The 496,444-nt window shown below is 42.6% G+C and overlaps 2 protein-coding genes, 1 long non-coding RNA gene and 1 pseudogene across 7 annotated transcripts; 3 read left to right on the forward strand and 1 right to left on the reverse strand.

Annotated features, from left to right (window-relative positions):
- The first annotated feature begins 122,499 nt into the window (after positions 1–122,499).
- On the forward strand, positions 122,500–143,829 carry nsmce4a (NSE4 homolog A, SMC5-SMC6 complex component). The gene is made up of 11 exons (XM_068052852.1): positions 122,500–122,832; positions 124,018–124,098; positions 124,511–124,641; positions 125,304–125,449; positions 125,647–125,746; positions 133,303–133,393; positions 134,631–134,725; positions 135,690–135,738; positions 140,257–140,342; positions 140,914–140,999; positions 143,627–143,829. Exons 1-10 carry the CDS (start codon positions 122,568–122,570, stop codon positions 140,974–140,976), a joined length of 1,107 nt encoding a protein of 368 aa, XP_067908953.1. The 5' UTR covers positions 122,500–122,567; the 3' UTR covers positions 140,977–140,999; positions 143,627–143,829.
- LOC137380664 (uncharacterized) lies at positions 140,969–154,402 on the reverse strand. The gene is made up of 3 exons (XR_010977059.1): positions 154,203–154,402; positions 145,466–145,550; positions 140,969–144,483 (listed from the first exon to the last, which is right to left on the reverse strand). It is a non-coding gene; the product is annotated as an uncharacterized lncRNA (long non-coding RNA).
- On the forward strand, positions 153,591–450,852 carry LOC137380662 (arginyl-tRNA--protein transferase 1). Of its 5 annotated transcripts, none has more exons than XM_068052848.1 (13): positions 153,591–153,818; positions 179,379–179,442; positions 181,696–181,758; positions 189,750–189,850; positions 193,468–193,704; positions 204,326–204,576; positions 211,306–211,434; positions 212,997–213,125; positions 256,434–256,466; positions 312,388–312,569; positions 323,550–323,649; positions 385,627–385,747; positions 442,455–450,852. In XM_068052848.1, the coding sequence occupies exons 1-13, from the start codon at positions 153,734–153,736 to the stop codon at positions 442,631–442,633; spliced, it is 1,674 nt and encodes a 557-aa protein (XP_067908949.1). In that variant the 5' UTR covers positions 153,591–153,733; the 3' UTR covers positions 442,634–450,852. The 5 variants fall into 5 exon arrangements, with proteins under 5 accessions (XP_067908949.1, XP_067908948.1, XP_067908952.1 ...); XM_068052847.1 differs by lacking the exon at positions 153,591–153,818 and adding an exon at positions 154,512–154,657; XM_068052851.1 differs by lacking the exons at positions 153,591–153,818; positions 442,455–450,852 and adding exons at positions 154,512–154,657; positions 387,018–387,457.
- Positions 200,202–200,319, forward strand: LOC137380998 (5S ribosomal RNA; annotated as a pseudogene).
- Positions 450,853–496,444: the final 45,592 nt, after the last annotated feature.

Genomic DNA, 496,444 nt, shown 5'->3' on the forward strand with positions numbered 1-496,444 from the left:
GCCACCTTATATTACATAGGGCATTCTGGACGGACAACTGAGTACCCCGCCGGCTCGGGAGCAGTGATCTCGCTCCTTCATCTTTCAGGCATTTACAAGTTTACAAACCATTAAAAACAGGTATCGACCTCCCATTTTCAGTACCCATGAAATCCAATCGAGTTGCTATGCTGGGAATCCCCCCACACCCCACTCCCCCTTCCCCCCACCCCCTTGCACCCCCTTCCCAGCTCCCCCCTCGCACCATCTTCCCCTCACACCCCCTTCCCCTACCCCACTGCAGTCCCCTTCCCAGCTCCCCCTCGCACCCCCTTCCTTCCACCCCTTCCCACCGCACCCCTCCCCTTCGCACCCCATCCCCCCCGCACCCCCTTCACCCCACCGGCATCAACCTACCCGAGCAGGGGCCCTAACAACCCCATTGCCTTGTGGGCGTCTCGGGAGAGACCAAGGCTAAGGGAGTAAACCCTAACAGAAAATCCGGAGCGGAACCCCGAAGGCGGTCATGTGTCACCTTTGGCATGTTTCCGGCAGTTCCTGAAGCCATACCGGTGCCAAACGTCGTGCTCTGCACTCCTTTGGACCCCACCAGAAAGGCAGAGAGGGGGGGTTTTGATGCTTGGGCAACTCACAACCTCCATACATTCGCCCAGCATGCGCCATGGAGAGGTCACTCCATAGTCGCCTCACAGCGACCAAATCAACACAGAAGGCAGCAGTTACGGGTTATAAGTCCAGCTCAATTGGCGGAGAGATTGGGCGCCATGGGTTGCCTTTGTCGGTGGGAGAAGTCATCGCATCTCACTGGACAGCTACCGCCCGCCTCAATCCGGGCAGCCCCCGTCAGTAAGGTTCTGTCCCGTCACAGTCCACCTGCTTCAATGGGTGCTTGGAGCTCAGGGTCATTGCCCGACAAGTGGTCTGTAAACACGGCACCAAACAGCACGACAAAAAAAGGAAAGAAGGTACCAGCCCTTCGTTTTGCAAGCTGGAACGTCAGAACTATGTGTCCTGGCCTGTCGGAAGACCTTACACAAATCAACAATTCTCAGAAGATCGCCATCATTAACAACGAGCTCAGCAGACTCAATGTGGACACTGCAGCACTTCAGGAGACACGCCTCCCTGCGAGCGGATCTCGACGAGAGCAAGACTACACCTTCTTCTGGCAGAGTAGGGATCCTGAAGAACCAAGACAGCATGGAGTGGGGTTTGCCATCAGAAACTCTTCGCTCAGCATGATAGAGCAACCTTCAAATGGCTCGGAACGCATACTGTCCATCCGACTGCTCACTGCCTCTGGTCCAGTACACCTACTCAGCATCTATGCGCCAACACTCTGATCCCCACATGAAGCTAAAGACCAGTTCTACGAGGAACTCCATAATATCATTAGTAGCATCCCCAATACCGAACACCTGTTCCTGCTGGGGGACTTCAATGCCAGGGTTGGGGCCCACCATGACTCATGGCCCTCCTGCCTTGGGCGCTATGGCATTGGAAGGATGAATGAGAATGGACAGAGACTGCTTGAGTTGTGTACCTATCATAACCTCTGCATTACCAACTCGTTCTTTCACACTAAACCCTGTCACCAGGTTTCTTGGAGGCACCCAAGATCACGTCGTTGGCACCAGCTGGACCTGATCGTCACAAGGCGAGCCGCCTTAAACAGCATTCAAATTACACGCAGCTTCCACAGTGCAGACTGTGACACCGACCACTCCCTGGTGTGCAGCAAGGTTAGACTCAAACAAAAGAACCTGCATCACTCCAAGCAGAAGGGCCGCCCGCGCAACAAGACTAGCAGAATCTCTCATCCACAGCTGTTACATAGGTTTCTCAATTCACTTGAAAAAGCCCTTCAAAACACTCCTACAGGGGATGCAGAGACCAAGTGGGCCCACATCAGAGATGCCATCTATGACTCAGCAATGACCACCTATGGTAAACATGTGAAGCAGAATGTAGACTGGTTTCAATCTCACATTGAAGAGCTGGAACCTGTCATAGCCGCTAAGCGCACTGCACTGTTGAACTACAAGAAAGCTCCCAGCGTGTTAACATCCGTAGCACTTAAAGCAGCCAGAAGCGCTGCACAAAGAACAGCCAGGCGCTGCGCAAATGACTACTGGCAACACCTATGCAGTCATATTCAGCTGGCCTCTGACACCGGAAACATCAGAGGAATGTATGATGGCATTAAGAGAGCTTTTGGGCCAACCACAAAAAGATTGCCCCCCTCAAATCTAAATCAGGGGACACAATCACTGACCAATGCAAGCAAATGGACCGCTGGGTGGAGCACTACCTAGAACTGTACTCCAGGGAAAATGTTGTCACTGAGACTGCGCTCAATGCAGCCCAGTCTCTGCCAGTCATGGATGAGTTGGACGTACAGCCAACAGAATCGTAACTCAGTGATGCCATTGATTCTCTAGCCAGCGGAAAAGCCCCTGGGAAGGACGGCATTACCCCAGAAATAATCAAAAGTGCCAAGCCTGGTATACTTTCAGCACTCTACGAACTGCTTTGCCTGTGCTGGGACGAGGGAGCAGTAATACAGGACATGCGCGATGCCAATATCATCACCCTCGAGAAGAACAAGGGTGACCGCGGTGACTGCAACAACTACCGTGGAATCTCCCTGCTCAGCATAGTGGGGAAAGTCTTCGCTCGAGTCACTTTAAACAGGCTCCAGAAGCTGGCTGAGTGTGTCTACCGAGGCACAGTGTGGCTTTCGAGCAGAGAGATCCACCATTGACATGCTGTTCTCCCTTCGCCAGCTACAGGAGAAATGCCGTGAACAACAGATGCCCCTCTACGTTGCTTTCATTGATCTCACCAAAGCCTTTGACCTCATCAGCAGACGTGGTCTCTTCAGACTACTAGAAAAGGTCGGATGTCCACCAAAGCTACTAAGTATCATCACCTCATTCCATGACAATATGAAAGGCACAATTCAGCATAGCAGCGCCTCATCAGACCCCTTTCCTATCCTGAGTGGCGTGAAACAGGGCTGTGTTCACGCACCTACACTGTTTGGGACCTTCTTCTGCCTGCTGCTCTCACATGCGTTCAAGTCTTCAGAAGAAGGAATTTTCCTCCACACAAGATCAGGTGGCAGTTTGTTCAACCTTGCCCGTCTGAGAGCGAAGATCAAAGTATGGAAAGTCCTCATCAGAGAACTCCTCTTTGCTGACGATGCTGCATTAACATCCCACACTGAAGAGTGTCTGCAGAGTCTCACCGACAGGATTGCGGCTGCCTGCAACGAATTTGGCCTAACCATCAGCCTCAAGAAAACGAACATCATGGGACAGGACGTCAGAAATGCTCCATCCATCAATATTGACGACCATGCTCTGGAAGTGGTTCAAGAGTTCACCCACCTAGGCTCAACTATCACCAGTAAACTGTCTCTCGTTGCAGAAATCAACAAGCGCATGGGAAAGGCTTCCACTGCTATGTCCAGACTGGCCAAGAGAGTGTGGGGAAATGGCGCACTGACACGGAACACAAAAGTCCGAGTGTATCAAGACTGTGTCCTCAGTACCTTGCTCTATGGCAGCGAGGCCTGGACAATGTAGGTCAGTCAAGAGCGACGTCTCAATTCATTCCATCTTCGCTGCCTCCGGAGAATCCTTGGCATCAGGTGGCAGGACCGTATCTCCAACACAGAAGTCCTCGATGCGGCCAACATCCCCAGCATATACACCCTACCGAGCCAACAGCGCTTGAGATGGCTTGGCCATGTGAGCCGCATGGAAGATGGCAGGATCCCCAAGGACACATTGTTCAGCGAGCTCGGCACTGGTATCAGACCCACTGGCCATCCATGTCTCCGCTTTAAAGACGTCTGCAAATGCGACATGAAGTCCTGTGACACTGATCACAAGTTGTGGGAGTCAGTTGCCAGCGATCACCAGAGCTGGCAGGCAGCCATAAAGGTGGGGCTAAAGTGTGGCGAGTCAAAGAGACTTAGCAGTTGGTAGGAAAAAAGACAGAAGTGCAAGGGGAGAGCCAACTGTGTAACAGCCCCGACAACCAATTTTATCTGCAGCACCTGTGGAAGAGTCTGTCACTCTAGTATTGGCCTTTATAGCCACTCCAGACACTGCTTCACAAACCACTGACCACTTCCAGGCACTTACCCATTGTCTCTCGAGACAAGGAGGCCAAAGAAAGAAAGAAAGAAAGAAAGAAAGATTCGGCCCAACTGGTCCATGCCAGTCTTTATACCCAACACAAGCCTCCTTCAACAGCACCTTTCATACCCACGACCTCTACCACCTAAAAGGACAAGGGCGGCCGATGCATGGGAACACCACCACCTGCAAGTTCCCCTCCAAGCCACACATCATCCTGACTTGGAACTATATCATCGTTCTTTTGCTGTCACTGGGTCAAAATCCTGGAACTCCCTTCCTAACGGCACTGTGGGTGTACCTACACCCCAAGGACTGCAGCGGTTCAAGAAGGCAGCTCACCACCACCTTCTCAAGGACAATTAGGGATGGGTAATAAATGCTGGCCTAGCCAGCAATGCCCACATCCCATAAACGAATTTAAAAAATTACACCCATCTTCATCTAACCCTATCGGCATAACCTATTCTTTTTTCCAAGTGTTTATCTATTGTCAGGAAAAACCCTTTTTGCCAAATGGGAAATATTAATTTCATCGGTTGGAAACTTATATTAGACCTGTAATGGAAAAATCCTACAAGTTAACTTTTAAAAAATAGCAGCCAAGATGGCCACTGCAAATTACATTTGAAACACCGGGAGATTAAACTGGAGACAAAAAGTCTATCAAAGCCCAGCCAGAACAATGGCTTGCTCTCAGTGATTGAATTACCTAGAATGGCTTTATCAACACATTCGTCAAGGTCTTTCCCACCCATTGACTTTGAAAGAGCCAACCCTCTCCAATTGTGACTGGATATCTTGAGGCAAGTAGCACCTTGAATTCCAGAGAAGATTCCAGAACAAACCTCATTAAAAAACAAAGTGGTTTCATAGAACCATGTGACTGCTTGCGCAGCTCTGAAGGGACTGTAAGTTTTGTCACACAGACAGCAGACAGGCAGTAACTGAAAATCCAGCAACTAACATACAAACATACGAACTAGGAGCAGGAGTAGGCCACTCAGCAATTCGAGTCTGCTCCGCCATTCAATAGGTTCATGGCTGAACTGATGACTCCACATTGTCACCTACCCCCAATAACTTTCCACCCCTTGCTATTCGCGAATCTATCTTCCTCTGCCTTAAAAATATTCAAGGACTCTGCTTCCACCGCCTTTTGAGGGAGAGAATTCCAAAGATTCATGACCCTCTGAGAGAAAACATTTTTCCTCATCTCTGTCTTAAATGGGCGACCCCTTATTTTTAAACAGTTCTAGATTCTCCCACAAGGGGAAACATCGTTTCCACAGCCACTCTGTCAAGACCCCTCAGGATCTTAGATGTGTCAATCAAGTCGCCTCTTACTCTTCTCAATTCCAACGGACATATGACAGCCCACGCATTCCAGGTCTAGTAAACCTTCTCTGTCCTGCCTCCAACGCGTTTACATCCTTCCTTACATAAGGAGGCCAGTACTGTACACAGTACTCCAGATGTGGTCTCACCAATGCCCTGTATAGCTGTAGCATAACCTCCCTACTTTTGTATTCAATTCCACTCGCGATAAACGATAACATTCTATAAGCTTTCCTAATTACGTGCTGTACCTGCATACTAACCTTTTGCGATTCATGCACTAGGCCACCCAAATCCCTCTGCATCTCAGAGCTCTGCAATCTCTCACCATTTAGATAATATGCTTCTTTTTTATTCTTCCTGCCAAAGTGGACAATTTCACACTTTCCCACATTATACTCCATTTGCTCGGTCTTTGTTCACTCACTTAACCTATCTATATCCCTTTGTAGCCTCATATCCTCTTCACAAGTTACTTTCCTACCTATCTTTGTGTCATCAGCAAATTTAGAACTATACCTTCGGTCCCTTCATCTGAGTCATTTATATAAATTGTAAAATTGTAAAAAAGTTGAGGCCCCAGCACAGATCCCTGTGGCACACCACTCGTTACATCTTGCCAAACAGAAAATGACCCATTTATGCCTACTCTCTGTTTCCTGTTAGCTAACCAATCTTCTATCCATGCCAATATGTTACCCCCAACACCATGAGCTTTTATTTTCTGCAATAACCTTTGATGTGGCACCTTATCAAATGTCTTCTGGCAATCTAAGGACAATACATCCACCAGTTCCCCTTTATCCACAACACATGTAACTCCCTCAAAGAGCTCCAATAAATTAGTTAAACATGATTTCCCTTTCACAAAACCACGTTGACTCTGCCCAATTCCCTTGAATTTTTCTAAATGCCCTGCTAGAACGTCTTTAATAATAGCTTCTAACATTTTCCCCAAGACAGATATTGAGCTAACTGGCCTGTAGTTTCCTGCTTTCTGTCTTCCTCCCTTTTTGAATAAAGGAGTCACATTCACTATTTTTCAATATAACGGAACCTTCCACGAATCTAGGGAATTTTGAAAAATTAAAAAGAACCTATCAACTATCTCACTAGCCACTTCTTTTAACACCCTAGGAAGAAGTCCATCAGGACCTGGGGACTTATTAGCCTGCAGCTCCAACAATTTGTTCAGTTCCACTTCCCTGCTGATTGTAATTTTCTTGAGTTCCTCCCTCCCTTCCATTTCCTGATTTACAGCTAATACTGGGATGTTATTTGTATCTTCAATAGTGAAGACCAATGCAAAATATCTGTTCAGTTCATCTGCCATCTCCTTATTATCCATTATTAACTCCACAGACTCATTTTCTATAGGACCAACCTCACTTTGTTAACTCTTTCCTTTTTTAAATATCTATAGAAACTCATACTTTATATTTCCAGCTAGCTTTCTCTCATACTCTAATTTTACGTTCCTTATCAATCTTTTAGTCATTCTATGCTGTTTTTGATATTCTGTCTAATCTTCTGACCTGCCTCCCATCTTAGCGCAAGAAGCAGACTCTCTCTCCAGAAAATATCAAGAGAAGATCTGGCTGCGACTGGGAACCCCCCGTCCCCCCCAAGCCTACAGGCCGCTACAGGCAGCAACCCGGGGAAGAGAAAACACCACCCTTCTGCCTTCAAGAGCCCTGAGCGAAGCAAGCCGACCACCATGCACGTGGCCCAGCGAGGACTTCAAGACTACAATTTCAGCTGAGGACTATTGAACTCATAAACTGTATTTAAATTCCATTTATTCCAGACTTTAATACAACCAATAAATCGGTTTCCCTCTGTAATCTGTTGGTATGTGTATGACTTTCATGTGAATGTGTGTGAATGTGTAGCATATTTCTGTATTTTAAATCAGGTTAGAATGTTAAGTGTAATAAACCTACCTCTTTCTTGTTTAAACTCAACAAAACCTGTCTGAATGGTTCTTTTGCAATCACGTTAGAGGAATAAGAGCAAACAGTCATTGTAAACTCAACCACTGTGATAAAAAAGGATAAATCCTGTTGCGATCAAACAAGAGGGGCAAAAGGGGAGCCTGAGACCCCCTCCTCACCTGGCCAGAACACTAGATTCCCCTTAAATGCATCAGGTTCAATACAAAGTCAAGCTCCCTTTACACCGTTGCATCAAATACATCCAAGACAGATACCGCACAACATAAATTTATAAAACACATTATAAACTGGGGTTGAAGATTCATGTCACTATAATGGGGTGAACTCCATTGTTGCCAAGATGCTCAATGTAATCAAATTTATGCAAAGAAATTGCTTGAACTTCAAAGAAAGTATAACCCACGTGCCCTTTAGCACACTCTAGTTCCTGTTACCATGTTCATATATAGAGCTGCATTAGTAGATCTTATGTATGGCACTACTATCTTTTTAAGAGTTTGCTGAGAGAAGCTGGAAGAGCTACAACCTCTTTCAAACAGTTAAAACAGTTATACATCGTGTAAATTACTGATTGTAAAACATCTTGCCCATGACCATTTTATTTGTTATTAAACCTTGAAAGTAGTTTAACTTCTGCAACTTGGTCCAAAAGTGTCATATTTTTCAAATTCCACATCAATTGGAGATATAGTGGGTATCCTATGCACTTGTGCCCTTGTCCTTCTAGATGATGGAGGTTGTGGGTTTGGGACATGGCTTATGAGAGAAGGGGGAGAGGTGTCAAAATAGCCCAATTTTAGGGTGCAAGTTCCAGAACTCTGGGTGTAGTGGGTGAAGGAGCAGCAAGGGATGGAGGAGCAGAAGGAGTGGAGAACAAGATGTAAACCAGTGTTAGAAGTAGAGGGGAAGTACGCAGCTGATGGAAGTTAATCGTGAGTAAGAGGTGTCAGTGGTTGAGCAATGTTCAATTCCATTGTTTAAAAGAATCTGTGCCTCCTAACTTCAGTTTTCTCCAGCAGGACTTGGAGGTTTGAGACAGTAATGTTCTGGGTTCTTCTCCTGCCTGGTATCATTCCCTACTGCCTTCTCTAGCTGTTTGATACGTACTCTTGCTGTAGACATAGGGCTGAATTTTAAGAAACCCTCAACGTCAAGATCCATGGCGGGGGTGGGGGTGGGGGTGGGGAGGGGGGGCCCTGAAGATGGCTCCGGATGAGGGCTGCCACAGATTTCGACGCTGGCAGGGCCCGACCCAATCCTTCCAGTGGTGGCGAGGCTCCGTAGTGGTCCCCCCACTGCTGGGCGACAGGACTACGATTTACATCATCAAATTCATAAAATTAATAAATTAACATGTTAATAAATTACCTTTGATCTTGAGGGCCCACCGTGATCTTTGACACGGCAGCTGTCACTCCCGTGCCTTCAGATCACCATCTGGGGAAACGAGGTGCGATACCGGTGGGGAGGAGGGAGGAGGTTAGTTTGTCAGTGGCGGAGGGGAGGATCAATATACAATGGGGTCAAATACACGTAATGGGTGTTGGGGATGATGGGAAGGGTTGAATCTTAAACTATGTGCAGGGGAAAGGTCAGATGTAAAAGCTAAGTATTTTGGGGGGGAAAGGGCAAGTAATTATTATAATTGTTATGGGGGGGGGGTGGGAAAAGGGCAAAAGAAATGTCTTTATTTCATTTTCGTGTATATTTCTTTAAATATTTAAATAAGCCAGCAGAGCTGGTTGTCATTTAAAAGTAGCACCAGTGCCTGTGCACAGGCAGCTGACACCATTGCCGGGGATGGACAGCCCACCCCCTCCACATGGGGGGGTGCAAGCCATCCCAATTATTTAAATGAGCCGCCACACTTAAAAAGATCGCGGCGGCTCTTTGGCATGCAGCCCGTGCGGCGGGCCGTTGTTTTTTTGGCAGCAGGCTCATAGAATCTAGCCCCTAAAACTTGAAAAGTATGATGTAAAGATTAATGAGACATGCAGTGAACTAGTCTGAGTCGAGTAAGCCAAGCACTGCCCCTTCCTTACCTTGTTGATCTGGAATCTGATGCTAAGGTTTGCAGTTAAACTGCCTTTTTAACAAATTCACTCCAATTTCCATGCATTCCAGTTAATTTTGCACAGGATTTACACCACTGACGACACCAGTATATATGTAAACAAGCTGACCCAGGCAATTCTGATGCTAATACCTCTCCAAACCACTAGCTGGCACAAATCCTCTTTCTCAATGGCCTAACAGCAGCACGGTGAAGAAATTTGTTTCCACTGTTGAAACAAGTAGCTGAAATGCCTTGCTGATCAATGTAGAGTGTATTGCTGTATAACAATTTGACAGCATTATTTTAATTTAAACTTTTGAAATGGAGGTTAATATTTACTAACGATGTTTTCAAGTTTAATTAAAACCTAAACCATTCCCTCAGCAAGAACAAGTTTAAAAAAAAAGCTATTTAAACTGTACACACACTGTAAAGAACAAATTAACTCGCAGGCGTCACACGTACCTTACTTTTACAAGACAGTAATTGAATTGTCGGCCTGGGGTATTTGCTGACATCATTTGACCTCTGATATGCCAAATGTAAATTAGTCCACATAGGCCTCAAACACCTGCCTCAACACATTATTGCACTTCAGAGAAATGCCATGGTTTGTATTGTGCTGCAGCTGCAAAACCTTTGTGTGTTCATGCGCTCCAGATACACATAATAAGTAGAATGTAATTCCAGTCACTGTACATGTAACTGATCAGGAGTATAAAGTGGTTTGTTTACTTGCTTTGTTTACAGGCCTTACTGACTCATTCTGATGTGTGTCCCACAAAAAACTAACAACTCAGACCTGCTGTAGTCTGTCTCAGACGGTAGCCTCCTCTTGCCACTGGTTTGGGTGGTGGCATGTTCCGCTTTTGGAGGTTTTTTCTTTGTGGTTTTCCTTTGTACCCCACTTACCACTGACCTGTTTGCAAAGAGCCGTCACGATCTTAAGTGTGGCGGCTCATTTATATGTTCCTGTGGTGGATGTACTCACCTTTCTTGCCAGGTACATCGAGGTGGCCGGCAGCAGCACTGATGTCAATGACCCATTTGGGATTTGGACCAGCAAGCGGCAGGTCAAGGTGACCTTGACGGTCGATGCCAATGGAGCCATCATCCATCCCCCCTCCAGCTTTGCTATCGGGGAAGTCGAGGCTTCTTGGTCTACGCTGGGCAGCCCAGAGTTTGTCGCACCTGTGGCAAATCTGGTCACGTGGCAGCTAACTGCAGCATGGTTGTCTGCAAGAAGGAAGGCCATCAGACCAAGGACTGTAAGCAGAGTAAGTGTTGCAACTTGTGCGGTGAGGCAGGCCACCTCTACAAAACCTGCCCCAAACGTTGCCTCAGTTATGCTCAGGCGACAAGGTCCAAGAAAAGGCCGGAAGAAGGAACGACAAAGGCGTCTGGTGCTGGAAAGGAGACAAGCAACCCTCTCCGCAGCGAGGAAAGTCTACCTGAGAAGGAGAAGAAAGGGGAGGCAGCTGAAACCAGCGAGCCAGCACATACCCTGCGCCCGGAAACCCCTCCTTCACAGACAGAATCAATGGAGGAGGAGGCAGCAGATGGACAAACAGGTCAGTGGCAAGTAGTACAAAGGAAAACCATAAAGTAAAATCCTCCAAAAGTGGAATTGGCCACCACCCAAACCAGTGGCGAGAGGAGGCTACCGTCTGAGATAGACTACAGCAGCTCCTCTTCACTGGACGAGGAAGTGCTGGAAAGACAGCACCTTCAAAAAAGACGGCAGAACTCAAAGGAGCTGGAAGACAACCCCCCCAGCTCCGGGGCACTGGAAGCTGTGATGGGCCCAGCGCTTCCCAAACCCAAAGCGCCAAACCGAGTGACCTGCCCAGCGCATCCCAGCTCCGGGACACCGAGAGCAATGACACGCCTGGCGCATCCCAGCTCCGGGAAGCCAGGAGCAGTGATGTTTTCGAGAAGGAACAGAGGGGAACAGCAGAGGACAGCCCAGTCCTTGCTGCCTACAAGGCCCCCCCCACCAGCCAATGTCACCCCAGCGGAACAAACCCTGCATGAAAATCCAGGAGGGGTTTTTGAGCCCAACGATCGTGAAACAGCTTGCATACACTATGGGTATGTAGGAACATCCTGAAGGACTGGGACTAGCAAGGACAAATGGTATGGGAAGCAACAACTAACTTTAAAAAATTGGTATAAAGAATGCTTCAATTAATATGCGTAGCATTAAATCCACTACATGATGTGTTTCAACCTTGGATTACCTCGCCAAAGTCAAAGCCAACCTACTGTTTCTGCAGGAGTGTGTAATACCACACATCAGCAGCTACAGGCAATGGTTGTGATGGTGGTCCCACGGGTCATCGATCTGGTCAGGGGGTAATGATTCCTGTTCCTCCGGCCTGGGTATTCTGCTGTGGAGAGGTAACTTCACCATCTCCGAAGTTAAGGAGGTGGTGGGCGGTCACCTCCTCGTACCAGATGTAATGTACAACAATGTTCCGCTTCGGCTGATCAATGTGTATGCCCCGGTTCAATGCAGTGAGTGGCTGACTGTCTTCCAGCAGCTCCCACTGCTGCTGGCGACATCCAGGTCGGTCATCCTAGGCGGTGACTTCAGCTGCATCATCGACGCTATGTCCAGATTCCTAATAGAAACAGTAAAAGATGCCAAACTGCACGACGTCTTCCGCAACCCTGCAGACGGAGCGCAGCATAGATACACATGGTCAAGAACGGACAGGTCTGCCCGTTCCAGGATTGACTTCCTGTTTGTGTCCCATGCTGTCACGGTCAGATCCACCGCATCAAGCCGGTGTTCTTCTCCAACCACTGCCTCTTACTGGCTGACTATCACTTACAGGACGACCAGCAGGTTGGCAGGGGGATATGGAAGCTCAATGCTACACTGTTAACCCCAGAGAACGTTGAGGAACTCAAAAGGGATTACAAAGGTTGGAAGACCGTGAAACCCCTCTTTGAGTCTCCAGTTCACTGGTGGGAGGCAATCAAGGAGAACATCAAGAGGTTCTTTATCTTCGAAGGTGTTCAGAGGGCGAGAGAGAGAGAGAAATGTCCCAACTCCAGAAAAGTATGCAAAATCTGCTCCGGCTGCAGTCGATGGGGTCGAGGTCAAGGAGGACCTCCATGAGGTGAAGAGCCAGCAGGCCTCGCTCTTTGCCACGGAGGCCTCCAAGATCATCTTCCGGTCCAGAGTCTGCTCCATTGAGCAGGATGAGACGTGCTCGCGTTACTTCTTCCAAAAGGTACACACAGAGAGCTCTGTGATCAGAAGCCTAAAGGAAGAGGATGGCTCAGTAACGTCTCGCAGTCCAACATACTAAAGATCAGCAAATCCTTTTATGCTGGGCTGTATGACGCGAAGCCCACAGACAGCAGAGCCTCCCAGTCCTTCCTGTCATCTATCACCGAGGTCTTAGATGACAGCATGAGGGAGAGACTGGACAAGCCGCTAACTCTGGACGAGCTGACAAAGGCCGTCAAGTCCTTCGAGACGAGTAAAACTCCCGGAAGCGATGGCTTACCGGTTGAGTTGTATTTGGCCCTGTGGGACTGGGTCGGCCCGGACCTGCTGGAAGTATACGAGAGTATGCCCCTGGCCGGCAGCACGTCAGAATCCATGAGGAAAGGCATCATTACCCTCATCTACAAGCGGAAGTGGGGGGGGCGGGTGGGGGGAGGGCAGAAATCAGAAATTGGCGGCCCATCACACTGCTTAATGCAGAGTACAAGATTCTGTCAAAAGTCACAGCCAGTCGAGTCAAGTCTGCTCTGGAGTTGGTGATTCACCCTGATCAGACCTGTACTATATCCAGCAGGAAGATCTCTGATAGTGTCGCACTACTCAGGGATACGATCGCCTATGTATGGGACAGGAGGGTGGACACCTGCCTCATCAGCCTGGACCAGGAGAAGGCTGTTGACAGGATATTGCACACCAACATGATGGACGTGCTTTCCAAAATGGGGCTTGGGGAGGGAACCTGCAATTGGATCAAACTGCTCTACACAAACATCAGTACTCAATCAATGGGTGGGAATCAGGAAGTTTCCCGATCCAATCAGGAGTCAGACAGGGCTGTCCTATCTCCCGTCTTGTTTGTTTGTTGTATCGAACCTTTTGCTGAGTCCATTAGGAAGGATGTGGGCAAAAGAGGGATGACAATCCTAGGCAGCGGAGGCACTCAGGTAAAAACCTCCCTGTCCATGGACAACATCGCCGTCTTCTGCTCAGATCCGCTATCCATTCGCAGACTGATGAGCATCTGCGACCAGTTCGAACTAGCCTTGGGAGCCAAAGTCAACCACGGCAAGAATGAGGCCATGTTCTTTGGGAACTTTTTTTTAAATTCATTCATGGGATGTGGGCGTCACTGGCTATGCCAGCATTTATTGCCCATCCCTAATTGCCCTTGAGAAGGTGGTGGTGAGCTGCCTTCTTGAACTGCTGCAGTCCATGTGAGGTAGGTACACCCACAGTGCTGTTAGGAAGGGAATTCCTGAATTTTGACCCAGCGACAGTGAAGGAACGGCGATATAGTTCCAAGTCAGGATGGTGTGTGACTTGGATGGGAACTTGCAGGTGGTGATGTTCCCATGCATCTGCTGCTCTTGTCCTTCGAGGTGGTAGAGGTCGCGGGTTTAGAAGGTGCTGTCTAAGGAGCCTTGGTGCGTTGCTGCAGTGCATCTTGTAGATGGTACACACTGCTGCCACTGTGCATCGGTGGTGGAGGGAGTGAATGTTTGTGGATGGTGTGCCAATCAAGCGGGCTGCTTTGTCCTAGATGGTGTCGAGCTTCTTGAGTGTTGTTGGAGCTGCACCCATCCAGGCAAGTGGAGAGTATTCCATCACACCCCTGACTTGTGTCTTGTAGATGGTGGACAGGTTTTGGAGAATCAGGAGGTGAGTTACTCACTGCAGGATTCCTAGCCTCTGACCTCGTCTTGTAGCCATAGTATTTATATGGCTACTCCAGTTCAGTTTCTGGTCAATGGTAGCCCCTAGGATGTTGATAGTGGAGGATGCAGCAATGGTAATGCCATTGAATGTCAAGGGGAGATGGTTAGATTCTCTCTTGTTGGAGATGGTCATTGCCCGGTACTTGTGTGGCGCAAATGTTACTTGCCACTTTTCAGCCCAAGCCTGGATATTGTCCAGGTTTTGCTGCATTTGTACACGGACTGTTTCAGTATTTGAGGAGTTGCGAATGGTGCTGAACATTGCGCAATCATCAGCGAACATCCCCACTTCTGACCTTGTGATTGAAGGAAGGTCATTGATGAAGCAGTTGAAAATGGGCCGACCAATCCTTTGTCCCCTTCTCCGTCAGGTCAGACTACCTGAAGGTGCTGGAGATATGGTTCAGAAGGGCTGGGGCGTGCGCCAAAACCTGGAAGGAGCAAGTAGCCAGGGTACATCATAAACTGAGCATGTGGGAGCATTGTGGGTAAGAACCTGGTCACCAGGTGTGAGGCGCTCACATTGTTTCTGTATATGGCGCAGGTCTGGCCCATACCCCATTCCTGTGCCATGGTAGCCACCCAAGCCATTTTCCGCTTTATCTGGAGATCTAAAATGGACCGGGACCAGAGGGACATGATGTTCAAACCTCTGGATAAGGGTGGGAAAAATGTACCCAATTTTGCCCTCATCCTGATAACCACTTTCCTGTGCGGCTGCATCAAGCTGTGTGTAAAGCCTCAGCAAACACCAAGTGTCACTACATGCTGAGGTTCTATCTGTCCCCGGTGTTATGAAGGATGGGTCTGGTCACATTGCCGCGGAACACTCCATCCAGTTTGACCGTGCCATACCACCTATCCTTCGTGGAAAAGTTTCTGCGGGAAAACAACTTTGACCACCAATCCATCAGGCAGTGGTCTGCACGGAATGTCCTCAAGGCCCTACGGGAAAAGGAAACAGTGGATCCGGTCAGATGGTTCCCCGGGCAGACTACCAAAGTCATTTGGCAGAATGCCTCATCACCAGAACTTTCAAACATGCACCAAGACTGGCTGATGGTGAGAAGGGCCCTCCCCATCAGATCCTTCCTGCACGCCCGGAGTCTCGCCTCCTCCGCAATCTGCCCTCGAGATGGCTGTGGTGGGGAAGAGACAGTTGCTCACCTCCTTCTGGAATCTGTCTTTGCAAAGCAAGTGTGGAAAGAGCTTCAGTGGTTTTTTGTCGAGATTCATCCCAAGCAGCTCTGTAACACAAGACTCTGTGCTCTACAGGCTGTTCCCAGGGACGCACACCGAGATAAACATCAACTGCTGCTGGAGGACCATCAGCTCAGTGAAAGACGCTCGTTGGTCTGCATGAAACTTGCTGGTCTTCCAGCGCAAAGTGTTGTCTATGACCGAGTGTTGCAGACTGGAACATTCCAAGGTCCAGGACTATGTGCTTAGGGACGTACTAAAGCTTGGGGCAGCCGCTGCAAAGGCTCAATGGGGAAAGACCACTGTGTAAGATCCTCCCGCCATAGTGAACTGAGGGACTGGATACATGGGAAACCCCTCGGACTGTATACACCACAATATGGGTTTGCTGTAAATGTAAATGGCATGTAAAATGGAATGGAAGGGTTGTGAGGCAACTCGCTCCTGTATTGAAGAAAAGTGATTTCCTTTGCACTTTTTGGAATGTCAACCTGGTGCTGTTTTGAACTGTTTGGAATGTAATTTTTACAGATTTTTATGAATAAAGTATATTTTTGGGGAAAAAAATTCAGTTTTTAAACAACAACAAAATTTATTCTTCTCTCTCCACATTACTGAAACAAAATGATTTATTTTCAGTGCTTTATTTCATTGGGGCCATTTGTGTCTGCCTTCCTACCTATTCATGTTGAAAATGGGGCAAAAAGCAGAAGGTAATTGTACAGTAAAATCTCCCACGCCACCACCCCTTCGCCACCAGAGGCCTGCATGACTCAATTTTTGATTTTTGCTCAGTCCTTGAAATGGGCAGGTATTGAAATCAGGGTCCTATACCAGTTGCAGGACCCCCACCACACAATCTTCAAGTATCAACGGGCAGAGCAGTCATCCATTGGTACTAAATATGGAGCAGCTTAACCAGTGGTCCTTAAAGGGACGACTGGAGGTCACTCTGGAAACAGCACAGGTAAGCTTTTCCGCATGGTTTCTGTGGGCCTGGGAGCAGCTTGAACGCACCATCCCTTCAATGGCAACTCGCCAGAGTTATGGAGATGATACTCGAGCATGAAAATGTTTCTGGCCTCCGCTTGCTGCCATCAGACAGATGTAACATCACCCACTGCAAATTGGATTTGCATCAGAGTTGGCCCCATTGTGTCTACATGTACAAACTGAAAAGCAATGAAAAATGCTTCTGGCCCGTTTATAAAATAAATTTAAGAATCATAATTTTCAGTTATTTCCTCACAATTTTTTTTGCTGCTTTTGTACCGAGTGAAACTAATGCTGATGGTGGCAACTTCCAATGTGTGAACCTTGCACAATTTAGATTTACTTAGAATATATCCAAATTGTTCCAGACCAGATAGGTAGATCACACATCGGCCAAGATTTTACAGGCCCCCCCAAGGCAGGATCAGAGGCAAGGGGGCACAGAGAATCGTGGCTGGGTGTGGGGTGGCAGGGCAGAGGGCCTGTTGCCTCCCCGTCGCCCAGCGATTTTCCCTGGGGCAGATAGGCTGATGACAGCCTTCCCACTCAGAGACCAATTGGGCCCTTAAATGCCTATTAATGACCACTTAAGGGCCTCTTCCCGCTACTGCTGGGATCTTACCAGTGGCGGGGGGCCTCCGCCGTGTAGGGAAGACACCTTGTAAAACAAAGCACCCTCCCTGCGGGCTTGGGGGCGGACAGAGTGTGTCCCTCCTCCGGAGGCAATTTGTGGCCCACAGAGGACCCCCCCCCCCCCCCCCACCAAGGTGTTAAGAGTTCTTTATGTTGTCCGATGTAACATAAATGAGATGCGTGGCGTCCAGTTTACTGAAAATCTCCAACAGGTTTAATAACAGCTAAACCATTATATACAGGACAGAGCAAACTATTTACAGAACCTTTGCTGGGGTGTTACAGTTGCAGAGTAGCTTTGAGACATATGACTTTGATTTTAAAACTATGAATCAAAAAGAGAATCACTCCAGGGGAGGCACAAAGAGGCAGAGGCAGGGTTTCCGTCATCTTTTCAGCCTGACGCCGAAAGCCCCGCCTCCAGCTCAAAATTCAACCTACTTGCATAATTAAGATATCTGAATATAGATTCTGATGATGGTTGGAACGCCTACATAATAGCATCAAGGCAGTTTAGCACAGAAGGAAGCCATCCAGCCCATTATGTCTGTGCCAACTAAAGAGCAATCCAGCCTAATGCTACTTTTCAACTCTTGGTCCATATCCCTTGTAGGTTGCAGCATTTCAGGTGCATATCCAAGAATTTCTTTTAATATGATGAGGGTTTTTGGCTCTTCCACCCTTTCACGCAGTGAATTCCAGACTCCCCATCACATTCTGGGTGATAACATTTCTCTTCAACTTCCCTCTAATCCTTTTACCAAGTACTTCAATCTATGCCCCCGGCTATTGACCTCTCTGCGAAGGAAAATAGGTCCTTACTATCTACTCTATCTAGATCGCCCCCCCATTATTTTGAACATGTCAATTAAATTGCCCCTTAGCTGCCCCTGTTCCAAAGAAAACAACCCCAGTGTGATGAAAACCACACCTGCCAAGAATGAGTCATATTCATTTCATTATATGGAACATTAATTTTAAACTCTTACTGGACTGAAAACATGGCTGCTCCTGCATTCTAACAGAACAGTGGCTGGAAACATTTCCATTCTAAGAGACAGTTGCCTGGAGAAGACAATGGAACTGTTCCCTGATTCAATTAACCAAATGGATTTTTATCACAAGACATTGACTGTGTGAAAGCCAGCATTCCAGCCCCCTACTGAAGATGCCGACTAAGATTGAAAGAATCCACAAAACTCGCCGGGCAGGTTGTCCCGGGGAAAAAAAAGATCTAGTCACATGACTAGCCTGCTGGCACAGGATGGTTTGAACTGTGTTCACAGAACAGTTTGAATGGAGACTGCAACTGAACTTGAATAGAGAGCATCTCCCTTTCTCTCTTACGAAAAGAAGAAACTGCAACTGGATTTTAAGAAGACAGAAAACCATCAAAACAAGTTTGAAAGTGTGTACTGGGCCCCAAAGAGACAGCAAGATTGAACTGCAATCAAAGACTTTAATCAAACTCAAAATACAGTAAATGAACTCAAGCTATCGCTTCAAACCTTTCCCCTTGATTCTTTCTCCTTTTCTCTCTCTATCTGCGTGTGTGTTTATCGCGTCTGCCTGCGAGTGTGGTCGCGTCATGTAATTTTAGTAGTTTTAACCGAATTAGAGGTTTAAGGTTAATAAATTTACACCTTTCTTGTATAAATCTAAGAAAACCTGTCTGGTTGATTTCTTTGCCATGACGATTGGAGAGCCGTGAGCAAAGATTCACTGAGGGGAAGCTAAAAACACGGTGTTTTAAAAATTAAACCCTGTTGTAGTCAAACCAGGAAAAGGCTGGGAGGGAACCCCTAGACCCCTTTCTCACCTGATCGTAACAGAAATTTGGGGCTAGTGTCCGGATTCGACCCACAGACAAATGAGAAAATTGGAAGTGGGAAGTCAAATTGATCCCAATCAAAAAACAAGATTTCAATACAGGTTTTCTTGTGGTTGTGTGTGCTAGAATACAAACATGTCTGTGACTCCCCAAGCCAGGGTGAAGCAAGTTGAGATAAGTTAAAAGCACTGTCTATGGAAGAGTTGAGAAAAATGGCTGAGCAGTGTGGGATCACTGTCCATGCCAAGGCTAGAAAGTCTGAACTCCTAAAACGCGTGGCCAACCATTTTTTCCCCCGAATCGGAAGAAGCAGAAACAGGGATAGAAATGGACTCCGACAGGGTATTGCCAACAAAGATACAATTGGAATGGAGGAACTTTGAATTGGAAGATAGAGAAAGAGAAAGAGAGAGAGAAGGAACGTGAGGAAAGAGAAAGAGAAACAGGAGAAAGAAAAAGAGAGAAAGCAAGAGAGGAGATAAAGAAAGAAAGACAGGAGAGAGAGAAAGAGAGAGAGGGGAGAGAAAGAGAAAGAAACTTCCAGAAGGAATGCGAAGAGAGAGAGCTGAGGAAGCTTGAGTTAACTAGGAGGTGACGGAGTAACCCAATGAAAGCATGGCCAATATGGAAGATCGTAATTCAGGGCTGGGTACTGAATTGCTAAAATTTACTCAACTGATCCCAAAATTCAATGAGGGAGACGTGAAAGCATTTTTTGTATATTTTGAAAAACTTGCAAGGCAGTTAAGGTGGCCAGCTGAGACTTGGACTCTTCTGTTACAAAACAAGTTAACAGGAAAAGCCCATCAGGTTTATTCCCTGTTGCCAGATGAGAGTTCATCCAATTATGAACTGACAAAAAATACTATCCTCGGGGTATATGAGCTCGTACCATTTCGTGCCAGAAATTCTGAACCGTCAAGAAGCAAGCTGATCAAACATACCTGGAGTTTGAGGGAAGTAAGCAGCTGGCTTTTGACCAGTGCCTGAGGGCTCTTAAAGTGCAGCTCAGCTATGAAAATCTCAGAGAGGTAATTTTGCTCGAGGAATTTAAAATCTCTCCCACTCTCCATAAAGACACATGACCATCACCAACAAGAGAGAATCTAACCATCTCCCCTTGACATTCAATGGCATTACCAATGCTGAATCCCCCACTATCAACATCCTAGAGGTTACCATTGACCAGAAACTGAACTGGAGTGGCCATATAAATACTGTGGCTACAAGACGAGGTCAGAGGCTAGGAATCCTGAGGCGAATAACTCACCTCCTGACTCCCCAAAGCCTGTCCACCATCTACAAGGCACAAGTCAGGAGTGTGATGAATACTCTCCACTTGCCTGGATGGGTGCAGCTCCAACAACACTCAAGAAGCTCGACACCATCCAGGACAAAAGCAACCCGCTTGATTGGCACCCCATCCACAAACATTCACTCCCTCCACCACTGACGCACAGTGGCAGCAGTATGTACCATCTATAAGATGCACTGCAGCAATGCCCCAAGGCTCCTTAGACACCACCTTCCAAACCCGCAACCTCTACCAACTAGAAGGACAAGGGCAGCAAATGCATAGGAACACCACCACCTGCAAGTTCCCCTCCAAGTCACACACCATCCTGACTTGGAACTATATCACCGTTCCTTCACTGTTGCTGGGTCAAAATCCTGGAACTCCCTTCCTAACAGCATTGTGGGTGTACCTACCTCACATGGACTGGAGCGGTTCAGGAAGGCAGCTCACCACCACCTTCCCAAGGGCAATTAGGGATGGGTAATAAATGCTGGCCTCGCCAGCGATGCCCAGATCCCATCAATGAATAAAAAAAAATGTAGAGGAATAAAAAGTTCATATAGCCCGGTAAGCCGCAGTTCTGGCTGATGAGTTTGCTCTCATCTATGAGTCAGTTCCCCAGGGGAAAACCTTTCCTAGTCACCTTTGTGTGGAGCTGGAGGACATAGGTGAGGTTTTAAATGATTATTTTTCATCTGTGTTCGCTATGGAGAAGGACGATGTAGGTGTAGAGATCAGGGAGGGAGATTGTGATCTACTTGAACATATTAGCATTGAAAGGAAGTATTAGCTGTTTTAGCGGGCTTAAAAGTGGATAAATCCTCAGGCCCAGATGAGATGTATCCTAGGCTGTTATGTGAGGCAAGGGAGGAGATATCAGGGGCTTTGACACAAATTTTCATATCCTCTCTGGCCATAGGAGAGGTACCAGAGGACTGGAGGACAGCGAATGTGGTACCATTATTCAAAAAGGGTAGCAGGGATAAACCAGGTAATTACAGGTCGGTGAGTCTAACATCAGTGGTTGGGAAAATATTGTAAAAATTTCTGAGGGACGGGATTAATCTCCACTTGGAGCGGCAGGGATTAATCAGGATCGTCAGCATGGCTATGTCAGGGGGAGATCGTGTCTAACTAACTTGATTGAATTTTTTGAGTCGGTGACTAGATGTGTAGATGAGGGTAAAGCACGAGATTTAGTATACGTGGATTTCAGTAAGACCTCAGGAGGTTAGAGAGACAGAGCAGTGGCAGGAGACTGTCCCCAGCAGTTCCCCTGAATGTGTAGTGAATGGGGCCATGATCAAACCAGCTCCCCTCGAGCAGAGTGAATTGGCACTGCAGGCAGATTACCATGAGGTCTGTCTGTATGAGACTTTCTTTGGAAAGTTAGAAGACCCAGGGAATGAATTAAATGAATCTTCCCTAGCTGAGGCTCAGCGAGCCGACCCAGTACTGAGAGAGTTAGCACAGGCTGCCCAGTCTGAACTTGAAGCAGAGGGAGCCCCTGATTGCTACTATTTAAAGAATGAGGCACTGATGAGGAAGTGGAGTTCTCCTCGCAGACCTGAGAGCAAGGAGTGGACAGTGGTTCACCAGTTAGTGGTGCTGCAGAGGTACCAGAGAGAAATATTAAGAATGGCCCAAGTTGTTGTACATGTCAGTATACGAAAAACCAAAGCCCACATAAGACAACAGTTTGACTGGCCAAAACTCCACAAAGACAGTTCTCACCTGGTCGTAACACCAGGCTATCCAATCTTCTCTCATATCTAAAACTCCAGGCAACATCGTAAATCTCCTCTGTACCCTCTCTACTGTCTGTATGTCCCAAATAACTGAATTAATAAAAGCTGCAGTTTTGAGGCTCAATTGTGAGCTGTCACACACTCTACATATGTTAATTGCTGGCACAAAACCCCTGCTCAAAAGTGACTATATACAGAATAAGGAATTAACTGAAAACAAAGTGATGAGCGATCATGCAAATGTCAAACTTTACAATGTTACTGACCCCAGGCATCTTGTATGAATATGGGAACAAAGGGCAATGTGTAAGAGCTTTTCCTCATTCAAAATGAATGATCATAGACACCACCCTCTATCTTGCAGCGATAGTGGCCATGGATGCGCACTGTTCTATGGAACAAAGTCTTTCAGTACAGCAGCCTTTGCTCTATTCTACCACGCTGTACATGGCCATGGTTAATGTAGCTGTTCACTCACACCACACCAGTCCCTTATGCAGAAAACAATTTTGAAAGTGATCATGCGTTCTGCAGTCCCTGTAGATTCAGTCAACACAACTCAATTTTATTGAAACCACACATTTTCACTTCTAAAATTAAGTTAAACTCAGTCTTTCAGGGGAGGTTATTTTCAATCTTTATATTTTATATTTATGACATATACACAAAACTACACTCCAGAGTGCTCATTCACAGTGTATCGTATGCAGCCAAAGTGACATTCCAACAATGAGGATCAATCACAGATTTAGATACATCAATGGACCACTCCATTTATCAATCTAAAAGCAAAGTAAATTCTATCGAAGGTTCGTGCATTACTTATTTTGTTAAACCACACACCCAGGCAACTAGTCTACATACCCAGGAAAAACAGGTCCACCTGCAGCCTGTATAGAGCCACACTGCTTCACCTGAAGATATGCTGGAATGTTTTCACTGTCAAGATTATCAATAAAAAAAATCAACAAAGAAACAAGTGTTTGAATAAGTAATAATCATATAATGTGTGTGTGTATAAAAACCAGTGTCCTGTTGATCAATGCACTCATCACAAATAAGAAAGTGACATTTATGTTGTATTAGAAACAGAGAAACACAGAAAGTTTACAGCACAGAAGGAGGTCATTTGGCCCATCATGCCTGTGCTGGCCGAAAAAGAGTTATCCAGCCTAAATCCCACTTTCCAGCTCTTGATCCATAGCCCTGTAGGTTATGGCATTTCAAGTGCATATCTAAGTATTTTTTATATGTGATGAGGGTTTCTGCCTCAATCACCCTTTCCAGCAGATTTCCAGGTCCCCATCAACATCTGGGTGAAAAACTTTCTCCTCAACTTCCCTCTAATCCTACTACCAATTACTTTAAATCGATGTCCCCTGGGTATTGACCTCTCTGCTGAGGGAAATAGGTCCTTTCTATTGTTACAACCAGGTGAGAAAGGTGTCCAGGGGTCTGTTACTATCTTCACCTAGTCTTATTGTAACGGGGTTTTAATTTTAAACCCACAGCGTTTTGAGCTCCCCTTTTGTGAATCCTTGTTCACAGCTTTCCAATTGTAAGGCAGAGAAATGAGCACACCAGGTTTTTCTTAGGTTTAAAGAAGAAAAGTGAAATTTATTTAACTTACTTAAACTTAAACTCTAATACTATTCATGACTGCGGATATACGACTCGCCCACACTAGCATGCACACGCAATACACACATGCAAATAGGGACAGAAAAGAGGAGGAAAATATAGTAGAGAGGGGTTTGAGGCAATATCAGAAGAGTTTCTTGTTTACTGTGCTTCGAGCTCACTGGATTGTAGGTGGTCTTACTGTTCATCAGGGCCCAGTGTTCATTCTAAACCTTGTTCACGTAGGAGACTTTTCTCTCTTTGAGGTTCACGTGTCTTCACAAGATTCAGTTCCCTGAGAGATAGCGGGCAGACAGGAGAGAGATGTTCTCAGTCCAGGAGCTGAGTTCAAATCCTGTTTTCTCCAATTTATAACTCTTTGCAACAGACAGTTAGTCATGTGACTAAAACTGGTCTGATCACTTCTTCTGTGTATTTGGGAAGCAACGACTGGATCCCCATTGTTCCAACACTGTCGGTTACTATGCAAATGTCTTTCCAGTCAGGGGTTTGCAATTTTAAGTTTTGATGTTCATGTGGCAAAATCATGTGTGTCTCAGTCTTGGCAGGTGGAGGGTTTTCCTGACACTATTCATTCTATCTATGCACCCCCCCCCCATAATTTTATGCACCTTAATTAGGTATCCCTCAGCCTCCTCTGTTCCAAAGAAAACCTCACCATATCCAATCTTTCAGCTTAGCTAAAATTCTCCATTCCTGGCAACATCCTCATAATTCTACTCTGTACCTTCTCTAATTCAATCACATCCTTCCTGTAATGTGGTGATTACAACTGTGCAAATGCATTTTCATATTAATAGGCAAAGTGAAATAACTTTAACTGAAAAATATCAAACGGAGAAGAATCTGAGGAAGCCTGTTTCTTGGCGAACAAAGGAATAGTGTTTCTCTGCATGTTGCAGCTTAGCAACTGTTAAAAGTGGTATGTCATCTATTAGATATTTAACATTTAAGGCAAAGAGTGTTCCAATTTTTGATACATCCGATAGAAGGCACCTTGAGTAAGAGGGGGGAAATTAAATTCACTTCAGTGATATTTTAAACTTTAACTGTCATGGTGGGAGTAGCTTTGTGCCAGTGTGTGTAGTTGGACCTTGAAAGAATTTCTGTTAATTTAGTTTTGGTGACACAGAAGTTCAGCTTCTCCCCAGACAGGTTGTTTGTAATGATTTAGCTGCACACCATAAGTTTAATGTATTTGCTTTAATTTGTGAAGACATATCGCGGAGCAAGTTTTTTTAATTTAAGGGAGTGGAAAAGAGGGAGGCGGAGCTGAGGAGGAGTTAAGTCTATGAAGATATATTCTTAAAAAAATTAAAATCAAGCACTCTGCCACACAGCTGAATTGACTTGGTTGTTGTGGATGCCAACTTACTGTGACAAGCAGGATATGCGTCACACTCAATCCACAAAGGAATACGAACATACGAATTAGGAGCAGGAGTAGGCCGCTCGGCCCTTCGAGCCTGCTCCTCCTTTCAATAAGTTCATAGCTGAAATGATTACTCCACATTTCCACCTACCCCTGATAACCTTCCACCCCCCTTGCGTATCAAGAATCTATCTACCATTGCCTTAAAAATATTCAAAGACTCTGCTTCCACCACCTCTTGAGGAAGAGAATTCCAAAGACTCACGACCCTCTGAGAGAAAACATTTCTCCTCATCTCTGCCTTAAATGGGCGACCCTTATTTTCAAACAGTGATCCCCAGACAAGGGGAAACATCCTTTTCACATCCACCCTGTCAAGACCCCTCAGGATCTTATATGTTTCACTCAAGAATCCAGGGGACTACACTTGCATGAACATAGAACATAGAACATAGAACATACAGCACAGAACAGGCCCTTCGGCCCACAATGTTGTGCCGATCCTTTGTCCTCTGTCAAGGACAATTTAATCTATACCCCATCATTCTCCTTTATCCATATACCTATCCAAAAGCCTTTTGAAAGTCCCTAAAGTTTCTGACTCAACAACTTCCCCGGGCAAGGCATTCCATGCCTCGACCACTCTCTGGGTAAAGAACCTTCCCCTGACATCCCCCTTATATCTCCCACCCTTCACCTTAAATTTATGACCCCTTGTAACGCTTTGCTCCACCCGGGGAAAAAGTTTCTGACTGTCTACCCTATCTATTCCCCTGATCATCTTATAAACCTCTATCATGTCACCCCTCATCCTTCTCCTTTCTAATGAGAAGAGGCCTAGAATGTTCAGCCTTTCCTCGTAAGACTTATTCTCCATTCCAGGCAACATCCTGGTAAATCTCCTCTGCACCCTCTCCAAGGCTTCCACATCCTTCCTAAAATGAGGCGACCAGAACTGCACACAGTACTCCAAATGAGGCCTTACCAAGGTCCTGTACAGCTGCATCATCACCTCACGGCTCTTAAATTCAATCCCTCTGCTAATGAACGCTAACACCCCATATGCCTTCTTCACAGCCCTATCCACTTGAGTTGCAACTTTCAATGATCTATGCACATAGACCCCAAGGTCTCTCTGCTCCTCCACATGCCCAAGAACCCTACCGTTAACCCAGTATTTTGCATTCATGTTTGTCCTTCCAAAATGGACGACCTCACACTTTTCAGGGTTAAACTCCATCTGCCACTTTTCAGCCCAGCACTGCAACCTATCCAAGTCCCTTTGCAGACGACAATAGCCCTCCTCGGTATCCACAACTCCACCAACCTTTGTATCATCTGCAAATTTACTGACCCACCCTTCGACTTCCTCATCCAAGTCGTTAATAAAAATCACAAACAGGAGAGGACCCAGAACTGATCCCTGCGGCACGCCACTGGTAACTGGGCTCCAGGCTGAGTATTTACCATCTAAGACCACTCTCTGCCTTCTATCAGTTAGCCAATTCTTAATCCAACTGGCCACATTCCCCACTATCCCATGCCTCCTGACTTTCTCCATAAGTCTACCATGGGGGACCTTATCAAATGCCTTACTAAAATCCATGTACACCACATCCACTGGTTTACCCTCATCCACTTGCTTGGTCACCTGCTCAAAGAATTCAATCAGGCTTGTGAGGCAAGACCTACCCCTCACAAAACCGTGCTGACTGTCCCGAATCAAGCAGTGTCTTTCCAGATGCTCATAAATCCTATCCCTCAGCACCTTTTCCATCAACTTGCCTACCACCGAAGTAAGACTAACTGGCCTGTAATTCCCAGGGTTGTTCCTATTCCCTTTCTTGAACAGGGGCACAACATTTGCCACCCTCCAATCACCTGGTACCACCCCCGTCAGCAGAGAAGATGAAAAGATCATTGCCAGCGGCTCTGCAATTTCATCCCTTGCTTCCCATAACATCCTTGGATATACCCCGTCAGGCCCGGGAGACTTGTCTATCTTCAAGTTATTCAAAAACTATTGCTCACTAATTGAGTCCCTCAAAAAATGAACTGTTGAGCTTGTGGACCAAAATGCCACAGTTTGCACAAGGAGGAGAAGCATCTGGAAGATACTTTCCATGAGGTTGTCACCACTGAGACAGAGGGATTGTGCAGCAAACAGTAACATCCAGGTGGCAGCACACAGTGCAGGCAGAAACAGAGGGAATCTGTGAAACAAGACTTGTCCAACAGATACTCTGCTATCTCCACAAATTATGGTTTTGTTTTCTGTAGGTTTACCCGACTCTTCTGAAACATCCTTCCATTGCCAGTTCTTACATTGTAGGATCTGATATCTATTTTCTTAAATCTGACACTGATAGATTTTTGTTAACCAAAGGTAATAAGGGACATGAGGCAAAGGTGGGTATGTAAAGTTAGGTCACAGGTCAGTCATGAACTCATTGAATGGTGGAATAGGCTTGAGGGGAGAAATGGCCTACTCCTGTTCCTATGACATAAAGGAGACAGGAAAGAAAACACATCAAATCTCTAATGGACTCAATGTAGTTCTATAAAATCTATAAACCTGTCACATCTTCGGTTTAAATAGTGACTCATTATCAGTGAATTGTACAATCGTACAAATGTGATTACTGGCCAAGGGATTGTTTTAATATCTGTCAATGACTGGGATCTGAAGAACAATTTATTTTAAGAGGCATCAACTGTCACATAACCCTTCAAACTATTATTTTGGTATTGATATTGGTTTAACGTTGTATTCATCGTCAAATAAATCTTGCATTTATATAACGCTTTTCACATCCTCAGAATGTCTCAATTGATAGCAGAGAATTGTATTTGCATGATTTGTATCAATTGCTGAATTGCCAACCATTTTGTTATTCCTATTGGATGAATTCTGATCAACTTCTTCTCTAAGTGTATCAAGGTTTTTGATACCTTCATTGTATAATTAGACCTCGTTAGCATGCTAAGGTATACCTTCTCTTTCACATCATTTTCTAGCCATGGTTTCAGAAGTCAGCTCACGGTAGGGAGGAGTAACTTAGTTCGTCTGCTCTTTAAGTTGCTGAATTGTCCAGTATCTCACTGGGTGTGCTATGCTGGTTGAGAAGAATGATGCTTCTGACACTATGTCATGTTTGCTATTGAGATTCTTCAGTAACAAACAAAAACAAACTTCAGAGCTTCAGAACATGTGTTTGGCTACTTTAATGACCTGCTTATAGCTATCAATCGTGCAAAAATCTCTCCAAGGTTAGTTAGGTAACTTCCCTCAACTTTGGATCAGTGGTAGCACTCTCACTTCTAAATCAGAGGGTTGTGAGTTCAAGCTCCACTATGGGACTTAAGCACATGCCCTAGGCTGACATTTCAGTGCAATATTGAAGGAGTACTGCATTGACAGAGGTGCTGTTTCTCAGATAAGATATTAAACTTAGGTGGACAAAGATTATTTTACGAAGAGCTACCTAACATTTATACCTCAATTACCACTAAAATCAGATTAACTGATCTTTCATCTAATTACTATTTAGGGGACCTTGCTGTGTACAAATCAACTGCCACGTTTCCCCACAAAACAAGTGAAGTCACTCCAAAAGTAATTCCCTGCTATAAATTGAGACATTCTGAGAATTTTATAAGCATTCCATAAATGCAAGATTTATTTGACGATGAATACAACATTAAACCAATATCAATACCAAAATAATAGTTTGAAGGGTTATGTGACAGTTGATACCTCTCAAAATAAACTGTTCTTCAGATCCCAGTCATTGACAGATACTAAAACAATCCCTCGGCCAGTAATTACATTTGCACGATTGTGCGATTCACTTATAACGAATCACTATTTAACTGAAGATGTGGCAGGTTTATAGATTTTATAGAAATATGCTGAGTCTATTAGAGATTTGATATGTTTCCTTTTTTGTATCCTTTATGCCATAGGAACAGGAGTAAGCCATTTCTCTCCTCAACCCTATTCCACCATTCAACGAGTTCATGACTGACCTGTGACCTAACTCCACATACCCACCTCTATCCCGTGCCCCTTATTCACTTTGGTTAACAAAAATCTATTAGTGTCAGATTTAAAATTAACATTTGACCCAGTATCAACTGCTGTCTGTGAAAACTTGTACCATCCTTTGTGTGTAGAAGCGTTTCCTAACTTCATTCCTGAAAGGCTTGGTTTTAATTTTTAGACTATGCCCTCTAGTCCTAGACTCCCTAACCAGCAGAAATAATTTCTCTCCATCTACCCTATCTGTTCCCCTTAATATCTTGGAAACTTTGATCAAATCACCCCTTAATCTTCTAAATTCCATGAAATATAACCCTGGTTTGTGTAATCTCTCCTCATAATTTAACCCCTTGAGTCCAGGTTATCATTCTGGTGAATCTACGCTGCATTCCATCCAAGACCAATATACCCTTCAGGTGCCCAGAAATGCTCACTATACTCCAACTTTGTATGACTGTAGCATAACCTCTACCCCCTTATATTCTACGCCTTTCTCTATAAAAGCTAGCATTCCATTAACCTTTTTGACTATTTTCTGTACCTGCCCATGACATTTTAATGAGCTGTGTATATGGACCCCCAAGTCTCTTTGGACCGCTTCTGTTTCTAGCTTTTCACCATTTAGAAAGTACTCTGTTCCATCGTTGTTAGCTCCAAATTGGATAACCTCACATTTGCCTACATTGAAATCCATTTGCTACAATTTTGCATTTGCTAAATCTATTAATATTTCTTCATAATTTTATGCCTCCATCTAAACTGCATCTCCATCAGCAAAATTTGTGTCATCAGCAAAATTGGATAAGTGGCTTTCTATCCCATCATCTAAGCTGTTTGTAAATATGGTGAATAGTTGAGGCCCCAACACAGATCCTTGCAGCATATCATTGGTTACATCCAGCAAATCAGAGTACCTGTCCATTATCCCTGCTCTCTATCTCCTGCCGCTCAATCAATTTCCTAACCTGTCAATAATTTGCTTTCAATTCCATGGACTTTAACTTTAGCTAGCAGTCTCTTATGAAGGCTTTATCAAATGCCTTCTGGCAGTCCATAAGAAATATATGAACAGACATTCTCCTGTACACTACTTTAGTCACCTCTTCAAAAAATTCAATCAGATTCATCACATATGACCTACCCTTTACAAATCCATGCTGGCTGTCTCAGATCAGCTGAAAATTTTCAGGGTGTTCAGTCACTCTATCCTTAATTATAGACTCTAGCAATTTCCCAACAAAAAATGTTAGGGTAACTGGTCTACGATTTCCTGGTTTCATTCCCTCACCTTTCTTAAATAGCAGATTGGCAGGCACAATTTTCCAATCTAAAGGAACGGTTCCCAAATCGAGAACACTCTGGAAGATTGTAATGAGGGCATCTGCATGTTCTCACCTACTTCCTTCAAAAACCTGCGACTACCTGGTCCTCTTTGGGTGGAACCTTACCAGTGTCGCAGCATTCCCGACAGCGGGGCTGGAAGTTATCGTAACTTCCGCTTCCGCCGCCAATCCCGTTTCCCACACGATTTTGTATGTAAATTAGCCGTGCGGTGATGGGCACGGGGACACGTGGGATCATGCAGCGGGGATGGCCTTTCATTGGTGGAACCTGACGTCATGGTGCTCGAGCACCATGATCACCACAGATATAAAACATTGTGCTTGCAGCCTCAAGGATCAGCAGACATCCTTTCAAGTCAGGATCTTCAGAATAACTTCAATTGAAGCTTTTACTTAAATATAAATGTTTTTGCCTCCCTTATTTTGTGAAAGTCACCACCAACTTCACATAATTTATTTTGCCTGCAGCCAAAGTGAATCTCACGGCAGCCAGCAGGCAGCGCCCCGCCCCACAGTTCAGTGAAGGCTCCCTGCAGGTTCTCCTCCAGGCTGTCAGGGAAAGGCAGGAGGTCCCCTCCCCTGCAGATGGAGTGCAAAGACTCTCCCGCCTCACCAAGGCAGCCTGGATGAAGGCAGCAGAGGAGGTCTCGAACTGTGGGGTCACTCATAGAATATGGGTGCCGTGCCACAAGCGCAACAATGACTTGCTCAGATCGGTGAGGGTAAGTGGTCCTGGCACTGTTTTCTTCCACAGCTCTGTATCTTTAAGGCAGAGGGTACACATGGAATGCAGTGGAACGCATGAGCAGCCTTGGTGCCATTCACTAAATGATGTTGTGCCAAGATGAAGATTGGCATTGTTTATGCGATTGGATGTGTTGTGCGTAGGCCACTGCAGAATGGTTGTGATGCATCATTTGCCATGTCATTAAATCTGTACCATCACAATCGACGTGAGCATGCTAAAACGGGAGGAGGGATCCCTGACAAAAGGCTGCTGATCACGGCTGAGGAAGAGGCATCTGAGATTGCGAGAGGAGGGAAGGAGGCAGGGCGAGCGGAGATTGAGAGGCAGGAGCCACAAGGCGTAAGGATGAAGTGTCATCTCTGCTCTTGCAGCCATATGTGGAAACTAAAGGAAATTGTGTGAACTCATGTGAAACACATGCTTAAAGTGCCTCTGTTTGTGTCTCCACTGCAGGTGCCCGAACTTGAGTTGCAGAATACTGTGTGGCGCAAGACTCCTCCTTTGGTGAGGAAGAAGAAGCCAGTGCCCCAGAGGGTGCACGGTGACCTGCCTCTTCTTCCACCCTCTGCCAGTGCAGACACCCGCACGGTCTGTGTGGGTTTAAGATTAGAATCTGGGTCACAAGCTGGTGGGCATGACACAGACACGTCCCAGAAGCTGAGGGAGCATGTGCCAGCCGGGTCCCCTGACAATGGGAGGACTGCGGGGGACCAGGCCCCTGCTGGTGATGATCCTCTGTTTGTTGCTACAAGAAGTCTACTGGATGTGCAGCACAGCCATGTGGAAAATCTGTCAGAGATGCCTGAGGTCATGTGTTGCTTTGCACATGCCACGGAGAAGTCCATGCAAGCCATGACGTCTGCCATGTCACAGACATTTGAACATATGGCTTCCTCAGTGGAAAGTCAGGTGGACTCCATTGTGAATCTGGTTGAGCACTCGAGCCATTTGTGATCTAACCTGCACTCCATCGCTGTTGCCGTTGGCTCTATGCAGCAGAGTCTAAGCGAGAGGGGGACAAGGAACCTGGACCTCCTTCCAGGTGCTCCTTCCCCTCAAGAAAACAGGTAGGTGCAATCGTGCACAGAGATGGAGGAGGACTGCATGCCAGCTTCCCCGAGATCTTCCTCTCAGGACAGCCCGAGGGTAAACAGGGTCTTGTCCTCCCACTGACACTGACTCTCTTACCTCCAGCAGGTGAGCACATGGAGGATACTCAGGCACCATTGCTGCAGACCCCCAGTAGGATGGAGCCAGCAAGGCCCCACTCCTCCAGAGGACGCCCATCACGGTCACCCACAGCAACGGGGCAGCGCACTGAGCAGACTGCCTCCACCTCAGCTGCTAATGTTGGGGTAGCATCTAGACATAATGGGAGAAAAAAGAAATTGAAAGAGTTTTGAGCACGAAGGTGGCACAGGTGCTGTACATATTGTGGCAATTGAAAAGATTTATTAATACATTTTTATTTCATGCAAAATTTGATCCACTCTTGGTAATGTTTTGCTTGGTTACAGATGGATACAAAGATGTTTTTTGGAAGCAGGAACGCAATAATGTTTGCAAAGCATCTCAGGAAATGTCCAGTGTCCATATCTCATTGGAATTTGAGCCTTCATTCTTCGCTGATGGCTATTGTCCTATCGATGATTATTAACTTTTTCCAATACTGCCTTACTTTTGTTTTCCACGGTGATAACATAATGCTGCTTGCAGTGGTGTGTAGTTGCATTCATCGTAGCCCATGGATGATTTCAAATGCCAATCACATGGAAGCGCAGCCACGCTTCGTTAAGATTGCAGAGATGAATAAGACTTCATGCAAAAGGGAATTTCTGTGGAGAATTGTAATGTTTCTCCTCCCAACATTCCTTGATGATGTGGCTAATTGTTGGCCGGAATGTGCATAATTTAGGTCCTCCCTGATGTCCTTTGCATGTCCCTCCATGGCCCTCATATAGATAATGGCATCATTGTTGTCCTCTTCCTCACCCTCTTCATGGTCATCCTCATCTGAGGAGGACTGGTGTTCCTCCTGTTCCTCTGCCTGCAGAATGCTGCCACATACAATTGCAAGGTTATGCAAGGCACAGCAGACAATGATTATTCATGACACTCTCTGTGGCACGTACTGAAGAGCCTCTCCAGACCGGTCAAGGCAGTAGAACTGCATTTTCAGCATGGCAATGGTGTGTTCAATGATGGCTCTGGTGGATACATGTGCAGCATTGTACCTCTCTTCAGCAGTGCTTTGGGGTAATGTACTGGTGTCATCAACCATGTACAAAGGGGGTAACCCTGGTCATCCACTTCAGCTGGTTCCTTGAAAACTGCTGGCAGCTGGGAGTTTCTCAAAATGTAGGAGTCATGACAGCTCCCTGGGAAACATGTGCAAACATGCATGATTCTTCTCCTGTGGTTGCAAACCAGTTGCATATTTAAAGAGTGGAAGCCTTTGCAATTGACAAAGACAGCAGGCTGGTCCTAGGGAGCTCCAATGGCCACATGAGTACAGTCAATCACCCCTTGCCCTTGTTACGACTGAGGATGGAAGGGTGCATTGTATTCCCGTAATCCAACAACTCCACTGGTCACAACATTTATTTCAAAATATTTTAACCAGTTATGGATATACTTTCATCGATGGTTTCAGAATACCAATCCACCAACCAGGTTTCTTTAAAACAACAAAATTATTAATTTATTATAAAACAAGACTTGTTCAATAAAGATGCAAAGCTGATGAACATACAGGTTGAAATATGAAAGTATAAATATATTCCTTTCTAAATAACCCAACACACACACACACACACACACACACACACATCGGTTAAAGGAAAAATAAAGAAGTTTTCTCTGTAGAGATCAGGTTTGCAAAAAAACAAAAAAAACTTTGGCCAAATACTTGTTCTTCAGTCTCAGCAGCATCACTGGGAGCGGTGGCCACTGTTCGGGCTGCCCCCAGCATGGAGAAGCAGCATGGATGCCCCCTCGGACCAAGGGATCGGGATCACCGGGGCAGGCCCTGGCGAAGGGGGACTGTCACCATGGGGGTAGACATTGCCACTGGGGGAGTCCTGTGTGGGCCTCCTCCTGAATTTCCCAGCATCACAGATGCCAGTCTTCAGCCAATTCGATTCACTCTGCGTGATATCAAGAAATGACTGAAGGCGTTAGATACTGCAAAGGCTATGGGCCCTGACAACATTCTGGCCACAGTACTGAAGACCTGTGCTCCAAAACTTGCTGCGCCCCTAGCCAAGCTGTTCCAGTACAGCTACAACAGTGGCATCTACCCAGCAATGTAGTATATAGTCGGGAGGGAGTTGCCCTGGAAGTCCTCAACATCAACTCCATACCCCATAAAGTCTCATGGCATCAGGTCAAACATGGGCAAGAAAACCTCCTGCTGATTACCACCTACCGCACACCCTCAGTTGATGAATCAGTACTCCTCCATATTGAATAGCACTTGGAGGAAGCCCTGAGGGTGGCAAGGATGCAGATTGTACTCTGGATGGGGGACTTCAATGTCCATCACTAACAGTGGCTCGGTAGCACTACTACCGACTGAGGTGTCTGAGTCCTAAAGGACACAGCTGCTAGACTGGGTCTGCGGCAGGTGGTGAGGGAATCAACAAGAGGGAAAAATATACTTGACCTCATCCTCACCAATCTGCCTGCCGCAGATGCATCTGTCCATGACAATATTGGTAGGAGTGACCACTGCACAGTCCTTGTGGAGACAAAGTCCCTTCTTCACATTGAGGATACCCTCCATCATGTTTTTTTTATTAGAGATACAGCACTGAAACAGGCCCTTCGGCCCACCGAGTCTGTGCCGACCATTAACCACCCATTTATACTAATCCTACACTAATCCCATATTCCTACCACATCCTCACCTTTCCACTACCACCTACCTATACTAGGGGCAATTTATAATGGCCAATTTACCTACCAACCTGCAAGTCTTTTGGCTGTGGGAGGAAACCGGAGCACCCGGAGAAAACCCACGCAGACACAGGGAGAACTTGCAAACTCCACACAGGCAGTACCCAGAATTGAACCCGGGTCGCTGGAGCTGTGAGGCTGCGGTGCTAACCACTGCGCCACTCTGCCGCCGTTCTAATGGGATAGGCTTCAAACAGATCTAGCAATGCAAAACTGGGCATCCATGAGGCACTGTGGGCCATTAGCAGCAGCAGAATTGTACTCAACCACGATCTGTAACCTCATGGCCTGGCATATCCCCCACTCTACCATTACCATCAAGCCAGGAGATCAATCCTGGTTCAATGAAGAGTGCAGGAGGGCATGCCAGGAGCAGCACCAGGCATACCTCAAAATGAGGTGTCAACCTGGTAAAGCTACAACCCAGGACTACCTGACTGCCAAACTGCGTAAACAGCATGCGATAGACAGAGCTAAGTGATCCCATAACCAGCGGATCAGATCTAAGCTCTGCAGTCCTGCCACATCCAGTTGTGAATGGTGGTGGACAATTAAACAACTAACTGGATAACGTGGATCCAAAAATATCACCATCCTCAATGATGGGAGAGCCCAGCACATCAGTGCAAAAGATAAGGCTGAAGAATTTGCAACAATCTTCAGCCAGAAGTACCGAGTGGATTAACCATCACAGCCTCCTCCTGAAGTCCCCAGCAACACAGATGCCAGACTTCAGCCAATTTGATTCACTCTGCATGATATCAAGAAATGACTGAAGGCACTGGATACTGCAAAGGCTATGGGCCCTGACAACATTCCGGCCACAATACTGAAGACCTGTGCTTCTGAACTTGCCGAGCCCCTAGCCAAGCTGTTCCAGTACAGCTACAACACTGGCATCCACCCGGCAATGTGGAAAATTTCCCAGGTATGTTCTGTACACTAAAAGCAGGATAAGTCCAACCCGGCCAATTACCGCCCCATCAGCCTACTCTCAATCATCAGTAAAGTGATGGAAAGTGTTGTCAACAGTGCTATGAAGCAGCACAAGCTTAGCAATAACTGCACAGTGACGCTCAGTTTGGGTTCTGCCACGGCCAATATTGGGCCGATTTTTAGCAGCACACACTCCAAAAGGACGGTCCAAATTTGGGTATTGAGCCTCATTGACATTGTATGCATGAGCCATCACAGCCTGTTTTGTCTTCACAGACAGCTCATACATTTGAGGAGCATGAATGTCAGGCCAATCACCTCACTGACAGCGGCTCGAAGATAGGCCCCAGTAAAGGGGTTGGAGTGGATAATGGAGTGGGAGGGATGTGATCATGATAACGGTGGAATCGGGGGAACACTCCTTCTGGCTCTATAGGAAGGTTATGTGAGGGGACCTAAAAAAGGTGTCAGACCCCCTCATTTGCCTATTTAAGTCTCAGGAAGCATGTTTCAGACAGCCATCAGAGATGCCCAAAAATGGCCCCATCCAATTTTGGGTCATATGTTTTTCAGGAGTCTTTGGGATGCAGGACTTTGGTCCCCTAAACAGGACCTCATTGCACCTGTTTTACTTCTGTATAATGGCACAACGAGATAAAATTTCTACCATAGAGGGGGTATCCTCACAGGCTGTGACAACTCATGCATAAAATGTCAATGAGGCCCATTACCCAAATTTGGACCATTCTTTGGAGTGTGTGCTGCTAAAAATGAGTCCAGAAGAATTTCTAGACCATATTGTAAATGGAGCCCTGCACATGTCTACATCCAGCAGTTAAATTTTAAATGTTTCCACAATGCATGCAGCAGTGTCAACATTTTCATTTCAGTTAATTGCAAGTTCATGGGCACTTTTACATGCAGTTTGACACTGCACTGGAATCATGCAGGGGATATACCAAAGTGCCCTGAGGCTCCCCGCTCTATGCTTCACATTGCTTCACTCTGGAATCAGGTTGTTTTGCTACTCCAGAATTTCACTGCAGCCTTAGCATCAATTTGAGAGCCAATAATTCTATCACATGTCTGAAACCTTGGTGCAAAAGCAATAGTAGTTTTAAGGCACCCTGAGAGCCCAGTTCATTAGCTGAGATCTGCTACAGGTTCAGCCAAATGTCACTGATGTATCATAAGCACTGACAATGAGTTACAGCGTATGTTAAAAACTGAAAATAATTTAATAGCTTCCGTTAGACAAGACTGTTTAAGAATAAGCATGATCATTCAGCACCAGGGTAAAAATAGGCAACAAAAGCAAAATGAACAAACAGCATTTTTGTCCATTGAGTCAGCAGTTCAAAGGGTGTGCACTATTCATCATGTGCTCTGAAAAATGATCAATTCATGCATTGTCCCATTAAAAAGATTTCCTCATTTCCATTTCCTACCTTCGACTTTGTGCAGCAATATTATCTCCCCGAAGGCCGGGGGCAGGATGTGTATGGGACGTATGGGCCTGATCACTGGCCGTTCCTGTACTCTTCAAACCTGGCAGCTCCTCATTCACATTCTGATCATTTTTACCATATTTACTTGAACGAGATCCACTTGGGGGGCCTTTCTTCTTTTTATGTGACTTTGAAGTATCCTATAGTCAAACAGGAAGAAAGCCAATATACAGTTATATAATTAGAATAAAATTACATTTATTCCTAAACTTCACAATCATATTTTCAGTATTAAAAACACAATCACACCACTTTGGAGGCAACCACCATTGACAGCCATTCAAACAAACCTTTTGCATCTGTGGTGAAAATGATTTTTTTTGATCCCAGGAAACAGCATTCCTGTGTTTATAACAATTGTAATCACTTCAGTTGATCTCTATAAATGGGCATAAAATTGTCAGTGAGCTGAGATACATCTCAACAATTTATTAACATTGGCAATGCACATTGCCAGAATGTCATTAATATAAATACACCGCAGTCCGCTAGGGGAACTTTGCTCTAGGGATTTTCCATTTCCTTAACTCAATGATTCCATTATGTGGATTGTTCCACTAATTTTAACGTTATTTCTCTAGCTACCTACTTACTCATATCTCCTCACTGAAAATTCCAAGTAGTGATGGGACAAAAACGACAGCTTGCATTTATATCGTGCCTTTAACATGGAAAAACATCCCAAGACACTACAAAAGAGGCAAAAGAGATACAAGGACAGATGACCATAAGCTTGGTGAAAGATGGTGGTTTTAAGGCAAGAATTAAAGGAGGAGATGCAGGTGTATCAGCAGGTTTAGGGAGGGCATTCCAAAGGAAAGGCTGCCAGTGCTGGGACAAAGTTGGGAGATGCACCAATGGCTACAATGGAGGAACAGAGTGTCCAAGGGGAGGGTTCCAGTCTGATTCAATGTCAATAGAAACCCAATGGCATTTTAAGTCCTCCAGACCCCAGTCGGAAAATCAGGGTTCCACCCCCATCCAGACTCTTGCCCCTTCCCTCCTGCAAGACTCTTCCAAGACCACTAACTGCAACTTAACTGCGAGTGAGTTAAAATGCCATTACACATACACCAGTAAGTGAGTTTCACACTGGCCCCACTCCTTGACTGGCAGTAGACTACTCTGGATTAAAATCAGACGCCCCCATCTACCCTCAGTATTAGTTTCTTGCACTTAGTTGACCATGCTTAAAAAATACAAAACAGAGTCTGCAGCATATGAAAACACTAGTGGACTTCCAATACACAAGTGCAAGTTTTTACGTTTTTGACAAAGGGACCCAAAACACTATTTTCTCCATAGATGCTACCTGACCTGCTGTGTTTTCCATATTATAAGTTTTTATTGCAGATTTCCAGCGTCCATAGTTTTTTTTTCTTTTTTGTGCAAACTTTTAATGATTTGGATGATCTGTCCCTGCAGTTGATTTAATACAAACAAGACACATTCTTCTCCTTGTGTTGATGCATGCAGGTGATAGAATGTTGCATGTAGACATTATAGCATGCTCACAAATAAGTTAGTAAAAAGGTTTCCCAAACATCTTCTTAAGATGATGACACTGGGAACCTCCTGTCCACGGTTACTGGAAATTTATTTATATAAAATATGCAAATTGTGATCTTGTGCTCATAGGAAAAGAGGAAAGTTCAATACAAGTAATATAATATAAAGTAAATTTACTTTCTCTAGTGTTGTAAAGCGACTGACGCCAAACAGAAAGAGACTGAAGTTAATGGACTATGCAGTGAGGTAATATCTTGCACACAAACATTCTAGAGGCCACACTGGAGACCCCGGGGAACAGTCTCTGGCACAACGTAACTGCTCTAGATGGGCAATTTTAATCAAGGGGCAGGGGGGTGGGAGTGGGCTGGGGGCCTGAGACAGGGAGGCCCAGAGTTTCCTTGTGCAGCCCAGAGTAACACTTCTGCTCTTCCAGTCCCTCAAGGAACCAAAAAAAATTTAAAGAACTTACCTTGCGGAGTCTCTTTTGTCCTGGTTCCTGTTCCCAGCAGGTTTGGCCTGGTGTGGAAGCACCCTAACTCTGTTTGATGGGTGCTCACCAACTCCAGGCTCAAGTAAAAACAGCAAATCGCACCTGGATAATATCATCACAGCCTGATCTGCATATTTAAAGAGCAGCACAAGAGCTTGGGGCAGGTGTCCTTGGCACCCAAAATGTAAAATTGCAGTCAGCCAGATCAGGGAGGTCAAGGAGTGGTGGGTAAGTTCCCCAGCTTCATTTTAACAACTAAAAATGGCAGTCTGGGGACATGTTACTTTGCCTCAGGTCCAATGCAACAGATGCACCCAACACAATGTGAATAAACTCCAGTCAACCCAGATATTCTAGTGAATCCAACTGTTTCCCTCTCCTCTATTGCCTGCCTCCTCACTCTGGCTCCACTAACTAAACGGAAGAAGTGTGCATCAGTGTAATGTGGGCTGTACACACTCATTTTATCTAAAACTCAGAACACCGTGACCACATGAAGTTTGAGCAGCTGAATGCAATGTATAGGTACAGTAGCAACCTGAGTGTTTGTTGAAACCTTGGCACCACACAGTACGTTGTGAGTGAGGTAGCATTGTATCAGCATTAGATGCAGCTTACTTTGCCCAAATCTAATAAAATATTAAATGTTATCGATAAGGTAAACCCAGAATACTACTTGACGGTAATCCACAGGAGTAGGAACAGAAGAAATAATCCAAAACGAGTGAAAAGTACATTTAGAACAGACAATGGAAAAAAAAGAATGATAAGCATGTATAATAACCAGTGATTGATGATTAGTTGCTCCAGGTCAAAGAGGGTTGGCATCTTTCAATCACTCCACCAAATTGTGGCTGTGCCTGTGCCTTAAGTTTTAGTTACCTGGCCTAATACCTTATGTGGCTCGGCGTCTGATTTTATTTGATAACGCTCCTGTGAAGTGCCTTGGGACATTTTACTATGTTAGAGTTGATATATCAATGCAAGCTGTTGTTCTTGTATGAATCAAAAGTGAAGGAGGACTGGTTGAGTGGGTGACGGTTGCAGTGAGAGGCAATGAGAAAGAGCAATGGTTGGACTAGCGCTTTTGAGCTGTCTGGCTCGTGAACGTTCTCCACTTGGGCTGCATTAGAGCATGGCTACCCGACCCAAACCCGACATTGTGACAAGGCTTCAGGATCTATCCTGGCATTGATGCGTGTTTGTTGCAATATTAATATATCAAGAGTCATTCAAATTTGGCTGCAGCTGGTTGTCAGTTCTTGATTGTTTATGCTTATAAAAAAAAAGACTTAAAAGTTATGATTAGGCCTCATTAATTGAAGAGATTCTGATGGTCATTTTATAACAAAAGATCTTCATTGAGGTCATCAACTGATCAAGAAAGTGCCCATGATGGTATGGTGGAGTAGACAACAAGCCCAGACTCGGTGCGACAGAGGAAGCCTGGGTCTAATGTAAGAGGCTTGAGGGTCAATAGAAATGGGTCTTTGAGCCTTATCTCAACAATTGGAGTAATCTGATCACACCTCAACAGGCAACTTGCCTGACAGAAGATGTAGATTCCGGTCCGCCTGCCTTACTGGTAGCTGCTTCCAGTAATGTCCAGGAGAGAGAAATGGAACAGGTTACGGGTGGGGCTGGGTGTCAGGGAAAGGCACCTATTATGACTCCTATCTAGTCGGGGAAGCATTCCTGCTCCACTTGGCTCTATAAGAAGCTATAGAAATAAATAATTAAAACACTTTCCTTTGGTTGGAGGCACGAAGGAACACTACTGAAGAAACCTAAACAAGGGAAGCCTGACGTCTGACCCACTCATTGGTGACAAAATTGTCGAAGGGGTTCTATAATGGGCCCTTTAATTAGGCTCCTAATTTACATATGTGTCAGTCATCCCAACAAGATTGGCAATGTGACCAATGCCTGTGCAAACTGGGGGCAGACCATTCCACTGCCAAAATGATATGCTCAGCGCTATTTTCGGCCTAAAATACTGGTGTGTCACATTCCATTTTCTAACCTGGTGTGTTTGAAGGTCAGTGTAATAATGTTTAGTGATGCAAAGTGATGATGGAAATGGGTCATATTTTCCCAAATGTATCTAATAATTTCACAACATCAAAATACCTTTGGGACTTAACAGCAAAGGGCTACAATAAAAGGCACACATTTCACAGAAAACATTTACTAGACTTCAATTAATATTAATCTCAATATAGTGGGACTCCACACAACTGAAATATATCTCCTCTTCTGCAGCTTGTTTTTCCTTGTCCATAAGACAATGACAATTTATTCTAAACAAAAACTTTTTTCTATTATGAAGACATTAGGTTAGTTGAGCAACAGATGCTTGCTGTCCACAGTAACAAATGGCATCAACCCTTAGCAACAGCAATGTCCCAGCACTTTAGTGAATTCCAACACCGCTTACATAATCACATGACCCATATAGGAATTATGTGCCTTTCGAGCGAGAGTGAGCTGATCCTTGACTACACACTAAGCCATGTTTATCAAAATTCTATACATAGAATGTAGACAAAAAGCATTTCGTAAAGAAAATTTTACCGTTTATTTTCCTAGCTTGGTAAAAGTTCATGTTAACCACAGATACCACTCCTTGGTTAGGCATACACATTCCTGTGTGGTGGTTGTTACAGCATGTCAGACTGAACAAACACTGCTTCCAGTCTGCCTTCAGTAAAAACTGGCACTTTCTGATTTCAAAGAATACTTCAGATTCTCACCACACCACCTACCACCACCCCAACCCCCGCTTCCCACACTCACATTTTTAATGCTTCGTTTGAGTTCACGTACCTTTTCTTCTTACTCCCTTCTGCACTATTTCTAAGACAAACTCTAGTGTGTGTCACCTACAGTCTACACACTTTAAGAGAACTTCCTGGATCACAAGATTAAGAACAATTTGTGGCAGGTGAATGCTGGGAAGCAGGCCAAAGGTCATCTCTTCAGCGTCAGGGATCAAATTACAGATGGAACAACTCTACCAGGCTAACCAAATACAGCAGTGTCTTGGGATAAGCAAAAGCAGGCCTGCCTTAAAGATCAGTTAACATTTGTTTTGCTTGTCCTTTTATTCATTTCTTCCCTCCCCTTAATGATTTGGACGCGTCTGTCATTTTGTTTAAAAGACAACATGACTTTCAGCATGACCAAGATATGCATAGCAACATGCTTCTTTTTTTATTGAATAACATTATAACATTTCTGCTAAGTGCCTAGTGTCCTGCTTTTTAAAAATTCCCCAAATATAAAGTTTATAATTTTCGCCATTTGTCCCACTGTTGGCGGGCACAACGAACTTGATAAAATGGACATGAATAAGAGGTACTTTTCAACAAAATGCAAAATGGAACATTTCTACCATCCCTGCTACATTTTAATGCATACTTCAAGGTAGCCATTAAGATGACATAAAACGTAGCAAAGTCTATGAACTACAAATCACAATAGTCGATCACATAAGTCAACATCCATAGGACATCAGGAGACTGGGCGCATCTTTATTATCTCCTAGATTACATGACAGCAAGATAGCAACAGGGAAGCACATGTAGTGCTGCTATTCCTTTTAAAATTAAAATGGGCTTTTTAATCTTGTTTATATTCCAAACAGTTTGTTTAAAAACTATAGTTCTGATGAAACGCCTTATGTTTTTCTCTCTCCACATATGTTACCTGACCTGCTGCATGTTTCCAGCATTTTCTGTTTTCATTTCAAAAACCATAGTGTCTGGTCTAAAACCAAAAAAGTGGTAAAGCTAAGCATAGATCAGATGCTGCTTTCCACTTTATTTGAGGAGATTAATCTTTAGTGTTATTGAGTAAAGGGCTAATTTATGAAGAAAACACATTCTCGCTTAGTGTGCACAAAAGGTACAGTTTTCTGAAATGAGTTGTGACATTTTCAAAACATGTCATCCCAACTTAGCACAATTGTTAACAGATGAAATATGATTAAAGCTCCATTCTCAGCAGGCTTTCCTCTACAAGCACATCAGCACTATGCAGAACACATTAGGACAGTGCTCTGACTCCCTAACTCCTGGGGTGAAATCCCTTTAAAAAATAAGAGAGATTTCCTGGTTATCTCTGTAATTAAATACCTACACACATAATTGCAGCCTCATGAATCCTATGTATCAAAGTCACACATTCACATAAGGTTTATTAATCATTAATTGTGGAAAAGATAGTCATTCTTCATTATCATTACAAGAACAAATCCTAACTCCACAACAACAACTTGGATTGAAATAGCGCCTTTAATGCAATAAAATATCTCAAGGCACTTTACAGGAACTCCAGGTATTCGTCTTCTGATTGTTGAACTGGTGCACTGACTTGACTCCTAATGCCTCATCCTTTGAGGATGGTCTTTACTACTGACTGCTTGCAGTGACATCATAAATGTATTAAATACATATATGAACTGAAGGAAGTCTTCCTACGTTTGATCATGAATTTGCTACACACAAAAATTAACCTCACAGATTCCTGGCTATCAGCTCCTGACATCTGTCTCTGAAGGGGTCATCTTTCATCTTGTTTACCAGCAGCATGTATTAGAAATTTGGGTATATACACTGCGTATGATCTTCCAACTATTTAATTCTGAAGTTCAATTATTGAGGTGATGGGTGTGACCAGGGAAACAGCCTAATTTAATCAACTAAGAACTCTAGGCAGATAATTCCCGCTACACCTGACTCAGAAACCAAACTAGCCCACTTCCCCATTACACCCTTGTCCTTCGGCATTTGCATGAACATTTTGTTCAGGGTGCAGGCTCATCGAAATATGAAATAATCCAAACCCAGCCAGAACTGCATTTTTCGAAAAAAACATCCTTATTTCAAGCCAATTGGAGCCAATTCAAATTCATACTTCTGGATTGGTTCATTAAAACATAAAGCACCTTTTAATTCTACTGAGAGAACTGCAAATTTAACAAGTGTTATGGTTCAGAGCCCTGGGAGAGCAGATTCAAAGGTATCATTCTGTGTTGGGGTGCCTTCTAGTGGTAAGTGTAGAATACGTTTTTATGCATCGAACTGCACTGTTCAGCCATTAATCTACAATCATTTGGATGCTTTATGCATATAAAGCTGAGTTTATCCAGTCTGTACACAGGTTGTCAGAATTTTTTTAAATATTGACCATAAGCCTAGTGAATTCCATGTTAGCTGTCAAAGCCACATACCAACAGTCTTTACTCAGTTCTTTGTCACAGTTTGACTCAGAACTCTGCTCATATTTTTCAAATGTTCACCCCACCCCTTGTCCTGAAGGTAATTACTGATATTGACCGGGCTTCAATTAGTGCTGACCACCCTTTAATGCCTTGTCCAAGTGACCATTCTTCCTGTGTGAGCCCAGGCAGTAATAGACAGAAAGCTATCATACTGGAGAGTACATCACAGCTGACCTGATGCTGTCTTCATGAATTTCTACACAGCACACTTTCCAGCAGGGTCACTGAACAGTCAGCAGAATCAAGAGCATTAGCCTGAAAATTGGTCTACACAGCGACCATTTTTCAGGCACTACTTGGACGGCCACCAAGGCTTCAATATGGCAGGCAGAAAGTGTGCGCTAACCACCATATTGGGTAAGGACAAAAAAGAGGCATGCTTTGCTCATGCCTGAAGCAGGCGTTAGTTCCTTTGCAATGCCTGCTTGAGGTTCCTTCCTCAGGTTTGATTTGCCTTGAGGCACCAAGCACTATTGCAGGCTGCACTTAGGGAAACCATTTCTAGGGATTGCCTGCGATAAAGAAGGTAAGTAACCTGAATATAAGCACTCCTGCTCCTACTGACACACATTTAACCCTCAACCCCCAATCAGTCCCACTCCTGCTGCTGCCCCCACCTCCCAACCCTGCCCACAATCATACCCCTGCCCCTGCTTCCACTCTTGACCCTCCCCACTCCCAAATCCTCTCCCGGATTCCATACCCAGAGTGTAACGCAGGCTCCAATCCTTGGCCCCGGCCCCGACACCGAGCCTGGGCACCAAAGCTCAGCAATACTTACCTCAGGGCCGCTGCAATTCTAGCAGCAGCCAAACTTGGACTCTTCTTAACCAGAGGGCTCTTCATGTTTTGCCAGCAATATTGGAATGAGATTTGAGGCCCAATATCCGTACAGTGTCGGGCTTCACCATTCAGGCATGCGGGGGTGGGGGGGTGGTGGAGGTGGGGTGGGCCACAAAGTATATCCCCGCATGCCGAAAAAATGGTCTTGCCCAATTTCTAGGCTCCGACTGAATTTTTTCTGCTTCCAAGCATAGAGCATTGAGGCTAACTGTAGTACACTTTATCCACTTGCTGAGGTCAGTGCGGAGTACTCAGCACACAGTACAAATCAAACCTGGAACTTTTCTGACCTGTATGGCTTGGTATAAGGTTGCTAAATCCAGGTGGGCATATTACTGGAGGTATCATCACATGACCACCTCCTGCCTCCAACCGCCCACCCTGACACTCCTGAATTGGTATCCCAACATGTCCATACTTGTAGTGAAAGCGACATATGAATCTAATATGCAACATGTGCAGCTCACAACAGAAGACAATTTTAAAGCACAGTTGTGCATTTGGTCCATGCATTGCATCAGCACACAACCGTGCAGGTTGAATGAGCAGTATGTGTTTGGTTTTAGGCTGTGTTACTGATGTTTGTTTATTATCAGCTGATGTTTGCAGTTTTGCATTAGTGCTACTTTGAGTAAATGATTGGAAAAATATCAGACTCTTGTCCAACTAAGATCAACTGTTCCTTTACAGCTTCTTTATGCTAGGTTGCATGCACTTCATAAACTTCTGAAATATGAGAGGTCTGGATGATAGTAACTGTAAAAAAATAGATTTGCACATGAGAAACAGCAAGCCATGCAAAGTTTCGGTCCAACACGTGAGGTCAAAGCAACTATGTTTAGGCAAATGCCATATTACAATACCTGTGAGGTCTCCTGATTTGGAGGTAATGAGGTGATTGTGTCTGTATCAGTAGCCTTTGGCTAAAAAAATGAATCAAATAAACGAACAAGTTTGAACAGTCAAGTCTACTGTAGCATTGGTACCACACAAACTCTATGTATTAACTATGGAATTTCAAGAGTTAGAATCACATTTTCATTCAATAGTCACACAAAAATTGAAAAGGCACATACTTCAAAGAAAAGACAAGCTTTTTTTTTGATTGTTTATAAGTACAATCTGAGAAATCCCATTGATGCACATGGTTACATTATTTGCTCATGGTGTCATTGTAATCACAGTGACTAATGCTTTTCTAGCTCTTCACCCGCACCAAGCAAACAAAGAAGATCTGAAAAACATGATGGCTGAATTTTACCTACACCCCCAACGTCAGGGGTTGTGGCAGGGGGGCCCGGAAAGTGCCTCCAGGAGAGGCCCGCCAAGGGCCTCAATGCCGGGAAGGCCCCGCCCCATATTATCAGTGGCGGTGAGGCCTCTTGGCGCGCCCCATGTGAATATGTTAAAACATTAAAATGAAGGAATAATTACTTACCTTGTCCGGACGGCCGTCCTGCTCTGATATTACGGTCGGTGGCCGGCACTCCCACACCGATGCGGGACACTGGTGGGGAGGGGGAAGGAGGTACATATTACAGTGTGGGAGTGGGAAGTGGGCTCAAGCTTACCGGATTGGTCGAGGGGGTAATGGGAATGATTAAAGGTAAAAATTTCTGAACTTTTGGGGGCGGTGGGGGGGGGGGGAGGGTGAGGAAGGTCAGGTAATGAAGGTTAGTATTTTGTGGAGGGAGAGGGTAGGAATGACATCTAAGGCTATTGGGGGGCAGGTGGGAGAGGGGCTGGAAAGATTTTTAATTGCCATTTAGAGCTCGAAGCCCGTTAAAAATGGTGCCTGCGCAGTGGCGCCGGACGCTGTTGCCAGGGACGGAGCGCCCGCCCCGTCCATGTCATGGGGAGGGGAGGGGGCGCAGTCTGCCCCGGCCATGTACATGAGCTGCCACATTTAATATCACGGCGGCTCCGCAGATCAAATCCCGCATGTGCATCCCGCCATCTTTGAAGATCACCGCCGATCTCGGCGAGCTAGTAAAATTCAGCCCGATGTGTATAGCCCTGTGCAAAGCACACTTATGTGGATGGCCCCAGACAGGCTCACAAGCTTAGTTGTCTGCTGGTGCTGAATAAAAGTGAGGTGGATCAGTAATATTGGATTTAGGGAAAATGATGGGCAACTTATCTCAGTCTGTTTCACAAGTCTCCTACCAAATAGCTTCAGGCTGCAACATCAGATACCTGGGCCTACATCATCTGTTGATCATGTTGGTGCAGTGGAGGGGAAAGTGATAATGGTTTCACCAGGGCCACTCAGCTCCTGACCTCATTATAGCCTTGGTCCAAACATAGACAAGAGAGCTGAATTCTAGAGGTGTGGTGACAGTGACTGCCCTTGACATCAAGACAGCATTTGACTGAGTATGGCTTCAAGGACCCCGAGACAAATTAAAGTCAATGGGAATCAAGGGGAAAACGCTCCACTGGTTGGACTCGTACCTAGTACAAGGAAAATGGTTGTGGTTGTTGGAGGCCAATCATCGCAGCCTCAGGATATCGCTACAGGAGTTCCTCAGGATGGTATCCTAGGCCCAATCATCTTCAGCTGCTTCACCAATAACCTTCCCTCTATCATAAGGTCAAAAATGGAGATGTTTGCTGATCATTGCACAGTGTTCAATACCATTCGCGCCTCCTCAAACACTGAAGCAGTCCGTGTCCACATGCAGCAAGATCTGGACAGCATTCAGGATTGGGTTGATAAGTGGCAAGCCACATTTGCGCCACACAAGTGCCAGGCAATGACCATCTCCAAGAAGGGAGAATCTAACCATCTCCCCTTGATATTCAACAGCATTGCCATTGCTGGATCCCCCACTATCAACATCCTGGGGGTTACCATTGATCAGAAACTTAACTGGACCAGCCATATAAACACTATGACTACAAGGGTAGGTCAGAGGTTGGGAATTCTCCAGTGAGTAACTCACCTCATGCCTCTACAAATCCTGTCAAACATTAATAAGGCACAAGTCAGGAGTGTGATGGAATACTCTCCAGTTGCCTGGATGAGTGCAGCTCAAACAACACTCAAGAAGCTCAACACCATCCAGGACAAAGCAGTCCACTTGATCGGCACCTCATCCACCACCTTAAACATTCTCTCCCTCCACTACCAGATGCACAATTGCAACAGTGTGTACCATATACAAGATGCACTGCAGCAACTCGCCAAAGACTCCTTTACAGCACCTTCCAAACCCGTGGCCTTTACCACCTAGAAGGACATGGGCAGCAGACGAATAGGAACACCACCTCCAAGTACCCCTCCAAGTCACACACCATCCTGACTTGGACCTAAATCGCCGTTCCTTTTTCGTTGCTGGGTCAAAAACCTGGAACTCCCTTACAAAAAGCACTGTGGGCGTACCTACACCAGATGGACTACAGCAATTTTAAGGGGTTTTTCAAGGGCAATTAGGGATGGACAACAAATGCTGGTCTAGCCAGTAATGCTCACATCCCATGAAAGAATAAAAAAAGGAATATCTGAAAAATAAGGAAAGTCAAAAAAGTGACCAACATCCCTTTTGGTTAACTTCTAAAGTTTCATGATGGTTACTTCACAAACCAGATTAGCAGATACATGAAGAAACATAATTTATCCAATTTATGAAGAGAATGGGCACTCATGTATGTTATACAGCTAAAAGCTGCCTTATTTGAAATGAATTTAAAACTTAAAACACATTGTGATGAAAGATCACAGACCTGAAAAGTTAACTCTGCTTCTCTCTCCACAGATGTTGCCTGACCTGTTGAATATTTCCAGCACTTTGTTTTTATTTCCAATTTCCAGCATCTGCAGTATTTTGCTTTTATTACAACTTAAAGGGTCAGTTTATCTGATAAAGGTTTTAACGAATAGCTCCTTGAATAAGGGCCTGGAGCCGATTAAACCAGTCAGTCTCGCCACATTCTTGATGAGCTGTCTGGGGTAATTTTCCAAGTGGATACCAGCAATGGGGAAATTTGCATATATGAGAAAGTCATCAGTACATGCCGTTGACAGGTGAGATATCCAAATGCGAATGTCCACTTGGAAAATTACCCCTCGCTCTTTTATTTTAACATAAACATACTGGAATCTTCATTATAATAAAACTTCCTACTTTCTCCAATTGCATTTTGCAATTTCTCTGACTTTGAACCTATAATCAAAACTGAAAAAAGGAATAAAATGAGAATTGTATAACAATTAATAATTGTGACCTATTCAATGCTAGCATTCTGGACTCAAGCATTACAGTATAAGTGGCAAGTAATGCAACAGACCATAAACATCATAACCACAATATAGCTCATTTGAATATATGTTCTGGATACATAATGCAAAGACTTAGAGCTCTCTAAATTGTCTTAAATCTTGTTTACGTGGCAATTGTGTCTCCCAATAAAAGCACAAATAATTTTTGCAGGGATAAAGCTTAGTAAAATTTGCCAAGACAGAATATTTGTGCACTCATTTATTTAGCCAAGATCATATTTTACTGACACTTTAATTAAGTTTTTAACCTGGCAAGATCTACTCATTTTTTCCCCCAGCTTTCTGCATATAATTTATTTTCATACAGGTAAATCATTTTACTATGGTCCAGCCCTAAAAGCTATGTTGACCCCTTGGTCTTTATAAAATAGTCACTGTGAATAGGGTTTAATCATTGAAGATCTCTTCAGACTGAAGTTGAAAGTCCTCAGAAAAATATTAAAACTCTGAAATCTGCTTATTTAAAAGTCACAGAACATTAAAGTGAAACATATCAGACTGTCTCGGATTGCTGAGTGTCAAACATATTTTCCTGCTTAGAGTGCAGTAACACTGCCATGAGAGCTCAAAGTCTTTTAACATTACTTACTGATTACTACAGATTGTACTTTCAGACACATGTCCTGTGTTCAGAATAAATGTCAGCATAGACCCACCTGATCACCCATAGAACTGCTTTCATTTCCCATTGTGATTCAACTTCAGTGCCACAGAGGAAACGGGGTAAGAGGGAAGAAAGGAAACTGAAAAAAAACAAATGAATAACTTATATGACAACTGTATGCAAATGAGGGGGTGTTGTACAATTTGGAAGTGCTAACCAAACATTGGGACTACTAAAGAAAGGAATAAAATAGCAAACAGTGCATGAAGATTGTGAAGAATTTCTAAGCTTTCGTCTAGTGGGATTCCTCGAGACAGAAGGTGAAGAAAAGACAGTTTGGAAGAGATTACTTATGAAATAAAAAGGATTCTATGGATGGAATGCTATTATCAGGAGAAGAAGACAATGTCAAATGGTGATGTGTTCAAATTCTAAAACAGAACAATAGACATTTTAATTACATCATAACAGGAATGCTAGTGTGGCCTCTGAGGTTCAATTCTAATGGAATACTAAAGGAGTCATGAATAAAGTCAGGAGTTTGATTCTCATTACACCTTCTAAAATTTACCTTTAACGCTGCAAGGGTGTTTGAACTTATCAGGCAGCTGGTTGAGTTTGTTAATGGAGTTCTGTCTCCGAGTTCACAAGAACACTGATACATAAATTCATGACGTTGGCTATCACAGGTGAGGCTGTTGGTTATATCCTCTCAACTTAGAGAGAACTCCCTCTTTACAAATGTGACTCATTTGTTTGTGAACATACAGAACAGTCAATTGAATTTGAAGTAGAGGCAAAAAAGAAAACGCTTTAATTTCACGAAACCAGAATTAGAGATACTGGAGAAGGTTACGAGCTTACATTTTTTATTAATTGTTTAATGTTTCCCTCCTTAAACGTCTGATTCTTTTTAATCCTTAAGCAATGTTATAGCTTTTCATTATTTCTAGCGACTCCCTTCAGCATGGTTCCTTGCTGAAAAGATGTCATGATTGCTTTGATGGATACAATCAGTGCTATTTTAATTATTGTCTAATGTGATCTCCTATGCGATCGGATTGTCCAGACCGTTTGATCAGATCACTCATGGATATATTCTGAAGCCTTTCCTGCCGCACACCCCAAGAGAATATTTTATCGCATATTTCTAATAATCACAAGTAATTTCCAAGGGCTTGATTTTTAGCTCTTGCCCGGGCCAGCAGCAGAGGCAGCCAGGCATTAAAATTGGCACCACTGGCCAGCATGCCAGTTTCCCAGCTCAATGCCGCTCCAGGGCCATTTTCACCGAGGTGTGATGGGGCAGCAGGGCTGCCCACTCGCATGCAGCAGATAGCTGATCTGGCTCGTTAAGGGCCACTTAAGACCAATTAAAGGAGGTTTCAACAGGTGGCAGGGGCCAGTTTATCTGCTTGAAGGCAGACCGGTGTCGGTGGGGGGGAAGCCAGTGCTCCAGTTAGGCTTTGAGGCCCTCCCTGCTTACCTAGGTGCAGCGGCAGTCATAGGCTGCCCTGTAAAGAAGATTCCATCACACACCCTCACCCATCCAACAGTTGTGGCCTGGCTGCAAAACCCATTTTTTATTTAAACTAAAAAATGTGAAGAGAGGGTGCCTCCATTTGAAGCACCCTCTCCCTCTCTTAGGTGCCATGGCATCTTGCTGCTGCTTTCAAGTTGGAAGACCTCTGAATGGCCCCCCAGTCTTGAGAGCCCACCCTCCATCCTTAATTGGATGGCGAGCCCACCCTCTGGCCATTAACTGATCGCTCCTTGTTTCTGACCTCCATTTGAGCCTGGTGGCTTGGGTTCAGAAGCCCGCAGGAAAAATCCTACCCAAGTATTTAGAAGTGATTTTTCATTGTTAAATTTCTTTCTGTTTTTCATGCCCATTGGCTCTTCTGATATGACGGGTGCATTATGCATGAAAACCTGAGTTAAATATTTATTAATCTACCTGTTACCTCTTTGGGCTCTTTGGTAATGAGAGTGCAAGAAACTCTCTTATGCAACAGTGCTACAAGCCTAAATTACCAAGCACAACAGATTTATAAAGCACCAGTTCTGATATAGTTGATATGGGTACATAAAAGAAAAAACTTCCATTTATGTAGTGCCTTTCACATCTTCAAAACATCTCCAAGCACTTTGTAGCCTGAGCCTTCATAGTATTTAGAAATATAATCACTGTAACTCAGAAAACTATTTTAATTTTTACTGAAAAAGCTTTTCCTGCAAGAAAGTAGAGGTTAGATTAATTGTGAGCGATTTAGTATTGAGACAGAAAATTACGATATACTTTGACCACTAAATTCAGCTGGACAGTGCTGCTGGTACCAGCACTATGGAAGCCTGAAATTTCAAAAATGCTGGCCAGACTGCTTCCAGCCACATCTGGCATGGCCCGCATGGCGCACCCTGACTATAAAGGTGCTACCACAGGCATGCCGTGCATGCGCTGAAAAGATGCAGAATGGAAGGATTGTGGCGTCAAACAGCGTCTAACACTGACTTGGCGCACAATCTGCCATTTGGACCATGCAGGTCCTGTTAACACCCTCAGTTAATCACTCCCAACTGCACAAGGGAGCCCTACTCGCACTAGTTAAAGGGATCACCAATCAACTTTCAAATGAGGTGCTTTTGACTTTCTTTTGCTGCTACAGACTGAGTGGAAGTACTTTCTTGAATGTTATTGGAGAAGTTTGGAGAAGTTTTTGGATTCACACGGTACTGGTGCTGGACTTTGACAAGGAGGTCGGAGGAGTTGGAACGCCTGTCAAGAAAAATCCTGCTTTCAATATTGGGGGCGATAGTTGCAGTTCCTCTTGGGCTGCAGCATGTCTTGGAGACAGAGCAGAGGCAGCAAAGAAGCGAAGCTGTACACAGGGAGAGGAGGAGGAGGAAGGTTGGCAGTAGAAGGCTGTACCAAACAAGGGTCTTCAGAGAGTACATTTCCTATCTCCACTTCAGCTAGGGAGCAGCATCTGAGACAGCTCATTTTCACCAAGGAGGTGGTGATTGAACTGTGCCTCCTCCTTCACTGGACTTGCAGCCGCACAGCAGGGCGAGGATGACGTTGCCAGTGTCCATCAAGATCATCATGTCCCTCAATTTCTACGTCAGGCTGGAGCTGGCGACATTGCCAACATCGCCATGCATCGCTGCATCATAGAGGTAATAGAGACCCTGTAGAAAAGAGAGGGAACTTCCATTATCTTCTCTCTTACAAGAGAGAAATAGAAGAAGCAAGCACATGACTTTGCCAGGATAGCAGCATTCCCAATGGTGCAAGGAACCTTTGACTGCACACACATGGCACAGCAAGCCCCACATGTAAACGAGGAGATGGACCAGAACCACAAGGGCTACCACTCCACCAAGGCACAGATGGTATGCAATCATGCACAGAAAATCATGGTGGTGAATGCCCTCTATCCTGGCAGTGACCAAGATGCATTCATCCTGCAGTAGTCAGCCACACTGCCATCTTTCGGTGACCACGACGAACCAGAGGTCGGCTGCTTGGGGACAAGGACTACCAGTTTTACACCTTGCTCATGACACCCCTCTCCCACCCAACTATGTGTGGACAGCATGCCTACATCAAGAGACATGCTGCTTGTGGCAAGGGCTATGCCCTCATGATGACAAGGACTACCAGTTTTACACCTTGCTCATGACACCCCTCTACCATCCAACTATGTGTGGACAGCATGCCTACATCAAGAGACATGCTGCTTGTGGCAAGGGCTATGCCCTCATGATGGTGAGGTTGTGCAGCATGCCAGCAGACCAAAATGAATCTTAAACCACACTGTGCAAGGTTAAGAGAGGGCATTAGCTGGAGCGTTGAACTCCAAAACAGTGGTCCTGATATCAAATCAGGCTGGTTGACATCACAATCTGCCTACTTTGCATACTTCTGGAAGATGCTCCTGTGCGTGTGCTATTACACACACCAAAATTACATCTGCTGCAGCCAGCACCAAAAGTATTCAAGTGGTGCAAATGCCATTTTGGAGGCAAAAGTGCTGAAAAAATGAGTGCAGCGCATCCAAATTTTACAGCCCAAATTTCCTCAGAGCCAAACGGCGTGCCTGTAACATATAGCCAGCATTCCAGATATGGCAAAGGCAGGAAATAAGGTGGGACACAGTAATGCTGGGAGTCTACTCTGAAGAGTACTGAGTGAGTTTTTGGTCAATTTATTTATTTCTTCCCAGGATGTGGGCATCGCTAGCAAGTACAGCATTTTTTGCTCATCTCCTGTTTCCCTTGAGGTGCTGATGAGTCACCTTCTTAAACCCTGCAGTCTGTGTATTGAAGTCCCACAGTGCTGTTAGGTAGAATATTCTATGATTTTGACCATGAAGGAATAGCTAGTCAGGCTGGCGTGTGACTTGAATGGGATTTTGTGGGTGGTGGTGTTCCCTTGCGGCTTTTCCCTTTATCCTCCCTAGGTAGTCGAGGTTGCGGATTTGATTCTGTGAAGAAGCCTTGGTGAGTTGCTCCGGTGCAACTTGGAGATGATATATATTGCAGCCACAGCACGCCGATTGTGGAGGGAGTGAATGTTTCAGGTAGTGGATGGGGTGCTGATGAACAGCTTTGTCCTGGATGGTGTTGAATTTCTTGAGTGTTTTTGGAGTTGCACTCATCCAATGCACTCCTGACTTGTGCCTTGTAGGTGTTGGAAATGCTTTGGGAGTCAGGAGGAGAGTCACTCACTGCATAATGCCCAGCATCCAACCTGCTCTTGTAGCCAGAGTATTCATGTGGCTGGTCCAGTACAGTTCCTCATCAATGGTGACCTCAGGGTGATGGAGGATTTGATGATGGCAGTGCCATTGAATGTCAAGGGGCGGTGGTTAGACTGTCTCTTATTGGAGATGGTCATTGCCTGGCACTTGTGTGGCATGAATGGTCACTTGTCACCGGACTGTCTCTCATGGTGTTGCAATCCCTATTAATTGGGTAAGTGTGAGTTTGCATCTCAGTGGGATCTATTAATGCCTTCAGTTAGGAGGAACTCCAACAGCCTACACCTATTAGGAGCCATGAGGATGTGGAGAGGAGGAAGATTATGTAGTATTGTATATTAACAACTTTAAAAATGTTTGGAGAAGCACTTAATACAGTAGTACTGATAAAATAGGAAGACTCAACAAAAACCGGGATTTTATCCTGGCAACGTGTGTCGCGAAGTCCAGAAAAGGAGACGCTGAGAACTCGCATCGCTTCTTCTGTGGGAGGCCCACCAAATCTAGTGGCAATTGGGCACTTACGTAGACAGCGGCGGGCCTTCCACAGGATCAAGGATCCCAGAGACAGAAGTCCCGCCCCCGGAGAGCTGCCGGCCAATCAGAGGCCAGCAGCTCTTTCACTGAGCAGCGCCACTACAGAGGTGGTCACTGCTGCCAATGGAGGACCTACCCGAGGCCCAGGAGCAACACTGGAGCCAGGCCACAGGTAGGTCAGGGTGGGAAGGGTCTCGCAGGGTAGGGGTCGCAAGGGAGCAGGGTGTAGGGGGGACAGTAGCAAGGGTAGGGGTTATCTCTCAGCGGGCGCCACCCTTCCCAATGCCGGGTCCCTCGTTCAAGCATTAACTGCCTATTAGTGATTTGTTAAGATTTCTTTTGCTTGCCCTGAGTGTAATTCAAAGCTCAATTTTCAACATTTAGGACAGTGCCTGAGACTCACATCTGCAATGAAAGCTCCCTTTCAGCTTCACCCTTTCATTCAACCAAGTACCTTGTATATTTTCAGCTAATTTGTTTATAAGAGGCATGCATAAGTGATACAACTGGAGGGGTTAGTCTCCTGTGGTCTGTTATCAGTTTACAGATAAATAAAAAGAATGAGTCAGCCCACGTTGTTGCTATATATCATGTGTCAAGTAAAATCTCTTCAGACCAGCACTATGAAGCATGCATCTGCTAATCGAAACTCAACACTAGTAATATGAGGTGATTAAAGGAACTCGTTGCCATGCATGCATCAATATTGCATGTAAATATTTTTTTGAAAATGGATTCAGAAATATTTTTCAATAGTGCCATAGAATGCAAAGCAAAGTGAATTTATACATGGCAAGCAATATTGCAGAGAGTACAGCCCTAACTTTACATCTTTGAGTATAACAATATATTTTTGCCCTGGTGTAATTTTAATGAATCGATACACATATTTTATATGGCTCCAAGTTCTTCTCTTTAATGGAATGCATTCCAACTATTGTTTGAATCAATATTTGTGTTCAGATTCATCACCACCTCCTTGACTTTTGTACTTAATGCCTCGACATGTAAAATACAGAATCTCTTTTGCCCTGTGTATGGCTTTTCCATCTTCAGTCTCACTTTTAAATATTCGCACAGCTGCTCCTTTTTCTCTTTTCTTCGACTCCATTGAGAATTTTGCCATTTAATATAAACTACCATTCTCAGTTATTTTATACAAATTGTACTACTTAACACTTATCTCCACTGAATTTCATTTGCAACATATCTGCTCAATGCCTAAATCTGTTTATGCCCTCCCACAGTCTTACTTACAGCTGCCATGTCTCTTAATTGGTTTCATCAGCAAATTTTGATCTGAGAGTTGATTCCACGATCTGACACTCCTGGCAGGGAATGGCATTTACAGGGTTTACAAATGGGCAAATCACTGGCATGTAGCCCATGATTTTCCATCCACTAAAATTAATGGATTGAAAACTCATGAGATGCATGCCTGAGATTTTGTGAGATGCAATTCCTCTGAGTGCTGTTCTCTGCTAGCACTGCTCAGTTACAAAGTCCCATATTATTCCCTCTATGCCCATGTTCAAACCACTTAGAACTGCACAGGAGTTAAAACTTGGAATTAGCTGTTCAGCTCACTTGGTGTTTATCCTTGTCATGAACACATGCTTTGCCGAATGATGATTTGTTTTTTAAACCATCGGTTGGAAACTTGAATTAAACTTTAAACAGAAAGCAGGAGACAAAGACTGATACACGGTCACTGCTAGCAGCTAAAATGGACACAGCAGTTTGCATCTAAATACCCTACATACCAATGTATCGAGGTGGAGACGTAGGTCTGGTAATCTCCCACCAGAAAAATAGCCTGGGTATTTTGAATGGGCTACCTGCCTTGCCTTCATTAACAAGACATTAAAGGCAATCTTGGAATATTAACACTGGTGGAGACCACTCAAAGGGTAAACACTGAAACAATAGGACCTGAGAGAGATTGGAATTCTCGGGCCTGATGTAATAGGAATGTACACAGAAACATAGGAGAAGGAGTAGGTCATTCAGCCCATTGAACCTGCCCCGCCATTCAATACGATCATGGCTGATCATCCACTTCAATGCCTTTTCCTCCCACACTGTCTTCATATCCCTTTATATCCTTTGTATTTAGAAATCTGTCAATCTCTGCTTTAAACATACTCAACGCCTGAGCTTCCACAGCCCTCTGGGGTAGAGAATTCCAAAGATTCACAACCCTCTGAGTAAAGAAATTTCTCCTCAGCTCTGTCCTAAGTGGCTTCCCCTGATTTTGAAATTGTGTCCCCTGGTTCTAGACTCCCCAACCAGGGGAAACATCTTAGCTGCATCTACCCTGTCTATCCCTTTAAGTATTTTGTTTCAATTAGATCACCTCTCATTGTTCGAAACTCTAGAGAATACAGGCCTACTTTCCCCAATCTCTCTTCATAGGATAGTCCCGCCATCCGTGAACAAGTCTGGTGAACCTTCATTGTACTCCACCTATGGCAATAATATCCTTTCTAAGGTAAGGGGAGCAAAACTGCACACAGTACTCCAGGTGCAGTCTAACCAAGGTTCTCTACAATTGAAGCAAGACTTCACTACTCCTGTATTCAAATCCTCTTGCAATAAAGGCTAACATACCATTAGCCTTCTTAATTGCTCGCTGCACCTGCATGTTAGCTTTCAGTGACTTATTGACAAGGACACCCAGGTCCCTTCGTACATCTAAACTTTCTAATCTCTTACCATTTAAGAAATACTCTGCACATTTGTTCCTCCTACCAAAGTGGATAACCTCACATTTTTCCACATTATATTCCATCTACCATGTTCTTGCCCACTCACTAAGTCTGTCCAAATCCCCTTGAAGCCGCTTTGCATCTTCCTTACAACACACATTCCCACCTAGTTTTGTGTCATCTGCGAACTTGGAAATACTACATTTTGTCCCCACAACCAAATCATTGATATATATTGTGAACAGCTGGGGCCCAAGCACTGATCCCTTTGGTACCCCACTAATCACAGCTTGCCAGTGCGAGGATGACCCATTTATTCCTATTCTCTGCTTTCCGCCTTAATCCATGCCAGTATATTACCTCCAATCCCATGTGCTTTAATTTTGCTAACCAACCTCCTGTGGTGGACTTTATCAAAAGCCTTCTGAAAATCCAAGTATATTGGGCGGCACAGTGGTGCAGTGGTTAGCACCGCAGCCTCACAGCTCCAGTGACCCAGGTTTGATTCTGGGTACTGCCTGTGCGGAGTTTGCAAGTTCTCCCTGTGACTGCGTGGGTTTCCGCCGGGTGCTCCGGTTTCCTCCCACAGCCAAAGACTTGCACGTTGATAGGTAAATTGGCCATTGTAAATTGCCATTAATGTAGGTAGATGGTAGGAGAATAGTGGGGATGTGGTAGGGAATATGGGATTAATGTAGGATTGGTATAAAAATGGGTGGTTGTTGGTCGGCAAAGACTCGGTGGGCCGAAGGGCCTGTTTCAGTGCTGTATCTCTAAATAAATAATAAATAAGAACGTCCACCAACTCACCTTTATCAATTCTGTTAGTGACATCCTCAAAAAACTCCCACAGCTTTGTCAAACATGATTTCCCATTCATAAATCCATGTTGACTATGCCCAATCAGATCACTATTATCGAAATGTCCATTTAACACATCCTTTAGAATAGAGCATTTTCCCAATGACTGATATAAGACTAATAGGTCTGTAATTCCCTGTTTTCTCTCTCCCTCCCTTCTTAAATATTGGGGTGACATTTGCTACGTTACAATCTGCAAGAACCACTCCATAATCTATAGAATTTTGGAAGATGATCACCAATGCATCCACTATCTCCATAGCTACCTTTTTCAACACTCTGGGATGTAGAATATCAGGTCCTGGGGACTTAAAAACCTTCAGCACCATTAATTTCTCCAATACAACCTTCTTACTAATACTAATTTCCTTCAATTACTTATTCCCCCTTGGATCTCTAATTCTGGGAGATTTCTTGTATCTTCCTCAGTGAAGACAGACACAAAGTAATCATTTAGCTTCTCTGCCATTTCTCTACTCCCCATTATAAATTCTCCTGCCTGTAATGGACCCACATTTGTCCTAGCCAAACGTTTCCTTTTTAAATACCTATGGATGATTTTACAGTCTGTTTTTAATATCTTTTGCTAGTTTACATTCATATTCTATTCTCCCTTTATCAGTTTCTTCATCCTCCTTTGCTGTATTCTAAAATCCTCCCAATCCTTAGATCTACTACTATTTCTGGCAACTTTATAGGCCTTTTCTTTTAATCTTATACAATCCTTAACTTCCTTTGTTATCCATGGTTGACTGCCTTTACTTTTGGGGTTTTTGTGCCCTGGAAGAATGTATAGTTGCTGTAATATTTCTTTAAGACTATCCATTGTCTATGTACTGTCATACCTTTCAATGTATTTTCCCAATCCACCTCAGCCAATTTGCCCCTCATATCTTCATAATTTCCTTTATTCAAATTTAACACCCTGGCTTCAGATTGAACTACCTCACTTTCAAATATAATGTAAAATTCTATCAGATTATGGTCACTCATCCCTAAAGGTTTTTTTACAACAAGGTTATTAATTAGCCCTTCCTCGTTATATAATATTAGATCTAAAATAGCCTGTTCTCAAGTCAGTTCCTCAACATCTTGCTCTAGAAACCGATCCCTAACACTCTCCAGAAACTCGTCCTCCACAGCATTAGTGCTCATTAAGTTTACCCAGTCCAAATGCAGATTGAAGTCATCCATGATTACTGTATTATCCATGGTAAATGCTTCTCTAATCTCCTGATTAATACCATACCCCACACTACCACTACTGTTTGGTGGCTTATTAACAACTCCTACCAATGTTTGCTGCCTCTTGCTGTTTCTTAGCTCCGCCCAAACAGATTCCACATTTTGTTCTTCTGATCTGAGATCCTCACTTACTAATATACTGATCCCATCTCTTATTATCAGCGCAACACCACCTCCTTTTCCTTTTTGCCTGTCCTTCCTAAATGTCGAATATCCTTGAATATTCAGTTCCCAGTCTTGGTCACCCTGTAGCCACGTTTCCATTATGGCAATTAGATCATACCCATTTACCTCTATTTGGGCCTTTAAATCATCTACCTTGTTGCAGTTGCTGTGTGCATTCAGGTAGAATGCCCTTAACCTTGTTTTCTTGACATTCTGCATTCTAAGCCTAGTTGATGCTCGCCTTTGTTTCGCCAGCTTTCTAACGTCACTTGCTGCATTTCTATCTCTTGTTACCAGCTTTACTTCCATCCAATTTGAGCTACCCCTCAGGTTCCCATCCCCCCGACAAGCTAGTTTAAACCCTCCCCAACATCACCAGCAAATCTCCCTGCGAGGATGTTAGTTCCGGTCCTGTTAAGGTGTAGCCCATCCATCGTGTACAGGTCCTACCTGGCCCGGAACTGGTCCCGATGACTCAGAAATCTGATGCCCTCCCTCCTACACCAATTCTCCAGCCAAGTGTTCAATCAATCAATCCTCTTGTTCCTATGCTCACTAGTACGTGGCACTGGAAGTAATCCTGAGATTACTGCTTTGGAAGTCCTGCTTTTTAATTTCCTTCCTAACTCCCTAAAATCTGCTTTCAGGACCTCATCCCTCTTCCTACCTATGTTATTGGTACCAATGTGAACCACGACCTCTGGCTGTTCACCCTCCCCCAGAAGGATGTCCTGCAGTTGCTCCGTGACATCCTTGACCCTGGCCCCAGGGAGGCAAAACACCATCCTGGAGTCGCGTTTACTGCTGCAGTAATGCCTGTCTGTTTTCCTGACTATCGAATCCCCTATCACTATTGCTGTTCCATTCTTCTTCCTCCCTTCCTGTGCAGCTGAGCCACTCATGGTGCCACGGACTTTGTAGTGGATGCACTCCCCCGAGGAGCCATCGCTCTTACCAGTATCCAAAATGGAAAACCGATTAGCAAGCAAGATAGACTCAGGGGAGTCTTGCACTGCCTGGCTGATTCTCTTAGACCGCCTGGCAGTCACCCATTCCCTCTCTGCCTGCATGCTCCTAACCTGCGGTGTAACCACCTCCCTAAATGTGCTAGCCACATAGTCCCCTGTCTCACAGATGCACAGCAGTGACTCCGGCCGCTGCTCTAGTTCTGAAACCCGAAGCTCAAGCCAGTGACACTTCCTGCAGATGTGTTCGTCTAGGACACATGGTGCGTCCATGACTTCCCACATACTGCAGGACGTACATTCCACTTGGCTGAGCTGACCTACCATAACGTAACTTTAAAAACTTTTTATTACAATGAGAAGTAAAATAACTTTCCAGTTACTCACCAATCAGCTACTTCCCCTGTACCGAAAAGAGAGGCAGCTACTGGAGGCTGATAAAAGGTAGAAGAAAGAAAGAAACCCCTCCCTCACGCACCAAACTCCTACTTTACACTCTGTGCACTCAAATTTATTTTTTTTAATTTATAGTTCCTCTCCTTCCTGAACTCCCTCAAATACCAAACTCCCTTCTTCACACTCTGTGCTCTCCAGCAGTACTCAATGCAGACAAGCAGCACTGACAGTCCCCTGAATTTATACTCTGAAAACAATGCTTTGTCAGCTCTGCTACAGCTCCGTTAGAGTTCAGAAAGCAGTTAAAGCTAACTACCTAATTAACTAGCTACGGCTACTCTCAGAGTGTTTGTATACCCCTGTTTAAAACAGCAAGAAACCTAACTTACTTCTTAACTGAAACAGGAATTTCAATTAATTGCTAGATATAAACTAAACAAAACAAAAACTAGTCTTGTGAGATTAATCCTTAAAATCCACTCACTTATCAAACTCCCTTCTTCATACTCAGTGCAGCAGTTATTAAGTTGTAAAACAGAAAATACCCTGGGCCATCATGTGACAGCCTCTCCAGCTGTGTGAAATTAGCTGTTCCTTTTTACAGAGAAACACCTGAGATTGACCAGTGAAGGACCCAAGTGGGGTCTCCTCCTCTCTCTCTCTCCAGGCCACCTTGCAAGTTTGAACCCTGCCTGCTGGCTGCAAACATCCAAGCCTATCATTACTGCAGACAGAGACCCCAGGAAGAAAAACATCTGCATCACTGTCTCCAAGAAAACCCTGAACCAGTTGGCCACATTTACCAACCAGAAACTCAGGACCACTGAGTTCAGCCGGAGGACAACTGAATTACCGAACTCCAATGACTGTATATTCTTTTTTATTGTTCTGGACTTTAATCCAACCAATCTATTCTTCTCCACTCTGTAACCTATTTGTGTGTGTGATTCTCATGTGTGTGTGTGTGAGAAAGTTGGAGTGTAATTTATAATATTACTTAGATTGGGTTTTGGTTTTAAGTACAATAAATGAACCTCTTTTTTGTTTCAACTCAAGAAAACCTGTCCAATTGGTTATTTTATGATCATAGCACATAAAGGGTTAAACACTCACTGAATTGCACATCTGCTGTTTAAAATAAATAAACCCAGTTCCAGTCAAGCAAGGAGAGGGATAAGAGGGTGGCCTTTCGACCCCTCCTCACCTGATTGTAACATCACCCACAAGAGCAGTCACTCTAATCCTACGTGCCAGCCTGTTCCCATATTTCTTTATTTCCCTTTCCTTCAACCACCTATCATGTTTCAATCACTAACTCTGATATTGGATTCCACAGACTCACAACAATGTGTAAAAGCTTTCTCCAGTTCTCTGTCACTTATATTTAATCTTATATCTATGTTCATTCGAACTAGATATAGGATTTCAAACGTTCCCAAAAATACAGAAAAGCTATATTTTTCTCTCCTCACTAAATTTACTGAGAAATTTGCTATGAGAAGCAGTTTCGCTCTTTTTTTAAATTTTAGTGCAGCAATTATAATAAATTAATTATTTGCTATCGAATGTCCAGCAGCCTATCTATTAGTGCAATCTCCTTCAGTCCTGATTGATTGAAGCCAACATTATGACATCACTGCCTTTTTACTTGGGAATGTGAAATCACAATTCCTCCATTTGGTCCAGCTGAACTGTTATATCAAATAACCCCCAGTTACTACGTAAAAGTGTATTCCCCCAATATGATTGATGTACAATACCTGCTGATGTCTGTGTTGTACTGTTGAAATGGTCACGTCATAAACATTTTCTACATAGACCTATTGAGCTAAAAGTCAAAGAATGGAGGTTAATAAGCAAGAACATCAATTGAACAATCTTCTTTCAGCTGATTGTTTGGTATAAAGTTATGCCTGTGCCTTTGGCTCAAAGTTTGCTTAGATTGTTATTAGAACCTGAGTTTTATATAGTTGTGTCATCGTGTCAACACATTTCAATCTTTCATTGACATTCACATTGTCATGGAACTGTATGTATTTTCACCTCATATTAAAACAGTGTGCCTTTAAGATAATGTTTTCAAGACAGTGTGCCTTTAAAAACTAAGAGGCGCAGTGTGCCAGCTGCATTTGTTACCTAGGCAACAGCAGGAGAGTGAGGAGGTCACATGGTATAATGTTTCAATTTGACTGTGAAAAAACAACTAAAACCAATTTGGAGAGACACCAGTGAAGCATGCTTACTGAAGGAAAGAGCTGTCTATTTCTTAGCAGAAATTTTACAATGAGCTATAAGTCAAGTTAATTGCCTAAGGAAGAAAAAAACCCTTTGAAGAGACCATTTGTATTGCTGAAGGTAGCAAAATTCCTTTTCTTTACTTCCAATCTAAGGAGCCTTTGCTTCAAGGTTGAATCTCTCTTGACTGATTGTGTTTTCTGAAATTTGCAGTAAAGTTTCAACTGAGACTGTCAGTTTTAAAATCTGAGTGAACCCCATTGCTATTATCCTTGTCCAAAGAATTGTTTGGCGCCTGCTGCAGCCGAAGTGCTTTGAATGCTGATCAAGAAAAGTTTGTTTCATCAAATCTCTGTGGAGACTTCGAGTGTTATTTGGCTATTTTTTACACGAGGATACATCCAACAGGAATATAACTTATAACCCAGTTATTTATTTATTCTTTAAACAGCTAATTTTTAAAACAATTTTTTTTTTTAAACTGTTAACTGTTGATTTTGAGTGTGTGTGAATGGGGGAGTTGGGTTAAAATAAGTTATAAGGTCTTTAGACCATGTTTATCTGAATAGCGTTTAAGATTTAGTGTTTAATAAATAGTTAATTTGTTTTAAAATATCTGGTTTGGTTTGTTTTATTCCGGGGATTACTAGAGTGTTTAATTTGGCTGTGTTCCGGTTGGGTGGGGAAACCTTAATATACCGCGACCTGTGGAGTGATGGGACTGAATTGACCGGGCGTTGCTCCTGCCTCAGTCATAACAACATGATAGAGAAATTCAATGTCATTCCATGTATGGTTTTAAAATTGCTTAATAATTTGATGGGTCTGCAATGCTGGAACTGAAGCAAGTAATCACATTTGGTAATGACACAATTATCTACAGTTCTTTTACAGCACCTCACCATTATTGTAAACCAAGCTGGCAATTTAGAAATGGATGGAAGAGGGATGATTATCGTTCTGAAAATGCTGACAGCTGCTCATTCAAATAAGCTTTATTGATCACTTACCTCTTCAATGTGATGCAACATAGAGTGTTCGGATGGGAGGTTGTTTCCACAGTTCTGTGCAGCTGTTTATACTCCACATAACCCTCCTCCCACATTACCTCTTCTCAACCTATCAACATATCCTCTATTCTTTTCTCCCTTTTGTACTTATCTAGCATCTCCTTAAGTGCGTCTATGCTATTTGCCTCAATCACTCCATGTGGTAGAAAATTCCACATTCTCACCACTGAGTAAATAAGTTTCTCCTGAATTCCTTATTGGATTTATTAGTAACTATCTTGTATTTATGGACCTTAGTTTTGGACTTGCTACAAGTGGAAATATCATCTCTATCTTTACCCTTTCAAAGCCCTTCATAATTTTAAAGGCCTTTATTCGATCACCTCTCAGTCTTCTCTATTCTGGAGAAAAGAACCCCAGCCTGTTCAGTCTTTCTTTACAGTTGTATCCTTTTATTTCTGGTATCATCCTTGTAAATATATTTTGCACTTTCCTCAATGCTTCTCTAACCTCTTCATAATATGGAGACCAGGACGGTGCACAGTATGGTCTAACCAAGGTAATGTGGTCTAAAGTAGTGCGCTCTAACCAAGCTAATAACAGATTTATAACCATATAATCATAGCCATAGTGAATACCTGATTTGAATGCAGTGAAAGAAAAGGCTGGATACATATGCCCAGGGAATGAAGGAGAGATGGTAAATTAGCAACTCAATTGCCCGAGCTCCCCTCATACACTTCAAAGAAGGATTAATGATGACCTCGGAGCATGATACATATGAAGCCCTCTCAACTGGTTTATAGTACAAGAGAAAGAGAGGAAGAAAATTCATTTAAAATGTGGAGAGTGTTGCACTATAATGCAAAGTGGATCTTTTAAGTTTTACCTTACTATTAGTATTAATTCAAAGAAAATACAGTCCATTATCTTGCGTTCTTTGTACAAAATAAATGTTTCAAACTCTGTGTTCTGGAATGGTGTCATCAAATTAATGATTTGTTCTCAATCTTACCTAAGCAACACATACAATTTTAAACTTATCCTAAAATACAGAACTAATTGAAGTGAGTATAAACTGGAAATACCCTTTGAAACATGCAATTCCTTTAATGAGTCATTACTGTTAAGTATTACCCAATTTATCCTTAATAGAATTTCACCATCTCTGTCAGGTGAGAGCTTCTGTTTGTTTTATGGGATCATATGCAGCCTTTAATCACATAATGATTGCAGTTTCCAAAAATAGAATTCACACCTGAGCTTTATTGCTTTATTTTTGTCCGTGTATGTTATTAGTCTTCTGGGTGGTGAAATAATTGTTCAATTTCATCAAAAAGTACTTCCATAGAACTAGCTATGAGCATAATTTGTCATCCAATAGAACTAGAAATTGCAATGCCAGAACATGTTGTGTCAAAGCCCCGTTTTAAATTAATGCTGAAAGATATCATCTGAGTTGAAATGCAGACTTGGTACATTTTAGAATTGTTTTTTGATCCAGAATGTGCCCACATCCTGCACAGATCTCCAATATACCTGTAATTCATATACTGACCATAAATTAATTCAGATAAAATATGTGGGACATAATTTGTTCTCAGTTCCATTGATCACATGTGGCTTGCTGTCATGGCAGAGTAAATTAAGGTTTAGGGGGACTCTGGCAATGAACGTCTGACATGGGGAAAAAATAGGCTGTATGTTCTGGAGAAAAAAAAAAGAGGAGTATTTCTCTTTTTTAAGAAAGCACAAGAGATAATGTACGAGGGATATTTATCACCTTGCTGCAGTGCATCTTGTAGATGGTACACACTGCTGCCACTGTACGTCGGAGGTGGAGGGAATGAATGTTTGTGGATGGGGTGCCAATCAAGCGGGCTGCTTTGTCCTGGATGGTGTCGAGCTTCTTCAGTGTTGTTGGGGAGCTGCACCCATCCAGGCTAGTGGAGAGAATTCCATCACGCTCCTGACTTGTGTCTTGTAGATGATGTACATCTACAGGCTAGGAATCCTGCAGCGAATAACTCACCTCCCGACTCCCCAAGCCTATCCACCATCTACAAGGCACAAGTCAGGCACTTGCCTGGATGGGTGCAGCTCCCCAACAATGCTGAAGAAGCTCGACACCATCCAGGACAAAGCAGCCCGCTTGATTGGCACCCCATCCACAAACATTCACTCCCTCCACCTCTGATGCACAATGGCAGCAGTGTGTAACATCTACAAGATGCACTGCAGCAATGCACCAAGGCTCCTTAGGCAGCACCTTCCAAACTCGCAACCTCTACCAACTAGAAGGACAAGGGCAGCAAATGCATAGGAACACCACCACCTGCAAGTTCCCCTACAAGTCACATACCATCCTGACTTGGAACTATATCGCTGTTCCTTCACTGTCGTTGGGTCAAAATCCTGGAACTCCCTTCCTAACAGCACTGTGGGTGTACCTACCCCACATGGACTGCAGCGGTTCAAGAAGGCAGTTCACCGCCACCTTCTCAAGGGTAATTAGGGATGGGCAATAAACGCTGGCCTGGCTAGTGATGCCCACATCCCATGAATGAATTTTTAAAAAAAGCCTCTGCCCTACTCTTGTAGCCACGGTATTTATATGGTTACTCCAGTTCAGTTTCTGGTCAATGGTAACCCCAAGGATGTTGATAGTGGAGGATTCGGCAATCGTAATGCCACTGAATGACAAGGGAAGAGGGTTAGATTTTCTCTTGTTGGAGATGGTCATTGCTCGGCACTAGTGTGGCGCAATTGTTACTTGCCACTTATCAGCCCAAGCCTGGATATTGTCCAGGTCTTGCTGCATTTCTACATGGACTGCTTCAGTATCTGAGGAGTCACGAATGGTGCTGAACATTGTGAAATCATCAGCGAACATCCCCACTTCTGACCTTTATGATTGAAGGACGGTCATTGATGAAGCAGCTGAAGATGGTTGGGCCTAGGACACTGTCCTGAGGAACTTTTGCAGTGATGTCCTGAAGCTCAGATGATTGACTTCCAACCACCACAACATTTGTGCTAGGTATGACTCCAACCAGCAGAGAGTTTTTCCCCCGATTCCCATTGACTCCAGTTTTGCTAGGGCTCCTTGATGCCATACTCAGTCAAAAGCTGCCTTGATGTCAAATAAGTAATGAGACCAATAAAAAAAATATCTGTCACATTTTTTATGTTATTTCTGTCACTTTTGAAATATTTTGGTAATTGCTAAGTTTGGCATTACTATTACTATCATTCATCATATTCAAGGGAAAGATTATAGAGCATTAATGCTCCATTGTGCCATTATCTGTTTTGTACCACTGATCATGCTGCACTATTATATTGAATCACTTATTTTGAAAGTGTTTTGCTCAGTGAGTGAAATGCCTGTAATGTAACCAAACAGGAATGTGTCAGTTTCTCTGACTCTTCCATACTCTTACAACCATCTCACCAGATGAGGTTTGGCAGCAGAGATTTACTTAATGACTGGTTGTTTGGTAATACATCATGTTAAGACATTGGTTCTGTGCTGACTGCTGATGAACTCATGGTGTTTGCTCAATTCCCAGGTGCCAAATAGGTTTATGATTCCAGTAACAAATCTCCAAAGTCCAACAAAAATACAATATAGCCAGCCTCATCATGTGGTAATCAAGTACACAGTTAACGTCTTAAAATGTGTTGCTGTTCAATTTCATGGGGTGGAAATAAAATGGCCAGCTGAGACCTGGACTCTCTTATTGCAAAGCAAACTAACTAGAAAAGCCCATGAGGTTTATTCCTGTTGCCAAATGAGAGTTCATCAAATTATGAACTGACCAAAAGTGCTATCCTCGGGGCATATGAATTAGTACCTGAAGCCTATTGCCAAAAATTTAGAACCCTCAAAAAAGCAAGCCAATCAAACTTATCTGGCATTTGAAAGAAGTAAGCAGCTGGCTTTTGACCAGTGACTGAGGGCTTTAAAAATACAGCTCAGCTTTGAGACTCTCGGAGAAATAATCCTGTTAGAAGAATTTAAAAATTTTCTCCCACTCTCAATAAAGACTCATGTAGAAGAGCAGCAGGTTCAGGGAGAGCAGCAGGTTCAGGGAGACCATCTGCCTGATGAGTTTGCTTTAATTTATGTCGGTTTCCCAGGGGAGAACCTTTCCTAATCACCCCCACAAATCTGAAAAGGACAAAGGGTGGGAAGGTGATATCTGCCCAGGCTGTCCTGGAAGAGAAAGGGAAGTGGGAGACACAGGGGGCCCTCCTCCAGACAAAAAGGAAGCTGCTGTGAGCAAGAGTGAGACCCGGAGACCTGTGTGCTTCCATTGTAATAAGGCAGGACATTTAAAAGCTGACTGTTGGAAACTAAAGGGAAAACCGGTAGGATTAATCAGGGCACACCCGTTCAGTGAAGACGAGATCCTGATGCAAAACACAGAACAAGCTATGGCTTTAACTGTAGTAAGAGTGCAACCCAGGAAGCTTAATACGGCCAGTGCAGGAAAAGTTATCAGGGTTTTGTATTTTAAGGGAAAGTAACCCCATATCCCTCGAGTGGGGCAAGCAAGCCCATAGTAATTCTCAGGGACACAGGGGCGACTAGATCCCTCTTACTGGGAAAAGGCCTGACCTTTCTCAGAATGCAGTGAACACCAAAATGGTACTGAATGATATTGGAGGGCAGTGTCTGCCTGTACCTGTACACTGGGTGCACCTGGAGTGCGACCTAGTTTCAGAACCAGTGACCGTAGGGATTATCCCTAGTTTGCCTGTGGACAGGGTTGACCTGCTTTTAGGTAATGATCTGGCAGGGGTGAAGTTGGTAGCCCCCCAGTAATGCAAGAAGGACTACAGGAGGTCAGAGAGACAGGGCAGTGGCAGGAGACAGTCCCCTGCAGAGTCCCTGAATGTGTAGTGGATCAAGACATGATCAAACCAGCTCCCTCAGACGACTGCATTGGTACTGCAGGCAAATGACAATGAGGTCCGAGACTTTATTTGGAAAGTTAGGAGACCCAGGGAATGAATTAAATGGCTTCTCCCTAGCTGAAGCTCAGCGAGCCGACCCAGTATTGCGAGAGTTAGCACGGGCTGCCCAGTCTGAAAGTGAAGTAGAGGGAGTCTCTGACTGCTACTATTTAAAGAATGAGGTACTGATGAGGAAATGGAGTTCTCCTCATGGACCTGAGGGCAAGGAGTGAACAGTAGTTCACAAGTTAGTGGTGCTACATAAGTATCGGGGAGAAATATTAAGAAGTGCCCATGAAACTACAGTGGTTGTACATGCCGGTATACGAAAGACCAAAGCCCGCATAAGACCGCAGTTTAACTAGCCAAAACTCCACAAAGATGTGATGGAGTACTGCAGGAGTTGCCACATGTGCCAGGTTGAGGGGAAACCGCAACCTACAATGAAACCTGCATCCCTATGTCCTGTAATAGTGTTAGGAGGACCCTCCAATAGAGGGCTGGTGAACTGTAAGGGACCCCCCTACCCCGAGAACAAAAGGGGACAGGCAGGCACACGGCTGGCAAAAGTTTAGAAAGAGAAAGGGAACAAGTGGCCAAGAGGGCAGGTTAAAGGAAGTCCGGAAAGAATCCCAGATGACAACGCTTACCGTCCGGTCAACCAACCCCGGAAAATGTAAAAAGTTAGACCCCACATCCTCCTATGTAAATGCAGACTCTAGAAGCATCCCATAAGAGTTGCTAACAGCATTTACAGGAACGTGTAGAGACAGAGAGATCTCTAGGGGGCATAGAAACCATGAGGGTGATACTTCATCTAGTCGAAGTGTCACAGGAGAGTGCAGTTATGTCCGCACAAGGACTTGCAGGTAGGAGTGTCCCAGAGAACAAAGGGGAGAGTAACAAATATTCCTCCCCCACAGTCAGAGGAAAAGGGAACCACCCATCCTCTGAAGTCAAAAATCTTTGCATGACTGAGTTCAGGTTAGACCCGCCCACTACTAACTCTCCTGAGAAAAAAAGGGGGAAATTAAAACAGCCCTGGTACCCAGAAAAGACCATTTTTAATAGGCTTTAAGATTGGTGAATGAATGAATGGAAATTAATGAGAAAAATGTGTGGTTTTTCTTTCTGTATCTTACATTTCATTAGAGTTTGAGAGAAGTATATCATTTTTCTTCAAATCGCCTTTCATTCCCGTGGGTGTGGAGGTGTCAGGCAAACCCCCACTTGCCAAGAATGAGGAAAATTAATTCCGCCACATGAGCATTGATTTAAACAGTTGGTGAAGAAAGAACTTTTAAAAAAAAACAATTGGAGACTTTGGCTGGAGAGAGACATTAGCATATCCACAGACAGTACTTCAAAGAACAAAGGGGCTATTCCCTGCTTCAATTTAATCCACAATGGACTTTTGATTACCAGACGTTGAAGGTGGAAAGGCTAGCATTCCAGGTTAACTGCTAAGATGGCCGAAAACATAAACAGACATGTCGGACCGGTTTGTCATATAGCTGGCTGACTGTTGAAGTTGTTTGAATTTTGAACTTGCCACAGAGTGTTTGGAAATCAGAAGACTGTTAGTTCCTGCACTGAGAACACCTCTCTCCTGTCTGCTCTCATCTAGCTCTCACTAGCTTTGGAAACCATTGAAGACATATGGACACCAAGAGAAAAGTCTCCTACAGTGAACAAGGTTTAAGAAGAAGACTGGGCCCCAATGAAAAGTAAGAGCCCACTACAATCAAGGACTCTACAGCGAGCTGGAAACACAGAAACAGTAACAAGAAACCCCCCTTAGAGACTGCTCTTTTTTGTCCCTATTTGCATGTGTATTGCGTGTGCATGCTAGCGTAGGCACACCGTATTTCCATAGGCATTAACCGTATTAGAGCTTAAGTTGAAGGTTTAACAAATTTCACTTTTCTTCCTTAAACCTAAGAAGGCCTGTTTATGTTCATTTCTTTGCCTTATAATTGGAAAGTGGTGAACAAGGATTCACCAAGGGGGAGCTCAAAACAGAATGTTTAAAAATCAAACCCTGTTACAATAAGACTAGGTGAAAACAGTAAAAGACCCCTCGACACCTTTGTCACCTGGTCATAACACTATTAATATCCAAACGAGTATAACTTTAACATGCACCATTATAAAATTACTGTGTTGTATGAATGATTACATATTTATGCAATCTTCTTGATTCTCTCAAAGATCTTTCTCCTCATTCCCTACTTTTAGCAAAAAGGTAGCAATTATTATAAAATGGAAAATGCTACTATATATTCACATCAACTCTTACCAGAAAAAAATGCTTCTCTGTTCCACTTGTTAAAAAAATATGATTAAACAACATGATTGTTTCAGAAGTGGCAGAATATATGGGGTTCAAATCATTGCTTATCACTCGTGTCACAGCCATCACCATGGATACCATATGATCTGTTTTAATTACCACTATAAGATCTTCTTTAATAATTCAAACAACTGATTAAATCAAACAACTCCAACTAAAATGATGTGGCCTGACTGAACTTATGTTATTGCTAGTTGGCTTAATTTTACATTTCAAAGTGAGAGCAAAGTAGATTAAAATGACAGAATGACCTTACAGGAAAAATATTTGGTCCAGTGATGTGGTCTTAAATGAACAAATGAAATAATGGCTGCAGAGCTATGCCTCCTTCAAAGGAAACTTAGCTCGAGGGGTGATGTCAGGGTTTTTTATTACAGTCTTCAATTGCTATTCATTTTCTCCTTATATGTTTTCTTGGCTCTTTATTTCTCTGATCACAGCACTCTAAGCAGCTATGAAAAAAAGAATGATCCTCTTCTACCCCAAACATTTGCATCTTCTGCTGGCTGACCGTGCAATAGCTATGTTGGCAGCTATGGAAACTCCATGCAGAGATCATGTTTTGACATCGAATTATAATGCACCACCGCTAATAAGCTGACTTTTTACCTTAGCTTATTTTGTAGCACATTGAATATGTTTGTGGACTGCCAAATTTATACTGGAACCAATCCAGTGTGTTTGCAGCAATAACAGACTCAGCAGTGTAAATCTTTCCAAAATGCCCAATCTAAACTCCCAATGGCATAAAAAAATGCTTCAAAATATTATCCAAAAAAGGCTTCCTCACTCTGAATTACATCTCTGACACGGCTTTTTCTCCTAGAGATGCTCACCCCTTCCAGCTTCATTTTTCCAAAGCCACAAGGCCACTTCTTATGTGAGCACCACTGCATCACCATCCATGACTAGGCATTGTCCTACAAAGTCTGCTACAGCTACTTAAAGGTTTTTTTTACATGATTGCCACTGTTTTACTGGTGCTAACTCCAATGCCTTTGCCACAAATATTATTGTTCCTCTCATTCTAGCTGCTGCTGCATTTAGAGTTGAGTAGGGTTAAATGGGCAGCTGGTCATTTCAGGGTTGTGTTCAGGGGAACGTTGTCTGCTGTAAACCTCCTATCATGCAGTTGACCTCTGAAAGAATAATGCAGAACAAAGACAGAACGGCTAACTTAGAAATTGTGATTAAACCACATAACTAAATCAGAGCTGATTTTAACTGTATGCTGGCAGATCTTGTCTTTCGATCACAATGACACTCAACGACAAAAGCCATCATTCAGCAACAGCAAAGATAAAAAGCAAAGGTCACTGAGATAATATTGAATAATGATGAAAATTTAGACAATTGAACAGACTACTGACCAGGATATGTCCTTCATGGTTGTGTATGTCCAGCTAGCTGTTTGACAACTTAAAGGTCATAAAACACCCAAATACTCACAGAGTTAAATTCAGCAAGAATTAGACAAGGAATGATTGATTTTAACATGGTATATTAACATGGTATATGAATTAAAACACTTCAGTTAGTTAGGAACTTTAGCAACCTTCAAAGAAAAGGTAAGGTGAATGGCCTGGACAGGCAATCAGTCATGATTCTCAGGAAATTCATTACACATAAGATTCTAGACATAGGACTTGCATGTACTGCTCTGTATGTAGTCTTAGATGAATATTTTGAAACAAAAATAAATTAATTTTCAGATTTTTGACTGACTCTAGCTTTTACAAACTTGTTCTTAAAATTATAAAGATTATCTTAACTACCTCTGCCAGTCAAAAACTCAGCGAAACACAATAAAAGTCAGAGAGCCAGAGCTTGTACCAAATATAGAACACTGACATTTCTGAAGTAAGATCAGTTCAATGGGCTGGATTTTAAGAGCCTGCCGCCGGAAGCGGTAGTGGGTGAAAAAAATGGCAGCCTGCATTTGTGGGCCACCCGCTGCCGCAATCTACCGCAAGGCAGCTCATTTAAATACTCAGGTTGGCCCACACCACTCCCCACCCCCCCAATCATGTGGAAGGGGTGGGCTGTACGATGCTGATAATGGCATCAGCTGCCTGTGTGCAAGCGCTGGCACTATTTTTAAAGGGCAGCCAGCCCTGCTGGTAGATTTAAATTTTTAAAGAGACACCCACCTCCCCACTGTTGCAAACAAAGTTATAACGCCCCTTTCCCACCCTCCCTCAATATCAATAAATTTAAGAATCTGCCCTTCCCCACCTTACAAATATGACCTACACCCACAAACTGTACAAAGTTCCCAGTTCACCCGTTCCCACCATCCTCTGCACTCATGTCGACTGTTTGACCCCCATCACCCCCACCCTCCACACTAAAAATCTTAACTCCCCCGCCCCCCCACTAGTGTCATGCCTGTTTTCCCCAGATGGGGAAGTGAAGGCACAGGAGTGCCAGCCGCTGCACTGAAGATCGCGGCGGGCCCGTAAGATGGGAGGTAAGTTTATTTTAAAGTATTCATGGTGCTCATTTCACTTTGCAAAGCCGGGTCCCATCACCCGGGGTGGGGGGAGGACTGCCACGGAGCCTCACCACTGCCAGGAAGATCGGGCCCAGCCCTCCCGGCGTCAGACGCCATGCTGCGCCTCCTTTGGAATGATCTTCCGGCCCCCCTTGCTACGGAGCCCAATGTCGGGAGCCCGGTAAAATCCAGCACAACGTGTGTGAAATTAAGCCAATATATCCTGCCACTCCATATTGGAGCTCAACAATTATGCAACTAAAGCGATGTAAGAACCTTGTTAAAATCATAAAGAAAATAGCACAAAAGCAAAGGCAAAATACTGTGGATGCTGGAAATCGGAAATAAAAACAGAAAATGCTGGAAATACTAAGCAGGTCTGGCAGCATTAATGGACAGAAGAAACAGAGTTAACAGACAGGATTTTATCCTGCCCTTGGAGATGGGAATGGAGGTGGGAGGACAAACAAAATGGCAAGGGGTGCCGTTCCCAGCATTGTCCGTGCCCCCGCCATTTCATCTGGCACGGGAAAGGCTGAGGACAGCCAATTTAGGTCTATGCGGCCAATTAATGGCCACTTAAGGGTCTCTTCCTGCCTCCACTCCAATTTTGTGGAGGACGGAGGGGCCCACCGTCGCGTGAAGATGCTGCCAGGTCAAGTGGGATCGGGGGATCCTTCCTTTTTTGGGGCAATCAATTGGTCCATGGAGGGCTCCTTCAGCAGCGATTTGTCGCCACCCCGGAAGAACCCCCCACACCCTCACCAACTACCCGCCCCTCAACCCCATCGCTGGGGCCTGCCTGACTGCCCTTGGCAACTCTGACCCCACTCACCTGTCCCGGGGTCTCCATCCTCGGTACTCCAGGCATCCTAAAGTACCGGCAGTGGCCACCGCTCCCGGTCGCGCTGCCAGTTCTGCAGAGCTGCCGGCCCTCCGATTGGTTGGCAGCACTGGAGGCGGGAGCACATCCCTTAAAGGGAGCGTGTCCCCGACGGTGTTGTGTGATTGCCAGCTTCTCATGATAGCCGGCGGGCAGTTAATTGGCTGCCCTCCATTTTATTGCAACTCCCCCTGCTTTCTGGCCCACCTCCAGGACCCCTGTCGCCAGAATAAATTCCAGCCCAACATTTCGGATCCCTATGATGAAAGGTTATAGACCTGAAACATGAACTCTGTTTCTCTCACCAAAATTGGAGTGGAGGCAGGAAGAGACCCTTAAGTGGCCATTAATTGGCCGCATGGGCCTAAATTGGCTGTCCTCAGTCTTCCCCGTGCCAGATGAAATGGCGGGGGCATGGACAATGCTGGGAACAGCACCCCTTGCCATTTTGTTTGCCCTCCCACCTCCATTCCCATCTCCAAGGGCAGGATTCCCAGCATTTTCTGATCTTATTAAAGAGAATAGCAGTTAGGTAAGAAACCATATATGTGGTGTTGAGCTCTACTAAAAAGGCACAGGCTTGCTAGGTTAATGGTGTCTTCGTTTTCTGAAGAATCTGTCGTCTTATTTAGCTAAGTAAATGCTGATTATGCTTTTCATAAACTAATGATATTTAGTTAGAATAGTTCTTAACAGGTTGTATAGTTCCCTGTTAGTGCTATATAACAGGCACAGTAATTATGGTATTTATGGGCTAATGTTAATCTTTGCTATTATCCAATGACAGCTGACTGAGAGATGGTTCATTACTTTAGTTTGTTGGTGCCTACTGGACACCTGGTTATCAATTAGTATCAGCACATGTGCTTTTAATAGCATTTGTTTAAATGTCAATGGGAAGGAAAATCAGGTAGGTTGTAAAATATGCTGCTGATTTGCTATCACCTATTTTAGCGCTAAAACCGAAATCAAATTTCACCTCCACCCATCTCCTCTTGCTTATTGTTTCACGCGTGCATGCAGAGATCATGATTAACATACCCAAATATCGTAGCAACTCTCTGGCATGATAAATTTTAATTACTGCTAATCAACCTCTTTGGTACTGAAAATTAATTATTATGAATGTGGAGTTTAGTTCCTTCATGTTTTGAACTTTGAGGAGATTTCAAAATGTTAGATTTTACATTTTAAAATGATTTTTCTTACTTTTTCTTTGTCTTTTTTTTCTCTCTCTTAACCAATCTTTCTTTTCCTCTCTGTATTTCTCTTCTTGTGCCTGATTGGGCATTGAATTCATTTCGTTTAATGAGCTGTCAAGAAAACATGCTATGCCAAATGAGGAATTTTAATTCATCGGTTGGAAACTTACATTAAGTTTAAAGGAAAGCTGGAATATGATCGACAACCTTTTACAAAGACTTGGCCACAGCTAAAAATGGCCACCACCATTTGCATTTAAACACCAAGGCACCCAAGAGTAGACACATGGCTGTACCCGAAACAATGGCTTGCTCTATTGATTGAACTACCTGAGATTGCTTTTATTAGCAAGACATTCTAAACCATCCTGGAACATTAACATTGAAAGGGCAAACCCCTCCAAGTGTTAAACATTTAACATCCTGAGGCCTGAGAAACTGAAATTCCTAAATTTGAATCTCATTAGAAGGTACCAGAGAACACACTAAGGCAGTCATGTGACTGTCCATCTCTGTGAAAGCTGGGAGTTTCCTTTGGACAAAGGAAACATGCCAGTGACTCAAATTGTGCAGAAGCCAAAAGGACTCTCTCTCTCTCTCTTTTGCCAGAAAGCCTGGTGGGACGTGAGAAGCCCAGCTGCCAGCTGCTAGATCCAAGACAAAGACACTAGGGGAAGAAAGCTACCGATAATTCTGCCTCCAAGAAAACCCTAAACCAGGTGGGCCAGCCACAAAGTGCACATCTACCAGCGAAAGACTTCAAGAACACAACTTCAGCCAGAGGACAACGGAATCATCCAACCCCCAGAGACTGTGTATTCATTTTTATTTGTTCTGGACTCTAATCCAACCGTAAATCTACTCCTCATCACTCTGTAATCGATTTGTGTGTGTGATTCTCATGTGAGTGTGTGCATGAATGTGCAGCGTAATTTTACTTTTATTTAGATCAGGTTTAGTTTGTTAAGTATAATAAACTCACCTTTTTCTTATTTAAACTCAGGAAAACCTGTCCGATTTGTTGTGATCGTAAAAGAACCAAGGTAAAAGGTAAAACACCGAGAAGTGGTGAGCATATCCATTGTTTAAAAAGGAATAAACCCTGTTGCAGTCAAATGAGAGGGAGGACAAGAGGAGAGCCCTCCTCACTGGCTGTAACATAGCCTTAGAACCCTTAGAAGCATAGAATGGTTACATCACAGAAGGAGGCCATCCAGCCCGTTGTGTCTGTGCCGGCTGTTAGATTTATTTCCCAATCATTCCATCTGGTTATGGAGATATTCTTTTGGTTGCTTTGTTCACTCAGGTCCTAGATTCCCTGTTTCACTTGCTGCACTGTTATCAGCTCAGACTTTCAATAACTTTATGGGGAAAATGTTTTTGAACTGAAGTGTGTAGGGGCAAGTCTAACTAATGGCAGATAATGTTAGATGTCCTACTACAGCAAATTGTGTCCCAATAATAATTGGCTGATCAAATCATATCAACAATCAAAACATATTGTGCTAGATATGATATAACTGCTTGGCTTTACAAAACTTTTAGATCTTACCTATAGACTTTATTATTGTGTACTTTGAACTCCATGTCAGCATTAGAAGCCAGTAAGTTATGTGAAAATGAATACACAGGGAATAAAGTTAGCACTCTACTTCAAAAGTACTCATTTGCTTTAATTGTTCAATAGCTGGGCAGTAAAAACAACTTGCATTTATATAGCACCATTAACATAGAAAAATGTTCAATGGTAGTTTACAAAAGCGTAACCTGAGAAAATAAATGCCAAGCCAAAGAAAGGGAAATTAGGAAGAGTGACTAAAATCTTGGTCAAAGAGACAGCTTCTAATGAAGATGTTAAAGGAGGAAATATGGTGAGGCAGTGAGGGTCAAGGAGTTGAATGCCAGAATGTAGGACCTCTAAGGCACAGCTGCCAATATTGGGGTGAAAAGAGTGGGGGATGCACAAAAGGCCAAAGGAATAGAGTTTCCTGTTGAGTTGGAGGGTTGAGAATGTTATAGAGACTGGGAGGGATGAGGCCATAAAGACTCAAAGACTAGGATGAGAATTTTAAATCTGAGGCGTGAGGGGACCAGGAGCCAATGTAAGTCAACAAGCAGATAGGTGATGGGTGAGTGGGACAATGCAGGTTAGGATAACAGCAACAAAGTTTTGGCTGACCTGAAGCTTAATGGGGTTAGAGGATGGAAGGTTAGTCATTAAAGTATTGGAATAGTCAAGTCTGGAGCTGACAGAGGCATGGATAAAGGTATTGGCAGCAGATGGATATGAGCAAGGGCAAGGTCAGGAAATATAGTAAATGTGGAAATAAGTGGTCTTTGTGATACAGAGGATATGTGGTCAAAAACTCAGATCAGGGTCAAATGGGATGCTGATTACAAGCAGTTGGCACCTAACTGTCTGCATCCCTCAGACTTGAGGGAGCAAATATGGGGCCTGACAAGGGAATGAATATGGTGGGGGAGAGTAAGGGTTTTGCTGGGGATAAAGGCATCAAAGGTAGAGGTGAGTGAGTGATTGTGAAGATCAACAGCTGTAGAAGTATCATGGCAAATAGAGGCTCAAAAGTCAGGCAGTTGGGAGTGTAAAAGTATAGTTGTACCTGGCTTGGGAAGAGCTTTTTTCGGTGGACGCAGAAGGAAGTGCTGATCAAGATGATGGAAGTAGAGAAACCCTTGAGATGGCAAGGTTGGCAGGGTGGCCATCAATATGATAGGATAGTTTATATGGAGGGAGAGGTTAAGGGATGACAGGTGGGCAATTAGAGAAGAGAGGGATAGTTGAGTTAGATGTAAACTTAAATCACTGAGGATGAGGAGTCGCTCAGTGCAGAGGATGAAGGAGGAAAGGAGTTTAGATGTCTGTGAAAAGCTCAGGTTGGGCTTGGAGGATGGTAAAGAATGATGATTTTTAAGGAGATGCAAGATGGGTGTAACGAATTGAGATGCTTTAAGGATGAGAAGGTGACAGAGGAGTAGGGGAAGAGACCAGGTTGTGATTTGATAATAAGAGTCACACAACCACTGCAGGTGGAGCAGGTAATGGAAAATATAGCCAGGGATAGAAGCTTCAGTAAGGGGTGGCCACCCAAGAGCCAAGTTTTCATCAAAGCCACGATGTCAATGCAATCATTCACAATAAAGTCATGAATGGCAAGGTATGTGAACGGAACAGGCATTTGGTTAAAATAGTGGTAGAGTACATACCACTGCATTACTAAAGCGCTCCTGCCTATTGCCATTTTAACTGCAAAATGTAGAGATAGGTGGGAGCCCCATGCATACATGCAAATTGGGTCCTATGATGCAATTAGGACCCTGAAGTGATTCTAACTCAAAATCAGAGTCCTGCCCAGCACCCAACCTAGCAGTAAAACTTAGCAGAATTGATCCCAAGCGCCACTGAAGCAATAGTTAAAGGGGTGCTTGCCTGCAGGTAACTGGATTACAGGATCTTTGATGTACTATTTGTATTGCCAGGAGAGCTTCCAGCTTCCAGGTCACTTCTTTCTCACCAGTTTTGTTTTATTCCCCTCCAGTAAGCTTTATCTGGTTGCCCACCTCCTTCTGGAATGTGTCTTTGCAAAGCAGGTGTGGAAAGAGATGCAGTGGTTTTTGTCGAGGTTCACCCAAGCAGCTCTGTAACACAGGAGTCTAAGCTCTACGGGCTGTTCCCAGGAACGCACACTGAGATAAACATCAGCTGCTGCTGGAGGACGATCAACTCAGTGAAAGACGCCCATTGGTCTGCCCGAAACTTGCTGGTCTTCCAGCGCAAAGAGTTGTCCACGACCAAATGTTACAGACTGGCACATTCCAAGGTCCAGGACTACGTGCTGAGGGACGCACTAAAGTTTGGGGCAGCCGCAGCAAAGGCTCAATGGGGAAAGACCACTGTATAAGGTCCCCCCACCAAGCTTAACTGAGTGGCTGGATCCATGGAAAACCCCTCGAACTGTATCTGGAAAATATTTGTTTGTTGTAAAATGTACATGGCATGTAAAATGAAATGGAAGGGTTGTGAGGCAACTCACTCCTGTATTGAAGGAAACTGAACTCCTTTGCACTCTTTGTATTGTTTGACTTGGTGCTGTTTGGAACTGTTTTGTAATGTATTTTTTTACAGATTTTTATGAATAAAGTCTATTTTGGAAATTTTAAAAAATCTGCTTACAAAGTGTGTTATTATTGCTAGTTTCATTTGAATGAAGGAACTTTTTCAACAAGAGCAGCTGCAGCAGCCTCAGCAAACCAGCAGCAGCAGTGAATATCAAGGCAGCAGGTCAGGGGGGCTGCTTGTTGGAAGCCATAGACAGCACGCTGGGTGTACAGGCAAAGGACCAGTTTTTTGGATCTATCTGAGGAGCAGTCCATCAGAAGGCTGCAATTTTACGGTCAGGTTGGTGCAGACCTCCGCAGCCTCCTGCAACAGGGCCTATTGCGTGCTATACCATGCATTGCCATTGGCTGTCAAAACTACCACAGCCCTTAACTTCTTTGTCCCTCGCTCCTTTTAGTCCGCTACGGGGAACATCAGACGCAATTCACGGTCTGCAATACACAGCTGCATGAAGCAGGTCACAGGCATCCTATTCACCAGGGCTGACCCGTGTATCAGCGTCACCATTGACTTCAGCAGGCACCAAGAGAAAACTCAGAGACTTACAGCAGTGGCTGGCTACTCATGTCCAAGGTGTTATTGACTGCACACATGTTGCCATCAGGGCACCAGATCACCAACCAGAAGCATAAATTTATTGAAAGGGATACCTCCATTAATCTTTAGGCTGTCACTGATCACAGAAACAAGGTCATGCAAGTTTGTGCAAGACACCTGTCACAATGCATTTATCCTGTGGCAGTCTATCCAATATACCACCCTTTCAGGAACATGGCAGGATGGCTCCTGGAGGACAAGGGACACCGCATCCACATATAGCTCATGACATCGCTCTGCAACCTCACCACACACAACGCAGGTACAGTCAAAGCCAGGCACGATCAGCATCATTACTAAACACACCACAGGGATGTTGAATGCATGGTTCAGGTGGTCTTGGGTGACTGGAGGTTCCCTGTAATATGTCCCACAAAGAGTGTCCTGCATTGTAATGGTGCGTTACGTGCTGCATGACCTCGCTATCCAAAAAGGCCTGCACTTGGAGGAGGCACAGCAACAGTATTATGCATTGTTCAAGGAAGACAGCAGGAAAAGGAGAGTCACATCACTGCCTTGCAGCAAGAGGTGTGAGGAATGAGTTAAATGCTCAGCAATTCTGGTGCCCTGCTCATTCCCTGCCCTAAAAACTTATACAGAGCTCCTTTGTATTAACAGTCCTTGTCCTTCACCACTCCCTTAATCCTGCATTAAAGAACACTGAAACCATTCAGCAAACTTCAGTATGAATGACATGCTGACAATGCAAAATCAAAAGCTGCCATGAAACTGCAGGCCAAAATGCCAAATGTGATAAAGGTGATTAAATTAATGACAAACGTAATATTTGCCTCCCATTCATTTCACACCCGAGCACCAATCCATGGTGCCTTTTTAATAAGGTTCCGTAACTCGCCTACTCCTATGAGGTACTTTTCGAGTGCCCTCATCAAAGTTAGTGGAAGGCTACTGTTGATCATATTGGGGCCCTTGAGATACTCAAGGCTGGTGGCTTCTGGGTGCTTGAGCCTGTAAGGACTCTGTGCAGACTACTGCACCTCGTCTGGTGCCAGGGTGGTCTGCTCCAGCTTGCATGCTGACATCATGGTGGGTATTGGTTGAGGGGGTGATAAGGAACAAATGTGCTGACATCCTGAGAGAGGGCTGCTGCTACTCCCATGGAGCAGGAGTTCTTCAGTTCCATTGATCTGCAGGAGAGAAGACTACAGGGTGTGAGTCACTCCTTGAAAGCCTCTATTTGGTCCATCAATCTGTCTCTCAGAGAGGGAATCCAGAGTCTGCATAGCAGCAGTTTAAGCTTCCACCAAAGCTCTAAAGGCCAGTGACACAGATTTCCTTTGAGGTCTGGATGTAGCATCTCTGGAGGTGACCATATTCTCTAGCATCGACTACAAAGTGCTAATGCCATGTGAGATGACACCACACAGGCTGGAACTGAGCTCCTCCAGACTTTCAGCAATCATGCTGAAACTCCTTGACAGACCTTCCAATACCTTGTTTAACTAGCAGTTTTCTTTCCATGGCTGAGTTTTGAAGTCCTGGGGATAAATGCTACCAGTCCTCCGGGGAAGGGCAGGGAGCCGGGAAGGCTCATAAAATGGCAGCAGAAAGCATCAGGAGGGAAGCCTGATGTCTTCCCACTGCTGCAGGATATTCACAGAAGTGGGAACAGCAGCAGCTGAGAGAGAGATGGAGATTTACCATTGCTGCTCTTGTTCGTTGAACCTCTTCCTACAGTGAAGTCAGTTGTGGGTGATGTTGTTGGCACTGAGTGTGTCAACCCCCTCTTTCCACACCTGCACAATTGTGACCTTGAAGATGCTTTGGTAGATTTTGGGAACATTAACTCCCTCTTGTCCTGAGCTTCTTCAGAGAATTTCTAGGGAGGTATCAGAAAAATTGGGGGCAGTCCTCCAACAGATTTCTGATGCCACAATTCTGTCCAGCGCGGTTGCAATGAAATTAAAAGCTGGCTATGCAACCTTGCTTTTAAAGGTGATTTCTTGCTTTAAATATGTGTTGGGAGTCTCAGCTTCATTGTGTACATCTAGTGGCCAGGCTGCCCAACACGATTGAGTGAACAGCTCATCAATCATATTGTAACAAGGCCTCAGAGTTAAAATCGCCTCACTCTGGTGACATCATGGGAATTTCCTATTTGGCAGCGCTCGCCACTGACCCCCAACACCTGCCCCCACCCCACCCCGCAGCCCTGGCCCATTTGATCCACATCATGAGTTAAAATCGGTGTTATAGTCTAAGCCATGGTCTAGTGAAAAGTATTTTGTACAGCTTTCCAAAGGTCATGGGAGTGTGTGATGTTATCAGTAAGTTGAAATACAAGAACAAGTGTTTGATCCCTGAGCTCACTATGTACAATTACATAGAACGTACAGTTCCACTTCTAATCATTCTCTGGGAAAAGTAGTTTCTTCTGAATTCTTTATTGGATTTATTAGTGACTATCTTATAGTTATGACCTGTAGTTTGAGACTCCCCACAACTGGAAACATCTTCTCTACATCTGGCCAATTAATCTACTTCATGATTTCCATTAGGTTACCCTTCAGTCTTCTCTTTTCTAGAGAAAAGAGCCCCAGCCTGCTAGTATTTCCTGATAGTTAGAATCTCAATTCTGCTATTATCCTTATAAAACCTCTTTGCACCTTCCCAGTGCCTCTGTATCCTTCTTGTAACATAGAGTCCAGAACTGTGCACAGTATGCTAAGTGTGGTGCATAGATATTAGGCAGGTAAAGGTACATTCCAAGCTATTGAGAGCTAGAAAGCATGAGGGATCACCTACTGGAATGTTCTGATATACCATAGATCAAAGAAAGCTATCTGGAGTAAAAGTCTAAAAATGTTACAATATTCACTAAATGGCTCAATAGATGTTCAATATGCTTACTAGTGAATAACAGTAAAAAGCCAAAACAGACATCATGGCATATAGTTATTATTTATCATTGATAATGCAAAAATAAAGTTATTAATTATTTCAATCTAAAATTGTGATAACTGTACAGGCAGTAGAAATTGTTCTATAATTCCAGACTGATATCATTAAAATATATTTCTTCTGTATCTTTAGAACCTCACCTATTACCACCCTAAATATTAGATTATGTTGAACACTGTACCACAACAAAACATCTCTGAATGAAAATCCACCATTTGTGACTTACCAAATCAATCAATTCTTGAATATCTGTTACATATTCTCAGTATTCCACTCTTGCTGTTGAAACTCTAGGCTTGACTTTACAAAATCCCTGTTTTGTGACCTAGCATACAGCGTATCACATGAAAGTGTGCTATTAATGTGTGTTGGCTCATGCTTCAGAACACTCTAGCTGATCTAATTGATGTGTAAAGAATCTGACCCTGAAGCTCCAGAGCTATGGCATGTCAGCTTTCTACGGGAATTTGATGCTGACAGATTAGAACAGCAGAGAGTCAGCAGATGCATGTATACGTATCACTGAAATAGGTAACACAGTAAACAGACAGTATTTCACATTCAGTAAAGGTATTATCCTGTGTAAAGAAAAACAAGACCAGCTACATTTAATTATAGCACAGGGGTCTAATATCTTATTCAATTTATAAAATATTTGAATATACTATGTCCTGTCATTTCAAACTGCCTTTGAGTGACCCTTTCTATTGCTCTTCGGCATCTTCTGTCTAAATAGAATATATTGCAGCATTCGGTTTCAGTGATATTAAGAGCAGTATATTCCCAGCCCAGTGGCATCGGTTCAGGGACATGCAGGCTGGGAAAGTCATGGAAAAGGATGCCAGGTTGGGATCCCAATATGATCCTGCCATCCTCTGGTTTTCCCCGGGGCAGTGTACCAGTGCAGCAGGGAACCTCTGTTGGTCTGGGAGGAAGCCAATTGAGGTAGATTAAGGCAATTAAAGACCTTTTTAAGCATGGATTCCCTCTTTCCCAACAGTTGCTGGATTACACGCTGGGTCTGCAACTTGACAGGTTGGATAAGGCGAGTGCACAGTGGGACATCATTCTAGAGTGAGCAGTATAAAGGGTGAAAGCAAGAAGCCTGCGGTCAGACACAATGAAAGGCTTATGCTGATAGGAGCAGCTCCTTCAGACTAAACTCACCCATTTTTTTGGGGACAGTAAATTTGTAAAGAGTCACAGAATCAAGTCTTAAAACAAGTTTTCAGCAAAAGAACAGCAGGAAGATGGATACCAAATTTCCCTGCATGAACTGGAAGGCCCTGGATATCTTCTTCGAGTTCCAACTTTTCAAGCAAAGAATGCACTTATGCTTTACAGACCAGGTAATTGTAGAAACAGAAAAACAGGATGAAAAATACTAATAGCAGTTGGAAATGGGGGATTACACAGAATCAATACCTCAGGCTTATCTGAAGAGGACCAGATAGATTCCACAAAAATATGGAAAGTGCTAGAAGATTAGCTCCAATTACGAATGAATTTTAAAATTCATCACCTGGAATTGATGTCCTACAGATAACAGCCATAGTCAATAGACCAGCTCGTCAGTAGATGCCATACTAAGGGCAATGAATGTGATTTTTCAGAAGCTGAGCTGTCAGATAGAATAATGGAGCTGGTGATTCTATCAACACCCATTGAAGTGTGTCAGAAGGACCTCTTGGGGAAAAAGAAGGGCCTCAGCATTGATGTACTGCTGGAAGATGGCAGGAAATATAAAGCCATTGTAGCTGGACAACAGCACCTGCAAGCACTAGGTGAAGCCAACAGTATCAGCACCATAACCAGGTCGAAAAGAGCAAGCAAGCTGTGTGGTAAGTGTGGTTGGTCCCACTCACCGCGATGCTGTCCTGAATTTCAAGACCTGTGCAAGGCATGCGGTGGAAAAGGACATCTGGGCCCACCTATACAAGAAATCTGACTCCGAAGACACAGCCAGAATTCACAGTGGGGTGCAGACAAACAGATGACAGGTGCAGAAACAAAGCAATGGCAGCAAGGAGAGCTCCAGAGATCAGCATAAATGCAAGCCAATACACGAAGTCCACGGCGAAACAGACCTGAGACAAGACCCAGAGAGAAGTAATTCTCAGCAAGAAGCCGAACAAGCATTCCACATTGTGAACCTGACACATCATGTTGATGAAGTTAAACAACTGGAAGCTTTCGCCACTATTAACATCATGTGCCCAAAGAATGGTGGCAAACATACACTCACCGTCAAGATTGACACCGGAGCTAGTGGAAATATCCTACCAGACCAAATCCTCAAAGATATGTACCGGAGTCTTTGGAAATCAATGATACAACCAACAACTGCCAAGTTATCTCCATACAATGGGTCACCCATCCCGTGCAATGACACATTAACAATGCAATGCAAATATGGCAAGTCAGCATGGAAACCACAAACGCTCTACCTAGTATACACAAGCGGACCAGCAGTGGCAGGACTACCAGGGTGTAAGGACCTCAACATCATAGCTATCTACGAGAGCATGGCCAAGGGGACATCTCCAAGGACTGGAACCTGCTTGCAGACTCTGGCCAGCATCAAATGATGCAGTCTGGAAATCCAGCAACAGCACAACTATGTCGCACCTCCACCTCTGCGAGCTAGAGAATGGCCAGCACCACAATGAGCCAGAACAGACAGGTATCTCCATGAGACCAAATAGTCCTCCCCCAATAAGTCCTCGACTTTGAGCCCCAATCCTTCAGACACAGAGGCGAAGGACATGCAATGCCCTGAAGAGGTAGAGGAGGAAAGAGTTGAAGCATTGTTTGTTGGTTCCTCGAGATGAGGTGCCGAAACTTTCCAAGAATGACAAGGCCTCAAAGGTGGTCATCTTGAGAAAAGCACAGAGTATTTTAGTAAGCTGAAGGCAGAGCAGCAGAGACTAAATGCAGACGGGGAGAAACTTCAGAAAGAACAGCAACAGATTAGACGCAAGTTCCCCGAGCAAGAGATGTCAAACCACAGAGACAATATATGGAATTCTGAGCCTCGATACTTGTAAAGTTCATAATTTCTACATCTGCGTAAATAAATTTGATGTTATCTAGTGTTGTGTTTTTACTTTTAGCATACAAGACTTATCTTTGGAAAGAAGGGGGAAGTTGTATGATTGCCTTTCAGAGTGATGTCCCTTTAAGATCTTAGTCTATTAATGAGCTATGTTCCAAGACGTAGTCATGTGACTCAAAGCCAGAGTCACTTTGCTACTGTAACACCTAGAGGCAGGTCTGTAAATAGTTAGCTCTGTACTGTATATGATAGTGTAGCTGTAAATAAACCTGTTTGAGATCTTCAACCAACTGAACTCCACACATCTCATTTATATTGCATCAGACAATAAAAAGAATTCATTACAGCCACAGTGACAGGGACAGCAATTTCAGCAGCAGCAGCAGCAGCTGCTTCCTTCTTCACTGCCACATACAGCTGGATGGACCAGAGGGCATGGTCACAGAGCTGCACTTCGAAGGAGGAAATACCCTAAGCACAGGGTGTATAGGCCAAGGATCAGCTTCCTCAATCTCTCTCAACAGCAGTGCCTCCGAAGGTTCCTGCTCTCCCATGGCAGGTGGTCACAGACCACTGCAGCCTCTTGGAAGAAGACATCCACCCGAGAGAATTTGGTGGCCACCCAATGCCTGTGGCTTTCAAGGTGACCACGGCCCTCGATATCTTCGCATAAGGGTCCTTTCCAGGGATCAGCTACTGACATATGTAGGATCTCGCCATCTGTAGCCCACAACTGCATCAGCCAGGTCCCCAATGCCTTGTTTGTGAAGGCTTCCAGCTCAATTAAATTTGAGATGGTTGAGGCCAGTCAAACCCAGCGGGCTTTGTTTTCCTTGCAGGATTTCCACAGGTCCAGAGAGTTGTAGACTGCATGTGGAAATCAAGGCACCATTAGAACAGCCAGGTATTTTTCTCAATTGGAAGGGATTCCACTCCTTCAATGTGCAGCTGTTATGTGACCACCACAGGAGGATAATGCATGCGCCAAGTATCCAGGGAGCTGCCATCCTTCACTAGTCTCAGATTCCACAGCTCTTCTCTCCACCAGACAACCTCAGCAGTTGGCTCTTGGGGAAACAAGTGATATCCACTCAAGACCTGGCTGATGACCCCAGTGAGGAACCCCAACACAGAGGCAAAGGAAAGGTATGACAGGAGCCATGTCACCACCAGAGCAACAACAGAGCAAGCCACTGGCCTGCTCAAAATGAGGTTCTGTTGCCTTTCTCAATCTGGAGACGCCCTTCAACACAGCCAAGCAAGGATTTCCCAGATAACAGTGGTGTGCTGTGTCCCTCATGACACAGACAGGACTACAGCTGGCACCAGAGAAAGGTGGAAAGCGCCTGGTCTCCTTGGAGGAGGAGGAGGAGCATCCTGAAGTACCATTGGTTCCTTCAGTCACAGATCTGCCTGCCTGAGAAGGCTGCAATGCCCTCATTCAGACATGCTTCACTTGAAAGCTGTGCTTGCTACTTTGAAATGGCCCCAACATGACCCATGTGCATCCCCCCACACCGCCCCAATGAGCAATCCTTCTCCCTAAAGATGTGTGTCCACCCATCACATTTACAGCCTTCCCTGCTCGTCAATGCGACTCAGGCCATTCACTACCATTTAACCGAGCACAGTCTGTTATCCAATAAAGAACATGCCATGACAATAAGTCCGTCACAAAAAAATTATGGCTTCATTGAAATAAAGAGCAACAAAGTCACACCAACAGTGCAATAAGCACGAAAGCGATTTCCTTTGTGCAACTAAGATCTTTTGCTCCTACATTTTCTCTTACTTCTACGCGGTGTTACCCCTGTGGCTTCAGCAGAGCGAGAGGCAGGCTGCTCATTTCCCTGCTCTAACACATCTGTGTCCAGTTGAGCAGAGCTTGAAGTATTCTGCACCTTCGGACGGGGGCCCTCCACTGCCATCCCTGTCTCCGGCACCTGCTTACAGGCGATATGCTCCTCATCATGTGCCACCCTTTCTAACTGAGAATCTGCACCCACCAAGGTCTGTGCATCTGTGCTGGTGGAGGGTGTGCAGGAGTCATTTGACAATGCATCCTCAGAGTGCTGGTCCTCCTCTTGAGGACTCCACGGCCGCCTTCCTCATCTCCTGTGCCGGCTCCTGCAATGTACCTGTGACAGATGAAGGACATGAGTTAGTGCTGAAACTAGATGAAATTAGGTTCCAAGGTAGCATAGTGCATATCATGACATATAATGTATTGGTGACATCGATTCAACATGAGTGACAGTCAAGTGCCAAGTGGCAGTGTGATATCTACTGCTGTCACCAGGTCTCTGGGGCACCCCCATCTCTCCATTGGCAACAGCCTATACAGGTGTCACCCTGCAGATCTCCAGGGCTTCCTCTACCATCGCGGTCAGAGTGGCCATGGCTGCAGCTCCACCCCCGTGTCTCTGCCTCTCCTTGGAGTTGTGGGCTCTCTTCTGCAATGAGAAAAGGCAGAGAGTTAGGAGTGTGAGAAGTGAATTGATTGCTGAGGATGGAAGGTGAACAATTGAGGAGGGGGACTGTGAGGAATGGTAGCATGAAGGCAATAGGCTGCACATGAATGTGAGTGCTGCCTGTTGAGACGGAAATTTGAGGAGAGAAAGGAATGTGTGTGACTGCAAGGTGTGTCAGTCAGAGCAGTGCTGGGCAGAAGATTGCTAGGGAGGGGAGAGAGCGATGGCAGCCAGTTGAGAATTGCAGGACACTCACCTTGCCAGACCTTATGAGGCCATTGATCCTTTTAAGGCACTGGATCCAGGTCCTCAACACCACACTCGTGCTGCTTGTTGCCTCAGCAACTTCATGCCATGCCTGCTTGGTAAGGATTGCTGGCCTCATCTCGCTGTCCTCCAGAAAGAGGACTTCTCTCCATGCCCTCACTGCTTGCAGCATAACCTCTAGGGGTAAGTCCACGAAGTGGGAGTTAGCCTTTACACATCTTGCTTCCATGCTCCTGCTCTTTCCTCCCTCACAATGCCTGTTTTCCTTCAAGAAGTGCTGCCATTATGAGTCTTGCTGGGGTCCCTTTAAATAAAGATCCTTCATTGCTGCAGTAGGCATGACATCCTGCCCACCCTCCCGAACTGGTTGGGGAACCTGGAAGCGGGCTGCTCATTGGTTTGCTCTGGGAAAGAGCAACCACAAAGTGCACACATTGAAGAGTCGGGTTCCCGACCCGGATATGGCCCCACTGTTGCGGCAGGAATTAGGCTGATAAGATACTGCCCTGTCAGCTGTGGGTCAGTTGATAATATTGTTGCCTCTAATTTGGAAGGTTTGAATTCAAGTCCCACTCCAGAGACTTGAGCTCAAAAATCAAGGCTGACACTCCGGTGTAGTACTGAGAGAATATTGCACTGTTGGAGGGGCTGCCTTTCAGGTGAGACGTTAAACCAAGGCCACATCTGCTCGCTCAGTTGGTTGTAAAAGATCTATTGTCACTATTTTCAAAGAAAAGCAGACTTATACCCAATGGCCTGGCCAATATTTATCCCTCAAGCAATATCACTAAAAAAAGACAAATTATCTGATCATAATCACATTGATGTTGTGGGAGCTTGCTGTGCACAAATTGGCTGCTGCATTTCCTACATGACAACAGTGACTATACCTCAGAAGTACTTAATTGGTTGCAATGTGCTTTAAGATATCTTGAGGTCATGAAAGACACTATATAAATATAAGTTATTTCTAGAGGTTAAGGCTTTAGCACCATGATTCACAAGAATAAAAAAAATTAAAGAACATGAAAAGCTCATTAAACACCACAGACAACATATAATCAATGCATCTTGGAGTTTTCGCCCACTTATTTATGAGAGAAAGTTCTGCATAATTTATCTTTAACCTCATAGGTAATCAAGTGAATTCCAGAATGATTCTCTATTCTGTCCTCATGTGGGGCTGACTAGGAATGTTTAGAAAGGCACTGAGGAAAGGGTGGTGGAGGCAGATTCAATCGTGGCATTCAAAAAGGAATTGGAAAAGCACCTGAATGAAAAAATTTGCAGGGCTACAGGAAAAGTGCGGGGGAGTGGGACAAGCTAAATTGCTCTTGCAGACAGCTGGCACGGACTCATAGGCCAAATGGCCTACTTCTGTGCTGAAACTATTCTATGATTCTAAATGTGGTATAACCAAGATTCTATATAAGTTTAACATAACTTCTCTGCTTTTGAATTCTATCCCTCTAGAAATGAATCTCAGTAAAAAGGGGTGAAAGGAGTTGGGACACTAAAACCAAGTGCGTGTGAATGGAAGAAGGGGAAGGTGATATTTGCACACCAAGAAGCTACTTATCCACTTTTTGCAACAGTGTTTATGAATGAACTTAGAGGTGAATTGTCAGAAGTAGGAGTAAGTTTACAGGTGGGTACAGACATGATAGCTTTTTTATATATTTGTTCATGGGATATGGGCGTCACTGGCCAAGCCAGCCTTTATTGCCTATCCCTAATTGCCCTTGAGAAGGTTGTGGTGAGCTGCCTTCTTGAAACACTGCAGTCCATATGGGGTAGGTACACCCACAGTACTATTAGGAAGTGAGTTCCAGGATTTTGACCCAGCAACAGTGAAGCAACAGTGAAGCAACGGCAATGTAGTTCCAAGTCAGGATGGTGTGTGGCTTGGAGGGGAACTTGCAGGTGGTGGTGTTCCCATGCATCTGCTACCCTTGTCCTTCTAGGTGGTAGAGGTCATGGGTTTGGAAGATGCTGCCCAAGGAGCCTTGGTGCATTGCTGCATCTTATAGATTGGACACACTGCTGCCACTGTGAGTCAGTGGTGGAGGGAGTGAATATTTGTGGATGGGGTGCCAATCAAGTGGGCTGGTTTGTCCTGGATGGTGTCGAGTTTCTTGATTGTTGTTGGAACTGCACCCATTCAGTAAAGTGGGGAGTATTCATCACACTCCTGACTTGTGCCTTGTAGCTAGTGGACAGGCTTTGGGGAGTCAGGAGGTGAATTACTCACTGCAGGATTCCTAGCCTCTGACCTGCTCTTGTAGCCACGGTATTTATATGGCTACTCCAGTTCAGTTTCTGGTCAATGGTAACCCCCCAGGATGTTGATAGTGGAGGATTCAGCGACTGTAATGCCATTGAATGTCAAGGGGAGATGGTTAGATTCTCTCTTGTTGGAGATGGTCATTGCCTGGCGCAAATGTTACTTGCCACTCATCAGCCCAAGCCTGGATATTGTCCAGGTCTTGCTGCATTTCTACATGGACTGCTTCAATATCTGAGGAGTTGCGAATGGTGCTGAACATTGTGCAATCATCAGCGAACATCTCGACTTCTGACCTTATAATTGAAAGAGGGTCATTGATGAAGCGACTGAAGATGGTTGGGACACTGCTCTGAGGAACTTCTGCAGTAATGTCCTGGAGCTGAGATGATTGACCTCCAACAACCACAATCATCTTCTTTTGCGCTAGGTATGACTACAACCAGCAAAGAGTTTTCCCCCTGATTCCCATTGACTCCAGTTTTGCTAGGGCTCCTTGATGCCAGTCTCAGTCAAGTGCTGCCTTGATGTCAAGGGCAGTCACTCTCACCTCACCTAATCATGAAAGAGCAGATATTAAGAAAATTATAGATCCTGAGGATGGTTGAGGGACCTGACACTTTTAATTTTCACCCCAGGATTTTAATGGAATTAGGATGAGTAATTATTGGATATTTTCCAGGACAGAACCCTTGAATTATAAACCTACAAACTTCATGTTTGTGGCAAAAATTTCTTGTTACATAACAGACAGTGTATTGGATCGCATTTGAGGTACATAAATTAATGCAAGACTACCAGCATGGTTTTAGGAATGGAAGGTTATTTTGACAAATCTATTGGATTTCCTTTGATGAAGATGTTGACCTTGTGGATGAGATTGACGATGAATGTTTTTTACCTGCCTTTTAATAGGTTTTTGACACTATTACACATAATAATGGTTATACAAACTACTCTGCCAGACATATTTGATAAATGAAGCTATTGCACAAGGTTAAAGCCATAAAATAGAAATATATTGAACTGGATAAGAAGAATGACTAGCTGAAAGAAAGTGAATGATTAAATGGGAAGATATCTGTTTGGGGGTTAGTGGTATGCAACATATATCAGTGTTGACACTACTGTTATTTATCATTTTTATAAATGGCTTAGAGACTGAAGTTAGTTCAAATGTTTGATTTGCAGATGATGCCAAAATTGAAGCAGTGGTAAATTAAGAAAATCGGTGTGTGTAAATTCTGAATTATTATTGATATTGTTCTTTTTGGCCAGAAAAGTAGCACGAACAGTTTAATGCAGGTAAATATACAGTGAGGAGATTTGGCAGAAGAAAAGGGAACATGGAATATTACTCAACTTGAACACATGGGAGTATCAGAGCAGGATATATTCCTATTGAATATGATTGAACAGGCTACTAATGCCATCAGCCCAGAGTTCCTGGAGCATAAAGAAAGCACATAAAATATTGGACTGAGCAAGTGATACAAAATATAAACTGAAAGAAGTGATTTTAAATTTGTAGACAGTTATAATTGGATCACATCTGGGATATCATTTAGTTTCCCTGCTTCAAAAGGAATATCGGCGGCTAAATTCAATAGCCCCTGAAAATTGGCACCTATTGATTGCAATGCAGACAGCACGCCAACTTTGTGCTGCCTCCTTGTTTCAATAAATTCAGCGCCCAGCCAGTGCTAACTGCTCTGTTGATTGGCTGGATGCATCAACAAGGGCCAATGTTGTGAGTGGCTAGCACCACTTAAAGCTGACCTGCACATCTTAAAGAGGAAGCTGTACTGTAGCTACAGCAGATGCTGGCAGTCATGCAGGAAGTAACTCTGACCTGGGAAACATTGAAGAAAGCTTGACTTGAGAAAGAGCAAGCTCCAAAGCTTTTGAACGCTGCACTGGAGGCCTTGGTGAGGAAGTGGAAAGGAGGGGAAATGTCCTAGATACGCAGGGGGCCAGAAGGCACTCCAGACACATGCTTAGAAGACAGTGGAGGTCAATACAAGGAGTCAAGCCCTGAGCACCTAGATGCAGTGCGGCATGAAGTTCAATCACCTCACATGAGTGGGGAAGGTCAGTGAAACATCGTCAAATGCCATATCCTACCACCAGCACCACTAACCTAAGACACTGTTCAATGCATCACACCACCCCCGTCACTCACTTACCACCAATCTCTACCAATTAGGACTCGTACCTAATACGCAAATGCTTCACTGCACCCTTACACACTGAGCACTGCTGCAAGCCGCACACCCAAACCTTATAGCTTACATATACTGCCAACTATTCAATCCTGACAGCCACATCAGTCAAACAGATTGCATGACGGTCACTGACATACTTTCCTTTCTCTTGCAGGACAAAGTGATGCACAACCAAAGGCAGCTGGAGCTATCTGGAGAGGAGGGGGCAACATCAGGAGGAGGGCATGGTGCTGACAATTATTGGGACAGCCATTATTGAGGCCAAGGCTCGTGGCAGGGCTGAACTTATTGAAGATGATGGTATCCTCATACCTAATCCTCTTCTCACATCCACCTTCCCTTCATCCCACATACTTTTCTGATTTACTTCCCCCCACCTCCTTGCGCCACAGCCTTCCCTTTGTGGCTTTCTCCATTAAGATGCCCAAGAAGTGCAACCTGCCCAGACTGTGGACCAGAAGACAGTGATGATGAAGAAGTACCATCACTCTATTTCATATTCACAGCCACCAGCTCAGATACGGACACTGCACCTAACTTAGATGATTGTATGGAGGAGGAGCTGCATGTGACTGAGACACCAGACACAAGTGGCCTGCAGCAAATGCAGGGGGCAAGGATAGTGCAGATGCCAGCTCGCCAGAGGGCAAGGTCGCACATGGGATTTCTTGCAGAGGGCTCAGATGAAGATTTCGATGGGGCAGCCTAAAGAAGAATGCTGATGGGTACACACAGCAAAATAATTGGTGCATCGGAAAACCTTCCACAAAGCCTGCGGTTGTTGTCTTGGAGCATGGAGGAGTTCACCACCAATTTGGCACAGGGATTTATGCAGACCTTGGAGCCCATCCATTCCAACATGGAAGTGATGGCCAACTCCATTCTCACTTCTGTAGACTCAAACATGATCCAGTGGCCGATATCACAGCTTCCACTGCATTACAAGCAATGTCTGAGTGCTGCAGTGGAAGCTCAAGCTGCTGTCATGTGAGGTCAGCTTGCTGCCATGCAAGCTCAGACTGTTGCCATCATGGCCTTGGATTACAGTGTGCAAAGGGGCTTGCAGGGTGTTACAGCAATCCAGCAATCTGTCCTCCAACAGATTATTAGGATTGCTGAGGCGCCACCCCAGGAGAGTAGCAGTGGCTCCAAGGAGCACAAACCTGCTTTCCTATCTCAGGAACACAGCATTCATCCTCCCACCTTTGCCACACCACCAGTGACCTTGCCTGTCAGCCAGCCAGCCCAGACAGGTGCTACTCATGTTGAGATAGTGCAATCTGCAGCTGGACGTTATAGGCTGAGAGCTGTTTGAGGTTGTCTTCCAAGGCCATATGCAGTCTTCTCCACTGAAAATCAGAGGTCTTCCACCACCATGCTGCAACCACTTGGGTGGCACTGCATAGGAGCACGAGGATAGGGAAAGGGATACAGAAACCAGGCACTAAGGGAATGCACAGGGGCAAATAGTTCAGTCTTGTATGCAATATTGCATGATTTCATTTATAAATCTGGTTTGGAATGTTTATTTTGCGGTGGCTTTTATTTTCACATTGTGGCCAAGCAGACGTGATGATGATTAGTAACAGAGGGAAGGTAAGGTGTATGACTGTTGGTGAATGGGGAATTGAGGTTGTGGTTACTGTTATCGCACTTGGATGAGTTCTTCATGGACCGCCCAGCCACAAAGGGCTATCTAGGTTGCCTTCTCCTTTCCACTTTCTGTTCCTTCTCTGCCTCATGCTCCTGATCCTCAGCTGCTTGCTGTATGTCTGGTGGCAAGCACTGTGCCCTCATAATTGCAAGATTGTGCAGCAGACGACCACTAATCTTGACATCTGCTACCTCTACCACCTGGAAGGACAAGGGCAGCAGATGCATTGGAAAATAATACCTGCAAGTTCCCCTCCAAGCCACACACCATCCTGACTTGGAACTATATTGCCGTTCCTTCACTGTCACCGGGTCAAATTCCTGGAACTCCCATCCTAACAGCACTGTGGGTGTGCCTACACCACATGGACTGCAGTAGTTTAAGAAGGTGGCTCACCGCCACCTTCTCAGTGCAATTAGGGATGGGCAATAAATGCTGTCCTAGCTGAGAACTGCAGGGCACCTCCTGAGCAATCTGGGCAACAGAAGCATTGTTTTGTACATCGATGGTCTGCTCTATCATATTTTGTGTGGCAGCATGCTTTTCATTGTATGCATACTGTACACATGTGCATGGGCTGCGCACTGGAGTCGTCAACAATGTTGTCAGCAGATAGCCCTTGTCGCCCACTAGCTACCCTTTGGTTTGCTGTCGTGGCTCAAATGCAGCTGGCACAGATGACTGTCAGAGCATAAGGGCATCATGACTGCTGCCAGGAAGGCAGGCATTGACCTGCATGGTTTGCTGTCCATGAGTACACACCTGTTCTGACAAAGTGAGAAAGGGGTCTAGGGGTTCCCTCTCAGCCTTTTCCTAGTTTGGCTGTAACAGGGTTTAATTTTTAAAACACCGTGTTTTAGCTTCCCTCTCAGTGCGTCCTTGCTCACAGCTCTCTAATTGTAATGGCAAAGAAATCAACCAGACAGGTTTTCTCAGATTTAAACAAGAAAGGTGTAAGTTTCTTCAGCTTAAAACTCTAACTCTAAAACTCTAGTTAAAACTGCTAGAAATATGCAACACGACCACGCTAGCACGCATACGCAATGAACACAAATGCAAATAGAAACAGAAAAGGAGAAAGAATCAAAGGAGAAAAGGTTTGAAGCAATAGCTGGAGTTCAATTACTGGCTTTGGGTTTTCTGTACAGTCTTTGATTGCAGTTAAGTCTTGCTGTTCTCGTTGCGGCCCAGTGCACACTTTCAAACTTGTTTTGATGGTCTTTTGTCTTGAGGCTTGAGTTACTTCCATGGGTCCCTGGACCTCTGCGTGTCAAAGAGAGAGAGACAGGGATAGACCTTCCTTCTCTTCGCTCTTCAAATTGTAATGCTGGGTCAATAACATTCAATGTCTCTTGATCAAAATCCATCTGGCTAATTGAATCAGGGAGGCACTCCCATTGTCTTCCCCAGGCAACTGTTTTTTAGAACGCAAATGTGCAGCCATGTTTTCAGCCACTGTTGTGGTCTTTTTAAACAAGTTATTTCAAGTCCAGTAACAGTTCAAAAATAATGTTCTGTATGACGAAATTAATATATCTAATTTAGGCAGGTGTGGTTTACGTCACACACCGGTTGGATGTTAAGGAAGTGCATTCCCTTTCGGTTCCGGCACATCTCAGCGTTGACATATGGCAGTCACAAACAATGTGCGTGCAGTCAATGGCACCCTGCACCATGGGGAAGCCTGGAATCCCAGCAAAGCCACATGCTTGCTGTGTCTGCTCCTCTTTGGCAAGAGACCATGAAATGTAATTAAGTGACATTGAATAGAGTCTCAGTGATCTATCTTACATCATAGTGGATGACAAACTGCAAGATGTTGCAAATACCTCCAGCTCCAGCCTATAAGGAGCCAGATGCATAAAAGTTCACCACCACGAACACCTTCACAGCCACAGGCTCTACACAAAATAACAGTTCATGATGTAGGGGGTAACATATATTAGCATGCATAGAGGATTGGTTAGCTAACAGGAAGCAGAAAATAGGGATAAATGGAGCATTATTTGGATGTAACTAGTGGAGTGCCACAGGGATCAGTGCTGGGGCCTCAACTATTTACAATCTACATCAATGACTTGGATGAAGGGACCAAATATATGGTGGCTAAATTTGCAGATGATACAAAGATAGGTAGGAGGTAAGTTGTCAAGAGGACATAAAGAGTCCACAAAGAGACATAGATAGGTTAAGGGAAAAAATTAGGCAGATGGATTATAATGTGGGAAAGTGTGAATTTGTCCACTTTGGCAGGAAGAACGGAAGAGCAGTATATTATTTCAATGGAGAGAGACTGCAGAACTCTGCGGTACAGAGGGATCTGGGTGTCCTGCTACATGAATCACAAAAAGTAGTATGCAGGTACAGCAAGTGATTAGGAAGGCAAATGGAAGAATGTTGTTTATTGCTAGGGGAATAGAATATTTAAAAGCAGTTATGTTTTGCTACAGCTGTATAGGGCCTTAGTGAGACCACATCTGGAGTACTTTTCCTCAACCGAGGATTTCCCCCCCACGACCATGTCTGACCCATTTCCCGCACTTCTGCCCTCACCCTCTCTCCCAGAACCGTGAGAGGGTTCCCCTTGTCCTCACTTTCCACCCCCACCAGCCTTCACATCCATTAGATCATCCTTCACCATTTCCAATAACTCCAGCATGATGCCACCGCCAAACATATCTTTCCCTCCCCTCCCCTGTCAGTATTCCAAAGGGATTGTTCTCTCCACGACATCCTGGTACATTCCTCCATCACCCCCGATACCTCATCCCCTTCCCACGGCACCTTTCCAGACAATCGCAGGAGTTGTCACACCTTCTCATTTACCTCCTCTCTCCTCACCATCCAAGGCCCCAAACACTCCTTCCAGGTGAAGCAGTGATTTACCTGTACTTCTTTCAATTTAGTATACTGTATTTGCTGCTCACAATGCGGTCACCTCTACATTGGGGAGACCAAATGCAGATTAGGTAATCACTTTGCGGAACATCTCCGCTCAGTCCACAAACATGACCCCGAGCTTCCCGTTGCTTGCCATTTTAATTCAACACACTGCTCTCACGTCCACATTTCTTTCCTCAGCCTGCTGCATTGTTCCAGTGAAGCTCAACGCAAGCTCAAAGAACAGCACCTCATCTTCCAATTAAGCACTCTATACTCAATATTGATTTCAACAACTTCAGACCATGACTGCCATTTTGCCGTTTTGATTGGTTTTTTTTACCATGTGTCAATCTTAAACTTGTTTTTCATGTTTTGCTTTCGGACAGAGCTGTTCATTATTCTACCATTAATACTCTCTCTGGACAAATGCTTTGCCTTTTACTACGGCCATTACTGCTCCCTGTGCTTTTTGTTCCATGACATCTTTGTCATTGAAATCTCTCCTGCCCTCTGCCCTATCACAGACCTTCCCTTTTGTTCTTCTTCCTCTCTCCCCCCTTTCACTTGCTCAAAACCTATTACATTTCTAACCTTTGCCAGTTTTGTTGAAAGGTCACAGACCCGAAACGTTAACTCTGTTTCTTTCTCCACAGATGCTACCAGACCTGCTGTGTATTTCCCGCATTTTCTGTTTTTATTTCTGGAGTACTGTGTATAGTTTTGGTCTCCTTACTTTAGAAAGAATAAAATTGCATTAGGCGTAGTTCAGAGAAGCTTCACTCAACTGATTCCTGGGATGAGGGGATTATCTTATGAGGAGAGATTGAACAGGTTGGACCTTTACCCATTGGGGTTTAGAAGAATGGGAGGTGATCTTATTGAAACATTTCAGGTCCTGAGGGGATTTGACAGTGTGGATGCTGGAAGGATGTTTCCACCTATGGGCGAGACTGGAACTAGGGGACACAATTTTTAAAAAAGGGCTCTCCCATTTAAGGAGATGAGAAGAAATTTTTTCTCTCAGGAGTTCATTAGTCTGTGGAATTCACTTCCTCAGAGAGCAGTAGAGGCTGGGTCATTGAATATATTCAAGGCTGAGTTAGATAGATTCTTGATGGACGAGGGAGTTAAGTGTTATGGGGGGAAGACAGGAAAGTGGAGTTGAGGCCACATTCAGATCAGCCATGATCTTATTAAATAGCAGAGCAGGCTCAAGGGGCCAAATGGTCCACTCCTGCACCTAATTTGTATGTTCATATGTTTGTATGTTCGTATGCTCAGCTATGTGAGGTTAAGAGAGAGCATTAGCCAGGAGTGTTGAGCTCCAAAATGACACCACCAGTGTCAAATCAGCTTTGCACGCTGATTGACATCATGATCTGCCTGCTCTGCATACTTCTGGTGGATGTTCACTGCACACACATTAATGCCCTCATCAATATGGCATCTGACAATTCACCCCACAAGCGGGCATACCACAGATGCCATTTGGGAGTTCTAAGGGCACTTGCAGCAGCCAAAAAGCAAACAACCCCAATGTTTCACCCACTATCTTTCTACATTTAAATGTGGATGTGCAGTGTGAAAGCATGCATTTGCTGTCTGCCACATTATATGTTACGAGCTCACTGGACATCAGTCTGGTGTGGACTCTGTCTTTAATGAAAACTGACTGTAATGGCTGCCCCAGTCAGAGTACCTCCTGGTAGAGGTCACATGACTATAGCAGCCAGGAGGCACATTGGTACAGTATTGCATTTCTATTCCAAACATCCCCCTTTTCATACAAAAAAAAATTTGCATGCATTATCATTGACACTGTGAGTTGCTCAAGTTATCCACGATGCACACAACTGTTCTCATGCATTAGTAGTTCATCATTCTTGTCAGTCTCTGCACATGCATTGCACACATAGTTGTTAAATCGTGCCGGTCTCTTCATGGTGCGCGTGTGCGTTGTCGTTGGTTCATCATCTGGTTGATTTTCCTTCTTCTGCGAGTGTTGTTCCCAGGTCACTTGTTGCTGCAGTAACTGTTGTTCCATTCCTGTTGTTGCGGTGCTGTGGACCTCTGGGGCTGATGGTTGTTCTGTGGTCTGTGCAGTTGGTGAGTTCTTATCTTCCTGATTGGCTGTCTGCTGTGATGGAACAGCTTCTCCAGTTGTGTGTATGTGTCTGCGGTTGCGACGGTATATCACTTTCACCACATATGATCGAGGTGACAACTGCTCTACACAGGTCCCAAGTTGCCACTTCGGCTGACTTTAGTTGAGAGCATTGAAGGTTTGTACCTTTACTGGCACTCCAATGCTCAATTCTGGCAATGGTTTGGCAGTTTTGTCAAAGTGAACTCTGGCTTTCTGCCGTTTTATCTTGATTTTGTCACTCACGCCTGTTACTACTTATGGTTTCAGTAGCATTTTTTGCTCTTGGAAGAGTAGTTTGGGTACAGCGTGACATTAGTTGTTGTACTTTCTATGCCTTCGGTAAGTGTGTTTCTCCACTCAAGAATTCTCTTGTGTACATCTGTGCCAGATTTGCTCGATTTCTTTATGATTTCTTTGGCGATTTTCACTGCCGCCTCAGCCTTTCCATTGGACTGGGGATAGTGTGGAGATGATGTATGGTGTTGAATTTCCCAATCCTTTATGAAGCAGCTGAATTCTTTGCTGCGTCCCATTGTTGGTCATCACAATGTCGGGAATGCCATAACGACCGAGTTGTGTTTTCAGGCATTCTACAATCTCACTGGTATTCATTAAAGTCAACTGGTCTATCTCCCAGTAGTCAGAATGGTAGTCTACATTGACAAGATAATCAGTACCTGTGTGAGTGAAGAGGTCTACTCACAGCTTCATCCAAGGTCTGTCTGGGATGTCATGTGTCACCAGCGGCTCTTCAGCTTGCTTAGCTTGGTACTCTTTCCACACACTGCATTGGTTGACGTGGTCCTTGATTTCATTGCTCATCTTTGGCCAGTAGAGCACTTCTCTTGCCTTCCTCAGACTCGACTCAATTCCTTGGTGGCTTGCTTGGATGTGCTTGAGCATCTCTCCTCTCAACTCTTTCGGGATAATGACTCTATTTCCATTTTACAAGATGCCATCTTCGGCTGTCAATTCATCTCTGTAAGCCCAATATGCTCTTGTGGCCACAGGAATGTCCTTTCATCAGTACTTCTTGCAACACTTGTAGAGTTGGATCTTGTTGGATATCGCTTGATTTGAGCAAGGCGCGTGTCTGTCCAGAGCATGAGCTGCAGCTTCACGTTGGATCTGGAAGATTTCATACTCTGCTGTAGCATCCTCTACTTTCTTGATTGCAAGTGCAGCTCTCGACAGCATGTCAGCGATGAACATTTGTTTCCCTTGCTTGTATGTCACATCCGGATGATATTTCTGTAACTGGAGTAACCTCCTTTGCAGACGCTTTGGAGCAGATAGTAGCGGCTTGAGGAAAACGCCTTGGAGTGGCATGTGGTCGGACTCGACTGTCACTTTGTCTCTTTCAAGTAGGGAATTGATGAAAATGTTCACAAGCAAAGACAATAGCCAGGCGCTTTTTCTCAATGTGAGTGTAGCGTCATTCCATTTGCGTTAATGCTCTGGATGCAAATGCAACTGGTTGTTCTTGCTGCATTAGAGTTGCTCCAAGTCCTGTCTCACTGGGGTCAGACTGCAGGGTAACTTCATCTTTTACGTCATAGTATTTTAGCACTGGCGTTGCCGTCACTAGTTGCTTGATTTTAGTGAAAGCTGCTTCTTATTCTGTGTCCCGATAACACTGCAGGTCCTTGGCGGTGAGTTGACGTAATGGTTCACACTCCAACAACAGATTGGGCAAGAATTTTGCTAAATAGTTGACGAATCCAACAAATCGTTGCACTGCTTTTACATCTGTTGGTCACCGCATTGCTGCTACTGCTCTCACCTTTTTGGGATCTGGGCGAAGACCTTTTGCTGTCAGTGCATGGCATATTGATTTGACTTGACTTTACTTGAGCAGCGGAGTGGACCTGTGGGGAGAACGCCGAGAGCGGAGCCTATAAATTGAACCCGAGGATCGAGGCCCAGTCTCTTACTTTCCGGGAGAGCAGTCCAGGCGCGCCAGAGTTTGATTTTAAAAAAGTCAACAGTGACATCACAGGAAAGCTGCAAGGTGTTTGGTTGGTGAGTAACTGCTGTTAGGGAATAGCTCTAAATAGCTGGCTTAGTAACTAAGATAAGAAAAGTCTACAATTTATTTTCATACATAGTAAGTAGTGTTTTTTAGGGAGTTCTGTAGTAACGAGGACCAGGGAAGAAAGGCCCTACAGCAATTGATATTATATGATATTAAGGATCTTCCAAAAAGTTTAATTTAAAGGATTAAGTCATGCCAGGAGAGCTCAAAGCCGTGGTGTGCTCCTCGTGCTCTATGTGGGAAGCCGGAACAATTCCAGTGCCCGGGGCCAGCATGTGTGCAGGAAGGGTCTCCAGCTGCAGATCCTGGAAGCCCAGGTTTCAGAGCTGGAGCGGCGGCTGGGGACACTGTGGCGCATCCGCGAGGCGGAGAGTATCGTGGAAAGCACGTATAGAGAGGTGGTCACACCACAGGCTCAGACTCCACAGGCAGGAAGGGAATGGATGACCACCAGGCAGAGCAAGCTGACTAGGCAGGCATTGCAGGAATCTCCTGTGGCTATTCCCCTGCAAAACAGATATATTGCTTTGGATACTGTTGGGGGGAATGGCCTCTCAGGGGAAAGCAGCAACAGCCCAATTCGTTGCACCACGGTTGGCTCTGCTGCACAGGGGAGGAGTAAAAAGTGTGAGAATGCAATAGTTATAGGGGATTCAATTGTAAGGGGAATAGATAGGCATTTCTGTGGCGCAAGGTTCCTTGGTGCTAGGGTCAAGGATGTCTCAGAGCAGTTACGGGACATTCTGAAGGGGGAGGGTAAACAGCCAGTGGTCGTGGTACACATTGGTACAAACGACATAGGTAAAAAAAAGGGATGCGGTCCGAAAAGCAGAATATAGGGAGTTAGGAAGTAAGTGGAAAAGTAGGACCTCAAAGGTAGTGATCTCAGGATTACTACCAGTGCCATGTGCTAGACAGAGTAGAAATAGCAGGATATATCGGATGAATACGTGGCTGAAGAGATGGTGTGAGGGGGAGAGTTTTCGATTCCTGGGACATTGGGACCGGTTCTGGGGGAGGTGGGATCAGTACAAACTGGACAGGTTATACCTGGACAGGACTGGGACTGATGTCCTAGGGGGAGTTTTTGCTAGAATGGCTGGGGAGGGTTTAAACTAAAATGGCAGGGGATGGGAACCTTTGCTAGGAGTCAGAGGAGGGGGGATCAAGGACAAGAACAAAAGACAGTAAGGGGAATAAAAAAATTAATAGGCAGAGAAATCAAGGGCCAGAACAAAACAGGGCCACAGTGAAAAATAGTGGGAAGGGGACAGGTAATGTTAAAAGGACAAGCCTCAAGGCTTTGTGCCTTAACACACGTAGCATTCGCAATAAAGTGGAAGAATTAATCACGCAAATAGATGTAAAGGGTAAGATATAGTCAGGATTACGGAGACATGGCTGCAGGGTGACCAGGGATGGGAAATGAACATCCAGGGGTATTCAGTATTTAGGAAGGACAGACAAAAAGTAAAAGGCGGTGGAGTTGCATTGCTGGTTAAAGAGGAAGTTAACACTATAGTGAGGAAGGATATTAGCTCTGACAATGTGGAATCTGTGTGGGTAGAGCTCAGAAACACTAAGGGGCAAAAAATATTATTGGGGGTTGTATATAGACCCCCAAACTGTAGTGGTGTTGTTGGGAATGGCATTAAACAGGCAAATTAGAGACTCATGCGATAAAGAAACATCTGTAATTATGGGTGACTTTCATCTGCATATAGATTGGACAAATTAAATTAGTCACAACACCATAGAGGAGAAATTCATGGAGTGTATACGGGATGGTTTTCTGGACCAATACGTTGAGGAACCAATTAGAGAACAGGCCATCCTAAACTGGGTATTGTGTAATGAGAGAGGAATAATTGACAATCTAGTTGTGCAAGACCCCTTGGGAATGAGCGACCATAATATGATAGAATTCTTCATCAAGATGGAGAGTGACGTAGTTGATTCTGAGACGAGGGTCCTGAATCATAATAAAGGAAACTACGAAGGTATGAGGTGCGAGTTGGCTATGATGGATTGGGAAACGTTACTTAAAGGGACGACGGTGGAAAGGCAATGGCAAACATTCAAAGAGCCATGGATGAACTGCAACAATTGCTTATTCCTGTCTGGTGCAAAAGTAAAATGGGAAAGGTAGCCAAACCATTGCTTACAAGGGAAATTAGAGAGAGCATTAGATCCACAGAAGAGGCATACAAATTCACCAGAAAAAACAGACCTGAGGGTTGGGAGCAGTTTAGAATTCAGCAAAGGAGGACCAAGGGATTGATTAAGAAGGGGAAAATAGAGTACGAGAGTAACCTTGTGGGAAACATAAAAACTGACTGTAAAAGTTTCTATAGGTATGTAAAGAGAAAAAGATTAGTGAAGACAAATCAGAAACAGTCAGAAACAGGGGAATTTATTATGGGGAACAAAGAAATGGCTGATCAACTAAATGTATACTTTAGTTCTGTCTTCACAAAGGAGGACACAAATAACATACCAGAAATGTTGGGGAACACAGGGCTTAGTGAGAGGGAGGAACTGAAGGAAATCAGTATTAGTAGAGAAATGGTGTTGAGGAAATTGATGGGATTGAAGGCCGATAAATCCCCAGGGCCTGATAATCTATATCCCAGAGTACTTAAGGAAGTGGCCCTAGAAATAATGGATGCATTGGTGGTCATCTTCCACGATTCTATAGGCTCTGGAACAGTTCCTACAGATTGGAGGGTAGCTAATGTAACCCCACTATTTAAAAAGGGGGGCAGAGATAAAAAAGGGAAGTATAGACCAGTCAGCCTGATGTTGGTAGTGGGAAAAATTCTAGAGTCCATAATCAAAGATTTTATAGCAGAGCACTTGGAGAATAGTGGTAGAATCGGGCAGAGTCAGCATGGATTTACGAAAGGGAAATCACGCTTGACAAATCTACTAGGATTCTTCGAGGATGTAACTAGTAGAGTTGATGCGGGGGAGCCAGTGGATGTGGTTTATTTGGACTTTCAGAAGGCTTTTGACAAAGTCCCACATAAAAGGTTTAAGGGTAGCGTGTAAAATTAAAGCACATGGGATTGGGGGTAGTGTATTGTGATGGATAGGAAATTGGTTGGCAGATAGGAAACAAAGAGTAGGAATAAATGGGTCTTTTTCCAAATGGCAGGCAGTGACTAGTGGGGTACCGCAGGGATCGGTGCTAGGACCCCAGCTATTCACAATACATATATTAATGATTTAGATGAGGGAACTTAATTTTTTTTCCTCCAAATTTTCAGAGGACCCAAAACTGGGTGGGAAGGTGAGTTGTGAGGAGGATGCAGAGAGGCTTCAGGGTGATTTGGACAAGTTGAGTGAGTGGGCTAATGCATGGCAGATGCAGTCTAATGTGGATAAATGTGAGGTTATCCACTTTGGTAGCAAAAACAGGAAGGCAGATTATTATCTAAACGGCTATAAATTGAGAGAGGGGAATATGCAACAAGACCTGGGTGTTCACGTACTCCAGTCGCTGAAGGTAAGCATGCAGGTGCAACAGGCGGTAAAAAGGGAAAATGGTATGTTGGCCTTCATAGCGAGAGGATTCGAGTACAGGAGCAGGGATGTCTTGCTGCAATTATACAGGGCCTTGGTAAGGCCACACCTGGAATATTATGTACAGTTTCGGTCTCCTTATCTGAGGAAGGATGTTCTTGCTATAGAGGGAGTGCAGCGACAGTTTACCAGACTGATTCCTGGGATGGCGGGACTGACGTATAAGGAGAGATTGAGTCGGTTCGGATTATATTCGCTGGAGTTCAGAAGAGTGAGGGGGGATTTCATCGAAACCTATAAAATTCTAACAGGACTTGACAGGGTAGATGCAGGAAGGATGTTCCCGATGGTGGGGGAGTCCAGAACCAGGGGTCATAGTCTAAGGATACGGGGTAAACCTTTCAGGACTGAAATGAGGAGAAATTTCTTCACCCAGAGAGTGGTGAGCCTGTGGAATTCGCTACCACAGAAAGCAGTTGAGGCCAAAACATTGTATGTTTTCAAGAAGGAGTTAGATATATCTCTTGGGTTTAAAGGGATCAAAGGATATGGGGGGAAAGCCAGAACAGGTTACTGAGTTGGATGATCAGCCATGATCATAATGAATGGCGGAGCAGGCTCGAAGGGCCGAATGGCCTACTCCTGCTCCTATTTTCTATGTTTCTATGTTTCACGCATCTTTAATTGCAATTTTTTCTTGTTCAGCTTCAGGTTCATCTGGTGAGCTCTGTCCAGCAGTCGCACTAGATTTCGATCATGGTCAGCAATGGCTTCTTCCATTGAGCCTCCGCATCCATAAACTAGCAGATTATCCACTATAGCTTCCACTCCAGGAAGATCACTAACTATCTCATGCTGTCTGCGTTGACACTCCTCTGGAGCCGTGGAAATGTCAAACAGCATGTGCAACCATATGTATCTCCTGAATGGGATCCAGAATGTGGTTAGAAAGTTGCTGCTTTCATCTAGCTTCACTTGCCAGTAACCATCCTCCACATCTGGGGTAGTGAAGATTTTTGCCTTTGCAAGTTGTGGCAAAACTCCTTCGATAGTTTGCATGGGGTAGTGTGATCTCTTCAGAGCTTTATTTAGATCCTTTGGGTCGATGCATACTCTCAGCTTTCCAGGTTGTTTCACCGCTACCATGCTGCTAATGCTAAAGTTGTCACTTTCTTGATTACTCCCTTCTTTTCCAGCTCTTCTAACTTGTCTTTCAGGCTGGTCCTGAGGGCAGTTGGAACTTTCCTCGGCAGATGCTGAATTGGTCTTACTCTCTCATCTACTTTGAGATGATATTCTCCAGGAAGACATCCTAAACCTGTAAATACATCGTTGTACTCCTCTAGGATCTGTTTCACCGACAATAGTTTAGTGTGCTGTGACACATTGTAAATCTCTTTTTGCACGTTGAGGGTTACCAGTTCAAGCTTTAAACTTGCTTTGGCTGATATGAGTGGCTTTTCCTTGCCGTCTATGATCTGGAGCTCCAGATCTCCATTCTTGCCATTGCATTGGCTCTCAGAGTAATTTGTCCTCTCAGCATGAGTATGATGCCATCATATAGCCTCAACCTTACTTTCAAGGGCTTTATTTTTGGATCGCCATGTTGAGCCACTTTGCACAGGTCTGTGAAGGTCATGATGTTGGCGGCACAGTGGCGCAGTGGTTAGCACTACAGCCTCACAGCTCCCGTGATCTGGGTATAGTCCGTGCGGAGTTTGCAAGTTCTCCCTGTGACCATGTGGGTTTCTGCCGGGTGCTCCGGTTTCCTCCCACAGCCAAAGACTTATTGGTTGATAGGTAAATTGCCCTGAGTGTAGGTAGGTGGTAGGAGAATTGTGGGGATGTGGTAGGGAATATGGGATTAATGTAGGATTAGTATAAATGGGTGGTTGATGGTCGGCACAGACTCGGTGGGCCGAAGGGCCTGTTTCAGTGCTGTATGACTCTATGACGTGCCGATGTCTATCTGGCACTTTATGTTGACTTGATATTCTCCTCTGCAGTCATCATTCCAATGGTCACAAACCATTTATCACTGATCGACCTGTCTGAAGCAACCTGTGTATGGTATATAGTGATTCATCAGAATTTTCAGCTGACATCTTTCCAGTGGCCATCTGTACCTGCTTGTTGTGCTTCCTTCTAGCCAAATACTTGTGTGCAGAATGATGCAGCTTCTTGCAGTGAGAACACTGGTCTCCCCACGCTGGACATGCCTTCTTTTCCTGTGCATGATGTCTTCCGCAGTATTTGCATCCTGCCCTTTGACTGTGATCTTTCTGCCCTTTTGGCCTGGAATGTCTATCAGCATAATGCAAGGCCTGGTCTGTTCTGCCATGAATATGCTCTAGCTGCTGATTTACAACCTCAATGCTTCTTCACACGTCAGTTGCTTTCCTGAGTGTCAGTTTCTCCTCTCTCAGTTGACATGTGCTCACTGCAGGATCTCTTATGCTTAATACAATCCTGTCTTTAATTAGATCATCTTTTAGTTGCGTAAATTCACTGGATTCTGCGAGCTGTGTTAATGCAGTCACATATTGATCAATGGACTCTTTTTCACCCTGAGCCATAATATTGAACACATACCATTCATAGGTTAAGTTCACTTGGGGTTCAAAGTGTGCCTTCAAGGCTTTCAAAATTTCTGCTGTCCTTTTTTTTGTTCATCAGAGAGATTTAGGGTGGAATACACTTTGTAACAGTCTCTCTCCAACAGTGATAAAAGTGTAGCTGCTCGCAACTGCTCTGGTTTGTTAATTAAATCTGTCGCAATTTTGTAAGTTTGCCATTGTGTTTCATATCCTTTCATTTCGACTGGCGCAGGCAGAGGAAAATTTGCAGCCATTGTCTTACCCTGTGTTTTCAGCTGTTTCTTTGTTCCTTTTCTGTGGCTTCCTGTGGCTTGTAGCAGTTTTTTAGCAGTTGTGACCATTCCTGTGGCCTTTGTTCCGTAGCCGTGCTTCTCACAGCTTTTCACCACTCAGTCTCAGCTCCACTCTGACACTATGTTATGATCTCTCAGAACACCAGTCTGGTGTGGACTCTGTCTTTAATGAAAATGCACAGTGGCGCCGTGGTTAGCACCGCAGCCTCACAGCTCCAGGGACCCGGGTTAGATTCTGGGTACTGCCTGTGCGGAATTTGCAAGTTCTCCCTGTGACCACGTGGGTTTTCGCTGGGTGCTCCGGTTTCCTCCCACAGCCAAAGACTTGCAGGTGATAGGTAAATTGGCTGTTGTAAATTGCCCCTAGTGTAGGTAGGTGGTTGGGATTACTGCAGGGTTAGTATAAATGGGTGGTTGTTGGTCAGCACAGACTTGGTGGGCTGAAGGGCCTGTTTCAGTGCTATATCAATAATAAAATAAAATTGACTGTAATGACTGCTCCCCAGTCAGAGTACCTCATGGTAGAGATCACATGACTATGGCAAGCTAGGAGGCACATTGCATTTCTATCCCAAACATTATATTTCCAGTGTTACACTTCAGGAACACACTTTGGTGTTACATTTTAAATCATACCTCATATTGACACAAGTTTTGTATTTATAACTCAGCAATAATGAGAGCTCAGCAGTGGGAACATGCCAATTCACTTAGCAACTTGGAATGAAGACTGGATTTCAGCAGTTTCAGAGGAATTTCAATCAAAAATAAGCAGTTAGTAATAGCTACTAATAACAAGGAGCAGAAGCAGAGCTAATCAAATCACTCCAAATATTTCTTGAAAATCTTTTGACCATTTTGGATTTTCAACAAAGCAAGCTCTTAAATTTGCGATATAATAAAGGCTTAAAAATTATAATATTTACAAACGAATAATGAAACTAAGCTATGGAAACATATTCACTGTGTATAAAATATATCTAAGAATATCTTCATCAAGGCCTATGGCTCTCTAGGATTTTAGGCTTTAAAGTTAATAGTCTTCCCAGAGTCATCACTGGCTGATGAAGAAGGTATCAGACTACACTTTCTGACATGTGAAGTTTCATTCTTGACAATGAGACCAGACATTTACAGAGACTTGTAATTTGTAAAGCCTGCTTTCTTCTCTGCTGTTGTCCATTGATAGATTGAGGACTTAAATCCCAGAGAAACCATTATTCAAAGAAGTCAAGTTAATTGGAACAAATTTGTACAAAAAATGGCAAAACAATGTTAAACTTTGGAATTTCATCTGAGGTAACTTTCATAGAATATTGCTATATGTAATTATACTGAAAATGATTTAATTAGCAAATATAGTTTTATATTGATATATAGTATATATATCCCACACTACCCTGGGAGTTCCACCCAAATTGTTCCCACTAGGTCAAGTGGATCCCATGGCTGCTGACAGCTGGTCTGGATCCTGACAGGAGGTTCCTGGGGTGTGGCTGAGTTTCCAGCAGCAGAATAATAAGCTGGGCACCTCTGTTATACCTCTATAATCCTACAGCACCTGGCACAAATATGTAAATGACATGGAATTTTGGACAGGTCATAGGGAGACCAAAGTAGTGTAACAGAAGTCTTGCATGGCTGCAGTTCCACCTCTTTCCCAGGTTATAGGCTAATTTCTTTAGCAAAAGAATGAAGACACTGTCTGTGCAAGTGGTCAAATGGAATACTTTAATGGGTTTCGAAAAAGAAGTAAATATGTTTCTGATCCATGATTATTAAAATTTATGAATGATCCTGGGATATCTTATGAGAAATAAATCCAATAGGGAGGCTAGATGGACCAATAGTTAGGCTATTATATGCACTATTCATCCTGGCTAGTTGCTTTCCTTAAATGACAGCACCTGGATTACAGCAATGCAGGAGCCAATACATCCCCTGAAGCAGCATTGTCTTTTTCTGTACAATCCAATTCTGAAGAAGGTAATTGACGTACCATAAACTACTTTTGTTGGAATCCTGTGCCAAGTGTCCACAACCCTGTGAGAAAAAAATTCCAGTGTCACTTGATTAATGATCACTACTTGTCTTCAAACAATTTGTAAGACCTTCTTACCATGTTTTCTTGCAACGGATAAATCAGATTAATTTGTAGATCTACCCTCATTGTCCAAATTACCTAAGTTGTTCATGTCCAACAGTTGATCATATCCCCTCAATCTCATTTTTTCTCCATTATAAAATATACATGCTGTGAGTATCTCTTCATAACTTAGAGCCCCTGGTCACAGAGTCATTTTTATCAGTATTCTGTGAACCGTCTTCAAGATATCATTGTCCTTTGAAGGTGGGTTGATGAGTTAAACCCTAAAATTCCATTCGTGAATGTTAATCATAGAGCAATCTTATCTCTGTTTTTTCTAATTTTGAATACTTTGACACATCCCTACATTATGCAACTTTGCATTAAAGGACCAGTATTTAATATGCAATCCAAGTAGCCAATAACTTCAGGAAACTAATATTTGTTATCTCACATACATTGGATTAATTTACTGCAGGAAAGTGATGAAACAATCAAACCAGACAAACGTTTTGTGAAACATTGGTAAGTGAAAAACTATTTCAACTAGCAATGCTCCTGCATTCAGCAGCATGGAGGTCCAGCTGTAACAATGCCAATGACTGCTCAAATTTCTGTGGTGTTAATACCACAAAGAAAGCACACTAGTATAATGCAACCAACCGAACCTAATAATCAGTAACTTCAAGCTGACTCTGCAAGCATATTTCTGTTATCATTTCTACCAGAACATTACTTCATAATATTTCACTTCACACAAAACCATCATCGTAAGCTGAACAAAACGTTACCACTAAAAGGCAACTTGATTGAAAAATGAATTAACATGAAGCTGGAATTTACATATAAATTACATTACATATACAATACATAAATAGAAAACTGAAATGGAGATTGCTCAATGATATTTATGTCCCTCCTAAGGATACACGTATGACTCGCTCACATCTTTGCCACTGGTGCTATGTGATCTCTTTTGCGCACATCATATTCAACAACTTCCTGTCCAGATTTCTCTGTTGAATCATTAACCTTCAAGGGTAAGTTCAATATCAATTAAACCAACTGATATAAGTTTTAACTTATCAATGTGACTATTTTATTTTAATGAGAACTTAAGTTTTGATATAAAGGCTGTAATCAAGTACTATTAAAAAACAACATAAATTCCACCAAAAGGATAGGTACCATATATGCTAATGAAGGAAGAAAACTAAGCAGTAAAATAAAATATTCAAAAATAAGTTATAGTTTTTGGAATGACCAGCAATATGATATAGTAAGTATTATAGGTACCTGTAACTAAACAGATTCCAGCACTTTTACACTATTATTCTATTAGAAGTATTATTTTATGAAGATTAGAGCCTTAAAAAAAACTGTGAGGCAAAATAAACTGATTGTGTGATAGTTTGAAAACTTACTTTTTGGCAGAAAAAGGGCAAAGATTACTTTGTCCTGCAACGGAGTACTCCAATAAAATGATTAGCACCTAGAACATCCTTGCTTTGTAATCATTAAACCATTAAAAAAAAACTTGAATTATGCACTAGCAATTCAAAGTATTATAATCATTTAAAATCCTTACTCTGTTTGACCTCAATTCTAATCTACTCTATAGATAACAGAAGTTCAGAGAAAATAATACATTTATTTGAATACAAAAATGCAGCATTTGTATGTTTAAGCCAATAGCACAAGCAATGACTGAAACTAATTGCAACTAATTAAAACTTAATCCAAGGAAATGTTCCAATCATATTTTATTAACTGCAGTTTTCATTGATGTCTACAGAAATTACGTGTGGCAGTTATAGACATCTTATACGTATCCCTTAAAGAACTGAATGCCAAGAATCTATAAAAATGGACGAGAGTACAACATAAACTGGACTCTCATGAGCTATGTGTCAAATAATAAAAGAAGCTGTTAAGTTGGAGACTGGAGTTGCAAACAGTACATTAACTCTGAACCAAAAGCAGCTCTTCATTGAATGCCATTTCAAACTAAACTTACTGAGTCACCTACAAACCAGTTCAACTTTGATACAAACCAACTTTGTGTGAAAACAATAGTATATTTTCAGTATTTTCATTTCCTCGAGGAACTACTTACCTTTATTTTCACATCTTTTTTTGTAAGCAGTTGAGCCTCAGCACATTTCTCTTCTCCTTACGTCTTTATTCAGTGTTTAATATCATGCTGCAGCAGTTAAAGCAAAGTGAGTGCACGAGAGCCTTATGCACAGAAACCTTATTGGTCAATATTATTATAATGTAGATTAAAATGAGGCTAGCCTTGTCTGGCATCATGTGTCATCAGGATAAAATGAACAGGCTCTAATCCTGGATTTTATTTTCAACACACAGATGACTTTCTTTTGTAAACATTCAGCATTGCACAAAGTATGATTGTATTTGGAAAAGGCAAACTGGAAAGGAATTTATGGTATGTTGAATTGTAGTCTGCCAATTTTATTTTAGAACTCTATTTAAACAAGTGTCTCAAAAAAAGATTGAATGCAACCAGCTCCAGCTCCAGGGAAACCAAATCACTATTTATATAGAGATATATATCCTGAAAATTGACATAATGGCACATCTTGGTATAAGTACAAAGAGGTGTCCACCCCCTGATGTTTGTCGCTGATCCTGCCAAAGTTTACAGGCTTAGGAGAAGGTCCCACTATTTGCATGCCTTGATCAGGTTGGGTGGGAAATTTGGGGCAGTCCCTGCTCCCCCTAAAGCAGCCTAAAAGTCTCCCAGACCGGAGAAGGGGAATATGCAGATTCTCTATAGAGGAAACCTTCAGCTGCCCTAAAGGCCCCATACAAAGAGAATGGCTATAAAAATGAACAAAAAAGACAGTATAAAACTTTGCAGGTCCAGGACACAGTCCTGTTATGATCCCCCTGGGGACCCCACAACTGGTACTGGGGTATTTTTGTCTTCAACGCCTGGTCGGTAATCTAGTGGAGTGGATCACCTCCCCATTATAGAACTCACCAGATACTGATTTCACTTTTAGCAATTTGCACTGTTTCTCCAGGGTTTCAATTTATCTTCTGGCAAAGTTACAGCAAGAATATCGCGGAGGCTACGCCCAAAATTGCTGCAAAGTTTTTAGTCCAGAGAGACAGGGTGTTCTCTGAACTTGACAGTGAGTGTGAAATAATTTTTATACTCTATAACCTGGTAAGTGTGTTAAAAGCATGAACTGTACAAAATAGAAAATGCGCAGAATAGGACACATCGGAGGTAATCCGGGCTGCGGGGGATGTTAATCTAGAAACCTCGGAGGAACTTTGGAGCGTTGTCGTCGAGTGAACTGGGTTGGGGAACAAATAGCCGACGTATTCAAAGAGTGAAAAGCGTTTGTGCAAGTGCTGAATCCAGGGAAGTCCTTCCGAGATCATTTTGTTATCTTAAACTCAGTCCCTTGAATATTGCAGGGTACCTAGGGCAGGGTTTGTTCTTCAGGCCAGCGGGAATTTGTCTGTCAGCGCCCTAAAGACAATATTTTTTAAGTTCTTCCCATGTGTTTTCTCCCTTGCCTATAAGTGACCCTTTGTTGCGTGGCTGAGGTCAGCCAACTCAACACATGCTAGGCCTGGATTCTTGAACCTTGAGCTTTCCTACTGGGGCCAATGCCCTTACCCATTCAGCCATGACAGTATGCCGTATCCAATAGCAACAGTGTGGATTTATATAATATTTTCAACATGCCAATGATTCCAAACTTGGAGGTGTGGCAAATAGTGAGGATGATATTAATTGCCTGCAACAGGACATAGATAGGCTAGCAGAATGGGCAAACAAGTGGCAGATGGAATATAATACAGAGAAGTGTGAGATGATGCATTTTGACAGAGGGAAAAGGGAGAGGCAATATAGATTTAATGGCCCAGTTCTAAAGAGTGTACAGGAACAGAGGGACCTGGGGGTTCATGTGCATAGATCTTTGAAGGACATATTGAGAGAATGGTTAGTAAAGCATATGGGATTTTGGGCTTCATAAACAGAGGCATTGGGTATGAAAGCAGGGAAGTTATGCTGAACCTTTATAAAGCTCTGGTTAGGCCATAAGTAGAGTATTGTGTCCAATTCTGGTCACCACACTTTTGGAAGAATGTGAGGGTCCTTGAAGGGGTGCAGATGAGATTTACCAGAATGGTTCCAGGGATGGGGGATTTTAGTTACAAGGTTAGGTTGGTGAAACTGGAGTTGTTCTCCTTGGAGCAAAGGATATTGATGGGAGATTTGATAGAGGTGTACAAGATTCTGACAGGTTTAGATAAGTTAGACAAAGAAAAGCTGTTCCCATTAACTAAATATACATGGACTAGGGGACACAGATTTAAGTTTTTGGACGAGAGATGCAGGGGAAATGTGAGAAAGAACTTTTTTACACAGCGAGTGGTAATGACCTGCAACTCGCTGTCTACAAGGGTGGTGGATGTGGAGACAATCAATGATTTCAAAAGGAAATTGGATGGGCACTTGAGGGAAATAAACTTGTAGGGCTACAGGGATCGAGCGGGGGATTGGGACTGACTGGATTGCTCTGTAGAGAGCAGGCATGGACTCGATGGGCCGAACAGCCTCCTTCTGTGCCGTTATGACTCTATGACACCAGTAGATCAGAAGCAGCCACCGTGGAAGTTACAGGTGAAAATCTTTAATACAGGTTCAACATCAGGCATGTTCCACCTGTGCTGTTAGCAAGTGTAGCAGGAAAAAACTTGAAACCAAAAAATTAATGCAAACATTTTAGCACATTTTTATTGATCCAAAAACTGCAAATTGCATTTATATAGTGCCGTTAACATGGTAAAGCACCCCAAGGAGCTACACAGAAGGTTGCAGGGAGTGCCTTAAAGGAGAAAAGAGAGATGGAAAGAAGAGCGGTTTAGGGAGGGAATTCCAGAGTTGAAGGCCGAACAGCTGAAGGCACAGCCACCAATGTGCAGCAAATAAAATCAGGAATGTGCAAGAGGCCAGGATTGGAGGAATGCAGAGATCTAGGTGGGTTGTAGGGCTGGAAAAGGTTACAGAGATAGGAGGTGACAGATCAAGGAGGGATTTGAAAACGATAAGAATTTTAAACAAGAGGGGGAGCTCTCGGCACCAGAGAGCAATCCTCCGGACTTTTGAGGTCAAAGTTTAAGGAGGCAGGATCCCCATCCCTTTAAACACTTAATAGTAACAGGGAATCCCGGCCCCAAGAGCTGTCGGTCAATTACAGGGCTGGCAGCTCAGCAGTATCAGCATCGTCACTGGGAGCGGTGGCCACTGCTGGAACTGCAGAGGCCTTGGTCCTCAAGTAAGTGAGGCGGGGTCGTCAGGGCCAGTCCAAAAGCAGGGTTGGGGCGGGTTCCTCCATGGGCCACAAATTGCACACAAAGTTGGGACTCCGCCGCCGCAAGCCCACAGGGAGGCCGCCTTGTTTTCCAAGGCATCCTCCCCACGTGGCGGCGGTCCCCCCCCACCCTCCCCGCCACAGGCAAGATGCCAGTGGTGGCGGGAAGAGGCCCTTATATGGCTTCTGGCCGAAGGCCATCGTTGGCTTATTCCGCCCCCAGGAGAATTGGAAATGGGATTACCGGCGTTGGGTTCTGAGGCAGGCGATTCTGCTCCGATTCTCCGGACCCCCCGCCACGGAACCCGCCGTCGGGGTGAGCACAAAGTCCGGCCCTAAGATTGATATGTTGCCACACCAGAAACCAATAGGTCAGGAAGCACGGGGGAATGGGTGAATGGGACTTGGTGCGAGTTAGGTTACAGACAGCAGCATTTGGGATGAGCTCAAGTTTATTGAGGGTGCACGATGGGAGGCTGGCCAGGAGAGCATTGGAAATGTTGCGTCTAGACGTAACCAAGGCATGGATGAGGTTTGCAACAGCAAATGAACAGATGTGAAACAAAGACATAAATCCAACTATAGGATATAGGGAACAGAAATTAAAACTCAGAAAAGGTAATATATATTACTGTCTTACATGAGTAGAATCATCCAAAATTCACTGCTTTCAATAGAAACAAGCATGCCTCCTTAACACTGTTAATAGTGAGCATGAGGATAAGTTGTTTTATAACATGTAGGGCAAAATGTCAGGGCCACTGATTTACAGCGGTTGAATTAATCAAAATCTGTTTTATCACATGATATTCTGGGATTTTTGTCAGTACTTTTGGAGATCTTTTGTTTATTCTGTCCATTATCCTGTGAAAACTGTATATGTATAGTATTTTTAAAAATCTATTCTACCATGTAAGTTGTCACATTTGATAATAAACCTCAGAATTCTCATTAGCATTCCATGGGTTTCTCTGCATGTGATTTGATGCTGTGATTGTCTCAGTGATTGGACATTTAATCATAATTGGCTGACTGATTTTAAAAATGGCCAAATGGTACAACAAGTGAAAGATTTTCAGTATTCGGCAGTTTTGGTGGAGAGGCGGAATGACAAAAGGCCATGCACCTGAAACATTTCTCCATCGATGCTGCTGACCAGCTGAGTGTTTCCAGAATTATTTTTTTATTACTGCTTTACTGGGGCTTTTTCATTAGACCAATGCAGATTATAGGCCATTTGATAGAAGTGTTTCAAATTATGAAAGGATGCAACGGGGTAAATAGGAGCAGATTGTTTCCAAGACTGATGGGGGAAAAGAACGAGGGGACATAGATACAAGATGAAATGTATGAAACTTTAGAGTGGAGAGCAAGGGAAATGTTTTACATGAAAAGTTGAATCTTTGGGGTGGCTCCAGTTCTTCCTCCTCCTCCCAAGGTGGTCAGTGGATCGCAGGAGGTAGTGGCTGCACCCTCATAATGGCCAGGTTGTGGAGGGTGCAGCACACCACAAACTTAAAGACCCTCTCTGACACGTACTGCAAAGATCCCCCCCCGAGAGGTATAGGCAGGTGAAGCATTGCTTCAGAAGAGAATTGCCTGCTCAAGAATGTTACGAGTGGCACCCTGGCTTTCATTCTAAGCCTGTTCTGCTCACATGGTGGAATGGCAGAAAGTTGGGTGGGGTTGGGGGTGGGGGGGTCATAAGCTACATGTAAAGGAGGTAGCCCTTGTCCCTAAACAGACAACATCTGGTTCTACTCTGAGGTCTGAGGTCAGTGGGTAGGGCAGACTGGTGCAGGATGAAAGCATCATGGCTGCTGCCAGGATAGCAGGCATTCACCAAGATGAACTTCTTGGTGTGGTCGTGTACCAAGTGCACTTTTATGGAGTGGTATCCTTTGTGGTTGTTGTACCTCTCACCATTGACATGGGAGATCCGGAGAGTCACATGGGTGCAGTCGATGTTGCCCCGCACTATTAGGAATCCTGCTATTCTGGCGAAGCCACATGCCCTTTCATCCTGCTCTTGCTTCCTGAGTGAGAAGAGGATCAAGTTCCCTGGCTTGGTGTATATGACCTCTGTCACCTCCTAGAATACTTTAATGAACTCCATATTGCGTTATATTCGTGATGTCTCCTGCTGTCGCCTAGAAGGATCCAGAGACATAAATGTTGAGGGCGACGGTGACCTTCATGGCCACTGGGAGGGCTGAAACAGGTGGCACAGCTCTGTGTCTACCTCCTTGGTAAATCTGAGGTGCTTCAGGCATTACCCCTGGCTCATTCAAATGTAGGAGTATTGCTTCCTGAATACCAATGGTGGGTAGGTCCTTTGATGGAAAGCCCTCCTTCCGCTTTCTCCTTGCACAGCTTCCCCCTCTCTGCCTCCTCCATTCCATCTGTTGGGCATGTTGCAGACTAAGCTGCAACAACTGTCCCCATATCTGGGCCCAGTACTCCTCTCTCCTCTATGATTGTTTCCAGAATCTTACTTCCACAAAACACCGCTTCCACCAACTCTACTTGAGCGAAGGTAAGTCAAAACACCTCAGCTGCAACTTGGCTCTTTAAATAGCACGAGTAAAGGGTCCATCTTGCCTCTCTGTGTGCTTTTTTTTTCAAGAGTGTTGCATGAATTCATTGCCAGGACCAACATTGCCCAAATTTGGAATCCTGGCATTGCAACAGCATGTTAGGTTTTGTGGCATCAGGATAGCGTCGAATCAAAGCCTCCTAGCATATGCAGGGGTGCACCCATGTGCGCCCTCCTCCTGCTGCAATGCCACGCGGGTTGTGCAGGAAAAACCCGATGGCGCAGGCCACATCACAAAAGCGGTGCTAGGCCTCCGTAGCGCTGCTCTAGTAACTTAGCGTCCAATCAGTTTACATTTCAGTGTGAGATAAATCAAAATAGGTTGCATTCTTAAATGTAAATGGCTCTTGGCCCCAGCATGTCTGAAAATTACAATCAAAAGAAATGTAGATGCTGGAATTCTGAAACAAAAACTGAAAATGCTGGAAACACTTAACCAATTGTGTCAGCCGTGGCTCAGTTGGTAGCACTGTCACCTCTGAGTCACAAGGTTCTGGGTTCAAGTCTTACTCCAGGGCTTGAGCACAAATATCAAAACTAACACTCCAATACAGAGCCAAAAGAATGCTGCACTGCTGGAGATACCATCTTTTCAAATGAGATGTTATACTAAGGCCCCATCTGCCTGTTTGGGTGGAAGTAAAAGATCCTCATGGCACTACTAAGAAGAGCTGGGGAGTTATCCCCAGTGTCCTGGTCAATATTTATATATCATTGCTGTTTGTGGGACCTTGCTGTTCATAAATTGGCTGCCGTGTTTCCTACATTACAACAGTGACTGCACTACAAATGTACTTCATTGGCTGCGAAGCACTTTGAGACGTCTGGTGGTTGTGAAAGTGCAACATAATTGCATCTTTCTTTCTTACTGGTCAGTCAGCATCTGTAGAGAACTTGCCTCTCTTCCACTGCCTTTTCTGCACTGGAGTCGCTCCAGAGAAGGAGCACATGGTGTCCACTGGTACTCTTGAGGCTTTCCCTGGTGCTGGGCACAGTGGATAATGCAAATATTATTTAAGTTTTCTTTAGTTTTGCTTAAATTCTTTGTTACTTGTCCCCGTCTAAAAAGTGGGTGCCTTTATTAGATTCCTGTTTGATGACACTGGGCCAACCCAGTATCTTGTTATGGTTTTATTAAGAAAATGCATCTGTAGAAAGCCTGCCTCTCTTTCGTGGCCTTACTGAGGCCATCCGAGATGGCCCTGGAGAAAGAACATGCAATATCTTCACATCTCAGGCTAAAGATTCACACTTGAATTCACAGATATAACTTTAGCAAAGATTTAACAAGCTTCAATAAAGACTTCTGTTCACTGCTGCTGTATGTGCCTATCTGACCTTACCTAACAATGACCCCTAGGTCAGGTGTTTTCCCCAAAACAGAGTTACTTGTAGTTTCACTTTCAAGTACCATATAGTCTCTAATACTCAAGCCCACACATACAATTATAACAATATCCACTGGTACGCTGGAGGCCTTCCATGATTGAGGGAGCTTATTATTTAAATGTTATATGTTTCATTTGTTATACTGTTTAGCTTTCTATTTTGCGCCACTCTAAATAAGAGGGCACTTTTGTGAGGTTTTCCGTTTGATATCTTTGTGCTTTTATTAAGAATCGATATTTGCAGAGTCAACGTTTCAAATGTGGTTCTGGTGAAAGGTCATTGACCTGAAACGTTAACTGTGCTTTTCTCTCCACAGATACTACCTAACCTGCCGGGTATTTCCAGCATTTTCTGTTTCTGTTTCAAATTTCCAGTATTTAGTTTTTGTTTCCAATGTGGATCTTTGGTCTTAAATTGACAACTCCTCTGGGCTCAATCGGAAATAGGCGAGCAACAGGGTGGCGTACGTCACTTCCGGCGCACATTAATGACGTTAGCGCGCGTCCACAACACAAGGCAACGTAAACAAAGTGTTGGCGGCGGGAACCATGTCTGAGAGCAAAGGCCGACTTCGAGTCTCACACCCGAGTGGCGGCTCTCACCACTCGACCCCCAGCACATCCAACGGGATGGCAGCGGTAGCTGGAGGGGCCCAGCGCGGCAGAAGGAACTCGGCCGTCTCGGATTGTACTACCATGACTGAGGACGAGGACCCGGCCGCCGGCGGCATACCATATGGGGCTCCGGATGATGACCCGAACCGCCGGAGGATGTTGAGGCACCAGTACCGGGAGCTCATCAACAGCGTCCAGCGTGAGTGAGCTGGGCCGGCAGTTTGTGTGTAACGGCTGCACTCACTCCTGCTGTTGTTTGCCTTTTCTAACTATTAAAGGTTGTCCCAGTGTCATCAAACAAAAGTGCCCCCTCTTTGGAGTGACTCAGCTAATCAGGAGTTAAATCATGAAACAAAGGAAATGTGTAAAATTAAATATCAATGCCCATTACACGTAGTGAGGAACAACACAAGTTTAAATACTACAGGCCAGTTTGGTGACTATGGTTACGAACTTATGTTACCTCCATCTACATAAAACGTTGGCTGATGTCGTGGGCTTTCTGCTCCTTTTGTGGTAATGCAGCAGGCATACCCTTATGATGGTGCTTGTAAATAACATCTAGTAGGAGATTTAATAATAAGTAAGACTGCTGATTTTTACCTTTCATGAAAAAATAGATGTAATTGCAGAATGTGATCCTGATAGCTAGTAAAATTTCCCCACTTCATCAGTTCAAGTTCTCCCATCCACTACCTGATGTGGATGCCAATCTGGTTTGTGATGTCTGAACAGTTTCGCAGCTCCAGAACTTTATCCAATGTTGTAGGAATCCAAAATCCTCCTGTTTATCCAGCTTGTTATCTATTGATGCATCTAATCTATTTCTGCATGATTGGCCCAATGTATGACACTGGGAATAATCTTGTGTGATTACTGCCTTTGAATTCAATTTAGAGCCCTGGTTCCTCAAGCTTTCTCCTAAAACATTAGTGCATGCATGAACCAGGAATCCTGGCTGGTTTCATTCCCCCTCCAGAGATTTTTTTTTCCCCCTACCTGCTCTGTTCTGTCTCTTATCATGGCACCATGGCGACAATGATCAGGACCTTGCCACAGCTGCAAATTAAGCTGTTACTCTGCCATTACTAACAAGCCACAATCCATGAAGTTTTTGTTTCCCATGGGCAACCCATTGCTCAACATTGTCAACATGTTGCATGCATCTCTGCTTATCCTGAGTATCGTAAATTAAACACCTATTGGACAAGTTCAGACTTGGAGCATTCCCCAATGCCTTAAATTTAAAATTCTCATGTTTGTATCCTGCCATGACTTCATCTGCTCCCTATCCCTAGCCTTTTCTAGTGATGCACTCACAAGTAGACCTGAACATTTTTTAAGTGGTTGCCTGATTTGCATTTTTCCCCCATCTTTGTTTCAGAGAATCGAGAGGATATGATCAGACCCAACAGTAATAAATTAACAGAAGCACTTGAGGAAGCTAACAAATTGTTTTCCAATGGTGAGTACTCTATTATTACTCAATATATCTTTATAAAGAAAAGGTTACAGAGCAGTGAAATCCAAGAATAATCACAAGCACAAAGTTTCTGATGTATCTTAAAGCAAGTAATCTAGCTAATATAGCACTAGCTCGTGTTTCCTGTTTGGACAAAAATTAAAACTGTAAACTGTAACTGAAGGATGTCTGGTCTTTAGATTGGTTAAGCTGATAAAACTTATGCCCTGTGGAGTACACTTTTTCTTCAAGCCCTGACTTCCTTGGTGGTCATTTGGTATCTGTCTTGCAGCCCCATAGATTCATAGTGCCATTGTTCAGTAGCTGAATTATATTGCACACAGACCTCATATGAGCTTGGACACTTAAAACTACTTATGAAAACTGAAAATGTACCTTACTATGTATCTTTCAGTCCGACAGACACGTGAGGCAGCTCTGGATGCCCAGTTTTTAGTGCTTGCAACAAACCTGGGTCAAGAGAAAGCTAATCAGTTACACACAGATATGATGGTTTTTGACCCATCAGTCTTTGCAGAGGAACTGGTAAGATCTCATTGTATGCAGAAGTCCCAAGATGGAATTACGTTTAACTCTGCTTTATTTCATTTTCTACTAGAATGCTTAGCAGCTTGTGTAATTATCATGATTAGAACTAGTAATGATTGTAGCTGTGATCATTATATTTATCCAACAGCTCTGACGTTTGTGTGGTTTGGTAATTAATTAGTGGACTTTGTCTCTTAAGAGCAAGTATTGGATTGGTTGAATGAGATCCAGAAGTATTAGTTTCTAATAATTTCCAGTATTTTATTTTTTTACATTTTGCCTATTGTTTCATAAAGATTAAAAACATGGTTATGATGCATTAGAATCTGAGAAGTTGTGCCTGCTTTACGCTAGAGGGTATACAAGGTTACAGCAATATCTTATGTTTAAATTGCAGAGTGATGTTATCACCTGATTTACCATGATCTTCATCTCTAAATTATGGAGGAGAAATACATGGATTCTGGATTATGTTTCCCAGCCAGCATTTGTCCACAAGAAGTTTGTTCACTTAAAATTGGAATGAAAATCAATGCATAAATCAGAATGCCATAAATGATTTTACTATTTAATAGCCAGAAATTTAGTTTTTTTTTCACTGCAACACAAAGATTAAATGCTAATTCTAATACTGTTAGGTATAATTTATTTCTCTGCAGTTAACATTCATGGGTTTGAACCGACTGGAAACTGAAGGGAGTGATGATGACGACGAATCTGCAGGGTGGCTTCCTAAAGATGCATGGACCAAACTGGGAAATGAAGCTGAAAAATATTTAAAACGAGCTCAAGCCTTTCATTTTATGTATGTTGAGCACATTTTTCTCCTGTTATCTGTAGCAATGTTAACTTTGTAGTGCTGCAGTCTAAATACAGGACAACAGTGACTACACTTCAGAAGTACTTCATTGGTTGTAGTGCTTTAGGACGTTGAGGTTGTGAAAGGTGTTATATAAGTGCAAGTCTTTTTTCAAACTTGACCATATCTATCTTATGGTATAGGCTGGGGTCTTTCAAGAGTGAACCTCCAGTTCCACGACAGAGAATTGAGAGACAGAAGAGGGTCCCGACTAAGGAAGAACGCAGAATAATGCCTACACAGGTTTGTTGATTTTATACTTGCTTACAGGAGGTCTGCATTTTATTACTTCAAGCCTGAGTTCAGATACCAAAAGCACTTGGATTTCATGCTGACTAGCACAAATAATGAGGAATGCTGTGTAAAGCAATCACATTTGTACACTGAAGTTCTCTGTTGCCTGGCTTTTGTGATAATATTGTAATGTTTTGGACGGGGAACAAAAACGTTGATCTATTTAGCCGAAAATTCCAAACCTCCCATCGATTTCCTTACTGTGATTCTGGAACCCGCACCAGCCTTGCATAGAAACCATCTAGGTTATGGTCGTGCAATAATTATGGGGTAGTGTAGTAATTATAGTTGCCAGTTCCGAAGGAGGGTCACTGACCCGAAACATTAACTCTGCTTCTGTCTCCACAGATGCTGCCAGATCTGCTGAGTATTTCCAGCATTTCTTGTTTTTATTTCAGATTTCCAGCATCCGCAGTATTTTGCTTTTATTTTAGTAATTATAGTGTTAGACTAGCAACTCAAAGGCCTTGAATTTAAAATTTTAACATACAAGTTGAGAAATTGAATTTTGTTACGTTTATCAACCTGTGGGCTAGCACCAGAGGAAAAACAAATCATTGACTCTGAAAGCTACTGAATTTTTAACTTTTAAAAACCCAACTGGTTCACTAATATCCTTTAGGGAAGTGTACCTGTCATGCCCATCTGGCCTACATCTGACACTAATGCTATTTTACAAATTCATTCTGAAATATCCTTTGAAGTAGCTTTGCAAGGTCCTCCATTCTTGAACAACCAGGGATGGACAAGAAATGTGGCCTTGCCTGCATTGCACACACACCGAGAAGAATTTTTTTTTAAACGCCCAATTTAAATGCTGTGGTTATCTACTTCACTGCTCCTAATTATCTGTTCCATTGTTCTATCATCCTCTTTTCAAAAAGCAAAAGAAGCTTAATTGTTCTATTTTCTTTTGATGTCCTGAACTTCAATCTCCATACCCCAATCCTCACGCCCTGTATCTTACTGAGAGACTTCCTGGATCTAAATTCTCTGTACCTGTGAAAACCTTAAGCCCTCTATTAAATACCCCCATGTTCTCCTCTCCAAAGAGTCGAGTCCCAGGATAACTCAGCCCTCTTCATTCAGAACTTGGCTTTTATAACCTTTCTCTGGGCTCTAAAAATTCTGTCTTTCTTGTAAAACAGCAAACAAAACTTTTTTGTTCTCATGATTTAACTGAGGCAGGATGTTTTGCTTTTGCATTTGCAAGATAGCAGTGTATCTGACTGCACAGGAAAACTTACTCTGTGGGTCAGCTGTAAATTGGCCAGAATGGGAGGGAAATTTAAATTACCAGAAAGGGAGTTTCTAATTAAGTGAGTTTAAATCAAGATGCAGTCTTAAATGCTGCAGGATTTGATTTATTTGTGAGTTCAGCTGGTGGTGCAGTTTTAAATATGATTTTTATTGGTCTTTCTTTAATACTTTTTCTGTAGAAGGTGGATCTTTCAGCATAGAAAATGAATGCTTTTTTCCCACCCCTTCACTGTTGGTCCATATTCTGCCCAGTTTCCCTGGCTGTTGTCTGGCACTCTGACAATGCCACATTCATTACCTGTTTGAGACAACTGGCAGATGTTTTGCTTTCAATGCTAATTTTGAGTTAGTTTCTTTATCCTGTTCACTTTAAAAAAAAAGACAGCTTGAAGTAAGAAGTTTGCCATTGAAGGAAATGATGAAGAATCTGTGTCCTATTCCTTTGAACAGCTTGTTTGGAAAATATAGAGCAAATATTTTTACTTAATTAATTGAGATTTTGGCAACTTTTTCCCCAAATAAATCTGAGCCATTGCAATGATTTTTTTTTTCTTGGCTTAAATGACAGTCAAGTGTCCATGCATCCGCTTGTCCATTATTTATTTTCCATATTTCACTTTCCTGCCTCTCCCCACTACCTTCCACTGTACAGAAGCACCCAATCTGTTTAATACTGCCTGTTCATAGAACAACCACAATTGCAGTTGTCATCAAGCGCTCCACCTGAAGGAAGCAGGTCCCGGGGCCCGTGTGCTCCTGCACAGTCGTGCTGTACAGCTGCCGCTCGGAGACCGGCTCGTTGTCGTTCACATCCTCGATGTGCAGCAAGTATCACAGTTATGATTTCACTTGGCTCCAACACTTTTAGCGCTCAGTCTGAAGGACATGACCCCTGAGCGGCCGCGCTCTCTCTCTCTCCCCCTCACGCTTGTTCACTCCGTGACTCCGCCGGCCGCCATGTGTTAATCATCTTCCCCCTGCACCCCCTTCCCCTGCACCCCCCCCCCCCACCCCCTTACAGTCCCCTTCCCAGCTCCCCCTCGCACCCCCTTCCCTCCACCCCTCCCCCTTGCACCCCCTCCTCCCACCGGCATCCTTCAACACCTGTGTAGGGGCCCTAACAACCCCACTGCCTTGTGGGTGTCTCGGGAGAGACCAAGGCTAAGGGAGTAAACCCTAACAGAAAATCTGGAGCGGAACCCCGTAGGTGGTCATGTGTCACTTTTGGCATGTTTCCGGCAGTTCCTGCAGCCATACCAGTGCCAAACGTCGTGCTCTGCACTCCTTTGGACCCCACCAGAAAGGCCGAGAGGGGGGTTTTGACAATTGGGCAACTCTCAACCTCGACACATTCGCCCAGGCATGCGTCATGGAGAGGTCACTCCATAGTTGCCTCACAGCGACTGAAACAACACGGAAGTCAGCAGTTATGGGTTATAAGTCCAGCTAAATTGGCGTAGAGATTGGGTGCCACGGGTTGCCTTTGTCGGTGGGAGAGGTCATCGCACCTCACTGGACAGCTACCGCCCGCCTCAAACCGGGCAGCCCCCGGTCAATAAGGTTCTGTCCCGCCACAGTCCACCTGCTTCAATGGGTGCTTGGAGCTCAGGGTCATTGCCCGAAAGGTGGACTGCAACACCGCACCAAACAACATGAAAAAAGGAAAGAAGGTACCAGCCCTTCGCTTTGCAAGCTGGAACGTCAGAACTATGTGTCCTGGCCTTTCGGAAGACCTTACACAAATCAACGATTCTCGGAAGACCGCCATCATTAACAACGAGCTCAGTAAACTCAATGTAGACATTGCAGCACTTCAGGAGACACGCCTCCCCGCGAGTGGATCTCTAGCAGAGCAAGACTACACCTTCTTCTGGCAGGGCAGGGATCCTGAAGAACCAAGACAGCATAGAGTGGGCTTCGCCATCAGAAACTCCTTGCTCAGCATGATAGAGCCTCCCTCAAATGGCTCGGAACGCATACTGTCCATCCAACTGCTCACCGCCTCTGGTCCAGTACACCTTCTCAGCATCTATGCTCCAACACTCTGCTCCCCACCTGAAGCTAAAGACCAGTTCTACGAGGAACTCCATAAAATCATTAGCAGCATCCCCAACACCGAACACCTGTTCCTGCTGGGAGACTTTAATGCCAGGGTTGGGGCTGACCATGACTCATGGCCCTCCTGCCTTGGGCGCCATGGCGTTGGAAGGATGAATGAGAACGGGCAGAGACTGCTTGAGTTGTGTACCTATCATTACCTCTGCATTACCAACTTGTTCTCTCACACTAAACCCTGTCACCAGGTTTCATGGAGGCACCCAAGATCGCGTCGTTGGCACCAGCTAGACCTCATCGTCACAAGGCGAGCCTCCTTAAACTGTTCGAATCACATGCAGCTTCCACAGTGCGGACTGCGACACCGACCACTCCCTGGTGTGCAGCAAGGTTAGACTCACCAAAGAAGTTGCATCATTCCAAGCAGAAGGGCCACCCACGCATCAACACGAGCAGAATTTCTCACCCACAGCTGTTACAAAAATTTCTAAATTCACTTGTAACAGCCCTTCAAAACACTCCCACAGGGGATGCTGAGACCAAGTGGGCCCACATCAGAGACGCCATCTATGAGTCAGCTTTGACCACCTACGGCAAACGTGCGAAGAGAAATGCAGACTGGTTTCAATCTCATAATGAAGAGCTGGAACCTGTCATAGCCGCTAAGCACACTGCACTGTTGAACTACAAGAAAGCCCCCAGCGAGTTAACATCCGTGGCACTTAAAGCAGCCAGAAGCACTGCACAAAGAACAGCCAGGCGCTGCGCAAATTACTACTGGCAACACCTATGCAGTCATATTCAGCTGGCCTCTGACACTGGAAACATCAGAGGAATGTATGATGGCATTAAGAGAGCTTTTGGGCCAACCATCAAGAAGATCGCCCCCCCCTCAAATCTAAATCAGGGGACATAATCACTGACCAACGCAAACAAATGGACCGCTGGGTTGAGCACTGCCTAGAACTATACTCCAGGGAGAATGTTGTCACTGAGACTGCCCTGAATGCAGCCCAGCCTCGACCAGTCGTGGATGAGCTGGACATACAGCCAACAAAATCGGAACTCAGTGATGCCATTGATTCTCTAGCCAGCGGAAAAGCCCCTGGGAAGGACAGCATTACCCCTGAAATAATCACGAGTGCCAAGCCTGCTATACTCTCAGCACTACATGAACTGCTATGCCTGTGTTGGGACGAGGGAGCAGTACCTCCGGACATGCGCGATGCCGATATCATCACCCTCTATAAAAACAAAGGTGACCGCGGTGACTGCAACAACTACCGTGGAATCTCCCTGCTCAGCATAGTGGGAAAAGTCTTTGCTTGAGTCGCTCTAAACCGGTTTCAGAAGGTGGCCGAGCGCGTCTACCCTGAGACACTGTGGCTTTCGTGCAGAGAGATCGACCGTTGACATGTTGTTCTCCCTTCGTCAGATACAGGAGAAATGCCGCGAACAACAGATGCCCCTCTACATTGCTTTCATTGATCTCACCAAAGCCTTTGACCTCGTCAGCAGACGTGGTCTCTTCAGACTACTAGAAAAGATTGGATGCCCACCAAAGCTACTGAGTATCATCACCTCATTCCATGACAATATGAAAGGCACAATTCAACATGGCGGCACCTCATCAGACCCCTTTCCTATCCTGAGTGGCGTGAAACAGGGCTGTGTTCTCGCACCCACACTCTTTGGGATTTTCTTCTCCCTGCTGCTTTCACATGCGTTCAAGTCTTCAGAAGAAGGAATTTTCCTCCACACAAGATCAGGGGGCAGGTTGTTCAACCTTGCCCGTCTAAGAGTGAAGTCCAAAGTACGGAAAGTCCTCATCAGGGAACTCCTCTTTGCTGACGATGCTGCTTTAACATCTCACACTGAAGAGTGCCTGCAGACTCTCATCGACAGGTTTGCGGCTGCCTGCAATGAATTTGGCCTAACCATCAGCCTCAAGAAAACGAACATCATGGGGCAGGACGTCAGAAATGCTCCATCCATCAATAGTGGCGACCACGCTCTGGAAGTGGTTCAAGAGTTCACCTACCTAGGCTCAACTATCACCAGTAACCTGTCTCTCGATGCAAAAATCAACAAGCGCATGGGAAAGGCTTCCACTGCTATGTCCAGACTGGCCAAGAGAGTGTGGGAAAATGACGCACTGACACAGAACACAAAAGTCCGAGTGTATCAAGCCTGTGTCCTCGGTACCTTGCTCTATGGCAGCGAGGCTTGGACAACGTATGTCAGCCAAGAGCGACGTCTCAATTCATTCCATCTTCGCTGCCTCCGGAGAATACTTGGCATCAGGTGGCAGGACCATATCTCCAACACAGAAGTCCTCGAGGCGGTCAACATCCCCAGCTTATACACAATCCTGAGTCAGCGGCGCTTGAGATGGCTTGGCCATGTGAGCCGCATGGAAGATGGCAGGATCCCCAAAGACACATTGTACAGCGAGCTCGCCACTGGTATCGGACCCACCTGCCGTCCATGTCTCCGCTTCAAAGACGTCTGCAAACGTGACATGAGGTCCTGTGACATTGATCACACGTCGTGGGAGTCTGTTGCCAGCATTCGCCAGAGCCGGCGGGCAGTCATAAAGGCGGGGCTAAAGTGTGGCGAGTCGAAGAGACTTAGCAGTTGGCAGGAAAAAAGACAATAGCGCAAGGGGAGAGCCAACTGTGTAACAGCCCCGACAAAGAAATTTTTCTGCAGCACCTGTGGAAGAGCCTGTCACTCTAGAATTGGCCTTTATAGACACTGCAGGCGCTGCTCCACACACCACTGACCACCTCCAGGCGCTTACCCATTGTCTCTTGAGATAAGGAGGCCAAAAGAAGAAGAAGAAGTTGGGTCTTACTACTCTGTGACAGTGTGTTGGATTATCAATGTACAGAAAGCTACCTAATTTTTAAAAATTTTACCAGTGGACTCTAAACTGGTAACTGTAAAAACTGGGAATTATTTAGACTTCTACAATCTGTATTTGTACTTGGAATAAGGACAAAGCTGGCAAGACCACATTGTGAGGCTTCCAGATTGTGACTAATGTCCTTTAGTGATAAAAGCCTACCACCTGTATCTGGTCAACATGTGACTGTAGCTCACACTGTCGATAACAAGCCACTCAGTTATAATACAATCACTGAAGAAGATGGTCCACAACCATCACCTAGAGTTGAGCTTTAAAAGCTGTCTGTCTGGCTGAGTGGTCACGCTCTTGCTTTGAAGTCAAAAGGTCATGGCTTCAAGACTTCACATATACTGCACTTAATGCAGTAATAAAGGAGTGTTGCACAAGGTGCCGCCATTCAGCTGAAATATTAAACGCTGGCCTTGTCTGCTCCCCCAATATGTTCTTAAGGCACTATTCGGAGAAGAGGTGATTTCTCCTTGTGACCGAGTCAGCATTTATCCCTCAATCAATGTCCTTAAAACAGATTGTCCATGCACTTACCTTGTTGCTGTTTCTGGGATCTTGGATCTTGTGTGCAAATTGACTAATATTTCCCTTCATTTACAAAGTAATGTATTGGCTGTGAAGGGATTTATGATATCTTGAGGTTGTGAGGTACTATGTAACTGCAGTTTCTTTCCCTTGCTTGAAAAGTAATGAAACTTTTATTTTGTCAAGTGATCATCGAAATTTAGCACTGACCTGGAACAAAATTAAGGTGCTGTTTTGGTCTTGTATAAATGTAAGATCTCTCATTCTGGGAGACAATTTGTTTGACTACTTCTACATAAACATTCATTAGATTTGTTGTATTAATTTTAATTGGTTGACTTAGTGGGTTTAACAGACTGCTTTTATTTCAGGAATCTGGTTTAAATCCAGGCCAGATTGATGGGATCATTGTCTCTTCTTTGGCTTTTGGAATCTAAGGTGAAATGAGTTGGGGCAGAGCCATTTCAGAACTGCCCATAATTTGACAAAGTTGGCAACTTCACTCAGTGCCCTCTGCTAATGAGGGTATACTTCTGAGAACTGTCACACCTGCCAATGAAAACAGGTGAACATAGTGGCATTTAAAAGGAAAAAAGAAACAGCTGGCAATAAAAATGGCAGTAGCAAATTTAAGCTGTGTAGCTTGGGGATGGTTGCTTTTAGGCAAATGTGATTATCCAGATTTTTAAATGTAATATTTGATCTGAATTTGAACCTCTATAAATCTTTATTTTTTTTTAAAAAGCTGAAGAAAATGGATGAATCGCACCAAGAAGCCACTGAAAAGGAAGTAGAGAGGATCTTGGGACTATTGCAGGAGTACTTCAAATCTGATCGTGAGTATGGTACAGGCAGCATGCTAACTGCTGCCGAAGAAGGGTCACTGACCCAAAACGTTAACTCTGCTTCTCTTTCCGCAGATGCTGCCAGATCTGCTGAGTGGTTCCAGCATTTCTTGTTTTTATTTCAGATTTCCAGCATCCGCAGTATTTTGCTTTTATGCCAACTGCTGGATCTGTGATGCTATTTTTCAAAATTAAAACTAAAGATATATTTGTACAACAGTCTTTGTCATTAATATTCAAGGCAGAGTTTAAAGTTGTTGAGTGCCACGTGAAACTGTATTTTTCTGTGTCCTCTTTAGTACCAGATGTACTTGCAGCTTTATGGAAGGGACTTGACTATTTCCAATTACTTAAAATCTAAGACTTGCATGTAGAATTTACTTCCTGTAACTGTTGCCCTTCTTTCTGTCATTTGATTTTCCATTCACTCTTAGTCACTCGTCGTTTATTCTAATCCAATTGTCCTATTCTTTGCCACATAACCTTGCTCTACACATCTGATTTGACTCACTTAACAAGAATGACTCCCCATCTCGCCGTGCTGCCAGCAATCTGATTCTGCTGATCTTGCACAGAACTCCGTTTTTCCCCCCCCCTCCACCACCAATAGAATAACCATGAGCTAACACAACAATGCACCCCAACAATCAACCACAATCAACAATCAATGTCAGGAGGTTACCTCCGTCAACAAGAAACATTTTGCCTTCAGTATTTTATGGTAGGAACCAGTTGCTGCAATATCTTTATCTCATCTTCCTCAGCATTTCTCTCAGCTACTTTGTGCAGTCTGATCTCTGATCCACATACCCACTTTCACGCAGATACAACGTATCCGACTCGTAGCAGCAGGTCATCACTACTGCTATATTTCAATATATTCCTGTACCATTGTTCACACACCTCAACATAAAATATTTTATCTAATCATGTATAATTCATTCACCTTTCTCACCATGCACTATTACACTCCCACTTTGTAATTAACAACTCATCCATTTAGCTGGTGAGCAGTGTCATCAAGTAGTAAATGTAGTATATATAGGCTATCAAGACACTTAGTCATAGTCACACTTTTGCAGCTTTTCATTTTAGCTGATTTCCACTGCAGTCTGACAGTAGTAGCTCAACCAGGAAATGCATTTAAAAAAGTTCTAGGATTAGGATTTCATGAGATAATGTCGCGTTCTTGAAGATATTAATTTCTTGAATGTATTATCTTCTACAGCTGAAACACCAATCAATTTCTTTGACTTTGTAATTGATCCACATTCTTACTCGCGGACTGTGGAGAACATATTCCACGTCTCCTTCATTGTGAGGGTAAGTCTTACATAAAGTAATTGACTAGAAGGGTAACAGTTTGCACTAAAATGCGCCTTCCACAAATTGTATATCAAAGCATTGTGTGTAAGAGGGAAGTATCTACCTTGCAACAGGAAGATGCTTTTTTTCCCCCCCCCTTCTGATCTGTAAACTTCTTGTTGGGGTGCAGTCTCATGAATGTTGGTCATCCTTGTAGTACCTCCCTTGGTAGAATTCGTAGGCTGTTCATTTGTGGGGGTGTCATGTTTGGGCTTGGAGCAGTCTTTATTTGGCAACCTTACAAAGGTATTTTCAATGGAGGTCTTTGGTTTTGCTTCTGATCACTGTCTCTCCTCTAACCCAGAAGTGCTGAAACTGATTTTAGCATCTCTGCTGCTGCCCCAGCTGAGATCAGCTAACTCAGCACAAATTGGGGAATTGTCTCAATAAAGTATTACCAATAGAATGCTTTCCAATGCTGTATTTTCTAAGGATCCATATTTGCAGAAAAAAAAGAAACTTTCCTACTGCACCTAATGCCTGTATGTATATTGCAGCTCTTGGTCTGAGACCAGTATTGTTTCCAGCTAGGGCAGTATTTTGTCCATGCTTTTGGATGTGATTATTTGTATGCTTAAAGCTTTCTTCCATCATGGTTAAATGTTTAGTGAGCATGGGAGGGATCATTGGCATTCAAGGTAATTTTTTTTAAATGCCCAGTGGGTTCAAGGGACTTTATGTACACTTTTTAAACCTGGTCAGATGACCCACTAGAGTTGCACTTTGTGGTTTCAAAGTCTCCATTCCAAAGAGCCTTATCAGCTCTTAAGCTCACCTTCTCAAGGGCAATCAGGGATGGGCGATAAATGCTGGCCTAGCCAGCGATGCCCATGTATCCCGAACAAATTTTTAAAAAGTTGGATCCAGCCCCAACTCCTAGATTATTAGCTACTATTTGAAATGGTGGTATATGTCTTTTCAGGATGGTTTTGCTGCCATTGGACTTGACCAAGACAAACTACCGATCATTGGTAAGTTGCTCCAGAGATTTGTCTAATTTCTTTTATCGCTGGTCTCACCATACTACTTAATGGGTAGTAATGTACATTGCGTGCATAACATGAGTTCTGCCTTTTAAAAAAAAAATAATTAAATAAATCCCATGACATTATTCGAAGAAGAGCACAGGTGTTCTGGCCATTATTTATCTGTCAACCAGTGTCAGTAAAACAGATTATTTGGTCATGTATCAATTTCTGTTTATTGTCCATACAGTGGGTACCCTGGGCTTGTGACATGTGCTGTATAAATGCAAGTTCTTCCACTTTTACTATACTTTAAAGCCATTACTAGAATTTCAACATCAATCATTTAACTGACTTGAACAGCATTGTAACACTTGGAAGGAATTCTCCAGTTCTCAAACTGCCTCTAACTGGCATACATGCAACATAAGTTCTAATAAGAGGCTGAAATATCAGTAAATGCCCAAATCTTCCTTTTGTAAACACTGTGGACCAATTTATTGAATCTATTTTTATAATGATTAGCTTTATATATTGTGTATATTTGAGTACAGTTGCAATCTTTCTGTCTTCGCCATCTTGTACAGACCTCACCTCCTGAAATTAGTGTTCGATTGTTCAGCTTGTGGATAACATAACCTGTTCTGTCCCATGACTAATTTTACAGGCTTCTGCTTGAACAGGACCAGAACTGTAGCTTCCTTTATGATTTTTTTGGGTAAAGTACCACCAAATGTATCATGAAGCCCTGTAGACATGGAGGCACCTGGTTTGGTTCTTGGTCTGTACTGAATTAGACGATCTCCGAGGAGGCAACAGTTGGGGTTCTCCATTTGGCTCCAGAGTGCTTGGATTATGGAGGGGTGAATTAGCTAAGATTCGTGTTCCTAATTGTTACGACCCAGTGAGAAAGGGGTCGAGGGTTCCCTCTCAGCCTTCACCTGGTCTTACCGTAACAGGGTTTTATTTTAAACACGCCTTTTTATTTTAATTCCCCCTGAGTGAATCCTTGTTCACGAACTACCAATTATAATGCAAAGAAACTAGCCAAACAGGTTTTCTTGGGTTTAAAGAAAAAAGGTTGAACTTTATTAAACTTAAACTCTAATTCGGTTAATGCCAATGGACACACTACGTGTCCACGCTAGCATGCATATGCGATACATGCAGACAGAAAAGAGCAGAAGAAATAAAGTGGAAAAGTTTGAGGCAATATCTGAAGATGATTTTAGTTACTGTTCTTTGAGCTTGCTGTAAAGTCCTTGATTGTAGGTAGGTCTTCCTTTTCGTTGGGGCGTAGTATTATTCTTAAACCTTGTTCGATGTAGGAGACTTTTCTCTCTTGAAGTTCATGTGTCTTCAGTGGGTCCAAAGGCGTGTGAGAAAGAGATGGGAGCAGGCCGGAAAGGTCTTCTGAATCCAGGAGCAAACAGTCTTTCTCAGTTCAAACTCTTTGTACAATTCAGAAAAACCCAGGGTGCCAAGCGGGTTAGTCATGTGACTAGCTGGTCTGATCACGCCTGTTTGTGGATTCTCTTGTGTTAGCCGACCCAGGAATGTCTTCTTACACATAATACCTGGTACTCAAAGTCCATTGTGAGTTAAATTGGAGCAGGGAACAGCTCCTTTGTCCCTCTAAGCACTGTCTGTTAGTGTGCAAAAATGTTTTTCCAGCCAAGTGCCTGGTTTTTTTTTTTAACAAGTCCTTTCTTCACTCCAGTAACAGTTGAAAATCAATGTTCATATGACAAAATATGTCTCATTCTTGGCAGGTGGGGGCCTGCATGACACTAATCAGTAATCCTGATATCCCTACATATTTTCCATCTTAGCTCTGATATCTTTTATAGTAAAATACTGACATTCACTATGCAGGCTCAATGGATAAGATACTGGAAAGCTGTCACTTTTTCAAAAACCAGACACTGGCAAGCCTTCAACAACAACTTGCATTTATATAGCATCTTTAAACGTACAAAAGCATCCCAAGGCACTTCATAGGAATGTTACCAAACAAAATTTGACACTGAGCCATATAAGGAGCCGTATGACCAAAAGCTTTTTTAAAATTCATTCATGGGATGTGGGCGACGCTGGCCAGGCCAGCATTTATTGCCCATCCCTAATTGCCCTTGAGAAGGTGGTGGTGAGGTCCAACTGAGTGGCTTACTCGGCCATTTCAGAGGGCATGTAAGAGTTGACCACATTGCTGTGGGTCTGGAGTCACAGGTAAGGACAGCAGATTTCCTTCCCTCAAGGATATTAGTGAACCAGATGGGTTTTTACAACAATCAACAATGGTTTCATGGCCATCATTAGACTAGCTTTTAATTACTGATTTATTAATTAAATTCAAATTCCACCTTCTGCTGTGGTGGGATTCGAACCCATGTCCCCAGAGAAATACCCTGGGTCTCTGGGTTACTAGTCCAGTGATCAAAGATGTCGGTTTCAAGGAATGTCATAAAGAAAGAGAGGCATAGAGGGTTCTGAAGGGAATTCCAGAGCTTAGGGCTTTGGCAGCTGAAGTTTCAGCTGAAGATGTCAGTGGTGGAGAGATTAAAATTGGGGAGGCACAAGTCAGAATTGGAGGAGTGTGGGTATCTTGGAGGGTTGGAGAGCTGGAGGGTTTACAGAGATGGGGAGGGATGAGACGATGGAGTGACTTGAAAACCAGGATGAGAATTTTAAAATTGAGATGTTGCTTAGCCAAAGGGAGGAAACATGACTGGGGTTCTGACTCATTAGAGAGTTGCTTCTGGCTGCCCATATTTTGTGTTGTACGACTGAGATGGGAGGAGTGCACTGTGTATTCTAGTTCGACTTCTCCACAGGTCACAACATATATTTAAATTTTTCCCACTTACTGATAGTCAATCATAGACTCTATTTTTATTCCAGAATAAAAGACACCATCAGGTTTCTTTAATAAACAATAACATTATTAGTTTATTATAAGACAAGTCTTAACCAGTAATGAAGCAAAGCATAAACACCCAGATCAAAATATAAAAGTTCCCTTTTTACCTTAGCCCCTCATACACACACACACTGGTTAACTAAGAAAATAGAGATTTTTCGAGCTCTAATACAAAAAAAATGCATTGGCCATAATACTTGCTAACTCTTGACGAAAAAAAGAGAAGATATGAAAAGATGTCAGATGTCCTTTTTGGTTTGGCGTCCCAAATACGAATTGACAGCTGTCACTAGGATCTACCTAGAACAGTTCTTATCAGGCGGCGTTGAAGATCAGTTTGGGCAGGCTTTCCAGGGAAAATGCAGTAACAGGGGTTTCAGGCAGTTTCTTATACTTGCTTCTGAAGAGATAGAAAACTGACAGGCTTTTTCAAAGAACAGGAACGGACTAAGCGGGAGTTTTTCTCCCTTGGCAAGTTTCCTCCAGCTGTCTTTTCAAACCATTGCCCATATCCCAACTCTGTTCAAAAAACCAAAAACAATGTCACAAGAGTCCAGACTCCTGACTTCTATGAATCTTGACCTGTCACTTCTTTGTAAACATCTTTCCCCAAGTCAAAAACAACTCCTGCTGGGTAAGTATTTGAAGACCGGTGCCTTCCAGTAATTGTTTACAATCCAGACCTCTCAGTGACCTTTGTAAAAAAAAAATCTATGGACTCCTTTTCAGTTTTAAAACATAAATCATTAAAATTTAACAGAAAAAGGAAGCACTTGTAACTTTCTTTTCTCCTTTTCTATGAGATGTATATAGTTTAAAGGTCATGAACATGTAGTTGTGAAATTTCACTGAAATATTTTGGAACTTTACACTGCAAAATTGTACAAAGTTGGTTTGTGCTTGTGATTCTGATTTTCATGCTAACCTATGAACCAGAGTGGAGTCTGTATCATTGTCCAGCGTGAAGGATTGAAAATTGGGGAGTAAGTTGGCCTGGGTTGCACTGAGCCCATTGCACAGAACCAGTAGTTGGGAGCTGGATTCCTGCCTTCCCTTTCACCTAGACTGATACTTAACAGAACATTTTTCTTGATCTATTTTTCATTTCTAAATAATTTAAAGGATGCTGTCATCTAATGTTAATGTTGGGTATAATGTGAAGAACTGGACATTTGAGAGGTATTGTTGTTGAGCAAATTTCAGAGAGTTGACATTCAGCATATGTCTCCATACAAACCTTAGCCTCAACCCTATTCTAACAGTGTAATCTTTTCTTGCTTCTCACAAGAGCTGTTCTCTTGGCCTTGCGTTAAGAGACAATTAGTAATGAACTACGAGCAGTTATATTATGTTGGCCTGCAGCCATTGAGATCTTATGGATTATGTTGCTCTGAGCTGAGACTGCCACATAAACATTGAATGCATCATATTTGCATAAAGTAGACTTTAATCCAGTCAGCCTCAAAAGATTCAAACCTAAGTCACAGACCATTGTGGTATCCTAACAGTTGGTATTTGTCAATGCCTATAAATGCAAAAAAATAATTGTGGGTGTCTGTTTATTATCAAAGGAAACTAGTATTTTTGTGTGATCTTATTTTTAGAGCCAGTAAATGAAGGTGTAGATAATGAAAAGCCACAACAACAAAGGCAACAGACAGTAATTTCTTTGAGTCAACAGGAATGGAAGGTAGGTACAGTAACTAAAATCAGACTGCTAGAAGTTCCACCAAATTATGTTGAGGGATGTTTTATTCTAAATTATCCTGTTGTAATTTAATGGTTTTCTCAGTTTTTTGAGGCAGTCCAAATGCCAGTGTACAATGACATGCGAATGTCTTAAGTTGTTGGAAAACGTACTGACATATTCTAACTGATACTACTGCCAACTGCTACTTTGAATCTATAAAATACTATCCTAGGTCTCAATTGCCCTGCTTTCTGCTTGGGAGTAGCAGAAGAAAAGTAACATGTTGGGAAATTGGTACTGAAATGACAGCAGGGTTCTTCAGCATATTGCAGTGAATGTTAACCATTACAGTAGATCCTGTTGTGCAAGGAAACCAGAAATTCTGATACGTCTAGTTAATAAAGCTATTTGTATAAGCTTGTCATTTTCATGATTAATTAAGATGACTATTTTACCTAAGATTTACATACATGTTCTAATAGTTTTAAAATTTATTAATCATAGTCACTGAATAGTAGAATATTAGCTGCTAAATTCTATTAACAAACATACAATTTGTTTTATTTTGTAGGAAATAATTGATACATTTGAAATAGCAGATGCCATGATACCAGCATCCACACAAGGAGACTGATGAAATGATTTGATATATTTAATGTACGTAGCCTTTTAAAATCTTCAGTTTTTTTTTAAAGTGTAGAATTCAGATTACCTAATAATATTTTTCATCTCTTTAAACAAAAAAGCATAGGCAAGTCAGTGTTTCCTCTGGACTGAAGTTCACCTTGTTTGGGATAGTGGGCTATACAATGAACTTTTTTTTACAATTTGTACCCTGAAAATAGTACAGAATTACACCAAATATTCTTGATTCCATCAAACAAATGCAAATGCATGACCCCAAAAGACCAGATAGCTCATAATAAAATCATTCATGTTTTATTGAGATGTGAAATGGTATAGCAGCATCACCATTATACTGCCACTGAGATCAGCTGACACTGAAACCACCAAATCTGAGCGAGCTAACAGTTCAATTAAGTATTGCTGATAAAAAAGAGACATGCAGTCGAAGCTTTTCATCTTGCACTCATCAGGACAGACGCAGAAATGCAACATTTTGAAGGGAGAAACAATTTATACTGCATGAGAAAAGGGTGCTGATTGGTTAGCAAGTTGACTCTGGTCGAGGCGTTGCCATGGAGAATACACTCGGGAACTAATATCTTTCACACTTTTATTTACTTCAAAAAAAGGTGTAAAGCCTGGACATGTTCCTTTGCTTGCAGAGGACTGGTCCCTGCTTATAGACATATGTAGCTTCTAGCAAGTGTAAATGAGCCACATTGTGAGCCTGACTGATAACCTTAAATTGGTTGTTAGTGTAATTCTTAGCATCCTCGGGATTGTTCAGCAAATGCTATCCAATTGTGGAATCACATATAACGCTGGGCATTATGTTCTGAGTTTTGCAAGCATGGGCTGGTTGAGTACAGTCAATACTCTGCCGATTGCGAACAGCCAAAAGGACGTGCTGTTTTGATACAGTCGCCAATTATTGAGACGTACGGCCTACGTACCTGGCATTACACTGTCACTGAAATTCATATTTCACGTTACTCATTTGTGTGGTAGGCAGAGCATCTTTCTGGCTTGATGGCAGCATCCTGTTGGTGGAAGATACCACTTGTGTTGCTACTGCATAGTAGCAGCGTGAAACTGCAAGCTTCACCTGTTATTCAAATTTTTGAGATGCCTTGCAATTTCAGGGTAGTTTGAGGTAGACTGGGCACTTTTCAGTCTGAAAGTGGCAGCCTTAGGCCCATTCGTGGGTATGCACAATACACCGAGCAATGATCTGATCTCCGTAGTCATTATCCCACAAGATAGCTTTGCGCCCTATTTCAGTGTCAAGCTTGCACAGTGAGCAAATGGCTCGGGCCCTATTTACAAGATTGCCGATATGGCCAATCTTCTAGCACGTGGAGATGTAGGAATCCCAATGTGTATCTTGACCAGTGAAGGTAGGCTTGTGGTGGACAGTAGTACAGAACCCATTAGCGGATTTATCAACTAGTCCATCAAGGAAAGGGAGCTCGTTGGACTGCTGCATTTCAAAGGTGAACTTGAGTGCGGGGTAGAGGTATGTAAGGAAATTCTTAGATGCAGCTGTAGGTTCAAATATAGCAAACTTATCATCTATATATTAGAAATATGCAAGGGGTAGGAGGTTAGGGGTCATTCCATCGAAAACTAATTTCTCAACTAAAATGTTAACGAGAGCTGGACCTAGAGGGGATCCCATTACAACACATTCTATTTGGGCATACGTGGTGTCATTTAAAGCTGAACTCAACTGTGCGAGTTGCCAGGTTCATAAGTTCAATGAATACAGATTCATAAAATAACAGCATGTCTAGATTGCCAAGATATAGCAACGCACCAGGGCTCCTTAGACAGCACCTTCCAAACCCGCGACCTCTACCATCTCGAAGGACAAGAGCAGCAGATGCATGGGAACATCACCACCTGCAAGTTCCCATCCAAGTCGCATGCCATCCTGACTTGGAAGTATATCGCTGTTCCTTCACTGTCGCTGGGTCAAAATCCTGGAACTCCCTTCCTAACAGCACTGTGTGTGTACCTACCTCACATGGACTGCAGCGGTTCAAGAAGGCAGCTCACCACCACCTTCTCAAGGGCAATTGAGGATGGGCAATAAATGCTGGCATAGCCAGCGACACCCACATCCCATGAATGAATAAAAAAAATATAGTGATGCAGCACAAATGTCTATGGTTTCCTTGAGTGCACGTTAGTGAACAGGTTAAATTAACTAGTGGATCTCCTGTGGCATTGGCAATGAAAATAAGGACAAGTGGTAATAAAACAAACTTGAAAGATGGATGCAGTAATTATGTGAGTAAAACCAAGATTAACAGATTAAAAATTTTAATCACAATTAATTTTTGACGGTCCAACTTTGAATGCAAGTTTTTTTTAATGACCGTTTCTAATTGTGCAATCACCTTTTTAATGTGCTGTGTACCTGCACATCGGTGCTCCATTTAAAATCTTAAATTTATAGAATACTTCCTTTCTCCATTCATGCTTTGCATTTTAAATAAGCCCATCTGCCTGCTAGCCGGTCTGTGTCTGCAGTCTTCCAAAGTCCTCATCACAATTTTCATACCCCAATTTGGCATCAGCAAATTTTAATATTCTATTCTGTAATTTGCATTTATTTTTTATAAAGACTCAAACAATTTATTTTGTGTTTACAGGTGCCTTAGACAAACTCTCAAGAGATAGAAGATGTGATCTTGCAGAAGTGAGGATTATCTTGTACATATGGCTTATGAAGTTTATACAGCAATGTAACTAATGCTTTATTTGTGTATTTTTTCAGTTCTATTTTTGAAAATTACAGGTCCTTTTTGGCTGGAAGTAGTTGTGCATTTACTTTTTAAATAAATGGTTCAAATTTCCTATTTCTGGTTATTTTATAAAAGACTCCATGAGCAAAATTATACAGGGTCAGAATTAAATTTTATTAATACATTTGACTGGAAACATAGCCTATCACTTCCTGTTCTTTGAGCAAGTAAATGCTCAAATTTAATGAATTTACAAACTTTAAATATATTAAGTCAAAAATATGGACTGGTGCTAGTTCTTTAATTTTCAATTTTCCTAGCCTTTCAAATACTTATCCAATTTCCCTTTTTACTTTGGTGGGTAATTTTAACCCCCAAAATGGGTGGATTTGCATTGGGTGAGAAGTTAAAATTTTAAAAATTTCAAACCCAAATCTAAACCACGTCGAATCTACCCACTTCCAGTTTTAACGGTGACCAATTTGTTCTTGATAGTTGGCAATACCTTTCAAGAAGGCTGTGTGCCTCTGTTTTAACAATCTTTTTATTTTAAACGCATGAGCCAGGTTTCCCTAGCCTTTGGAAACCTGGCAAGTAAAAGGAGATGAAGAGGGTTGTATACGTAAAGTTGGTGCCTCTTACAGCACTGCTTTTGGATGAAGAGGAGCAGGAGTTTTCTCACAGCCCAACATGCTTACTTGTAAACCACCGCCCTGTCGGAGATCTTTTCCAACCTGCTCATCCACTGTCCTGCTGCAGGAAACCTGGAGAAAAAAAGGCCTGCAGTTTTTAATGGGACTTCTAGGTTTCCCATCTATAACCCCTCCACTTCAAATGCGCAGCCCCGTATATATCGGGGTTAGGGTGTCTGTTCTCATAGCCACGTACATAAACCATTCTGTGATCTAATAATTCCCTGTGAAAACGTCCCCTTTTGTTTTAGTAATATTCCTGAAACTGCTTCCTTTCACCAACCAATGGACACTATCTTTTGACTACTGACCCTCTTAAAACTTTTCAGAATTTCAAAACTTCCTTTGATTTTTTTCCCCCCACTATACTTGTATGTTCTACTTTTTGATCATTTCAGAATGACAATCCCTCATTCTTAATATTATGAATTTTTACTGTATCTTTTCCATGGCTCTAAAATTACTCTCTTCACTGAACTGTAACTGTCACCTATTTGCCCACTTTGACTTATCCCTGCAATCTTTGCATTCATTCTCTCAATTTTCCATACCCTCTAATTTGCTATCGGCGCACTTCAGTACAGTTCTTGTGTTTCTGTCCTAATTATTTTAAATATAAGCAGAAAATAATAAATTACCATTATTAGCATCCACCAATCCAAAAAACATCAATTTAACCACATGTTTTGCTTTCTGTCCTTTGTGATCTACCTCTGTGTGGCTACATACCTTGTAACATGTACCTTCATAACTGGTATTTCTTGATTAATCTTAATGTTTTATGAAAATCCATACATGCAACATCTATTGCATTCCATTTATCTGTACGGATTTTCCTCAAAACACAATTAAATTGATCTCTCGTGCCTACTTAGCCCAAAGCTAACTATTCACTAATTTCAAATGGTATTGTGAACTGAACATTTGCTCACATCGGAATTGAAATGTTAAATTTCCTGTGACATTGTTTTGTTTGATGAACACTATATAAACAGGGTTCTTCATTAAATTGATAAATTTGATTAATGTAGTAAGACTACATTTAGTTACTCACTTGCTGTTGGACTATTCACTTTGTTTTACATGTAAGTTGCTATTTTTTCCATTATTAAAGTTGGACTCAGGCTGCTCTTCGTGGTCTGCAAGAAAAATGAAAGCAAACTAAACAGTTCCTCCAGTGCTATTCCAATGCACCAATTTCTCACCAAATACACAGGATGTCTTAATATTCTGATTGGCAGAAAAATGGTGGTTTTGATTTCTCACACTCCCTTACCACAGTGCGGCGCAGTGGTTAGCACCGCAGCCTCACAGCTCCAGCGACCCAGGTTCATTTCCGCGTACTGCCTGTGTGGAGTTTGCAAGTTCTCCCTGTGTCTGCGTGGGTTTTCTCCGGGTGCTCCGGTTTCCTCCCACAAGCCAAAAGACTTGCAGGTTGGTAGGTAAATTGGCCATTATAAATTGCCCCTAGTATAGGTAGGTGGTAGGGAAATGCAGGGACAGGTGGGGATGTGGTAGGAATATGTAATTAGTGTAGGATTAGTATAAATGGGTGATTGATGGTCGGCACAGACTCGGTGGGCCGAAGGGCCTGTTTCAGTGCTGTATCTCTAAACTAAACTAAAAACATATTGCCAATGGTAGTTTGTCATATAAAAATATCAAGTGAACTCGTGAGCAATTTTGCATTGTTGAGTTTTTCTTTCTTGCCAATTTTCTTTCCAGCCTCCCAGAAGGCACTGATTCCTTGTTGGGGTATTGTCCCACAGGCACAAGATTTATTACCTCAATCAAATGCAGGTTATCCATAGAAGCCTTAGCTCTGAACATCTGCAAGCTATTTGATTGGGAAAAAGGGTTCACAATTCAGTGCTGCAATCTGCTAACTTAATCAACAGAAATCAAATCCAGAATCATCAGTTCTATATGACTCACTATTACACTGGCTCATATCTTTACTTTCCAGCCTTTTGAGGAAACCATCCCAGTGGCTTTTTAGTGACATAGCAAGGCCTAAATAATTTACCATTTTTTGTGAGGCTTAACTGAATACAATTAATAGCAAGGAGTTGGAAGACATCTACGTCATCATCGGAACTAGTCTTCACGCTGCACATCAACATGTTTGTATTTAATATTTTTGTTAAAATTACTTAATGAATGGTATAAACTGATCATATATAACTTGAAGATATGGGACATGATGCCACTACAGAATCACAAAAATGAAAGATTTCCCACTCCAGTCTCTCCTCATTCTACCACTATTTTGTACTTTGTTGTAGATCTCAACCATCTATTATAGTTTTAGCCTGTATAGACTGTTTTGATTGGTCAGTTTAAGAGGCGTGTCTTGGTAGGTTTATTTGGTGTGAGGTGCCTGGCACACGGAGGACTGGTGCGGTTGCCAACGTTTGGCAGTGGGGTGGGGGAGGGTTGGTGGCGAACAAATACAGCAGAAGGTAAGGGGAGCCCAACAATAGTTACCCTGACTGGAGAGATTGTTTCCATAAGGGATGGGATTAATGGGAGGGATTGGGATGGCAAGAGTGAGATGGAGGGATGGAATAGGATGAAGGCACTGGAGGGGTGGATGAGATGATGGAACTGGTTAAGTGTGGCAAAATGGCAGGAACAATTATTCAATACAACTTATTATTTGAAAGCTATTCTTTGTGCTAACAATGCAGATTTACTAGATTTGAATGGAAAAGTTTTAGAACACTGAAGTGAATTAAAAGATTACATCAGCATTAATTCTACAGACACAGAAGATGATAATCGTCCCTCTAGAGTTTCTACACAGTCTATCTCCAATGGGCATGACACTGGGCAACCTTAGACTCAAGGAAGGAGCGGTTATAATGTTGCTATGAAACTTGACTCCTAAACAAGGACTGTCATGGAAAAAGATTGGTAGTCAAGAAGTTGCTTTCTTCCATGATAAATGCTGAAGTTATAACAGGCAGGTTTCAAGAAAATGGAGTGTGTATTTATTATGAGGCAATCAAAGGGGAGATTCAAGGGGTTCAGAGGGAACATGTTCCCACAAAGAAAAAGGGAGACAGCCAAATCTAGAGCCCCGTGGATGTCAAGGAGCCTACAGAGTAAGATAAGGCAGAAAAGAAAAGCTTATATCAGACACCAAGAACTCAATAGGAACATAGGAAGATAGGAACAGGAGTAGGCCATTCAGCCCCTCGAGCCTGTCCTACCATTCAGTGAGATCATGACTGATCTGCGGCCTAACTCCATATACCTGCCTTTGGCCCATATCCCTTAATATCTTTGCTTAACAAAAATCCATCTATCTCCGATTTAAAATTAACAACTGTTCTAGCTTCAACTGCTGTTTGTGGGACAGAGTTCCAAACCTCTACCACCCATTGCGTGAAGAAGTGCTTCCTAACATCTCTCCTGAAAGGTCTGGTCTTAATTTTTAGACTGTGCCCCCTAGTTTTAGAATCTCCAACCAGTGGAAATAGTTTATTCGTACTAGGTGCAGCCAACAACATCTGCATGAAAACCAGGTCAAAAAGAGCAAGCAAGCTGTGTGGTAAGTGTGATTGGTCCCACTCCCACAACATTGTCCTGCATTTCAAGATCTGTACAAGGCATGCGGTACAAAAGAACACTGGGCCCACCTATGTAGGAATTCTGGCTCCAAAGATGTAGCCAGAAGTCATGGTCAGACACAAACAAACAGATGACAGATGCAGCAACAGTAGCAAGGAAAACTCCTGAGACCTGCATAAACACAAGGTGATGCAGTGAAACAGACCTGAAATAAGGCTCAGAGCGAAGCAATTCTCAGCCAAAAGACAAGCAGGCATTTCACATAGTCAAACAACTGGAAGCTTTTGCCACTATGAACATCACATGCCCAAAGAAAACTGGCAAACATACACTCAGGGTCAAGATTGACACTGGCGTTACTGCAAATACTACAGAAAGCTGAGAGGAGTATAGGAAGTGGAGGGCCGAAATCAAAAAGGAAATTAGGAAAGCAAAGAGGGCATGAAAGAATAAAAGCTAAATACTGCAGATGCTGGAAATCTGAAATAAAAACAAGAAATGCTGGAAATACTCAGCAGGTCTGGCAGCATCTGTGAAGAGAGAAGCAGAGTTAACGTATCAGGTCAGTGACCCTTCATCAGAACTGGCAGAGGTTAGCAATGTAATAGGTTTTAAGCAAATAAAATGGGGGTGGGGCAAGAGATGACAAAAGAGGTGTTAATAGGACAAGGTCACAGAGAATAACTGACCAGAAGGTCATGGAGCAAAAGCAAACGGTATGTTAATGGTGTGCTGAAAGACAAAGCGTTAGTGCAGACAGGGTGTTAAATGACAGAAAAATAGAACAACGTGGTCCAAAGCATAAACATGACTAAAAAAGCAGTGGGTAGGCACATGGTAAAAAAATAAATGATTAAACAAAATTAAATAAAATAAATAAAGAGAAAAGAAAAAATAGCTAAAAATAAAAAGGGGGCCCGTCATGCTCTGAAATTATTAAAATCAATGTTCAGTCCGGCAGCCTGTAGCGTGCCTAATCGGCAAATGAAATGCTTGCGTTGATGTTCACTGGAACACTGCAGCAATCCCAGGACAGATATGTGGGCATGAGAGCAGGGAGATGTGTTGAAATGGCTAGCAACCGGAAGCTCAGGGTCATGCTTTTGGACTGAGCGGATGTGTTCCGCAAAGCGGTCACCCAATCTGTGTTTGGTCTCCCCAGTGTAGAGGAGACCACATTGTGAGCAGCGAATACAGTATACTAAATTGAAAGAAGTACAAGTAAATTGCTGCTTCACCTGAAAGGAGTGTTTGGGGCCTTGGATAGTGAGGAGAGAGGAGGTGAATGGGCAGGTATGACACCTCCTACGATTGCATGGGAAGGTGCCGCGAGAAGGGAACGAGGTGTTGGGGGTAATGGAGGAGTGGACCAGGGTGTCGTGGAGGGAACGATCCCTTCAGAATGTTGACAGGGGAGCAGAGGGGAAAATGTATTTGGTAGTGGCATCATGCTGGACATGGCGGAGAATGATCCTTTGGATGTGGAGGCTGGTGGGGTGGAAAGTGAGGACAAGGGGAACCCTGTTGTGGTTCTGGGAGGGAGGGGAAGGGGTGAGGGTAGAGGTGTGGGAAATGGGCCAGACATGGTTGAGGGCCCTCTCAACCACAGTTATGGGGGGTGGGGGAATCCTCGTTGAGGAAAAAGGAAGACATATCAGAAGCGCTGTCGTGGAAGGTTGCATCATCAGAGCAAATGCGTCGGAGACAGAGAAACTGGGAGAATGGAATGGAGTCCTCACAGGAGGCAGGATGTAAAGAACTGTAGTCGAGGTAGCTGGAGGAGTCGGTGGGCTTATAATGAATATTAGTAGACAGCCTATTTCCAGAGATGGAGGCAGGGAAGTCGAGGAAGGGAAGTGTCACAGATGGATCATGTAAGGGTGAGAGAAGGGTGGAAATTACAAGCAAAGTTGATAAAGTTTTTCAGTTTGGGGTAGGAGCAGGAAACATCACCGATACAGTCAATGTACCAGAAAAAGAGTTGGGGGAAGGGGGCCTGAGTAGGACTGCAACAAGGAATGTTCGACATATCCCACAAAAAGACAGGCATAACTAGGACCCATGCGTGTACCCAAAGCAACACCTTTTACTTGAAGGAAGTGAGTGGAGTTGAAGGAGAAGTTGTTCAATGTGAGAACAAGTTCAGCCAGGCAGAGGAGGGTGGTGGTGGATGGGGACTGGTTGGGCCCCTGTTCAAGAAAGAATCGGAAAGCCCTCAACCCATCCTGGTCGGGGATGGAGGTGTAGAGAGATTGGACGTCCATAGTGAAGAGGAGGCGGTTGGGTCCAGGAAACTGGAAATTGTCAAGATGACATAGGGCATCAGAAGAGTCATGGATGTAGGTGGGAAGAGACTGGACCAGGGAAGAAAAGATAGAGTCAAGATAGGAATAAATAAGTTCAGTGGGGCAGGAACAGGCTGAAACAATGGGTCTGCCGGGACAGTATGAGGCATGAAAGAATATTGGCAAGCAAAATCAAGGTGAACCCAAAGATGTTTTTTCAATACATTAAGAGTAAGAGGATAACTAAGAAGGGAGTAGCACCCATAAAAGACCAAAAATGTAACCTATGTGCAGGGGTGGAAGATATTGGTATGGTTCTTAAAGAATATTTTGCGTCTGTCTTCACAAAAGAGGGGGACGATACAGATATTGTAGCTAAGGAGGAAGAGTGTGAAGTATTGAATATTATAAACATAGGGAAAGAAGAAATATTAGAACAAAGAACAAAACAGCACAGGAACAGGCCATTCGGCCCTCCAAGCCTGCGCCGATCATGATGCCTATCTAAACTAAAACCTTCTGCACTTCCGGGGTCCGTATCCCTCTATTCCCATCCTATTCATGTATTTGTCAAGATGCCTCTTAAACGTCGCTATCGTACCTGCCTCCACCAACTCCCCTGGCAGCAAGTTCCAGGCACTCACCACCTTCTGTGTAAAAAACGTGCCTCGTACATCCCCTCTAAACTTTGCCCCTCGCACCTTAAACCTATGTCCCCTAGTAACTGACTCTTCCACCCTGGGAAAAAGCTTCTGACTATCCACTCTGTCCATGCCACTCATAACTTTGTAAACCTCTATCAGGTCGCCCCTTCACCTCCGTCAATCCAGTGAAAACAATTTTAATGGGATTAGCATCCTTGAAAGTTGATAAACCACCAGGGCCAGATGAAATGTATCCTAGGCTGTTAAAAAAAAGCAAGAGAGGAGATAGCAGAGGGTCTGACCATCATTTTCCAGTTCTCACTGGATACAGGAGGTGCTGAAGGATTGGAGAACTGCTATCATTGTGCCCCTGTTTAAAAAGGGAGTGAAGGATAGACCGAATAATGACAGGCCAGTCAGTCTAACCTTAGTAGTGGGCAAATTTTTGGAATCTATTCTGAGACAGGATAAAATGTCACTTAGAAAGGCACAGGTTAATCAAGGACAGTCAGCATGGAATTATTAAGGGAAGATCTTGTTTGACCAACTTGATCAAATGTTTTGAAGTAGCAAGGAAGATAGATGAGGGTAGTGCAGTTGATATGCTTTACATGGATTTTAGCAAAGCTTTTGACAAGGTCCCACATGGCAGACTGGTTAAAAAATAAAATCCCATGGGATCCAGGGAAATGCAGCAAGGTGCATACAAAATTGGCTCAGTGTCAGGAAACAAAGGGTAATTGTTGACGGTTGTTTTAACGACTGGAGGGCTGTTTCCTGTGGCGTTCCGCAGGGCTCAGTACTGGGTCCCCAACCTTTTGTGGTATATATTAACGATTTGGATGTAAATGTAGGGGGCATGATCAAGAAGTTTGCAGACGATACAAAGATTGGCCATGTGGTAGATAGCGAGGAGGATAGCTGTCGGCTGCAGGAAGATATTGATGGTCTGGTCAGATGGGCAGAAAAGTGGCAAATGGAATTCAACTTGGTGAAGGGTGAGGTGATGCATTTGGGGAAGTCAAACAAGGCAAAGGAATACATGATTAATGGGAAAATACTGAGAAGCGTAGAGGAAGTGAGGGACTTTGGAGTGAATGTCCACAGATCCCTGAAGATAGCAGGACAGGTTGATAAGGTTGTTAAGAAGGCACATGCAATCCTTTCCTTTATTAGCCAAGGTATAGAATACAAAAGCAGGGAGGTGGAAGAGCCAGAAAAATGCAGCTATGAGGAAAGATTGGATAGGATGGGGTTGTTCTCCTTGGAACAAAGAAGGCTAAGGGGAGATCTGATTGAGATGTACAAAATTTTGAGGGGCCTGGATAGAGTAGAGGTTAAGGGTCTATTCACCTTAGCAGAGAGGTCAGTGATGAAGGGGCATAGATTTAAAATGATTGGTAGAAAAATTAGAGGGGAGATGAGAAATTTTTTTTCAGTCAGAGGGTGATGGGGGTCTGGATCTCACTGCTTAAAAGGGTAGTTGAGGCAGAGACCCTCAACTCATTCAAAAAGAGTCTGGATATGCACCTCATGTGCTGTAATCTGCAGGGCTACGGACCAAATACTGGAAGGTGGGATTTGAATAGGTGGATAGTTTTTCGGCCGGCATAGACACGATGGGCCAAGTGGCCTCGTTCTGTGCCTTAAACTTTCTATGATTCCTCAAATAATATTGAACCTGTCAGATGTAAACCTGCTTTTTCAACTCAGGAGAAAACAGTTCCCAATTAGACTTTCATATTCTATGACTATAAACGATTCACAAGGCCAGACTATTGACCAAACTTACATGGATATTCCTCGGCCTGTTTTTACACAGACAGCTTAATGAAACTTTTTCCAGAGTGAAAAGTTTTGATTCTGATAAAGTCTTTGCTGAAAGACTAACTAGAAATTTTGTACTGTTGCAATAGATACTAATTTGACTGCAAATGTTTTGCGAGTCCCTTCTAGTACATGATTATTTTAATATATTGACTTGTCCTAACGAACCGTGGATAAGAAAAAAAGCAGTATATTTGACATTTAAATCAATTACAATCATTTCAGAACTTAAGTTGCATTTAGCTTTTGACAGAATAAGTATGTAGGAAAATGTTTAATGCTGCTGCGATTACAGGTGCTTTTGATAAAAGATAATTCGAGCTAGTTGCTATGTAGAAAAGGATTATTTAATTCGAATCACTACCGTACAGCCGCTGGTCTAATAGCAGCTTTACTATTTGGTTTAGAATTGGCAATGTGATAATTCTGAGCTGTGCGTATGGGAAGCTCCTGAATAAACTTCATTCTGCCCAGGTGTAACTTTCTCTCTTAACCCCTTGCCGACAGATCAAGATAACCACATTTTGCATAGTTTAAAGTGAGTGAATGGAATTAAAGTTGCACACTTCTACAATACTAATCTAGTCGATACGATTAACTTGATCGTCAATGGCTAACGATAAGACACAAAATAGCACAATTGTCATGTTAACATACTATTACAGGCTGAGTTTAGTTGCTGACAATATACAAGAAGAAAATTACAACTATTTGTACTTTAAAATATTTTGCAAAAGGTAAATAGGTAACCGCCAAATTTGCAAATTTAGTCAGTAAAAATGCGTCACCCTCTTTCTCGTTCTTCAGTCACATATCTAGTTGCGAGGGATTTTTAAAATAGCGCTTTGAAGAATGCTACGAGCATTATTTCTGAGTTGGCATGTGACTTGGTGTTATCGAGGTTTTTTTTATCCCGTAAAGCCTTGGGTCGGTCGGAAATGTAAAAAAGAATTGCCATTGGATTGAACGAGGTTAAACAAACGACAGGGGATGTATTCAATCGTGGAATACAAAGGTTTAAAGACCGATTATCTTTGTGGGTATTGTGGTTCGGATGATGGTAAAGTGTCCACGGGTAAGTCAGAAGCTTGCTACCATGTATTTAATCATGAACCCTTCCTAGTGTCAGATTCCGTATTTCCCTACTGCTTCAACAAATAACATTGTGACTGAGGCTTTAGTAGTGAGTGTAGGCCTCTATATCTCGAACCACTTTTTGCAAGATCGCTGCGATGCAGAATCTGTTTGGTTCCCAAACCTGAGCATTAAAAATCTCAATTTAGTGTACAAGTGAGATCCTTTTAATTCTTTAAAAACACAACCGCCAGCCCTACCACAGGAGCTTAAGCACAAAATCGAGGATTTTGGCTGCGTCAGCCGGGCTGGGGGTTTTATCCGGTAACATCTTCATTTTTTATTAAGGACACACACATATAAATATATCGCGGGATGTATGCACCTGATCTCTCCTGGACTGTTGGGTTCTCCACGTAAAATAATAAATAGCGGTCACAAAAGTGGGAGCTGAGTGCAACAGCTCGAAGGGACCACATTATACTATACACTTTGTACAGTCTCAACAAGGGGCACTCGGCCTTCTTTCCACAGTGCCAGACGTGAACGATTAACCAGTCCCAGGGCAGTGCGCAGTCGCGGAGCGGCGGCGGGTGCACAGGCGCGCCCCCAAGGCCGGGGCGGCTGCGGGTGCACAGCCGCGCGCCCGCCCGCGGAGCCGTGCTCTCTGATTGGTCGGTCGGAACGGGACATGCGCGCGCTGTGGGCCCGGCAACAGCTGTTTGGCGATCATGGCCGCCAAGAGCGGTGACAGTCTCCTCAGTATCCTCGAGTATTTCGCCGACGATGAAGGTTACAAATGTGGATACTGCAAGGGGGCCAGCAGTAACTACTCCAACGGTGAGGGAAAATGAAGAGATCCGTTACAGTGTTTGGGTGTATCTGAAAGGATGAGAAACACAAGAGGGAGAGCGTTCATATACAGAGGCTGGACCAGGCCCCCTTTTTTCTCCTGATTGATGAGGCCAGAAAAACAACGGGAGCCTACTGGAGTGGGGCTGGTTCAGGTTTCTACCTTCTTTCCTCACTGCCTGTGATACCAAAGATTTACAGGCAATTCCAGCATCGCTCAGAAATGCATCAGGTTTATTATAATAACTAAAACTCTAGTACATTTATCAATCTTGGTTAATAACTTTTATTCTGGGGTGGGACGGCTAAATCTAGAGCCCCTGGATGTCAAGGAGTATACAGGGTAAAACGAGGCAGAAAAGGAAAGCTTATGTCTGACATCGAGAACTTAATATTACAGAACACCAAGAGGAGTAGAGAAAGTGGAGGGGTGAAATCAAAAAGGAAATTAGGAAAGCAAAGAAAGGGTATGAAAGAATATTGGCAATCAAAATCAAGGTGAACCCAAAGATGTTTTATCCAATATATTAAGAGTAAGAGGATGACTAAGTAAAGATTAGGGCCCATAAAAGACCAAAAAGGTATCTTACATGTAGGGGTGGAAGGTGTTGGTATGGTTCTTAATGAATACTTTGAGTCTGTCTTAACAAAAGAAGGGATGATACAGATATTTTATTTAGAGATACAGCACTGAAACAGGCCCTTCGGCCCACCGAGTCTGTGCCGACCAAGAACCACCCATTTACACTAACCCTACAGTAATCCCATATTCCCTACCACTTACCTACACTAGGGGCAATTTATAATGGCCAATTTACCTATCACCTGCAAGTCTTTGGCGGTGGGAGGAAACCGGAACACCCGGCGAAAACCCACGTGGTCACAGGGAGAACTTGCAAACTGAGGAGTGTGAAGTTTTGGATGTGATAAACATAGGGAGAGTGTAAGTATTAATGGGATTAGCATCCTTGAAAGTGAATAAATCACCAGGGCCAGATGAAATGTACCCCAGGAGGCTCCTAAAAGAAGCCAGGGAGGAAATAGCAGAAAGTCTGACCATCATTTTCCAGTCCTCGCTGGACACAGGTGTGGTGCTGGAGGATTGGAGAATTGCAAACTTTGTACCTCTGTTGAAAAAGGAAGTGAAGGATAGACCGAATTATTACAGGCCAGTCAGTCTTGCCTCAGTAATGGGAAAATTATTGGAATCAATTCTGAGACAGAATAAACTGTCTCTTCGAAGGGCAGGAATTAATCAAGGATAGTCAGCATCGATTTATTAAGGGAAGATAGTGTCTAACTAACTTGATTGAATTTTTTGAATAAGTAACAAATTGATTGATGAGGGTAGTGCAGTTGATATGGTTTACATGGATTTTAGCAAGGCTTTTGACAAGGTCCCACATGGCAGACTGTTTTTAAAAAATTAAACCCCATGGGATCCAGGGAAATGCAGCAAGCTGGATACAAAATTGGCTCTGTGGCAGGAAACAAAGGGTAAATGTTGACAGGTATTTTTGCAACTGGAAGGCTGTTTACAGTGGCGTTCCGCAGTGCTCAGTACTAGGTCTCCTTTTTGTGGTATATATATTAACAGTTTAGATGTAAATATAGGGGGCATAATCAAGAAGTTTGCAGATGACAAAAAGATTGATTTGTGGTTAATTGCAAGGAGGATAGCTGTAGACTGCTGAAAGATATCAATGGACTGGTCAGATGGGCAGAAAAGTGGCAAATGGAATTCAACCGGAGAAGTGAGGAAGTCAAATAAGGTGAAGGAATAGACAATTAATGAGAGAATACTGAAAGGTGTAGAGGAAGTGAGGCACCTTGGAGTGAATGCCCACAGATCCCTGAAGGTAGCGGGACAGGTCGATAGGTGGTTAAGACATATGGAATCCCTTCCTTTATTGGCCGAGGTATAGAATATAAGAGCAGGAAGATTATGCTGGACCTGTGTAAAACATTAGTTAGGCCACTACTTGAGTACTGTGTGCTGGTCACTTCATTACAGAAAGGATATAATTACACTGGAGAGGGTACAGAGGAGATTTACGACTATGTTGCCAGGACTGGAAAACTGCAGTTATGAGGTAAGATTGGATCGGCTGGGGTTGTTCTCCTTGGAACAGAGGATGCTGAGGGGAGATTTGATTGAGATGTACAAAATTGTGAGGGGCTAGGATAGAGTGGGTGGGTAGATCCTATTTACCTTAGCAGTGAGGTCAGTGACTAGGCAACATATATTTAAAGTGATTGGTAGAAAGATCTGAAGGGAGATGAGGAAAACGTTTATCACCCAGAAGGTGGTGGGGGTTTGGAACTCACCGCCTGAAAGGGTAGTAGAGGCAGAAACCCTCAACTCAATTAAGAGGTGTCTGGATAGGCACCTCAAGTGCCGTAAACCGCAAGGCTACGGACCAAATGCTGGAAGGTGGAATTAGGCTGGATGACTCGTTTATCAGCCGGCGCAGACATGATGGGCCAAGTGGCCTCTTTCTGAGCCATAAATGTTGTATGATTCTAAGATGCTCTAACTGGAAACTTTGAAATTGACAATTGTAAGTGATTTTGGGTAAACATGAATGAATGACTTTTAATTATGGACATTTTAAGTGGTGGGGACTGTATTGCATTTACTTTGTAACGGTTGGGTTCCATATAGTTGAGCATCTTCCAGTGGTTTTGTGGTAGCAACTGTCATATGAGAAGTTCTGAGAAGCGAGAGGCCGCCTGTAAGCCGGCACAGAAAGTTCACAGGCGCAAACTACAAATGTGAGATCCCTGTGTGCTGATTGGATATATTGTATCCGAAAACGATTTGTGAATGCACTGTCAGCAAAGCAGATGAGAATTTACTTTCACACTTAATTGCAACAATCCAAAGGGAATTATTCGTGTAAAAATTGTAATTGTATATAAATTGCAGTACTCCGTCCAGAGCATTCTGTGCTCACTCTGTAGTCCTGAAATCCTGATGTCATTTTGTGCAGTCATTAGATCTCCACAACTTAAGCACTCGCATAACTGTCCAAACAACTCGAGTCTGTTCTGTATTTGCTGCAGATGGATGGTGGTTAATTAGTTGATGAAATGAATATAATTCATGTTGCTTCAGTAATTATTAATAGTTTCAGTAAATGCAGAGCCCAAGATTAAGTTTAAATTATTAATCATCTTTGTGATTCATTTTTGTTCTACTGATAACCCACCAAGCATACACACTCTTCATCCTAGGTTCATCTTTATGCAGATATGGATCTGGCTGCCAGGAGGTACAAAACAGTGGTCCTAAACTCACTGCGATTTTCCCAGTCATGGTGTACTACATAAATGCAGAAGCAGCCTTTGGCTTGGGGAATTCAAAAGCAAGTTTCCAGTCAGCTACCATTCATTATGCATCTTGGAATTATATTTTTATAGGGGTCTGCTTGGGCCACAACTTGAGTATTCTGACCAGTTCTGGTCACCACTTTAGGGAGGATGTGAGGCTGCAGGAGAGATTTACTAGAATGGTTCCAGGGATGAGGGATTTTAGCTGCAAAGTTAGGTTGGAGAAGCTGGGGTTGATTTCCTTGGAGCAAAGGCGATTGAGGGGAGATTTGATAGCGATGTACGAGATTATGACAGGCTTAGATAAGGTAGACAAAGAAAAGCTGTTCCTATTAGCTGATGGTACAAGGACACAGATTTTAGGTTTTGGGCAAGAGATGCAGGGGGAATGAGGAAGAACATTTTTACACAATGAGTGGCAATAACCTGGAGCTCACAGCCTACAAGGGTGGTGGGAGTGGAAACAATCTGGTTTCAAAAGGAAATTGGATGGGCACTTGAAGGAAATAAACTTGCAGAGCTCTTGGGATAGAGTGGGGGAATGGGACTGATTGGATTGCTCGACAGAGAGCCAGCATGGACTCGATGGGCTAAATGGCCTCCTTCTCTGCTGTAAGGGCTCTGTGACTATTTTAGTTATAGGAAGCTTGAGCTGTATAGATGGTACATTGCTTAAGTTAGTAAAGGCTGTGTTGCAAGCATGAAACTTTCACTTTTTAACCAGTTTTAGGGAGAATCGCTTATGTCAGAAAACTGTTAATGTCCACAAAATAGGTCTGCATAAAATGCCAGAGTAGCTTTTGTGAAATGGGTCGTTCTTTTCCCAGCATTCATAATTGCAGAGAAACTCTCTCTACATGTTGATTTTTTTATTGGTTCATGAGATGTGGGCGTCGCTGACTAGGCCAGCATTTTATTGCCCATCCCTAATTGCCCTTGAGAAGGTGATGGTGAGCTGCCTTCTTGAACTGCTGCAGTTCATATGGTGCAGGTGCACCCACAGTGCTGTTAGGAAGGGAGATCCAGGATTTTGACCCAGCGACAGTGAAGGAACGGCAATATAGTTCCAAGTCAGGATGGTGTGTGGCTTGGATGGGAACTTGCAGGTGGTGGTGTTTCCATGCATCTGCTGCTCTTGTCCTTCTAGTTGGTAGAGGTCGCTGGTTTGGAAGGTGCTGCTAAAGGAGCATTGGTACATTGCTGCAGTGCATCTTGTAGATGATACATACTGCTGCCACTGTGTGTCAGTGGTCGAGGGAGTGAATGTTGTGAATGGGATGCCAGTCAAGTGGGCTGCTTTGTTCTGGATGGTGTCGAGCTTCTTGAGTGTTGTTGGAGCTGCACCAATCCAGGAAAGTGGAGAGTATTCCATCACACTCCTGACTTTTGCCTTGTAGATGGTGGACAGGCTTTGGGGGGTCAGGAGGTGAGTTACTTTCTGCAGGTTTCCTAACCTCTGACCTGCTCTTGTAACCACGGTGTATATATATATGGCTAGTGCAGTTCGGTTTTTGGTCAATGGTAACCCCCAGGATGTTGATAGTGGGGGATTCAGCGATGGTAATGTCAAGGGGAGATGGTTAGATTCTCCCTTGTTTGAGATGGTCACTGCCTGGCACTTGTGTGGCGCAAATGTTACTTGCCACTTATCAGCCCAAGCCTGGATATTGTCCAGGTCTTGCTGCATTTCTACACAGACTGATTCAGTGTCTGAGGAGTCACGAATGGTTCTGAACATTGTGCAATCATCAGCGAACATCCCCACCTCTGACTTATGATTGAAGGAAGGTCATTGATGAAGCAACTGAAGATGGTTTGGGTGCAGTGTTGAAATTGACAGGTCTGAGAGAATTAGGGGTGGTGAGGGAAAAGTGTTGTTGATCTTAGCTCAGTTTAACTGAATGAAAGGAGATACATTAAGAATTCTTGGGGCCTAGGTGGCAAGAACATTCCGTCCTCCCACCGGCTCAACTTTACTACACAACTGATGCATTAAAACTATTATAACATCTGTATTTTTAGACAGTAAAAACATAATCAGGGCTGAGAAAAGACATAATTGGAACACCGATGCCTGTTGCTCAAACACAGGGTTGCCGGAAATTAAAATACGATTATAGCTCAAAGTCAGTCAAATAGTAGCTCAGAAAGAGTTATGTTAGAGTCATAGAGTTATACAGCACCGAAACAGGCCCTTCGGCCCGTCGTGTCTGTGCCGGCCATCAAGCACCTATCTATTTTAATCCCATATTCCAGCTCTTGGCCCGTAGCTTTGTATGCTATGGCATTTCAAGTGCTCATCTAAATACTTCTTAAATGTTGTGAGGGTTCCTGCCTCTACCACCCCTTCAGGCAGTGTGTTCCAGATTTCAACCACCCTCTGGGTGAAAAAAGTTTTCATCAAATCCCCTCTAAACCTCTATGCCCCCTGGTTATTGAACCCTCCGCTGAGGGAAAAAGTTTCTTCCTATCTATCCTATCAATGCCCCTCATAATTTTGTATACCTCAATCATTTCCCCCCTCAGCCTTCTCTGCTCTAAGGAAAACAACCTTAGCCTTTCCAGTCTCTCTTCCTAGCTGAAATGCTCCAGCCCAGGCAACATCCTGGTGAATCTCCTCTGCACCCTCTCCAGTGCAATCACATTCTTCATATAGTGTGGTGCCCAAAACTGTACACAGTACTCCAGCTGTGGCCTAACTAGAGTTTTATACAGCTCCCTACTCTTATTTTCCATGCCTCGTCTAATAAAGGCAAGTATCCCGTATGCCTTCCTAGCCACCTTATCTACCTGTGCTGCTGCCTTCAGTGATCTATGGACAAGTACACCAAGGTCCCTCTGACCGTCTCTACTTCCTAGGGCCCTACCATCCATTGTATATTTTCTTGCTTTGTTAGTCCTCCCAAAATGCATCACCTCACACTTCTCAGGGTTAAATTCCATTTGCTGCTGCTCCGCCCATCTTACCAGCCCATCTATCGCGTCCTGTAATCTAAGGCTTTCCTCTTCGTTATTTACGACAACCACCAATTTTCGCATCATCTGCGAATTTGCTGATCTTACCTCCTATATTCACGTCTAAATCATTAATGTACGCTACAAACAGCAAGGGACCCAGCACTGATCCCTGCGGTACACCACTGGTCACAGGCTTCCACTCGCAAAAACAACCTTCGACCATCACCCACTGCCTCCTGCCACTAAGCCAATTTTGGATCCAATTTGCCTAATTACCCTGGATCCCATGGGCTCTTACCACCTTAACCAGTCTCCCATGCGGCACCTTATCAAAAGCTTTACTGAAGTCAATGTAGACTACATCAACTGCTTTACCCTCATCTACACATCTAGTCACCTCCTTGAAAAATTCAATCAAGTTAGTTAGACACGATCTCTCCCTGACAAAGCCATGCTGACTATCCCTGATTAATCCCTGCCTCTCCAAATGGAGATTAATCCTGTCCCTCAGAATTTTTTCCCAATAGTTTCCCTACCACTGATGTTAGATTCACCGGCCTGTAATTACCTGGTTTATGCCTGCTACCTTTCTCTGTCATTCGCTGTCCTCCAGTCCTCTGGTACCTCACCTGTGGCCAGAGAGGATTTGAAAATTTGTGTTGGAGCCCTGCTATCTCCTCCCTTGCCTCACATAACAGCCCGGGATACTTCTCATCTGTGCCTGGGGATTTAACCACTTTTAAGCCCGCTAAAACAGCTAATACTTCCTCCCTTTCAATGCTAATTTGTTGAAGTATATCACAGTCCCCCCTCCCTGATCTCTACACCTACATTGTCCTTCTCCATACTGAACGCAGATGAAAAATAATCATTTAAAACCTCACCTGTGTCCTCCGGCTCCCCGCACAGATTGCCACTTTGGTCCCTAATGGGCCCTACTCTTTCCCTGGTTATCTATCCCCTTGCCCTTCATATACTGATAAGATGCCTTGGGATTTTCCTTTACCTTTCCCTCCAGTGTTTTTTCATGCCCCCACTTCGCTCTCCTAATTTTTTTTAAAGTACCCCACGCTACACTTTCTATACGCTAGGGCCTCCGCTGTTTTCAGCACTCTGCATCTGCCATAAGCCTCCTTTTTTTTCCATATCCAATCCTCTATATCCCTTGACATCCATTTTTGTTACTGAGGGTAATTAAGGGTTAGTTTTATCTAAAGTCTTGTCTGTCTTTTATTTAGCAAATTAACTTAACAGTTGCTGTTTGGGTTGGAGAAGGTGAGTTATCGACCAGCTTTAAACAGAGTTCACTCAGGCTCTTCTTGCAGCTGCACCTTGTTAATTAGCTAACTGGCTTAAACCAGTTTTCAGGGGCTAGAGTCAGACAGTATAAAACTGGGCCAACTTACATTGCTGACTTTGTTTGCACTGGAGTGCTGACTTGGGGCTGCATTAGAGTGCTAAAGTGGGAGTTTTGTGACTGAGGGAGTTCGGTGAGGAGGGAGCAAGGAGCTCCTTTCATTTCCTACCTGTCCTCAAAGAGCGTGAGGGGAGCCGAGCACAGCTGACTAGTGAGTAAGTCCTGGTGGGTATTTTTCAAACTGGATTGAATTGTAAGTCATTGTTTTAGCAAGACTTAGTTGATTTTTTTTATTACTGTAACAGTCTTAAGTTTTGAATTTAAAGGGCTTAATCATGGCAGGAGAGCTTAAGGCCATGGTTTGCTCCTCTTGCTGCATGTGGGAATTCGGGAACATTTCCAGTCCCTGGGACCAGCATGTGTGCAGGAAGTTTGTCCAGCTGCAGCTCCTGGAAGCTCGGGTTTCAGAGCTGGAACGGCGGCTTGAAACACTGTGGAGCATCCACGAGTCTGAGAGCATCTTGGACAGCACGTTTGGAGAGGTGGTCACACCGCAGCTGAAGGGACTTGAGGAAGGAAGGGAATGGGTGACCACCAGGCAGTCCAAGAGAAACAGGCAGGTAGTTCAGGAGTCCCCTGGGGTCCCGCTTGCAAATCGGTATTCCATTTGCTGATTCCTCCCAGGAGTGCGGACAGAGCCAAGCTTCTGGCACCACAAGCAGCCTGTCTGCACAGGAAGGGGGAAAGAGAGGAAGAGCAATTGTAATTGGGGATTCTATGGTCAGGGGAACAGATAGGCGCTACTGTGGCCGTCAACGTGACTCCAGGATGGTGTGTTGCCTCCCTGGTGCCAGGGTCCGGGATGTCACTGAACGGCTGCAGGGCATCCTGAAGGGGGAAGGTGATAAGGCAGTGGTCATGGTACATGTTGGTACCAATGACATGGGTAGAAAGAGGGATGAGGTCTTGCATCAAGAATTCAGGGAGTTAGGCAGTAGACTAAAAAGCAGGACCTCTGGTTGTAATCTCTGGATTACTCCCAGTGCCACGTGCTAGCGAGTATAGAAATAGGAGAATAGCATAGATGAATGCGTGGCTTAAGAGTTGGTGCAAGAGGGAGGGTTTTAGAATCCTGGACCACTGGGACCGTTTCTGGGGAAGGTGGGACCTGTACAAGTGGGACGGTCTACATCTTGAACCAGAGGGGGACTAACATCCTTGCTGGCGGGTTTGCTAGTGCTGTTGGGAGGAGTTTAAATTAATTTGGCAGGGGGAGGGGACGCAGATTCCTAGCAGAATAGGGACACATCTAAACACAGGAAAGCAAACAAGTCAGAGGGAATACAGTGGAAGTAAGTTTCAAGGGAGTAAGACCAGGATGGATGGCCTCTACTTTAATGCCAGGAGTATTACAGGTAAAACAGATGAGTTGAGGGCAAGGATTGACATGTGGAATTGTGATATAGTAGCCATCACGGAGACATGGTTGAGGGAGGGGCAGGATTGGCAGCTCAGTATCCCTGGATATAGAATCTTCAGGCGAGACTAAGGAGGGGGCATTGCAATATTCGTTAAGGAGTCAGTTACTGCAGTAAAGAGAGATGATATCTTGGAGGGGGCATCAAATGAAGCTTTATGGGTAGAGTTTAGGAATAAAAAAGGGACAGCCACATTGCTAGGTGTTTATTATAGATCCCCAGATAGTCAGCGAGAAATTGAGCAAATATGTGCGCAATTCGCAGAGGTGTGTAAAAATAATAGGGTAATTATATTAGGTGATTTCAACTTTCCCAACATGAATTGGGATAGTCATCGTGTTCAGGGCTTAGATGGAGTGGAGTTCTTAAAATGTATACAGGAGAACTTTTTAGCTCAATATGTAGAGGATTCAACAAGGGAGGGTGCAGTGCTGGACCTAATTCTGGGGAATGAAACCGGACAGGTGGTTGAGGTGTTGGTGGGGGAGCATTTTGGTGATAGCGACCACAACATGGTACAATTTAAGCTTGTTATGGAGAAAGAAATAGACAAGTTGCAAAAAAAGGTTTTGGATTGGGGGAGAGTGAATTTTAGTAAAATAAGGCAGGATCTGGCCAAGGTAGACTGAAAAGAGTTACTTGTCAGGAAATCTACAGAAGAGCAGTGGGGGGCATTCAAAAAGGATATGGGGAGGGTACAGGCCCAACATGTTCCCTCGAGGGTAATAGGTAGGAGCAACAAGCTCAGAGAACCATGGATGACCAGAAACATTCAGGGTACGATGAGAAGGAAAAGAGAGGCTTTTAGCAAATACAAGGAGAGCAAATCAACGGAAGCATTAGTGGAGTGCAGAAAGTGTAGGATGAAGCTTAAGAAAGCAATTAGGAGAGCAAAGAGGCAATATGAGAAAGCTCTGGCTGGTAAAAGTAGGGAAAATCCCAAGATATTCTCTCAGTATATCAATGGGAAGAGGATAACCAGGGAAAGAGTAGGACCCATTAGGGACCAAGGGGGAAATCTGTGGGTGGAGTCAGAGGACATTGGTAGGGTGTTGAATGAATACTTCACATCTGTCCACCCAAGAGAATGAGGATGTAGATATGGAACTTAGAGAGAGAGAGACTGAGGTTCTTGAGCAAATTGTCATAGGGAGTGACAAGGTATTGGAGGTTTTGGAAGGCTTAAAAGTGAACAAATCTCCAGGTCCAGACGGTTTGTGTCCCAGCATCCTGTGGGAGGTGAGGGTGGAGATTGCAGGGGCTCTGACCCAAATTTTTAATTCCTCTCTGGCCACGGGGGAGGTGCCAGAGGGCTGGAGAACAGCTAATGTGGTCCCACTATTTAAGAAAGGCTGTAGAGATAAGCCAGGGAACTACAGACCAGTGAGTCTCACGTCCGTGGTAGGGAAACTATTGGAGAAAATTCTGAAGGAGAGAATCTATCTCCACTTGGAGAAGCAAAATTTGATTAGGAATAGTCAGCATGGCTTTGTCAGAGGGAGGTCATGCCTAACAAATTTGATTGAATTTTTTGAGCATGTGACCAGGTGTGTAGATGAGGGTAGTGCAGTTGATGTAGTTTACATGGATTTCAGCAAAGCCTTTGACGAAGTCCCACATGGGAGACTTATCAAGAAAACCAATGCACATGGGATACAGGGTAACTTGATAAGGTGGATTCAAAATTGGCTTAGCTGTAGGAGACAGAGAGTGATGACAGACGGCTGTTTTAGTGACTGGAAGCCAGTGTCCAGTGGCGTACCACAGGCATCTGTGCTGGGTCCCCTATTGTTTGTCATTTATATAAACGACATAGATGACTATGTGGGGGGTAGGATCAGTAAGTTCGCGGATGACACAAAGATTGGCCGAGTGAGGTTGAGTGTCTTGGGTTACAGGAAGATATAGACGGGATGATCAAATGGGCAGAAAGTGGCAGATGGAATTTAACCCTGAAAAGTGTGAGGTGATGCACTGGAAGGAGTAATGTGACATGGAAGTATTCAATGAATGGCCTGACACTGGGAAGTTCCGAGGAACAAAGGGACCTTGGCGTGTTTGTCCATAGACCTCTGAAGGCAGAAGGGCCGGTTAATAGGGTGGTGAAAAAGGCATATGGGACACTTGCCTTTATCAATCGAGGCATAGATTACAAAAGCAGGGAAGTCATGTTGGAGTTGTGTAGTACTTTGGTAAGGTCACAGCTGGAGTACTGTGTGCAATTCTGATCGCCACATTATAGGAAGGATGTAATTGCACTGGAGGGGCTGCAGAGGTGATTCACCAGGATGTTGCCTGGGATGGAACATTTAAGCTATGTAGGGAGGTTGGATAGGCTTGGGTTGTTTTCGCTGGAGCAGAGAAGACTGAGGGGTGACCTGATTGAGGTGTACAAGATTGAGGGGCATGGACAGGGTGGATAGGGAGCAGCTGTTCCCCTTAGTTGAAGGGTCAGTTACGAGGGGACACAAGTTTAAGGTGAGGGGCAGGAGGTTAAAGGGGGATTTGAGGAAGAACTTTTTTACCCAGAGGGCGGTGATGGTCTGGAATGCACTGCCTGGGAGGGTGGTAGAGGCGGGTTGCCTCACATCCTTTTAAAATGTACCTGGATGAGCACTTGGCACGTCATAACATTCAAGGCTATGGGCCAAGTGCTGGCAAATGGGATTAGGTAGACAGGTCAGGTGTCTTTAATGCATCGGTGCAGACTCGATGGGCCTCTTCTGCACTGTGTTATTCTGTGATTCTATTCTGTTCCCCGGACTTGGTCCTACCCTTCACCTTTAGGGAGCATGTTGGCCCTGAACTCTCACTATTTCCTTTTTGAATGACTCCCACTGGTCTAATGTAGACTTTCCTACAGTAACTGCTCTCAGTCCACTTTGGCCAGATCCTGTTTTATCATATTGAAATTAGCTTTCCCCCAATTCAGTACTTTTATTTCTGGTCCCTCTTTGCCCTTTTCCATAACTACCTTAAATCTTACAGATTTACACACTATCCCCGAAATGCTCCCCCACTGACACCTCTACCACCTGTCCAGCTTCGTTCCCTAGGATTAGGTCCACTACTGCCCCTTCTCTTGTTGGACTATCTACATGCTGGCTCAAAAAGCTCTCCTGTATGCACTTTAAGAATTCTGCCCCCTTTAAGCCTTTTGCACTAAGACTATCCCAGTTGATATTGGGGAGGTTGAAATCCCATACTGTTATTACCCTATTATTTTTACACCAGTTTGAGATTTGCTTACATATCTGCTCCTCTATCTCTTCCTGACTGTTTGGAGGCCTGTAGTACACTCCCAGCCAAGTGATTGCCCCCTTTTTGTTTTTAAGTTCTACCCATATGGCCTCATTTGAGGAACCTTCTAAGATATCATCACTCCTTACTGCAGTAATTGACTCCTTGATCAACAGTGCAATGCCACCTTCTCTTTTACACCCTCCCCTGTCACGCCTGAAGATTCTATACCCTGGAATATTGAATTGCCAGTCCTGCCCTTCCCTCAATCAATTCTCTGAGATAGCAATAATATCATATTCCCATGTGTTAATCAACACCCTCAATTCATCTGCCTTACTAGTAAAATAGATGCAATCCAGCCTTGCATTATTCGCTTGTGCCTTAATAGGTCTAAATCTGCTCTGCCTTCCAGACTGACTCAGTTTCTCTTCTGTATTTGACTGTGCCTCACCCCCTACTGTACCTACACTCTGTATCCCATCCCTCTGCCAAATTAGTTTTAAACCCTCCAACAGCACCAGCAAACGTCCCAGCAAGGAATTTGGTCCCGTTCCGGTTCAGGTTCAACCCGTCTAACTTGTACAGGTCCCACCTTCGCCAGAAACATACCCAGTGATCCAGGAAACTAAAGCCCTCCCTCCTACACCATCTCTTCAGCCACGCATTCATCTTCTCTAACCTCCTATTCCTATACTCACTAGCACGTGGCACCGGGAGTAATCCAGAGATTACAACCTTTGAGGTCCTGCTTTTTAATCTGCCACCTAGCTCCATAAATTCTTGTTGCAGGACCTCATCCCTCTTTCTACCTATGTTGTTGGTACCAATGTGTACCACGACCTCTGACTGTTCACCCTCCCCCTTCAGAATGTCCTGCAGCCGCTCCGTGACTTCCTTGACCCTAGCACCAGGGAAGCAACATACCATCCTGGAGTCATGTTTGCGGCCACAGAAACGCCTTACGATAGAATCCCTTATCACTATAGCTCTTCCACTCTTTTCTGCCTCCCATCCTGTGCAGCTGAGCCACCTGTGGTGCCACAGACTTGGCTCTTGCTGCATTCCCCTGAGAAGCTATCTTTCCGAACAGTATCCAAAGCGGAAAATCTTTTAGATAGGGAGATGGACCTGTTAATCTGAGTTCTTTTTGCCTTCAGTCTGGTTCAGTAAATATACCGAGTCGGATGTGTAGGTAAAATCAATTACTTTATTTGCGCAGTCGCCAGCGGACTTACTCTGGGGGAGACCCGACAGACTCTGGTGGAGTCAGTGCCGCTGTTCTCAGAGTAAGTCCGCTGGCGACTGCGCAAATAAAGTAATTGATTTTACCTACACATCCGACTCGGTATATTTACTGAACCAGACTGAAGGCAAAAAGAACTCAGATTAACATACCCAGGGACTCCTGCGCTAGCTGCCTAGTTCTTCTACTCTGCTTGGCGGTCACCCATTCCCTTTTTGCCTGAGCAGTCTTTACCTGCGGTGTGACCACCTCCCTGTACGTGTTATCCACGATGATCTTAGCCTCGCGGATGTTCCACTGTGTCTCCAGCCGCCGCTCTAGATCCGAAACGCGGATTTTGAGTAGCTGCAGCTGCACACTTGTTCGCCCTGGACAGTGGAAGTGTCCATGATTTCCCACATTGCGCAGGAATGGCACTCCACACTGCCGAGCTGCTCTGTCATGACTTACCCTTAATTTACTCCCTTAAATTACCCAAAAATTAGATTATTTACATTAGGGATCTTGATTCCCTAAAAGAAAAAACCCACTTTATTAAAAACAAACTGTAGAACTTTCTCTTTACTTTGGTTACTTACCCAGCTATTTAGACTTATTCGCTAACAGCAGTTACTCACCAACCAATCACCTTGCAGCTTTCCTGTGATGTCACTTGACTTTTTTTTCAAAACTCTGGCGCACCTGGACTGCTCTCCGCTCCCGCAAGGTAAGCGACTAGCCGTGATCCTCAGGCTGTATTTATCTGCTCTTCGCTCAGCGTTCTCCCCGCAGATCCACTCCGCTTCCGGAAGGTAAGTGTCTAGGCCGCGATCCTCAGGCTGTATTTATCTGCTCCTTGCTCGGCGTTCTCCCTGCAGGTCCGCTCCTGTCCCAGAAGGTAAGTGTCTAGGCCATGATCCTTGGGCTGTATTTATCTGCTCCTTGCTCAGCGTTCTCCCCGCAGGTCCGCTCCTCTCTGCTTCCGGAAGGTAAGTTGCCTGAAGATAAATGTGCATCTGATATGAAATGACATGAAAATTAATGTTTTGTGTTTCATCTTAATCTACATTTCAATACAAAAAACGAAATTTAAGAATATGCCCTGTTTTCTCAAAAGTAATCCTTTAAAACGGATTAGATGTGACAATATTGCTACCATCAGTACTTTTTGCAGCCTGTTCTCTCCAGTAATCAGTCATTTTTGGCAAATTTTCAATTAAAATAAATAACTGAAGCACAACTCAGGATTTCAAAAAAAGTTAACATTGCCACTTGTGTCACTGCAGTTTTAGGTGAATAAATAAACAAGCTGTTAGAACTAAACATTCATTTTGAAGTTAGGTTAAATGCCCAAGTGCAAAATGCCCATGGCTGCTGTTGGATTTTAAGAACTTTTGGAAGTGGAAGAATGACTTTCCCTGATTGAACTTCTAAACCTTGTTTTGAAAATCATTCAATTAAATCTCTTAAATTTTGAAGAAACAGAAGTTGAAGAAATGTACCTGGGGAGAAAAAGTATTGATACAATTTTATTACATACCAGAATTTTAAAAACAAATTCTCGATGGTTCTTTTACGTTACTTGTTAACCTCGTTGTATATACCTTATTATTTTTGAGAGAAGAGGCTTTCACTGAACTACAAAAGTTTGTTTAGAAATTCATTTGCACTCAACCTTTCTCCCCCTACCCCCCCACAACAATTATTTCTCCCTTATGCTTTCTATAACTTTTCTTTCCATTGCTCCATTGTCTTTGTTATCTGAAACTGAAAGCAACCCACACCTTGAAATTAAACTGAAAAAAAAAAATTAAAAGGTCACTGGAAGTGGTGTATTTGTCAATTATTACCTGAGCCTGAGGTACTGCACGATCTAGGCCAGCTCCACGGCCAGTTATGCAGAGGTTGCGGCATGCCACTGAAGTAGTCATCGATGACTCTTGTGCTTAAGACTCTTTTCCTTGCCCTTTGTGTTGCAAAGTTCATGCCCTAGCTCAGTGGTTCTCAATCTTTTTTGGTTGAAGGATCCCATTTCAAATTAATTAGTAATTACAGACACCCTCCCGCCCCCCCCCCCCGCCCCAATTTAAATTATACTATAAATTCTTTGTATATTTACATTTCTGAATGTAAAGTTTGTCAGTATCCTGTTAAAAGGATTTGCATGAAAGTTTTACAGGGCTGTCTGATATAATGAACGTTGATTGATAATGGAAAACCTTTATCCTCCCTTCAGCTGAAAGGTAACCCTACAGGTTCAACAACATATCTGCTGAATACTTTACTGCACCACACCTCCCTGCTCTTCCTGGAGTGGGATTAGGTTTGGTGGCTCCTGGGAGTTTCAAGTGTAACCCTTTACTGCTCACCTACTCACTGAACAGTTGCTGAGTGTTTCAGGTTGCTTTCCTCCCACTCTGCTGTTTACTGCCCTGTCTGTACCAGTATATTGCTGACACGCTGCCTGGAGTGTGGCATTTTTGCCATCAGCCACTGCCAATAACTGAGACCGTGGCTTTTGTCCAGGTCCAACTGACATGTGAACAAAGCTCGATTTGATTGTTATTCTGGGCCCTTGGACAAGACTAATGTGACGGCTCTTTCCCAACCTCCCCCCCCCCCCCCCCACTCCCGCCCCAGGTTTGCATATCCATTCCCAGTGTGTCTGTGGCTGCCCATCTGCTCACTCAAGATTCTCAGTCAGTCCGAGGCCTCAATATCCGGTTCCATGTCCCGTTTCCGGCGCTGCCTTAGCCCGTTGCTGATCCAGTGATTGCTCTCCAGTGTCATGCTGGAAATAGGTTCCATTCGCATTATTCCGTTGACTCTCTGGAAAGTCTGTCCAGACTCCAATTTAGACCTACTGCCCTAGCTTGCCCCTCGCCAACCAAAGGCAGGAGTATGGATGTGATAACTCTTCAATTATTCCTAATTTCGGGTGTCCATTTCAGTTCAAATTCCTTTTTTTTTCATTATATTCTACTTTTTGTGAAAATTAAAGTACTGGTTCCTCCAGAGAGGTCATGGAATTTCAGCACGCTGTTTATTTTTTCCCTTTGTCTGTTACTCTCCTTTTTCTTTTTCCCTATTGTGTTCCCTTTACTCTGTTGTACTGATGTTTCCTGATGCTTCACTGTTGCTTAAGTGATCTCCAGACTGTGTCCTGTTCCTTCAGTCATTTTTCATTGCTGCCTTTTCCTCCAGCTATTTCTTCACTAGTACACCTCCATTTATGTACATTTATAAAGCACATGTTCTCCTCTGTTCCTTACATAAGAACATATGCATTAGGAGCAGGAGTAGGCCACTCGGCCCCTGGCACCTGCTCTGCCATTCAGTAAGATCATGGCTGATCTGATTGTAATCTCAACTCCACATTACCATCTACCCCAATAACCTTTCACCCCCTTGCTTATCAAGAATCTATCTACCTCTGCCTTAAAAATATTTCAGGACTCTACTCCCACTGCCTTTTGAGGGAGAGAGTTGCTATGACTCACAACCCTCAGAGAAAAAATTTCTCCTCATCTCTGTCTTAAATGGGCAACCCATTATTTTTAAATAGTGACCCCTAGTTCTAGATTCTGCTACTAGGGGAAATATCCTTTCCACATCCACCCTGTCAAGACCCCTTCAGATCTTATATGTTTCAATCAAGTCACCTCTTACTCTTCTAAACTCCTAGCCTAGCCTGTCCAACTTTTCCTCATAAGACAACCCGCTCATTCCAGGTATTAGAAGGTTTACTAGACTCTGAACTGCTTCCAACGCATTTATATCCTTCCTTTAAATAAGGAGACCAATACTGTACCCAGTTCTCCAGTTGTGGTCTCACCAATGCCCTGTATAACTGAAGCATAATCTCCCTACTTTTGTATTTAATTCCTCTCGCAATAAGCAATAACATTTTATGAGCTTTCCTAATTACTTGCTGAACCTGCATATTAACTTTTTGCAATTCATGCACAAGAACATCCAGAATAGCTCATTGGCATGCTTTGTGCACTGGTTTTCCAATCCCAGGCATCTAAACAGCTAATTATTGGGCATTTAACAACTTGGCAATACAATAAATTGGAACTGCATAAAATGTATGGGAGTAGGCACCTGAGCACAGGTTCTGCAGGTGACTTGAATGGCTTCTGTGTTTTGGTAAGAGATTGTGTTAATAAGATATGGAGTACTTTGTATAGAAAGCTGTATTTCCTCTTTAAGATGGTTCTTTCATTGCTGAATGTTTCTCAGTAATATTTGTATACATGTGATGTAAATATCAGTGTCACGGTGTGTTTCTGTGAACAAAGTGAATTAAAAAATTTAGTTGGTCTGACAAGATGATGAAACGCAGTGACACCTGGTTAAAGTCTCTGCTTCGATCATAGTGTTATAACTGGCTTGTATTTTTAAATGTGGCATTTTATTAACCTAAGGAAAAGGGTTGAGTTCCTGTAGTCAGGGTTTCAGGAGCAAGGAAGGAAGTTTAAAAAGTGGACATCAAAGGTTGTAATTTCTGGAGTGCTCCCAGTGCAAGGTCAACATCCAACTGGAGAAATGGTGCAGGAGCGGCGGGGGCTTCAGATTCTTGGGGCATTGGGACCTGTTCAAAGTGCATGGCTTGCACCTCAACAGACCTGGAACCAGTGTCTTCATGGGAGGTTATCTATTGTTGTAGGGGAGCATTTAAACTAATTTGGCAGGGGGATATGAACCAGGATGGAACATTAGAGAGGAGAATCAAGGTGCATCGAGGATTGGGAAAGACAAATGGCACTCGAGTAAAGAATAGTCCAAAAATAGGGATCAAACTGGACAAATGCAAGGCAGACTAAGATGGGTTTGGAGCACACGTACGTAAATGCACACAGAGTAATGAATTTGGTTGTCGAGCTGCACACACAATTCGCCATACGAGCCTATGATATAGTGGCAACAGCAGAGACCTGGCTCAAAGAAGGGGAGGATTGGGAACTCCATATTCCTGGCCCCAAGATATTCAGGAAGGAAAGGAAGGGGGTTACAGAATTTATCAGAGAAACTATTATCGTACTGGAAAGAATCATAGAAACTTAGAGCACCAAAAGAGGCCCTTTGGCTGCTGTGCTTGTACTGGCTGTTTGAAAAAGCAGTCTTGCTTAGTCTGATACCCCTGCTTTATGTCTGTAACCCCCCGTAAGTTTCTCATCCTTGGGTACCTGCGCAGCTCCCTTTCAAAATTATTTATGGAATCAGATTCCACATCTTTTTAGGTAGAGTGTTCCACATCGTGAAAACTCTGAGCAGAAAAATTTCTCCTCATCTTCCTTCTAGATCTTTTGCTAATGATTTTAAATCTATGACCTCTGGTTATTGACCCACATACCAAAGGGTTGATGTCGTTAAGGGGTCAAATACCGAATCCATTTGGTCAAAATTAAAGAACAATAGATGCGCTATTATGCTATTGGGTGTATACTGTTGGTTGGCATCCTTCCATCTATGAAAGATAATGGACGTACAGCAAACAATCCATTTAAGTGGTCTGTCTTGGTGCAACTTTGCTAATGGCTGTGAAGGCCAGTCCTTGAGAGACAGGTTCTGCCACAAGTGCCACATTTGAAACTGCCAAGTGATGCTGTCAATTGTTGTTTTTGGCATTGGTGCCTGTTTCCAAGCTGCTGTGGCCACTGGTCATGGTGGTAGTGCACGCCAGCCCATAGGATGTGTTATCATTTCCCTCTGTCGCCAGCTAGTGACTCCCAGGTGTGATAGTCGACATTTAGGGCCTTCATGTTATGCTTGCAAGCATCCTTGAAGTGGAGCTTTGGGCATCCCTTGGGTCGTCTGGCCCCAGCTACCTCACCACGCAGAAGGTTTAGTTTAGTTTAGAGATACAGCACTGAAACAGGCCCTTCGGCCCACCGAGTCTGTGCCGACCATCAACCAACCATTTATACTAATCCTACACTAATCCCATATCCCTACCTGTCCTTATATTTCCCTACCACCTACCTATACTAGTGGCAATTTATAATGGCCAATTCACCTATCAACCTGCATGTCTTTTGGCTGTGGGAGGAAACCGGAGCACCCGGAGGAAACCCACGCAGACACAGGGAGAACTTGCAAACTCCACACAGGCAGTACCCAGAATTGAACCCGGGTCGCTGGATCTGTGAGGCTGCGGTGCTAACCACTGCGCCACTGTGCCGCCTTTGGGTGTGCGATGACTTCCATCCTGCGGACGTGTCCGATCCACCGAAGCTGCTTCTGTTTGATTAGTGCCAGCACACTTGGGAGCTCTGCCTTTGAGAGGACTGTTGCATTTGTGATTTTGTCCTGCCAGGATATACCCATAATGCACCATAGACAGCGAAGATGGAAATTGTTGAGTTTCTTTTTCTGGTAGCTGCAAGTCGCCCATGTTTCACAGCCGTACAGCAAGGTGCTGAGAACACAGGCCTTTTCAACCATCAGCTTGGTCCTAAGGGTTAGCGTGGTATCCCATGAACGTTTTGCAAGTCAACCAAAGGTGGTAGCTGCTTTCCTTATGCCTGTATTGAGCTTTGCATCAAGGAACAGATTGTTGCGTGTATAATATTGGCCACCAAATAATGGGAAGGTGATAGAGAAGCAGATTTGCTCACAAATTACAGAAAGTAAAAGAACTATAGAGTAGTGATAATGGGGGACTTCAGTTATCCTAGTGTAAAGGGAAAGGAGGGTCTGGATTCCTGAAATGTATACAAGAATACTTTCTTGATCAGTGCTGGATCTAGTTCAAGGAAATAAGGTGGAGAAAATGGAGCATGTTTTAGTGGGGGAGCATTTGCAGAACGGAGATCATAATATCAGGTTTAGAATAGTTATGGAAAAGGACAAGAAACAGTCGAACATAAAAGTATGTGACTGGAGGAGAGCTAATTTCAGTGAATTACAAAAGGATCTGGCCCTGGCGCATTTGAATCAAAAGTAGTAGGCAAAACAGTTATTGAACAGAGGGGAGCCTTCAAAGAGGAGGTCGCTCGGGTGCAGAATATACACATAGCATGAAGGGGAAATTTAAGGGCCTTCAGAACTAAAGCTTCCCAAAGATTGAGGTTATAATGAGACAGGAAGAAGAGGTTTATGACAAATGTAAGGGGACTTGCTGCGAATTAAGGCACAGGCAGTAGGGTTTTGGATGACCTCAAGTTTACGGAGGGTAGAATGTGGTAGACCAGTGAGGGGTGCGTTGGGAGAGTCCAGTCCAGAGGTAACAAAGTCATGCATGAGAGTTTCAGCAGCAGATGAGCTGAGATGGGCAAAGTCGGGCAATGTTACATCGGTGGAAGTAGGCAGTCGTAGTGAAGGTGCAAATAGGTGGTTGGATAAGCAGTCTGATAATTTAGCAACAGTGGAGGAGTCGAGAGGTGGTGGTGAAGTAGAGCTGGGTGTCATCAATGTACAAGACACTGTGCTTTCAGATGATGTCAAGGGGCAGCATGGAGATGAGAAAAAGAGGGACACTAGAGGTAATGGTGCAGGAAGAGAAGCCATTGCAAGTGATACTCTTGATACGATTAGATAGATGAGAATGGAACCAGGTGAGAACAGTTCCACCCAATTGGATGACAGTGGAGAGGCGTTGATGGAGAATGATGTGGTCAGCTGTGTCAAAGGCTGCAGCCTGGTCAAGAAGGGCAAGGAAGGAAAGTTTACTATTGTCACAGCCACAAAGGATGTCATATGTGACTTTGAGAAGACCCATTTTGGTTCCCGGTCAAGCAATGTTTTGATTTTAAAATTCTCATCCTTGTTTTCAAATCTGTCCATGGCCTCACCATCTCTGTAATCTCCAGCCTTCTAACCCTCCGAGATATCTGCGCTCATCTAATTCTGGCCTCTTGAGCATTTCTGATTTTAATTGCTCCACCGTTGGTGGCTGTGCCTTCATTTTGTCTAGACCCGAAGCTCTGAAATTCCCTCCTTTAACCTTTCTGCCTCTCTGCCTCAGTTTCCTCCTTTAAGACATTCCTTAAAACATTAGGACATTCCTCTTTGTCCAAGCTTTGGTCATCTGACCATATATCTCCTATTGTGGCTCAGTGCCATACTTTGTTTTATAATGCTCCTGTCAAATGCCTTGGGATGCTTTACTACTTTAAAGGTGCTACATAAATATAAGTTGTTTATATTACAGTAGAGAAACAAGCTGAGTACAGCAAATACGGAGATATAAAATAAGTGAATTATAGGGCAAAGAGAGAGTATTAGAATATATTAGGTAACACATAAATGAGATTCCAGTAAACCTTTTATCAATGTATAATAGTAAAAGAATGGTGAAAAGAAGGGTGGGGCAGATTAGGGACCTTAAAAGGAAATGAGGCAAAGGGCATGACTGAGATAATAAGTAAGTATTTTGTATCCTTCTTTACTCACAAGGAGGATGCTTCCAATGTAGTAATGAAGGAGGTAGGAGTGATATTGGAAAGGATAAAAATAGATACAGAGGAGATACTTAAAAGGTTGGCAATTTTCAAAGTAAAAAAATCACCCAGTCAGATGGGATGCATCCAGGTTACTGAGAGAAACAAGGACGTAAATTGTAGAGGTTCTGTCTGCAATCTTCCAATCCTCCTCAGAAATGGGGTGGTTCTAGAGGACTAGTGGATTGCAAATATTACACCCCAGTTCAAAGAAGGGGAAGAATGATATACCCAACAATTACAGGCCAGTCAGCCTGAGGTTGGTGGGGAATTGTCTAGAGACAATAATCTGGAATTAAATGAATTGGCACTTGAAAACTATTGGCTTATAAATGAAAGTCAGCACGGATTTGTTAAAGGCAAATATGTTTGACTAATTTTTTTGGGTTCTTTGAAGTAGAGCAGAGGGCTAATTAAGGTAATGCGGTTGATGTGTATATGGATTTTCAGAAGGTGTTTGACCAAGTACCACAATAGACTTGTTGGCAAAATTAAATCCCATTGGATTAAAGGGACAGTGGCCATATGGGTATGAAATTGGCTAAGGGACAGAAAGTAGAGAATAGTCGTGAGCAGTTGTTTTTCAGACTGAAGGAAGGTGCACAGTGTTGTTCCCCAGGGGTGGTTGTTAGGACATGATGCATTATTAATGACTTGGATTTGGGTATACAGGGCATAATTTCAAAGTTTACTGTTGACACAAAATTCGGAAACATAATAAACGGTGAGGATAGTAACAAACCTTTGTTGGGCATAGACAGACTAGTGAAATGGGTAGACACATGGCAGATGCAATTTAATGCAGAGAAATGTGACGTCATACATTTTGGCAAGAAAATGAGTATGAATTAAATGTTACATTTTGAAAGCGGGTGCCGGAACAGAGGGACATGAGGGTGTATGTGCACAACTCTTTGAAGTTGACAGTGCTGTTTTAAAAGGCATATGGAATCCTTGGCTTTATTAATTGAAGCAGAGTACAAAAGCAAGGAAGTTATGCTAAAGCTTTATAATATACTCAGTAGGCCTCAGCAGGAGTATTGTGTTCAGTTCTATGCACCATAGATTTACTGGAATGGAACCCTGAGTGAGGCACTTCAGTTATGTGGTGAGATCAGAGAAACTGGAATTGTTCTCCTTAGAGCAGAGAAGGTTAAGAGGAGATTTGATGGAGGTGTTCAAAATCTTGAATGGTTTTGGTAGAATAAGTAAGGAGAAACTGTTCCCTGTTGCATTTGAGTCAGGAATCAGAAGACACAAATTTAAGGTGATTAGCAAAAGAGCGAGAGGTGATATGAGAACTTTTTTTATGAGTGAGTTGTTGTGATCTTGAATGCACTGCCTTAAAAATTGCTGAAACAGATTCAATAGTAACATTCAAAAGAAAATTGGATAAACACTTAAAAGGAAAATAAATTAGTGTGAGAGCAGGGGAGTGAGACTAATTGTATAGCTGTATCAAAGAAATGGCACAGGCACGATGGGCCAAATGGCTTCCTTTCATGCCATATCATTCCATGATTTTATTCTATGATTCTAAGATATGTTGGAATGTATTTTGTTTTGCATTGCTTTTGTTTCTCCTCTGCTTTGTTCTAATTTACATTTCAGAGCTTGCTTACCAGCTAACTCTCTTCATTTGTGCTGTTCCTCACTGAGGCTGTGTAACATAGAAACATTGAAAAATGATGGCACAGAAGGAGACCATTCAGCCCGTCATATCTGTATTTGCTGAAAAAGAGCTATCCAGCCTAATCCCACTTTCCAGCTCTTAGTCCATAGCCTTGTAGGTAATGGAACTTCAAGTGCATATCCAAGTATTTTTTAAATGCGATGAGGGCTTCTGCCTCTACCACTCTTTCAGGCAGTCAGTTCCAGACCCCCACCACTCGCTGTGTGAAAAAATTCTTCTCAATTCCCCTCGAATTCTTCTGTCAGTTACTTTAAATCTATGTTCTGATTATTGACCTCTCTGCTAAGGAAACTAGGTCCTTTCTATTCACTCTATCTAGGCACCTCATAATTTTGTACACCTCATAATTTTGTACACCTCAATTAAATCTGCTCTCAGTCTCCTCTCTTCCAAAGAAGATATCCCCAGCTTATCGAATCTTCCCTCATAGCTAAAATCTCTGTTCCTTGCAATATCTTGGCAAATCTCCTCTCTATCCTTGCTGGTGTGATCATATCCTTCCTGTAATGCAGTGACCAGTTGTGAGTCTGTTGGCTCTGTTGCAGTTCGTGAATTTCTAATCCTTTTTTTTCTGGATACTTATTGCACTTTTTGAACATTTGCTTTTGGTAGAGCACAAATAAAAACTTAATGTTCCACAATTTCGCTAATGTTTAAAGCGAGAGCTGTTGCTCCTCTCTTTGCTGGGGAGGGTGGTGGTGCAGAGGGAAGATCCTGTAATCACCAGGTGAGAGTAGGACAAGGAGAGTACAAAATAGGTGGAAAACGATGTGTAGGATGTCAGTTTAGCAAGATTTGACAAAACTGGGGTAGCCTGAACTACTTCATTACGGAGACAGGAGAGTTTAAATCTGGCAAATTGGCATCACTGAGAATTCTTAAATTTATGCTGGTATATTTTATTTTGGTGTTATGCATGTATTAAAACTGATCTCGTGATCTGAGCAGCTGTAAAGTTTCAATGTATTTATATTATAGGTATGTGGGCTCATACCATGACAGTCCAGGACTATCAAAATCTAATTGACCGAGGGTGGAGGAGGCAAGTACCATTCTTAAGTGACATTGTACATTTAATGTGTTGTTTGTGATCTGGTACAGAAGTACTTGCATTTTCATTACATAGATCTTTCACATCCTCGGGACATCCCAGATCCACTTAGATTATTGAAGTATTTTTGAAGTGTAGTAGGGAAACATGGCAGCCAGTTTGCACGTAGAAAAGTCCCATAAGCAACAATAGGATAAATAGTCAGATCGCCTGTTTTAGTGATGTTGCTTGAGGGAAAAATGTTGTCAGATATATTTCCCCTTTTCTTTGCATTGCGATGGAATCTTTTACAATCACCTGAGAGAGCAGACCAGGCCTCTGGTGCAGCACTGCCTCAGTTGTGCATTGAAACATCAAAGTAAATTATGTGCACAAGTTTTGGAGTGCAGCTTGAGTCATAGGATCATAGTTATATAGCAAAGAAACAGGCCCTTCGGCCCATTGTGTCTGTGCCAGCCATCAAACACCTAACTATTCTAATCCCATTTTCCAGCACTTGGCCCTTGCCTTGTATGCTATGGCGTTTCAAGTGCTCATCTAAATACTTCTTAAATGTTGTGAGGGTTCCTGCCTCTTCCACCCCTTCAGGTAGTGCAATCCAGATTCCAACGATCCTCTGGGTGAAGATTTTTTTCCTCAACTCCCCTCTAAACCTCCTGCCCCTTACCTTAAATCTATGCCCCCTGGTTGTTGGCCCCTCCGCTAAGGGAAAATATTTCTTCCTATCTAACCTATCAATGCCCCTCATAATTTTGTATACCTCAATCAGGTCCCCCATCAGCCTTCTCTGCTTGATGCACAAACTTCTGATTCTGAGGCAAGAGTGCTATGGCTGAGCCAAGCTCTCACTTAGAATGAAAGAAATGTTACGTCCTAATTTATGTTCACTAATAGAAGTGATTATATTTACATGACTCCTGGCCTTAGGTTTTTTTTGCTGGTCTCAGTAGCTTTCCACATTTTGGCCAATATCAGAATAGTTAGGACCAGTCCTCTTCTGAGTTGTTAAAGATTGTTGAATAAAATCATGCATATTATGCAGGGAGCAGACTATCATGATGACATTATCAATGAAAGATTAATCGTATATTTTAGTTGCATTGTTTTTTCTAATTTTTTTCTGACAGTCCTTAGAAATTTAGTGTGCAGACTTTGAAACTCTGTTCTAATGTTGTATAGGTTTATAAAATCCTGGCCTGCTTTCAGGGTATTTCCTCGGTACAAGATGCTCCATTTATGATTCTTAACTGTTTTTATTTCCTAGTTAATTTCAGGAGTGACCATAAAATATTTGATAGTACAATTTTGTTTGCAAATTTAAAATAGGGGTAAATTAATTGTGGTACTCTGGACTAGTGGACTGTAACTCCAAGCCACCTCATCAAAGAGAAATAAGATAGGTATTCACAAGCCGCATATTCCCGATGGAAAGAGTAGGGAATCCACGGCAGAGATACTGTGGGCTGTCCTAGTGCCTGTTTTTATAGCAGCATTGGTGGAGGCATAGGGTTGCCTATCATTTGCACATGTGTGAAACCCAAGAAAGGACATTTTGTTCAAACATTATTGAAGAACCAAATGTCATAGTGCAGGATATGATCAAGGATGAAAATAATAAGCGATTAAATTATATTGTGCTGATTAGGTAATACTGAATTTGGGTTTGCAAACTTCACGATTATAGGAAGGAGGAAATAATGAAATTTTGAAATTCTGGGAAAGAATTAGTTAAAATATGAGAACAGCATCGAGGGCAATATATTTGGAGTTTAGAATGAGCAAGAGAGCAAAGGGCAGATGAGTTCTCACTGTGGTGTCATGAAGTAGAGAAAGGGAGAGAGGTTGGACAGTAGAGAGGGATTACTGTCCAGGCAAACATCAGCTTGCCCAGGAATGTGAGAGAGAAGGTAGGGGGGCCTCCTCGGATAACCAAAGATGAAAAAAAAATCATTTAGATAGCTTGATGCTGTGTTGATGCAATTTTCTAATCTAGATTACAGTTGATAGACTGGGAGTAAGTCGAGTGAGTTCATCACAAGGAAAAGGAAATCCTTATATTGATTTGTGCTGACATTGTGCATCTCCTAACAGTGGACAAGCCTGGCAACCTGATCTTTTACCTTTCTCTTGGTGTGTGCTGCAGGCTACTTAGTCAATTCAAAACCTAATCAGATTAACATGTGGATTTGATTTACACTGTACATACACAATATGTTCTAATGTAAACTTTTCAATCATTTTCAGGAGTGGCATGTATGTTTATAAGCCCACAATGGATCGAACATGTTGTCCTCAGTATGCAATAAGGTAAGAATTATGTCTGCAGGCAGCCATCAGTACTTCCACTTTCTTGCCAATTTTTCTATGTGGAATTCTCAAATGCAGTGCTCAGGAAAGTACCTGAATATTAACTGGCCAAGAACCATCAAATTATTGTGTTAAAAGAGCATTTTTTTTCAGGCAGCTTGTAAGCAAGTGTAGATCACCTCATAGTAAGTAACACAAGTTGAGTTCAGCATATGACAATATGTTTTACTTGACATCAAGGCAGCATTTGACCGAGTATGAAGGAGCCCTAGCAAAACTGAGGTCAATGGGAATCAGGGGGAAAACCCTCCGCTGGCTGGAGTCATACCTAACGCAAAGGAAGATGGTTGTGGTTGTCGGAGGTCAAACATCTGAGCTCCAGGGCATCACTGCAGGAGTTCGTCAGGGTAGTGTCCTAGGCCCAACCATCTTCAGCTGCTTCATCAATGACCTTCCTTCAATCATAAGGTCAGAGGTGGAGATGTTCGCTGATGATAGCACAATGTTCAGAACCATTCGTGATGACTCAGATACTGAAGCAGTCCATGTAGAAATGTAGCAAGATCTGGACAGTATCCAGGCTTGGGCTGATAAGTGGCAAGTAACATTCACGCCAGGCAATGGCCATCTCCAACAAGAGAGAATCTAACCATCTCCGCTTGACGTTCAATGGCATTACCATTGCTGAATCCCCCACTATCAACATCCTAGGGGCTACCATTGACCAGAAACTGAACTGGAGTAACCATATAAATACTGTGGCTACAAGAGCAGGTCAGAGGCTAGGAATTCTGTGGCGAGTAACTCACCACCTTACTCCCCAAAGCCTGTCCGTCATCTACAAGGCAGAAGTCAGGAGTGTGATGGAATACTCTCCACTTGCCTGGATGCATGCAGCTCCAACAACACTCAAGAAGCTCGACACCATCTAGGACAAAGCAGCCCGCTTGTTTGGCACCCCATCTACAAACATTCACTGCCTCCACCACCGACGCACAGTGGCAGCAGTGCGTACCATCTACAAGATGCATTGCAACAACGCACCAAAGCTCCTTGGACAGTACCTTCCAAACCCGCGACCTCTACCACCTTGAAGGACAAGGGCAGCAAATGCATGGGAACACCACCACCTGCAAGTTCCCCTCCAAGTCACACACCATCCTGACTTGGAACTATATCGCTGTTCCTTCACTGTTGCTGGGTCAAAATCCTGGAACTCACTTCTTAACAGCACTGTGGGTGTACCTACCCCACATGGACTGCAGCGGTTCAAGAAGGCAGCCCACCACCACCTTCTCGAGGGCAATTAGGGGTGGGCAATAATTGCTGGCCTGGCCAGCGACACCCACATCCCATGAATGAATAAAAAAAACTTCATAATATATCAATTCTTACTCTTTTATGTTGCAAAGTTATATGCAGTTAGGTAACTTACAAACCTTAATTCCAGGCCTGGACTAACCCTCCTTTGTAACTTGCTAGTTTAAAATAGCTGACTGCTTTGTTTAATGTTTTATGATGCATTGATGGAAATTCAAAAGAAAAGTGCTCCCTATGTTGCACAATTCTGAAAACAGTTCTGGTCTCTCTGAAATGAGTAGCTTATTTTGAAAAATAATAACCTAACCAAACCTTAGAAGAAAACCTTGGTGAATCAACCAGGGAATATTAACGTCCCAGATCTTTGAAGGCCTTGAATGAGATCTCTTTTTTTTTTTATCTGTTACACAGTTTATGGTCAATTACAAAGCTTTTAAAGGTTTTGGTTGTGTATGCTTCAGTTGCTTTATTTCCCACTTGTATGGTGAAGAAAATTCAAATTCAGACAGTGGGGCTTTTTAAATTTCACTGATCCAGGTTTAGTGCTAAAAGATGTGGAGGAGCAAAGAGATTTAAGTGTCCATGTGCATGGATTACTAAAAGCTAAGTCAAGTTTATGCAACTTGTTCCTGATAATTTAATCTTTTCAACACTGGTATAATTCTGGGGAATCTGCACTGTACTCATTCTAAAGACTTTCATTAGTCTTTACTTTTGATACCTGTGATTTGGATTTCCATGTTTACAGATCACAAGCGAGTGCACAAGCACCAAAACTAATCAAAAAGGTTACTGAAATGTAGGCCTTTAGCTCAAGCGTTTGGAATACAAATATGAGGAATCATAGAATAGTGTAGCACGGAAGGGGGCTATTCGCACTGTTGAGTCTGTACCCGCTTTTTCGAAAAGAAATCCAGTTCCACTACCTCGCTCTTTCTCTATATGCCTGCAGTTTTTTTCTCCAAGTATTTGTCCAATTCCCTTTTGAAGGCTACTATTGAATCTGTATCCACCACCCTATCTGTGCATTCCAAATCCTAACCACTTACTGTTTTTTTAAAAAAAAAAACATTTTTCCTTAAGCTGCCTCTAGCTTTTTTACAAATCAGCTTAAATCTGTGCATTCTGGTTAAATTGGAAACCGTTTCACTTATTTACTCTTTCTAAGCCCTTCATGATTTTAAACTTTATCAAATCTTCTCCAGGGAGAGCAAACTCAGCTTCTCCATGTAACAAGAGATCCATCATCCCTGGAACTAAGCTAGTAAATCTCTTCTGTACCCTCTTCTAAAATGTGCATGCAGAATTGGACACAGTACTCCATCTGAGGCTGAACTAGTGTTTTTTATAGGTTTAGCATAGCTTTCTGGGTTTTGGACTCTCTACCCCTATTTATAAAGCCCAGGATCCCATATGCTTTATTTACTCCTTTGTTAACCTGTCCTTCCACCTTCAATGATTTGTGCACAAATACCCCCAGGTTTGCCTGTTCTTGCACCCTGTTATAAAAATGTATCATTTAGTGCATCGCATTTTGTATATTGCGTAGGGGAGGTGGTGGCATGGTGGTATTGTCACTGGACGTGTAACCCAGAGACCAAGGGTATTGCTCAGGGGACATGGGTTCGAATCTCACCACAGCAGAAGGTGGAATTTGAATTCAATTAATACATCTGGAATTAATGATGGCCATGAAATCATTGTCGATTATTGTAAAAGACCCATCTGGTTCACTAATTTCCTTTATGGAAGGAAATTTGCTGTCCTTACCTGGTCTGACCGACATGTGACTCCAGACCCACAACAATGTGCTTGACTCTTACATGCCCTCTGAAATGGCTTAGCAAGCCACTCAGTTGTATCTAACCGCTGTGAAGTCAATAAAAAAGAATGAAACTGGACGGACCACCTGGCATTGACGTGGGTACTGGAAACGACAATGGCAAACCCAGCCCTGTCGACCCTGCAAAGTCCTCCTTACTAACATCTGGGGGCTTGTGCCAAAGTTGGGAGAGCTGTCCCACAGACTAGTCAAGCAACAGCCTGACATAGTCATACTCACAGAATCATACCTTACAGACAATGTCCCAGACACTGCCATCACCATCCCCGGGTATGTCCTGTCCCACCGGCAGGACAGCATCAGCAGAGGTGGCGGCACGGTGTTATACAGTCGGAGGGAGATGCCCTGGGAGTCCTCAACATCGACTCAAGACCCCATGAAGTCTCATGGCGTCAGGTCAAACATGGGCAAGGAAACCTCCTGCTGATTACCACCTAATGCCCTTCCTCAGCTGATGAGTCAGTACTCCTCCATGTTGAACACCACTTGGAGGAAGCACTGAGGGTGGCAAGGGCCGCAGAATGTACTCTGGGAGGGGGACTTCAGTGTCCATCACCAAGAGTGACTCGGTAGCACCACTACTGACTGAGTTGGCCGAGTCCTAAAGGACATAGCTGCTAGACTGGGTATGCAGCATGTGGTGAGGGAAAAACATACTTGACCACCTCCTCACCAATCTGCCTGCCGCAGATGCATCTGTCTTTGACAGTATTGGTAGGAGTGACCACCACACAGTCCTTGTGGAGACGAAGTCCCACCTTCACGATGGAGGGTATCTTCAATGTGTTGTGTGGAACTACTACTGTGCTAAATGGGATAGATTTCGAACAGATCTAGCTGTGCAAAGCTGGGCATCCGTGAGGCGCTGTGGGCCATCAGCAGCAGCAGAACTGTACTCGACCACAATCTGTAACCTCATGGCCTGGCATATCCCGCACTCTACCATTAACATCAAGCCAGGAGACCAACCCTGGTTCAATGATGAGTGCAGGAGGACATGCCAGGAGCAGCACCAGGCACATCAAAATGAGATGTCAACCTGGTGAAGCTACAACACAGGACTACTTGCATGCCAAACTGCGTAAGCAGCATGCGATAGACAGAGCTAAACGATCCCATAACCAACGGATCAGATCTAAGCTCTGCAGTCCTGCCACATCCAGCCGTGAATGGTGGTGGACAATTAAACAACTAACTGGAGAAGGTGGCTCCACAAATATCCCATCCTCAATGATGGGGGAAGCCCAGCACATCAGCACGAAAGATAAGGTTAAAGCATTTACAACAATCTTCAGCCAGAAGTGCTGAGTTGATGATCCATCTCTGCCTCCTCCTGAAGTTCCCAGTATCACAGATGCCAGTCTTCAGCCAATTCGATTCACTCCACGTGATATCAAGCAACGACTGAAGGCACTGGATACTGCAAAGACAATGGGCCCTGACAATATTCCGGCAATAGTACTGAAGACCTGTACTCCAGAACTTGCAGTGCCCCTAGCCAAGCTGTTCCAGTACAGCTCTAACACTGTAATCTATCCAGCAATGTGTAAAATTGTCCTGCATTTTGTGTGAAGAACATATCTGGGCAAGTCCAACCTGGCCAATTACCATCCCATCAGCCTACTCTCAATCATCAGTAAAGTGATGGAAGATGTCATCAACAGTGCCATCAAGCAGAACTTGCTTAACTATAACCTGCTCAATGATGCTCAGTTTGGGTTCTGCCAGGGCCACTCAGCTCCTGACCTCATTACAGCCTTGGTTCAAACATGGACCAAAGAGCTGAACTCAAGAGGTGAGGTGAGAGTGACTGCCCTTGACATCAAGGCAGCATTTGACCGGGTATGGCATCAAGGGAACCTGAGCAAAAGTGGAGTCAATGGGAATCGGGGGTGGAAACTCTTCGCTGGTGGTTGTGGTTGTTGGAGATCAATAATCTGAGCTCCAGGACGTCACTGAAGGAGTTTCTCAGGGTAGTGTCCTCGGCCCAACCATCTTCAGCTGCTTCATTAATGACCTTCCTTCAATCATAAGGTCATAAGTGGGGATGTTGGCTGATGATTGCACAATGTTCAGCACCATTCATGATTCTTCAGATACTGAAGCAGTCCATGCAGAAATGCAGCAAGACCTGGACAATATCCAGACTTGGGCTGATAAGTGGCAAGTAACATTCGTGCCACACAAGTGCCAGGCAATGACCATCTCCAACAAGAGAGAATCTAACCATCTCCCCTTGACGTTCAATGGCATTACCATTGCTGAATCCCCCACTATCAACATCCTAGGGGCTACCATTGACCAGAAACTGAACTGGAGTAGCCATATCAAAACCACGGCTACAAGAGCAGGTCAGGGCAATTATGGATGGGCAACAAATGCTGGCCTAGCCAGCGACGCCCACGTCCCATGAATGAATTTTTTAAAAAAATTAGTTTATCTCAATTAGTCATTTAATAGTACAGGACTACAGGTATTGCTGAAAATAGAGACAGGTTGTCAAAGCTTTTCATCTTGCACTCATACCTCTTGAGCGGATCCCTTGCTTTGGCACTTGTTTGAGGCTAAAGCAGATTGTTGGCAACGTTGGTGTCAAGTTAGATACCAAAATGAGCTTCCAACCATTTTATCTCAGTCATGGGCTCTCAGTCACGGGATCTCTGTCAGTATCCAGTGCTGGATGAGTGGAAATTTCCTCCAATTAAATATTGAAGATTGTAGCCATTCCCTTGGTGCCCACTCCAAACTCGGCTGAATATCCTCCAGCTGCACAACTCTCAAAGATGTCGGCACTCATGGAATTCTGGTTTCTTGAGCATCCCTGATTTTAATTGCTCCACCATTGGTGGCTGTGCCTTCAGATGTCTAGGCCATAAGCTCTGGAATGACCTCCCTAAAACTCTGACTCTTTACTTCTCCTCCTTCCTTTAAGATGCTCTTCGAAACCTACCTCTTTGACCAAGCATTTGGCCATCTGCTCTAATCTGACCTTATGTGACTCGGTGTCTAGCTTTGCTTTCTCACTTCTGTGAAGCACCTTGAGGTGTTTTATTATTTGAAAGGCATTGTATAAATATAAGACTTCCTAGTAAAATGTATCACCTTACTTTACTGCACTGAATTTCATTTGCCTAGTGTATGCCCATATGGCCATCAACCAGCATGTCCAAGTGCTCTTGCAGTCTATTCCTATCCTCTTCACTGTTTACTACACTTCTAGTTTTGCCTCATGCAAATTTTGAAATTTTGCCACGTATGCCCAAGTACAAGCCATTAATGGACACCAAAACAGCAGTGGTTCTAATACTGATCTTTGGGAATGCCAATGCATGTCTCCCTTCAGTTCATAAAACAGCCCCTTACTACAACACTCTGCTTTCTGTATCTTAGCCCACTTTGTATCCATGCTGCTACTGCCCCTTTTATTCTATGGGCTTCAGTTTTACTAATGAGCTTAATTAAAGTTTCACCAAAGCCTAAATAAAATAATTCAAATGGATCATCAGAAATTTCCCAACAAGGAATAATACCACAGCTTGAGTCAGGCACAGTACTGAGATTTGTCATCAACCAAAAGCCTGACTTTAATAAAGGATCACTGGTGAGATTGTTGCTTGCAGCAGTCCTATGATAAAGACATGAGATGACAACTTAGCTTGGAAAATATCAGTACGCACCCTGCATCATGGCCTTTGAGGCAAACATCTTTTGGAAGTCCCCATGCACAACATCGGCTGCTTTAGTTGTATGGTCTGGAAAGAGTGCATGGAATGAGTACAGAGCAAAATGATATTAGTCCTTAAAAGATTAAATTATGAAAACAGGTTGCATAAATTTAACTTGTGTTCCTTTGAATTTAGAAGTTTAAGGGGTGATTTAATTGAGGTCTTTGAAATGATAAGGATTAAATTAGGAAATAGAGAACTATATCATGGGATATGGAGCCAAGGTGAGGAAATTGAATTGAGTTACAAATCAGCCATGATTTAATTGAATGGTGGGATGGGCATGAGAGGCTGAATGACCTTAGCTACCCAGAGGAAAAGGCAAGTTAGCATTGCAGATAATTTTAAATGAAATAAAGCCATCAAAATTTGAAAACTTTTAACTCACAGCTTTATGCACTGTAAAATCTTCTGTTTTGATTACACTTGGCCCTGCCTCACCCTAGGCTTGGAAGTTTTAATATACTGTATATCTTGTGCATTATGTATCATATGTAATTTGTGAACTTTTTGATATAATGTCTGTACTTGAACAGTTTCATAAAAACATGCAGTTAGATAAAGCCTCTGAATTGGTGTAACAAGTTATTGCCACAAATTTTGTTCTGCCTCGAAGGTCATGAAGCAGGTTGCGTACTGATATTTTCCAAGGTAAGTTGTCATCTCATGTCTTTATCATAGGACTGCTGCAAGCAACAATCTGAACAGTGATCCTTTATTAAAGACAGGCTTTTGGCCGATGACAAATTTCAGTACTGTGTCTGACTTAAGCTGTAGTATTCTTCCTTGTTGTGAAATTTCTGATGATCCACTTGAATTATTTAGGCTTTGGTGAAACTTTTACAAATTGTTTTGATGTACATCTTTTATTTTCTTGCTGTCTTTTGGCCTTTGTGCACTTCCCTCCCTCCCTCCTTCCCTCCTCCCTCCCTCCTCCTTCCTTCCCTCTTCCTGCCTCCTTCCCTCCTCCCTCCCTCCTTCCCTCCCTCCTTCCCTCCCTTCCCCCCCCCCCCCCCTCCCTCCATCCTCCCTTTTTCTGTTTGTTTTTGATTTGTCAGTCACTGTAAAATCATCAAAACATTTGTGTGCTGTTATTTTACCAGGTGTCATATTTTGGACTTCAAACCTTCCAAGTCCTCAAAGAAGGTATTCAAGAAAATGACACGGTTTCTTTCCAAAGGAGAAGCAGCAAAAGGAGAGAGTGGTGAATATAAACTATTGTTTTACTGACTGTTGCAACTTGAATAAATACAGTTCTGATGTGTTAAGTATATTATCCATAACCTTCGGTTGACAGTTAATGTTATTTCCCGCCATCCCTCCAAATTTCTCTGTGTTGAGGCACAATTCATATGTGCTGATAGCACTTGTATATCTCTGACACTGCCAATTCTTGTGTGAGTCAAGCTATTCAATGAGGCCATCAAGCTGAACCTGAACTTGTCTTCGCTGAGTTCCCCTCTCTCCCCACCCAACAATGCATTTTCCAGCAGAGATCAACAGTGGTCACGAATGGAATCCTGGCTGAGTTTTGTTCTTTCTGCACATCCTCCTTGCACCAAGCTCAGGAAAGTAAGACCAATTGCGAAACCATGATTCTGCCCGTGTTGGTATCTGTTAACTCTGTTCAGGTGAAAGATTGAAGCTGAGAGATTCCTGATCCTGTAGTGTTTCAGTACCATACAATATCATCAAGTAGACCATAAGTGCTGTCATTTATGACGTAAGATGCACCTATTTTCAGTATATGGTAATTTGGAACTATGTATTTGCTTTCATTCCCATGTACATGTGCAATCCAATATACTGCTACAATATTTAGCAGTAGTCATCTCACATCTGAAAGTAAGGCATTTCTTCAGAAACTAAAACTAACAAAATAATATTTCCTTCATGCTAATCTGGTTTGTTACTATAGCAAAAATATACTACATTTTTAAACAACTACAAATTAATGTAGTTTGCTACTGCCAAATATATTAGTGGGTTACTAATCCAGGGTCAGTTTTACTGAATGCTTGGAGGTAACCTCTTTTTTAAATTTCAAAGTTGCCTGGGAATTTTTCAGTGATATTTTCAGATTTTGAAGAGGAACAACAATCAAAGAAATAATAAGGTTAGAAACTAGTTGCAAATTTTTGATGTTGAAGACAAACTCTGTTCTCAATATTGTCTCTCTGTAACCGATAGCAAAGTATTTGTTTAATAATCACTCTTCACATTAGAAAGATGCCTGAGCACTTCAGAGAGGAGAAAATAGATGTCAAATGTCCTGAAAAACCAGGACCATCTTCCCAGTGCGAGCAAATTCCAGTGCTGCCCTCTGTAGCTAAATCCCATTTTCTTAGCCAATACTGCTAAGTAACAGATATGTAATTTTAACTAGTAGATTTTGCATGCCATGTTGATGTATATTCTCCACTTTAAAGCTAGTTGTGGATAAGAATAAAATATGTAAGTAAATCTATTCATCATATGTCATATTTCTTTACAGTTTTCATAGACTAATGGAATTTTGGAATCCTATCCGCAAAGCAGCAGTACAATTCTTAGCTTCTATTCTACTAAATGGTATTTTAACATATCAGTCACTGTAAATTAGTGTTTCTGATGCCATCCTCTATATGTCATAAAACTCTTACTGTTATAGGAACATTGGAAGGTAGGAACAGGAGTAGGCTATTCAGCGCCTCAAACCTGGTCAGCCATTCAGTTAAATCGTGGCTGATCTGTATCTTAATTTCTTCTGCCCATCTTGGTTCCGTAACCCTTAGATTTGTGTTCAACAAGGATACTAGCGATCTCTTTTTTTGAAATTTTCAACTGACATAACAGTTTTTTGGGGAGAGAGTTCCAGATTTCCACTATCCTTTTGTGTGAAGAAGTTCTTCCTGACATCACCCCTGAATGGCCAGAACAGCATCAGCGTTTTGCCTAGTGTACTAAGCAATATGAAAGATGGGAATAGCTCACTCACTTTAGTTAAAATTTTGACATGTTTACTGTATTAAGTAGGGTAGGTGAAACTATTTATTCTCTTCATAGACTGTCGTGGATTTTCACCTTTGCTCATGAATATGAGGCGTTGTTAATGCTGTATTGGATTGTACAGTCAAATATGCTTATAAGTAAGATGATTCTTTAATAGTCATAGAGTTTTACGGCACAGAAACAGGCCTTTCGGCCCATTGTATCTGTGCCAGCCATCAAGCACCAAACTATTCTAATCCCATTTTCCAGCACTTGGCCCATAGCCTTGTATGCTATGGCATTTCAAGTGCTCATCTAAATACTTCTTAAATGTAGTGAGGGTTCCTGCCTCTACCACCCCTTCAGGTTCCAACCACCCTCTGGGTGAAACATTTTTTCCTCAAATCCTCTTGAAACCTCCTGCCCCTTACCTTAAATCTATTCCCCCTGGTTATTGACCCCTCCGCTAAGGGAAAAAGTTTCTTCCTGTCTAACCTATCAATGCCCCTCATAATTTTGTATACTTCAATCATGTCCCCCCTCAGCCTTCTCTGCTCTAAGGAAAACAACCCTAGCCTTTCCAGTCTCTCTTCATAGCTGAAATGCTCCAACCCAGGCAATATCCTGGTGAATCTCCTCTGCACCGTCTCCAGTGCAATCACATCCTTCCGATAGTGTGGTGCCCAAAACGGCACACAGTATTCCAGCTGTGGCCTAACTAGCGTTTTATACAGCTCCATCATAATCTCCCTGCTCTTATATTCTATGCCTCAGCTAATAAAGGCAAGTGTACCCATATGCCTTCCTAATCACCTTATCTACCTGTGCTGCTGCCTTCAGTGATCTATGGACAAGTACACCAAGGTCCCTCTGACTCTCTACTTCCTAGTAGGGTCCTACCATCCATTGTATATTCCCTTGCCTTGTTAGTCCTCCCAAAATGCATCACCTCACATTTCTCAGGTTTAAATTCCATTTGCCACTGCTCCGCCCATCTTACCAGCCCATCTATATCGTCCTGTAATCGAAGGCTTTCCTCCTCACTATTTACGACACCACCAATTTTCGTGTCATCTGCGAACTTACTGATCATACCTCCTATATTCACGTCTAAATCATTAATGTACACTGCAAACAGCAAGGGTCCCAGCACCGATCCCTGCGGTACACCACTGGTCACAGGCTTCCACTCGCAAAAACAACCTTCGACCATCACCCTCTGCCTCCTGCCACTGAGCCAATTTTAGATCCAATTTGCCAAATTGCCCTGGATGCCATGGGTTCTAACCTTCTTAACCAATCTCCCATGCAGCACCTTATCAAAAGCCTTACTGAAGTCCATGTAGACTACATCAACTGCTTTACCCTCATCTACACATCTAGTCATCACCTCGAAAAATTCAATCAAGTTTGTTAGACATGATCTTCCCCTGATAAAGCCGTGCTGACTATCCCTGATTAATCCCTGCCTCTCCAAGTGGAGATTAATCCTGTCCCTCAGAATTTTTTCCAGTAGTTTCCCTACCACTGATAGATTCACTGGCCTGTAACTAAATAGTTTATCCCTGCTACCCTTCTTGAATAATGGTACCACACTCGCCGTCTTCCTATCCTCTGGTACCTCTCCTGTGGCCAGAGAGGATTTGAAAATTTGTGTTGGAGCCCCTGCTATCTCCTCCCTTGCCTCACATAACAGCCTGATCCGGGAGATTGAATTGTTAAAGTCAAAGGCGAAAAGCTTAAAATATTAAAATATTTAATGGAAATTGTAAGTTTTGAAACTGTGCTTGGTACTTCCACCTGCAACCTATAGCAATCCACCCTGTCATTGTCTTTTTACGTGTTATGAAGTTGAACCCATGGATTCTCACAGTGAAGACATTGGAATTGGTCATCTACCTGCAGCATATACCTCAGAAGTCAATATAGATATAGAAAAACCTTTGAAGGTTGTGAGCCTTGAAGAAATACCCGAGTCTACTGAAATACAGGAGAAACCTCAACCAGATGCTGCTGGTGAAAAAGGGGAATCAGGACAAAAACATCCATCTGTTTCCACTGAATCATTTAAAAGTGTTCCCAAACCAGGTAGGTTTTAAGAATTTTGATGACTTAAAGTGAAAGCTCCTGTGTAAGATTTTTGAAACAATCTATTAGCTATTGACATTTGAGGACCTTTGAGTGTTGTGTAGCTGTTTAACCTGTCACATTTAATGTTTTCATCAACTATCACTGAATGGAGATCAGTGAATTGAATTTGTTCCTTTGCTGGTTAGGAAATTTGAAGAAAAGCTAGACTAAATTTTTGAATGCTTTGACCATGGCCTAATACATCCAGGATTTCGTTTGATCGTAGCTGAAAGTGGTCACATGGCTGCATTTTTTAAAAATTCATGTTATCTTGATTTGTTCGAGCCAGCCATCAACAGGGCCAATAGTTAAGTGAGTTAATTAGTCACGCTCTATTTTTGTTATATGGGCTTCTGGGATTTAGTGCTCGTGTTTCAAGAATCATATTTTGCTATTCTGTCCGTTTACAATTAGGGTCGCAGATTCATGGTGACTGAGAAAAGTCAAATGATTCTTTTATTACGTATGATTGAGTTTATCCAGAGCTTTTATTTGTATTCTGGCAATTGCATTTCATTTAATTGCAAAGTGATTCTGTTCACATTTCTGTGAATCCTCAAATCAGTGGCCTTCCTCATAAGGTTACCACCTCCCAAAATTGGTGCTAACGTATGTGCAATTCAATTGATTGTCTGATGATGAATGTTAGATTATCCACAGTAGCTGCAGTTTTTCTCACTTTTGTAATGTAGCTGTAGTACAACCTCCTTATTTAAAAAGTTGCCCCCTTTCCTTCCTTTTGGTTCCTTTTCTGACCTGGTGTACCTCGGAACTTGTTTTTGGTATGTATTCGTTGTTCTTCATTGTTTTAAATTTGCTTCTTCGTGTTTGGTTCTCTGGCCAAGAACTCAGTTGTGGTTTAGAATGAGGACAGGGTCTGGCATAGCTCAAATTGCTGTCCAATTATCTGTGCAGGCCTTAATGTGAAGTACAGCTATCTAAAGGAGGTACAAAGGACCCCCAAAATCATAATTCTGCATGGGTTACCAAGTGGGGAGGTAGGGGAGAAAATAGGGGGGAAATTCGGTGAAAAAAAATTATGCTAGTAAATTTACTATGCTAATACAACTTTGAAAGTACGAACTGAAGCACATCTCAGCAGTTGAGACTCACCACAAAAGATTGAGTCAAGAGATAGTGTGGGATTGCTTCGTCGATCATCTTAGTTCCGAATGCTCCAGTCACTTTGGAAACCGAAAACTGTTCTTCTGGAATTATGATTTTCGTAAAACTTAATATAATTTAGAGTTTTAGCCTAGCGTAACTTAAAATTTAAGAATTCATATTTCTTTTATGACTTCTGGTTGTGTTAACAAAAAATGCATAGCTTTTAATTTATTTGTTCACGGGATGTGGACGTCGCTGGCTAGGCCAGCATTTATTCCCCATCGCTAATTGCCCTTGGGAACGTGGTAGTGAGCTGCCTTCTTGAACCGCTGTACTCCATGTGGGGTAGGTACATCCACAGTGCTGTTAGGAAGAGAGTTCCAGGATTTTGACCCAGTCACAGTGAAGGAATGGCGATTAGTTCCAAATCAGGATGGTATGTGGCTTGGAGGGGAACTTGCAGGTGGTGGTGTCCCCATGCATCTGCTGCTCTTGTCCTTCTAGGTGATAGAGGTCGTGAGTTTGGAAGGTGCTGTCTAAGGAGCCTTGGTGCGTTGCTGCAGTGCATCTTGTAGATGGTACACATTTCTGCCACTGCGACAGTGGTGGAGGGAGTGAATATTTGTAGAGGGTGTGCCAATCAAGCAGGCTGCTTTGTCCTGGATGGTGTCGAGCCTCTTGAGTGTTGTTGAAGCTGCACCCAACCAGGCAAGTGGAGAGTATTCCATCACACTCCTGACTTGTGCCTTGTAGATGGTGGACAGGCTTTGGGGAGTCGGAAGGTGAGTTACTCGTTGCAGGACTCCGAGCCCCTGACCTGTTCTTGTAGCCACGGTACTTATATGGCTACTCCAGTTCAGTTTCTGGCCAACTGTAACCCCAGGATGTTGATAGTGGAGGATTCAGTGATCGTAATGCCATTGAATGTCAAGGAGAGATGGTTAGATTCTCTCTTGTTGCAGATGGTCATTGCCTGGCACTTGTGTGGCACGAATGTTACTTGCCACTTATCAGCCCAAGCTTGGATGTTGTCCATGTCTTGCTGCATTTCTACATGGACTGTTTCAGTATTTGAGGAGTCGTGAATGGTGCTGAACATTGTGCTATCATCAGCGAACATCCCCACTTCTCACCGTATGATTGAAGGAAGGTCATTGATGAAGCAGCTGAAGATGGTTGGTCCTAAGACACTACCCTGAGGAACTCCTGCAGTGATGTCCTGGAGCTGAGGCATTTGATCTGCAACAACCACAACCATCTTCCTTTGTGCTAGGTATGACTCCAACTAGCGGAGAGTTTTCCCCCTGATTCCCATTGACTCCAGTTTTGCTAGAGCTCCTTGATACTCGGTCAGATGCTGCCTTGATGTCAAGGACAGTCACCTCACCTCTTGAGTTCAGCTCTTTTGTCCATGTTTGAACCAATGCTGTAATGAGATCAGGAGCTGAGTGGCCCTGGTGGAACCCAAACTGAGTGTCAGTGAGCAGGTTATTGCGAAGCAAGTGCCGCTTGATAGCACTGTCGACAACACCGTCCATCACTTTACTGATGATTGAGAGTAGACTGATGGGGCGGTAATTGGCCGGGTTGGATATGTCCTGCCTTTTGTGTACAGGACCTACTTGGGCAATATTCCACATTGCTGGGTAGATGCCAGTGTTGTAGCTGTACTGGAACAGCTTGGCTCAGGGCGCAGCAAGTTCTGGAGCACAGGTCTTCAGTGCTATTGCTGGAATGTTGTCAGGGCCCATAGCCTTTGCAGTATCCAGTGCCTTCAGTCAACAAAAACAAAGAACAAAGAACAGTACAGCACAGGAACAGGCCATTCGGCCCTCCAAGCCTGCTCCGATCTTGATGCCTGCCTAAACTAACACCTTCTGCACTTCCGGGGCCCATATCCCTCTATTCCCTTCCTATTCATGTATTTGTCAAGATGTCTCTTAAACATCGCTATCGTATCTGCTTCCACCACCTCCCCTGGCAGCAAGTTCCAGGCACTCACCACCCTCTGTGTAAAAAAAAACTTGCCTCGCACATCCCCTCTAAACTTTGCCCCTCGCACCTTAAACCTATGTCCCCTAATAACTAACTCTTCCACCCTGGGAAAAAGCTTCTGACTATCCACTCTGTCCATGCCGCTCATAACTTTGTAAACCTCTATCATGTCGCCCCTCCACCTCCGTCGTTCCAGTGAAAACAATCCGAGTTTTTCCAACCTCTCCTCATAGCTAATGCCCTCCAGACCAGGCAACATCCTGGTAAACCTCCTCTGTACCCTCTCCAAAGCCTCCACGTCCTTCTGGTAGTGTGGCGACCAGAATTGCACGCAATATTCTAAGTGTGGCCTAACTAAAGTTATGTACAGCTGCAACATGACTTGCCAATTTTTATACTCTATGCCCCGACCGATGAAGGCAAGCATGCCGTATGTTTCTTGATATCACACGGAGTGAAAATTTGAATATTAAAATAGGATCAAATATTGCCTTTTAACCATCAATGTAACCAGCTGTGCAATATTTCCTCTTGTACTTAGACAGTGTAGGAAAACCCATTATTTCTGCTCAACTCAAGATTCAAGGTTTTAATAACTGAAATCGCCAGTAGGTGGGAGTACTGTATTGCAATTTTGCCTGAAATTGGAGTCTGAGGAAATGTAGGAGGCAGGTGCTATTGCTGTATGTTTTTAGTAGGCTATTGAACAACTGCCTTTGTTTAAAAAAAAATGTTGGAGGCAAAATAAATGTGGATGGATTGCATAGCTTTTGCTCTGCTTACTCCTGTGAGCAGAATTCTGGCCCATATCTACTTAAGGAATAGTGTGACAGTAGGATGAAATATTGTGTCCAACTTGTCAAATGAACTAGTTACCAAAATCTTCACTGGGCAGAAATAATAAGGACTCTGACAAGATGAGGTTGATGCCAAATTAAGAAGCTGGTTAATTTTGAAAATGCACATGACTGAATAAAAGTAGTAATTCCAGACTTTTATAACACTTTCCTTCACAACAAACACAACATAAACACGCAATGCTATCCCAAATAGTGATGGAATATTTATTTTTTGTTTTCTTCCTTCTGGAAGCTAGGAAAAATGACCTATATCTTAGTTGCCAGTTCCAGGCAAGATCTGCTTTCTGGCAGCCTTTGTTAGGTTTGATTGTTGCCTGATATGGGTATTTGTGTCCTTTTTGTTAATTATACAGAATCTTACCAGACTACCCTGGTAACTGACCCTGTTGTGCTCAAATCAGTTCCATCATATCAATAAGAATAGATGTGAATGATCACTGAAATGTAACTTTCCTTGTTTGACCTATGCTGGCTGAGGCACCCTATCTGAATTTTATTCTACATCTCCCAGCTATGCTAAATAGTAGAGTGTTTAACACACATTACACCAAGGTCCCGCTATGGTAGCATAATTGGAAAGACCAAAGTTTGATGGCAGTCTTAGGAATTTGTAATTTTTGTTACATTTTGCTGGATCAAATTTTAGTTAAATATCTAAGTTTTAAAAAAAAGTTATGCCTTCATTAGTAAGGCATTATTCCAATTTTTTTTAATGTCAGTTTTAGTTTAACAGCCTTTGGGTGAAGAGATGTTTAGGTTGGTTGGAGGAATTGGACGTTTCTCTGATAAAATTATTTAAACAAGAACTTCCATGTTGCAGTCTGAGAGGAAAGCCACTTTAAATAAACAGGTCCTTGCGCTCTCAACTATTTTTACATCGTGTATTATATAAATGTTTGAACTTCTGCTCACTTGCATAAATCCTTTATAAAAGAAATTGAAAATGATTTATTTGACTGTACAAGTCCAGTTCACATGTACACATATATATTGGCCTATTCAGAGAAGAGCAAAAGGATGTCTCTGGGACTTTGCAGCTTTTGAGTTTAAAGGTTTGAAGGGGCTGTGCTCCACTTCAAAATTGGATAATGTTGATGCCAGAAGGCTTGGAATGAGTGGGGAACAGTAAATTAGCAAACCTCTACTGAGATTACAGATAATGATTAAAATAACACACACATGCTCGAGCATGCAAACACACACATATACCCCCTATTATACAGATAAGTCACAACTGAAAGTCCAGAAAGATATGTTGCCTGCCTGGAGCAAAGGTAAAGAATAGCTCTGAGCAACTCGAAAGAAACTTAGAAAGGGAGGGGAAGATACAATTTTCATGGTTCATGTTAGGACCATTTATGTAGTGTCGAGAAGGAAAGAAGCATGAACAGCAGAAGTTAAGGAAAAACATTTTTGTAAAGAAAAGGACCTCACGGTGGTAATCTTGGGATTGCTATCTGAGCCATGTGCTAATTGGCATAGGGATCAGCACATGAGGAAGATGAATGCGTGATGATACTGGTGTGGGAAGGAGGGGCTCAATTTCATGGGAAGTTGGCAGCAGTACTGGGAGAGGATGAAGGTGCACTGTTTCGATGGGTTCCACCTGAACAGGAATGGAACCAGTTTCCTAACGAAGAGGTTAAAAAGGGCTGTCAATAGAACTTTATAGCTAGTAAAGGGGAGGCAGTGTGCGGCAGAGTGGGATCTGATGAAACTGACCCAAGTCTGAAACAAAAGAACTAGGAAATGAGAGTAAAGGTCATTAAGGTGCAAAGCACATGTAACATGAACAGTAAAGGAACAAATATAGCTTTAAGACATAAGTATAAAAGGACTGTTAAAAATTAAGTAATGGGAACAACTCCTAAAGACAAATGGAACGCCCTGTGCACCATCCAAAATAAAGCAGGGGAGCAATAATCGATAGTGAAGAACCAGATGTAGTAGGAATAACTGAAACATTAAAAGAAGTTAGGGAAGAGATAGCATGGGCAGACAGCTGATGTGGTCCTTGTAAATTAAAAGGGCGATAGATCAAGCTGAATGAGCTATAGGCCAGTTGGCTTCATATCAGTGGTAGGAAAGATTAGATTAGAGATACAGCACTGAAACAGGCCCTTCGGCCCACCGAGTCTGTGCCGAACATCAACCACCCATTTATACTAATCCTACACTAATCCCATATTCCTACCAAACATCCCCACCTGTCCTTATATTTCCCTACCACCTACCTATACTAGTGACAATTTATAATGGCCAATTTACCTATCAACCTGCAAGTCTTTTGGCTTGTGGGAGGAAACCGGAGCACCCGGAGAAAACCCACGCAGACACAGGGAGAACTTGCAAACTCCACACAGGCAGTACCCGGAATCGAACCCGGGTCCCTGGAGCTGTGAGGCTGCGGTGCTAACCACTGCGCCACTGTGCCGCCCTATGGATAATGGAAATTTTAATCAACAATACAATAGAAAAACATTTAGAAACTGAAAATACAGCCATACTAGTCAAAAACGCCCAATCTCATCTGATCTTGGAAGCTAAGCAAACTCAGACCTGGTTAGTACTTGGATGGGCGACCGCCAGGGAATACCAGGTGCAGTTGTTTTTTTCCAGCACAGACATGATGGGCCAAGTGACCTCTTTCTGTGCTGTAAACTTTCTATGATTCTACAATTGAGTAGTTAGCACAGATTTTAAAGGTTAGGTCATGTTTGACCAACGGTATTTGATGCTTTGAAATAGTAACAGAAGTTGGATAACTTGAATGAAGTAGACATCATGGACTCGATTTTGACCCCGACAAAAGCCATTCAGTTACACAGAATTAAAATCAGGCCCAATATATTTGAATTTATAAAAAGCCTTCAATAACTGCTGCATAGAAGACTCATCACTAAGGTCAGAACATGTGGAGTCAGGAGACAAGTAGCAGAAAGTTTAACAAGCGGGCTGCAAAACAGAAAACCGAGACTGTTACTTGGATTGGCAATGGTGGGAAAGGAGGAGGGGTAGCAATATTGATAAAAGACACTGTTGGAAGAATGGGTAAAAGTAAGAGTGAGCAGGCAGTGGAAGCACTTTGGGTAGAATTAAGAAACAGCAAAGGATCCAAAACTATAGTCTGCAGATCTGCTGCCAGTGGTGGTGTAGCAGAGTGCAAAAATGAGGATATCACAGAAGCATGTTGTAAAAGCAAAATGGTTGTATTGGGAGATTTTAGTTTTCGCATAGTCTGAGTGAAGTAAAACAGTTGAAGTTGTAAAGGCCATACTAGATTTAGTGATGAGTAACGAGCTAGAGTTAGTTAACAATCTGGTAAGGGAACATCTTGCGAATAGTAATCACAACATGATAACTTGGTATTAAGTTTGAGGGGGAGAAGAGAATCACATACCAAGATCTTAAACTTAAGTGAGGCTGACTTTGAAGGGATAAGACATAAACTGGCCACATAACGCAAGTATTGAATCTCTCTCCTATTGGCATCTGAGTTTGGAACTATTACAAGGCTGTTCTACAGTTACTTCTCTTTTAATGCTCCAATTCATTTGTTTAAAGTGGGTTGTAACAGTAAAGTGTGATGGGGAATGTATGAGTCAGCATAAGCAGTGACTTCAAGTGTTCCAGTGTAAATATAAGTCCACGTTGAATGTTGGTACTCATGAAGAATGGATATTCTGAAGTGGTTGGTTTTTAAGATGGATTTACTTATTTGGTATGTTTTAGTTATGATGGAATGTTTGAAAAGATTAATGCAGTGAATTTGATCAGTAATTTCTTTTTTCAAAAGTACCTTTTTAAGATACACAAACAAGACTGACCTGGTAGACCCATAATTTCAGCCAGTTCTTGCCCTGCAGAACTGTTGTCTTCCTTTCGAGATTCTATTTTACCTCCCATTGTCCAATCTCTTCCCACCTACACCTGCAACATATAGAAGTCCTCTGCCACTTTAACAGTTTCTAGTTTCCTGGCCCTAACCATATTTTTTTTTTCATCATGGATGTCCAATCCCCCTCTGTCCTCCAACAAGATGGCCCAAGAGCTCTCTGTTTTGTCTTTGAATGGATACCCAACCAGTTCCCATCCACCACCACCCTCCTCAGCCTGGCTGAACCTATTCTCACATTGAACAACTTCTCCTTTGACTTTGCTCATTTCTTCCAAATAAAAGGTGTTGCGATGGGAACCTGTATATATCCTAGCTATGCCTGCCTTTTTGTGGAATATGTGGAACATCTTTTATTCCAGTCCTACTCGGTCTCCACCTCGCCTCTTTTTCGGATACATTGATGTCTGTATCAGTGCCGTTTCCTGCTCTCAGCCCGAACTGGAAAATTTCATCAAATTTTTTCCAATTTCCACCTTTCCCTCACCTTCACACAGCCCATCTCCAACTCTTCCCTTCCCTTCCCCAACTTCTCTGTCTCCTTTTCTGGGAATAGGCTATTGGCTAAGAGCCACTATAAGTCCACTGATTCTCGCAGCTACCTCGACTGCACCTCTTCCATCGCCACTTCCTGTAAGGAGTGTAGACAATTTACCCAGTTTTCCCACCTCCATTGGGAAGATTAATTGCAGATTGACTGACTGCTTTGTGGAACAGCTTGGTTCAGTCCACAAATGTGACCCCAAGCTTCTAGTCACCTGTCATTTTAATTCTCTGTCCCACTCCCACTCTGACCTCTTGGTCCTTGGCCTCTTATACTGTTGTGATTAAGCTCAAAGTAAACTCGAGGAACAGTACCTCATCTTTTGATTAGGCACCTTTAGAACCTTCTGGACTCAACATTGAGTTCAACAATTTCCGATCACAACCTTTTCCCCACCGTTTCTTTTTGCATGGCAGCTGTTGGTGATGAGTCTGCTTTTCCCATTTGTATCTCCTCTAGACCCATATTTTGTTGCTTTATTGTCCCATTACCATCTCCTGTTGCCTTGTGCCATCATCCCTTTTGCCATTTAGTTTCTCCTGTCTTCCCTTTAGTTCTTCCCATAATGTCTGAGGTTGAACTGGATCGTTTGCAAGCTTGGTGTTATTGTTGACCCCAAGATGTGCTTGGAACCACATATCTGCATCATCACTAATATCATCTATTTCCACCTTCGTAATATTGCCTGACTCCACCCCACTTCAGCTCATCTGCTGCTGACGCCCTCATCCATGCCTTTTTTACCTCTAGACTTGACTATTCCAATTGCGGTCATGGCTGGCCTCCCACTTTCTGCCCTCTGTAAACTTGAGGCCATCCAAAACTATGCTAACTCGCAGCAGGTCCTGTTGCATCGTCCCTGTGCATGCTGACCTACATTGGCACTCAGTTAAGCAACGCCTCGATTTTTAAAAACAAAATTCTCTCCTAGTTTTCAAATTCATCCATGGACTCCACCCTCCTACTTTATATCTCCTACAACTGCACAACCCTCAGAGATATCTGCACTCCTCTGATTCTGTCCTCTTGAGCATCCTGATTTTAATCGCTTCATCATTGGTGGCAGTGCCTTCAGCTGCGTAGGCCCTAAACTCTGCAATTCCCTCCCTAAACCTCTTCATCCCTCTTTCCTCCTTTAAGATGCTCCTTAAAACCTACATCTTTGATCAAGATTTTAGTCATCTGCCCTAATACCTGCTTATGTGGATTGGTGTCAAATTTTGCTTGGGGCATTTTATTACATTAAAGGCACTTTAATGGACAACGTATGCCAGCCAAGAGCGACGTCTCAATTCATTCCATCTTCGCTGCCTTCGGAGAATACTTGGCATCAGGTGGCAGGACTATATCTCCAACACAGAAGTCCTTGAAGCGGCCAACATCCCCAGCTTATACACACTACTGAGTCAGCGGCGCTTGAGATGGCTTGGCCATGTGAGCCGCATGGAAGATGGCAGGATCCCCAAAGACACATTGTACAGCGAGCTCGCCACTGGTATCAGACCCACCGGCCGTCCATGTCTCCGTTATAAAGACGTCTGCAAACGCGACATGAAATCGTGTGACATTGATCACAAGTCGTGGGAGTCAGTTGCCAGCATTCGCCAGAGCTGGCGGGCAGCCATAAAGACAGGGCTAAATTGTGGCGAGTCGAAGAGACTTAGTAGTTGGCAGGAAAAAAGACAGAGGCGCAAGGGGAGAGCCAACTGTGCAACAGCCCCAACAAACAAATTTCTCTGCAGCACCTGTGGAAGAGCCTGTCACTCCAGAATTGGCCTTTATAGCCACTCCAGGCGCTGCTTCACAAACCACTGACCACCTCCAGGCGCGTATCCATTGTCTCTCGAGATAAGGAGGCCCAAAAGAAGAAAAAAAAGAAAGAAAGGCACTATATAAATATAAATTGTTGTTGGTTTCCCCTTCCCTCCTTTCCCTGCCTCTGTACTTGCTTAAAGCCTGTTGTGTGTCTCTGACTTTTTCCAGTTCTGACGTTACATCATCGACTTGAAATGTTCCTGTCTCCATAGATGTTGTCAGACCTGCCAAGTATTTCCAGCACTTTCTGCTTTTATTTCAGATTTCCAGCATCTGCAGTGTTTTGCTTTTGCACTTCTTTGTTGTATTAGATCAAAATTTACCCTATTTTCAAACTTCAACCAAGTTTTTGTTTTACTAAAGGAAGAGGAGCAGATCCAAATAAACCGCCAAGCCGCAAAGCAAAAGATATTCGGAGAGAGATAAGATTGAAAAAACTGCTCCAGAAACAGCAGCAAAAAGAAGTAGCTGATGTATCCCAGCACCAAGAACCCTCTTGTGCCAACCCTTGTACCCTCCCATTGGAGCACCATGCCCCCCGAGCAAATAAGCCAAAATCATTGGAAGAATTAATTTCTGAATCTTTAACTCCAGATGCAGTCCACCAGCTAGAGGTACTTTTTCAATTTCAGTATGGTTTATCTTGCTGAGCCTTTTGTCCTTTAATATTGTATTAATTTTGGAAAAGTATGTTTCAGATACCTTCACTTTAACATTATCAGCTATTTGTCAAATTGGTTTTGACTACAATACTTTAACACTTCGTTGATTAGGAGCCACAGTTAGTAAAATTGTTTTAATTCTAATTTAACTCTTTATGAACTCTTCAAAGATTGAATATCAGTTTATGATCTTTGCAGTTTAAATGTTTGAACAGATTTTGCATCAGATTTGATCACTTTTCCAATTAGTGTTAATGCAATATATAAATATGTAGATGTATCCATTCCTAATATTTTCCTTCTCAATGCAAAATATTTATGTCTTTTTGTCTTTTGAATTCATGTTTTTCCCCATATATATTTAATGGACTCACAAACGTTGTCGGAGGATTAGATTGTGTTTGTCAAAGATATTTGCCTTTCACAGTGCCAAACTTTTAAAATATTTTTCTGGCAAAGACCTTTCAAAGTATAGTAGGTTATAATAGGTAAAATCCATGAACATTTAATTTTTTTCATAAAATCGTCACAAATTTTTAAAAGGTGCTTTTCTAATGTGTCGAATACTTGTTATTCTCTAACTAAAAACCTTGCACCTGTAACATTTTCAATATGCCCATACTATAGAAAAAAACTCAAACTTTTCCAATTGAGGAGCTGCTTTTTTTCAAATCCAAGTATTAACAAGGAGAAAAGGCTAGCAGCCTTATTGTTTCCTCAACCACCCCATGTTATGCAGTGGCTAAATATATAGGAACATAATTGATATGGCCTGTCATCTGTCAACATTCCTTTATGACTTTTCAATGATAATTGTGCCCAGAACCATAATATGTATATAAATGTCTATAATTCCTATGTTGTAGGAGCTGTATTAGAATCTGATGAAATGTATAAGCTTTTAAAAATCTAAATAATTGCCCATATAAATAGTGATATTTGTGTTCGTAATAATTAATTTTTATTTTAAACTTAATTGGGATATTTCAGAATACACAGAATAGATACATTCCAACGAGAAAGAAAAATTCCAAGCAGAGGACCCACCCTCTGAGGTTAACTAAAAAAGTTAGATAGTATCAAACTTAAAGAAAATGCATATAATCGCGCAAAGATGGGTGGCAGGTCAGAAGATTGGACAGAATATTAAAAACAGCAAAGATTGACTCAAAGATTGATAAGGATGGAAAAATTAGAGTATGACAGAAAGCTAGCTAGAAATATACAAACTGATAGTAAGAGTTTCTATAGATCTTTTTTTTAAAAAGAGTTCAGAGTGAGCATTGGTCCTATAGAAAGTGAATCTGGGGAATTAATAAGGAAAAATCAGGAGATGGCAGATGAATTGAACAGGTATTTTGCATCTGTTTTCACCATAGAGGATACAAGCAACATCCTAGAAATAGCTGTAAATCAGAAAATGGAAGGGAAGGAGGAACTCAAGAAAATTACAATCACCAAGCTGACAGGCCCCCAGATCCCGATGGACTTCATCCTAGGGTCTTAAAAGAAGGGGCTAGTGAGATAGTTGATGCGTTGGTTAAAATTCCCCAGATTCAGGGAAGCTTCCATTAGATTGGAAAATAGCCAATGTAGCTCCTTTATTCAAAAAGGGAGACAGAAAGCGGGAAATTACGGGACAGTTAGCTTAACATCTGTCAGAGAAAATGTTAGAAGCTATTATTAAAGACGTTATAGCAGGGCACTTAGAAAAATTCAAGAAAATCAGGCAGAGTCAACATGGTTTTGTGAAAGGGAAATCATGTTTAACCAATTTGTTAGAATTCTTTGAAGAAGTAGCATGTGCTGTGGCTAAAGGAGAACCGGTGGATGTATTGTACTTGGATTTCCAGAAGACATTTGATCAGGTGCTGCATCACAGGTTATTGCGGAAAATAAAAGCTCGTGGTGTAGGGGGTAACATTTTAGCATGGATAGATTAGCGAGTTAACAGGAAACAGAGAGTAGGCATAAATGGGTCATTTTCTGGTTGGCAAGATGTAACGAGTGGTGTGCCACAGGGATCAGTGCTGGAGCCTCAACCTTTTACAATTTATATAAATGACTTAGATGAAGGGACTGAAAGTATGGTTGCTAAATTTGCTGATGACACAAGGATAGGTAGGAAAGTAAATTGTGAAGAGGACATAAGGAGGCTTCAAAGGGATATAGATAGGTTAAGTGAGTGGGCAAAGATTTGGCAAATGGGGTATAATGTGGGAAAATGTGAAATTGTCAATTTTGGCAGGAAGAATAAAAAAGAAGCATATAATCTGAAGGCTGAGAGATTGTAGAGCTCTGAGATGCAGCGGGATTTGGGTGCCCTCATGCATGAATTGCAAAATGTTAGTATGCAGGTTCAGCAAGTAATTGGGAAAGCTAATAGAATGTTATCGTTTATTGAGAGGGAAATTGAATATAAAAGTAGGGAGGCTATGCTTCACATAGACAGGGCATTGGTGAGACTGCATCTGGAGTACTGTGTACAATATTGGTCTCCTTATTTAAGGAAAGATGTAAATGCATTGGAAGCAGTTCAGAGAAGGTTTACTGGACTAATACCTGGAATGGATGGGTTGTGTTATGAGGAAAGATTGGGCAGGCTAGGCTTGTATCCACTGGAGTTTGGAAGAGTAAGAGGCAACTTGATTGAAATTAAGATTCTGATGGGTCTTGACAGGGTGGATGTGGAAAGGATGTTTCCTCTTGTGGGAGAATCTAGAACTAGGGGTCACTGTTTAAAAATAAGGGGTCACCCATTTAAGGCAGAGATGCGGAGAAATATTTTCTCCAAGGATCATGATCCTTTGGAACTCTCTTCCTCAAAAGCCAATGGAAGCAGAGTCTTTGAATATTTTTAAGGCAGAGGTAGATAGTTTCTTGGTAAGCAAGGGGTGAAAGGTTATCGGGGGTAGACCGGAATGTGGAGTTGAGGTTACAATCTGATCAGCCATGATCTTATTGAATGGCGGAACAGGCTTAAGTGGTCTACTCCTCCAAGTTTGTATTGAGTTGCTTTTGAAAATGATTTCCCAAATCTTCTCAACCCATCATCATTTTTTGTGGTGGGATTTCTACACGCAGTACTGATCATTTCAAGCTAGTAAAAGTAAAGTTAGTAAAAGTAGTTGGTTGTAGACCAGATTTGGGTATGGACTTGGCACCATAGATCAGAAAAGTAAAATTTAACCAAGCGTAGTTATTTAAAAAACCTACAATCCCCAAATAAATCAATAGAGGGCAGTGTTAGTGTGCCAGCACAGAAATGTAGAGGAGTTGGACAATCAGCAGGCTTCCTTGCAATCTGTTGCTTGTATGGACAGGAAACTAAACTAAGTCACCTTCCATTCAGTATCGCTGAGTGCTCATTCAAAACATAACTGAGGAAATTGGATGCATATCTTTATGATTCATCAATATTCGCAATGCTTCAAAACATATTTTTGGTGAAGTTAAAAGCATATTTGTCTATTTTTCCATTACATACAATTCCTAATGAACCTGGCAAGCAAAAGAAGGCTTTGTCTTTTGCCATATTGCTTAATGGTTTCTTCCATTCTGTTTGTTCCATTTCTTAATTTTATGTGTTTTCTAAATAAGATCATTTTCAACTAAATGCTTAGTTATGGGGAGACTGTACATTAACAATTACACTTCTGCATTTAGAATTGCATTTTTAGCGGATTTTTTGGAAACAATAAGAAGTAATAGGCAAAGCACACCTGTCCCTTTTGACTTGTTCTGAAATTTTAATGTATTAATTTTGATGTATTATTGGAAAAATTATTTATTGACTTTTTGTGAACTTTTTGAAAGAAATATTGATGATTCTGACTTGCACATTAAAGTTGAGCAGTTTTATGATTCTATATGTTATAGTTTTTGTTTTGAGGTAATTATTAGCTTCATGTGTTATGTGCTTCATGTGGTTAAGAGGGTGAGCAGAGACAACATGGTTCCTGTCAATTCTGGACTGCAGCTGACTGAAACAACTCAATTGTTTGAGATCTCCTTTTTTCATAAAGGATGACCTGGCCTTTGTTCTAACCATCCCTGAATGGTATAGCTGAGATTACAACATTATGCTGTGGGGAATCATTACAGTAAAACATGAATATTTGTTATGTACTGTCTTTTGTGGACTTTAATTAAATCCCCTATAATTAGATCCCCTTAAATATCCACCATTGTATCTCTATTGACCCATCCCTTAACCTAATTTGCCAGTTCACGTTTGCTAGCTCTGCTTTCATGCCCTCATAATTGTCCTTATTTAACTTTAAAACACTAGTCTTCAACCCACTCTTCTCTCCCTCAAACTGAATGTAAAATTCAATCATATTATGATTGCTGCTGCCTAGGGGTGCCTTCACTATGAGGTCATTCATTAATCCTATCTCGTTGCACAATACCAGGTCTAGTATAGAATGCTCTCTGGTTGGCTCCAAAATATGCTGTTCTAAGAAACTATCCCGAAAACATGCTATGAGCTCCTCATCTATTCTACCTTTGCCCATCTAATTTTTCCAATCTATAGATTAAAATCCCCCATGATTATCGCCGTACCTTTCTGATAAGCCCCCATTATTTTCTTTCTTTATACCCTGTCCTACCATGTGGTTACTGTTACGGGGCCTGTACGCCACTCCCACAAGTGACTTCTTGCCTTTATCATTTCTCATCTCGACCCAAATCGCTTCTACATCCTGGTTTCCTGAACTTAGGCTATCCCTCTCGATTGTGATGGTACCATCATTAATTAACAGAGCCATCCCTCCACCACCTTTTAGCTTCCTGTCCTTCTTAAATGTCATGTAACCTTCAATATTCAGGTCCCCATCTATGTCGTCCTGCAGCCATGTCTCTGTAATGGCTATCAGATTGTACTTATTTATTTCTATTTGCGCTCTCAGTTCACCTGTTTTGTTTTGACTGCTACGTGCATTCAGATGCAGAGTCTTTAGTTTTGTCCTCTTATTATTTTTGTAACATCTCGCCTTGTCTGCTGGTTTACTCTTAGATTTGTACTCACTGTCCCTTCCTGTCACAATCTGTTTATCATTTCCCATATTAATACCTTTCTCTCTTGCCTTGTCTCTACTCTTTGGGTTATCGCATCTTCCCAAATTTGATCCCTTGCCCCCACTATTTAGTCTAAAACCCTCTCTACTTCCCTAGTTATGCAGCTGGCTAGAACACCGATCCCGGCCTTGTTCAGGTGTATACCGTCCGAATGGTACAGCCCCCACTTACCTCAGTTCTTGTGCCAGTGCCCCACGAACCAGAACCTACTTCTACCACACCAGTCTTTGACCCGCGTATTAATTTCTCTAATCTTACTTGTTCTATGCCAATTTGCATGTGGCTCAGGTAATAATCCAGAGGTTATTACCTTTTGAAGTTTTGTTTAATTTGGCACCTAGATCCCCATACTGACTATGCAGAACCTTCTTCCTTGTCCTGCCTATGTCGTTGGCACCTACATGGACCACGATGACTGGATCTTCCCCTGCCACTATAGGGTCCTCTCCAGCCCTGAGCAGATGTCCCGACCCTGGCACCGGGCAGGCAATACAGCCTTCTGGACTCTTGCTCTTTGCTGCAGAGAACAGTGTCAATCCCCCTGAGTATACTGTCCCCTCCTATCTCTACATTCCTTTTTGCTCCCCCCACTTGAATGGTTTCCTGTACCATGATGCCATGGTCAGTCTGCTCATCCGCACAACACACCTCACTCTTGTGAATACAAGCTGAAAGAACCTCAAACCTGTTGGACAATCGCAAAGACTGAGGCTCCTCCACTCCCACCTTCTTGATCCCCATGCCACCTGATTCGCAGTCACATCCTCCTGTCCCTGATCACTGACCAAAACAGATGACCCGATCCTAAGGGGTGTGGCTGCCTTCTCGAACAAAGTGTCCAGGTAACTTTCCCCCTCCCTGATGCATCGTAGTGTCTGCAATTCGGCCTCCAGCTCATTCACTCTGAGCTGAAGCTCCTCAAACCGCACACACTGATGATAGACATGGTTGCCGTGGATTGCCATGGCATCCAGCAGCTCCCGCGTAACTGCAGCTGCGACACATCACCTGTCCTGCTATCTTTATTGTGTTAACTTAATTACATTTATTTTTTCTTAATTTATACTTCCCCTCCTTACTGAACTCCCTCACTTACCAAACTCCCTCTTCACACTCTATGCCCACCAGCAACACTCAGTGTGGAAGCTGAGGTTTCATATAGCTATGAGCCATGAATATATATATAAATGATGTTGAATTGAAGGAATAAACTCAACAACTACAATTGCACAGCCATGTTATGTGGAGTATGTTACGATGGCTCAAAGCATTGGAATAATGGCATTCTGAAAAAAGTATATGATGCAACTGAATAATGTAACAAAATTCTTCAAAGGGCACAACAATGATACTTTAATTTTGCAGTCTTCATTAAGAATGTAAGTAATTTATATGTATTTTATGGTAACTACAGAGTTAAATGTGTTAACAGAATTCAGTATTGGATGATTATGCACCGTGTAATCTGATTGAAACTAACAATTTTGTAACAAAGATCTTTTTCTTTCCTTAAGTCTTCGAAATTTGAATGAAGAAGTGGTTCTGTAGCTGTTCACATTCCTTGCTTTAATAAATTGCTTTTCTTCTTGCCTCCTGAAGGTGAGGCTAGTGAGGTCATCTCCACCAAACTCCCAATTCAAAGCAACTTTTCAGGAGTCTTACCAGATCTATAAACGGTACCAGATGGCCATCCACAAGGACCCCCCTGATAAAGCAACTGAACATCAGGTCAGAATGAGCTGCACATAATTCATAAAAAGCAACCAGCCCAGTGAAGGGATTATCACTTAGTTTCATGAAGAGAAAAATGACATTTATTTAAAGGTTTTTGTCCCTTTCCCATTACAATGCGTAATATATAAATGCTTAAGGGGGAATACTAAATAAAATAGTGCCTTAACATAACTTTTTTGGATAAACCCTATGATATCTTGTTCGCATCCACATGAGTGAAGTTTGGTGAAATGTTATATTCACATCAAGAATTCATAGGAAAAAATCTCCAATTTCAGAAATAGTCAAAATTGAACTTGAAAATCTTTATTACGTGCATTTGTAGTTATGCACTGCTTAAAAAAAATTGTTTTTGTGATCCGATCCAAGCAATGTCTAAAGCAATTTAAAAAATGTAGATATGCCATTTTTGTTATGTCGGATTGGATGACCAATTATAGTCCTAGTTGAGTAACATGGAGATATCTATTTTGACAAAATAACGCCAGTCTCGAGCTGAAATTTGGATTGTCTTAGGGTGGAGCTGTGTTATATGCATGCACAGATTTCAACCACCTGTTAGAATTTAATTGCTGTGGGAACTCGGAGGGAAGAATTCACACACTCAACATTTAAATGAACATAAAGTCCCAGTGAGCACTTCGTAGATTAAGGTGACCCCACCCTGAATTTACACTCCAGGTGGGTATCAACCTGAAGATATATGTAAGCCACAGTTTGTGGACTATTTGCAGTTTTGGGACTCCCATTGTAGAAAGGACATTAAAGCCATATATATTCTACAGTGTAGGTTCACTGGCATGATGCCAGGAATGGGAAACTGAATATTTCCACTGGCACAGAAAAGGCTAAGAGGAAATTTATGGAGTTTTTTTTCAATTGTGAAGGTTCTTGATAGGGCGAATAGGGAAAGATACTTCATTTCTGGGGAACTGCTAATAAGGCATGATTAACTTACAACTGCCAGGAAAGAAACCTCACGTGGCTTCCCTGTAGAGTCCAATGCTAAACTTGTGGTATAAATATACTCTAAAATTCGCAATGGAACTAATAGATGTTTTTAAATCAGCAATAGTATGCCTCATTGCAATCTCTTGTTCAGCTTAGTTTTGCTGCCTTGTCTTGACAAGTTACTTGCGCATAAGAGAAGAGCCAAGCAGATTAGAATGCCCCATCTAGCAACTTGATTTGGAGACAATTTGAATGTGCAAACATATAGGGTTTGTTAGCTTGGAAACCTGGCCTGTGTTAAACGTAAAATCTACAAATCAAGTGCAAGTTAAAATGTTGTTTATTGCCAGAAGTTGGGCATGAAAAATGAAAAAAAAAACTTTAGTTCTTATAAATTTGTTCAGATTATTTTGACATTTGGCTGTAGGACTAGGCTCATTTTAAATGGGTTTTTGAACTGGAAATGGAGGAGAACCTGCACTACTCTTACCTTCAGTGGTAAAACTATATTGGTAAATCTCCAAGTTTACTTGCTCTTTCTATTGTAAACATTTTTTCAATTATTTACTTATTTTACAAATTTACTTGGATCTCCTGCTCTGAAGGTGAAACTAGTGCCAGTTTCCTCCGATGACCCAGATTTCACTGAATCCTTTAACCAGTCAGCAGCTTTGTATGCCAAGTATCAGATGGCTGTGCACCAGGATTCACCTGATGAATGTAGTGAATCAGAGGTAAAATACTTTGTATTTGTTATTTTACTGGCTCTTATTAAAGTGTACTCATTTAAATGGCATTGCTTGGGAAAACTACTGCTTTGTTACAAAGCCAATTCAGCTGCTTCAAATTTTGACTTCAAGTATTTTATTTACCATATTGTTCAGATCTATATGTAAGTCATCATGAAAGGAGTGCTAGGTATTTGCCAGTTAAGAAATCTTTGGTAAGCAGGACATGATGGCAAGCACAATGGTCTGTCTAGGAAAGAAAAGTGAAGGAAGTAGGATATTTTGTTCATGCCTATAGTGATCATAATCTATCTATTATATCTATCTCTATTGTGGTCATATCTATATTTCTACCTCAATATACATACGCAGTCTCTGTAAATAGGGAAATGTTTGTCAAATCACACTCTTCTAAAGCACATGATGAAAGTTACATTATTAGAAAAAGACACAATTGGAACTTTTGTTACCATGATGACTGATCGCTTGCCTGTGTACCATTTACCGCTTAAACAATTTTCTGATGCAGTGGAATGTTTGACATACTTGGAATTTGTGCATCCTGTTCTTATATCAGAGTTGCATAAATGACTGAAACAGTTCTACTTGATTCGGTGAATATGTACTTCTGATAGACATTGAAAGTGTGTTATATTTGAAATCTTCCCAACCGCTTTTTGTTTTCAAGCTCAGAAACCAAATGTAGTAGCTGCTAATTGCAACATTAACAAATTGAAGTCTCCGTTGCACATAACACTTTGAAGGTTCCTGTTATTAAAGTAATCATATAAATACTGTCACAAAAATACCTTTGAGATAACAAAACCAAGTCTATTATGCATTTTGGTAAATGTGGGTAATTTTGGAAACTGTAATATAAATAATTTACATTTTTCCTTATGGAGATACTATTAAAATGATCAATTTATATACAGCTATGTAAAACTTATATTTTTTTGGTCTACTTTTGGTCAGAATATTACATTTTTCTTCAGGGAAAAAAAGCAATTTATTTTTTATCAGTCAGATGTCCTTAGCAGGCCACAAGGGAATGGTGATTTCTCCCTCTTGTGTTAGGATCACCCATGGATTCTGTTATCAACAGTATAAAAAGAAAGGAACTTTCATATCGTAATATTATAAGTTGCTGTTCCTTTTAAAACTAGAGTTAATGTGCCCTTGTGTTTCACTTTAAACTTTGCAGAATAGTCATCTTTAAAAGCAATAAAAGTTAATCAATATGCACTTTCAGCATTTAACATATATTCATGGGTTAAGGCGATGGAGCAGAAAAAGGGTGCATATGGCAGATGACAGGTGGCTAAACATTTACAAAGTCAAATACAGACTGGCCCAATTTGTAACCATGAACTAAACATTCATCTTCCAATGAGCACTGGAAACAGAAAATGAACCTTCCACAATTATGCAAAAAAACTGAATGATTTTGGAATATGCACTGCCGGAGTGCAATGTAGAGTCTTTCACCAGAGGGGACAGTAAGCATGGAATCTTGATATTCATAAAATGCTAATGAGTGGCATTTATGTTCATCTTGAACAAATTATACACTCATTTTTTCTGTACACCAAAACTGCAACTTGCACATTGTTTTTTGCATAATTGTGTAAGGTTCATTTTCTGTTTCCGGTGCTCATTGGAAGATTAATGTTTAGTTCATGGATACAAATCGGACTAGTTTGTATTTGACTTTGTAAATGTTTCTGTGATTTCAATGTTCTGTCAACCCCTAAATCCATTTTCCTGACTCATTGTGATATAGCTTTCAAGTTGTAGAGTCTTGTGTTCTATTTTCATATCAATTTGTATTTCCTCAAATTTTTAGTACCAAATATTTTGTCTCGTTGCAAAGTGTCTGAGAAACCATTGAATTTCAACCTTTCCTTCAAGTACCCTGTTATAGCATCACTTGGTGTTATTGGTAAATTAAAACATTTTAATTTTAATCATCAAAGCAATTTATATTTTTTCAATAACTGGATTCAGAAATGATCCTTGAGTTACTCTGCTGTTCAGAACTGTCCAATGAGAACTTCTACTATTGATCATTATAATTGTTTTGATTAAGGAGAACATTACAGAGCTGGAGAGAGAGGAAGTCCTAGAGGGGTCAAGGACAGAATCTATTTTGTTTAGTTTTTAGTTTTAGAGATACAGCACTGAAACAGGCCCTTCGGCCCACCGAGTCTGTGCCGACCATCAACCACCCATTTATACTAATCCTACACTAATTCCATATTCCTACCTGTCCCCACCTGTTCCTATATTTCCCTACCACCTACCTATACTAGGGGCAATTTATAATGGCCAATTAACCTATCAACCAGCAAGTCTTTGGCATGTGGGAGGAAACCGGGGCACCCGGAGGAAACCCACGCAGACACAGGGAGAACTTGCAAACTCCACACAGGCAGTACCCAGAATTGAACCCGGGTCGCTGGAGCTGTGAGGCTGCGGTGCTAACCACTGCACCACTGTGCTGCCCTTTATTAGAGCTAAGAAACAATTGCTGGGGGTATTCTGTAGGCCACCAACTAGTGGGAAGGATATAGAGGAACAAATTTGCAAGGAAATTATACTCTGGTGCAAGAATTATAAAATAGTTATAATGGGGGACTTTAATTATCCTAATATAGACTGGGATAATGGTGTGAAAGGCAGAGAGGGGCAAGAGTTTTTCGAGTGTGTTCAGGAAAATTTTCCATATCTGTGTGTTTGCAGTCCAACAAGGAAGGAGGCATTGCTGGATCTGGTACTGGGGAATGAGATGGGTCAAGTGAATCAAGTGGCAGTCGGGGAACATTTAGGGGACAGTGACATAGCATCATAAGGTTTAGGTTAGCTATGGAAAAGAACAAGGAGCAATCCAGAGTAAAGGTAATTAATTGGGGGAGGGCCAACTTCAATGGAGTAAAGGGATCTGGCCCAAGTAAATTGGAATCAAAGATTGGAAGGCAAAACTGCAGCTGTACAATGGGCTGCTTTTATAGAGGAGATGGCTCCGATGCGGTCAAGGTACATCCCCACAAGTGGGAAAGGCAGGGCAAACAGATCCAGAGTTCCCTAAATGGTGAAAGAGATAGAGAGGTGGATGAATCAGAAAAAGGGTGCATATGGCAGACGACAGGTAGCTAGTACAATTGAGAAACAGGCTGAATTTAGAAGGCTCAGAGAGGAAGAGAAAAAAAATTGAGAAGCAAAGAGAATATGAAAAAAGACTCATGGCTAACATAAAAGGGAATCTAAAAGTTTTCTATAGGCATATAAATAGCAAAAGGATGGTAAAAGGAGAAGTGGGGCCAATTAGGGACCTAATAAGCGATTTACGCCTGGAGGCAGAGGGCATCTGTCTTTACCAAGGAAGAAGATGTTGCCCAAATCATGGTGAAAGAGGAGGTAGTTGAGACACTGGATGGACTAAACATTGATAGACGAGGTATTAGAGAGGCTGGCTGTACTTAAAGTTGATAAGTCACCAGGACCAGATGAGATGCATCCAAGGGAGTGAAGTAAGGGTGGAAATTGCAGAGGTGCTGGCCCTAATCTTCCAACCCCTTTAAATACAGCTGTGGTGCCAGAGGACTGGAGAATTGCAAATGTTAGACCCTTGTTCAAAAATGTGTGCAAGGACAAGCCCAGCAACTACAGGCCAGTCAGTTTAACCTTGGTGGTGGGAAAGTTTTAGAAACAATAATTTGCGACGAAATTAATATCATTTTGACAAATTTGGATTAATTAAGGGAAGCCATAATGGATTTGTTAAGGGCAAATCGTGTTTAACTAACTTGCTTGAGTTTTTTGATGAGGTAACAGAGGGTTGATGAGGTAATGTGGTTGATGTGGTCTACATGGACTTCCAAAAGGCATTTGATGAAGTGTCACATAACAGGCTTGTCAGCAAAGTGTTACGACCGAGACGGGAGCAATGCGCTGTCAATTCAGTCCCATCGCTCCACAGGTCGTAGTATATTAAGTTTTCCCACCCAAACGGAACACCGCCAAATTAAACACTCCAGTAACCCCCAGAATAAAACAGACCAAACCAGACGTAAATATAGGAGGTATGATCAGTAGGTTTGCAGATGACATGAAAATTGGTGGTGTTGTAAATAGTGAGGAGGAAAGCCTTTGATTACAGGACGATGTAGATGGGCTGGTAAAATGGACAGAGCAGTGGCAAATGGAATTTAATCCTGTGAAGTGTGAGGTGATGCATTTTGGGAGGACTAACAAGGCAAGGGAATATACAATGGATGGTAGGATCCTAGGAAGTACAGAGGGTCAGAGGGACCTTGGTGTACTTGTCCATAGATCACTGAAGGCAGCAGCACAGGTAGGTAAGGTGGTTAGGAAGGTATATGGGATACTTGCCTTTATTAGCCGAGGCATAGACTATAAGAGTGGGGAGGTTGTGATGGAGCTGTATAAAATGCTAGTTAGGCCACAGCTGGAGTACTGTGTACAGTTTTGGGCACCACACTATAGGAAGGATGTGATTGCACTGGAGAGGATGCAGAGGAGATTTACCAGGATGTTGCCTGGGCTGGAACATTTCAACTATGAAGAGAGACTGAAAAGGTTACGGTTGTTTTCCTTAGAGCAGAGAAGGCTGAGGGGGGACATGATTGAGGTATACAAAATTATGAGGGGCAGTGATAGGTTAAGATAGGAAGAAACGTTTTCCCTTAGCGGAGGGGTCAATAACCAGGGGACACAGATTTAAGGTAAGGGGCAGGGGATTTGAGGAAAACATTTTTTACTGAGTGTCGTAATCTGGAACACCCTGCCTGAAGAGGTGATAGAGGCAGGAGCCCTCACAACATTTAATAAGTATTTAGATGAGCATTTGAAACACCATAGCATAGAAGGCTACGGGCCAAGTGCTGGAAAATGGGATTAGAATAGTTAGATGCTTGATGGCTGGCACAGACACGAAGGGCCTGTTTCTGTGCTGTATAACTCTATGACCAGGTATCTTCAGACAACAACAAATTAACTATTTATTAAAACTAAATCTTAAACCCGATTTAAGATAAACTTATGTCTGAAGACTTTATAACTTCTTCTTTCAACCTAAATCCCCCATTCATGCACATACATTCAAAAATCAACGGTTAACCGGTTTTTAAAAAAATGTTTTCAAAAATTAGCTGTCTCTTAAGAATAGTTGTTAGTTTTTGTGGGTTACGATACTGATGGGTGAGGTATCCTAGTGTAAAAATAAACAGATGCTACTCGGTCTCCACGCGGATTTGATGAAACAGTCCGTTCTTGATAGGCATTCAAAGCACTTTGGCTGTAGCAGGCATCAAACAGTTCTTTCAACACAGGGTATAATGACAGGTCTTTGTTTGAATTTTAAAATTGGTAGATTTCAGTCGAAGCTTTACTGCGAATTCCAGAAAACACAATCAGCCAAGAGAGTTTCTGTCTTGAAGCAAAGACTCCTTAGATTGGAAGTAAAGAAAAAGGAATTTTGCTACCTCCTGCAATATGAATGTTCTCTTCAAAAGGGATTTTTTTTTTCTTAGGCAATTAACACAGCCTGTGGCTCATTGTAGAATTTCTGCTGAGAGAATTATCTTCTTTCCAGGCAAGCACGCTTCACTGGTGTCTCTCAAAAACTGGTTTTAGCTGGTTTTTACACACAGTTATAAGTTACATTATGCCATGTGACACCTCCACTCTCCTGCTGTTGCCTAGCTAGCAGGTGCAGCTGTGGCACAATGTCACTCTCAGTTTTTAAAGGCACACTGTCTTAATCAGAGGAGAAAAATTAATAGTTCCGTGACAAAAGTTAGAGCCCATGGAATGAAAGAGACAGTAGCAACTTGGATACGAAATTGGCTGGGTGACTGGAAACAGAGAGAAGTTGTGCACAGTTGTTTTTCGGACTGGATGAAGGAATATATTGGGGCTCCCCAGGGCTCGTTTTTGGGACCCCTGCTTTTGTCGATCTATATTAATGCCCTAGACTTGGGTGTACAGGACACAATTTCAAAATTTGCAGATGACACAAAACTTGGAAGTATTGTGAACTGTGACGAGGATAGTGATAAACTTCAAGAGGACGTAGACAGGCTGGTGGAATGGCCGGACAAGTGGCAGATGAAATTTAATGCATAGAATTATGAAGTGATTCATATTGGTAGGAGGAATGAAGAGAGGCAATGTAAATTAAAGGGTGCAATTCTAAAGGAGGGTGCCGGAGCAGAGGGACCTGGGAGTATATGTGCACACATCATTGAAGATTGCAGGGCAGGCTGTGAAAGCGGTAAATAAAGCATATGGGATTCTGGGGTTTATAAATAGGTGCATAGAGTACAAGAACAAGGAGGTTATGGTAAACACTGGTTCGGCCTCAACTGAGTATTGTGTCCTGTTCTGGGCACCACACTTTAAGGAGGATGTGAAGGCATTGGAGAGGGTGCAGAAAAGATTCACGAGAATGGTTCCAAGGATGAGGAACTTCAGTTATGTGGTTAGGTTGGAGAAGCTGGGTTTATTGTCCTTGGAGAAGAGAAGATTAAGAAGAGATTTGATAGAGGTGTTCAAAATCATGAGGGGTCTGGACAGAGTGGAGGGGGAGAAACGGTTCCATTGGCCGAAGGATCCGGAAGCAGAGGATACCGATTTAAGGTGATTGGCAAAAGAAACAACAGCGACCTGCAGAAAAACGAATTTGCATAGTGAGTGGTTCGGATCTAAAATGCACTGCCTGAGTGTGTGATAGAGGCAGATTCAATCGAGGCCTTCAAAAGAGAAATGGTTAATTATTTGAAGAGGAAAGAATTTGCAGGACTGTGGGGAAATGGCAGGGGATTGGGACTAGGTGAGTTGCTTTTTCAGAGAACTGGCGCAGACACGATGGGCTGAATGGCCTGTACTGTATCCATTCTATGATTTGGCCAATGTGCTAAATAATTTACTGTTGCTTCCTCAATTCCAAGAACTTTGAATTTCAGAACAAATGTGTAATATCCATTTGCTTCCACCAATTATGTAGCATCTTAAAAATCTCAAATGTATTCATCATGACCTGTCAAAGTTCCGAAGAAGGGTCACTGACCCGAAACGTTAACTCTGCTTCTCTTTCCACAGATGCTGCCAGACCTGCTGAGTGAATCCAGCATTTCTTGTTTTTGTGTCAAAGTAATTGTTCTTTTATGCTATTATTTCCAAGTAATAAGCTGTTGATCATTTAACATTTCTGTATAGCTGATGTGTAGTCATCAGTGCAAGCACGTGTTGCTGCTTGTGATGCCTGCTACCAACAAAGGAGACCCTAAAAGCAAGAAAGCCATCATCATGAATACTTCATACATAAACTTTTTTAAATGGGAGTGAGTGATGTCAGCATTATAATTTCTCCACGATTCAGAAGACTAAATCATTGAGTTTGGAGGGTTGATGAATGTTGTTGGCAAACTATCTTGAACCTCTGACAGTAAGGTTTGAATCAAAAGTCGTCTTTCTTTGCTCCCTGTAAGCATCTGAAGTTAAACGAGTTTTAATTTCAAGTCAATTGCTTGCAGGATTTAGTGTATACTTGACAGTTCAGTATCATTTGGTATTCTTGATCAGAAGTGGCATAAAAATGATATTGGAAATTAAAACTTCAGACTAAAGTAATAGCTTGCCCCTTCTGAGGTTGGGTAAGAGTAAAGGGAACTTTACTGTCCATCCTCATTTACATTATTTTAGAATTCTCGAATTTAACAGGACAGAAAGAGATCATTCATTCCATTGCCAACTCTCTGAAAGAACAATCCACTTAGTTCCATTTCTCTGTAGTTTCATGATGTCCTTTAAAATTTTATTTTGCAAATGTTGATCAACTTCCCTTTTAAAGGCTGTTATTAATTCTGCTTCTACCACTGTTTCTGGCCATATATTCCATGTTCTAGCAACCCTCAGCATAAATTAAAAATAATTGTACTCCTATATCCCTTTTTTTTGTTTCTGATCTTAAATGTTTGCTCTCTAGTTACTGACTAGTAGGTATAATTTCTCCCAATTTATCTTTACTGTCATAGCTGTTGATATTACTATCTTGTAAAATCACTTCCATTCTTCCATTATTCTCTAAGCGTTGGATATGTAACTTCACAGCCCTTTAAGGCAGGTTATTTCTCTCTCCACCTGTAATGCTGAAGTTAAAGTGGTTGGTCCCCATGTTTGAATGTCATCATTACTTCATTGATTCAGAGCATGTTGACATTCAGCATCTACATTTTTCAATTCCTGCCAACACCAAAACAAACCCAAAATAAAATTCGAATATAGAATTGAAGCATAACATATGCTATCTAATGTCTGGGAATGATTTCAATGCTATAAATTAACTCGAGTTCAAATGACATGTTTTTTTTACAATGGGCACGTCTTCATTTAGATTAATATAGTTCAGTCACTCTTGAGTGCCTATCCTCTTACTAAAATCTTACCTAATGAGGGGTATGGTGGAATGGAACAAGAAAGTGTGTTCCCAACCACTCCAGCTGCAAATTTTGTTGAGAAATAATTAAATCAACACTAGTATTAATCTTTCAATACTATTGCACTTACTATTTTTAGTCTTTTGGCTATTGAACATCTGAAAACATGCAAATGTAGGAATTGGGCTAATAGTTACAGAGCATATACTGGCCCTTTAGCTTTTCAGGTCTGCATTTCTGTTTTGCTGTCCTATGTGAACCATATAATCCCTCAATACTGCTTGCACCGCATACTCTACAATAATCCGCTTTGTCAAGCAATTATCTAATTTCGTTTGGCAGACGAGGTTTGAAAGAGAAAATCCTCCATCAGTCAAGGAGGAGAAAATATTTTATAGGTAGGAAATATCATGGAAGATTGTTTGCAGAGACTAAACAGTACATTGCTTTTTTAAATAAAATTGTGCCTGTACCTTCGATCCTGGATTAATGCTCTTTTTTCTTTCCAAATTTGTGCATTATAAATACATCACTGCTAATGGAAAGGAGAAAGTGCTAAATATTTGCACGACATGAAGTGTTCACACTGCAGACTCGAACGTTGAAATGCTTTTTAAACCTTGAAAATGTGTCATGAAATTGCAAACATCTGTGCCATGTAATAGATCGACCGGCTACAAATTCAATTTTATTTTTGGGAAATATTTTTTGTCCTTTAATATCTTTCTTATCTTCAGTGCTGAAGGCAGAATTTCAATCTTAGGGGAGGCATGATAAAAATAAACACAAGCAAGAAATGCTGGAAATACTCAGTAGGTCTGGCAACATCTGTGGAGAGAGAAGCAGAGTTAACGTTTCAGGTCAGTGACCCTTCATCAGAACTGGCAGATATTAGAAATGTAAAAGGTTTTAAGCAAGTAAAGTGGGGGTGGGGCAAGAGATAGCAGAAGAGAAGGTGTTGATAGGACAAGGCCACAGAGAACAACTGACTGGAAGGTCATGGAGCAAAGGCAAACGGTATGTTAATGGTGTGGTGAAAGACAAAGCATTAGTACAGCGAGGGTGTGAATGGACAGAAAACTGAGCAGCCTGGCCCCAAGTACAAACATGAAAAAAACAGTGGGTAGGCACAGTAGAAATAAACACATAAAAAAATAACTAAAAATAAAAAGGGGGGCCTGTCATGCTCTGAAATTATTGAACTCTATGTTCAGTCTGGCAGGCTGTAGCATGCCTAATCGGTAAATGAGGTGCTGTTCCTCGAGCTTGCATTGATGTTCACTGGAACACTGCAGCAATCCCAGGACAGAGATGTGAGCATGAAAGCAGGGGGAAGTGTTGAAATGACCAGCAATCGAAAACTCGGGGTCAAGCTTTCGGGCTGAGTGGTGGTGTTCTGCAAAGTGGTCACCCAGTCTGCGTTTGGTATCACCAATGTAGAGAAGGCCACATTGTGAGTAGCGAATACAGTATACTAAATTGAAAGAAGTACAAGTAGATCGCTGCTTCACCTGAAAGGAGTGTTTGGGGCCTTGGATAGTGAGGAGAGAGGAGGTAAATGGGCAGGTATTACACCTCCTGCGATTGCAGGGGAAGGTGCTGTGGAAAGGGGCTGAGGTGTTGGGGCTAATGGAGGAGTGGACCAGGGTGTCGTGGAGGGAATGATCCCTTTGGAATGCTGACGGGAGGGGAGGTGAAGAGGCGTTTGGTAGTGGTATCACGCTGGAGGTGGCGGAAATGGCGGAGGATGATCCTTTGGATGTGGAGGCTGGTGAGGACAAGGGGAACCCTGTCGCGGTTCCGGGAGGGAGGGGAAGGGGTGAGGGTAGAGATGCGGGAAATGGGCTGGACACGGTTGAGGGCCTGGTCAACCACAGTGGGGGGAAATCCCCAATTTGAGGAAAAAGGAAGACATATCAGAAGCGCTGTCATGGAAGGTAGCAGCATCAGAGCAGATGCGTCGGAGATGGAGAAACTGGGAGAATGGAATGGAGTCCTTACAGGAGGCAGGGTGTGAAGAAGTGTAGTCGAGGTAGCTGTGGGAGTCGTTGGGCTGATAATGAATATTAGTAGACAGCCTATCCCCAGAGATGGAGACAGAGAAGTCGAGGAAGGGAAGTGTCGGAGATGGACTATGCTAAAGGTGAGAGAAGGGTGGAAATTAGAAGCAAAGTTGATAAAGTTTTCCAGTTCGGGGCAGGAGCAGGAAACTGCACCGACACAGTGTTTTCCAGCATTTGCAGTATTTTGCTTTTATTTTAGTGATAAAAATAAACAGTTGCTGTCACGTTAATGTACTTGGAGTGTAAAAATGCTGACAAAGTAAATCTGTAAACCATGTAAGTAAAGTTAGTCAAATGAGATCTGATAAATTTTTAAGTCATTTCACATCAGAGAATTAGCTGAAAATTTACCATCCACGTCCAAGGTTAGTAAGATGCTGAAAATTCCACTCTGCTTTGAACAGTTTTCAAATACCTAGTTTAAAAATATATTGACAGTTACACAATCCAAACCAGACCAATCACACCAGGGACACAGTACACTACTGAGTGAATTTGCTAACTTCCTCTTACCAGAGCAATTAAAAATGAGTTATACAGAAATACATGAATTAAATTATTAGTGCATCCATAACATGATTAACACACTTGAAAGGGTAAGCATTACAGAGTACATGAAGTACTAGGGTAGATATTAACAAACAGTTAAAAAAAAATGTAAATGTAGTTTGAGTATCATAGAATCTCAACATTAGCTGAGTTTACTTTAAAACCAGTTAATGTTCATGATTATTGTGTAGTCAGCAAGGTTGCATTTATTGTTGGGTCCCTTGTATTATGGGCCAGTTAACAGCTTTGACTAACAGTAACAAAGATATGACCTTGTCCTCCTGGGGTTGGTTGTGCGAGGCCTAGGTCTTTCTAATTTCCTCTAAAACACTTGGATTAATTTCTAGGAATGGCTACTAAGTTAAGCTCTGTCTCATTAATGTAACTTTCTTCCTTTGGTTATTGTAGGCTTGATGAACTAGATGGATTTTTCCTACCTGTCTTCTTTTGTTCATTTTTGCAAAGTTGTTTGCACTCTTTGCTAAACTTCCTTCTCTGCCTTAAGTCACTCCAATAAGACTAAACCATAGAAGGATATCTACAGTTGATGAATGCAGTCAGTGATCATCTAGATGGACTGAAGTATTATCTGAACTAGGGCTTTATTATAGCTGTCCAGAATAATGATTTTTGGGATTCCTTTTCTTTTCTAATGTCTTTATTTGCATCTAGGTAGAGTGCTGTCAATGAACAGTAATTATTTTAAAACAATCCATACTGGCATAACTACAAATCTCCCTGTCCAAAAATGTGTTTCTTGTGTAACATTCTATGATTTTATGAATTCTTACAGGCTATATTGAGGTCGGCTGCGGAAGGCCTAATGGATTGAATGACTTTTTTTTGCTCCATGTTTTCTTACAAAATTGCTTCAATGTTGGATTATTTACCAGCAGAGAAATTGCATGTAATGTATTTTAGGGTTCATAGTTGATAAAAGCTACAATCATGTTCTTTCCACTCTGAACCCACTCGCCACCCCCCCCCCCCCCTCCCCCACCCAAAAATAGTATTACTTTAGTTGTGTTTTTTTTTTAACTTTAAATTTTACTTTCCTAATAGGGAATGTGCTTAAATATGTGCAATCGAAAATTTAGGGATGCATCTTATTACCTAGTCTGGAATGTTTTATTGGTCAATGTTTTAGGTTAGAGTTTAAGGTCACAGGAGACATCTGTGCAAACACTGGAGAATCAAGCAATGAATGTGACCCAAACCTCTTGTGTAACAGTATATGAGCCTGTCGAGAGGTGATTTATATAGGGAGGGAAATGTCATTGTTAAGTGGAAGTTGTGTCTGGATAATTTGTTGGTGTTACCTGTGTTAGTAATTTATAAATTAATCTTTTCCTCCTTTGTTTTCATATTGTGTTCTAGTTTAATGTCTGGGTGTTTTTGAACAGGACTGAAGTTATTCTTCCCACAAACCAGGGAGTCATTTGAAATTGGAATCCATTTCTAGTTTGGTTAAGATTTGTGCTTGTAAATTAATACAGTAAACTTCAACTCTTTTTTGCAATAGCTGCTACATCAAACTTCAAGCAATGCAAAACCATCAGTTGGAATGGTGTCCAGCTAATGGAGCATCTATTTTCACAATTTAAGCATTTGCTGCATGAAGGAATTAATTAGATGTTAGTGTGGTCAGTGCCAGTTTCTAAGCATTTACAAGCTTCTGTTCTGGGGATAATAATGTGTGCTCTAATAACACGTGTGGAGAGTTTGTCTAAATACATACAGCTGGGAGGAGGAGGATGTTGGCAGTCCACTCTGTTTTATAAATTGTTGGTCTCCACCTTTGCATTCGATGTTCTTATAGAGCAACAATGTACTATATTTATGTTCAACTTGAAATTGTTCAGCTTGGCATATCCTGTACCACCAGATATTTTGTAAGTGTCAATGTTGAGAGGTTTAGTTACAATGTTTTGGGAACCAGGGAATGAAGTGTATTTGGATTTTCAGAAGGCATTCAGTAAGGTGCTACACAAGATTAGGGCTCATGGAATTGGGGGTAATATATTAGCATAGATTGATGATCGGTTAACAGACAGAAAATAAAGTAGGAATGAACAGATTATTTTTAGGATGGTAGGGTGTAATTTTTACTAGTTCATGAGATTGACGCTAGAGGGTACTTTTATGAGCTGCCATTGACTGAACATTGGCTTCATCCATTAAATTGAATTTTTTATACTTTAAACAAAGCATTACTAAATAATAAAGTCGTATGAGTCACTGTGAAGCATTCAACTGTAGTTGAATTCAGATTGATAAAGCTGGGACTGAAAGAGACTAAACTGAAGGAGTCTTTTTGATGTTGATTGACATGTGAACACATTTATTCACTGGTAATTTGAATCAAGTATGTATCCTTTTATATTCAGCTAGTTGGAGGTCTGGAAAATTATTTCCACTGCCAAATGTTACAGTTTAGTCAAACAAATTCCTAGAATGAACTATAACTCTGTAATGCATTTGAAGTAATGAGCCAATATCTGTTTTTTGTCCAACATTCATTACCTGGAGGTTGTGATAACCTATTAGTTTTTGACATTGTGAAATTATGGATAACTGGATTAAATATAAAAAATTGGCAAATCAAAGTTTGTTGTGTAGTTAATGAAGTCTGTATTTGTAATGTTTTACTTAATACTTCAGTAATTTAGTGGCTACTATTCATTTCCTTAGTGCTCATACTGTGTATATTAAAAATATCTTTGAATATATATCTAAAAGAGAAAAAAGCAAATAAGTTCAGTTATGGCACAGTACATTGAAACGGTCAGTTCTAAACATTTGGCCAGTAGACCATATGAAATGATCAGTTCCACAAATGCATTTTTGTTCCTATTTACCCTTAATTGAGAATTGAGGAATATTATACTTGAAACGAAACAGTTTAATAGAAAATGCATAAAGTTGATGGGTAAAGTTTTCATAACACCATGAAGCTTCAGACTTTTCAACAGAAACTAGAGTTAACAGCTGTAACTATGCTTTAGTTTAGCAGAATGTGTTAGAAAGTTTTTTGACTGGCTTTATATTCACTGACAGCTCCATCAAACATAAATGTCTCCCACAGCTTCTAATGTAAAGGTAGCTATACAACCTTCTGACCTGTGCCTGACTAAATATTGGCTTTGGCACTTATTAATCCATGAGGAAAAGAGATCATTCGGTTATAAAGCTAAAATAGAAATACATGTTAATTTAGTAATAAATAGTAGCATTGAGAAACGTATGAATGTTTTGAAATGTGGTTAGGCACACCAGTTTAATTGGGGATATTGGGACATGTGGCTGTAAATAAGAACATTTGAGTCCAAGTTGTCAGTGACCTTTAGCAGTAATGTGATACTCCCCAAGCAATGATTGAACACAATAATGTCCCCATGATGTGTTTCCAAATAGTTTTGTATTGAAGGAAAAATATATAATAGCGTAGTACCCGACTACAATAAATGGAAGGGGATTGAACTGGACGTGAAATATCACCATAGTACCCCATTCGAAGATGGCAGTGAAGGTAATCTGCATTACTCAATTTTCCTTTAATATGCTCTTAAAATAACTTTAAAATCATATTGGCAAGGAATTTAGCAAACATGCTTCTCAGCCTGTTTCCAAAAAGAAATCACTGTCTTTTTTTTGGCCCCTGCTTCCTGCATCCCCTCCTCTCCTACAACTTTCTTCCCTTCTTATCCTGACACATGGAGAATATGGGTTTCATTTTGCCCAATTAGTCTTTTATATATGAGCCTCGGAGTTTCAGTGGGCAGCTGAGTCTGATTCTTCCCTCACTTGTGCTTCTGAACAAGAGCATTGGCCATGCTGCCTCTTAATTGGTCCTGTGGTGCTAAAATCAATTATCCCAGTGCAGATAAGAGATTGAACGTGTGATCTTCCTGGACTGCATAGCTTGATACGATGCTGCGCAGTACGTTGGTGCATTAAAACATTACTGAATTTGATCATTAATTTTCCAGCATCTATATTATTAGAATGGGCATGACTTGTTACTGGTAAACAATCCTTCTGGGCACCTCCATGTTAGCCATGATTCAGATTGCACTGTCACCTGAGTCACAAGGTTGTGGATCCAAGGCCTGTGCCAGACACTTGAGCAAAAAATCTAATTTCCAGTGAAGTACTGAGGGAGTGCTGCACTGACAGAGGGGCAATCTTTGGCTGAGATGTTAAACCGAGGTTCTGTCTGCCCTATCAGGTGAATGTTCCAGCAGAGGAATTCTTCCTGGCCAATACTTATTCCTCAACTAGCAGCACTAAAAAACAGATAATCTGATCATTACCATGTTTTTGTTTGTGAGACCTTGCTGTGCACAGGTTGGCTGCTGCATTTCTTGCATTACAACAGATAGTATGCTTAATATACTTAATTGGCTGTAAAGTGCTTTGGGATATCCTAAGGTGGTGGAAGGTGCTATACAAATTCACCTTTCCAAGATCTGGTGACACCTGACCACCCCCTATATGGCTACCACCTTCTGTCTCCACCCACCTCATTATCGCCAGGATGGCTCATATTTTTGTTAAATATATAGTTACTTGCCGGTTTTCTGTTTTGCTCTAACTTTGTCTTTGCTCTCACTGTCCTGGACTTCCCGCTATACTCTGTTGTATGTCTGCTATACACCCTTATTGCGGTCGGCCTAGACTACCTCAATACAGTTGACCAGGACTCCTTCGTTAGACTATTGGGCAGCGACCTACCCCCCCATCCCTACTGGTCAGCAACTTCTATGCCATATTATTGGTTGCACATCTGTGGCCTCAGGCCTCCTGCTGTTCTAGCTGGCCCACTTCTGTTGCCTCCTGCTATTGGTGTCTGTCGCTTGTTTCTTTGCCACACGGGTGTGGCCTTGAGCCTTCGTACCTTTGATGCATTGGGCCCCCTGCTGTTTCCACTGGATAATGCCTCTGGTCTTCTGGCCCTGAGATTTTGTCCAGAGTTAAACAGAAGTATAAAACTCAACCCTTTCATGCTCTGTGCTGAAGCCTTCAGTCCACGATCTATATATTTTTTTAAATGGCAAAGAGCATTTTCCTGCTATTTAGAGCCTCACTCTTTCAAGTTGGCAACATTTTTATATCCGGGGTTCCATATTTGAGGTGGCAGCCTAGGCTTTCTGACTTCCTTTGCCACCCCTCCTGTTGATTTTTTGGTGGGTCTGGATGGCTTCATAGTGAAAGCAATACTAGCTTTGTTGTGTTCCTGCTTCCCCACCGTTTTTTGCTGGATGTTGGTGAGGAAATTCTAGTAGCATATGGGAGAAGATGTAAATGAGGTAATCACTACTTCCTCCACATGTCCTGCCATTTGCACTCTTGAATCATAGGGCGCAATGGCTGCCTATTTTTGTAAGTTAATTATGTGCTCAAATCTTTGTCTAAGGAGCTAAGAAAGTGGAAATTCACTGCTGGTTTTCACTGAATTTTCTTAAATGAAGATACGAATTAGGAGCAGGAGTAGGCCACGGCCCTTCGCGCCTGCTCCACCATTCAATAAGTTCATGGCTAAACTGATAACTCCACATTTCCACCTACCCTTGATAACCTTCCACCCGCTTGCTTATCAAGAATCTATCTACCTCTGCCTTAAAAATATTCAAAGGCTCTGCTTCCACCGCCTTTTGAAGAAGAGAATTCCGAAGACTCAGGACCCTCAGAGAAAATATTTCTCCTCATCTCTGTCTTAAATGTGCAACCCCATATTTTTAAACAGTGACCCCTAGTTCTAGATTCTCCTACAAGGGGAAACATCCTTTCCACATCCACCCTGTCAAGACCCCTCAGGATCTTGTATGTTTCAATCAAGTCGCCTCGTACTCTTCTAAATTCCAGTGGATACAAGCCTAGTCTGTCCAATCTTTCCTCGTAAGACAGCCCGCCCATTCCAGGTATTAGTCTAGTAAACCATCTCTGTACTGCCTCCAACGCATTTACATCCTTCCTTAAATAAAGAGACCAATACTGTACATATTACTCCAGATGTGGTCTTACCAATGCCCTGCATAGCTGAAGCATGACCTCCCTACTTTTGTATTCAGTTACCCTCACGATAAACGATAACATTCTATTAGCTATATGCTGTACCTGCATACTAACCTTTTGTGATTCATACCCGAGGGCACCCAGATCCCTCTGCATCTCAGAGCTCTGCGATCTCTCACCATTTAGGTAATATGCTTTTTTATTCTTCTTGCTAAAGTGGACAATTTCCCACTTTCCCACATTATACTCCATTTACCAGGTCTTTGCTTACTCGCTTAACCTATCTATATCCCTTTAGCCCCCTTACATCCTCTTCACAAGTTACTTTCCTACCTATCTTTGTGTCATCAGCAAATTGAGCAACCATACCTTCAGTCCCTTCATCTAAGTCATTTATGTAAATTGTAAAAAGTTGAGGCCTCAGCACAGTCCCTGTGGCACACCACTCATTACATCTTGCCAACCAGAAAATGACCCATTTATGCCTACTCTCTGTTTCCTGTTAGCTAGCCAATCTTCTTTCCATGCCAATATGTTACCCCCTACACCATGACCTTTCATTTTCTGCAATAACCTATGATGTGGCACCTTATCAAATGCCTTCTGGAAATCTAAGTACAAGTTCCCCTTTATCCACAGTACATGTAACTCCCTCAAAGAACTCCAATAAATTGGTTAAACATGATTTCCCTTTCACAAAACTGTGTTGGCTCTGCCTGATTACCTTGAATTTTTCTATACGCCCTTCTATAACATCTTTAATTTTTCCTTCTAACATTTTCCCCAAGCCAGATGTTAAGCTAACTGGCTTGTTGTTTCCTGCTTTCTGTATCCCTCCCTTTTTGAATAAAGGAGTTACATTCACTATTTTCCAATTTAATGAAACCTTCCCCAAATCTGGGGAAATTTGGAAAATTAAAACTACGCATCAATTATCTCACTAGCCACTCCTTTTAAAACCCTAGGATGAAGTCCATCAGGACCCGGGAACTTGTCAACCCACAGCTCCAACAACTTGTTCAGTACCACTTCGCTGGTGTTTCTTGAGTTCTTCCCTCCCTTCCATTTCCTGACTTCCAGCTAATACTGGGATCTTACTTTTATCCTCAATAGTGAAGACCGAAACAAAATATCTGTTCAATTCATCTGCCATCTCTTTATTATCCATTATCAATTCCCCAGACTCACTTTCTATAGGACCAGTGCTCACTTTGTTAACTTCTCTTTTTTAAATATCTATAGAAACTCTTACTATCTGTCATTATATTTCGAGCAAGCTTTCTCTCGTACTCTAATTTTACCTTCCTTCGCAATCTTTTAGTCATTCTTTGCTGTTTTTTATACTCTGTCCAATCTTCTGACCCGCCTCCCACCTTTGTGCAATTATATGCTTTTTCTTTAAGTTTGATACTATCTTTAACTTTTTTAGTTAACCACGGATGGTGAGTCCCACCTTGGAATTTTTCTTTCTCATTGAAATGCATCTATTCTTTGTATTCTGAAATGTCCCATTAAATGTCTGCCACTGCATCTCTATTCCAGTTGAATAGCTTCCTGTACCATGGTGCCATGGTCAGGTTGCTCATCCACCCTGCAGCCCCCACTCTGATCCAAACAAGCTGAAAGAGCCTCAAACCTGTTGGACAATCAGAAAGGCTAAGGCTCCTGCACTCTTGCCCTCTGGGTCCCCTTACCTGCCTCAGCTGCAGCCACTCCTATCCCTGACCACTGACCAAAACAGAAGACCCTATCCTAAGGGGTGTGACCACTTCCTGGTACAAAAAGTCCAGGTAACTTTCCCCCTCCCTTATGTGCTGCAGTGTCTGCAGCTCGGACTCCAGTTCAATGACTGAGCCGAAGCTCTTGGAGCCGCATACACTTGCTGCTGACGTCTTTGCCCTGGATCACACTGGCATCGAGGAGCTCCCACATGCTGCTGCCGTGGCACATCACCTGTCCTGCCATCCTTAATGTGTTTTAATTAACTACTTAATTATTTTATTCAATTATTTTCCTTTGTTTTATTTTCCTTTTTTTATATATTTTCTGAAGCTTACCACTGGTTCCTTTGCTATTTTAAACATTAGGATTAAAATTCACCTTAATCACTTCGAGATATTCACCAAATTGGTGGCTTCTTCCCAAACCAATCACCTACCTGCTTGCCTGTGATGTTTGATTTTATGTTTCATTTAAATTAAATTAAAATCTTATCTGTATACTCACCCCAGCGGCTCTCTGTTTCCCTGCTCTCACTGTTGATTGTGACGTCACGCTGATATGACTTTTCAATTTTTTCTCTGCTCCTCTCATGCTGCTCCCGCTATGCTCTTCTCTCTCGCTCCGGTCTCCAAGTCTGAGCTTTTGGCATGCTTTTTATACCTCCACTCCCGCCGTGCTACTCTCCCTCTCGCTCTGTCTTTGTTTGTTTTAAGAAGACGTGAACTTGAGAGGTGAGGTGAGAGTGACTGCTCTTGACGTCAAGGCAGCATTTGACCGAGTATGGCATCAAGGAGCCCTAGCAAAACTTGAGTCAATGGGAATCGGGGGAAAACTCTCCGCTGGTTGAAGTCATACCTTGTACAAAGGAAGATGATTGTGGTTGTTGGAGGTCAATCATTTCAGTACCAGAACATCACTGCAGGAGTTCCTCAGGGTAGTGTCCTATGTCCAGACCTCCTTCAGCTGCTTCATCAATGACCTTCCTTCAATCATAAGGTCAGAAGTGAGGATGCTCGCTGATGACTGTGCAATGTTCAGCACCATTCGCAACTCCACGGATACTGAAGCAGTCCGTGTAGGAATGCAGCAAGATCTGAACAATATCCTGGCTTGGATGGATAAGTGGCAAGTAACATTTGTGCCACACAAGTGCCAGGCAATGACCATAAAGAACAAAGAACAGTACAGCACAGGAACAGGCCATTCGGCCCTCCAAGCCTGCGCCGATCTTGATGCCTGCCGAAACTAAAACCTTCTGCACTTCCGGGGACCGTATCCCTCTATTCCCATCCTATTCGTGTATTTGTCAAGATGCCTCTTAAACGTCGCTATCGTACTTGCTTCCACCACCTTCCCCGGCAGCAAGGTCCAGGCACTCACCACCCTCTGCGTAAAGAACTTGCCTCGCACATCCCCTCTAAACTTTGCTCTTCGCACCTTAAACCTATGTCCCCTAGTAACTGACACTTCCACCTTGGGAAAAAGCTTCTGACTATCCACTCTGACCATGCCGCTCATAACTTTGTAAACCTCTATCATGTCGCCCCTCCACCTCCGTCGTTCCAGTGAAAACAATCCGAGTTTTTTCAACCTCTCCTCATAGCAATGCCCTTCAGACCAGGAAACATCCTGGTAAACCTCTTCTGTACCCTCTCCAAAGCCTCCACGTCCTTCTGGTAGTGTGGCGACCAGAATTGCTCGCAATATTCTAAGTATGGCCTAACTAAAGTTCTGTACAGCTGCAGCATGACTTGCCAATTTTTATACTCTGTGCCCCGACCGATGAAGGCAAGCATGCCGTATGCCTTCTTGACTACCTTGTCCACCTGTGTTGCCACTTTCAGTGACCTGTGGACCTGTACGCCCAGATCTCTCTGCCTGTCAATACTCCTAAGGGTTCTGCCATTTACTGTATACTTCCCACCTGCATTAAACCTTCCAAAATGCATTACCTCACATTTGTCCGGATTAAACTCCATCTGCCATTTCTCTGCCCAAGTCTCCAACCAACCTATATCCTGCTGTATCCTCTGACAATCCTCATCACTATCCGCAACTCCACTAACCTTTGTGTTGTCCGCAAACTTACTAATCAGACCAGCTACATTTTCCTCCAAATCATTTATGTATACTACAAAGAGCAAAGGTCCTAGCACTGATCCCTGCGGAACACCACTACTCACATCCCTTCATTCAGAAAAGCACCCATCTACTGTTACCCTCTGTCTTCTATGACTGAGCCAGTTCTGTATCCATCTTGCCAGCTCACCTCTGATCTCGTGACTTCACCTTTTGTACCAGTCTGCCATGAGGGACCTTGTCAAAGGCTTTACTGAAGTCCATATAGATAACATCCACTGCCCTTCCTTCATCAATCATCTTTGTCACTTCCTCAAAAAACTCAATTAAATTAGTGAGACACGACCTCCCCTTCACAAAAGGCCTTTGAAGGCCTTGAAGCTCTTTGGAAATGGCGTCTGCGCGGTAGCACTGTTGCCAGGGATAGAGCACCTGCCCCCTCTACGTAATCGGGGATGGGTGTTTGGCCTCCCCCTCCCCATGTTAATGAGCCGCTGCGCACATCTCCCGCTTGCGCCGTGTTGGTTTTGAAGCTCACCGCTGGTAAAAAATCTTATAGTGCATCTGCATGGGTTTCCCTTCTCTCATCTCTTGTTGTTGTATGAAGCCTGCATGAAGCTCTGTACAAAGACTCAATATGACTGGCTCATTTAAAGGACTGCAGTTTCATCCACAGTGTCAAATCTCAATTATCCTCTTGTTGGGGATTGAATATGGGAAAGGAATGTGTTCAAGCCCATCTCCTAAAATGTGTTTTTATTTTGCAGCATACATTGTGTCTCTGGATCTCATGCAACATTGTCTATTATAGATTAGAAACTGACCCTCCCTGCAGATTCAGCTTCCAGTTTGCCAGTTGGCACTAGTTCCAGTCGAATGACCAATAATTGGTGCATTTGGTTTTGCCCAGGTCTGTGCAGTCATTGAGTGTCAGCTGGGCCTGATGCATGATTTGGCGCTGTGCCATTAATACCTGTAGTTGCCTTTTGGAGACCAGATTGTTGGTTGATTGAGTTCTTCAAGGAATATTATAATAAAATGTTATTTGTTAGCTGTGTTAAGATAGCTGCTATTCCTCTCCATCTGTCACAGCATCAGCCCAACCAGAGGGATCTTGTTCAAACCCAGTATTAAAGTTTTTAGGCACAAGTGCAAATTAGGAATTGTCAGGGAAGAAGTCGTAGATGAATCAAGTGACCTTTTGACAAAAAAGTAAATTCCCTTCGCACAGATTAATGCAGATGGGGTTAAGCGATCAGTTAACCCATCTAGTGCATTTCCTATGGAACCTACAGATCCAGCATCACTCATCTAAATGCCTCTATTGTTGACTCCTGACCATTTGTGTCCTTTACCTTACCCAGAAGATCATTCCATGTATTAATCACTTTTTGCTTGAAGAAGCGCTCCCTGATGTTAGTCCTGGGCTTATTATTTATCAGTTTGTAACGGTGACCGTTTGTCATGCAGTTCTGTTTTAACTTAAAATAGTGCTCTTGATTATCTTTCTTCCATTTGGTATCATATGCCTGCCTTCAAGGCTGAAGAGTCAGTCAGACATGTATTTGTTTTGCTGAGCACTTCTGTTCTTTCTTTACGTCTAACCCCAACTTCTGTGTAGTTTGGCACGTTAATGGCCTGGTTTCCTCTACCTCTGGCTCCTGAATCTGAGTATTAACTTTCGTCACTTCAGACCAAAGCCAAATGTTCCATTTACTTTACAGGTCATGTCGGTAATGTGGGGTGTCTCTGCCGATATTTAGGGAAAGGGTGGCAGGTTACTGTTCCAGATGCAGACGTTTCATCAGAACACTTGTTTTTTCTTTCTTCTGCATTGACTTTTTGGCACTGTATTTACAACATTTTCATTATTCGATTTTAGACCTCCTGCATTGGCTGGTTTCCTTTTCTTCCTACAATTTCTCTCTTTTTGTTACCTTTTTGCTTTGATTAGCTGCTTGCTATCTTAACTATTTGTAATGCTTTTGATCAATTTCTTTCCACTTCCTTACTGAGATAATCTTTTATATCATCAAATAATTTCCTGCTTTCCTTTTGAATAGGCTTCAGGTCATTCAACCCATTCATGACCTCTCTGATTGGAGTATCTGCTGTTTCTATCCTTATTGACCCTTCTTATTTTTCAATTCTACTAAAATACTTGTTTATCATTCAGTTTTCCATTCTGGAGACTTAAATTATTCAAAACAGTAACCTGTCGTTTCTCTTTAAAGATGCTGACTTATCTCTGTATTTCCAGTGTTTTGTACTTCTGCTTGATTTCTAGCGGTTTCAGATTTTTCCCCAATTTCAATTCAATGTGTTAGTTTTAACAAAAAGATAAATTATAGTAGGATTGACTGGGCCCAACATGCAACAGGCTTGCCGCACAATTGCAAAAATACTAAAATTAAAATATGGAAACTGGAATAAATTTAACGTACTATAAATACACCAAATATGATGTAGCTTAACAGCAGTACCCAAGAGCTATACCTGTTTCCTCCTTGTGTTAATGAATTAGGTCATTGTCATACTTACATTCCTAAGTACTTGTGCTTGTTTGGCAAATACCAACCTTGCTTATGTTTTTGAAGTATCAATAAAGAGGTTCTGGTCTTGCTGAAAACAGAGACATTTTGTTGAAGCTTTTCATCTTGCCCTCTTCAGGACAATTCGCAAGAATGCCAAAGTAAGGGAAAGCAACAAATTTATACTGTATGAGAGCAGAGTGCTGATTGGTTGGCAAGTGCACTCTGATTGATAGAGGCGTTGCCATGGAGAATGCACCAGTTTATGGTGACTGACAGTTAACTGCCAAGCTTTGTTTGAAATTTAATGAGGAAGGCCATGAAAGAAATCAGTACAGTATAAATTAGTTGCTTTCCCTTACATTGGTATTCTAGTAAATTGTCTATCAGTGCAAGATGAAAGGCTTCGACAAAAGGTCTCTGTTTTCGGCAATACCCATGTTCTGGACTACCAAAAGAGGTTTTAGATGATGCATAGTATCATAGTATGAGGCACAGTGTGGCTTTCGTGCAGAGAGATCGACCGTTGACATGCTGTTCTCCCTTCGTCAGATACAGGAGAAATGCCATGAACTACAGATGCCCCTCTACATTGCTTTCATTGATCTCACCAAAGCCTTTGACCTTGTCAGCAGACGTGGTCTCTTCAGACTACTAGAAAAGATTGGATGCCCACCAAAGCTACTAAGTATCATCACCTCATTCCATGACAATATAAAAGGCACAATTCAACATGGTGGCTCCTCATCAGAGCCCTTTCCTATCCTGAGTGGCGTGAAACAGGGCTGTGTTCTCGCACCCACACTTTTTGGGATTTTCTTCTCCCTGCTGCTTACACATGCATTCAAGTCCTCTGAAGAAGGAATTTTCCTCCACACAAGATCAGGGGGCAGGTTGTTCAACCTTGCCCGTCTAAGAGTGAAGTCCAAAGTACGGAAAGTCCTCATCAGGGAACTCCTCTTTGCTGACGATGCTGCTTTAACATCTCACACTGAAGAGTGCCTGCAGAGTCTCATCGACAAGTTTGCGGCTGCCTGCAATGAATTTGGCCTCACCATCAGCCTCAAGAAAACGAACATCATGGGGCAGGACGTCAGAAATGCTTCATCCATCAATATTAGCGACCACGCTCTGGAAGTGGTTCAAGAGTTCACCTACCTAGGCTCAACTATCACCAGTAACCTGTCTCTAGATGCAGAAATCAACAAACGATTGGGAAAGGCTTCCACTGCTATGTCCAGACTGGCCAAGAGAGTGTGGGAAAATGGCGCACTGACACGGAACACAAAAGTCCGAGTGTATCAAGCCTGTGTCCTCAGTACCTTGCTCTATGGCAGCGAGGCCTGGACAACGTATGTCAGCCAAGAGCGACGTCTCAATTCATTCCATCTTCGCTGCCTCCGGAGAATACTTGGCATCAGGTGGCAGGACCGTATCTCCAACACAGAAGTCCTCGAGGCGGCCAACATCCCCAGCTTATACACACTACTGAGTCAGCGGCTTGGGATGGCTTGGCCATGTGAGCCGCATGGAAGATGGTAGGATCCCCGAAGACACATTGTACAGCGAGCTCACCACTGGTATCAGACCCACCGGCCGTCCATGTCTCCGCTTTAAAGATGTCTGCAAACGTGACATGAAATCCTGTGACATTGATCACAAGTCGTTGGAGTCAGTTGCCAGCAATCGCCAGAACTGGCGGGCAGCCATAAAGGCGGGGCTAAAGTGTGGTGAGTCGAAGAGACTTAGTAGTTGGCAGGAAAAAAGACAGAGGCGCAAGGGGAGAGCCAACTGTGTAACAGCCCCGACAAAGACATTTTTCTGCAGCACCTGTGGAAGAGCCTGTCACTCTAGAATTGGCCTTTATAGCCACTCCAGGCGCTGCTCCACACACCACTGACCACCTCCAGGCGCTTACCCATTGTCTCTCGAGATAAGGAGGCCAAAGGAAGTATTCCATCCAACATTTTGGAAACGATAGAAGTCTGAGCTATTTACGGAGAATTTCTAAAGTTCTGGGTCCAAAAGAATCAATTTATCTACTGGAATGCATTTTCCAAATATAGCCTGTATTCCCTACTGGATTAAGTTTATGTAACCCATTTGGACCTGAATCATTGTCTTGGTGTGAACCAGTTCAAATATGCTTCTAGATAATGTTTGATAAACAATTGGCTTGTATATTCTTTTAACTAAGAGCAGACCAGTTTCTTTGGATGTTGAGCTTGCTGTTTTAGGGAGCACTAACTAGAAAAATGTTTCCAATTGTTGAGCTGAGTGAAGGTGCTCTGACAACACTTCAACTATCATGTTCACAGCCCACTATAGACAAGCAGAAAAACTACAAATTGGCCCAAAGAAAGTAGAAATAGACAATTATACTTTTTAAAACTTGTCTGTTATCCACTAGCTTTTTTTTAGTGGACCTACTGTCAGTCAGTGCAACTGGTTTAAATTAGAGGAGGATGTGTTAAAGAAATTGAACAGTGACAATATTTGCAGTGTTACTTGGATTTGTAGAAACCAGACCAGGAAATCACCAGAAGCTGCTGTAAAAAGTTATACATTTGTATATACAAGTTATTAGGTTGACCAGAGCATACATAATTTGCTTGAATAAAATTTGGATATTTTAATACAGTCTGAAGATATCAAAAGTTCCGCTTTGAATTAATCTTATCTGTTTAATTAGAAAAACTAAATAACTAAACAATTACTTTGTGTCTGTCTTCACGGAGGAAGATACAGAAAATCTCCCAGAAATACTCGAACCAAGGGAGTTGTGAAAATGAGGAGCTGAAAGAAATTAGTATTAATAAAGAGGTAGTACTCAAAAAAAAAAAATAATAATAAACTGGATTGAAGGTTGATAAATCTCCTGGACCAGATGAGCTACATCCCAGAGTGTTGAAGGAGGTGGCTATAGAGATAGTGGATGCATTGGTGGTTATCTTTCAAAATTCTATAGATTCTGGAATAGTTCCTGCAGACTGGAAAGTAGCACATGTAACCCCACTATTTAAAAAAAGAGGGAGTGAGAAAATGGGGAACTACAGACTTGTTATTTTGACATCAGTAGTAGGGAAAATATTCGCATCTATTACAAAGATGTGATTTCTCGACACTTAGAAAATAATGATATGATTGGGCAGAGTCAACAAGGATTTATGAAAAGAAAATCATGTTTGACAAACCTGTTGGAGTTTTTGAGGATGTTACTTGTAGCATAGATAAAGGAGAACCAGTGGATGTGGTGTGTTTGGATTTTCAGAAGGCTTTTGATAAGGTCCCACACAGGAAGTTAGTAAACAAAATTAGAGCACATGGGATTGGGGGGTGATATACTGGTATGGATTGAGAATTGGTTAACAGACAGAAAACAGAGTCGTAATAAACGGGTCATTCTCAGGATGGTAGGCTATTACTAGTGGGGTACCGCAAGGATCGGTGGTGGGGCCACAGCTGTTCACAATCTATATAAAAGATTTGGATGTAGAGAACAAATGTAGTAATTCCAAATTTGCTGATGACACAAAACTATGTGGGAATCGAAGTTGTGAGGAGGATGCAAGGAGGCTTCAAGGGGACTTGGACGGGCTAAGTGAATCAGTCTCTGAAGAATTTCTGCATCCAGTGAGATTCCTGCTGCCTCCTGTGTGCTGAGAAATTCTGAAATCTGAAGAATTCTTCTACTGCTAGACTGCTGCTTCAAAACACAAGCAGATCTGTTGCTACACCCCTGATGGAAGACCGATGTGATACCTGCTGCCGTTAAATTGCCGTGAACACCAACCCATTACAGACCGTTAATCAACTTCGCCTGCAGAGACTTCGAGTGGCATACGACTATTTGACTCTGGGTCATCTCACCATACTGAAAACATCCTACCAGAATGTGAACCTCAATTTTTTTTTATTATTCCTCCTACTCTTCTTAGGCAGTCCCTCGGGAACGAGGATGACTTTCTTTCACTCCAGGGTTGTGGGTCCTTAGGTGACTGAATAGTCCACTTCTGGATCCGCACACTCTGCTACAATTGGGGCAGGTGGTGTTTGGTGAAGCGAGTGAATGGGATGCTTGAAATTCCGAACCTTCCTTCCACTGTTCGCATTTGTTCACTTCCTGGGCATGTCGAGGTTGCTCGAACTGGCTGGCACTGTCACGGATGCTTTTTCATTTGCGGGGGTGGGGGGGTGGTCTCCGTGGAGATTTCACATTTTTTCCGGGAGGCTTTGAGGACATCCTTATAGTGTTTCCTTTGCCCTCCTGGTAGCCTCTTGCTGTGACGGAGCTCAGAGTAGAAAGCTTGTTTTGTGAGTCTTGTGTCAGGCATGCGGACGATGTGGCCCACCCAGCATAACTGACTGACTAGTGTCTCGATACTGGTGATGTTGACCTGAGAGAGGACACTGATATTGGAAGGCCTGCCCTGCCACTGAATTTGCAAGATCTTGCAGAGGCATGCGTGTATCTCTCCAGGACTTTGAGATGTCTGCTGTACAGTGTTCATGTTTCCGACGCGTATTGGAGGGCACTTCCATTCCTAAGAAACAGTTGTAATGCAAAACACCCTTTTGAAACTGGTTAACCTTTTGAATGTATGTGGGTGTGCATGAGGGTTAAGGGATTAAGGCGTTTTCTCATATATATAGATTTGTCTCATTAGTAGTTATGATCTATTATTTCTTTTCTAATAAATAGTTAATGTTGTTTAAAGAAACCTGGTTTGTTGTGCTTTATTCTGGGGAAAAAATAGAGTTTTTAATTTGGCTAGTCTTTGGTAGGTGGGAGACTTCTTTGATATGATATGACATGTGGAGTAGTGGGACTGAATTAACAGTGCATTACTCCCGCCTTGGTCGTAACACTGTCTTCACTGAAGAAGATGCATGAAATCTCCCAGAATTAGCGATCCAAGGGACTAGGAAGAATGAGGAATTGAAGGAAATTAGTATTAGTAAGAAGATTGTATTGGAGAAATTAATGGAGCTGAAGGTTAATATGTCCCCAGGACCTGATATTCTACATCCTGGAGAGTTGAAAGAAGTAGCTATGGGGATAGTGGACGCATTGGTGGTTATCTTCCCAAATTCTATAGATTCTGGAACGGTTCCTGCAGATTGGAAGGTAGCAAATGTCACTCCACTATTTAAGAAGGGAGGGAGAGAGAAAACGGGGAACTACAGACCTGTTAGCCTTACATCAGCAGTAGGGAAAATGCTCGAATCTATTCTAAAGGATGTGATTTTTAGACATTTGGCTAATAATGATCTGATTGGGCATAGTCAACATGGATTTATGAATGGGAAATCATGTTTGATGAAACTGTTGGGGTTTCTTGATATTAACAGAATTGATAAAGGGGAGTCAGTGGACATAGTATACTTGGATTTTCAGAAGGCTTTTGATAAAGTTCCCCACAGGAGGTTGGTTAGCAAAATTAAAGCACATGGGATAAGAGGTAATATACTGGCATGGATTAAGGATCGGTTAACAGACATAAAACGGAGAGTAGGAATGAACAGGTCATTCTTGCGTTGGCAGGCTGTGACTCAAGGATCAGTACTTGAGCCGCAGCTGTTCACAATATATATCAATGATTTGGACAGGGGGACGAAATGTAATATTTCCAAGTTTGCAGATGATACAAAACTAGGTGGGAATGTGTGTTGTGAGGAAGATGCAAAGCGGCTTCTGGGGGCTTTGGATTGACTTAGTCAGTGGACAAGAACATGGCAGATGGAATATAATGTGTGGTTATCCACTTTAGTAGGAGGAACAGATGTGCAGCGTATCTCTTTTAATGGTAAGAGACTAGAAAGTGTAGATGTACAAAGGGACCTGGGTGTCCTTGTCAATAAGTCACTAAAAGCTAACATGCTGGTGCAGCAAGCAATTAGGAAGGTTAATGGTATGTTAGCCTTTATTGCAAGAGGATTTGAGCACAGGAGTAGCGAAGTCTTGCTTCAATTGTCTAGAACCTTGGTTAGACTGCACCTGGAGTACTATGTGCTGTTTTGGTCCCTTTACCTTAGGAAGGATATTATTGTCATAGAGGGACTGCAACAAAGATTCACCAGACTTGTTCAAGGGATGGCAGGACTGTCCTAGGAAGAGAGAATGAGGAAAGTGGGCCTGTGTTCTCTAGAGTTTTGAAGAATGAGAGGTGATCTCATTGAAACCTACAAAATATTTAAAGGGATAGACAGGGTAGATGCAGCTAAGATGTTTCCCCTGGTTGGGGAGTTTAGAACCAGGGAACACAATTTCAAAATAATGGGGAAACCACTTATGACAGAGGTGAGGAGAAATTTCTTTATTCAGAGTGTTGTGAATCTTTGGAATTCTCCACCCTAGAGGGCTGTGGAAGCTCAGTTATTGAGTGATTAAAGCAGAGATTGAGAGATTTCTAAATACCAGTGACATAAAGGGATATTGGAAAGTGTGGGGGGAAAAGGCATTGAAGTGGATGATCAGCCATGATCGTATTGAATGGCGGAGCAGGCTCGATGGACTGAATGGTCGACTCCTATGTTCCTATGAAATCTCTCAGATACTCTGCTAGCATCAGGTACTCTTGGTCAGGTATAAGTGAAATGTATGCAGAATAATGTTGCATCTTCTCTGCTCGAACAATGTACCTCATTCCTAGTTCCAGAAGAGCGCTCCCTAGTGCACCAGTGTCACACGAACCATTCTGTAGCCTCTGAGCGAGATTGCCAATTTTTCCCACATCAAGCATTTTTGTTCTCTAGACCTATGTCATGCAGAACTCTGTAGATGGTGATCAAACTAATATCACAAAGAACTTCTGTGACCATCAGACAGAGGAGACTTCAGTCTAATTAGTCTGGGCTGAATTTATATCCTGAAATAGAATTGCCAGTCTAGTGCCCCAGATTGCAGAGCTCTGAGATGTTGAGGAATCTGGGTGTCCTCATGCATGAATCACAAAAGGTTAGTATGCAGGTACAGCAAGTAATTAGGAAAGCTAATAGAATGTTTTAATTTATCGCAAGGGGAATTGAATACAAAAGTAGGGAGTTTATGCTTCAGCTATACAGGGCATTGGTGAGACCACATCTGGAGTACTGTGTACAGTACTGGTCTCCTTATTTAAGGGAGGATGTAAATGCATTGGAGGCAGTACAGAGAATGCTTACTAGACTAATACCTAGAATGGGCGGGCTGTCTTACGTGGAAAGATTGGACAGGCTAAGCTTGGATCCACTGGAATTTAGAAGAGTATGAGGCGACTTGATTGAAGCATATAAGATCCTGAGGGGTCTTGATAGGATGGATGTGGAAAGAATGTTTCCCCTTGTGGGAGAATATAGAACTCGGGGGTCATTGTTTAAAAATAAGGGGTCGCCCATTTAAGACAGATGAGGAGAAATTTTTTCTCTTAGAGGGTCGTGAGTCTTTGGAATTCTCTTCCTCAAAAAGCAGTGGAAGCAGAGTCTGCATATTTTTACGGCAGAGGTAGATAGATTCCTGATAAGCAAACGGGTGGAAGGTTGTTGGGGGTAGGTGGAGATGTGGAGTAATCAACTTATTGAATGGCAGAGCAGACTCGAAGGACCAAGTGGGCTACTCCTGCTCCTAATTCGTATGTTGGGCTTAGCTTGGTTATTAGCAGGCTCTGAATCAGTTCAAGTGATTTGTCAGTTCAAGTTCTCTAACAGTGCTTGAGCCCTGAACACTGGTCTGATATTCCAGTGCAGTTTTGAGGAAGGCACTATGCTATATATGAGATATTAAACTAAAGCCTTGACTGCCTGTTCTAGTAATTCAGGTCAATGTAAATGATTCCATAGTGCTACAGCAACAACTGCTTCTATTTATATAGCCCCTTTAATGCAATAAAACGTCCCAAGGCACTTCACTTGAAGAGTTTGGAATTCTTGGCTAAATCTCCCCTTAGCCAATGTCACTAAAATGAAATGAACTGATAAGTATTTTCATCGCTGTTTGTGGAATTTTACTACATGAAAAATGACTGCCATGTTCCAAGTTAGTAGTTTAAAGGAATTAATTGCGAAGAACTTTGAGACATTACTGAGAAATGTGATTAAGCATCGGATAAATGCAACTTTTATTTTTGTTTCAGGCTCTCAAACCAAAGAGTATTTGGAATGCGGCTCATTGTTTTGGTTTGTGAGTCTTCAAATCACTTGATGATCTTCCTCTAACCTTGTGAATGCAGAATTTTCAAATTAAGTTGTAAAGTATTGCTAAAATTGACCTTTGTGCTGTTTCATCAAACTGTTATTTATGCTCGCGGAACATGCTCCTGACAATGACAATTTTGTGGCAAATAGGGTTTCATTATAAAAAGGTTCCATTATATTTACAGTTGGTAGATTGGTACATATTTGTATGGCTGGGAAAGCGGTTATAGTACTCTGTTGAGGTTAACAGTCCATTCAGTGGATGTGGTGTGATGCCACTAGGAATGGATCTCTCAGGGCAAGAGTTCAATATGTAGGCGATGGTCTGACATGGATGGCCACGGTTGCAATTTGAACTGGTCCTCACTTTCCACTTGTGGAGCAAGTGGCCACATCCTTTGGCCCATTCTTATCGGGTTGAGGCTTGTCCAGATTTTCTGTGGGAGATTGAAACCTCGGACTTCACCACTCGGGTCAGTTACCAGGTTGGTGGTGATAGCAGTCAACCAGGCAGTGCACCATCAAGGTGTGGGGCTGTCATCAGTTTGTAGGGTGTGGAGTGTGTTCCAATGAGATTTCAGGTGAGTGCGTGTGGTTTCTTTGAACTCTTGTGTCAATGGGAGTTAGCTGGCAGCCAATCGTGTTCTTTGAGGAGAATGTTTTCCCTGCAGACATCGGGAGGTTCAGTGTGTGCTAATAAATCAGTGAAAGGCCAGCTTTGGTGCTGTTGTGCTTTTGAGTTAAGGTACTGTACAGAAGTAACTACCCATGGCCCCTGTTTGTGAATTACCTGCAGCAACACAAGCTTAAAGTATTCCAGATACCAGTCGTATGAACCCGATGTCAAACTAATTATGTGCATCGTATGACGTGGTGACTGGTAATGTAAATTTGGTTGTGGATTTCAAAATAAACAAGTGCACAATTCTCAAGAGAAGAGAAAAATACTTCTTCACTGATTTCCTTACCTTTCATCCCTTTAAAATTTCTTATCCTTCCTTCATGTTCAAAGGGGAAAAAAATTTGCACAGCAATGGGAAAGAGCAGGGGAATGAGACTATTTGGATAATAAAAGCAAAATACTGCAGATGCTAGAAATCTGAAATAAAAACAAATGCTGGAAATACTCAGCAGTCTGGCAGCATCTGTGGAGAGAGAAGCAGAGTTAATGTTTCAGGTCAGTGACCTTTCATCAGAACTGGCAGAGGCTAGAAATAAAGCGGGGCTGGGGCAAGAGATAACAAAAGTGAAGATGTCTTTAGGACAAGGTCAGAGAGAAAAACTGACCCGAAGGTCATGGAGCAAAGGCAAACAGTATGTAAACGGTGTGGTTAAAGACAAAGTGTTAGTACAGAGAGGGTGTTAATTGACAGAAAACTGAACAGCCTGGCCTCAAGCACAAACCTGAAAAAAGCAGTGGGTAAGCCCAGTAGAAACAAACTAAAATGAAATAAACACATAAATAATCAAAAAGAAAAAATAACTAAAAATAAAAAGGGGGGCCCATCATGCTCTGAAATTATTGAACTCAATATTCAGTCCGGCAGGCTGTAGTGTGCCTAATCAGTAAATGAGATGCTGTTCCTCGAGCTTGCGTTGATGTTCACTGGAACACTGCAGCAATCCCAGGACAGAGATGTAGACATGAGAGCAGCGGGGAGTGCTGAAATGGCCAGCAACTGGAAGCTCAGGGTCATGCTTTCGGTTACTTTGAGACTATTTGGATAGCTTTTTCAAAGAGCCAGCACAGGCACTATGGGCCAGATGGCTTCTTGCTGTGCTGTAAGATTCTATAATATGTTATCCATTGGAACTTCTGTCAAATATTGAGGTTCTGAATGCCAAATCAGATAGCAGTGGTTGCCAAATGAATACTGCAGGATTGTCTTTGTGTTTATAGTGATGCTGAACCAGATGCTAGTTTATATTTTAGATATACCAATACAAAATGGATATAGGCCCAGGTTGCAGAGAGATTTTTACACCATATTTGAAATAGAATGCTTAGATTCTAAGGCTTTATACTTGATATATTTGAAATACGTATAATATATATTTATACATGCATATGTTTAACAGTATAAAGTGTATAATGCCAATAGCATAGTGATGGCCTGGAGAAATTTGAAAAAAGGATCTTGAAGTCCAAATCATGCAGGGTACCAGGTAGGGGTATAAGTGGGCAGTATTCTTGAGCATTGATCCTTCAGTTTGTATTCATTATACATCTTTTTATGCGCGTGTATCTGCTTATACGTGAGAAAAGCAAGGATTAATTTCTATCCCTATCACTTGTATAAAAGCATTTTATTAATTTTTTTTGCTCGTTACAGGACAATTATTGTATCTATGTAAATCACCTAAGAAGTATACAGTCATGTCCTCCAGTGTTCAATATCAGGGCTACTGTTTTTTGATGTATATTCATGGACTTAGAATTGTGTGTTGAGGGCATAATTGCAAAGTTTGCGAATGACACAAAACTCAAATATAGTGAACAGTGAGGAGGGTAGCAGCAGTCTTCAGGAGGACATAAATTGTTGAAATGGGCAGATAACATAGCAAATGAAATTTAATACTTGGAAGTTTGAAGTGATGCATTTTGGGAAGAAGGATGAGGAGAGGTAATATAAACAAAATTATACAATTTTAATAGGGGTGCAGGAACATAGAGAGGTGGGGTCATGTACTCAGATCTTTGAAGGCGGCAGGGCAATTTGATAAAGCTGTTTAAAAAGCATATAGGATCCTTGACTTTAATAATAGAGGCATAGCATATAAAAGCAGAGGAAATTTAACAGAATGATACCAGGGATCAGAACATTAGTTATATCGAGACTAGAGAAGCTGGGATTGTTCTCCGAGTGGACAGGTTAAGAGGAGCTGTAATCTGGGTGTTCAAAATTGAGGGTTTTGATCGAGTAAATGAGAAATGTTCCACTGGCAGGAAGGTTGGTAAGCAGCGAACACAAATTAAGATAATTGGAAAAAGAATCAGAGGGAAATGTTTTTATTTTACACAGCAGGTTATTATCACCTGCGATGTACAGCCTGAAAGAGTGGTGGAAGCAGATTCAATAGTAACTTTCAAAAGGAAATTAGACTGTACTTGAAAAGGAATAATTTGCAGGGCTGTGGTGCAAGTGCACGGGAAAGGGACAAATTGGATAGCTCTTTCAAAGATTTGGGCATGCACAGTGTTATGCATTCTGCTGGAACTTGAGGTCTATTTGTGTAGACACGAGCTGATGCAACTGTTTTGTTGAAGGTTGAGACTATGCTGTTTCATGAATGTATTCCTGTTTGTTTTTTTTTATTCATTGAGAATATACATACCAAAGGTGGTCTTTCCAGTTTTTTCCCTCCCACTGGATTTAGATTTTCTCAGCACATGAGAATAATGTTTGAATATCCAAGCAATAATCCATGTCTGCCTCCTTAGGCCTGCAAACTGCAGCTCACTGATGATGCATCCTAGTGAAATAGTGGACCCTGCATTTTGCTGGTTGGAGTCCAGGCACATCGACATGACCCCGACATCGTTGAGACCCAAAGGTGATTGATTGAACTCAAGAAAATCAATTCTGATGGGCCAATACAACATACGACTTTAATAATGTAGACAACTACAGCAAAATGCCCCAACTACAGCTACTCCATTTACAAGAGCTAGCTGTTGGAGTTATGCCAACCTACTCTTCGAGTATGTTAGATATCATGTTTGCTGTACACTTTGAAACAATGTACGAAAACCCATTGTAAATGAACAGCTATTGTAAACGGCAGGGTAACAGTCAAGCCCAAAGATAAAGTGAGCAGATTTCAGGGTGGGCTTTCCTCAAGATGCCTGCAATGTGTAAAGAAGCAGAGTCCATACCACATTAGCCACTGGCTTACAAATGTATCAGCGCTGAGTCTGGTTTTGCAAGACTTACCAAAGTCCAGCAGCCGCTTGGCAAGTGATATGCTAAGTCATGCATCACACTCCGATAATGATGCCTTTACTCAAACTACCTATACAAAGATTCCTTTGAAATTATTATGCCAAACTAAAGTGCAGGAGGTGCAATAAATTATTCGTGAAATGTGAGCTGGGACATATTTTATGTTGATGTTGTAATCTTTCTGTCCCTCTACAGTATATGGGTCAGTAACCTCTGTGTCATTAGTGCAATTATTTGCAACAGATGTTGAGTTACACTCACTTCTTTGACTGACTGTGTTTGTAACTTTTGTGCCTTTTAAAATAGAGCAGGCTTTCCTTTATACAGACACAACTAAAATTCAGAGAAATCATATCGGGCAATCATGGGAAATATTATTTTAGAAGTGTCTTTGGCACAGTTCAGTGACTTGAAAAGTTATATACACTGACTGCCAAGTAAGGAGTACAGATTGTAAACTCCTGACTGTATGCTGATGTCAGATTTAATGACAGACTTGAATTCCACTGGCGCCAGGATTTGCTTAAATAGATTATTGTGTAAATGATAGATTTCAAGATGTTAAATTTAAGTTTTTAGAGTCAATATGCAGTATAAAGTTCCTTAGTTTACATTAGATAAAGGTAACTTGTTTAAAGGTTGAAGTCACTAAGCTGTGAAAGGTTGCAACTACCTAATAAAGGTAGTTTATTATTTAAAAATGACATCTTTCTAATTTCAGCAGCATTTATAATCGAATCTGCCATTTAACTGGTCAGCTCTCCTTGAGTCCAACCTTGTTGAATACCTGCTTTTCTTTACAGCTTTGATAGATATTTTACATTTCTCACCCTTGAGCAGCTGGAAGCGATGTCCTCTAAAATCTTAAAGCTGACTACTCCAGCTGTTTCCACTGTCAATGAGCTGATTTTGACAAATTCCTAAATCTGAGCTAAGTATTTTGAGACCTGGTAATATAATGGGCCTGAACTTGCTGGAAACATGTGCCATCATAATGGCGCACTATCAGCTTGCAACATTGTTAATAAAAATTTCAGGACAAAATGGATTGACTGAGTTGTACCATGAGTTGCGTTACGCCATAGTTTCTTGGCATATTTGTTGCAGTTGACTTCTGCAAAGGTGATGATGGAATGTTCTCACCGCAAGCACTCCATTGTCATTGATGGTGACCAAATATTTGCTGGATTTACGCCATTATTCATGCTGCAGCCAATTAGACTGAAAAACAGTGGCTTGAGTGACCTGGTAATGACTGAGAATTCTGCATCTGCAGCACAAATAATGGCTTCGTCTTTTGCCACTCCAGCATCCATGAGTTATTCAGCAAGGAAGGACAAGGAGGTGGATGAATACTGAGGTACAAGGCCTACAAACTGAAGCCATGGCTGATGACATAATTTCTCATAGCCAACAACGTACTGCAGGAATGATTCTTGATTAGCAAGGGGGTGGAAGGTTATCGGGGGTAGGTGGAAGTGTAGAGTAGCCAGTTCAGCCATGAACTTATTAAATGGCGGAGCAGGCTTGAAGGGCCGAGTGGCCTACTCGTGCTCCTAAATCGTATGTTCGTATGATACGACCGTGCACGTGTATGTTGTAGAAAGGACGATCAGAGCACACTCAGTGCCTGGACAGATTGGAGGTTGTTCTATAGTATGCCACAAATAAAGTGGCAAAGACTGTAGTGGTCTGCTGCACACTACGCAATTTTGCCCTGCAGGAAGTACTTGCCTTTGATCTAGCAGAAGAGATGCCCATGGAACCGTATGATCCCAACCCGAATGCCCTTGGATCCATAGACGGTGGCGTCCCGGAAGAAGGCATGGTGGCAACGGCTAGAGGTCGGAGATCATCTCATGGTTCTGATACTTAGACAATGAATACCACCAGCTGGGCTTGCCACTTAGATTTCCTCCCCCCTCACTCTGAGCCCTAGGCCAAAGTTCGACCAATGAAATAGACGTGCTTCAGGAATATGGAGAGTTATGTCTGTGGGATGATCCCTATTGATTGACGAGCATGATTTAAGCAAGCAATTAATCTTCTGTTAAATACAACATTGAAATAACAGACAACAAGCAAGATCAGTGAATATGCAGATAAAAACAAAAAGCAGTAAACTCTTGTTCAGAAAACTGAATTGGAATGTCACTGGAAATTGACCTGTGTACTTGATGGCAGGAAGAAAAGGCAAGTTCCATGCCCCTCTGTATCCTGTGGAAAAGGATTACTTTTTACAGCCTTTAAAGAAGTTTTTCCAAACTGTAATGTACTTTTTTAAAAGTTGATTTCGGTAATTTCAGATGTTGCACCTCAGTCAGAGTTATGGCATCTATTTCCAGTTAATTCTAGTGCCGTATGGTTGGTCTGTGGGGTGAGTAATTTGTTGTGTTGGCCAAATGGTCCCTGGTTCGCTACTGATCTAGCCAGCTGTAGATGGAGTGACGTTCCAGCAAATTACACGTAAATATAGATTGATATGTATGGGAAACTGAAAGTCCCAAATATCAGTGCAGTTCCAGCAAATTTTCAGGCCTGTGATAGTTTAAAAAGTTACCCACAACCAACTATTACCTTTTTATGTTCTCAAAATATTGTTTGAGTTGGTAGAACTTAGTATTTTTGGTGCAAAATACTGTAGTTGTTTACCAAAGTTGATTACTTTGGTATAAGGAAAAATAGCCATAAAAGCAATAAAACATTAACCTAAAATGATTGAAAGAAAAGCGGGTCTCTTAACTCGGAAGGTGCAAATATTATGATTGAGAACAGTCAAAAAGAAACCTTAGTGCCAACACTATGAAGTTCCTGAGTAGGTTGCATTTGGAAGAAAGCATCATCATTTGCAGAAGATTTCCAAACTTCAGTCACCCTTTGCGTGCAGAAGTGTTTCGTAACTTCACTTCAGAAAGGTCTGGCTCTAATTTTTAGATTATGACTGCTAGTCCTAGACTCCCCAAACAGCTACAATAGTTTCTATCTACCCTATCTGTTCCCCTCAAAATCTTGAAAACTTTGATCAAATCACCCCTTAACTCATCTAAATTCCCAGGAATACAACCCTAGTTTGTGTAAACTCTCCTTGTAGTTTAACCTTTGGACCCCATGTATCATTCCGGTAAATCTATGTTCATTCCATCCAAGGCCAATATTCTTCCTAAGGTGTGGTGCCCAGAACTACTCTCAGTAGTCCAGGTGATCTAACCAGTGCTTTGTATAGCTGAAGCATGACTTCTACCCCCTTGTATTTTAATCCTCCAGATATAAAAGCCAGTATGCTGGTAGCCTTTTTGATAACTTTCTGTACCTGTCCATGACATTTTAATGATCTGTAGACTTGGAAAAACTAAATCTTTTTGGAATTCACGTTTGTCTACATTGAAATCCATTTACCACAGCTTTGCCCATTTGCCTAATCTATTAATTTCTTTAATTGCATGGTTCCAGCCATGCAGTTTTTAATGCCGGCTATCTTTGTGTCATCAGCAAACTGCGATATGTGGCTTTCTATCCTGTCATCCAAGTTGTTAATAAATATTCTGAATGGTTGAGGCTCCAATGCAGATCCTTGCGGGACACCACTAGTCATATCCTGCCAATTAGAGAATCTGCCCATTATCCTTACTGTCTCCTGCCGGTCAGCCAATTTCCTAATGAATTTGCCTTCAATTCCATGAGCTTCAACTTTAGCTAATAGGTTCTTAAGAGGAAATTTATCAAGTGCTTTCTGGAAGTCCATATGAATAACATTCATAGACATTCTCCTGTCTACTACTTTAGTCACCTCTTGAAAAAATTTCATCTGGTTTGTTGGGCATATCCTACCCTTTACAAATCCGTACTGATTTTCTGACCAACTGAAAGTTTTCAAGGTGTCCAGTCACTTTATCCTTAATTTTAGTAATTTCCCGACACAGCTGTTGGGTTAACTGGCCTATAATTCCCTGGTTTCCCCCTCTCTCCTTTCTTAAATAGCAAAGTGATATGTACATATTGGTGAAAATATATTTTGTGCCAGTGTAAGTTTAAATAGTTTTTAAAAAGAATTGCACTTTCAGATAATTTAGAAATATTTTTTCTTTTAGTGCATAAGTCTTAAAATTCCTAGCAAAACAAGGCAATTATGCTGAAAGTATATGTTCCAGTAAATTCCTATGTTCATTCATACTATTGTGTGTTTTGGGATTTTATTTTTCTTACCATTCTCCCAGATGTGGAAAAGATCTGGAAATTAGTTATATTGAAGTGATGGTATTTAAGTTGAAATGAGCCCAAAAGGGTGAAAGTTGCACTTGCAACAATGTTTGGGAAGAAGTGCAGTCAAGCCACATGAGACAAAACTGTTGAAGCTATTTCCTCACAATCTGGGACAATGGGGGAGATGTGTTATCTGAGCTCTAGGTAAACCTCCACACCCATTATTTGAGTTAGCAGGGGTCAGTTGTAAGGATAGTTTGATCAGAGTCTGCTCTTCAGTGGAGGTGGTTGCCTTAGTTGGCAGTTCTACTGACCAGTCCTTGGGCAGGGTAAGGATCAAGAGCTAAGGCCCACTTTGTGTGCTCGAGAGGCAGCAAAAACATATAACATATGATAAATCAATTCCAAGAAAGGTTAAGGAGCAAGCCTGCGCTGGAAATTAAGATATGGCCAGTTAATTGTTACAGCTAGCGACTGACCAAAAAGAATGAAAAATACAACTGTCAGCATTGTACCCTTTGCATTTGAGAAAATACAGCCTGTTTTTGTTCTTTTGTATGTTACGTTACAGAAAAAGTTGAAATCTGGAAGGACTATCCTATTCATTCACGTATAATGCAAAATATACCAGCTTCTTAGTTTTTGCATTGATCTTGTTTCAACAGAGTGTTCATTAGTTTTGTCTACTGGAAGGTTGAAAAAATGCAAGTGACATGTATACAAAGATCCAGTTGAGATCGCAAGCGGTCCTAGTGTTACACCCTGGATTACTGTATTATGCAATTGCATGTTGAGCATTGTGGGCAAAGTCCTGAATGTAATAGTGAGCAGCACCATTGAACCCAAGAGAAAACCTAATACAGATCTAAAATTTATATTGCATACCTTCCAGTAATGTAATAGCCATATCATAATCAATCCTATATATGTTATGCTTTTTTAACTACTCTTTTGGATTTGGCAAAGTAAAAGTGATAAGGGGTTCTCAAAGTTGTTTCCTTAAGAAATGATTATAATACTAACCCAAAGAAGGAATTATTAATCCTGAAAATGTATTCATAATTTAAATCTAGTTCAGCAAAAAAAAGAATAATGGGAAATAATGTAAAGGTTTCCCATTTTCATTACTCATGTCATTTTCAAAGTTGTCTGTCACACAAAATCTCTAACTTTAAAAAAAAAGGCATTTAATTTGAATGTGGGATTTAAATTAAATGGAGATTTTGTAAACTGACTTTTTTGTTTGAGGGAGGAAATTTGGAGAAAACTGGAACTCTGGCTGAGAACACATTTACAATTTCTTGACTGTCTAGTCTGTTTTATAGGGTCTCATTGATTTATTCTGTCTGGAGAGAAAAGATGATGTACTTTTTTGAGGCCTATAACTGAAATGATGTGTTTTCAGTTGAATTTTTATTTTGTTTTTGGCCTTGGTATTGTAACCTTTCAACTCAGTGTAGAATGGATCTCCTGTCTGGCAATCTTAACTGTTTACTTATTGTAAGTTATTAGGTTGTCACCATCAACCTTTAAATAATAACTTACCAATAATAAAGTTCCATTTCAGTTGTATCTTTAAATGATGCAGGATATACAGCACAAACCGATTATACAACAATCATTTTTTTTACCATCTAAACAGTCTATGTTACTTCTTTTAAATCCATATTTCGAGCTAAAGGGTCCCAATCAATTTCATACAGATATTTTGTTTATTTGATGTCCTTGCATAATAAAGCACAGTTTATATTTGCAATTATTTTCCAATCCCGGCAATTCTGTGGAGAAACCATCGATTTCTTTGATTGTGCTGATTCATGTTATTTATACAAAATGGTATTTCCTAATATGACAGTGAAACCGTGATTCTCCTAATTCTCCTCTAATGAAAAGGAGAACTTCTGGCAGATAATTAAAATTGGCAGATAATGGAGAGTCACACCAAATTAAACTAGTGGAGAATTAATTTTTTAAACCTAACAATGCAGTGCAATCTTCTCATATGGCCATTTGCATAATGCAATTCAACCTGACTGTCGTTTTTATTCTTGATACTAGTCCAATTATTTGTAACGCTGATAAAAGTTGCTTTTATAAAACAACATCTGGATAAAACTGAGAAACTTTCTTTACTTTAACTGGCCCAGTGCCATTTTGTTGCATCTTTAATCTCCAAAGTGTTAAACAAATGTACTGCCAGTGCAGTGACTGTATTAGAAGGTTTAGGAATAATAAGACTCTTCAGTGAGCTGATGGCAGTGCTCAACATTACTGCAGGAGCCCCCTTCTAGTTTGAGCAATTTGGATTGCTTGCTTATTGTAATTTTGTATGTTACCTTTGAAATGTCGTGGCAGTGTCACACTTTGAGAACTTTTTCAATTTAGAGATTCTGTACTGACCAGACATTTTGTTTAGTTGGTGTGCAAGACACTTCAGAGACGAAAAGTATAACAAAGTGCCACTGGGCCATTTAAAGTCTTTTCTGCTGCACTCCTAACTCAAGGCCAAGACTTGTGAAAATTTTGGGTGATAGTGGGAGTGTGAATTTTCAAAGCTATAGTTTGAATACACCCACTGCTTCTGGACCAGAGTCATATTTTCAGGGGCTGGGATCATTGGGCAGAAATTATGATGTTTCCCTGCTGTTGCAAGGCTTGATAATAGATACAAGCAAAAGTTGGAATTAAGATTACAACATTGTAACCTTGATTCTGTGACCCCAGCTTGCACCTAGTGACGGGACCAGTCTTGTAGTTTCTCCCTTGAAATGTATAGGTCAGTGCAGTGTTGTCCCTGTTTAAGTATTTAATTTCTTCTGCTTGATGTAGTGAGCATGTTGTTTGACCTCTCCACTAACATCAGTGATAGAAGTCAAATGCTGTAACAGTACAGCATCGTACCTTTTCTTCACTGCTCTGTTCTATCATAGTGGAATACTCTTTACTGTTATGGGCCTGAAGAAAGGTTGAAAATCTCAATGCAACATTCAACTTTGCTAAGTTGTATAAGATCCACTGAGTCTTGTAATGAGCTTAATGGTTATAATATGACATGCTTTAAAAAATCTTTTCTGGTTATATGCTTCATTGATTGTCAAGCTGTGTTAAATTGTCATATTCTCTTTAGGATATAGGTTTTTCAAGGGGCACTGTCTTTATGGAAAAACTGTTTATTAAACAGAATTTTTAAAAAAATTTGGTTGAAGATATGATACTCTGTAAATTGTCTTGAAATGGCACATTACATCATTATGACAAACTACAGTTCATTTGTTGTTTTTCTCTTGTACAAAAGTAGTTTACCAAACCACTGTTGGGGGCAGTGGGGGAAGGGTGTGCACTGTGGTCAGCTGAGATGGGGGGGAGGGGGTGCGGTATAGTGAGTTGGGGAGGGGAAAAGGTGAACTGTGGTTATTTGTTTATAAGACCGGGGAATTAAAGTTGAATAGAGCTGTCACAAATATCATTAGCATAGTGATCTACATTATTACTAAGTGTAACTTCATATTATTGCAAGAATTGACTTTTTTTTCCCCTTTTGTTCCCCATTCTTCTTCTTACGCCAATTTGATGAACACAGTATTCACGATTCCTTTGTCAGTCTCCACTCCAGGTATGTCTGACATTACATTCACTGATATGTTTTAGTATCCTTTATTGAATGGAATATGAGATACGGGATCAAAGTCAAAAATATCAAGTCAGACTGTTTTGAACCATTAAATACAATTTTAATATACTGCTTCAGGTTCTAAAGATATTTGATTATTGAAGCCTTAAGCTGTGAGTTTGCTGTTTGGGTAACAGAATTGACATGTGGATTTTTCAGCAGGAAGGAAGTGAACTAACATCAGAGCTAATTTCAGTATTAGTGCAGTATGATATCATGCAATTTTGAGTCAATATACAAAATTGCATTTGTTCGTGTAGAATTTAATGCAGAATTTGTGTGGGACATGTCCCTTGAAATAGCTCTTATCCTCTCTCACTTTGTCTAGAATCTTACACACACAGCTGCATCTTTGGGATCATCCTAGTTGTTCTGCCCTCTGTCTCGGGTGGTTCATTTATACCCTTGATTTGCCTGCAATAAAAAATGCAGCAGCCGATGAGGCTGCTATGGTAGGTCATGCTCCACACCTACATGTGAACATATATTGACTGTACAAGTGTTGATCTCTGTTTGCACCAGCAGGTAAAATTATGACAGGTGATTTGTCAGAGTTATAAAAATTGAAATATCTCCAATTGATTCTATGAATCTTCTTTTCTTTCCTTCCTTCTCTTTCTCTCTTTCTTGCTTTTTATTGCTTTATCTCTATTTTCCTCTTTTTTAAAAACTCTCTCTTTCACCCTAGTTGTGTTTCCTGAATTCTTCAGTTTGGTTTGAATGTTCAATTACTGTGGTTGAACATCAAGATCTATTGCATTAAGGAGATCCAGTGAAAATTATTTGGTACTTGTGAATATTCTGGTTTCAGCTGTTTATATTTCCTATTGTGCATGATCATGATAAAAATGCAGCAAAGCTAGAAGTTGTAATGTTAATGGCTCCATAGCTGTGCACTGGAGAAATGTTGGTTATAGTGTGCAATCCAACACCAACAAGATCATAATTTGAATTTTCTTGTTGTATATTTTGAGTTTTATTAGTTCTGACTTAATCCAGATGTAATTGTTTCCTTTGTGAAGGTGCATTGATGTTTTAGGATAGAATTCTGTTGATGATTCTGCACAAACTTGATTGCATCAGTTGATGTAGCAAGGTACGAAACAACCATATTTAGGTGAACTGCTTGTGGATGGTCCTGTTGAGCTTTTTTAATAGCATCTTGCATTATGCTTTAAGTGGCTTAGAAATTACCACCACATCTCTTGTTACACAATTGAATTAGCAAAGATTGTGTTTCATCTAAAATTACTGGCATCCATAGTGCTTTGACAGTTTTGTCGTTACCAGTAAAATTCAGTCCCAATACAATATTCCTTACAAGCAGAGTAAATGGCACATTCTTTCAATCTTGATGCACTTACTGAGAAGTCTCTCTTTCCCATATAACATCTCTGCTTATTTCCCGATTTTTTTTTTCAATTTTATTTCTGTCCCTCTCTCATTTTCTATTTGTTTACAATTCTCCTCTCCTCATTCACCCTACCCTTTCCATTTTGACACTCTCTCTCCACCTTTTAGTATGAGACTAAGTGCTGAAATGACCTCTGTGTGATACAGCTTTAATTTTCTCGTTGGCAGTAATCACAGAAAAATGGACAGAATCATGATACAGGATTCCAGAAATATAAGTGGGAATCGTGCAGCGCATAGAATAAAATGGTCTATTCAGTCACCACAATTAAGTGTCCTTGCCCAGACTCTCTTTACTGATATGCAACAAAAATCAATGTTGTAAAAAGCATTTTAGGTATAATTAAATAATTCAAAATCGATATTCAGGTAGGGATTTTATAGAATTGTGATGAATGGTCATAGTGTTAAAAAAATGTATTCATTCATGGGATGTGGGTGTCGCTGGCAAGGCCAGATTTATTGCCCGTTGTTAATTGCCCTTGAAAAGCTGGTGATGAGACACCTGCTTAAACTGCTGTAGGTATGTGGTGTATGTGCTTCCACATTGCTGTTAGGTAGGGAGTTCCAGGATTTTGACTTGGCGATGATGGAGGAAGGAGATATATTTCCAAATCATGATGGTGTGTAACTTGGAGGAGAACTACAGATTTATTTAGATGCAACAATGATCTAATGAAGAAATGATTATTTTGTAGGGAATTGAAGATGGTTGTGAATGCTAGTAAGACTAATTGGAGTTTATTTTGACTTCCTAATGAGTGAGAGGAATTTTTTGAGTATACTATAGATAGAAAAATTATTCAAAGATGCTGTCTTGAGAGATGAAGATTTGCAAGAAATTCTAGGCCTGTGTGCAGATTGGGTGAGGACACAATTTGATTATGGTGTCATATGCTGAGTGTCATATGGAACTTTACCCAAATAAGGAAAATGTGGCCATTGAGTTGATAAATCTAGTATATAATATGCTCATTTCCACTGCAAAGAAGATATTTTAATGAGGTACCAGATGCACTTTAAAAGATATTTTCAGCCATAAAATTTTTGCGTAATTTCTTCCCCATTTTTTTCATAAAAGTCTCACTGTTCTGTGGTTGCGGTCGTTCCCTTTCTCATTTTTAAAAAAGTTTTTTTAAACCTATCCAGTTGTCGCCAGAGAATTTCCTGCAATGGGTTCTCCTCTTGTTTCTGCATTGTAACCTCTGGAGTCCTCCAAGAATCTACATTTGGCCCTTCCCTATTTCTCATATACATTGTGACCCTAAGTGAAATCGTCAAAAACACATCAAGTTCCACATGTTTGCTAACCATAACCAGCTCAACTTCACCACCAATATATATATAATATCTCTCGCTCACTCGCTGCCCCTCTGTCTCGCTGCCCATCGCTGCCTCTCTCCTGATATCCAGTCTTGGATGAAACAAGATCTCCTTCAGTTAAAAATTGGGAAGATCAAAACCATTGTCTTTGTCACCCGCCACAAATATTGTTTCTTAGCCTTCAGATCCCTCCTCTGCCCCAGCCACTGCCTGAGACTAAACCGGACTATTTGCAACCTCATTCAGCTGACTCTGAGCTGAGCTTCCAGTCCCATATACTTTCTAAGACTAAGACCACCTACTTCCACCTCTGTAATATCACCTGTCTCAGCCCATCTGCTGCTGAAATCTTCATACATGCTTTAATTATCTCCAGACTTGACTATTCTAATTTCATCTTGGCCAGCCTTCCATATTCCATCCTTAATTAACTTAAGCTCATCCAAAACTCTGCAGCTTGGAACTTGGACTAAATACCATTCATCCATTACCTTGTGCTTGCTGACCGGCGTTGTCTTCCGGTGCCCAAATACCTCAGTTTTAAAATTCTTATCTTAGGACTCAGATCCCTCTTTGGCCTCCTCTCTCCCTATCTATGTAACCTCCGCGAACCCTACAACCCAGGAAAACTCTGCATTCCTCCAACTCTAGCCTTAGTCCATTCCCTACTTCCTTCGCCCCACAATTGGCAACATGTCTTCAGCTGTCTAGGTCCTAAGCTCTGGCCTTGCCTCCCTAAAGCCCTCTGCCTTCTGCTCCTTTTCCTCCTTTTAAGATCCTCCTTAAAATATACTACTTTGGCCAAGCTTCTGGTCAGCTGTTATCATGTCTCCCTCTGGTTCCGTGTTACTTTTTATCCAATTATACTCTGAGGTGCCTTGAGATATTTTACTTGGTTAAGGGTACCATATAAATAAAAGTTTTTGTTGTTTTCCTTTGTCTCTAGTTTCTGTTGCCTGATGTGCTTATGAGTTCTTCCTATTTAAATGTTCTTTAACTCTACAATAATTTCTTTTAAGCGCTACATTACTGCTGTTTATTAGCCTTTCCTTAATGCAATCCATTTAACTAATGCAGTTTCCAAAATCATCTTCACTGCTGATACATTTTGGTATAATGAGTAATTTCAGATACTACTATCTTTTGATTATGGGAGTTTCAAGGGCATCTAGCTTAATAGTTTTCTGCCTTGAACACAGGACAGTTGGGCCACTGAGATTGGGTTTCACATAGTACAATGAGTGTGTCTCTGGGAATAGCAGAACAACATCTTGAAATAATCTAAGTACAGGATCTTGGTTAGTCATGTTCTGCAGCTGGCACAGAAAGTTTCTCATTGTCCACTGCAAGCCACACAGGCTGTTCAAATCACTTGCTCATATTTACTGGGAACAAATTGTATGTTTAGGAGGAAATAGTTTGAAAATATAAGTGATTCTTCCTTTGCCCTTCTCTTTCCTCCACCCATCAAAAAAATCTGGATAAAGTGCACATTATTTCTCTCCTTTTAAAAGAAATTGCTCAAATCGCATGGATCATTTTTAACTTGTAAACAATAATAATTGTAAGCATTGTTCCCCGTCTGGAGTAAAACTAATTTGGTCTGATTCTGTCAGCAAAGAATTAATTCAACTGACTTCATTTATCAAGAACAGGACTGCCTAATTAATAACGTTGATATCCTTTCATGCCCACAATGCTACTTGATAGGTGCTGAAGCTGCAAAAATAGAACACCTGCTGAATATATAGCATTACCTGTCAAGTGTTGAATTTTAAGCATTAAGGGTTGTGTATGCCTCTTGATTAACTTCTGAGGGGTCAGAAAGAATATTGACCTGAAGAATTTTCTGTATAACTGCTTGCTGATGCTCCTAGCTAATGGGAGATCTAACATTGTGGCTACACAACGTGGGAAGAAAATATTGGAATTACATGTGATGATCCAGAACTGTCTAATTGTAAGTTTTAAGAATTGCTATGTTTTATCTTTTAAATGAATTTGTAGCTGGGCCCAACGTTGCATCAATTTCATATGTTTTTTGTTGCTTATAGAAATTTTGTCTGCTTGAGTGTGTGACTTGAATTACGTGGGGGTGAGCACACACTCAGGAGTTTGGAGTCCAAATGCAATAACGTTTTATTTGATTAGATGTTGTTTCTTGGAGTGGTTTTCATTTGTGAATTATTTTTGTCTCTTGATTGTAACTGAGGGAATAATTCATTGTGGGTCAATTTTAACAAATAGGGAAGAAGACCCTTTTTAAACCTATGTTTCCTTGTTCATTGAGGTAAACAGAGGCATATATAGGCCAAAGACACATTGTACAGCGAGCTCGCCACTGGTATCAGACCCACCGGCCGTCCATGTCTCCGCTATAAAGACGTCTGCAAACGCGACATGAAATCGTGTGACATTGATCACAAGTCGTGGGAGTCAGTTGCCAGCATTCGCCTGAGCTGGCGGGCATCCATAAAGACAGGGCTAAATTGTGGCGAGTCGAAGAGACTTAGTAGTTGGCAGGAAAAAAGACAGAGGCGCAAGGGGAGAGCCAACTGTGCAACAGCCCCGACAAACAAATTTCTCTGCAGCACCTGTGGAAGAGCCTGTCACTCCAGAATTGGCCTTTATAGCCACTCCAGGCGCTGCTTCACAAACCACTGACCACCTCCAGGCGCGTATCCATTGTCTCTCGAGATAAGGAGGCCCAAAAGAAAGAAAAGAAAGAATATTTGGACTAATGTCATATTGTCATATCCTGTTTCTCCCCCAAACCCTCCCCAACTCACCCCCCCCCCCCCCCCCCCCCCCCCCCCCCCACCACACTGCTGTAGAGTAGTAGGAGCTCTGGGGTTTTCTTATGAACAAACTGCTTTTCATCATGGCCGATGTTTAAGTATTTCCCCCTGTTTTTCAGTTTTTGCTTCAGTCAATGTTCTGAGATCTCATACCTTCCAGGTTGAGAACAGCGCCCTGATCATCTTTATGGCTGCCATCAGTTCTGCTCTGTAATCATTCAGCAGGTATTACTATTGAAGTCAGATACAGGATGAACCTGCAAGCGGTCTTTCTCTTGCTTTCCACAATGGCCCCCTGCCTCCACCCACCCTGAAAGAAAGTATGCCATGCAGAAATCTGGTTTGTATCAAGTTGCTGGCAAACAAGTTGAAGTTTTAAGCAGCCTCTGGGATCCAAACCGGTTAGAGTTGCTTCTTCAACAGCTTGAGCTGCAATACTTCTCCATGGTGGTTTGGCTTTAATAAGCTTTGTTTTTCATAACTTGGCCAAAATATTCTGGTCTTACATTGCACATCTCTGATCGTCTAATAATTTATTCCATAAAATTGTGAATGTTTACATGGGTGTCACTTAAAAAGTAAATTTTTCGTACTCTGGCAATGAAGAGTTGAACTTTTAAGTTCTACTTGTTAATAGCTGGTTTCTTTAAGAAATTGTTTCAGTGTTGCAAATAGAAGACTGGTTCAGATCAAATGTATGTCTTCTTATGGATTAGTACCTTTCTGGATCAGGGCCTCTTCAATAATTCATGGCTACTAACGAAGAATTCTAAAGGTAAATCTTTAAAGCAGTGGTGAGCTAAAATAGAGCTGATGCAAAAGTAAAATACTGTGGATACTGGCAATCTGAAATAAAGGAAAATGCTGGAAATACTCAGCAGGTCAGGCAGCAATGAAGCTGATGTGTTATAGTATTCGCACTAGAAAAAATTGTACTTTGTTTCAATGGAACCATCTGTAGAGAGTTATTACCTTCTCCAGTAAAATGGGAATAAAATGGGAACCTTTAGGTTTCTGCATGTTGAAGGCTAATAGAGCTCATAATTTATAGGAAATGGGCTTTTATCACCTCATCAATGCAGATTGCAGGTTTATAATATTTACCTAATTCAGTTGAGGGTTTATTAATGTTCGTGGAAGCATTCCTGCTGGGATTGCGCCAGGATAGTTTTTTAAAGCTATTTTTTATTGGCATTTGTAAGTCTGAAGTAAACTTTGTATGGCACCATGTACATATGCCTTGAATTACAAACAGTTATGCGAGACAAATTTTATATTGTGGGTTATTGAAATATTTGGTTCCTTTCTTTCTAAATGTGTATTTCTGATGGTTTCCTTTATTAATCAACTCTTTAGATTATCCTGTTGGTTGATGTGCTGCAGAGAAGATTTCTATAGTTAATATTACGTGCATCTGTTCAGTTCCTGTTGTCATCTTAAGATGTTGTTTCCTCACACTTAATAGTATTTAACAATGCAGCTACTTACAGGTGAAAATTAAAAGGTCAAAATATATGTGCATTCTGGTTTAAATGAAATACTTGCAGAAAAGCAAGATTATTTTGCTAAGACTTAGGAATTATATTCTACCCCCCACCCCATATATTTTCTTTTTAGTCTCCTTAGCTGCGCACCCTGAGATAATGCCCTATGCCTCTGTTGGTAGAGTTGCTGAAGTATGCATGAAAGATAAAACCAATCCTGTGCTTGACTAGGACCAAATGTGGTGTCCTGAAGTAAACTCAATTGGAAATACCTGTGGAGAGTGGGATTCAAACTCTTGGTATTCCTCAGTAGCAAATGTATTAGTAATTCCACTCTTCAATAACTGACATTTTATCTCAAATGGGAAGCATATCAACTTAATGTTATTTAATGAAGCATCAAGCTATTTTAACATCTACTTAAGTATGGGGTGCTTAGCTTTATCAAGGGGTAAATTGACAAGACTAGAGTTCACCTACCTAGGCTCAACTATCACCAGTAACCTGTCTCTCGATGCAGAAATCAACAAGCGCATGGGAAAGGCTTCCACTGCTATGTCCAGACTGGACAAGAGAGTGTGGGGAAATGGCGCACTGACACGGAACACAGAAGTCCTAGTGCATCAAGCCTGTGTCCTCAGTACCTTGCTCTACGGCAGCGAGGCCTGGACAACGTATGTCAGCCAAGAGCGACGTCTCAATTCATTCCATCTTTGCTGCCTCCGGAGAATCCTTGTCATCAGGTGGCAGGACCGTATCTCCAACACAGAAGTCCTCGAGGCGACCAACATCCGCAGCATATACACCCTACTAAGCCAGCGGCGCTTGAGATGGCTTGGCCATGTGAGCCGCATGGAAGATGGCAGGATCTCCAAGGACACATTGTACAGCGAGCTCACCACTGGTATCAGACCCACCGGCTGTCCATGTCTCCGCTTTAAAGACGTCTGCAAACGCGACATGAAGTCCTGTGACATTGATCACAAGTCGTGGGGGTCAGTTGCCAGCAATCGCCAGAGCAGCCATAAAGGCGGAGCTAAAGTGTGGCGAGTCGAAGAGACTTAGCAGTTGGCAGGAAATAAGACGGAAGCGCAAGGGGAGAGCCAACTACGAAACAGCACTGACAACCAATTTTATCTGCAGCACCTGTGGAAGAGTCTGTCACTCTAGAATTGGCCTTTATAGCCACTCCAGGCGCTGCTCCACAAACCACTGACCACCTCCAGGCGCTTACCCATTGTGTCTCGAGACAATGAGGCCAAAGAAGAAGAAGACAATTGAAATGGAATTTCTAAGTATTAAATGCAGAGTTTGATTTCAAAGTACACATGCACAGAAAGTAGTGTGGTTACTGCCAGAGGCCACTAATTCCAGACACCGCTGCGATGCACGGGAATGACATCACCTATGGAGATCTATCGTGATTCAAGATGGCAGAAGCCCAATTGCAAGTAAATGAGAGGTGATGAGGTGGTGGTGTGGGGGATAAAATATGAAAACCAGCCTTTCTTTTCTGTGTCCCAGTTGGTTTGAGGCTGCTGCAGATGGGGAAAGGAATGAGCACAGGTCTCTGCGGTGCTTCACTGCGGTAGTACGAAGGCACAGAATCCCAGACGTAAAGCCAGCCGGTACCTGACAGTGGCCAGACTGGCTAAAAACTGGACGAATGGCCGCTCTAATGGAAAGTGGTGTGTTTATGTGAAACTATTTTTGTTAGATGTCATTATGTCTAGCATTTAGTGTGCATGTGGCATGCTTGCTTTGTTGACTCAAAGGCCAATTTAAAAAGAAAAGTTATTAACTGAACAATGCTCATCACCTGAGATGTTTTGTTCTTTTTGTACAAATTTTGTACAATTAAAATAAAAACTGTGAGCTAATGGTATTGTTTGGAACCAGCTCATTTTTGCATTGCCAAAGGAGTCTAATATTTGTACTTGGTTGTAGCGGGGAATGTTTGAATACTTTGGCTCTGAGTACAGACATTTCGACCGGTGTATGTCTGTCAGATCCAGAGCATGGCAAATGACCCCTTGTACAAGGGGTTGGATGTTGAAGATGAAACTAGTGGGGAAAACCTCCCTGGTGCAGTGCTGCACAAATGAGTACTTCAGCAAGAATAACAAATCTGTGGATAATAAGGGGAAAGAAAATGTAATTAACTGAGAAAAAGGCTTTGGGGTAGAGGAGGGAAGAATAAACAAACAAACAAAGTGCTTCAGTTAAGCAAATCCTGCAAATATATTTGAAAGCAAAATATATTTTATGTATCAACATTGAAGAGGTTTTGGGGAGGAAAAAAACGAAGCTACTTTCATCATCAAGTTTGTAAAGAGGAGTGTACTGGAAGTAGAGCTGTTCAAACTGTAAAATCGCTCATTTGTTTCATATACATTTTTATAGAGGTAACTATAGAATGAAACTCTTGACTGCTTTTGAATTCTTTTGTCTGGGGTGGTAGGGAGTGAGGCAAAGTACATTTATGTGTAAAAGCTTTTTTGGAGATGAGATAGCTGGTAGCTGTTTTGTCTTCTGGAGGGAAATTGTGTGTTAATTTCAAAAAGAATGAGCTTCATTCTTTGTACACCAAGTGCAAACAAAGCTTGCCAATGCATAATGGGCTGACGAGGGTGTTTTTTTTAGCAGCAAGCTATTTTGCAAATCATGTGTGAAAAGGTAACAAAACCAGCAGTTCTCAGTTTCTAACAAAGCTAAGATTGATTGAAAATCTGTTTATATGTCTGATGTGAATGATTTGATCCGGGATGCCAAAATCCTGCATGGAGATGTGCAAGTGCTGCTCATTTCCATTATTCTGCAATTGCCTTGTTTCAACTTTTAGTTTTCAGGTCATGGTGGAGAGGCAGAACTTGATGGAGCAGATGCGCTCATGTTAAAATAATTGAAGACTCAGTTCAAAATATTGAAGTTCTGTCAGATTTTGACCGCTTTATTATTTTTATGACAGTTTGAAATACTTTGTACCTTGACTACTTTCTTGATTATTCTGAAGTATTTCTTTTCTTTAGTGTAATTAAAAGCTGTGTTTATAAATCTGACTGAGTTATAGCCTAGAATGATGTGGTGGCTGACATGGTGTTTTGAACCTTTCGAAGGTTACAGGAGCACGTGATGTGCAACCTATGCAACTTCTGGTAGGAACTAACTTGTTAGGATAGGTTGTCCTATCAACATCTTCTCTTTTGTTACCTGTTGCCCCACCCCTACATTACTTGCTTAAAACCTTTTACATTTATAATATTTGCCAGTTTTGATGAAGGGTCACTGAACTGAAATGTTAACTCTGGTTCTCACTCCACAGATGCTGCCAGACCTGCTGAGTATTTCCAGCATTTCTTGTTTTTATTTCAGATTTCCAGTTTCTGCTGAATTTTGCTTTTATTATTGTTAGGATAGTTGTTGATCTTGCGGCAGCATACTATTTCCATTTTTGGTATGTATAGAGCATGTTGTGTATTCAAAGTAAAACTAACATGAGGTCTTAACTGGGAGCGGCCATGTTGAAAATTTCTATTTACACCTCCCAACAGAAAGGGCAGCAGAGAGGCAGTGTGGAAAAGATATTACAATACAATAAGCCAGTTTAATGCAGTATACCACACTTCCTCCCCACTTAGAAAAAAATTGACATTAAAATGTAAAATGGTACTTGTACATAATTTCCCAGAATACAATAACAATATTCTGAAATGTAACAGGTTGGGTTGCATGCCTGCTATGACTATAATCATAACGCAAACATACGTAATCAATATTTCTAGAGTAATTTACGTGTAAAAATTGTTTTTCTTAACACTATTATGTCTTTAACAAAAATATCATCATTGACAAGAAGTAATGAGAAGAACAATTTATTTCTTCTTCCTTCCTCCATACATCCTTCCTCTTTCTGTCTGGATATCTTCTTCCATTTTCATTAGCTTGACTCTGCTCTCCCAACATCTCAGACTGTGTCGACCCTGAACTATGACGATCAACTCCACTTAGTGGCTGGGACTGTGAAATAGACGCTGACTCACTTCACCGGAGCGTAAACACTTAGCTTTCCTCACGGCATTGGTGGAAGCAGTTAGTGTTGATGCATTCAAATACAAATTAGAAATGGATTTCTTTCAGAAAATAATATTTTGGGAAATCATGTATGTAGGGGCCACCAAATTAATGGCCGTGAAAAATGTGTCACAGACCATGAAATCTCGTGTCTGCCGTGAAATCGGCCGTTTTGCAAAATTTGCGCATTTTATTCATGGCCCCAAGGCTCATCTCCCTGATTGCTGGGCATGTTGCGAACTTCACGCATTTTAGTGACTGATACAAGACTCAACTCTCTGGTAGATGAGAGAGGACTTCCAGTGCAGTTTTGAGAGATCAGTCTCAAGAATTAGCCGACAATTGAGAATGCCCGAATGAGCAAATCAAAAATGGCCACAGCCATTACTTCACATCCAGTGAAAGAGTTTGAAACATAGAAAAATTTAAAATAGGAGCAGGAGATGGCCATTCAGCTCTTCAGGCTGCTCCGCCATTCAAAAAGATCATGGCTGATCGTCTAATTCAGTACCCTGTTCCCGCTTTTCCCCCATATCCCTTGATCCCTTTGGCATTAAGAAATATATCAATCTCTTTCTTAATTTTATTTAATGACTTGGTCTCCACTGCCTTCTGCGGTCGAGAATTCCACAGGTTCACCACCCTCTGAGTGAAGAAATTTCTCCTTATCTCGATTCTAAATGGCATACCCCGTACCCGGAGACGGTGATCCCTTGGTTCTGGACTCTCCAGTCATCGGGAACATCCTCCCTGCAACTCGCCTGTCTAGTCTTGTTCAAATTTTATAGGTTTCTATGAGATCCCCTCTCATTCTTCTAAACTCTAGTGAATATTTATTTATTTTATTTTTTTATTTTTATTTAGAGATACAGCACTGAAACAGGCCCTTCGGCCCACCGAGTCTGTGCCGAACAACAACCACCAATTTTATATTAATCCTACATTAATCCCATATTCCCTACCACCTACCCACACTAGGGGCAATTTACAATGGCCAATTTACCTATCAACATGCAAGTCTTTGGCTGTGGGAGGAAACCGGAGCACCCGGCGGAAACCCACGCGGTCACAGGGAGAACTTGCAAACTCTGCACAGGCAGTACCCAGAACTGAACCCAGGTTGCTGGAGCTGTGAGGCTGCGGTGCTAACCACTGCGTCACTGTGCAGTCCTGGCAACTTATCAACTTTATGTACAGCCAGCATTTCTAATACCTCCTCTTCCAGTGTCTCGACTACCTTCTCTTTCACTATGATTTGGGCAGCATCTTCTTCCTTGGTAAAGATTAATACAAAGTACCGATTTAGTACCTCAGCCATGCCCCCGCATTCATACGTAAATCCCCATTGAGGTTCCTAATTGGCCTCATTCCTTTTACTATTTACTTGCCTAATGTAAAGAAATGCAGTTGCAAACTAGCATGCATGAGATAAATGACCAAATAATCTGTTTTTAGAAATACTGGTTCAGGGATAGATTCCATCAAGATATCAGAACTCCCCTCACCATCTTCAAAAAGTGCCATAGGATCTTTTATATCCAGCTGATAGGACATGATTCTATGATTCATCAATCTGATCACATCCTCCTGAAGTCTCACTATCCTCTTCACTGCTTACAACATTTTGAAGGTTTGCAACATCTGCAAACATTGAAATTATGCTGAGTGGTTCCAACAACGACACTTGAGGAACATCACTGTACCCACTTCTCTGGTCTGAAAAACTGTTCACTACTAGTCTCTGCTTTCTGTCTGCTGTGAAATGGGCAGACAGATGGTAGATGCAACAGTGTACAAGAAAATATGGAGCAATTGTTAAGAGATAACTGCAGAAAATGTATTAGTTCTGACAAAGTCAGAACTCAGAATGGATAAGGGAGCAGGCCTTGATGATTGCACGTCAACTGCTGAAAGAAACCAGAAGGGCAAGCAGGGGCTCCATTTTCAGCTCTCTTTGTAAAATTTGCAGTGGGTGTAGGGTTAGCATATCAAGCTGTAGCTCGGTCTGTGCTTGCTGCTGAATGTATGTTAACAGCATTCCTGATTTGGCTTCCTTTTCATAAATGCAACAAATTGGATTTTTCCATGAGGCTTCTGACCTCGGATCCTGACTATCACAAACACTCCTACTTTCACCTCTAACATTGTCTGTCTCCACCTTTGTCTCAGTTCATCTACTGTTGAAACATTCATTCATGCCTTTCTCACCTCCAACTTGGCGGCACAGTGGCGCAGTTGTTAGCACCGCAGCCTCACAGCACTAGCGACCCGGGTTCGGTTCTGGGTACTGTCTGTGCAGAGTTTGCAAGTTCTCCCAGTGACCGCGTGGGTTTCCGCCGGGTGCTCTGGTTTCCTCCCACAGCCAAAGACTTGCAGGTTGATAGGTAAATTGGCCATTGTAAATTGCCCCTGGTGTAGGTAGGAGAATGGTGGGGATGTGGTAGGGAATATGGGATTAATGTAGGATTAGTATAAATGGGTGGTTGTTGGTCAGCACAGACTCGGTAGGCCAAAGGGCCTGTTTCAGTGCTGTATGACTTTGTTATTCCAACATTATTCTATCCAGCCACACATGCCCCAAACCTCATGACTTCCAAAGCCCACAAATGACTGCTATGGAGTCAAGAGAGAGAGAGAGACAGACACAATGAGGGGGGAATCTCATAGAAACCTATAAAATTCTAACAGGATTTGACAGGGTAGATGCAGGAAGGATGTTCCTGATGGTGGGGGAATCCAGAACTAGGGGTCATAGGTTTACCCCATATCCTTAGATTTTCAGGACTGAGATGAGGAGAATTTCTTCACCCAGAAGAGTGGTGAGCCTGTGGAATTTGCTACCACAGAAAGCAGTTGAGGCCAAAACATTGTATGTTTTCAAGAAGGAGTCAGATATAGCTCTTGGCTCTAAAGGGATCAAAGGATGTGGGGGGGAAAGCGGGAACAGGTTACTGAGTTTGATGATCAGCCATGACCATAATGAATGGCGGAGCCGGCTCGAAGGGCCGAATGACCTACTTCTGCTCCTATTTTTCTATGTTTACATGTTCGCACTAAGTAATTAATTACATGCGTTACGACCAGGTGAGAAATGTGTTTAGGGGTCTTTTACTGTCTTCACCTGGCCTTACTGTAACAGGGTTTATGTTTTTAAGCACTCTGTGTTTTGAGCTCCCCACTTGGTGAATCCTTGTTCCCCACTTTCCAATTATAAGGCAAAGAAATGAGCACACCAGGTTTTCTCAGGTTTAAAGAAAAGTGAATAATTAAACCTTGAACTTCAACTCTAATTTGGTTAACGCCTGCGATATACAACGTGCCCACGCTAGCATGTACATGCGATACACACATGGAAATAGGAACAGAAAAGAGCAGAAGGAAAATAAAGTCGAGGTTTGAGGCAGTCTCTGAAGGGGGTTTCTTGTTATTGTTTCTGTGTTTCCAGCTCGCGGTAGAGTCTTTGATTGTAGACAGCTCTTACTTTTCATTGCGGCCCAGTATTCTTCTTAAACCTTGTTCACATTGGAGACTTTTCTCCGAGTCTTCAATGGGTTTTTCGTTCCGTGAGAAAGAGATGAGAGCAGACAGGAGAGCCGTGTTCTCAGCTCAGGAGCAAACAGCTTTCTGAGTTCAAAATTCTGTGGGCAGTTCAAATTCAATAAAACCAAACACCGGCCAGTCATGTGACTCAACTGGTCTGACCACCACTTCTGTGTATTGGGAAAGCGAGGACTGGGTCCCTTGTTCCAACACTGTCTGCTCGCATGCAAATGTCTTTCCAATCAGGGGCCTGGCAATTACTTGTGATAGGCTCTGTTTTCTTCCCAACCACAATTTTAAGTTTTAATGTTCATGTGGCGAAATAATGTGTGCCTCAGTCTTGGCAGGTGGGGGGCTTGCCTGACACATGAAATCCCTTGCGGTGTTGGACAGTTGAGATCAGCTCTCAAATAAATTCATGCATTGTCAACTGTGGCTCAGTTGGTAGCGATTTCACTCAAGTCCCACTCAAGAGCTTGAGCACACAAAAAACAAAACAAGGCTGACATTCAGAGCAGTACTGAGGGAGCGCTGCACTGTGGAAGGTGCCTTTTTCGGATGAGACATTAAACTGAGCCCTAGTCAACCCAATCTGTCCTCATACGTTAATCCATCGCAGGAATCAGCCTAGTAAATCATCTTTACACTCCCTCCAAGGCAAGAACGTCCTTCCTCAGATAAGGAGACCAAAACTGCAGACAATACTCCAGATGTGGTCTCAGCAAGGCCCTGTATAACTGCAGTAAAACATCCTTGGTCCTGTACTCAAATCCTCTTGCAATGAAGGCCAACATACCATTCGCCTTCCTAATTGCTTGCTGCACCTGAATGCTTGCTTTCAGCGACTGATGTACAAAGGCACCCAGGTCTCGTTGCACCTCCCCCTGTTCCCAATCTATCACCATTCAGATAATCTGCCTTTCTGTTTTTGCAACCAAGGTGAATAATCTCACATTTATCCACGTTATACTGCATTTGCCCACTCACTCAACTTGTCCAAATCACATTGGAGCCCCTTTGCATCCTCCTCACAGCTCACATTTCCCCCCCAGCTTTGTGTCGTCTGCAAACTTGGAAATTTAACATTTAGTTCCCTCACCCAAATCATTAATATATGTTGTGAATAGCTGGGGCCCAAGCACTGATCCCTGCGGTACCCCACTAGTCACTGCCTGCCACCCGGAAAAAGACCCGTTTATTGCTACTCTCTGCTTCCTGTCTGTCAACCAATTGTCAATCCATGCCAGTACATTGCCCCCAATCCCATGTGCTTTAATTTTTCACACTAACCTCTTATGTGGGACCTTATCAAAAGCCTTCTGAAAATCCAAATACACCACATTCACTGGTTCTCCCTTACCTATTCTACTATTTACATCCTCAAAACTCCAGTAGATTTGTTAAGCATGATTTCCCTTTCGTAAACCCATGCTGACTTTGTCCAATCCCAGTTGTGCTTTCCAGATGTTCTGCTATCACATCCTTTATAATAGACTCTAGCATTTTGCCCACTACTGATGTAAGTCTAACTGGTCTGTAGTTCCCTGTTTTTTCGCTCCCTTTTTTAAATAGTGGGATTGCATTTGCCACCTTCCAATCTGTAGGAACTGCTCCAGTCTATAGAATTTTGGAAGATGCATCCAGTATTTCCAGGGCCACTTCCTTTAGTACTCTGGGATGTAGATTATCAGGCCCTAGGGATTTGTCAGCCTTTAACCCCATTAATTTCCCTAGCACTTTTTTTTTAAACTAATACTGATTTCCTTCAGTTCCTCCCTCTCATTAGACCCTTAGTTCCCTAACATTTCTGGGAGGTTATTTGTGTCCTTGTTTGTGAAGACAGAACCAAAGTATGTGTTTAATTTATTTTTTATTTATTTATTTAGAGATACAGCACTGAAACAGGCCCTTCGGCCCACCGAGTCTGTGCCGACCATCAACGACCCAATTATACTAATCCTACACTAATTCCATATTCCTACCACATCCCCACCTGTCACTATATTTCCCTACCACCTACCTATACTCGGGGCAATTTATAATGGCCAATTTACCTATCAACCTGCAAGTCTTTGGCATGTGGGAGGAAACCGGAGCACCCGGAGGAAACCCACGCAGACACAGGGAGAACTTGCAAACTCCACACAGGCAGTACCCAGAATTGAACCCGGGTCGCTGGAGCTGTAAGGCTGCGGTGCTAACCACTGCGCCACTGTGCCATTTCTTACTTCCCCATTATAATTTCCCCTGTTTCTGACTGTAAGGGACCTACATTTGTCTTCACTAATCTTTTTCTCTTGACATTTATAGAAGCTTTTGCAGTCAGTTTTTATGTTCCCTGCAAGTTTACTCTCATACTCTATTTCCCCCCTGCTTAATCAACCTCATTGTCCGCCCTTGCTGAATTCTAAACTGCTCCCAATCCTCAGTCTTGCTGCTTTTTCTGGCAGTTTTATATGCCTCCTCTTTGGATCTAATAATATCCCTAATTTCATATAAGCCATGGTTGAGCCACCTTTCCGTTTTTTTTGCGCCAGACCGGAATGAATAATTGTTGTAATTCATGCATACTAAAGGCCTGCTCGGTTCTGGAAAAAAAAACCCAACCCAAACCCGACAGAACCACATCGGACCCGAGCCCGACCTGGCCCGAGTCCTTCCATTTGTTCTGGCGCCCAACCCGACCCGACCACCAGAATGTTCACTTTCTCCAGTTAACAGCATTCGTTTTACATCCACTCACTGTACTTAGCACTTTTGGATGGATGGAATGGAAGGAAGCTACAGCATGAATGCGATGGCATCATAGAGTCACTCACTGCACAGACTCAGAGTCTGTGGAGTCCGGATGCACGTTTCCCTCCTTGACGTCCCGGACTCCCAGCTCAGGCAGGCTTTTCAAATTTTGAGGCTTACTTACTGAACTTCCATTTTCCTCCCAGCAGAGCAAAAGGTAGTACATGGTGTCCCCAGCCCAACCCAACCCAAGACCGAAAGCTGGACCGGAAGAGCGACCCGACCCGAACCCAACACGTCGTCTGGTCCCGTTGGGTTCAGGTCGGGTCGCAGGCCTTTAATGCACGCATTCTTTAAATATTATCCATTGCCTATCCACCATCAACCCTTTTAGTACCATCTACCACGGCCAACTCGTAGTTTCCTTTATTTAGATTCAAGACCTTCGTTTCGGATTCCACTACTTCACTCTCCATCTTAATGAAGAATTCTATCATGTTATGGACGCTCATCCCCAAGGGACTCCACACAACAAGATTGTTAATTAATCCTTTTTCACTGCACATTACCCAGTCTAGGATAGCCTGTTCTCTAGTTGGTCCATCAACACATTGGTCTAAAAAACTGTCACGTACACACTCCAGGAAATCCACCTCCACAGTATTATTGCTAATTTGGTTTCACCAATCTATATGTAGATTAAACTCACCCATGATTACAGTTGTACCCTTATTGCATGCGTCTCTAATTTCCTGCTTAATGCCATGCCTTACATCTCCACTACTGTTTGGGGGCCTACAGCCAACCCCACCAACGTTTTCTGCCCCTTGGTGTTTCTTAGCTTCACCCATACTGATTCCACATCTTGACTTTCCGAGCCGATATCCCTCCTCACTATTGCATTGATTTCCTCCTTTACTAACATCGCTACCCCTCCTCCTTTCCCTTTTTGCCTGTCCTTCCTAAATATTGAATACCCCTGAATGTTCAGTTCCCATCCTTGGTCACCTTGCAGCCATGTCTTCGTAATTGCTACTAAATCATAACCATTTATTTGCACTGTTAATTCATCTACCTTATTGCAAATGCTCCGCGCATTAAGACACAATGCCTTTAGACTTGTCTTTTTAATATTGTTAGTCATCTTCGCTTTATTTTGCACTACGGCTCCATTTGTTTCTTGCCCTTGTTTTCTCTGTCTTCCACTTTTGCTTCTTGCCTTTCTGTCTTTCATTTCTATCCTTGTTTCCCTCTCCTCTGTCTCCCTGCTCAGATTCCCATCCCCCTGGTATTCTAGTTTAAAACCTCCCCAACAGTACTAGCAAACACCACCCCCCCGAGGAAATAGGTCCCGTTCCTGACCAGATGCAACCCGTCCAGCTTGTACTGGTCCCACCTTCCCAGAACCAGTCCCAATGTCCCAGGAATCTGAATCCCTCCCCGCAGCACCATTTCTCCAGCCACGTAGTCATCTGATCGATCCTGCTGTTTCTGCTCTCACTAGCACGTGGCACTGGTAGTAATCCTGAGATTACTGCCTTTGAGGTCCTACTTTTTAATTTTTATCATAACTCCCTATATTCAGCTTGTAGGACCTCATCCCTTTTTTTTTACCTATGTTGTTGGTACCGATATGTACCATGACAACTGGCTGCTCGCCTCCCCCCTCAGAATGCCCTGCAAACACTCAGACATCCTTGAACCTTGCACCAGGGAGTCTCTTTTGCGGCCGCAGAAGTGCCTGTCTGTTCCCCTTATGATTGAATCCCCTATCACTATAGCCCTGCCACTCCTCTTCCTCCCCTGTTGTGCAGCAGAGACACCAATGGTGCCATGAACTTGGCTCTTGCTGCTTTCCCCTGAGCCATCTCCCACAGTGGCGCAGTGGTTAGCACCGCAGCCTCACAGCTCCAGCGACCCGGGTTCAATTCTGGGTACTGCCTGTGTGGAGTTTGCAAGTTCTCCCTGTGTCTGCGTGGGTTTTCTCCGGGTGCTCCGGTTTCCTCCCACAAGCCAAAAGACTTGCAGATTGGTAGGTAAATTGGCCATTATAAATTGCCGCTAGTATAGGTAGGTGGTAGGGAAATATAGGGACAGGTGGGGATGTGGTAGGAATATGGGATTAGTGTAGGATTAGTATAAAATGGGTGGTTGATGGTCGGCACAGACTCGGTGGGCCGAAGGGCCTGTTTCAGTGCTGTATCTCTAAACTAAACTAAAAACCAACAATATCCAAAACGGTATATCTGTTAGAGAGGGGAAAGCCAAATTCTGCATGCCGATGGTGAAATACTTTTTTTTGTACAAGCTGCAATGTTTTGTTGAATCACACGACGGGCAACGAGGCCATCACTCCAGAAAGAGAGCATCTGACACTGCACTGCTGGAAAACGAGCACGCAAAAATAAAGCAACGATTTCATCTCTTTTGAAGATTTGAACAGAGAGCTCAGAAAATCATCAGTTGGTTACAGTGGAACTTGTGGTTGCTTTTGCAATTGAATACCAAAGTAGGGAGGTTATGCTTCAGCTGTACACGGCATTGGTGAGACCACATCTGGAGTACTGTGTACAGTATTGGTCTCCTTCTTTAAGGAAGGATGTAAATGCGTTGGAGGCAGTACAGAGAAGGTTTACTGGACTAATACCTGGAATGAGCGGGCTATCTTATGAGGAAAGATTGGACAGGCTAGGCTTGTATCCGCTAGAATTTAGACGAGTAAGAGGCGACTTGATTGAAACATAGAAGAACCTGAGGGGTCTTGACAGGGTGGATGTGGAAAGGATCTTTCCACTTGTGGGAGAATCTAGAACTAGGAGTGACTGTTTAAAAATAAGGGATCGCCCATTTAAGACCGAGATGAGGAGAAATTTTATCTCTGAGGTTCATGAGTCTTTGGAACTCTCTTGCTCAAAAGGCAGTGGAAGCAGGATCTTTGAATATGTTTAAGGCAGAGGTAGATAGATTCTTGATATGAAAGGGGTGAAAGATTATCGGGGCTAGCTGGTAATGTGGAGAAATCAGTTCAGCCAGGAAAGCTACAAAAGTGCTTGCAGATTGCATCCACTTAGAAACTGTTAATTACACCACAGTTTCCCAAGCGATAAACCATTTCAAAATACGGTGCAAATTTCAACGAAGGGCCTGCTTTCATTAGTGTCAATGCAGCTTACGTGACAAAATCTTTCAGATCTGTGCTCCAAGGTATAATGCCTAATGTTGTCCAAATTGCACGAAATGCACATATTATTTCTCTTGTCAGTGAGCTGTGCAAAAGCAAGTTTGGTAAATTCGACAAGCTGGTTAGCTAGATTAAAAAGATCTTCCAATACTTACCTGAGCCAGAAGCTTCGATAGAGGCAACACATTGCAAATGCAGCTGAAATGGCTGAAATTGGGGAACAAAACATCACCTTTCCTCCAGAGCCAGTAATTACATGTTGGAATTCTTGTTTTCGGGCAGTACAGTATCCTGCAGCTCACCTGAAATACTACTCAGACTATGTCTCAGAACTGAACACACAGGTTTTAACAGACCTTTTAACCCTTCTAAATGATGCTTATTGAGAATGTTCAGTTTGTTGCCAAGAATGCTATATGACTGATGGGTTTAATCAGTTCTTTGAATCTCGACATGTCACAATCCACAAAGCTTATGATAAGGCAAGGGATGTCCTGTCCTGGGCTGAAACACAGTCAAACAAACAGCACTGTGACGATGCTGAATTAAATGCCTGTGCTCAACAGGTGTTTTCTTGCATGGTAAAGAAGTTCAAACAATATTACTACTACGGGGAAGAGTCAAGCGGTGAAGAAAAAACGGCTCATAGGCTTCAACAGCCTTCTGCGGCATTCCTGAAAGCTGTGCGTATCTTTGACCCTGCACAAATGCATTTGTTGATGGTGGATTTAAGCTCATTTGGGTGATTCCTGGCTTTGACAAGAACTCTAGGCTAGAGATTCCTGCTTATAAAAGCATTGCAAAAGAAGCAGATTGTACTTTGCCTGTGCTGGAGTTTTGGATCTCTGTGAAATGTAGACTCCCTCACCTTGCAAGGCTAGCGCGGCGCTATCTGATAATTCCAACAAACTCTGTAGATGCGGAGAAAGCTGTGCCTGAACATGGACAGGTGGTCACAGCGCAGAGACAGGGAATGAAGAAAGAGATGGTTGCAGGTTGCTCCATGCTCACAGTCAACCACTGACTTCAGTAGAGAATGTGACCTGTTTATAGTTAGCTTTTTACAATAGATTGAGTATACAATAAATGCCATTTGAAACCAGAAAACGCCCATGTCTTTTTTTTTGTTTTAAATAGATCATTTTCGTGGTTTGCTGTGACACTGTGAAATTTGTAAAGTTTGACTGTGAATCTGGTAGGACCCTAAGTATGAGTCATTTAAGACATGACTCATGGTAAATGGAGCATGCTTGAGAGGGACAGGTGCCTATGGATCTGTGGTTCCCAAAGCTCTCCACCACTGGACTTTTCTTTGTCATGTCTAGGTCTGTTGTAGATTAATTGATGGGGATTGATTGCTATGATTCATCAATACATTATATCATGTGACTACCTGGATGGATCTTGTTTTTTTTTTTGTCGAACAGTTCCTCTACTATCAAAGTTAGTATCTTCTGGGCCATATTAAAGATTCGTCCTTTTAAAAATGATGGCATTTCCAAGCAAGATCATTAAACTAACCATTTAAATTAAATTCAAGCTAATAGGCATTTCAAGTACATAATCTGGGGTTACCATCTCTTTCGAAGCTGGATGCTTTTATTTTACAGGGCTATTTGCATTTATATATCATCTTCATTTATATAATTTTCTTCTGGTCTGGCATGTTTTGATAATGTGTTGAATAGTTTGAGTGAGGCTCACATTTCTAACGCTTCCATTGCAAAATGTATTTATATAAAACCAGTTCATGTGTTGCAAGCACAAATAAAAGTTAATGCACTGAGTGATTTCTACATTGCTTTAAAAAACATATTTGCACACTCTTCATGAGTCCAAACCTTGACAACAGATAATTTTAGTGCACTGTTCTCAATATTTACTTTTGGCCACAATCCTGATCAACGGCTTGCCTGAGGGCTACTCTTACAAGCATGCCATTAAACAACTCCATATTTCTTTTAAAAATAATAGGAGATCTCCCGTGATATTGCTCCAGGGTAGTCCAGGATCTGCAGAGCTGTTTTGCTTATGATGTTTACCCTGTACTCTGCAGTCTAAACACAATCGTGGTTGCAGCAACTTTAGCTAGACTCACTTAAAGTAAAAATGTTGCATATTCTCATCAGAGGCAAGCCTGATCTGCCCTCTTCTAGCATCCACACATGTTAAATTTTCAGCTGATGTCACTGGATTGCAATAAGGAACAGCATTCTTGTCTGAAATGAATTGATAGGGTAGGAAGAGAGAAATTTTTTGTACTGGGAGTCGGTCAAGGGTACATAACTTGAAAATCAGAGCTAGACCATTCGGGAGAGAAGTTAGGAAACATTTCTTTATGCAAAGGGTGGTAGAAGTATGGAGCTCCCGCCCACAAAAAGTAGTGGATGCTCGCTCATTTAATAATTTAAATCTAAGATCGATAGATTTTTGCTAGTCCAGTGTATTAAAGGGGCAGGGAGTCAAGGCAGATGAAGAGAGTTAGGATACAGATCAGCCAAGGTTTGAGAGGCTGAATGGTCTCCTGTTCCTATGTTCCTAAACTTCCACTCGACTCTGCACTTAATGACTTCACTTCTGAAGGTGTAGAGCTGGTTCCATGCATCTGTAATGCACATTAACATCATAAGGTGAGGATTCCCAGCTGAGCCCTGACTCTGCATCATTGTTACAACATAAAGCACAACCTCAATGTACCCGTACAGTTTCAAAAAACAATTGAGTGTCTACAATTTAGAAATTGGCCTTACAAGGACCTACTGCAAGTAAATGATGATTGTCAGGTAGAGTGGAATGCCCAGCATTTATTGCTCTCGAGTGTTGTTATCCAAACAGCAACATAAAAATAGTCTAAATATTTCTGCATTAGGGTTATTGTCCAGTAGTCATGGTTCTGTAAGTGGAGCAATGCGGAAATGTGAGACTGATGAATAACAGCGTTCAACTTACCACACCTTTTTCTATTCACTCTTGCACACTTTCGTAGCATAAGCTTTGAGTAGCATTTACAGTTTTTTCGTTGATCTTGCAAAGATCTTCAATACTAGGCAGACAGTGGCATCTGGAAACTACCATCCAAAATCGCCTGCCCAGTAAATTTTACCCAGATGATCTGCGAGTTCCATGATGGCCAGAATAATGTACGGTAATGATGTTTCCAAACTCCTGTTGAGTCAAAGAAGGTTGTGTTCTTGCTCCAACCTCGTTTAGTACCTTGTTTGCTTATGTAACAACAATAACTTGCATTTATACAGTTAGTGTAGTGAAAAGGTGCTCAAGAGTGTTATCAAAATTTTTTTGTGTCAAACCACAGAAGAATGTATCTGGCTAGATGACCAAAAGCTTGTTCAAAGAGGTAGGTTTTAAGGAGCATCTTAAAGGAGGAGAGTGAGGTAGAGAGGTTTAGGGAGGGAATTCCAAAGTTTAATACCAAGGCAGTTGAAAGTATGGCTTCCAATGGTGAAGCAATTAAAATCTGGGATGCTTAATATGCCAGAATCAGAGGAGTGCCGAGATCTTGAAGGGTTGTCAGGCTGAAGGAATTTACAGAGATATGGAGGGGAGGGGAGAGGTCAAGGAGAGATTTGAATACCAAGATGAGGATTTTGAAACTGTGTTGTCAGACTGGCAACCAGTGTCGGTTAGCAAGCACAGGAACTTGTATAAAGGAGTGCCTATTTGCTTCAGGACAGATGGCAAATTGTACAGTCTTTGCTGCCTGCAGTCCAAAACTAAGACCTCTGAAGAACCTGTTTCAGAGCTCCTTTTTGCTGACAACTGTGCACGTTTTGTTATTCATGGGATGTTGGTGTCACTGGCAAGGCCAGTATTTATTGACCATCCCTGACCGCCTTTGGCAAGGTGGTTCTTGACAATAGAGTGGCTTGATTTGCTGTTTCAGAGGACAGTTAAGAGTCAGTTATATTGCTGAAAATCTGGAGTCACATGTCGACCAGACTGGGTAAGGATGGGAAATCTCCTTCCCTAAAGGATATTAGTGAACCGGATGGGTTTCTACGACAATCTAGTTACATTGGTCACCGTTACTAATTCTTATTCCAGATTTATTAGTCAACTGAATTGATGGGCAGTGCAATGGTTAGCACCGCAGCCTCACAGCTCCAGCGACCTGGGTTCGGTTCTGGGTACTGCCTGTGCGGAGTTTGCAAGTTCTCCCTGTGACTGCGTGGGTTTCCTCCGGGTGCTCTGGTTTCCTCCCACAGCCAAAGACTTGCGGGTTGATAGATAAATTGGCCATTGTAAAAAATTGCCCCGAGTGTAGGTAGGTGGTAGGAGAATTGAGGGAAGGTGGGGATGAGAGGGAAAAATGGGATTAGTATAAATGGGTGGTTGATGGTCGGCACGGACACGGTGGGCCGAAGGGCATGTTTCAGTGCTGTATCTCTCTATGACTCTATGAATTTGGAATTGCTCAGCTACTGTGGTTGGATTTGAACTCATCTCTCTGGTTTATTAATCTAAACCTCTGGATTACTTGTCAGTAATATGACCGCTGCGCTATCATTCCACTTAGTGCCACACAGAAAAGGACCTGCCAAGTTATTTTGGATCATTTCTCAGAAGAAATGTAAGAAATTTGGCTCACCATCAATCTGATGAATGCGGAAGTTGTAAAACAGTCTATTGCTGGAAAAGCTTAGTGCCACCCACTATTACCATTGAAGAGCATATGCTGTCTGCTGTGAATGGAAGCACCACGTCGCATGTGCTTTTAGATCATGAAATGAACCAAAGATTGCTTAAAACCGGTAGTGATTTTGGAAGGCTGTACGTGAGATGATGGGATAAAAGCAGCATTAAAGTCGTAATCAACTTAAGATTTCGATGGCAATAGTTACATTGTATTTCAGCACAGAAACAGGCCATACAGCCCGACAGGTCCATTCAGCTAACCCCATCAACATTATCCTTCTATTGTTGGATCTCTTGGGCTTTCTTTTCCCATCATTTGTCGTTTATCTTCCGCATTTGTCTTTGGGTGTCAGCCTTGAGCTGTTGGAATGTTGCCTTCTTGACTTATGACTTTGGGTTGTTCTGCCAGGCAATGAAGGCTGCTCGTTTTTGTTCCAGGGGTTTACGTATTTCAGCATCGTTTTCATCGAACCAGTCCTGCTGATGACTGTGCTCGAACCCAATGATTTGGACACAGGAGTCTAGTACAGCTGACTATTTGTTTCCACAGTTTTGAAATTCAGTTGGATATGTGGAGGTTTTCCAACATTGATGAGATTCAATACTGGAATAGCCGCGCCAGCTCGACCTTCTACAGACTACAGCGTTCATTCTGCAGAATGAACTTCGATGGGCTGGATACTGTGTCCGGATGGCCAAAAACCATATCCCCTGGCAGGTCTTGTTTTCTCAACTCTCAAATGGCCAGTGTTCCAGTGCAGGACAAAGAAAAATCTTCAAAGATACTCTCTTTTGAAGCATGGCAGTATTGACATGTTTGACAACAAAGATCTCCACAAGCCAACAAAAGTCCAAGTGTACAGAACAGTTGTCGTCACCATACTCCTGGACTGTGTATCGGTGACACATAAGAGCGATAGAGAAATTCCATCAGCAGTGCTTCCGCCACAACCTCCAGATTCAATGGAAGGACCGTCGAACAAACGCTTCACAAGTATTCAGGCAAAACTTCTGCAAAATGAACTTCAATGGGCTGGATACTGTGTCCGGATGGCCAAAAACCATCTCCCCTGGCAGGTCTTGTTTTCCCAACTCTCAAATGGCCAGTGTTCCAGTGCAAGACAAAGAAAAATCTTCAAAGACACTCTCTTTTGAAGCATGGCAGTATTGACATTGATGACTGGGAGGAACTTGCTACCAATCATTCCAAATGGCGACAACTTGTCCGTCAAGCTGCATCCTGCTTGGAGTCCAAACGCCTTAATGATGAGGCAGAGCGGCGGCAGAGAAGAAAAGAAAAGGAAGAAAATCCTGCATTCCGGATCCCACTACTTCGTGGGACGTCCTGCTGCATGTGCCCAAAGATTTGCGGGTTGAGAATCGGCCTGTTCACATAAAGACCCCTGGCAGAAACTGAGTAGATGTCATCCTCGACTCAAGGGACAGCCGTCAATCCTCGTATTCCTTTCTCCCTCAAGTGTTTATTTAGCTTCCTCTTAAGTGCATACATGCTAGTTGCCTCAACTATGGCTGTGGTACTGTTCCACATTTTAACCACATTCTGGGTAAAGAAGTTTCTCCTGAATTCCCTATTGGATTTATTAGTGACTAATATTTGTGACCTCCTAGTTCTTGTCTCTCCCACCTTTCCCACAAGTGGAAACAACTTATTTATGTCTACCCTAGCAAATCATTCATAATCTTGAAGATCTCTATCAGGTCACCCCTCAGTCTTCTCTTTTCTAGAGAAAGGAGCCCCAGTCTGTTCAGTCTTTCTTTATAGGTATAATCCTTTAGTTCTGTTAGCATTATAGTAAATCGTTTTCGTACCTTCTCTCCAGAGTGCCTTTTTATAATATGGAGACGAGAATGGTTCGCAGTTTTCCAAGTGTAGTCTAACCAAGGTTCTGTATAATTTTAACATAACTTGTCTGATTTTCAGTTCTATAGCTCTAGAAATGGATCCCAGTGCTTTGTTTGCCTTTTTTAATAGCCTTATTAACCAGTATTGCTGTATTTAGTGATTTATGTATCTGTATCCCCAGATCCCGTTGCTGCTCTACCCAGTTTAGACACTTATTTTGCAAGGAGTATGTGGCCTCCCTATTCTTCCTACCAAAATGTACCAACTCTCACTTAACTGTTTTGAAGTTAATTTGCCAATTATGTCATTATAATGTTCTTACCCTATGCAATAGATGGACCACTTACAGTTGCCACATCAGAAAACTCAACCACTTTCATCGAAAGAGCATTAAAATTCAATGGTGACACAAGATTCCAGACATTGAACAAATATGCCAGGCATAATAGATACTAGACTAACTGAGAATGTGTACTGTGATGAGCTGAAGCTTGGCAAACATACTTGTGTCACATAACAAGACATAAGGATTGTCTAAAGACTAATCAAGATCCTTGACTAGAAAACCAGAGTTGTGGTAGAATTGAGGAATGCTCCAGGAGCCAGCAGATTTAGGTCCAGGATATATGTGGAGGAGCAGATTCTAGCCCAAGATGCCAGTTTTAATTAACTGTTTCTGACAGGGAAATAGATTTCTATTGAAAAACGGCCTGTGGAATGCTGCTTACAGCATGGAAGAAGTTAATGTTTGCTTGCTTTGATTTAAAAGCTTCAGATGAAGTCCAGTTATGGTAAGATAGCTAATTAAAAGTTCATAGATGGAATCTGAAGACATTTTTTTTAAAGTAAGTGTCTTTTAAAATCTCCCTTTTCTACGATTCCACAAAATAAGTAGAAACCATCTCTAAAAAGTTCTATTAAGTTATTCCCTAATTTTTAAACAATGCACTAAAAAAATCCGTGACTGTCCTACCTGGCTTACAAAAAAACCCTTTTAATTTCTTCCATTTGGCCTCCTGAAAACCCTGATATTTGAGATTGGAAAATTGCTGAAGACTTGCTCAGTTTACTTTAGCCACAGGCACTGTCAGCAAGAAACTGCTAAATTGGCAGACAACTGTTTTTTTTGGTTCTGGATGATAATCTGGAAATATCAGTTGTTTTGAAATTCAGTACCATTCAAATAATGTTTTGTTCTCTGGTAGTGGATTTCAAAATGACTGATGACTTGAGGACTGAAAAAGTTGCTGATGCCTGCGATTCAGTGTTGTCACTTGCTGACAGAACCCATGTCAGTTCAGCTCTCTGACGACTTGACCCGATATATCTCAGCAGTGGTTTTGAGAGGCAATGAAAATGAATAGATTGGAGAGACAAAAAAATTTGATGACCAATTTAAAAAGTGGTTATGATTTTTTAATTTATTCAAATTGTAGTTTAGGTAATCCAGTGTAAGACTTACTGATGTTCAGGACATGAAAAAGACACAGGTTACTGATGCAGAGGGGGAGAGGAAGAGAAAAATCTCTTTTGGTAAATAGGCTTTACTTCAGCCTATTTCATCTTGCGTCACATAATTTTTCCTAAGTTTGTCAAGTGTGGAAGCGATGGGATTTCAAATCAAGTGTAAAATGCCACCCCTGTTTTGCTTACTGAGCCCTGTTTATTAGTCATGTACTCAATCATTTGTTTCTCATTGAAGACTAAGATTTTTTTTAAAAACAGGATCAGGGAATTCCTGGATCTTTATGGTTTTTCTTTCCTTTTAGCCCTGAGCCAGTTCAGCGCCTCTATTGATGATGCCTAAGTCAGCACCATCAAGGATCAAGCCTAATTTAAATTGCCTAGTGCCAAACATTTCCCCATTGAGCCACTGAGGAGGTACAACTATGACAACACATTGTGTATATGCCTTATTTGCAAGCACACTTAAAATAAATGGTGTATGTGGTAAATTCTATTACAAAAGCAAAACATTTCATTCAATTTAGTTTAGTTTAGAGATACAGCACTGAAACAGGCCCTTCGGCCCACCGAGTCTGTGCCGACCATCAACCACCCATTTATACTAATCCTACACTAATTCCATATTCCTACCACATCCCCACCTGTCCCTATATTTTCCCTACCACCTACCTATACTAGGGGCAATTTCTAATGGTCAATTTACCTATCAACCTGCAAGTCTTTGGCATGTGGGAGGCAACCGGAGGAAACCCACGCAGACACAGGGAGAACTTGCAAACTCCACACAGGCAGTACCCGGAATTGAACCCGGGTCGCTGGAGCTGTGAGGCTGCGGTGCTAACCACTGCACCACAAGTTCATTAAGTAAATGAAGGGGGAAATATTTATTTTAAATTATTGCTACATCAGGGGCATTTCTGAGCACTTGGGTCTCAATGTTTGTGTTGAGCAGTTTATGGATATTCCATTTATTAATGGGAACACTTCAAAGGTTTACAGACAAAAATGTCTCTCTATTAATTTACTTTGACCGAATGGCAAGTAACAATTTGAATAGTCTTCTAGGTGTATCTTTCCTATACCATTTGTTTTAAATGCTTTGAGGGCGCCTTAGACTGTACAACTTGAACACATAACCCAGGCTTACACTTAAATGCAGTACTGAGGGAGGGCTGCACTGTCAGAGGTGTTATCTTTCAGACGAGATGCTGAGGTCGGTCTGCTTGCCCATATTGATGTAAAAGATCACATAGCATGTTTCAAAAAAGAGCAGGGGAGTTCGCCCTGTGTCTTGTCCAACTTTTATTCCTCAACTAATATTACCAACTACCGAGTCATTTAGCACATTGCTGTTATGGGACCTTGCTGTGTTCACATTGGCTGCCATGTTTCCTACATTATAAACTTGACTGCATTTCAGAAATAGTTTACTGACTGTGAAGCACTTTGGGAACTGAGGTCATGAAAGGCGCAGTTTGTTCACTCGTTCTTTCAGTACTTTAAAGCTGCAGTCATATTACACTTGCCATGCAGATTGAAACAACCTGCATATTTTCTTTAATGTACTTAGGCGTTAAATTTCTGGCCTGACTCATAGGCTATACTGCCACTTTCACAATAGTACACACAAAATTATTTGCTTTGATGGTCTCATTTTCATGTTTGTCTCCTGGTCTTCCGACTTCTGACTCGACCATCTTGCCTGCACTCTAAAGGTGGCATATCTCCAATACTTTGCAAATCTCTTTCTAATTTCTCTGTGCCAATGTAACTTCCTCAATCATGCATGTATGCTACCTTTTTTTGATGAGGGCATCTACCAGCCAAAAGACCATGTCTGCCCATTTCTGAAGAAGGCTGTGGAAGTTCTCGGGGATTGCAGAACCGTTTTACATTTTACGGAGTTAGTGGAAACTCGCAATTAATTCACCCTGGCGACATGGCCAGGTTTGTGGGTGAAACCTGCTTCTCACACAATGTTTTTAAAACTAGCACACAAGATCATGGAAACTCGAGTTGCGCTGCATGCAATTTGAGCTTACATTTTTGTGACTTTTTTTTTTGAGCGTGCCAGTTCGTCCAGTATCAAACAAAACAGCACAATTGAGAGGAAACTCTAGGCCATTAATTACAAACAAGTAACAGGTTAAAAACATGAAAACTCGACTGACTCAATTATAGCTTACATTTTGTCGTTACACAAATACGAGACCCTTTCATTTACAACTGTAGCTTCTTTTACTATTGTACAATTAACTAAACACATTTCAACTAGCAGAGAGGAGTATTAGACTGACAGAGGGAGAGACGGAACATAGAAAACCACTAAGAAATTGGTGCAAAAAGTTGTCATGTGTTGATCCAAAAAACACCATGGGATTTTAATCTTACATCTGGTTTCCCAGGGTAAATTTGGAAATATTTATATTGGCACCTCTACATTCGAATGCAAATATTACTGCCAGAATTTTGCCAGTTGAAAACCAAAAATGTTTGTCAAAACAGCCATATTTAATGCTTCAGAGAGGGTAAGAGTGGAAATTTTATCGGTTTCCATCCTTTGTTTCCTCTTTCTTTCTCTACCTGTTCCTATAGTATGTATGTAAACAAAACAATATTGATTTTCTATGAACTACTCAAACACAACTCAAGGCGACCAAATTATCTGACCTTTTCTCCCATGCTAACAGACTTCAGTTATTACCTGATCAGCTAAAACCCATGTTTTCCACCACACCACACTTCTGCTCAAGGGCCATGCAGTGTGTCAGCACTTAGTGCCCCACACTGTGGTCCCAAATTCCAAGATCCACTAGCTACTGCTGTCAAATTTCAGGAACAACTCCCTTAGTGCTCTGTGGCCTTATGCTTTTAAACCCTATGGAGGTAATATTAACCCCCAAAAATGGGTGGGTTTGGGTCTGGTGAGAAGTTAAAATGTTAAAAATCTGAAACAGGAACCCAACCCACCTCAAATCCATCCATTTCTGATTTTAATGGAAGTGGGACAAGGGGCAGGTAAACAATCTGCTCTCAGGTGGCAGGTTGGTTATTGAAACTTTGTAAGCAGGCTGTGTGCCTTCATTTTAATGGCTCCAATTCTAACTCGTTAACTGGATTCCCCAGGCCTCAGGGAACCCGGCAGATAAAAGGTGGTGAGAAGGGCTGGATCCATTGGGTAAGTGCGTTTACAGCAGTGCTTGTGGATCTGGAGGAGCAGGAATGTTTCCTCCTGGCCCAGCAAACTAACTTGTAAACTGGCCCACCCCAATTGATATACAATGAACAGTCATAACCCCCCCCCCCCCCATATCTGACTCACCCATGACAACCTCCCCTCTCGCAATCACCTCACACCCTCCCATCTAGGCTCTCGCCATCCACCCCATGATCTCTACTTCCAACAACTACTAAATCTGCCTTCTCCAGGACTGGATATCCCTATCTGACAGGCAGGAGTGCGTGGAATGAAGACGGATGTTTCAGGGACTTCATAACCACAATTGGATAATTTGCTTTCTTTAAAAAAAAAAATGAGGTTGGGACTACATGCCACATTTTTTGTTAGTTGCTTAGTCAGCTGTTGGCAAATGAAGAAAGAGTAACTTAAGCTTAGCTGCATCATGACAGCTGCTTGTTTGGCTAATGATATTTTAAAGTGTGCATTTGGATTTTGTCCATTGTGCTTTTTTTTGCCATTTTTTACTTTAGCATGTTAAACATTTTTATTAGTTCTTGAGCTTGATTTTGTTGTGCAGATAAAATATGACATGATGGTCAGTATATGTCGTCATTACTCCATTGAAACTGAGAGCCACTTTGGGAGTCTGCACGTGCAGAATAAATTTGAAACCCAGAAGCTGCTGTTGGTGATTTTGTGCTGCTCCAATGGATGCATTGTTGAGGTTACCTCAGAGTGCAATCTCTTAGCAATTAGTGAACTGACAAAAACTTCTACTTTTATGCTGTTTGGCTAAAAAAAATCCTTGAAAATGTTACACCTTATTGAATGAGGTGTAACTGGGTTTTTAACAGCATGCTAACTTCATAATTACTGCTAAACACCCTCTGGCCCTGAAAAGCCAATTTTTATACTTTTCTTAATTCGTTTTGTGGGATGTGAACATTGCTAGCTTGGCCAGTATTTATTGCCCATCCTGAATTTGCCTTTAAACTGAGTGGCTTACTATTTCAGAGGGAATTTTAAGAGTCACATGTAGCCCAGACCAGGTAAGGACGGCAGATTTCCTTCCCTAAAGGACAGTAGTGAACCAGATGGGTTTATGCAACAATCGACAATGGTTTTATGGTCATCATTAGACTAGCTTTTTAATTACAGATTTATTAATTGAATTCAAATTTCACGATCTGCCATGGTGGGATTCAAACCCATGTCTGCAGAGCATTAGCCTGGGCTCTGGATTACTAGTCCAGTGACATTACCACGATGCCACCCCCTCCCCGTAGAATGTTAAATATTTCTGTTATGATAAAATCAAATTTTTTTTAAAATTGTTTGTGATATTTTAGCTTCTATCATATCGTGATCATGTATTTCACAATCTGAAAATTTAAACTGTCTCTGAGAATACTTCAGTAAGATTGGCTGCTTACCCTGCTTGCTGACATCACTGCTGCTGGACTCCTAGAGATCCCCTTAACTAATGCCATGCAAGACCTTCAAATTTGAAATGGTTTTATGCATGTACATTTAAGAGTTACTTTGATAAACTTTTAAAATGGCGATGGAGCTACATTTAATTCACTAAGACACCGAGGTTGGATTGTGGCTACTAACATCTTTTAGATCAAATTTCTTACCTAAAGTTACAAAAATCTGCACTGAATTACTGTATTACCATATAATGTCTACAAAACTGGCATTCTGTTGATTCTGAATATTGAGTACTATGAATTGAACTTCATATGTGAAGCTTTTTAATTTCACTCCTTTTGTGAATAAAATCTAGAATATATTGTATTTGTATTTTTGTTACCAAATGCTGCACAGTTCTCTACGTTTCTAAGAGGCTGAGTTTGAAAAACAAGGCAAAAATAGATTTTAAAGGAAGGCCTATTTAAATCAACATTTTTCAAATTCCAGGAACATTATAAGTTTCAGATCTCTATAGGATAGTTAATTATTTTCAATAGAGTTCCAACATATAGACATAGGACACTTTTTTTTAAATGAAAACTGTTTTCAGAAGTCTTTTCAGGAAGGGAAATTAGTGAAAAAATATGCATTTTGGAAAGTGAAATGCTTATTACCAATTTGCCATCCAGTGTCAACATTAAGCAGACCAAGGTATGGAACAGCCAGCAGCAGATTAAAGCTCCCTTTGTTTTGCTCCAGCAATTATCCAGGGCACCTTCTACTGCTCTAATTTATTTCTACTTTCCACACTGGTATTTCAGTGGGTTACTGAGCATAGAAACAATATTTGTCTTGTACAGATTTTCTAGTTACAAGCCCCCCTTTATATTTGTAGTGAGATATTGCTCATTCTGTCTCAGTATCAATATTTATGCAAATAGATTGAGTGGTGCTCTACTTTGCACCATCAACTATAGATGAAGCAGCTTCAGGACTTTAGAAAGTGACATTTTTGGACAGTTTTAAAATGAACTATTATAAAAGAGGATAAAAGCAAAATACTGCGGATGCTGGAAATCTGAAATAAAAACAAGAAAGAGCTGGAAAAACTCAGCAGGTCTGGCAGCATTCGTGGAGAGAGAAGCAGAGTTAACGTTTCATGTCAGTGACCCTTCTTCAGAACTGCGAAATTTGGGTCGGGAATAAAATAAGTTTTGTGAATATAGGGCAATGAAAAGACCATTGGGGGGTTGGGAAAGGGCCTCCATCTTCTAATTATTTATTAAAAACAAATTAAATCTAATATACCTTTAAAAATGTAAATTTTTGCTAAGGGCCTGAAGCTCTTTAAAAATGGCGCCGGCACCAGTACTTTGGTGCCGGACACCGTTGCCAGGGATGCGGCGGCCACCCCCTCTATGTCATTGGGGGCGGCTGCTCCTCGCCTTCCATTTAAATCAGTCCCCGCACGTAATATCACGGGGATTGTGCGGCGGCACTTCCGTGCTGGAAGGCCACCGCTTTCACAGCACTCCGCCAGTGGCTCTGATAAAATTCAGCCCAATAGCTTTGTGTCCACAACAAAATATAACTGGACAATTCAGCAAGTTTAGGTTAACCCTTTGGATATCTAGAGACAATTCATTTTAAATTGGCGTTATTAGGAATTGTGGATCGCCACCTGATGCACAGCAAGAACATTGCTAATGACAGTCAGTCACTGCATAACTACGAGTACAATCAGAATGAAAACAAATTTTTATGTTAAGATAATGTCCTGACTCCTGTTGTTGAATGGAGTGTTTACTTAGAGTGCGTCACACTGGCCACGCGAGTGTCTGTCACTGACATCGGGAGTGTGACAGAATAAGGGGTAGGCCATTTAAGACTGCGATGAGGAGGAGTTTCTTAACATAGAGGGTGGTGAATCTTTGGAATTCTCTGTGCAGAGGGCTGTGGAAGCTCAATCATTTTAAAATCCCAAAGCCTTTTATTCATTTATAAGGAGCAAGAGGGTAACTAGAGAAAGGATTGGCCCACTCAAGGACAAAGGAGGAAAATTATGCGTGGAGTAAGAGAAAATGGGTGAGATTCTAAACGAGTACTTTGCATCGGTATTCACCGAGGAGAGGGACATGACGGATATTGAGGTTAGGGATAGATGTTTGATTACTCTAGGTCAAGTCGGCATAAGGAGGGAGGAAGTGTTGGGTATTCTAAAAGGCATTAAGGTGGACAAGTCCCCAGGTCCGGATGGGATCTATCCCAGGTTACTGAGGGAAGCGAGAGAGGAAATAGCTGGGGCCTTAACAGATATCTTTGCAGCATCCTTAAACACGGGTGAGGTCCCGGAGGACTGGAGAATTGCTAATGTTTAAGAAGGGTAGCAGGGATAATCCAGGTAATTATAGACCGGTGAGCCTGACGTCAGTGGTAGGGAAGCTGCTGGAGAAGATACTGAGGGATAGGATCTATTCCCATTTGGAAGAAAATGGGCTTATCAGTGATGGGCAACATGGTTTTGTGCAGGGAAGGTCATGTCTTACCAACTTAATAGAATTCTTTGAGGAAGTGACAAAGTTGATTGATGAGGGAAAGGCTGTAGATGTCATATACATGGACTTCAGTAAGGCGTTTGATAAAGTTCCCCATGGTAAGTTGATGGAGAAAGTGAAGTCGCATGGGGTCCAGGGTGTACTAGCTAGATGGATAAAGAACTGGCTGGGCAACAGGAGACAGAGTAGCAGTGGAAGGGAGTTACTCAAAATGGAGACGTGTGACCAGTGGTGTTCCACAGGGATCTGTGCTGGGACCACTGTTGTTTGTGATATACATAAATGATTTGGAGGAAAGTATAGGTGGTCTGATTAGCAAGTTTGCAGACAACACTAAGATTGGTGGAGTAGCAGATAGTGAAGGGGACTGTCAGAGAATACAGCAGAATATAGATAGATTGGAGAGTTGGGCAGGGAAATGGCAGATGGAGTTCAATCAGGGCAAATGCGAGGTGATGCATTTTGGAAGATCCAATTCAAGAGTGGACTATACAATAAATGGAAAAGTCCTGGGGAAAATTGATGTACAGAGTTTGGGTGTTCAGGTGCATTGTTCCCTGAAGGTGGCAACGCAGGTCAATAGAGTGGTCAAGAAGGCATACGGCATGCTTTCCTTCATCGGATGGGGTATTGAGTACAAGAGTTGGCAGGTCATGTTACAGTTGTATAAGACTTTGGTTCGGCCACATTTGGAATGCTGCGTGCAGTTCTGGTCGCCACATTACCAAAAGGATGTGGATGCTTTGGAGAGGGTGCAGAGGAGGTTCACCAGGATGTTGCCTGATATGGAGGGCGCTAGCTATGAAGAGAGGTTGAGTAGATTAGGATTATTTTCATTAGAAAGACGGAGGTTGAGGGGGGACCTGATTGAGGTGTACAAAATCATGAGAGGTATAGACAGGGTGGATAACAAGAAGCTTTTTCCCCAGAGTGGGGGATTCAATTACTAGGGGTCATGAGTTCAAAGTGAGAGGGGAAAAGTTTAGGGGGGATATGCGTGGAAAGTTCTTTACGCAGAGGGTGGTGGGTGCCTGGAACGCATTGCCAGCAGAGGTCGTAGACGCGGGCACGATAGCGTCTTTTAAGATGTATCTAGACAGATACATGAATGGGCAGGAAGCAAAGAGATACAGACCCTTAGAAAATAGGCGACAGGTTTAGATAGAGGATCTGGATCGGCTCAGGCTTGGAGGGCCGAAGGGCCTGTTCCTGTGCTGTAATTTTCTTTGTTCTTTGTTCATTGAGCATGTTCATGACAGAAATTAATGACATCAAGGGATATGGGGATAGTGGGGAAAGTGGAGTTGAGGTAGATGATCAGCCATGATCTAATTGAATGGTGGAGCAGTCTCGACGGGCTGAATGACCTGTGTTCCTATGTTTATCCAGCAAGTCATACAGATCAGAAATATCTCTGATTTAATCTCTATTCCATGTTGCGTTAGTTGGTTGCTGTTAGGGCAACAGTTATGGTGCCATAATTGGCCTCATTTGAAAAGGGTGCATGTGTGGATATTGCTCATTAATAGGATCAGAGTCAGCTGTGATGGCTACCATAGCCTGCACTCTTTGTTGAGACTCTTGTATGCATAATAACTGTCGGAACAAAGTATCAAGGAGTGACCAGCACCTGTGGAACCATGCCCTAACAAGGAGACAACATTTTTGAGGGAAGTGGGAGAAAGGAAATGGACAAATGTAAAGTAATTGTTTATCTCCCAGAACATAGAATTTGTAAGAAGACAGCTCCTTTAAAAAAAAACTTAAGGCTCTACCGTTAAAAATATGAAATCAAGAATATATTAAGTAGCCTACGAACTATAGTACTTGAGAAATAGCTTTCCAAATGTCCACTGATAACTCACCAAGGCCTCAGTTATCCAGCAGCTTCTGTTCTCAAACCAGTATATGTGGAGAGCAGCACACAATTGGTCGACCAGATTGACAGCAAGGCACAGCAAAATCAACAGAGAATTGTGTAACATTCCCCGCATAGTATATGCTTGAGTGCTTTGCGGATCAGCAAAATAGCGGGCATAGAAACGGAGAAAATTTACAGCATAGATGGAGACCATTTGGCCCATTCTAAATTAACCGTAATTTGTGAAGAGTAGAGACTTGCAAAAAGTACGTTAAGGATGCTGACCCTCCATGATAAAGATGTGGATTAAGGCTTTGGTATCCTTAAGGGCGAAGTTGGATGGTGACAACTGTGGGGGAGAGATCGGGGCAATAGTTTGGAAGTGAAAGGCAGCAGTTTTGGTAATGGTTTGGAATATGAAGAAGGAAGCTTGGGGTTAGGTAGCATGTCAGATTGCCTAAGCTCCCTAATTTAGCTTGAGATGGTAGCCAGGAAGTTGATTTGGGCACTGCATGCACATGTTTGAATGCAAGCACAGAACTCCATCATCTAGTGGCTAATTTTTTTATGTTAGGTGACAGAAGGTGGAAATATCCACTTTCTATTAATATTTTTAAAAAGTTATGGAGAGTAGAGCTTGTGTTGTGCTGTACCCAGTGTGAACTCCGGCTATTGAGAGATAGTAATAAAAGCAAAATACTGCAGATGCTGGAAATCTGAAATAAAAGCAAGAAATGCTGGAAATACTCAGGTCTGGCAGCATCCATGGAGAGAGAAATGAGAGATAGTGTTCTTAAGGGGTCCTGCATTACCCAGCTTCAGTACACTCGGAAGCTCAATGGAGACCGACCTCTGCAGCTGTATTGCAACTTTTCCAAAAATGTTTCCATTTAGATGAAAATGGAATTTAAATTGCACATTTAGTGTTTCCCAAAGGGTTAGTTTTGCCAGTCACCTTTGGGACCAAAACAAAATTTCATTAGAATCGTTTCTCTCATCGATCAAGCATGCTTCTTGGTAGGACAACCAGGGAGTAGCATCGATCAGATCTGTGAAATGTGTATGTTTCAGCTAGCCAAGATGGGCAGGGATAAGGAGTAGTGGATGGATTTTTTTTTTTTTGATATTAGCTGGGTCAATGTTCAATGAACAATACTAGTATTTTCATGCTTCATAAAGTATTATTTCTGTGAAGTTTCATCACTTTTGTTGTTTTTCAATTATGGGTCAGTTACCTCCTTGATTTGAGTTTGCTTTCTACACTGTTTTGATTAATGTTCAAAGAACAGATGCCACACTTCTGTCTATAATAGTGTCAGTATGATCAATCTCAGAGGGTGAAATAAAGTACCTGGTGTTTTATAATGTGTGAAGCTTGAGATGTTGGTCCTGAAACACATTTTCCAAACTTGCGGGTAAATTGAGGGTCACTTGGATGAGATCATACTCCTATTTAAAAGAAATAACATTGGAAAAGGCAGCTTGTGTGTTTTGCACTCTACCTTCCTTGTTAAATGTAAGTAGCAAGTTGATATCTATACTGCAACTGCCTCTTGACTGAATAATTTAGCACATATGCTAACAATTAATGGAAGGCCCAGCTCATTTTGAGCATTGAACTGGCTACTGTATTCATTACTTTTTTCAATGTTAAAGTTGTAAAGGAAAACGGTTGCCATCGTTTTTATAACATGATTCCTGTTGAGTAGGATTGCTTGTGTTCATTTTTGTAAAAAAGTATATTAGACATTCAAGAATTTGATGCATAATAATCTTCTTCTTTGGGCAGACATTTTTTAAGAGACAATGGGTAAGCGCCTGGAGGTGGTCAGTGCTGTGTGGAGCAGCGCCTGGAGTGGCTATAAAGGCCAATTCTAGAGTGACAGGCTCTTCCACAGGTGCTACAGAAAAATTTGTTTGTCGGGGCTGTTACACAGTTGGCTCTCCCCTTGCGCCTCTGTCTTTTTTCCTGCCAACTGCTAAGTCTCTTCGACTCGCCACACTTTAGCCCCGCCTTTATGGCTGTCCGCCAGCTCTGGCGATCACTGGCAACTGACTCCCACGACTTGTGATCAATGTCAGAGGACTTCATGTCACGTTCGCAGACGTCTTTAAAGCGGAGAAATGGACGGCCGGTGGGTCTGATACCAGTGGCGAGCTCGCTATACAATGTGTCTTTGGGGATCCTGCCATCTTCCATGCGGCTCACATGGCCAAGCCATCTCAAGCGCCGCTGACTCAGTAGTGTGTATAAGCTGGGGATGTTGGCCGCCTCGAGGACTTCTGTGTTGGAGATACGGTCCTGCCACCTGATGCCAAGTATTCTCCGGAGGCAGCGAAGATGGAATGAATTGAGACGTCGCTCTTGGCTGACATACGTTGTTCAGGCCTCGCTGCCATAGAGCAAGGTACTGAGGACACAGGCTTGATGCACTCGGACCTTTGTGTTCCGTGTCTGTGCGCCAATTTCCCGCACTCTCTTGGCCAGTCTGGACATAGCAGTGGAAGCCTTTCCCATGTGCTTGTTGATTTCTGCATCGAGAGACAGGTTACTGGTGATAGTTGAGCCTAGGTAGGTGAACTCTTGAACCACTTCCAGAGCGTGGTCGCCAATATTGATGGATGGAGCATTTCTGACGTCCTGCCCCATGATGTTCGTTTTCTTGAGGCTGATGGTGAGGCCAAATTCATTGCAGGCAGCCACAAACCTGTCGATGAGACTCTGCAGGCACTCTTCAGTGTGAGATGTTAAAGCAGCATCGTCAGCAAAGAGGAGTTCCCTGATGAGGACTTTCCGTACTTTGGACTTCGCTCTCAGACGGGCAAGGTTGAACAACCTGCCCCCTGATCTTGTGTGGAGGAAAATTATTCAAGAATTTGATGCATAATAATCAGGGCGACTTATTCATGGTGACAGAATAAGTCAGATTCTGCTTTAGATGCCAACATTCTGGTGTTGTAGGGATTGTATTCCTGGTTCTACTGGAGGGCGAAAGGGACTCTGAAAATGAATGCTGCATAGTTAAGAACAGCTTTTGAGTTGTTCCCAGCAGCTATAGCTGGTTTGGTATTTGTTTACCATTGTAATGGCCCTGAAGTACTGACAAAGAAACAATGTTGGGATAACTGGTGGTTTGGGACAGGTTAAAACAAGTCCAGTATCCACAGAACACTGCCAAATAAAGCACAAGTACCCAATTAATGAGGGACAGCATTCTAATTTTCTTAAGCTGCTCTTAGTCACTATACTGGCATTGTACCATTCCTAAAACATTAATAAATAATTATGCGAAAGACTGCGGCTGGAAATTTACACACCGCCCCCCTCAACCGCCAAAGAGCGGTCTGGTGGCAGGGGGGGCGTAAAATGGAGTGGGAGGCTCGGGGGGGCCCTTCCCGACCCGCTCCCGCCTCCGACGCCATTTTACGTGGCAGAGCGGGAAACAGCCCGCCCGCCCCAGGCTAATCAAAGGCCTTAGGTGGCCAGTCAATGGCCACTTAAGGGCCTCGCCATACGGATTTTGCCGTTGGCAGGCAGGCAGCCCAGGCCTAAGAAAAGTTGCCTGTGAAAAGTAGGGGGCTTCTGCCAGCCTGGGAGGGGGTCCTCCTGATCAGGCACCCTGTGGCCGACGGAGGGCCACCCCCAATGCCCATCACGCGCCCTGTTCCTCCACTCGACCATCCTTGCCTCGCTGCGGCCCGACCGATCACCCCTGGCGAGGCACCAAAAACCTACCTGTTTTCAGTCCTCACTGTCGTCTTGATCACGAAGCTGGGTTGCAGTCCCAGCAGTGACCACTGCTCCCAGTGGCGCTGCTGGGATTAAGAGCTGCCGGCCCATTAATTGGCCAGCAGCTCCATTAGGTGTGGGACTTCCTGCCTCAATGAGGTGCAAGACCTGCCTAAGACCACTTAAGGACCTGGGCACCATAAAATCTGGACTGGATCCCCAGGCCCGGCGGAGGCGGGATCGGCACTGACTTTTCAGTCAGTGGATGGCTCCCGTCTGACTAACACAAAATTCCGGCCTACTGGTCACTAGGAACAGCTGTAAAATTTTTATATTTAAGTGATCATTTTAGGTTGAACAGTATTGGTCATAAGAGTAACTGGCCAGGAAAAGAGAGAGACTGAAGCAGCCGACTGGGGAGCAGAAATATGGATTTGCCAGTCGCAGCAAAATGAGGGACGCTGAACGTAATGTCTGGAACACAGAAGTCTCACTGGGGCAAGAGCGATAATGCAAGATTTCCTCATTAACTAAGCTGGCAGTAAATGCTGATTATTATTTATGCTGTACTGAGCAAAATTGTTGCAGTTGAAGTTTGCAGCAAAAATTGCAGTTAAAGGCAAAATCTTACATTCTTGCTGTTGCGAGATTCCCGTAATTCCGGTGTCTAATTCAAAATTTTGGTCACCAATGTGCAATTCCATCAGTTTTTCTGTAGAAGTCATCTTGTGAATACTGCTTTTTAATGGACTTCTGAAAGAAAATGTTTCAACTGATGGTGCAGATCTGATTCTGTAACTGCACTTGTTGATTGCAGAATTGAAACATAGCAGTTGAAAATTTATTTTAACTTTAATTTACTCTAATTTAGTGTAAGCTCTTTATTTTTGAGCTTACATCTATAAACATTCTTAACTATTCCTAAAAGTATTTGGTAAAACAACTGATTCCATGAAGAATTGTGTTTATGACTTTGTACTTTAATCATCAAAGTAGTATTAATGAAAGGGAAACTAAGGCTTAGAATGCAAAATATTAATTTGTAAAAAAAAAAAAATGCACAGAGCCTGCAGGTGCACGATTAATAAAATATGCATAGAGTACCAGTCATATAGGGTGGTCTAAAAATGCAAAATATTTTAGCACCATAGAATGTACTTTTTTCCAACTTGAGTAATGACCAGTTGAGTGTGTTTTTCTCTAATGCAGTCTGACGGAAAATACTTCTTTCTATTCATAGTTTGTAAATGTCAAAAATATAGGCTTGTTCTCTTTTCCTGTAACTGCATCCCAGCTTATTCCTGTTTTATTTCCTTTCTGTCTTCCATCCTTTTTCTTCATTCCCTTTTTTCTGTACATACCGTTCATTCTAATTTATAATTTATTTTAGTCAGTAACACTGGTAGCCAGACATCATCTAATAAAATGCTGAAATCTGTTCGAAGTTGTTAAAGGCTGCCGTCAAATAACTGGAAACCTTTTACTTGGAAATTATGGTGACTTTGTGAGAAACTTGCTATTAAAGGAGTTGTTTGTGAGTTAAAGGCATTCTCTTTGTTGACTGGAGCTTTCTGTCAAATCTTGGGTACTTCCTATGTCTGGGTTTTTGCAGGTAAAAGCACTTATAAGCATGTACAACCACATCGCCTTCTGCAAGTTTCTGTAAAATTAGAGAAATGGGGATGCAACTCCATAACACAGAAATCCACCAGTATAGGAATTTTGAATGTTGATCTTCTTTGGATTTGCTCTTGTCTACTCAAATAAAAACAGAAAATGCTGGAAGTACTCAGCAGGTCAGGTAGCATCTGTAGAAAAAGAAACTGAGTTTATGTTTCAGGTTGTTTCAGGGTCTTGCCTAAATTATGCATTCTAAAGTGTTGGACTGAAGGAAATGACAGCGTCGAGGATGCATGCTGAATACCGTTGGGTTTTTCTGTTTGGATAAATGTTGTCTGTACTTCTCACTAATGGTTTAGTGGCTCCTTGGTGTGTTCCTGTCCCATATAGGATTGGAAGGTCTAAAGTTTGATCACTGTGCTGAGTTAGGATGTTTCTGCCAGGCCAATAATAGCCGACCAACAGTTAACCTTAACATGCCCAGGATAGGGAGGGAGGAGAAAATCAGCTGGGGCTCCAATTGCAAATCACTATCCTATATACTGGGTGCAGTTCTGGTTACCTCATTACAGAAAGGATGTAATTGCACCAAGGAGGGTACAGAGGTGATTTATGAGGATGTTGCCAGGGCTGGAAAAATGCAGCTCCAAGGAAAGATTGGATAGGCTGGGGTTGTTCTCCTTGGAACAGAGAAGGCTGTAGGGAGATCTGATTGAAATGTACAAAATTTTGAGGGGCCTGGGTAGAGTGGAGGTGAAGGGCCTATTTACCTTAGCAGAGAAGTTGACTAGGGGGCATAGATTTAAAGTGATTGGGAGAAAAATTAGAGGGAAGTTAAGGAAAAGTTTTTTTCACTCACAGGGTGGTGGGGGTCTGGAACTCAGTGCCTGAAAGGGTAGTTGAGGCAGAAACCCTCAACTCATGCTAAAGAAGTCTGGATATGCACCTCAAGTGCCGTAATCTGCAGGGCTACCGACCAAATGCTGGAAGGTGGGTTTCGAATGGGTGGATTGTTTTTCGGCTGGCAGACACGATGGGCCAAGTGGCCTCTTTCTGTGTTTTAAACTTACTATGATTTTATGATTTCTATGACTTTCCACTAACCTATCTGGCCAAACTTCCTCTAAAGCTCCCCCCTTCCCTAGCCTTGAACTGTCAAGTTTCTCTAGTTTCTCTATCTCCCCACATGCCCTCCCTGAGTTCAACTTGTCCATGAGACCCACCTCCTACTCCCTCGACCCTATTCCCACTAAACTGCTGATTGCCCAACTTCCCCTCCTGGTCCCATGTTAGTCAATATTGTTAATGGTTCTCTTTCTGCAGTTGTTGTCTCTCTCTTTTAAATCTGCAGTCGTCACCCCTCTCCTCAAAAAATTCAACTCTTCAACCCACGTCCTTGCAAGCTGCAGTTACTTCTCCAACCTCCCTTTCCTCTCCAAAGTCCTTGAATGTGTTAATGCTTCCCACACCCATCTTTCCAGGAACTCCACATTTGACACTCTGCAATCAGGTTTCTGACCCTGTCACTACTGAAACAGCTCTTATAAAAGTCACAAATGGCATCCTATGTGATTGTGGCAAAGGTAAACCTTCTCTCCTCCTCCTCCTTAGCCTGTCTCCAGCCTATGACATTGTTGACTACGCTATCCTCTCCAGTGCCTCTTCACTGTTGTCCAGCTTGATGTGACTGCTCTTATCTGGTTCCATTTTTATCTCACTCATTGTAACCAGAGTATCATTTGGAATAGCTTCTCTTCCTGCTCTTGCACCATTACCTGTGGTGTCCCTGAAGGATCTATCCTTGGCCCCTCCTATTTCTCATTGACATGCTGCCCTTGGCGACATCATCCGAAAGCACAGCATTAGTTACCACATGTACACCGACAACACCCAGTTCTACCTGACCACCACCTCTCTCAACTTCTCTACTGTTGCTGACTTATCAGACTGCTTATTCAACATCTAGTACTGGATGAGCAGAAATTTCCTCCAATTAAATATTGGAAGACTGAAGCAATTGTTTTTGACCCCGTTCCAAATTCTGTTCCCTAGCTACCAACTCCATCGCTCTCCTTGGCAACAGTCTGAGATTAAACCAGTCTATCTGCAACCTTGGTGTCACATTTGATCCTGAGATGAATTTCTGACCACATTTGTGCCTTCACTAAGATCACCTATTTTCACCTCGCTAACATCGTCATATAGCTGCTAAGCGCATTGCACTGTTGAACTACAAGAAAGCCCCCAGCAAGTTAACATCCGTAGCACTTAAAGTAGCCAGAAGTGCTGCACAAAGAACAGCCAGGCACTGTGCAAATGACTACTGGCAGCACCTATGCAGTCGTATTCAGCTGGCCTCCGACACTGGAAACATCAGAGGAAGTATGATGGCATTCAGAGAGATTTTGGGCCAACCATCAAGAAGATGGCCCCCCTCAAGTCTAAATCAGGGGGTACGATCACTGACCAACGCAAGCAAATGGACCGCTGGGTGGAGCACTACCTAGAACTGTACTCCAGGGAAAATGTTGTCATTGAGACCACCCTCAATGCAGCCCAGTCTCTGCCAGTCATGGATGAGCTGGACGAACAGCCAACAAAATTGGAACTCGGTGATGCCATTGATTCTCTAACCAGTGGAAAAGCCCTTGGGAAGGATGGCATTACCCCTGAAATAATCAAGAGTGCCAAGCCTGCTATATTCTCAGCACTCCATGAACTGCTTTGCCTGTGCTGGGATGAGGGAGCAGTACCACAGGGCTTGCGCGATGCCGATATCATCACCCTCTATAAGAACAAGGGTGACGGCGGTGACTGCAACAACTACCTTAGAATCTCCCTGCTCAGCATATTGGGAAAAGTCTTCGCTCGTGTCGTTTTAAACAGACTCCAGAAGCTGGCTGAGCATGTCTATCCTGAGGCATAGTGTGGCTTTCAAGCAGAGAGATCCACCATTGACATGCTGTTCTCCCTTTATCAGCTACAGGAGAAATGCCGCGAACAACAGATGCCCCTCTACGTTGCTTTCACAGATCTCACCAAAGCCTTTGACCTCATCAGCAGACGTAGTCTCTTCAGACTACTGGAAAAGATCGGATGTCCACCAAAGCTACTAAGTATCATCACCTCATTCCATGACAATATGAAAGGCACAATTCAACATAGCGGTGCCTCATCAGACCCCTTTCCTATCCTGAGGGCTGTGTTCTCGCAACTACGCTGTTTGGGATCTTCTTCTCACTGTTTCTCTCACATGCGTTCAAGTCCTCAGAAGAAGGAATTTTCCTCCACACAAGATCAAATGACAGGTTGTTCAACCTTGCCCGTCTAAGAGCGAAGACCAAAGTACGGAAGGTCCTCATCAGGGAGCTCCTCTTTGCTGACGATGCTGCATTAACATCCCACACTGAAGAGTGTCTGCAGAGACTCATCGACAGATTTGTGGCTGCCTGCAACGAATTTGGCCTAACCATCAGCCTCAAGAAAACGAACATCATGGGACTGGACGTCAGAAATGCTCCATCCATCAATATCCGCGACCACGCTCTGGAACTGGTTCGAGAGTTCACCTATCTATCACCAGTAACCTGTCTCTCGATGCAGAAACCAACAAGTGCATGGGAAAGGAGTCCGCTGCTGTGCCCAGACTGGCCAAGAGAGTGCGGGAAAATGGCTCACTGACACTCGGACTTTTGTGTTCTGTGTATCAAGCCTGTGTCCTCAGTACCTTGCTGTACGGCAGCGAGGCCTGGACAACGTATGTCAGCCAAGAGCGACGTCTCAATTCATTTTATCTTCACTGCCTCCAGGGAATCCTTGGCATCAGGTGGCAGGACTGTATCTCCAACGCAGAAGTCCTCGAGGCGGCCAACATCCCCAGCATCTACACCCTACTAAGCCAGTGGTGCTTGAGATGTCTTGGACATGTGACCCACATGGAAGATGGCAGGATCCCCAAGGACACATTGTACAGCAAGCTCATCACCGGTATCAGACCCACATGCCGTCCATGTCTCCGCTTTAAAGACGTCTGCAAATGCGACATGAGGTCCTGTGACATTGATCACAAGTCATGGGAGTCAGTTGCCAGTGATCGCCAGAGCTGGCGGACAGCCATAAAGGCGGGGCTAAAGAGTGGCGAGTTGAAGAAACTTAGCTGTTGGCAGGAAAAAAGACCGAAGCGCGAGGAGAGATCCAACTGTGTAACAGCCCCGACAACCAATTTTATCTGCAGCGCCTGTGGAAGAGCCTGTCGCTCTAGAATTGGCCTTTATAGCCACTCCAGGCGCTGCTTCACAAACCACTGACCACCTCTAGGCGCTTACCCATTGTCTCTCGAAACAAGGAGGCCAAAGAAGAATAACAACATTGCCTGACTTCACCTTGTCTCAGCTCATCTGCTGCTGAAATCCTCATTCATGCCTTTGTTACCTCTCAATCTGACTATTCCAGCACACTCCTGTGCAGCCTCCCAAATTCTGTCCTCTTTAAATTTGAGGTTATCCAAAACTCTGCTGTCTGTATTTTAATTCGCTCCAAGCCCCGTTCACGTAACACCCCTATGCTCACTCACTGACCTACATTGGTTCCTGATCAAGCAACGTCTTGATTTTAAAATTCTCATATTAGTTTTCAAATCCCTCCATGGCCTTGTCCCTCCCTATCTCTAATCTCCTCCGGCCCCACAACCCTCCATGATATCTGAGCTCATCTAATTCTGGCCTCTTGAGCATTCTCCGATTTTAATCGCTCCACCATTGGTGGCTGTGCCTTCAATTGCCTAGGCCCTAAGCTCTGGCATTCCCTCCTGACATCTCTCCACCTCTCTACATTGCTATCCTCCTACCTCTTCGGCCAAGCTTTTGGGCATCTGCCCTAATATCTCCCCTTGTGGTTGGGTGTCATATCTTATAATGCTCCCTTGAAGCACCTTGGGACTTTTATTACATTAAAGGCACTATATAAACATAAGACGTTGGTGATGTAAGGGATAAGGACAAAGGGAATGCTGTCACGGATCTGGAGGGGATGGGAAGGGGTGAGCAGAAGTAGGAGAAATGGATTGAGGGCCCTGTCAACCACAGTGGAGGGGAATCTCCAATTGAGGAAAAAGGAAGACCGATCGGAAGCAATGATGTGTAAAGTGGCATTGTTGGAACATATGCGGCAGAGACAGAAACTGGGAGAATGGAATAGGGTTCTTAAAGAAAACTGGGTGGGAGCAAGTGTTGTCAAGATAGCTAAGAGAGTCAGTGGGCTTGTAGTGCATATTGGATGATATCCTATCTCAGCAATGAAGATGGACAAGTCAACGGAAGGAAGGGTAGATGGACCATGTGAAGGTGAGAGAAGGTTAGAAATTGGGGGCGACGTTAATGAAATTTTTCAGTTTGGGGCCAGAGCAGGGTAACGGCACTAACAGTCATTAATGTACTGGAAAAAGCTGGGGGAGGCAACCTGAGTAGGGCTGGAACAAAGACTGTTTGACATATCCCACAAAAGGCAGGCTTAACTGAAAGTAGACTGAACTGGCACCTGAGACCATTGTGTCTGAGCATCATACCACAGTGTGCCCTTATTCACTGAGCTATCAGAGGAGCTCCTTTTTAAAATAAAATCTCTAAGACTGAAGTAAATTTGATAGTTTAAGTCCAATAGATGATAAAATCAATCTCACGATAGCAGAACTCCTCCTGAGGGCAATAAGGTGCTTTGTGCCTCATTATTTTCTCTGTACTGCAGAACATTATCTCTTAAATCAGAAGAAGCCATTTGGTACATTAATCAAGTGGATAAATACTATAAGCAACATACATCTGATTCCAGTGATTTTCCATGTACAAGATTGCTTTTTTTTTTCAAATTTACATTTGCAAAATTAGCTTTTTCAGGCAGCGTGGCAATTAAGTTTTGTTTTTGATTATGACAGTTTCATGTGATGGGTCATATTATGTATTCTTGAAACATTTCTGTGAAAGACTTGCTTTAACCTATCTAATGCTTGATGTCTGCAAATGTTTATTTCGAAACAATCGTGAATAAACAATATGGTGATTCAGTTAGCGAAACGTTTAAGACCTAAATGAAAAAAATACTCACATACGAACAGACGAATTAGGCACAGGAGTAAGCCACTCAACCCCTTGAGCTTGCTACGCCATTTAATAAGATCATGACTGATCTGATTGTAACCTCAACTCCACATTCCCGTCTACCCCTGATTACCGCTCACCCCCTTGCTTAGCAAGAATCTATCTACCACTGCCTTAAAAATATTTAAAGACTGCGTCCACTGCCTTTTGAGAAAGAAAGTTGCAACGGTTCATGATCCTCTGAGAAAAAATTTCTCCTCATCTCTGTCATAAATGGGTGACTCCTTATTTTTAAATCGTGACCCCTAGCTCTAGATTCTCCCGTAAGGGGAAACATCCTTTCCACATCCACCCTGTCAAGACCCCTCAGAATCTTGTATGTTTCAATCAAGTCGCCTCTTACTCTTAACTCCAGCAGATACAAGCCTAGCCTGTCCAACCTTTCCTTATAAGACAGCCCTCTAATTCCAGGTATTAGTCTTGTACGCCATCTCTGAACTGCTTCCAATACATTTACATCCTTCCTTAAATAAGGAGACCAATACTGTACACAGTACTCCAGATGTGGTCTCACCAGTGCCCTGTATAACTGAAGCATCACCTCCCTCCTTTTGTCTTCAATTCCCCTCGCAATAAACGATAGCATTCTATTAGCTTTCCTAATTACTTGCTCATACTTACTTACTCTGCCTTTGGCTTGTATCACACCAATTTATTGCCTAATTCGTTCCCCCTTTCAATTCAGGCCAAAGTAAATCCTTGGTATCACTTTTTAAGCATGCAGGAGGGTGGCATACATGTGTACTCCACTCTCTCACTATATCTTAGCTGGTTTGTTGTCTTGGAATTGAGATTAAGCAATGTAGTTCCACCAAGGAGTGTCATGTTGAACTCCACAGCCTCAGATTATTGGTTAACTTTATTTAAGGATATAGTTTAGTTTAGAGATACAGCACTGTAATAGGCCCTTCGGCACACCGAGTCTGTGCCGAGCATCAACCACCCATTTATACTAATCCTACACTAATTACATATTCCTACCACATCCCCACCTGTCCCTACATTTCCCTACCATCTACCTATACTAGGGGCAATTTATAATGGCCAATTAACCTATCAACCAGCAAGTCTTTGGCATGTGGGAGGAAACCGGAGCACCTGGAGGAAACCCACGCAGACACAGGGAGAACTTGCAAACTCCACACAGGCAGTACCCAGAATTGAACCCGGGTCGTTGGAGCTTTGAGGCTGCGGTGTTGACCACTGCGCCACTGTGCCGCCCTGTTGTATATGTTGTACAATAATGCATCATTGTTACATTTCAGTAGTAGGTCATGTAAAATCATAGTAGTTACCAGTTTAAGCATGGAACACTCACTGAAGTTTCCAACTGAAGATAGCTGTTTCTCCGGGCTTAAACACAATAATTAAATATGTTCAGCAATAACCTGATCACTGATGCTCAGTTTGGGTTCTGCCAGGGCCATTCAGCTCCCGATCTCATTACAGCCTTGGTACAAACATGGATAAAAGAGCTGAACACCAGAGGTGAAGTGAGAGTGATTGCCCTCGACATCAAGGCAGCATTTGACCAAGTATGGCATCAAGGATCCCTAGCAAAACTGGAGCCAATAGGAATCGGGGAAACCTCTCCGCTGGTTGGAGTCATACCTAGCACAAAGGTTGTGGTTGTTGGAAGTCAAACTTCTTAGTCCCAGGCATTACTGCAGGAGCTTCTCCGGGTAGTGTCCTAGGCCGAACCATCTTCAATATCAACATTCTGGGGCTCATCATTGACCAGAAACTGAAAAGGAGTAGCCACATAAATGCTGTGGCTACAAGAGCAGGTTAGAGGCTGGGAATTCTGCAGTGAGTAACTCATCTCCTGACTCCCCAATGCCTGTCCACCATCTACAAGGCACAAGTCAGGAGTGTGCTGGAATACTTTCCACTTGCCTGGATGGGTGCTGCTCCAACAACTCAAGAAGCTCAACACCATCCAGGACAAAGCAGCTGCTTGATTGGCACCCCATCCACCACCTTTAACATTCACTCCATCCACCACTGACGCACTGTGGCAGCAATGTGTACCATCTACAAGATGCACTGCAGCAACTCACCAAGGCTCCTTCGACAGCACCTTCCAAACCCGTGACCTCTATCACCTAGAAGGACAAGGGCAGCAGATGCATGGGGATGCCATCACTTGCAAATTCCCCACCAAGCCCCACACCATCCTGACTTGGAACTTTATTGCCCTTCCTTGGGTCAAAATCCTGGAACTCCCTAACAGCACTGTTGGTGTACTTATACCCCAAGGACTGTAGCGGTTCAAGAAGGCAGCTCACCACCACCTTCTCGAGGGCAATTAGAAATGGGCAATAAATGGTGGCCTATCCAGCGACGCCCACATTCCCTGAACTAATAAAAAATGGGTTTCTTGGTTTACATTAGTTTAATCGTCTTAAGCCTGTGATAAACACTTGTTTAAAATAATTTTTTTCTTGTTGAGAGCACTTAGTGTTTCTAAGATTTTTAGTTAAAGGAAGGTTTTAAAATCTAAAAGCAAAAAATGCCTGAAATGGTTTCTTAATGATATTATAGTTCACTTTTAGTATCATTGTTCTGCTTGACCCTTACTTAAGCTTCAAACCTGCCTGTAGCACATCATCAAGGTCACCTATTTCCCTTTCCAAAGCATGCCCTTACCTTACTCTCACTAACAACAACTTGCATTTATGTATCACCTTCAACATAGTTAGAACGCCCCAAGGCACTTCACAGGAGTGTTATCAAACAAGCATTTACACTGAGCCACATGAGATATTAGGACAGATGACCAAAAGCTTGGTCAAAGAGGTAGATTTTAAAGAGTGTCTTAAAGGAGGAGAGAGAGGTAGAAAAGCGAGAGGTTTCGGGAGGGAATTCCAGAATTTAGGGCCTAGGCAGCTGCCACCAATGGTGGTGCAATTAAAATCAGCGATGCACGAGGCCAGAATTAGAGGAGTCCAGATACCTCAGAGGAACATAAGAAATAGGAGCAGAAATATGCCATTTCGCCCCTTGAGCTTGCTCCGACATTCAATGAGATGATGGGTGATCTGATTGTGGCCTTAACTTTCATGCCTGTCTCCCATAATCCTTTACTTCCTTATAGATCAAAACATCTGTCTAGCTCAGCCTTGAATATATTCAGTGGCCCAGCTCCACTGCTCTCTGGGTAGAGAATTCCAAAGATTAACAACCTTATGAGAGAAGAAATTCCTCTTCATCTCCGACTTAAATAGAAGAGTTCTTATTTTGAAACTGTGCCCCTTAGTTCTAGATTCCCTCATGAGGGGAAGCATCCTCTCAGCATTTACCGTGTCAAGTCCCCATTGAACCTTTATATGTTTCAATGTGATCACCTCATATTCTTCTCAACTTCATTGAATATAGGCCCAACCTGCTCAACCTTTCCTCATAAGGCAATGCCTTCATCCCAGGAATCAACCGAATGAACCTTTTCTGAATTGCCTCCAATGCAAGTATATCCCTCAAATAAGGTGACCAAAACAGTACGCAGTACATTAGGTGTGGTCTCACCAACGTCCTGCACAGTTGTCGCAAGACTTCCCTACTTTTATACTCCATCCCCCCCCCCCCCCTTACAATAAAGGTCAACATGCCATTTGCCTTCCTAATTTATTGCTGTACCTGCATGCTAACTATTTGTGATTCATGTACAAGTACACCCAGATTCCTCTGTACCTCAGCATTCTACAGTCTCCATTTAAATAATCTGCTATTCTGTTCTTCACACCAAAGTGGACAACCTCACATTTCCTGCATTATACTTCGTCTGCCAAATTTTTTCTCACTCACTTAACCTATCTATATTCCGTTGCAGACTTTTTGTATCCACCTCATAAATTGCTTTCCTATCTATCTTTGTATCAAATTTGGCAACAATATCCTCAGTTCCTTCCTCCAATTCCTCCAAGTCATTAGTATAGATTGTAAATAGTTGAGGCCCCAGCACTGATCCCTTTGGCTCCCCAGTTACCCCAACTCTCTGTTTCCTGTTAGCCAGTCCTCGATCCATTGCTAATATATTATCCCCAACATCATGAGCTCTTAGCTTGTGTAGTAATCTTTTATGTAGCACCTTATCGAATGCCTTTTGGAAATTCAAATGCACTACATCTACTGATTCCCCTTTATCCACCCTGCTTGTTACATTCTCAAAGAACTCTAATAAATTTGTCAAACATGATTTTCCTTTCACAAAACCATGTTGACTCTGCTTGATTGTATTCTGATTTTCTAAATGTTCTGCTACTACTTCCTTTAATGATGGATTACAGCATTTTTCCAATGACAGATGTTAGGCTGACTGGCCTATAATTTCCTGCTTCCTCCTTTCTTGAATAGAGGTGTTACATTTGGAAGGTTGTAGGGCTGGAGATGGTTACAGAAATAGGGAGGGGCAAGGTCATGGAGTGATTTGAAAACAAGGCTGAGTGTTTTAAGATCAAGGTGTTGCTTAACTGGGAGCCAATGTAGTTAATGAACACAGGGGTGATAGGCAAATGGGACAGTGCAAGTTAGGATTCTTGTAGCAGAAGTTTGGATGAGCTCAAGTTTATGAAAGGTGGCAGATGGGAGGCTGACCAGTAGAGAATTGGGATAGTCAAGTCTAGAGGATTTCAACAGGAGATAAGCTGAGGCAGGGGTGAATTTGGAAGATGTTAGGGAGCTGGAAGTAGGTAGGCTTGGTAATGGAGCCGATATGTGGTCAGAAGCTCATCTTGGGGTCGTATATGTAACCAAGGTTGTGAATGGTGTAGTTCAACCTCAGGTAGTTGCCAGTGAAAGGAATGGAATTGGTGGCTAAGGAGCAGAGTTTGTGGGAGGAAAGACAATAATGGCTTTGGACTTAATAGTTGGAGGAAATTGCTGCTCATCCAGTACTAGATGTCGGACAATGTGTGTGTGTGTCAGTCACAGACAAACCGGCCATTTTGTTTTTGTATGATGTCACTGAGGGGCAGCATGTACATGAGACATAGGAGGGAGCCACAAATAGATCCTTGGGGAACCTCAGAGGTAACGGTGCAGAAGCAGAAAAAGAGGCCATCTTGGGATTAACAGACAAATACTGCGGATGCTGGAAATCTGAAATTAAAACAGAAAGGGCTTGAAATACTCAGCAGGTCTCACCTGCTGAGTAATTCCAACACTTTGTTTTCATCTCAGGGGATACTCTGGCTACGATTGCATATATAAGATGAGAACCAGGCAAGGGCAATCCTATCCAGCAGGGCAACAGAGGAGTGATGTTGGTAGAGGATGGTGTGGTCAATCGTGTTGAAGGCTGCAGACAAGTCAAGAAAGATAAGGATGGATAGTTTACAATGGTTGCAGTGAGATAGGATACCATATGTAACTTTGATAAGGGTCATTTCAGTACTGTGGCAGGGCAGAAACCTGATTGGAGGGATTCAAACATGGAGTTGCAGAAAAGATGGACATGGATTGGGAGGCAGTGCTGCTTAAACACTTACCTTGCATCTTTGTTACCACCAGACACACACTTTCCAGCAATATAACAAAAAGTAAAAATCTGCAGCTAGTGTAAATCAGAAACCAAAACAGAAAATGCTACAAATCTTCAACAGTGGAGAAAACACAAGTCAACAGTTCATGTCCTCTTGCCAATCACTTTACATGATATGAATAAAACCGAAACCTGTATAGTTCAGCCAGCAGGTACTGTGACTAGCACTTTAATGCTTCACTGCCCTGGAAGAGAAGGGAGTTTTTGCCACTTGTTTTAAAAATTGCTTCCAGGAAAGATAACATGAAAGTTTGGTCCCACTGTACCAGCTCTATGTGGTCCTGTCTATTCTGTACTTTGTGTAGAGTTGCACTTGGGGAACAAAACAACTTGTTCCCACCGCCCACCCCCCCCCCCCCCCCCCGAACAAAATTATGAAGAATAAATATCAAACCAAGTTTCTTTCCATTAACAAAACACCTAAAATATAAATGTGAATATAATACAGAAAAAGTATAGTAAAACACAGATCCTCATTTAAGATGCATGTTATTCTTTATGGATATTTTATATAATATTGAGCCATACAGACCAGGAAGATTCCATGTTTGATCTCCCCCATTCAGCCCCGCTCCCTTGCCCAATTGTAGTGATAGCTGGCTGTAATTGGAGCAACCATTGGGAATCCGCAGCAGCTCGGATCGAGCTTTGGTATGATGTCCCTCACAGTCAAATAGCACATTGTCACTTGGTATCAAGAATGGCCATGTAGGCAAGGTATTGAAGGGCTGTGTGGTGCCCTTCAGTAGCACGACAGTCTGATTTGTCAACTTGAGAAAAAATTCGATGAGGGAGAAGTGAGAAGCAAAACAAGGAGTTGACTCGTTTCTGGAATCCATCTATGAATATTTGGGAACGAGTTTGGACTTTTGCCAGGTTGTTTGCAGAATGCTCCATCTTGAGTGAGAAGTGTTGCATTTGAAACATTGATTGAAAGCCTTTAAATAATTCTTAGAAAGTTTAAAAAGTATATATTTTTCAGCAAATTGACTAACTATGGAAAAGAATGATATGTGGGGTTCCCCATTTTGGAAGTGCCAAGTGTTGGTCTTATCTTGATGCCAATTTTAAATTTAACTTAAATATTTTGTGCAGACTTAGTAACAGAATTAGAATTCAAGACCGCATAATTTTCAGGGTTAAGCCTAAGGAGATATTGCTGCAGCACTATTAACAAGATGGCACACTTTCAACTTCTATGGATCTTAAAATTTATGTATCATTGATTTGCATTAAATTGCTTGAATGTTCTCTCATGAGATTTCTTCTTCCTTTCCCAGGCAGAGAATCCACCAGATGGGCCTGTATCAGGTTATGGATCATTTCACCAACAGTACTGGTTGGATGGAAAGATTATTGCAGTCGGAGTACTTGACATTCTTCCTCAGTGCGTCTCCTCTGTGTACCTTTATTATGATCCTGATTATGCATTCTTGTCATTGGGTGTTTATTCTGCACTCAGGTATAGTGAGGTTTTATTTTGCTTTTAAATATGCTTTGATGTGTACATTTTGTGTTACTAATTTGTATTGCATCCTCAGGCCAGATTTTTTTATGTAGCTTAAAATGATGGTGATTTGTTTTTAAATTTGCCTGTTGCTTTACATAAAAGGAGAAACAGAATAAATGTGTAGTCTCTAATATCTCACACACTGATCTACTATGATTTTTCCAAGTCATAATTTTCCAAAGCTTTCTAGATTTGGGAATTGTATCCTTGGATTCGAAAATTGCAAATGCTAGTCCATTACTTAATAAGGGAGGGAGGGGGAAATGGGTAACTACTGACCTGTCCATTTAATATCAATTGTGAAGAAGTTACTGGAATCTGTCATCAAAGACAGATTGTCTTAACACTTGGTTGTGTATCAGCTGATGAAAGAGAGTAGAACAGATTTGTGGACAGTAGTTAACATTTTTAAGGTGGTCACTGACATCGTGGATGGGGTCTCTTGATGTCAATATGTGGTAGGAATAAAGGATTCATTCTCTGATTTGCTGAATGCCACAAGTAGTCCCCAGAGATCTGTACTGGGACCTCAGCTTTTCATCATATATTGATTCAAATGAAAGAATAGAGAGATGTAAATCCAAGTTTTCAGATTACGCTGTTAGGATGCAGAGTAAGTTGTGTTGTTGGGAGAAGAATGTTACAAAGAAACCTAGACTAAGTGAGTTGGCAAAACTATGGTCTTAAATTATGAGAACAGATTGCATAAATGTGGATTTATTCCATTGAGTTTGGAAGGTTGAGGGTGATTTAATCGAGGTGTTTAGAATGATGGCGTTTGATGAGCTAGATACAGCGAAAAAATTTCCTGTAGCGGTGGAATCCAGAATAAGAGGACACGATCATAAGATTAGAACTCAACCATTTCAGAGTGAAATTGGGAAACAATTTTTCCACACAAGGGTGGTGAAAATCTGGAGCTCACACCCAGAAGGTTGGGTCAATTGAAACTTTCAGCACTTAGATCTTCAGTTTTTCCAGTATTTAGTTGGAGGAAATTGCAGTTCACTCAGGACAAGATGTCAGGCAAGCAGGGAGACAATGCAGAGGCAAGAAAGAAAGACTTGCATTTATATAGCGCCTTTCACGACCACCAGACATCCCAAAGCACTTTACAGCCAGTGAAGTACTTTTGAAGTGTCATCGCTATTGTGATGTAGGTAACGCAGCAGCCAATTTGTGCACAGCAAAATCCTACAAACAGCAATGTGATCATGTCCAGATAATCTGTTTTTGTGATGTGGATTGAGGGATGAATATTGGCTGGGACACCTGGGTTAACTCCCCTGCTCCTCTTCGCAGTAGTATCCTGGGATCTTTTGTGTCCACCTGAGAGTGCAGAGGGGGCCTCGGTTTAACATCTTATGTGAAAGACGCCACCTCTGACACTGCAGCACTCCCCCAGTGCCAGTGTCAGCCAAGATTGTTTTGCTCAAGTCCTGGACTGGGACTTGAACCCACAACCTTGTGACTCAGAGGCGAGAGTGCTACCAAGTGAGCCACAGTTGAGGAATGAAGCAAGTTTGTAGGGAGGTTGAGCTAGGTATAATCACTGTACACGTAGAACCTGATACCATATCTTCAGATGATGTCACCAAGGGGCAGCTTGTAGATGGAAAATAGGAGAGGGCCGAGGATCGATCTTTGGGAAATTCCAGAGATAACAATTTGGGGCGGCGCAGTGGTTAGCACCGCAGCCTCACAGCTCCAGTGACCCGGGTTCAATTCTGGGTACTGCCTGTGTGGAGTTTGCAAGTTCTCCCTGTGTCTGCGTGGGTTTCCTCCGGATGCTCCGGTTTCCTCCCACATGCCAAAGACTTGCAGGTTGATAGGTTAATTGGCCATTATAAATTGCCCCTAGTATAGGTAGGTGGTAGGGAAATATAGGGACAGGTGGGGATGTGGTAGGAATATGGAATTAGTGTAGGATTAGTATAAATGGGTGTTGATGGTCGGCACAGACTCGGTGGGCCGAAGGGCCTGTTTCAGTGCTGTATCTCTAAACTAAACTAAAAACTATTGCAGGAAAATCTCAGGCAACGACTCATAAGAGTGGAATCAGGCAAGGGCACCCCCACCCAGCTGGGCAATGCAGGAGGATGACATGATCAAGTCTGTCAAAGACTGCACATAAGTTGAGAAGGAGCTATAGTGCATCACAACCACAATTACAGAGGGATGCCATTTGTGACTGATTAAGGTGGTTTCTGAATCGATTTCGAAAGATTCAAGCAGGGAGTTGGCAGAAAGATGGGTGTGGATTTGGGAGGTGACAAAATGTTAAAGGACTTTGGAGAGGCAATGGGAGATTGGAGATAGATTGGAAGTTTGCAAAGACAGGAGGGGTCAGTGGTGAGTTTTATGAGGAGTGGTTGATGACGGCAGCTTTGAAATGGAAGGAGACAGGACCTGAACAGAGGGGACAGTTTATGATGTGAGCAACCATGGCGGCCAGGAAGTTCGGTGGTTAGCAGTTTAGTAGGAATAGTGTCGAGAGCATGAGGTGGGTTTCAAGGACAAGATGAGCTTGAAGAGGGCATAAGGAGAGATGGTAGAGAAACTGAGAAAAATGTGGCAACTTATTGGCAAAATTGTCCAAATAATGCAACAGCAATCGAGTTATTCCTTTGTTTGTGCTCGTTAGATAAATATGTTTGCAATTGAATGTTATATAAAAAAGAAATAATTAGCCTTCTGTTTCCTACTCCACTTGCATAATTTTCTCTAGTCTTAATTTCAATGATTTATTCATTGAAAAGGACAGCATTACCCCTGAAATAATGAAGAGTGCTGAGCCTGCTATACTCTTAGCACTCTACGAACTGCTTTGCCTGTGCTGGGACGAGGGAGCAGTACCACAGGACATGCACGATGCCACTATCATCACCCTCTATAAAAATAAAGGTGACCGCGGTGACTGCAACAACTACCATAGAATCTCCCTGCTCAGCATAGTGGGGAAAGTCTTCGCTCGAGTCGCTTGAAACAGGCTCCAGAAGCTGGCCGAGCGTGTCTAGCCTGAGGCACAGTGTGGCTTTCGAGCAGAGAGATTGACCATTGACATGCTGTTCTCCCTTCGTCAGCTACAGGAGAAATGCCGCGAACAACAGATGCCCCTCTACGTTGCTTTAATTGATCTCACCGAAGCCTTTGACCTTGTCAGCAGACGTGGTCTCTTCAGACTACTAGAAAAGATCGGATGTCCACCAAAGCTACTAAGTATCATCACCTCATTCCATGACAATATGAAAGGCACAATTCAGCATAGTGGCGCCTCATCAGACCCCTTTCCGATCCTGAGTGGCGTGAAACAGGGCTGTGTTCTCGCACCCACACTGTTTGTTTGGGATTTTCTTCTCCCTGCTGCTCTCACATGCGTTCAAATCCTCAGAAGAAGGAATTTTCCTCCACACAAGATCAGGGGGCAGGTTGTTCAACCTTGCCCGTCTAAGAGTGAAGTCCAAAGTACGGAAAGTCCTCATCAGGGAACTCCTCTTTGCTGACGATGCTGCATTAACATCTCACACTGAAGAGTGTCTGCAGAGACTCATCAACAGGTTTGCGGCTGCCTGCAACGAATTTGGCCGAACCATCAGCCTCAAAAAACGAACATCATGGGACAGGACGTCAGAAATGCTCCATCCATCAATATCGGTGACCACGCTCTGGAAGTGGTTCAAGAGTTCACCTACCTAGGCTCAACTATCACCAGTAACCTGTCCCTCGATGCAGAAATCAACAAGCGCGTGGGAAAGGCTTCCACTGCTGTGTCCAGACTGGCCAAGAGGGTGTGGGAAAATGGCGCACTAACACGGAACACAAAAGACCGCGTGTTTCAAGCCTGTGTCCTCAGTACCTTGCTGTACGGCAGCGAGACCTGGACAACGTATGTCAGCCAAGAGCGACGTCTCAATTCATTCCATCATCGCTGCCTCCGGAGAATCCTTGGCATCAGGTGGCAGGACCGTATCTCCAACACAGAAGTCCTTGAGGCAGCCAACATCCCCAGCTTATACACCCTACTGAGTCAGCGGCGCTTGAGATGGCTTGGCCATGTGAGCTGCATGGAAGATGGCAGGACCCCCAAGGACACATTGTACAGCGAGCTCACCACTGGTATCAGACCCACCGGCCTTCCATGTCTCCGCTTTAAAGACGTCTGCAAACGCGACATGAAATCCTGTGACATTGATCACAAGTTGTGGGAGTCAGTTGCCAGCGATCGCCAGAGCTGGCGGGCAGCCAAAAAGGTGGGGCTAAAGTGTGGCGAGTCGAAGAGACTTAGCAGTTGGCAGAAAAAAAGACGGAAGTGCAAGGGGAGAGCTGACTGCGAAACAGCCCTGACAACCAATTTTATCTGCAGCACCTGTGGAAAAGTCTGTCACTCTAGTATTGGCCTTTATAGCCACTCCAGGCGCTGCTTCACAAACCACTGACCATCTCCACCCATTGTTTCTCAAGACAAGGAGGCCAAAGAAGAAGAAGATTCCAGAATTCAGGGTAGTCAGAACAGAAAAATACTGCCAACAGTTCTGTTAACAATGCGGTCTCTTGTCTGTTGCACTGTTCATATTCTGATTTTAAAATAAAGTAGTGAAATAAATTTATCTTTATTCCAGTTCAGTAGAATGCACTGTCTCTGCATTCCAAAGGGACAGTGCAGATCATGCAACTATAAATATTAAACACAAAGAACACTTAGGAAAGATTAAATATTCTGTTATAGTGAAGAGCATTGGGTTCTCTTGCAAGCCTTGTGTGACCTGATGTGAGTATGAATAGCCTATGAGCTCCCAAGATGCTTCTTTCATGGTACACAATGACTGAAACAAGGTATCTGTTTTTCTCATGTCCCTAAATATGTTTTACTTTTCCAAATTTAATGTAGAATTCATTGTTAATTGTGGGTTTGATGCAAGTCCTATTGCTTTCATTATGTGCTTTTACTTGTGGTGGTCACTGTGGTATTGTTGCTGTCAGAAATTGCATGCAGACTACTTTTTTCACTTGGGAATTTTCTACTGCAAACTCTTCCTGAAGAAAAGAATACTCTCTTGCATTAAATGTTTTGAATTAACAAACAAGTACTGGAGAGCAACAGCATGATGCTTGTTTTCTATAGGCTCAACATATGATCTTACAGAACTAAGACTCAAATTAGGTACCAAATTCAGCAATTCTTGTGGTGTATACACTTGTTTTCTGGAGAGTTTGAGGAGACAGCCTGATATCAATATTTATTTGATCCTAATCAACCTTTGATTACAAGAAATCCTGTGTTTTACTGAATTCCATCTAAGCTTGGCCATGGTAAAAATGCAGATGCTTTGTAAGACATCTCGCTCTTAAAAATTGCTTGGATAAGCAATTTGACCTGAAACTATATCAGTTGATAATTGACAAGGCTATTAGTGCATGCTTTATGCAGTATAGTTTCACTGTGAAGAAAAAGCTGCTGCAGTAATTGTTATCGATGACATTCATTATGTGTACCTGGCTTTAGAATTCCAAAGCTGGAGAAAGCTTTGTGGAAGCTGTTGTCATTATACAATTGCATTAATTTTCTATCTAATTCTATTTGATCAAAAAACTATGTTTTTCCAGATAGATGTTTACCTGCTCTCATTTATTATTTTCATAATTTTTTTTCTATTTTCAGAATTTGATACCCATCAATAGAAAGAAACTATTTGTTGATAGCATTTCATACATTGCATAATATAATTTTGTGTTTCTTGAGTAACCTGTATTCTGATTCACTATTTAATAAGGGGAATATGCTTCTGAAAGGAAGTGTAATAGAGCAGTGATTCTCAAACTTGCTTGGTTTCAAATAAATTCGTAATCCTGATTCATCGACATCTAAATTATAATACAGTACAGATAATATGAAAGTGCTGGATGTGCAGAGTGTTTTAACAATGCTTTTAAAACACAGGTTTTTACTGTTGTGCTGCTCTAAGAACACTCCTTCACTCCTTCATGCATGCTCCTCTCCTAAGTAAGACAGCTGGTCTCCTCTGCGCTGCATATGAGGCAACTTGCACTTCCAAGTTATTTTGTAGACCCCCTGGAAAGTCTGTACAGGTATCAGCACTGGAGTCATGATCTGTTAGCCTGAATAATCAGGAATCTGTCTGCTATGCCAGGATTGCTTAAGTCATCAAAATTATATTCAAGTGACAGATCAGAATCCAAAATCAACAGTAACTTTCATCAAAGTATGAAACCTATTTCATAAACAAGTATTAAGGGCTATTGTTGTTAAAATATGATAGCATCTCTATTAGCTGAAACCTGACAGTAATTGAGAAATGAAATGTGATAACTGACGTTTGGTGCACTATCTCATTCATTTTAGTATTGCTGTTATAATTTCAATCTTGAGAGAGATCAACACTCAAACCTGTTTAGTAGCATGTGTAAAGTATGTTTGTTAGCTCACCATTAAGCTCGAAGAATTTGAAAACAGATATAACAGTTGTCTTTGTCGGCCAACCAACCTGTCCTTCTGTTGAGCAGAGCTATGCAACATTATTGTTGAAAATAATGACAAGTTCTGTGGCTGCCATACCTGTTAAATTAAACCACTAATATAAAAAGGTTGCATAGTAAAGATGTCGTGCATAAAATGTAACTTTTAAATTTCTGTAAAATAATTTCGGGATTATTTGTACCCACTCCCTCTTCAGTTAAAATGAAGAAGCTTTTCTGTTAATGAAATAGCAAAATTAAAATTTTATGCAGAGTATCCCAGTACTGTAACAATTAATATGCTACCTTAAAGGGGAAGGCAAGTTTAGTGAGTACATTCCATTTGATGTTTTAACCAATATCCTTGAGGATCAATTTTTGAAATGTTATCACTAATGTGATCATTGAGTATTATTGCCATCTTTCCTGTTAACAGTTGCAGAGAATGTCCCCATGCATTGAGGCTTGTAAAAGGTGGGAGGGAGATTACTTCAAATCGGCTTTAAATTTCCTGAAGCTGCTTGAAGACAGAGGAACCCAGACTGTAGACTGGGGATGCACATTTTAATATTCAGTGAGTTAAAGGAAATGTTCTGCATTTATGTCCTCCAGCAATTTTCCCAATAGCCATCAACATTCATGACTGAGACTGGAAAAGTGTGATATTATATAAAGGCGAAAGGGAAAGAGCAGGGAACTGGATAGCTATACCAAAGAGTCTGCACAGGCGCGATACCCTGAATGGCCGCCTTCTCTGCTGTATCACTCTATGATTTAGACGGTGGCGCACATGATAGTTGAGCCTGATCCTGTCATCACCTGGGATAGAATTGGTGTGAAAGGCACAGTGGGGGCAGAATTCTTAAAATGCATTCAGCAGAACTTTTTTAGCCAATATGTAGCAAGCGCAACAAGAGAGAAGGTGGTTCTGGACTTAGTTTTAGGGAATGAAGCTGGGCAGGTGGAAGGGATATCTTTTGGGGAGCACTTTGGTGGAAGTGATCATAATTCAGTTAGATTTAAGGTAGCTATGGTAAAGGACAATGCTAGACCAGGAATAAAAGTTCTTAGTTGGGGAAAGCTAATTTTACTAAGGTGAGATGTGATTTAGCTAAAAACAAAAGTGGACTGGAAACAGCTACTTGAAGGTAAATCAGTTGTGAGATCAATGGGAGGCATTCAAGGAAAGGATAGTGAAGTAAAAGCAAAATACTGCAGGTGCTGGAAATCTGAAATAAAAACAAAGTGCTGGAAATACTCAGCAGGTCAGGCAGCATCTGCAGAGAGAGAAGCAGAGTTAACGTTTCAGGTCTGTGACCTTTCATCAGGATGATTCAAAACTTGATAATGAAGAAGAAAGCTGTCGACTGCCGGAAGATATCAATGGACTAGTTGGATGGGCAGAACAGTGGCAAATGAAGTTCAATCTGCAGAAGTGTGAGGTAATTTATTTAGGGAAGGCAAACGAGGTAATGGAAAACACAAATAGTAGAATACTGAGAGGTGCAGCAGAACAGAGGGATGTTCGAGTGCATGTCCACAGATCCCTGAATGTGGCTGTGCAAGTAGATAAGATTGTCAAAAAGGCATAAAGGATACTTGACTTTATTAGCCGAGGCATAGAATAGAAGAGCTGGAAGGTTATGCTGGAACTGTGTAAAACACTAGTTAGGCCACAACTGGAGTCCTGCATGCAGTTCTGGTCACTGCACTAGAGGAAAGATGGGATTGCACTAGAGAGGGTACAGAGGAGATTTACAAAGATGTTGCCTGGACTGGAGAATTTTAGGAAAGATTGGATAGGCTAGAATTGTTTTCTTTGGAACAGAGGAGGCTGAGGGGAGACCTAATAGAAGCATATAAAATTATGAAGGGCCTAAATAGAGTGGGTAGGAAGGTCTTATTCCCCTTGGTTGAGGGCTCCATAACCAGCGGGCATAGATTTAGGGTAAGAAGTTGGAGGTTTAGAGGGGATTTGAGGGGAAATTTGTTTATACAGAGGGTAGTGGGGATCTGAAGCTCAATGCCTGAAAGGGTGGTAGAGGCAGAAACCATCATAACTTTTGAAAAGTACTTGCATATACACTTCAAATGCTGTAACCTACAAGGCTAAGGACCAAGAACTGGAAAGTGAGGTTAGGCTGGATGGTTACTTGTTGGCCAGCACGGATTTCCATGTTGTAAATTTCTCTGATTCTAATGTCTATATGCGCATTATAAAGCAAATTATGGCACTGAGCCACGTAAGGAGATATTGGGTCTGATCACCAAAAACTTGGTCAAAGAGTTAGGTTTTAAGGAGTGCCTTAAAGGAGGAAAGCCAGGTGGAGCGATCTGGGGGGGAAATTCCAGAGCTTGGGGCCTAGACAACTGAAAGCATAGCCACCAGTGGTAGAATGGTTAAAATTAGGGATGCTCAAGCAGCCAGAATTAGAGGAGCGCAGATATCTGAGGGTTGTGAGGCTGGTTGAGATTACAGCAATAGGGAGGGGTGAGGCCATGGAGGGATTTGAAAACAAAAATGAGAATTTTAAAATCAAAACATTGCTTGACCTGGAGTCAATGTAGGTCAGGGAGCAAAGGGGTAATAAGTGAATGGGACTTGGAGCGAGTTAGGGTGAGGACAGCAGAGTTTTGGATACCTCAAGTTTAGGAGAGTGTAATGTGGGAGACCAGCCTTGAGTGGATTGGAATCATCAAGTCTACAGGTAACGAAGGCATGAATGAGGGTTTCAGCAGCAGATGAGCTGAGACGGGCGAAGTCGGGCAATGTTACGGAGGTGGGAATAGGCAGTCTTAGTGATGCAATGAATATGTGGTCCCTAGATTTCCGAAAGAGTGATTAAGACGGAGAAAAGGAGGGATCTACTTGGGATAGAGAGAAAAGAATATACAGAACTGCCGCTCTTTTCTCTCGAAAAAAGAAAACTGAGGGTTGACCTGATAAAGTCAGTTATGAAAGAGTTTGTCAGTGTAGATGTAGAAAAAATGCTTCCACTTGTAGAGGAGTTCAAAATAGAGTTCATAAGTATGAGAGAATGACCCATAAATCCAATAGGGAATTCAGAAAAACTTTCTCCAAAGTTTGTTAAGAATGTGGAACTTGCTACCACAAGAAGCAGTTGAGGCGAATAACACAGATGCATTCAAGGAGAAGCTAGATAAAAAATATGAGGGAGAAAAGAATAGAAGGTTACCTTGATTGGGCTAGATGAAGAGGGATGGCAGGAGGCTCCTGTGGAACATAAACGCAGCCATAGATCAGTTGGGCCGAATGCCTTCCTTCTGTATTAAAGGATGTACAAATTACATCATAAGTTCTGTTGATAGAAGGACACATTATGTTTCAGTTCTTCTCCCCCTACTAATTGTTATAGTCAGAATAAAAATGTTTTTTTTGGTAATGAATTGAGTTTGTGTAATTCATCACATATAACTGCAGCTGTGTGCACTCTCCAGAGCTGCGATTGTCGAGAAGGAACTACAGTATGATAGCCTGAAAATGTGCTTGAATGGGTTTTGGGGATACTGAAGCTCCCTAGATCCTATCAAAATTCCAGCTAGCTAACCCTTTCTACTTGGAATTCACAAAGTTTAATCTCTTTAATTTAAAATGGTAATTCAAATTTTCACATTTTTCCTGCAAGTTTAGCACTAAATTCCCACTTGTCTTTGATTTTATGTAACTTAATTCAATTTTTTTAGAAGGTAACTTTAAATTATTAAGAGTACATTGTATTCTATTAGTTTATTATAGCAAATGGTGCTGTGAATGAACTTCTAAAAACATTGCAGCAACTCAAAATGAAATTTTAGAACATTTGTATTTCTCCTTAGTTTTATATGTAGTAGTCCTTCAATAGTCCTTGCTGAATGAAGTTTTTCATTCTTTTCCTTCTAATCAGTACAACTGCGTACAAAGCTAAATTCAAAACTCAGTTAAAAGAGGCAACCTTGTATTCTATTTGTGCAGGTTATGCATTTGCATATGAATTGGCCCTGCAGCCTGAGGAGTCTTTTCTTTTGCTTGTTAAAGACCAAAGGAGGAAAATGCTCTCATTCTTGCTTGTTTTGTTGTCTTCTACCCAGCTGGGAATGATAACAGGCACTGATCTCTGTTTTAAAAAATATAGGATGCATGAATATTAACCAGAAACTGCTCAATAGGGCCTTTAATTCACAGGCCTTTTGAATTTCAGATCAGGCACTTGGAGAGGAGATGGTGGTAGAATAGAGGCTTCACTTGTTAGCCTGAGATGATTTTCTAAATGTTGTGCCCTTCTAAACCAAGGCATTCTTGTTGTTTTCCATTCTCCTTGTACTGTGCGGATGGGTGAGAAAGACAGATTTAGAATGCTGAACTTAGAAGAAATATAACCCAAAGATGACCCTAATGCTGTTTTTAATGAATTTAAAAGCCATATTAATTTTCTTATTAAATGTTGTGATTTATTCTAGGGAAATTGCTTTTACAACTCAGCTACAGAAGACAGTCCCTAGTCTACGTTATTATTACATGGGCTTCTACATTCATTCATGTCCTAAAATGAAGTACAAGGTAATTATAGTTGTTTTGTCTGGTTCCACTGTCATTTCTTTCATGTTGTTAGAAAATAAATTTGCATCTTTCATTTATATTCAACACAATACAGATAGGAATATTTTTTAGTGAAACGTGTATTTCTACAATATATTAACATGAGACATACCAGCTGTACAAATACGAAGTCGTTAAATACCAGATTCTTCATGTGGCTAAGAAATTGGAGCTAAAGTTCTATGATATTTTGAAGGAAAATGATTGTGACCTTGACATGTGGGGGTTGAAATTGGACTCTGTCGCACCCATTGATGACATCTGCGGCACACTTGTGATGCAAAGCGCACTGGATGCCAAATTGGTAAAGGAATTGGCACGCCCAGTTAGCGTCTGCTGTAAACTTGCAGATCAGGTAGATCACAACGTTAGTCAGCATACATTGCTGATTTGATGCGCCAGCGCTGCCATTTTGGAACTGCACACTCCAGCCGATACCCTTTCATCTGAGCACCTGTTAAGCGCATAAAGGACCTCCCACCAGTGCTCTTTAAAGAGACCATCAACTACTTACAGGTTAAAAAGAAAGACTTGTATTTATATAGTGCTTTTCATAAACACCAGATGTCTCAGTGCTTTACAGCCAATGCAGTACTTTTGACATGTTGTCACTATTGCAATGTAGGAAATGCAGCAGTCAATTTGCACACAGCAAGCTCCCATAAACTGCCATGTGATGACCAGATAATATCTCTTTTCTGATGTTGATTAAGGGATACATCTTGGCCAGGGCAACAGGGATAACTCCTCTGCTCATCTTTGAAATAGTGCCATGAAATCTTTTGCGTCTACCTGAGAAGGCAGACGGGGCCTTGGTTCAATGCCTAATCCGAAATATTACACCTGCGACAATGCAACACTTCCTCAGTGCTGCACTGGAATGTCAGCTTTGATTTTTGTACTCAATCCCTGGATTGGGACTTGTGACTCAGAGGCGAGAGTGCAAGCAACTGAGTTGGTTTATTTCTTCTGGCTGTTGCCACAAATTTACATCTTTTTGCTGCCTTCCTTTTTTTTTCAAGTTTCAAACATGTACAGGTGGCAGTTGCTAAATGAGCTTTTGCTGCCTTCAGTGCTTCAGTACTAACCAGTTGCTCCCCAACATGGATGACTTCCTCTGGAATTGAGCATGACTGAGAGAATGAGCAGAAACCTCACAGACAAACTGCTCGAAGGAGGAGGAGGGAAAGGGGGAGAAGGACTCTCAACTGGAGGACATATCAGCCCAGGGTGCTCAGGGAGCAGTTCTCCTTCCTGAACCTCAGCAAGGAATATTGTGTGTGATGTCTGTGCTTCACTCAGGAGGACCTTATTGAAATCTGCCAACTTCAGGGCAGAGCATGGACAACATTGCCCATAGCTGTGAAGGTGACCATAGCTGTGAACATTTATGTATCTGGTTCCTTCCAGGCTGATTTTAGCATCATCTCACATTTTACAGTGCATTGTTGTGTAAAGGCAGTCACTGAGGGTTTGTATTCAGAGATAACTTCGTTTCATTCCTGTTGCAACCGAGGCGGGAGTAATGCACTGTCAGTTCAGTCCCATTATTCCACAGGTCATAGCATATTATTAAAGCTTTCCCACCTACCGGAAATTAGTCAAATTAAACACTTTATTAACACCCCCAAAATAAAACAGACCAAACCAGGTATCTTCAAACAACAACAAATTAACTATTTATTAATAAACTAAGTTTTAAACACTATTTAAACACCTATGTCTAAAAGACTTTATAACTTTTTATTTTATCCTAATCTTCATGCAAACATGCATACATTCAAAAACCAATGGTTAACTAGTTTAAAAATGGTGTTTCTTAGGAATAAATAAGTAGCTGGATTGTAGGTCTTTGTGGGTTATGTTCCTGGTTGGGGAGGTGTCCCAGAGTAGAATAATCAGATGCCAGTCAAAGTTTCCAGATGAATTTGACGAACCATGTTTAAGGGATAGGTTTTCAAAGCACTTCGGTTGCAGCAGGTGTCACACAGTTTATTATTTTTATTTAGAGATACAGCACTGAAACAGGCCCTTCGGCCCACCAAGTCTATGCCGACCATCAACCACCCATTTATACTAATCCTACACTAATCCCATATTCCTACCACATCCCCAACTTCCCTATATTCCCCTACCACCTACCTGTACTAGGGACAATTTATAATGGCCAATTTACCTCTCAACCTGCAAGTCTTTGGCTGTGGGAAGAAACCGGAGCACCCGGCGGAAACCCACGAGGTCACAGGGAGAACTTGCAAACTCCGTACAGGCAGTGCCCAGAGTTGAACCCAGGTCGCTGGAGCTGTGAGGCTGCGGTGCTAACCGCTGCGCCACTGTGCCGCCCAGTTCTTTCAACAAGGCGTATAGCAACAAGTCTATTTGGATTTTGAAATTGGTAGTCTTTCAGTAGAAACTTTACTGAGGATTCCAGCAAACAGACAACAGAGAGTCACTCCTGAAGCAGAGACTTCTTAGAGTTTGGAAGTTTAAAAAAAAAGGAATTTGCTGCCTCCAGCAATACATGTTCTTTTCCAGGGTTTTTTTCCCTCCTTAAGCAATACATAGCTGTAGACCAAAGTAGATTTTTCTGCTAGGAGAGAGGGATCCTTCCTTCAGTAAGCACACTTTGCTGCTTTCCAGATCAGACCGGTTATCGCCAGTTTTTACACGGTCAAAAGTTACAGTACAACATGCCATCTCCTCTTTCTCCTGCTGTTGCTTAGGAAATAGGTGCAGCTGCTGGAACACTGTGCCCCTTAGTTTTTAAACAGATTCTTAAATGCACACTGTTTTTAACGAGAGGAGAAAAAACAGTTTCATGATATTCCCTCTTGTCAGAGAGAAGCAGACTGAGTGAACATAAGGGTTTGCAAGGATTTAAGACTTCTCCATGGTGCAGGGTGCCCATTGACACATTGCTTTGTGTGCTGCATGCCATCTTTGCCATGTACTGGACTGAAAGGATTTCCACTTCCTGAAAGTCCAGCTGGGGTGTGGCCATAGGCAGCATATCATGCAGGTCAATGCCCAGTATATTGGCCGCTGTCATGATAGCAGTCTGCTATGCCAGCTGTTTTTCAGCCATTACAGTAAACTAAAGATAGCTACTGAGCAACAAGGGCCCAGGGCTGATATGATACATGACAAAAGCAATATTACTGAGGATGTTGGAAATCTGAAACAAAAACAGAAAATGCTGGAAATATTCAGGTCAGGCAGAATCTGTGGAGAGAAAAACAGAGTTAACGTTTCAGGTCTGTGTGACCTTTCATCAGAACTGGCAAAAGTTGGATAAGACTCATGACTTCAGTTCTCAACCCACACACGTGCACAGCATGCATACGATGGGAGCCCTGGTGCCACAGGGAATATGATAGAGCAGACCATTGACATGCTGAAGCAACGTTTCTGCTTTCTGGTCCGTTCTTGAAGAGCCCTGCAGTACTCGGCTGAGCGTGTCTCGATTTATGGTGGTATGCTACATAACCCTACTATCATGAAGGAACAGTTCTTGCCGTCTGCTATCAGGCAAGAAGGTGAGGAGGAGGACGACAAAGAATAGGAGAAGGTGGAAGAGGAAGGGAGGCAGCAACTTGGACAGCCCTTTTCTGCCTGGGCTGTATGTGAAGAACTAATTCAATTGTGACACCAGTAACCTCAATCTTAATTCCCCATTCACCAGTAGCCCCACACTCTTTACCTTCTCTCTGTCACTGATCGTCTTCTTGGCCACAATGCAAAACATGCACATTCCAAACCAAATTTATAAATTAAATCATGCCATATTGCATGCAAAAGTCAATAATCACCTTTATGCATTCCCTTAGTGCCTGTCTTGTGTTCCTCCTGGCTGCAGCATGGCTGGTGGAAGGCTGGGTTTCAGTGGAGGAAATTGCTGCTGGCCTTGGAGGGAAATTTTGAGCAGCTCTGGACCTCAAAGGCCTGGCTTCAGACTGCATCATCTTGGTATAGGTGTCAGCGGTCTGAACTGGCTGGCTGCCAGGCAACAGCCAAGGGTACTGGCAAGGTGGCATCATAAATGCTGTCGTCCTGAGGGAGGAGAGCAAGTTCATGGTCCATGGGTCCACTGCTATTCTCCCAGAGTGGTTCCTCAGCAATCTGAGTAATCTGTTGGAGGACAGATTGCTGGACTGCTGTGACACTCTAGAAGCCCCTTTGAACAGTGGCGCAGTGGGTGGCGCAGTGGTTAGCACTGCAGCCTCACAGCTCCAGCGACCCGGGTTCGATTCTGGGTACTGCCTGTGTGGAGTTTGCAAGTTCTCCCTGTGTCTGCGTGGGTTTTCTCCGGGTGCTCCGGTTTCCTCCCACAAGCCAAAAAGACTTGCAGGTGGGTAGGCAAATTGGCCATTATAAATTGCCACTAGTATAGGTAGGTGGTAGGGAAATATAGGGACAGGTGGGGATGTGGTAGGAATATGGGATCAGTGTAGGATTAGTATAAATGGGTGGTTGATGGTCGGCACAGACTCGGTGGGCCGAAGGGCCTGTTTCGGTGCTGTATCTCTAAACTAAACTAAAGTGGTATCTGCAGTCTGAGTTTGCATGATAGCAATTTGACTTTACACGACAGCTTGCGTAGCAGCAACCTGAGTTTGCATGACAAGAGTCTTAGCTTCTGCTGCAGCTCTCAGACTTTTGCTGGAAATGCTTGTGCTGTAATGGAAGCTGAGACATTGGCCATCAGACGCTGCATCCTGTGTGGATCCACAAGTGTGTTGATGGAGTTGGTCGCTAGTGCTGTGCTGGAAAGGAAGGGCTCCAACTCTACAAAAAGCCCTGTGCCAAGTTGGTGCCAGATTCCTCCATCCTCCTTGAATTGAGCACAGGCTTTCTGATAGGCTTCCTAATGTACCAAACACTTTATTGTGTACACCCATCAGCTGTAGCCTGGCACGTCGAAGCCCTCATCTGAGTCCTGTGCAGCAGAACCTGTCTGTAATCTTGGCCTTTGGCAAACTGCCACCCGTGATATCCTTGGCACTTTCCTTTGCTGCACTTATGACCAGTGTTACACCATGTGCAAATTCCATCTCTCTGCTATCCTCTAAGATATGCTCAGTATCTGAGCTGTTGTCAACAAGTGTGAAATCAAGCAACAGTGTCTCTTCATGAGCACTGTCTTTTTGGTCTTCCTCCACTGCCTGGGAAGTTGCACTTTTTGGGTATCTGAATGGAAAAAAGCACAAGGGTAATGTGATGAGGGCAGAGGAGAAATTAAGAACTGCACGCTTATATCATCTTATAAGTCAGAAAGATTGTGGGATGAGGGAGATGTGGGATGTTAGAAGGAGGATTAGCTGTGCGGGTACCATCATTTTCAGTGGCTTCAGCCCCACCACAGCCTCAGCAATGGCCCTTCCCGCTATGGCCAGCACTATCTCCTCCATGAGAGTTAAAAGATGTAAGTGTGCCTCTTCCATGTTAGTTCCTGCTGCACCTTCTGCAAGAGACGGGGAAGTAAATCGGTGAGTGTTGAAAAGTATGTTTGGGTGGTGTGGCTGCCATGGTTGAATAGCTGGTAGTGTGTGCAAGCTGTGGTGTGTGGTTTCCAATAGTGCTAAGTGTGTGAGAGTGAGGTGAAACAAATGAATATTCAGTATGAGTCATGATTGATAGAGATTGTTGGTAGATGAGTGATGGGGGGTGTGGTGTGAATTGAGCAGTGGCTGAGGCCTAGTACTGTCAGTAGGATATGGCATTTGAAGATTCATTCACTGACCTTGACCACTCGTGAGTCATTAAGCATCTTGCAGCTTTCCATCCAGGTCCTTGGAGCTAAATTCCTGGCATTTATCTCCATGGCTGTCTGCTTCTTATTGCATGTCTGGAGGGCCTCCTGCTCCCCTGCGGTTACAAGACATCATCTACAGGTTTATCTTTTGGAGGGGAAAAAAGCTAATGGCATACATACCAAGCTGTAATTCGATCTTTCGTCAGATTTTCAATGCCACGTGTGCTGTCATCTGCACTGGCATTAAGAATTGTGCTGTTATTAGGGACACAAGCGCACACTATAGATACAAGAGTTATAGTGGCAGCAAACGTAGGTGATTCATTTTTGATTTTTTTAAATTTTTCGTTGCAAAGAAAAAAATTATGTAAACTAGCACAAGTCGAGATGAGCTGTTGGGTGCTTATGTGTCAGGGCTGTTAAATGAAAATGTGAACAATTCCAATATTGTATTTAATATTCTGAATACTGTACGATAGAATAACCGTATCAGTACCCAAGAGAATCATGTGTTTCAAACAGTTTTTATAGCATTGTCATGTGAATGATCTCTGCTGCCATCTATCCTTTATAACATTAGAAACTGGGAAACTAGATGGGCAGATATTGTAGCATGTTTTAAGAAGGAACAGTTCCATCCTTCTGAAAATTCCAATGATTATCTTTCCAGCAGTAGTAAATGGCAAATTTGAAGGTTAAGATTATTAAAATTATTGCAGTTTTATTTGGTTATTTTAATAAAGCTGGTTTTAGCTATTAGCTGGGGCGTAGGCAAGAATTTAAAATTGTACACACTCCTTCCAAATGCTTTGTTTCCCGTGTGACATACTAATGTGCTTATTCGTAAAATGGCCTGTGCCATTAACATTTCCCAGCCTCTGGAAATTGTTGAACTTTATAATTAAGCAAGGTGGATTCTGATTAATCTTAGAACATTTTTATAAACTTGATAATTGTTTAGAATTACTTTTAGATTTGAATTAGTTTGTGATATTAGACACTACAGTACGGTGCATCATACATTCAGGATTTTTAAAGCAGAGGGCAGTTTAGCGAATAGACTGAAAATGAGCAGCGGCAAAGAAGAAATAGTTAGAAATTCTAGTGACGTGCACACATTTTCACTGGTAATTATTTCTGTCCAACTATTTCACCCCTACATGAACATTGTGTAGACTAACAATACATAAAAGCAGTGAAGCATCTATAATAGGAATCAATTTGATTGTCAGACCAGACAGCTTTCACCGAATTTCAAACCAACCTTCAGCTTTAAAGTTATTTTCCCCCTTTTTTTGTTTGTTTTTGCTACAGAAATGTTGTTTATCTTAATTCAGAGTTTGTCTTGTCGACTTAAATTAAAAATATCAGTTGCTGAAAAAATGCTTGTATGTATTAACAAGCTGACTTAATTATTGCAGAATCAAAATCTGCATTTTCATTGATTTAGGGCTAAGCACTGATGTTCAGAATGAGAATCTTGAATATAAAGTCAGCCTTTTAAATACTAATATAATGTTGGGTGATCAATGTTCATTACCTGAAATGAGCTTATCAAATTGTTGAGGATGGGATCCATTGACTCAATCAGATTTAGTGCTTTCAGTGAAAAGTGAATACTCATCCTATCAATTTGGTTTGAATGCATTGTTAAATTAAAGTGCATCTATGGTAATGGAGGTAGAACCATTTACGGTGCTGAAGGAGGCCATTCGACCTATCGGGTTCATGCTGGTTCTCCATGGAGCTATGCAGTCAGTCCCATTCCCCATCTTGATTCCCATAGCCCTGTAAGTTTATTTCTCTTAGGTGGCCATCCACCCTCCTCTTGAAGTTATTGATTGTCTCTGCTTCCACTACCCTTGTGGCAGTGAGTTCTAGGTCATTACCACCTGCTGCATAAAAAGTGCTTCCTCATATTCCCTCTGTAACTTTTGCCCAAAGCTTTCAATCTGAGTCCCCTAGTCCTTGTACCATTTGTTAATGGGAACAGTTTTTCCTTGTCTAACTATCTAAGCTGGCAACAATCTTGTCCACCTCTATCAAAGCTCCCCTCAATCTCCTTTGCTTCAGGGAAGACAACCCCAGCTTTTTCAAACTAACCTTGGAACTAAAATCCCCCATCCCTGGAACTATTCTGGTGAATCTCCTCTGCACCCTCTCAAGGACCCTCACAAACGTCCTGAAGTGTGGTGACCAGAACTGAAGCCAGTCCTCGAGTTGAGGCCCAATCTGAGCTTTATAAAGGTTCACCATAACTTCCCTGCTTTTGTACTCTAGGCCTCTATTTATGAAGCCCAAGATCCCATATGCTTTGCTAACCACTCTCTTAATATGTCCTGCCACCTTCAAAGAGCGAAACACATGCACCGCCAGGTCCCACAAGCTTAATTTTATTTCCCAGCAATCCGACTGAATATTGCAACTGTATCCTGATTCCATGAGCCTCAATTTTGTTAAACAGCTTTTTATGTGGTACTTTGTCAAAGGCTTTCTTAAGGCCCCTATAGACAACATCCATTGTCCTCCCTTCATCAGATTTATCTTTACTTCATCAAAAAATTCAATTAGATAAGCCAAGCAAGGTCTGCCTTTTACAAATCCTTGCTGGCTTTTCCTAATGAACTCAAATCTCTTCAAGTATCTGTTGATTTTTTTTCCCTGATTATTGTTTCTAAAACCTTATCCACAACAGAATTTTTTGATGAAATAGAGAAGTTTGATGAAGGGAAAGCAGTGGATATTGTCTATATGGGCTTTAAGAAAGCCTTTGACAAAGTACCACATAAAGGGCTGTTTAACAAAATTGAGGCTCACTGAATCGGAGGATCAGTGTCAACTTGGATAAACAAAATAGGCTTAAGGGCAGAAAAGAGCGAATTGTGGTAAATTGATGTTTTTCAGTCTGAAGGACAGAAGGTAGTGGTGTTCTGAAGGGTCAGTGCTCGGACCGCTGCTTTTTTGAGGTATAGGATTTGGATATTGGAATACAGAGTAAAATTAAAAAATTTGCTGATACCAAGCTTGGAGGTGTAGCAGACAGTGAGGATGATGCCCGCTGACTGCAACAGGACATAGGTTTGCAGAATGGGCAGACAAATGACAGATGGAACTTAATATGTACAAGTGTGAAGTGATGCATTTTGGCCTAAGGGATGTGGAGAGGCAATATAGACTAAATGGTGCAGTTCCAAAGAGTGTACAGGGCAGAGGAACGTGGGGGTTCATGTGCATAGATCTTTGAAGATGGCAGGACATATTAAGAGAGTAGTTAGGAAAGCATATGGGATCTTGAGCTTCATAAATAGAGGAATTGAGTACAAAAGCATGGAAGTATGCTGGACCTTTATAAAGCTCTGGTTAGGCCACAACTAAACTATTGGGTCCAGTTCTGGTCACCGCACTTTAGGAAGGATGTGAGGGTCTTTGAGAGGGTGCAGAGGAGATATACCAGAATGGTTCCAGAGATGAGGGTTTTCAGCTACAAGGTTAGGTTAGGAGAAGCTGGGGTTGTTCTCCTTGGAACAAAGAAGATTGAGGGGTGATTTGATAGAGGTGTACGAGATTATGACAGGTTTAGATAAGGTAAACGAAGAAAAGCTGTTCCCATTAGCTGATGGTACAACAACTGAGGGGACACAGATTTAAGGTTTTGGGCAAAAGGTGCAGGGGGGATATGAGGAAGATCTTTTTTATGTGAGTGGTAATGACCTGGAACACTCTGCCTGTGAGGGAAGCAGAAGCAGAGAGTATGAATGATTTCAAAAGGAAATTGAATGTGCATTTGAGGGAAATAAACTTGCAGGACTACAGGGATAGAGTGGGGGAATGGGACTGATTTGGATTGCTCTGCAGAGAGCTGGCAAGGACTCGCTGGGCCAAATGGCTTCCTGTTATGTCATAATGACTCTGACTCTATTCAGCTATTGCAGATGACAAAACTTGGACATATTGTGAACTGTGAGGACCATATTGAGAGACCTCAAGAGGACGTAGATCAGCTAGTGGAATGTTTTTTTTATTCATTCATGGAATATGGGTGTCGCTGGCCAGGCCAGCATTTATTGCCCATCCCTAATTGCCCTTGAGAAGGTGGTGGTGAGCTGCCTTCTTGAACCGCGGCAGTCCATGTGGGGTAGGTACACCCACAGTGCTGTTAGGAAGGGAGTTCCAGGATTTTGACCCAGCGACAGTGAAGGAACGGTGATATAGTTCCAAGTCAGGATGCTGTGTGACTTGGAGGGGAACTTGCAGGTGGTGGTGTTCCCATGCATTTGCTGCCCTTGTCCTTCTAGCTGGTAGAGGTCGCAGGTTTGGAAGGTGCTGTCTAAGGAGCCTTGGTACATTGCTGCAGTGCATCTTGTAGATGGTACGCACTGCATGTCGAGGGAGTGAATGTTTGTGGATGGGGTGCCAATCAAACGGGCTGCTTTGTCCTGGATGCTGTCGAGCTTCTTGAGTGTTGTTGGAGCTGCACCCATCCAGGCAAGTGGAGAGTATTCTATCACACTCCTGACTTGTGCCTTGTAGATGGTGGACAGGCTTTGGGGAGTCGGGAAGTGAGTTACTCGCCACAGGATTCCTAGCCTCTGACCTGCTCTTGTAGCCACAGTATTTATATGGCTACTCCAGTTCAGTTTCTGGTCAATGGTAGCCCCGAGGATGTTGATAGTGGGGGATTCAGCGATTGTAATGCCATTGAATGTCAAGGGGAGATGGTTAGATTCTCTCTTGTTGCAGATGGTCATTGCCCGCCACTTGTGTGGTGCGAATGTTACTTGCCATTATCAGCCCAAGCCTGGATATTGTCCAAGTCTTGCTGCATTTCTACATGCACTGCTTCAGTATCTGAGGAGTCACGAATGTTGCTGAACATTGTGTAATCATCAGCGAACATCCCCACTTCTGACCTTATGATTGAAGGAAGGTTATTGATGAAGCAGCTGAAGATGGTTGGGCCTAGGACACTACCCTGAGGAACTCCTGCAGTGATGTCCTGGAGCTCAGATGATTGACCTCCAAAAACCACAATCATCTTCGTTTGCACTAGGTATGACTCCAGCCAGCGGAGGGTTTTCCTCCTGATTCCCATTGACCTCAGTTTTGCTAGGGCTCCTTGATGCCATACTCAGTCAAATGCTGCCTTGATGTCAAGGGCTGTCACTCTCACCTCACCTCTTGAGTTCAGCTCTTTTGTCCATGTTTGAACCAAGGCTGTAATGAGGTCAGGAGCTGAGTGGCTCTGGCGGAACCCAAACTGAGCATCACTGAGCAGGTTATTGCTGAGCAAGTGCCGCTTGATGGCACTGTCGATGACACCTTCCATCACTTTACTGATGATTGAGGGTAGGCTGATGGGGCGGTAATTGGCCAGGTTGGACTTGTCCTGCTTTTTGTGTACAGGACATACCTGGGCAATTTTCCACGTGGCAGGGTAGATGCCAGTGTTGTAGCTGTACTGGAATAGCTTGGCTAGGTGTGTGGCAAGTTCTGGAGCACAGGTCTTCAGTACTATTGCCGGAATATTGTCAGGGCCCATAGCCTTTGTAGTATCCAGTGCCTTCACTCGTTTCTTGATATCACGCAGAGTGAATCAAATTGGCTGAAGTCTGGCATCTGTGATGCTGGGGACTTCAGGAGGAGGCCGAGATGGATCATCAACTCGGCACTTCTGGCTGAAGATTGTTGTAAATGCTTCAGCCTTATCTTTCGCACTGATGTGCTGGGCTCCCCCATCATTGAGGATGGGGATATTTGTGGAGCCATTTCCTCCAGTTAGTTGTTTAATTGTCCACCACCATTCATGGCTGGATGTGGCAGGACTGCAGAGCTTAGATCTGATCTATTGGTTATGGGATCGCTCAGCTCTGTCTATCGCATGCTGCTTATGCAGTTTGGCATGCAGATAATCCTGTGTTCTAGCTTCACCAGGTTGACACCTCATTTTGAGGTATGCCTGGTGCTGGTCCTGGCATGCCCTCCTGCACTCTTCATTGAACCAGGGTTGGTCTCCTGGCTTGATGGTAATGGTAGAGTGGGGGATATGCCGGGAATGAGGTTACAGATTGTGGTTGAGTGCAATTCTGTTGCTGCTGATGGCCCACAGGGCCTCATGGATGCCCAGTTTTGTATTGTTAGATTGGACACGTGGCATGTGAAATTTAATGCAGAGAAGTGTGAAGTGATATATTTTGGTCAGAAGAACGAGGCAATATAAAATATAGGGTACAATTCTAAAGCGGGTGCAGGCACAGAGAGCACAAATCGTTGAAGGTGGCACAGCAGGTTGAGAAAGCGATTAAGAAGGCATATGGGATCCTGGATCTGTAAATAAGGCATAGAGTACAAAAGCAAGCAAGTTATGATGTGCCTTTATGAAACACTAGTTCTGTGTCAACTGGAGTAGTGTGTACAGTTCTGGGCACCATACTTTAGGAAGGATGTGGTAGCTTTAGAGAGGGTGCAGAAAGGATTTACAAGAGTGGTTGCATGGACTTCAGTTACGTGGATAGATTGGAGAAACTGGGGCTGTTCTCAGAGGAGAGAAGGTTGAGAGGAGATTTGATAGAGATGTCCAAAATCATGAGGGGTCTAGACAGAGTAGATAGGGAGAAGCTGTCCCCATTAGTGGAAGGGTCGAGAATCAGTGCACACCAATATAAGGTGAATGGCAAAAGAACCAATGGCGGCATGTGGGAAATCTTTTTTACGCAGCGAGTGGTTAGGATCTGGAATGCACTGCTTGAGAATGTGGTGGAGGTCGATACAATCGTGGCTTCCCAAAGGGAATTGGATAAGTACCTGAAGAGAAAATAATTGCAGGGCAATGGGAGAAGGGGCTGAGGAGTGGGACTAGCTGAGTTGCTCTTGCAGAGACGGACTCAACGACTTCATTCTGTGCTGTAACCATTGTATGATTCTATTCAGAGAGAAGCAATTCCATGAATGATACACAAGAGAGAGGTTAATTACTTGTAAATTGTGGCCCTATCAAGTCATGAATCACAGCTTGCTTTAGAAATGTCTCAAGTTGTGAAAGCAGTTATCTCTGAAGAAATTAATATGCTCGCACAATGTCGGGCAGTTTTCTGATTTAATTACATTGATCTGTAATTCCAAAAACATTTTTAAAAATTACTTTATATCTCAGTCATGAGAAAAAATTGGAGCTGAAAGAATCCTTGAACTGTTTTGTTTAAGGCCCTTACACAAATGCAGCAAACACTGCCCAAAAGACCATTAGCTTCCTGAGAATAATAAAACTAAAAGAGCAATTTCTGCTGACATCAAACCTAACATAACAGTCTCTCTTATTTTAATAAGGTGATTGCTTACAGACCGGTGAAGTAAAACCTGCATTATAGGGAGATCAGATATGGTGAAAAGTCATTTGTAGCAAAAAAAAAGTCTCCATTCACTTAACAGTTTAGTGAAATAGAATGACATTTGGATTGCAGTGAAATTGCTCACTTACAGTGGAAGTATAGTCAGTATTTTCCATTGTTTAGCTGACGCAATGTTATGGTAGATCAATAAAAGCTACAGCTTCCAATCATCAAGTGCTGAATATTTTTTTAATTAAAATTGTAAAATTGTTCATTTCAGTATTTGGAATGCTCTGTCTTTGGAACGTCAATTGAAGTATAAAAATAAGCACCTTGAGGTTTAGAGTTCTGGATTTACTATTTATATCAGTGAGAATGGAACAGTTCCAAGTTAAGTGGAGTAAAAACAGAAAATACTGGAAACACTCAGCAGGTCAGGCAGCATCTGTGGAGAGAGAAGCAGAGTTAATATTACAGGTTGTTGACCTTTCTTCAAAAACTGGAAGATGTTCGAGTTGAACAGTTTTTCGAGTTTAGTGGGCTGAGCACTGTATTACGACTGAGGTGGGAGGAGTGCACTGTTTATTCTAGTTCCACTTCTCCACAGGTCATAACATATATTTAAATTTTCCCACTTACCAATATGGTCAATCACTTACTCTATTTTTTCCAGAATAAAACACACTAACCAGGTTTCTTAAATGAACACCAAATTATCAGTTTATTATAAAACCAGTCTTAAATCAGTAATGAAGTAACGCATAAACACACAGATTGAAATTTTACAATTCCCTTTTTACCTTAGCCCCTCACCCTCTCTCACACATACACATATACATTCCAGTTAACGAGAAAAATAAAAGGGAATTTTGTTCAGAGCGTTGTTACAGACAAAGAAACACTTGGGCTGAACACTTGTTCATTTTTGAAGAAAACAGCGGATGAGATATGTTGTGTTCCAAAACTGGCATACAGTCTAGCCTCTGAGTACACGTAGATGGGTCACTGGGATCTTTTAGAACACTTCTTTTCAGGCGGCGTTGAGAATTAATTTAGCAGGATTTTGTTGAAAGACAGGAGATGAGATGAGTTAACACAGTGGACTTCTCAGGGTCTTTTAGAGAAGTGTTGGAAAGCTGAGCTGGGTTGTGGTCTTTTCTTCTTCCTTGGGAATTCCCTTCTCCTTCTGCAGGCTTGACTCTTTAAACATTCAGCAAGAATCTGGTCTTTCCATGACACTTTTCAGCAGGCTTGACTAACTTTGTCTCATTCCAGAAGGTAAACACTGACACAACAACCAAAAGCTTGCGAGTTTTCTGCACGCTCAGGTGCGCATTGCTGCTCCTGGTCTTGTCCTATCACGGGGCGCGCGATTGTCACTTCTCTGCACACATCTTCCCCAGGCACCAGGGTTTCTGTTCTATTTTTAATTTGAGTCATGTGACAACCAGTAAACATTGTTGCCAAACCAGTTCTTCAGTTTGACTATGTATTCCTCAAAAAATATTTTAACAAAACAATCACTTTCTTAACAACAGTAACGTTGTCTTGAGTTTTCCTTGATCCCTATTTCATGAAACAATCAGTAATATTAAATCAACTGACTTCTGGCATAGTTAGAATTTTATTTATTGTGACACTACGGAATAAGTGCACAAGTCAGCATCTTAAAAGCCAGCAACAGGTGGTCTTCATTTGTAACATTTCACAAATAACAAATAGCAATGCAAATGTGGTTTAGTGAAGTATTCCAGCAAGTATATGATTAATTTAAATTAACCTTTTATAAAATAATGAGAATCTAAAGGGTTGCATGCTAGCTATGATGTTGACATTCTAAATGCAACAGGGACACAAAAGAAACATTGACCAACAGTAAGGCGATGTTTATATTAAAGGAATACCAAGTTTGATTGATCTTACTTAGAGGATGATTACTGCAAAAAATCTGTTAATTATCAATTTATCATATGTATGATAAATTCAAAAGAATAGCTCCTGTTATCATAGTCATAGAGAGATACAGCACCGAAACAGGCCCTTCGGCCCAATGAGTCCGCGCCAACCATCGACCACCCATTTATACTAATCCTACATTAATCCCATTTTTTCCATCTCACATCGCCACCTTCCCTCAATTCTCCTACCACCTACCTACACTAGGGGCAATTTTTACAATGCCAATTTACCTATCGACCCGCAAGTCTTTGGCATATGGGAGGAACTCGGAGCACCCAGAGGAAACCCACGCGGTCGCAGGGAGAACTTGCAAATTCCGCACAGGCAGTACCCAGAACTGAACCCAGTTTGCTGGAGCTGTGAGGCTCTCAAAATGCTGTCCTTTATTTAATGGCTCATCCTCTCATTTTCTTTTTCTATTGACTCCCTAGGGCTATTACCTCTCCCCTGTTGGGTTCCTTTGCAATACTAATAACCTCTACCCATCATAACTCATTATTTTGTTGATAATTCCATTACACATTCAGCAACTTCCTTCAGATCCTATGCCCTCAGTACACAGAACTTCTGGCCTTCACAGTAAATGGTTGAAGCACACCTTGATCTCTTCCATGCCCTTCAAAAGAGTTTTACAATCATTAGAAACTTACAGTACAGAAAGAGGCCATTTCAACTTATTGTGTCCATGCTGGCTCTTTGAAGGAGTAGTTGCGTTACTCCCACATCCTCCCTTTCTGTCTGTAACCCTGTAAATTCCTCATTATCCTGTTCATTGGTTGCACTTTGCGTTGTCACTTCATAATTAGGAAAAAATAAGATGCTTTGTTACCCTGAAGTTGGAGTTTTTTATTCATTCACAAGATGTGGGCATTGCTTGCAAGGCCAGTGTTGTTGTCCACCCCTAATTGCCCTAGAGAAGGTGATGGTGAGCTGACACCTTGAACCACTGCAGTCCGTGTGGTGGAGGTACTCCCATAATCCTGTTGGGGAGGGTGTTCCAGGATTTTGACCCAGTGACGATGAAGGGACGGTGATGTATTTCCAAGTCTGGATGTTGTATGAACTGGAGGGAAATTTGCAGGTGGTGGGGTTCCCGTGCGCTTGCTGCCCTTGTCCTTCTAGGCAGTAGAAGCCGAGGGTTTGGAAGTTGCGATCGAAGAAGCCTTGGTGAGTTGCTGCAGTACATCTTGCAGATGTTACACACTACAGCTATGGTGTGCGGGTATTGGAGGGAATGAATGTTTAAGATGGTGGATAGGATGCCAATCAAGCAGGCTGCTTTGTCCTGAATGCTGCTAGGCTTGTTGTGTGTTGTTGGAGCTGCACTCATCCAGGCAAGTGGAGTGTATTTCATCACACTCCTGACATGTGCCAAGGTCTGTTGTTAAGTTGCAGTCAGATTCAGAGGTGAGTTGTTTGCTGCAGAATACCCAGCTTCTGACCTGCTCTTGTAGCTACAGTATTTATGTTGCTGGTCCAGTTAAGTTTCTGCTCAGTGTTGAATCCCAGGAGGCTGATGGTATGACTCAGTTGATTTCACAAAAATCAATCGTCATTTTTGTAATAAAAGTTTCTTAGAAATATATGGGACTGTTAAAGGTCTCTGACTACTCTCATGTTATATTCCGCTTGCAAAGTCTCATTGCCTTCCGTTTGTCCACTAAACTATTCAGATCCCCTATGTTTGCTCCTCTTGCTTCCTGTTATTTGCTGTACCCGTGCTGTTTTTATTTACCGTTTTGTGCATTCCATTTTCGATTCATTTATGTACAATGTAAACAATAATACTTTATTCATCATTTTCTTACATTCTGATGCAGCATTGACTACAACTCCCCTTTGCTTCCTCTGATTGAGCCAATTTTTGATTCACTCCAGGAGTTTGCCCCCTGCCAACAAGTTTAGTGCATTCCAGCCATTTGGGCTGATAGCACACATGACACTACGTCAAAAGGTTTGCCAAATTATGAATGTATAGTTCCTACTCATTACCCTTTAACCACTGGGTTTGTTTTCTCCAAAGGATTCTAGTTTATTTGATAGATGTGAAGCCAATGCTGACTCTCACTGATCCATTTTTCTTTACGTGCTTCATTTGTCCCTCCATCAAATTTTTTTTTTTACTTTTTCCAGTTCATGAATGTGCACATTTATAATTGTGAATGTACTTTGAGCAGATTCATGTTGGAAAAACCATTTACTTGATTTTAATCCAAGATTTTTTTTACAGTTTGTAGAAAATGGGTAAACAATGGCCAATGCAAATTGGCATAATTGACTGTTTTTTGGACAATACAATATTAATAAAATATTTGTACTTTTTTGTAACGTGTGTACGACTGTAGAAAAGTTTGAGCTGAACGTAATCATTCTGCTACAGATGCAACAAAACTGCAGTCAAATATTTAAATTAGATTGGAATTATCTCGGAGAAGGCTGACAGTTTTGATATAGTGAACAGGGAAAGAATATTTCCTTTGCTTGGGGCGTTAATGACAATGAATCATCAATTTAAAATTGTCATTGAGATTGAGAGAGGCCATGAGAAAAGAATATTATGCAGTGGGTCATTAGAACATGGAAATTTTTGCAGTGGGATTAGTTGGAAGCAGAACATCTTCTTAAAAAAAAAAAAATTTTGCAGAAATATTTGAAGCAGAGGGGAAGAGAGTGGGGCATTGGGATTAGTTTTGGATTGCTCCAGCAAAGACCTGGCACAAGCTGTGGGCCTCCTGTGCTGTAAATGATTGTGATTTCTATGTGAGACCCCTGCTACAAGTGGTTTCACACCTCTTTGCTTTAATGTGCATGAAAATTAGATTGGACCCAACTCCCAAAATTGTTCTGCAGTGATGTGAAAGTTGTAGTATAATGATGAGGAAAGAGAAGTTTCAGACTATAAAACTGAGAGGTAGTGATACACTATATGCAGGAATGTACATACATACATTTACCTGAAATCACACTGAGGCAGATGGGCATTAAACCAAAAATCACAACGGACCCCTAAAAGAGTCTTCAGGGAAATTAAGTGTACCCTTTGGGAACTTGTTGCCTGAGGCTTTTTTTGTGACAGCAGCTTACAGATGTGAGTCAGGCTGAAGACTCATAGGGCTTGGAAAACCTTCACTCTGTTACTGTTTTGTAGATTTCTGTTGTGTAGTTTTCTGCTGTGTTTAAAGATTTTAACGATTTGTTTGGCCAAAGCTCGTGGAATCGTGCCCACATGGATTTGTAGACAGAGTGTCTCCATCTCCACAGGTTAGTTTTCATTGCCTTGTACAAAGACATGTCTGGATCCACATGTTCCTTTCACCTCTGCACATTTTTAAACATTTATTGCTTTTGAAAGATGAGTAGGTGACAGTTTTCATACAAACAATGTCTCCATATTCTAACTAAGCTTTTCAAACAAGCCCATGTCCTTTAAACATCTGTAATAAAGTATGTAAATTAAACCAGTGTTTATGTGGTTCAACATAATGTCTCTGAGCAATTGATTATGAACAGCTTCTGGTTAAGATCAATCCATAACTGTCAACATTTTCACGAAACTACTCTCAAAAGGATTATAGTCAGTGCACTAAGTAATCAGTTGATTTTTTTTTCCAATATTCTTTACCGGAATAAGAAAAAACAAAAGATTACTACTTACTACTTATACTACTTATAAAAATGGTGTCAATTATGGATGCTATCTTTCTGACCTGCTAGCCTTCGGAATTCAAAGATTGTTTGCAACCTCAGAAATAAGCGCATCATGGGCTATATGATTTCCATTGAAATGTAAGTAAAAATGTTCAAGTACAATATTAACTGGAGAATTGGGATTTCAGTGCTTGCTGAAGGAAGTTGAATATATTGATCTATTGATTGTGATTCAGTAAATGGTGCAATAAATATCTACCAAAGGACTGAATGTGCTGATGTAAAATTCCATTATTAGAAGAATTGAATTGTTCCTGTGCCTCCAATCCCTCCCTGAACTCCTCCATCACCTCTGCATAAAATTCATAAAGATAATTACAGATGAAGTCAATTTAACTCATCATAATTTATCCATCAAGAGCTTCTCATGACCCCTTTTGATCTTTCAAAATCTGAGCATATTTTTGGTAAGAGGGATGAACTAGGAAATTACAGGCCTATTCGTCTGACAGTTGTAGTGGGGAAACTACTAAAATCTGTTATTAGGGACAAAGTGATTGAGTATTTGGATAAATATGAACCGATCAGAGATAGCCAGCATGGATTTGTAAAGGGTAAGTCATGTCTAATGAACCTAGTTGAATTTTTTGATGAGGTAACTAAAAGTGTAGATAAGGGAGTGTCTATGTATGTTATTTATATTTCCAGAAGGCATTTGACAAGATTCCATACAAGGGACTGTTCGCAAAAATGTGTACACATAGAATTGGAGGCAACCTGTTGGCTTGGATATGAAATTGGTTAGGAAGTAAGAGACAGAGGTAGGGATAAATGGGTATGTACATAAATTGGCAGCATGTAACTAGTGACTTCAGGGATCAGTACTGGGGTCACAGCTTTTTTACTACATTTATAAATGACTTGGATGAAGGAATGGAGAGCCATATATCTAAATTTGATGACAACGGTGAGTTAGGTGGCATAGTCAATAATGTAGATTGGAGCAGAAAATTGCAAAGGGAAATTGATAAAGTGAGTGGGTAAAATGTAGCGAATGTGGGAAAGTGTGTGGTCATTCACATCTGACTTAAAGATAGGTCAGAGTAAATAATGAGAAGCTCGGAACTATGCATGAGCATGGAAATTTAGGGGTCTAAGTACAGAAATCACTAAAAGCTCGTGGACAGGTATAAAAATATAATTAAAAAGCTTAATAGAATGTTAGCCTTGATCTCACGAGGGTTGGAATACCAAGAGGTAGAAATTACAGCTGTACAGATCTCTAGTTAGACGCCATCTAGAGTGCTGCATTCAGTTCTGGGCACTGCATCTCAGGGAGGATATATTGGCCTTGGAGGGGGTGCAGTGCAGATTCACCACAATGATAACACAGTCAAAGAGCATAATTATGAGGACAGTTTGCCTATTCTAGGCTTGTATTCCCTTGACTATAGAAATTTAAGGATGAACTGATTGAAGTGTTTAAGATACTTAAAAGATTTCATATTGTAGAAGAGCTAAACTATTTTCTGTGGTGGAGAGTCCAGCGCAAAGGTGCGTGACCTTAAAATTAGAGCGAGGCCCTTTACGGGTGATGTCAGAAAGCACATCTTCATACAAAGTGTAGTAGGAATCTGCAACCCTCGCCCCCCGCCCCCCACCACCAAAAAAAAGTAAAATTGAAAATTTCAAAACTGTGATTGATAGATTTTTGTTAGGCAAGGACATTGAGGGCAACAGAACCAAGGCAGTTGTGGGGGGTGGGGGACGGTGGTAGTGGGCTGGCGTGGGGGGTGGTAGATGGAGTTAAGGTACAAATTAGCCTTAATCTAATTGAATGGCCGAACAGGCTTGAAGGGCTAATTGGCTGCTTTTGGTCCTATGTTTGTTTCCACGAATCTTCCTGGTCAACTGTTCCGTGCATTGATCACTCTATGTGAAGAAGAATTTACTGACATGAACAGTTTTCACTAGCTGGATGTAGTGTTCCCATGTCCTGCTCTGAAAATGTAATGTTTTTTTATTTGTTTTTGAGATGTGAGCTTCGCTAGCAAGGCCAGTAAGTATTCCCCATCCCTAATTGCCCTTGAGCAGGTGGTGGTGAGCCATATTATTGAACCGCTGCAGTCCACATGGTGTAGGTACACTCACAGTGCTGTTAGTGAGGGAGTTCCAGGATTTTGACCCAGTGGCGATGAAGGAATGGTGATATAGTTCCAAGTCAGGATGGTGAGTGATTTGCAGGGGGACTTGCAGGTGACGTTCCCATGCATCTACTCCCTTGGCCTTCTAGGTGGTAGAGGTCGTGGATTTGGAAGGTGCTGTCGAAGGAGCCTTGACGAATTGGTGCAGTGCTCTTGTAGGTGGTGCACACAGCTACCACTGTGCTCTGGTGGTGGAAGGAGCGAATGTTGAAGGTGGTGGATGGGGTGCTGATCAAGCAGGGTGCTTTGTCTTGAATGGTGTCGAGCTTGTTGCGTGTTGTTGGAGCTGCATTCATCCAGACAAATAGAGAGTATTCCATCACACCGCTGACTTGTGCCTTGTAGATGATGGACAGGCTTCGGGGAGTCAGGAGGTGAGTTACTCGCCCCAGAATTCCTCACCTGCTCTTGTAGCCACAGTATTTATGTGACTGGTTCAGTTAAATATTTATAGTAACATTCTGGATTTAGTTTTGCCATTTCCCTATCTTAGATACCTCAATAGGATATCTCTGACGCCCCTTATCAAAGCTAAAAAGTTCAATTATCTTTCCTCAAAACTTGGAATCAACATTGTGGCTCTTAGCTGTACCGCCTTTGGAGATTGAATATCACTCTGGTGTTTGGGTCAACAGAATTGGACACAGTATTGAGCGTGTGGAATAATCAGAACACTCTCCACTTGGTTATGACTTCCTCTGACTTGTATTTTACTGCTCAACAGTCTTTTATGCTTTGTTGATTGCTACTCTGCATTGGTTTGATATGTTTAGGTTTGAGTTTATTAAGACTTCTAGGTCTCTTTCGACTTCCTCCTCGGCTCTTCTAACTCCATTCCTGTCGTGTGTGTGTGTGGCTTGCTTATTCGTCCTGGATGTCGGGAATGACTGCATTAAATTTTATTTGCTGTTTTTCTATCTACTTATATTTTATGCAAGTCATTCTATAATTTCTGGACAGTCCTCTCTGAATCCACTACCCCACCTCATTAGCTATCCTCAGCATATTTGACCACTGGATTCAGTACTTGCCAATTTCTTATCAATTCACGACATTCACCAGAAATCCCTAAAGTTTTAGTTTAAATAATAACGTTTCATGTAGAACTTTATCAGTTGTCTTTTGGAAGTGTAGGTGCATAGAGTCTACCACAATCCACTTGGGTTTGCTCTTCCTCAAAAAGTCGAGGTTCATCAGGTCGAATCTTTCCACGCTTGGTCTGTGTTGCTGCTGTTTTATCACGCTGTACTATTCTACAGATAATCAAATTTATTCCATTTAAAATCATTATTTTACACAGAATGAAAGTAAGGCTAATGACCCTGTAGTTGCATGTGTCTGTTTTGTGCCACTTTTAGAATATGGGCAACACAATATCCTGTTTCCAATTACTGGTACTTTCCCAATCTGCAGTCATTGCCTGTGCTTTGCAGATCTCCTGGTTAATCTCCCACAGCACTCTGGGTTAAATACGATCTATCCTGGAGATCTATTTGCTTTGAGGTCTTTAAGCCTGCTTAGGACTTTCATCCCATTTACATCAGTCATTGGTTTAAATAAGTTTCTCTGTAGGGAGGACATGAGGCTCATGTCTTTACTTTTTCAAGTGCTTACAAGGGAATCATTCAGGCTAATAACTATCTTGTGCTCACTGTCATTGTTGATTCTGTTTGCATCTTTTCTTACTGTCCTATTACTGTTATAGAACTGAAACGATTTCTTGTTATTATGTTTAACCACTGCTTTTCTGTTCATATAGCATTATGTGTCTCAGTGGTTACAAAGTTCTTAGCATGCAATGAATAACTTTGAAGTGAAGTGACTGTTATATTGATAGATATGGCAGTTATTTTGTACAAGCAAGATCCTACCAGCAGCAATGAGATGAATTACTAGTTAATCTATTTTTGGTTTTGGGAGAGCAGTGTTGGGCCATGATATCAATAGAATCTGCAGCTCTACGAATGGTTCCATTTGATCTTTAACATCTACCTGAATGTCTTAGGTCTTTCTTTCAGATGTGCTAAATGGGGCCTCACTTCAATATTTGGACAAAAATTGACACCTTCAACAATGTATCACATCCTCTATTCCATTGGAGTGCCAATTTCGACTATGGTCCTCCTGCAGTGGGCTTAAATCCCCAGCTTTCTCACTGAGACAAAAGTTCACAATGCATTCAACATTGAAACATTGGGGCAGCTGTGAGGCCACATTTGACTATTCTTGACGTAACCTGCCCTCACATGACCCTGGTTCTCTGTGTCTGTCTTCACTTTTGATTTATTTTTTATTTGTTTTACATTTTTTTTCTCCGAACTGTGACTGGTAAGCTGATTGATTTTCTTTCCTAACAGTATTTGAATGTTGTGTTGCTAACATAAACTTGTACTCCTGAAGTCAGTTTGTATCATTCTAATTCATCATTTTAACTTAAAAATGGAAAAAAATCTAAGGCAAATAAATACAAATGCTGACTTTAGTGACTGAAAGTTCACTTGTAAGAGACAAACTTGTTCATTTGTCCTGTGGTATAGTATGTTGGGACTGGAAATGCTTATTTTTAGACTAGACTGAAGAGTTGAGAGTATAGCTTAGAGATACAGCACTGAAACAGGCCCTTCAGCCCACCGAGTCTGTGCCGACCATCAACCACCCATTTATACTAATCCTACACTAATTCCATATTCCTACCACATCCCCACCTGTCCCTATATTTCCCTACCACCTACCTATACTAGGGGCAATTTATAATGGCCAATTTACCTATCAACCTGCAAGTCTTTTGGTCATGTGGGAGGAAACCGGAGCACCCGGAGGAAACCCACGCAGACACAGGGAGAACTTACAAACTCCACACAGGCAGTACCCAGAATTGAACCCGGGTTGCTGGAGCTGTGAGGCTGCGGTGCTAACCACTGCGCCACTGTGCCGCGTATAATTTTGTTTGGATTTTTATTCAGATGTGCTAAAATTCAGCTATTCATGAAGACTAATCTGTGATATCCTCTGCAGAGATTTCTAAGGGAAATAGTTGACCTCTTTCTCACTGGGTTTCTGGCAATCAAGGACAGCTTATTTTACTAATCAGCTAATGTCATTGTGCTGTGCCTTTTTACTAATAAGTAATATCAACTGAAGACCAGTTGATTAAAAATTCTGTGGGTGGCGGATTTCCTGAAAATATTGCCCCCATCCAAATTTGCAAAAAGACCGTGTCAGCCTGTTAGACATGCAAAGCTAAACTCTACAGAGGCATAGAAGTCAAGAAATCTGGTTAGTAAATTGTTTGACCTCACCATGATGCCACTGAATACTGGTGGTACTGGAAGACAAAATTGTCTATAAACTGAAATGAGATGAAATCCATTTGATCTATTATGGTTTTTATTAATCATCATGGGAAAGCTATTTCTGTATGAAAATTGAAAACATTGGTTAATTTGACTTGATTGGAGCAAAACCAAATTAAATATAATTATCTTGCTGAACAGTTTGTAGTCTTAGTTTATCATTCTTGCACATCTGCATTGCTTTTGTATTATCTGTACTATATGCTTTATTTTCTTCCCCCTCTAAATAGATGCACCCTACAATATATGTAGCAATTTTGTTTGCTTATTTGCTGCTAACTTGAGATTCTTAGAATTCTTTTGTTGAAAGTTTTATGTTGGTGGTTGTGTTTATACTTATTCTTTAAAGTGTAAGTACCTGAAGTATATATTAACATTGCTTAGAATGGATAAGTCACCTGGTACAGATGGCTTGCATACCAGGTTACTAAAGAAAATGGGAGTGGAGATAGCAGAATGGCTTGCCATAATCTTCCAATCTACCCTAGATACGGGGGGGGGGTGGGGGTTGCCAGGGGATTGGAGAGTGGCAAATGTAACACCCTTATTCAAAAAACGGTATAAAGATGTTCCTAGTAGTTATAAGCCGGTCAGTTGAACATCTGGTGGGGAAGGTGTTAGGAACAATAATCAGGGAAAAATTCAACAGGCACTTGGAGAGCTTTGAGTCAATTAGGGAAAGCCATCATGGATTTGTAAAAGGCAGATCATACTTGAACTAATCTGATTTTCTTTTTGAAGAAGTAACAGAGAAGGTTGATGAAGGGCAAGCAATGGATGTTATCGATGTGGATTTGAAGAGAGCATTTGACAAAGTGCCACATAAAAGGCTGGTTAACAAAATTGAGGCTCATGGAATAGGAGGGTTAGTGTCAGCTTGGATTAAAAAAATTGTCTTAAGGAAAAAAAGCGAGCCATGGTAAATGGTTGTTCTTCAGACTAGAGGATGGTAGACAGTGGTGTTCCTGAAAGGTCAGTGCTAGAACCACTATTTTTTTTGATGTATATAAATGACTTGGGACTGATTGTATTGCTCTAGAGAGATGACATGGCCTCGATGGGCTGAATGGCCTCCTTCTGTGTCGCGAAGACTCTCAATGCTTATGAATGGTTTAGCTGGTGAAGGCAGTGAGAAGCTAGGTCATTCAGATCTGGAAAGTCTCAGGTTTGATTCTCAGTAGGTGTTGATTCATTGCAGTATCAACATCCGATTTATTGAGATAGAAATCATTTGGTGGAGATGGAACAATGGAAAGGATTGGTTTGACTGGAAGTTGCTGTCAGGCATGGGTAAAAGATCCAACCGGATCTAGAGTTGCAGCCCATTGTATATAAAACTTGAAATAAAGTGCACATAAAAGATACACCCAAGGTAGCAATTCAGCAGTTAAAAGGCATGAGCCATATTGGCCCAACCTCAATCAAAGTTGCAGTTGTGTGCATAGAAGCTGCAGTGAAGGATTTAACCTGAGTTACATCTCAGGAGTTGAGATCTTATCCAAAATTCTGACTCCCACTATTGTGTTTTTTGAATAATTATAAACAAGGGTGATTGGAGTAGAGATAATCTAGTTGTAGGGCCTTTTACTTGTTAATACCAAAGAGTGTGCACAATTATTTAAAGATACTTAGCAAAGGGAGTCTAAAGCAGTTGTACATTTCATGACAGTGGAACCTGGAGAAAGGGTTTATCAGGGTACTATTGAACAAAATGCACACTTTCCTTTCCCATTTCTATTTTGTGAAATTAAATCTTAATTCTTCACCATTTCAACTGAAATCAGGCAATTCAGCGTTCATGAAGGATCTGGAAACTTAATGGTGTGTATGGTTGAGTATCAACCACTAAACTCTTATTGACACTGATGCAAAGGGTTTTTAAAGATTTTGTTGAAAGTGTTATGTTAGCAGAGCAGAATGTTCTCTTGCAATCTGTTTTAAGGTTTTTTTTCCTTTCTAAACTGGGGCAGTGCTTCAAACTAGTACTGGAGAGATATAAGTATTGTATTAACTTTGTAGTTATCTGGTTAAACTACCTAATATAGCTACAAATTTATCAGTGTTATTTCTAAACTTGAAACCTTATTAGTTCAATAAGTCGCAATAGAGATGACAGGGCAGGTGATGTGTTGCAGCTATAGCATGTGGGAGCTGGTGGACACCAGTGCGATCCACTGCAACCACATCTGCAGTAAGTGTCTGCAGCTTGAGGTACCTCGGCTCAAAGTTGATGAACTGGAGTTGGAGATTCAGACACTGATGCATCAGGAAGGGAGAAAGTTACCTGGACACTTTGTCCCAGGAGGCAGTCACGCCCCTTAAGCTAGGTACTTCAGATTTGGTCTGTGGTCAAGAACAGGAGGGTATGATCAGGCGTGAGGCAGGTATGGGGATCCAGAAGGTAGCAATGGAGGAGCCTCCGCCGTTGCACTTGTCCAACAGTTTTGAGGTTCTTTCATCTTGTGTGGATGAGAGCAGGGGCTGCAGGGACAATGAGCAAACTGACCCCAGCACCATGGTGCAGGAGGCCGTTCAAGTTGGGGGAGTAAAAAGAAATGTATAATATGGTACGGTATAGTTAGAGGGGATAGATACTATTCTCTGCAGCTGAGAGTGTGAGTCCCAAAGGCTGTGTTTTGTCTGGTCCCAGAGTTAAAAGGACATCTCCTTGGGGCTGGAGAGGAAGTTGGAGTAGGAGGGGAAGAATTCAGTTGTTGTGGTCCATGTGAGTACCAACAACACAGGCAGGACTAAGAAAGAGGTTCTGCTGAGGGAGTCTGAGCAGCTAGGGGGTAAATTAAAAAGCAGAATCACAAAGGTGGTAATCTCTGGATTACTATCTGAGCCAGGAGCAAATTGGCATAGGCTAAATAGGATCAGAGAGTTGAATGCGTGGCTCAAAGATTGGTGTGGGAGAAAGAGCTGTACAGTTGGGATAGCCTTCACCTGAACTGTGCTGGAACCAGTGTCCTGGCAAATCATACAGTGGCTGTAGAGAGGGCTTTAAACTTAAAGTTGGGGGGGGCGGTGGTGTGTGGTTTCAGATGAGGGTAATTTAGAAAGTTAACGAGGACGGACAAGGCAATAGTGCAGGGTAGCGATAAGGGTAATGATAACCAGAGTGTGACAGGAAGAGACAGCGTACAAGCTTAAGATTGCACCAGCAAATAAGGTCAGAGTAAGGAAAAATGGTAAAGACAGAATTAAAGGCTCTTTATCTGAATGCCCGCAACATTCATAACAAGATAGATGAATTGAAAGCACAAATAGAAATAAATACCATTGCAGAGACGTGGTTGCAAGATGACCAAGGCTGGGAACTAAATATTTAAGGTTATTTGGCATTTCGTAAGGATAGAAGGAAAGGAAAAGGAGCTTGGGTAGCTCTGTTAATAAAGGAAGAGATCAGTACAATAGTGAGAAATTATCTTGGCATGGAAGATCAAGATGTAGAATCAGTTTGGGTGGAGATAAGAAATAACAAAGGAAGGAAGTCACTGGTGGAGTAGTTTATAGGCCCCCTAACTCAGTAGAACTGAATATAAATCAAGAAATAATGGGGCTTGTAGGAAAAATACTACAATAATCGTGGGTGTTTAAATCTAAATATAGATTGGACTAATCAAATTGACAAAGGTAACCTGGAGAATGAGTTCATAGAGTTCATATTTGGGACAGTTCCGTCGAACAATACATTTTGGAACCAACCCAGGAACAGGCTATTTTAGACCTTGTAATGAGACCGGATTAATAAACGATCTCATAGTAAAGGATCCTCTAGGCAAGAGTGATCATAACATGATGGAATTTCACATTCAGTTTGAGGGTGAGAAGGTTGGGTCGGAAACTAGTGCCTTAAACATAAAGGCAATTACAAGGGTATGAAGACAGAGTTGGCTAAAGCAGACTGGGAAATTAAGTTAAAAGATAAGACAGTAGAGAAGCAGTGGCAGGCATTTAAGAAGATATTTCATAACTTTCAACAAGGATGTATTGAGAAAGACTCCATGAGAAGGATCTGTGGCTAACTAAGCAAGTTAAGGATGGTATCAAATTGAAAGAAAAGGTGTACAATGCTGCAAATATTAATGGTAGGCCAGAAGATAGGGAAAATTTTAGAAACCAGCAGAGGATGACTTTAAAAAAAAAAGAGAAATTAAAGTGCGAGAGTAAACTAGAAATATAAAACAGACAGTTAAAAACTTCTACAAGTATATTTTAAAAAAAAAAGAGTAGCTAAAGTAATTGTTGGTCCCTTAGAAGATGAGACTGGGGAATTAATAATGGAAAACAAGGAAATGGCAGAAATTTTGAGCAAGTATTTTGTATCTGTCTTCACAGTAGAAGGCTCAAAAAGCATCCTAACAATAGCAGAAAATCAAGAGGCAAAAGGGAGGGAGAAACCTAAAACAATCGCTATCATTTGAGAAAAATACTAGGAAAACGAATAGGACTAAAGGCTGACAAGTCTCCTGGGCCTGATAGCCTGCATTCTGGGATCTTAAAAGAAGTGGCTACAGAGATACTGGATGCATTGGTTGTAATCTTCCAAAATTCCCTAGATTCTGGAAAGACCCCAGCGGATTGGAAAACAGCAAATGTACCACTTCTATTCGAGAAATGGGTGAAGGACAGGCAACAGAAAACGGGAAACTGTAGGCCAGTTAGCCTAACATCTGTCATTGAGAAAATGCTGGAATCCGTTATTAAGGAAATAGTAGCAGGACATTTAGAATGTCATAATGCAATCAAGCAGAGTCAACATGGTATTATGAAAGGGGAATAGTGTTTGATAGATTTATTAGAGTTCTTTGAGGATGTAAGAAGTAGGGTGAATAAAGGATTAATATTTGGATTTACAAAAGGCATTTACTAAGATATGTAAAAGATTACTGCACAAGCTAAGAGCTCATGGTGTTGAGGGTGATATATTTGCATGGATAGAGGATTGGCTAACTAACAGGAAGCAGAGAGTCAGGATAATGGAGCATTTTGATTTTAGCAAACTGTAACTAGTGGGGTGCCACAGGGATCAGTGCTGGGGCCTCAAATATTTATGATCTATATTAATGACTTGGATGAAGGGACCAAGTGTATTGTAGTCAAATGTGCGGACAATACAGAGACAGGTAGGAAAGCAAGTTGTGAGGGTAACGCAGAGTGTCTGTAAAGGGATATAGATAGGTTAAGTGAGTAGGCAAAAATTTGGCAGACGGAGTATAATGTGCGAAAATGTGAGGTTGACCACATTGGCAGGAAGAATAGAAAAGCATTTACATGGAGAGAGACTGCGGAATGCTATGGTACCAAGGGATATGGGTGTCCTTGTACATGAATCACAAAAAGTTAGCGTGCAGGTACAGCAAGTAATTTGGAAGACAAATGGAATGTTGGCACTTATTGCAAGGGGGATGGGGTATAAAAGTAGGGAAGTCTCGCTACGCTGTACAGGGCATTGGTGAGACTACACCTAGAGTACTGCTTACAGTTTTGATCTAAAAACAGAAAGTACTGCAAATACTCAGCAGGCCAGGCAGAATCTGTGACGAGAGAAGCAGAGTTAACATTTCAGGTCTGTGACCACTTTCCGTTTTTATTTCAGATTTCCAGCATCTGTAGTATTTTACTGTTTTGGTCTCCTTATTTAAGGAGGGATGTATTTGCATTAGAATTAGTTCAGGGAAGGTTCACTGGGCTGATTCCTCTGATGAAGGAGATGTCTTATGAGGAAGGGTTGTGCCCAAGACTCATTAGAGTTTGGAAGAATGAGAGGTGATCTTATTGAAACATATAAGATTTTGTGGGGGCTTGACAGGGTAGATACTGAGACGATATTTCCCCTCATGGGGGAATCTAGAACTAGGGGGCACAGTTTCAAAATAAGGGATCTCCCATTTAAGACCGGGCTGAGGAGGAATTTCTTCTCTCACAGGGTCGTTAATCTTTGGAATTCTCTTCTCCAGAAAGCAGTGGAGGCTGGGTCATTGAATATATTCAAGGCTGAATTATACAGATTTTTTTAATCTGCTAAGGAGTCAAGGGTTATGGGGACAGGCAGGAAAATGGAGTTAAGACCATAATCAGATCAGCCATGATCTTATTGAATGGTGGAACAGGCTCGAGGGGCTGAATGGCCTCCTCCTGCTCCTATTTCTTATGTTTTTCTGCCACCAGTAGTTTTTGTTAAATGTGTGTCAGTCGTGCAAAGTCCATCTATGTCTGAGGTGGTGATGAGTTTTCTCATTATCTGAGCAACTGGCAATTTGATAGAGCACCTGAGGAAAGGGGCACGAAGAATCCCAGTAAGTGTAAAAGGCAATATACTGCGGATGTTGGAAATCTGAACTATAAACAGAAAATGATTTAAGTACTCAGCAGAAAGGCAAAATCCTGTTGATGCTGGAAATCTGAAATATAAACAGAAAATGTTGGATAAGCTTAGCTGCCTGACCTGAGTATTTCCAGCATTGTCTGTTGATCCAGCAAGTGTAAATATGGATTAGAATTTTTTAAAGTTATTATATCATTTCAATCTAAATTATTTAAAATAATTTCCTACTTTGTATTGTATTAATTGAATGGTAAACTTTAATTTTAGGGCTTGAATTTTTACTGTCTCTCCAAGTGAGTTCGTTTTACAAAAAAGTTGTTGCATATGTCTAATAATTGAGAATAATTGCAGTATTACCTGATGTAAATCCCCCATTATAATGCCACAAAATTGAAGTCTAAAGAACAGCTTGAGAAAATTGCCATTATTCTTTCATTCTCCACACACCATTGGAATATACCTATGTTGATTGGTTCTGGACAGACACATGCTGAGAATGCACATGAATATCATCATGATGCTGCAGATTGATGGTGTTTTGCATAGTTGTCTACTGCTGCATTGTGCAGATCTAACTCCCACACGATTATGGCAGTTTGCTTTTTCCCAGCTGAGGATTTGTTGCTCCTTGCATGTGAAGCCTCTTTGCCAAAGTTTGGGACAAACTCTTAAGCCTCCCTACAGGAGGTTGATGAGATAAGAGTATCAATTTTTCAGTTATCTAAACCAGCTTGGGTTTTTCTTTTCTAGTTTTCCCTGGGCCGTAAGATGTCAGTACAGTAGCAAATCTCTAGAAAATACTAAACCGACCTTTTACAGCACAAAACGAAACAAAGCTATGCTTTTTAGGTCATGTGGTAATACTGGCAACGAATCCAATACTAACCTTTATACTCATATAGGCAGTAAATAAAACAGGCAAAACGAACAAGAACATTGATATACATGGAGCTAAAGCACAAATTTGACTTTTACTGTTGAGCAAGGAATGTGTCCCCCAGCTGGGTTGTGGTCATACAGTCTACCTTTTAGCCTTGAGTCGTTCAGTATATTACTTGAATCAAAAGAAAGCTTAATATTCCCCCAGTTGAGTCAGCATATCTCAGCTAACATTTATCAGTGGGTTTATATATTGTATGAAGTGCAGCAGTTGAGTCAAAGTTGCTGATGTTCCCAGTTGCTGTATAAAAATACTTGTCAGCCAAACAGGATACTACAACTTGTGAAATTTGCTGTGGGAGAATGAATGCACCTGTGAGAAATGGGTGAAGCACTTAAGTCACATGTTAGGAACAAGTACAATTAGCCTCAGAGATCCAAACACCCCTTTCGGATATCACCAAACGTACGTCTGCAGCAATAGGTCTGGGTGACCCTTTTCCTGCTCGTGAATGTTTTTTGTGTTTTTTTCCTCCATTTGCATTACCTTAGAAGTAATTTAAAATGTGCAGGCAGACTGAACAAATAAATTGTACTGCTAACTACTTATTGGCCCTGTCAACTAAGCTTCTGAATGAGGAATTGCCCACCGATGAGGCAATAGCCACCCTTTCCAAATCTCAGCACAAAATGTCAACAACAAGCTAGCAGGTAAATAATCACAACTAGCAATGAATTGCGTTGGCATTGAAGACCAGTTTCCAAGTTTCAATGAACCATCGGCAGCACTTTTGACACCCCTATGCTATGTAGTTTTTTTTTATTTGTTCATGGGATGTGAGCATTGTTGGCAAAGCCAGCATCTATTGCTCATCCCTAATTGTCCTTGAGAAGGTGGTGAGGAGTCGCCTTCTTGAGCCATTGCATCCTTAAGCTGTAGGTACACCCAGAGGGAGGGATTTCCAGAATTTTGACCCAGCAATAGTGAAGGATAGGTGATATATTTCCAAGTTAGGATGGTGCGTGACTTGGAGGGGAACTTGCAGTTAGTGGTGTTCCCATGCACCTGTTGCCTTTGTTTCTCTAGATTGTAGAGGTTGCGTGTTTGGAAGGTGCTTTCGAAGGACCCTTGGTGGTACGACCGACCGCTCCTGTTAAAGCCCGCAGTCAAAATATACAATTCTGATTATGGTGGGAGAAATGCACTGTTAATTCTGTCCTGTCGCTGCACAGATCGCCTAACATATCATTTAAAACTTTCCAAATTAAAGGAAAACCCAGTCAAATTGTACCATCTATTAACCCCAGAATGAGGCTAACCAAACCAGGTGCCTTTAAATCAACAAATTAACTGTTTAATTAGAAAAAACTAAAGTCTTAAACACTATGAAGATATAAACAACATTTATAATAGAAAAATTAGAGTCCTTGCAAATTTACAGTCCAATGTTGCTTGAAGTCCTCACAGCTGTCTGATGGGGAAAAAAGATTCTTCCACAGTAGAAGGCTCCGTAGTCTAACTCCAGCTGTAAGTGATGCTTCCTTCTTCAGCGAATTTCAACAATTAACAACTTGCAAATACTTTCAATGTAATCAATCTTACTTTAGAGTTTTTGAGGGATAAAAGATTGTCACAGTCAAACTTCCCTTCCTTCAGTTCAAATTATCAGAGACCTCTGTTTTGGCTTGACCTTTTTAGAATTTTGAGATGAATTAAACAGACTAAAATTCTCTTCCTTCAGTTTAAATGGCTGAGAGCTCTTTTTCAGGTGCTGACACCACAGCTGTCCCTGTTTGTGTTCTATTAGAACAGACTGTCTTCAACTAAAAATCCAGTTCAAAATTGAATTGTAACAAATGTATCCCTTGATACTCACTCCAAGTGGCTGTATCTATGGTAATGAGAATGCACCCTTTGAATCGCAGTATCAGTATGGTTGTAACCAACAGCAACCGAAAATGCATTTTCTCTAACCCCTGAGGCTTGTTGGTTCTTAAAGCAGTACTGATCCTTTGCAAGCTTTAAAGGCAAACCGCGTATTCCCGGAAAAAAAAACTACAGGACCATGACATTGGCGAGTTGCTGCAGGGAATCTTGTAGGTGGTCCATGCTGCTGCCACTGTGTGCTGGTGATGGAGAGAATTTTTGAGGGGTGGATGGGGTGCCAATCAAGCGGGCTGCTTTGTTCTGGATGTTGTCGAGCGTCTTGACTGTTTTGGAGCTGCACTCATCTAGGCAAGTGGAGGATATTCCATCGCACTCCTGACGTTCCTTGTCGATGGTGGACAGGCTTTGGGGAGTCAGGAGGTGAGTTACTCTTAGCAGAATTCCCAGCCTTTGACCTGCTCTTGTAGCCACAGTATTTATGTGGCTGATCCAGTTAAGTTTCTGGTCAATGGTAACCCCCAGGATGTTGTTAGTGGATTCAGCAATGGTAATGCCGTTGAATATCAAGGGAGATCGTTAACTTCTGTCTTGTTGGAGATTGTCATAGCCTGGCACTTTGTGTGGCACGAATGTTACTTGCCTCTTATCAGCCTTAGCCAGAATGTTGTCCAGATCTTGCTGTCTGCAGTCACGGAGTGCTTCATTATCTGAGGAGTTGAAAATGGGACTGAACACTGTGCAATCATCAGCGAACATCCCCACTCTGACCCCACTTCTGATCTTATGATTCAGGGAAGGTTCTTGATGAAGCAGCTGAAGATGATTGGGCCTAGGACAATGTCCTGGGGTTGAGATGATGTTGCAGAGTTCTGAGTATTTGTATTTGTTGGATTGAACTATGTTGCCAGATGAGAAATACTCACTTATTTACTAAACTTTACTCAGCACTTAAAAGCTGATTTGGACGATCAATCGTGTTAGCTGATGTTATGGCTTTCATTGCAAGGACTAACTTCCTCTAAAACATGTATGACTTTTCTACATTCCTGCAAGGTATGAATGATTTGGAATGAAGAAGATAGAAAGACAGATTGCTTACTTATTTACCAATAGAGTCTTTTTCATTCTTCAAATGATGCGAAATCCCACGTACCACAGTCGCACCTGTCTGTTCCTTCTTTAGGGTTGTAAGTGTTAAGTGATTACTTTTAGTTTAGCTTCAGGCCAAAACAGACTGTTGCAATTATGCTTTTGGGCTTTACATGATGCTGAAGTAGGAGATCATTCATGCAATCCCCTTATCTGCAATGGCATAGTCATGTATGTGCTCAGTTCATAGTTCTCCTGGAGATTATCAAACTAGGCTAAACTCCAACTGTGTGTAAAGGATGCATATCATTTAACCATTACAGAAGTTCATACTAGGTAAATAATCAATTTTTCTTGTGATGGTTCATACCATCATCACCACATGAAGTATTCTGAGTGAATTACATTATAAACTAAAATTAAACATGATGCAGTAGTGAATGAGTGAATTTCATTTAAGCCCAGAGATCTGATCTTTGCCAGACCTGCTGAGTGGTTCCAGCATTTCTTGTTTTTATATTAGATCTGATCTTTTGTTGACCTGAAATACTGGCTGCAGTCCCATCTTATCATATTGTCATTGAAGCAGAAACGTCACAGTTTTTTGAATTTCTTTTATGCTGGCATATTATCCATTGGTGATGAACAGTTTTATGGTTGGAGTGAGAACAGCCAACCCCTGAAGTTGTTAGTTCTAATAATCTGATTTAAAACAAATGCCTGTATTAAAGCTGCTAGAACAAATAGTACTTTCAACAAAGCGTGACTGAGAATATAGAGTTTGCAAGGTGAAGTTATATGACAGGCAGTCTTGTGCAAATATCTAATTATTTGCAAACCACACCTATAAATTAGTAATTGATGGTGAAAAATGAAAAAATCAAACCCATCGGATTAGAGGAGCTTTGCTGTCAAATTGGCTGAATGATGCTTGCAGATCACTTTTTCTCCAAGAACCTTGAACTTTTTTTTTAAAAGTGATGTCGTTCTCTATCAAATAAAACAATAGTTCAATTTATTCATGTAGTTAGAGTTGATTAGATAATAAGCCTTCAATAAACCACTCTGAGCAACTTCATAAAAGTGTAAACTATTTATTCCAGTAGCACAACGAGAACTAGATGGATATTGTTACGAACGAGGTGGAGGAGTGCACTGTCTTTCTCTCGTTCCACTTCTCCACAGGTCACAACATATATTTAAATATTTACCCAGTTACCGATGCGGTCAATCATAGACTCTACGCTTTACCCCAGAATAAAATACACCAACCAGGTTTCTTTAATAAACAACAAAATTAGCAGTTTATTATAAAACAAGACTTAACCAGTAACGAAGCAAAGCATTAACACACACACACTGAAATATGAAAGTTCCCTTTTACCTTAGTGTCTCACACACACAAGCGTGCACACGCACGCACACCCCGGTTAACCGAAAAATAGAGATTTTCTCTTCAGCGCTCAGTTACAAAAAAAGAGACAAAGAAGAATACTTTAGCCAAATACTTGCTAATTCTTGAAGAAAAAAAAGAGAAGATATGGAAAGATGTCAGTTGTCCCTTTTAGGTTTGGTGTCCCAAATATGCATAGACGGCTGTCACTGGGATCTTCTTAGAACAGTTCTTTTCAGGTGACGTTGAAGATCACTTTGGCAGGCTTTCCAGCAGAAGTACGGCAACAGGGGTTTCTGGCAGACCTTACAGGAGGAATGCAGCATCAATTTCTCTATTTCTTAGACTCGTTTCTAAGAGCTTCTCAAAGAGATGGAAAAGCTGGCAGACTTTTTTTTAAAAGAGATCGAGAACGCTGAGCTGGGGTTTTGTCCTTGGCAGGGTGATTTAAAACTTCTTTCAAAACACTCTCCATACCCCAGCTGACTGTCCAAAGCGAAACCACAACAATATCTCAAGAGTCAAGCCTCCTGACCCCTATAAATCTTGACCTGTCACTTCTCTGTAAGCATCTCCCCCAAGTCAAAAAGCCTCTGCTGAGTATTTATCTGAAGACAGGTGACTTACAGGAAATTAAAAGCAAAATACTGCAGATGCTGGAAATCTGAAATAAAAACAAAGTGCTGGAAATACTCAGCAGGTCAATTAGCATCTGTGGAGAGAGAACCAGAGTTAACATTTCAGGTCTGTGACCTTCCATCTGAACTGGCAAAGGTTTGAAAAGAATTTAGGTTTTAAGAAACTGAGGGTGGGGGCTGGTGTTTGGTGGGGAAGAGAACTAAAGGGATGATGTGAGATAGGGCAGAGGGCAGGAGAGATTAAATAGCAAAGTTGTCATGGGACAAAGGCAAAAAGCATGTTCATGCTTGTGGTGAAAGAAAAAGCATTAGTCCAGAGAGAGTGTTAAGGCAGAATAATGAGCAGCTCTGTCCACGTGAAAAACAGGCACATGGTTAAAAAATAAAATAAAATCAGGAAATTTGCCATCCACTTACCTGATCTGGCTGACATGTGACTCCAGGCCCACAGCAATGTTGACTCTTAACTGCCGTCTGAAATGGCCTAGCAAGTCACTCAGTTGTCAAGGGCAATTAGAGATGGGCAACAAATGCCAGCCTTGCCAGTGATGTCCACATCCCATGAAAAAATTTAAAAAAATTAACAGAAAGAAAGATATTTAAAAAAGGCCTGTCATGCTCTGAAATTGTTGAACTCAAGGTTGAGTCTGCAAGGCTGTAGTGTGCCTAATCAAAAGATCAGGTGCTGCTCCTCAAGCTTGCGTTGATGTTCACTGGACCACTGCAGCAGGCCAAGAACAGAAATGTGGGCATGAGAGCAGCGCGTGTGTTGAAATGGCAAGCAACCGGAAGCTCGGGGTCATGCTTTCGGACTGAGCAGAGGTGTTCCGCAACGCAGTAACCCAATTTGCGCTTGGTCTCCCCAATGTATAGGTGACTGCATTGTGAGCAGCGCATACAGTATAATAAGTTGAAGGAAGTGCAAGTAAATTGCTGCTTTACCTGGAAAGAGTGTTTGGGGCCTTGGATGGTGAGGAAAGAGGAGGTAAAAAGGGCAGGTATTACTTCATCTGCGATTGCATGGGAAGGTGCCCTGGGAAGAGACCGAGGTGTTGGGGGTGATGGAGGAGTTGACCAGGGTATTGCGGAGGGAATGATCCCTTTAAATACTTAAGGGAGGGGAAGGGAAGATGTGTTTGGTGGTGGCATCACACTGGAGATGGCGGAGGATGATCCTTTGGATGTGGAGGCTGGTGGGGTGGAAAGTGAGGACAAGGGGAACCCTGCTGCGGTTCTGGGAGGGAGGGGAAGTGGTGAGGACAGAAATGTAGGAAAAAGGCCGGACACAGTTAAAGGCCCTGCCAACCACAGTGGGGAGGAATCCTCAGTTGAGGAAAAAGGGAGACATGTCAGAAGTGCTGTTGTGGTAGGTTGTATCATCAGAACAGATGCATCAGAAATGGAGAAGTTGGGAGAATGGGATGGAGTCCTTCCAGGAAACAGGATGTGAGGGAGTGTATTCAAGGTATCCGTAGGAGTCAGTGGGCTTGTAATGAATACTAGCAGACAGCCTATCCTCAGAGATGGAGACAGAGAAGTTGAGGAAGGGAAGAGAAGTGTCGGAGATTGACCCATATAAAGGTGAGAGAAGGGTGGAAATTGGAAGCAAAGTTGATGAAGTTTTCCAGTTCGGGGTGAGAGCAGGAAGTGGCACCAATGGTCATCAATGTACCAGAAAAAGAGGTGAGGGAGGGTGCCTGAGTAGGACTGGAACAAAGAATGTTCGACAAATCCCACAAAAAGACAGACATAACTAGGACCCATGCGGGTGCCCATAGCAACACCTTTTATTTGAAGGAAGTGAGTGAGTTAAAGGAGAAGTTGTTCAATGTAAGAACAAATTCAGCCAGGCAGAGGAGTGTGGTGGTGGATGGGGCTGGTTGGGCCTCTCTTCAAGGAGAGGCGGAGAGCCCTCAGACTGTCCTGGTGGGGGATGGAGGCATAGAGATTGGGCATCCATAGTGAAGAAGCAGTTAGGGCCAGGCAACTGGAATTTGTCAAAATGACATAAGGCGTCAGAAGAGTCACAGTTGTAGGTGGGAAGAGACTGGATCAGGGTAGAAAAGATAGTCAAGATTGGAAGAAATAAGTTCAGTGGGGCAGGAACAGGCTGAAACAATGGGTCTGCCAGGACAGTCCTATTTGTGGATTTTGGGAAGGAGGTAGAAGGGGTTGTCTGGGGTTGCAGGACTATGAGGTTGGAAGCTGTAGAGGGAAGATCTCCTGGAGGAGTTGGGGACACTGACAATCCTGGAGACAGTGGCTTGATGTTCGGTGGTTGGGTCATGGTCATGGGGAGATAGGAAGAAGTGCCTTAGATTTGGCGCTAAGCCTCTGCAAGGTCGAGGGCAGTACGCCAGACATCAACAGCAGTACTCTTGTCAGCAGGTTTGACCACAATGTTTACTTCCAGTAAATGTTCTTCTCAAAGAAGACCTCTTAGCATCCCTTCAATGACCCCAGAGAAAAAACATCCATGGAATCCTTTTCAATTTTCCCAAATAAAATAATGTCCATAATTCTAAAATACAAGTCCTCAAAAAAAACTAACAAAAAATATAGAAGCACCGGAACAATATTGTATTAAGTTCAAAATTTTATAGCAGAGATTGATTATATTAATCTACTTTTTCCACATACGCTCTCATCATTTTAAAACAAAGGTCTTAAACAAGAAACTTGGAAAAGTGAACTTGGACTGATCCACGCCTATTTAATACTTAGTCTCACCTTAGTTTTCAATGAGCTGGTCATTGTTTTTGCTATGTTAATGGGGTCATTGAGAGGGGGGAAAATCAGTTCCTTGAGTTAGACTTGAGACAGATTTATTTCATCAAAGTTTAAACTGTGTACGCAAAGGCATTATTTAATAGTTAACTCCAAGCTGTATGTAACAGGTGATAATTGTATCTTTTGAGGAGGGACACAAAGGTTATGTATAGGGAATAGTGACCCTTTGGTAGTTGCATTTAAGAATATAGGAACAGAAGCCTGTTCTGTTACTCAGTTTGATCATGGCTGATTAGTACCTCCGCTCTATTTATTCAACTTTATTCCCTACTTCTTGATGCCATCAACCAACAAAATTCGATTGATTGCAATCTCGAAGATTCCTATTCATCCAGCATGAAAACACATGCAAAGAATTTATTATCCATTATACCCTTGCTTACATTTGTCTTTAATTGTCCCACATTCTCCTTTCCCATTCTTTTTAACATTTATAAAAACATTTGTAGTTTGTTTTGACCCCTTGTAAGTTTTATTTCATATTCCTTTTGTGCCTCATTACTCTCTTTGTATCTCCTTGTTGCTTTTTATAACTCTGAGTCTGCTGGATTTCCACTTTCTCTTGCATTTGTGTAAGTCTTTTTTAGCCTGATAATGTCTCTTAACTTAATTTGCTGACCACGGTTGCTCAACTGTTCAAGTGGAGCTTTTGCCTATTGAGGATACGTACTGGTTTCATATACTGCCAGATATATCTTGGAATACTTCCCACTGTTTGTCTTTAGGTTGATTTAGGTACTTTACAAGTAAAATCTTAATTATCGTGTAATTTTGTTCTGTGAGTATAACACAAAATACTGAGTTTTTAATTTTTGTTTTGCAATTTTTAGTTTTAATTGCATTTTCTTTCTCCTTTTTGTTTCTGAGCTTTATAAGAGAACAAAGTGTACAGTATATGTTAAACTCTGCACACAGCTGTGAAGATGAGGAGAGCATCTGACAGCCTTCACCAGGAGTCAGCAACCTTTTTTTACCTGAAGAGCCTTTCAAAAAAAAATTTGCCTAAAATAAAAACTATTGGGAGCTGCCAGATGAAAAAATTAAAGAATGAAGTAAAGGCATAAGCATACCTTAAAGGAAAAAATTGTTTATCAAGAATCTAAGGTAAAGGCCTGTTCAAGTATGAAATTGAAACCTGACCCGGGCCCGACCCGACCACGTCCAACCCGGGCCCGAGTCCTTTGATTTTTTTTCCCACACCCGACCCGACTACTGTAATAAAGTTAATTATATCAAACAGGTTATTGTGCTCTACCTTGTCCAAATGTTGTGATCCTCCTTTCCGGCAGCATGTTTCCCGCCTTGACGTCCTGGCTGAATGTTCAAATTTTGAAGATTACTTCATTCCCTGAGCAAGGCAGCACTGTGTCCACGTCCGACCCAACCTGACGCAAGCCCGAATGCCTGACACATGTCAGGTCTGGTCGGGTTTGGTTCGGGTATCCATGCTTTAATCTAAGGAACATTATCCACTCATCTGATGCTGTAATATGTCGTTTGCTTTAACTTCTCACTGACGCTTATAAGAATGAGGGCAGTTGCTCCTGAACTTCATGTAATTTCAATCTTGCATATAGGTTGGGCAAACATCCAGTTTCTACATCCCAGGAAAAGGTCAAAACCATTACTTTTGTTTTCAAAGTTGAATCTTGATGCAACCAAAATCTTAAATTTTCCTTCGGCTTTATCAACATTTTCCTGTAGAATAAAAGCAACACGTTTTCTTTCACTTCTAGGAGAATATTTTTCGGCAAAAGTTGAACTTTGCTAACAATTGCTGGGCAGAATTTTTTTTTAATGTTAACATGCAACATTTCATTCCAGATCAGACATATGCGAGTCCTTTTTGGCTTGGTAGCAAAACAAAATGTAGTCATCTCAGCAAGTGGGACAAATCCCCTGCGTGTGATATTTCTCCTAATATCATTTATGTAATTTACTAAATTCTAGCATTAAGTAATTGTGAATGCTAAATTCTTTTAACATCTATGAATTGAATCATGAGATAAACTGTCTACAGCTAGGAGACGGCACTTTTGAGGGCAGTTTGAACTTCTATTTATCTTATTAAGACCGCAATTGCCATATTTTCCAAAATAATGCCTAAAATGCTATTTTGAAGCACGACAGCGTAGAAACTAAAGTTGTCGTTAAGAAAATGAATAATTCAACAAGGATAATTGTGTTGCCGTCTATTTCTTTGATTTGTCATTTTCTTGATTTAATTTTTTTAGGCTTTTTTCACGGTCGTGCTATCCAACCGGAAAAGGTTAGGAGCTGCAAGATGTTAAAGAGCTGCTGGATGCCGACCCTTGGCCTACACTTTGCAACAGAACTTGAATTTTTACCAATTTGTCCAAATTTATCCAAAATTTGAAATTTTAATCTATAATTGGAAAATAATCTTGATTTTTAAAAAAATAGTTACTTTGAGTCATTCTGTTGTAATTCATATTGACTTAAAAACTGAATGATAGTTCATTTCTTGTGTCTGGCTCAAATATTCATTTCAGATTTTCTAGAAGTGGAGATAACTGAGTGACTTAGAATTCAGATTTTCATTATAATATTTAGTTTGAAATGTTTCCTGGACAAAGATTCACCAATAGGTTTGAGCCTTTCATTAAACATGCCATCATTTAAACCCAGATAAAAAGAGTAAGCAGCCAGAACATGGGTGGACCTAAAATATACATCTGTGTGATTTCTTGCTGAAAACGTTAATTGGCATGTATGCTGTGGGGAAAAATTAAACTACATAAATCTGATTTGCTTTAAAGATTTTTTTAAGTATAGAACTGTTAATGTTCCAAGTGCTTGTCAGTTATTTGACAGGTTTTGTCTGTGTCAGCGTGAGGTCTGACTGTACTGTAGAACAGAATTTTTCATTTTGCATCTGGTGTAACTTCTCATGGAACTTTGGCGACTAGAAGTAGCAGTTGGAATATGGTGTATTGTCATTGATAGCAGTTGGTTCTTTCTATTGTCAACACTCTGGATGTTATATAATTGAAATCATTGGGTTGATTATTGAAGGTTTGTCTAAAGACTTCCACAATAAATTTGATTTTGTTTTACACATCTCTATCAGCAGATATGCTGTGCAGTCTGTGACGGAAATCACAACTGCCAAAATTAATTTTATCATATGGATCATTATTTTTGAACTGTTAGTGAACTTGAAATAACTTGTTTAAAAAGGCCGCAACAGTGGCTGAAAACATGGCTGTACATTTGCATTCTAAAAGAATGAAGAAGACAATGGAAATACTCCCTGATTCAATTAGCCATGTGGATTTTATCTATAGTGATAATCAAGAGACATTGAGTCAGCATTCCAAACCTGAGAGTGTCTGGTAAGCTTGGGGGAATCCACAAACCTCGCAGGAGAGGCTGTTCTCTGTGTCTCTGTCTCTCTCTCTCTCAGGAGAGGCTGTTCTTTCTCTCTCTCTCTCTATCTTTCTCTCTCTCTCTCTGTCTCTCTTACTCTTTCTCTCTCTTACTCTTTATCTGTCTCTTGTCTCTCTCTCTATCTGTCCGTTGTCTTTCTCTCGCTCTCTCTCACTCGCTCTCTCTCACTCGCTCTCTCTCACTCGCTCTCTCTCACTCGCTCTCTCTCACTCGCTCTCTCTCACTCGCTCTCTCTCACTCGCTCTCTCTCACTCGCTCTCTCTCACTCGCTCTCTCTCTCTCTCTCTCTCACTCGCTCTCTCTCATGCGCTCTCTCGCTCTCTCTCATGCGCTCTCTCTCTCGCGCTCTCTCTCTCACTCGCGCGCTCTCTCTCTCACTCGCGCGCTCTCTCTCTCACTCGCGCGCTCTCTCTCTCACTCGCGCGCTCTCTCTCTCACTCGCGCGCTCTCTCTCTCACTCGCGCGCTCTCTCTCTCACTCGCGCGCTCTCTCTCTCACTCGCGCGCTCTCTCTCTCACTCGCGCGCTCTCTCTCTCACTCGCGCGCTCTCTCTCTCACTCGCGCGCTCTCTCTCTCATTCGCGCGCTCTCTCTCTCACTCGCGCTCTCTCTCTCACTCGCGCTCTCTCTCTCACTCGCGCGCTCTCTCTCTCACTCGCGCGCTCTCTCTCTCACTCGCGCGCTCTCTCTCTCACTCGCGCGCTCTCTCTCACTCGCGCGCTCTCTCTCTCACTCGCGCGCTCTCTCTCTCACTCGCGCGCTCTCTCTCTCACTCGCGCGCTCTCTCTCTCACTCGCGCGCTCTCTCTCACTCGCGCGCTCTCTCTCTCACTCGCGCGCTCTCTCTCTCACTCGCGCGCTCTCTCTCTCACTCGCGCGCTCTCTCTCTCACTCGCGCGCTCTCTCTCTCACTCGCGCGCTCTCTCTCTCACTCGCGCGCTCTCTCTCTCTCTCTCGCGCGCTCTCTCTCTCACTCGCGCGCTCTCTCTCTCACTCGCGCGCTCTCTCTCTCACTCGCGCGCTCTCTCTCACTCGCGCGCTCTCTCTCTCACTCGCGCGCTCTCTCTCTCACTCGCGCGCTCTCTCTCTCACTCGCGCGCTCTCTCTCTCACTCGCGCGCTCTCTCTCTCACTCGCGCGCTCTCTCTCTCACTCGCGCGCTCTCTCTCTCACTCGCGCGCTCTCTCTCTCACTCGCGCGCTCTCTCTCTCACTCGCGCGCTCTCTCTCTCACTCGCGCGCTCTCTCTCTCACTCGCGCGCTCTCTCTCTCACTCGCGCGCTCTCCCTCTCACTCGCGCGCTCTCCCTCTCACTCGCGCGCTCTCCCTCTCACTCGCGCGCTCTCCCTCTCACTCGCGCGCTCTCCCTCTCACTCGCGCGCTCTCCCTCTCACTCGCGCGCTCTCCCGCTGTCTCGCTCTCCCGCTTTCTCGCTCTCTCGCTCTCCCGCTCTCTCGCTCTCCCGCTCTCTCGCTCTCCCGCTCTCTCGCTCTCTCGCTCTCCCGCTCTCTCGCTCTCTCGCTCTCTCTCTCTCTCGCTCTCTCTCTCTCGCTCGCGCTCTCTGTCTCGCTCGCGCTCTCTCTCTCGCTCGCGCTCTCTCTCTCGCTCGCGCTCTCTCTCTCGCTCGCGCTCTCTCTCTCGCTCGCGCTCTCTCTCTCGCTCGCTCTCTCTCTCTCGCTCGCTCTCTCTCGCTCGCGCTCTCTCTCTCGCTCGCGCTCTCTCTCTCGCTCGCGCTCTCTCTCTCGCTCGCGCTCTCTCTCTCGCTCGCGCTCTCTCTCTCGCTCGCGCTCTCTCTCGCTCGCTCTCTCTCTCGCTCGCTCTCTCTCTCGCTCGTTCTCTCTCTCGCTCGTTCTCTCTCTCGCTCGTTCTCTCTCTCGCTCGTTCTCTCTCTCGCTCGTTCTCTCTCTCGCTCGCGCGCTCTCTCTCTCGCTCGCGCGCTCTCTCTCTCGCTCGCGCGCTCTCTCTCTCGCTCGCGCGCTCTCTCTCTCGCTCGCGCGCTCTCTCTCTCGCTCGCGCGCTCTCGCTCGCGCGCTCTCTCTCTCGCTCGCGCTCTCTCTCTCGCTCGCGCTCTCTCTCTCGCTCGCGCTCTCTCGCTCGCTCGCGCTCTCTCTCTCGCTCGCGCTCGCTCTCTCGCTCGCGCTCTCTCGCTCGCGCTCTCTCTCTCGCTCGCGCTCTCTCGCTCTCGCTCGCGCTCTCTCGCTCTCGCTCGCGCTCTCACTCTCGCTCTCTCTCACTCGCTCTCTCTCACTCGCTCTCTCTCACTCGCTCTCTCTCACTCGCTCTCTCTCACTCGCTCTCTCTCACTCGCGCGCGCGCTCTCTCACTCGCGCGCGCGCTCTCTCACTCGCGCGCGCGCTCTCTCACTCGCGCGCGCGCTCTCTCACTCGCGCGCGCGCTCTCTCTCTTGCGCGCGCTCTCTCTCCCTTGCGCGCGCTCTCTCTCCCTTGCGCGCGCTCTCTCTCTCGCATTCCATCCACAAACGTTCACTTCCTCCAAAACTGAGGCACAGTGGCAGCAGTATGTACAATCTACAATTTACACTGTAGCAATGCACCAAGGCTCCTTAGACAGCACCTTCCAAACCCGCGACCTCTACCAACTAGAAGGACAAGGGCATAAAATGCATGGGAGCACCACCACCTGCAAGTTCCCCTGCAAGTCCCACACCATCCTGACTTGGAACTATATCACCATTCCTTCACTGTTGCTGGGTCAAATTTCTGGAACTCCCTTCCTAACAACACTGTGGGTGTACCTACCTCACATGGACTGCAACGGTTCAAGGAGGCAGCTCACCACCACCTTCTCGAGGTTAATTCGGGATGGGCAATAAATGCTGGCCGAGCCAGCGACGCCCACATCCATGAATGTTTTTTTTTAAATTTACTACTAAGGATATGTTTAAATAATTAAAACAAAAAATAGACCCAAATATCAAATTTTGCATCATCTAAATAGAAGTATTCTGTTATGAAGTATACAAACAAGGTTATTCCAAGTGCTCAACTGTAAATAAGGTAAAGGATTGTTGTGATTGAACAGTGTTCCATGGCTCAAGTCAATTCAAGTAACTGTAACAGGAAAAGTCATAAATTCACCATGAGTGTTTGTTTAATTCATTGTGCTCAAAGCATACCTAGGAGCAGATGTGTGTTCAGGTACATGAAGACAGTCACACTGATTTAGTGCTCGTAAGCTTAAATAATAAGTTTGTTTTTAATCGATTGATTGTCAGAACTGAATATATTAATAACTGCACATAATAAATGTTCAGAGAAAGATTGTTCAAGAAAAGGCAGAGCTCAGATGACTGTCCAACTGGAATTATAAATGGCTTAATAAAGCAATGTCTGCGCAAACAGTCCTCTAATATTTCAGTTAAATGGAAACAGTTGTGAATCATTAATCAAACACAGAACAATAAGTGATTTGAAATATATATTTTATCATTAAAGTGACCAACTGATTTTAATAGAGCCAGCCAGCATCATTATTAAAGAATTCAGTCAAGGAGCCACTTTAGCTGTATGTGTTTATACTTGTGGCAGCCAATAGTTTCGGGTAATAAGGATTGTTATTTTTCTTCAATGAGGGTGAAATGTTAACAATATCCCCAAAATTCACTAGATTTGGATTGTGCAAAAACAATAGTAAGTAAAAAGGTGTACTACTGTATAATTGTATAGTTGTTGCACTGTGGGTGGAATTGAAGTACAGCGACATATGTGGAAACAGTATTTGCAGTGTGTTCTTGATCTGTACCCACAGCACAGGATGGCATGGTAGCATTTGACAAGCTGAATTATGGTCTGGAACAAGTCCAGCTAGTCAGTTCGTATATGCCTCCTACCAATGCTGTATGAAATCCATGCGTTTCATTGCTTTGCTGCACAAAACAGCATTGGTAAGATTGTCATTTCCTCAGAATAACATTTAAAAATTCCATGAATTTTAATTTTTTTAAAGTTTGTTTATATATCAGATTCTACCTTAATCCTATGTATGTTCCAGTTGTTATTTTCACTCCTATAAATTGATTAAAAGATGAATTATAATCCATGTTTTTTAGTTCCCACTTTGCTTTTTGTGCAAATTCTTCAGTCTGATTAGCTAAACAGCCTGCGTCGTGACTTCACTGTTGCTGGATGCCACAGATCCCCTATAGATAACAAAAATTCAAAGTCACAGCAGACTGGAGGAAATGTATGCTCTAAAGACCACTAAATCTTTGTGGGCGTCTTTTTTTCGAGGTCAGCCACAAGCATTGCCCCTTTGCTGCTGACCACAAAATCTGAGCCAATTCGTTGAGTCTTGTGATCTAGGCAGCTCAGTCAAGTAGCCCAAGATGGGACTTTCAAACGCAAGAGAAAGGAACAATTGACGCACCATCCTGTCTTGCTGGTAGTCCGCCATTCAAACAGACTGATAGTGAATTGGCATTGGCAGTGGACAGAAAGCAATCCGCAGACTGAGCTTCATTAATGCTCTGTCTGGTGCCGTCTGCACAGAGATAAGCAGTGTTGTGTAGGCCACAATAAAAGCCAACATCAGTTTAATACAAGCGTTAGGAAGGAACTTAAGCAAGGAGTCAGGCGGGCTAAAAGGGGTTATGAGAAGTCATTGGCAAACAAGATTAAGGAAAACCCTAGGCTTTTTATATGTATATAAAGAGCAAGAGGGTAACCAGGGAAAGGGTTGGCCCACTCAAGGACAGAGAAGGGAATCTATGTGTGGAGCCAGAGGAAATGGACGAGGTACTAAATGAGTACTTTGCATCAGTTTTCACCACGGAGAAGGACTTGGTGGATGATGAGTTTAGGAAAGGGAGTGTAGATAATTTCAGTCATCTCATTATCAAAAAGGAGGAGGTGTTGGGTGTCTTGCAAAGCATTAAGGTAGGTAAGTCCCCAGGGCCTGATGGGATCTACCCCAGAATACTGAGGGAGGCAAGGGAAGCAATTGCTGGGTCCTTGACAAATCTTTGCATCCTCATTGGCTACAGGTGAGGTCCCAGAGGACTGGAGAATAGCCAATGTTGTTCCTTTGTTTAAGAAGGGTAGCAAGGATAATCCAGGAAATTATAGGCCAGTGAGCCTTACGTCAGTGGTAGTGAAATTATTAGAGAGGATTCTTCGGGACAGGATTTACTCCCATTTGGAAACAAATGGACTTATTAGCAAGAGGCAGCATGGTTTTGTGAAGGGGAGGTCGTGTCTCACGAATTTGATTGAGTTTTTTGAGGAAGTGACAAGGATGATTGATGAAGGAAGGGCAGTGGATGTTATCTATATGGACTTCAGTAAAGCCTTTGACAAGGTTCCTCATGGCAGACTGGTACAAAAGGTGAAGTCACACGGGATCAGAGGGGAGCTGGCAAGATGGATACAGAACTGGCTCTGTCATAGAAGACAGAGGGTAGCAGTGGAAGGGTGCTTTTCTGAATGGAGGGATGTGACTAATGGTGTTCCGCAGGGATCAGTGCTGGGACCTTTGCTGTTTGTATATATAAATGATTTGGACGAAAATGTAGCTGGTCTGATTAGTAAGTTTGCGGACGACACAAAGGTTGGTGGAGTTGCGGATAGTGATGAGGATTGTCCGAGGATACAGCAGGATATAGATCGGTTGGAGACTAGGGCGGAGAAATGGCAGATGGAGTTTAATCCGGACAAATGTGAGATAATGCATTTTGGAAGGTCTAATGCAGGTGGGAAGTATACAGTAAATGGCAGAACCCTTAGGAGTATTGACAGGCAGAGAGATCTGGGCGTACAGGTCCACAGGTCACTGAAAGTGGCAACGCAGGTGGATAAGTTAGTCAAGAAGGTGTACGGCATGCTTGCCTTCATCGGTCGGGGCATAGAGTATAAAAATTGGCATGTCATGCTGCAGCTGTACAGAACTTTAGTTAGGCCACGCTTAGAATATTGTGTGCAAACATTACCAGAAGGACGTGGAGGCTTTGGAGAGGGTACAGGATGTTGCCTGGTCTGGAGGGCATTAGCTATGAGGAGAGGTTGTATAAACTCGGGTTGTTTTCACTGGAACGACGGAGGTGGAGGGGCGACATGATAGAGGTTTACAAAGTTATAAGCGGCATGGACAGAGTGGATAATCAGAAGCTTTTTCCCAGGGTGGAAGAGTCAGTTACTAGGGGACATAGGTTTAAGGTGAGAGGGGCAAAGTTTAGAGGGGATGTGCGAGGCAAATACATGAATAGGATGGGAATAGAGGGATATGGACCCCGGAAGTGCAGAAGGTTTTAGTTTAGGCAGGCATCAAGATCGTCGGAGGCTTGGAGGGCTGAATGGCCTGTACTGTTCTTTGTTCTTGCATCCCAGTGACATTTTGCAGTTCTGTATGTTTCACCCAGGTCATTTTGAGAGTGCAGCAATGCCACAGATCTGATTCTATCACTGGGCACTGTGTCATTCAAATTTTATAGGACTAAGTAGCCATATAAAGTTTAATGTTCAAGACTTTTATTTTCAAGTTTGTATAGAAAATTTATATAAATAGTCCAAAGTGCCAATATTTGCTTGCAGTCAAGACATGGCATGTTTGTGAAATGTGGAAACTGTTCTCACTTGTGCCATAGCCACCTTGTTAAAATACTGAGTGAAATATTCTTATTTCAAAAAATAACCTTAGTGTAATGGTCTGGTAATTTGACATTTATTTGATAGATTATACTAGGTACAATTAATTTCTCTTGCCACAAGATTTTTATTCCTGATCTAAGCCTTAATACCATGCAATATGATCCACGTAACTGCTGAGCCCTGATATATCAGCAAGTAAGTGCAGCATATTGTTTGATACTGGCCGCGATGCTTTCACTTTTGGTCCCTGGTTGGTGACATTGATCAATTCTTGCAGCGCTAGGAGAGGAAAATTCAGCAGAGCTATGCTCTTTAGCACTAAAGACGTGTGTGCATGCGCATACACACACGTACACATGCACACAGAGAGGACTCATTTGTGTTTGGTTTTGTGCTCCCACGGTCAAATATCCCATCACCATTCATTGTTCAAACTGACATGCATCATGGCCAACTGGGGAAGTTAACTGAAGACTTGCGGAACTGACTCCCATCGGTAGTTATCATTCAGGAGAAAAGAAGTAAGGGGAGAAAATCGTAGGGAAAATTGGAGGAATAGATGTCTGTTTTTCTACTTGTTTTTCTTTTCATAGTGAATTTTGTTGGCGATTATCAAAATACAATGTGTAGTGTTTGTAATGTATCTATAAACCTCTGAACTTTACTGGAATATTGTTAGCTAAAATTATGGAAACAAACCGTTCCCATGTTTAAACTATTCTCTGAATAAAGTAAGAGCTTTGATTAATTTTTATTTTGTAATGTGTCCATAATCCGCCAAGGATTGATACTGATTCAAAACGTTGCAAGTATTTCTCTACTTTGTGTACTCCACATTGTCTTCTGGTCAAGCCAGCATGCTGCATAACCACGACTGTCACCAAAAGTATTTTCCCTGGCTCCACAGAATGCTGACTTTCATGCCTTACAGTCTGTTGCCTGTTATTCTTTAAATTGCAGGGTAAACAAATAGTAAAGTCTAATGCATTTCAGTTCCTATAAACCTGTCACTGCTTTTCATCACTTGGCTGAGTTGCAGGTCTTAAAACGTAACTGAGAATGCAAGTAGACTAAATAATTGTGTTATTTATAATTCCTGTGGGCTGAATGTGTCTTTCTAACTCTTGTCAGAGTTAAATCCCTTTTAGCTTTATTTGTGAAAAGATCAGGTGGATTTTAAAATAAGCTCATTATGTAGAAATAAATGATTTTTTTTTTCAAGTATTAATATGTGATGATGTGCATAATACTGCAATTGCTTTTCATTTGTTCTTTTTAAGCCAGTCAGTAAAATGTGAAAGATTTTCTATCTGGCCTTTTCATAACATTTAACATGTAACAATTGATCAATGGCATTGCTCATAAACTAAAATGATATAAACATAAAATGTTATAATATTAACCAAATATTAGTAGTGTTATCCCCAATTAATTGTATTGTGTTTCCTTTATTTTAGATTTTTTAAAATGTCTTCTCCAATAACATAATGAGTTGTGATTAAATATCTTTGGACCCTGAAATTACACTGCAGGAAACTAGTATCATAATTCATTCATTTGAGAATCCTTTCTCTGCTATGTTAACAGAAGAATTGATTCTTAAAATAATTGGGTCAATTAATCCACTAAAATAGCAGAGGAGAATTTTGAATAAATGTCCTGAGCACATACACTAGGATCCCAAAGTGTAGTTTCAGGGCATTTCGAGTTTTTTTCTTCTCAAAGAATTATCTAACTGTTTTGAGAAAATAGTGTGGTAGGTGAAATTATGATGTTTGTGGAGCTAGGTGAAAAGGAAGAGAGCAAACAACAAAGGAACTTAGGCAGAGATGTTTGAGAATCTTGAAGGAGAGTAAGATGAGTGTTTGTATCAGAAAGGAGAATGACAGCAATTGGGATTAAATAGGAAGTGAAAGAATATTGAGAAATCTCTGTAAATGTGTAACTTGGGCTTGGGAGCAGCAGACAGCCATGTCATGTTCGAGGTAAGAGTGCGAAAATGTGGAGCATGAGACCATATAATTGCTTTTGAGAGTTGCAATCAGCCTCGCAGTCCACTTGAGCTCTTCGAACATACATGGTGATGCAGGCTGCACCATGCAGTACCTTGTGGGAATTGTTTAGCTCAGGCATTAGACCCCATATTTGCAAGCTGGGCCATGGAGTATTGGGACACTACTCGCGCATTCTGATATATTTGGGGGTGTGGGGTGGGATGGAGAAACAGGAAGCTTTTTTTATTATGTAATAAGTTGAAATAGAAATTTATATTGTGTAATAAATTTAATCTTTATGATTTATATAGTTGAGTGTTTGGGAAACTGTTTTGACTGCTGTATCTCTGAGAAATTTTTGCTATCTGCTCAATCTGTTGCTGTTTCCTATTAATTCCCTATTATTTTATTTTTCAACCTGTAGATGATGCCACAATTAAGTTGCAACAAAATTATCCCTTAATAGATAAAAATCAATGCAGTAACCATTAATGTTCCTTTAAAAATGTATATGGACAGCAGACATTAGAGTCAAGGTGTAAAAAATGACCACCAATGACATTGGATCTAAATTTATTCACAATTAGAGTCTTGCAAAAAGTCAGCAGTACTCCAGTTTCCCATTGGAGCTAAGACAATAGTTGCCAGCTCCACTGGAAGTATATATAAAGTGTGCTTTGTAGTCATAACTAAAGCATCAGCACATAATTCTTCAAAAAATTATAATCTGCATTTAAAGCCCTTCAAATTGTGCATAAACAGAATGTGTAACTGATAAATTCAAGAACTGAAAATGCCGACTGAGAAATCCCCAACTAACCTGAGTGGATTCTGTGCCACTGTTTCTGGATGAAAGAAAATGTCTGTTCCTTTGCATGAGTTGGGAACTTCCTGACTGACTTACTAGGGGAATGCAATGTGATTCAGCTTGCACTGAGAGCCCTTTGATATTGGGGTGTGAGTTTGTCAAGTGGATATCATGAAGTATACAAGTGTGTTGATATCCAGAATTCAGTATAGTCCAAGGTTTGGCAGGGTGCATCATGCTATTTATATAAGAGGGGAAAGGTTATTAGAGGAAAATCTATGATTTTAAAAAGTAGATTTTGTGTTTGTTCTATAACTTTTTTTAGGGTTCTGTAAGGGAATCCTAATGGAGTATAGTGAAATGGTGAGAAACTATTTCAGAATTTTTTTGGTGGAATTTGAGTTGTGCAATATGATTGGGAGAAACGTTTTGCACAGTATGTTTGGATACCCATTTAAATCTCCTTTTCTAATTGGTTATTTCTTTTTGTTGTTGTGTATAAAGTTGTGATCTTTAGGCCAGAGGCTCATTGGACCTGGGTGTGCAGATGCAATAAAGTCCCCGTTTTAAAATCAAACATTTAATTCTCATTGTGTGCATCCAATATGAATTTGTATGTAATTTATAATGGTAACAGGTTATGTAAACTTTTCATGCTGTAACTATGCTCTCCAGTTTTTAGTGATGGTTGCAGCTGTACCTTCTCTGTGCGAGGTGAGGGTCTAATTGAAGTTTCCATTTTAAATATGAACTTAGGAATTTTTAATAGAAAAGTTTGTGCAAACATAAGATTATTAATATATTAAAGATGGATACATAATAAAATACCTCATTCCTGTTCTCCTCTATTTGTCCCAGATGGAGGAACAGAATGAATTGCAAAAAGAAGTCAGGGTTATCTTTGCGATACTGGATGAGTACGCAGTTTGGCAGATGAGAGCAGGATCCGATAGTGCTTTATGTGGTCCAGTCAGATCTAGCGGTAAATGGATAAACTCGTCGTTTGCCAGATCTTTCAAGCCTGTGTCCCATGGAATTTAAAAAGCGGAGATATGGACTATCCCAGGGAACCAGAGAAAAATGGTTTTATAGGGAACTAGAGCATCAAAGATGGAGGTTAAGGTGCGGTTGAGGGGATCCATCACTGCAGAAATGTCATGGTGAATGGAGGGCCAAAGGACTCTACAAGTACAGTTGTAAGTGAATTGGGAGAGAGTTTTTTTGCAGTGAGCACACTGAAGAAAGTAGGGTTGGAAGGGGGATGTGGGTGGAGGAAGGAGAGTTATACAAGAAAATTATCAGAGATGGCCGTATCCCTGATTGGCATGATGGGAGTAGCGAGGCCACATGAGATGGCTAGTTCAAGGGGATGACCTTGAATATGTTTTGGGTTGTTGAAATGGAGGGAGAGACTAAGGGAGGATAGGAGGGCAGTGAACTCGGAGGAGAGAGAGAGCATGATGGATTGAGATTGAAATCACTGAGGGTGAGAAGTTGCTAGTGCAGAGGTTGAGGGAGGAAAGCAGTGAAGATAGCTTGGTGAGAAAATTTTTATGGTACTTGAATGGATGATAGAGAATGAATATTTTAAATAAGAGCTGAGAGGGGTGGAACAAGGTGAGATACTCAAAGAAGGAAAAAGTGCCAGAGGAGTAGGGAGACAGACCAAGGTGTGAGTTTGGTGATAAGAGCCACCCTGCCATCACGATAGTCTGGGCAGGCAAGTGGCGGAAGGTATAGCCTGGCAAGGTGGTTTCATTTTGGGGAAGGTGTCAAGATCCTCAGCCAGGTTTCCGTGAAAGCCATGATGTCAATCCAATCAGCCACAAAGTTCATGGATGGCAAGTGAATCGTTCACAAGTGAACAGAAATTCTGTAGGAAGATGTGGAGAGGAATGGTGATAGCTGATCCGCTAGCAGAGTCCACAGAATCAGCATGGGGGTGGTCAGGATCTGAGTTGGATGGGGCACAGGTTGACCAGATTAGCCTTCATTAGATCTTCTGTTCAGGAATGTCAGCAAGAGAGTAGGATGGAGTAGTTGGGGTTGCTGTTGGTAAGGAGGCAGTGACACGTGCCTCGATGGGCCATTCAGAGGATGCCAAGAGAGGCACAGCGGGAAACTGTAGATTATTGAAGAGGGTATCAAGCCTAGAATGGCCACATGGGAGTAGGAAGGTTGAGAAATGATTTGGGGTTGGGTTAGGGATTTGGGAGTGCAGAGTATCCAAGAGGAGTAAAATGAAAGGACCATGATAACATAAGAGAGCGGCCTAGGAGGGTCAAAGAGAAAAGAAGTGAAAAAAGCGGAAATCACATGCAAAAGGATACAGGCCAAGCTTAATTATGGAAGCCTGATTATGTTGCAATTGTTAAGATGCATACATCCTGGTAGTAAATAAGGATTAGAGAGGAGACAATAGGGGGATTCTAGAGTTGAAGTCAGAGGTTCCATGTTGGGATAAAGTTAACGTAGGTAGGATGGAGTCGGCAATAAGCATCAACTGCTGTTCAAGATCGGCGATAGGTGTCGCGGGTGAGTGAAGTCCAGAAGCTATTTTAAGGACAGAATATCAGAGGTTGTACTAATGGAGATATTTCCATGGGAATGACGATCCAGGATGTGTACAGAATTAATTGTGGGGCAGAAAGCTGATGGCAAAATTGAAAGCCACCATAAGATCCAGAAGTGGCGGAGAAAAGTACTAGGGCCTAGAATAGTGATTCTCTGGCCAGGAACCAGATTGTGGCTGAAGCTGAAAAGCCAGTAGGCGAGTCACAGACTCAGCAGGAAACAGCAGTGGAGGAAGAGCTGTAAGCTGATCAGTTACTTTAAAATTTATGTCTTACGGTATAGTCCAGTGTAGAAGCGTAATCTTGATGTCTAGAGAAGTCCAGAAATTTAGAAGCCAAATTTGAGAAAAGTTCCACTGCTTGCTGTGGAAAACAAAGAGCATGATCGGAGAATGGGCAATGGTAGTTTAAACTAGTAGTTAGGGATCAAATGCACCCATTGTCAGAGCCAGAGGAACTTAAACAGTTAGAAGAGAGGAGATTGGAGAGAAATGGCATAGGATGGCAGCAGATTGCCAAGGATAGAGATGCACAGTAAGGAACTCCCTGGGGAGCTGACTACCCAGGAGCCATTTTGAAAGACTCCGATTCACATTCACTGTTATTAAAGAGTAGATTGGACAACAGCTGCTTCATCCACACATGCATATTTTTTATTTTATTTTTTTATTTAGAGAGACAGCACTGAAACAGGCCCTTCGGCCCACCGAGTCTGTGCCAACCATCAACCACCCATTTATGCTAATCCTACCCTAATCCCATATTTCTACCACATCCCCACCTGTCCCTATATTCCCCTGCCACCTACCTATACTAGGGGCAATTTATAATAGCCAATTTACCTATCAACCAGCAAGTCTTTTGGCTGTGGGAGGAAACCGGAGCACCCGGAGGAAACCCACGCAGACACAGGGAGAACTTGCAAACTCCACACAGGCAGTACCCAGAATTGAACCAGGGTCGCTGGAGCTGTGAGGCTGCGGTGCTAACCACTGCGCCACTGCCGCCCAAAGGATTAGTTAAACTTGGAAATCAGGAAGCTACTGTCCATGTTGCCCTGCTCCTCGGTAGTACAAAAGCAAGTCTGTGGATAAGTGCAAGTGTAGCGAATAGCTGCTGTTAACTATTTAGCCCTTCCTATTTCTACCTCCTTGCTGATCCTGCTGTACTTCTTCCTGATAGCCCCCTATAACCACTGTCCCTCCAGATACCCATGTCTTCACCTTCAGGTATTTTGCTGTATTTGCTTAAGTATCCCTGCAGACTCGGATCCTCCTGCAGCCCAAATTTCACTGACACTTTTCTATCCCTCCCCCACCCCCCTGCTTTTTCTTTAAAGATATCTAGTGGACACTTTGGTTGCTTTAATAAAAAAAAATTGAGGCTTAATCACAGTTGATATTGTCGAGAGTTGAGGATGTAATTTGAAACATATACACAAATGGTTTGAATAACATGACTTTTCAGAAATATATTTTAGAACAAAAGAAGTAATCGTGAAGGTAATTACTGAGTACAGAAGTTTACTGAGATGTAAGCCATATATGTATAAGAAAATAAATGTTAAAAGCAAAATAGTTGGTATTCTGCAGTATTGATTGCAGGCAAAGGGGAAAGGAAATTTAATTAGTTAGGGTTGAGTGTGGGGGGTGGTGGTGGTGAAGCTGAAGAGAAATTAATTGTAAGCTAGAAATAGAGTTGTGAGGATCTGAATGGTCCACTCAGCAACACAACAGGCTCACGTTCGTATTAGACAAATTAACAAAATATTTCAGGCCCAAGTATTTTTTTAAATTTGGAAACCAAGTCAAAATACAAACAAGATGATATTGTAGATTTTTTAATGCTTGGAATGTACTGAAGTTGTTTAATTTATCTATGAGCAACATCAGGTTCAGTTTTTCTTCAGAAATTGTTGCAACAGCTAGTTTTTTCTCATTGAAAAAAAGTTACTTAGGGATAGTGCAAGTCTGTGAAAATTATCACAAAGCAGCAGAAATCTTCACAAAACAGGCAACCAACCTGGACTGAAAGCAACTTAAAAATACACAGTCTGCTGAGTGCACTGGTTGCTCTTTAAACTGAACTAACTTCTTTCATGTAATTTTATGGTGGTTAGCTTTAAAACACTTCGGTTTCACACTAGTGAGCCCAGTTTGGATTTAGTGATCTATACTGTTCACCCTCTGCTGTCATTGTGTGCTAGCTCCTAACTGCCCAACAGTGTTAGTCAAAATAAGCAGGCTTGGGTTACTAGCCAAAGGAGGCAAAGCATTCGCCTGGAATATAATTAAGTCAATCTACATTAGTGTAATGAAATCAGTGAGTGGGGCCACAAAGTCCTTGACTAAGTTTATTAAAGAGAATCTACTGGTGTCCTCTTTCACAGCAAAGACAGAATTTGAGTAAATTGAAGTGATGCTTTGCTTCCAGATGAATATTGCTGAAGTTTAATGAAATTCTTCTGCTTTATATTTTAATGTATTCAGGCCAATGGAAACCATATTGAAGCAGTATTATTTATCATTTTAATAAGATAAATAAATTTTTCCAAGAATAACAGTAGTAGAGTCTATCTGATGACAAATGTTACACAATGTAGCCCAGTACTACTAGCTGTTTTGTTGCCACCTCTTATTCACATTTTTGTTTTTGTAATAGCCCTATTTTTCAGCAGGTTTCTGTTCCTTTTGGGTCTATAATTGCTGCTATTTATTGTTAATTCTCACTTATTGAGCAGGCTGTCTAGAAAATTTCCAAATTTCTTTTTATACAAATACATTTCTCTTTCTTCTCATTGGTTATCTAGACAAACATGAAAACTCTAGATTCTGAAGAGGAGTTTTTGCTTTTTGTTAGCTATCCTTCTCACTTGGGAAAAAAAATTCTAGTCCTATGAACAATGTTTAATGATTATCACAAGCAGACTTTCAAGGCTTGTTAGGGAAACAAATGGCAGATTGCAATGAAAACAATACAACTAATTTGAAAAAGTTCATAATAGTACTAAAATGATCTTGAATTGTATTTTGCATAGCTGTCAGCCACTTATCCAACACCCACTCTTGAATGAGCCACAATTTCCTCAGATGAACATCGATGAGACAAAAGCCATGGTCTTCAGCCCCCAAAAAAGCTGGACCCTTGCTTCTGATTTCAATCTCCACCCCAGCCACTGTCTCGGGCTCAACTAGACTGTTCGCCTTGAGCTGAGTACCCAACCCATGTCCTCTCCACCATAAAAACTGCCTACTTCCACAGCCGTAACTTCTCCCACCTCCACCTCTGGCTCAGCCCATCTTCTGTTGAAAATCAACAGGGCTGAATTAATTTTCTTAACTGAGTTTTATCATAAAGCCGTCCATTTTGAAGGTGTGTCTGAGGAAACTGAATCATGTTGGAATAAAGCATGCGAAAAAAATTAAAATCTAAAGAAAATGGTTCTGTTGTACAAGATGTATTTTTAACTGCAGTTGAGGAATAACCAACTCCGGAGGGCCACCTCTGTACTGAACCCTGCTTTGTTTTCAGAGGATTACACTAATTCCTGTGGAAGAGTTTAAAGCATGAATACAGTTATTGAACCTGAAAACTATAGTTCTGTTGTAACCATTTTAGGCTGCGTGCCACTTTCTTCTAACTTGCAACTTTCAGGCGCCAAGGAGATAAAGTGGCCTTTTCTTCCCCCCCACCTCTCAAAATGCTAGTAACCTAAATTGCAGATCCATGGAAAAGAATTTCAACATCAAAGCCAACATTAAAAAATTAGATTAAACTCTTTTATTGAGTTTGATGGCAAGTCAAAAGTTGTATTACTTTCCTTGAAAATAGAAACTGGAGGCAAAACATGAAATGTCCTGTAATTGAAAATAGGTTTAGTTATTTGTAGTTGAAATAGAATTTTCATGAAATTAAATTGTAAGTCAATAGATAGTGTATAATTTAATTGTTATGTTTGGACCAGGCACCTTGTTAGTTCATTCAGGAATCAAATTCGTAACTGTTCTGCAAAATTTATTTGTTAATTCTTAATTATACACAAAACAGTAAATACCAGGCCAGTAATTTGATCAGATGGCAGAAAGCACTTTATCTGACCTTCCCCAGGGAAATTGCAGCCTTGAAGCCACTTCTATCTATCCACTACTTTTCTAACACATTTTGGCTAGTATTTGTATCATTGCAGACACTCGTGCCCAGTATGAAATGCATAATTGATGCTGTGCAGTTGCAAAACTATCAGTTTGCAAATTGATAATTCTCAATTGATTATTAATAAATTACATTCAGAATATATTACTGTTTAATTGCACTCAAGTAATTTATTTTAAACTCAAAAGTTCATTTCATTTTGTTATTTGCTTCAATAGTCTTGTGGATTTGTGCCTAATCTTAATGTGAGTCTTGTATGCTTAGATATAATTAAAGGCATTAAATCCACAGCGCCATCCTAAATAATGAAATATGAAATGCTTGCCATTATACTGAGGAAGGACTCGTGTAGAAAGATTAGAGGGGAGATGAGGGTCGGGAACTCACTGCCTGAAAGGGTAGCAGAGGCAGAAACCCTCAACTCATTCAAAAGGCGTCTGGATATGTACCTCAAGTGCCGTAATCTGCAGGTCTACGGACCAAATGCTGGAAGGTGGGATTAGACTGGGTGGATCGTTTTTCGGCTGGATCAGACATGATGGGCCAAGTGGCCTCTTTCTGTGCTGTAAACCTTCTATGATTCTATGTAGTAAAAAGGCACTTGGGCATCTCCATGGCCTCTGCTCCATAATGAAAGATTGAGGGGGAGCATGATGCATTACTCAAAAGTGCTGAGAGATTTAGATTTGAGAAGGCCATTTGCAGAAGCATGGCTGAACAAAGAATTAGAAATATAACCTGCACTCTATACAAATGTGGAACTTCCATTATGAACACACTTTTTTTGTAGAACAAACCTTTGTACAAAATGCTAACACAAGTTTCATCCTGCCTGACATGAATCAAGCCCAAGAATATATTTATTTTCATTCCAATGCCTGGGGTATTGCTATACCACATAAGTAAAGCGAACATTTGGGGATACTTAATTATGCAGCAATTTCCATCCAGAAGAGAGACTTCCAATATGGCAGATAATGGAAGTTCCCATCATGTATTTTTAAAATTGTATACAACATATCATTATTTTATTTAAGTTTCGGGAATTCATCTCTGAAGCAGCAAAGTACTGAATTGAAACTCCCCACGTGAAGGTATTTATTTGGAATTTTGGTCCCATTGACTGAGCAATGTAGGGCAATGCCAGTAGTATTATGAGCTTCATGGTTCAGATATACTTACTGATTTGATTACTAAGGAAATTATTGATGTATATGTGCATACTCTTGCTTATCTAGCTTCATTGGTAATGTGGTTTGGTCAACTGGTTTTTATACAGTTGAGAGAGAAATATTCTATTATTTGGCCAGTTTAAATGCTACAGATGCATCTTGGGAAATTGCATTCCCTGCACATGTTCAGACTACAGGAACCTACCTTTAGGTAACAGCATGATCACTCTTGGCAAAAATATCAAGCGCAAGACCAGGCCTTTTGGAAGTGTTTGTGACCTACAAGTAAAAACTGCAATGAAGTATTAAAAAAAAAGCAGATATTCAAAAGATAACTTTAAGCATTATTGTGGAATTATGTAATTTTTAAGATTTTTGTTTATAGCATTAATTTGGGCAATAGAAATTTCAGTTATGCAGTGAAAATGGTGGGCAAAACTTATTCTAAAGAGCGTATTGAGTAATTTAATTGGTTCTTGACTCTGAAATGTTAACACATTTGGATATGGTTTTCTATTGTGACCCGTTGACATATGGGGCTGAATTTTACCTGCTCTCTGGAGACAGGTTGGAAGGTGGCCAGGCCTTGTTAATTGGCAGTAGAAGGCATCAAGATGGGAGCCTAGCGTCTTCACGGCCTCATGGATTTTCTCAACGTGGGAAAGGCCAATTAACGACCATTTCCTGCCCCCCCCCCCCCCCCCACTGGCATTTTACTGACATTAGGTGGGGAGACCACTAGCTAAACTATGGTAACCTCCTAGAGGGTTTCCGGTAGGGGATGAGGAAGTAGGGCCCTTCCTTTATGACCGCTCCATGGCCCAGGGAGGGGTCCCCTGGTGGCAAAGGCTGCCCCCGTGGCTCCAGCACCACCGCTGGAGGGTGCAGCACTCCGATCGCAGGGACCTGCCAGTCTGGCCCTGGCATATTAAATTTTAAAAATCCTTACCAAGCCTTCGAGGAAGCTTCAACATTGAAGCGCCCTCTTCTCCTTGAAACTTTTATCCGTGGCACTGTTGAGCTACCGGCCCTCTAATTGGGTCTGCAGCTGTGAGAGGCAGGCTGCCGTCCTCAGTTGGACAGCGCTCCCGACGACGACCTCTTAATTGGCCTTCGCCGGTAATATCTTGCCCAGGGTCCCACCGTACATCCGGGCTCGGGATCACTTTCTGTCCCAGCGGTAGGACAACCTGGAATTTGGGAAAATTCCAGTCATGGGTTTTCCACTATAAAATTCTAACACTGGACATATATAGGAAGTATGGACCATACAACAAAAATTCTAATTGTATATAGAAATGTATATATTTCAAACTGATACTAAATTTCATTAATCAACTTTATGGTAGTCATAACAGAAAAGACTGGTATTGTTGATCATGTCTTCCTAACAGTTTGCATTATAAAACATACAAGTTTTTTCTGTTCTTTGGTTTCAGTATTTACATTTTCCCATCCCTTTCTCCTGATTTGATTCTCCCTTGCATCAACCATGTACTATATCCTGCCAAAGGTGGCAGGCAGGGATCTTGCTTCTAATCTTTTATTCATGCTGCTGTTAATGTGTATGCTGCAAGGTTTGAGAGAGACCTTGGTGAGCTTTCAGATTTTCCTTTTTTCCATGCAAGGGTGACTGACTGCATAAAACTCCACATAGGTTGGAAATCTGCTGTGTCATGAACCTTGTGTATATAAATTATTTGCAGCGTCAGGTAAAAAGACATCATTTTTTCCTTAACTTAAAAGCATCATGCGCAACAACACTGCACTAACAAAAATGTTATTTATTTAAAGATGTTTTTCACACTCATGTAAATTTTGTATATTTTAGCACTTTTTCTACCAATTTTTATTTCATTTTTTTACAATTATTCATATGTTCCCTAATTTTTCTTCCATTTGTTTTCATAAATTGGAATAATTAGATCACTCAAAATGTAACTGTGTAACTTATAACTAATGTTTCTTTGTTGTTCCTTAGGGTCAGTACCATCCATCTGACTTGCTGTGTCCAGAGACATATGTCTGGGTACCCATTGAGAAGTGCAGGACAAAGTTGGACGAGTCTAAATATAGCCGGCTAAATGAGGACCCAAAAGCAGGTAGGTTTACAGTCTAACAGCCTTGTGGTAAATCAAGCTGCCGTCCCTTATTAGCTTCAGAATAACTCTGAATAATTCCACTGTTGTAATACCTTATCAACATGTAGTATGATATAAGCACTCCTTATGAAGGAAATTGGATTTCTGTTTGGCTGTGTGAATATAAATATTTTTTGCAAAGAATTTTACAGTCAGTCTGGTTTATTTAAATGCTCGTCTATGGTAATGTATCTTGCTATAGGAGCAACATCCTTCATTCATTTCTCCACTATCTAGTTTTAAGTTGAGCAATTCAGTAGGGGAAATTGTAAGTTATAATGGTTAATGCATTAAGCGAGTTACTATACAGCATCATCTAACTTGTAAATTTACTAGGTTAAAAATTACTTTACTTCCCATTTAAAAAGCATTTTTCTCCCTCTGTTGGTAGAGTTATGACAGGTGACTTATTCATAGATTGGTAAGCAATTATTAGAAGGCACATAAGAGATTAATTTCTTTTTCCACTGGCTTATATCCTTTCCAAGCTTATTATATGAAAGTACCACTGACTTAACACACTAGTGCAACACTCGCCTATAATATAGACTTACATAAAATGTACAGCATCGAAACAGGCCATTTGGTTCATGCGGTCTTAATGCTCCACATGAGCCTTCTCTCACCCCTCTTCATTAACTCTATTAGCATGACCTTCTATTTCTTTTTTCTTCTTGTGTTTATCTAGCTTCCCCTTAAATGCACCTCCACTATTTGTCAACTACTTCTTGTGTTAGCGAGTTGCACATTTTAATCACTCTCTGGGTAAAGAAGTTTCCCCTGAATTCCCGATTGGATTTATTAGTGACTGTTTTATAGTTATGGTCTCTCTCCCCCACAAGTGGAAACATCTAAGTCTACCCTATCAAACTCTTTAATACTCTTAAAGACTGTTATCCGGTTACCCCTCAGTCTTCTCTTCATCAGAGAAAAGACCTCCAGCCTGTGCAATTTTTCTGATAGGTATAACCTCTCCGTTCTGGTATCATCCTTGTAAATCTGTTTTGCATCTTCACCTGTGCCTCTATATCATTTTTATAATATGAAGACCAGAGCCATTGTTATGATCCTGTAGTTTTTTTCCTTTTCTGGGAAGTATGCGAAGTGCCTTTAAGGCTGGACAAGGATCAGTACTGCTTTAAGGCAGCAAGCTCCAGGGACGGAGTTGAAGAATGCATTCTCGTTGCCGTAGGATACAGCCAGTATCAAATGTGCATTCTCGTTGCCGTAGGATAAAGCCATTTGGAGAACAAGAACAAAGATACAATGTTGCGGATTGATGTTTGAAACTAGCCGATAAACTGGCTTTTGCAACACAGTTAACAGACACAAACAGCTGGACCAGCATGAACAGAACAGAGATCTCTGATAATTTAAACTCAAGGAAAGGGAAGTTAGACTGCAACAATCTTTTATCCTTCAAAAGTTCTAAAGCCAAATCGATTCATTAATAAGTGTTTGCAATTTGTTAATTGCTGAATTCATTGCTGGAGAAGAAAAGCATCACTTCAACTGCTGAACTAGATGGCGGACTGTTCTACTGTTGAAGAACCTTTTATTCCCCCCCCCGTCGGACACTGTGAGGACTTGAAGCAACCTTGAACTGTTCCACATTGGAAGATTCCACTTCGGCAGGAGCGTAAATCTGCAAGGACACTAATTTTTTCTGTTTTAAATGTTCTTTATATCTCAATAGTGTTTAAGAATTTAGTTTTTCGAATTAAACAGTTAATTTGTTGATCTAAAGACACTTGGTTTGGTTAGTCTCATTCAGGGGTTAATAGATGGTACAATTTGGCTGGGTTTTTCTTTAATTTGGAAAGTTTAAAATGATATGTTAGACGACCTGTGGAGGGGCGGGACTGAAACATTAGTGCATTTCTCCCACCACAATCAGAATCATATATTTTGATTGGGGGCTGTGTCTTGAGCGGTTGGTCGTAACACCATGCACAGTACTCTAAATTTACAAGTTGAACTTGCAAGATGTGGACGTATAGACTGGGTACCAAAGACTAGGAAGAGCGGGAGAGTACAATTCGCATATGGAGCACTGGAGGAAAATTTTGGCTTGTTGCAGCACTAGGAAGGCAGTGCTGACAGTGGCAATGGAGAGAGAGAGGCTGTGTGAGGCAACTAAGGAACAACAGTGACAAAAGCCTAGAGCATTGCAGGAGAGGACTGGAGGTATATAAACAGCACGGTGACAGCCAAGCTTGGGGCATCATAGAAGAGGACTGAAAATATATAAACAGCGGAGCGGCTGCAAAGCCTGGAGCATCGTTGAAGAGGACTGAAGATATATTAACAGCGCAGTGGCTGCAGAGCCCGGAGAATCGTTGGGGCTGCTGAGGTTTGAAAGCTGCTTGCTTTCTGATTGGACTAGCAGCATCTACATCCTGCGTGCCATCCTTAACTGGATGGCAAGCTCGGAAGTGGCCAATTAGGAGACCACCTCTGGGAAGTCGGTGAGTGTTCCCACTGCTGGTAAGTGCGGGCTCAAGACCCCCGTTTGATCCTGATGTCGGGTTCTCAAAGTCCGCAGTGAAATTCAGCCCTTTGTTCCAGGAGGCAGTCTCGCCCTTTAGATTAAGTGGTACTTTAGAGGTGGTCGGTGGTCAGGGGCAGAAGGGTGTGACTGTGAGTCAGACAGGTATGGGGATCCAGGATGTATTGACAGAGGAACCTTAGCCCTGGTTATTCTGCAACAGATACGAGGTGCTTTCTGCCTGTGTGGATAAGAACAAGGACTGCAGGGTAGATGGGCAAACTGACCATGGCACCATGATGCAGGAGGCATTCAAGTATGGGAAGTAAAATGAAATGTGGTAACGGTAGAAAAAGAATAAAGACTTACATTTATATAGCCTCTTTCACGAACTCAGCACATCCCAAAACACTTACAGCCAGTTCGTACTTTTGAAGTGCAATTACTATTGTAATGTGGTAGCCAATTTGTGCACAGGAAGCATTATGATGACTAGATAATCTCTCTTTTTTGTGATTATGATTGAGGGATAAATATTGACCAGGAAACCAGGGTATAATGCCAGTGCTCTTCTTCGAAATAGTGTAATTGGACCTTTCCAATCCACCTGAGATGGTAAGACGGGGCCTCGATTTAACATCTCAGCTGAAAGACAGCATCTCTAACAGTGCAACACTCCCTCAGTTCTGCACTGGAATGTCAGCCAGGAATTTTGTGCTCAACTCCTGGAGTGGGACTTAAACTCACAACCTTCTGACTCAGAGGCGGGAACGCTACCAACTGATCCACGGCTGGTAGCATAGGCAGGAGAATAGATATCGTTCTCAGCAGCCAAGACCGGGAGTTTCAAAGGTTGTGTTGCCTGCCTGGAGTCAGGGTTTGGGACATCTCCTTGCAGCTGGAGAAACATTTGGAGAGGGAAGATCCAGTTGGCATGATCCACGTAGGAACCAATGACAAAGGTAGAACTAAGAAGAGGTTCTGCGGAGAGAGTTTGAGGAACTGCGTTCTAAATTACTAAACAGAACCTCAAAGGTAATAATCTCTGGATTACTACCTAAGCCACGTGCAAATTAGCTTAGGGACAAGCAGATTAGAAAATTAAGCACGTGGCTCAAAGTGGTACAGGAAGAAGGGGTTTCGATTCATGGCACACTGGGAAAGAGGGAACCATTGAGATGGGCTCCATTTAAAGTAGACTGGGATCAGTGTCCTGGCGAATCGTATAATCAGGGCTATGAATAGGGCTTTAAACTAAAAAGGATGGTGGTGGTTAGGTGAAGGGAAATTTAGAAATCTGAAGAGAAAGTCAAGGCAGTAGAGCTGTGTAACGATTTGAGTAAAGACAGGCAGAGTGGGACAGGAAGGGACAGAAGGTTTAAAGTAATAGTTCACCAGTGAATTAGGTCCATGCAAAGAAAGTAGTTAAAAAAAAAATTAGGGGCCCTTTATTTGAATGCACAAAGCATCCTTAATAAGATCGACAAACTAGCAGCACAGATAGAGATAAACGGGTTTGATCTAATTGCCATTACAGAGACATGGTTACAAGGTGACCAAGGTTGGCAATAAGTATTCCAGGGGGTACACATTTTGAAAAGACAGGCTAAATGGAAAAGGAGGAGTAGCCCTGATCGTAAAGGATGACATAAGGACAAGAGTAAGAAAGAATCTTGACTCAGATGATCAGTAAGTAGAAAAATACAGGTGGGGATAGTTTATAAGCCCCCTATCTAGTTACATCATTGGGCAGAGCATTATGTAAGAAATAATTGGAGCTTATAACAAAGGCAATGTAATAATCATGGGGGAATTTAATCTTCATTTAGACTGGACTAATCAAATTGGCAAAGGTAGTCTGGAAGCTACGTTTGTAGAATACTTTCATGGCAGTTTTCTGGAACAATATGTGGTGGAACCAACTCGGATAAAGCTGTTTTATATCTAGTATTGTGAAATGAGGCTGGTTTAATTAGTAATCTCAAAGTAAAGGATCCTCTGAGAAAAAGTGATCATCGTATAATTGAATTCCTTATTAAATTTGAGAGCAATCTACTTGAGTCCAAAATAGGAATCTTAAACGGAGCCAATTTCATAGGTATAAGGGGAGAGCTGGCTGAGGTTTGTTGGGTAAATAAACAGTGGGGAACATTTAAAGAAATGATTCAAAGTGTTCAGCAAAAATACATTCCATTAAGAAAACAAAAACTCAGCAAGAAAGATCCACCTGTGGCTTACTAGGGAAATGAAGGATAGTATTAGATTAAAAGACAGGGCTTATAATATTGTGAAGAATAGTTGCAAGCCTGAGGATTGGGAGAGTTTTAGAAACCAGCTAAGGGTAACCAAAATGTTGCTAAAAAGGGAAAAATAGAGTATGAGTAAACTAGCCAGGATTTTAGAAACCGGTTGTAAGAGCTTTTACAAGTATATAAAAAAAAAAGAGGGGAGTAGCTTAGAGGCAGAGACAGGAGAAATTACGATGGGGAATGAAGAAATGGCAGAGACTTTGAACAAATATTTTACATATGTCTTCACAGTAGAAGACACAAATTGTGTACGAGAAACTGAAGGGGCTAGTAAGAGTGGGGAACTTAAGGTAACTAATATCAGCAGGGAAAAAGTATTTGAGAAACTTAAGGTATTAGAAGCTGATAACTCCCCAGGATCTGGTGGCCTGCATCCTAGGGCTCTAAAAGAGGTAACTGCAAAGACAGTGGATGCAGTAATTATGATTTTCCAAAATTTCCTAGACTCTAGAACAGTCCCAGTGGATTGGAAGTTGGCAAATGTAACACTACTATTCAAGAAAGGAGGGAAAGGGAAAACAGGGAACAACAGTCCAGTTAGCTTGACATCAGTCATCAGGAAAATGCTGGAATCTATTATTAAAGAAGTCTTAACAATGCACTTAGAAAATCATAGCATGATCAGACAAAGTCAATGTGGTTTTACAGAAGGAAAATTGTGTTTGAAAAATTCATTAGAGTTTTTGAGAATGTAATAAGTAGGGTAGATAAAGGAAAGCCTGTAGATGTAATATACTTGGATTTCCAAAAGCATGCGAGATGGTGCCACACAATAGGTTAGTACACAAGATAAGGGGTCATGGAGTTGGGGGTAATATATTAGCATGGATGGAGGATTGGAAATTGAAAAGGAAGCAGAAAGTAGGGATGAACTGAGTATTTTCAAGTTGACCGGCTATAACTAGTGGAGTGCCACATGCATCAGTGCTTGGGCCTCAGCTATGTATGATCTATATTAATGTCTCAGGCGAAGAGACCGAGAATAATGTTGTCAAGTTTTCTGATACAAGGCTATGTGAGAATGTAAGCAGTGAGGAGGGCAAAGGGACGTAGACTCGTTAAGTGAGAGGGAAAGGTGGCAGATGAAATATAATGTGGGCAAGTGTGAGATTATTCACATCGGTAGTAAGAATAAAAAAAGCAAAATATTTTTTAAAAGGAGTGAAACTCATAAATGTTGACTTTCAGAGTCTTGGGTGTACTCATACAAGGAACACAAAGTTAGCACGCTGGTACAGCAAGTAATTCGGAAAGGCAAATAGCATTTTGGCCTTTATTGCAAGGGGAATTGGAGTACAAGTATAAAGAAATCTTGGTATAATTGTATAGGACTTTGGTGAGACCACACCTGTACTCTGCACAGTTTGGTCTCCATTTTTAAGGAAAGATACACTTGTGTTGGAGGTGGTACAGCGAAGGTTCGCTAGATTGGTTCCTCGGATGAAAGATTTGTCCCATGTTGAGAGATTGAGTAAAATGGGCCGATACTCTCTGGAGCCCAGAAGAACGAGAGGTGATCTCATTTAAGCATAGAAGATTCTGAAGGAGTTGACAGGATAGACACTGAGAGATTGTTTCCCCAGGTTGGGGAATCTAGAACATGGGCACACAGTCTCAGGATAAGGATTCGATCATTTATGACTGAGATGAAAAGAAATTTCTTCACTCAGGCTTCTGAATCTTTGGAATTTTGTACCCCAGAGGGTTTTGGATGCTCCATCATTGAGTATATTCAAGACTAGGATAGATAGATTTTTGGTTCTTCAAGGAATCGAGGGAAATGGGGAGTGGGTGGGAAAGTAGAGTTGAGGCAGAAAATCAGCTATGATTGTATTAAATGGCGGAGCAAGTTCGAGGGGCAATATGGTCTACTTCTGCTCCTATTTCTTATATTTTTAATAGGTGGAGAATTGCAGAGAGAGAGCTGTTGGGTGGGGCGAGTACAGGAAGGAGGTTGAGGGTGCCACTAACAAGTGTAGTAATGGGGATTTTCTCGGATGGGTAACAACTGGGTGGTCAATGTTGGGGGGGGGGTGGGAGGAGAAAAAAACAGGTGGTGAATATGGGGGAAAATATGGGTACTGAGCACATAGAGTGTTCTGCAGATTTCTTAAAAAGAGTTCTTCAGTGACTTGGGGAAACCTCAAATACAGGGAAACAATACATTTAAATCCAGGTTTCATTATGTCAGTGTTACAGAAGCACTTCTCACTCTCATATGAATATTTAGCTCCTTCCAACTCCTGCAGCCAGATCCCAAGCTGCCCTGGAGGACAGGGGCCAAAGCCCAGAATGCGGTCCTGACTGGGAAACCTGCATTGAAAATAAATAATCAGTGGTTTTATTTTAAATGCATATCCAGTAAATTTCTCATTGGCAATCTGCATTAATTTATGTTCACTTTTGTCCTGAGTGTGCAAACAGTTTTTAGTCCTAACAAATGTAGCAGAAATGTATCGATTAAAGATTAGACCTGAGTTCAGAATCTGCAGGAAAACTTTGGTGAACAGTTGTGACGCTGCTCACTTTGGGATATCTCGGATGTTGCCCCGATGCGTAAAGCTACACTGAGCGGAAACGCAGTGTATTTAGAAACTATGGGCTGAATTTTCCCAGCCCATTGGAGATGGGCTGGGAGATGGGAGGGCTGGCAATATGGTGGGGGAAGGTGTCCGGAGGGGAGCCCGTGTCTTCCCACTGCTATGGCATATTGCCAGCGGTGCGAATCTTGGCAGCCTGGTGGGCGATTAAGGGCCACTTCCCGCCAGGAGGGCCCACCACTGCGTAGAGAGATTTCCAGGTAAACCCTGGTTCCGGGGTGGGGGCCAGCCTCATTGATGGGTGCTCTATGGCCCACAGAGCAGCCCCGCCGGCAGTGGTCACCCCTTTGGCAACGGCGCTGCCAGTGCACGTTTTCCTCTGCCAGTCACCGTGGCCTGCCTGCCTGGCCCTGGCTTCCCCCAACCAAACTCACCATTCTTCGATGGCACCCTGCCATTGAAATGTCCTCTCACTGGTGATGCAGCCTCCGCAATGGCCACCGCTAGCAGTTAGACTGCTGAGGCTGCCAAGCTGCCGGCCCCTTGATTGGGCCGGCCGCCATCCTCGCTCACTCCGATGGGCGGTGGGACCCTGGGGTGGCATTTTCTCCCCCCACTCTGGTGAACAGCACCAGAAATGGTGTCGCAAAACAGACACGCCAACCGGAACTGGTATTTTCGGACCCAGTCTGCCTCCATTTCTGCCCTCACTGGAGCCCATAAATCAATAGCTTTAGCCTAGAATTTGGATGGGTTTTGTACAAGCTAATGTTTCCTTCCTTTGATCTATGGCTTGATGACACATGAAAATGCTGACATGGGAAGCTGCTATTTTGTTGACTTGAGTGCTGGTTAGAAATGTCAGTGCGTTGTATGCCTTCAGTTAGTGAATACTTTGTCCTGAAAATTACTGTTGGCAATATCAGTAGATGAACAGTTGGTGTATTTGGATTACTCTGAGCTGCTCGATATTTTCCAAAGATATTAACCCAATAGTTCAACTTTCTGTGTGGCAGGAATGTTACATCAGCATACTAAATTAATAAATGCAAAATACTGCGGATGCTGGAAATCTGAAAATAAAAACAAAGTGCTGGAAATACTCAGCAGGTCGGGCAGCAACTGTAGGGCGAGAAACAAAGTTAATATTTCGAGTCGGATATGACTTCAGAACTGCTTATTTATTTAAGCATATTAAGTGTTTCTTCATATTGGCAACAATAATGTTGCAGTTCTTGCCATTTGACTTGAGGACAAAGTAGTAATAAGGTCTCATGCAAAATCGGTGCCTACATGTTTTCCGTTTTGTGATATGGTTTGCTCAATGTCTTTTGTTTGTTTATTTCAAGTAAAGATTTTATTGGTTTCACTGCCCTGCAGATCATTGGTGCAGCTGCAGTTACAATGTTGTATCCAATGTTGTAGGTGCTGTAGTAATGATGCCAAGACCATGGAGAGAGTACATGAAAGCTTTACTAAGAAGATTGAGACTGGAGGCTTTTGTTATAATGAATAACTAGAGGGACTAGGGTTTTTTTCTCTGGAATAGGGAAGTTTAAGAGCAAACCTGATCAATGCTCCCTCTAAGCTGCATGGCAGCGCAGCAATCGTAACATATCACGCAGGGAACAAACGTTCCCCTTAAAATACACACATGCACAACAATCTTAAAGGGACCATGCAGTGCAATAAACAAGCCACACGTAGTAAAGAGAAATCAGGGGGAACTTTGGATCTATTGAAACTATTCAAAATTATGAAGGATTTAGACGAAGTTCATGGGGAGAAACTATTTTCACTAGTCAGTAAATCAGTAACTAGAAGGAATAAATTTATCGCCAAAAATGAAAGGGACAAAATTAGAACTTTTTTTATATGCAGAGGATTGTTGGAACATGAGTTGCCCTGCCAGAAAAAGTGGTGAAAATGGTACTGGATAAATTGTGGTTAGCATCGCAGCCTCACAGCTCCAGCGACCCGGGTTCAATTCTGGGTACTGCCTCTGTGGAGTTTGCAAGTTCTCCCTGTGTCTGCGTAGGTTTCCTCTGGGTGCTCCGTTTCCTCCCACAGCCAAAAGACTTGCAGGTTAATAGGTAAATTGGCCATTATAAATTGCCCCTAGTATAGGTAGGTAGTAGGGGAATATAGGGACAGGTGAGGATGTGGTAGGAATATGGGATTAGTGTAGGATTAGTATAAATGGGTGGTTAATGGTCAGCACAGACTCGGTGGGCCGAAGGGCCTGTTTCAGTGCTGTATCTCTAAATCAAAAATCAAAAGGCTTTAGGAAATGGACAGAGAAATGGGATTAAATAGATGGCTCTTTCATAAAGCCAGCAAAGAGACCTTAGACTAAATGTCCTCTTCCAGGGCTGTAAAAGTCTTCTTTCCTTGATGTTACTGATGTGTTGAGTTGACTTTTGTTTTCCCCTATATCCCTGAGTTGGATTGCCTGACTTGTTTATGGCATGTGAAGAATTAAGTAATTTTGAGAGTCAGAATTATTAAACCCAAAGTTGACAATCAAACGCTTCTGTCTTGACAGCAAATCAATGCAGTATTCCATATAAAGTACTGTGGCACTTTGTGTGGCCTAACACTAATTGATATTTTTATAAAGAACTTCTTTTCAAAATGTACTTTGTCGTTATTGGTGTCAAGCCCAATAGGAGTAATGTTTGGATTAGAAATGTATCTCTATTCACTCCTTTCCAAAAGTAATGTGCAATGGACCAGAATTTGCTGCAATAATAACAGTGAGACTATCAGCACTTGCTGTTATTACAAGGTAAATCTGACAGCAACTTCTGGCGCCTGCACATGTGCAATTAAAAGTGGAAATCCAGAAGTTCCAGTCAGAGATACCCTGCTCCTCTGTAGGGTGCATTGTTGCAATCCTCACTGATAGACTCAGCACTGAAATCATTGTAATGGCGTCAACTTAGGGTACCTAATTACTAGTTCTGCACTAAAGTTGGTTGAAGATGTTAGGGCTGGTGCATTTAAGTGAGGTTTTAACAGTGTAATAAGTGATGATTACTGATGAACAACTTCTCTGGTCCTGAAAATTTTGTTTTTGTAAGTGTGGAGACTCATTCCCTCAGTCTCTCTTACCTCTGTTCCTTAATCCCACCTGCATTTCCCAATCTTTATTTTGCTTTCTTTGTGATTTCAATGTAATTTATATTTCATGCTTTATGCTTCCTATTTTGGGCTTTGTGTGTTCAATGACAGTTTTTCAACCTGATTGGTTGATGAGACTCGCTGTTTCTTGCCTTGTCCACAGATCCCCTAGAGTTGACACCACACTGAAACAAATGTCCAATGACAGGAAATCTGCTACCTAAAGCCTGTCAAAACCTTGTGAGCACCTGTCGGCGAGGTGAATGACGAGCACTGTTCTTTTGCTGCTAACAAAAAAATTGAGGCCACTAACATACGTACTAGTTGTCTATTGCATCTTGAGTATAATTTTGCCATCTACAACTATTTCCTTGTATCCTTCACCATCCAAATCCCACTACCACTTCTCTGCCCATTTCAGGAAAAAAAATTTCTCTCCCGAGTGACTTGCAACTGCATTTCCTAAATCCCAAATGCCGACCCTTTGGCCCTCGATTCACCACAATAATTCTGCAACTATTGATCTGCTGAACTACTTTCTCACATCCACCTTTGATGCCCTTGTCCCCGGCAAAGCCTTTATTTGATCCCGTCCTGTTTCATCTCCAAATACAGCCCCCATCATTGCTCCTTCAAGTCTAAGTGGCAAAACCTTGAGTGTATTTAGTGCACAACTGGTTTAGCCATCCATTGCTAGCTCTTGCTAGACTGCATAAAATGTTAGCGAACCCCACTCTCCTTTGTCAAAATAACCCCTTATAACCCAGGCTTCCTTTCTCCACTATCAACCATCTGCTAAAACTTCTCTACCTTGCCTTATCCACACTTAACTCCAACAACGTGTGTGAGGAGCTCATGTGCTTCTTAGTCACTATGATTGAGACCACCCATACAGCTGGCTTGTTGCATTTCTACCCCCCAGCCCCGCCCCATTGGCCTCAACTTTGCCCACCAAGCCAAACCTTTCCCAAGGCTCCCGCTGCCTAACTAAACCTGTGTCATCCTCCAGCTTTTCTTTATTTCCCCTCTCTCCAAACTCATCCTGTCAATAAGACCTGTTTCTTGCTGTCTTGGCACTATTCCCACTAAACTGCAAAGCAGCCAACTTCCCGTCCTGGCCCTTATGTTAGCTGTTGTTGTAAATTATTCTTTCTCATCGGGTATTATGCCCCTTAGTTTCAAAAGTGCAGTAATCATCCCAGAACTTGGCCTTTACTCTCTTGCATGCTGCTCACTTCCCTTGGTCGACATCCACCTTTGTTCCCCCAAATTCAAGCGGTGCAGACTTGAACATATCTGGGACATAACATGCTTAGTCATCTACCATCAAATCTGCTGCTGCTTCCCCCAAGTCAAACCTCCTCCCAGGTAACAACAATAGAAACGTATTTATATAGCGCTTTTAACAGAATAAAATGTTCCAAGGTGCTTCACTGGAGCATTATGAAACAAAATGTGACACCGAGCCATTTAAGGAGATATTAGACCAATGACCAAAAGCTTGGTCAGAGGTAGGTTTTAAGGAGTGTCTTAAAGGAGGAAGATGAGGTGCAGGGAGTGCATTTCAGAGCTTAAGGCCGAGGAAGCTGAAGGCACAGCCACCAATGGTGGAGTGATTAAAATCGGGGTCACTTAAGAGGCCAAAATTAGAGGAGTGCAGATATCTTGGAAGGTTGTGGGACTGGAGGAGATTACAGAGATAGGGAGGGGCAAGGCCATGGAGCGATTTGAAAATGAGGATGGGAATTTTAAAATCAAAACGTTGCTTGACTGGGAGCCAATGTAGGTCAGCAAGAATAGGGGTGATAGATGAACGCGACTTGGTACGAGTTAAGAACCGGGCAGTCGAGTTTTGGATGACCTCAGGCATTCCTCCTAACCTAGCTTTGAACCTGAACCTCTAGGTTCTCTCCAACTCCCTTTGTGCCTTCTCCAAGCTCCTCATGTCCATGCGACCCCCACCGCGACCCTGCTTACCACCCAACTTCCATTTCTGTCCTCTATGCTAGCCGACCTGGTCAATGGTCCCTCTCCACTGATAATGACCCATTCTTTCAAAACTCCCTTACTCAAAAAAAAGTAAGCACCGTTTGACCTTTTTGACCTTGCACATTATCACCCTTTCTCTATTCTTCCTTTCCTCTCCCAAGTCTTTAAAAGTGTTTGCACATCCCAAATCTACACATTTTTCCTGCAACTCCATGTTTGAATCTCTCCAATCAGGTTTCTATTCTAGCCACAGCACTGAAATGGCCCTAACCAAAGTTGAAACCCTCTGTAACTATGGAGCATTATTGCTTCTCACCCTACTTGATTTCTCAGCAACTTTTCACATGGTCAACCACACCATCCTCCTTCAACACCTCTTCTCTGTTGGACTACTTTTGTTCGATTCCACTATTCGCTATCTTATTGTAGCCTCAGTATCTTTAGCAATGGCTTCTTTCCCACCCCTGCACCATTACCTTTGGAATTCGCCTAAGGGTCTATCCTTAGCCTCCGTCCTCTTCCCCATCTGCGTACTGCCCCTTGATGACATCATCTACAGATGTAAGATCAATTTCCACACATAGACTGATGAGATCCAGCTCTATCTCTCCTCACTTTTCTCAAACCCTCCACTGCCCCTCTGTTGTCAGACTGTTTGTGCAACATCCAGTCTTAGATGAGCCTCAATTTCCTCCAAGCATGAAAAATCGCTATTTAATTGAGTATCAGAAGACTGCTGGTGCTCCTGGAACCAAACCCAAGCCACTACCTTTGGAAAAGCAGAAAATTGGGAGGTTAAACAATTGTTTTTTAAATTATACATTTTTGCAGTGAGGGTAACAGAACATCTATTGTGGTAGCTTGGCGCAAATGGGAACATAGTCATAGAGTTTTCCAAGCACAGTTCTCCAGAAACTGAGCCAGCCAAAAAAAACTAATGAAGGAAACCATAAAGTCCTTTTTAAATATGACCATTAACTTCAGGTGTTTAGATTTACGAATGCTAACTGACATTATGAAATGGAAAGCAACTAATAAAATTATGCAGTGTTATCCAGACAAGTACTGTAGTTATGAATTATGAAAGGTTTTCAAAAGGTTTATGAATCCAGACTGTCAGTACTGAACAGTGCAGTCCAAAGGTGCAGTTATATTAACACTTTGGGGTTTACTGCAAAATGCCTTCTGTTTTGCAGTCATGCAAAAGTAACCATATAATAGAGACAGGTCCCAGCCAACTTCTGGAACAAAGCATTGTGAGATCCCCTTGAGGAAGCCTTCTTACACTCATGGGTCCTTTTAAGTTCTTGCAAACTGTATACAATTGAGTGGGACTTTTTGTAGTGTTTTGGGACTCTGGATGCTGCTGCCTGCTGCTCAAAGCATCTAATGTATTGGCCAGGAGCAGAGTTCTCCTGCCCCCAAGAGTTCAGTCTGATTCACGTGCTGCTGACTATAAATCATTTCTAAGTTACTGGTCGCTGTATTATATGTGGAGCCTCAATCTACCTTTGCATCCTGTACCAACTAATTCTCACCAGTTAATCCAATCAAATACTTTTTAAAGCATTAAAATAAACAATATGTTCAGCCATGAATGATAGCATTTATTTCAGAGTAACCAGGATAAAGCACCTGTGCTTGCTTTTTTAAAAAAAAAATTCTTTTTAACGAAAGTATTTACCAATAGTGGAATGACTTGAATATCTTTACAGTATCCAATTGGTGCAGATCTTATGTCATCTTTTCCAACAGAACAAATATTGCAATCTTAATTTTTCAGTTACATGTCCAGACTCCCTTGAGTCTTTTTCTGTCAAGTCCTCCTTATTTACTCTATGCTTTCAATTCATCAAACTGATAGGGTTATTTGCTTTCCCCACCTGAAGACGAGCATTTCAGCTGAGAAAACAGACTTAAAATAATGGACTGCGATAAACACACTGAACGGGGAGCTTTATTGGATGGACCATTATTTATTGTTCCCAGAAACTTTTCCTTTGGAATATGTAAACTATGAAGACAGCAAATTATATAAAAGGAACTATGAGCTTTACTCAGCCATTCTGCAAGCAAATAACATTTTGCTACCAATTGGGTAATCTTCTGTTTTCACAGAGGGATAGCATTCTAAAGACTGATCTGCCCATCACACGTGGTTATGCCATAAAGTTGTATTTTAAAATATATACAATCAGTCTTATATTTAATGGAACAGTAAAAGTTTAAAGGCTGTTAGAAATGCAGTCAGCAAACAACAGAATAATTCAAACATATTGTAAAATGTATAGCCCTTTGAAGACTGAGTTTTAGTTTTCAGAATTTGTACCTGTCTTTTCTTCCCTTATGTTAGTTCATTTCTCCTCTTTTTTTTTTCTTGGCATTGCCCAAAGTTCATGAGAATTCTGCCTTTGGATTTTGCTTTGCTTTCATATCCAGATATTTCTGTCAATGATTCTCCCATGGATCTAGCCTCAGTGAGGTGTCATATTAATGACTCCCTCTGAGATTCCATGGAATAATTAGCTAGAATCACCTATGGAACTGTTGTCAGTTGAGGTAGATGATAAACCAGCATCAAATTATTTCATAGTTTCTGTAAAGACACCGATTCCATCCCATTACTCCGCAGGGTACCAAATCTTCTTAAATTCATGATCATGTTACCGCAGTGTTTCTATGGGACTGAATAGTTGCTGTAGGCTCTAAGAATTCTTTTTTCCTTTTCACATTTGGGAGCACCACTGGCTGATTCTGAGACTTGAATGGAAAGGGAAAGAATCCATAGAACCATAGAAAAGTTACAGCACAGAAAGAGGCCATTCAGCCAATCGTGTCAGTGCAGCTGAAAAAGCTAGACGCTCATTCTAATTCCACCACCCAGCACCTGGTCCATAGCCGTGTAGGGCCAGGTACCTTTCAAATGAGTTGATGGTTTCTGATTCCACCACGGATCTGGACAATGAATTCCAGACACTTGCCACCGTCTGGGTGAAAAACCTTTTCCTCATGTCCTGTCTAATCCTTCTGCCAATCACCTTAAATCTGTGCCCCCTGGTAATTGATCTCTCCGCTAGGGGAAACTGATCCATCCTTTCTATCTAGGCCCCTCAATGAAATCACCCCTCAGCCTCTTCTGTTCTAAGGAAAACGACCCTAGCCTATCCAATCTTTCCTCATAGCTGCAATTTTCCAGCCCTGGCAACATTCTTGTAAATCTCCTCTGTACTCTCTCCACAGCAACTATGTCCTTCCTGTAATGTGGTGACCAGAACTGTACGCAGTACTCCAGCTGTGGCCTAACCAGTGTTTTATACAGTTCCAGCATTACATCCCTGCTTTTGTATTCTATACCTTGCCCAATAAAGGAAAAAATTCCATTTGCCTTCTTCACCACTTTATCTACTTGTCCATCCACCTTCAGGGACATGTGGACATGCACTCCAAAGTCTCTCACTTCCTCTAGCCCACTCAGTTTCCTCCCATTTATTGTGTATCCCCTTGCTTTATTTGCCCTCCCCAAATGCATTACCTCCCACTTATCCAGATTGAATTCCATTTGCCACTTCTCCGCCCACTCAACCAAACCATTGATATTCTGGAGTCTACAGCTATCCTCTTCACCATCAATTACATGGCCAATTTTTGGGTCATCTGCAAATTTCCTAATCATGCCTCCCACATTTAAGTCCAAATCTTTAATATGTACCAAAACAGCAAGGGACACAACACTGAGTTCTGTGGAACGCCACTGGTAACCGCTTTCCATTCGCAAAAACATCCGTCAACTGTTAACCTCTGTTTCCTGTCACTGAGCCAATTTTGGATCCAACTCACCACATTCCCCTGTATCCCATGGGCTTTTACTTTTCTTACCAGTCTGCCATGTGGAACCTTGTCAAATGCCTTACTAAAATCCATGTAGACAACATCCACTGCACTACCCTCATCAATCCTCCTTGTTACTTCCTCAAAAAATTCAATTAAGTTGGTAAGACACAACCTCCCCTTAACAAATCCGTGCTGATTATCCCTGATTAATCCGTGCCTTTCTAAGTGAAGTTTATCCTATCTCTCAATTGATTCTAATAATGTGCCCACCATCGAGGTTAGACTGGCTGGCCTATAAATATTTGGCCTATCCCTCACAATGGTATCTCGCCTATATCTAGTGAGGATTTGAAAATGATCCTCAGAGCATCCACTATTTCCTCCCTGGCTTCCTTTAACAGCCTGGGATACAATCCATCTGGCCCTTCTAATTTATCCACTTTCAAGGATTTCGGATCCTTTAGTACTTCCTCTCTCATTTATACTTATTGTATCTAATATTTCACACTCCTCTTTTGCTACAATGTCTGCATCATCCCTCTCTTTTGTGAAGCCAGAGACAAAGTACCCTATCCACATTTTCTGCATCCACAGTTACCTTGTACATCTCTGATAAGCCCTACCCTTTCCTTAGTTATCCTCTTGCTCTCAGTGTGCTGATAAAACATCGTTGGGTTTTCCTTGATTTTACCTGCCAATATTTTTTCATGTCCTTTCTTTGCTTTCCTAATATCCTTTTTTACTTTCTATTCTCCTCAACTTTTGAAAATATTAAGTTTTTTTGTGACTGTCATAAACTTTCTTTTTGTGCTTTGTCTTCCCCTGTATGCTTCCAGATAACCAGGAGGCTCTAGATTTGGCAGTACCACCCTTTTTCTTTGTGGGGACATATCTGGACTGTGCCCGTAGAATCTTGCTTTTGAATGCCTCCCACTGGTTTGCCACTGATTTTCCTTCAAGTAGCTGTATCCAGTACATTTTCGCCAGATCACCTCTCAGCTTCGTAAAAAAATGCTTTCCCCCAGTTTAGAACTTTTACTCCTGTTCTATCTTTGCTCTTTTCCATAATAATGCTAAATCTAACTGTATTATGGTCACTATCCCCAAAATGGTCACCCACTGCTACTTCATCCACTTGTCTAGCTTCATTTCCTAAGACTAAATCTAGAAATGCACCCCATCTCGTTGGGCTTGTTAGGTGCTAGCTAAAAAATATCTCTTGAATGCAGTTCAAGAATTTTGTGCCCACTGTGCCCTTCACACTGTTTGTATCCCAGTTGGTAATGAGGGTCCTTGAAATCCCCAACTATTATTGCCCTATTTTTGTATTCAGCAATTTGCCTACACATTTGCTCTTCTATCTCCCCCTCACTATTTGGGAGTGTATAGTACACTCCTGGTAGTGTAGCTGCTCCATTTTTTCTTTCTGAGCTCAAACCATATGGCCTCATTTGATGAGTCATTTAGCATATCATCCCTCCTCATAGCTGTAATAGATTCTTTAACCAATAATGTTACACCTCCTCCTTTTTTAACCCCCTTTCTATCCTGCCTGAAAACTCTATATCCAGGGATGTTGAGCTGTCTTTTTTGCCCCTCTTTAAGCCAAGTTTCCATTATAGCAATGCTGCCATGTGTCTATTTGTGCCCTCAGCTCATCGGCTTTATTTGCTGTACTCTTTGCGTTTAAATAAATGCCTTTCCACTCTGCCAAATTCCTGTACAGTACACTTTTTAACCTTTGCTGCTTCTGTGTTTCAGAGTCACTCACTAATTTTCTGCCTCTCGTTCCCTGCTCTGAATTTGTCCTATCCGAAACTGCCCTCAGGTTCCCATCCCCTTGCCAATCTAGTTTAAACCATCCCCAACAGTACTAGCAAACCTTCCTGCAAGGATATCCGTCCCAGTCCTGTTCAGATGTAGACCGTCCGGCTTGTACAGGTCCCACCTTTCCCAGAACCGGTCCCAATGCCCCAGAAATTTGAAGCTCTCCCACCTGCACCATCTCTTCAATCACGCATTCATCTGGTGCATTCTCCTATTTCTATACTCACTAGCACGTAACCTTGGGAGTAATCTGGCGATTACTACCTTTGAGGTCCTGCTTGCTAATCTCTTTCCTAACTCCCTAAACTCAGCCTGCAGGACCTCTTCCTTTTTTCCCCCTATATTGTTGGTACAAATGTGGACCATGACCTCTGGCTGTGCACCCTCACCCTCCAGATTGCTTTGTAGCCGCTTAATGATATCCATGGCCCTTGCACTAGGGAGAAGACACACCATCCTGCAATCAAGTCTGAGACCACAGAAATGCCCCTACCACTCTTGCTCTCCTGTCTTTTCTCCTCCCTCCCTGCACAACTGAGCCACCCATGGTGCTCTGGTCATGACTCTCGCTGCACTCTCCAAGGAACCCTCTCTCCCATCAGTACTCAGAACTGAATGCCAGTTAGAAAGTGGGATGTTCTCCAGGGACTGCTGCACTACCTGGCTTGTCCTTCTTGTCTGGCTGGCAGGTACCCAGTCCCACTCCACCTGCGCTCTCTTCAGCTGTGGCGTGACTACCTCCTGAAATGTGCTATCAACATATCTCTCATCCTCATGAATGCACCTCAGTGACACGAGCTGCTCCTCGAGTTCCAAGATGCAGCGCCCGAGTTTTTGCATTTGGTGGCACTTTCTGTACATGTAGTTGTCCAGAACATGGGTAGGGTCCTGGAGTCCCCACATAGCACAGAATGTGCATTCGACGGGTGTGAGCAGCCCTGCCATGCCTCGAATTATTTATTTACTGTAATAAAATTGCAAGTTAAGTAACACAATAAAATTGATATAAATAGAACCAAAAAACGAGTAACCACCTACTGACTACTGGTATTTTAGCTTTGACTTAGTAGATGGACTTAAATGTTAGAGAAAAAAAATAAAAATCAAAAAAAAGGAAATAAGTAAGTAAAAAAATACCCACCAGATACTCACCGACTAGCTTCCTGTGCCTCACCGCGCTCTCTCCCCTCTCTCACTGTTTGGCTGGGTGAGACTTCGCAGCAACAATCATCTACCTGCTTGCCTGTGTTGTCACACCACGATTTTTCTTTCCGATCGTGTGCTGTGCAGTTGGAGAGGTATAGATGTGCTCTGTCAATGATACCTATGCTCCTTTTAAACTCCTCTCTCCCGATGTGCTCTGCTGCTGTCAGGCACCCTTATTCAGTCTCTTCTCAGTACCCAGGTTTTTCACAAAATGCTTCTGAATTCACAGTCATAGAGTCGTACAGCATAGAAACAGGCCCTTCGGCCCACCGCGTCCATGCCATCCATAATGCCTATCTATACTAATCCCACCTGCCTGCATTAATTCCACATCCTTCTATGCCTTGCTCATTCAAGTACCTGGCCAGATGCCTCTTAAATGTTGCTACTGTTCCTGCCTCCACCACCTCCTCAGGCAGCTCATTCCAGATGCCCACTATTGTTTGTGTGAAAAATCTACCCCTTTGATCCCCTTTAAACCTCCTCCCTCTCACCTCAAATCTATGCCCTCTAGTTTTAGTCACCCCTAGCATGGGAAACAGACTCTGGCTATTTACCCTATCTATGCCTCTCATAATTTTATATACCTCTATCATGTCCCCTCTCAGCCTCCTTCGCTCCAGGGAAAACAGAGCCAGCCTACCCAATCTCTCTTTATAACTCAAGCCCTCCAACCCAGGCAACATCCTTATGAATCTTTTCTGCACCCTCTCTCGCTTAATCACATCTTTCCTGTAGTGCGGCGACCAGAACTGCACACAGTACTCCAAATGCGGCCTAACCAACGTTATTTACAACTGTAACATGACGTCCCAACTCTTGTACTCAGTGCCTCGGACAATGAAGGCAAGCATGCCATACGCCTTCTTAACCACCCTGTCTACCTGTATTGCCACTTTCAGGGAACTATGTACTTGCACCCCAAGGTCTCTCTGCTCAACAACACTCCCCAGGGCCCTGCCATTCACTGTATATGTCCTGTCCTGGTTTAGCTTCCCAAAATGCATCACTTCGCACTTGTCTGCGTTACATTTCATTTGCCACTCCCTTGCCCACGTTCCCAGTTGATCTATATCCTGTTGTAACCTTAGACAACCTTCTTCACTGTCCACTATACCACCAATTTTGGTGTCGTCTGCAAACTTACTAATCATGCCCCCTACATTCACATCCAATTCATTAATGTATATGACAAACAACAGAGGGCCCAGCACTGATTCCTACGGCACACCACTGGTCACCGGCCTCCAATCTGAAAAACAGCCGTCCAATTCCACCCTCTGCCTCCTACCACCAAGCCAGTTTTGTATCCAATTGGCTTGCTCACACTGGATCCCATGTGTTCGAACCTTCTGAACCAGCCTACCATGCGGGACCTTGTCAAAGGCCTTGCTAAAGTCCTTGCAGACAACGTCCATCACCACGCCCTCGTCAATCCTCTTGGTCACCTCCTCAAAAAAACTCAATCAAATTCGTGAGACATGGTTTCCCACACACAAAGCCATGCTGACTATCCCTAATCAGACCATGCCTTTCCAAATGCATATAAATCCTGTCTCTCAGAATCCCTTCCAATAACTTTCCCACCACTGATGTAAGGCTCACTGGCCTGTAGTTCCCTGGCTTATCCCTGCTGCCCTTCTTAAATAAAGGCACAACATTAGCTATCCTCCAGTCTTCCGTACCTCACCCGTGGCTAACGATGATACAAAAATCTCTGCCAGGGCCCCAGCAATCTCTTCCCTTGCTTCCCATAGCATCCTAGGATACACCTGGTCAGGCCCTGGGGATTTATCCACCTTAATGCGCTTCAAAACCTCCAACACCACCTCCTTTGTAATGTTGATATGCTCCAGGATATCGCTGTTCCCTCCCTTGAACTCACTAGCTTCCATGACCTTCTCCACGGTAAATATAGACGAGAAGTATTCATTTAAGACCTCGCCCATTTCCCGTGGCTCCACACATAGATTGCCACACTGATCCTTCAGGGGACCTACTCTGTCCCTAGCTACCCTTTTACTCTTAATATACTTATAGAATCTTTTAGGATTCTCCTTTATCTTATCTGCCAGGGAAATCTCATGGCCCCTTTTCGCCCTCCTAATTTCCTTCGTAAGTGTAGTCCTACATCCCCTATACTCCTCGAGGGACTTGTTTGATCCCAGCTGCCTACACCTGACGTATGCCTCCTTCTTTGTCCTGACTAGACCCTCAATATCCCTCGTCAACCAAGGTTCCCTAAACTTGCCAGCCTTGCCCTTCCATCTAACAGGAACATGCCGGCCCTAAACTCTTCCTATCTTACTTTTAGAAGCCTCCCACTTGCCAAGTGACCTTTTACCTGTAAACAGCCTCTCCCATTCAACTTTTGAGAGTTCCTGTCTGATGCCATCGAAATTAGCCTCCCCCTCCCCCCCCCAATTTAGGATTTCAACCTGAGGACCAGTCCTATCCTTTTCAATAACTGTCTTGAAACTAATAGAGTTATGTTCACTGGTCCCAAAGTGCTCCCCCACTCACACATCAACCACCTGCCCAGCCTTATTTGCTAAGAGGAGGTCGAGTGTAGGCCCTTCTCTAGTAGGGCCATCCACATCCTGCTTCAGAAAACTATCCTGGACACACTTAACAAATTCTTCCCCATCTGATCCTTTAGCACTAAGGCAGTCCCAGTCAATATTAGGGAAGTTAAAATCACCTATTATTACAACCCTATAATTCCTACACCTATCTGTGATTTCCCTACATATATGCTCCTCCACTTCCCTCTGACTATTGGGGGTCCTACAGTGGGCAGGATTTTCCCTCCAGGGGTGGGAAACGGAGGTTGGGACCATTTCCAGATCCTGAACCCACCCCCCAGAGGAAACAGTCACCGGCCCCGACTTTCAGAAGTGCGCACCCCCTTAATTGGCCTGGCAATGGTCTTGTCGTCTAATTAAGGATGGCAGTTGGCTCTCGAAGCTGGAGGAACAATCAGAGGCCTTTCATTATGAAAACAGCACCAATTTGCAGTAGCGGGTAAGGGAGGGGGCACTTGAAAATGGGGGCAGCAGCTGCTTCTAGGCCCCCCCAGGTCTGCCACTGGCAGGCCACCTCCAGGAACAGGCAATCTCACCTCAACAGAAATGGCCCAGCGATGCGATGGAATCTACACCAGTGGGGGTGGCTTTTTTAGCTCCTGCCCAGCTCTGTTTCCAGCCTCGGCGGGGCTCAAAATCCTACCCCGTCTATCTCAGTAATCAGCATTTCCATGTACATCTTTATGTTGGGTGGTTGGCTCCTCAGAGGACTGTGCTTAAGATTTACCACCACAACAGGTGCTTGGACTATAATTGATAGTCAATCATAAAAGTTCAAGCTACAAGTCAAATTCAGGTCTGCCTGGCACACAAATTGATTGAAATTAAGGGCAATAATGCCATATGGTCACAACAATGTAGTGATCTGATGCATTAATAAGTTGTGGGCGGGTGGGAGGGAAAGGAAGGTGCAGTCCTACTTGCTTGCTGTTGTCTGGGTCATGCTTTATTCTGTTTGGCTCAGAAGTTAGCCAGGGTAGTCAATATAGTGGCAAATATTCTGAGTTGTCTCAGTTTTTTCTCATGAGTGGAAGGTTATACTAGGATATTTCAGAACATTTTGAAGAATTGGGGACACTCAGAAATAAGCCTGTTTTCCTCTGCGGACAATTAACTGCTCGTGTACTTCTGCCCAAAAACCAAGTCTTTAGCCTGAAGGTTGGGCAGTTTCATTTTCTAGTAGACAGAAGTTTCTGTACGTGCTTTCTCCAATCCTTGCAATCCCACAGGTAGTTCAAAAGGTAATAACAGTCTTGTTAGGGAGACCCTTGAGTCCCACCCAGAGTTCTTAGCTATGTCAAAAACCATTTTTACTGCGTTGAAGAAATTGCCCCATTATTGCTTCCATGGTGTAAGTCATTGTGGAACCCTAAGTTATTGTTTCACACAAGTAAATTTAGGCAGTTCCCATGATTATTTGTTTCCCACAGTGCAAGCCAGGGAGGAAGCAGTAGATAACCAAATAGATGATTGAGCACTTCTTACTATACTATCATAAAAACAAGAAATGCTGTAAATACTCAACAGGTCTGGCAGCATCTGTGGAGAGAGAAGCAGAGTTAACGTTTCAGGTCAGTTACCCTTCATCAGAACTGGCAAATATTAGAAATGTAAAAAGTTTTAAGCAAGTAAAGCGGGGTGGGGCAAGAGATAACAAAGGAGAAGGTGTTGATAGGACAAGGTCACAGAGAATAGCTGACCAGAAGGTCATGGAGCAAAGGCAAAACGGTGTGCTGAAAGACAAAACATTAGTACAGAGAGGGTGTTAATGGACAGAAAACTGAACAGCCTGGCCCCAAGCACAAACATGAAAAAAGCAGTGTTTAGGCATAGTAGAAACAAACTAAAATAAAATAAACACATAAAGAAAAAATAACTAAAAATAAAAAGGGAGCCCATCATGCTCTGAAATGATTGAACTCAATGTTCAATCCGGCAGGCTGTAGCGTGCCTAATCAGTAAACTAGGTGCTGTTCCTCGAGCTTGCGTTGATGTTCACTGGAACACTGCAGCAATCCCAGGACAGAGATGTGGACATGAAAGCAGGGGGGAGTGTTGAAATGGCCAGCAACCGGAAGCTCAGGGTCATGCTTTCGGACTGAGTAGAGGTGTTCCACAATGCGGTCACCCAGTCTGCGTTTGGTCTCCCCAATGTAGAGGAGACCACATTGTGAGCAGCGAATACTGTATACTAAATTGAAAGAAGTACAAGTAAATCGCTGCTTCACTTGAAAGCAGTGTTTGGGGCCTTGGATAGTGAGAAGAGAGGAGGTAATTGAGCAGGTGTTACACCTCCTGTGATTGCAGGGGAAGGTGCCTTGGGAAGGGGACGAGGTGGTGGAGGTAATGGCGGAGTGGACCAAGGTGTCGCGGTGGGAATGATCCCTTTGGAATGCTGATAGGGGAGGGGAAGATGCGTTTGGTAGTGGCATCACGATGGAGGTGGCGGAAATGGCGGAGGATGATCCTTTGAATGTGGAGGCTGGTGGGGTGGAAAGTGAGGACAAGGGGGAACCCTGTCACGGTTCCGGGAGGGAGGGTGAGGGTAGAGGTGCGGGCAATGGGCCGGACACGGTTGAGGGCCCTGTCAACCACAAATGGGGGGGAAATCCTTGGTTGAGGAAAAAAAAAGACCTGTCAGAAGTGCTGTCATGGAAGGTAGCATCATCAGAGCAGATGCATCGGAGACAGAGAAACTGGGAGAATGGAATGGAGTCCTTACAGGAGACAGGGTGTGAAGAAGTGTAGTCAAGGTAGCTGTGGGAGTCAGTGGGCTTATAATGAATATTAGTAGACAACCTATCTCCAGCGATGGAGACAGAGAAGTCGAGGAAGGGAAGTGAAGTGTCAGAGATGGACCAGGTAAAGATGAGAGAAGGGTGGAAATTAGAAGCAAAGTTGATAAAGTTTTCCAGTTCCGGGCGGGAGCAGGAAACATCACCGATACAGTCATCAATGTACCGGAAAAAGAGTTGGAGGGAGGGGGCCTGAGTAGGACTGAAACAAGGACTGTTCGACATAGCCCACAAAAAGACAGGCACAACTGGAACCCATAACTAGGACGATACTATTCCCATCTTGGAGGGAAGAAGCAGCTCAGGGACCAAATTTGGGGCTATTCTCCTATTTCACAGCTACTGTTCCAGTTGAAAGCTTTTGCAAGATTGCCACAAGCTGAAGAGAACGTGATTTATGGGTGTAGTGATGTTAAGGATATACTTCGAAGACAATGGTGAGAATTTGAAAGTGGTCACAAATAAAATGTCACAAATAAAGAGTAGTTTTAGTAGTCAGTGTAATACTTTCCAGTTGGCACCAGCGTTGTTGCCTGATTTAGATGAGTTTTATAAGCACAACTAAGTAAAAGCATATAGGTTTGCTCGTGTGGGATGTTTTCACAGCAGCATGAGAGCTGAATATCATACTGAACTGCACTATTTGAATGCAGTGCAGCAAATTGTTGGAACAGGGCCATGATCCCAAAAATGAAGCCCATTAAGCCATCTTGATAGTCATGTTTATACTTATATTCCAGTAAAACCCTAATAAGTGCAATGGAGAATTTAAAATTGCTTTCATTACCACTAAATGGATATGTATACATTCATGGAAATCATAAAATAACTAGGCTGCAAATAGTGCAAGTTGCTCCCTCTTAAACTGACAATTCAAAGGAGCAAAAATACCTTCTGCCCTGAGTAGGCATTAGAAGTACACCAGAAGCTTGACAATAGAATGTAGATGGAGTTCACAAGATTACAAGGTAATTATGGATGAGGACAGCCATTTGGTCCATCCTAGCTCATCCCTTCAGAAATACCCTACTGTCCCCTCATTGCAGCATCCAATAGTGAAATAATTCCAGGTTTATTGCCTCCATCTTCTATCCAGAAGTCATTTCAATGTATTGAACACCCTTCATGTGAAAAACAACTTCCAACATCAACCCTAAATTTCCACTTTACTAGTTTGAACCTGTGTCTTACTCTTGCAATCCAGTTTGAAGCAATTTTCCAGATTTACCTTTTCTTATATCTTTAATTATCTCAATAGGGCCACTTTTAACATCTCCGATCCAGGCAGAAAAGTCAAAGTTTCTCCAGTCTTTCTTCTTAACTCAGATCTTTAATGCTAGACATCAACCTTGTGCTATTTTTCTTTATTGCTTCCAAGGTTTGGATGTCTCTTTTGCCTTAGTAATCAAAACTGTGCACAGTACTCAAGATGTAGTCTAAGCAGACCCCTATAGCATTTGATATACTGGTTGAGTTATCTTGAGCTGGTCTTTGCACATTCTACTTCAGCCAGTGGTTGTGAGGGTCTGGTTCTTTCTTTCTCCAGTGTTATCTAGCAGTATTAGTTAAGATTTGTTAACATATTTTATGTAGCCTTTTTGTATCTGCAAACTGATATGGTACAAGAGCGATGATGCGCTTGGTATTGGGGTATTTAGATACTGTATGAGGGATGTTCACTCACTTTGCAGTTTTTTAAGCATGGTTGCATCTTGTTTGATTTGGATCATGCTATACTATTCGCCATCAAATAGTGGGAAGGAGATGGGAGAAGAAAATTGGCAGGCAAACTGCAGAAAGGTGTAGTAATAATGGGGAACCTGAATTATCCTAATATAGACTGGGGAAATAACAGTGTAATGGACCTAAGAGCAGGAGGAATTCCTGAAACGTACCAAAGAGAACTTTTTTGTTAAGTATATTTCCAGTTCAACCAGGAAGGAGGCAGTTCTGGGGAATGAAGCGGGGCAAGTGACGCATGTTTCAGTGAGATATCAATGAGGAAACAGTGAACATAATATCATTAGGTTTAGAGTAGTTATGGAACAGAATAAGAAACATTCAAATGTGAAAATATTTAACTGGAGAAGGGCAAATCTCATTGAGTTGGAAAGGGATCTGGCCAAGGTGGATTGGATTTTGATTTTTGATTTTTTTTTTGATTTTGATTTAGAGATACAGCACTGATACAGGCCCTTCGGCCCACCGAGTCTGTGCCGACCATTAACCACCCACTTATACTAATCCTACACTAATCCCATATTCCTACCACATCCTCACCTGTTCCTATATTCCCCTACCACCTACCTATACTAGGGGCAATTTATAATGGCCAATTTACCTATCAACCTGCAAGTCTTTGGCTGTGGGAGGAAACCGGAGCACCCGGAGGAAACCCACGCAGACACAGGGAGAACTTGCAAACTCCACACAGGCAGTACCCAGAATTGAACACGGGTCGCTGGAGCTGTGAGGCTGCGGTGCTAACCACTGCGCCACTGTGCCGTATCAAAAGATTGGCAGGTGAAACATATGAGCAATGGGAGGCCTGCAAAGGGGAAATAATTCTGGTACAAACTAGACACGTTCTCATGAGGGGGAAAGGAAGGACATCCAAAGCTAGAGCTTCCTGGACAACTAATGATAACAATTGATATGAAACAGAAAAAGAAGGCTTTTGATAAATGACAGGTTCAAAATTCCGTGGAGATCCAAGCTAAATACAGAAAGTAAAGAGAACTAAAAAGGGAAATAAAAGTGATGATGTATGAAAGTAGCTTAGCGGGTAGCATAAATGAAACACAAAATATTTTATAAGCATATAAAGAGTAAGTGAGTAGTCAAAACAGAGTGGGGCCAAGTAAACACCAGAAATTAGATCTTTTGGAGGCAGAGAGCATGGCTGAAGAAGTCCTCAAATACTTTGCATCTGTCCACTAAAGGAGGTGATGCTGCCAATGTCACATAGATGATAGTAAATTAATTGGATAGGATAAAATAGATAAAGAGAATCTACTTAAGGTTGGCTGGCAGTGCTCAAAGTAGAAAAGTCTCCTGATCCAGATAGGATGTATCCTAGGTTATTGAGGGAAGAAAGGAGGAAATTCCAGAGACTCTGGCCACAATCTTCCAATCTTCTTTTGATATAAGTAGTGCCAGAGGACTGGAGGATTGCAAAAGTTACATGCCTGTTCAAAAAAGGGAAGAGGGATAAACCCAGTAACTACACATTGGGGAGGGTGTGGGGGCACAGAATTTTATGCTGCTCCCCATGTTGGGTTTGGAGGCGGGGAGAGCACATAATCGGGCAGCATGGTGGCAGGGGTGGGACCCCGCCATCTTCCTACCTCTGCCCAAATTAGGTCCGGGACGGGTAGGCCTGTGCACGGCCTTCCCACTCCAATGCCAATTGAGATCCTTAAGTGCTCAATTAAGGGCCTCATCCCGCCTCCAGAATGAGCTCAGCGGTGGGCGGGCCTGTCACCGCACAGGGAGCACGCCAAGTGAACCCGTGCGGGTTGCTTGCCAGCTCCAGGGTGGGGGCGGTGCGGTATCACTCGTTACCTTTCGGGAAGGGGGGCTCCGCTGAGAGCCACACCCCTGTCCTTGCTGCTGAACACCCCACATCCTCCTTCACCACAACTCGAATCCCGCGAAGCCCCTTCCTCCCTGACTTACCTGTGGCCTGGGTCCAGGGCCTCGGGTAAGTCCAGTACTGGCAGCAGCCACGCCTCCGTGGTGGTGCTGCTCAGTTAAAGAGCTGCTGGCCTCTGGCCGGCAACTCTCAGCTGGTGGGACTTCCGCCGCTGGGTCCTTGATCCCGGGGAAGGCCTGCTGCTGTCCACTTAAGTGCCTAATTGGCACTTGATCTGGTGGGCCTTTCCCAGGGGAGGCATCGTGGGGTTCTTGCCGGTGCTTTTGCCAATGGTTGAGATCCCTGGCGCCCAGATAAAATCCCAGCCATGGTGGGTGAGGAAGTTTTTAGAGACGCTAATTTAGGACAAAATTAATTGGCATTTGGAAAAATATGGGTTAATAAGTGAAAGCCAGCAGCGTTTTTTTTTTATTCATTCATGGAATGTGGGCGTCGCTGGCATTTATTGCTTATCCCTACTTGCCCTTGAGAAGGTGGTTGTGAGTTGCTTTCTTGAACCGCTGCAGTCCTTGGGGTATAGATGCACCCACAATGCTGTTAGGAAAGGAGTTCCAGGATTTTGACCCAGCAACAGTGAAGGAACAGCAATATAGTTCCAAGTCAGGATGGTCTGTGGCTTGGAGGAGAAGCTGCAGGTGGTGGTGTTCCCATGCATCTGCTGCCCTTGTCCTTTGAGTTGGTAGAAGTCCTGGGTTTGGTTGCTCCAGTGTATCTTATAGATGCTACTCACTGCTGCCACTGTGCATCAATAGTGAAGGGGGTGAATGTTGAATTTGGTGGATGGAATGCCAATCAAGCTGACTGCTTTGTCTTGGATGGTGTCAAGCTTCTTGAGTGTTGTTGGAGCAGCACTCATCCAGGCAAGTGCAGAGTATTCCATCACACTCCTTTAACTTGTGCCTTGTTGATGATGGTCAGGCATTGGAGAGACAGGATGTGAGTTACTTGCAACAGAATTCCCAGCCTCTGAACTGCTCTTGTTGCCACAGTATTTATGTGGCTGGTCCAGTTCAGTTTCTGGTCAATGGTAACCCGCAGGATGATAGTGGGGGATTCAGCGATGGTAATACCATTGAGCATCAAGGTTAGCTTCTTTCTTGTTGGAGATGGTCATTGCCTGGCACGAATTTTACTTGCCATTTATCAGCCCAAGCCTGGATGTTGATCAGGTCTTGCTGCACCTGGACTCGGGCTGCTTCAGTATCCGAGGAGTTGCAAATGTTTGCTGAACACCATGCAATCATCAGTGAACATCCCCATTTGACCTTATGGAAGGAAGGCCATTGATGAAGCAGCTGAAGATGGTTGGGCCTCGGACACTATCCTGAGGAGCTCCTACAGTGTTGTCCTGGGACTGAGATGATTGATTGACATTCAACCACAGCCATCTTCCTTTCCACTAGGTATGACTCCAACCGGTGAAGAGTTTTCCCTCGATTCCCATTGAATCCAGTTTTGCTAGGGTTCCTTAATGTCAAACTCAGTCAAATGCTGCCTTGATATCAAGGGCAGTCACTCTCTCCTCACCTCTGGAGTTCAGCTCTTTTGTCCATGTTTGGACCAAGGCTGTAATGAGGTCTGGAGCCGAGTGGTCCTGGTGGAACCCAACCTGCGCGTCAGCGAGCAGGTTATTACTGAGCTAGTGCCGCTTGATAGCACTGTAGAATGTGAAAATCCTACTTTTAAGTTTGGAGCCTTACTGTGGACTAAATATGGATGAGACACACAGAAATCTGATTCAACTTGTTTCCACTAAGCATGGGAATGTTTATTGTAGGTAACCCGAATCTCTGAGTCACCATTACGCAGGAGCAGACTTCGCTGGCTGGTCACTCTGCGTTGTCCCGTCTCTCCTTGTCTTCGCGTGATTGACCAAATCACTCCTACCTGACTGCAGTGCTGAGGCTGTGTGATCTCCTTTTAAGCTGATTTTGTTGTGACCCCTGATGTCAATAGTCACGGGACATATGTTGATAAGGTTTGTGAGATCAGTTGAAGAAGTTGTTTTCACAAGTTAAATCAATTAAGTCCAGACCTCGTAAGGTTTAAATCAATCATGCCCAGACTACAGACACTTATTGTCAGCTTTGGTGGTGTGACCTATATCTCGGTTCCATCTTCTGTTCATTTTGACTCGTAGTAGCCACCCCACATGCAGGGTTACTCATTAATTCAGTTACCACAAACATTAGATGGCAACAAATGATCCCATTTATTTGAAACAAGCAGGCACTCTAGTTTCTTAAGACTGCAAGCATTCCATGACACGGATTAGTTTAGCAATACCACAGTCCCCAAAGGTATGTCAATTTCTGAAAACTCGTTAAATATCTCTACAAATCATAGAATTGAAGAACATATTTCAGAGAAATACACACAAAACCGATGCAGAAATTAGGCAACAAAGGTTGGGAAGGATGGGTAGTGAGCATTCTGGCTTTCAGCACTGTCGACGACCACATCCATCACTTTACTGATGATCAAGAGTAGACTGATAGGGTGGAATTGGCTGGGTTGGATTTGCCCTGCTTTTTGTGGACAGGACATACCTGAGCAATTTTCCACATTGCCAGGTAGATGCCAGTGTTATAGCTGTACTGGAACAGTTTGGCTAGGGGCATGGCTAGTTCTGGAGCACAAGTCTTCAGCACTATTGCCGGAATGTTGTCAGAGCCCATAGCCTTTGCAGTGTCCACTGCCTTCAGCCGTTTCTTGATATCACGTGGAGTGAATTGGATTGGCTGAAGACTGGCATCTGTGACGCTGGGGACCTCAGGAGGAGGCCGAGATGGATCATCCACTCGGCACTTCTGGTTGAAGATGGATGCAAATGCTTCAGCCTTGTCTTTTTCACTGGAAATAACTTGTTCTTTTTCAGGTGTCAGGCTAATGCTCAAATGGCAAGCAAGGGTCATCTGGCTGGTGCTTCAAAGAGGTAGCAACATTGAAATAGGTTGAAAAGAATGGACTTGTACCTCAAATGTTAGGAAATGGCTTTCCCTTTATTACATCAGACCACAGAGAATTTGATTGGTAGCATAACGGGCTCTTAAATTTGGAATAATATTTATGACCAAATCAAGGAGTTGTCCATGGTGAAATGTTTAAACGTAACAGTCAAATATATTCATTCAAGGCAGTCACTTCAGTATGTAATAGTTAGTTATGGGTTTTGTGGGGATAGTAGCCAAAACCTGTTAACAATAGCTATTAAATTGGTTAATTATGTAACCTAATAGTACTAATCATGGTAGATCTTTTTTGTTACTGTACAGACACTCTTATTTATGAAAGAATTTGGGACTGTTAATTCAACAAGAGCAACTTGCATTTATATAGACCTTTTAAAGTAGAAAAATGCCCCAAAGCATAACCAAAAATCGAAAACTGAGTAACAGGAGGAGCTATTTGGAGGGCAACCAAAAGCATTGGCAAAAAAGTAAGTTTTAAAGCCTTTTCCTAAAAGATATGAGAGATGTGGGAAAGCAAAGAGGTTTAGGGAAGGAATTCTAGAGCAAGGGTCTAGATGGGTGAAGGCATGGAAGTCAGTTGTGGAGAGGAGGGTTACACAAGAAGCCAGAGTCAGAGGAATAGGGTATTTGGGAGTTTCGTAGGGCTGGAGGAAGTTACAAAGATGAATGGGGTGAAACCATGAAGAAATAAAGACAAGAATGGGAGTACTACATTTAAGTGCTGGGAGCCAATTTATGCCAGAAAGGGCACATGGAATGGGTAAGCGGGACTTGATTCTATGGTTGGTGTGGGATTTGGATTGTGGATAAAATAGGTTAATGGAAAGTAGAGGACAAAGGCCATCTAGGACAGGATTGCAATAGTTGAATATGGAGGTGACAGTGTTATGGTTGAAGGTTTCAATGTGAGATGGGGTGAGTTAGGGGTACAGACAGTGGCTGTATCATAAGGATATGGAGTTTCTGACAGGGAACAAAGATGCTTAGGTCTTCACAATGGGATATTTTGTTGGAGTAACTTGCAGCTTATCTAAGACTGGATGTCAGGCAAGCAATCTGAAAGCACAGAGGCAGTATAGAAACCTGGGTAATAAAAACAAATGCTGGAAATACTCAGCAAGTCTGGCAGCATCTGTGGAGAGAGAAGCAGAGTTAATGTTTCTGGTCAGTAACCCGTCGTCAGAATTGAGACACCTGGGTGTCCTTAGCGTACTTGTGGAACTTGACCCCATTTCTGTGGATGATGATGTCAGGGGGTAGCATGTAATGGAGGATGGGGGTATGCCATGTTTTGATTCTTAAGGGACTCTAGAGGTAATGATGCATGGGCAGAAAGAGAACCCATTCTTAGGGATGCTCTGACGACAGTCAGAAGGTAAGAGTAGAGATCTTTGAGTTAACACAGAATATACTGAAGCACTTCAATCGCATCCTTTGTCCTGCATAAATGTGTGTATCTTTAAAATAGATCATCACATTAATTTAAAGTTGTATTCAAGTAGTTTTTAGCTGGCAGAAACTAGAAAGAGTACAATAATTTGTAATCATTGTCAAGTACTTGCTTTTTTCTTTTGTTCACACATTTATTCTTTTCAATATCTAGTGATATGACCAGGTTCGTCAACTGTCCTGGATAATGCTGTGAGTAACCTATGAGAAAGATTATTTCAGCTGGACTCGCAACAAACAGCAGGGTAGCAACACATCCAGATTGCAATGTGACCTTAGCACATCCTTGCAGTAGCTGATGAAACCACCCAATGGATAGAGCAGTGCTGGAGCACAAAGGATTGTCGGTATGGTGGCTGCCATTACTGAGCAATTGCAGCAAGGATTGATGTGTTGGACAACCAATGGCAGGAGCTTGGGTCAGGGTGGTTGGACTTGAGAGGTCATGTGATGAAACCTCCTAGAATACAATCCAACCAGGGTTGGCAAACCTAGATTCGCACAATATTTCTTGAATGTCTATTTTGAAAAGACCACTGCATGTGTGATAGGTTTTGTCGAGCAGTGAACTGCAAGCAATGACCAATAGAGAGTAGAAATTAAAGCTGTTGTAGTTGCAAAAGATGGAGAGATGTGCTATCATGTGGAGGTAATCTTAAGGAATCCAGGAAGAGAAAATACTCATTGTTTAGTAACAGTAGTATGTTTTGCACAAGCTGTATGTTCATTCGTGCACAGTTTTGATCAACTTCCTTATAAAATAGACCACTTCTTGGAGAATTCAACAGATTGAACGTGAAATTTAAAGCAAGGAATTAATTCCTCCAAATGAATGCTAAGTTTTAAGTTGCATATTTGTTTAATTTTGCAGTTTGCCAATTATACTGGGTTTGAAATGTTTTTTTCAACCTTCAGTCTAGTTGACAAAGGCAGCTTAGGATAGGCGATCATTGATGTCATAGAATGGTAGAATTTGAGCTTGACTGAACCAGTAATATTAATTAGACTGATCTCGACTGACTGGCTCACAACGATGTTCCTGCTGAATACTCCACTAAAATGAGTAATAGCTTCTGTACCATATTGGGAAAACACTTTGAGCAACTTTATGTATAATCAAACACAATCACCTTGGGAACAGTTCAGAGGCTACACCTTGTTACTTGTTTTCACATTTGAAAGCTTGTTAGCTCCATTCTTGCAGAGAATCTTTGTTGAGCTGATCAGAAATTGGGTCACTTGATGGTATTTTGACACTCTCTCATGAAGTTAGAAGCTAATTTTATTTATGGAACAGCATGGTCCCAACACACTGCAAGTGAAATTCAACTTTGCTGGGGGCACAAAATGAACAGTGGCAAATGGATTGCCGATTATGCATTGGCGGGGACACAAAACAAGTAGTGGCAGATCACCTGTTATGCACGACACCCGATTTCCCTTTCTACAAGTTCCATTTTTATGTTTCATCTCATTTTCTTTTTATCTCTCCTAAAATAAATATTTGTCTCTTTATATAGCACCTTATCACATCTTTCAAGAATGTCTCAAAGCATTTCTCATAATAATTTTCATTAAATAAAGCCTTTAATGCAATAAAATGCCTAGGAGACTTCACGGAAGTGCAAATCAGGTGCTTTTATTGTGGAACAATGTTCCAAAGCATTTCATAGAAACGTAATCAAAAAATTGATACGGAGCAAAAAAAGGAGATATTAGTGGGGTGCACCTAAGATTTGGACAAGGGGTTGGGTTTTAAGGAGAGCCTTGGAGCAGAATTCCAGAGCATAGGACCTAGACAACTGATCACAAATATTATGGAGAAAGGCGGCACAACAGTCAGAGGGACGGGTAGTTGTAGGGCTGAAGGAGGTTATAGAGCTCAGGGTGACATGACCATTTAGGGATTTAAAGATGAGGATGAGAATTCTAAATTCGGTGTTGAGAGACCGTGAGCCAACATAGGCGATGAAATAGAGTAGTGACAAGTGAGCAGACTTGGCGTGGGATAGGATACAGGCAGCAGAGTTTTGGATGAACTGAATTTTAGGGAGGATAGAGGATGGTAGGTTGGCCAGGAGAACTTTGAAATAGTCATCTCTGCAGGTGACCAATTCACGGATGAAGTTTTCACTGGCAGATGATCTGAGGTGGTGACAGAGGTGTTATTAGGGATTTGGAAGTAGAGATGATGAAAAGGAAATTGGGTTGAAAGCTCAGCTTCGAGTTGAATAAGGGTTGCGAACAGTCTGGCTAAGCTGTAGGTGGAGAAGGCAGTGGAGTCTGGTGGTGCCCAAGGTGATAGCTTCTTTATTCCCATCATTTAGCTGGAGGAAGGTCTAATTCATACAACATCGGATGTCTGTGATATCACAGAGGCAGTGGCGACATTGAGAGGCAGAGAGGTAGAGTTGGATGTCATCAGCATACAAGTGGAAGCGGTATCCGTGTCCCTGAATTATGTTGCCAAGAGGCGACATAGGTGAGGAACAGGAGGGGGCCATGTTGGATCCTTAGGGAATTTATTACAGAATGTAGGGTCAAAGAGGTAGAAGGGCCTGCCGCCAATGGAGATGATGAGGTTGGAAAAGAAGCCACAATTGCAAGATGAAAGGGGCATGTGCTGAAATGTAGAGCTGGTGGAAATTGCACAGTAAAGGCGAAGCAAGATCATGGATTTGAAAATTTAGCATTCAATGGTTTGCAGAGATGGTGCAGGTGAGAGGGCTTCAGATTTCTGGGCATTGGGGCTGGTTCTGGGAAAGGTGGGACCTATACTAGCCAGACAGTCTGCACTTGAACGGGACTGGGACAAATATCTTTGCAGGAAGGTTTGCTAGTGCTGTTGAGAATGGTTTAAACTAGCTTGGCAGGGGGGTGTGAACCTGAGCGCAATCTTAGATAGGACAATTTCAGGGCAGGGAACAGGAGGCAGAAAATGAATGAGTAACTCTGAAAGACAGAAGAAGCAAAGGTTAAAAAGTGTGCAGCATATGAATTTGGCAGTGTTAAAGAGTATAGTAAATAAAGTCGATGAGCTGAGGGCACAGATAGACACATGGCAACATGATATCATTGCTATAACGGAAACTTGGCTTAAAGAGGGGCAAGAATGGCAACTCAGCATCCCTAAATATAGAGTTTTCAGGCAGGATAGAGAGGGAGGTAAAAAAGGAGGGGTGGAGCATTATTATTTAAGGAATCAATAACCGCTTTGAGGAGGGATGATATGCTAAATGAATCATCAAATTGGGCCATATGGGTGGAGCTCAGAAATACAAAAGGGGCAGCCACACTACTAGGAGTGGACTATACACCCCCAAATAGTGAGAGGGAGGTAGAAGAACAAATATGTAGGGACATTTCTGAGTGCAAAAACTATAGGGCAATAATAGTTGGGGATTTCAACTACCCCAGTATCAACTGGGATACAAACACTGTGAAGGGCACAGAGAGGACAAAATTTTTGAACTGCGTTCAAGGGAACTTTTTTAGCCAGCGCGTAATAAGCCCAACGAGAGGGGGTGCAATTCTAGATTTAGCCTTCAGTAATGAAGCTGGGCAAGTGGAGAAAGTAACAGTGGGTGACCATTTAGGAGATAGTGACCATATTACAGTAAGATTTAGCATAATCATGGAAAAGGACAAAGATAAAACAGGAGAAAAAATTCTAAATTGGGGGAAGGCAAATTTTAAGGAACTGAGAGGTGACCTGGCGAAAGGGAACTGGATACATCTACTTGAAGGAAAACCAATGGGAGGCATTCAAAAGCAAGATACTAAGGGCACAGTGTAGGCATGTCCCCACAAAGATAAAGGGTGGTACTGCCAAATCTAGAGCCCCCGGTTATCTAGAAGCTTACAGGGTAATTTAAAGCAGAAAAAGAAAGCTTACGACGATCACAAAAATCTTAATACTTTAGAAAGCCTAGAGGAGTATAGAAAGTGCAGGGGTGAAGTAAAAAGAAAATTAGAAAAGCAAAGAGAGGACGTGAAAAATTATTGGCAGTAAAATCAAGGAAAACCCGAAAATGTTTTATCAGTACATTAAGAGCAAGAGGATAACTAAGGAAAGGGTAGGGCCTATCGAAGATGTACAAGGGAACTAATGCGTGGATGCAGAAAATGTGAACAGGGTTCTTAATGAGTTTTTTGTCTCTGGAGAGGGTTGATGTAGACATTGTAGTTAAAGAGGAGGAATGTGAAATGTTAGATACGATAGGCATAATGAGAGAGGAAGTACTTGAGGGTTTGACATCCTTAAAAGTGGATAAATTGGCAGGGCCGGATAGATTGCATCCCAGGTAGTTGAAGGAAGCCAGGGAGGAAATAGCGGATGTGCTGAGGATCATCTTCAAATCCTCACTAGGTACAGGAGAGGTAGCAGAGGATTGGAAGTCTGCGAACGTTGTTCCATTGTTTAAAAAGGGTGCAAGGGATAGGTCAAATAATTACAGGCCGGTCAGTCTGACCTCGGTGTTGGGTAAATTGTTAGAATCTATTCTGAGGCACAGGATAATCTGCCACTTAGAAAGGCCTGGATTAATCAGGGATAGTCAGCATGGATTTGTTAAGGGAAGGTTATGTCTTACTAACTTAATTGAGTTTTTTGAGGAAGTAACAAGAAGGATAGTGCAGTGGATATGGTCTACATGGATTTTAGTAAGGCATTTGGCAAAATCCCACATGGTAGACTGGTCAGTAAAATGAAATGGGATGTATCCAAAATTGGCTCTGCGACAGGAAACAAAGGATAGTATTCGACGGATGTTTTGTGAATGGAAAGCTGTTTCCAGTGGCATTCTACAGGGCTCAGTGTTGGGTCCCTTGCTGTTTGTGCTCTATCTTAATGATTTGGACTTAAATGTGGGAGGCATGATTGGAAAATTTGCTGATGACACAAAAATTGGCCATGTAGTTGTTAGTGAAGAGGATAGCTGTAGACTCCAGAAATATATTAATGGTTTGGTTGAGTGGGCGGAAAAGTGGAAAATAGAATTCAATCCAGATAAGTGTGAGATAATGCATTTGGGGAGGGCAAACAAAGCAAGGGCATACACAAACGGGAAGATATTGAGAGGGGTAGAAGAAGTGAGAGACCTTGAAGTGCATGTCCACAGGTCCCTGAAGATGGCAGGACAGGTAGATAGAGTGGCAAAGAAGCTATATGGAATGCTTTCCTTCATTGGCTGAGGTATAGAATTCAAAAGCAGAGATGTAATATTGGAACTGTATAAAACGCTGGTTAGGCCACAGTTGGAGTATTACGTACAGTTATGGTCATCACATTACAGAAAGGACATAATTGCTGTGGAGAGAGTACAGAGGAGATTGACAAGAATGTTGCCAGGGATTGAAAGTTGCAGCTGTGAGGAAAGATTGGATAGGCTAGGTTTGTTTTCCTTATAACAGAGGAGGCTGAGGGGTGACGTAATAGAGATGTACAAAATTATGAGCAGCCTAGATAGAGGAGACAGGAAGGACCTGTTTCCCCTAGCGGAGAGGCCAGTTACCAGAGGCCACAGATTTAAGGTGATCGGTAGAAGGATTAGAGGGGACATGAAGAAAAACATTTTCACCCAGAGGGTGATGGGTGTCTGGAATTCACTGCCAAGAACAGTGGTGGTGGCAGTAACTCTCAGTTCTTCTTTTAAAAGGTACCTGGACATGCATCTAAAGTGCTGTAACCAGCAAGGCTATGGACCAGATGTTGGAAGGTGGGATTAGATTGGGCGGCTAGTTTTTTCGGCCGGCACAGACACAACAGGCTGAGTGGCCTCCTCCTGTGCCGTAGTTTTTCTATGGTTCTATGGGAGACTGAGAATCAATGGAGGTTAGCAAGAACAGGAATAATAAAACGGGGAGATTTTGTTTTGGTGTTATTAGATGAATGGTGGATGTCGGCCATGACACTGAAAAAGCTCCGTGCTCTTCAAGTAGTCCATGGAATCTTTTAACATCCACCTGCCACATTGAACAGGTTGGCAGAGGTTCAGTGTAATGTATCATTCAAAAGCTGCAGTTCTTGTTATAGCATAGTTCCATACGTTCTGGCAATCCTCCAGTATCTCACCAAAATGGCTTTCCAGACAGTGCATGTCAGTGAGCTATTTGATTACGAGAACCATCATAGTCAAGGTAAACTCTTCATTTTAACTAATTTTGAAAAATAAAGGAACAGTTTGCCTTGCAAATGGATATTAGTTGTGGTCCTTAATTGACCTTGTGTTAGCATAGATGATCAAAGAATAAATGGGCCCTCTCTGACTCATGTCTTGCCAAGTTCCCTGTTAAGACTGGCAAACTTATGTCGATAGACAAAAATTCTGGTCTCCTAGTTTGATGAAAAATCTGTGTAAACATTCATTATTTTAAATGAAGTGTATATTAGACATGTTCTGATACCAGCTCAGCTGAGATCTTAATCCTTTCCTATCTACTTTGTCTAATGTTACTTTCCTAGTCCCTAGAATATAGTTTACTCTGAACAAATAATGTTGAATTTTAATAATAATGCTTTACTAAAAATTAAGACCTATGGGATAGCTCATAGATTCCTATAGTTGTTTTGGGGAAACTGAAAGAGGCTGTCCTCAGATCTTTTTTTGAAAAGATTCCACCTTTCTTGAAACATGTAATTTGTCAAAATTACCCATTATTCCATTCCTAATCCTATAATTGGCCTCAACTGATGAGTGATTAGAAAACAGTTAATGTAATTATGTTTAATCCATTTACTTGAAATTTATGTTTACCCCTATCACTGTATCCAGTTCTGATTCAGAAAGCTTTGTTCACACGTTGTGCCCAGAAGAGGAGGTGTTAACATTAGGGTTTATTTTTAGAATTAAAACAATTCGTGGAATCGCGATCAATTCGACATTCTTTTGTTCCGTCTGCTCATTTCTTGTGATGCTTTATTTTAAATGTTAGATACTGATTACAATTATCGAAGAGGAAGGAGTAACAGAATTAGTGGAATTACAGAACTAAAGTATGAGGGTGCCAAATTAATATTGGTAGAAACATTGGGGAACATCCACAACTTACATTCATATTGCGCCTTGAACATAAAGAAACCTGTCAAAACGCTTCACAAATAAGTGAAAGGAAATGAATCATTGGCAGCAGGTATGACCAAAGCTTGATTGAAGAGATTGGTTTTGAGATTTTGATACAGTGGAGAGAGTGAAGAAAAGCAGAGAAGTTTAAGGAAGAAATTTAAGAGAATAGGATCAAGCAGCTGAAAATTCTGAGAGAAAGCAGTGCTGCAATCTGGAGGGGATTTGGGGCTGAAAATGTTTGCAGCGAGAGTGCAAAAACATGGAGGAATTTATAGATGAGGTTATTAAATCTAATGCATTAATGGACCATGGAGCCATTGTAGGCAAGAGCAAGCTGATGAGTGAATGGAACGTAGTTTGAGGCAAGATGCTGGTGGTCGTACTTTGCATAAGTTGAAGTTTGTGGAGGTGGCGGATGGGAGACCAACAAGGAGAGTGTCTAGTGGCAACCAAAGCAGGTTTAGAGCAGTGCAAGGAGTTGCGGTACATATTGAGGTAAGCAGTGTTGTGGAGGAGAAAATAAGTAACATGGAGTCAAGGGAACAACATTTGCAGCAAGGACTGAAGATAATGCATTTGGTCTTCATGTTGAGTCATTTACGGCACAGAAGGAGGCCATTTGGCCCATTGAGCCCATTCTGGCTGTCCACAAAGCTATCCAGTCAGTCCCACTCCCCTGCTCGATTCCCGTAGCCATGCAAGTCTGTTTCCCTCAAGTGGTCATTCAACTTGCTCTTGAAGTCATTGCAATAAAGGAACATCTGTAATTATGGGTGACTTTCATCTGCATATATATAGATTGGGCAAATCAAATTAGTCACAATACCATAGAGGAGGAATTCATGGAGTGTATACAGGATGGTATTCTGGACAAATACGTTGAGGAACCTACTAGAGAACAGGCTATCCTAGACTGGGTATTGTGTAATGAGAGGGGAATAATTGACAATCTAGTTGTGCGAGATCCCTTGGGGATGGGCGACCATGATATGATAGAATTCTTCATCAAGATGGAGAGTGACGTAGTTGATTCTGAGACTAGGGTCCTGAATCTTAATAAAAGAAACTACGAAGGTATGAGGCACGAGTTGGCTATGATGGATTGGGAAACGTTACTTAAGGGGATGATGGTGGCAAGGCAATGGCAAACATTCAAAGAGCGCATGGCTGAACTAAAACAATTGTTTATTCCTGTCTGGTGCAAAAGTAAAATGGGAAAGGCTTACAAGGGAAATTAGAGATAGCATTAGACCCACAGAAGAGGCATACAAATTTGCCAGAAAAAAATAACAGACCTGAGGATTGGGAGCAGTTTAGAATTCAGCAAAGGAGGACCAAGGGATTGATTAAGAAGGTGAAAATAGAGTATGAGGGTAAGCTTGCAGGGAACATAAAAACTGACTGTAAAAGTTTCTGTAGGTATGTGAAGAGAAAAAGATTGGTGAAGACAAATGTAGGTGCCTTACAGTCAGAAACAGGGGAATTTATTATGGGGAACAAAGAAATGGCTGACCAACTAAATGCATACTTTGGTTCTGTCTTCACAAATATCATAGCAGAAATGTTGGGGAACACAGGGTTCAGTGAGAGGGAGGAACTGAAGGAAATCAGTATTAGTAGAGAAATGGTGTTGGGGAAATTGATGGGATTGAAGGCCGATAAATCCCCAGGGCCTGATAATCTACATCCCAGAGTACTTAAGGAAGTGGCCCTAGAAATAGTGGATGCATTGGTGGTCACCTTCCAAGGTTCTATAGACTCTGGGACAGTTCCTACAGATTAGAAGGTAGCTGATGTAACCCCACTATTTAAAAAGGGAGGTGGAGAGAAAACAGGGAATTATAGACCTGTCAGCCTGACGTCAGTAGTGGGGAAAATTCTAGAGTCCATTATCAAAGATTTTATAGCAGAGCACTTAGAGAACAGTGGGAGAATCAGACAGAGTCAGCATGGATTTATGAAAGGAAATCATGCTTGAAAAATCTACTAGAATTCTTTGAGGATGTAACTAGTAGAGTTAATGAGGGATAGCCAATGGATGTTGTTTATTTGGACTTTCAGAAGGCTTTCGACAAAGTCCCACATAAGAGGTTAGTGTGTAAAATTAAAGTGCATGGGATTGGGGGTAGTGTATTGTGATGGATAGAAAATTGGTTGGCAGACAGGAGACAAAGAGTAGGAATAAACGGGTCTTTTTCCGAATGGCAGGCAGTGACTAGTGGGGTACCGCAGGGATCGGTGCTGGGACCCCAGCTGTTCACAATATATAGTAATTATTTAGATGAGGGAACTAAATGTAATATCTCCAAATTTGAAGATGACACAAAACTGGGTGGGAGGGTGAGTTGTGAGCAGGATGCAGAGAGGCTTCAGAGTGATTTAGACAAGCTGAATGAGTGGGAAAATGTATGGCAGATGCAGTATAATGTGGATAAATGTGAGGTTATCCACTTTGGTAGCAAAAACAGGAAGGCAGATTATTATCTGAATGGCTATAAACTGAGAGAGGGGAATATGCAACAAGATCTGGGTGTTCTCATACACAAGTTGCTGAAGGTAAGCATGCAGGTGCGACAGGCGGTAAAAAAGGCTAATGGTATGTTGGCCTTCATAGCGAGAGAATTCGAGTACAGGAGCAGGGATGTCTTGCTGCAGTTATACAGGGCCTTGGTGAGGCCACACATGGAATATTGTGTGCAGTTTTGGTCTCCTTATCTGAGGAAGGATGTTCTTGCTATAGAGGGAGTGCAGCGACGGTTTACCAGACTGATTCCTGGGATGGCGGGACTGACATATGAGGAGAGATTGAGTCAGTTAGGATTATATTTGCTGGAGTTCAGAAGAATGAGGGGGGATCTCATAGAAACCTATAAAATTCTAACAGGACTTGACAGGGTAGATGTAGGAAGGATGTTCCCGATGGTGGGGGGAGTCCAGAACCAGGGGTAATAGTCTAAGGATACGGGGTAAACCTTTCAGGACTGAGATGAGGAGAAATTACTTCACCCAGAGTATGGTGAGCCTGTGGAATTCGCTACCACAGAAAGCAGTTGAGGCCAAATCATTGTATGTTTTCAAGAAGAAGTTAGATATAGCTCTTGGGGCGAAAGGGATCAAAGGTATTTGAGGGGTGGGGGGGGAAGCGGGAACAGATTACTGAGTTGGATGATCAGCCATGATCATAATGAATGGTGGAGCAGGCTCGAAGGGCCTACTCCTGTTCCTATTTTCTATGTTTCTATGTCTCCACTTCCACCACCCTTGTGGACAGTGAGTTCCAGGTCATTACAACCCGCTGTGTAAAAAAAGTCCTTCCTCATACATCCCTGCATCTCTTGCCCAAAACCATCAATCTGTGTCCCCTAGTCCTTGTACCATTTATTAGTGGGAACAGTTTTTCCTTGTCTAACTTATCTAAGCCTATCATTAGGTCTTGTACAAGTGTATTAAATCTCCCCTCAATCACCTTTGTTCTAAGGAGCACAAACCCAACTTTTCCAGCCTACCCTTGTAACTAAAATCCTCCATCCCTGGAACCATTCTGGTAAATCTCCTCTGCACCCTCTCAAAGACCCTCACAAACTTCCTAAAGTGTGGTGACCAGAACTGGACACAATACTTCAGTTGGGGCCTAACAAGAGCTTTATAAAGGTTCAGCATAACCTCCCTGCTTTTGTACTCAGTTCCTCTATTTATGAAACCCAAGATCCCATATGCTTTACTAACCACTCAATATGTCCTGTCACCTTCAAAGATCAATGCATATGTACCCCCAGATCCCTCTGTTGCTGCACACTCTTTAGAACCATGTCATTAAGTATATATTGCCTTTCCCTATTCCTTCTGCCAAAATGCATCACCTCAAACTTGTCAGTATTAAATTCCATCTGCCACCTGTCTGCCCACTCTACTAGCCTATCTATATCCTGTTGCAGGCAGTTCATATCATCCTCAGTGTTTGCCACACCGCCATGTTTGGTGGCATCGGCAAATTTTGAGATTCCACTCTGTATTCCAAGATCCAAGTCATTCATATATTGCAAAAAAAGCAGTGGTCTCAGCACTGACCCTTGGGGAACACCACTGTCTACCATCCTCCAGTCCGAAAAGCAACCATTTACTACGACTCGCTGTTTTTTGTCATTAAGCCAATTTTTTAATCCAATTGGACACTGATCCTTCCATTCAATAAGTCACAATTTTGTCAACCAGCCTTTTATGTGGTACCTTATCAAACGCTTTCTTAAAATCTATATAAACAACATCCGCCACATTCCCTTTATCAACCTTCTCTGTTAGTTCATCAAAAGATTCAGATTAGTCAAGCATGATCTGCCTTTTACAAATCCGTGGTGGCTATCCTTAATTAACTTGAACCTCTCGAAGTGTCTGTTGATTTTTGTTTTCACTGATTATTGTCTCAAGCTTTACCCACCACTGATAAATTAACTGGCCTGTCGTCACTAGGAATGTTCTTACACCCTTTCTTGAATAAGGGTGTCACATTTGCCACTTTTCAATCCGCTGGCACCTCCCCTGTATTCAGTGAAGATTGGAAGATTATGGCAAGTCTTTCCACTATCTCCATCCCCACTTCCTTTAGCAACCTGGGATGGACTCCATCCAGACCAGGTAACTTAGCTATCCTAAGCATAGCCAGCCTGTCCAGTACCGTCCACCTCTCAATCTTTACCCTATTATTTCCTCTACCCTCTCTCCGCTGCTGCTGATATTTTGTCAGATTCCATTTCCTTAGTGAATGCTGATATTCAGTATATTAGCCTTGCCCTGCGCCTCTAAGCATATGTTACCCTCTTTGTCCCTAATAGGTCCCACTCCACCTCTTACTACTGGCGTACTATTTACATGCCAGTAGATTGGTGTTCCTTTTTATGTTGCCTGCCATTCTATTCTCATATTCTCTCTTTGCCTGTCTTATTTTCCTTTTCACCTCCCCTCTCAACTCATTGTATATGGCCTGGTTCTCACTTGAAGAGTATATCTGACATGCATCACACACCCTCCTTTTGTTTCATCATAATCTCTATCTCCCTTGACATCCATGGAGACCTTTCCCCTACCTTTTGCCCTTGTTGGAATGTACCCAGCCTGTACCTGGAGCCTCTCTTCCTTAAAGATAGCCCATTGTTCTGATACAGCTCTTCCTGTCAGTCTTTGGGTCCATTCGACCTTCTCATCGCATTGAAATTAGCTCTCTTCCAGTCTAGAGATTCTACCTTATTTTGTTCCTTGCTTTTCTGCGTTTCTAGTCTAGACCTTATGATACAATGATTACTCTTACCCAAGTGTTGCCCGACAGACACTTGGCCCAGCTCATTTCCCTGTACTACATCCAGCAATGCCTCCTTTCTGGTTGGGCTGAGAACATACCAATCAAGGAAATTCTTCTGAACACATTTCAGAAATATCTCCCCCCGCTTACCCTTTACTCTAAAATTATCCCAATTGATATTTGGGTAATTAAAGTCCCCCAATATCACCACTCTGTAGTTCTTGCACATCTCTCTGATTTCCCTTTAGATTTGCTCCTCTAAATCTTTCTCTCACTATTTGGAGGCCTATAGAATATACCTCTAGTAACGTGATCATACCCTTTTTGCTCCTGAACTCTAACCAAATGGATTCTGTCCTTGCCCCTTCAAGGACATCCTCCCTTTCCACCATTGCAATGTCTTCCCTCATCAGTACTGCCACTCCACCTCCCTTTTCTCCTTCTCTATCTTTTCTGTATATTATTGTATGTTAAGCACCCAGTCCTCGCCATTTTTAAGCCATGTTTCCATTATTGCCACGAGATCCTATCCCCATACTGCTATTTGTGCTTATAGCTCACCAACCTTATTCACACTTTGTGCGTTTACACACATGCATTGTAATCCTGTCTTTGCATTCCTCATTCCATTTGCTTAAAAAAGTTGTAGTTATCCAGAAATTAGTGTCTGGCAAGCAATGTGACAACACGGAGGCAGTCAAGGAATTGAGGGAAGTGGTAGGGTTGATATAGCTGAATTCCATCAACTTACAAATGAAAGTTGCACCCATACCTGCCTGATGAGGTTGCCGAAGGGCAGCAGCATGTAGGTAATGGAGAGATCCCTTGGAAAACTCTCTAGAAGTGATGGTGCAGGAGAGGATAGAGAAACCAATGTTAAGGATGTACTGACATAGTTCTGTTAGCTCGGAATGGAACTTTCAATGGCAGTCCATTGGACCAAGACAATAGAAGGGAGGCATTAGAGGTGGGTGGTGTAGTGAACAATATCAAACATTGCAGAAAGTGTGAAGATGACGAGTGGGGCAAGTGCGCCATAGTCACTGGGGGCTGTTTCAGCACTGTGAGAAGGACTGGAATTTGAACAGAGTTTTGGGAGAGGTGGACACGGAACCGCAAGGTGACAAAATCTTCAAGGACTTTAAAGAGGGAAGTTGGAAATGGCGCAGCACCTGGACAGGACCCATCAGCCAAGGGTGGAATTTTTGAGGCGGGGTTGCTGACTGTAGTTTTTAAAGAGGGAGGGTCATTTCCTGAGGAAAGAGATTCATTAGCTATGTTATCTCACAAGTGGATGGAAAGTAAGGTTAACTGATCAGAAGTTAACTGGGGAGAGGATTGTGGGAGCAAGAGATGAGCTTGGACAAGGCAGGTTAGAGATTAAACTGAAAAAATGTAAGTGCTCAAGACTTGGGGGGTGGCGGGGGGCTGGTGGTGCTCGAAATAGTTGGATGCCTCAGCAATCTTGCTCTTAAATTTATTTTCATTTCTCTTTCATATTTTGGAAGAGAAGCTCCTCCAAATTTATTACATACACACTGACTCATTCATATTTCATTGTCTAAAGTAAAATATTCAACAGCAAAGGTCATAAACAAAACCTTGCGTCTTGACAGGACTCTTCAGATGCTCAAAGTCCTCCTATTGAGTGGGCATATCAGTGGGTGCTAAACTGGAGAGCAAAATGTGTGGAGAATGTCCATCTTTTTTTTAGTGTTTCCCTTATCCTTACTAAACTATAAAACTTAGGAATGGAAAAAAAATAGTCATTTGGAGCTCATCCCTTTGGTACTTTCACTCTCCAAATTTCAACAGAAGACAAAGGGAATAACCACAATGTTTTTGCCTGTTAACTTGCCAGAGAGATTCTTCCAGATGTGTCACTCTGAGTAAAGAAATCTTTTAGCTAAGTGTTCTAAATGTATTTTCATTCTTTTGTTGTGTGTGTCCTGGTCTTTCTCGGCAGACTTTGTTGAGGTAATCTGAGTTTATCTTATCTATTTGCCATACATCTGTATCCGGCTTTATCATGTTGAAACATCTCGAAGCATGTTCAAAGAATTTTTTTTTGGAGCTTAGTGACAGTTATATAGACAGATATGGCAGCCATTCTGTACTTGCAACAAGCCTCAAGCAGCAGTGGGATAGATAAATTATTATTTTTAATATTCGTAGTTCAGGGAGTAATGTTAACCAGCTAATTGGGAGTACTCCCTAATGTTCTAATAGTGCCATTGGATCATGCTAGGAATGGAACTACATGCTCAAGGGGATTAAAAATAATAAAACAAGGACTTTGTTTCTAATATATAGGTGTTGCTATTCAATCGTGAAGTTGTGGCAAATTTTACAGGGATTTTTGTCATTGCTGAGTTATTTTAATTATTTGTAAATTGCACAAAAGTGTCCTGGATTCATGCAAGGTAATTGCTTTCATGTTGGAACAGATGCTTCATTTGGAATCTTGTGATTCTCTGCACTTGCTGTGCTTTCTTTTTCATTAAAGTAGGAGGAATTGAGCTCATTACTTGGGTAGTGTTTCCTGATCAAACCTCAAAAAAATATTGGTGATAATTTTAATTTGAAGAAAAGCTGAATTAAATGCTTTATCTATTGAAACATAATTGTCCTGTTACAATGCCAACTGCTAACCAGATAGTTTGTTTTTACAAGCATGCTCTGGTGGAGTGACAGTAATGCACAACCGCATTTTATTTTTCTTAAACTATGCATGAGCATTACCAAGTCACAAATGTAGTGCAACATTTTTTTTCCTTGGGTATCTGAGACTTTCGGCATTGAACACGTTAGCAAGATATTTATTCACCGTGCGCATGCCATTATTAAACTTGGTGTCCGGAGTGGCAATTTCACTCCAACATCTTATTAAGTTTTTTGAAGTCTCATAGAGTTCTATACTGTTCATATCAATTGTTTGGAGCATGTGCTGCAGTAGAGTACGGGTTACCTTAAACAAGCAGTAGAGCAAAGACTCTGACTAGGATTCACTTTTTAATCAAACATAATGGCCCAAATCTTGCTGAAATGGGGAATTTCACAGTGTGCGCCATTAGTTAGACTTTCTAATTAGTTAGAAAGTTTAAACCTTTTGTGCTGTGTTACGGCCACGTGGTGTAGCATAGGTGGTTCCCACTGTTCAACTCCCCACCTGATCGCAGCAAGTGTATTTGTATTAAGAGTTTAGCCCCTTTGTTTTTATTTTTCAAATAAACAGACGGTGACAGGTTTTCTTGTAGGTTTTTAAAAACAGAAATTCAATTGTTTAATGATCAATATGACTTATCCTGAAATTGTCGCAACCGTATTTACTCACGCATTCACTCACACATATACACACAGCCAAGAAGAAACAGATGGAGAAGGAAAAGAGGTTGGTGGGTTTTAGTGCGGGGGGGTGGGGGGTGGGGAGGAGAGAGGGGAGAAGGGTTACTATAAGCCTGTTGAATTCTCGAGACTCGAGTTATAGAGCGTGGCAGGCCTGTGATGATTGTAGATTTCTCTTTCGACTGAAGATTCTGTTGAAGATGGTGGCTCACTTCTAGCTTTCTCTGCTGTATGATGTAGATGTTGGATTTTTCTAGCATGGCATGTGCTTTCTGAAATGCCAGCAGTTACAAGTAGCTTCACCTTCTGGGTCAGTCTGTCTCTTTCTGGCTATCTTTTTAAGAGGTAAAACTGTCACTGCTCACCTCCTGTTTGGAGACATTCTGGTTCTTTCCCATGGTGATTGCACAATGGCCCAGGATGTGGCTACTTCACACCTCCTTTGTTTTAGAAGAAGACATTCGGTCCTATAATGTTTCTGATAGGTGTGAGATGGGTTTCATTATCACCTTTTGCCTTTGAAGATTTGTCCTTTGTCTCTGTCAGACTATTTGAAGATATGAAAGGTTAATCCCATTCTCTTCAGTGGCCATTTTGGACCACTTTTTTTTTTAAAGATAAAGGTTCATTTTTTTAAAGATAAAGGTTCATTTTTTTAAAGGCAAAGACCATTTTTTCATAACTCTTCAGAGGTACTCTGTAAATGTTGCATCATTGCACCTTCAATGTGCGTGACAGCTGTAACTTGATGAAATTGCAAGCTGATAACAGGTGCAAAGGGGAATCTGGGACCTTGATGAAAGACAGGGCTAACAATGTATCTCCTTAACCAATGAGATTTAATTGACAAAAATACAGAAATCATGGAGAAGGAGGCTGGGTGGATTGGAGATAAACGAGGTACAGAAAGAAAAATACAGAGGGGTGATGAAAGATTGGATTGAGAAAGAAAAAAGAGACAAAAGGAAAAGTAAGAGAAAAATAATTTTAAATTTGTCATTCTTAAAATCTCCAACAACTATTTATTACATGCAGGAATGAGACTTAGTTTAAATTGTTCCCTTTCTGGGCTGGAGAGATTGATTGGCATTACATTAACAATTGTACATGGGATGTATAGCACAGAAACAGGACATTCGGCCCAAACAGTCCATGCTAATGTCAATGCTCCACTTGAGCTTCCTCCCATCTTTCCTCATCTAACTATATTCCTTTCTTTCACATATGCTTTTCTAGCCTCATCTTAAACTCCTCTATATTACTTGCTTCAACCACTCCCTGTGTTAGCAATTTCTGCATTCTCACAACTCTTTGGGTAAAGAAGTTTCTTCTGAATTACGTAGTTGATTTTTTGGTGACCTAGTGGAAACATTCTCTCCATGTCTACTCTATCAAAGCCTTACATAATTTTGAAAACCTCTATTATTTGTTATTAAAAAGGTACTTATTCTATCTATTATGAGCATTAACTTTCTATGGAGAGTTTAATGGGTAATTAATCTGCAAATCCAGCAAGTTCTTAAAAATAGCAAGGAGGCTATGGGTGAGATGCCATTTGCTAAATAAATGGTGGAGAGGTGTAAATCGAGCAGAACATTCTGGAGATTCACAACTCACGGCATATCACTTTATCCCTTGCACTTGCTTGCTGGTTTGTGCATTAATAACGATGTGACATTTTCCAGGAAGGTTTGGCGCAGTGATTACTTGAATTGAAACCAGGAGTTATGCAGTGTCTGGTTCATATTCCGTCATTTAATGAAACGCTTCATCTGTATGACCTTTTTGCATTTGCATTTGTCATGTGTTCCATGCTTGCTATCTAATTTAGAGATGGGCTTGCAATACTTTTACTCAGGAGGATGAGTGCAGACTTTTTTTTCCTGTGGAGCAGAATGTGTTTCACCTGACTCCAAACATGAATGCTAGTGTTGATTGATCAACAGTGGTATGTAAGATTGCTGATCTGATAAAATAGTCCCTGATATGTGATTTCCACAACTGTTCTGTTGAATTTAACTGGGATGAACACGAGTGAGAAAGTCGTGAAAGTGACGATCTAGGCTGGCAGTCCAGTACGATACTGAGGGAGTGCTGCACTGTCAGAGATGCTTTCAGATGAGATGTTAAACTGAGGCCCCATTTGCCCTTTCGGGTGGACGTAAAAGATCCCATGGCACTATTTTGGAGAAGAGCAGGGGAATTGTCTCCGGTGTCCTGGCCAATATTTATCCCTCAATCAACATCACACGAAAAAAACTGATTATTTGATTGTTATCACGTTGCGATTTGTGGGAGTTTGCTGGCTGCCGCATTTCCTACATTACAAAAGTGACTACGCTTCAAAAAGTACTTCATGGGCTGCAAAGTGCTTTGGGGCATCCAATAGTCTTGAAAGGCACTCTATAAATGCAAGTCTTTTTGCTTGATTGTATTCGAAGACCTTTATAGTCTGGTCCTGTTCAGCAAGCCAAGTTTCTTCTGTATAATCCCTTATCAAGCTTCAAAATGTATATACAATTTCATTACCGCAAAACAGGGAAACTGATGAGTTAGCTAACACTACATTTCGCAGAAAACTGTAGTAACAATTGCATGCTGTGAATTGTAACATTCAGAAGAGAAAAAAAATCACATTTATATGGTATCTTAGCACATGTCTCAAATGTCTTAAAGAGCTTCACATACAAGAATTCCTTTTGAAGTGCTGGGACAATACATAACATGGGCAATTGTGGGAGCTAATTGCACATGGCAAGATTCTACAAAAGCAGTGAGATAAATGACCAGTTAATCTGTTTAGGTCATGTTGGTTGAGGCTGCAATGTTAGCCAGGGCTTTGGGTGAACTTCTTGTTTTTCTTATAATGCCCACCGAGACAACAGAAACAGGCAGCCAAGACTTGGTTTAGTATTTCATCTCTAGGACAGCATATCTGTATGTATGTATATATGCTTCAATAAAGAAAGAACGCGCTTGCATAGTGCCTTGGGATGTCTGAACATGAATCCAAAGAATTACTGTTGAAGCGCAGTCACTGTTAGATAGACATTAGGTACTAATGCAAAAGCTCCTGATTTATTTTGGATTATAGGACAACAGCATCTTTTCACTGTCTCCCTATGTTAACACTGTTAATACTGGGTCCATTATCTCAGTAGTAGAATTGTAAGCCCACAAAATAGATAATTTGACGACTGAGCCTGTGAGCAACGTTGGCCTCAACTTGAAAGATATGGAATGGTTCAGCGGAGAAAATGACAAACAGGGCAATGTTGAATATAAAGTAGTAGAAATTCTGGCAGCACAGTTGTACTTCTGCAAATACTTTGCCCCAACTCTGATCTCATCCTAAATCACTGACATAGTGGAGATTGCCAGCATCAGTAACAGCAGTGTCGGGACACCCACCAGCACAGTAGTGGGATGTTAGTGATATCTTGATTCCTTATTGGAGGAGTTTACAACTCAGTCTGGTCAAAGATTCTTTACATTTGCCTGATCCTGAATGGTAGTTCCCAAATTCAAACTCTTATCTGGTCCTCATGGTAGAAACCAGAATCAAATGGGATCAGTTGCCATTTGATTTCTTCTGAAGGGGAGCCTATGTGTGACCATGTATGGGTGTATATGTCTTCATTCCTACTGACATACATACCACGGCCTGCTTTCCTGGTGCGTTTGGTGCAATTTCTGTGGGAACCTGAGAACACCCACCCTACCAACACACCCTCAAGCTAACACTGGAATGAGGTGAGAGGTGGTGGACAGATGGAAGAAGTGTTCATCGCCTCCCTGATGAAATTTAATTTGGCAGCTACAAAGGGGTGGCAACCTGGTGGAGATGGGTTCCAACCCACTTTCGAGTCCTTCTACTACCACAACGCCCAAATTCCATCCCATGAAAGAGCAGAATATTGAGGCTTAAATCTCTGTTTAAAGGCACAAACAAGTCTGGTGTAAAAAATCGATCAGCTTACCTAACAGCGATTAGTTATTACAAGTGTCAGAGGTCATGTGTTCAAACCCCACTACAGCATTTGAATGTATAAGCTAGGTTGATACTTTAGTGCAGTATTGAGTTACTGTCTTATTGACAAAAGTGCTGTCTTCCAGATGAGATGTTAAACAGACACCCAGTCTAGTCTGCCTGTTCAGGTGGATGCAGAAGAACCTGTAGTACCTCTGCCAGCATTTCTTCCTCAAGCAACCCATTGTGGTTAAACATTAACTGGTCGTTCATCTCATTGTTTGCGGGACCTTGCTGTGTACCACTTGGCTGGTCCTTTTACCTATAAAGCAGGTGACTGCATTTCAAAAGTAATTAATGGGCTGTAAAGTCCTTTCTGGCATTATCACATGAAAAGTGTTATATAAATGTAAGTTCATTCATTCTGGAATGATGAACAGATGTTAGCTACCCATCTTAAATTTACTGTCAAACCTTTCTCAAAATTTGAATAGTAAAACAATAGCTTGCTTAAAATAATAAGTAAAAAGCCTTTTAAGAATTATTATTGAATGGGCAGAATGTCAATTAGGACTATAACAAATTTTAGATTGTACCAGACTTTACAATAACTTATTTGTCATTGAAAGAATACACATCAATAAGAACCCTATATTAGCCATATCCTCCTATTTTATACATAAATATTCAATTCTTCCCCCTCTCATAGACAATTTGAAAAGTTGCACATCCAAGTTGATTTTTTTAATTTTACAAATTAGGAAGTATTTACTTCCTTACACCTTTATATAGCATTTATGAGATAGAAAAACATGCCAAGGTACTTTATAGAGCCTTCATCAAACAAAATGGACAGCAGGGTAGGTGGCATGGGTACAAATTACATGAGACAAGTGTTATCCAATGTGTTTTATTTGCGTTAAAACCCAACTGATTTTTTAAAATTCATTCATGGGATGTGGGCGTCACTGGCTAGGCCAGCGTTTATTGCCCATCCCTAATTGCCCTTGAGAAGGTGGTGGTGAGCTGCCTTCTTGAACCGCCGCAGTCCATGTGAGGTAGGTACACCCACAGTGCTGTTAGGAAGGGAGTTCCAGGATTTTGACCCAGCGATAGTGAAGGAACGGTGATTTGGTTCCAAGTCAGGATGGTGTGTGAGTTGGAGGGGGACGTAGAGTGGTGTTCCCATGCATTTGCTGCCCTTGTCCTTCTAGTTGGTAGGGGTTGCAGGTTTGGAAGATGCTGTCTAAGAGCCTTGCAGTGCATCTTGTAGATGGTACACACTGCCACTGTGCATCGGTGGTGAAGGGAGTGAATGTTTGCGGATGGGGTGCCAGTCAAGCGGGCTGCTGGATGGTGTCGAGCTTCTTCAATGTTGTTGGAGCTGCACTCATCCAGGCAAGTGGAGAATATTCCATCACACTCCTGACTTGTGCCTTGTAAAACTCTGGGGAGTTAGGAGGTGAGTTACTCGCCGCAGGATTCCTAGCCTCTGACCTGCTCTCTAGCCACAATTTATTTGGCTACTCCAGTTCAGTTTCTGGTCAATGGTAGTCCCTAGTATATTAATAGTGGGGAATTCAGTGATGGTAATGCTGTTGAATGTCAAGGGGAGATGGTTAGATTCTCTCTTGTTGGAGATGGTCATTGCCTGGCACTTTTATGGCGCGTATGTTACTTGCCACTTATCAGCCCAAGCCTGGATATTGTCCAAGTCTTGCTGAATTTCTACACGGACTGCTTCAGTATCTGAGGAGATGCGAATGGTGCTGAACATCGTGTAATCATCGGCAAATATCCCCACTTCTGATTATATGATTGCAGGAAGGTCATTGGTGAAGCAGCTGAAGATGGTTGGGCCTAGGACACTCCTGCTCCCACTCCTGGAGCTCTTCCTTTGCACTAGGTATGACTCCAACCAGCAGAGTTTTCCCCCGATTCCCATTGACTTCAGTTTAGCTAGGGCTCCTTGATGCCATACCCGGTCAAATGCTGCCTTGATGTCAAGGGCAGTCACTCTCACCTCACCTCTTGAGTTCAGCTCTTTTGTCCATGTTTGAACCAAGGCTGTAATGAGGTTAGGAGCTGAGTGGCCCTGGCGGAACCCAAACAGAGCGTCGGTGAGCAGGTTATTGCTCAGCAAGTGCTGCTTGATGACATCACTTTACTGATTGAGAGTAGGCTGATGGGGCAGTAATTGGCCGGGTTGGACTCGTCATGCTTTTTGTTTACAGGACATACCTGGGAAATTTTCCGCATTGCCGGGTAGATACCAGTGTTGTAGCTGCACTGGAACAGCTTGGCTAGGGGCGCGGCAAGTTCTGGAGCACAGGTCTTCAGTGCTATTGCCGGAATATTGTCAGGGCCCAAAGCCTTTGCAGTATCCAGTGCCTTCAGGCATTTCTTGATATTTTTATTTAGAGATACAGCACATGCGGAGTGAATCTAATTGGCTGAAGTCTGGCATCTGTGATGCTGGGGACATGAGGAGGCCGATATGGTTCATCAACTTGGCACTTCTGGACGAAGATTGTTGCAAATGCTTCAGCTTTGTCTTTCGCACTGATGTGCTGGGCTCCCCCATCATTGAGGATGGAGATATTTGTGGAGCCACCTCCTCCAGTTAGTTGTTTAATTGTCCACCACCATTCATGGCTGGATGTGGCAGGACTACAGAGCTTAGATCTGATCCGTTGGTTATGGGATTGCTTAGCTCTGTCTATCGCATGCTGCTTACGCCGTTTGGCATGCCGATAGTCCTGTGTTGTAGCTTCACCAGTTTGACACTTCATTTTGAGGTATATGTGGTGCTGCTCCTGGCATGCCCTCCTGCACTTTTCATTGAACCAGGGTTAGTCTCCTGGCTTGATGGTAATGGTAGAGAGGGGGGTATGCTGGGCCATGAGGTTACACATTGTGGTTGAGTACAATTCTGCTGCTGCTGATGGCCCACAGCGCCTCCTTAATGCTTGTTTTGCATTGCTAGATCTGTTCGAAATCTATCCCGTTTAGCATGGTGGTAGTGCCACACAACACGATGGAGGGTATCCTCAATGTGAAGGCGGAACTTCGTCTCCACATGGACTGTGCAGTGGTCGCTACTACCAATACTGTCATGGACAGATGCATCTGTGGCAGGCAGATTGGTTAGGACGAGGTCAAGTATGTTTTTCCCTCTTGGTTCCGTCACCACCTGCCGCATACCCAGTCTAGCAGCTATGTCCTTTAGGTCTCGGCCAGCTTGGTTAGTAGTGGTGCTACTGAGCCACTCTTGGTGATACACATTGAAGTCCCCCACCCAGAGTACATTCTGCGCCCTTGCCACCCTCAGTGCCTCCTCCAAGTGGTGTTCAACATGGGGGAGTACCGACTCATCAGCTGAGGAAGGGCAGTAGTTGGTAATCAGCAGGAGGTTTCCCTGCCCATGTTTGACCTGATGCCGTGAGACATCAAGGGGTCCGGAGGCAATGTTGAGGACACCCAGGGCAACTTCCTCCCGACTCTATACCACTGTGCCGCCACCTCTGCTGGGTCTGTCCTGCCAGTAGGATAGGACATACCCCGGGATGGTGACGGCTGTGTCTGGGACATTGTGAGGTATGATTCTGTGAGTATGACTGTCAGGCTGTTGCTTGACTAGTCTGTGGGACAGCTCTCCCAACTTTGGCACAAGCCCCCAGATGTTATTAAGGAGGACTTTGCATAGTCGACAGGGCTGGGTTTGCCGTTGTCGTTTCCTGTGCCTTGGTCAATGCCGGGTGCTCCATCCGGTTTCATTCATTCTTCATTGACTTTGTAGCGGTTAGATACAACTGAGTGGCTTGCTAAGCCATTTCAGAGGGCATTTAAGAGTCAACCACATTGCTGTGGGTCTGGAAGGGGTTGAAAGAAAAAGATATGTATATTCTAGTTAAGAACTATAATCCTTCAGAAATGAGAAGTTTATTGAATATTTTTCCAGAAAATCAGAGTGAGCAATGTTCAAATATTAAGTCCTGTTCTATTTCCTGCCATCTCCATGTGGTTGTTTTCTAAACTTACTTTGAAAAGAATCCATTTGTAAATCTAAATTACTTACAATTAAAAATGCTCAATCTTGTATCTTAACTTTATTTGAAACTGTTTGGACATTGCTTGACTGCACATTGCTGTTTACTGCCTAAATATGAATTGAATGTTTCTTGTGTACAGTCTTTATTAAGTAACAATTGCTGTTTTTTTTTCCAGAAGATGAAAATAGTTTCCGCGACCTTGGTAAAGTTCTGGTACTGTACAGGAGTACAGTTATGCCTTATAGCATCTATCAGAGACGAAAAAAGAGAGCCAATGATGAAGTAGCGGTACAACAATATGCAAGCCTGGTCGGACAGATCTGCGCAGAGCGAATGTTACTTTATCGAACCTAAATACATGATTTACATGTTAAGGATGTAGAGATAAGATAAAACTGTATGTGATATTAAAACTGTGTAAAAATATCATAATACAAAGGTCCTGTTTTGAATATTACAACTCTAGCCAACCACTCAATATAGTATGTGTTGTAATTTTTTTTGTAGTTTATACAGCATTTAAGTTTAAAATATATAAGCAATTCTCGAACTTTTCAATTTTCTTTGGGCTGATCCTCACCAAAAATGTCTGTCTCACTATGTGTAGGTTAGGATTCTCTTGCTCTGTTTTCACTTTGGGTTCTGTCTCTCTCCCTACTCTTTTCCACTGTGCTCTTCTGTTTTATTTTTCTTCCTGTTAATCCCTTCCATGTTCTCACTCCAGTCTCTTGATCTTGTATTTCCATTTCATCTATGTTCTTTTCCTCTCTACTCCTTTACATTTTGATTTCTTTTTTTTTTTCATTTTTCCCTTTTCTCCTCAGTGAGTAGGCAGCTGAGCAACAACCTGAGAGAGCTGTACCAGCTGCCACATGTTGCGTGCTGGATATTGTTGTCTTTCACACGCATGCACATTTTGTTTGCTAATGTCATGGCCTTTACACTGAAGATGGGGAATGAATTAGCTGAGTGGGAGTACAGGAGTTTTGGAAGGAGTAAAAGGATATATCCAGACTCCACCATATTCAGAGGCCCAGCTGGTATTGTGGTAAGACAGAATGTTGTTACAGACAAGTTTATGTTTAAGTTTGTGATTTCTTTTTATATATTATGGATGATGTAGCTTGGTAGTTGCACATCTATCTATGGCTTGTCTAGAACAGCCAAAAAAAGGACTGCCTTTTATATTTTTTTAAAAATTCAAATGGAAGAGTGATGCATACTAGATACAATACATATAGTGGAGCAGCCATTGCAACAGATGAATTTTTTTTTGCTGCAAAGTATTTCGGGGGAATTAAAATTAGGGGAAAGATTTTGCATAACATGATTGAAATTGACCAGTGAGGAAGGAGAAAATAGACCTGAGTACTGAACCAACAAGGAAGAAGAAAAACAAGTTAATGGTCACAATATACATGACTGACACAAATTTAATTATAGAAATATTGTATTCACATAACACTGCAAAATAAATGTAAATGCTTCTCTAAAACTCTTAACTTTTTTTTATTTTTATATATAAAGTTCTGGTTGATAGACCTTCACTTTAGTTCGGCACATTATCTGAGCAGATTTTCCAATTCATTAAACAGTCAAATCTAACATCCTGATCCAAAGATTCATTGATGGAATGTTCCAGTGGCAGTGAACTCATTTCACACTTGGCTACAGTATAGGCATGACAAGTTATCACAAAGTACATTGAGAAGAGAAGCGGTTGATCATGGATATACAGACGATGACAGAAACTGCATGGATAGAAAGCATATGTTGTTAGACAAAGAGCAGCACTTTTCTCAGCCTTCCAAGCAATATATATAAATTTATTTTGAGGTGGCACATGCGTTATACTAGTAGAGAATAAACATCTCCTATTTGAACAGTGCATCTAAGAATGGTATAGGTACAAGAACTAGGGAGCCAAAAAGGGGAGAAAGTGGGAAAATTGCAAGATTCCAATGAATTGCTTAATGTATCTCATACAACAACAACTTTTATTTACATAGCTCCTTTAGTGTAACAAAACATGCCAAGGCACTTCACAGAGGCATGGGAACCATAGAAAAATTATGGCACAGAAGGAGGCCATTCAACCCATCGTGTCTGCGCCAGCTGAAAGAAACTAGCTGCCCAATCTAATCCCACCTTCCAACACCTGGTCCATAGCCTTGCATGTCCAGGTACCTTTTAATAGAGTTGAGGGTTTCTGACTTCACCACCAATCCGGGCAGTGAATTCCAGACACCCACTACCCTCTGGGTGAAAATGTTTTCCTCATGTCCCCTCTAATCCTTCTACCAATCGCATTAAATCTGTGCCCCCTGGTAATTGACCTCTCCTCTAGGGGAAACAGGTCCTTCCTGTCTACTCTATCTAGACCCCTCATAATTTTGTACACCTCAATTAAGTCACCCCTCAGCCTCCTCTGTTCTAAGGAAAACAACCCTAGCCGATCCAATGTTTCGTCACAGCTACAACTTTCGAGCCGTGGCAACATTCTTCTCCAGGTTGAATTCCATTTCCCACTTTTCTGCCCACTCAACCAAACCATTGATATCATTCTGGAGTCCACACCTCTTCACTATCAACTACATAGCCAATTTTTGTGTCACCTGCAAATTTCCCAATCATGCCTCCCACATTTAAGTCCAAATCATTAATATATACCACAAACAGCAAGGGACCCAACACTGAGCCCTGTGGAATGCCACTGGAAACCACTTTCCATTCGCAAAAACATCCGTCGACCACTACCCTTTGTTTCCTGTCTTTGAGCCAATTTTGGATCCATCTCACCACATTCCCCTGTATCCCATGGGCTTTCATTTTTCTGACCAGTCTGCCATGTGGGACCTTGTCAAATGCCTTATTAAAATCCACGTAGACCACGTCCGCTGCACTACCCTAATCAATCCTCCTTGTTACTTCTCCAAAAAATTCAATTAAGTTAGTAAGACATGACCGTCCCTTAACAAATGCATGCTGACTATCCCTTGTTAATCCGCGCCTTTCTAAGTGGCAGTTTATCCTTTATCTCAATTAACATTATAAAACAAAATATGACACCGAGCCACATAAGGAGATATTAGGGCAAATGACTAAAAGCTTGGTCAAAGGAGCAGGTTTTACGAGTGTCTGAAAGGAGGAAAGCAAAGTCAAGAGCTTTAGGGAGGGAATTCCAGAGCTTAGAATCTCGGCAACTGAAGGCACGGCCACCAGTGGAAGAGCAATTAAAATCGGGGATGCTCAAAAGGCCAGAATTGGAGGAGCGCGATATCTCGGAGTGTTGTAGGACTAGAGGAGATAACAGATATAAGGAAGGGCCAGGCCTTGAAGGGTTTTGAAAGCAAGAATTTGAAAGTCGAGGTGTTACTTAATTGGGATCCAAGCAGGGGTGATGGGTGAGCGTGATTTAGTGCGAGTTAGGACATGGGCAGCAGAGTTTTGGATGATCTCAAGTTTACAGAGGATAGAATGTCGGAGGCCAGTCATAAGTGCTTTAGAATAGTCAAGTCTGGAAGAAGCAAAGGTAAGTTTCAAAGAGAGTTTCAGCAACAGAAGCAACAGGGAGGGATGGAGTCAGGCTATGTTATGGAGGTGGAAATGGAAGGTCTTAGTGACAGCGCAGATATGTGGTTGAAAGTTCATCTCAGAGTCACATCTAACACCGAGTTTGTGAACAGTCTGGTTCAGCCTCAGATAGTTGCCAGGGAGAGGGATGTAGCCAGTGGCTAGGGAACGGAATTTTTGCCAGGGGCCAAAAACAGTGGCTTCCGTCTTCCCAGTATTTAATTGGAGGACATTTTTGCTTATCCACTAATGGATGCCTGACGAGCAGTCTGACAATTTAGAGATGGGGTGGGGTCAAGAGAGAGGTGGTGGTCAGGTAAAGCTCGGTGTCGTCAGCGTACATGTGGAAAGTGACATTGGGTCAGATTTTCGTTTGTGGGTCCCAATCAAGCTGTTGGGAGGAAATTCAGGTTGGGAACCCATACGTGTTGGCGCCGGGGCATAGAGGGTGATTTTCAGGATGGCAGCCAATTAAGTGACCACCTTCTGGAGCCCCTTCCAATTAAGAATAACGGGCAGGCTCCTAAGGCTGAAGGGTCAATAGGAAGTCCTCCAGTACTGAGAGATCGACAGCTCCACCGTTAGATGTGGGAGCTGCCGATGTAAGTAGTAGAAAGAGAGGGCACCGCAACATGGAGGTGCCCTCTAAAGAGCTTTTACAAATTTTTAAAATCAGAGGCCAAAGCTGCCAGGCTGTCATCGTGGAGGGGCAACCCCTCCACTGGATGGCCTGCAGCTGTGCCCCTATGGCTATGGCAGGGTTAGGAATGGTTCCAGCTGGATGGAGTGCTGCCACCGGGAGGCATCCTCCATCTCTCGGTCGTGTTTCAGCCTTAGCGGGGAGTCCGCATGCCGACTGGAAAATTTGTCCCGTTGTATTTTTGGATGATGTTGCTGAGGGGCAGCATGTAGATGAGAAATAGGAGAAGATCAAAGATATATCCTTGGGGATACCAGAAGCAACTATGCAGGAATGGGAAGAGAAACCATTGATGGCAATTCTTTAGCTACAATTAGATAAAAGCTGAAACAGGCAAGTGCAGTCCCACCCAGGTGGATGACAGTAGAGAGTCAATGGAGAAGGATGGTGCAGACAGATCGAGAAGGATGAGGAGGGATAGCTTGCTTTTGTCACAGTCACATAGGTTGTCATTTGTCTCATGCTTAAATATACACAGTGGAGAGCATATTGTAATGCATAGGCACTTGGGTAAAACATAGTGCTTCAGGATATTTTGCTAAATTGCATGCTCAGTCTCGAGTTCTATTCCAATCAAATTGTTTTAGTGCATTACCAGATGATGCTTTGCCTTTCACTTATCTGATTGCTCGGCTGTGAGAGCAACTGTTGATGGCCATGAAGAGCAGCCAGGCAGCTGTTAGTGATTATGTTGAAATGGTTTAACTGAGAAAATGGATTTTCCATTTTATTTCACAAGCAAGTTGTGAAGAATTTCCCCAACACCAGAATATACGGGATGCCTATCGTACTGTTCCGAGTTATGTATTCTATTTGTGCAATGCATTGACTGCATAAAATAGAAACTGTGAAGTTGGCACTTTAATTTGTTTCTCTGTCACAATGGAATATAGATTAATGTTTTCCATATCATGCAGATCACATTTCTTTTCCTTCATTCTCTTCCCACCAATAGCCCCTGCGAAGAAATTGAGTTACTTCTAATAGCTGTGGAGAAAGAGAACCAACTTGTATTCATATAAAGCCTAATTACATTCTCAGGACACCTCAAAGCACTCCACCTCCAGTCAGTTGCTTTGGATTGCAGTGATTTATTTAGGCAAATGTGGCAGCCATTTTGTTCACAGCAAAGTCCCATAAATGAGATTATCAGTTAATCTATTTTTTATGCAGTATTGGTCTTGATTATTGATCAGGTAACTGGGAAAATTGTGTTTTTCATTATGTAATGTCCTACGATCCTTAACATCTACCTAACTACCAGAATAGGCATTTCCACCAATGTAAGTCTGTCTTGTACTGCACTAAAATGCTAGCCTAAGTTATGTGGTCAAGACCTAGGGGGGAGCTTAAATTCACAAACTTCAGCCTCTCAAGGTTGGAGTCATACAATTTCAGCAGATATGAAATGGTTGTCTAAATTGTAAATTATAATTATTTTCTGATTAATAGAGAAAATTTGGTTATGAAAGAGCAGGCAGCCTTGCAACAATAAGCAACTAGTAATAGAGATGCATTAGGGGAAAGTTTACTAGGATTGTCATTCCTGATCATTCCAATGATTTATTCAGAAAAGTACAAATTTCTGGGATGTTGTGTGAGGGATCAGTTGTGGTTGCTTCCAGAATAGAATAGACTGCCAGCACATAGCCTATTGAGCCCCCAACATGGGGAATCGCCACTTGGGTAGATATCAGAGGGTAACCAGTATCCGCAGACTTACCCACCCAAGAGTTGGCACCTAATTATTTTGATTAACCTTCAAAAAGAATTTCCATTCATAGTAATACTTTGTATACATTGAGTTTTTCCATATTTCAATCACAACAAAAAAAACACTTGTATCTTCATCGCCTCAAGATATCTCAAAAGAGCTTCACAGCCAATGAAGTACCTTTTTTTTTAAAAGTACATTCACTGCTGTAGTGTGCTGAACCCTTGGAATAGGGCTTTTGACTTAAAGGCAAAAATGTTACCACTGAGCCAAGGCTGAAAGCTGATTAAATATTACAATAGTCCTTTATGTTTTAAAAGACTTGTGACGCTTCACATGCTATGTAAAGTAGTGTTCAAGCTAACTTTTTAAATTAACTATTCTGGTGTACTGTCCAGTATCAGTTATGATTAAATCTGTTATGTGCTAATCTGAATTAAGGTACCGTTTAATGGGCACAACACAGATTGAATTTGGCTTTGAGGTGTCAGATTATCAGATTATTGCTGCAATTTTTGATTGCATGGTTCAAATTAAATTTGTCAACATGGTCACATGCATTAATTCACATGATGCACAGCTGTGCAAATTATCCACATGCATTGTTATTTGTAGTGCTTCAAATCTGATTGGAAAAACAGTTGCACATTGCCATCTAAATTGCAATATAGCAATCTAGTTGGAAGGAAATGGAAATAAAGGAATAGTTTTCAAACTGCTAAAATAATTTCGCCTTTTATTGTGCCAGTTCAAAAATAAAACTGAAGTGGCATAAATACTAATTATTTGCTGTACTCCTTCATATATTTTTAACCTACTTAAAGAAACATTAAGGGAATGGATGATCCAGTAGATTAGAACACTTCTGTTTACCTCAGGGTATGTAGTTTTCAATCTGGTCAAGTCTGAAGGGAAAACATCTCTCTTTATAGACTGTGTCTTAAGTTATGTGGCATTCTGAATATGGATCCCACATTGCCACAGTCATTCAGCCCACAAGATTTGCTGGTGTAGGAAATGAAGTTGCAGCCAAGTAAAGCTTTTCCCTAGAGGTTAAAATAAATTTGTATCACCAAACATGATTATGCTTCCTATATACAAACGTGATGTGCATTTTGCGATACTTCACTAGAACAGCATTGCCCCTCTGAGGTACAGAAATCTCATATTTGTTTTGGTCAGGAGTATGGGGGGGAAATAGAACCCTGCAGGTCTCTGCATCGCCACAGCCAATGTCAACCAATGCCATGTTTGCTACAGAGCAGGGTAAACATTGTTGATTCAGTGATGCAGATAATGGACTTACATGCCTGGCAGACTAAGATTCATAGCCATAGTGACAAGAATGCGAAGCAAGTATCTGAACCATTGTACTGTCAGGAGACCTCTGTAATTTTGTGCACTTAAGGTGTGAAGAACTTCCATCCAAGACTTTTCTTTAAGCAGAGTTCAAGGTTTGCTTCCAGTATGGGTTTGAAAGTTTAAAAAAACTATTAATGCACAGTTACATATTGCTGCCTGGTTATAAAGCTGATGCAGCAAACCAAATGGGGAAAATTAAAATAGTATATGATAAATGGATGATGACATATGTTCAAATACTGAGATGTGCCATTGCTTGCAAATAGTTGCAGTGTCTTAAGATACTATGGTGTTTATGAAGTGTTTAAGCTACTGCTATAGTATGATTCTCTGAAAGGTTCAAACATTTTATTTGTTCCAGTCCCTAATTCAGAAAAAAAGTCAGCCCAGAATGATCTGATTCCTCATTTCAATGCAGTGATCATTCTTTCCCTGTTGGTGTACTCTTTATGAATAATAGAAAGTTGCAGTTTCATCTACAGAGACAGACTAGCAGTCACTCGTCTCCCTGGTGGTCCATATGGATGTGTTTTTTCATTAATAACCAGCTGGTCGGTTGAAAGTATTTTCATAAGATTCTTCATACAATCAGGGTTTGTAAAATTGATATTGTGCCTAAAAATCAGCAATTTATAATCCTCCCCCTACTGTGCTTGCACTTTTTAAATGTTATGCTACATTTCTGGGCTTTGGGATTATGAGTAAACAATGATACTGTATGTCATACAAAGTGTCTTTTATTTCCATATGTTTAGACTGTTCACTGTACAAGTGCCTCTTACAAATTATTACTTTTAAATGATTTATTTTATGAAACAAGAAATATGCAATGTTTTTTATATCTAAAATTGATGTATGGCACTCTTGCTTCAAGTGAAATATATTCCTGGTGACACCTTCAATCCAGGTGATTCATCTCATGCACTGCATTTTTGACGTTATGCTGACTTTATTGTGAATGGTAAATCTAAACCAAGTACTGTTCTGAGTCCATATACCTATTGGTGTGTAATGTTCATTAAGTACTGTGTTTCAATCACTTAATATTAATTGAATATTTGATGTTAAAGTAAAACATTTAACGTAACTGTCATCTTGCATTCATCATTTAGTGTTCTTCAGAAAATTTTACTATACAAGATTGGCATTGTGTTTAAAATTAATGCTGAGTTCAATTATTTGTTAAGTGTGACATATGCAACAATTGATTATTAAAAGCTTATACCCTCTGACAGCAGCGTGAGCAGTGGATGTGCTTCACGGCCATTATAAAGGTCAATTGTTGAAGTTCCAGAGCTTGCTCTTTCACTTCAATTTAATTACTTGGGTAAATTTAGTGGGTTCTTATTAGTCTGTTTAAATGTGGTACACAGACAGAGTTCTGTCTCAAGTGGGCAGTGAAAAAGATGCAGTTTCATCCTATTTGAAGACTGCCTGTTGGTGGATGATTATAGAGCTAGATTGACAGTAATTATGGACAAAATTGGTAGGCCAGACTGTTCTGGCTTCCCAGCTGAGTAATGACATTGTGGTGAGTAATGTCTAGTGAGAAAATGAAAGTTTTTCTGTAAACGCCTATTATTTTCACTGTAGCCAATTTTTGGGTTGGGCACATGGGTGGGCATTGGGCAAAGTGATTGCACTACCAACCTGATGGCACCATGAGAGGCCCAAATCATGTTCATGTTGAAGCTTATCTGTATCATTTTGTCATGCTTCCAGCACTTGATGAGTGCTGGCAGGCAACTCATCGATTGGGTGTGTAGGGTTGGTGGTGTGTGGGCAGGAGATGGGAAATCCAGTGGTTCCTCCATGGGCCAAGTTGGAAATCCAAACTTAAAGGTGGGGGGCGGGGGGGCGGAGGAGGGCATGGCACTAAGTAGCCATCAGCAGGTGGGATGAGTTTTGTAGAGCCAGGAGAAGCATTCATGTTCACCTGAAATATTTCTACTGGTTAGGCTTGGTGTAGGAACTAAATTAAAATATTTTAATAAAGCTCCCACTTGTTTGGGATGGGAGCTCAGCTGCCCATTTCGAGGCCTACATAGAATGAAGTTGGGCTGACGGTGGGTGGTAAGTTCTTTTTTTTAATTTCAGCATTAACAGGGTGGTTGGCAGATGAAAATTGCCTCAACTGTTACTAATTCTTTTGTTCTCTAAATACCATAGGTACCTCTGATCATATAAGAGGGAAAAATCAAAGAAAAAAAATTAGTCTGCACATAGTCTAACATTCTTTTTCTTTTGCCATCAATATTAGTCACAACTGCATTGCTTTTGCCACCAGTCTGGAGGCCGTCAGACCCCGAGGACTTGTCCGCCTTCAATCTCAATAGTTTGCTCAGTACTTTTTCCCTAGTGGTGATGATTGTTCTAAGTTCCTCTCTTTCTATAACCTCTGCATTACCTGTTACTATTGGGATGGTACTAGGTCCTCCACCGTGAAAACTGAGGCAAAATACTGATTTAGTGTCTCCGTCATTTCTGTGTTCCCCACTATTAACTTCCCAGTCACGTCCTCCAAGGGACCAACATTCACTTCAGCTATTCTCTTCCCTTTTATATACTTATAGAAGCTTTTGCTGTCTGTTTTTATATTTTGAGCTAGTTTTCTTTGATAATTTACCTTTGCTCTTTTTATTACATTTTAGTAACCCTTTGTTGATCTTTTAATGTTCCAATCTTCCAGCCTGCCACTGGCCTTTGCAATATGGTATGTCTTAGTTTTTGTCTTTATGTTATCCTTAACTTCCTTGCTTAGCCATGGATGTTTTTTCCCCCTCTTACAATCTTTCTTCCTCTCCTAGAGTCATAGAGAGATACAGCACTGAAACAGGCCCTTTGGCCCACCGTGTCTGTACCGACCACCAACCACCCATTTATACTAATCCTACATTAATCCCATATTCCCTACCACATCCCCACAATTCTCCTACCACCTACCTACACTAGGGGCAATTTTACAATGGCCAATTTACCTATCAACCTGCAAGTTTTTGGCTGTGGGAGGAAATCAGAGCACCCGGCAGAAACCCATGCGGTCACAGGGAGAACGTGCAAACTCCGCACAGGCAGTACCCGGAACTGAACCCGGGTCGCTGAAGCTGTAAGGCGATGCTAACCACTGCGCCACTCTCTGGAATATATTTTAGTTGGGAGGAATTGAATATCTCCTTAAACATCTGCCACTGCTCATCAACTGCTCCTACCTTTTAGTCTTCCTGCCCAGTCCACTAGGGCCAAATCTGTCCTCATGCCTCATCAAAAGACCATTGTGCAGCCCAGCAAGAACTGAAACCTAAAGTCACATGGGCAAAACTAACACTTATAAGTTCAACTTAAAAGGTGATTGTTTTGAGGATCAAAAGGGGTCTTTCTAGTACAAAATTTCAGACAGCAAAATCAGGCTGGTCTCTTTTCAGCCACATAGAAAAACAAAAATCCATCTGGACTTCCAGCAAGGCTGAGCGAGAGAGTGACCAGTTCCAGTCCACATAGTTGAACCCATCTGAGACAAGTTGGAAGCCAGCTACAGCAGAGAGAAGAGAGTGCCTTTGTAAAAACTATCCTTCTATCTGAGAATTGAACTAAGCCATCAGCGTCTTCTTCAACCCGAAGAGGACTGTCAGAAGGCTGCAACAGCCCAGCAATTACAAGATAACCAGCAACCAGGCTTGCAACTGTAAAATTCACCTTCAGAGAGGATCCCACAGGTTTTCCCTAAAATGAGACTTTTATACCTTGAACTCTAACCCTTTACCTTCTACCTACTTTTCTCTTGAGAGTGCATGAGAGAGTGAATGCATATGTGACTGGTGTTGCGAACATTTCAAGGAATGAATATTGTTTAATAAATATTTAATCTTCTGTTCTAAACCTACACAGTGGCGGCACAGTGGCGCAGTGGTTAGCACTGCAGCCTCACAGCTCCAGGGACCCGGGTTCGATTCCGGGTACTGCCTGTGTGGAGTTTGCAAGTTCTCCCTGTGTCTGCGTGGGTTTTCTCCGGGTGCTCCGGTTTCCTCCCACAAGCCAAAAGACTTGCAGGTTGATAGGTAAATTGGCCATTATAAATTGTCACTAGTATAGGTAGGTGGTAGGGGAATATAGGGACAGGTGGGGATGTTTGGTAGGAATATGGGATTAGTGTAGGATTAGTATAAATGGGTGGTTGATGTTTGGCACAGACTCGGTGGGCCGAAGGGCCTGTTTCAGTGCTGTATCTCTAATCTAATCTAATCTACAAGAAAACCTGTCACTGTTTATTTGGCAAATAAAGCACAGGGGTTGAAACACTAGTAACACAAAAACACTGTGGTCAGTTGGGAGATGAAGAGTGGAAACCAGCCACGCCATCATCCACCTGTCCATAACACGTCTTTGAAAGTGAATAAATCCCCAGGCCCAGACGATATGAATCCTAGCCTACTAAGGGAAGCAAGGGAAGGAATAGTGGAGGCTCTGACCATTATTTTCCAATCATCTCTGGCTACAGGTGTGGCACCAGAGGACTGGAGGACAACTAATGTTGTACCATTGTTTAAAAAGGGAGAAAGAGATACAGATTGAGTAACTACAGGCCAGTCAGCCAAACCTCGGTGGTGGGAAAATTATTAGAAAAAATTCTGAGGGACAGGATAAATCTTCATTTAGAAATACATGGATTACTCAAAGATAGTTAGTACAGATTTGATAAGGGAAGGTCATGTCTGACTAACATGATTGAATTTTCTGAGAAGGTAGCAAGGAGGGTTGATGAGGGTAGTGCATTTGATAAGGATTTTAGCAAGGCTTTTGATAAGGTCCCACATGTCAGACTGGTCACAAAAGCAAAAACCTATGGGATCCAAAGTGGCAACTTGGATGCAGAAATGGCTCAGAGGCAGGAAGAAAAGGGTAATGGTCGATGAGTGTTCTCGTGACTGGAATGCTGTTTCCAGTGGTGTTCCGCAGGACTCAGTATGAGGTCCCTTGCTTTTTGTGGTATATATCAATGATCTGGACTTGAATGTTGGGAGTATGAAGAAGTTTGCAGATGATACAAAAATTGGCTGTATGTTTGATAATGAAGAGGAAAGCTGTAGACTGCAGGAAGATATCAATGTACTGGTCAGAACAGTGGCAAATGGAGTTCAGTCTGCAGAAGGGTGAGGTAATGCATTTGGGGAAGGCTAACAAAGTAAGGAATACGCAATAAATGGTACGATATTGAGTAGTGTAGAGGAACAGAGGGACCTTGGAGTGTATGTCCACAGATCCCTGAAGGTGGTTGGACAGGTAGATAAGGTGGTCAAGAAGGCATATGGGATACTTGCCTTTATTAGCCGAGGCATAAGATATAAGAGCTGGGAGGATGTGCTGGAACTGTAGAAAACACTAAAATAAAAGTAAAATACTGCGGATGCTGGAAATCTGAAATGAAAACAAAGTGCTGGAAATACTCAGGTCTGGCAGCATCTGTGGAGAGAGAAGCAGAGTTAAAGGCCTCTGTGGCCTTTCATCAGAACTGGCAAAGGTTAGAAATGTAATGGGTTTTAAGTAAGTAAAGCGGGGGTGGGGGGCAAGAGAACAAAAGGGCAGGTGTGTGATAGGATAGAGGGCCATTTCAACACAGCCCACTGCTCTCATGCCCACATGTCTGTGCTTGTCCTGCTACAGTGTTCCAGTGAACATCAACACAAGCTCGAGGAACAGCACCTCCTTTTCCGATTAGGCACTCTACAGCCTTCTGGACTGAAAATTGAGTTCAATAATTTCAGAGCATGACTGGCCCCTTTTTAATTATTTTATTTTAATTTGTTTTATCAATTTTTTTTTTTACCATGTGCCGGCCTTAAACTGGGTTTTTCATGTTTGTGCTTTTGGCTAAGGGTGTTCATTATTCTGCCATTAACATTCTCTCTGCACTAATGCTTTGTCTTTCACCACACCATTAGCACACTCTCTTTGCCTTTGCCCCATGACCTCCTTGACAGTTAATCTCTCTGGCCCTCTGTCCTATCACACACCTTCCCTTTTGTTCTCTTTCACCCCCCCACCCCCACTTTACTTGCTTAAAACCTATTACATTTCTTACCTTCTCAATGGCAATTAGGGATGGGCAATTAATGCTGGCCTAGCCAGCGATGCCCACATCCCATGAGTGAATCAAAAAAAACTCTGCCAGTTCTGTTGAAAGGTCACAGACCTGAAACGTTAACTCTGCTTCTCTCTCCACAGATGCTGCCAGATCTGCTGAGTATTTCCAGCACTTTCTGTTTTTATTGTACAAAATACTAGTTAGGCTACAGTGTGCAGTTTTGGACAATGCACTATAGGAAGGATGTGATTGCACTGGAGAGGGTACAGAGGAGATTTGCAAGGATATTGCGTAGACTTCAGAATTTTAGTTATGAGGAAAGATTGGATAGGCTATGTTTGTTTTCTTTGGAACAGAGGTGGCTGAGGGGAGATCTAATTGAAATGTATGAAATTATGAGGGGTCTAGATAGAGTGGATAGGAAGGCCCTATTCCCCTTGGTTGAGGGGTCCATAACCAGGGGGCATAGATTTAGGGTAAGAGTTAGGAGATTTAGAGGGGATTTGTGGGGAAATATTTTCAACCAGAGGGTGCTGGGGATCTGGAACTCACTGCCTGAAAGGGTGGTAGAGGCAGAAACTCTCATAACATTTAAAAAGTACTTGGATACACACTTGAAGTGCTGAGACTTACAAAGTTATGGAGCAAGAGCTAGAAAGTGGGATTAGGCTGGATGGTTACATGACAGCTGGCGTGGACATGATGGGCTGAAAGGCCTCCTTCCATGCTGTAAAATGTCTATGAATATCTGTTGGAGTTTCTTAATGCAGGGTTATAGACAGCAATGATGAAGCTGCAGTTTTACACTGCTTCTATCAACTCCACTGAACTACCTCAGATACCATCAGCATCTACAGGTGAGAAGCAAAATAATGAAGAAGCAGATTTTAACTCTGTGCTCAAATCTTGACTGAAGAATTTGATCCGCAATCACTACCTTGAAATCAACCTTACAGTTCCTTGACCGCTTTTGCTTAATTAATTCCTTCTGCATTCCAAGATAGTTTAAAGAGTCATAAGTTTATTCAGTTTAGTTTCACATGTAAACCCTAGATTTTCTCATAGCTTTTAAAGCAAGCACTAATTTAACTATAATGCAATAAATTTGAATGAAAGAAAAAGCATTGTTCACTACATTTTTGTAGATTTACAAACCCACATTGATTTTTTTTCTTTTTCAACTGATTTGAAACTATAATTATTCAGGTTTCATATGTTTGCAGTTAGTTCAATAACACGTCTCTTCCATCTGAACAGTTTTAAAATGTAGAATGTGTATTTGTTGGAATTCAGCATTTTATGTGTATAAAATGCTTAGAACCAACTGTAATTCCAGGATTGTTGGTTTTTAGACTGGAATTGCTGAATACAGAACTTACTCACATTTCATCCGATTGTGTTTAAGTGCACTTTCATTTGACTTTTATGAATCAGTGCCAATGCAGTGAAAGTTTTCCAGTACTGATTTTAGATGATGTTTCGAAATGCAGTTTAATTCAGAATTTTAGGTTATTGCTGAGCCTGCCACTGGATGGCCAGTGCAATCAAACATTCTTTAAGATTAGTGTCCTTATTTTCTTAATTCTCTCCTTTATCATCCAAAAGACAAGATTTATATTGTCTATTTGAAAACTTTAACTTGTCGCCTATATAACTTAGGCACTCAGAATGTCATTTCTCAGAACAATGGAGTCCATTATTTGTATTGTAAACCTGTGCCACACAAGATTTGCTGTTTTCTGATCCATTTTGCAGTGGAAATTTAACTTCAAATTGGCATCTGCAAGTAAAAAAGATGCCAAGCTCAATTGTTCTCACAGAAACTTAATGGCATTCGGTACTGACATAAATTGAAGGCATTCAGTCTTGTTAAAGGTCAGTCTGCCAGTGGTTGTTAAGTAGCTATTTAGCGAAGTTTATTATTTACAGACAGGAGTTTGGAAAAGGGGATTGAGTACCGTATAATGAATGAAAGTACTTCACTTGAGCAATGTTCTATTTTAAGCAAGTTTCATTTGAGTCTCCACCTCATCACACAGCAAGTCTTTTCTAAAATGACCAGACTGAGAATGGTGCATATAACCTGCTGTGAGTTTAGAAACAATTGTAATAGTGGGCGGTATTTTCCCGGCCCCAGAGTGGTGGGAGGTGGGAGAACTGGGAAAAAAGCGGGGGAGCCACATCGGGACGGCTGCTAACGCAGTTCCGCCGCCAGGGACGTTTCCCAGCAGCGGGTTGATTCATCTGGCCTGCCAGTGTTTTGCTGGCAGCAGTGCGGCGCCCCCCCCCCCACCCCCCACGGTGCGGAGATGCTGCCAGCTACATGGAAGCAGGTTCTTTGCGGTCATCCGGGGTGGAGCTGCAGGCTCCATTCCCCAAAGAGGGGGCTGCGAGCAACAAAGGCCATCCCTGTGACCCAATTGGCCATCCAAAAGGGCCTGCCTGCTTGGCCCCTCTGATTTTTAATTTTTTTTACTTAGCTGTGTGCCCCCTCGATCCCTGAGCTGCCTCAGCAGCACCCACCTCTCCCAGTGGAGCTGCTGGCTCTCTGATTTTGCCACAGCATCAGGAACCCGTCTGCCGTCCTTAACTGAATAGCGTGCTGGGAGGCGGCCAATTAGGAGACTGCCTCCGATAAAATTGTCGAGCCAGTCCCGTTGCTGGCAAATGCGGGTTTGGGACCCCCATTTCATCCTGACGTCAAGGTCCCAAAACCTGCGGTAAAATCCTGCCCATTATCTCAATAACAACAATTCTTCTAGATTTTCTTTTCTTTGATAGTTTTCTTCCCCTCTTTTGCAGAAGTTACCAACTCATGCTACGGTGCTGTACCATGAGCATTCCTATGTCTTCCCTAAGAAGCCAACCTTCAGTCAAATGGCCAGTGAACCTGAACAGTGAATGCTTTGGAAGGGCATATTTAACCATGGAGCATCACAGCCAGGTTCGGCCATTCCTTATTTAATGTTCACATGCAGGTGCTTCCATTATGTGACGTAGGATGATGATCATGGACAGAAATATTTCATGCCCTAGCTCAGGGCCACAAGAGGCTTAGGGCTATACATTTGTTTGTGCTAGCAGGGAATGCATAGGCCCAAACCCATCTGATATTGGGTTTCGGGCCAGAGGTCTCTTTAAGAACTGCTGGTTAGGCTGCCTATAGACCTGGTTTTCCTGATCACAACCTGCCCAGACCTGGCTGTGTACAGTGTCATGAAGACCCCCACCTGCCAAGAATGAGGCATATTAATTTCGTCACATGAACATTAATTTTAAACTGTTGCTGGAGTGGAGCGATGACTTATTTAAAGAGATCAGCAGTGGCTGGAAAAAAAAATTGCATTCTAAGAGACATTTGGAAAAGACAATGGGAACTGCTCACTGATTCAGTTAACAGAGATTGGTCTGCAAAATGGTGATCCACATCTTGTCAGTGTAAGAGACAGCACTACACCACCGACCCCCCACCTAGAGCTTTGGAATCCACAAACGCAGGAGTTTGTTTTTTAAAAAGCGAGTCACATGACTAACCTGCTGGCCCAGGTCTGATTTTGAACTGCTCACAGGACAGCTTGGGTCAGACTGCAGATTTCAACTGAACTTGGAAGAAGAGAGTCTCTCTCTCACTGATCTCCGGATCCACAGAAGTCACTTAAACCTCAAGAGAGAAAAGACTTCTACATCGAAACAAGTTTTAAAACGTGCATTGGGCCCCAACAAAACGGCAAGACTTATCGGCAACCAAAGGTTTATATGGAACTCAAAGGACCGTAAATAGAAACGCAGCTATTGCCTCAAACATTTCCCCTTTATTCTTTCTACTTCTGTCTCTATCTGCGTGTGTGTTTATCGTGTATACATGCTAGCGTGGTCATGTCACGTATTCATAGTCGTTAACCAAATTAGTGTTTAAGATTAATAAACTTCCACCTTTCTTGTCTAAATCTAAGAAAACCTGTCTGATTCATTTCTTTGCCTTTCAATTGGAAAGCAGTGAACAAGGATTCACTGAGGGGGAGCTAAAAACATGGTGTTCTTAAAATTAAATCCTGTTACTGTTAAACCAGGTAAAGGCTGAGAGGGAACCCCTAGACCCCTTTCTCACCTGCTCGTAACAATAGAGCAACCCAAAATTGCACAAGGGACCTCAAACAGGCATTAGGCCCATTATTTGCATATGCAAAGGGCTTCATGCCAAGATTAGGAACTCACCAAATGGAGAATTGCGGACTCAAGCCAACATCTTGCCATTCTCTGGTACAGTATATTTGAGATCCAACACTTGCACTGTCATACTGCCAACATACACACACCTGTATTTTTATTATCACATTTGATTGTGCTTGAATTGCTTCCAAGTCCTACTCCATCAACACTCAGCGAGGGTATTCCTTTCTGAATGCTCTTCACTTGTCGAGACATGTAACTAACTATTCACAATATTCAACCTTCTTGGTTTTAATTTAACAAAAATGTATTTCCATAGCAACCATGATTTAATTCTAAATCATCGTTTTTCTCTGAATTCCAAGAATTTCATACTTGAACTTTGGCAACTTCAAGTTCATCTTCAATAAAAAGAACTTTTTTTTTTAACAATAAATGGATTTTTTTAATGAGATTGTTCCACCTTTTCAGCAGATATTAATTCCTTTAGTTTGCAATCACTTAAAAGAGAGTTAAACTTTTTATTTCACAAGTTTTTTGATTTTATCAGGAATAAGGATCTGTTTCAAACTGAACTGTTTTTGTTATTTTACTGTACGATTGATTCTTAAATATTTGCTATTTTCGATCTTTCTTTCTATGCAGTTATTTTCACTTAATTTAATCACCACTATTCTTAATTCTAAATGAGTTTTTGTGTGTGCACAGTGTAGGTAAAACTTAAAGCAGTTACTACAAGTATGATACAAGGCTACGAGTTACACACAAGGCATAACAAATATTCAAAACAATGGCAAGGAAGCAAAAACATTTATCAATAAGACAAGGTGGACAGCCTGGTAGTGTAGCTCCGTGCATGCACCAACATAAAGCAATATGGTATGGACATAATGCTCATAAATTCCTCATGCTGAATTCCTAATCTTAGTTGGGCTGAAGAGGAGGAACTGCATAAAAGGAAGGAAAATTGGACGAAGTGCTGACTTCAAGAACCTCCTAGCAATCAGAAACTGGCAGCAGTGATGGGACAGCAAGATATTGATCCTTCTCAGTTGAAAATCATTCTGTGGTAATAGGAGAGGGAAAAGATTTTGAAAATCATAATCTAACTAAACAAAATCGCGCACTTAACAGTTGTATATATGCTTGTCTGTTGAATGTGTTCAGTAGCTCGTCTTAAAGTATTTCTAATTCTACGTGGGATTAAGGTTCAATTCTGAGTTCCAAAACTTTTCCTAGCAATGATACAGTATTGTTCTGTTTATAAATAGGTACTATGTCATGCACCTATTTCTCCTTTCTGCTGTGCTTACTTTTTTGAATCAATGGTATCTGATAAACCCATTTGAAGTGAAATTCTTTGATGTTTGTGATTAAGTAAGAGTGGACCAAATCATATTGAAAAGTTTAACTGATTATAGCACCAAATATCCCTCTTTGCTTTAAAACCCAATGGGTAGAATATTCAGTGGATTCTAAAAGCTTTGTGTGTGATTTTCAAAACATTTGCACTGCATGGTTCCAATGCATCTGCAAAGTGTTATCAATAGGCACTTACAATGAAATTTCCTCTAAATGCATCCCATTCCAAACTATACAGTAAAACCACATGCGGACCGTATTCAAACCTCCAGGGGGGTGTTTCCATGGTAACCTGGTACATCCCCTTCTCCGCTTGCTAGTTCCTAACATATGTTCAAAACTTTTCTTTCATTTTCATTTTACATACAGGCTGGCTATCTGCTACTATCTGTCAACTCCCCAGACAGTGAATTCTAACAGGCTATTTGACATGGAGAGTATCACAGCCAGTTCTGATTCAATTTTTACTCAACATTCACACATTTTCAAACAGGGATCATCAAGGAATCCTGGATCGTAATCAGGAGTGGGGAATTTTCCTGATATCCATGCCACAGCAGCATTCCTCCTGTTGCCCCTAGCTATGATCACATCACCCAGTTGTTCATTTTTTGTTGTGAAAGCAAAGTGCCACCCCAAATTTTGATTGCCCTGACTGATTATGAAAAACCGTACTTCATTGTAATAGTTTTAGGTCATGATGTCGCTCCTAGTTTTAAAAAAAATTAATTTCACAGTGATGTTATTTGAACTGTTTCAGTCATTTTGGCAGAGTCCAGCAATTTGTTCCACTGTGTTCAAGGATTTGTATCTGCTGACATGGCACAGCATGGACCCAGACAAACACAGGTTTATAATTCAGATATCTGCTGACGATTGACATGGTTAATAACAAGTCACAAAAGTAAACACAACAACATCGTTGTAAAAGAGTTCATATTGTGTGTGTGCGCAAAACCTAAGGACCCACATTTTCCCACCAACACATTCATGATAATTTCATGAACTTAATAGAATTAGTTCTCATAACTATGAAATTATCATTAACCAAAGTTTCTGGTAATAATTTTTCTTCATTTTTTCCTCAATATTTTTAAATATTTTATTTTCTTCTCTCGCTACATCTGTCATTTCCCATTCTTCTACCAGGACAGGCAAACAATACTCCTTGGAAGAATGCCACTATTGACCTTGGCATTAAAAACAGAATGTCCTGGCATGATTTTTCTCTCCTTACCCTATGAGGACTTTTGCTTAGCTTTGTGCCTCTACTTGATAGCCTGTCCAAGACAGTAATTTGATGTGCCAGTAATCATGAGTACAAACCCATATTTTATTATTCTGCCATGGTGGAGCATGTTGGGCAGCAACCTGCTGAACCACATGCTTTCTATCTGGTGTGATTATTAAATGGTTATATCTTGTGATATTTTGCTGCCAACTGTTGTAATTTTTCATCCTTTACAAGTATTTTGACTTTAATGCCCTTTCTGTAATTTGGGAGCTTATTTTTATTATCTTCGTAGTCTTTGGGATTGAAGCATGTTTAAAGATTGGGTTTTAAAGCAAAGCATATTGAGCAAAGGAACGCCCTGCCTGCAACAGTAGTAGACTCGCCAACTTTAAGGGCGTTTAAGTGGTCATTGGATAGACATATGGATGAAAATGGAATAGTGTAGGTCAGATGGTTTCACAGGTCGGCGCAACATCGAGGGCCAAAGGGCCTGTACTGCGCTGTGATGTTCTAATGTTCTAATGTTATATTAGAAAAAAATGTAGAGATGCAAGATGGTCAAAATTCTAGTGAGCTAGGCTTGGAGCCGTTTCTCTAAAGACTGAGGAGAGTATCAATTTGTTATTTATTTGGAAGAAGTACTGAGGGTAGAGAGGGCATAGAATATACTCTGGATGAGGGACTTCAATGTCCATCAGCAAGAGTGGCTTGGTAACACCACTACTGACCAAGTTAGCTAAGTCCTGAAGGACATAGAGCTCGATTTTACTGATTGACTTGAAGTCCCAATGCCGGGATCATTTCCGGGTCATGTGGCCGTCTGGGCGGATGGTGGGACATCCGTGGCGATCTTCCACTATGCAGCCAATTAGAGTCCAGCCGGCAGGGAGCTGGCCAATAATGGGTGGTGAGCAAGAGCTTGTGCCAGAAGGGAGGTTAACAGTGCCTTTTTTAAAGACCAGTATGCAGCTTTCATACTGGCTGCACACAGAGAAGGCAGACAAAGGGGTGCAGTGGAAGGGAACTAATGGAGGAATGGTTGTAATGAGAGGAAGGGTGGCTCCAGGTTTTAGTGAAGCCTCGCTGGAGGTGCTCCTGTAGGCAGTGAGGGAACAAAGAGAGGTTCTATTCCCAGTGGACAGGAGGAGGAGGTCAGCAAGCCTCACAAAGTTGGCCTGGCTGGAGGTGTCTGAGAAGTGAGCAGCCACACAAACATTGGTGCACTGCCAGAAGTGCTTCAATTACCTAGTGAGCTTTGGCAAGGTGAGTGGTATACATGATGGCAAGGTGGCAGCCCTGCATGTCTTGTATAGCGGCCATGAGATGTGAGAAGTTGAATACCCAGCGGCTTGACTGGAGGGTCTGGCATTGCACTCATCTTGCCAGAGCGAATAAGGTCATAGAACCTCTTCTGGCAGTGGACCCAGTTCCTCCGGACCACACTCTTGTCTGTTCGCTGTCTCCACCACTCGATCCAGGCCTGCTTGGTCTCGGAGGATGGCCTTCTCCTGCCACCGTCCAGGAAGAGGACCTCCCTCCTCTCCCTCACTGCCTCGAGAAGGAACTCCAGGTTGGTGACCAGAAAGTAAGGGCAGTCCTGCCCTAGGTTCCAGCCCTCTGCCTCTCCTATTCCATCAGTAACAGTACCACAGCAATTGTTTCATGAAACGGCAGCCATTGGGTTTAAATCGGGCCCGCTTTCTTTCAGACCCGCCTCCGTTCCTGCCCCCATGGCTGCCCAACCTGTCCTCCAGCCAATTAACAGTCCGCCCCTGTGAAAATGAAGGCTGTGACTGTTTCCGCCCGGGGGCAGGATTGGGACTCGGATACAGTCCTGACATCCGTTTTCTGCCCCCAGAAGGAGAATCCTGCCCAATGTGTCTGCACAACACTGCAACGTAACAAATTATGATTTGTCTTGCTTGAATTGTTAGGACTAAGAAAAGTACAAACTTAATTACTGACTAAATTAAGCTGGACTGATAATGACAGTGCCTCCTCAGATGGTGACTCCTCCTATGAGTTCTCAGGTGGCTCCAATACCCTTGGCAGCGTCTCATCTGCTACTGGCCCTGTGAGAGAGGCAAGAATGGTGTTAATAATGTCTGTGTCCACCCACCTCCTCCTGCTTGTCCATGATCCGGAGCTTCATGTGGTCAGCAAGGGCCACAGAGGCGCCTCTGCAAAGACTAGTGAGGTTTGGTGCCCGCAACCATTGAACACCCTCCACCAGCGCAGATACAGTCACTTTGGTGGGTCCTCATGTACAGTTAGGGAGGCACTGGGTGATGAGTACATCACGAGTCAGCAGAAGGAGGTAAGTGAGGCAGATGCAGCTGTGGTAGTCCCCATGGGAGGATGGAAGACAGCCACAGCCCTGCTCAGCTGATCACAGATGCAGGGCCTCGGGAGTCACAAGAAAGGAGGCTCTACTTAGACCAGCAGCAACAGACATGTACCCACAGGTCAAAATTCTCTGAGGCAGAGGGGGGTCATGGGCTGAGAATGGAGGAGTCCATCCAGCTCATGTGCACCACCATGGCTCAGGGCTTTGAGCACATGAGCTCCTCCATTGAGAGAATGACCAACCTCATAGAGAGCCAAATGCAGCAACACTCGGTGTGCATGCAGGAACTGCACACTGCCATTCACAGGATACATGCCATACTCTATAGACTTGATCTGTCAGTGGTGCTGATAGTGCAGAGATGTTTGGAGCGGATGCCAATTGTGTCCCAACTGGTGCTCCCCCCAGCCATCCGGAGCACCAGCCAGGGGTTGAGGCAGACACCAAGGAGGATGAGGGTGCCACCCCTCACGGGGCACCGTCATCATCATCATCGGCCTCCTTGGCTTCTCTGACTGAGGGATCATCTGTGCTGTGGGCCCCAGTGATGGAGGCTGCTCCTGCAATGAGATCAGTGCAGCAGTCTGTGGAGGTGCCCCCACTGGCACCTCCACTATGAGGATGACCGCCACATGCATCTCAGCTGCAGGCAGGGACAAGTGAGTGAATGGGGTGCCTCCACCTCATCCGAGGCCACAAGGAGAGCATTGCACAGAAGTGGCCGAGATCGGAGGCCACCGAGTCGGGCAGAGCACTGTGTGAGTCATTGGAGTTTCTTCTATCTGTACCTGTGCATTTTTTGAGCACCTTGTAAATATTGACACATGAAGCCAGATATGTGACCTTCCTTTTATTATTGGCGGGACAAGAAAAAAAAGAGGATGTTGTGGTGAAGGAGACCAAGGAACCGTGAGGGTGATAGAGAAACCTCTGGGCAGATGTGCAGCTTTATTGGCAGTAAGAGTTGAGCTGCTCCAGGCTGCGGCTTCAATGGAAGTGTTCTCACAGGCAGCTCAAAGTGAGTTTCAGACCATGCCATTCCTCCTGGGTCAGAGGGACTTATCTGAAATGAGCCTGAATCAGATGATCTCTGTTGTTAATAGCATCCTGATGACACCCTAGAGCCCCGTGCTGGGCCCAGCCAGATCCAAGTGCAGCTGGGGCACCTATATATTCTGCATCTTCCTCCTTCTCTTCCACCTCTTGCTCCTCCTCTTCCTCCAAGGAGTTGTGTCCATCCAGCACTTTACCCTCTTCAAGGTCCACACCTCTCTGGAGAGCTATGTTATGGACAGCGCAGCAGACCACCACAATGCGTGAGACTCTTGAGGAAATGTACTGCAGAGCACCACCTGATTGGTCCAGGCACCAGAACTGCATCTTCAGAGGCCCAATGGCCTGCTCAATGGTTGTGCTAATTAGCAAATGGCATCGATCATAGCAGCTCTGTCTCAGGTTCTCGTAGAGGGGTGAACGGCCATCTCTTCAAAGGATATAAATGCAAAATACTGCTGATGCTGGAAATCTGAAATAAAAACAAGAAATGCTGGAAATACTCAGCAGGTCTGGCAGCATCTGTGGAGAGAGAAGCAGAGTTAACATTTCAGGTCAGTGACCCTTCTTCAGAACTAGCAAATATTAGAAATGTAAAAGGTTATAAGCAAGTAAAGCTGGGGTGGGGCAAGAGATGACAAAGGAAAAGGTGTAAATAGGACAAGGTCACAGAATAGCTGACCAGAAGGTCGTGGAGCAAAGGCAAACAATATGTTACTGGTGTGTTGAAAGACAAAGCATTAGTACAGATAGGGTACTGAAAATTGAAGAAAGCCAGTCATTTCCTGCTGTTGCAAATGTTGATGGCAAATGGAGTGTAATGTAGGGAAGTATGAAGTTGTTCACTTTGGTCAGAAAAACAGAATATTTTAAAAGGTGTGAAACTGGTAAGTGTTGATGTTCAGAGAGACTTGGGGGTACTCGTACAAGGAACGCACAAAGTTAACATGCAGGTGCAGCAGGCCATTAGGAAGGCAAATGGCATGTTGGTCTTTATTGCAAGGGGATTGGAGTACAGGAATAAAGAAGTCTTACTAAAATTGAACAGGGCTTTGGTGAGACCGCACCTCAAATACTGTGTGCAGTTTTGGTTTTCACATTTAAGATATACTTGCACTGGAGACGGAGATTTACTAAATTGGTCCCTGGGATGAGGGGGTTGTCCTATGATGAGAGGCTGAGTAAATTGGGCCTATATTCTCTGGAGTTTAGAAGAATGAGAAGCAATCTGTGATGTTGGCAAGCCTGTGACCAGTGGTGTACCGCAAGGATCTGTGCTGGGACCCTTGCTGTTTGTAGTGTACATTAATGATTCAGATGTGAACATAGGAGGTATGATCAGTAAGTTCGCAGATGACACGAAAATTGGTGGTGTTGTAAATAGTGAGGAAAGCCTTAGATTACAGGACGCGATAGATGGGCCAGTAAGATGGGTGGAGCAGTGGCAAAAGTAATTTAATTCCGAAAAGTGTGAGGTGATGCATTTTGGGAGGACTAACAAGGCAAGGGAATATACAATGGATGGTAGGATCCTAGGAAGTACAGAGGGTCAGAGGGACCTTGGTGTACATGTCCATAGATCACTGAAGGCAGCAGCACAGGTAGATAAGGTGGCTAGGAAGGCATGTGGGATACTTGCCTTTATTAGCCGAGGCACAGAATACAAGAGCAGGGAGGTTATGATGCAGCTGTATAAAACACCAGTTAGGCCACAGCTGGAGTACTATGTACAGTTCTGGGCACCACACTATAGGAAGGATGTGATTGCACTGGAGAGGGTGCAGAGGAGATTCACCAGGATGTTGCCTGGGTTGGAGCATTTCAGCTATGAAGAGAGACTGGAAAGATTAGGGTTGTTTTCCTTAGAGCAGAGAAGGCTGAGGGGGGACATGATTGAGGTATACAAAATTATGAGGGGCATTGATAGGTTAGATAGGAAGAAACTTTTTCCCTTAGCAGAGGGCTTAGATTTAAGGTAAGGGGCAGGAGGTTTAGAGGGGATTTGAGGAAAAAAAATTTCACTCAGAGGGTGGTTGGAATCTGGAACGCACTGCCTGACGGGGTGGTAGAGGCAGGAACCTTCACAACATTTAAGAAGTATTTAGCTGAGCACTTGAAACGCCATAGCATACAAGGCTACGGGCCAAATGCTGGAAAATGGGATTAGAATAGTTAGAATAGTTTTTATACTAATCCTACACTAATTCCATATTCCTACCACATCCCCACCTGTCCCTATATATTTCCCTACCACCTACCTATACTAGGGGCAATTTATAATGGCCAATTTACCTATCAACCTGCAAGTCTTTGGCATGTGGGAGGAAACCAGAGCACCCAGAGGAAACCCACGCAGACACAGGGAGAACTTGCAAACTCCACACAGGCAGTACCCAGAATTGAACCCGGGTCGCTGGAGCTGTGAGGCTGCGGTGCTAACCACTGCGCCACTGTGCCGCCCATTCAGGATTGAGATGAGGAGAAATTACTACACTCAAAGGGTTATGAATCTTTGGAATTCCTTATCCAAGAGCGTTGTGGATGCTCCATCATTGAATACATTTAAGACTGGGATAGATAGATTTTGGTCTCACAGGAAATCAAGGGATATGGGGAGCGGGCAGGAAAGTGGAATTGAAGCCCAAAATCAGCCATAACCATATTGAATGGTGGAGCAGGCTCGATGGGCCATATGGTCTACTTCTACTACTATTTCTTGTGTTTTTGTGTTGCCAGAATACAAAGAAATAATCACTAATTCCTCACAGGTTGTGCTTATTTACAGAAATTAGACTTTGTGCCCTTAAACGGACAGTCCAAATTGCACATTTGCTGCATCTTCACTGCAGAATAATACTTCATAATATAATTATGAGATTGTATCTTATAATGTTATGTCCTAAAACAGCATATTCTGTGGTACAATAAACAATATCACAGAACAACTGCTAGTAAAAATATATTAAAAATTACATTTATATTTTTAAAAATATTTCAGATCAAGTAACACTCTTCTTACCCTTATCAGGAGGGCCATTGAGGGCTGAGCAGGCTAAAGTTTAGCCTTTGTTTCCCTGACATTCAAGCATGTAACAGCAATGTCTCATTCCAACTTATCTTTAAACAGAGCTGACTACACGCATCAATGAGCTCGCTAACAAAATATATATGCAGAAATACTCTGTGTTGGGTGTCTCTCGTGTTCGGTGGGATTCCCATCCTTACTTGCTGTCCAGTCACCCCTATTTATTGTGTAGTAGATGGACATTGGATGAAGACAGAAATTCTTTTGTCTGTGGTGGCTTATGATCAAGTAACATGCTGCCATTGATCATGCTGGCTCACACATGGAAAATTTCTACTTGACTATATTTCACTACAGTGAAACTGGTCTCCGGGCTATTGTCATTTAAGGAAGGATTTTCACCTTTCAGCGTTACTTTTCAAAAACAAATATTTAAAAAGAACTTATTTGTTGATTGCCTTCTATCACATATGGGGAATACTTTGTTTTAAATGTTATTGTATTCATGAGTATTGCTTCACTGGAGAAAGCTGTTTGGAAGTGGTTATTGAATCTAACATTGTGATTTGACAGGATTATTTTTTACATTTAAATTTCCTGAACCCTAAAATGTACAATTAAAACCACTGTTGTGGAAATCCTCAAGAATTCAGAGTAATGCTCTAGAGAACAAACTTCCCGTGCATTCTGGCTTGTGTTCAACTCTTACTTGGGGGCATGTGTTTGAAATTAACTGAAGAAGGTTTTGTAAGTTTTCCATTCCCATGGCAACAGTTGTTTGTTTCAATATGAATGTGTTTCTTTGAACATGAGCTTGAATTTTTTTTATTTACACTTTGTATTATTATGGCTGTCCTGCTAGATCAGCAGCCACGATCCTCTACTCATACCTCAACGCAAGGTTGTAACATAAATAACATTACAAATGAACTTCCTCAGTGTGCTATCAGCCTACTCTGCAGGCCAAGGGGTTTTGACCTTTTCTGAAACTTGCCAGGGTTGGTACTGTGGCTTCAGAAGTGTTCCTCCTGTCAGCTGATCACAGAGGTTCATTTGTTGCAATATTGCAAAAGAAGGCTTCCTGGATCAAGAAATAAATGTGATGGTGGATGGAGAAGGAATATATGTGGGGAAGCCAAAAGGAGAAAAGACAAGAAAAGCATGAAAAAAAATGGTTATGCCCTATTTTTGGGTGGATGACCAATGGTGGTTACAGAGTGCGTGCTCCAGTTGTGAAGCCCAAGGCTCACCTGAAATTGTATCTTGGCATCCGTTGCCTCTTCAGAGGTGGCTCACCCATTGCCAGCATTCCAATTTCGGGCATCTTGCCTCCTGGCAGTGGCCCTCAAATGAGTCCCAGAACTCCAGGAGGGTCAAGAACAATGTGAGGGAGCTGGCACTGGCTCTCAGAACTGTTGTGGAGCCAGGAGAATTACTCGTGTTCCCCTAGCTCCACAGAAACATTTTTCTAAAATCATTCTTTTCCGCACCAGTTACTACTTAAGCCACAGCAACCTTGAAGAATTCTGAGCGACACAGGCCCAATTTAGGGCAGCAGGTCCTAAAACAAGCTTTATGACCTTCATTTGCATATGTAAGGTCTCTAATACCAGTTTTGAGCAGGCAACTGGACAACCACCTGTGTCAATACAGAGATGCCTGTACCCTGGTCCTATTCCTGCGTGGTCCTTTGCATGCTGAAATTGGTGCCAATTTTACACCCATAAAGCGGGTGCAACGAGTTCCAATTTCTATCCCATTATACCCTAATGCCACATTGCACCGTCTTATTAATTGCATTCTGGCACTGTATAATTTTACAAACATTCCATCATATAATTTGTAAATCTTAAACATGTATTGGTTGTTTCATACAAAATTTTATTTCTGATTCTATGAACTCAGTTCTTTGTAAAAGTTAATTGGAAATGATAATGTAATTATTAATGTTTATAAGAACTTCAATGCTATCTTGTTCTGGCCATGTACCAGAAAGGAACCGCTCTGAATTATATCTTACATAATGAAGAGCAGGTTTTATATACACATGTCTAAACATTTCTAACATTCCTACAGTTAATAAATGCAGGTATCCAATCAATTTATGAAACTAATTATTCTGTACACAAAAAATAATCATTGCTACCATTTCAAAAACGCAAATTTATTGTTTGGGATTATGTTAAGTAGATTTTGCTAATACTAAGTCTACTTCGTTTTCCTATGAGTGCAGATTGGAGATGAGAACATTTTTTTTCTTTACTGAGTTGTTATGATCTGGAAGGCACTGCCTGTAAAGGTGGTGGAAGCAGATTCAATAGTAATTTTCAAAGGTGAATTGGATATCTACTTGAAAACGAAAATAATTGCAGGGCTATAGGGAAAGAGCGGGGAGGAGGACTCATTGAATTCTTTCAAAGAGCTGATACAGGCATCAAGGGCCAAATGACCTCCTTCTATGCTGCAAGATTCTATTATTCACCAAGAAAAGTATTACTTAGAAAGCAGTATTAGTTTGTCATAATTTGTGATGCTATTTTATCCAATATTAACAGCGACACACTAGTGCAGGTGGTATATACTGTAGCCATATGTGCATGTGAACTCCTAACATTTGTTCTTCTCACAAATTCCTCAGAAAAAGGGACAAAAGACAATCCAGGAGATAGCAGCCCACAATGCTCCACCTACTCAAGCCAGGTCCATCCCAGACATACCTTCTGTGGATGATGCAGGTAGTGGCTCTGTGGAGGGGTTCACAGAGTAGCGCATAAGAAAGAGGCAGAGATGCTGTTGATGTTATGGGCAAGAGATCCTGCACGGCCATTGGCAACAAAGCAGTGCACAGAGATTAAGACCTCATTAGGACTGCTTTAAAAAGGATGCTGGCTTCTTTAGCAACTCTGATTAACTCCATGACATACTGTAATGTGATAGAAATAGTGTGTACCCAGTGCTAGATTGCCAGTAGCAATCCTGCAGATGCCCTCATGGAGCATGTACCTGGTCGACAGACTGTCATTTCATACTTAACTGGGGAGACGTTTTGATACCTTCCTTGGGCTGATTGTAAGTGCCTAGTGCAAAGATTTTCGTGGATATCAGCGGATCAAAGGTGGCAACAACAACAACTTTTGAGCTATGTGCGCTGCTAGTACCGGAGCTCTGGGTCAAGGTGTGCGCAACACTATCAGGGTGACAGACAAGACCTTGGCCCAAGGAGTCCCCGTGGCCGCACCTTCTTTGTAGAGCGGGTCCTGTTGGAGTGCTGTGGTTTTGATGCTGCGGACATCTTCCGCCTGCAGGATTTCCCCAGCACTGGATACTTCGGTGTGACGTTTAAAAATGTTGCAGGATGCATCAAACTCCTGAACAGCTTCAAGAAGAAAGGAATCTAGGCGCTGTTGTCCATCCTCACCGCGGAGCCTTTGTTTACTCTTCCAACGCAACGAAACCAGGTGGTGACCATTCACATGTACAACCCTCATATCCCTGTGGTGAATGTGCTCATCTTCCTGCGCAGGTACGTTGAGGTGGCTGGAAACAGCACGGAGGTCAAGGACACGTTTGGCATCTGGACAAGCAAAAGGCAGGTCAGGGTAACTTTGAAGGTGGATGCCAATGGAACCATCCTCCACCCTCCTTCCAGCTTTCCCATTGGTGGAAGTCGAGGTTACTTAGTTTATGTGGGGCAGCCCAAAGTCTCTTGCACCTGTGGCAAAACTGGTCACCTGGCCGTCAACTGCAGTGCAACCTTTTGCTGGAACTGTAAGCAGGAAGGGAATTTGACAAAGAACTGCAAAGAAAGCAAGTGCTGTAACCTGTGTGGGGAGGGTGGCCATCTCTACAAGGCCTGCCCAAAATGCTCTGTCACCTATGCGCAGGCCATAAAAGGAGGAGCAACAACCAGGCCTGCTGCAAAGTAGATTCACCCTCCACTTTCCACCAAGACCTCTGGTGCACAACAAAATGGGAAAGAGGGATTGACATCCAAACAAAATGTGAAGAACGCTTTAGAAATTGGCCAAACCCCTCTGCTTCCTCCAGAGAAAGCAGATTCAATGGAAGAAGAAGCAGCACCAGGAGAGTGGCAAATTGTTACAAGGAAGAAGACAGAAAAAGGGAAAGCCGTCCTGCGAAGTAGTGGCAAGAAGCAGTTGATGCCTCTGACAGATACCAGTGACTGCTCCTCCTTAGATGAGGAAGGGAGGCCTGCCACCAACAAAAGAAGCAGCAAAACACCAAGGAGGTAGAGGAGACAAATGGCCCGGGGTTGGAAAACACTGGAAGCAGTAAAGGGCCAGGGGAACATCTGCTTTGCGACGCCAGAAGTAACAATGCAACCAACGGCCCCCAGCTCTAGGAATCTGAGAGCAGCGAGGCAACCAGCACCCCCCAGCTCGGGGAAACCGGGAGCAGCAATAGCCTCAATGAGGAGCAAAATGAAACTAAAACGCCGTCTCAGCAGAAGGAAACAGCTCCCAAGTTCACGCACCCCCCCCCACCCCACACCCCCACCATCATCACCCAAATGATACAACGCTCCCATTGCAGAACAGGGCTCTTTTCTCAGCCCAAGAACTGTGGAACAGTTTAAACATGCCACGGGTATGCAGCAGCACAACCAGGAGCTGAAACTTGTATCGACTTTTGGATGTAGAATCTAAAATCTTTAAAATGGGTTTAAATGTTGCCTCTATTAAGGTGCATAGCGTTAAGTCCACTATGCAATGTGTTTCGACCTTAGGTTACCTGGCCAATGTCGAGGCTGACCTGCTATTTTTGCAGGAGCGATACCGCACCTCAGCACTTACTGGTCATGGTCAAGGTGGTGGTCCTATGGGTCATCGATCTGGTCAGGGGGAAATGATTCCCATTCCTCTGGACTGGTTATTCTGCTGCAAGGAGGCAACGTCACCATCTCTGAGGTTAAGGAGGTGGTGGGCGGTCACCTCCTCGTAGCAGACGTAATGTACAACAATGCTCTGCTCCGGTTAATCAACATGTGTGCCCTGGTCCAATACAGTGAATGGCTGACCATCCTCCAACAGCTCCCACTGCTGCTGGCGACATCCAGCCCGGTCATTCTAGGTGGTGACTTCAACTGCATCATCGATGCAGCTGGACAATCTGGCAGTGACGACAGTGAACTGGATGCTACGTCCAGTTTCCTAATGCAAGCAGTAAAAGATGCCAAGCTGCACGATGTCTTCAGCAACCCTACAGACGGAGCGCAGCATAGATCCACATGGTCAAGACTGGAGGATCTTCCCATTCCAGGATTGACTTCCTGTTTGTGTCCCATGCATTGACGGTCAAATCCATTGACGCCAAGCTGGTGTTCTTCTGTGACCACTGCCTCCTAATGGCCGACTGTCACTTACAGGAGGACCAGCAGGTTGGCAGGGGGACATGGAAGCTGAATGTAAAATTGCTGATCCCAGAGAACATTGAGGAACTCAAAAGGGATTACAAAGGTTGGAGAACCGTGAAACCCCACTTTGCGTCTCCGGCCCACTGGTGGGAAGCAATCAAGGTGAACATTAAGGGGTTCTTCATCCTTAAGGGTGTTCAGAGGTCTAGAGAGAGACAGAGGGAAATGTCCCAACTCCACAAAAGAATGCAGAATCTGCTCCAGCTGCAGTCGATGGGGGTCGAGGTCAACATACGAACACACAAATTAGGAGCAGGAGTAGGCCAGTCTGCTCCGCCATTCAATAAGTTCATGGCTGAACTGATTACTCCACATTTCCACCTACCCCAATAACCTTTCACCCCCTTGCTTATCAAGAATCTATCTATCTCTGCCTTAAAAATATTCAAAGACTCTGCTTCCACCGCCTTTTGAGGGAGAGAATTCCAAAGACTCACGACTCTCTGATAGAAAAAATTTCCCCTCATCTCTGTCTTAAATGGGCAACCCCTTATTTTTAAACATTGACCTCTAGTTCTAGATTCTCCCACAAGGGGAAACATCCTTTCCACATTCACCCTGTCAAGACCCCTCAGGATCTTACATGTTTCAACCATGATACTTCTTACTCTTCTAATTTCCAGTGGATACAAGCCTAGCCTGTCCAATCTTTCCTTGTTATTCAGCTCGCCCATTCCAGGTATTAGTCTAATAAACCTTCGCAGTACTGTCTCCAACGCATTTACACCCTTCCTTAAATAGGGAGACCAGAACTGTACACAGTACTCCAGATGTGGTCTCACCAATGCCATATATAGCTGAAGCATAATCTGCCTACTTTTGTATTCAATTCCCCTCGTGATAAACATCTATCCATGCCAATATGTTACCACCTACACCATGAGGTTTTATTTTCTGCAATAGCCTTAGATAGGCATTATCAAATGCCTTCTGGAAATCTAAGTACAACAGATCCAGCGGTTCCCCTTTATCCACAGCACATGTAACTCTCTCAAAGAACTTCAATAAATTGGTTAAACATAATTTCTCTTTCACAACCATGTCGACTCTGCCTGATTACCTTGAATTTTTCTAAATGCCCTGCTATAACGTCTTTAATAATAACTTATGACATTTCCCCTAAGACAGATGTTAAGCTAACTGGCCTGTAGTTTCTTGCTTTCTGTCTCCCTCCCTTTTTGAATAAAGGAATTACATTTGCTATTTTCCAATCGAACAGAACCTTCTCCAAATATAGGGAACGTGACGCTTTCCAAGGCACGTGCCCCTCTCTCAGGAAAAACCCTTTCCAGGGTACCCTGCCCTTCACAAAGAAAAGATAACTCTCCCCAGGGCTCCAAGAAGTGAAGAGCCAGCAGGCCTCCCTCTTTGCCACGGAGGCCTCCAGAATCATCTTCCAGTCCAGAGTCTGCTCCGTTGAGCAGGAGGAGATGTGCTCACGTTTCCTCTTCCAAAAGGTATGCACAGAGAGCTCTGTGATCAGCAGCCTGAAGAAAGACGACGGCTCGGTAACGTCGTCGCAGTCTGACAGATGATAGATCAGCAAATCCTTTTATGCTGGGCTGTACGACGTGAAGCCCACGGACAGCACGGCCTCCCAGTCCTTCCTGTCATCTATTATGGAGGTCTTAGATGACAGTACACTGGACAGTCTGGAGAAAACGCTATCTCCGGGCGATCTGACAAAGGCCATCTGGTCCTTTGAGATGAGTAAAACTCCTGGAAGCGACGGCTTGCCAGTTGAGTTGTATTTGACACTGTGGGACTGGATCGGCCTGCTAGAAGTTTATGAGAGTATGCTTCTGGCCGGCAGCATGTCAGAATCTATGAGGAAAAACATCATCACCCTCACCTACAAGGAGAAGGGGGAAAGGGAGGAAATCAGAAATTGGCAGCCCATCTTACTGCTTAATGTGGACTACAAAATTCTGCCCAAAGTCATTGCCAGTCAAGTCAAGTCTGCCCTGGAGTTGGTGATTCACCGCTATCAAACCTGTACTGTACCCAGCAGGAAGATCTCAGATAGCCTCGCGCTACTCGGGGATACAATCGCCTATGTATGGGACAGTGGGGTGGACACCTGCCTCATGGAAGGCTGTTGAAAGGATATTGCACACCTACATGATAAAAGTGCTCTCCAAAACGGGGTTTGGGGAGGGAAACGGCAACTGGATCCAACTGCTCTACATAGCCATCAGTAGCACAGTCTCAATCAGTGGGTGGGAATCAGAAAGTCTTGCGATCAAATCTGGAGTCAGACAGGGCTATCCTCTCTCCCCTGTCTTGTTTGTTTGCTGCACCGAACCTTTTGCTGAGTCCATTAGGAAGCATGCGGACATAAGAGGAGTGACAATCCCAGGCAGCGGAGGCACTCAGGTCAAAGCCTCCCTGTACATGGAAGACATCGGCATCTTCTGCTCGGATCCGCTGTCTGTTCGCAGACTGATGAGCATCTGCGACATGTTTGAACTGGCATCGGAAGCCAAAGTAAATCACAGCAAGAGCGAGGCCGTGTTCTTTGGGAACTGGGCTGACCAATCCTTTGTTCCCTTCACTGTCAGGTCAGACTACCTGAATGTGCTGGGGATATGGTTTGGAGGGGCCGGGGCATGCGCCAAAAACTGGAAGGAGTACGTAGCCATAATAAAACAGAAACTGGGCATGTGGAAGCAGCGTTCTCTTTCTATTGTGGGTAAGAACCTGGTCGTCAGGTGCGAGGCGTTCACTTTGTTACTGTATGTGGCACAGGTCTGGCCCATAACCAACTCCTGCGCCATGGCGGTCACCAGAGCTTTATCTGGAGATTGAAAATGGACCGTGTCCGCAGGGAGACAATGTTCAAACCTCTGGATAAACGGGGAGAAAAACGTTTCCAACGTCGCCCTCATCCTGATGGCCACCTTTGTGTGTGGCTGCTTCAAGCTGTGCATAGAACCCCAGTCTGCAAACACCAAGTGTCACTACATGCTGAGGTTCTATCTGTCCCCAGTGTTGCGAAGGGTGGGCCTGGCCACATTTCTGCGGAACACTCCATTCAGTTGGACCTTGCCGTACTACCTATCCTTTGTGGAAGTTTGTGCAGAAAAACATCTTTGATGGTCAGGCAGTGGTCTGCACAGAATGTCCTCAAGGCCCTATGGGAAAAGGAGGTGGTGGATCCTGTCGGATGTTTCCCCGAGCGGACTATCAAACTCATTTGGCAGAATGCCTCATCTCTAGAACTTGCAAGTAAGATCCAAGACGTAGCTTGGCTGGTGGAGGGAAGTGCCCTCCCCGTCTGATCCTTCCTGTACACCCAAAATGCTGGCCAAGCCAGCGATGTCCTTATCCCATGAACGAATAAAAAAAAAGTCTCACCGCCTCCGCACGCTGTCCTTGAGGTGGGAAGAGACCGTCGTCCACTTCCTTCTGGAATGTGCCTTTGTAAAGTGGTGGGGGGGGGTTCTGGAAAGAGATGCAGTGGTTTTTGTCGAGGTTCATCCTGAGCAGCTATGTAACACAGGACTCTGTGCTCTACAGGCTGTTTCCAGGGTCGCACACTCAGATAAATGTCAACTGCTGCTGGGGGACCATCAACTCGGTGAAAGACACTCTTTTTGGTTTGCCTGAAATTTGCTGGTCTTCCAGCGCAAAGAGTTGTCCACGACCGAGTGTTCCAGACTGGCACATTCCAAGGTCCAGGACTACGTGCTGAGGGATGCACTAAAGCTTAGGGCAGCTGCCGTAAAAGCTCAATGGGGAAAGGCAACCGTGTAAGGCCATCCTGCCGTAGTATACCAAGGAGCTGGAACCTGTGTAAAACCCCTTGGGCTGTATGCACCAAAATATGTTTTTGCTGTGTAATCCAAATATACATTGCATATAAAATGGAACGGCAAGAGTTGTGAGGCAACTCATGTTCTGTATCGAAGGAATCTGATCTCTATTGCACTTTCTGAAATGTGCTGACAAAACAACAATCATTGCACTCAGAATAATGAAATATAGGTGATGTACTTTGAAACATTTCTTGAGGGATGTGATAAACCTTTCTGAGTCTGAGTCATCTTCAATATATTTCCTTGTGGAGACCCATTTAGGTGTGGCAAGACTCAGTGCAAGATGGTACGGATGCATCATGTACCTCTCCTACTGCTCTTCCTCATTCAGAAATCATATCAAATTGAGACTTCATGCATTCCTCCTACCTTAGAGTAGGCAGGCTAAAGAGTGGCGAGTTGAAGAGACTTTGCAGTTGGCAGGAAAAGAGACAGAAGTGTAAGGAGAGAACCAAATGTGTAACAGCCCCGACAACCAATTTTATCTGCAGCGCCTGTGGAAGAGTCTGTCACTCTTGAATTGGCTTTTATAGCCACTCCAGGCGCTGCTCCACAAACCACTGACCACCTTTAGGTGCTTACCCATTGTCTCTTGAGACAAGGAGGCCAAAGAAAGAAGAGTAGGCAGGAACAAATCTCTTGCAGCAACTGCACTGCTGCCCATTTCCCTGGTTGTATTGCAAAGATTGCAGCTGCTCGAACACTAGTTTTTATTTAGCATAAAGCAGTGGCGGCGCAGTGGTTAGCACCGCAGTCTCACAGCTCCAGCAACCCAGGTTCAGTTCTGGGTACTGCCTGTGCGGAGTTTGTAAGTTCTCGCTTTGACCGCGTGGGTTTCCGCCGGGTGCTCCGGTTTCCTCCCACAGCCAAAGACTTGCAGGTTGATAGGTAAATTGGCCATTGTAAATTGCCCCTAGTGTAGGTCGGTGGTAGGAGAATGGTGGGGATGTGGTAGGGAATATGGGATTAATGTAGGATTAGTATAAATGGGTGGTTGTTGGTTGCCACACACTCGGTGGGCCGAAGGGCCTGTTTTAGTGCTGTATCTCTAAATAAAAAAAATAAAATGAGTCAAGTCAAAAGGTTAACAAATTGCAGAGTGTGAACCTTCACAGACGTTTCAAAGCCACTTAACTATGGAAATAAGGTAATAATATGAAACATTCACTAATTTTAGCCAGGCTTTTGACAAGGTGCCACATGGCAGACTGGTTTAAAAAAATAAAATCCCATGGGATCCAGGGAACTGCAGCAAGGTAGATACAAAATTTACTCAGTGGCAGGAAACAAAGGATAATTGTTGATAGGTGTTTTAGCGACTGGAGGGCTGTTTCCAGGGCTCAGTACTGGGTCCCCTGCTTTTTGTGGTATATATTAACGATTTGGACGTAAATGTAGGGGGCACGATCGAGAGGTTTGCAGGCAAAACAAAGATTGGCAATATGGTAGATAGTGAGAAGGATAGCTGTAGGCTGCAGGAAGATATTGATGGTCTGGTCAGATGGGCAGAAAAGTGGCAAATGGAATTCAACCTGGAGAAGTGTGAGGTGATGCATTTGGGGAGGTCAAACAAGGCAAAGGAATACAAGATTAATGGGAAAATACTGAGAAGTGTAGAGGAAGTGAGGGACCTTAGAGTGAATGTCCACAGATCCCTGAAAGTAGCAGGACAGGTCGATAAGGTGGTTAAGAAGGCATATGGAATCCTTTCCTTTATTAGCCGAGGTATAGAATATAAGAGCAGGGAGGTTATGCTGGAACTGCACAAATCATTGGGGCGGCACAGTGGCGCAGTGGTTAGCACTACAGCCTCACAGCTCCAGCGACCCGGGTTCAATTCTGGGTACTGCCTGTGTGGAGTTTGCAAGTTCTCCCTGTGTCTGCGTGGGTTTCCTCCGGGTGCTCCGGTTTCCTCCCACATTCCAAAAGACTTGCAGGTTGATAGGTAAATTGGCCATTATAAATTGCCCCTAGTATAGGTAGGTGGTAGGGAAATATAGGGACAGGTGGGGATGTGGCAGGAATATGGGATTAGTGTAGGATTAGTATAAATGGGTGGTTGATGGTTGGCACAGACTCGGTGGGCCGAAGGGCCTGTTTCAGTGCTGTATCTCTAACCAACTAACTAACTAACGTTGGTTAGGCAACAACTTTGAGTACTATGTGCAGTTCTAGTCACCTCATTACAGAAAGGATGTAATTCTATGAGAGAGGGTACAGGGGAGATTTACAAGGATATTGCCGGGACTGGAAAAATGCAGCTATGAGGAAAGATTGGATAGGCTGGGGTTGGTCTCCTTAGAACAGAGAAGGCTGAGGGGAGATCTGATTGAAATGTACAAAATTGTGAAGGGCCTATTTACCTTAGCAGAGAGGTCAGTGACTAGGGGGCATAGGTTTAAAGTGATTGGTAGAAAGATTAGAAGGGAGATGAGGAAAAACTTTTTCAGCCAGATGGTGGTGGGGGTCTGGAACTCAGTGCCTGAAAGGGTAGTTGAGGCAGAAACCCACAACATCAAAAGGAGGCTGGATATGCACCTCAAATGCCGTAATCTGCGGGGCTACGGACCAAATGTTGGAAGGTGGGATTAGACAGGGTGGATCGTTTTTCGGGCGACACAGACATGGTGGGCCAAGTGGCCTCTTTCCGTGCCTTAAACTTTCTATGATTCTATTTTATGATTCTAATTTGTGAGACCCTTATTAACATCAATGTGGGATTTCTGGAAAGCACTGGGAACAAAATAACTTTATATCAAACTCCACAAGCTTTGCAGCAATACCACCAGAATCAATCACTCGCTACTGCTAATATCAATGTTAATCTCAAATCTATATATTGGAAGTTGATCACATTATTGTTTAAATTTGAGGATGTTTAAGAAATCCATTTATAATTTGTGCAGAGAAATTCCCTCCAGGTTTAAAAGTTAATGATGAATATTTGACATAGATTTTGATGGTATTCATTTTAATAATTTGTTACTGTACAAAAATATTGTTACAACATGAACAAAGAATGACCATATCCAACTATCTTTACTTTAAAAAGGTCAGGTGTGTTTATGTTCACTTGTCTTTTCAGCTGTAACGAAGTAGAAATACTACTGTGCACCATATTGTGCACATGGATAGTGTGGTCAAATACATGCTTGATAGTTGCACTTCACTAAATTCCCAAACACCAGTATTCTTTTGGAGAGGAAATGGGGCAAAACATAACCAGATGCCTTTCCATGGGGAGAGGAAAATAGGGTGCAGTATCATCATCTGAACAGTTTCATGCAGCTCCTGGCATCTGGCCAAATGTCAGCAAGGGTAAAGGCCTGAGTTTAGTTGATGCCAAGCTGGAAATGGAGAATAAAATGGAGGCATTGGGCATGTAAATTAGAGGGTAGTACATCCTCAGAAAACTTTTGTTTGATTTTTACTGAACATATTTTAGGTAATATGTGTATATTTATCAGCAAGGGAAAATAGAAATACTTTGAGGTACCATGATAAGAAAAAAATCATTTTTAATCAGTTGATCCATATCTCCACCTCATTAACTTTTCACCGGTTATGAGAATATTCTTTATGTGCTGAATGGTAAACTTTGCATAGTGATATGGAGAAACAGCTAGTTTACTATTTACACAGTACTTTGAAGTTTACCCAAGAGTAAGATTGTGATGATTGTGATAATTTCTGTAAGCCTTTCTTCCTAATTAGCCTGAAGTGGATTATTAATTATGAGATTGTTATAACAATTATGAAAATTATAACCAAATATTCATAGGTATTTTATGGGTAAACACAGGAACTGGAAAAAGGGAACAGATAAATCTGTAGATATGAAACTGCTCTGTGTGTGCAGTCCAAACATTTCCCCTAAGTCAACCCCACAAACTTTCTGTCACCATGGACCCATGGCGAAGCAGAGTAGGTTTCAGGCATATTGAGGCATAAGGCATATTCGTGAAGGCTGCATTGCTAATTATTAACTATATTGAATTAACTTTGTTGTTCCCTAGTTGTGGCAATTGCAAAATCCAATACAAGCACTAACCTCCCCAACTCAGGAGACAACCAATATATGCAGAAAGTATTCTGCGGGTGTCTCAACTATAATTCCATCAGGTCTGCTATTGAAACAGTCCCAACACTGTAAAATGTTTGGCTGTTCAACTCTGGTTAGCCTAGACAATGACAGACTTAGGTGTAAAATTTACTCTTACACTGAACGCGTATTTGGAATCAAAGTAGAAAAAGCAACTTATGACACAAAATTCAGATGAGTAGTGACAATTTTTTAGGTGCTACGACTGGCCTTAGCAGTCCAAAATGGGGTCCAGGGCACGCATGCACACAATTCTGTGCGAGTCAGGCCAGTTGCCATTTCGGTGAGGGCATTATTGTGAGCGTCTGCCAGAAGTATGTGGAGTAGGCAGATCATGACATCAATCAAAGCTGATTTGATGCCAGTGCTGCTACTTTAGAGCCAACACTCCAGCTAACACTCTTAATCACGCACAGCTAAACATGCGTTTAGCAGCAGGAAGGTTCCCCCCACCAGCACTATTTAAGAGCATCATAACTAATTTCAGGTTAGTTGCTGATTAATTTCTACTGGCTCTTGTTACAATTGTAGTGTGGGATTTTATAGTTTTCTTTAATGTTGCTAAAGTCTACAGGGAGTGGTGTGGCAGGTGCTGAAGGAGTTGGTCCTAACTTCTAGGCTTTGGCATCAACCAGTTGCTCCCAGACATGGGTGCAGTGGTAAGCATTCCCCTTGGAATACAGCATGAGTGAGAAAATGAGTAGAGGCAATACAGAGCAGGGCAAGGGCTAGAAGAGGGAGGAGAGGGAGAAAGGCTCTCAGCAGGAGGCCATATCTGCCCAGGGTTCTCAGGGAGCAATTCTCCTCCCTGAATCTCAGTGAGGAACACTGCATGAGACGTCTGTGCTTTAGTCAGGATGTCCTCACTGAAATCTACCACCTGCTGCAGCCACAACTGCAACCTCAGAGGAGGGTGGTGATGACATCGCCAGTGACAGTGAAGGTGACTGTTGCCGTGAACTTTTCTGTGTTAGGCTCCTTCCAGGCTACAGCTGGAAATATTTGTAGTTTTTTGCAGTTTTTGGTCCACTGTAGCAAAAGGGAGATCATTGATGCTCTCAATTCAACGAGAATTGACTACATTTCCTTCTCTTGCCAGACAGTAGCAGGTGGAACGAGCACGTGGCTTCGCCAGAACTGCAGGCTTCCCCATGGTACAGGGCGCTATTGACTGCACACACATCGCTTTGTGGGCACCACGTGTCAACTCTGATATGTACCACAACTGAAAGGCATTTCGCTCCCTCAATGTCCAGCTGTTGTGCGACCATACACAATGAATAATGCAGGTCAATGCCCGGTATCTTGGCAGCAGTCATAATGCCTTCATTCTGTGGCAGTCTGCTGCACAATCTGCATTTGAGCCACCACAACAAACCCAAGGGTGGGTACTGGGTGACCAGAGGTATCTGCTTATGATTCCAGTGTGAAACTCTCACACACGTGGGCAGCATGCATACAATGAAAGCCATGCTGCCACCTGTAATGTAATAGAGCAGACCATTGGTGTGCTGAAGTGCTTCTGCTGCCAGGAGCGCTCTGGAGGAGCCCTGAAGTACTTGGCAGAGTGGATATCAAGATTTGTGGTGGTCTGGTGTATGCTGCACAGCCTCGCCATCATGAGGGCACAGTCCTTGCCACAGCTGTACAGCGAGCAGCTAAACATCAGGAAGAGAAAGGCAGGAGACAACCTCGATAACCCCTTTCTGGTCAGGCTGTCCGTGAACGACTCATCCAACTGTGATACCAGTAAATATAACCCCAATTCCCCATTCATCAACATTCCCACACTTCTTACCTTTCCTCTGTCTCTGACCATCATATCCTCTCAACCAAAATACAAAATAAAAGCCACCATAAAATGAACATTCCAAACCAAATTTAGAAATGAAATCATGCAATATTGCATATAAACATAAACACCCTTGTGCTTTCTCTTCATGCCTGTCTTCCATGTGCCTTTAGGTCCAAGTGCACCTGCGCAGTTCTATCCCAGTGGCTGCAGCACAGCTCGTGGATGGCTGCTGACTTTCAGTGGAGAAGACGGCAGATGGCATTGGAGGATGACCTCGAACAGCTCTGGATTAGATGATCCGGCTTTGGACTGCACCACCTCAGCTTGGTTGGCTGCAGTCTGGGCTGGTTGGCTGACTGACAAGGAACAGCAAGGTCACTCGCAGAGTGGCAAGGTGGGAAGACGAATGCTGTCATCCTGAGAAAGGACAGCAGGGTCCTGCTCCATGGAGCCATTGCTACTCCCCCAGGGCAGCACCTCAGCAATCCTAGTAATTTGTTGGAGGATAGATTGCTGGACTGTAGTGACACCCTGCAAACCCCTTTGGACACTAGTGTCTGCAGCCATGATGACAGCGGTCTGAGCTTGCATGACAGCAAGTTGAGCTACTGTAGCACCCAGACTTTTGGTGGAAGCTGGTGTTTTGCAATGGAAGCTGAGACATCGACTATCAGATTTAACAGTCGATAACTAAAATATATTCCAGAGAGGAAGAAAGATTGTAAGAGGGGGAAAAAAACATCCCTGGCTAAGCAAGGAAGTTAAGGGTAACATAAAGACAAAAACTAAGGCATATCATATTGCAAAGGGTTACTAAAAAAGTAATAAAAAGAACAAAGGTAAATTATGAAGGAAAACTAAGCAAAATATAAAAACAGATAGCAAAAGCTTCTATAAGCATATAAAAGAGAAGAGAGTAGCTAAAGTAAATGTTGGTCCCTTGGAGGATGAGACTGGGGAGTTACTAGTGGGGGACACAGAAATGGCGGAGACACTAAATCAGTATTTTGCCTCAGTTTTCACGGTGGAGGACACTAGTACCATCCCAATAGTACCAAGTAATGCAGAGGTTATAAAAAGAGAGGAACTTAGAACAATCATCACCACTAGGGAAAAAGTACTGAGCAAACTATTGAGATTGAAGGCAGACAGATTGAAGTCCCCAGGGCCTGATGGCCTACATCCTAGGGTCTTAAAGGAAATGGCAGCGGAGATAGTGGATCCATTGGTTATAATATTCCAAAATTCCCTGGATGCGGAAAAGGTTCCAGTGGATTGGAAAAATGCTAATATAACGCCCTTATTCAAAAAGGAAGGAGGCAGAAAGTAGGAAACTGTAGATCAGTTAGTTTAACATCTGTTGTTGGGAAATTGTTAGAATCCATTATTAAGGAAGTAATAACAGGACATTTAGAAAGTCAAAACGCAATCCATCAGAGTCTTTGAAGATGTAACAAGTAAACTGGATAATGGGATGCAGTATATCTGGACTTCCAGAGGCATTTGATAAGGTGCCGCACAAAAGGTTAATACACAAGGTAAGATCACATGGGGTTAGGGGCCATTTATTAGCTTGGATAGAGGATTGGCTAACCAACAGAAAACAGAGAGTTGGGATAAATGGGTCCTTTTCCGGTTGGACAGATGTAACTAGTGGGGTGCCACAGGGTTCAGTCCTCGGGGCCCCAACTATTTACAATCCATATTAATGACCTGGATGCAGGGATAGAAGGTACTATTGCAGATGACACTAAAATAAGTGGGATAGTAAGTTGCAATAAAGAAATAAGAAATCTATAAATGGATATGGATAGGTTAGGTGAATGGGCCAACTTTTGGCAGATGGCATTTAACGTGGATATGTGTGAGGTTATCCATTTTGGTCCGAAGAATAGAAAGGCAAATTACTATCTAAATGAGGAGAAACTTCAGAGTGCTTCGGTGCAGAGGGATCTGGGTGTCCTCGTGCATGAATTGCAGAAAACTAGTATGCAGGTGCAGCAGGTAATAAGGAAGGCAAATGGAATTTTGGCATTTATTGCGAAAGGAATAGAGTATAAAAGTAGGGAATTGTTGCTGCAACTGTAGAAGGCATTAGTGAGACCGCACCTGGAGTATTGCGTACAGTTTTGGTCTCCTTACATGAGGAGGGATATAGTTGCATTGGAGGCAGTTCACAGGAGGTTCACTAGATTGATTCCAGAGATGAGGGGGTTTGCCTTATGAAGAGAGATTGAGCAGTTTAGGCCTTTACTCTCTAGAGTTTGGAAGAATGAGAGGAGATCTAAAGGAGGTATATAAGATGATTAAGGGGATCGACAATTTAGACGTAGAGAGGATGTTTCCTCTGGTGGGGCAATCTAGAACGAGAGGTCATAGTTTTAGGATAAGGGGTAGCAGATTTAAAACAGAGATGAGGAGAAATTACTTCTCTCAAAGGGTCATGAGTCTGTGGAATTCACTACCCCAGAATGCGGTGGATTCCAGGACATTGAGTAAATTTAAGGAGGAGATAGACTGATTTCTAATTAGTAAAGGGTTGAAGGGTTATGGAGAACAGGCAGGAAAGTGGAGTTGAGGCCGAGATGAGATCAGCCATGATCGTATTGAATGGCGGAGCAGGCTCAAGGGGCTGAATTGCCTACTCCTGTTCCTAGTTCTTATGTTCTTATCAAAAGCTGCATCACGAGTGTGCCCACAAGTGTGCTAATGGAGTTGGCCTCCACTTCCATGCTGGAAAGCATAAGCTTCAAGCTCTGTGAAAAACCCTGTGCCAAGTTGGTGGTGGACCCCTCCATGTTCCTTAACATAAACCCAAGGCTTTCTGGCAGGCTTCCTATCGCGTCAAGCATTTTGTTGTGTATACCCATAAACCTTCTTCTGCAGTCTGGGCCGTTAAAGTCCTCATCTGAGTCCTCTGCAGCAGAACTTGAGTGAGCTGACACCTGCCAGGTCCTTGCCATGCCCTGACCGCAGTACACTTGTGCCTGGTGTTTCACCAAATGCAGATCCTGTCTCTAATCCTCAAAGATACGTGCAGTGTTAGTACAGGCCAGTGGTTGAGAGTGTGAAATCAAGTGACTGCGTGCTCTCACCATCATTCTCTTGGTGTTCCTCCACTGCCTGACCAGTTTGCATCTCCTGGGTATCTGATAGCACAAGGGTAAGGTTGTAGTGAGAGGAGCAGGGGAAAAATAAGAGGTGCATGCTTACACCATCCGTGCAGCTTCTAAATCAGGGAGAATGTGCTATGAGGAGGAAGTGGTATAGGAGAAGGTGGATTAGGCAGGAGCACACCATCATCCTCAATGGTTTCAGCCCAGGCATTGGCCACAGGCTCAGAAATGGCTGTTCCAATAATGGTCAGCATATCTCCTCCAATGGGGGTTAGAGCATGTACGTGCACCTCTCCCACTCTGGTCAGTTTCTGCTGCCTTTGGTTGTGCACCACCATCTACTGCAAGAGAGAAGGAAGTGTGTCAGTGCTGTACAATAAGTTTGGGTGATGTGGCTCTCATGATTGAATAGCTGGCAGTGTGATCGAGCTATGAGATGTGGGTGTGAGGTTTTCAGCAGTGCTAAGTGTATGAGGGCGAGATGAAGCATATGCATGTTAGGTGTGAGTCCTGACTGATGATGATTGCTGGTAGATGGGTGTTGGGGGTGTGGTGAATTGAGCAGTGGCTGAACTTAATGGTGCAGTTGATGGGATGTCATTTGGAGATAGATTCACTGACCTTGCCCACTCATGTGAGGTCATTGAACTTGCAGCAATGCATCCAGATTGTCAGAGCTAGCCACCTGTCATTGACCTCCAAGGCTATCTGCTCCTACTGCCATTTCATTGTGTGTCTGGAAGACCTCCTGCAGATACAAGTCATCTCTCCTTTCCACCTCCTCTGCCGAAACCTCTAATGTAGCATTGAAAAATCTGCCTGCCCGCGCTCTCCCATGTTCAGTCTTTCTTCCATCTTCCTCAGGTTAGAGTCAGTTCAAACTGGATTCCCCAGCACCTGCTCCAGCAACAATGCACCTTCCCTAGTAGAGATGCAGGCTAGCTTTAAGTAATACTAGCAAGTATCAATTTTAGCCTCATTCTGATAGTCATGCAGCATATCAACAGGGCATTTAGCACTGGCTGCACACTGAAATGTAACTAAACAGGCAGCATGAAGATGGTGTACTGCCTGCATTACATCCAATGGGCACCAGTTAATCGCACATCACGATCCCTGGTCTGTTTTCAGGGACTATCTAATTTAGGCCCCAAATGTTTGCTACTGGTTGTCTATGCAGTACTTTATCAAATGCATTTTGGAAATTATGTATATAACATCGACTTGACTATCTTCATATTCTGGTCACTTTCTTAAAGAACTCAATGAAACTAAGGTAGGATTCATTCACTGAAGATTTGTTGGGTATCCCTAATTGCCTAGCTGTCCAAGTTATCTTGTACCACATCCTGCATAAACTTTCCAACACCTTCCTTACTACTGAAATCAAACTCATGTGTCTATAGTTTCCAGGGCCTGATCGTCCCTTTCTTAAATAGGGGGACAAATGACCACTCTCCAATTATTGAGAACCAACCCAAACCTTATTGAGTGACTGAGGGTCTAAGCGAGTGGCTCACACTTGACCCCAATTTTTTTGGAACATTCTGAAGTAAATGACATTGTACCTGTTGACTATCAATCTTAATCATATTAATTTTAACTAAAATAAATTCATATTACTTAAAATGAATCAATTTAATTTCACATCAATCCAGTAATACAGGGACTGTAGAATTGTTTTCAGAAATTAACACTGATGAAAAATAGCATCAGCCAGATCTTCATTATTGTACATAATGTGCTTTGACAAGTCCCTCAAAGGGTCATTGCGGTCTTTCATTATTCTCTGGCTTCGAACATAATTGGGAAAAGTCTTGTTATCACTAATTGCAACTATTCATTATCCTTTTATTTTCTAATGCCATCTCAGAATTTACTGGATTTCAGCTTTTTTTATACTTTGGTGTCAGCTGTGACTCAGTGGTAGCACTTGTTCCTCTGAGTCTGTGGGTTCAAGTCCCACTGCAGAAACCTGAATATACAATTAGGCTGACAGTCTCGCGCAGGACTGATTGGGTGCTGCCCTGTCTCTCAGATGAGATGTTAAACTGATGCCTTGTCTGCGCTCTCAGCTGTAAAGTATCCCACGGCACTATTTTGAAGAAGAGCAGGGGACTTCTCCCCAGTGTCCAGACCATGAAATGCCATGATCCAGGGAGTGACAAGGTATTGGAGGTTTTGGAAGGCTTAAAAGTGGACAAATCTCCAGGCCCGGACAATTTGTGTCCCAGGATGCTGTGGGAAGTGAGAGTGGAGATCGCAGGGGCTCTGACCCTAATTTTTAATTCCTCTCTGGCCACGGGGGAAGTGCCAGAGGACTGGAGAACAGCTAATGTGGTCCCACTATTTAAGAAGGGTTGTAGAGATAAGCCAGGGAACTACAGACCAATGAGTCTTACGTCAGTGGTAGGGAAACTATTGGAGAAAATTCTGAAGGAGAGAATCTATCTCCACTTGGAGAGGCAAAATTTGATTAGGAATAGTCAGCATGACTTTGTCAGAGGGAGGTCATGCCTAACAAATTTGATTGAATTTTTTGAGCATGTGACCAGGTGTGTAGATGAGGGTAGTGCAGTTGATGTAGTTTACATGGATTTCAGCAAAGCCTTTGACAAGGTCCCACATGGGAGACTTATCAAGAAAGCAAATGCACATGGGATACAGGGTAACTTGATAAGGTGGATTCAAAATTGGCTTAGCTGTAGGAGACAGAGAGTGAAATCAGACGGCTGTTTTAGTGACAGGAAGCCAGTGTCCAGTGGCGTACCACAGGGATCTGTGCTGGGTCCCCTACTGTTTGTCATTTATATAAATGACATAGATGACTACGTGGGAGGTAGGATCAGTAAGTTCACGGATGACACAAAGATTGGCCGAATGGTTAACAGTGAGGTGGAGTGTCTTAGGTTACAGGAACATATAGACGGGATGGTCAAATGGGCAGAAAAGTGGCAGATGGAATTTAACGCTGAAAAGTGTGAGGTGATACACTTTGGAAGGAGTAATGTGACACGGAAGTATTCAATGAATGGCCTGACACTGGGAAGTTCCAAGGAACAAAGGGACCTTGGTGTGTTTGTCCATAGATCTCTGAAGGCAGAAGGGCAGGTTAATAGGGTGGTGAAAAGGCATATGGGACACTTGCCTTTATCAATCGAGGCATAGATTACAAAAGCAGGGAGGTTATGTTGGAGTTGTACAGAACTTTGGTAAGGCCACAGCTGAAGTACTGTGTGCAATTCTGGTTGCCACATTATAGGAAGGATGTGATTGCATTGGAGGGGGTGCAGAGGCGATTCACCAGGATGTTGCCTGGGATGGAACATTTACACTATGAAGAGAGGTTGGATAGGCTTGGGCTGTTTTCGCTGGAGCAGAGAAGACTGAGGTGTGACCTGATCAAGGTGTACAAGATTATGAGGGGCATGGACAGGGTTGATAGGGAGCAGCTATTCCCCTTAGTTGAAGGGTCAGCTACGAGGGGTCACAAGTTTAAGGTGAGGGGTGGGAGGTTTAAGGGGGATTTGAGGAAGAACTTTTTTACCCAGAGGGTGGTGACAGTCTGGAATGCCCTGCCTGGGAGGGTGGTAGAGGCAGGTTGCCTCACATCCTTTAAAAAGTACCTGGATGAGCACTTGGCACGTCATAACATTCAAGGCTCTGGGCCAAGTGCTGGCAAATGGGATTAGGTAGACAGGTCAGGTGTCTTTAATGCATCGGTGCAGACTCGATGGGCCGAAGGGCCTCTTCTGCACTGTATTATTCTGTGATATCACTATGGGGCAAGGTGAAGCGGTAGGCCCCAAGAACTACCTCAGCCGGTGCAGGGACTGAACCCATGCTGTTGCCATTATTCTGCACTACACTCTAGTCATCTCGCAGACTGAGCTAACCAGCCCTAACTGCACTTCAAAAGTACTCAGTTGGTTGCAAAGCACTTTGGGACTTTCTGAGGTCATAATGAATGCAAATCTTTTTATTTGTCCCTAGTTTTTGAGAATTGAACCTTTTATACTTGGTAGATTATAAAATCCTATTATGCCACCTATGCTACAATTCACCCTGAACCCTCCTTTTCTCCCCAAGTGCACACAAGGCTTCTTATACTTCAACAATGATTTTCAAATAATGATTTTTTCTTCCACATCAGTTATGTTAAAATCTTTATTTACCCTAAAAGGTCTTATATCAGTCTTGGCTCTTATCTTGAACAGGAAATTTCAAACTTATCAAAATATTTCTTGTTCTTTTCCATTAAATTCAAACATTAACAATGCAAAGTAACTTGAGGAAAATATTAATACCGATTAAAGTGAGTTGATCAACAGAACAGAGAAAACAAGCAAGTTTGCAATTAGTTATTAAGGCAGCAGTGAGTAACCCAAACCTGCACTACCTTGAAGTGCAGGGAGGTAGGCAATTAAAGTGTTGGAGATAACAAATCACATTTAGTGAAGGGTAAAAATAGCACCAGTAGTTGAAATGTTGTAACCAGTCATCCTGATCCAGTGAAGATGCTAGTTCACAGTATGCTGAACTCAATGAGAAAGGAAAGACATTATTATAGAAACACAGAAAAATAGAAGTAGGCCATTCAATACGATCATGGCTGATCATCCAAACTCAGTACCCTGTTCCCGCTTTCTCCCCGTATCCCTTGAACCCTTTAGCCCTAAGAACTGTGTCTAACTCTTTCTTGAATATATTTAATGATTTGGTCTCAACTGCTTTCTGTGGTAGAGAATTCCACAGGTTCACCACTCGCTGGGTGAAGAAATCCCTCCTCATCTCAGTCTTAAATGGCTTACCCCTTATCCTTAGACTGTGACCCCTGGTCCTGGACTCCCCTGCCATCGGGAACATCCTTCCTGCATCTAGTCTGTCCAGTCCTGTTAGAATTTTGTAGGTTTCTATGAGATCCCCTCTCATTCTTCTAAACTCTAGTGAATACAAGTCTAAACAACCCAATCTCTCTTCATACATCAGTCCTGCCACCAGGAATCAGTCTGGTGAACCTTTACAGCACTCCCTCCATAGCAAGAACATCCTTCCTCAGATAAGGAGACCAAAACTTCACACAATACTCCAGATGTGGTCTCACCAAGGCCCTGTATAATTGCAGCAAGACATCCTTGCTCCTCCTGTACTCGAATCCTCTCGCTATGAAGGCCAACATACCATTTGCCTTCTTAACTGCCTGCTGCACCTGCATGCTTACTTTCAGCGACTGGTGCACAAGGACACCCAGGTCTCGCTGCACCTCCCCCTTTCCCAATCTATGGCCGTTCAGATAATCTGTCTTCCTGTTTTTGCTACCAAAGTGGATAACCTCACATTTATCCACATTATACTGCATCTGCCATGTATTTTCCCACTCACTCAACCTGTCCAAATCACGCTGGAGCCTCTCTGCATCCTCCTCACAGCTCACACACCCACCCAGTTTTGTATCATCTGCAAACTTGGATATATTACATTTAATTCCCTCATCTATATCATTAATATATATTGTGTATAGCTGGGGTCCTAGCACTGATCCCTGCTGTACCCCACTAGTCACTGCCTGCTACTCGGAAAAAGACCCATTTATTCCGACTCTTTGTTTCCTGTCTGCCAACCCGTTCTCTATCCATGTCAGTACCTTACCCCCAATTCCATGTGCTTTAATTTTGCACGCTAATCTCTTATGTTGGACCTTATCGAAAGCCTTCTGAAAGTCCAAATACACCACATCCACTGGTTCTCCCTTATCTATTCTACTAGTTACATCCTCAAAAAATTCCAGTAGATTTGTGAAGCATGATTTCCCTTTCGTAAATTTATGTTGACTTTGTCCGATCATTGTTTTCCAAGTGCTCTGCTATTACATCTTTTGTAATGAATTCTAGCATTTTCCCCACTACTGATGTCAGGCTAACTGGTCTATAATTCCCTGCTTTCTCTCTACTTCCTTTTTTAAATAGTGGGGTTACATTAGCTACCCTCCAATCCATTGGAACTGTTCCAGAGTCTACAGAATTTTGAAAAATGACCAGCAATGCGTCTACTATTTCTAGGGCCACTTCCTTAAGTACTCTGGGATGTAGATTATCAAGCCATGGGGATTTATCAGCCTTCAATTCCATCAATTTCCCTAACACCATTTCCTACTAATACTGATTTCACACAGTTCCTCCTTCTCACTGGACCCTATGTTCCCCAACATTTCTGGTAGGTAATTTGTGTCCTCTTTTGTGAAGACAGAACCAAAGTATGTATTTAATTGGTCTGCCATTTCTTTGTTCCCCTTTATAAATTCCCCCGTTTCTGACTGTAAGGGACCCACATTTGTCTTCACTAATCTTTTTCTCGTCACATATCAATAGAAGCTCTTACAGTCAGTTTTTATGTTCTCTGCAAGCTTACTCTCATATTCTATTTTCTCCTTCTTGATCAATCCCTATGTCCTCCTTTGCTGAATTCGAAACTGCTCCCAATCCTCAGGTTTGGTGCTTGTTCTGGCCATTTTATATTTCTCCTCCTTGGATCTAATACTATCCCTAATTTCTTTTGTAAGCCACGGTTCAGCCACCCTTACTATTTTATTTTTGCGTCAGACAGGACTGAACAATTGTTGTAATTCATCCATGCGCTCTTTAAATGCTAGCTGTTGCCTATCCACTGTCAACCCTATAAGTAATGTTCCCCAATCTGTCATAGCCAACTCGTGCCTCATACCTTCATAGTTTCCTTTATTTAGATTCAGGACCCAAGTCTCTCACTCTGCATCTTAAGGAAGAATTCTATCATGTTATGGTCGCTCTTCCCCAAGGGACCCCGCACAACAAGATTGTTAACTAATCCTTTCTCATTACACAATACCCAGTCTAGGATGGCCTGTTCCCTAGTTGGTTCCTCAACGTATTGGTCCAAAAAACCATCACGTACGCACTCCAGGAATTCCTCCTCTACAGTATTATTGCTAATTTGGTTTGCCCAATCTATATGTAGATTAATGTCACCCATAATTACTGTTGCACCCTTATTGCCTGTGTCTCTAATTTCCTGTTTAATGCTATCCTCTACATCACCACTGCTGTTTGGGGGTCTATATACAACCCCCACCAACGTTTTCTGCCCCTTGGTGTTTCTTAGCTCCACCCATATAGATTCCACATCAGGATTCTCTGAGCTAATATCCTTCCTCACTATTGTATTGATTTCCTCTTTTGCTAACAACGCTACTCCACCTCCTTTCCCTTTTTGCCTGTCCTTCCTAAATATTGAATACCCTTGGATGTTCAGGTCCCATCCTTGGTCACCCTGCAGTCATGTCTTCGTAATCAAAACTATATCCTATCCATTTACATCTATGTGCGCGTTAATTTGCCTATCCCATTGTGAATACTCCGCGCATTGAGACACAATGCCTTTAGGCTTGTCTTTTTAACATTCTTAGTCATCTTAGCTTATTATACTTTATATTGGTCTAGATGAGAGAAAATGTCTCTAATACTTGTAAACTGAGTAGGACCTACCACTTACCAAGCAATATAAAATTGGAAATCAATTAAAAAGAGCACTGACTGCTCCAACACTGAGTACTCCAACACTGTACTTGGGCTTGCTTGGGTAAACTGACTGTGCCTATGGAGCAAAGGAAGACAACAACAACTTATATTTGTATAGTGCCTTTAACATTATATACTTGTCCCAATGCCCTTCACAGGAGCATTAAAAAAAAAATATGAGACCAGGCTATTGGGGAGATGGTGCCGTAGTGGTAATGTCACTAACTAGTAATCCAGAGGCCCAGGCTAGTCCTGGGATCATGGGTTCAAATCCCACCATGGTAGCTGGTGGAACTTAAATTCAAATTTTCAATTTAGAAAAATCTGGAATTGAAAGCTGTAATGGTGCCATGAAACTATTGTCATAAACACCCATCTGGTTCACTAATGTCCTTTAGGGAAGGAAATCTGCCATCTTTACCTGGTCTGGCCTGGCCTACATGTGACTGCAAACCCACAGGAATATGGTTGACTCTTAACTGTCCTCTGAAATGGCCTAGCAAGCCACTCACTTTGTCAAGGGCAATTAGGGATGGGCAGCAAATGCTGGCCTTGCCAGTGATGCCCATATCCCATGAAAGAATAAAAAGAGATATTCCTTAAGATGACCAAAAGCTTGGTCAAAGAGGTAGGTTCTAAGGAGTGTCATAAAGGAGGAAAATGAGGTACAGAGGAGGAGAGTTGTAGGGAGGGTATTAGAGTTTAGAGCCAAGGCAACTCAACGCTCAGCCACCAATGGTCGAGCAATTAAAACTGGGGATGATCAACAGGCTAGAATAAGTAGGAATGCAAATACCTCAGATGGTTGTGGGGTTGGAGATTACTGAGATAGGGAGGGGCAAGGCCTTGGAGGGATTTGAAAATTGGGGTAGTGCTTGACCAGGAGACAATATAGATCAGTGAGCACAGGGTGAATTGGACTTGGTGCGAGTTAAGACACAGGCAGCAGAGTTTTGGATGACCTCAAGTTTACGGAGGGTAGAATGTTTGCGACCAGCCAGGAGTGCATTAGAATAGTCAAGTCTAGACGTAATAAAGGCATGAATGAGAGTTTTAGCAGCAGATGAGACGGGACAAAGTCGTGCAATGTTAGAGGTGAAATAGGTGGTCTTAGTGGTGAGACAAATGAGTTCAGAAGCTCATCTCAAGGTCAAATGTGACACCAAGGTTGTGAACAAACTGGCTTAATTTCATACTGTTGCCAGGGAGAGGGTTGGCGTCAGTAGTTCGGGAACAGAGTTTAGACAATGGCTTCAGTCTTCCCAATATTAAATTGGAGGAAGTTTCTGCTCATCCTTTACTGGATGTCAGATAAGCAGTCTAATAATTTAGCAACAGTGGAGGAATTGAGAGAGGTGGTGGTGAGGTAGAGCTGGGTGTCATCAGCATACATGTGAAAACTAATGCTGTGCTTTTGGATGATGTCGCTGAGGAGCAGCATGTAGCTGAGAAATAGGAGGGGGCCAAGGATAGATCCTTGGGGTACACCAGAGGAAACGTGTGGGAGCAGAAACAGAAGCCATTGCAAGAGATGCTCTGACTACGATAAGAATGGAACCAGGTGAGAGCAGTCCTACACAGCTGGACGACAATGGAGAAGCGTTGGAGGAGAATGATGTGGTCAACTGTATCAAAGGCTGCAGACTGGTCGAGGAGGAGGGAAAGTTTACCGTTGGCACAATCACATAGGATGTCATTTGTGACAGATATTTATTTTTTTAAAGGGAT

Source organism: Heterodontus francisci, chromosome 20 (genome assembly GCF_036365525.1).
Source record: "Heterodontus francisci isolate sHetFra1 chromosome 20, sHetFra1.hap1, whole genome shotgun sequence".
NCBI classification, from domain to species: domain Eukaryota; kingdom Metazoa; phylum Chordata; class Chondrichthyes; order Heterodontiformes; family Heterodontidae; genus Heterodontus; species Heterodontus francisci.

Coding starts and splice junctions, on each gene's coding strand:
- nsmce4a (XM_068052852.1), top strand. CDS start 122,568: ATGTCTGAGAGCAAAGGCCGACTTCGAGTCTCACACCCGAGTGGCGGC. Junction 124,099..124,510: donor TAACAAATTGTTTTCCAATG/GTGAGTACTCTA, acceptor TGTATCTTTCAG/TCCGACAGACACGTGAGGCA. Junction 140,343..140,913: donor TGAGTCAACAGGAATGGAAG/GTAGGTACAGTA, acceptor TTTATTTTGTAG/GAAATAATTGATACATTTGA.
- LOC137380662 (XM_068052847.1), top strand. CDS start 154,549: ATGGCCGCCAAGAGCGGTGACAGTCTCCTCAGTATCCTCGAGTATTTC. Junction 193,705..204,325: donor TAAAAGTGTTCCCAAACCAG/GTAGGTTTTAAG, acceptor GTTTTACTAAAG/GAAGAGGAGCAGATCCAAAT. Junction 312,570..323,549: donor GGTGTTTATTCTGCACTCAG/GTATAGTGAGGT, acceptor GATTTATTCTAG/GGAAATTGCTTTTACAACTC.